At 48.7% G+C, this 561,371-nt stretch overlaps 21 protein-coding genes and 2 long non-coding RNA genes across 45 annotated transcripts in view; 10 read left to right on the top strand and 13 right to left on the bottom strand.

Annotated features, from left to right (window-relative positions):
- Positions 1-93,240: 93,240 nt before the first annotated feature.
- RPS29 (ribosomal protein S29) lies at positions 93,241-93,816 on the bottom strand. Its single transcript, XM_053980442.1, has 3 exons — positions 93,679-93,816; positions 93,440-93,539; positions 93,241-93,360 (listed from the first exon to the last, which is right to left on the bottom strand). Exons 1-3 carry the CDS (start codon positions 93,738-93,740, stop codon positions 93,352-93,354), a joined length of 171 nt encoding a protein of 56 aa, XP_053836417.1. The 5' UTR covers positions 93,741-93,816; the 3' UTR covers positions 93,241-93,351.
- A 3,357-nt stretch (positions 93,817-97,173) lies between these two features.
- Positions 97,174-105,254, top strand: LRR1 (leucine rich repeat protein 1). Of its 3 annotated transcripts, none has more exons than XM_053981120.1 (4): positions 97,174-97,448; positions 97,524-97,622; positions 100,953-101,646; positions 104,373-105,254. In XM_053981120.1, exons 3-4 carry the CDS (start codon positions 101,051-101,053, stop codon positions 104,623-104,625), a joined length of 849 nt encoding a protein of 282 aa, XP_053837095.1. In that variant the 5' UTR covers positions 97,174-97,448; positions 97,524-97,622; positions 100,953-101,050; the 3' UTR covers positions 104,626-105,254. The 3 variants fall into 3 exon arrangements, with proteins under 3 accessions (XP_053837095.1, XP_053837094.1, XP_053837093.1); XM_053981119.1 differs by having other exon boundaries at positions 97,174-97,441; positions 100,919-101,646; XM_053981118.1 differs by having other exon boundaries at positions 97,207-97,448; positions 100,919-101,646.
- A 1,136-nt stretch (positions 105,255-106,390) lies between these two features.
- Positions 106,391-108,245, top strand: MGAT2 (alpha-1,6-mannosyl-glycoprotein 2-beta-N-acetylglucosaminyltransferase). Its single transcript, XM_053981692.1, is given in 2 exon segments — positions 106,391-107,004; positions 107,006-108,245. Coding segments are annotated over 2 exon segments (1,335 nt in total). The 5' UTR covers positions 106,391-106,440; the 3' UTR covers positions 107,777-108,245.
- Positions 108,246-109,359: 1,114 nt separating this feature from the next.
- On the bottom strand, positions 109,360-123,630 carry DNAAF2 (dynein axonemal assembly factor 2). Its single transcript, XM_053981689.1, has 3 exons — positions 121,470-123,630; positions 112,380-112,526; positions 109,360-110,237 (listed from the first exon to the last, which is right to left on the bottom strand). Exons 1-3 carry the CDS (start codon positions 123,579-123,581, stop codon positions 109,749-109,751), a joined length of 2,748 nt encoding a protein of 915 aa, XP_053837664.1. The 5' UTR covers positions 123,582-123,630; the 3' UTR covers positions 109,360-109,748.
- A 1,244-nt stretch (positions 123,631-124,874) lies between these two features.
- POLE2 (DNA polymerase epsilon 2, accessory subunit) lies at positions 124,875-139,990 on the bottom strand. Of its 2 annotated transcripts, none has more exons than XM_053981691.1 (19): positions 139,883-139,990; positions 137,671-137,771; positions 136,717-136,792; positions 135,196-135,273; positions 134,428-134,521; positions 134,009-134,083; positions 133,658-133,741; positions 133,105-133,161; positions 132,676-132,724; positions 131,690-131,762; positions 131,089-131,261; positions 129,444-129,533; positions 129,206-129,260; positions 128,801-128,857; positions 128,626-128,703; positions 128,156-128,264; positions 125,947-126,123; positions 125,783-125,850; positions 124,875-125,037 (listed from the first exon to the last, which is right to left on the bottom strand). In XM_053981691.1, the coding sequence occupies exons 1-19, from the start codon at positions 139,948-139,950 to the stop codon at positions 125,019-125,021; spliced, it is 1,581 nt and encodes a 526-aa protein (XP_053837666.1). In that variant the 5' UTR covers positions 139,951-139,990; the 3' UTR covers positions 124,875-125,018. The 2 variants fall into 2 exon arrangements, with proteins under 2 accessions (XP_053837666.1, XP_053837665.1); XM_053981690.1 differs by having other exon boundaries at positions 128,801-128,860.
- A 3,222-nt stretch (positions 139,991-143,212) lies between these two features.
- Positions 143,213-163,349, top strand: KLHDC1 (kelch domain containing 1). 2 transcript variants are annotated; one of them, XM_053980095.1, is made up of 13 exons: positions 143,213-143,460; positions 146,212-146,282; positions 147,590-147,707; positions 148,288-148,406; positions 149,824-149,902; positions 150,759-150,842; positions 151,664-151,747; positions 156,227-156,285; positions 157,901-158,013; positions 158,422-158,494; positions 161,295-161,379; positions 162,095-162,147; positions 162,478-163,349. In XM_053980095.1, exons 1-13 carry the CDS (start codon positions 143,359-143,361, stop codon positions 162,650-162,652), a joined length of 1,215 nt encoding a protein of 404 aa, XP_053836070.1. In that variant the 5' UTR covers positions 143,213-143,358; the 3' UTR covers positions 162,653-163,349. The 2 variants fall into 2 exon arrangements, with proteins under 2 accessions (XP_053836070.1, XP_053836071.1); XM_053980096.1 differs by lacking the exon at positions 143,213-143,460 and adding an exon at positions 144,129-144,596.
- A 1,838-nt stretch (positions 163,350-165,187) lies between these two features.
- On the top strand, positions 165,188-174,845 carry KLHDC2 (kelch domain containing 2). 3 transcript variants are annotated; one of them, XM_053981377.1, is made up of 14 exons: positions 165,188-165,294; positions 166,686-166,852; positions 167,594-167,673; positions 168,494-168,611; positions 169,597-169,712; positions 170,861-170,942; positions 171,046-171,129; positions 172,028-172,108; positions 172,223-172,281; positions 172,451-172,560; positions 172,992-173,064; positions 173,684-173,771; positions 174,096-174,148; positions 174,583-174,845. In XM_053981377.1, the coding sequence occupies exons 2-14, from the start codon at positions 166,697-166,699 to the stop codon at positions 174,704-174,706; spliced, it is 1,224 nt and encodes a 407-aa protein (XP_053837352.1). In that variant the 5' UTR covers positions 165,188-165,294; positions 166,686-166,696; the 3' UTR covers positions 174,707-174,845. The 3 variants fall into 3 exon arrangements, with proteins under 3 accessions (XP_053837352.1, XP_053837350.1, XP_053837353.1); XM_053981375.1 differs by lacking the exon at positions 165,188-165,294 and adding an exon at positions 165,383-165,491; XM_053981378.1 differs by lacking the exon at positions 165,188-165,294 and adding an exon at positions 165,496-165,578.
- A 932-nt stretch (positions 174,846-175,777) lies between these two features.
- Positions 175,778-194,803, bottom strand: NEMF (nuclear export mediator factor). The gene is made up of 33 exons (XM_053981374.1): positions 194,640-194,803; positions 193,448-193,516; positions 193,034-193,136; positions 191,453-191,578; positions 191,230-191,378; positions 190,178-190,245; positions 189,123-189,209; positions 188,356-188,432; positions 187,859-187,929; positions 187,690-187,765; positions 186,387-186,449; positions 186,131-186,208; positions 185,621-185,829; positions 185,011-185,196; positions 184,648-184,711; positions 184,129-184,217; positions 183,384-183,487; positions 182,988-183,050; positions 182,745-182,857; positions 181,846-181,903; positions 181,456-181,514; positions 180,914-181,034; positions 180,268-180,562; positions 179,746-179,788; positions 179,613-179,662; positions 178,979-179,132; positions 178,611-178,688; positions 178,342-178,536; positions 177,633-177,665; positions 176,900-177,006; positions 176,783-176,826; positions 176,608-176,687; positions 175,778-176,033 (listed from the first exon to the last, which is right to left on the bottom strand). The coding sequence occupies exons 1-33, from the start codon at positions 194,696-194,698 to the stop codon at positions 175,956-175,958; spliced, it is 3,249 nt and encodes a 1,082-aa protein (XP_053837349.1). The 5' UTR covers positions 194,699-194,803; the 3' UTR covers positions 175,778-175,955.
- On the bottom strand, positions 192,661-232,703 carry VCPKMT (valosin containing protein lysine methyltransferase). Of its 3 annotated transcripts, none has more exons than XR_008437708.1 (6): positions 232,130-232,703; positions 231,886-231,996; positions 231,355-231,427; positions 230,305-230,424; positions 228,293-229,257; positions 192,661-192,670 (listed from the first exon to the last, which is right to left on the bottom strand). XR_008437708.1 is itself a non-coding variant. In XM_053981380.1 (6 exons), the coding sequence occupies exons 1-6, from the start codon at positions 232,468-232,470 to the stop codon at positions 228,514-228,516; spliced, it is 765 nt and encodes a 254-aa protein (XP_053837355.1). In that variant the 5' UTR covers positions 232,471-232,700; the 3' UTR covers positions 228,030-228,513. The 3 variants fall into 3 exon arrangements, 2 of the variants coding, with proteins under 2 accessions (XP_053837355.1, XP_053837354.1); XM_053981380.1 differs by lacking the exon at positions 192,661-192,670 and having other exon boundaries at positions 228,030-228,528; positions 229,153-229,257; positions 232,130-232,700; XM_053981379.1 differs by lacking the exon at positions 192,661-192,670 and having other exon boundaries at positions 228,030-229,257.
- ARF6 (ADP ribosylation factor 6) lies at positions 205,790-209,609 on the top strand. The gene has a single exon (XM_053981381.1). It carries the CDS (start codon positions 206,113-206,115, stop codon positions 206,638-206,640), a length of 528 nt encoding a protein of 175 aa, XP_053837356.1. The 5' UTR covers positions 205,790-206,112; the 3' UTR covers positions 206,641-209,609.
- A 1,401-nt stretch (positions 232,704-234,104) lies between the features above and the next one.
- SOS2 (SOS Ras/Rho guanine nucleotide exchange factor 2) lies at positions 234,105-280,459 on the bottom strand. The gene is made up of 23 exons (XM_053979608.1): positions 280,314-280,459; positions 268,091-268,216; positions 265,598-265,729; positions 264,107-264,271; positions 263,199-263,402; positions 261,170-261,313; positions 256,827-256,937; positions 255,688-255,786; positions 251,708-251,835; positions 249,938-250,593; positions 248,944-249,025; positions 247,835-247,957; positions 245,365-245,468; positions 243,859-244,078; positions 241,770-241,889; positions 241,349-241,511; positions 240,778-240,895; positions 240,514-240,686; positions 240,136-240,252; positions 237,818-238,079; positions 237,472-237,513; positions 236,497-236,606; positions 234,105-235,877 (listed from the first exon to the last, which is right to left on the bottom strand). Exons 1-23 carry the CDS (start codon positions 280,398-280,400, stop codon positions 235,368-235,370), a joined length of 3,996 nt encoding a protein of 1,331 aa, XP_053835583.1. The 5' UTR covers positions 280,401-280,459; the 3' UTR covers positions 234,105-235,367.
- A 3,008-nt stretch (positions 280,460-283,467) lies between these two features.
- Positions 283,468-297,020, bottom strand: L2HGDH (L-2-hydroxyglutarate dehydrogenase). 2 transcript variants are annotated; one of them, XR_008437469.1, is made up of 11 exons: positions 296,935-297,020; positions 295,331-295,446; positions 293,626-293,777; positions 291,301-291,432; positions 290,532-290,694; positions 289,964-289,998; positions 288,795-288,962; positions 287,286-287,443; positions 286,242-286,373; positions 285,227-285,486; positions 283,468-284,735 (listed from the first exon to the last, which is right to left on the bottom strand). XR_008437469.1 is itself a non-coding variant. In XM_053979612.1 (10 exons), the coding sequence occupies exons 1-10, from the start codon at positions 297,009-297,011 to the stop codon at positions 285,291-285,293; spliced, it is 1,329 nt and encodes a 442-aa protein (XP_053835587.1). In that variant the 5' UTR covers positions 297,012-297,020; the 3' UTR covers positions 283,468-285,290. The 2 variants fall into 2 exon arrangements, 1 of the variants encoding a protein (XP_053835587.1); XM_053979612.1 differs by having other exon boundaries at positions 283,468-285,486.
- DMAC2L (distal membrane arm assembly component 2 like) lies at positions 296,544-300,104 on the top strand. 4 transcript variants are annotated; one of them, XM_053979619.1, is made up of 5 exons: positions 296,544-296,568; positions 297,313-297,410; positions 298,007-298,215; positions 298,992-299,163; positions 299,567-300,104. In XM_053979619.1, exons 2-5 carry the CDS (start codon positions 297,319-297,321, stop codon positions 299,679-299,681), a joined length of 588 nt encoding a protein of 195 aa, XP_053835594.1. In that variant the 5' UTR covers positions 296,544-296,568; positions 297,313-297,318; the 3' UTR covers positions 299,682-300,104. The 4 variants fall into 4 exon arrangements, with proteins under 4 accessions (XP_053835594.1, XP_053835593.1, XP_053835591.1 ...); XM_053979618.1 differs by lacking the exon at positions 296,544-296,568 and adding an exon at positions 296,801-296,820; XM_053979616.1 differs by lacking the exon at positions 296,544-296,568 and adding an exon at positions 297,044-297,148.
- A 1,036-nt stretch (positions 300,105-301,140) lies between these two features.
- On the bottom strand, positions 301,141-313,072 carry CDKL1 (cyclin dependent kinase like 1). Of its 2 annotated transcripts, none has more exons than XM_053979615.1 (9): positions 312,837-313,072; positions 310,316-310,437; positions 308,398-308,470; positions 306,426-306,516; positions 305,559-305,759; positions 303,992-304,047; positions 303,530-303,586; positions 302,883-303,038; positions 301,141-302,034 (listed from the first exon to the last, which is right to left on the bottom strand). In XM_053979615.1, the coding sequence occupies exons 1-9, from the start codon at positions 313,002-313,004 to the stop codon at positions 301,927-301,929; spliced, it is 1,032 nt and encodes a 343-aa protein (XP_053835590.1). In that variant the 5' UTR covers positions 313,005-313,072; the 3' UTR covers positions 301,141-301,926. The 2 variants fall into 2 exon arrangements, with proteins under 2 accessions (XP_053835590.1, XP_053835589.1); XM_053979614.1 differs by having other exon boundaries at positions 303,965-304,047.
- A 4,127-nt stretch (positions 313,073-317,199) lies between these two features.
- Positions 317,200-376,538, bottom strand: MAP4K5 (mitogen-activated protein kinase kinase kinase kinase 5). Its single transcript, XM_053979620.1, has 33 exons — positions 376,370-376,538; positions 375,990-376,162; positions 356,327-356,384; positions 344,493-344,583; positions 343,282-343,346; positions 342,292-342,347; positions 341,792-341,839; positions 341,667-341,709; positions 340,435-340,507; positions 338,680-338,811; positions 337,277-337,339; positions 336,698-336,779; positions 335,986-336,102; positions 335,756-335,834; positions 335,001-335,059; positions 334,521-334,582; positions 331,113-331,155; positions 330,353-330,563; positions 329,739-329,836; positions 329,603-329,644; positions 328,862-328,946; positions 328,395-328,474; positions 327,055-327,115; positions 326,149-326,151; positions 325,944-326,058; positions 325,753-325,811; positions 324,296-324,399; positions 322,085-322,262; positions 320,823-320,891; positions 320,316-320,408; positions 319,684-319,754; positions 318,918-318,973; positions 317,200-317,502 (listed from the first exon to the last, which is right to left on the bottom strand). Exons 2-33 carry the CDS (start codon positions 376,095-376,097, stop codon positions 317,415-317,417), a joined length of 2,592 nt encoding a protein of 863 aa, XP_053835595.1. The 5' UTR covers positions 376,098-376,162; positions 376,370-376,538; the 3' UTR covers positions 317,200-317,414.
- Positions 376,539-376,696: 158 nt separating this feature from the next.
- Positions 376,697-381,162, top strand: LOC128808468 (uncharacterized). The gene is made up of 3 exons (XR_008437470.1): positions 376,697-377,118; positions 377,382-377,509; positions 379,733-381,162. It is a non-coding gene; the product is annotated as an uncharacterized LOC128808468 (long non-coding RNA).
- A 3,911-nt stretch (positions 381,163-385,073) lies between these two features.
- Positions 385,074-415,395, top strand: ATL1 (atlastin GTPase 1). 2 transcript variants are annotated; one of them, XM_053979610.1, is made up of 14 exons: positions 385,074-385,212; positions 396,810-397,057; positions 397,874-398,008; positions 398,987-399,091; positions 399,299-399,349; positions 400,842-400,898; positions 403,901-403,993; positions 404,933-405,071; positions 406,313-406,440; positions 407,032-407,088; positions 407,716-407,787; positions 409,004-409,435; positions 410,984-410,998; positions 414,661-415,395. In XM_053979610.1, exons 1-14 carry the CDS (start codon positions 385,179-385,181, stop codon positions 414,769-414,771), a joined length of 1,677 nt encoding a protein of 558 aa, XP_053835585.1. In that variant the 5' UTR covers positions 385,074-385,178; the 3' UTR covers positions 414,772-415,395. The 2 variants fall into 2 exon arrangements, with proteins under 2 accessions (XP_053835585.1, XP_053835586.1); XM_053979611.1 differs by lacking the exon at positions 410,984-410,998.
- A 241-nt stretch (positions 415,396-415,636) lies between these two features.
- SAV1 (salvador family WW domain containing protein 1) lies at positions 415,637-431,463 on the bottom strand. The gene is made up of 5 exons (XM_053979613.1): positions 431,162-431,463; positions 429,111-429,557; positions 422,016-422,286; positions 419,904-420,047; positions 415,637-416,798 (listed from the first exon to the last, which is right to left on the bottom strand). The coding sequence occupies exons 1-5, from the start codon at positions 431,253-431,255 to the stop codon at positions 416,597-416,599; spliced, it is 1,158 nt and encodes a 385-aa protein (XP_053835588.1). The 5' UTR covers positions 431,256-431,463; the 3' UTR covers positions 415,637-416,596.
- Positions 431,464-432,820: 1,357 nt separating this feature from the next.
- NIN (ninein) lies at positions 432,821-490,548 on the bottom strand. The gene is made up of 30 exons (XM_053979607.1): positions 490,467-490,548; positions 487,948-488,151; positions 481,470-481,551; positions 474,049-474,212; positions 469,343-469,382; positions 467,886-468,073; positions 466,735-466,881; positions 465,655-465,822; positions 463,871-464,007; positions 462,658-462,798; positions 462,354-462,528; positions 461,390-461,500; positions 460,514-460,603; positions 458,753-458,906; positions 458,301-458,422; positions 457,522-458,048; positions 454,871-456,835; positions 453,567-453,692; positions 452,683-452,752; positions 451,761-451,976; positions 451,334-451,447; positions 450,032-450,154; positions 449,379-449,492; positions 448,252-448,398; positions 447,302-447,469; positions 446,557-446,706; positions 445,935-446,033; positions 443,004-443,174; positions 437,194-437,307; positions 432,821-436,530 (listed from the first exon to the last, which is right to left on the bottom strand). The coding sequence occupies exons 2-30, from the start codon at positions 488,128-488,130 to the stop codon at positions 436,321-436,323; spliced, it is 6,216 nt and encodes a 2,071-aa protein (XP_053835582.1). The 5' UTR covers positions 488,131-488,151; positions 490,467-490,548; the 3' UTR covers positions 432,821-436,320.
- Positions 436,452-444,391, top strand: LOC128808469 (uncharacterized). The gene is made up of 3 exons (XR_008437471.1): positions 436,452-436,589; positions 438,041-438,149; positions 444,150-444,391. It is a non-coding gene; the product is annotated as an uncharacterized LOC128808469 (long non-coding RNA).
- A 9,822-nt stretch (positions 490,549-500,370) lies between the features above and the next one.
- ABHD12B (abhydrolase domain containing 12B) lies at positions 500,371-505,993 on the top strand. Of its 2 annotated transcripts, XM_053980522.1 has the most exons (14): positions 500,371-500,494; positions 502,025-502,186; positions 502,340-502,467; positions 502,873-502,975; positions 503,057-503,176; positions 503,468-503,498; positions 503,656-503,701; positions 503,792-503,921; positions 504,142-504,182; positions 504,411-504,490; positions 504,604-504,686; positions 505,178-505,256; positions 505,385-505,509; positions 505,850-505,993. In XM_053980522.1, exons 1-14 carry the CDS (start codon positions 500,397-500,399, stop codon positions 505,869-505,871), a joined length of 1,248 nt encoding a protein of 415 aa, XP_053836497.1. In that variant the 5' UTR covers positions 500,371-500,396; the 3' UTR covers positions 505,872-505,993. The 2 variants fall into 2 exon arrangements, with proteins under 2 accessions (XP_053836497.1, XP_053836498.1); XM_053980523.1 differs by lacking the exon at positions 502,025-502,186.
- PYGL (glycogen phosphorylase L) lies at positions 505,805-519,586 on the bottom strand. Its single transcript, XM_053980521.1, has 21 exons — positions 519,491-519,586; positions 518,324-518,576; positions 516,741-516,842; positions 515,336-515,414; positions 515,007-515,110; positions 514,311-514,442; positions 513,562-513,673; positions 513,405-513,487; positions 512,320-512,463; positions 512,103-512,195; positions 511,738-511,884; positions 510,994-511,157; positions 510,778-510,892; positions 510,015-510,116; positions 509,788-509,935; positions 509,635-509,693; positions 508,841-508,982; positions 508,499-508,706; positions 508,287-508,421; positions 507,123-507,189; positions 505,805-506,652 (listed from the first exon to the last, which is right to left on the bottom strand). The coding sequence occupies exons 2-21, from the start codon at positions 518,564-518,566 to the stop codon at positions 506,464-506,466; spliced, it is 2,568 nt and encodes an 855-aa protein (XP_053836496.1). The 5' UTR covers positions 518,567-518,576; positions 519,491-519,586; the 3' UTR covers positions 505,805-506,463.
- A 2,018-nt stretch (positions 519,587-521,604) lies between these two features.
- Positions 521,605-561,371, bottom strand: part of TRIM9 (tripartite motif containing 9) — a 62,914-nt gene continuing 23,147 nt past the window's right edge. Inside the window, exons 2-13 of one of the 8 annotated variants that reach the window (XM_053980403.1) lie at positions 551,297-551,392; positions 550,293-550,415; positions 540,855-540,965; positions 539,435-539,588; positions 537,040-537,185; positions 535,641-535,779; positions 531,416-531,604; positions 528,723-528,764; positions 527,658-527,681; positions 526,311-526,614; positions 525,473-525,635; positions 521,605-523,231 (exon numbers count right to left, since the gene is read on the bottom strand). In XM_053980403.1, coding sequence (XP_053836378.1) covers positions 523,169-523,231; positions 525,473-525,635; positions 526,311-526,614; positions 527,658-527,681; positions 528,723-528,764; positions 531,416-531,604; positions 535,641-535,779; positions 537,040-537,185; positions 539,435-539,588; positions 540,855-540,965; positions 550,293-550,415; positions 551,297-551,392 — 1,554 coding nt within the window. In that variant the 3' untranslated portion in view covers positions 521,605-523,168. Of the gene's footprint in view, positions 523,232-525,472; positions 525,636-526,310; positions 526,615-527,657; positions 527,682-528,722; positions 528,765-531,415; positions 531,605-535,640; positions 535,780-537,039; positions 537,198-539,434; positions 539,589-540,854; positions 540,966-550,292; positions 550,416-551,296; positions 551,393-561,371 lie in introns of all 8 variants that reach the window. The other 7 variants (XM_053980405.1, XM_053980402.1, XM_053980406.1 and 4 more) reach the window with 7 other exon arrangements.

A 561,371-nucleotide genomic window follows, 5' to 3' on the forward strand; every position in this document is an offset into this window, starting at 1 on the left:
TTCTTTTCTTTTTTTTCCTTTCTCCTCTGCTCTGCTCACTATTCATAGCCCACTTCTCACCTTCAAAGCACATTAATTCCCCCAATATTCCTCAGATACGATGATTAGTCGGATTTTATGGATTTTATGGATTTTATGGATGACAAAAACGAGGCAGGGAGGTTAAGTGACTTGCCCATGGCCAAGCTCTGTGGATCCATAAAAAAAAAGAGGGAGATGCTTTACATTTATTAATTTTAAGACCCTCTCAGCCCTGCAGAGTTGGACTGGGGGTAATTAAAGTTTTAATTGTGATGTGCAGAGTGAGGAACGCAGGGAGTTCCTTAAAGTCACCATAAAACAGCCCTAAAATGACTTGCTTGGGTTCTACAGGCATGGGAAGAATTCCATATTCCCTCAGTTTGGATCATGGACAGGACCTCAGTCGGGTTTAGATGATCAGGACCAGCCTTGGATCTCGCAGAGGATTTGGGACAGCCCTGCAAGGAGGCAACTCCTGAACTTCTCAAATTCAAAGGAATTGTCCCCAATTTATAATTCAGTTAATTCTCATCATTCAGGGAGTTGTCCTTGGATCATGGACAGGACCTGACTGAGGTTTGGATGCTCAGGACCAGCCCCAGACAGGCTCTCCCAAAGGATTTGGGATAATGAAGGAGACAATTCCTGCACTTCTCAAATTCAGAGGAATGCTCTCCAGCTTTTAATTCTGCTAACTCTGTTAACTTTCACCTTATCATTCAGGAAGTTGTCCTTGGATCATGGATAGGACCTGCCTGGGGTTTGGGGGCTCAGCACCAGCCTTGGACAGGCTCTCCCAGAGGATTTGGGACAGCCCTGCAAGGAGGCAACTCCTGAACTTCTCAGATTCAAAGGAATTGTCCCCAGTTTATAATTCAGTTAATTCTCATCTTATCATTCAGGAAGCTGTCCCTTCCCAAGCTGTATTGAATCCCAGAATCCCAGAATCCCAGAATGAGTTGGGTTGGAAGGACCTCAAAGCCCTCATTCCAACCCCCTGGGCACCTTCCACTCTCCCAGGTGGCTCCAAGCCCCATCCAGCTTGGCCTTACTCTATGAAAAATCAAAATTTCCTGCAAAATCCAGCAAGGGAGAGGGATGTGAGCAGCTCTGCCAAAAAACCCTGAAACTCTTCTTGGCTTCCTAAGAAATAATTTGTGTTTTAACTCCAGGAATTCCCAGAAGGGCAACTGAACACAGATAACGTCTGGAAATCAAACAGATCATGAACTAAAATCAAGTTGGTTTTTATGGCTCATTTTCTCCTCTGCATGAGAAACAACACAGACAAATACTTTGGTCGTTAAAACAACCCATAAACTTCCCAAAGTGTCTCTTGGATCCTTCAGGTCTTTGGGAATTGCCTCAGTGGGGCTGCATGGGGAGCCAGGCAGGAAGCTCAGAGCATTGCAAATGCATCCATGGGGTTTTTGTGGTCTTTTACCTTCCCGGGAAATGAATTTGGGATCATTTTGGAAGTGAGTTCCCCTTGTGAGCCAGGCAACTTTGTTCTCTGCATTTATTCCCAGAGCACCATGTGAACAAAATCCATGGCAACCCTTCATTCCCTGCAGGAAAGGTGAAAAATTCCTGCTAAAAAAATTACTTAGACACCAATCTTTGGCCAGGAAATGCCCAATTAGCAAATTCCTGGAGCCTGGGAACAATATTTTGGGGTTGCTCCTCTTTCTCTCTTGTTCCCTGGACTCTGCTTTGGATCACTGAGGGAAGCAGGACTTTAGGAAAGAGTGAGAATTTTCTTAAGGGATGTGGCTGAACTCCTGCTTGTATTTTATATATTGAAAAGTCAGTTGTATATTGCAAAGTCAGTGTGAAAACAGAAAAAGGGGGACAAAAACACCCCTGGCAAAAATCCTTGCTTGGAAAGGGAGAGTGGGAAGTGGCATTCAGGCAGGAAAAAATAATAGGGAAAGAAAAAAAAATAGGAAGTTTTTTTAGCAAAGCAAGCAGAAATCCTGGGAATAACAGTTCTGGAAAAGCACAGAACCCATCTCACCTCCCCTGGAACCGCCTACAACTTTCCCTGCACAGATAAAACAAAAATACCTGGAAAAACTCAGAGCCTGATGCCATTTTTTTTATTCTAAACCAGGAGCTTGTGGTGCTCTGCCTCTTTTTGAAGGCCAGAAATGAAAATGAAGCCTCATGGACAGAGAATTAGAAGCTCCTTGAACTCAGCCCAGCCTCCTGCAGCTTCCCAGACCTCAGGAGGGATTCTCCAGGAAAATCCTGGCTGGCCACTGGTGCTAAACAAGGATTTCTTTATATTTTAAGTGTTGTGGTGATTTAAACTTCAATCTTGATATAATCTGAAGATAACCCAGGGAAAAGTGAACAATTCCTCAGGGAGGTTGTGGAGGGAAGAAACTTTCACCAGCCTGGGAGATTCAGACAGATCACAGAAAAGTGGTATTTTCCTGCACAGGGAAAAGCCAGACTTTTCTAGTTCAAAGGTTTTTAATATCCACCACCCACCTGATTTCTGCATGCAAACTCTGGGATAAAGGAATTATTCAGGGCCTGACCCTCAGCCTCTGCTCCAATCACCCCAATGTCAGCGCTCGTTTTTATCTGGAGATCGTTAGATCAGGATCCTGCTCCTCACTAATTGTCCCTCCTAATGAACTTCCATGGAATTTAATTTCTTTAATCCCCCTCCCTGATGTGGCTGAGTTGGCCAGTCCTGCTCTCAGCTTTGTGGCTGCGTTTCTTGGAATTCCTGCTCTGCTTGGGCTGCTTCCCTTCGGAAAATCAAAGTTTAATAACGGACAAACGCGCATCCAGCATCGATGGGAATGTTTGGAAGCAGTTTGGAAGGGATAAATGGGAGCAGGACCAGCTTGGAGGAAAGAAGCAAAGCCCTCCTGCCCCACAGCAGAACCTTTCCCCACTCATTCCCACATCCAACCCAACTGTTTTAATTTGCAGTAGATGCAATGATGGCTTTAATTAGCACCGGTGCATTAATTAAGAAGGTTTTTCCATCCACCTGATCATGCTGAGCACCTCCCATGGTGCCTTGACCACCCCAGTGCCCCCTGGACCCCCACACCCCTCATCCCACAAGCACCATTTCCATCCTTGCACAAATCCAGGAATTTGCCGTGTCCAAACACTGGATTTGGGTTTATTCTTCTGGAGGCCATTGGGATCTGCCAGGTTTCTTCTAGAGCACAGGGAGAGCGGGAATCAGTCCCCCTGCCAGAATACACCACTTTCAGAGATTCCATTTCCTGGAGTTTTCAATTCTCCACAGGTTTCCTGTCGAATCATCCCGATTGTTGTGTAGTTTATTAAATATGTCCTGCACAGATGGTCTAATCAGCCCAAGGAAAATGGCCCCATTTGATTTTCAGGAGCAATCCCGGGATATCAGCTCGGTAATCGTGGCATTTTCCACCTCAGCAGCTCCTGGGAATCGTTGGTTAATCACCACTGATGTGGAAAGGATTCCCAAGTGCTGTAGGATCAGCCCAAGCAATCACAGCTCTCCAGAGCTCCAAAGCCAGGATTTGGGGTTGTCCTGGTTTGAGCAGCCAGGTGTCTGCTAAGGAAGGCAGGAGCCTCCCTTGAAATGGAAAATGCAAACCCCCTCCCTCCAAATTGTTATAATTTTTAAATTAAGGGGCTCTCAGCCAAAAATATGGGAATAGGAATAACAGTTCTTTATTAGGGAAGAAAATAAAAATAAAATAAACAATGCAGCAATAAAAAATAAACCAGTGCCAGAGTCAGAGCAGGCCCTGGCAGGCTGTGGGTCAGGCTGGTGGCAGCAGTGCCATTCCATGGGGGCTCAGCCCTCCTGCAGTGCCAGCTGTGCTTCTGCTGGAGCAGGATCCTGGACAAGGCTGGAGTTTTCCTCTGGAGCTCCAGGGCTGCTGGAGATGGGCCTGGGCTCCCTCTGGGAATGCAGTGGGGCAGAAAGCTGCTCCTCTGGGAATGCAGTGGGGCAGAAAGCTGCTCCTCTGGGAATGCAGTGGGCAAAGGCTGCTGTGGTGTCCCAAAGGCTCAGATTGGATCCAGGTAGGAATGCTTGGCTCCTCCCCTGGGCACAGCCTCTCCCCATGGGATGATGGAATTTTCTCAGCCATGCAGGGACACTCAGTGGCCATGAACAGCAGAGATCTCCTGGAGGGAGGATTGGCTGTGGGAGAGACAAAGAAAACTGCCCAGAGAGCAGCAGAGAACTGCCCCAGCTCTGGCAGATGTGACAGAACACGCACCCACATTTCCAGCCTAGGACAGGGATGGGAAATTTGGCCCAGGAGACAGAGCTGGCACCACAATCATCAGCAGGGGCTGCAGAAAAGTGCTCCAAAATCTCCCATCCCAGACTGACCTCGGCTCCTCCTCTGGACCATGGGATGTTGGACAGTGCAGCCAAAATCCTGTCCCATTCCCACTCCACACCTTCCACTCTCCCAGGGTGCTCCAAGCCAGACTTTTCTAGTTCAAAGGTTTTTAATATCCTCCACCCACGTGATTTCTGCATGAACGGGATGAACCCGTTCAGTCTTGAAGCTGGTTCATCCCTCCATATCCAGATGGCCAAACCCGACCACACAAACAAGAGATAATTAAGATAATTATAACTTTGGAGACTTTGCAGGGTCCAGTCCCTGCACAAAACCAAGGGAAGAGTTTCCTGCCTCGGGATGGGGAGTTACACACTGGGAACTGCCAAACCCTGCACTAAATTCCTATAAAATCCCTTTAAATTCTAACTTTGTCACAGCCACCTTGCAAAGCAGGCCCAGCACCCCAAGCACATCAACGTTTCAACAGTGAAGATAAAACTAAACCCTTTAATCTGTTCCTTCCTCTACTCCCTGCTGCCCATCCCACCCCTCCCCAGGCTGGAATTCCACCGGAGCAGTTTTCCGCGGCAGTCTGTCACTTCCTGCTAATCCTCCAGCGCTGAAAATCATTTTAAATCCATCCCTGTCTTTCTGCATTTGCATAACTGTCTGGAAAGAAAACTCTAAAAAGGCAGAGTCTGATTTAGTGTGAATGAACATGTCACAAAACATCGGCGGCTCTGCAGCCCTCGTGTAAATCTTTCATGATTTAAGAGTTGCCAAGTCACCAACACCAGGAGTATCAGAAAGTCCTGGGCTTCACACAAAAGGATTCTCACTCAGGCTTCCCTGCTCAGGAGATAAATTTCCTTGTGAAAGCAAAGATATCTATGCTGAAGTGGTTTTTTGATTTTTTTTTTCCATGACAAAATAAATCTGGGAAAGGTTAAAATCCTCCTGAGAGTTTTGGTGAGAGTAAGGATATTTAAAGCATTTTGCTGCTTGGAGGGGAATTAAGGCTTCAAAAAAATGATCTTATTTTAGTGCATTTAAATATCTTTAAAACGTGTCAAACTCAGACAAATTTAAAATGTGTCAACACTTTTCCTGAGCACCCCTGTGGGGTTCCTGGGATGCTCTAACCCACATGGGCTGCCCAGACGAAGGATGGGGTCAGCACCAGGAGGACGCAGGGTGCCCAGAGAAGCTGTGGAATCCCAATCCCTGAAAGTGTCCAAGGCCAGGTTGGAACACCCTGGGACAGTGGGAAGCGTCTCTGCCCATGGCAGGGGTGGCACTGGATGGGACTTAGGATCCCCTAGGATTTGGTCATTTCCCAGCATCAAGACTACGACAATATTCTGCAGAGGCTGCAGGAATTGTGCATTTATTTTCCAGGAAATCCCTGGTTCTGCCTATGGATTCAAACACTCCCCCCTGCAGCACCACCCTGGTGCCCATTAACTGCCGAAATACTGGCACAGAGCTCCAGAAATAGAGAAAAACTCAACTTTTTGCCTCTAACAGAGACAACTTTGAAGCACCAGGCATCCATCAATGCTGGAAATCAGAAGGGACCATGAGGTGCTCTGAGGTTCTGCTTCACACCACCCCAAAAGCAAATCCACCCCTGATAATTCGTCCTATCTCACTTGAATGTAGGAATTTTAATAAATTTTCATTTCTCTGGCTGCCATTAGAATCCCAGACTGGTTTGGGTTGGAAGAGACCTTAAAGCCCATCTCATTCTATGGGCAGGGACACCTCCCACTATCCCAGGCTGCTCCGAGCCCCATCCAACCTGGCCTTGAGGTTTCCACAGGTTTATGGGAAGAATGAGTTGCAATTTTAGTGTTTGTGTTTCTCCCACAGGTATCCAGGCAGGATTGGGGGAAACCACCAGAAGGTTTCTTTCATCCTGCTCTATTCCAGGCCTGCACTGAGGGGAGTCTTCAAATTCTGCTTTTCCAAGATTTCCTTAAGGAAGCTCCTCCTGGGAGTGATCCAAGCCTGGCTTGGATCAGGAGGATGGCCCACAGCACCTTTGAACTCTCCCAGTCTCCAGGTTTAATCCCTCCCCTGGAAATATCCATGAGTTTGTTTCCTACATGGATGCAGCGAGCTTTAAATATAACCTGCAACACATTTTTTCATGTTTTCAACCTAATAAAGTTTGGGGAAACTCTTCCGAGATTTCCGTTATTAGAAGTTTATTGACTTTCTGCCAGAAGTGACAAGGAAAACACGGAGCGGGGAGGGAGGGGAGCTGCTAAAAATGAAACCCAAAGTGGTTCATCAAAAGGGAGCTGTTGGGTTGTTAGAAATATTTGTGAAGGAGAATCTTCTTGACAGATCCTTCTCCTGCTTCCCAAGAGAACACTGAGGATGGATTGGGCTGTGATTCCATCCACAAGTGACCATTCCTCATGGATAGGGTGCTCCAGGAGATACTCCCAAGGCTGCCAGAGCTCCAGGAGCGTTTGGAAAACGCTCCCAGGGATGCACAGGGCGGGATTGTTGGCGTGTCTGTGCTGGGCCAGGAATTGCACTGGATGATCCTTGGGGGTCCCTTCCCATGCAAATATTCCAAGATTCTCTCTGGTGGTATCTACTCCCTTGAATAAGACATGGACACCCTGACCCTGGAGATTCCTTGTAACTCAATATTCTCCTGGTTTTGGGAAATATTCCCTTCTAAAAGCCAAGAATTCCAGTGCAACAATCCAAGCAAATATTCCAGCACACACGGGCAGGACTGGATTTCCCGGCACATCCCCATCCAGGGCTGCATCCAAGACATTTCCCAGAGCATCCCAGCAAGGGAATAGTGTGTTCACTGCCACCTGAATGTCCTCCTGTCCAGTAAAACTGGTATTTAATAAACTGGGTTCTGCCAGGACCTGGCCAAGCCAGCCCCAGGTTCCACCTCTGTCCTCAGCATCCATGGGTTCTTTTGGGAATGGTCCTGTTGGTGCTGCCTGTGCTCATTCCCATCACACAGATGGATCCTTGGAATTCCAGAAGGGTTTTGGTAGGGAGAGACCTTCAGGATCATCTCAACCCCCCTGCCATGGGCAGGGACACCTTCCACTGTCCCGGGGGGCTCCAAGCCCCAGTGTCCAACCTGGCCTTGGACACTTCCAGGGATGGGATTCCACAACCTCCCAGGACAACCTCTTCCAATGTCTCTCCACTCCCAGAATAAGGAATTTCTAGGCTGAGAATCCAGGCTGATCCCACTCTGGCTGCAGACCAGGAGGTGCCAGAATCCTTCTCCATGGCCAGCTTCTTGGGATAGGTTGGAAAACATTGGGATTTCAGCACTGGGCTCCACAACCCAAACTCCCTCTTCTTTTCCAACGACAAATCACACCCTCACCTCCAATGGAACTCCATAAATAAATAAATAAGGATTTGCTACAAGATTTTAACCCGGAACTTTGATTTTTTTTTTTTTTTTTTTTTTTTTTTTTTTTTTTTTTTTTTTTTTTTTTTCAGAAGCAATAATATTGGGTGGTAGCTCCAAGGCAGCTGAGCATCCCCTGGAGCTGTATCCACAGGAATTTTTCCCTCTCCGACAGGGACCAGCAACAAAGCTGAGCAGCTGTTGGTCCTTCACAGATATTCCCAGCTCTCTTCCATCCAAATTGATCCTCTTCAAGCCCTGTTTGACATCCAGAGCTGTTCCTTCAGCCATTCCCACTTTCTCCACAGGAATGCTTTGTGGTCACCCTCATAACCCTTGACATTCCCAAATTTTCCAAGGACACCACCTGCATTTCCAGCTCAAAACCTGTTCATAATTTAAATTTATCTCTTCTGCCCAAAAATTCTGAAGGAGGCAAAATGGAATTTCCTGATGCCAAGAGGAAACTCTAAAGTGATTTTGAACCTCCTACCTGATCCTATCAGATTCCCAAAAAAAGGATGACTTGGGAAGGGTGTGGAATGGGATGAGCTTTGAGGTCTTTTCCAACCCCAAAGACTTCTCCATTAAAAGTCCTCAGACCTGGGGATTTGGTTTGGCCTCTAAAGGGTTTTTTTTTCTCGTTTTAAAATGCTTGTGGGGTAAAACATTTTGATCAATTATGATGATAATGACACAAGAGTGGAATTAGGAGCATAATTATAATTACCATTTTTATGCCTAGTTAATTAATCATAAAATGCTACATTATAGAATTTTTCTCTTTAATGAAATTCATTATGGAGGCCCCTGCAGCCCTTAATTTTGTATTAAACAAATCAAACCTGGGGCTGGGGCTGTTGGCACAAACGTGGCCTTGGATCAACTGCTAAAACAGAGTTTGATGAGCCATTATCCACAGGGGTGGTGGGAAAAAGCCTTTTCCCACAAAAGATTTCCTCCAGGAGCTGGATTTTGTCTCCTCTGGACTTCACCGGCCATCGAAAGGGCTGAGTTACCCCAAAAAGTTTGGAGGACAATCTGTGCTTGGAGGAGAAAACCCATTTTCCTGAGTTTTTCATACAGAGATTCCCAGAGGGAAACCATCCCACATCTTGCTTTGGATAATTCCTTATCCATGGTCGAGGTATCAGCTCTACCACCAGGATGTAATTTCAAGAGATTTACAGTGTGAGATCATGGTTTTCTGCCTTGCCAAAACCCTTTTACAACTAAATATTGAATTTTATCACCTAAATATTGAATTTTATCCCAAATCAAAGGAGTGTCATGGAGAACATGGAAGGGTGGGAAAGCCAATGCTTGGAGTTGCAGGGTTTTGATGGGAGAAGGGTTAATTTTTAGCACAGATCCCAATAAGCAGCACTGCTATTGCTCCATATTCGCTTGGAAAAGCTGCAGCAAATCCCATGGACACCCTCTGGATTTGTCTCCCCCGAGAATCCCATGGGAGAATTCCTGCAGCATCTTTTTCCCACCTTACTCTGGCTCTGAGACATTAAAGGCTTTGGTTTGGGTTGGTTTTTTTTGGGTTTTTTTCTTTTTTTTCTTTTTTTTTTTCTTTTTGGGTTGGAATGGCAGGGGGTGGAACAAAATAATTTTTTAGGTTCCTTCCAACCCAAACCGCTGTGGGATTCCAGGATTGCACATTCCGAGTCCTTCCTGAGGGAAGCAGCAGGAAGGATTTCATAGAGCCACCCTAAAACCTGAGCACAACCTCCACCCCCACCACCATCCTCCCTGTTGGCCTCAGAAATACCAAACTGGCCCATGGAAGAGCCATGAATAAACCAGAAAGGTGCAAAGATTTTTTTATTGATGGGAGTTTCCAGTCATAAACTCCTCTCGGTTCCTAAAGCTGGAAAGGTGGGAATGTCCAGGCCTATCCTGGCTTTGGCAGGACAGAGCACTCCAGCACATTCCTGAGCTGGGGAGGAAACTCCTCTCTGTTTCTTGGGCTAATTACAGCTCTTGATTAGCCCAGAGGTCTCATGAAAATTTCTCAGGAAATTTGCTTTGTTCCTCCTCACACCTGAGCGTGTTTTCCCCTGCTCGCCCCGGGCCTGCAGGGCGGAGAGGCCAGAGGAGCTGTTTTGGAAGCTGCCTCCTGTGGTTTGTTCTGTAAATTGATACAATTCAATTTACACACTCAGGGCAGCTTTGCAAAGAAAAGGCAGAGGACAATTTTTGGATTAAATCAGGAGGTGTAAAAGATGTCAAACAATGCCAGCCCCAGATTTGCTAAATTGCCTGCACAGTGAGCGCTGTGGGACTCCTGGGCAGGGCCGTGCTGTGGCTTTCAAAACTCTTCCCTCTGCACTTGCTGCTGGATTATTTGGAACAGAAGCCCTCCAAAGTGAGCAGCTTTTGGATTTCATGACTTTCTGAACCATGCAGTGAAGATGTGAGCCAAACTCACCCTTCTGTTTACGTAGAAGATAAGAAAAATTAATCACATATTCTAAAACACTCAGAGGTCCCATCGCTAACTCTTTCAAAATTCCTTCAAAAACCCCCACAGGTTGTCCATGGTCCCCAGCTGGAGAAGGAATTGTTTTGTCTCCCTGCTCTGTGCAGAGAGCTCAGCATCCCCTCGTATGAAGCTCAGAACTACAGACCAAAACAGCACAGAATGTGAAAAATACAAAAAGCCAAAACCTGAGGCATCAGAGCGGGCAGAGGCTCCCGGGCTGAGCAGCAGCATCGTCCCTGCAGACAGCTCAGGTCGAGCCCACGGTGCTCCTTTGGAGAGCTGCTTGAACTTCAGAAAGCTCTGAAAGATTTTGGCAATATCCTTAAGGAGCAGGACATCACCTCTGCTTCCAGTCGCTGTGCGGGAGGGAGAGACCATTAAAGGGGATCTCAACAACTCAAGTGAGTCTCAGCTCCAAATAATTCAATTTCAACTGAGCACCTGATTCTGTGCTTCACAAGAATTCTGCCAAGCTTCACCTTCACCTTTTAACTCTAAACCACCACAAACCTTTCTGTTGTTTTTTGTGATAAAACACAGCCCAGATAACCTCAAACCTCCACTAACATGGAAAAAATTGTCTATTTAAAGTGTATATTTAATTGTGTATTTAAAGTGTAGATTATGGCATCAAAACAAATGGGACAAAAAATATGTATTATATATATTTGATTTCATATTTAATTCTATAAATACAAATTATATATTATACATTATTATATGTGTTATATATTGTTATATTGGTATATTATATAAATATAGATATATATTTAATTTTATGTTTAATTTTTATATAGATTTTTTATATATATATATGTATATTTAACCGAACCCAGTCTCTGATATCCCTCTCTGCATTCCCACTGCCTCCAGGGGGTTTATAAATCCACACTACCTCCATTTTCCCTTTCCATATCCACAAATTCCTGGTCTAAAAAAGTTCTTTAAATCATAACCCTCCAAAGCCAAGGGAATCAGGTCTCTGCCAGTATCCAAAAGCTTCAGGGACATTTCCATGCTTCCTGAGGGATTTGAGAGGCCCAATTTTCATAGGAAGTGCAGTAATCCTGGAGCAAACAGCATAACTTTGGATCCACAAGTAATTTAAGGGAAAAAATGTGGGTTTTTTTAATAGTCTACAAAAGGAAATTCTCTTTTCTAAAGTTTCTTACCTGGAATTTTTCACTTCCAAATGTCTTTAGGAAGAGCTACAAAAGTTATTTGAACACTCCCTGAAATCACAGAAGGGCCCAGCGGGCACCTACTCAAATTAATTGTGCTTCTGCAATATCCTGATTTCTCACCAAGGGAGGAAAAGCACAAACTGCAGGACTCAAAGGGCTGGAAAAAACAACCCCCACAATTTCATTGTCAGCAGGGTTTGGGATGCAAATCCCAGGAAATGCCCTCTGGCCTCCTGAGATCCTTGAAGGAAAAGGGCACCAAAAACAAGATCAGGCTCATCAGGATCTTTCATTTGTCCTGGACTCACAAACTGGTGGGAAAATCCTGTCCCATTTCCTTAAGGATAATTATTAGCAGATTCTTTACACAGATCATGGAATCATGGACTGGTTTGTGTTGGAAGGAACTTAAAATCAACCAGTCCCACGCAGGGACACCGTCCACTGTCCCAGGCTGCTCCAACCTGGCCTTGGACACTTCAGGGATCCAGGGGCAGCCACAGCTTCTCTGGGAATTCCATTCCCACCCTCCCAGCCAGGAATTCCCAATTCCCAATCTCCCATCCATCCCTGCCCTCTGGCAGCGGGAGCCATTCCCTGTGTCCCATCCCTCCATCCCTTGTCCCAATCCCTCTCCACCCTTTTTTCCTTCCTGGTTTCATGGCTTTGCAGGCCCTGATCCCACATGTCCTGGTAAACAGAGGGATTTTTAGCTGTTTTGATCTCTTCCATAAATATTTTTTTCCAGCAAAGAACACAGAAATAAAAGAATCCTTTAAAGAAAACAACTCCCAAATTGGCACCTTCTCTTTCAGCCCTAGACCTCCAAAACAACACAAACGTGACCCCACTCTGCTTTCAAAATGAAGATGGAGAACTTCCCACACTTTCCCTTCTAAGCTCTCCCCTAAATCCCCCAGTTTCTCTCTTTCTCCACCTTCTCAGGTGGCACAGATCAACATTTTTCACAAGAGAAGAGACCTGGTGAGAAGCCAGACCTGTAATTCCTGCCCTCTTTTGTTCTAAATCCGGTGATTTATCCAGGGAGGAGTCTCAGTCCATAACCGTGTCATTGTTTTGTTGCACTCGCTCCTATTTTCCAATTTCAAGCATTTTAACTCTGCCTCACCAAGGATTTGCATTCAGTTTGGGGAAAAGACTTCTCACAGCACTGAATAGCTTCAATTAATCAGATCATAATTTCTCTCTGCTGGCTGCTTCTCCAAAATTAAATTATTGCTCATTTGCTGACTCCAAGTAGGAAAATCATTTCTGGTGAACAGAAAACTTGACAGAAGATGCAGTTGGAAGATCTTAAAGAACTGAGCATGAATTTGCTAAAACACTTCAGTAAAAGTTTCCTCAACACTTTCAGACAAAGGAAATGGGGAAAGGGGGAGGATTTAACTCCTCTCAATGTGACAGAGGTGACAAAAGTCACCCTAAAACCCAGTTTTAGAATTCCAGAGTGGTTTGGTTTGGAAAGGATCAAAGCTCATCCCATTCCACCCTTGCCATGGGCACCTTCCACTATCCCAAGGTTGCCTTGGAAACATCCAGGGACAATTTAGTCCTTAAATTGAATCCTTCAGATCAAGCAAATAAAGATCAATTCCAGCCTATTTGGGGCTATTTTTTCCCCTTTTTTCTCCTGTCCAAGGAATTTTCCTCCTCCTGTGGCTCTCAGGGTGGAGCTGCTGCCACTTCCACTTCACCTGAACATCTTTTCCTGCTCAAACACCATGGGTAAGAATTTGTTCTTTGACCACTTCTAAGTTTTAATATTAAAATTTATTAATCTGCCTAAAACAAAGCCCTGTCTCTGCTGCAGTGAAGGATTATGTGAAATCAATGCCATTTTTTCCGGCTCATTTAAAGAATTTACATTAACTCGGTCCTAAAACTGATCTCAACATATTCCATCTTTTTTTTCACATTAAATTAAAACAGCCAGCTCTGATCCCTGTGCTCACTGAAATGTGTCACAAGGCACTGCTCTTTATCCCAAACTTTTTTTCCAACCTCTTAATTCCACCCCTTCCGTCTTTCCTGATGAATTCTCTACTGGAGGTCCTGATCTGTCAAAGAAACACGTTGAGAGTATTGAAAATATTACTGAAATAACCTTTAAAATCCAGGATTTTCCATTTCTGCTCTGAGCCAAAGCCTAAATCTGGGAAAATCCAGCAAATCCAGAGGGAACAACAGAGCTGAGAAGGTGGAAAATTAGGTGGGAATACCTGGGAAGATGCTCCAGAGAAACTGGAGGAATTTCAGGCAGAAATTTGTGTCCCACTAATTTGACAGGCTGAGACCCTTGGCAAAGCTCTGCCTCAGCATTCCCTCACTCCAAAATGTGTTTATAACCAAATTAATCCATGATTTGGGGGTGGAATTAAATATGGGACAGTCCCACAGATAAACCAGGATGGGGAAATGTGGAGGAACTGATCAAAACCAGCCTCTGATTCCTCCACCTCGGGCTGTTTGTAACCACAGATGGGTTTTTCATGAATATCCCAGGTTTAAGATGTTTTCCTTCGGAATTGTTTTCATTTTGCCGTACATTTGCCAAGCCAGAAGTGATCAAAATGTAAAATTCTAACGAACCATTTAAATCAGTCATTAGTGAAAAACTCAAATACACCCTGTGCTTTTGCCTGGCACATTCCCAAAAAGTTTTCCAGCTGTTTTCTCCTGAAACCCCCAATTCTCATGCTGAATTTTCATAATCACTGGGCCAGACTCTCTCTGTGAAAACTGAAGCTGCACCTTCAAATCCCTGCTGGTTTTTCCTTTGTAACCCAGAATTTCACTCATTCATCAGTTGTAGGATTTTTTTTTCCTACAATTTCAGAGAAAAAAAAAAAAAAAAAAACAACTCAGTGGTTGACCAGAATAAAAATTCCAGCTTATGAAATCCATATACTTATGCCTGGAAGGGTGACAGCAAAAAACCCTTCATGTTTGTGGGGTTTATCCTCAATAACCCCAGTCAAGAGTAAAGAGTGGGACGGAAAATTTAACCCAAGGAATTTTGGGGTCCATTAAGGAAGATAAATTTGGTATCACCACAGCAGATTTTATCACTCCATCCTGCTGGCATGAGCATTAAATGCTCCCAGTCAGGTTTGTGGGCTCAAACCTCTTCAAATTTACTTTTAAAGTTGCCTTTTCAATTATTATTACCATTAATTCTCAGTCTTTATCCAAGCCTGACCTGGAAAAATAAAAATTGTCCCTTGCACTGCAGCATTTAAAACCTTTTCCAGCTGATCCTGGCATTTGATACCCAATTGTTATTTATTATTCCTTTCAAATCTCTTCCAGGAAGAGATAAAATGTCCTCCATCCCATTATCCCAAACGCAGCTCCCTCAATATTAGATCCCATAAATATTTTGGAGCTGGAAGCTCAGCGCTTAAAATGGTGATTCCAGCAGGGATTTGGGGAGCGGCGCTGCTGGATTTGGGTTTTTAGTGCTCGCTTTGGGCTCGGAACGTTTGGCAGGATGGAGGGAAGAGGGAAAGGAAGCTCTGGGGGAAAGAGGGAAAGCTGGAAGTGGTTGGGGAAGGTGGGAGGGTATTTTAGAGGACGCAGTCTCAAGCTGTGCCAAAGGAAGTTCAGGTTGGATGTTAAGGAAAAAGTTTTTTACAGAAAAGGTGATAAAGCTCTGGAATGTTCTGCCCGGGGAGGTGGTGCAGTCACCATCCCTGGGTGTGTTTAACAAAGCCTGGATGTGGCACTGGGTGCCAGGGTTGAGTTGAGCTGTCGGGGCTGGGTTGGACTCGATGATCTCAAAGGTCTCTTCCAACCTGGTCATTCTGTGAATTCTGTGTGATTCTGTGAAATCTTGGGGGATTTGCCGTGGAAAAGCAGCAGGACAATCCCTGAGGTGCCTCTGGAGATCTCCTTCCTCCCTTGGAAGCCACCGCCAACGACACGGGAAAACCTCCGGCCCTCGCGCTTCCTTCTTGGAATGTTTAATCCAAATAAACCATTCCCAGCTCAAACATCATTTCCTCACCCATCAGCTCCATGATTTTGGCAGGCTGGATGTGACAGCTCCTGCTTTAACCCACATTTATTTCAAGAATGGCACAAATTAACACAGCCTGGGAAAAAAAGCCATTTATTTTCCCTCCATTAATCCCAATATTTTCGGATCTGCCTGTCAAATATTTTAAGGATTATTTTCCCCCAGTCAAAAAGCTGCTTGTCCCTGTAAAATAACAGCTGCTCCTTCCAGGAATATTCACATTTTCATGTTGTCTTTACCAGGAAAGCGGGATGAAAGGGCTTGGAGCAACCTGGGATAGAGGAAGATTTCCCTGCCCATGGCAGGGGATGGAATAAAATTATTTTTAAACTCCCTTCCAACCCCCAACCATTTCAGGATTTTAGGAAAACTTGGATTTAGCATTTAAAAAATGGAATTACCCATATGTGAGCAAACAGGATAAAATTAATAAACACATTTCTTACTCGAGTGCTGTTGGGGGACTTTAATTAAAGCACAATTTAAGTTTTACCACACAGCAAAGGCATCTAAACATAAAAGGGAAATTATTCCCGTGCCTGTATTCCCTCATAAAATATATTTATACAAACATTTTCATTTATTCCCTATATATTTCCATATATCCAAGAACTGTGTCCCAAAAAAAAAAAACCCAAAACGGGTTGCTGAGCACCATTTATTCCATGGTTAACTCATTATTAACACTTTTTAAAATTATTTTATCCCTCTGATATTTCCACATCCATAATCCATTTCTTATGGAATCATTAAGGTTGGAAAATAGCTCCAAGATCAAATCCAAGCTTTGCCCACACACCCTTATGGCCATTAACCCATATAGGAAATTCCAAATTTACTCATTTTTGGAGCACTTCCAGGACTGTTTTTCTATTTAAAAAAAAAAAAAAAAAAAAAAAAAAAAAAAAAAAAAAAAAAAAAGAACAGGTCTTTCCAGACAATTGGAATGCTGCATCCATGGAAAATCCATTAAATCTCCAAGCTAGCAGTGGCTGTCACTTCACTTCCACCAGTTTATGGATTTAGGAATATCTTGGAAAATTGCATTTTCCAACCTCACCCAATATTGGTGTCTCTTATGCCATAAAACCCCCGGAGCAGTTCCTGACTCTCCAGATTTGTTGGGATGGGATCATCCTGCGGAGCTTTAGGCTGCGACAACTTCCAAGATTCCCTACGGAGCCCAAAAATTCCTGGGAAATCTGGTTTGAGAATGGAACTCAAATTGTGCCTTCATTTACAGCAGCAGCAGAAGGTGCCCAGGAGGTCAGGGAAAGGCAGGAAAGGGAAAAAATAAAAGGCGAGAAAGGAAAAAAGGTGGGAAAGGAGAAAAAGGCGGGAAATTAAAAAAGCGGGAAAGGAGAAAAAGGCGGGAAGGGAAGGGAGGGGAAAACAGAGGGAAAGGCAGGGAAAATGGAAAAATAGGCAGGGAAAAGAGGGGAAAAGGTGGGGGAAAGGGGAGAAAAGGTGGGAAAAGGGGAAAAAATTTGGGGAAAATGAGGGAAGGGTGGGAAAATGGGAGGAAGAAAAGGGCGGGAAAATGGGAGGAAGAAAAGGGCGGGAAAATGGTGGGGGGAGGAGGCAGGGAAAACTGAAAAAAAACTCAAACCCAAAATTACACTCTCACTATCCCAGGGTGCTCCAAGCCCCAGTGTCCAGCCTGGCCTTGGACACTTCCAGGGATCATGGGGCAGTCCCAACTTCTCTGGGAATTCTATTCCAGGGCCTCACCACCCCCATAGGGAAGAATTTTTTCCTAAAAACCCAAATTAAACTGGGTTTTGGGGAGCCATTGGCCTGCTGAAGGAGGTGAGTGCATTTTTTACCCATCTCCCAGATTTTTGTCTCTTTGGTTTCAAATTACCCCTCTCAAACTTTTAAACATCACCCACATTCCATGGGAACCCTGAAGCGGGATGGAAAAACCTGGGAACATTTTTCCAACCCCCTGCTCAAGTAGAGGAATGCAAAGCAAGTTCCCAAAAGAAAGGCTTGAAATCAATTTTTTTTTTTTTTTCAATTTTTTGGGGTGTTTCTGTGTAATTTACCTCATTTTTCCCCGCTCAGATTTGTCCAGAGTCACACACGGATTCTCACCAAGGGGGATGGAATGGATGAGGAATAAGAGGCATCATCACTCCCAAACAAGGCTATTTACAGCCCAAACAGCAGCTGGGGGCATGAACTCACCAGAAAAGCTGAAATATAGATCTGACTCAGGGCTCGTGGTGTTCCACGGGCAGAGCATTCCATCAAAATCAAAAAACTCGGATTTCACACCGGTTTTCCTGGAGCAGCAAGGAAAAAAATCGCTCTGCTGTCAACCCTCAGGTAGCAAAAAGTTAAAGGGAATGAGCTCCAAAACCTTTCCTGAAACTGAAAATGGAAAATCAGCAAGGGGCTTGCAAGGGAGAAATAAATAAAAATTAAAGAGGTGGATCCAACACAAATCCTCCCCCGGCTCTTCCCAAAGCAATTTTCTGTGGGTGCTGGGGGAATCTCCACTGGCCAGATGTGACACTGTGCTGGTCACACCCTCAGAAATGCCCTTTTCCAGCTGTTCCAGTGGCCACTGGATCATGAGTTATCCCAAGGAGTGTCCCACACCAGGAGCAGGAGCTGAAACCTCAGGAAGGGGAAAGCTTTGGCTGGGAAGAGAAGAATCTTCCCACACCCAGTCCTGGTGGAGCTCTGATTTTATGGATTTTGCCAGTCCTGTGATCCCTGTGCCAGGTGATGTTTGGGATGAACATGACTCGTTCTAGGAGAAGACACACAAACCCTCACTTCCAGCCCTCTGGATCTCAGGGGGGAAATTGCATTTTAAATTAATTAATAAATAAATAAAGTAAGTAATGATCAATCCTTTTCTTATGGGACTACCCTGAAACAAATTTTTCTTTGGACAAACCACGCCTTCCATCCAAGATATCCCAGCAGGGTAAAACACATCAGGATGAAGGTGCTGATGCTTAAATATTCCATGGGATGTGCAGAAACCAGGAATGACCTTCCCTAAAAGCTTTCCCAGCTGGAAGAATGCTCAGGCAGGATGAGCAGGAGCTCGTGGCTGGCTCTGACCACATTGTCCCATCGGGGTTCAGCAGCCCATTTTCCCAGTCTGGAATGGATTTGTTTGGATCCATGGGGCTGTTCCAGGCTGGGGAATGGGCACAGAGGCTGCAGCCGGCACTGAGATTCTCCAAGGAAAAGGAGATCCTGGGCATGGTCAGAGCTTCTGGATGGTTAAAGATCCAGAGATTCCTGTCCTCCCTTCCCACTGGAATAGAAGAGAGCCATTCCAGAGAATTCTATTCGCATGGAATTCCAGACTGGTTTGGGTTGGAAGGGATCTTAAATCCCATCCCATTCCACCCCTGCCATGGGCAGGGATATTTTCCACTATCCCAGGGTGCTCCAAGGCCCATCCAGCCTGGCCTCGGACAATTCCAGGGATGAGGTGTCACTTTTAACATGGAATTCAAAGTTTTCCAGAACTGAACACTTCCTACCCCATCTGGCCAAAGGATGACAAATTCACAGCTTTTCCACTGTTTGTTTTTTTTTTTTTTCCAGGCCAGAAGAAAACCGGTTTGTTTTTACTATCCCATATCTTATTCCCAACTCAAGGAATCCCAAACCACATTTAAGCCCCTGCCCTTCAGTTCAGCCAGGAAAACTCCTCAAAATCCCCTTTTTTATGAACAATGGAACAGCTTTGCTCTCACATCTGTCCTCATTTCACCACCGCACACTCAGGAGCCAAAATCCATCTGCTGTCTGCCGCTCCCACCAGGAATTCCAAGTTCTGGGCTCCATTCCTGCCCACCAGGAATGTTAATCCATCACCAGAACTGGGGCCTTTTGCTCAGAGCTCCCCCAAATCCAGCAGGAAAGCTCTGGGGATCCGCAGGCGGCATTCCTGCTGCTGCATCCACGCCATGCATCATCGGGATGGAATTTGGGAAGGATGCTGATGAATCCCAGGCTTTTTTTTCTCTTCATTATTCCTCATTTTTGTTCTCTGATTAATCTCTCTCAGTGTCTGTGGCAGCAGCCCTGGGCTGTTTTCCTTGGAAACACCAGCACTGGGAAGGAGGAGGGAGCACCATCCCACAGCTTCTCCCACTGGGCTGGCAATGGGAAATGTGGGACAACAGCGGGATCCTGGATGTTAAAACAGATTTTAGGCACTCACATCTAAGGGCAAGCAGCGGGAACATGAATATTCCAGATTTCTGAGCATCCCAAAAATCCCACAACCTTGTGGGGTATCCAATGGGCCCCACTGGAGCAGCAGGAAGAGCCATCCTGAGGAAAAGTCTGGAGCAGGACTGAGGGATTTTTGTCATCACTGTTGTTATTCCACCAGTCCCACCGAATTTCCACGGCCAAGCTGGAAATGTCCTGGCCAAGACCACGATCAGGCAGCACTTCCCAGGAAGCTGATTCCCACAGACTTCCCAGGCCCCAGGAACACCTCGAATCCCAGGATTTGCACAGAAATGGGGCCTGGGAGCCCTCTGAGATCCCAACCCAGCTGATGGGCACAATCAGCCCCAAGTGCCACCAAAACCCAGGGGAAAATCAGGGAAAATGCAAAAATACAGGATGTGCTGTAAATAATTGATGTCAAAAAGTGATTTTAATTAAGGTTTAAAAAGACAGGTATCAAAACTCCACTGCGGAGAACCCAGAGCATCCTCCCAGCCCCAATCCCAAAATCTTTTTCCATCTCTCCCAGCAGCAAAACTGTTGCCATTTCCATCTTCCAGAGGAATCGAGCATTAAAATAAAATAAAATAAAATAAAATAAAATAAAATAAAATAAAATAAAATAAAATAAAATAAAATAAAATAAAATAAAATAAAATAAAATAAAATAAAATAAAATAAAATAAAAATCCCTGACTAAACCTTTGAGGATCAATTCTCTGCTTGGAGCTGCCCACCAGAAATCAAAGGAGCTGCAGAGTTTTTCCTCACTTCCAGTTGGATTCCAGTGTCCCTTCCTGCCTGGGCATGCAACTGGAGCTGTGGAATTCTCCCAGCATTCCAGCTTTACACACAGCACTTCATTTGACTCCTATTGAAGAAAAATTAGAGGAAACAATTAATTTTAAAGACTCAGATTGCTCAAATAATATTTCTGCTTAAGCCCATGCCCAAGCTCAGCCTCGTTAATTACTTCTTTGGTCATTATTATTCGAGCTGCTAATCATAATCACAGATTAATGAGCGTGGATCCCATTGAGAGCCTGCCAAGCCTGAGCCTGGCTTTGGAATTTTGAGCCACCCTTGCACGTGGAGCTGGAGTCAGGTTCAAGTTTTGGTTTTCATGATAGGCTGAGTTTTATTTGCTCGGTGTCTTCACACACAGGGAGAGGAGAGGGAATTCTGCCTGTACCACAAACCAGATTTCCTAATGAATTTCCTCATGAATCCCTCATTGCCACATAGGATCTGCTGGCACTTCCAACCCCAACATCCATGGCTTTGCAATTAATCTCCTTCTCTGATGGAAAAAAAGGAAAATATCCTTTTTTTACGGCTGACTGTGGCAATAATTAGAGCTCATCCCCATAAAAAGGAGGGAGGAATCCTCTCAGATTCCTATGGCACAAAATGGAATGTTCTGCCTCAACTGCAGTGGCTCTGGATGCTTTAGGCATTAAGAATCCGTAAGGAACCAGGGAAAGACAAGGAAGGAAAGGAGGCAGCAGAGCAGCTCTGGAGGGGGAGCCTAAGGAGCCAATTAACTGAGCAGGACAATTTATTCCTCCAGCTCCAGTCGACAGATCCTGATTTTTGTTAATGGGAAGCCCTTGAGCTGGAAATGCAGGATCTCAGCAGTCCTGTTCTCAGAGCAGACCCGAATTAGCAGTTTAATAGTGCACAGCAGGCAGTGGGAGCACAGAGCCACAATTTATTGCCCACTCTGCTTCTCCCACAGCTCAGCCCTGCCTGGCCAGCACCAGCTCAGCCCCGGATCGACAAATCCAAAATTATCAATCAACGCCATCGAGAGACCCACACTTGATTCATTTCCACCACATCAGCTGCCTTTTGTTACCCTTCAAGGCTTGAAACCCAAGTTTTCACAGGATTCCAGGCTGATTTCCACACTAAATCCCATCTCATCCCACAGGCGGGGACTCCTTCCACCATCCCAGGTTGCTCAGAGCTCCATCTAAGCTGGTTACAGAAAAAAATCCCAAATTACCACCTTAAAAATGAGGAATCAGAAGATGGGCCCTTGATTCTTTTGAAGTGACAGATTTCAAACACACGCTCAAGCTACCAGACATGTGACAAATGGATCAGTGACAGGAGACAGAGCATAAATTCAGTATTTTTTCACCGATAAATTGTTGCTCTTCTATTTCTGTCAAGTCTTAGTTTTCCACTTTAATTCCCTATGACAAAGCAGCCAAATTTCAACATTCCCTTCCTCCTCCAAAACCCTGCCCACAAAGCTGAACTTCTGCTGTCTGCACAGCTCCAATAAAAATCAGAAATTATTATTAATCCTCCTGCATAAAACTGATGGAAAACTTTATGACCACAACCAGGCCTTGGTTTGGAATGAAACCCCCACACCAAAGATGGAAAATCCAGATTTTATTTTATTTGGAGTCTTGATGGGTTAAATCGGGATACAAAGGTGACGCAGGGTGAGAAAGCAACACAATTATCCACCTTTAAACCCAAAATCCCAAATTATCCCATCCTCTCCCCAAAACACCCTCAAAGCCACAGTGCTGGGGATGTTTTGCTGAGCCTGAGAGCCCCTCAGCTCATGAAATATTCAATTTACACTGAGGAAACACGGCCTCCATGCAGCAAAGAGCAGCCAGAGCCAGCCCAGAACGCTCTCAAACACATCTCTGCTAAGAGAAAGGATGAGTGCCAGCACTGAAGAGCACTCGTGGAGAGCCTGCTGGGAGCAGAGGAGGATGGCAGGGATAATAGAGCAGCCCTGCTGCTGGGGAGCTGCTCAGTTACCACGGCTTTGATGTGGGAGGAAAACAAAGAAATGGGGGGCGGGGGGAAAGCAAAAAAAAATAAAAAAAAAGGAAAACACTTTGTATCTCTGCTGGACTAGTGAAGCCTTCACCAAGCAAGCAGCGTGTGAGAGGATAAAACACTGGAAGGTTGTGATCATGCGGGAAATAAAGGCTGACACAAAAATCCAGCGTGGAGCGGCAGGAGAGGAGGGGAAGCAGCTCCAGCTGAGCTCCAGAGAGGATTTAGGGAGCTGTGACTCCGGCCAGGAGAGATCTCCTGTTGGAACCCTGGGTGCTGAGAATTTCAGACTTGCTGTGTTCACAGACTCTGACCCCCAAGAGAACACTGAGGCTGTAGAAAAAGCTTCCAAAATTGAATGATAAAACTAAGATTATAGCTGTGTAGTTCGAATAGAAGTGTGTGATATCACGTGGTGCAAAACTTAGAATTTAAAGTTTTAGAATACAGTAGTAGATATAAAGCAAGACAGAAGTTTTAAGGCAGAAGCTGGTCCTTCTTCTTCACCTTCTTCTTCATGGGTTTGGGTGGTTTTGTGTAATTAAGTTTAAAAGTCTACATTACGAGCCACAGGCAGTTAGTTATTAAGTTTAAAATAAAAATAATTTAAGCGTCATCTCTTAGACAGTTTATCCTTAAAAGGCCTTATAGAAAAAGAAAGACAACTCAAATTTTAATTTGTTAAAGTACTGTAGAACTCACAGTTTGTGCAACTGTAATATAGATAAGAACCCAAACAAAAAATACCCTCTGACACCTTTAATCCCAGCCCTAGCAAAAAAAAAAAAAAAAAAAAAAAGGCTCCACCATCTCCAAAACCAAGGGATTTTCTAATCTCACTCTTGGGGACTCAGATCTTCTCCAGCCCAGCAAGGAAGGAAATGGTGAGAGCAGGGATGGCATTTCTGCCTCCAGACTTATCCCACAGGATGGGCTCCAAATCCCACCTCGGGAAAAGCCGCTCCCCCCTTTCCCAGGTGAACCCACCCAGACGGGCACCTGCAGCCAAACTGTGCAGAGCACCCCTGGAAAAGGGTTGGAATTCAGGCAAATCCCTCAGGCTGCACCCAGCCCATCCCCACGCTGCCTTAGGGTGCTGCTGCCCAAGCCCTGCCCCGGCACACGGAAGCTTTGCCAGCTCTTCTCAAAACAAATCCCTTTTCCCTGCAGAAAAACTCGCTTCGTGGAGGTTCCTAGAAATTTTCCTCCACGTCCTCTCATTATCCATGGAATGGTTTGGGATAGAAGGGATAGAAATCCCATCCCATTCCACCCCTGCCATGGGCAGGGACACCTCCCACTGTCCCAGGCTGCTCCAACCTGGCCTTGGACACTTCCAGGGATCCAGGGGCAGCCACAGCTGCTCTGGGAATTCCATCCCAGGGCCTCCCCCAGTGGAAGGTGCCCCTGGAATGGCAGGGAGTGGAATGGGATGGGATTTAAGGGATGGCTCCCCTGGATTTTGGAGCGCTGCTGGGACAGCGAGAGGCTGAAGCGTTTGTATTTTAAGGATTGGGCTGAATTGATGATATCTTAAACTCTTAAGGGCAGATTTTAAACTAAACCAGTGGTCTCAGCTTCCTGCACAGCCAACAGCATGAGAGACACACGAGAAAAGACAATTCCTGATGGAGAATCCCAAAACTATCACTGCAGTTGGCTTGGAATGTGACTGAATTAGCAGAATTTTGTGCTGCTGACTCCTCCGTGCTGCAGCCTCCCTTTGTCTCTCTTCTGCTCCCTTTTAATCAAGGACACAAAGGAAGGGAGATTAAATCAGCCCTTGAATGCTGGGGATGGGAGGCTGGAAACAAACAGGCCCCAAACAATTCCAAACAAAAGGAACCAGGGTCCCCACACAGCAAAGACCCTTCAGAGTGGTCACAGAGACGGGGATGGTGTTGTAGGGTAGAAGCAAAAACCCAATTCAAGGAAAAGCTGAGCAAAGAAAAATAATCCAGGGATTTTGTATTCAACAGGAAGTGCATCACCACCATGGCCTTACCAGGAAGGTGCTGAATCAGATCCTGGGAATTAGAGAATCCCAGAATGGTTTGGGTTGGAAGGGACCTTAAATCCCATCCCATTCCACTCCTCTGTCATGGAACACCTCCCACTGTCCCAGGCTGCTCCAAGTCCCTTGGGCACTGCCAGGGATCCAGGGCCAGCCACAGCTGCTCTGGGAATTCCATCCTAGCCAGGAATTCCTTCTCAATATCCCATCTAAACCTCTCCTCTTTTGGTTTAAAACCATTCTCCTTCTTCTCTCCCTCTCTTACAAACCCCCTTTAAACTCTGAAAGGCCACAAAGAGGGACCTTCCCAGAGCCACTGCCTCTCCAGGCTGATGGGAAAATTCCAACAGGGAAAACGTATTTGGAGAGACTAAAAATCTCCATTAAATTAATTACAGACATCAAAAATCTCCTCTGAGAGCTGCTGCTTTTCCAGACAGTCTGAGGAGGAAAACGGCCAGAAACCATCTCCAGGTGTGCTGAGGATGGTGCTGAGCCAGAGGTGGCTCATCCCGTTTTTCCTGTGTTCTCTTGGGATTCAGAAATTAATCATTGACTGCAGCAGCACCAAATTATCCCTTCTCATGGTGACTGCTCCTGGAAGGTCCCTAAAATCCCACCCAGCTTCCCAGGAAGTCCTGGTGGGGTTTAGCCTTGGAGTCTTGCACGTCCTCGGGAAAAGCGGGCACGGTTTGTTTGTCTCTTTGAATCCCAACCCACCTCGAGACAATCTTTGTATTCAAAGCTTTGCTCCCAGCTGGATTTTTTTTTTTCCCCAATTCTATTATTTGGATCAAGGCAGTCTGTGCTTCTTTAATGTTCCCCCCTCACGCTCGGCTGCTGGCTCCATTAGTTACACCAAGACAAAAATACAACTGCGTGCAGCAGCAGAAATCATTTGATACACTCAAATCCTCGCCCATAAATAAGCTCCCCACACCCAGGTGGGTTTGCTCTGAAGATTTTATCAGGCTCCCTTTGTGGATGTTGGTGAAAGTCAGGAATTGCAGAGCTTGGAGGAGCAAGTTCATTGGTTTTTTTCCAAAAAAAAAAGCCCTGTGTGTATATCTCTGTGGGGGGCTGTGTGAAGCAACAATTTCTTTGGCTGACTAAAATTCCAGTCGGAGTTGACAAAGCTTTGCCTGCTTGTGTGTTTAAACCCACAGCAACCCTGACATTTCATAAGGATTTTGCTCCAGGCATTGGATAATTTCCATTACGATTTAAATATTTAGAGAAATCGAGGCCCCAGAGGTTTCCCTGCTCGGTTACATTGCTCAAAGCACCTCAGAGAAAGTTGATGGGCTGGTACCATCTTTCTTCCTGGGCCAAGCTGGAACTTGATCTAGCTGATAAGAAAAATGGTTTTGGAAATGCAACAGCGTGAAAGGAAAGCTGTGGAAAACCTCCATTGGATAAATTGGGAAGCACAGGGATAAAGGATGAGGAAAAGGCCGAGGTCCTTCTTTGCCTCAGTCTTTAACTGCAAAGCCACTCATTTCCCAGGTAATTGAGCTGGAAAAGAGGGATGGGGAGCAGAAGGGAGCCCCTAATCCAAGGGGCAGTGTTCCCGGAGCTGCTGCAGCACTTGGATACACAGAAATTTATGGGAGTGACGGGATCCCCAAAAGGGGTGAGGGAGCTGCTCACGGAGCCACTCTCCATCATCTTCCTGCTGGGAAGGTCCCAGGTGACTGCAGGATCCCAAATGGGACAAGAAGGGCTGGAAGGAGGATTCAGGCGACTCCAGGCCGGTCAACCTGGGCTCCGTGCCATGGATCAGATCATCCTGGATGCCAGGAAAACCAGGGATCAGTCCCAGCCAGTCTGGGCTGGTCAAAGGCAGGGTCTGCCTGACCATCCTGATCTCCTTCCATGGCAGCAGGACCTGCTCGGTGGATGAGGGAAAAGCTCTGCATGTGACCACCTGGACTTCAAAAAGGATTCCCCACTTGTGGTGGGACTCTTTTTCCCTATAAGACACGAAGGTATGGGGAGATAAAAAAGCTCAAATTGTAGCTATTTCCCCGAGCAGCTGCTATTTGTAGAAAGAGCCATGAAAGAACTGTTTTGTTGTAGAGAAGTTTCCATAAATTAACAAGATGGACTTCTCTCCCTGAGTAAACTGAAGAAAGACTGTTCTAGAGCTGGTGAACTGACTGAAATTTTAGGTTTTATTTCTTTACATTGTCAATAGGAAAGAAAAGGTTGTAGAAGAAGTGTCCTAAAGGTTTTGTTCTGATTCTTATTACTCTTTCCTTTAGTTACTGTTAATAAATTTTTCTTTACACCCTTTTAATGTTTTGAGCCTACTTTGCCTTTCTCCTAATCCTATCTCACAACAGGAAATAAGTAAATACATTCTAGTGTGTGCACCGGTGATAAGCCAACACTAAACCCACCACACTCATTACTACATGAACCAGCAAATCTCAAATTAGCAAACCAAAACCACTACACCACTGTTTCCCACAGAATCCTCCGGGAGAAACTGCCTGCTCCTGCCTTGGATGTGTGGAGAAAATACTGGGAAGTGCTGGGGATGGAGTTAAACCCAGCTTGGTCCCTCCCAAGGCTCAGTCCTGGGGCCAGTCCTGTTTAAGACCGTTACAGATGGTCTGGGCAAGGGGATGGATGCACCCCCAGTTTGATGAACTCCACCTTTAATGTGCCTGGGGAGGAGTTCCCAGCAGCTTTTTTGGGATCCAGAAACTCCTCAAGGCTCAGCTTCCTCCCAGACCTGCCCAGCGCCAGCTGCAAGGAGTTCTTTGTTCCAAGGGGTTTCCCTGGCACAGCCTCATTGCCTGCACCAATAAACAGATCCAAAGGGATTTTTCCATGGAATTCTTTGCCACCGGAGCATCTTCTCCTTCCTGCTGTAAAACCACTGAGCTGCTGACCTGGACACAACACAAATATTGCACTGAAGGGAATAGGACTGGTTTTATATGGATTTACTCCTCATGGGATCAGCCCCTGGATCCCTTCCAGCTCAGGATATCCCATAATTCAGTGTAGAATAAACAGATTTACCTACAAGTTTTTTCCACCCATGATGGGCTGTTCTCTCTCTGGGGTTGTGTCGTTTATTCCCATGGATATGAAGACAATGAAAGATGGAGCAGCAGGATTAAATAAATATTTAGTGAACAACACTGCTTTTGTAAAGGGAAAGAAGAAAAACAGAGCCAGCCCAACCTTCTGGAACACATCAGTTTTATCTGCCGTGATAAGAGCCACAGGAACCTGCTGAGCATTCAGGCTTTTGGTGACTTATTGTGCTCTGAAAGGTCTGGAAATGGCATTAAACCAACCAGCAGAATAAAAACCGCCCTGGAATAATGGATCAAGGAGTTGCTGTGCAGTTTCCTGTTGGAGGAAAGTCAAACGAGCAGTGGGCAGTTCGGGGACACGCCTGGATCTCAAGAACATCCAAAAAAAAAAAAAACAAAGGACGTTTTTCACCTGTCATTGATGAAAAGCAAAGACTGGAACAAAACAAGGCTCTAAATAGAAGCTCCAGATGGATCCTGCCTGACAGCATGGAAGAATTTTTATATTCTACCTCATAAATACCAGAAATTTGGATGTTTTCACTCCGAACACCCTCCTGGGCACTCCTTCTCTCCCAGGTCACCTCCCCAGGACAAGTGGCTCCCAGCCTCATCCAGCCTGGCCTTGGGCACTTCCAGGGATCCAGGCACAGCCACAGCTGCTTTGGGAAAGCTGTTCCAACACCCCACCACCCTCACAGCCAGAAATTCCCTCCCAATATCCCACCTGACCCTGCCCTCCGGCAGTCTGAAGCCATTCCCTGTGTCCTGGCACTCCAGGCTCTTGGAAATAGTTTCTCTCCTTGTTCCTTTCAGCTCCTTCAGCTCCTGGAAGGTCACAATGAGCTCACCCCAAAGCTTCTCTTGAAGGATCCCAATTTTCCCAGCCTTTCCTCACAGCAGAGCTGCTCCAACCCTCGAATCATTGGCTCCCTCTGGAAGAATAAATTCAACAGAAGGAGCATGAAATTGCTCACTGGGAGCCACCCACCCTCTCCTGATCCTAAATCCACGGAGCCGCTCCACGGAATCAGCACAACCCAACCCCAGCTCCTGAGGCAGCATCACCCTCAAAAAACCCCGGGCACAAAGTGGCTGTGAATTCAATTTGAAACTCCTCTGGGGGTTTTGGGATTCTGGAAGTGCTTCCAGAAATACGATCCCAAGCTGGAATGAGGCCCAGATGATTTCTGTGGCAGCCACCTTGGCGTGGGGACTCCTGCCTGCCTGAGCCCGAGCACAGATGAGCAGGAACAAAAAAGGTGGGTGCAAAAATCCTGGAATAGGGTGCTGGGTATCAGCAGGAATTAACACCCAAAAAAAAGGCAATAAAGGTTAAAAATGGGGAGCAGCACAGGAAGGCTGGGACTGTCCACAACATGGGAGAGGCATCTGCAGGATTGAGGCTGCCGGACGTGCCCAGGGCTCTCACACCAATAATCCAATTTCCCCAGCACTGGAAGAGGTTTTTATGGAATTCCGTCATCGCTGATTTCCTGCCAATAGCCCCGAGAGATGATCCAAAGGTTTTGCCAACAAAGTGACTTTGAGCATCCCTTGCAGTCGCAGTTCCTGGGAACGAGCCTGGTGTGGAGGTGACCTGGGCTCGGTGTGACTCTTGGGTGTCCTGGGCAAACACAAACCAGGTTCAGCGAGGCACCAGCACCTCCATCCCGGGAAAATATTTCCTTTCTCTTTTCCCAGGAAAATATTTCTTTTCAGTGCCTTTCTCCTGCCTCTTTTAATGTTGGGAACATCCAAGGGTACAGATCCTAAAAGTGATGCTATTTATGGAATCCTGGAATGGTTTGGGTTGAAGGGACCTCAAAGTCATCCCATTCCAAATCTTCTGCCCAAGGAATTCCTTCCACAGGACCAGGAGATACCTTCCACCACACATGAAAAAGGAAATATCCGTATTCAACAATGAAAAAACAACGGCAAAGACTTCTCCACGGGAAAGATCCCAAAAAAGTGGATGTTTGCTGTTCCCTGGGAAGGATTCCTTGGAGCAGATGGGGATGGTGATGTAGTCACACCATGAAGGGACAACCCCATGGGAATAGACCACACAATGAGAATTCCCACTTTGGTGGGAATGCATTTCCTGCATCCCTCAGCTCCAGTTCCAAATCAGGAGGTCACATCTTCCTCAGTGCTCCCAAAATATTTCCAGCAGAACCAGTTCAGCTCAGCTCCTGGGAAGAGGAGACCAAGGCCACACCACCTGTGCTGCTTTTCCATCAGGATTTTAAATCTGAGGAGCAAAAGTGGGGACATTGTCCTGCTGTCACTGTATCCCATTCCCACAGGCACTCAGTGCTTCCACGCTGGGGTAGCTCTGAGCAGGGCCAGGTGGATTTTTCCTTCTTCCCAGTCCTCAGGCTGTCCCAGAATCCCAGGAATTCTCATTAACCCTCAGTGTTGGAACTATTTGGGTGATAAGACTTCCCCAAACCTTATCAGGAATTTGCACAGCCAAGGTGAGGATGGTGCTGTCTGAGCTCCTGGTGCCTCACCAAGGTGGGGATGAGAAACTCCATCGTTCCCTACAACCTTGGAAAACGACTTTCCTGAAAAATCCAGGAGACTGAGAGGTGGCTAAAGCCAAGCAGCTCACGAGCCTTTGGACAGAAGCTCTGCGTGAGGCACTTGGAGCCCTCCTGGACCTCGGCATCTCCCTGGGAATGGGACATCCCTGGGAGTGGGACAACCTGGGAAAGGGACATCCCTGGGAGTGAGACAACCTGGGAATGGGACATCCCTGGGAGTGGGACAACCTGGGAAAGGGACATCCCTGGGAATAGGACATTCCTGGGAATAGGACATTCCTGGGAGTGAGACAACCTTGGAGTGAGATCCCTGGGAATGGGACATCCCTGGGAGTGGGACAACCTGGGAATGGGACATTCCTGAGAGTGGGATATCCCTGGGAGTGAGATCCCTGGGAGTGGGACATCCCTGGGAATGGGACATCTCTGGAAGTGGGACATCTCTGGGAGTGGGACATCCCTGAGAGTGGGACACCCCTGAGAGTGGGACATCCCCGGGAGTGAGATCCCTGGGAATGGGACATCCCTGGGAGTGGAATATCCCTGAGAGTGGGACACTCCTCAGAATGTGACACCCTTCAGAGCTCACCAACCCACAAATTCGTGATTTGGGAGATTTCAGAGAGCTATGCACAAAAGCTGAGATGGGACCTGGGCTGAAACCTCCAGCTGAGAGATTCAAAAGCTCCCGAGGAGGGAATTTTCACCTTTCCGTGACCTCCTTTGTGTCCGTGTGGGAAATGTTCTCAACACCTTCAGCAAGTGCAGCAGGAGCAGTGCCAGGGCTGCAGCTCAGTCACTGCTGTGCTCACGAAAAGCTTCAGTACAATTTACTACAAGTGTTAAATTACTCGATGATTAAGTGCTGCTAAATCCTTCAGGCATAAAGCCATCGATCAAATCTTAGGCTGAGCTTGGTAAGGAGAAGCTCAGCAGGAGGGTCTCCCTTGCCCTTTGCACTCTTCTCCTTTTGTACCCTCAGTCTCTGTGCAAATCAGATTAAATTGATTTTGATCTGATTTTCCTTTGTATGTTTATGTAGCAAAAGAGTGAACCTTGAAGTTGAGCTTCGTTAAATTTAAATTACATCTGGTTTTGCTGGTGCCTTCGAGGTTTCTTTAAGTGTTAAAGCCACTCCTGAGTGACCCAGCTTCACCACCACAAACGGCACCGCTGCAATTCACACCTGGAAACCTCCACTCGGACAAGGAGGGGGTTGGAGATGAAGATTCCTTGGATAACAGGCTGGGGAGGATGGAGATGGGTCGGTGTGAGGCAGAGCTGGGTGGTGTTTGCAGCTCCAGCCGGGCACATAATGCAGTGGAGTGGCACAACCCACTGGCAGCAGCAGGTAACAGGTGCATCCCTTCCTTATCCATGGGATTTCTCTGGAATGCTGCAAACAGGAGGCTGCAGAGAGCCCCGGGAGAATTTCCCCGGGGAATTCGGGTGCTGCCTGCCAGAGATGCCACAGGCAGCACGGGCTGAGCCAGATCTTGGCTGCAGAAACCCCTTCTGACCTCAGCCCGGGGAACTGGGAATTATGAACAGCGGGGATCTGTTCCCCGGTGCCTGAGCGTGCCAAAATTCCCCCAGGAAACAGCCTGGAGGTTCTAAATAAGTCATCAGTCTTAATTAGCATTGCAGATGAAGCTGGGCAGATCTGGTTTCAGGGAGAGCTGGAGGGGCACGAGGGGCTCCGTGGGAGAAGCTCAACCCTTGGGATGGGATGGGATGGGATGGGATGGGATGGGATGGGATGGGATGGGATGGGATGGGATGAAGGGACTCACCTGAGGGGTACTAGGTGTCTGCTGCTGCTGCAAAAGGATCAGGATCCTCCTCTTGGAACTGAATAAGAATCAAGTTTGAGCCCATAAAATCACCAGGAAGTGTTTGCAGAGGTTTTCTCGCGGTTCTCTCTTTGTGGTGTGTTTTTAAATTAAAGAATTTGGGCTGATTTGGGCAGAAGGGAAGGTGGGATGAGAGCAGGAGGAGCTGCAGCTCTGACCCTGCACAGATCCAACAGCAGAGCACCAAGGCACCTGCCCCAAACCTTAAATTTGACTCAACCCACATCAAATCCAGGGCACCTCATGGGAAGCATCCATGGCAGGGGTGGAATTCCCTAGGGAGGGTGGGTGGCTTCCAGTGAGCAATTTCATGCTCCTTCTGTTGAATTTATTCTTCCAGAGGGAGCCAATGATTCGAGGGTTGGAGCAGCTCTGCTGTGAGGAAAGGCTGGGAAAATTGGGATCCTTCAAGAGAAGCTTTGGGGTGAGCTCACTGTGACCTTCCAGGAGCTGAAGGAGCTGAAAGGAACAAGGAGAGAAACTATTTCCAAGAGCCTGGAGTGCCAGGACACAGGGAATGGTTTCAGACTGCCGGAGAGCAGGGTCAGGTGGGATATTGGGAGGGAATCCCTGGCTGTGAGGGTGGTGGGGTGTTGGAACAGCTTTCCCAGAGCAGCTGTGGCTGTGCCTGGATCCCTGGAGGTGTCCAAGGCCAGGCTGGATGAGGCTGGGAGCCACTTGTCCCGTGGAGGTGACCTGGGAGAGAAGGAGTGCCCAGGAGGGTGTCTGGAGTGAAAACATCCAAATTTCTGGTATTTATGAGGTAGAATATGAAAATCCCTGAGATTCTGCTGGGTTTAAATCTAGGGTGGGAGGCTCCAGGTTTGGGATTCTGTGGAGCAGCTCTGGGTGGTGTCCCCATCCCAGGACATCTGTGAGGGTGTTCCAGCTCTGCCCAGCAGCCCTGGCACAGCCTGCACCAATCCCAGCTTCAGCACAGGGGATGTGGCAGGATCTGCCCTGAGCAGGAAGACAGCAAAGCCCAAAGCTCATTAAAGAAAAGCTTAATTGGCATCATCTGCTTTGCACCGGGCTTTGATGTTTTCCAGGAGCTCAAGGGTGGGATCCCATGGAAAGAGGGAGGGTGCCAGTGAAGGGTGTCTGCTCAACACTGATCCTCTCGCAGCTTCTGACAGCAGATTTTGGGATGGAATAGTTGTGATCCTGTGCCTGGAAAGCAAAAAAAAAAAAAAAAAAAAAAAGGATTGATCCACAGGGTGAGTGTGGAAAATATTTCAAGTGACCTGGGATAGTGGGAGGTGTCCCTGCCCCTGCAGAGGCTGGAACTTGTTGAGCTTTAAAAGGCCCTTCCCACCCAAACCACCCCAGCACCCAGCAGGGTCCCATTCCCAGGCCTTCTTTTACATGAAATTATGGAATCCCAGAATCCCAGAAGGGTTTGGGATGGAAAGAATAATAAATCCCATCCCATTCCAGCCCCTGCTTTGGGCAGGGACACCTCCCGCTGTCCCAGGCTGCTCCAGCCCCAGTGTCCAACCTGGCCTTGGGCACTTCCAGGGATCCAGGGGCAGCCACAGCTGCTCTGGCAATTCCAGCCCAGACAGGAATTCCCAATTCCCAATCTCCCATCCATCCCTGCCCCCTGGCAGTGGGAGCCATTCCCTGGTCCTGTCCCTCCATCCCTTGTCCCCAGTCCCTCTCCAGCTCTCCTGGAGCCCCTCCAGGCCCTGCAAGGGGCTCTGAGGTCACCTCAGAACCTTCTCTTCTCAGGCTGAAGGTGCCTCCACCCCCAGGCTGCAGCTCTGCCAAAGCTTTGTAGGATGTTTGTTCCCTTTCCACACAGTCCAACAAAACATTCCTTAATTCCCCTTTCCAATGCAGATCGAGCAGCTCCCGATTTCCCTGCTCTGATGTGTTAATTTCTAAAAACCACACAAATATCTATTTAATTTCAACTCCAGGCTTGATGGAGAAGTTCTCCAGGAGAACTGAGGAAGGAAGCAGAACATGCCAGGAAGCTTCTGAGGGCCCAAAGGTTGTTTGTTTATCTTTGAACCTCGTGCCAAAATAATAAACCACAATTATCCCCATTTTTCGCATGCAATTTCCAGCCCTGTAAACCCTTTATGTTCGAACACATCAAACTCCTGCTCCCTGCCAATCCCGCCTGTTGCTAAGGAACGAGCAGGCAAAAAAAAAAAAAAAAAAAAAAAAAAACAGAGCTGGGGGGACTTGAAAGTGCTCATTAAAAGGCTTTGTGCATCCCTATCAGGGAAATGCTAATTCGGGAAGGTTGATTGATACCCTCGAGTTATTGAGTTCCAGCCACCAGGAAGCAGCTCTGGCTCACCTTCAGTCGTTGTTGTTAACATCCCCCCCAAAAAATAAAGAAGTTTCTTATTTAAGCAACTGAAACCGTTTCAATCCTAAAAAGCACGGGGATTTTTCATGTTCTGCACACCTCGGTTCTGCCCAGCGCCCACGAGGCTCAGGGAATTATTTAAATATGTTTTAAATTCTCGCAGCCACCCGGGCTGCAGGGCTTTACTTAAATATTTCCAGGCGTGCATTCCTAGGACACCCTTTGGAGCATCCTGCCCAGCTGGTGGGTGCTGAAATCTGCTGATCCCAACAGGAACTTTGTGCCAAGCCCAGGGCTCCCTCCTCCAGGGCTCCCGGTCCCAAAATCTCTATAAAATCAACATCAAAATCCCAGTAAAATCAACGTCAAATCCCTGGAAAATCAACAACAAAATCCCTGGAAAATCAACATCAAAATCCCTGGAAAATCAACATCAAATCCTTGGAAAATCAACATCAAAATCCTGGTAAAATCAACATCACATCCCTGGAAATACAGCATCAAAATCCCTGGAAAATCAGCATCAAATCCTTGGAAAATCAACATCAAAATCCTGGTAAAATCAACGTCACATCCCTGGAAATACAGCATCAAAATCCCAGGAAAACCAACATCAAAATCCCTATAAAATCAACATCAAAAATCCCTGTAAAAGCAACATCAAACCCTGGAAAATCAACATCAAAATCCTTATAAAATTGACATTAAAATCCTTATAAAATCAACATCAAAATTCCTGTAAAATCAACATCAAAATCCCAGTGAAATCAGCATCATTCAGCCAGTATCAATTTTTTATTTCAATGCACATCAGTGTCACATTCCAAGGAATAATATTTTGGCCTCTTTGTTAGCGCTCTTCCTCCTCTGTTTCAAGCCTGGATTGCAGACTGGGATTGCTTTAAATGTAGGGTAAAAATATCCATTAACTGAGGAAAAAATATTTTAAATTAATCACTTTGCACATCAGAGCAGAGAGATGCAGGGTCATGCTCTCCATGCACACGTAAGGAAAAGAGAATTTACCCCAACTCCTCATGTAAAGGACAACTTAATTTAATTTAATTTAATTTCAGTAGCACTCTAAAATGAAGGCGCTACACCAAGTTTCCATGCCCAAATACTCGAGGATTTCTGAGATTTCCTGTCCTTTTCTGCCTCCTTTTGGAACAGGGAGCGACTCTGGCCTTGCCCACTCCCCCCAAAAGTGACAGCAGCAAATCACAGCCAGCCCGAGCCCAATCAGTCATCCCCTCATTAATTAGCAAAGCTAAATTAGGAAGGGAACACTTTGCAGTTTAATCAAAGCTACAACACAGCGATTAATGCGCTGAAAGGTTGGGAAGGGTTGACCCAGATATTAATTCCCAACGGGGCAGGAAGCAAAATTAAACATGGGAGGAGTGGCAGGGCACTTCCCAAAGAGCTCAGGGACATTTTTACACCAATGATGGAAAGGATTTCCCAGCCACGGAGCCAAACATCCCATATTTCACAACCAGGCCCCGACTTTGTCTGCTCTGGGGTTTAAATGAAGCCGTAATTTGACCCAGCTCTCGCTGAAAGTGAAGGATTACAGAGCCATTTATCCAGGTTTTCCCGGGAAGTTCAGTCCATCCAGCAAACCTCAGGCGTCCCTGTGTCCCCTCTGTGGTGGCACAAGCCCTGAACTGTCCCCTAGAGACTGGCACCAGCCACAGCAGCTTTGTCAAGGACATATCGCTGCTTAAGGAGCAGCAAATCAATGACCAATCCACGTTTCTGCCCTTCCAAGAGGAGTCTCCACTCCGGTTTCCATCCTGGCAGCGTTGTCCAAGGTCCTGGCAGCGCTGTCCAAGGTCCTGGCAGCGCTGTCCAAGGACCTGGCAGCGCTGTCCAAGGTCCAAACTAAACTGTCCCAGGAGCCCAGTGTCACCTGCAGCACCTGCGGTTCCTGGATGAGTTTAAAGAGGGGGTTGGTTTCTAATGGGGCTTCCTAACAAGGTTTTCATTTCTGCTTGGGATTTTGGGGAAGGGGAAATGAGTTAGGAAATGTTCATGTTGGAAGCTGTCCCTAGATCAGCCCAGATTGCCTTATCTCAGCCTCTTCCATCATCACAGAATTCCAGAATGGTTTGGAAAGGAATTTAAATCCCATCCCATTCCAGCCTCTGCCATGGCAGGGACACCTCCCACTGTCCCAGGCTGCTCCAGCCCCAGTGTCCAACCTGGCCTTGGGCACTGCCAGGGATCCAGGGGCAGCCACAGCTGCTCTGGCAATTCCAGCCCAGCCAGGAATTCCCAATTCCCAATCTCCCATCCATCCCTGCCCTCTGGCACTGGGAGCCATTCCCTGGGTCCTGTCCCTCCATCCCTTGTCCCCAGTCCCTCTCCAGCTCTCCTGGAGCCCCTCCAGGCCCTGCAAGGGGCTCTGAGCTCTCCCTGGAGCCTTCTCCTCTCCAGGGGAACATTCCCAGCTCTCCCAGCCTGGCTCCATTACTTTGCATCCAGCCAGTGAAGGAAATTCCCAATTCCAACTGGAGCCTGGGAAACCCAACCAGGTGATCCCAAACTGCAGCCAACCCCACCCAAAATCCCGTGGCAGCGCCCAGGGCAGCACCAAGGGGACAGGGAGGAGCCCAGACAGAGCCTGTTTAAACCGCCGAGGTTTATTAATATTCCTGTTTGTCCTGGATTTTTCCATCCGCAGTCCACAGGAAAGGATTAATATTTACCTTGGTGTAAAGCTGTTTATCCAGCTCTTAACGCCCTGCAAGAGCTCGGCTGAGAGCTCTGCTCCGTGCACATCGATCCAGGCTGCTCTCCACGCACCTGGGGACAGCACTTGGAGAGGGACAGCCCAAAAAATGCTCATCAGAAGCAAATGTGAGCATGCCAGTGCCACCGAGCAAATCCCTCGTTAGCAACAAGCACGGAATTTGGGTTTATTGGAGGTAATTAAACACCAGCAGCAGTTGTGCAGCTCAGGGACACAAAATCCAGGTAATTAAAGGGTTTGTGGATAAGGAAAAACCAGGGCAAGCAAATGCAGGCAGAGATTAGAACAATTTCCAGATTCCTTAAGTTTCTCAGTGACCCACTTAGGCACAGCTCAGACTTGGGAATTTCCCAGGATGTTTGGGTGTAGGAAGAGAAAAAGGGAGAACTGGGAAGCTCCATTTGGTGTTTTTCCACCAAAATTTTGGAATCACTCCTTTTGCAACAGAAGAGTTCAAAAATAACAGATTTGGGGAACTTTCTGGGTTCCCAGGACATAGATACAGCAAGAAACCCACCAGAGATCCTGCACACAACAGAAATTGCCCCAGGGGTGGGAATTTCTTCCCTGGGAACTCAAATATTCCCAAATCATTAATGAGCCAGCACACATCCCCTCGTGATTTTAAAGCTCCCTTAAGGATCCATTTACCATTTTCCTTTCTACAGTGATCCCTGTGATTAATCATTCCCACTTTTTAACCACTGCCAGGTTCAATTTATCCAAGCTCAGCTCCCACCTCCTGGAATGTGCCGTGTCCCTCCTGTCTAAATGAAGGAGTGACATCATTAGACACCAGGTGACATTAAAATGCCATCAAGGGAACAACCTCACTGATTAAGCCATTGAGTGCAGCGCATTTCTTCTCCAAACTGGGAAAATTTGTGGTTCAGGCTAAGAAAAATAGAGGGACTCATCCAAATTTCCACGTAAAACATTAATAAAATCACATTTAATAACCAATGGCCATCAAGCAACTGCCTCAGAAATGCTGGAGCCCAGTTAATTGTGAGTCCCTCGATGCATCAGCTTAAAAAAATTCATATAAACATAAAATGGGAGCGTTTTAAGGAGATTAACGTATTTATTAACCACTTTAACTTCCAGAAAATAAATGTCCTGTCCATTCCCTAGATGCAGCGAGCCCGAATCAAATCCAGAGATTAAAACTGGCTCATGCACGGGGTGCCCAATGGAACGAACCCTCCCAAAACTGAGCAAGCTCAGCTCGCATCGTTATCAGGCATTTTTCTCTCTGGTAAATCCAGAGAGAAATCCAGGCCCAAATCTAAATTCCCTTTGCACTTCCCTCCCTCTGTGAGCTCACTGTGAACGCAGGGATTAAAAATCCCGTTTCAGAAAGAAACACAACAACCAAAAAACCAAGGAGTTTCACCAAAAGGAGATGGGAAAGGATTAAATATCCTGACCCTAAACCTTGCCTCATAACTCTGTGGGGCAGAGTGATGGGACTGATCCTTGCTCACCCCAACAACCTCACAAAAATCCTCCCAAATTCCCTATAAACGCAGCTCATGGAGCCTTCCCAGTGTTTTGGGAGCAGCCAGAATTTGCCTGGATTCATGGCACAGGAGAATTCTTTCTCTTGCATGATTGTTTCACTTCAAAACCAAACCCTCTCTAACAGAGCCCATGAAAAAAAAAAATGGAAATGGGGATTGGAAATCCAGCAACTGGAAAAGGATGAGACACGTGGGGATTAAGTTATTTTACAACCCTGGAATAAAAGATGGAGAAGGGGCTCAGCTCTTCCTCAAGCCTCCCTGACACTCTTTGAGGAGCAGAAATTCCAGCAGTGACCGCCAGCAGCTGTCCATGGGGTGTTTTATCCCCAGTTAAATTGTAAATTAATATTTTTCCCCTTTTACAAAAGGGCAGCCTGCCACAGTCAGCCTTGCTCTGACTATAAAGAAGGCTCAGGAATTCATTCTCTCCCAGTCCAATATAAATTTCACTTTGCCTACTTGAATAGTTAAGTCTCTCTATAGTAAAACTCCAGGAATTTATGGTTTATTTTAAAAGGCCGTGGAGGAGAAGGTGAGGATCCAGAGCTTTATTGAGCTGGCTGCAGCTTTATTTCCCAGCTATTAAGGAGTCATTCATTACCCCCTGCATTATTCTAACATATGGATTTTTCACTAACCTGGCTGCAAAGTCACTCTGCTGCCCAAATTTCAAGAGGAATTCAGGAAAAGAATCCTCCTGCAACCATCCCGAGCAAGGCCTCAGGATTGTGGATAAACTTCTCATCCATGGAAATGCCCAAGGCCAGGGTGGACGGGGCTTGGAATAACTTGGAATAGTGGAAGATGTCCCTGCCTGTGGCAGGGAATGGAATGAGAGGATCCCTAAAGTCCCTTCCAACCCAAACCACTCTGTGATTCTCTGATGTTATAACCCTGAAATTCTCCAGAGAATTCCTAAAAACCCATTTCCCAGGGGATGTGGGCACTGGCAGAAGCCGCCCTGGGCTTGCTGGAGAACTGGACGCTCACTGGGCACTCTTATCCTTGGAAAATCCATATAAAATTAAATGTATTCAGGAGGAAATGGTCTCCAGGCTGCATTAGCAGCTTCCCAAAGTTTCCAGCTCCTCCTCGGAGCAGCAGGATCCGCAGAGGACACGCGGAACGGCGGCGGCTGCTCGGCAGTCGCGAGTGGTTTTCATCGCCGGCGCCATTTATCAGTGTCAGCTTCTTCATCCTCCTGGCAGAAAAATTTCCAGTTCATTAATGGGAATCTGACAGAGTGCAGTGGGGAATGTGCTCTGCTTGTAGGAACAGCACCCACCCCCAGCAGCACCAGCTCTCCGGGGAAAACATTCCCTTTGCTCATAAATTTGGGAGTGGACAGAATTCAGAGAGGACCAAAAAAGCAACAGATTTGGAAGGGTGGGAACCACTCTGATTTCTCAGGTTTTCATTTGCAGCATGAATGTTTTTCTCAGTTTTTTTGGGTTAAGTGAAAGTTTTGTCCGCTTTTCATCCCAAATCCTCTCAGGTTTATTTTCAAAGGGATCTGTCAGAAATCCCCCCAGCTCTCACTAAAAGCTTCTCTCCAAAAAGAAAGAGCTTTTTATTCCAAAGCTTTTCTCACCATGTCTCAGCAGCCAGGCCACAAGTGCTGCTCTTAGAGGGGCTCCTATAAATCAAGTTTCCCCATGCCTGGAAGTGTCCAGGGTTGGATGGGGTTTGGAGCACCCTGGGATAGTGGAAGGTGTCCCTGCCCATGGTGTGGGGGTGGAATGGGATGGGATTTAAAGTCCCAACCAACCCAAACCATGCTGGAATTCTGTGATTCTATGAAATCCCAGCCTTTACTAATTCAAAACACTCCCAACCTTTTTTAAACCCTCTCTCAGGAATAAAGGACCACAAAGCCAAAAAAAACATCATTCCAGAGGCCACAGTTCCTGACAGGACACAGAGGGGATGAGCCATGGGACTCCCCACTAACAGCTAAAAATAGAAACCCCAAATCAGAGCCCAGCCATAATTATATAATTAAGGCTATAAAGGGACACTGTGTGGAACCTTAATTACTGCACCATGAGTCAGCCTGGATTTAATCTGAGTTTAAGTGGCTGGAAATTGATAAATCTCATCGTGAACATGCCAGGTGCGTGCCCAACCCTAGGCAGCCCTGAGCTTATGGTTTGGTTCAGCAGGGGGAAAAGAAAGTCAATCATATTTTGTAAGGTGAGTGTTCATCCCATTAAATTTAGTAATAAAGCAAGGACTCAGTAATACTCTCACAGGCTGCTTTCAGGTTGAGCAGTTAATGGATTGTTGGATATTTTTTATGGACAGAGCAGGATCTGCCAGAGCCATCCAAGATGAATGATTAGAGTCAGTTAAACCCCAAAAAACCCTCAGTAAAACCTCAAAACCCACAAGCCTTTAGGTTAATATGCAATCATCATCATAAAAAACATTGTTTCAGCTGAACCACCTGTAAATTCCCAATATTTAAAGGCACCCATCATGTTGGGCAATGATTTTCTCATTTGCACATCTCCACCTTAAACTCCCGTGCTGAGCCCCAAATCCTGCAGACACCAGGAGCAAAACCCTCCCTGCCCAGCTGAACTAATGCATTTGTCTCCTGAAATTCGCCATGGAAATGGAACATTGAAGGAAGAGGGAAAGACAGGAAAATTACAGGTTCCCTATGACACTTCCCACAACAGCTCCCTAATCCACCGTGCCGTCCTTTCAGCCCGAGCGCCGCCGAGTCCATTTAGCCAGGATGGGAGCATTAAATCCTTCATTTTCCAGGGAAGCGGCGATAGCATCGAAATCTGGTGTTTGAACAGAACTTTTAAATTATGTACTTGAACTGCTCGATTTGTTTAATCAAGGTCACTGAGTGCCCAGAACTCCGGGCTGGAGCGTTGACGAGGAGGAATTACCGTCAGCAGTGTCCCAAAGCCAGCAGCTGCAGGAAAGTCACGCTTCTCCAAGAGCCTGAAGTGACACTTTAATTACTTGGGCAAATTTGAGCTGCTCAGAGTGTGTGGCTGGTGCTGCTCCACGAATTTTGGTGCTGCTACTCCACGAATTTTGTCACTACTGCTCCACACAGCACGGCTCATCGGCACTCGGCTCCAGCAGCAGGATTTATCCCACAGCACGGATCCCAGAACCACACAAAGCCACCTTCTCCAGGTCCAGCAGGCTCCAAAGGAAATCTACAACAATTATTATCCCATTTCGACCTGATTTAATCCCGTAATTTCACATCCCGGGTGATCAGAACCACATAGCTCATGCGTGATGCATTTGCACTTTGTTCCCATTGAATCCCAGATATTTGGGGTTGGAAAGGACCTTACAGCTCTCAATCCCAAATCCGTGCTGTGGGCAGGGAGCCCTTCTACTAGACCAGGCTCAGAACTCCAAATTCTCTTCCTAGAAACCCTTTTTGGGCAGAAATCTTTGAAGAATATAGCAGAAAATAATACCAATTTTTAAGAGAGAAAGGAAATGGATTCTCCGGAGCTGAATTCGTCTTTGCTCCCAAGCACCCAGGAAAAGCTTTGTTAAGGAATAAACCATGGAAAGCACTTGTGCCTTTGGCATTTCATCCATCACTCATGGGAGGGCAGGGAATCTTTTCCCTGGAAAACCCAGCCCTGAGCTTCCCTCAGAATGGATAAGGAACATTCCCCTCTTAAAAGGTTTCATCTCCAGGCAGGGGTAACGGGGTGACCACAAGTCACAGGTTCAACACGCTGCTCCTGGGGAAACAGAAATGGATTTTTGGACCATTTGAGACTATTAAAAGCCAAAAATAAGAAGGTTAAATAAGTTTAAAAAGAAAAACAATGTGAATTACCTCAGTGTCTGGTCCTTAACAGAGCTGCTGTCATGGTGTTTATTTGCTTTCACGCTTTTAGGGGAAAATCAGGTAAATTAGAGACATGAAGAGGAGGCGACTGGAGAGGCTGAACAGCAGGAAAATTTCTCCCTATGATCCCAAGTCTGATCCCAAGCATTCCAAAACACAGCCCTTGGGTTCTCCCTTCAGCTGACAGGTGAATCTGAAGGTTTAACAGGCAGTGCTCACTGCACACACAGATTCCAGGACACAGGGCAGATATTCCTTGAAGGACATCTTGAAGGACAAAAATCAGGAGCAAAAATCCAGCCTGGAATTAACAGAGGCCAGTGTGGATGTCAGATGTGGAGACATGGCTCGGTCACCAAGCCAGGTCACCAAATTTAATTGGTGCACCAGAAGATGTGGCCTCGAAGGAATTTAGGGACCAGCAGCTCTTCTGCTCCAGGTCAATGGATCCTCTTCCACAGGGACATCTTCCCTGGAGGCCGCTGCTTCCAGGCCTTTCCAGGTCACCTCTGCTGTGAGAGAGCACCATGGCTGCACACAGAGCTGGAGCTTGAGGGCAACAAGGACCTCCAATTTTGGTGAGGACTCGTGTCCAGAACTTCGGATCAAGGGGCTTTGGGTGCTGGAATTCTGATGGAGGATAATGGTGGAGTCCCACATCTCCCTCACAAAGTCATTGAGGCTGGAAAAGGCTTTTGGGATCATCGAGTCCAAGCTGTGTCCGATCCCCACCTTGTCCCCAGTCCAGAGCTCTGAGTGCCACATCCAGGAATTCCTTGGGCACCTCCAGGGATGGGAACTCTTCACTTCTCTCTGACCTCCCCACACTGATGTGAAGCTTCCCAGTTTTTCCCTCTGTGCCCAAAGCAATACATTTCCAGGGAAAAGGCAGCTGCCGTCCCTTCTGCCAAGTGGAGAAAAATGATCCCATTCCAGCTGCATTAGAGATCAGGACCTCGGAATCATCCTGTAACAGAGGGGCCATTAGCTGAAACAATATAGGTAACAGGGGGTTTATCACATCCCAAACACGGCTCCAAGAGCTCATGAAAGGATTGTAAAGGCAAAATTATTCCATTAATTTAAAACTACGGCTGCCTGACTCTCTCCATAAAGAATCCATGGATCCAGTGCCTGGGGCAAATCAATAATGCTGGGATTTGTCTGCTAACAGAGAAAAAAACTGATATGAAAGTATTAAAATATAAAGATACCCTGGGGGCACTTTCATAGGGGAATTAAGTGCTAAAGACTCTTCCATCCCTGTTTCTGATCTTCTGTCCCTGCCCATCAGCCAGGAGAGGGGTGGAACCATCCCAGAAAACGCCTGGGATCGTTCATGTGGAGCAAGGAATGAGCTCTCAGTCCTGGAAGTGCTCGGACACAGAACATTACCCAAGACTGATGGACAACCATTCCCTGTCCTGAAGGTGTTGATGGCCCCATCTGTCACCTCAGCCTCGTGGACTTCCCTTCTCCGAGCCGACACATCCATAATGGCCCCGTTCCGCTGGAAAAGCCAACCAAGGAATGAGATTTACAGGGATGTTTTCCAGCCGGCAGCACACGGAGCCGCGGCTCAGTCACGGCCAGGGCTGAGGAGCTGCTTCCTCTCCCACCTCCTCTGCCCTGCCCACGCCACCAAAATCCACAAAATCCAAGGGGAATAACGGGAAATGTCTGTGAAATCCCTTTGCGGTCAGCAGGGAATTGTGTAGCCAGGTTTATCCGCTCATTCCCACAGTGCAGTTGGGATTTGGGCATCATTAATGACTTTAATGAGGAATTTGATACATATTTAATTTATTAGAATTTGGAGTCCCGCTGCACTGAGTCATCACTGCAGCAAGCTGCAATTCCCAGCAATTCCTGGAGCGCCTTTGGAAGGAGCAGCAGAGGTTCATGGCTGATCCAAACCAAGAAACCCAAAAAAATTAAAAGTTTTTCCTTAGACATGAGTACCAGTGAGGGACTGCAGGAGAATTGTGGGATCTGTATCATGAAAAATTTTCTGGAAGCAGAACATCAACCAAGACCAATCCATTATTTTTTTCTGGGACAGGAAAATGAGTCAGGAAAGATCTTTTCCTTCTGTGTTTTTTCCCTGTGTTCTGCACCACACTCTGTATTTTATGTCCAACAATTTCATCAATCCAGCTCAGGAGATTCCTTTCTCTAGAATTACAGGAATTTAGCTCCTGTGGCTGGATTTTCCCTCCAAATCCTTGAGTTTAGCTGTTTAAGCCAAGGAGTTGTTTATTACTATTATTATTATTATTATTAAACTGCAAAACTTTGGTTAGTGCAAAGTTGGATAATCCCAAGGGAGAAGATAAATTATTAGAGTTAGTTAAACCCCACAACTCGTAGCTGGAAGGGGCCCAAATCCCACAGGTCCCACCCACCCCAAGGCATGGACAAATTTCCAGGATGTATCCCAGCAAACCCACAAGGAGAAGCCTGAGGGAAAAGCTGAGTCTGAGGGCAAACATCAGGCTCGGAGAGAGGAGGAGATTATTTGATTCATCCCTAAATCCTCTCTCATATCCAGAGAGAAAACACCATCCTGCCAAATTCCAGCAGCTCCCCTGTGCAAAGGGTTTTTCCCACTGGTTTGGGATTGAGCTGTTCATACGTTAAAAATCATCTTTAAATGTAGCACTGGGATCCACTTCCAGGAATATTCCTCAGGAATGAGAGCAGGACCCACAAGCAGCCATTGCAAACACCCAACTTCTGCTTTTCCCTTTTTCCAACCCTGCATCCTCCAGCTGGGACAGAGGAGAGGGCATGAGGATCAGCAATTTGATCCTTGATGTTGTTTTCCTCAGAAGTCTGGGAAATTTTTGTCCAAAAGTTTCCTTAAAAAGCTGTGGAGATTGCCCAGATCAATCTCTCCTGGTGCTGAACCTCGCTGAAACTACCAAGTAACTCCAGAGTTACTCCACCACCCCACAACCAGTTCCACCCTATTTCTTACTCTACCTCTGTGAAAAACAGCAATTAAGACCTGATGGAAATTCCAAATATTCTCACACTTCAGTCTGGATATCACAACCCCATGCCTGACATCTCCAGAATAAGATAAAGAAGGAAAATCTGCCCTGCTGCCCTCCCCAGTCTCATTTTCTTTCAGCATAAATAGGACCTGCTCTCATTTAAAATGGCTTTGGACCTAAAATGTCCATTCTCTCTCCATGTGCCGCAGCCAAAAGCCTCAAACCCACAATTTCCACTCTGATTACATTATCCCCTTTCCTGATTCCCACAGATGGAAAATACCCTGGATTTGCAATTTACCAACTGTCTGCCTGTCTCTGGGAGAAGCCACCAAACCTCCTTGGCAGGGAATGGGGAGGTCACACCTGAGAGCCCTTGAAGCTGAGCCCACAAAAGGAGGAAAACTGCAGAACGGAAGGATTGGACTTGGGAATTCCATCCCTCGAGTGCTGCAGTCCTGTGCAGGTGTCCTGGCTAAGCAGAGCTGAGAAACCAAGGAAGCTCAGATGCTTCTGAAGCTGCAGTGAAGAATTCCTTGTCCTGCTGAGCACAGGGGACACTTCTTTGCTAAAAACGAGGGTGTTGGATGTGCTGTCCCAATCCCAACATTCCTGACCACAGCCAGGAGAGCAGGAAGAAAAGGAAGAGGAGCCCAGGGGAGGTGAGCATTTGTCCTTCCCCCACTTTTCCCTCCACTCTTCCCATGCAGATTTCCCCCTCCTCTCCCTTTTCCCTCTGCCACGGTCCCACAGCACGGAGAACTAATTTAGTGCCACAACAGAAAATGTTATTTATTCATTTCCACTACATCTGTGCTTCTCTTTTATTGAGTTCCTTATTTTTAGTGCTCTCCTGTTTCTCCTCCAGGGCAGGCAGATAATTGTTCTCTATCTCTCTATAATTGCAGCAAATTCTCATTAATCAATACAACACCAGCCAGGAATTTCCTGATGAAATCCTGCTTTAGTTGACACCTGAGCTCCTGAACAACTACAAGACAAACCTAATTATCTCCTTGGCTAAGTGAAACCACACACTTTGGAAATGAAAAGCTCTTTTTCAGCTGAGTCCATTTAAAGGATGGAAACTGGGATGAAAGGCCCAGACAGAGCCCTTTAGACCAGGCTTGATGCCTTTATAGGAGGCAAAGCCTGGCTTAGGAATTTAACATTTTCAAGCTAAAAATTTGCCTGGTTAGGGAGTGTAGGATGAGAAATTTTGTAATTAAGGGTTGTTTGAGCATATTGGCAATTTGCTGGAGTCTTAAATTACTTTCATCCACATGGAAGAGTTGTGTGTGTGAAACTGGAGCTTCTCTGATTCCTTGATCTATTTTGCAGCCCAAAAGCAGAAATTTCCATGTGTGGGAGTTCATGAAAGGAATCTGTAACAATCAGGAACTGTGGTAATCAAGGAATGATTTAAGCTGGAAGGAAAAATCTTCTCGCTCCACCCCGTGGTCAGGCACAACTTCCACTATCCCAGGTTGGTCCAAGCCCATCCAATACGGCCTTGGACACTTCCAGGAATGGAACATCCACAACTTCTCTGGGTATCCTGTTCCAGTGTCCCACCACCCTCCGAGCCAGGAATTCCTTCCCAATATCCCATCTAACCCTGCTCCCTTTCAGTCTGAAGCCATTCCCCCTTTTCCTGCCACTCCATGCTCTGCAAAGCGTGACGGATAAATCCTGGCACAGATTTGAAAGCATCCTCTGTTGCCCTGATTTTTAAAAGTGTTACGTTTTCTTTTATAGTTCTTTTGAAAGTTTTAAAGTTCTCATAAAACTTCTTCAGCCTTCTGATCAGTTTACATATTTCTAATGTTGTTCTCACGCACTGTTCATGTAAACAATGATTGTTTTGCATTCTTCTTTGTGAGAAGAGAGAATTGATGGACTGTTGGTTTGACCAGTGTGGTTGGAGAAGTGGTAATTCCATCCTCCAGTCCACGGTCAGCTCTGGAATTCTATAAATATCAAATGCTTGAATAAAACACTCTCTTTTTTAACCTTTGAACTTACCAAGCGTTTGTGTACTTACTTCGTGTCCAATAGTGACAATCCTCCCTTTTTATTGGAGGACAGGGGCAGATCAATCCCTCTCTGGAGCACAGTTTCCCACAGATTTTTAAGGATTTCAATAAAAATTGTACCGGCACAGTGTAAGGATCCTTCCCATCCACAGGAGAATCCACACCCGCTGCAGGAGCTCTCCAAGGTACCACGGAGGGCTGAGGACAGGAGCTGCCTGAGGGTCCCACATCCTTCTCCGTGCCCTCAGGAAATGACACAGCACCAACTGGGAAAACACTCCCATAGAAATCAGAGCAGGGCCCCCTCCCCACCCCAGAGCTCTCTCGCTCCACTCCATAAAGAGAAAAGTGCAGAACAGATCAGGACAAAGCAGCAGCTGTCAGCTGTTCCCGAGGCACCGCGATGACAAAAACACTGTTTCGTGTTTTGCAGGAGGGTTTTCCACAACAGAGACGCTGGCTCAGAGCTTTAAAACCTCATCGTGTTACAAGAATTTGTGATCCTGATGCACTCCAGGAGACAGAGGAATAAATAAAACTCTCCAGAGCTTTTCCATGTTAAATCTCTCTCGCTCCTCTCTTACACAGCTATGGAACATCAGAGAGGGAGCATCCTCACACACAGAAAAGGAACTGCACGACCCATTCCTGCTCTTCCTCGTTTTGTTGTGCACCAATATCCTGGGTGGGCAAGAGGGAAGCCCTCACCTGTGGGATATGAACAAACAAACCCTGGTCCTGCCAGAGCCAAAAAAATTCCAGGCTCTGGTGCTGGAAAAACAGCCCCAAGGAGGCCGGGTCAGGTTGGGAAGGCAGCTGGAGGACTGAGGTCACAGCAGCTCCCATGCCAACCACAACTCTTCCAGCAGCTTCAGCTGGGGTCCAGAGAAGCCACAATTCCCACCAAACCCACCCCAGAGGGAGAAGATCCCAACTTGGAAGCAAGGGAAGACCCTCAGTTCCCACAAAGCAGGCGAGGCCAGAAGGGGACAGCGATGGCAGAAGAAATGGAGATGCCTAGACAAGGAAACACCTACAAATCGGAGTCCATGAGCAGGTGGGATCCAAAAAAAACCATTCCTGAAGACCAGACCCAGATCATTCCAAAGGGAACTCACAGGGAGGTCGGTTTGGGGTCAGCACCCTAGTTCTCACCACAGAATCCTGGAAGGGTTTGTGTTGAAAGGGACTAAAGTTTGTTTTATTCCACTTCCCTGCTGCATTCTGAGATAAGGCACCATTGCAGCTGCTTCCCAGCCCAGTGTCTGCTCTTCCAAAATCTGATCTTCCACCAGAAACTCTCCAGCAATCACCTGGAATTTGTCTTCTGTGCTCCCCTAATGATTATACTGCAAATCAAGCAGGGATGAAGGAGATGAAAGAGGCCCAAGAAAAAAACAAACAAAAAAACAAAACAAAACAAACAAACAAACAAAAACACCAAAAAAAAAAAAATTCTAGGCTCCAGAAAAAACATCCCGGTCATCACAATTCCCATTTTACCTGGATTTGGATGGGATAAGCTGACCTGAGGTCACCAAGAGCCCAGGTGTGTCCTTTCTTTGTGGTCCTGCAGGGCAAAGGAGCATCCTGGCTGCACCCATGGATGGAGCCCAATTCAGCCTCTTCTCCTCAGCTGCATCCAGGATTATCTGTGGCAAGAGGCAAAACAGCAAAATAAGGAAAGTGACACAATTAAGGCTAATTAGCTGAGTGGGAAATCCCTTCCCAGCCAATTAGTGCTGAGAGGCAAGGCCTGCACAGTAACGAGGCTGTATTTAGCTGTTCTCAGCTCATCCCACTTCCAGAAACAAGAAGGCAGAGATTGTTTTTCTATTAAAAATAATTGGATAACAAGGATTGTACCAGCCATGGGGAGCTGAGAGGGGAATTGGACTCACATTCCTCTGGACAACCCCAAAAATGCTTTTTCCACAGGACAAGGACAGAATAGGATTTTCACCCTCCTGACCTGTCCTGTAAAGCTGGAAAAAGCTGGGCAGCCTGGTGGTAAAACATTCCCATCAATCACATCCCTAAAACCTGTGCAAACTTGTGTTTACGGAAAGATTCCCGAACCACAGACATTCCTTCAGACCTTCTGATGGGAGTTCCATCCAACCTGTGAATTTTTGGGCATCTCATCACCACCAACAGCTCAGTGGGATCATCACTTAAAGCCCAAACTGCTGGCTCAGAATTGCTTGACATTGGTGCCTTCACCACGTTCCTCATCACAGCAGAACGAGCGAGTGCCAGTGTCAAAATATCCGAGTGTCCCGCTGGATAATTCACTCCCAGGGAGAGCTGTGGAATCCATCACAGAAATTACCTCCAAAGGACACTTTCCCCTGAGCAGGGGTGGATAAAGTGGCTGGAAAGAGGGAACAAAGTGTCAGCATCTCACTTGGGGAGGTGAAAGCAGAGCTGACAGCGCTGTGATTTATGGAGAGCGAGGCCTATTTGGGGAGAGAGCTGGAGCTGTGCCAGCAGGGCTGAAATCCTGGGATTCAGCTCTGCTCCTCGGCCAATTGCAATATTTTATAAGTGGAAGAGATAGGCAGTGACCTTCCCCTTCAGAGGCTAAAATTGTTTCTGGGTTGAGGCTTTTAAAAAACAAAAAGGCCGAGATTTGTCCATTTGTTTGGATATAAAGCACCCAAGATCTTATCTCCGGCCTCATAATTCACTGGGAGGAAATTCAGGTGGGAAGATTGAAGAGCACCGAGCTTGCATTCCCAAATACTCACTTCAGAGCCCAGGGTTCACCTTGACCTGGAATATTCACCCAGGATGACGGGAGATTAAACACCAGGCTGCTCCAAACGTGCATCCCCCTTGGATGAGCCTGTTGAATAAAGATATGTTGAATAGTCCCACCTCAGTGATGTATTCCTGAAGATTATTCTTATTATTATCATTATTATTCAGGTTCCAAATTCACTGAGATCTCCTCCAAGCTGTGGCTCTGCCATCAACCTGGAGCTGGTGAGAGCCCAAAAGAGAAATCAGACTTTTCTGGGGTAATCCTGGGGACAAGACTTCCGTGAAGGCATTAAGGTTGTCATTACCTCATGGTTTTGTGCCAACTTATTGTATTAACCAGATTTTTCCTTTGGTTTTTTCCCAGCTGTGGAATAACCTGGAATAAACCAGTCTTGGACGTGGCTGAGGCGAAGCAAAGCACATCAAGCTGTGATTTCGGTCCAATGTGCCCAGGGGAGAACCTCAGGGTGAGGAAGTCACAAATCCCACCCCAGGTTTCTTCCATTCCATTCCATTCCATTCCATTCCATTCCATTCCATTCTTCCAGATGGAATTATACCATGGCTGAGCTGGTTTGGGACACGAGGAATGTCTCAATTCCATGGATTTCACTGGAGGAAACACCTGAGCACCCATGGTTGGGCTCCATCTGCACTGGACTTTGGAAGCTGGAACAAAAACCTGATCCTGGCTGGCTCAAGGACGCTTCCCCGCACGGTTTTCCTGGTAGGAAGGAAGAAAAGGTTTTTTAAGCAGCCTCCTTAGGGGTGGGACTCAAATATCCCATCACTGGATCTTTATGTCTGGCTGCTGTTGGAGAATTCCCAGAATGGATTTTAAATGGATTTAAAAGTGGCTGGGGCAGTGACAGCTTCAGTCCCAACATCCTCCTGTCCTGGGCGAGCTGCCTGTGGAACATCAGGGTGGAAGAGGTGCAGAGCTTGTTCTGGCTCTGCACAGGAAATTCCTCGTGGATCAGGAGCTCTCAGGGTGGAAGGCAGGATATCGGTGCCGGAGGATGTTTTGTGGGGGAGAGAGAGAGGGATTCACATTCCAATCTCAGGAGTAAAGGCAGGGTCAAAACTGGGTTCTGTGGAACCTAAATATCCACAGAAACCAAGGAATCAGCGAATCATGGAATATCCTGGGTGGGAAGGGACTCATCAAGATCATCCAGTCCAACTCTTGACCCAACGTTCCTGGAGCTCTGGCAGCCTCGGGGCCGTGCCCATTCCCTGGGAAGTTGTTCCACTGCCCAGCACCTCCTGGGGGAAGAACTTTCCCTGATATCCAACCAAACCCTCCCCTGGCACAGGATATTCCTGATGAGATGGTGAGGGTGGGGCTCTTCCCTAAATGTGGGATCGAGGAATTTGGGCCATCAGGCAGGAGATGCCTCGAGGCAGATTCCCACGGTGGCCTATCCATGGGGAATTCCTGGGATGCGCTCCAACGTGACAGAGAATCCTCTTAATCCTCTCCACACCCCACCACTCCCCCTTGAGCCCTCGCCCTGGAGGAGGAGGGAAGATCTGTCACCTGAATATTTACAAACCAGGTAGGAAAAAGTATCAGGTTCCGGTCCCTTCATCACTTTGGTGGTGACAAGAGTTAATGGTCCCTGAAGCTTTCCCAGCAAATGTTCCTTGTCGGGCCATTTTCTGCACATCTCCGTGATGGATGGGGAGGAGAAGTCACTTTATGACAAGCCTGCTCAATTATTTAATAAGGCAGATTCTAATAACTTCAGGAAGTCCCCAGGAGAAATGGAAGAATAAATACACTTTTCCTTTCATTCTCTCAAGAGCTGGAGAGGAAAAATGGATTGTGGCCTCTTTGTCTGCCTGTCAGCTTTGTTTTGGGGACTTTGCTGCGGTTTTAACTCCCCAGTTCTGGCTTTAGGGACAGAGAGTGGAAACAGAAAATGAAAATTAGGGATTTTTTTTTTTCTTTCTATTAAAATAGTCAAGAAAAGTTGCTGTTGTAGCCAACAGGAGTAGGCTCAGCAAGTCTGAGGGACTCTTCCTTTCTTTTGGTCTTTCTCTCTTCAAATTATAACTTTTTTGGGGATGATGGTCAGTGCTGAGGGCCTGGGAGTCCCTGAGCACCACAGGACCTGGCAGGCAAAAGCCCTTGTGCTCGTTCCACTATGCAGAACTCCAGAACTGGATTAGGTCTGGAACATTCCAGAGTCTTTTCCCATGAAACCACCAAGTCAAGGGATTTCGGAGGGACCCGGGGGGTTGATTTTGCAGGAGCTGTGCAGCCTTCCACACTGCACCAAAAATTCCTGCTGGTTATGGGAGAAGAAAGGCACCTCTGGGAGTCCCACAGGCCTTTATGCAGCTGCTTAACAGGAGAGCTGTGCATCTGGAATAAAATCCTGGAATGGTTTGGGTTGGAAGGGGCTTAAATCCCATCCCATTCCACCCTTCCAGTGGACACCTTCCACTGTCCCCTTGGACACTTCCAGGGATCCAGGGGCAGCCACAGCTTCTCTGGGAATTCTACTCCAGGACCTCCCCACCGTCACAGGGAAGAATTCCTTCCTGAAATCCCATTTCAACCAAATCTCTGTCACTTTGAAGCCATTCCCCCTTGTCCCGTCACTCCCTGCCCTTGTAAATCCCCCAGGAGTGTGGGTCAGCCTTGGGCCAGGGCAATTACAGCAATCAAAAAATCCCATTTGGCTCCCCTTTTTCCTTCCCTTCCCTTCCCACCCCCTTCCCTCTGGAGCAGCATCCCACTGCCAGCAGCAGCCCCCCCCCAGTTCTGCATTGCAAACACACCCCCAGGAAGTGGAGTGAGATTGATGCTGGGCTCAGTCCAACAGCTCCAGAACATCCCTCTCCATCTCCTGGAGGAAACTTGGCACGCCGGGAGCCGGGACCATAAATCTGAGCAGAACACAAAGTCGCTCGCATTAAGCCAAGGACACCTTCAGCTGCTCCTGCTCCCTGTCCAAGAGCCATTTGCTGCCCAGCCTTCCCCTGCCTGTTCAAAAAAGCAGGAGCTGGGAACGCTAAATGGTTAATCCAGACAGTCTGGGGAAGATCTGTCTCCGCAAATGTTGCACCATCTGCTGCTCTGGGGAAGCTGGAGGAGTGGGTGCTGTATTTTCATAACAATCCGCCCTTCTCCTCTCATTGATTAATAACACAGGGCTGCTTTGTCTTTGTTCTTTTGTGGGTTGTTTTTTTTTTTTTTTTTTTTTTATATTTGTATGAAGGCTTTTCAACGTGAAATCCAGTAATTATCTGAAGAGCTGAGTCAATAGGTTTGTTCAGGCAGAGAAATTACCCATTAAACAGAACAGGGAAAAACCCAATGAAAAAACATCTCTGCACCAGGCCCAAGATGACCAAAACCCTCTTTCTTTTCCCTCTCCAGTCCAATTTTCCCCCACCAGATGCCTTTAAAAGTGAGAAGGATCCCACCACTGAGGAGCTGCTGTGGAAAACAGGCTGAACCATCAGCTCATATCCACCCAAAGTCCTGGAGAGTGGAATTCCACCACCCCAAAGCCTACAGTGAGCACCAAGCCAACAGGAAACACCTTGAGCCTGCTCCAGGAGGGACAGAAGAGGCTTTGCTCCTTCTCACTCCCCCTTTTCCACTCCACAAAATTCCCAGAGCAGCTGGAGGAGCTGCTGCAAAGCCATGGGGTGTGAAGGGAGCTGGGAACCCCAACCTTGGAGCCTTCTCCTGCAGCTGCCTTCCCATGAAAGCGATGTTTGGGAATGCCAGGCACGGAAAAGCTGCAGAGGGAACGAGGCTCAGATCCCAAAGCAGGAGATGTGGGTGCTCCACCTACTTCCAGTAGTGTCCAGACAACAATGGAATGAAAAATCCTGGATTTGCTTAAATACATTAAAAATAGAGGGGAAAAAAATGGTTATTCCTGATATTAATTGAACTGAGAGTGCATCTAAGTAATGTCAACCTGCAGATGCCAACTCCAGCTGCCCTTGAGCTGGCGTGGAATGGTTTGGGCTGGAAAAGAGCTTAAATTTCATCCCCTTCCACTGTCCCAGGCTGCTCCAATCCCATCCAGCCTGGCCTTGGGCACTGCCAGGGATCCAGGGGCAGCCACAGCTGCTCTGGGAATTCCATCCCAGTCTCTCCTCACCCTCCCAGCCAGGAATTCCATCCCAGTCTTTAATCTAGAGCCACCCTCTTTCAGTGCACAGCCATTCCCTCTTGTGCTATTGACAAATGGCTGTGGGAGAGACAGAGATTGACAGAGGGAACCACAGACACGCCAGTGGCAAAGGGTAAATCCAGCTTTAATTACCATCCCAAGGCCCAGCTCAAAGGAGCTTTTTAGTTCCAGAGCATGAACAGCTCATGAAGAGGGGAAAAACAGCAGCTGGAAGATGATTTAAGCAGTGCAGTTTATAGTGGTTACAATTAATAGGCAATTTCTTATAAAAGTTCTCTAGAAAATGTCTTTTTTTTTTTCCCCTTGCAGGCAGCGTTATTTCACCAAACGGTTCCAGTTTCCTGCTGGAAAAGCAGCTGGAAACACTTCCCAACTTTCTCAGCACTTGTAGAAGCTGAATTTCACTGGAAGCAGAGTTTTTTTCCACAGGGAACAAGGGACAGGAAAAGAGGGAACAGTCTCAGGCTGTGCCAGGGGATGCTCAGGTTGGACATGAGCAGGAATTTCCCCATGGAAAGGGTGCTCAGGCCTTGGAAGGGGCTGTCCAGAGAAGTGTCCCCATCCCTGGAAGTGTCCAAGGAATGTGGCACGTGGTGCTCTGGGCTGGGGACAAGGTGGGACTCGCTGCTCCCAAAGGCCTTTTCCAGCCTCGGTGCTCCCATGCTCAGCCCAACCCAAACCAAATTTCCCCCCTTTGGATTCAAAGCAGAGGGAGGAATTCCTGACAGAGCAGCAGATCCAGCAGCAGATTTGATCAATAATTTCATTTCCCATAAAATCCCAGAATCACTGGGCTGGAAGAGACCTTTGAGATCATCGAGTCCAACCCAGCTCCAGCACCTCAACTCAACCCTGGCACCCAGTGCCACATCCAGGCTTTGTTAAACACACCCAGGGATGGTGACTGCACCACCTCCCCGGGCAGAACATTCCAGAGCTTTATCACTCTTTCCGTGAAAACTTTTTCCTTATATCCAACTTAAATTTCTTTTGGCACAGCTTAAGTCCTCTAAAATACCCTCCCACCTTCCCCAACCACTTCCAGCTTTCCCTCTTTCCCCCAGAGCTTCCTTTCCCTCTTCCCTCCATCCTGCCAAACGTTCCGAGCCCAAAGCGAGCACTAAAAACCCAAATCCAGCAGCGCCGCTCCCCAAATCCTTCAAAACCAAACCCAAACCCCGGCAGTTGGTGCCCAAACGCTTCGGTGGCTTTGCCATTTCCCCAGGAGCTGTCACTGGGGTTTAACTTTGCCATCAGGTAATTAAAGCTGGGCTCTGATTAAAGCCCGGCTCCATCCGCGCCGACGGAGACGGATGTTGGATGCAGTTGGAATTTGACAGCCGAGTGGGATGAGCAAGTGCATCAGGGTGCTAACGATGTTACTTTGCAAATGCTGTTTATTTGCTGTCAGCTCCAAAGCAGGCAGTAAATAACACATTAGGGAATAAAAAAAAAAAAACTAGGGAAAAAAGAAAAAAAATTCCAGAAATAACATTATGTTAAAATGGAACCATCAATTATCCCCCCTTTCTTCAGCTTTTTCTCTCTTTCTTTTCCCGTTTTTATTTTATCTTGAAGCATTCACGCAGGGGGGTTTTTTCTTGATTCATTAATTGCCTTTTCTCTGACTCCTCTGTTCTGCCTCAGTGCCCATAAATCAATGTAAAAAAGATAAAATGCTGCTATTATGAAATGAGTGTAAAAAGGTATTGAAATAAATCTCCTTTTGGACACATTTTCTCCCATCTCAGCTGCAAAAACATCTGCTCAAGATGAGATTCAGACCAATTTTTCTATCCCAAAGTGGCCCTGGCCTGTCCCTTGTTCCAAAACCCCCAGAGAGCAGCATCCCATAAATAATTTTCTCCTGGCAGTTTTGAAGGAGCCTGCACCACCCATTTTCTCCAAAATCCCATATTTGATGGATGGTGGTGGCCACAGCTCATGCAGCTGAGCCAGTCCTAAATATTCCCACCAAAAATTTCCTTATTTCAAATCATTTTCCGAGAAAAACGTTTGCTGTTGGAAAGTTTTGTGGGAATTTGGGGGCTTCCACTCAAATTTTCTCTGCCTGAAAAAAGAATTGGTGTTGGACAATGAGCATTTCCACCCAAGTCTGAATGTTTTCCAAACCCCATTTAATATCAGGAATATTTTATTTAGGCAAAAGCTCTTCAATAACTTCGATGTGCCCAATTCTGAAATTATGTGGTTTGTCCTACAATTTTTTAAGAATTAAATGTATTTCCTGAGGGAAAAAAAAAATTGAATTTTATATAAAGTTGTCTGGTCCTCCTAAAGCAAAGGGGTTTTCATGGATTTAGAATTATTAGGCAATGCAGCTTTAATTGCTTTTTATTTGTTTCAGAAAGGAAATGTTCGGAGCAAAACTTCTTGGAATTGAGTTCTCTGTTCACCATCCAAGTGTGAATTAAATTCCAGCTGATCCCATTCCATTAACCCACCTGAGCTCTGTCCTGTGAGGAATTCTCACTCAGGATTCCTCTCCTGGCTGCAGGAGAGGGCAGAGAGGGTCAAATTCCTGCTTTCAGGGCAGAACAAAATCCCAACTTGGATTAAAAGGTTAAAATATTGTTCTCCCTTGCTAAGACCTCCCAGGATTTTCCCTTTTTTTAGCCCTCTGGATGCTGCTGGGATTTGGGGGGATTTTCCCAGCTCTGGCAGCTTCTCCATCCCAGTGTTCCCATCCTGAAGGGAGAGAAAAAAATTGTTTTTAAAAATATTCCTCACTGCAAAGTGTCAGGAGACACCACCATGGTGGGAAAATGCCAGTCCCAGTGGGATTTTCCCTGGAATTGCAGGGCACAGCTCCCCTGTCCTCTTACTGTCGAGGAGAAAAGGTCAAAGATGTGGAATATTCATCCCAAACCAAATTTGTTTGTAGAGAAAACACATCCCAGGATGTTTCCGACATCACCTGGCAGCTTCTCCGGGATAAAATGATCCCGGGGGAATTTCCTTGCTGTTAATAATGGGGGGAAAAAGAGGTCAAAAGGCAAACCCAGCTGCAAATTACACAGGAGACCACAAAATAAACCTTCCTCGAGTCCCTGTTCCTACAAAAACATCATTGCTGGTGATTTTGGGGGAATCCTGGAGGAGTTAAAGTCCAAATCTTTGACCTCGTGGGGTAGGAGATGGGAATAGTTCGGCTGCATCAGAATAAATTCTTCCCTCTCATCTCAAGGGTTTTTTTCCTGCTTTGCTAAGGGTCAGTTCCTATTTTAACTTGGATTTTAATTCCAGAAACAGAACTGAGGGGAGTTATGGGCCGGTTCCCATCCCAAAACTCAGGAGTTCCATGCAACAGGCACAAGGCTCAATCCCAAAAAGTCCAAAATCGTTTTCTTGAACCTCTGTTTTTTTAGGAAAAAAAGCTGTTTCTTGTGGAATTGTCAACTTTCAGGAATACTCCTTACAACAGCCTTTGGAAACCTCATTTTCCTTCATTTTAGCAGCATTTCCAAGTGGAACTGATGGAGGAATTTATTTTGAAATTAATTTTTGATCCGTAAATGTATCTCAAATTAAGACTCTGCAGTCAAACACAGCTGCTCCTAAAATATCCCTGTATGGATTTATAGGATCAGGGAATCTCCTGAGCTGGAAGGGACCCACAGGGAACATCAAATCCAACTCCTGGCCCTACACAGGACATCCCAACCATCCCACCCTGTGCCATTCCCAACAGGAAATATTTCCATACAAAATAAGGAAGATATTCCAGAAGATAAGTGACTGGTGGGAATTCATCACCCCATTTTTGATTTTATTTTTCCTTTTCTTCTTCCTTTTTTTGGGTTTTGGTTTGGGTTTATTTTGGGGGCGGGGGGGGAGGAATGGGGCCTGGGTTTTTAGGTTTTGGGTTTGGGTTTTGTTTGGGTTTTTTGGGGGTTTTTTGGGGTTTTTTTTTGTTATGGTTTAGTTTTTTTGTTGTTGTTGTTCTTTTGGTATTTTTATTGTTGTTGTTGTGGGGTTTTTTTGGTTTTTTGGGGTTTTTTTGTGGGTTTTTTTGTTGTTTTTTTTTTTTTTTGGTGGTTTTTTTGGTTGGTTGGTTGGGATTTTTTGAATCTCTGACAGCCAAACTTTAGGAAAATCTGGAAATCCCCAGCCCAACCCGCCAGGATGGGATCCACCCCATCACCTCTCCATCCTCTTTCTGCCAAGTTGCTGTGACATTCTGCTCATCTTTTCAATGAAATTATGAAAACAGCAATAAAGGCATTGAGGGATCTATTTTTTTTTTTTTTTTTTGCCTTCAGAGCCATTTCACCTCCCTGAATCCTTAACCAAGAGCAATTCCTCATTCATCAAATTCAGCAGGTGATGCAAAATCTCTGACACGGGTATAATTCCTTATTTTCTCTTGGTGAATTATTTAAAAAAAAAAATCTTTGAAGTGTTTGCAGATGCTTTTCTTTTAAATAAGAAAATCCCAACTTTCCTAAGGAAAAATCTCTTTCATGAACTGCTGATCGCTGTGGGCTTTTTATGGACATGTGCTGATAAAAGGGAGATTCACCCATGATAACAGAGAACTCAAAGTCACATCTCACATCCCACCTGTTTGGATTTCACCTCCAAAGAGCCCCCAGCCACCTGGGAATGCTCCTTCCCACAATCCTTTAAAAATCCTGGTGAGAATTCCCCATCCTGGGACAAAAATCGGTGCGAGTTCTGCAAACGCTTTGTGTCCCCTGTAGACCATTAATTTCTGTATTTTTAACTTAAAAAGCATCCCCATCATTTGGAGCTCATTCAGTTCATTAAAATCTCATTTTTCCTTCAAAACTGCCCAAACTTCTCGCAGAGGAGACCTGGATCCTCCTGCCTCCTTCCCATCCCTGAACAGAACTGCAGCAAGGCTGCAAAACCTGATCCTATTCAAGTTGTAAAGCAGTAATTCAGCTTTTTTTTTTTTTTTTTTTTTCCTTGCCTGAGTTGCAGCTAAAAATATGGAAGCAATTGAGAATATTTTCAAATATTCGGAGCAGGGGTTTGAAAACAATATTCATAGATCATCCCTGTGTTCTGCCATGCAGCTCCGTGAGCACTGCCTGGGGAATAGTCCTGATCTATCGGATTTTTGATCAGGAGCTTTTCTGTGTAACAACAGCTGCTTGCATTTATTCATCAAAAGAATCAAAAAAGAGCTGAGGAAGAGTTGATATTTTCTCCCTGGTGACTCTGGACTCCCAAGAACTCCATTGAAATTCCTTTATCTGCGGGCGATAACACCACACATCTTCCACTGCCCCTCTCACCTGCCTGCTCCGGGAGGTGATTAACTCTATGATCACTATAAAAATGTTTTATTTAAGAGATAATTGTAGGCACTGGTATCTCCCATTTCCAAATCTCTTGCTTTATTATCCTTGCTCAAGAAGGTCTTAATATTTAAGTGATTTACTGCTCACTTTGAATGCCAGCCCGGCCATTAGGAGGCACATTTCACCAGGCAATGCCTAATTTTATAGGACATTATTTCTTTATAAACAGAGCCATTACTCTGCAGCATTAATTAAATCTCTTTGCCCATTATGAACTCCATTTGGAAGACAACAACATCACCAACTGCCTGCCCTGATGGATGAGTCTGCAATCCCATTTTTGGCTCCTGCCAAAGCACTTCCCAAGGAGTGGAGCCACCAGGAATGGGGAACATTTGTGCCATGGAGAGCGGTGATTTGTGGGGAGAAAGGAGCTCATGAATAAAACATTTGCACTTCAGCGACCCAGTTTAGCTAAACTGTTTTGCATCAATAACCCGGTCCTAAAAGGCTCTGTTTATTACTGCCAGCCTCCGAGGCTTTGGGAAATGGAATTACATCAGCCCCATTTATAACATTTAATGTTGGGAGCAGACCGCAGCTGTTACATCACTGGAGAGGGGCCTCGCCCACAAACTTCTCCTAGACAGCTGAAATCTGGGGGGTTTTCATGTTTCCACCATAAAGGACATTCAAAAAAAAAAAAAAAAACAGAATATTCCAGCCACCATCCCTGAATTCCTTCCAGAAGCCTTCAGGGCCCAGCACTCACAATTGAGGCAGATGAGCCCAAAATGCCCTCAGGAAGCAGAGTTTGTGCTCTCCTCAGGATTTCTACACAAGAGACAGAGGGGCCTTGCCCACAAACTTCTCCCGAAGAGAAGTGGCAGCAGAGATTTGGGGTTTTTTTCCATGTTTCCACCATAAAGGACATTCAGAACAAACAGAGCCCAAAATGCCCTCAGGAAGCAGATTTCTACACAAGACAGAGAGGCCTTGCCCACAAACTTCTCCTGGACACAAGCATGCAGAGATCTGGGGGATTTTCATGTTTCCACCATAAAGGACATTCAGAAAAAACCCAGAATATTCCAGCCACCATCCCTGAATTCCTTCCAGAAGCCCTCAGGGCACAGCACTCAAAATTCAGGCAGATGAGCCCAAAATGCCCTCAGGAAGCAGAGTTTGTGCTCTCCTCAGGATTTCTACACGATAAAGATCCATTCAGCCTTCCCAGCTCCACCATCACAGAATCCCACAGTGGTTTGGGTTGGGAAACACCTTCAAGCCAATCCCATTCCACCCTTGCCATGGCCAGGGATAATTTTTAATTTTCCCCTATCCCCTGTTGCTCCAAGCCCCGTTCAGCCTGGCCTTGGACATTTCCAGGGATCCAGGAGCAGCCACAGCTCCTCTGGGCCTTTGGCACAACCAACCTGTCAAAAGCTGCTTCTTTCTTGCAGTGTGGGAACCCATCCCACAATTTCTGCGCAAGGATCCACCAGTTTCACCCCCAGAACCCAACATCTACAGACTCCCAAGGCTGGAGGAAATCCCAGTCCCTGTCCCAAGCAGTGGAGCTCTGGAGCATCACTCCCTCTTCTGATTTTCACCCCAGGAGAGTCAGGCTTACAAGACCACCTGCAAAGGGATCAACCCCCAGTTCCCATAACTGATTTTTCTGATTATTTTACTATTTCCATATCTTTTTCCTTAGGTGTGCACAGCCTAATGTCTGATGATGTCTCAGCTCCTCCCTGTATTGCTCCAGAGGCCACGGCAGCAATTCCACAATTTCAGCATTTAGGACATCATGATCTGATGTATCTTAACCTCCCCATTAAAAAGTTTATGAGGTAAATACTGGTAGATATTTACCAGCAGATGTACCCAGCGATATTCCCTGTATTTAGGGTAGGAAATAACCCTGTTTTCTCAGGTACCAATGTATGGATCTGACTGGAAAATGATTTAATGGTGCCCATTCCAAATGGAAAAGCCAAAAAGCTGCTGAAGGAGAAAAGGCTGTCCCAGCTGGAGAACTGTCCTGGGTTGGAAATAGGTGTGTGTTCTGTCCCCATCAGTCAGAGCTGGGGCAGTTCTCTGCTGCTCTCTGGGCAGTTTTCTTTGTCTCTCCCACAGCCAATCCTCCCTCCAGGAGATCTCTGCTGTTCATGGCCACTGAGTGTCCCTGCATGGCTGAGAAAATTCCATCATCCCATGGGGAGAGGCTGTGCCCAGGGGAGGAGCCAAGCATTCCTACCTGGATCCAATCTGAGCCTTTGGGACACCACAGCAGCCTTTGCCCACTGCATTCCCAGAGGAGCAGCTTTCTGCCCCACTGCATTCCCAGAGGAGCAGCTTTCTGCCCCACTGCATTCCCAGAGGAGCAGCTTTCTGCCCCACTGCATTCCCAGAGGAGCAGCTTTCTGCCCCACTGCATTCCCAGAGGAGCAGCTTTCTGCCCCACTGCATTCCCAGAGGAGCAGCTTTCTGCCCCACTGCATTCCCAGAGGGAGCCCAGGCCCATCTCCAGCAGCCCTGGAGCTCCAGAGGAAAACTCCAGCCTTGTCCAGGATCCTGCTCCAGCAGAAGCACAGCTGGCACTGCAGGAGGGCTGAGCCCCCATGGAATGGCACTGCTGCCACCACCCTGACCCACAGCGTGCCAGGGCCTGCTCTGACTCTGGCAGTTTTGTTTTTTATTGCTGCATTGTTTATTTTATTTTTATTTTCTTCCCTAATAAAGAACTGTTATTCCTGCTCCCATATCTTTGTCTGAGAGCCCCTTAATTTCAAAATTATAATAATTCAGAGGGAGGGGGTTTGCATTTTCCATTTCAGGGGAGGCTCCTGCTTTCCTCAGCAGACACCTGGCTTTTCAAACCAAGACAAGAGCTCTTGGCTGAGCTGCACCAGGGGACTCATCTTGGGGGTTGGATTTATGGAGCACAAACCACGCCAGGAACAGCAGCACGTGTGCCAGACTGGATTTCCATTCGTTGGGAATCCCACAGGCACACAGGGCACCCTCATCCCATGTTCCCAGTTATCCAAGCTGTGCCACACCTCAGTGACACCCTGAGCTCCACAGAGCCCTGGAATAAACACAAAATGGATTAAAACACAAAGGAAGGAGGGCTGGGAGCTGATGTGGCTTCCCAGCTCCCTGCAGGCACCAGGAGAAAGGAGCTGCTGCAGGAAGATGTGCTGGATGCAGAATTTAAAGGAGGAAGCTGAACTTTTCCCTCACTCAGACACAGAAGAGCCACCCCAGCAGCTTCCTCTCCATCCTGATCTCCTCAGCTCCAGGTGCAGGATCCTGGCTGAAGGGGATCCATGCCCAAACCCTCTGAGCACTGCGATGTCCCCAGCCCCAGCGGAGCTCATTTGGATTCAGCAGGAGAGCTCCTAGAGCACTGCAGGAAGGGAGAGCTCAGGAGGGAGGTGGAAGCTCAGAATAGACATAATTCCATGGGGACATCCATCTTCTGGAGAAGAGAGCAGAGCCAGGCTGCTGCAGAGGCAGGTGGAGCTGCTCCACTGCTCCCTGAGCCTCCCACTCTCCCAACAACTGTTCAGACCCACACCAACCACTCCAAATCCCACCAGCATCCCAAATCCCCCTGCAACCCCCTTAGACATAAAAAATACCCCATCGAAACAGCCAGGGCCAGCTTGGATGGGGCTTGGAGCACCTGGGATGATGGGAGGTGTCCCTGTCCATGGCAGGGGGTGGGATGAGATTGGCTTTAAGGTCTCTTCCAGCCCAAACCAGTCTGAGATTCCATTAACTTAAGTGGAATTAAACAACACTCCCCATTGGGTTGTGGTTTTTTTGAGCTCCCTGCTTACGATGCAAAAAAGCCTTCAAACCCAAAATTGCAGTCCTGTTTCATCAGTTACATAATTACTCTGCTAGCACTAATTAGCAGCTGACTGTAAATATAACTTTTATCCCAGAAGACATTCCCTGTTCGGAGCACGGCTGAAAATGCAAGTCAGGCCCCGCTCCGGTGCTCCTTCCAATGTGCTTAATAATCCTCAGCACTCGTCTCCCCGTGTTCAGGAGGATTTATAGTGGTAAGGCAAGAGAAAAGCCGAGCAATGTTCCATTGGAAATTAGGAGGAAAAGCAAATGCTGAGGGAAAATATGCTCGGATGGGCAAAAAAAAAAGCGTACCTGGGCCAAAGAGTGACAAATTGCTCCTTTTTAGGAGACCTTTTTAGCAGAGGGAGGCACTGAAGAAATGCCATGTTCTACTCAGCAGAAAAACCAGAGATGGATGCAATTAAATCCCTGAAGGTCTGAGGGAAATGCAGCTGGGAATGGGAGCAAAGACAGGGATCTGCCTGCAGATAATTAAATGTTCATTTTGGTGCCAGCAGGATCGGAGGCCAGACCTTGAAAAGTGGCAGCTGGTGGGAATGAAGCGAGGTGGGGATGGGGACAGCCTTCCCTAAAAAAAAACAACTCACTCCCAAAAGTCCCTTTCCCTCATTTTCCACGAGGTCCTACATGGAACACAGGATGGGGCAGGAACCTGCAGGAATCTCCCACCACGGACAAGTGAGGTGGGAACGGCACTGCCAGAGATCCCACAAAAACCCTGTGGCTTCCCATCTCCAGCCAACACCCCAAGAAGGGCTGAATTCCCAGGAATCACTGTGGATGCGAGGGATAACGTGGAGGAGTCATTTCATCCTGGGAAAAATGTTCCAGGGACTTCATGAAGTCTCAGCAGTGACCAGGCTCGGGGTAATTCCTGCAAACTAAAAAAAGGTGCATCCTTCTAATCAACCATTTCAATCCCAGGTGCACGACCCCAAAATTCCCTGCTGGAATATTCCCTGCCGAGCTCAACATCACTGCAAAGGGTTGATATCATTTGCTACACCAAAAAAAAAAAAAAAAAGGCAATAATCCCTTATCTTAGCACCACCCTCCAGGGAAAAAGGACCCAGAGTGCTGGGAGCTGGGTGATGGCATTGCCTGAAGATCCTGAATTAACCATTCCCAGAGGTCAAATTGAGCAAATTACTTCAGAATCCTTGAAAAAATATGAAGTTAAACCTGCCCACAAACCTTCTGACTCCAAAGCACAGAAAACAATGTTCAACTTCACCCAAAACTGAGAGGTTTCTTCCTCGTGCAAAATAAAAAGTTTAGGAATAGATCAAATAGCATTGATTTAAGGAAAGAACAATTTAATCAAATTCTGCTGGATTCAGCACAAATTTCCAGGAGAGGCTCCCCAGCCCCTCCCAAGGCACATCTCGGTCCCCTGGATAACAACTCCAGAAGTCAAGCAGTTTTTAAGAACTGCAGTAACTTCCCAGCTTCTCCCAGAGAATCCTTGTCCTGGATTTCACCTCCAAAGTTCATTTCTAGACTGAATTTCATGGGGGTTTAAACTAATGCCAGTAGAAATTAAGATATTAATGAGAGAGGATTGCCACTGCCAAAGGGGCATTTTCACTGGATTCAGGAAAGCCAGAGGGAAAATCCTTCCTCTACCTGAGTCCAACTTTTGATCCAAAGTGGACTGGAAGGAAATTCCCTGAGGATTAGTCATTAAAAATCACTTTTCTCCCAAAAATGGAGTGCTGGGCACATGGGACCTCCATCCTGCCCTGCTGGAAAGATGAGGTCAAGGAGCTGAACGTGCTGGGACTTTGGATGGGGAGTTCTGAAACCCCAGAAATTCCCAGGGATCCTCACCAGTCTGCTCTGCGGGGAGCTGCGAACGTGGATTTGCAATTTATCCCAGAAATTCCACCCAAAACACCTTCCCACAGCGCTGGGCACGGGGAGCGGATCCTGCACCGGGATTTTCCGTTCCCTGAGCTCCAAGGACAGCGGGAGATGCTTTGAATATCAAAGGGGGTTGGGAGAGGCTGGGATGCTCCAGCCGGAGCACCGGGCTGTTCTCACCCAAACGACGCTGCCGGTGATTAATGAACCAACTCAGCCTCCTCTCCAAGGTACGTGACCACAAGGCAGAGGTCACAAATGAAACATCCTGAAATCCCGGGAAAAAGCGGATTTCTTTCCCCCTCAATGATTCAAGATGTAATATTCTGCCCGGCAAAGGCGAGCCCGGAGCCAGGTTCTGCTTGGACTAATTATTTGCATCTTCCCCGCTTTGCAAGCCTACAGAGAGAAGCCAGCTCGCCATTTCTCCATCCCGGGGTTTATTTTATTAATGAAAGCACCAGCAGAAGAATGACAAGTCGATTTTAATGATCCCATGCCCTTAATTTCTGCGGTGCACCGCGGATCCGCGGAGCAGCAAACGAACCTTGTGTGTGTGCAGCTTGTACCTACAGGCAGGAGCACTAACGAGCTTGATTTGCTGATCTGCAGATTTGGGAGTTATTTAAATTACTCCACAGCTCTAATTTGTTTCAAGAAAAAAATAAAAACTTAAGGATTTTCCCACCGGTGTTTTTAGCCGGCCCCTCACTCCCCTACAGAAGCAACGGGAGAGGGAATTTAGGAGCAGAAAACGCTGCCAGCAGGGAGCTGGGGGATGAAGATTTCAAATTTCAGGGAAGAATTAATCCCTGGAGCACCTGCACCCAGTCAAAAGCTGGAAAACACAGACCCAGCTGAGCTTCACCATCTGCCAAGGAGAATGCAGCTCCTCCTTCCAAAGCTGCCTCTCCCAGCTCATCCACAGCTTCATATTCCCAATTCCTCGCTCAGACCTCTTCCCAATCTTGTTCTCCTCCATCAAATCTCTAAATTTGGATATTTGGAGTGGGCAGCTCCTTCAAACACACAACTTGAGGTGGAAATCTCAACTTTTTCCCCTCATTATGTATTTATCCTTTCCATTGTGTGGGGGATGTGGGGGGACCCAGAGCCCTGCAGAGCTCTGACAGAATCACAGGAAAAGAAAAATAGGATAAAAAGGATAAAAAGTTCCAGTTTCCCAAACAGGCAGATTCTGTGAGGAGAAAAGTGGTGCCACTTGCAGAAGGAAAACAAAAAAAAAAAAAACAAAAAAAAAAACAAACAAAACAAAACAAAAAAAAATTAAAATGCCGACACTGAAGAGAATGCTAACAAATGGGAAGATATTTCCCTTAAACTCTGGTTATATTTTTCTTCTGCTGTGTTTTGTGTTACTCCTTCCTCCAGATTTATTCCCTCCCTCCAAAAAAAGGCCAGAAGTTTTTTATCAAGCAGATGTTTCTCACATCCAAAGCTTTCCTTGGAAAACTTTGCTTTTCAGCCAATGTGAACTAAAAACAGCCAAGGGAGCTCATTTCCCAAGACAACTTCATGTGCTCAGCATGAAGGTCCCAGAGCTCCTCCGTCAGAGTTCTCCTTGGAAAATTCAGTGTTCCAGGCCAAACAGAGGCTGCTCCACCCATCCCAGAACCACGATCCCACCAAGAGCTCTCCAGGCTGCTGGAGACCCCACAGGATCCAGCATCTTCCACCTTCTCCACCTCCATCCCAACGCTTCTCCCTCCAGCTGAGCCCCACAATTTCCCCCTCATCCTCCTCCTTCTCCTCCTGCTGCCGGGTGATCTCCCCAGGGAAGGACAAATCCCTGCCTCAGTCCAGGTGTGGGAACGCAGGACATCCCTCTGGCTGCCCTGGCTGTCTGAGACCCTGGCAGGGGCTCAGAGACCTTGGCACCAAGTCAAAACCACCTGTGGCTTTGATTTTAGCCTGTGGGAAAAGCTGCCAACTCTGTGTGAGGAATTACAAACCACGAGGGTTAGAGCAGTGTGGTAGTTGAATTAACACAGGGTGGAAAAGTGGAATTTTGGGGTTTTTAGAATGGGGTTCAGGGGTACAAGATGGAGGGATTTGGGCGTGTCCTGACCTTCTTCTCCTTCTCCTTGCCCTCCATGTCTCGCTGTGCTGGTGACACTTTTCTGTTGGTTTCAGGCACAGACACACTGTCCAACATCAATGGAGATATTGGCACGTTATTGTAACCACGGCACACGGAGTTTTGGGTATAAAATGTGAACACTGCCCTGAGGGCAGACAGAATGCCATGGCCGAGCTGCTGGGCAGAGCTCAGCAGGGCAGAGAGAGAATGTTCTAGAGAAGGGAAAATAAACACCCTTGAGAAGCCGACCCTGCGCATTCAGACTCCTTCTCTGGCTGCACAGGCTGGGGAACGAGGACTTTTACACTCTCGGGGTCATCCCGACACCCAGACCCCAAGATTCAGGCAGGAATTGCAGTGCCTGGTCTGTACCCCCCAGGGGCTGTCACCTCCAAACCATCATTCCCAGCCAGCTCCCACCCAGGGACCCCTGTCCCTTCTTCCTCAGCCTCCTCCTGCCTTCAGCCTTGCTCTGAATTCCAGGATCTGTTTCTTTTTCCCAAACATCTCCTGCTGTTTTTTTCCAGAATCATTGCAGAAGAAGCTGCACCTGCTGCAGAGCCAAGGTTACATTCACACACCAAGAAAAAGTTGCATTTTGGGCATTCCCAGAAATACCAACCCTGATCCGTGGTCACCAGGGAGGGAAGAAGGGCAGGGATGAGCCTGACCAACACTGAGGGTTTTGGGAAGTGCCTCACGGGAGATGCTGCAGGGCCAAGGTTTGATTCCCAATTCCTTCATTTGGCTGAAATCCAGACAAACCAGAGGGATAAATCCCACTAAAATGCACTTGAACTGGTCTTTGCCCCAGGGGCTACACCCAAAAACAGACCGTGGGTCACGGGTTTTCACACTTTTATAAGTTTGGTCTATTTGCATTTTGGGGGTTAATCTTCCAATTACAGCTTCAGGTAATGAAGTTACCCCAGGTTTGCTGCCTCCAACTCACTTTTGTTCACATCTCTGGGGGCCTGAGGCAGTGAGGTGTCCTTGACTGCCAGGCCTGGAGAGGAATTGTGCCTGCCCCAAAATGGGGAAGCAGCAGCTCACACTGCGTGTGGAGTTTGGAGTTACACACTAAAGAACTGCAGGATCACAAATGTATGAAAAATATAAAAGCCAAACTCCTAAGGCATCACAGGGAACGGGGTGGAGCTGTGCCAGGGGAGGGTTAGGCTGGATTTTAGGAGCAGGTTCCCCTGGGAAAAGGATCACCACACGCAGAGCACCCGCAGGCTTTAGGCCTGGCCCAAACCACCAGCACATCCTTTGCTCCCGTTTTAAGCCAAGCTCAGCGCTGTCGCCGCTGGGGAAAGGCGAGAAGGCATTTGATTAAATAAATGATGCAATTCCAATTATCCACATTAAACATGACTGCCCTGTGCAGGGAGCAGCAGCAGCGTGTTCCAGGGGAGCTGCTCTGTCAGGCTGGCTGAGCGAGCCAGGCACTGCCAGCATTCCCACGGGGAATGGCAGATGGAGAGAGCTGGAGTGTCCGTCCCCATTAATCCAGCCTGGGCTTTGATCCCCACCTTGCTGCCAGCAACTGGGAGCCCTGTGAGAGGAGGCACGGAGCAGATTGTGTGAGCCTCACACGAGGAATGGCACTGGGACACGGATGGCGAGCGTGGAAAAGCTCCTGGCAGCGCTTCCCTCGCTGCTCCGGAGCTGTGACACGCCAGAGGTGGCACTTGGGCAGGGAGGAATGAAAGGGAGAGCAGCCGCAGACACGCTGGCTGTGCTTTGCCCCAAGCAGCAGCTCAGGTGTGAGCAAGAGAAGGTTTTCAGGTGCGTTCAGCTTTGCAGGGAGGCGTGAAATGGACACAGAGCACAAAGTGCTGTGAATTAATGCCCCAGCGTCCTGCAGGGTGAGAAGGGATGGGGAAAAGCTTTCACTGTTCCTTTATGTCATTCTTTTGTTAGGTTTGTGCTGTTGGGGAGGGAGCCCCAGAGTGGGTTGGGTTGGAAGGGACCTTAAAGCTCATCCAGTGCCACCCCTGCCACGGCAGGGACACCTCCCACTGTCCCAGGCTGCTCCAAACGCATCCAGCCTGGCCTTGGACACTGCCAGGGATCCAGGGGCAGCCACAGCTGCTCTGGCAATTCCAGCCCAGCCAGGAATTCCCAATTCCCAATCTCCCATCCATCCCTGCCCTCTGGCACTGGGAGCCATTCCCTGGGTCCTGTCCCTCCATCCCTTGTCCAAAATCCCTCTCCAGCTCCTCTGCTTGCCCAGCAGTCAAACTGGGTTAAATCTCTGACAAAATGTTGGGCTGCTGCTCTCAGCCCCAGATCAGCCTTTCCCCTGACAGAGCTGCCCCACACTCTGCAGAGGAGTGCTCCAGGGTCAGCTGCCAGCTGCACACTCAGAGCATTCCCATTCCTCCTCAGGAGAAAAGCAGCTGCAAAGATCCTCCTAAATTTGCTTTGAGAAGCATTTGTCAGGTTCCACATTCAGCCAAATCGATGAATCAGATTCCAGCAGAGAAACAGAGTGATGAAGGCAGGCTGATCCTGGCATTTTCCTCCTCGGTGCTCCTTGAGGAGAAGGATTTTTCTTCACAATTTTGTTTGCTTCATCTTCTTCCTCCATGAGGTGGTGACAGCCCCAGCCAGGGGTGACCCAGGACTTGGGGCCATGAAGATTCTTCGAAATCTCCCTTGAACATAAAAATACCTTTCCCAAATAGCACAACTGTGTCCAAAATGACCCCAACATCAGTCAGGGACTGCAGTGAGAGAAGGAAAACACCATCAGGAGTTTCCTGGAGTCAGTGGAGAAGGCTCAGAGGCCCGAATGGACTCGCTCAGCTTTTGCTGCTTTAATGATTTCCTCGTTCTTTTCTTCTACTGGTGATTTCTTCTTCCAGTGGGATTGTTCCTCTTCCTCGATCCAGTAATGCCAATATTCCTGAGACTGAGGTCTAATAAATAAGGAAATCCCAGAGTTTGCATCCTACAGTGTGGGATACCCATAGTGCAGCCCGGAACTGCCCAAGGCCAAGCTGGATGGGGCTTGGAGCTACCAGGGGCTGTGGAAGGTCTTCAAGGTTCCTTCCAACCCAAACCATTCCATGATTCCCCAACCCTGTGAGTGACCAGCAGCCTCCAGTGGCTCATTTCTTAGCAATGAATAGCAATAAAATGCCAGCAGCTTCCATTGTCCTGTTTGTTCAGGGCTTTGAGCTCCATCTGCGTCACCGACTGCGGGGTCAGCACGTTGTGTTTGGGGGAAGGGAAATGAGCAGCCTGTCTGGAATTCTTCCCTTTGTCACTTCAGTCTCATCGAGGGCACCTCCTTGCAGATGGAAACGCAGACTGGCAGGAACTGCGAGCTGCCACCGCTACCTTCTGTTCCCTCCCGCTTTGCCAGGACGGATTCCGTCCCCAGACAGGCTGGAATTCATGCCAGTGGCAGACAGTCCCATTGGATTAGGCCTCCCCAGGTTCATTCCAGCAATTTGCAGGAAGATTTGCAGTTTGTTTCCCCGGTGCTCTGGGTCTGTCAGATCCATATAAACCAGCTGGCAGCAGCATGCTGGATTGTTATTTATGTTTTTAATGGGGATATGGGATATTAAGGCTCAGTTTAAACAAGTGCTTTGACAAAAAGATCATCACATTTTCTGCAGGAGATTCCATGGCCCAAATGAGGGGCAGGGAATGAGAACACTCTGCAAAGAAAAGTTTCGTTGAACTCGACTCATCCCAATTTCAGCCCGGAATTCCAAATCCCAGTAATTACCGCTGCCTATTTCCCCATCCTCCAGCACACTGTACAAATGGAAGAATAAATTTCCATCTCCCAGCTCCAAGTGTCCTCACTAATGGCCAAGAAGGAAAATAATGATCACGGCAAGGCAGCAAAACCAAAATTTGGGCAGCGCTTCAACGTCGAGGGCAAACAAGGGGAGAATCCAAAACGAGTGGAGAACCCAACTCCATCTTCCAGCCACTGGGCTGAGGGACTCAAGCCCAAAAAAAAAAAGGGGAAAGTAGACAGGGAAGTGTAGCTGGTTGCCATGGAGACAGCAAGATATGAAAGCAGGAGCTGATGGAACCTTTACAGTTATTTAAATGCTTGTTATAACATTATGCAAAAGAGCAGAGGAAAGACAGCGGCGGAGTTAACGTGCTGGGAAGGAAAACAAGAGTTGTTGTGGGATGAGCACGGTAACAATTTAGGAGTCAGAAATAAGGTTTGGTTAAATGGAGCCATTTGGAATAATGAGGTAATTGTGCCCTCGCAAATTAATGGGGAAATTCGTTATGAGGAGCAGAGGAAGGAGGGAGCGGTCACTGAGCCGCAGGGTTGGGGTGAAATCATTTCTTACCAAGAGTCCTCCTCCAGCACCTCATCTTCATCCCCTCAGCCCCAGCTGTCCTCAGGATCCAGGGAAATGGCTCAGGGATGAGACCTGGTCCATCCCAGGGTCTCACCGTGCTCCTTTGGCTTTGCATCATTTCACCATTTCCATCTCCGCTTTTCCTTCCTGCAGCAGCTCTGCTTGGGATGACTTGGGATGAACTGGGTCATACAGAAAGGCCAGGCAGGGATTTGGGGCCTCTGAAACTCAAATTTGGTGCAGGAACTGGAGATTATCTCCCTTGGACAAAAAGGAAACCAGGAGAGCAAGTTCAGCACCCACAGCCCCGCCACGTCACCCTGTGCCAAAATGCCCTCAACAAGTGCTCGGCTCCCACCTCTTCTGTAGGGCCTGAAGGATTTGTTATCCTTCTTCCTGTGAGGTAAAAAATGAAAAAGAAAAAGAGAGAGCCTCTTCTTACCCTGCAATTCCCCCAGTCCTGGGGCAGGGCTGCCTGCTCCAGCCAGACCAACGGGAGTCAAGTGGAGTAAATCCCATTCCAGCCACACTCAGGCTTTTGGGCTCAGCTCCTTCCTGGAGCCGTTTGTCAAGTGCTTTTCATCTGAAACATGACTCGGGGATTCAATTACTTTATAAAGTCAATATTTTAGGTCACAGCTTATGCATCAACAAAGACATCTCATGGGATTAGAGCTGAGCGTGGTGGAGCTCTAAGTAATGTTGCCTGTGCTGCTCCAGCTGGAAAAGTCGATAAGATCAGTTTGTTTCCCCCACATTTCACTCTCAGAGGCTGCAAAAATGATTGTTCACTTCTGTAAATTTAAACCAGTGAGAAGGAGAAAATGTTTCTGGCTTCATTATTTCCAGAGAGGTAAAACGGGATTGCTCCAGCAGCTCCTCTCCGTGCGCTTGGCAAAGGCAGCCAAGAGGGGGATGAAAAACAACTCTTTATGCTCAAAAACAATGTTAGCAAGAGACAAATATCAGGATAAGCTGGCCCCAAACACAGCCAGGCTGGAAGATGAGGAAAAAGTCCAGAGGAGCTTTGAAAAGAAGAATAGGAGAGACAGAGGTGTCTGCTGGGTTTTTTGGAATAGCAGAGAGCTGGAGCTTCCCAGCCTCTGCTCCAGTATTCCTCTAAACAGGGCAAATCTAATTATTCAGGGTTTTAATTAAAAGCTTCAGGAGAAAAACAAACGGTTCCTCTCTCATTTGAGAAGAGGGTTCCTCCTTTCTTATGATGAAGCTTAGCTCAATGCTAAATTAAATATTTCAAACTCTATTTTTCCTCCTGAAATCATCCAAACATTAAATTTAGAGTCTTTCTTTAAAAGGGTATCTATTGATCTTTGCCAAGGCCACAGCACTTCCTAAATCTCTGCTGAAGTCAGAAAAGCATCAAGGGAAAAAAAAAAAAAAAGGATTAAAAGTTTATACAACTAAGATCTCTTTTCCAGAAAAATTTCCAAGGCCAGAAGTGTTTTCAGCAAAGAGCCCCTGCAGAAGCTTCCTGGCCCTGCTGGGGCACAGCAGAGCCCCCAGGGATCTCGAGGTGGTCCAGGAGCAAATTCCTTGGTGGAAATCCAGGGATGGATTGCCAGGATCCAACAGCAGGACTCACCCATGGCTGTGCAGCAACATTAAAAGAGCTGCAAAACATTTGAAACTAAGTCAGAGGCTCAAACCTCTTCCAAAACCCCCAGGAAGGAGCTCCACGAGCAAACCGAGCCCCAGGAGCTGCTTCCACCCCACAGGAACCAGACCCGATCCCACAGGACTGAGCCCAGGCAGCTGCTTCATCCCAGCAAAGGGAAGCGGAGTCCGTGAGGTTGGAAAAACCCTCCAGGACTGAGTCCAACCGTTCCCCAAGGTCACCCCTGCCCTATGTCCCCAAGGGCCACCTCCACACAGAGTTCAAATCCCTGCAGGGATGGGGACTCTGATGCCTTGTGCAGGCTGCCCTGGAGCAGGGGCTGGATGGAGTCACAGAATAAAGCAGGGATTTATTCAAAGGATCTCCTCCATGGATCCCCCTTGGGCAGCACCAGAGCCCAGCCAGGGCTGCAGCCAAGAGGAACCAAAATGGTCCCAAAATGCACGAGCGCTCCCGGGGGCTCTCACTGGGATCAGCTCTGCTCCATTTGCACCTTGCAGTTCATTGTCCCATTCCAGCTTTAGCCCAGGCACTCCCATCCTGCTTGTTTTTCTCTCTCCAGCCCACGCTGTTTGTGCTCCTGGGCCTGAGCTTTGGATCATTTGTCCTTGGTGCCCAGCTGGAGCAGGAATTGTTTTGTCTCCCTGCTCTGTGCAGAGAGCTCAACATCCCATAATATGGAGCCCAGAACTGCACACCAAAGCAGCACAGAATGTGAAAAATAGGCAAGCCAAAACCTGAGGCATCAACTCCACCACTGCCCTGGGCAACTTTTCCATTAAGAAATGTTCCCAATATCCAATCCAAACCTCCCCTGGCCCAGCCTGAGGCCGTTCCCTCTCCTCCTGTCCCTGTTCCCTGGGAGCAGAGCCCGACCCCCCCGGCTGTCCCCTCCTGTCAGGAGCTGTGCAGAGCCACAAGGGCCCCCCTGAGCCTCCTTTGCTCCAGGCTCAGCCCCATCCCAGTCTCCCTGTCTCTAGCTGTGCCAAGGGAAATTCAGGTTGGATATCAGGATAAAGTTTTTTTACAGAAAGAGTGATAAAGTTCTGGAATGTTCTGCCCGGGGAGGTGGTGCAGTCACCATCCCTGGGTGTGTTTAACAAAGCCTGGATGTGGCACTGGGTGCCAGGGTTCAGTTGAGCTGTTGGGGCTGGGTTGGACTCCATGATCTTGAAGGTCTCTTCCAACCCTGTGATTCTGTGATTCTGGGAATTTCTGCCCCTTCCCAAACCTTACCAATCCAGCTTTTCTGGATTTTGGCTACCAACCGCCCCTCCTGTCCTGCCTTGGACGTCAGTGAGGAAGAAGAAGAGCGATGAAGGCGCCCTTCAACAAGAACCCACGGAGCGTGATTAATTTGGGCTCATTAGGAAGGGAAAGCGAGCCCGGCCATTTAGCAGCGCATCAGGATAAGGCACCGCGGGCATTTAATGGGATTTATTGGGATTATAGCAGCTGCGGGAAGGGCTAAACCCCACCCTGGAGCTGGGAATTGCTGTGCAAATCCACAGCACTCACCCAAAACTGCCCCAAACAGCCCAAAATCAGCCCCCGCAAGAAGAGCTGAAAACCCTGAGCCCCTGCAGGGAGGGTTTGGGGCGATTTTAGCAGCTCGTTATCACCAAACGCTCAGGGAAGGCTGCTCAATTAGCAGAAGTTGGGAAAATTGGGATTTCCCACCCCCGCCCCCGCTCTGACACTCTTTACCCATTGATAAGGAGTGATAAAGCTGCGAGAGCTTCCCAGGCATCTTCTGGCAAATGAGCCATAAAATAGGATAGTTTCAGGATTATCCTGAAACGGGAGAAACCTTCCAATTATGCCCGAAGAAAAATTAGTATATCCTAATGCTAATTACAGCATCCGTGGCTTGGATTTGTTTGATGAGGAGCTCGCTCGAGTAAAATAAATACCGGCTTTGAAGAGACGAAAAAAGTGGGAAAAAAGAAGGAAAATGAGAAATGGAAGATGTGGAGTGACCGAAAATCCAGGTGTGAGCACACAGCTGCATCCACCCATCCCACACTTCCAGCTGGGATCAACTGATGCCTTGGGAAGGCTGCCCTGGAGCAGAGGCTGGATGGAGTCACAGAATAAAGCAGGGATTTATTCAAAGGATCTCCTCCATGGATCCACCTTGGGCAGCACCAGAGCCCAGCCAGGGCTGCACCCAAGAGGAACCAAAATGGTCCCAAAATGCACGAGCGCTTTTCTATTTTTCACATTCTGTGCTGCTTTAGTGTGCGGGTCTGGGCTCCATACTATGGGATGTTGAGCTCTCTGCACAGAGCAGGGAGACAAAACAATTCCTGCTCCGGCTGGGCACCAAGGACAAATGATCCAAAGCTCAGCCCCAGGAGCACAAACAGCGTGGGCTGGAGAGAGAAAAACAAGCAGGATGGGAGTGCCTGGGCTAAAGCTGGAATGGGACAATGAACTGCAAGGTGCAAATGGAGCAGAGCTGATCCCAGTGAGAGCCCCCGGGAGCGCTCGTGCATTTTGGGACCATTTTGGTTCCTCTTGGCTGCAGCCCTGGCTGGGCTCTGGTGCTGCCCAAGGTGGATCCATGGAGGAGATCCTTTGAATAAATCCCTGCTTTGTTCTGTGACTCCATCCAGGGCACCCTTCTCAAGGCATCATCAGGATTTAATAGCAGCTTTAATTCTCATTAAACAAAGGAAATATGTAATAATTCAACTGGTTTTTATAAAATGCCCAGTTCTGGTTTTAGTAACTGTTCAGGAGGAAACCCTGCAGCACATCCCAGACCCAGAACAGAGCCAGGCTTGGAATACCTGCATGAACACAGATTAATTAATCATTAATTCATCCCAGAATGTATTCCTGAGACCATTTCCTCCCAGAAAAATCAGGTACAGATTTGGGAGCCACTCCTGCAATATTTACAGGAATTAACCTCAGGCCCTGAAGGGATCTCTGTGTCCAATAATGAAGCAAAATAAATCCCACACCAATGGTTTGGGTTGGAAGAGACCTTAAAACCCATCTCATTCCAATGGGCAGGGACACCTTCCATTATCCCAGGTGCCCAGGCACGAGGCAATTATCCCAAAACCACATTTGGGATATGGGAACAACCTTCAGGCAGCATCTGGATTAAGAAAACAAAAGGCTCAGCCCCAGAGCCGCAGTAAAAAAACCCTTTATTCCTCCAAGAACATTTCCATCCATGCCCATTTCCAGGAGAACATCCCATCCCCATCTCCAGTGGTGCCTCTTGGAGCAAATTCCATTAACATTTTTTGCCTCCTGGCTGTCAGAACAACTCCCCACCACCACCAAAAAAAGATAAAATAAAAAAATCCCCTTCTGCCAAAGGTTCTGTTTCGCCTGACAGCCCTGCCCACAATCGGAGCTGTCCAAACCCAGAAGTGCAAATGGAACCAGCAAGGAACGGTTCCAAAACGGGAAAGGATGAATATTCATTGGAATATTTTGGTTGCATCCCATCTATCTTTGTAACAGACATTTTGCTCCAGCTCTGGCTGGGGCTCTGACGAGTGACAGCAAGAAGAAGCTTAATTAGCATAAAGGGTAATAATTAAGGATGCAAATGCAGTAGATGTCACTCAGTAATTTAACCAGGAGTGGGCAAAGCACCACCAGATCCCTGGCTCAAGGAAAACAACCCCAGGACAAGGATTTGAGGAGGAAAAAAGCAGGGAATGAATGGAGTTTTTTAAACAAGAGGAAAAAAAAACCCAATCCTAGAATTCAAGGAGGTTCAGGACATTGTAAAAACAGGGAATGGGCTGGAATTTATGGGATCTTGCAGCAAAAGAGAGGAAAGAGGGAAAGCAGGAGGAAATAATTTATTAGGAAGGTGTTTTGTGCCATAAAAAAAGGGACATCCACAGTACATCCATAGGTAAATCCATAGGTAAATCCACAGGGGTAGCCACAAATCCCACACCAGCCTCAAACACTGCCGACATCCCTGAGCTCACTGGGATTGTTCAAATGGGCAGAACAAGGAGCTCAATTCTGCTAAAAAGGGCTCTGAGTTTTCCAGAATATTGGAATGGAAAAATAGTTTGGGTTGGGGGGGACTTTAAAAGGGTTTATTCCAACCCTACAGCCAGGGATAGGGACAACTCCCACCGGGATGAGGGCATTTTCCATCTCTCCTGTTCATCATTGATATGGGGACAAACTTGACCTGTAAAAACCTCTTAAAATATTAATGACATTGAATTAGGATCACAGGAAACCAGGCTGGAGCTTGATCCCAAGGATCAGTGACCATCCCCAGATTATTTGCTGAAGAAAAAATTCCAAGCCTAAAATAAATGAACAGGTGCAGCATCTGCCAAACCTGGGGAACCACTTTGAAAATCAACCAAAACATTCCAGTTTCTCTTAAACACCTGCAAAGCCTGGAACTAAAGAGCAGCACCTTTTAAATCCACCCAGCCCTGAAGCCTTGTCCTATAAAAGCGCTTCCCACACCATAAAAGGGCTCCTGTAGGATTTTTGGAAGCCTTTTTCACCCTATTTATCACACCAAAAGTGGCTTTTTGAGAGCACAGATCACTGATTTTGAATGTGGATTGGATTTTATGGCTCAGCTCCCAGGTTAGCACTCAGTGGTGAGCGTTGCAGTGGGACTCCTAAGCACCATTAATTCAGGAGTTCATCATAATCCCATAATATGGAATTAGCAGCACCCAGCTTTTATCCAAGGGCTGCTAAAATATGGATCAGGCAAAGATCTGTGCCTGTGCCCCAGAGCAAAACCCCAAACAGCTTCAGTGGGGTGACCTTGTTTGGGAGTGAGCTGAGAAAGAGGAAGAAAAGTTGGTGGAACAGAGGTGGGAAACGGATTTTTGGTGTTTTCCAGAATTGCCTCCGCGGAGTAAAAAATCAGCTTGGAAAATCATGGGAAATCATGGAATTCCAGACTGGGTTGGAAGGGACCTTAAAGCTCAGCCAGTTCCACCTTCCACTTCCCAGGCTGCTCCAAGCCCTGTCCAGCCTGGCCTGGGACATTTCCAGGGATCCAGGGGCAGCCACAGCTGCTCTGGGAATTCTATTCCAGGGTCTCCCCACCCTCACAGGGAGGAATTTTTCCCAATATCCCATCTAAACCTGCTCTCTGTCAGTTTGAATCCATTCCTCCTTGTCCTGTCCCTCCATCCCTATAAATCCTCTCTCTCCATCTTTCCTGGAGCTCCTTCAGGCCATTCCAAAGCTTCACTCCAGGTGAACATTCCCAGCTTTTCCAGCCTTTCCTCCCAGCAGAGCTGCTCCATCCCTCAGATCCTGCTGCTCCAGCAGCTCCACATCCTCCCTGTGCTGGAAGCAGGAAAAGCCAAGGAAAAACCTGGATTCTCCACAGGAAACCTTTCCATGGGAAGCTCCAGCCCCTCACTCATCCCTGGGAAATGCAGGTGCAGCTCCAAACCACACGGATCCAGCAGCAGGGAGGGCTCAGCATCTCCCGGAAAAGTTTGTTCAACTCGGAGAAATCCTCTGCAGCCTTTCCTGGGATCCGTTCTGGAACTTTATCCAGCTGGGAGAAAACCCCCTCCAGTCCAGGTTATTCCCTCAATGCCATTCCAAGAGGGAATCCTCCGGGAATGAAACACTGGCAGGACACGGGATCTTCCCAAAGGCGGGGAATCGCATCCCGCGGCGCTGGGAAGCGTTAACAAACAGCTCCATCTGCTGATTCCTGCCCCCCAAATCCCAACCGCGGCACCCAGAGCGGGTCAGCGTCCCCAGGTGCCGAACCCAGCCGGGGTTTCATCCCTCACAATCCCACGGGATGGGGGAGAACATCGGGAGGGGGAAAAGTGGGAGGTGAAGGCACTTTAATAGGGAAAGGAAAAGCCAAACAATGTTGGAGCTCTGGGTGCTGAGAATTTCAGACTTTCTGTGCTGACAGAGTCTGACCCCCAAGAGAACTCTGCATTGACCTGAGGCCGTGGAGAAGCTTCCAAAACTGAATGGCAGAACTGGGATTGTGGGGGTGGAGTTTGGATAGAAGTGTGTGATGTCACAGGGTGGAAACTCAGAGTTTAAGGGTTTAGAATGCAGGAATAGATATAAAGCAAGATGGAGGTTTTAGGGTGGAGGCTGCTCCTTCTTCTTCTCCTTCTCCATGGGTTTGGGTGGTTTTGTGTAATTGGATAAAAAAGTTCCCATTGTGGGTACAGGTGGTTGGTGATTGGGTTAAAAGTGAAAATAATTGAGGTGTCATTTCTTAATTGGGCAGTTTATCCTTAAAAGGCCTTGTAGAGAGAGAGATGGGGCTCCATTTTTAGTTTGTTGGAGTGAAGTGCTGCAGAACTCAGGGTTTGTGAGACTGTGACAGAGATGAGAACCAACAAACATCTAAGTCCAAACAAGAAATATCGTCTCACACATTTAATCCCGACCCTGGCAAACAGAAGATAAAAAACTCAACACAGTGCTGCCCACGTGTGAGGACATCTGTCACCCCCCTGTCATTCCCCCTTTCCCACAAACCAAAATCCCCACACCAGCTTTGGGGAGAAAAGTGACTTTATCCCAGCCCAAGCCACATTTTCTCCACCCTTCACTCCACATTATTTATGCCAAGCCCTATCCAAGACATCCTGATTTATTCCCACCACCCTTCCCATCCTCGGCTGTAGCATCCCCTCACTCTGTGGATCATCCCAATAAAATGTTTTAAATTCTGGGAACAGAACAAGCATTTCATGAGTAAATTCACATCCGGGGGAGAAGGGGCATTTAAATATTGGATTTTAAAAGAGAGAAATAAAGGAAGAAACTCTTTTTCTGCTGTGGTGGGTGAATTAAATCCCTCCAAACGCTGCCAAAGCATCAAAACCAGCCCTGAACAATCCCAACAATTCCCCACCTGTCTGCTGAGCTGGAACTTTTCAGGGCAGAGCTATTTCCCAGCAAATTGTTGGATATTCCTGCTCCAGCAGCAGCAAGAGGGAGTTTGGATGAAATGGCTGCAATCCAAGGAAACGCTGAAATACGGAGAGAAAAGCAGCTGGTCCTACAAGAAGGGAAATCAGGATTTAAACCCTTCCCGTGGCAGAACTGTGGGCTGGGTTCATCCAGATGTTCCTGCTGTTCTCTGGAGCAGCTGGAGAGGGATGGATAAACCTCACAGGCAGGAAAAGCTGGGATTTTACACACAGGAGAGCAGGAACTGGGGCTTGGAGCCACCTGGGACAGTGGGAGGTGACCCTGTCCAGGTGGGATTTAAGGTCCCTTCCAAGCCAAACCATTCCATGGTTTTGAGGGAATGAAGCATCCCAGGCTCTGTGGAGAGCACAACCTGCAGCGATGCAAAATCTCTGAGTGGGATTTGATCCTGGCCATTTATCCCCAAAAATTCCTGAGGACAAGGAATCCCCCAGTGCTGAGGTGGGAGAGCACCAGGTCCCTGCTGGAGGTGTCCATTCCCAAAGGGTGGGAATCAGAAAAACAGAAACTTCCACAAACACTGAAGGGTTTGATCTGTAGCCTTGGAAGAACCTTGGATTGATGTAAAAATACAATACACAAACATTAAGCAGAAAAATCATAAAATTATGATAGAGTTTCTGTAGTTATAAGTAAGAATATGCTTTAAATAAATGAGAAACTAAATAAAGATAGTGAAGGGTTCATGATGTAGGGGTGTGGTTGTTATAGAGCAGCTGAGTTTAGAAATTATAACAAAAGCAAATGTGTGCAAGGGAGACAAAAACCATTGGGAAAAAAATATCCACAGTACAGCAGAAGTAAATAAAAGTGATAAGTTAGAAAAAGAAAATAAAGTCTGTAACATCTGTTAGTTTAGAAAGTTACATATTACCTTGTAACTACTCTTAAACTATAACCAAATACTCCTCTAAAATCTCATGACCTCTGAGAATAATGTTTATCTAAGTAATAAATTGTTCTTAACTTTAAAATAATCCCATCCCTTCATTACTAACAAGGCCAGTAGCACCAAGGAATCCTTGGGAAGGAGCATTCCCCATTTCCTGCTGCCATTTCCATGGCTGAGCTCAGCTTGGAGCTGCAAAACCTTTAAAAATCTGGGATTTTCCCCTTTCCTGGCGGCCTTTGCAGTTCTGGGAAGTTTTCCTGCCGGAGAAGGGCTTTGCTCACCTGTTGGAATTTGAACTGTAGGGAATTCTGAGAACTCTGGGGTTGTAAGCTTAAGCTTAGAATTAAACACAAGATTTAATTTCAGACTTTAGGAAAGGCTCCTAAACTGAGGCGTTAGAAGCTAGAATGTGGATTTAAAGTAGAGACACGTTAAATTTAGAGTTTAAGACATAGAAAAAAATAAAAGTAGTTATAAAGGTAAATAAGAAGTTTGTTAGTTTAGTACTTTAGGTTTGTGTGTCATAACATGATTAGTTAAGAAAACTTACACTGTAGCATGAGTCTATAAGACAAAATACTTAAAGATTGAGTTAAAAATATAAATATTTTTGTTAGTAGTGTTTCATTAATTAATAAATGTTTAAAAGGCCTTGTAACTAGAAATCTTGTGACTTTTTAAAGGATGCTGTGAAGATGTGGGCTGAATTCCCTTTTTTTGTTTACGTAAATATAAGAAAAATAAACTGTATTATGAAAACCAATTTAGAAGTTTTGCCTTCGAAATTCCTCACAGTCGCCCTTCACCCTTGGCTGCACAGGAATGTCCTTTAAAGGTCTCTGTCCCCTGCTCAGCCAGCTGTCCCCTCCTGTGCAGAGCCACAAGGTCCCCCCCGAGCCTCCTTTCCTCCAGGCTGAGCCCCTTTCCCAGCTCCCTCAGCCTCTCCCCACGTTTTCCATATGGAAAATATGGATTCCATAAGGAAAGAAGTGGAGATTTGTATAAAAACCTCCTGGAATTCTGGCACCGTGCCGAGTGCAGGCCATGGGAGGTGGGTTTGGCCTCGCTGCTCCCAGGGACACCCAGAGATGTCCTGACAACCCAGCTGGGGCTCCACTCACAGCTTGGACTCGATGATCCTGGAGTCTTTTCCACCAAAAACTGTTCTGTGACCTCACCCAGGTGGGTTATTCCTGCTCCCTGCTCGGCCTTTGTGGGGAGTTCTCCCTCAGAACGACAATTCCTGCAGGAATGAGGAATGAGGTGAGGCAGCACAGCTCAGTCCAGGCTGAAAAGCCAGACTTGTGCCCCAACCCATCATTTTTTCATGTTTTTTTACAGAAAGGGTGATAAAGTTCTGGAATGTTCTGCCCGGGGAGGTGGTGCAGTCACCATCCCTGGGTGTGTGTAACAAAGCCTGGATGTGGCACTGGCTGCCAGGGTTCAGTTGAGGGGCTGGGGCTGGGTTGGACTCGATGATCTCGAAGGTCTCTTCCAGCCCAGTGATCCTGTGAATTCTGTGAATTTTCCAGAGCTGCAGTTCCCAATCCAAGCCCAGCTGACCTTTGGCAGGGCAGGATTGCATCTGCAGCTCCAGAAATGTCACTGCTGCTCCTCACGCCGTGTTCCCATCCATTGTAAACGCAGGCGAACCCGGTGGGAAGAAATGCTGATGTCTGCCTCCAGCTCAGGAGGCTGAATGATTTCTTTATTATAACTATGCTATAACACATTAATATACTATTTAAAGGAGATACTAAAACTACAAACCTGCTTTTTTTACTTACTATATTTAACTCACTCACAACTTGAGATATTCTCTTCAGAGTGCAGCCACAGGTGGGCTGGATTGGCCACCAGCCCCAAACAATCCTCACCAGAACCCAACCAAGCAATCACCCCAGGTAAACAATTCTCCAAACACATTCCACATGGGAAAAACAAGGAGCAGGAATAGAAATTGTTTTCTCTTTCTTCTCTCTGTGCTCCTCTATGAAAAATCATGAGAGAGAGAGAGAGAGAGAGAGAGAGAAATGTGCTGCCACACCCATCCATCACTCCCACAGATCCTGGGGACCACGGGAGCACAGCCCCTCCAAGTGATCCCAGTTACTCCTCATTATTCCCCTTGTTCTGCTTCCCCACCCAGCCCCTCACTCCATGCCGTCCTTTCCCTGTCCCTGCTTTAGGCCTGGAATTAATTAGGCAGGACCCAGCCCAGTGGCTCGGAGAGCGGCTTAGAGCAGCTTTAATTTTGATTAATATCTCCTCCCGCCTTTAAAACCATCTAGGCACGACTCCCTGCCCAGCCAGGCTTGTTAAAATCATAAATCAATCCATTCCCCTCCCTCCAGACGCTCCAAGACCTTTCCAGTTGCAGCCATCCAGCTCCTGCTGCCACGGACTTTTATTTACTGGGTTTGCTCTGCCTCTGCAGAAAGGAAAATCCACTCATCAAAGCCCAGAAAAAAAACTGGAATTTGTATTTATTTTAAAGGAATTCAAGTTACCTGGTGAGGGCAGGACACTTTGGACAGCTCTATCCAGGCTGGGAGCAAAAAAAGTCACCCCAGGATTCGTTTCCTGAGATTTAGCCCATCCTTGGAATGTGCCTGGGAGGAAAAACACACACCTGGACATGTGCTCACCTATTTATCTGATAAAAGTTCCTTCAGCTTTAATCACCAGCCAGTTCAAGTCCTCAAAATCCCATTTCAGAGCCCCAAACCAGCCCCTTTTATCCCTTCCAGATGCTCAGAGCCCTTCCCATCCCAACCCCAGCCCATCCACTCAGCCCTGGGGGAGAAAAACCCCCAGGAAATTACGGTTCTTTTGATATTTTTGGTCTTTTATTCCCTTTTCTGGCACTCAAGGAACAGATCTGGGGTTTGGACCTCACAGTAGAAGCCAGGCTGGGGTTTGGGGAAAGGGGGAATCCCAGTCTGGCCACACTGCAGGAGCTCTGTGGGGCTTTGGGACCTGCAGTGCCCCCAAAAGGAGAGGGGGACACCCTTTTAGGGCAGAAATCCCCACGTGGGAGAGTCCCACCATCTCTCTGAAGTCTGTTTGGAAAGCTGGCACTGGCAGGGATGAGCTAAACCCGCTGCTCTGTAATCAGAGATTCAAGGGCTGGTTGTCAGTTCTTCACTCCTCACCCCAAAACCTGAGTTTCCAGCCAAACTTTGATCAGTTCTCAGACAGAAAATGGAATTTTTTTGTGTGTTTTGTGTGGATATTCACACTCTGAGCAGGCCCTTAGGGAAGGGAGGCATCACTCCATCCTTTTCACCACCCTTCCCACTATTTTTGTCCCAGTATTTTTGGGACAACCCATCTGCAAACAAAACTGATCCCTTAAAACGCTTTTCCCCCTCAGCTGCAAAGAGGTAAATTGGAAATTTATAAATGTTCAATTTCAAAGGCACACCAGGGCTGGCGTGGGGACAGCAGGGAGTGTGGCCAAGCTCTGGGACAGAATGGAATCAGGGAATTCCAGGCTGGCTGGGGCTGGAAGGGATTTTAAATCCCTTTAAATCCCATTTCACCCCGGCCCTGCCATGGCAGGGACACTTCCCCTGCCCCAAGCTGGCCTTGGACACTTTTGGGGATGAGGAACAGCAGTGCCAACCCCTCCCCATTCCAACCACTCAAATCCAACCCAAACAACCCCAAAAATCCAGAAATCTCCCACACCCACCCCAAATCCACCACGAGCTCTGTGAGTGATGCACAGCCAGCCCTGATAAGATTTCCCTGAGAACACCCAGACTTGTGGGCCCCACTTGATCCCACAAATCTTTTTGAGCCCAAATTCCAGCAGGGGAGAACGGAGCTGGGCGTGGGTTTTGTGCCAAGCCCGGGAATCACAGCAGTTTTTCAGCTCCTGGGAGCACTCTGGTGCTCCAGACACGGAGCCATAAACTCGGGACAGAATTCCAGAGAATTTCTTTTCTGGGGTTTGGATGGTGTTTACCAGCCCCAAAGCTGTGATGAATGGTGCCTGCACACACTCTCTAAAATATTCTCTGTGTTCTCAGAGCTCAAAATAAAAAAAAAAAAAAAAAAAAACAGTTAAACCAAATAAAAAAAAAAAAAAAACCTTTCCCCTCACCAAAAAAAAAAAAAAAAAAAAAAAAAAAAAAAAAAACCCACATACACATTAAAAAAAAAAAAAAAAAAAAAAAAAAAAGACAAAAGAAGAAAAAAATAAAAGAAAAAAAGTAGTCCCGAGCAAAGCTAAGCCCCAGGCAGGGCTGGCTCTGGGGTTTTGCCTGCTTTTCCCATTTTTTCATGCGAGTGAAGGAGAAGCAAAATGCAATTAAGCCATCAGAGGGCTCTGCAGGCGTGGGAGGATGCCAGGTGCTTGGTTAGGGAGGGATTTCTGCAGCACAGGTGAGATCCCAGCTGAAATCCTCCCGTTTTCCAATGAAATCCCAGCTCTGCAGAGCCACCAGAGGAGGAGGATGGAGAGGAGCAAGGAGATGGTGCTGGATAAGCAAAACCCCCTCTGCAAAGCAGGAAGCTTTAAGCAGAGGCAGGATTCCAGCTTTTATGGGATGAAATCCAAGAAATCCCAGGTTTTGGCATGGATTTCTCCTCACAGAGCTCACCTACAAACCCCTCGTGCTGAGGGAAGCATCCCACCAGTGGGTCTGGAGCTGGGTTGATTCACCAGCACAAGCAGGAGCTGCCAGGAGAACAAAAAGGGCCCTCATTCCCAGAATTTTTAATTTTAAGAGGCTGAGAAGCCTCTTCCAATCTCATGCCAGAAGAAAATGACACATATCCCAAATTCCGACTTTATAATTCGATTTATTCCTTTAGCACAGTCCTTTGCTAAACTTTCCCCATCCCAGTGCTGGAAAAATCCAGAGGGAGCAGCTCAGCAGGGCTGTGGGATGAAGCTGGAGCTGCTCCGAGGGAGAGGAGGGGCAGCTTCGGCCTCTCCAGAGATGCCAGATCCCAACAGGAGGGGACAGCCGGGAGAATTCGGGCTCTGCTCCCAGGGAACAGGGACAGGAGCAGAGGGAACTGTGGCAACACATTCTTCTCTCTCTCAGGGGTTTTTCATAGAGGAGCACAGAGGGAAGAAAGAGAAAACAATTTCTATTTCTGCTCCTTGTTTTCCCCATGTGGAATGTGCTTGGAGAATTGTTTACCTGGGGTGATTGCTGGGTTGGATTCTGGTGAGGATTGTTTGAGCTGATGGCCAATCCAATCCAATCCAATCCAATCCAATCCAATCCAATCCAATCCAACCCACCTGTGGCTGCACTCTCAGAGAGGGTCACAAGTTGGGAGTGAGTTAGAGATGGGAGTTAGAAAAGCAGGTTTGTAGTTTTAGTATCTCCTTTAAATAGGAAATTAATGTATTATAGTGATTTATTAAAGAAATATGGATATTGATCTAGTACTGATGTCCAGCTGTGACAGACAAAAACTCTCTTAACAGTTTAAAGTTAGAAATGTATGTTCATTGCGGCGCCGGGCAGCGTGCGGGACAGCTCCCAAATGCACACTGCGCCTTTCCAATGATTACAGAGTCCTTTTATCCACACCAGAATTGAATACCCAAAATACAAATACATATTCATCATTTTGGTCCATCCCATTCCTCACTTCCTATGCTAATCATTCCAAAAGCCATTAAGCATGCAGAGTTTGTTCCTTGAAATGGGCCGGTGGTCCCTTCCATGGGGAGGGGTCCCAAAATGAGGAAGTAAATGAAGTCTTCCTCATTCTGACCTTTCTGCCTTTTCAATGCAAATATGACAAATGAACCTTGGTAGAACTCCCATTCCTTGTCTTCAATTGGTTTCAGAACAGAGGAGGCCCACAACTGTCTCATGTTCCTAAAAGCTGTTTGTCAGTTTCTATATTCCTTGTTATAAACCCAGCTAATTAAACATTGTGTTGACAAGCAATCAATTATTAACTACTAACTCTTAACTTCATCAAGGCCTACTTATTTACTTTAATTAACTCTAGTAAGGCTTATCTCTAACTAAAATCTTAGCTCCTCTAAAATCTCTAAATCTCTTAAAATTTATGTTTCAATGGCATAGTTATAATAAAGAAATCATTCAGCCTTCTGAACTGGAGTCAGCATTTCTTCCCACCAAGTTCTCCTGCATTTACAATAGGGAACAGCCTCAGGCTGGCCCAGGGGAGGCTCAGGGTGGATTTTGGGAACATTTATCCCTGGAAAGGTTTGTCCAGCCCTGGCACAGCTGCCCAGGGCAGGGGGGAGTCCCCAGCTGAGGCAGAGTCCAACCATGCCCAGCAGTGCCAAGGCCATCCCTGCTCCGTGTCCCCAAGTGCCACATCCACAGGGACTTAAATCCCTCCAGGAATGGGGACTCCAGCACTGCCTGGTCATCCCAGAATGGGTTGGGTTGGAAGGGATCCTAAATCCCACCCCATTCCACCCCTGCCATGGCAGGGACGCCTCCCACTGCCCCAGGCTGCTCCAGCCTGGCCTTGGGCACTGCCAGGGATCCAGGGGCAGCCAGAGCTGCTCTGGCAATTCCAGCCCAACTCCTCTCCACCCTCCCAGCCAGGAATTCCTTCCCAGTATCTCACTTAAACCAACTCTCTCTGAGATTTAAGGTATAAATACACAGAGGCTCAAGCTGGAATGATAATTCCACCATTATCCATTGCTGATGCCTGGAAAATCACGGAAATCCTGCGAAAGGGGGAGACACCAGTTTGATTTTTAAGTTTGTTTAAAGCAGTTTCACCACTAAACAAGTAAACATTTATAACTGAATAAATACTTTTTCACTTTAGTCAAGGAGCATTCACTGGCTGTTGGCATAAATATTCAGTTATGGAAATGATTGGATGGAAATAGATTTTTCCATGCCATAAATAAACATTGTCTGCAAGGAACACACTCCCAACAAGAGGCGTGAATTAGAGCCACTGGTGCCTCATGCCAGCCCTTGGGAATGTTTTATTTAGAAGCACTTCAGCTCACCACACAGCCTGATCCCATCTGCCTGGATTTTCCTGGGTGTTTATCCCACCAGATTGTTAAAAACTTGCAGCAGAATCATGGAACCATTGATTTGGACAAAATCTTTGGGATCATCCAGTCCCAGCTGTGCCTGATCCCCACCTTGTCCCCAGCTCAGAGCTCTGAGTGCCACCTCCAGGAATTCCTGGGACACCTCCAGGGATGGGCACTCCAAACCTCCCTGGGCAGTTCCAAGGTATGAGCGCCCTTTCCATGGGGAAATTTTTCCTGGAAAATTCTCCTGCTCAGCAGATGCCACACCCTGTGCCTGGGGGCTCACCCAGCGCTGGCATGGGGAAAGTTTAGCAGAGGACAGGAAAATCCAATTAAAAAGTGGGAATTGGGGATAATGTGAGCATCACTGCAGTTCCAGAGAGGTGCTGGGAATTAGCAGGGAGAAATCCATGGGATTTCCCCAAATCCACGGCAGTTGCCCAAGTCTCTGGTGCTGGATGCAGGAGCAACACTTCCCTCGAGCTCAGCACAGCTTTTGGCCCCACAAAGTGACGCCCAAATGTCCCCAAGTGAGTTTGACTCTCCTAAAATGAATTTATGGATAAAAGCCCTCAGGTCAGGAATATTTGTGGTCCCAGCGAGGATGAGGAGAGCTCAGCAGGGGCTGGTGAAGAAGCAGGAGAAAATCGGGGATAAGGTGAGCAGGGATAAAGAGTACCTGTCTGGTTTGGGTGGGATTTTAAACTTTTTGCCCAAAATGACAGCATGTGCAGAAAGGAAAGGAAAAAGGGGAAAGGAAAAGGGGAAAGGAAAAGGGGAAAGGAAAAGGGGAAAGGAAAAGGGGAAAGGAAAAGGGGAAAGGAAAAGGGGAAAGGAAAAGGGGAAAGGAAAAGGGGAAAGGAAAAGGGGAAAGGAAAAGGGGAAAGGAAAAGGGGAAAGGAAAAGGAGAAAGGAAAAGGAGAAAGGAAAAGGAGAAAGGAAAAGGAGAAAGGAAAAGGAGAAAGGAAAAGGAGAAAGGAAAAGGAGAAAGGAAAAGGAGAAGGGAAAAGGAGAAAGGAAAAGGAGAAGGGAAAAGGAGAAAGGAAAAGGAGAAGGGAAAAGGAGAAAGGAAAAGGAGAAGGGAAAAGGAGAAAGGAAAAGGAGAAGGGAAAAGGAGAAAGGAAAAGGAGAAGGGAAAAGGAGAAAGGAAAAGGAGAAGGGAAAAGGAGAAAGGAAAAGGAGAAAGGAAAAGGAGAAAGGAAAAGGAGAAGGGAAAAGGAGAAGGGAAAAGGAGAAAGGAAAAGGAGAAAGGAAAAGGAGAAAGGAAAAAGAAAAGGAAAAAGAAAAGGAAAGGAAGCAACTGGAATTTTGCTTCCAGTGTTACACAGACTCAAGAGGGAGCGAGGAGAGCTCGGCTCTGCCCCAGTCCTGCTGTCCAGGAGCAAGGATACAAAATACTGGGATTTTTCAGACGAAAGCAAGGACAGGGAATCCACAGGACAAATTCCTGCACGCCCCAGCTGCTGGAGGGAGGCTGGGACTCACGGACACAGCACGGAGAAGGAATCGCAGGCTGACGGTGCCATCTAGCTGCTGCTCCTGGAGCGGGAATGCTGCGCTGGCCCGGCACTGGGAGCCATTCCCTGGGTCCTGTCCCTCCATCCCTTGTCCCCAGTCCCCGTCCAGCTCTCCTGGAGCCCCTTCAGGCCCTGCAAGGGGGCTCTGAGCTCTCCCTGGAACATTCCCAGCTCTCACAGCCTGGCTCCAGCCCTCGCTCTCCCGTTTCCTTCAGGACAGGACTCATGGTGAGAGCACACCTCGAGTGCTGTGCCCAGCTCTGGCCCCTCACTTTGGGACAGACCTTGGGACGCTCGAGCACATCCAGAGGGGGCTTTGGGAACACAAACCCGAGGCTGGAGAGGGGCTGGGAACACAAACCCGAGGCTGGGAACACAAACCCGAGGCTGGAGAGGGGCTGGGAACACAAACCCTGCGAGGAATGGCTGAGGGAGCTGGGGGTGCTCAGCCTGGAGAAAAGGAGGCTCAGGGGTGAGCTCAGCACTCTGCACAGCTCCTGAAAGGTGCCTGTGCTCAGCTGGGGCTGGGCTCTTTCTCCAGGAACTGACAGAACCAGAGCACACAGCCTCGAGCTGCACCAAGGGAAATTCAGGTTGGATATCAGGATAAAGTTTTTTTACAGAAAGAGTGCTAAAGCTCTGGAATGTTCTGCCCGGGGAGGTGGTGCAGTCCCCATCCCTGGGTGTGTTTAACAAAGCCTGGATGTGGCACTGGCTGCCAGGGTTGAGTTGAGGTGTCAGGGAACGGGTTGGACTCAATGATCTTCAAAATCTCTTCCAACCTTGTGATTCTGTGAGTTTTCCCTGCTGTTCCTTTATCACCGAGGTACTTTAGAAGCATTTTTGTCACCTGTGATGGCCCTGGCCACATTTAATTCCCTCAGCGCTTTATCCTTCCCAATTCCTGCGTGCTTGGATAAATTCCCTGTATCCTCTCAGGCTGCCTGGCCCCGCTCCCACCCTTTGGAGGTTTCCTTCCTTTCCATGGTTGGGTTTGTCCCTTTCCCCCAGAGTGGCTCTGGAATGCTGGACAGCCCTAAAATCAGCATCACCCCAAGCATCACCTGCAGCCTCCAAACCACCCCAGGTGGAGCTGGATCCCTGCAGGAATTGGGGAATGTCACACTGGGAGGATCAGTCTCACAGCTGGGGAAGGGAATTCCTGATCCAGGAGATCGGGATCCACCTGGGAGAAGGAGAAGAGCCCCAAGATCACCCCCAGGCTGGTCCCATAAACCCAGGAGGATCCCCAGCAGGGATGGGACTGCTTTCCTACAGAGCACTCCCAGCTTTTCCAGCCTCGGGATGAGCTCAGAAGCCAAAGTTTTCCCCAAAACGTCTGAAATTCCTCCCAGAGCCTGTGACAAGCACGGATTTTATCTGGTGCATAATCCAATGCAATTTAGTGGGGTTTCAGCACTGCAAATCCCCTAAAAACGCAGTTCCAGCAGTTGGAAGCTCCTCTCTCCCAAAGCATCACTATCTTTTCCTTGGCTCCGAGCAGGACATTTTATTTCCCCTACAGGAAACCATTTATTAGTTGTTTATTATTAATGCAGAGTCCTTGAAGTGGATTTTGATGTCACCTGTTCTTCAGGGGAATCAGCAGCTCTTTATAAATCACTTTGCATCCAAGTTAAGTTCCAGCTTCACATCCATGAACCTCCAGAGAGTGGAGCCACCAGAAACAAAATGCAATTTCCACACTGAGCTCAGGAAATTCAAGGTTTTGGCACCTCATCTCCGTTGTATATTGGGCAATAAATACCCGGCTGAGGCAGCAATGAGGTAAAAGGGAATCACAGCTTGTCCTACACCACTTTCTCCCCAGGCTTAAAAGATGGGAGCAACAAAACAAGGAAAAGGCACTTTTGTAATTTTACAAAATTAGGTGCCAACAGAGGTATTTGAATGTTTGCAAGGTAATTTAAACAACGTATTTTAGCTTTGGTTTCAATAGGGATTTGCATTGCAATTACCATCCCCAACTACTTTTTAAATTTTTGTTTTCCATGAGGAAAAAAAAATGTTCTGGCAGAGATTTGGGGCACAGATCCTCAGGGCAGCAGAGGGAAAATTATCCCAAATCCCTTTTGCCATCAGGAAGGAGCTTTGCTCAGGAAAAAAGGGACAAATAGCCACAACTCCTGGCTTGAACAGCTCTTAGAATCCAAAACATCCCAATCCTGCTGCCATTTCCAAGGCTCTCAGTGGTACCCGGCATGGGAGCATCCTCCTGTGTCCAACGTGTTGGGAAAAACATGGATTTCCCATTGGGAAATTTCCCATTTCCCACTGGGAAGTGCCTCAAGCACCTCTGAGGGACAGCAGGGGGAAGGTGGACACAGCAGTGGGAGCTGCACAGACCCTCCCAGCACCTTGTGCATCCTCACTGATCTTGTGTTTCACACAGCAGTTAAAACCCCCCCTAGAAATTCAGTATTTTGGTTCAAAAGGCAGTGAGGGTTTTCAGAACCACACTGAAGCCAAACAAACACATCCCACAGGATTCCCCTCCCTGTGTACATCAAAAAAACTGGGGGGGGGGAAGCCCAAAATCACCACCAGAGCAACTGAAATTTTAAATTTTTTAGCGTAGAAACTTCACACTGAGGAGTTTTCTGTAAGAACCAGGATTTAACCATTTCTGACTCAAAATGAGAGGCCCAACCTCCTGGTGAGGAAAGCCAACCCCTCCCCAGGGCTCCCTGATGATGCCAAATCCTCATCCCTGTGCCACACAGGGAAGGAGCTGTCCCTGACCATCCAGTGCCCCGTGTCCCTGCCCAGGCCAGGGGACTGGAATGGGCTGGGCCTCACGGGCCCTTCCAGCCCAAACCACTCCAAATCCTGTGACATTCCCACAGCCCTTCAGCTTTGGCCATGGGCACGCCTGGGTTTGCTCCCATTCCCTCCTCACCACCTCATCTCATTGATATCACAGCCAGAGGGACGTAACAAAGGCTCCTGGGCATTCCCAAAGGATCTGCAGAGCACTCAGCTGGGAGGGAGCAGCATTTGGGACCCCAGGTGTGAGCAGAGCATTTACCTGTGGCCAGTCCCCTCACAGCAGTGGCACTGAAGAGCAGAAGAGCATCCACCAGACACTTGGATTGCCCTTTAAAGGAAACCTAATTCCAGACCTCTGGCACACTTAAGTGTCTTTAACTGACTCGCTTCAGAGCAGCTCTGGCTGCCCCTGGCCAGGCTGGCCAGGGCTTGGAGCAGCACGAGGTATTGGAAGTTTGGGAAGCCGAGCACAGCAGGGCAGCCCCCACACTCCGGGCGCAGCCCCGCACAGAGGAGACCCCCCAGAGCCGCTAAAACCTGCACAGAAGGGAAACACGCACGGATCAGCTGGGTTAGGAGACCATTTATTAGGTAAGGCTGAGCCGAGACGCTGCGGATGTGTCAGGGAGGCTCTGGGACGCCCCGGGAGCTCCTGGCTGTCGCCTCATCCTCCCGGCGCTCAGTCCAGCTGCAAGAGAGCGAGAGACACGAGGGGAGTCAGCGGGAACCGGCACCCCCGAGCCCCCTCCCGCAGCCGCGGGGCTCACCTTGATGAAGCCGATGTCCTTGGCGTACTGGCGGAAGCACTGCCGGCACATGTTGAGCCCGTACTTGCGGATGAGGCCGTGGCGGTTGGAGCACACGCGGCTGTGAGGGGAACAGAGAGAGGCGCGTGAGGGCGGGGAATGGCGCCGGGGAGGAGGTGTCTGAATGTGAGGGGAAGGGGAGCGAGGCAGGGCGGTGAGACGGCAGCCACGACCCGGGGAGAGCAAGGGGCAGCACTGACCAAGAGCGGGAGCCCTGCCCGAACTTCCTGGGGTGGCTCCAGTAGAGCTGCTGGTGGCCCATGGCTGCGCGGTGCCGAGAGAAAGATGGCGGCGGCCGCCTGCCCTTATACCCCCTCACGGCGCCTCCCGGCGTGCGCCGCGCGACGCGCCCGTGACGTCACCACCGCGGGGTGGGGGGCGTCCCCGCTTTCCTCCCCACCTCTCTCTCCGTGACGTCACGCGGCGGGGCGGGGCCGCTGCGCCCGCCCCCGTGACGTCAGCGCTGCAGTAGCTCGTAGCGCCGGCGGAGCGGGCTGCGAGCGCCGGGCGCGGTGGCGCGCGCCTGTAGTCCCAGCTGCCGGGGAGGCTGAGCCCGACGGATCGCTTGAGCCCAGGAGTTCTGGGCTGCCGTGCGCTGTGCCGAGCGGGCGTCCAAGCTAAGGCCGCCATCAATATGGTGACCCGCGGGGAGCCGCGGGACACCAGGTTGACTAAGGAGGGGTGAACCGGCCCAGGTCGGAGACGGAGCAGGTCAAAGCTCCCGTGGCGGTCAGTAGCGGGATCGCGCCTGTGAATAGCCACGCCAGCGTAGCCTGGGCAATACAGAGACACGCGGGCTCCCCTTTTGCCACCGACACCCACCCCCGAACCCCAAACGCTTCCTTTTCACCCCAAAATACACACGCAAACACCGCCTCCTACTGGCGCTCCTCGCAAACAACCCCGCAACGCTCCATTACAACACTCCCTCACACAACCAAATCTCAAACGCTAATCGCGCCCTTAATTAATCCAAATGCACCAACACTCAGCAAACCTCCCCGAGTTTGGGTTTTTTTTTCCTCCCAATGCCGCTTCATGTGCTCAAAGCCGCCTCACGGCGCCGACACCAAGCCTGACCTAAGCCTTCCTGTCTCTTACCGAGCATCAGCTGCTGCTGTCGCACCCACCTGCCCTCGGCTCCTCTGTGTCCCCTCACCTCCCGTGTCCCCTCACCTCCTCTGTGTCCCCTCACCTCCTCTGTGTCCCCTCACACGCCACCATCCCTTCACCTCCTCCATGTCCCCTCCCTCACACCCTGCTGTCCCCTCCATGTCCTTACACAGAATTCTCGGGCCTTTCCTCTGCTCCCTCTTGCTCCTCCTCGCACCATTCTCCCCTCTAACCCCTCTTTTCAACGCCAACATGTCACCATGTCTCTTGTGCTTTACTTGATGTTTGTGAAAAACGCCAATCACCTGGTTTTTAAAGTTTTTAAAGTTTAATAATAATAAAATGGTTCTAAAAATAGTAATACAATTAGAGGAATAAAAACTTAGAGTTAGGACAATTACAAGACAATAAAAAGCAAAGAGTTACGGACGTCCGGATGCTCTCGGGCACTTAAGCCACGACAAGCATGCCTTGTGAACAAAGGAATAACCCTTAATAGCAATAGCCTGTTACATATACAAAACACTTCATGATTATGCATATATTTTATTTAAAACAAGAAATTCGTCTGGTACTTCTCAAAAAGTTTCTGTTAATTCCCAGGCGCCTTTGAGTCTCAGACAGGCTTGAAGAAGTTCCTTTCTGTTGATAAGGAAAGCCATAAATTCCTCTCCTCTGGAAAATTTAGGGGTTTCTGTAATTGTTATCTTTGTGCGAAGAATTCCTTGATTGTCTCATCTCTTTCTTGAGCTAGTTAAAAAGTATCTTACATAGTATAGTTTCTATTTTAACAATGTGTTAAAACCTAAAAATACATTCAACAAACTACTTGAGAGCATTAATACAGCATAACTTTCCAACATTACACATATAATATTCATTGTAACTATTGCAAAAAGCCAATCATAAAATATGCATTTTTCACAATGTTCATGGAAAACTTTATATTTTATGTCGTGCTTGGACGTGACTGTGTATTAGCTAGGCCGGAACTGGGGATTAGATGGGCGGATTTATGTAAACTTCAGTGTACAAATAATTTTCCTTTTTATTCCCTGGTGTGCTTGATTTGTGGACAATTTCCACCTTGCACCCTGCACAGAATAAACAATGTCTCCTTTCTAAACCTGTTGGTGTTTAGAGCCCCTAAGATTCAGCAACACCCTCAGCTCCTGTGTCCTCTCCCAACTCCCCGTGTCCCATCACCCCCCGTGTCCTCTCACACTCCATATCCCTTCACAACTCGTGTCCCCTCACGCCCCGTGTCCCCTCACATCCCCATGTCCCCTCACACTCCGTGTCCCCTCACGCCCCGTCTCTCCCCTCACACTCCATGTCCCCTCACGCCCCGTGTCCCCTCACGCCCTATGTCCCATCACACTCCATGTCCCCTCACGCCCCGTGTCTCCCCTCACACTCCGTGTCCCCTCACATCCATGTCCCCTCACACTCCGTGTCCCCTCACATCCATGTCCCCTCACACTCCGTGTCCCCTCACGCCCTGTGTCCCCTCACGCCCCGTGTCCCCTCACGCCCTATGTCCCATCACACTCCATGTCCCCTCACGCCCCGTGTCTCCCCTCACACTCCGTGTCCCCTCACATCCATGTCCCCTCACACTCCGTGTCCCCTCACACTCCATGTCCCCTCACGCCCCGTGTCCCCTCACGCCCCGTGTCCCCTCACACTCCATTTCCCCTCACACTCCGTGTCCCCTCACGCCCCGTGTCCTCTCACACCCCGTGTCCTCTCACGCCCCGTGTCCTCTCACGCCCCGTGTCCTCTCACGCTCCATGTCCCCTCACACTCCGTGTCCCCTCACATCCCCATGTCCCCTCACACTCCATGTCCCCTCACACTCCATTTCCCCTCACACTCCGTGTCCCCTCACGCCCCGTGTCCCCTCACGCCCCGTGTCCCCTCACGCCCTATGTCCCCTCACACTCCATGTCCCCTCACGCCCCGTGTCCCCTCACGCCCTATGTCCCCTCACACTCCATGTCCCCTCACGCCCCGTATCCCCTCACGCCCCGTGTCCCCTCACACTCCGTGTCCCCTCACACTCTGTGTCCCCTCACGCCCCGTGTCCCCTCACACTCCATTTCCCCTCACACTCCATTTCCCCTCACGCCCCGTGTCCCCTCACACTCCGTGTCCCCTCACACTCTGTGTCCCCTCACGCCCCGTGTCCCCTCACACTCCATTTCCCCTCACACTCCATGTCCCCTCACGCCCCGTGTCCCCTCACGCCCCGTGTCCCCTCACGCCCCGTATCCCCTCACGCCCCGCCGCTGCCGCCGCCTCTCTCTCCCTCTCCCCCGGGCTGTCCCAGCCGCCTCCAGCAGGAGGTGCCCGCTGCCCGCCCCGCGCGGCCGGCGCTGCGCGGAGGGCCCGCGCTCGGGCTGTCCGTGCTGCCGGTGCGGCCGCTGCCGCCGGTACCACCGGAGCCGCCGCCCTCCCTTCCCGCCCCGCGATCCCGCTCTCCGGGCGGCCCCACGCCCTTCAGCGGGCGGCGGGCGGGACGGAGCAGCGCGGCGGGCTGGCCCCGCGGCGGGCAGGCAGCACGGCGGGCGCCTGTGCGCGCACAGCGCGGGAGGCCCCCGGCGGCGCCGCCCGCCGTGCGCGGGCCGGGGCCGGTGCCGGGACCGGGATCGGGATCAGGACCGGGACCGGGACCGGGATGCGGCTGCAGTGCGAGGTGGAGGTGCTCAGCCGGCTCCTGCCCACCTGCGGGCTGCGGGGCCGCGGCCGCGCGGCGCGGGCGCTGCTGTCGCTCGGGCGCCCTCCCGGCGCTGCCGGTGCCGGGATTTACCTCATGGTGTGCACGGCGCGGGACCGCGGCGGGGCTCGGTACAAGGTGGGGACGGCGGCGGGGGCCGGGACGCGGCGGGGGTGTGCCCCGGGGCCGCCGCTGAGCCCGCTGTGCCCGCAGGTGCAGCAGAACGTGGAGCGGCTCTTCACGCGCTTCGTGGAGGAGGGCAAGGCCACGGTGCGGCTGCGGGAGCCCGCGGTGGATCTGTGCCTCAGCAAGGTGGGACCGGCACCGGGAACAGCGGCACAGCCGCGGCAAGGCGGGAAGGGACCTTAAATCCCACGGCATCCCACCCCTGCCGTGGCCGGGACACCTTCCACCGTGCCAGGCTGCTCCAGCCCCAGTGTCCATCTCGGCCTTGGGCACTGCCAGGGATCCAGGGGCAGCCGCAGCTGCTCTGGGAATTCTATTCCAGGGCCTCCCCACCCTCCCAGCCAGGAATTCCTTCCCAGTATCCCATCTCTCCCGGCCCTCTGGCAGTGGGAAGCCATTCCCTCTTTTCTGGGCTGTGTTCTAACTCTTCTGCTTCAGAAGTCCATTTTCATGCTTTGCTTCACAGCTTCTTTAGAAAAAAACCTTTTTCAGCTCTCTGATGCAGTGTTGGTCTTTGGCCTTATACTCCATGAAATTATTGTTCCTTACATTTTTTTCCATGGAAAAGAAATTGAGAACCCTCTTGTTTTCATGGACAAAACCATCACTGTGCTCACCGTGGCTTTCAAAGCACACGCAGAGCAGGGCACGGGCACCATCCCACCTTGTTTCAAATACCTCTGTATTTATTCACAGTTCCCAGAGGATTTGTAAAGTGTTTTTAACGGCGTTAAACTTACCAGAAGAATCACGTATTATCACTGAATTCTCGTGTCCTTTTCTTCTTTGCCTGTTACAGGAATCTTTTGTAGATCCATAGGAGAGAAAAAATGGGACAGGTTTTCTAAAACCTCAGAGTTCTTACCTAAAACTTTATAGTCAGGCTGTGTAAATAAAAGCAAATAATGGTGATTGCTGGTTTAGAAAATCCTTTTTCCTTTTTGTTACCTGAACCTGAGGAAAGCAGACTTAATTTTATGAACCTGTTAAAGGGTTAAATAGGAAGGGAGGACATCAAACCCAGGTTTTTTTTCTTGTTAGAAGCCAATGTGCTCTGTATTTTGCAAAAAATAAGGCTTTTGTATTAGATTCAGAATAACTTCTGCTCCCTTTACTCTGAATTTTTCTGCTGAAGAGTGAGAAACCAAAAAGTTTATCTCAAAATATTACAGGTTCCTCTTAAGTTCTCCAACTCCTGAACCCAAATTTATGATGTTTCGTCCCTTTTGCCTAGTTCTCTGCCAGATTTTTATGATTTCATCACAGAAAAGCTCCTTAACTCTCAAAGATGAGCAAAAACTTTGTGGAAAAGAGATTTCCAAACACTGGAGATGGGAATATTGGCTATGTGAAATCCCCCTGCTTGTGCTGTGCTGGATTTGCTGCACTCAGCCAGCTCAGGAGTGGAGCTGGGAAACCTCAGCAGAACTGGAGCAGAAATAACAAATCCTGGCTGTTCTCTGGGGCTTTATTTCCCTTCAGCAGGTCCGAGCCTGCTTCCCTGGATCCACCTCAGCTCCGATTTCCTCGGAGCTCTGACACTTGGGAGGCATCAACACAATTTAAATTCCTCTCCCAACATTGTCCTTGTGGCTGAGACTTCAGGCTTGGGGCAGGAAATTTCATCCTGAGCTCTTCCAAGGAATTATTTGCTTGCTTTTTTTTTTTTTTTTTTTTTTTTTTTTTTTTTTTTTTTTTTTTTTTTCTCCCAGGGTTTCTCAACAAGAGGTTTGGAGATCTTACATGGCCCTTAGGGAGGTCTGGTGGAGGGAATTGTGCTTTGTGAGCAAAGAAATCTTGCCTGTCACATCATTCTGGTGTGCAGTATTGATTTCACTTGGTCCTTACAGACCTGGAGCACTTTTTGGACTTAATTCCCATTTGAGTTATCTTGGAAATGCCACAAATCTGCCTGGAATGAGGGGAAATTCTGTAGCTAAATGTGTGTGTTAGACTGGCTGAGATAATGAGGGTTGGTGGTCTTAGAATCCCGGGCTGGTTTGGGATAGAAGGGACCTTAAATCCCATCCCATCCACCCCTTGCACTGTCCCAGGCTGCTCCAAGCCCCATCCAGCCTGGCCTGGGACATTTCCAGGGATCTGGGGGCAGCCCCAGCTGCTCTGGATAACCTTGGATACGAAGGTGTTTGTTGTGCATCTTCCCCACCTCTGGAAGGTGTCACAGCAGGACTTGTGCTTGGAATGCTTAAGGAAAATGATCATTTTAGTTTACAGATGCAGTCAATTAAGTTTGACCTTTAATGTCTTTATTTCTCCCACATTTCCATCCAGGATTATCTCCAGTATCTTTGTTTTCTTGTGCTGGGTGCTTAAAGCACATTGTGTGCTCTAGCTCTGAACCCTCTCATATTTGGTCTAAACAAACACATTTAGGAGCAAAATGTGTCCCTGGGCTTGGGCAGGTGACAGCTGGGAACACAAGGACAACCTCTGGGCTCTCAGAACTCCAAGTTAATTATTTTCTTTTCCTTCTATGGTTGCAATGTGGTTTTCATTTTAGAATTCACTTTTTTAGCTCAGTGCCTGTCAGCTGCACATCAGCTCGTGCAGAGACTTGCTGGAAAATCTAGAAGATACATACTTGGTCACAAATGTTCACAGAAGTGAATCAAGTCGGTGCAACAGATGCATCAGAGCTTTCTGGGTCTTTATTTAAAATACAGATCACTTGATACTCTGATATTGAGAGTCAGTGGGAGCCTTCAGTGGCTTCCCACTGCCAGAGGGCAGGGATGGATGGGAGATTGGGAATTGGGAATTCCTGGCAGCTGTGGCTGCCCCTGGATCCCTGGCAGTGCCCAAGGCCAGGCTGGACACTGGGGCTTGGAGCAGCCTGGGACAGTGGGAGGTGTCCCTGCCTTGGGCAGGGAGTTGACGAGGATGGGATTTAGGATCCCTTCCAACCCAAACTGTCCTGGGATTCTACTGGCAAAATATTGTATCCCAACTGAAGCATTAATTGGTCTTTGCAAAGAATTTGCCTCTTGTCTGCTGCTGGCACAGCCAGAACTGCGTGTGGTCACTTCACCGTCCTCGAAGCTTCACCTTCCTTTTGCTGAATTCAACCCCAGCTTCCATCCTTTTCTTTCCTAGAAACTTCCAGGAATTATTGCCTCAGAGCTCTGATTTCCCCATGTGTGTTTGTAACAGTCCTTTATCCTGGTGGATTTTAGGGAGCTCCCAGTGCATCAGGGCTTTTTCCTGTACTTCATTTCCAGCTGTGGATTCGGTGCTTTGTTCCTTCCCTGGGTGCTGCAGCACAGTTTGACCGGGATTGTTCGTAACAGAGCTGTTCCCCCTCCCATCGCACTGCCCTGCTGAGTGGCACACACAAAACAGCTCAGAGAGTGTTAGTAACCAGGATAATGAACTTTTAACTCCAGCCTTGTGTTCCCCTGCAGGCAAATGTGATCAATTTAAAGACTTTCCTTTCAGCCGTGAGACTGGCTCACCAAGGCAACGACACCGGAGTCCTCCCTCTCTCACCTCTGGTCCCAGCAAAGAACTCCGACGTGGAGAAACCCAAAACCAAAATGATCATCACTTCCAGGAGGGATTATCCCCTCACCAAGAGCTTCCCTTTCTCCCTGGAGCACCTGCAGACCTCGTACTGCAAGCTGGCCAGGATCGACAGCAGGGTGCTGTGCCTGAAGAAGCTGCGCAAGCTGGACCTGAGCCACAACCACATCAAGCAGCTGCCGGCCACGCTGGGGGACCTGGTGTGCCTGCAGGAGCTCGACCTGCACGACAACCACCTGGAGGCCTTCAGCGGGGCCCTGTGCAGCTCCGGCCTGCAGAAATCCCTGCAGCTGCTGGACCTGAGCCAGAACCAGATCCAGGCGCTGCCCATCGAGTTCTGCCAGCTGCGGGGCCTGGTGCAGCTGCGGCTGGACGACAACGCCCTGCTGCGCCTGCCCTGCCGCATCGGGCAGCTGAGCCGCCTGCGCTTCCTGTCGGCCGCGCGCAACAAGCTGCCCTTCCTGCCCTGCGACTTCAGGAAACTCTCCCTGGAGAACCTGGATCTCTTCGGGAATCCTTTTGAGCAGCCCAACCCGCTGGTTCCCAACATCCAGCTGAAGATCCCCTTGACTCTGCTGGAGTGCGCTGCCAGGGCCACCGTCAATCACAGGTAAGGGCGGTGAGGGCACACCTGGCACTGCTCCTTCACACCTGCCCTCCCTCCCCTGGTCCCTTCCTTTCCCCTCAGTGCCTGCTTTCTCACCTATTAACTTCATAAGATTAAAATTCTTTTGAATTCTCCTTGTCAAGTCATCAGGATAAGGCAGGGAATTGGTGCCTTTGGAAGCATTTAAGGAAAGGCAGAGATTGAAGTGTTTTCATCCACCAAAGCGGGATGAACAGAATATTTTTGGCCAACTTTGGGAAAGGAGAATCAATTCTACAACCCTGAGGCACTTCTTCTGCAGGCTTTCCCCTGCCATAGGTTTTCCTTAAGCTCCTCATATCCCTTGGTGGTGGAGTGAGGGTGTTCTGACTTATTCAGAGAAGCCCAGCTCTGAGGTAATTTAAAAAATATGATTTCACCAAGTAAACACCACCTTCCCAGGCCGCTGTTTGTTATCAGCTCCCTCCTCTTCCCCCACACCACTTCCACCCCTGATCCTTCAGAAGCCTCCAGGTAGCAGCAGCTGCTGCTCCCACCCTGCTCTGGGTGGGAAGGGAGCACAAAGACAGAAATTTGGCACAGAAAGGGAGGAGAGAGAGGCTGGAAGTGTCCCTAATCTTCATCCTGTGCCCGTTCCTGCCTTGAGGGTGGGCAGTGCCCCATGAACCCGGGGTAATTGTGCAGAAGTTTGCACCAAAGGCATCCACGGGCACACCCTGAAGGGAGCTGAGCCACCACATGTTCTGGGCCAAATCACCTGCTGCTGACCTCGCTGATTTTATAATTAAACCCCACGTGTCTCCTTTCCCAACTTTATATAAATTGCAGTGGGTTTGATGTAAATATTAAGGCTTCTTTCTACCTCTAAAAACCCCTCAGCACTGGTCAGGTTTCAGTTACTGTAAAAACCTTGAGAAAGGGATGAAACAGAGGGAGAAGGTGCAAAAATAATGTTTGGAAACCTGTCTTCATTCTGGGAAAGTACCAGAGTTCTTGATTATGCTTTTCCCAGAAAAAAAGAGTGTTCTGAAATTAAGGTGGTGAAAAAAAACCCCAGAAGACTCTTAGCTGTGTGAGTGATGGTGTGTGGAAAGACTTGGGAATGTGTAGGTGGAGGCAGGATGTGAGTCAGTGGGATCTGTGCTGAGTTTGGAGTGCCAGCTGGGCACTGCTGAGACCCACACTTCAGCCACCTGACAGAATTCCTCTGGGGAATTATTTCTTTTGTACCCCAAGCTCGACACTGCTCCGCTGTAAGTTCCAAAAGGAGCAATTCCCCTTCCCAACTCTGGATGTCATTGCTGACACGGTGGATGGAGAGAGCTGTGGAGCAGGAGAACTTTTCATTTTGTGCCTGCAGGGCAGTGCTGCTGCAAAAGGCTCGGTTTATCTCCTGCTTTCTCCGAGTTGTTTTTTAACACTGCTGCTCCTCGGTGTAAGAGGGAGGAGTAAATCGTGGGTGCTGTGTCAGGCCAGAGTGAGACACAGAATGTGAGGGAAGAACAGAACATGCTCAGTTGTCTCATTATTCTTAATCTTCTTTTAATTCTCTAATTCTCATTACTCTTAATCTTTCTAATTCCCTAACTGGCTGTGGCCCAGGCTGCCAGGATTGCTGTGAGCTCCCTGTTGGAGTGTCTCCCAGAGTTCATGTCCTTAGGGACTGCCTTGGGAAGTGGCATTTCATTCCTAAAAATCTCAGGAATTGGCATTTCAGTCCTAAAATGGGAAATTTCATTCCTAACATCTCAGGAAGTGGCATCTCAGTCCCAAATCTCTGGTTTTCCCTGTCTGTGTGATGCCTGGAGAGGCTCCCTGGAGCAGAGGCTGGACAGAGTTAAAGAATAAAGCAGGGATTTATTAAAAGCCCTCCCAGGACACACCTTGGGCAGTGCAGAAGCCCGGCCATGGATCAAGATGGACTCAGAGTCACAAGTTTCCACACTTTTATAAGCTTTGGTCCCTTTCCACCCTGGGGTTCAGTGCCCAATCCCAGCTCCAAGTGCTGCAGTCCCACCCTGCCAGGCTGCTCTCCTCCATTCCCTGCTGGTTGCACTTTTGGGGCTGGAGCTGCAGCGCTGTCCTTGGTTCTGGGCTGGAGAAGGATTGCTGTGTGTGCCTGGGCTGTGAGGAGAGCTGCTGGCCCCGTGTGTGCAGTTCAGAGTCACACACCAGAGCAGTGCAGAGCCTGGCAAACATGAGAGCTCAAACTGAAGGCATCATGTGCCCGGGAATGGCTGGTGCCTGTGTCCTGTCCCTGCCTTTGAGTGATGTGACATTGACATTCTCTGGACAGAGAGACACAATTCTGTCTCTCACGAGAAGCACAGAGAGAAGAGAAAACAATCTTTATCTCTGCCCCTTTGTTTTCCCCGTGTGGAATGTGGTGTGGAGATTGTTCACCTGCAGTGATTGCTGGGTTGGATCCTGGTGAAGGTTGTTTGGGGTCAGTGCCCAGTGGGATCCATCTGTGTTGGACTCTCAGCAGAGTCACGAGTTTGTAGTTAGTTAGACGGGTAAGTAAGAATTGAGTATGTAGAACAGGATGGTGTGTCTTTAAATAGTATATTAATGTACTATAGTATAGTTTAATAAAGCTATCCTTCAGCCTTCTGACCTGGAGCCAGACATCAGCATTTCTTCCCTGAGCCGGGGTTCGCCGCACCTTTTCTACAGAGTGACGCAGAGAACCCTGTGCTGAACTCACCCTCTCTCCTCTCGTCCCACAGAATCCCTTACGGCTGCCACCTCCTCCCTTCCCACCTCTGTAAGGACCTGGAAGTGGCCAAAACGTGCCGCTGTGGGAGCGCCTGCCTGAGCAGCTTCATCCAGATCACGGTGACCATGAACCTGCACCACGTGGCCCACACCGTGGTGCTCGTGGACAACATGGGGGGCACGGAGGCTCCTGTCCTCTGCTACTTCTGCTCCCTGCACTGCTACTCCCAGTTCCTGGACAGGCACCTCCAGAGCAACGGGTGACACGGGCCAAGCCCTGCCTCACCCTCACGGGGTGTGTGGGGATGGAGGAGCCTGCAGGCGCCCGCCGCTCGTCACCCGCCGTGTCACCTGCGGAGACAAATCCCTCTGGGAGTGAGGGGACACGGCCTGGCCTGGCTCTTCTCCCCCTCTGGAATCTCCTCTGGTTGGAACACGAAGCAATGTTGAGCTGGAGAGAACCTTCCTTAGGACGTGTTTCCCTTCTCCTGTGACCGGGGCGTGCTCGGGGCTTTCTGTGCTTTGCGGGGTGAGCGGGGTTCCCAAATTCCAAGGGAATTTATCCCAGACTTACCCGGGTGAGCTCCGGGCTCCGCCAGGGCCAGGACTGCACTCCACTCTTCCCAGGGGAGGAGAAACCACATCCAGACCGGTTATGCAATCCCAGGTGCTTCTTTTTTTAAAGGTTCTGTTACAACATTCCCCCTCGGAGCAGGGACCAGCATTGCTGGGTTTTTACCAGAGCAAACGTTTGGTTTTGGGGTTTCTCTCTTTGTGATACCAGAAATGTCTTTTTTCTAAATACGTGCCTCAAACTTTGTTTCTTAATCCTCCTGTTTTAACGATTCTTGAATTTGTTTCACTGTGTTGACTTATTAAATTTTGAAACCTTCTGTGGACGCGTGCACTGTGTTTTGTCTGAGGGGTTTTCCATCCAGTGTATTCCAGGAATTAACTGCTGGTATTTTTCTGGGGAAGACACCAAAATGTTGAGCGTATCCACAAATTCTTTTATTTCCTGTCTTGTCAGCTGCTCCCTGACTGGGAGATGGGAACAGCAGGGAACAAATACTTGAGATTCTAGAATTCATTAATCTGATTTTTTTAAAATTCTTACCATTCAAGAAGGGGTTCATAATCCTAATCTTTCAAATCTAGAATTCTTTTATTTTGAGAGGTTTATAGGGATCCCATTCCCTGGAACTTGTGATGGCTTGGAGCACACAGAAGTGGCACTGAGTGCCAGCTGGGGGAGGTTTAGTTTGGATTTTGGGAAAATTTCTTCATGGAAAGGGGGGCTTGGCACAGGGCACTGATGGAGTCCCCATCCCTGCAGCGATCTAGGACGGTTTTATTATCTTGTTCTTGCGATTCTGGAATTATTTTACTCTTACATTAATGTTGAAAACTTTGGAGTCATTTTATACTTGCGATTAATTAATCTGAATTTTTTAATTCTTACCATTCAAGAAGGGGTTCATAATCGTAATCTTTCAACTCTAGAATTATTTTATTTTATTCTGTCAATCTTAGAATTTTTTTCTTTCCACCTTAGAATGATTTTATTTTCCAATCCTACAATAATTTTACCTTATTCCTGCATTTCTAGAATGATTTCTCACCTTATTCGTGTCATTGCAGAATGCTTTTTAACGTGCTGTTTTTCAAACCTAGTATTCACTTATTTTTTATGTTACTCCCGCGGATCCCGGCTGCTTTCCGTGTGTTTTCCTTGCATTCCCAGAGTTATTTTCCCTTTTTTTTTTCCCCAGTCCCGAAGGACTTCGCGGATTTCCCGCCCTCCCCCCTCACGCCTTGGCCCCGCCCCCTCTCGGCACCGCCCAATCAGAGCGCGGTGCGGCGGCGGCGGCTGCGCGGCCCCCCGGCGCGGCGGAAGCGCCGCGGAGTTGATTGACGGCTCCCCCGACCAATGGCGGCGCCGCGGCTGCCGCAGCGGCGGCCAATGGGGAGCGGCGACGTGTGCGCGCGGGGCGGCGGCGGCGCGGGCGCGCTGGCAGCGGGAGCGGCGGCGGCGGCGGCGGCGGGAGCGGCGGAGCGGGGCCGCCGCCGCCGGGGACGATGCGGCTGCGCGTCTACAAGCGCAAGGTGCTGCTGCTGGCGCTGGCGCTGGCGCTCTGCGCCCTGGCGCTCTGGGGCACCGGCGGCGGCGGGCGGCGGCGGCAGCAGCAGCTGCAGCAGCAGCAGCAGCAGCGGGGCGGTCCCGGTAGCACCGGGGAGCCGCCGCGGGTCAGCGAGCCCCCGCCGCCGGTAGCGCGCCGCCCCTCCGCCAACGCGTCGGCCGCCGTGGCGGCGGAGGTGCTGTCCGAGAACGCGACGCTGAGTTACCGCTCGCTCGTGTACCGCCTGAACTTCGACCAGCCGGTGCGGAACGCCGGGCGCTTCCCGGCGCGGCCCGACGTGGTGCTCGTGGTGCAGGTGCACGACCGCGCCGAGCACCTGCGGCTGCTGCTCGAGTCGCTGCGGCGGGCGGCGGGCGTGGAGAACGTGCTGCTGGTGCTGAGCCACGACCTGTGGGCCGAGGAGCTGAACCGGCTGGCGGCCCGCGTGGACTTCTGCCCGGTGCTGCAGGTGTTCTTCCCGTTCAGCATCCAGCTGTACCCGCGCGAGTTCCCGGGCCACGACCCCCCGCGACTGCCCCCGCGACGTGGGCAAGGCGGCGGCGCTGCGGCTGGGCTGCATCAACGCCGAGTTCCCCGACTCGTTCGGGCACTACCGCGAGGCGCGCTTCGCGCAGACCAAGCACCACTGGTGGTGGAAGCTGCACTTCGTGTGGGAGCGCGTGCGGGCGCTGCGGGAGCACGCGGGGCCCGTGCTCTTCCTGGAGGAGGATCACTACCTGGCGCCCGACTTCTACCACGTCCTCAAGCAGCTCTGGGCGCTGCGCCAGCGCGAGTGCCCCGAGTGCCAGCTCGTGTCGCTGGGCACCTACAGCCCCGTGCGGGGCGGCTTCGCCGGGCGCGCCGACAAGGTGGAGATGAAGACGTGGAAGTCCACGGAGCACAACATGGGCATGGCCTTCGGCAGAGACACCTACCAGAAGCTCATCGAGTGCACGGACGCCTTCTGCACCTACGATGACTACAACTGGGACTGGACTCTGCAGCACTTGACTGTCTCTTGTCTTCCAAAGTTCTGGAAAGTGCTGGTTCCCGAAATCCCCAGGATTTTTCACACGGGGGACTGTGGCATGCACCACAAGAAATCCTGCAGACCGTCCACCCAGAGTGCCAAAATCGATTCTCTCTTGAACAGCAACCAACAGTACCTGTTTCCCGAGGCGATGAGTGTCAGTAAAAGGTACTCCATGGCTCCCCTGTCCCCTCACGTCAAGAACGGAGGGTGGGGAGACATCAGGGACCACGAACTCTGTAAGAGCTACCGCAGACTCCAGTGAGGATCCTCCTCGCAGCGCCTTTTCTCCTTGAGTTGTTCCATTGTGTCTTTTCCAGGCACACACGTGTATAAACAGCATTTATGAGTTGGTTTCTGCTTTAATATGAATAAACATTCTTGTTAAAGGTGTCCCAAAATAGTAATCTCTCATGTTTGGCAACCACGTTTTGGAAACGGGTGACGCGCTGCAGCCCCTACGCAAAAAGTGACCTGCTGCTGTGTTTGCTGGGAGGAGGAGGAGGAGGAGGAGAACACTTTTAAGTGCATCTTTTTTGGTGCTTCAAAGCTCTGGTGGTGCCTGGGGTCCCACCCGGGGTCATTTCACGCCCGATCCCCGAGTCCCGGTTCGGTTGCGCTGTGTCGATGAATATATGAAGGAAAAAAAAATAAATTTCATTGTTTTTACTACGATGTAGATAAATATATGATTTTTTTAGTTCTGCCAAAATAAAAATTCCATTGTTTTGTAAGCCTAGAGAAGTTCTTGATTGTCAGCAAAAAGATGATGTCACCTTGTGTTCCTAAAAAGTCAGGAGGGGGAGGAGGGGGGAGTTCCTCTTTAATCCCAAGGGCTGGACACGTGCCATCACTCCTTCTAGCAGTGTGCATTTAACTTCATTAAGTTTTTAATGATACTTATTAATTGAGGCAGAAAAGAGTAGCAAATTGGTGGCACAACACCTCTTTTGTTTGGAATTTTTTTTTAAAAAGTTGTTTCAAGTTAGCTGTGTGAAAACTGCTGCCGTGTGGTGGGAAGGGGCTGAGCTGGGGCCACGGAGCCACCTGTGAATGCTCCAGCAGCTTTAGTGCCACTCCTGTGTGAGCTCAGCTGTGGCAGAAGCACCTCAGCAGCTTTTGTAGAACACAGAAGTATGTCCGAGAAAGAAAACGCTGCTTTTTCTTTTCCCAGGGGTTATTTAAGCACAATTTTGCAAGGTAATTGCTCCGTGTTCTGTTCCACTGGGTCGGGGCTGGTGCTGGAGCTGTGCTGGTGCCTCACCCTCAGAGGCCTCTCCCAAAAAAGCTGACGGGGTTAAGCTGAGCCCAGCAAAGCTCCGGCAGGATGTGCCACCAGGCAGGGTAGGGCAGGTGTTTTGGGCAGCTGTGGCTCCTGCTGAACTCTGAAACCACACACCCAGACTGGTGTTTCACAGAGAAATGTGACAGCAGTGCCAGAGCAGCCCTGAAAAGAGGCAAAATTAACTCTCCTCTAAAACACCTCTCAAACAAAAGCAAGTTGGTTCAGCAGCAGTGAGAAAGGGGAACAGGAAGTTTATTATTAGATGTGTTCTCTTGGTTATTCTGCTTTAGGGAGGTGAGAAACGCTGAAACTCGAGGGAAACTGAGAAAAATAAATAATCTGGATAAAGAGAATCCATTTCACCAATTGTAAATACTTCAGAGCAGACATGCACCCAGAGGATGTTCTTGTGCAATGGGGGATAGCTGGGTGCTGCAGATCTGAAGCACAGCACTAGGATGGAATACAGGGTATAAATGTTGATTATTTCTAGGAGACTAATTAGAACTTCTCCGGGTAATTAGAAATTTCATTTGATTGCTAAGAATCACTGTTAGTCTAATCCTGCAGTTATCACAAAATGAAAGGTTTGGAAAATGATGACTACTGCTCAATTCCCGAGGGAGCCATTAGACTAAGGATATATACAAATAATCCCTGAAACGTGGGAAGAGAATAAAAAATTTATGTAAACAATAAGATACATTTTTTTTCTGGGAGCTCAGAGACACCTCCAACTGCAACTTTTCTTGTAAGTCAAATTATTGCCATAGATGTGATTAGAAAATAGTTAAGCTGTTAAAAACAGAAAGTTTTGGTGTTGCACCAGTTTTAGTGGGAACCCATGGCCTCCATGTCATCCACCAGCACACGGAGCTGCATCAAACAACAGAAGGAAATCCTAAAACAGAGCAAGCATCAAACAAGAGAAGGAAATCCTAAAACAATGCAACTAATCCAGCTCGTAGAGCAGGGAGCTGTGGAACACCACGGGGCAGCGCGTTCGGTGGTCGCGGAGGATCCGCACGCTGCCGTCCTCGGGGTTCACCTCCCGCAGGACTGGGGAGCCTGCCCTGCTGCCCAGCCCTGGGGCTGCCTCCTCCTCATCCCCACCCCCCTGGAGTTTTCCTGGTTTTCCAGAGCCTGGGGCCGGGGCTGTGTCTCCTGCTGCAGCAGCACTTTCTAAATCGGGCTCCGTTCTCCCAGATCCGCCAGGAATCGCTGAACTGGTGGCAGGAGGTTCGTGCTGCAAACAATGGTGTGAAGCACAGCCTGCTTTTCCTATTGTTCCAGCTGTGGGAGCTGGGCTGGATCCTGCAGCACCTCCCTCAGCTGCAGGACACTTTGTTTCTGCCTTTGTTTCGGGGTAGTTGCTGTCGGTCTTTCCAGCGAGGGTTCCCCCTGAGCTGCCGAGTGTTCCTTGTCCATCATGTTCCTGTGGCTGTCAAGGAAATAAATGAATTATTTTATAGCTGGAACAAACTGTGCACACAAAGACAGGAGGGATTTGTTCTCCAACAGCTCAGCTCCACTGGGATAGTGGAAAGTGTCCCTGCCTGTGGCAGGGGGTTGGAAGCAGATGATCCTTAAGGTTCCAGATCAGGTTGTAATTCCATGATTCTCCTTCTAGAAGCCAAGTGAGCGGGTGCTGAGGTTTTCCTGCTCTTCTCTGGTGTGTGGGAATGAGGGGCAGGGAGGTCCTGCTGCTTCCCCAGGGTTTCCTGCTTTCCTTTCCAGCAGCGGCCACTTTCCTTCCACACCCAGCCTGATTCCCAAATCCCCAAATCCCAGCGGCCACAGAATCAGCCAGGGGATCTCAACTCTTGTTGCACGGTTGGAACCTTGCAATTAGGGAAATTCCTGGCCTGTGGGGCTAATCTGAGAGTTGCAGTTTGCCTCAGGAGAGGAGGAATTTGGAGAGGTGCTGTCCAAACAGCAGTTCCCCCCCTTTCACCATTACTGGGAGTTTTGGCAAAAACCAGCTGGTAATTCATAGGTGCCTGTCAGTGGAGAGTCAGGATCAGGTAGAATCCATCCAAGAGCAGCTGGATTCATGGATTCAGAGACAAGAGTCTCTCTCACACCCCCAAACCACAGGAAACTGGGGAAACACCAGTCACTCCTTTCCAAACTGGCCAATTCTCCCACATGAACACGATCGTGGAATGCCCTGAGTTGGAAGGGACCCTCAAGAACCATCAGCTCAGAGTTGGAGGTTTGTATAAATGGGATGGGACTGCTGGGATATGTTTTTTGACTTTTATTGTGGTATTAGTCTTATTACATGGTTGAGATAACTGAAAGACGGTAATAGTTTATATCTTGTTAGTAGTAAAGACTTTTCTGTTACAGAGCATTCTGAAAACTTTCTAGCCAATAGCATACTAAACATATTTTTCTACAATATTAAAATTTATCTTAGCCAAATCTAAAACTCAAACTATTATTTCATATCCTTACTTACTATACTGTTATAACTTTTCTACTTTCAAACTTTAAAACTACAACTAACTCTAAATTCTCTACTCTTTCTGTTTTAAAAACCTACTTTCACAACTTTCTAAAAACCTTCTTACCTTTCCTATATTTCCCACAAACTCCAACTCCTGGCCCCACACAGGAGCAGGAATGGGATGATTTAAGGTATCTCAGTTGCTCTAAGATCCCAAAAGGGACTCATCTGCTCTCCAACATTTAGAATTTCATTTTTTTGTGTCCAGCCCACAGCAGCTGTGAGAGTTAAGCTGGATCCACTATCTTTGGGAAACTCCTCGGGCCTCCAGCCCAGTTCCAGAGGTCATGTGCTTCCTCTGAACTTGCCTTCCAACAAACCAGCTACACATTAACCCCAGCTGCAGCCCCCGGTCCGTGGCCACAGCAGGGACCTGCTTCTTCCTGCTTTTTATATTCCCTTTAAGAAAAGTTTCATCTGAAGTTTGGATGCAGTGCCTACCCAGAAATCCCAGTGAACGTGGGGGCTTTACCTCACATTTTCCTCCTTACAAAATGAACATTTTGATTTCTTCATCTGTCCATTTATTTTGCCAAGGGAGGACAGTTTAATCCCGTGGCAGATCCCAGAAACAGCCTGGCTTGTTCTACACAGAGGAAGGAGAGCCTGAATGAGGCCTCAAACTACAAGGATTGAATTTGAGACCAGTGTTTAAGATTAATAGCCTCATGTTTAATTATCTACACAACAGGAACCCACCAAGTATTCCAATACATGGATTGAATAAAGATGAGGCAGGATTCTTCCCAGACAAAACCCTCTAGGATTTCTCTACCTGTACAAGGCTGAGTGGGTGAGCTATTCCTGCAAGGAAAAAGCACTTTTTTAAATGACTGGATCACAGTTCTGCACCTTCCAAATTAAATAGAGGAGGTTTCAATCCTCTGGTCACATGAAATGGCACAAACACAAGTTTTACTCCTGAAAACTGACATTTACACTTGCAAATAACCCCAGTCCTGGGTTCTCCCTGCTTCCTCAGGACAAAACAGGAACAAAGCTGTTTCAGTGGGAGTTGATAGGATCTTGCTGAAGAACATAAATCAGCCTGTGCTGCTCCTGGATCCTTACCTCCACCCTGATTTGAATTCTGTCCTCAGTAACATCCAGCACTTCAATTAATGGCTGGCTTTCCAGTGCTGATTGGGAGCAAGGGGAAGGGCAGAAAGCAGTGCCTAGAAATCCATCAACGTTCTCCTCACTGACAAACAATCTTTCCTAAAGAAAAAGAGAGAAAACAGCAGGTTATGTTCTTTTTGTGCTACACTTCAGGGCTACTGGGGCTAAGAACTCACTGCAAAGAAAGCCAGGACAGCAATTCCCAAGTTTCACAGCACACTCAAGTCTTGACAGAGAAATTCTAAGCCAGACATTCAAAAAATGAGGTGAAATGAATTAAAACCAGTGCTCAGCTAATTTTGCTTGAAAGTACAAATCTTCATCGTATCAAATATAAAGGAAATATTTTTTCTCTCTTTGGATGGCTGGCTAATTCATTGATGTAGATTCTCTCTGAAAAATTATTTGTACCAACCTTGTTCCACCATCCTCACCTGTCTTAGCACCAGGAAGGTGTTAGACTGTTGTGGGTTTGTCTCCTGGCTGTCTGTAGGAAACACAAACACCTCCTTGGAGAGGCACTGCAGGATCTTCACTCCAAGATCAGATCTGGAACACTCAGGGCTGGATCCATTTCACACCCAGCCACTGAGGCTGCTCTGATCTCCAAGCAGACAAGCCAGTTGGAAAAAAAAAAAACAACCAAAAAAAAAAAAAAAAAAAAAAAAAAAAAGGAGAGATATCCACAGGCAGAGACACAGCCTGGGGTGTGTTTCCTGGCTGCTCATAAACAGCCTGAAACGTGTTGCTATGGGTTTAGAGATTTAAATCAGTTACAGGTAATTAAAGGTCCTAAAATATATCCTGGAGGGGCTGTTTCACAGGAACTGCAGAGCTTTCCCTGTCCTTGTGTTATTCACACATCATCTGTGTAGGCTGAGGGGAAGGACAGACAAAATAAAAATGGTCTGACCTGAAGGAGTAGTTTAGGTTCTGGGAATTACCTTCCTTATTTAATTGGAAATAACAGGGACAAGTTGCAAACCTTCCACATTAAGTCACGCTTTTAAATTTCTCGGTCCAGTTCAACCTTCCTGTCAATCCAATGAAAGTTAAATTCAATTATCACTGACATCTTGCAGACCAAGAAGCAAAAAGGCAATTCTGCACATTTTTGGCCCCCTGTGGATGGAGCCTTATGCACAGCCAGATGTCACATTGTGTCTGAGTTACAAAATTTAACTGTCATCTTGAAAAAAAAAACAAAACAAACCAGGATTGGAAAAATAAGCCAGAGTCCTATTTTTTCCACTAGTTAAATTAGAAATCACAATATGGAAAGTCATAACATACATACTGTTGGTTTTCCAAGGCAGAGGATTGGATTCATTTTCTATCCAGCAAGATTACAATCCAGGCAAAGAGCCAGCACTGGATGCTGGGATGGTTTGGGGAGAGATTAAAGTGCAGCAGAGCTGCCCTGACTGAAAACCCTCTCAGAACATCCCTTCTTCTTGCATTTCTGCATGCAAAGCCTAAAATTCTTATTCCCTCGTGCTGCATCCTCTCCTGCCTGCCAGAGAGGGATCTGCCAGAGCTTTAGGCTGTGGAAATACTCTGCAGAGTTCAGGAGAAGGTGTCAGAGTACAGAACAAGGCAGGGGCTGCAGACACAAAACCTGTGCAGCACCCAAACTCCCACAAGCTCCCGAACTCGATCCATGGGCAGCTCAGAGAGGAATTCCCAGCTCTGCCTTGCTTGGCCCACAGAGCACAGAGAGTTCAGTCTCCCCCACAGGGGATTTGGGATTTTGGTGCCCTGCCTGTACTCCCAAGGAGAGCAAAGCACAACCCTCCTCACCCAGCTGAAAAATCAAAGTCAGGGAATCACGGCATGGTTTGGTTGGAGGGGACCTTGCAGCTCATCTCATTCCAACCTCCTCCCTGGATATATTTCAGGACCTTTAATTACCTTCCACTAGACCAGGTTGCACCAAGTCCCATCCTACTTTTCCTCTATAAAATGAGGAAAATAATCTCTTTTCCCTCTGAATCTGCCTCTGGCACCCGTGGCTGTGTGAGGGACAGCCTCTCCTCCTCAGCGCCATCAGGACTTTGCAATTTGGCAACAAATGCCCTGAATCTTTCTGGAGAATTTCTTCCTGATTAAAAGCAAAAGAATTTGTTTTCTTCACAGAAAATACAGTTAAAAAAAATAAAAACTGAATGGGAGGTCTGTTATCAGGGAAAGGTTCTTCCCCAGAGGGTGCTGGCACTGCCCAGGCTCCCCAGGGAATGGATGGTGACATTCCTGAGGCTGCCAGAGCTCCAGGAGCTGCCGGGGATGCCCAGGGTGGAATTGCTGGGGGGTTTGGGCAGGGCCTGGAGCTGGATCCCATGATCCCTGTGGATCCCTTCCAGCTCAGAATATTCCATAATTCTCTGATTAATCAGTGCTTTAAATGAGGATGAAAAGTAACCGCTTGTGCTGTTGCTCCCTTAATTCTGACTCGCTGCCCAAACCAATTTTACCAAGTTTCATCCCAGCCCAACACTGAATTCCCAGAAGAATTTACCATTTTATCCCATCCCTACCCCGTGGCCTGCCATAAATCATGGACCTGGGGTGTGTTTGTTGTCAATAAGGTGATTATCATTACCCTATTCCACCAGGCACTGTAACTCAGACTTTGCATTCACAGGGAGCACACACCGAGGCATTTATATTACTGCAGATGTTATCAGAGCACAGACCTTGGAAAAAAAATGATTCAGGAATTTATTCTAAAGCCTGGTCTGCCTTCCAAGCCAGAGCAAACAGAGGACAACCATCTGCAGCTGATTTCAATGACCCTGTAAAATAATTCTTCAATTTATGCTGTTTATTTTCTGGTATTTATGATGCTCTCTTAGCAACTTTGAATTTAATTTGTTTTTCCCTGCACACACTGTCATCTGCTGTTTGGTACACATTCATTTTTCCCCGTGACTAAACTGAGACCAAATTAACATAAATGTTAGCAGGGATGACTTTGGTTTCTGGAACACTTCATCATTCAAACCTGTCCTTGTGTCTCACGGCACCGAGAGCGCAGAGCCGCTCCCCTCACGGCTGCCCTCAGCACTCAAATGGGTTTATTCTGCTTTAATTTATCCAAATTGAAGACAGTTTCCATCCAGAGTTACCTCCCACGCAGCCTGCAAGTTTGAAAAGCAGGACAGATTTCAGGCTTAAATTATTTTGGTGGCTCCTGTAACGAGAGGATCAGGGAATCTCAGAATGGTTTGGGTTGGGAGGGGATTTAAATCCCATCCAGTTCCATCCACTATCCCAGGCTGCTCCCAACCCCATCCAAACTGGCCTTGGACAATTCCAGGGATGGGGCAGCCACAACCTCTCTCGTCCAAACCCAGCAACTGATGCCAACATGGAAAAGCATTCCTGGATTTCCTGACCTCTGCCTTTGTGGGATCCCAGTGCAAACCAGCTCTGAGAGCTGAGAATTTGAAGCTCAAAGTTTCGGTACCTGTAGTGAAATGAAAACTTTTCCAAGATGCTCATGACTGCAAAGATGAAACAGCTCCAAAGCAGCTTTGATGAGCTGCATCAGTAGGTTAATAATGTTCCTGACATAACTGTTTTGTGTATCACGGTATTCCCAAAATGCAGCTACCAATTAAAGACTATTCAGAAATTAGTTTGTTTTATAGCAGAAGCAAACTAATTATGGTCCTTAATGTAGCTTGGGAAAGGGATTACTTTGAAAAATGTGAAATAATAAGTTTGTTGTGTTCTCCTTCTTTGTCCTTCTCTGACCTCCCAAAAAACTTGCCAAGAGTCTTGAAATGCTGAGCACAGAATTAACTGAACCAAAAATAAACTGCTGGAGGATTACATTCAACAGCTCCAGTTTCCAGCAGCATCTTCTTAGAAGTAACCCCTGACTATTACAATAAGTCTTTATAGCAGCTTGGAAATTGAAAATTTTAAGTCCAAATAGTTCAGAAATGAGAGCAAAACAGCTCTCCAGGATGGATTTCTCCATGAAAGGCAGCAAAGGTTTAAAACATCCATGTCTGACACGTCCCAACATGGCTCTCAAGGGTTCATGCTCGGCTGACTCACCAACCAAGGAAAACTTTTATCCACAAGAGCCCTAATTCTGAGCACAGCGAGGACAACGACAGCCCAGCATGGCCCACGGGGGCACTTCCAGCCCTTGGGGGCACTTCCAGCCCTTGGCCTTCTCCACATGGTCCCAGTGCCAGGAGCAACAGAACTCTGCCACCTCCAGCTGCACACAAGTGATGTAGGAAAATGCAGATGGGATATTGGGACTTGGGAATTCTTGGCTGGGAGGGAGGTGAGGCCCTGGCACAGGGTGCCCAGAGAAGCTGTGGCTGCCCCTGGATCCCTGGGAGTGTCCAAGGGCAGGCTGGATCAGCCCAGATCCCCTTACCAGGTCCCAGCCTCTTCTAGGGGGCACCTAATCATCCCAGAATCCCAGAATGGTTTGGATTGGAAGGGACCTTAAATCCCATCCAGTGCCACCCCAGGGACACCTCCCCCTGTTCCAGGCTGCTCCAAGCCCCAGTGTCCAACCTGGCACTGGGCACTGCCAGGGATCCAGGGGCAGCCACTGCAAATCTGGGAATTCCAGCCCAGCCAGGAATTCCCAATTCCCAACCTCCCATCCATCCCTGCCCTCTGGCACTAGGAGCCATTCCCTGGCTCCTGTCCCTCCATCCCTTGTCCCCAGTCCCTCTCCAGCTCTCCTGGAGCCCCTTCAGGCCCTGCAAGGGGCTCTGAGCTCTCCCTGGAGCCTTCTCCTCTCCAGGTGAACATTCCCAGCTCTCCCAGCCTGGCTCCAGCCCTTGAAGCAGCTTCATGGCCTCTCTGGACTTGCTCCAACAGCTCCACATTTTTTTTTACCAGCTGCTTTCTGAAGGAAAAAGCACCAGGAGCTTCCAAAGGGTCTCCTTCACAAGGCACCGGTGGCTGTGCCAAGCAGAAAAATCACACCCATGTAGAACATCCTGCATGGAGGCCTCAACACTCCCAGAAAAGTTAAACAAAACTTCCCTATCTCTGAGCAATTCCCATTTGGATCCCTCACACACAGTGTAACTCAGACCCAGCTCCAACCATGAACTCCTCAGGAATGTTCAATATAATCTTTTTCAGCCTGTAAATGTGGGGGAAAAAAAAAAAAAAACAAAGCAATGCATAGGAAAGCAGAGGAAATACTTCCTCTGTTTTCCTCTGCTCCCTGCTGTTCTCTGGAGCCCCGTGGGGGTTTACGTGAGTTAAATCCCAATATTCTCCAGAAGATCTGACGGGGTCTTTTAGGAAAGGGATGGGCTGGCTGCAATTCCCTGCCCAGCGAGGGGTACCCAGGGGGAACTGACCAGAGGAATGAGCACACATCCTCTGAACAAACCACTGCAGGCCTCTGAGAAGGGCAGGAAGGGTGTGGATCAGCCTAGAAGGTAATTCCTGCATGAACCAGTCTTTTTCTAATCCCATGAAAATGAGCAGACACGACCCCAAAACTGCAGAATTAATTCCCTGCCAAATGTGTTTCACATGCTCCAAGAACTGAGCCCCCAAGTCTCAGCAGCTCAATACACCCCCAGAAAACTGCTTCTTATTTCTGTTAGGAATCGAGCATTTAACCCCAGGAGGCCAAACATTCCAAGACATTCCAAGTGCTTTCCAAAGGCATAATTTCCATAATTGCCCAGCCCCAGCACTACCATAAACCAGGACACACTGGGACATGTTCTCAGAAACCCTGCCTGGCAGGCTTACAAATTGTATTAATGGTTATTTAACTCCCAACCGTTCTTCCTTCATCATTTACTCCCCAGGCTGTGTTGTCTGGAAATGAAGGGGAACTCTCTGATGCAGGAGTTTCCCAGGCCTGAATTCCCAGGATTTAAGCAAAAGATGTAGAAGGTTACAGAGGGTGAACTGCAATGAAGAGTAATGGGGAGAGCACAGCCCATGGCTGGTATTTCGAGGCAAAGAGCAGAGATTTTGGCAGTGGGGAAATCAGGCAGCTTCCTCAGGTCATGAGATTATTCCCTGGAAAAACAGGGCCTGGAGCAGGCCCTGCAGAAGGATCAGCACTGTGGTCTCTGGTGCAGTGACTGAGCACCAGAGCAGTGACAAAAGGTGGCTTTTAAACCCCTGAAATATGTGACCCTAAACCCACAACATTCGAAGTTATGGAATCTTTATTTTTATAGGATTTCTGGTCACCATAACAAGTCACAGAATCAAGAGGATGGAAAAGACCTCCAAGATCATCATGTCCAACAGCAGTGTGGACATTCTGGTTTGGCCAAGGAGTGAAACTCCTCACAGTTCAAGTCCAGGGAGGAGCAGGACACTGTAAAGATTTCCTGAAAAGAGGCACTTGCTGCAGTGGGAATTCCAACTGCTCGGCATCTATGGAAACTGAGCTCTAAATCTTCCAGCTCAGGGATTCAGCCACTGCTGACTACAAAAGGAGAAGCAGCTCTTGAAGTTCTGTTTCAAGCATGGCATTCTAAGGATGAGCCCAACTCATTCTTCTACCAGCATGTGGATCAGAGCAGCTTCCAAGAAGGAATTGGCACTTAATGGGAATGATTTGGGCAGGCAGCCTCAGAGGGCACTGAACAGCCACCGTGGCATGGGGCACCGAGGAGGGACAGACTCTGGACTAAGCCAGGGAGGAATCTGCTCCATGGAACTCCACAGCAACCCTCGGCCTCCAGCAGCAATCAACTTCCCAGAATGGAGCAGAGCAGGAATTCCATAGCTGTTAAAAACATTGGACAGGGCTTGGAGCAGCCTGGGATAGGGAAAGGTGTCCCTGACCGTGGAACTGGTTGAGCTTTAAGATCTCTCCCAACACAAACCATTCCATGATTCACTTTTGCCAGGCACCATCCTCTGGCAACGCTGCTGTGCGAGAGGAGATGACCAACAAGCAGATTGGGAGGTGCAGGATAAAATTCCTGCTCCAGGATAAAATTCCTGCTCACCTCAGCCCCAAAAGCTCCCTTTAGGCATTGACGCTGCTCTGCACTCTGCAGTGACTGATGTGATTCATTACAGGTCTCAGTGCAAGAACCACAGCTCTGATTTCTAGAATGAGACTCAAGGCAGAAAAACCCCCAAGGTGGCATCAGACAAATTGAAGGAATCAACATAAGAAGAAGAAAAGCGACCAGGAACAAATGGTTAATGGCCAGAAGGCAGCAAGTAATAGTGGCTCTAATTAAATATTCACTTTTCTCCCTTCAATCTGAGTGAGTGCAGCTCTCAGGCACTTTGGGGAAATAGCACAGATTAAAAAAAGAAAGCAAACAGGACAAATTACTTCAGTTTATTTCTCCTGCTTCAATTTGCAGACCCAGTGTCCGAAAGGACTGGAGGCCAGGAGAATCTCTTGGAGTCTGCTGTGAATGAATGGCCAGGAAGCTGATGACTAATGCCCAATCTCTTTCTCCTACTCCACCCAAAACATTTTGCAATATATAATAAAATCAGCTCATTCAAGGGGTTTTTGTAACTCACAAAGCCAAAAATCTCATTACTGGGTGGCCTTTTAAAACCCTTCAATCACAAAATGTTCCTCCAATTGCCATAACAAATCCATATACCAAACTTCCAACCATTAGTGCAGCCACCACCACGTTCACCACTAAACCATGTTCTCAAGTGCCACATCCACAGGTTTTTCTGAGCATTCCCAGGGATGGGGGCACCACCAGTGCCCTGGGCAGCCTCAGTACCTGCACAGAAAACAGGCAGGAGTTTACACAGTGGCTTTTTTGACGTGGCAGCAGCAGGCAGTGCCAGATCACAGCAGTGAACAGCAGCACTGAGTGTTCTGTGGCCCCACTTGCACAGACTTGCAGGCTCCTGCCCCGGTAAAAGCAAAGGAAATGCTCTGCAAACAGCTCGGCGTGGGTGGTTCCCCATAAATTCATCATCTTTGATACTTCCCCGAAATGATCAGCTCCTCCTTCACAGGAATTGCTGCTGTAAAAGGTGTGCGGCCGCTAAATGGGAAATTCAACGTGGTTTCAGCTGCACAAACACTAATTGGATAAATATCTTTCAAAATCATGCACAAGTCATTTCCAGTTGTAGGGATGGAGCAATTAAGCTGCTCCAAGCCAAGTCTATCCCAGTGGATATGCTTGAAGCCTGCCAGCTTCCTGGACTTGCAATCCCACTGCACGTGATCCAAACTGCAGAGGATTTTATTGCTCTCAACTCCAGCCAAACTCCAAATCCCATGGCTAGAAGGTTGCACAAGAACTGTGCAGCTTTAATCCCTGCTCATGAGAAACTGTCTGCAAGTCTGAGCTCACAGAGGAACGTGGTTCTCCACAAAACTTGTGTGAGTGCTTCTGGACAAAGAGTGTCACAAGGTGGCATCCCTTTGGGGACACTGGATGCAGCCACCCCACTTTCTCCCACCCCAGGAGCATCACTGCCCAAAAACCCATAAATTTAGAAAATACTAAATTAGAATCATATTCAGACAGAGCAGGTGAGGCTTTACCCCAGCAAACTGGGAGAGCTCAATGCTGCTGCTTGCTGTTCTGCTCTGGTTGAACTAATGGGGGTTACTGTGGCTGTAAATGGGAATTCTGTCCCAAAACAGAGACAGGGACACTCCCTCTACACTTCACGAGGGTGTATGCACACGTGTGTAAAAGCCTGGTGTATCATAAAGAGCTTTCTTTGTGTGAACGGGCTGCACTCTATAGGGCTTTAAAAGTGAACACGAAGGACATAGAGGGCATAGGCACTGCTTTCATTCATCACCAGAATTTCCCTTAGAAAAAAAATTGTATGGGAGGCAGAAGTCATTCCAATTCCAAGGATGAAGGCGGCAGCTCCACGGTGTGACCTTGGCGCTGCTCGTACAAGACTCGCACAAATCAGGTCACGGCACTGACATCCGGGAGCAGCTCTCCGAGGAAGCAGCAACTTCAAACTCCCCCTCACACCTCCCTGAGCCACCACTCAGCAAACAGCAGCCACACCCAGCAGCGGCACCTCGGGCAGGTGACACCCCAACCGTGCCACCGTTACCTGCAGAGCGGAGGGGTGGAGGCCGAAGCTGAACTTGTCCCAGAGCCCGGTGCTGCCGGGGGCCTTGGCGAGCCCCACCGCGGCGTTGTGGGCAGAGACGCTGACGCTGCTCTCGGGGGACAGCAGCGCGGCTGGGAAGCGCAGGAACAGGGCGAAGGCAGCGGTGTCGGTGCAGAAGCGGAGGCTGTAGTGGTGCGTGCCCACATCCCCGCGGAGGCTCTGGGGCCGGATGCCGGGAACGAGCAGGAGCAGCGTGAGGGACGCCTCGTCCTGCCGGGCACGGAAGGGAGGGCACGTGGCCATCTCGCTGGGGTGGCCCTCGGAGGCCTGCGGAGGGGTATCCCCGGTGGGCATGGCTGGCTCGGGGCTGGCGATGGGGGAAGCGGCACCGGAGCAGGGCAGTGCCGGGTCCGGGGGCTCGCTGGGTGGTTCTGCGGGTGGATCAGCGGCGGGTTCGGTGAAGGGTTCAGAGCGGGGGTCCGTGGTTGGACCAGCGGGGCGTTCAGAGCTTGGATCAGTGGCCGGTTCAGCGGGGGGTTCAGAGCTTGGATCAGTGGCCGGTTCAGCGAGGGGTTCAGAGCTTGGATCAGTGGCCGGTTCAGCGGGGGGCTCAGGAGGGGAGTCAGCAAAGGGTTCAGAGGTTGGATCAACGTGGGGTTCACCCGAGGGGTCAGTGAGGGGATCAGCGGGTGGATCACAGAGTGGTTCTACGGGGGGTTCAGCGAGGGGCTCAGCAGGCGGACCAGCGGGAGGATCACAAAGTGGGTCAGCCGGGGGTTCGGCGAGTGGATCACCGGGCTCCCCGCCGCCGCACGTGCTCCGGGCCGCGCCGCCAGGCCCGAGTTCCGGGGGAGGAGCCGCTCCGCCGCCCGCCTCTGCCGGCCCTGCCTCTGCCGGCCCCTCGGCAGCGGGCTCGGCCCCCTCCAGCCGCTCCCCCGCCGGCGGTTCCCGCGGGCCGGGCGGCAGCACCACGGGCAGCGTGACCTGCAGCTGCCGCTGGGCCCGGTTGAAAGCGGCCCGCCCGCCGCTCTCGTCCACGTCGTAGGGGAGGCGGAGGCGCAGGCGGTAGGCGGGACACTGCGAGTCCAGCCGCAGCTCCCGCCCGCGGATCTCCAGCTCCGCCTGCTCGGCAGAGCGCAGCAGCGGCAGCTCCACCGTCACCACCAGCTCCCGCGGCACCGGGCTGGGCGCCGAGTCGCGGCAGTGCCGGTAGTCCTGCAGGTCCACGTAGGAGCGGTGGCGGATGCTCCAGCGCGGTGTGGTGGGGCCGGAGGGCGGCGGGGCCGCGGCGGGCGAGGAGCCCCCGGCGGCGGGCGGCGGGGCAGCGGCGGGCGGGAAGGGGAAGGGCGGCAGCGGGGACTCGCCGTCGTCGGGCGGCTTCGGGGCGCCGCCGGGCAGCGGGGAGCGGATGACGGGCGCCTGCGGGACGCCCTTGTAGGAGACTCCTCGCAGGACGGCGGCGTTGTTGCGGTCCAGCCGCACCCCGCAGTGGCTCTCCACGGCCTCCAGCGCCGTGTCGCGGAGCAGGCGGCGGAAGCGGGCGCTGCGGGCGGCCAGGCGCAGCGCGGCGGGGTGGAACACCACGTCGTACAGGAGGCGGCGGCGGCCGGCGGGGCGCAGCTCCTCGCGGCCCGGGGCCACGCTGTAGGGCAGCTCCCAGCGCTGCCCGCCGCGCTCGGCGCGGGCCCGCGGCTCCCCCATCAGCGCGTTGCTGCAGACATTGATGTAGCAGCGGCGGGAGCCGTCCTGGCTGGTCCGCAGCACGAAGCCCGGCGTCGGGTGCACGAAGCGCACCTCCACGCCGCGCTCCCGCTCCAGCGCCGCCACCTCCTCCTCGTACAGCCGGCGCTGCTCGGGGTCGGTGAGCTCGGCCGCGTACTCCGCGAACAGCGCGCGGAACCGCTCGTCGCGGAAGGCGCGCTGGAGCCGCTCCGCCTCCTCGGCGCTGAGGTCCAGGTCGTGCAGCCGCCCCGCGCCCGCCATGGCCCCGGCACGGCCCGGCCCGGAGCGCTGCTGTGGGCACGTCGAGCAAGATGGCGGCTGTTGCTGTGGGGACGGTAAACAAGATGGCGGCGCTGGCGCGGCTGTTGCTATGGAGACGGCAAACAGCATGGCGGGCTGCCCCTCAGGGCCGAGGCCTCTCCGTGCCGGCCTCGCCTTTCCCCTCCCCTCAGCGGCTTCCAGCCAGCACGCCTGGCATCCGCAGGGCTGGTTTTCCACCGTCATCTCTTTATCTTTCAGCAAAGTGTATGTTCCCTCCCCGTGCCACAGCTCCGAGCTCCACTGCCATCCCCTCACAGGGCACTTTTAAATCCGCAGCAGACCCAGCTTCCCTCCCAGCCCTGCTGTCCCCTCAGAGCCCGTATCCCACTGTCCCTCCTCGTTCCTGCTGTGGAAAACGAGGTTCACTTTCCTGATAAAAATTAAGTAAAGGACAGTAGGACACAAAAATAAAGCAAAGGTAACAGCTGGGTGCTTGGCATTCAGCCAAGAGCACACCTATTTCGGAGACATCCTTTCTATAGCTTTTCTATTGCATCAGCCTACTGCATATTCAGAAACAATTATGCATATTTAAACTTTCCCCCGAACTAGTTTACATGTTCTACGAACTGTTTAGCATTGGGTGCACCTTTTTAGAGCTGTGGTTTCTCATGATCACCTCAGTCTGTACTTTTTGCAGACATAGGTGTTGACAGTAGTAGGGGTTTTCATCACAAGTTCACTGGGTGCTATCCCAACTAAGTGGGCAGTTTAATTATCACAAACATAACTATATCAGCTATCTCACTACTCTAAGTTTAGTTAATAGCAGAAATAAAAACCGTGGAGCAAAGTTACTTGAACTTTATACATACAGAATCCAATTCTCTTAGTATTTGTGAAAAGCCAGTATTACAAAATGTATTTATACCAGTGCCAGCAGAGCAGCTCCTGTCCCCTCTGTGGCACACCTGGTGTGGCACTTTGGGGTACCCTGCTCTGCCCTCCATGCCCACAAACACCTGGAGCAGGTTTTGGTTCACTTTCACACTTTTCCCACTTCCCTCCATCTGGATTTCCTCTTCCCAGCCTTCTCCAGAAGTTTCTAAAGGATCATGTCCTTGCTTTTACCTCTCCTTGTCCTGTCTGCATAGCACCACCTTCAAATAGCTGCTGCCATTATAAAACACCTCACAGATCTTCCCTGGGTGTTTCCAAGACAAATTAAAATCCTACCCCCATTTCCAGGCTCCTTTGCAGATAACCAGCTATCCAAGTTCTCCTTATCTTTAATTCTTTTTTTTTTTTTTAAAGATGCTCCTTTCCTGTTTGATACAGCTGGTTCCTCCACTTAACCTTTTTTTTATGCTTTGCCAATTATTTTTCACTCTGATATACAATTTATCTAAACTGACACCAGTGTCTTTTCCTGTGAAAGTTTATTTGTGTACAAAACAAATCAGTTTTGGAAAAGTCCATAATAAATCACAAAACTTAGGCATGTAAAAAAAAAAAATACAGTTGGCTTCCCATGGGTTCACTGCCTTTTTTCAGTGCCACAGAAATTCAGAGTCCTTGAAGCTTGCTGAAAATACCAAAGAAAAACAGTATTTAAGAGGTATATTTTAAAAATAGTTCATAATGCTCTTTTCTATTTTTTTTATCTAGGAAAGACTTGATAATGTTTTCAACTGTTTAAAGACCTAAAGTATATCATGGTGTGAGACTTTTTATATTCAAGAAGAAGTTAAATAGGCTGACCCATTATTAATTCCCTGAGAAGGTTTCTCCAACAAAAAGAGGATAATTTTTTGCATTTCTTAATGGGTTATATCATCATTATTTTAAACAGGTAAATTTTCATCCATTTTAAGCCCTTTGATATGTTTTAATACTTTTTTGGTGTTGCAACTGGCTTTTTTCCAGTCAGTGGAATGAAAAAGTTCAGATTTAAAAATATATGAAATCAAAGCCTGAAAGTGGCTTCTGGGCTTGATGATTATCATAAAATGAAGCACAAATTGTTCCTAAATGTAATTAATTTATGTAACAACCATCATCCCCAGAAACAAATCTGCTCTTTTAAGTCTCTATCATTGAAAATCAGGCAGTGCAGTCATCTCCTTTTACTTTTGGACTGTGCTTCCCATCACTGATACTTGGAATTTCTAAATTTATTGCTTTAGTTCTGGGCATTTGGATTTGTTACACTGCCTAAGTATGAAGTGTAAGTTAAGCTGCTGGATCATTCAAATATTAGACATTTTCTACGCTTTTTATCTTATTTTTATGATAATCAGGAACTCAGCACATAAGAAAAACCTATTTACCTGTCTTCAACTGTCTTGTTGGAGGGGTAAAACACCTTGAAGGAAAACCCACTCCTGGGAAACGAACCCTGTGAAGGAAAAGGGGGGGAAATCCCCATTTGTGTGAGGCAAATCCCAGTGCAGGGAGTGAGGAAGGTGGGGCTGGAGTGCTGGGGGGCTCTTACAGGGTTGATGCAGAGGCAGTCGCTGCTGGTGACAGTGAAGGGGTCGTGTTTGTCAGCGGTGACCAGCAGGTCTGGCAGGGGATAAACCCTCAGGGAATAATCGTAGGCCCAGAACACGGGGCTGACGTACAGCGGCAGCGGGCTCAGGTGCCCCTGGGATAAAATGGTCTTCACAAACTGCAACAACAACAAAAAAAAAAAAACACCACATACACTTGGTTTGAAGCATTTAACCCCTGGGATAAAATGGTCTTCAGAAACTGCAACAACAACAACAAAAAAAAAAACACATACACTTGGTTTGAAGCATTTAACCCCTGGGATAAAATAGTCTTCAGAAACTGCAAAAAAAAAAACCCCACTGATGTCCTGAGAAGGCTGCCCTGGAGCAGAGGCTGGATGGAGTCACAGAATAAAGCAGGGATTTATTCCAAGGATCTCCTCCATGGATCCACCTTGGGCAGCACCAGAGCCCAGCCAGGGCTGCAGCCAAGAGGAACCAAAATGGTCCCAAAATGCACGAGCGCTCCCGGGGGCTCTCACTGGGATCAGCTCTGCTCCATTTGCACCTTGCACTTCATTGTCCCATTCCAGCTTTAGCCCAGGCACTCCCATCCTGCTTGTTTTTCTCTCTCCAGCCCACGCTGTTTGTGCTCCTGGGCCTGAGCTTTGGATCATTTGTCCTTGGTGCCCAGCTGGAGCAGGAATTGTTTTGTCTCCCTGCTTTGTGCAGAGAGCTCAGCATCCCATAATACGGAGCCCAGACCCGCACACTAAAGCAGCACAGAATGTGAAAATATAAAAGCTAAACCTGAGGCATCACCATAAACACTGGTTTTAACCATTTGAAGCATTTATCCCCTAGGATAAAATGGTCTTTAAAACTGCAAAAAATCCCCCACAAATACTTGGTTTGAAACGTTTGCTCCAAGCTCAGTTCATCCCTGCACGTCTCAGTGTGTTTTAATAAAGCTTTTTGAACCTGGAAATGTTTGGGGTTTTTTTCTATCTCATTCCTTCTGATTATTAATGATTTCTAGAGTAAACAGTGACTCCCCTCCAGCACTGAGCTGCTCTTTCCTTTCTTCACTTGTGGGGGTTTAATACAGAAAGGCTTTTTTAAAGCACATCAGCCAGGATTTGAAGATGTCACAATTATTTCATCAATCAGACTCTCCAGGAGAATCTACTTACCTGCTCTTCCAGCCCAGAAAGTGCCAACACTGCCACAACTCCCATTTTTTGGTTTTTATTTTCCTTATTGCTTTCCAGTTAGACTCACACTTCAAAAGTCTTCCCTGAACTGAAGAAATAATTTGATTCCCAGGTGATTTTCCTTTCTCTGTGACAAAATTTCCCTCTCTCTCATTTTTTTACTCTGATGGCTGAATTAAAATAGGCAAAAAAGGCTGAGGAAAAGTGGAGTATGCAAAAAACAACCTGCAGAAAGTGCTGCAATTCTACATTTCCTTCCTGGAGAGCCCTGGATGAGGACAGGGAAGTGTCAGGAATGCAAATGTGCCCACAAAACCAAGGTACCTTGGTGTCCACGGGGTGTTCACAGAGACTCTGAGCTAAAACAACTTTCTGAGGCACACAAACACAAAAACTCCTGTAAAATAAATAAAACCAGACTCCATCCATCACTGCAATGAGCCAGGACTACCTGGATTGTTCTCATCCAATTATTTCAGTAAATCCCATCAGCTCCTGCTGTGGAGTCAATAAGTGGAACCACAACCCAGAGCACACTGCTGATGTGTGAGAAGCAGAATTTCAATTTCAAGTGAGGAGACAAAGCAAGCAGATGAATTTTGGAGGAAGTGACCTGCTGCTTTACTGCAAATGGCACTGGGTAACCAATCAAATCCTTAAAAAATGGTAATTTGCATTAAAATTTGCCTCTGTGAATCAGTGTTTCTTGGCAGGACATTGATGGTTGCTTGCTGCTCTGAAGTTCTGTGTTCAAGGGCAGCTCCAGTGTGACAGAATGACTCAATCCCACCTTAAAGTATCATGGTTTGAGTTGTTTTGCTGTCAAAACGTAAAGAAAAATAAAAATACTAAATGTCTAAATCCTTCTTACAACCCCTCTGGGTTACTCATGCAATGTGGCACGAGCATGAGGATCAGAGCCCCCAAAATCCAGCCCTGCTGATCAATAAAAGCAAAAACTCTTGGCAAAAAGTGCTGAACTCCACTCACTCACATGGTTGGGAATGTCCATGGTGCTGTTTGGGAAACGGACACAGTTCCTGCACATTTTGTTGACCAAATCTTCCCGAAAAATAATGATTTCTTGGGTGCAGTATTGAACCCTGAGTGGGAAACAGCAGTGAAAGTAATTAAGGTTAACCTAAAAATGAGGAAGATGCATTAGGAAGTTGATCTCCCTCTAATACAGACAATTGAATGAAAATAATGCTTTCCCTTATGATGCTTTTGAGCAGGATTTTTATAATCAATATCAGATTTTTTAGCACTACTTCCTTTCTTCACTGATTTTTTTATGTCTTACTGTATTTAAAACTAGTTACATTTCATGCAAGTGAAGAATTCTATTAATTTGAAAAATTTAAGGCAAATTTTCCCCAAAATCTGTAGGCTTCGAAAATGGTATTTGCACATAATTTAGCTTTTAAAAAAAATTTTTTTTTAAATTAGCAGTTACATGGTTACCTGCAGGGATTTGTGGTGAAAACTGAAAATGGCACCAGCTGTCTGAATTCCTGAGTGATAGTTTCAGCCAAGGGGGGTCTAAAATAAATAGCAGAGGTATCAACAAAGACTCTTACCATCTTTAACTCAAATTTCACTCAAAATTCCAAGACTTGAGGAAATGAAGCAAACTGACCTTGGTAAAATAGAACCAGGCCCAGGATCTTCAGGACCAGGGACAAACACAAATCGACTACTGCAAATAAAAAAAAATAAAAAAAAAAAAAAAAGAAGTTTAATAAATCTCTTTTGTATAAACTGATCCTAAAAACTGGGTCTGATGTTCTGAATTCAGAGAGCAGGAGCCAGGAAAGTATCCCAGGGAGAGACCTTGGCTCCCTCATTAGCAGTTTCCATGCCCGAGCCATTTTAGATAAAATCAAACTTACCCTGCTCCCAAACAAACCTGCAGGCCTGTTACAAAACCAGCTTTTTATCTGATCACAGCTGGCTCACAGGACAGAGAAAACAGGGTAACTCTCAGCTTCTTCAAGTAATTAAAGGCTTCACAAAATAAACAGATTTCCCCCTTGCTCTGTACCTTTTATGGATGCTGGGATATTCACATATAATATCTGCCAGAGCCTTCAAAGAACCTGGAGTCAGGGAAAAGCAGGACACAACCCCTGGTTAGAAATAAACACACCTTGGGTGAATCCCCCCTCTGCTGCAGTGCACTTAAAAAAAAAAAAAATGTTTATTTTCTGCTGTCTTCATCTGTTTGCCATCATTATTTTAATTCAGTGCACATGTCTGGCTGTTTACAAAGCCCTCCCTACCTTTCAGGGACTGGATTTGATTTTTGCCATATGGTGCAGATGAAAAATTTCCACAGAAGAAAAAGCAGGTGGGAGGTGCAGAGGAATAACCTGGGGAAAGAGAGGATCTGTGAGTGTTTCCATTGACTGCAGCACCTTCCAGCACTCAGCCCATTCCAGGAAAAGCAGGAACTGAAACAGCACTTCAAGCTCTGCTGCTATTAATACACCTGACTGATTTTCTTTATCCAGGCTGTTTTTAGCTCAAAAAGGTGATGGCAATGTACAAATGTCCCTTTGAGGGAGCCCTCTGGCATTGACAGGCTGAGTTCCAGCAGTGTTTGTGTGCATCCAACTCCTGACCCAGTCACAGAATTATACCAAGTGCAATTATAATAAATAATGCCATTTAAAAATGTATTATTGCCTTCAAGAGGAAAACAGCAAGCAGGCAGCACTGGATTGCTATTAACCTCCCTGATCATTCCAATTTAAGGGCTCTCCCAGCATCCAATTCCCCCTTTGGCATTATAAAGCAACAGTAACTGGAATTGCCTGAGCAGTTTGAGGATCTGATGAGTGCTCACAACCTCACCCATTAACTGCTTCAAAGCAAAGGGGGGAAAAAAGAAACCTGATTCCCATCCCTGAAATAAAAATAGAAACAGCTACTCAGGCATTCATCTCACATCCCAGTTACTCTCCATTTTCCTGACACACAGAATCACACTTGGATTTACTTCACTGGTTTTCAAAGGGGCTGGTAAACAGAACAGGATTGCTTATCCCAGAGAAATGGCTCATCAGTATTTTTCCTTGCTCTCCCCCACAGCTGCTCATTTAGTTTATAATTAAGAAGGTTATCACTCGCCTGTTAAAGTCTCAAAATAGCAAATGCAAGGTCTGCATCTCTGCCAGGTGAGTTCAGCACACAAACCTCACTGACCAAAGTCCCTTTCTGCCCTCAGCACCTGCAAGCCTGGGTCAAGCCCAGCTTGCCCACAGGATTTGCCAGCTCTGATCCAGACACTGAACTGGTTTTGTAACTTCTGCACGACTCTGCTCATTTGTGTCCAGTTCCCTTTTGGTGAGGAGCAGTTTCCCACCCTGAATTCTGGGTGTTTTTAGACCAGTCACTCTCTCACACTTCCATTCTGCCCGAGGCAGGAGGGACAAGCTGTTCCCAAACTGCTGCAATGCAAAGGAGCAATTCATAAATGCTTGTTTTCCCCAGTGCTGCCCACATTGCTGATCCCAGAATCCTGGAATGAGCTGGGCTAAAAGGGACCTTAAAGCTCATCCCATTCCACCCCCTGCCATGGCAGGGACACCTCCCACTGTCCCAGGCTGCTCCAAACCCATCCAGCCTGGCCTTGGGCACTTCAGGGATGCAGGAGCAGCCACAGCTTCTCTGGGAATTCCATCCCAGCCCCTGCCCACCCTCCCAGCCAGGAATTCCTTCCCAATATCCCATCTGGCAGTGGGTTCATCTCCCTGAACTAAGGAATTAGTCTTTAAGCTAAGCCCAGGAAGAACTTTCAGGAGCCAGGGAAACATTCTTATCACAGCCCAGAAAATGGCTACTGGTCCAAACACTACTTGTACTAAGAATTTATGGAAAGAAATCATGCAAACAAGCTTTAGAGTGAAAGGAATTCTCACCTACCCGAAAACATCATGTGAAGCTTTTCCAGCACTTCTGCTTGGTCCAGCCACACATCAGACACAAACACAAACATGGCATCTTCATTCTCTTCCTCCAGCTGCTTCAGCTTTGCAGAAGCCTTTACTGATGATGAGGAAGGCCCTCCAAAGAAGTTTATATTCCCATAGAAGGCTCTGCATCATTCAAATGCTCCAGTTAGGATCCCAGAATGGTTTGGGTTCACAGGGACTTTAAAGCTCATCCTATTCCAGCCCCTGCCAAGGGCAGGGACACCTTCCACTGTCCCAGGGATGCATTCTCTCAACAACAAGGAATTTATTATTCCCATGGAACAGTTACCTGGCTTTGCATTTGAGAAGGGTTTACATCCCAATTTCCATTAGTATGCAGAACCCTAAGGCCTTTGGAAAGGTTTTTCTGCCAACACTACAGTGCCTGTAAGTCCCAGAATTGCTTGCTTAAAATGGTATTTATTTTAAAGCATTTGGGGAGGAGGAAGAATAACATACTTGAATGTCAGAGAAATTACAAAACAACAATGATCTTACTTAGAAACCCATAGGAAAACATGGAGTGAGGCTGCCAAAAGTCACTTTTGTACCTCGTGGTAGCAGAAGGCTCAGTGGGCGGAAATCCAAAAGCGTTCACATGAAAAACTTCATCTTCATACCAACCTAGGAGGTTTTGGAAGAGCAAAATAACCCTTCAGTTTTTCTAACAGCATCATGTCCCAGACATTAGTCAGAGAGTTGGCAGCCGTGCTGCACTGCCAGCCCCAGCCTCCATCAATCCCTCTCTTGTGGCAGCTCCACAGAACCAGAGCATGCGACGGTCTGGGTGGGAAAAGGGCTGAGCAAGAAATCAACTTTTTTTAAACCCCAGCCACTTCTGTGAATGGATTTGCTGCACAGCCACATGAACAACGCCCTCAAGCCACTGAGGGGGAATGCAGGGGAACAGGAATGATTTTGCTGGCCCTGTCCTGGAAGGGTCCCCATCCAAGTGCTCCTTGTCTCAAATCCCACTGTTGAGAACAGAAGGAACAGGGTGATATTTATTTATCCCCACTCTCATTTCTGCTCCCAACTTGTTCTTACAAGCATAAAACACACCAGAAAACAGACTGAGACCATGGATCTTGCACAGAGGAACATTCCACATACAGAAATAGCCCTTTTTTTTTTTTTTTTTTTGCTAAAGCAAAGCTCCAAAACTGCAAGCTCTTACATCATCCTAATGAGAAGCCTCATTAAAAAGCTTTGCCAGCACAGAGCAGCATGTTCAGATCATTAAATCATTCCTTTGGTTATTCCAGGCTGTCTTCCTAATCCAGTCATAACTTCTCCAAGCATGCTGGGGCCAATCCTCAAAGCTGCTCCAGACCCTCACATGCCCCAACACCCCCAAATTCCTCCTCTCTGCCTCCAGAGTCCACGAGGTCCCAGCAAAAGCTGAAGGCCAAAAACCTCAGTCCCAGACTCACTGATGGTCACCAAAATGAGATTTCTCTGCTCAGCCACATCTGGCAGCCACAGCTTGAACAGAATAATTTATTACAAGCCAAAAAATAAACCCAGTCTGCTTTACCTTCTGCCAGCACAAAGGAGGACTCAGTGTACAACCCGCTGTGGAACTGGTGCAGGAAGGTTAAGGAATGCATTTTTCTCAGATTCAAAGTAGGTTTTTGAACCAAAATTTGCTTTCCAGCTGGTGTAATAGATTTGGACAGCACTGAAAGTTCACAGGCTGCCTGAAGAGCCTGGAAATTCCCTGGTACCTGAGCAGGTAAGTCCAGAGAGAGCCCAGGAACGGGAACAGGCTCTGCTTCCATGGGGAGGGAAAGTGACCATGTCTGAGGGAAAGGCAGGAGCCAAGGAATTGCAAACAAAGGAGGAAGACAGAGCTGCAGCTCTCAATATGTAATTTTTAATGGTCAGCATTGATTTACTGTTCAATTTAAAATCTTGCAGCTCTACAGGAAATTCCTCCAGCTCTTCCATCACAGCAAAAGGATATTGCTTTACTAAGGTCTAGCTGCACCACTCCTGTGGGATCTTCTAGGAAAAATTTCCCCTACAAAACAGGATTCATTAATAAAGCAAAATATACCAAACACACAAGTGCTTCAATCAAAAGCATCTATCAGTCAGCATTTAGAAATAATTTGGCTGGGTTTAATGTTTTAAGCTGGCAAGAACTGAAAATAATGTCATTTATAGTAAATGTATCTCAGCAGCTTCCCTGGGAGCTGCTGCAGTTGGGATTGCTGGTGCTCCCCTCCCTAAAATCACAATCCAGGGTAATGGCAAGTCCAAACTCAGCCACTGGAAGCTCCAGCCTCTCAAGAAGGGACATGCCAAAAAATCCTAACTGCTTCTGGTTGCTGACATAAAAATTTTATAGTGGGAAGACAAAGAAAGACATTTTCCACACACATTGGCATTGAATGCTTGTGGAAAAGTCTCTTAGAACGGGTCAGGTGTGAGATATTTAAGTTTGCTCATTTTTTCAATGTATTATAGCACTGAATGAGCAGTGATCAGAGACTCCACAACAAAAAGGAACTCACCTCCTTGAGCTGAGTGATCATCCCAAGCACAATCACTTCTCCCACTTTAGCTGGATTGCCCAAGAGAGTTTCTACTGTCCTTAGCTGGGATCAAAGGCAAAGAATCCCATCAGAATCAAATCAAACTCTCCAAACTCAAACTCTCTTGCTTGCATTTTCCCAAGCAAGACAAAGCCCCACACAGGCCATGGCTGTACATGAACACACAGATGAGCCAGAGGATACAGGCTCATTACCAAAATCAGAGCCTTATTTCTGAATGTGGCTTAGGAGATTCCCAAGAGTGGCTGCTAACTTAAAGAACTGCTGTGATTATTTGGATTAAAACTGGAAAGAACTCCATTTTTTTACCTGGAATTTGCTCTTGCCATCATCAGGATGAGCATCAACTGGTGAAGGAGTGAACAGCTCATGTCTGTGAGTCCTCTGCACAAACCAAAATTGAAGGGATTTAGTTTAAAAATAAACGAGCACTGCCAAAAAGCCAGTTTGCTAAAAGCACTATGCAAAACACTTCAGAAAGTTCTTACTCTACTTCATCCAGTAACTTTTAATAATTCAGTCCTTTTGACAAGAATTTACTTCCAAGAAACAGATGATCAGTAACACCGGAAAATAAAACTAAGCCTAAAAAAACGTGTCATGAAAGCATCTGTAGGGCTGCTAAAAGGAGTTATTTGTGACAAGCTGGAAGGCAGAGAGTTCATGAGGCAGAGAGCACGATGTATTTTTGGAAGGAGAAGTGGGATCCATCCCTGTGGACTCCTGACCTGCTGGAGGATGGAGTAGCGCTCCCGGAACAGCTCTGCCTTGTCCCTGGCAGTCCCAAATAAACTCGGCCTAGGCAGGTCAGTCATGGACAGGCTGCAAGGAATCAACACAGTCACCATTTAGAAAAGGGATACTCCCCACATAAAAATGATTTCTTGACCTAAAAGCTCTGGGAGGCTGCAAAAGCTGCACCATGATTTCGGTAATTCCTGCTCAGGATCCTGTGTTTCTGCCATTTCTGCATCCATTTCATTCCCCTCTAACTCACAGGCCTTGAGATTTATCCTTCCACCCAAAGAGATCTCTGCAGAAATCCATTTTAAAAAAAGCAGTTATGCCTTTAAGCAGTTGTGAACAAAAGCATTATTCCTCCAGTTTCTCACCAGCTGCTCCTAATTTTTCTTTTTTACCATTTGAAGCTCTCCTTAGAAACCCCCCAGGGCTTCAGGGAGCTGCAAGATACAGACTAAGAAATAAATACAGGCAACAGACAGATCAAATTTATTAAAAAAAATAAATTTAAACAGCCCAATGTGAGAAAAAAAATAACCCCAAACCACCTTTAGTGATGTATGTCCTTAGCCTTACTGTCTTTTTTATTCATTAGGTGGCATAAACTTGGTTTATGGTCTTAAACATTTATTACTTTTCTCACTCAGGCTTCAGCTGAACAGACCCAAGAGGGAAAGATTAAAACCAGACTTATCTTACAGAGGCTTTGTTCTTAAAACAGGAAGTGCCTGAAACTTAAAATATGGGGGACTTACGGCAGGAACTTCTTTCTTTCTGAATTATAAATGTAACGTGGAATGTCAAAGGCTCCAATAATGTTGAAAACGTTTTCTCTGAAATAAGAACAGTTACAGCATTAACTGAATGTCACCTTCCAACCAAAACCATTCTGTGGTTCCATGAAGTGCATGAAACGAACTAACAAATATGCTGGCTAAAATGACATTTGTTTTGTTCACTATCATCACCACTTCTCTTTCTGTCTTCTAGTCTATTTTCTCCTGCATCTTTTAGTTAAATAATTAAAAAGACTTGTCCCTCTGATCTGTAGAGCTTTTCCCTTCAGGACTCAGCACTGAGAATCTGTACATATGGAATTTCTCTTCACTTCTGGAGCAAAAAACCCCCTTACATTAAGTATAAAAAAGCACCACAAAGAAAAATCACACTCAAACCATCTGCATCATAAAGATTCCTAGGCAAGGAGCAAAGTTAAACCCAAATTTTCTCCATCCTGAGAGGCTGTGGGATGACAGGATCTAATTGACATGCCCAGCAAACCATCTCTTTTCATGCTCTGCATCACGATGGGAACACGAAAAGAAACACATCCATCAGGATCACAAAGGTCTCAGAAACTCCAGTAATTGCTCCACACTTTGCTATCACAGAAGGGAAATCAATCAGGGCTTCAAAAAACTAAACAGAAAAGCAGGAGCAAGCACCCCTGAGGAAAACTTTTCCAAAGTGCTTTCAGAAAAGAAAGGAACAAAAGGAACTTGAGATAACTTTCATGTAGAGCAAAGCAAATAAAGCATGGCCAGAAGTGTTGGTTAATATTCCACCTGCAGCACACCCAACACACAACCCCAGCAGCTGAACTCCAGAATTCCAGATTCTATTCAGGGCCCCCTGGAGGCCCAGCCATGAGAACAAACGCTCAAAGGAGCAACCTGGTGATGCCTTGGGAAGGCTGCCCTGGAGCACAGGCTGGATGGAGTCACAGAATAAAGCAGGGATTTATTAAAGGATCTCCTCCATGGATCCACCTTGGGCAGCACCAGAGCCCAGCCAGGGCTGCAGCCAAGAGGAACCAAAATGGTCCCAAAATGCACGAGCGCTCCCGGGGGCTCTCACTGGGATCAGCTCTGCTCCATTTGCACCTTGCAGTTCATTGTCCCATTCCAGCTTTAGCCCAGGCACTCCCATCCTGCTTGTTTTTCTCTCTCCAGCCCACGCTGTTTGTGCTCCTGGGCCTGAGCTTTGGATCATTTGTCCTTGGTGCCCAGCTGGAGCAGGAATTGTTTTGTCTCCCTGCTCTGTGCAGAGAGCTCACCATCCCATAATATGGAGCTCAGAACTGCACACTAAAGCAGCACAGAACGTGAAAAATAGAAAAGCTAAACCTGAGGCATCACTGGAGCAAAGGCAGCAGCAGGAAGGCAAAAGCACAGAGCAATGACTGCAGACAATGCCTGGCACTCATTTCCCCAGGAGGAAGAAGGAAATGACAGCAGCTCCCAGAAGTTCCCATGAAATTCATAATGTCACCCTACATGGCCTCATCCGGGGCCCGGCTGCATTCCTGGACTGCTGCTTCCACCAAGGGCTGCTCAATCATGTTGGATGACACTGGAAAGAAAAATCCCAAGGATTAAACCTGCAGCAAGGAAGGAAGTGGGTGTCCAATATTTCACATTAAATGGCTGAGTCTCCTCGCTGGAATAAACACAAACAATTCATGTTTTCTGTAATGACACACAGATGGATCACTTAATATTGCCACCAAAAAGACACGTTCCTAGGGAAAAAATACCCTGTGCCCACCCTGAATTCCCCAGACATGGAGAACAAGACAATTATAGTTTATGCAGAGCTGCCAAATATATCACAAATGTGTTAAGAGCTGAGCTTTAACATTCTGGAGGTTAATTTGGTTCCAGAACATTATCACAAGGATTGCTGCCTTAAGTATTCCAACACAGTTCTGGAGATGGGCACATTGTTGTTTTCATGGATTTAAACTGATAATTGAAATGTGAAGGCCTCCCCATGCTAACATGTAAGACTTCCTTCAAAATATTCCATCAAAATATTCCTTCAAAATATTCCTTCAGAACATTCCATCCATCCCTGCCCTCTGGCAGTGGGAAGCCATTCCCTGTGTCCTGTCCCTCCATGTGTAAATAGTCTGTCTCCACTTTTTATATTTAAAATTACAGTTTCAGGTACAAAGATATCCAGACAAACTCTTAGTAACTGTCACTGAAAAATGCTACCACTCTTGGAAAACTCAGGATATTCTGCACTGCCAGCTCTTTAAATGGCACAAATGTCCTCTGCTGACATTGCAAATCTCAGTGTTTAACCAAAATAAAAGGCTAAAAAATACATTTATCTCAATCAACACTTTACACTACAATGACACCTCAGTGGCTCTGCTGTCTTTGTCTTGATGACATCAGAAATGCCAGGAAAACTGGCTCAAGAAAAATAAATTGTTCACTTACAAGGCTGTTTTTCAACTGCATCGATGACATTTTCAATTATATCGTCAAGTTCTCCCTCACTGGTGGACTGGAAAGCTTCAGTGAGATACTTCAGGGCATCCCTAATCCCAGAGGAGAAAGCACAAAAAGCAATTAATATTCAATAGTTGACACAAACTGTGCTGATTTTGGCAGGTGTGCACATCATCACCACGTGGCTTGTGGTTAAAAAGCAGAAATAATTAGTTCTGCATAATAGCACGTGGGTTTAAGTCAAAGAAAAAAAAAAAATCATTGGGATTGAAAATATCAGGGAAAAGATGTGGAGAACCTCAGCTTCAAATAAAAAGTTCCATGTTGGAAGGGAATTCTGAAGAGCCTGTGGTCCAACCTTCTCCTGAAAGCAGGGCTTGGGTTATGCTGTCCAGGGCCCCGTGGAGCCAAGCCTTGAGAACTTCCAGTGAGGGAGATTCCAGCACTTCTCTACTCCATCAACTTCAAAGTTTAATTACTATTACACTGAAGATTTAAATGTCTCTTGCCCTGTCACTGTGCATCCTTGACAACACTTCTCACTTTTAGGAAGACTGGGATTAGCTCCTCATGAACCTTCCCTTCTTGAGGCTAAATAAACCCAAATCCTTCACATCCTCTCCATGCCACGTCCTCTGACCCTCTAATCACAGAATCCCAGAATGATTTGGCTTGGAAGAGACCTTAAATCCCATCCCATTCCAACTCCCTGCCATGGGCAGGGACACCTCCCACTGTCCCAGGCTGCTCCCAGCCCCAGTGTCCAACCTGGCCTTGGGCACTGCCAGGGATCCAGGGGCAGCCACTGCAAATCTGGGAATTCCATCCCAGTATCTGGGAATTCTCTGGGAATTCCCAGTTCCCAGTCTCCCATCCATCCCTGCCCTCTGGCACTGGGAGCCATTCCCTGTGTCCTGTCCCTCCATCCCTTGTCCCCAGTCCCTCTCCAGCTCTCCTGGAGCCCCTCCAGGCCCTGCAAGGGGCTCTGAGCTCTCCCTGGATTCTTCTCCTCTCCAGGTGAACATTCCCAGCTCTCCCAGCCTGGATCCAGAGCAGAGGGGCTCCAGCCCTGGGAGCAGTGGCCTCTCTGGACTCGCTCCAGCAGCTCCACATCTCTCATTTTGGACTCCAAATCCAGGTGCAGCCCTGAAGCTGGGATGCCACCAGAGCAGAGCTTCCAGCTCTTCCTGCTTCCCCCACGGCCTCCAGCCCAGGGCCACCCCAACAGCTCCCACAGGACCTGCTCCAGTTTACCAAGATATTTGAAATAGAAGTTATTTTCATTCTCAATAACACAAGATTTAGAAATCCGGTTTTCCCCTCAACCTTAGACGAGAGTCTCGCATTAAAGATAACAATTTTCTTATTCATGTCATCTGTTGGCCAACCAAACTGGCATTTTGGTGATCAGCCTGCCCTTCAAAATGTCTCAGCTCATGGAACTGTGGCGTCAGGAGTTCTGGACTTGTGCTCCTCTCTAATGAAAGTATCAGGGCACTGTCCAAAAGAATCACATCCCAACCACGATAGAAAGAGAATTTAATTGATATTAACACAAACGAGAAAGGGAAAGTAAGAGCGATGGGAGACCCAGTCTCTTATAAATCATGACACCTTCCACTGCAAGCAGGAATCCCTTTTCATTGACCTTGGCATCTCTAAATAACACAACCCATTATATTTGGAAATACACCATTCCTGTCTTTGGAAATGCCATCCCTTCCTCTAGCAAAGAATGCTGAGCACAAGACTGGCAAGTGGAACTCAGATCCCAGAGTTGTCAGGGTCAGAGGCAGACAAAAAAAAACTCAACCAAACAGCCGGCACCAGCGTCAGGGAGGGCTCCAAGGGGAGACCATGGGCAGTTTTTGGTGGCACCCAGGGTCATGAGAGGGATGGATGGACGGACAGAAGGATGGAAGGAAGGGGCCAACAGCAGCAGGACAGGCGAAAGATGGCTCTGGAGGAGCCTCCAGAGGCCTCGATGCGGGGGAAGGAGGAAGAGGTGGGAAAGGCAGCCCCACATCCCGAGGAGGCGCCGCGGGGGATGCGGAGCGGCCCCGGCCCCATCCCGCACCGGCGCTCCCCGGGCCCGAGGCCCGCCCGGGGCCGATCCCCGCGGGCAGAGCGGGACCGGAGCAGGGTCCGGGATCGGAGCAGGGTCCGGGACCGGAGCAGGGTCGGGCCCGGCGCTACTCACGGGCGCAGGACGAGCCCCCGCAGGCGGAACGCGGAGCTGAGGCGGCGCCGCAGCCGCTCCGGCTCCATGGCGGCGATGGCGCCAAACGCGCCCGGGCCGCCCCCTCAGGCCGGGCCGGCCCCGCCGCGGGAGGAGCCCGGCACGGCCCCGCTCGGGACAGCGCCGGGGCGAGACCCGGCTTGGGGCAGCGAGTGTCCCCTGAGCTGGCTCTGCTGGGCTCCGCCAGGCCTGAGGGCAGCTCCGGGCCCCTCCTGACAGGAGACATGGAGGGGCTGGAGCGTGTCCAGGGAAGGGAACGGAGCTGGGAAGGGGCTGGGGAGCTCCTGAGGGAGCTGGGAAGGGGCTGAGCCTGGAGCAAAGGAGGCTCAGGGGGGACCTTGTGGCTCTGCACAGCTCCTGCCAGGAGGGGACAGCCGGGGGGGTCGGGCTCTGCTCCAGGGAACAGGGACAGGAGGAGAGGGAACGGCCTCAGGCTGGGCCAGGGCAGGCTCAGGGTGGGCAGCAGCAGGAATTTCCCCATGGAAAGCGTTGTCCAGCCCTGGCACAGGCTCCCAGAGCAGTCCCCATCCTTGGAAAGATTTAAACACCGTGTGGATGTGGCATATGGGGACATAGGGCAGTGGTGGCCTTGGCAGACTCCACCTTCACAGAGGGCTTTTCCTACCTAAACAATTCCCTGATTCCATAAAACACTTGCTGTGACTGACACAAGTTACCCAGTACAATTAACCACGGTATCACTTTGTTCCTCTGCAGGCATTGTAGCTCACAATATTTCTCCCTCCCCTTTCCCTGTCGGCCCAGCACAGTTTCCTCTGCATCTCCCATACTCCAGAGTCTCTCTCACTTCAGATTTTCTTGCCACAAAACATCCATCAAATACATCTGACCGTGAATTGGTCCTGTGAGCACAGGACACTCTCCAGGGCTCTTTTTACATAATCACAGCATCCCAGAATGGTTTGGATGGGAAGAGACCTTAAAAACTCATCTCATCCCACCCCCTGCCACCACGGCAGGGACACTTTCCACTATCCCAGGCTGCTCCAAGCCTCATCCAACCTGGCCTTGGACACTTCCAGGAATCCAGGGACAGCCACAGTTCCAGGATTGTGGAGTAGCTGCCTTCTCTCCAGATGGAAAACACCTGACATTTCATTCAAACACTCATCCCCATCTCTCAACAGTACAGCTTGATTCCACAGAAGGCTCACAAAGCAACTCTTGAAAGAGTTTGATCTAAAGACTGCAGGGATTTAAAGACAGACAGAAAATGTCAGCTATTTTCTATAGCCCATTCTCAACTGCGTAATTTATAATTGCTCCTCGTCGGGGAGTGAGCTCATGGGTGAAGCTGCTGCTACTCTCTTCAGACAAAGAGCTGCCATCTGACAGGTCTCAGCTATTTTGGCAGGAAATATGATTCATTTTTTGTCACAGGCATGCAGCTAGGTACAAATTATAAGCCAAATTCTTATATAAGTACCTTCATTTGCTCAAATTACTGCTTATTCTCCTTCTAAGAAAACCTGATCCTGCCATTCAGCTCCTGTCTCACCACATGAAGGAAGGTGCACCTTGGAGAAGGGATGTGTCCCTTGTCCAAAAATAGTTTTTTCTAAAGCTATGACCAACCAGGGAATGTAAAGCAAACTCCTACAGCATCCTGCTGGATTTGGGGGCTCTCTTAGCTTGCCTGGAGCCTCCCACCAGAGATATAAAAGTATTCCAGCGTGAGTTGCAGCCTTGTGTTTCACTGAGCCATCTGCAGCTCTGCAAGCCATGCCCAGATCTTTGTCTCTGTCACCTCGTGTGGCTTTGCTGGACATCTCAGCAGCTGGAGAGCGACTGGAGAGAGCCCAGTGCTCCAGGATGAGCCAGCATTGATCCATGGAATTGTTTTGTTACGCTGACAAACAGCTCATTTCCAGGTCTGCCACTGCTCCACTGGCAAAATCCCATCTCCTGAGACAGCACATTGCAGCTCTACCTGACCTCGAGATCTATAGATAGAGTTTGTCTGCTTCCCATGGCTTTTTTTACCTCTTCCAAATGCTGACTCCTGCATTTTAACCACCACCCCAATGCACCATCAGTACCTTGCCTCATTTTGAGTTCAGGACAGGTGCTGATCTCTGTGTCACCACTGAGAGAATACCTGGAGCTGTGCCAGGGGAGGTTTGGGTTGGATCTCAGGGAAAGGTTCTTCCCCCAGAGGGTGCTGGCACTGCCCAGGCTCCCCAGGGAATGGATGGTGACATTCCCGAGGCTGCCAGAGCTCCAGGAGCTGCCAGGGATGCCCAGGGTAGGATTGTTGGGGGGTCTGGGCAGAGACAGGAGCTGGACTGGATGATCCCTGTGGGTCTCTTCTAATTCAGGAGAACCTGTGCTTAACATTACCAGTTTATCAATGTGAATAATTAACATCTTCCCTCCTAGATCCACCAGAGGAAGTGTATGTCCTACTGTCACAAGAAAATCTTGACAATTACTTTGTGGTGCCCTTTTATAAGATGCTAAAGTGCACATTTCTCCCAAGTTCTACTCTGCTATTTCTGAAGAGCTGTACCTGTTTTATTTTGAATTCCATTAATTCCAGCCGGACACACAGTTCAGCTGGAACTGACTCAGCTGTTGATAAAACAGAGTAAGAACTGGAACTGTCCAACTGTTTAATTAATATCTGCTACTATTTCACAGCTGCTGCTTCTGGCAGGAGCGTGGCTTGTCTCACCTTCAGAGAGACAGGGAGTTCTGCCGTGCTGTCACAGAATCCACAGGATCATGGAATGGTTTGGGCTGGGAGGGACATTAAAGCCCATCCCATTCCACTCCTGCCATGGCAGGGACATCTCCCACTGTCCCAGGCTGCTTCAATCCCTGTCCAGCCTGGCCTTGGGCACTGCCAGGGATCCAGGGGCAGCCACAGCTGCTCTGGGAATTCCATTCCAGGGCTTCCCCACCCTCACAGGGAGGAATTCCTTCCCAATCTCCCATCCATCCCTGCCCTCCGGCAGTTTGAAGCCATTCCCCCTTGTCCATCACTCCATGCCCTTGCCCGGAGCCTTAAACCCCGTCCCGCTTTAGGACCCGGCTCCTCCTTCCCTTCTTGCCCTGTGGTTTGCGTTTAGCTCTCCTATTCCCGGCGCTCCTTTCCTCCTCTCGCGCCCATTATTCACATCCTCCCGCATTATTCACATCCTCCCGCACGGTTTATTCCGCCTCACGCCTCAGCCCGGCACTGCTGCCCGGCACCGGGGGCAGCGCGCTGCTCCCCGTCCGCTCCCACCCCGACGCGCGCCGGGTGCCGCCCCACACTTTGGACCCTCCTCGCTTCCCGTCCGCCCCAGGGGAGCGACCGGCGGCGGAGCCGCAGCTTCACCCGGAGGAGGCGGTGGCGGGACGCGAGCCCTGAGGCGGCCGAGCCGCTTCCTCCTCCTCCCTCTCCTCCTCCTCCTCCTCTTCCTCCCCCCAAGATGGCGGCGGACCCCGCGGATCAGTTCTGCGTGGCCGAGGAGCGCAGCGGCCACTGCGCCGTGGTGGACGGCAACTTTCTCTACGTGTGGGGAGGATACGTGGTAAGGCGGGCGGGGGAGCCGGGAAGGAGCGGCGGGAGCGGGCTCGGGGAGCGGGGAGCGGGGCAGGGGGGGTCCCCCCGCCGCGGCCCTCAGCCCTCGGCGGGCGCCCGGGGCTGTGGCGCGGGCGCTGATTGGCTGCGGCGGCCGCGCGCCGTTCGAATGGCGGCGGGAGGCGCTGAGGGGACAGGACTGAGGGGACGGCGCTGAAGGGACAGGACTGAGGGGACAGGACTGAAGGGACGGCGCTGAAGGGGACAGGACTGAGGGGACAGGACTGAGGGGACGGCGCTGAGGGGACAGGACTGAGGAGGGGACGGCGCTGAAAGGGACAGGACTGAGGGGACAGGACTGAAGGGACGGCGCTGAAGGGGACAGGACTGAGGGGACGGCGCTGAAAGGGCGGCAGTTGAGGGGACAGCACTGAGGGGACGGCGCTGAGGGGACGGCGCTGAGGGGACGGCGCTGAGGGGACAGGACTGAGGGGATGGCGCTGAAGGGGACAGGACTGAGGGGACGGCGCTGAAAGGGCGGCGCTGAGGGGACGGCGCTGAAGGGACAGCACTGAGGGGACGGCGCTGAGGGGACGGCGCTGAAAGGGACGGCACTGAGGGGACGGCGCTGAAGGGACGGCGCTGAGGGGACGGCGCTGAAAGGGACAGCGCTGAGGGGACGGCGCTGAGGGGACGGCGCTGAGGGGACGGCGCTGAGGGGACGGCGGGGCCGCTCCGATCGCCTTGTCCCGCCAGCCTTTCCCTGCGCTATCAGCGCCCTCCCCCCGCCCCGCTCGCAGCCGCCTCCCTCACGGAGCTCGTGTGGGGAAGGGCCGGTGGAGCCGGTTCGCTCCCGGCCCCTTCCAACGCGCCCTTCCTTCGCTCCCCAGCGCGCAGAGCGCGTCTCCCTTCAAGCCTCGGCTCTGTCATTTGTGGCTCAGTTTTTCCAGGGTGTAATTCATGTTCTCGCTGCTGAGTCCCCGTGGTTTTTATTTATTAGTACTTGCGTGGTGCTTACAGCGCGTTTTCCTCCCGTAGAAAGCACTGCTGTCGCCTCAAAAACAAGCTGGTGGCAGGCTGAAACCCACCCACAATTTTTAATTTTTTTTTTTTTTTCATAAAAAACCGCTTCTGGTTCTGTCATAAGTAAGTCCTTGTGTCTTTTAACTCTTATGAATACAACCCAAAAGGGAGCTAAGAATGATATTACATTAAATACATCCATTTAGTATTACCTGTTATTTTTCTGTTTATATTTATCTGTTTATCTTGTCTGTCTCTGCACATTGGCCATAAAATTGAAAATACCTGTGCTTGGTGTAATTCCTGGTCTTGATCAGGTGGAAACTGTTATTTCTATAAAAATATTTCATATTCTATATATATTTTTCATGGTCTAAGGTAACTTTAAAGTGTTCAAAGCTTGTCCTCAAGCAAAGAACTCTAGTGGGAAACTCCTGGATTTAAACTCCATAATACTCTGTACAATTAAATATCCCCTAAATCACTGGTAATCTTTAGTAATTTTTATGTTCTGGCCTTTAAAACTGAGGTTGAACTAATGAGCACAATATTTTCAAAGGTTTTCTAATAAAAAATTCTGGGTTCGTGGCACTTTCAAGACCACATATATGGAGTTTAGCAGATAAACTTTGCAAGTGTTCTTAGTAGTTTTACGTATTTATCTGTTGAAAATATTATTAAAACTGTTGCTCTATAAGCAGCCCTTTACACAGATGAATCATTTTTCACGTGTTGCCTCTTGGCTCCTGCCCAGCAAACTTTATTTTTGGCATCAGTGTGTTTGCTCAGAGCTGGTTCTGGAGCAGGTGCTCGACCTCTGACATCTCCAGATGAAATGGAGATGAAACTTGTGCTCCTGGCAGAAGCTGCCAGGAGTGTCTAACAGCAGAGCAGAGGTTAAATAAATCTACAGGTTAAATAAATCTAAATGTGGCAGAATAAATCTACCAAAAACAAGATGTACCTGCCTGCTTGGCACCTTTCACGGTGAGAAATTCATAGTGAAACATCATGTGAAGGCAAGTCATCAATATCAGTCACTGAATTGTCACTAATTAAATTTCAGTTTTGTGTTTAACTTCTTCACATTCGTTTAATTTTGAGCCAGATTTTATTTGTTTACTGACTCTGGCTGCTTACTCACTGCCAGACTTTAATTCTTTCTAGTGCCAGGGTAGTAATTAATGCTGTAGTTGTTACTCACCATGAGTACTGCATTTTTTTGGGCTTCCTCTCCTGTTGTTTTTCCTCATCATTATTTCCCAAATTATCTTTCTTAATGACCTCTATTCAGGAATCTTCATAAATATTTTTTCCCACAGAAGAATTAATTTTCTCCTTCATATGTGACCCCTTGGTCTTTCAAGTTACTGCTGCAAGTAACTTCTTGTGTTTTCAGTCCACTTTTTATATTCTATTTATTTTTCCACTATGCCAATGGAAACAGCTCCTGGTAAAAAGGATCTAAATAAGTTTTAATTCAAGTCTGGTTGATGTTGTTACACATCTTTACTTGGTAAAATGTGAAGTTGGTCCATCTGTGCCTTTATTGAGTGGCCCTGAGGAGGAATGAGTTGTTTGTTTTTAAAATAAATTCATTTTCTGGTCAGAGCAGTAACACTGGGGTGTGACTTCTGATTTCCTTGAGATCATTCGGTGCTGCTGAGTGACATGGCTTGGCACTGTGTGCAAACACAAAAAGCAGAACTGATGGAGCATTTTAATGTTCCCCTTTCAGTCCATTGAAGAAAATGAAGTTTACCTGCCCAGCGATGAGCTCTGGATCTATGACATGGACAGTGGGCTGTGGTGAGTGGCACCATTTCTATTAAATTATTACCTGAAGCTGCTTTTTGTCTCTGATCTGCAGGGAAAAGCCTTCAGGGACGTTGGTCCTGTTAAACAGCAGGTGTTTAATGTCAACACTGAAGGACAGACCTGTGCTGGCAAATTAACTCCAGGAAACACAATCCCTGCTGAAGTCTAATTATTGTGGGCAAGGGAAAGGTGGAAATGGTTGGCTCCAGGCTCTGTTAACACAGCTGCATTTACTTGGCAGTTTATTTTGGCTTAGTTCTTTAACTTTTATGTTAGAGCAGTTAAACCCTGGCTACTTGGGCTCTTGATCTAGTTACAGTTATGGATTTATTATTTTTGCATATTAATTCCATGTACATTGCAACTCAAAAATAACTCAGAACTTCCCCTTTTTCTCTTTCCTTCCACTTTCTTTTTTCCTCCCAAAAATAACTCAGAACTTCCCCTTTTTCTCTTTCCTTCCACTTTCTTTTTTCCAGCCAAAAAATAACTTGAAACTTGCCCTTTTTCCTTCCACTTTGTTTTTTCCTGCCTTTTTTCTCTTTCCCTCCACTTTCTTTTTTCCTCCCCTTTTTGTTTCCTTATCTTCTTCATCTCCTCTTATTTTCTTCTCCTCCTCTTCTCCTCCTCTTCTTCCCCCTTTCCTCCTCTGCCCTTTCTTCCCTTTCCCCCCATTCTCTTGCCCCTTTTCCCCCCATTTCTGTCCCCCTACAGACCATGATTTGCTGTCCCTTCCCTGTGGGACAGGGCTGCCCAAAGCCCCTTCACATTCCCTTTTTTCCCTGCTGTCCCAGTCCAGCAGTTTGTGGTGCCAGGGATCAGGAAAGTGATCTGGGTTAAAGAGAGTTTTCCCGGGTTATATTTCAGCAGGATCTGCTCCTGGCCTGCCTGAGCTCTCAGCACAGTCCCACACGTGGAGCTGAGTGCAGGGCACAGCAGAGCCCCAGTGTTCCATTTCTGACATCCCAGCAATGCCAGATTCTCATTTCAGCAGTTCCTGGAGTTAATAATATTTCCAGATTTCGAGTAATTAATGTGTCAGCTCTACTAAAGCTCTCCTAATGTGAATTTCACCTCCAGAAGAATCAAGATACTTTATTAACACACAATATCCACCTGGAAGTTCTTTTCCACCACAGGAGCCCAACTTCACCTACAGCTCCAAATCCTAGTTATGGCCCAGACTGTATTTTTACCTTTTAAATCTGAAAATTCTGAATAAATCTGTTTGGGATTGTTACATTTTGGCAGATTGGAAGGAGCTTCATGTTTGGTTTTTTTTTTTTTTTTAATTGCAGGACAATGCACCTGATGGAAGGGGAGTTACCCACCTCCATGTCAGGCAGCTGTGGGGCCAGCATCAATGGGAAGCTGTACATTTTTGGGGGATTTGATGATAAAGGATACAGCAATCGGGTATTGTAGTCTTTTTTCTCCCCATAATATTGTATTTTCATAAGTACTAATACTAACCTTGTTGTTTATCTGGTATATTTGTATTTGAACTAAAGAGAAATTTGAGAAAAAGCTTTATTTTTTTAAACCTTCTTTATTTATACCAGTGCTTTCCCAATTGGTTTTTTAAAATATTCTGACAACCTTAATTGAGACTAATCTCTGAATATCAATTTTCTTTCTGCTCTTTGATAGCAATTCACTGCTTTAAATAATCAGGTCATAATTAAGGTTAAAATAGAGCTACCAGCTTTCCTTATAACTGAAAACTGAATTAACAAAATAGATGAAATCTGTTGTTTTATCATTTAATATAAATAAAGTCAGAGTTGACTCCTGACTAGCAAAAGAGTGAATTGGAGCCTTTGGTGGAACTTTGTGCCAGTTCTCCCACTTTAACTTTGTTTTTGTGGTGTATTTGCCATTGTTCACTGCCAGTTCCTCTTTTACTTCCAGGCTTCTGGGGGTGGTGGGTTGTTTTTTTCTGGTGGTGATTTGTGCTTTATACTGAAAACATTGTCATTTTTTCTTTCCTTTCAAGCTGTATTACGTCAATTTGAGAACAAAAACCGGAACCTACAGGTGGAAAAAAATCACAAATTTTAAAGGTCAACCTCCCACACCTCGTGATAAACTTTCTTGCTGGGTGTACAAAAACAGGTAACACATTGAAAAGATTTAATTTGTGTTAATTGCAGAGAGAAACTGTTAAAAAGTGAAGAGAAGTCAAATTGGGATGGAGGAATGTCTTGATTTTTAGCTTGACTTGCTGGGGGATTTTGTAACAACTTTGTACCACAGTTTCCTCACATGCGAGCTGAACTACTGGTAAATAAAATCCCACTTTAGGAGAGGGCTGGGATATTTATGGCAAGTTTGTGGAATGTTTTACACTTTAGAAAGCTGTCATGCATCTATTATATGATTTTAACACATTAAAAAGCTGTATAAAATTACTTTCTCTGCAATATTCATTATTTGAAGCATTACATTTACCTGCAATAAATCCATTTAGTGTTTTCCCAAGGATTTTAACAGCTGGCAGTTGCAAAGGCATTTCAGTGATTATCTTTATCTTGCAAGGACTGAGTCAGCCTGGACATTTGTGTTGGAAAAGTGACTAAGTGTGTTTAGAAAACAGACTTGGCTAAACAGAAATACTCCAGATTTTGTGTTTATTATGGAAAATGTCTGGATAATGAGGCAGAAGTGATCACAAACCGGTGCCCTGTCAATGATTTATTATTAAATGTGTTACAAACAAGTCAGAATGTGATTTATAGTGCACATTATCAGATGGAAATGATTTATCTCTGCCTGGACTCCACATCTAAAGAGGTTTTGCATAAGCTGTGCAATGCCCCTGGGTGCCAGATCTTGGTTTTGTAATTCTAATGTAACTGCAAGAGATAGGAAAATACAGATATTTGAACAACTCCCTGGCTGTTAACACAAGATTATTCAAAACTAATTGCATTTATTCAAAGTATTGTGTCATCTGCATGCTGAGAAAATCACCTATTGTGGGTGATAGAAAGGAACCTTTTGATGTAAAAAAAGATTCTTTGTGAATGGCCCCTTCCTGGGTGGAATATTGGGCTGGGAGATGTGTGAGGATCCTTCAGTAGTGCTTGGCTGAAAAATTTTCTTCTAATCCAAAAAGGGGCTTTTTGTGTCCTGTGGGACAAACTTTGGGAACATTTCTTGCCTAAAATTGGACACAGAACAAAGAAATGCAGCAGGAATTGCACTAGGGAAAGGCAGAGAAGGAGGCATTTCACTGTCCTGGGTGTTATTTCCCTTTTTTGCCTGAAAACAACACTGGAAATAAACTTTTAGGGAGAGGAACAAAGACTTTGAGGTGTCTTGAATAATTTCCTTGCGTGGATTTCAGTCAGGTTTGCTGAGGGTGTGGCTGTGACCTTCGCCTTGTTTGGGTTTGCATCACCAGGTGCAACACAAAATATTCTCAGTGTTTATATTACTGCTAGTGCAGCAGTAACCCAAAATATTCATTATTACAGCTTATTCATTTTATTCTTACCTACAGAAGAATGAACTGGTTTTGTTGTTTCAGGCTAATTTATTTTGGAGGTTATGGCTGCAGGAAGCACAATGAGCTCAGTGATTGTTTCGATGTCCACGATGCATTTTGGGTAAGAGATTTGTCCCCATTCCCACTGATTTGTGCTTTCTGATTGGGGAAAGAAAGATCCTTTTTATCATCCTTGATAAGCATGAAAATCTGATTTTTCTTTTATTTATAGCAGCAGCAGAAATGCAAATTTGGAATCTTTTTAAGGTTTGAAATTCCAGAGTGGTGGTTGTTCCACATATTCCAAGTTCCAGTGCTGGGCTTGGAGTGCAGTGAATTAAATGCTGTCACAGAAGGAAAAAGGCAGGATTTTAATCTGAAGGCATATTTTAAAGCTAAAAATCCCAGGGAAAAAAATATTTTTAATAATATAATTTAATAATTTTTATAATTTATTTCTTTGAAATAACATTAGAGAATTCAGAGCTTCCCAAGTCTAAGTGACAAATACTCTGAGTTAATTTATTGAATTTATTTTCCAGAAGGATGCCTGGATAATCAACTTTCCTACAGTAATTTCTTGTAATTAATACAAAGATGACTGAGCAGAGTACTGACAGGAGGCTCCTGACCTCAAATGTTAAAGATGGACACACAAGCATTGTTTTTTTACAATCTCTTAATTTCTCAGTGTATTACAACAAAATTTAGAAGGTGAAATTTGCTGCAGTGTCTGATGTTGGGGCCCAAAACCAATTTTCAGGTGTCACCAGCCTGAACATCCCTGGGTGCTGCTGACCTTCAAGTGAATCTAAGCTGCTGCAGCATTCTTAAAAATATCACCACATCTTTTCATGAAATTGCCTGTTTTAGTGTATTTTCTGTTTGGACAGATCCCTTCCAGGTTTGTATCCTTCACTAAGCAGAAAGAATTTAAAATAAAAAATATTTTTTTTTTAATTTCTTCTTTTTTTTAGGAAGGACAGATATTCTGGGGATGGCACAATGATGTTCATGTTTTTGATACAACCACACAGACTTGGTCTCAACCAACAATTCGAGTGAGTGGTTTTTAGTCTCACATCTTGACACACTTGGGATTTTGCTGACTTTTGAAGAATTCTTGTGCTCTAGAAACTGGGGAAAACTTCCACTATCCCAGGCTGCTCCAGTCCCTGTCCAGCCTGGCCTTGGGGACTTCCAGGGATCCAGGGGCAGCCACAGCTGCTCTGGCAATTCCAGCCCAGCCAGGAATTCCCAATTCCCAATCTCCCATCCATCCCTGCCCTCTGGCACTGGGAGCCATTCCCTGGCTCCTGTCCCTCCATCCCTTGTCCCCAGTCCCTCTCCAGCTCTCCTGGAGCCCCTTCAGGCCCTGCAAGGGGCTCTGAGCTCTCCCTGGAGCCTTCTCCAGGTGAACATTCCCAGTTTTCCCAGCAGAGGAGCTCCAGCCCTTTGGAAATCTGTACCCATCTATAATTACCATGGATAACCTCTCACAGATAACAGGAGAGCTCTGCCTTATTGAGATGAAAATATTCTCTAAAGTTCACAAAATCCAGGTGAGTTTGTGTAAGAACTCAGCAGAAGTTGTATATTTTAAAGAGTGTCTGGCAGCAGTTTATGATCTTTACAAGATGTTCTAAAATCCCTATAAAACCAAATGCAAAATGTAAAATTACCATTGCAAAGTAAAAGCCAGTTTTGCCACCTTCAGTTCTGATTTACACAGGGAGGACTTTTTAGCACGGGGCTATAACATCAGATTTTAAGATGTGATTTCCAGGGGTTTCAGCAGCAGTTCCTGATGATTTGTAGGTCAGAAAATAAAACTGTCCAGGAGATTTGCTGGTGTTCTAAAGGATTATTTTGGTTCTTTCAGGGTGGAGATCCACCTCAGCCTCGAGCAGCTCACACATGTGCTGTGCTGGGAAATAAAGGGTACATCTTTGGAGGACGAGTGCTGGTAATTCAATATTTTCTTAGCAGTCATATTATTCTCCTGGCCTTTTTTTTTTCTTTTTTTCTTTTTTTCTTTTTTTTTTTTTTTTTTGGTCATTTTGTAGTAGGAAAAAAAAAATCCCAAATGTCTTTGGCCTAACCTGGATGTTCAGGGCTCTGAATCCAGGATGCTGATTGTCATCACCCTCTACAAAAAGAAGAATATTTCTGTCTGTCTGTAATATTAATGATTGTCCCAAAAAAGGTAAAACACAGATGACTGTGTGGTAAATAACAGATTTGAGTTGGCTTTATAATTGAATTTTGCCACTTTTTGCACATAAGTGACTGAAATACAGATGTCTGGAAGAGGTAATAGACAAAAGGATGCAATCTGTGCATAAGTGATTTAGGGTTGTGGCTGTGTAATTTTTACTCTTCCTGACTCTTTTTAACTTAAAAAAGCCATAGGCACCACCCCCCTGATTACAGCAGGGAGATACTCAAACCTCTCGGCAGCACTTGGAATTTCTCCAGTGCTAATTAAAGGAGATTTTCTACTCAGCTCCTCTCTGCTGAAGCACTGATGTAAGAAACAGATCCTGTAAGGCAAGTTAAAAACCCTCCCAATTTCAGTGACTGTGCACTCTTGTGTTTTATTTTAATTGAAGTTTTTAGCTCTTTTCACTACAGCTGATTTAGAACCTTTAATCCTACTCAGCTAGAGGATGAGCCTGGATGTTTTCTATCTCCAAAATTGACAGTGAAGAAGCTTCTGAGAGCCCCCAGTGCTGTGTTCCTGTAGTTCTGGTCTAAAAAAGAGAAGGAATTAGTTTGGGAATGAACATATTCCAGCTCCACCTTGGAAAGCTGCCACAGCCTCAGCCCTGTATTCCCAAATCCTGGCAAACAAAGCAGTGTAAAACTGCACTTTGTTCCCCATTCCCTGATTTTCCTGATGGCTAATCTGCACTCCTTCCACTCCTGTTGCTCAGAGTGACCACACCATGTCCAGCCATTTCCCACTCTCAATTGCCTCCCACACCTGCAGGAAGTTTTTTATTTAAGTGCCTTTCCAGAGCAAACAGAAAAGAAAAGAATTAAAATGGATCCTGTTTGTTCCTGCCATTATGTGACCTTTGATTCAGGATCTCTGGAATTGTTCCTCAAGCCTGAGAGAGCTGCACTCAGCACCTCCCAGAGCTGTAGGATTGGACAAGCTGGGTTTGCAGATAACTGAAGGAAATAAAGAGATTTGAGGAGAGTGAAAAATCAGGATTATCCATGCCCTGAGTGAGCCCTGTGCCCCTGTCCTGTGTGCTCACAACTGAACCCTTGCTGACCACAGCCAAGTCCTGCTCCTCCCTCAGCGAGCTGAGAGGGGAAAAACCCCAAATGTGGGCATGGAAAGGTCCCTTGGATGATTTGGTCCTGCCCTGCCAGTTCCTCCTGAGCACCTCCAAAGCCTCCTTCCCCCAGGGCTCTGTGCTCACCCCGGGGGCTGCTGCACTCTTGAACTGCTCTGTAACTCCAGCTGGGGTTCCATGCAGCCCCTGCCAGTGAAATCCTGATTTAGCTGGAGCTCACCTGTCACTCCTCCACTGCCCTCACAGGATTTGCCCTCAGGCTTCTGTTTAACTCTGTTTGACTACAGCATTCCGATCTCAAAAGGTTTTTCTCTTCAGCTTCCTTAAAAGCTTGCTAAATTTCAGTGAAACCACTCGAGAGCCCATGTCAGAGAAGAGTGAAATTGTGGAAAGCTGTGTTTAATTCTGTAGGAGAGCAGCAAGTGTAATTTTCACCTTGGTGATTATTATTGATCCATTTTCTGTCCTAGAAATAAATGGAAGGAAACATAAAAAGGTGAGGGAACATTCAATGGGGCATGAGGAATTAATGTAAGTCATGAAAAGAAAAAGCTAAAGACAGCAGAAAACCACTAAATTTCCTGACACCAGGAATAATTCCTCCCCAAAGGATGAAGTTTTGCTTTTCTCCAGAAATTACGGAGCAAACACGGGGTTGCTCTGCTCCTCCTTCTCCTTCTAGTTCACCATAATACAAATCTTCCCAGGGAAAAGGCTCTGCAAGGAACCAGAAAGGGCCAGGAAGTGTCATGAGGCTTCTCCTATTCATCTTTCTGGGAGGAAAGGGCACCTTTTTCCAAACTTGGAGCTAGAACTGGTAAAAGAAGATGATGATGATGATGATGATGAGAATCAGTTGTACCAGGAATCATTTGAAAACAGGCTCAGAAGTGTTATGTGGACTCAGTTCCTTCAGGTAAGCCCCTGGAAAAACAGAAATGGGAGAAAGTGGGAAGGAAGGAGAGTTAGTCCAGAAGTTGATGCGAGTCTTGTGTTTGATTTAAGTGGAAAAATTTCATGTTGAGAATGAAGTAAATAAACCAAAGTCTTTGCAGCAGCAGCTCTTCACACATCTGGTGCCTTAATGTAAGCATGTTTATATTTCCTGTCAGCAAAGCTCAGAAGATCCGTGGAGCTGCAGTCCTTCTCTTGGCAAAGCTCGGAGCTGGAATAGCTTTTGATTGTAAATCCAGGAGGGAGAGCTGCAGAATTCCCTGTCCCAGCAGGGAGCTGGGAATAATGTCACCCTTAAAGCCTTTCATGGTGCTAATCCTGAGACCAGGCAGCTCCTGCTTAACTTGCACTGGGCTGCCAAGAAATCAACTTGCCAGAGATAAGCAGAGTGTCTCAGGAGCCCTTGGAGCTCCAAGGGAAATTCCAACCCTCTTCGGAGGCTTGGTGCTCTTAAGCCAATTAAAAATCACTTTAGGATTGGCAGCAGAATGATGAAATAGAGGAGGAAAGAGAAATCCATGAGAGACTGCAGGAGAGCTGTGTGGCAAGTGATGATCCTGTAAACCTGTGTGGTTCCAGCTTCCCAAAGAAGGGTTGGGTAGAAAGGTGCTTTTATTTGTTAAAGGCCTCAGTCTTGGACAGTTGGTGGTGTTTTGAATTCAGAATGAGGTTGCTGTAATTCTGCATCTGCCCAGCTGTTGAGCCATGAGAATGCAAAGATGATAACACATTGATTTCCCAGGGAGCAGGAAAGAGAATTTCTCCATCTTCTGCCTAATGCCCAGGAAAGGAAAGTCAGCGAGGAGGTCTTGAACAGGATCCTCTTGAAACCTTAATTTTCACCATAACAGCAACTTTCTTTGATAGATCTCCTTTATATCAAATTGTATTACTCCAACATGATTGAATATTTCAGTTGTAGAGGCCAGGATGTTGGGTTTGCCCCAAGTGTACAGAAGATGCCAACCGCATTTTGCTTTCTGCTTGGATGATTTGATCCCCTCGTGCCCTTCAGAGGCACCAGAAGGAGCAGGAACCTGGGTAGGGGTGTCATGGAAGACAGATGTGTTCCCCTGGCTGTCAGCTGGACCACACTTGGTTGTTTTAGTCACCCTCTTCAGGGATAAAATGGCTCAGGCAATGCCCCAAACCCTCACAATCTTGTTTTTATCCTGTTGCCCTCCCTCCCCAAAATGCTGCTTCCCATTCCCTTCCCAGCCCAGCAGGGCAGCAGTGCTTGGCAGAGGAGGTTGTAGCATTCCTGAAAGCCTTGCTGTTCCCTGAAATCCCTGAGAGACTTCCCAGAGCTCTGCTGGGCAGCTCTGGAGGTCCCTCAGCCTCACTCCTAGGCTACAAGCACTCCTGTCAGCCTAGTTCTGCCTCAGAGGATCTGCAAGCTGGAGAAAGGCTTTTTCTAATAGAGCTATGGACTGCCCAGGGAGAAAAGGAGTTGGAAGGTAAGGCAAGAAACATTTCCCTACTTCCCAGATGGTTTTTGTAGTTCCCAGGGGAATCCCAGCTCCCAGGCAGGCAAAGAAATCCTTTTGTCACCACCCCAAGGCAGTCAGAGACTTCCTCCATCTCCAACCCCAGGCAGATAAGCAAGAGGAAAGATTTCCCATTTTATTTTATGGCAAATGCTACAGGGTCCTAAAACCTTGCTGGTGGTCACTTTGTGAAAGGAAAAGAGGGAAAAGCAAAAATGATGGACATTTCTGGGGATATCCAGAATACAGCACTACCAGGATACTCCAAGGAGTAGTGACCAGACAGGAGGATACAAACTTCTGATCACAATGTCAAGGAAAATAACACCAGGCAACAATAGGAGAGTAAAACACCTTCTGCATTGCCCTGCCAGGAGTTCTGTGGATGGAAATTAAAAACATTTGCAGGAACTGGATAAATCCCACAAAGTTCTTCACTTTTAGAAGCTAAAATTGGCCCCATAGTTGCATGACTGGAAATATTTCTCCAGGCACTTTCCTGAGAGTTGCATGGTTTTTATAAGGAGAAAAGCTTTTCATCTGCCACATAATTCAGATTTATATTAAGGCAAGTGGGTAAAAATTTCTTCAAACTCTTGGTACTTGGAATATTCTGTCCCAGGAAGGCCTCACTGAAATATTTTGTTTATTGTTTGCTTAAAATAACCCGAGTGGGATTTTATTTCTTTGTTTTAGCAAACCAGAATGAATGATTTGCACTGCCTGAATTTAGACACTTGGACTTGGTCTGGAAGGTAGGTTTGCTTTTGTAACACTTAAAACTGAATATAGAAGATGGAAACATATTGTTAAATAGTTCCAGAGCTATTCCTGCAGCTTTTCCAAGAGGAGAATGAGGGTTTGGGGACTTCTAACAGCTGCTGGATTGTGATTTTAATGGAATTGGATTTGATAGTGGTTGCTGAGCTTTTCCTGCTCTGCACCAGAGCACTGATGGTGCTGTTTAAAGCACAGCATGGAGTGATTTAACACCCTCATTTTCAGCCTGGCTACATTTATCCAGATGGAATTCCAGGTTTTAGGGCTTTTTGAATGCTGGCTTTACTGTCTATAGTTACAGCATAAATTGGGAAAAGGTCTCTTCTATAAAAGGCCATGAAATCCTTAAAAAATGAAGATTTTTCCAAAATTCAAGTTATTTCTATATTGTGATCCAAGAAAAGCTCATAAGATTTAGCCATGATTCAGTATAGTGTGTATATATAAATATTGATATATTTATATATTGGTTCGCTATAAATATAGGAATCTTCTGTTCAGCTGTTGCAGCACCTCTGCAGAGTCTTTGAGAGACTGAAAAAAGAGATTTAAGACAAAAAATATATATATATATTGGGGAAAAAAAAGAGTTTTCACAGGAGATAACGTGTTTGTATTTATTCACTATTATTTATTCCTCTTATCACAAAGGGAGCTAATATATATTATTAGTAAATAATGATTTTATTTACTAACCAGTCAGGTTTTTTTTTCTTACTCAACTCTACCCAGCTTTCTTAAGGAATTGCATGATATGAACCTGCTAACCCAGGATTAGCATCCAGCAGGAGATTGCAAAATTCATTTCAGCTGCCACTGCCCAGGAGCTGCTTTCCCTGCCTTGAGCTCTACTAAACTGTCATTCAGAATTTGGTTATTTCTGGTACTGGGATCATTTCTTGTGCATGAAAATTGAAATTTTATCAATTATCAGTATCTGTTTGATACTTTTTTTAAACCATCAAAGCCCAGGTTGGCCAATTTTAGTACTTGGCCTCTTTTCTTCACTTGGATTCAAGCAATTATTGCAACTTGGCCTTGACTTGAGTTCCAAATTTAGCAGGGCACTTCTGCAGTCCCTGTTTAATTATCTCTGCTAAATTGTTTTTTGGGATATCAAGATCTTTACTGTTCACGTTCTCAAGCAAACCCAACTAAAATAAAATCAATTCCAATACAGCTCAGCTGAAATGGATTTCAAATGAGATTTTATCAATAGTAAACCTCCATCTGTTTTGTACTTAGGAAAGCCCCTCTTTACTAATAATTACATTTCAAAGTCTGGGTGAGCAGCAGCTTGAAGAGGCTTTTGGATGAGAGGTAAAGCCACAATCCTTGTGTCATTTAAAATCATTTTCCTTGGAGTGGAGAGCCTGTAGCCCCTCAGGATTCATCAATTTGATCTCAATTAACTGTTTCCCTACATGTACACGGAATTTATTTGGGTATTTAATCTCTTTTTTCACTGAGAAAACACCCAGGTGGTTCTAGAACAAACTGAAATTTTCTGCCAAATTAATTTAAGTGAAAGAATTAAACAGTTTCAGCATTGTTTGAACATTTGGGGGTTTTGTTTCTTTGTTTCCCCAGGATTAATATCAGTGGAGAGAAGCCCAGAGATCGCTCCTGGCACACGCTGACCCCCATAGGGGATGACAGACTTTTCCTTTTTGGTGGACTAAGCTCTGATAATGTTCCTCTGAGTAAGTAATTCAGAGTAACAGAAATAATTCTAATTCTATTGTGCTTTTCAGATCACACAAAACAGGGTGTGGGATAGCTGATAGGAGTTGCTTTTGTAGAAAAGGCATCTTGTTTCTATGAAAAAAAATGAAATTGGCAAAAATAATTTTAAGAGAAATAGTAATTTCACAGATAAATGCACAGGGAGGAGATGATTTTCTAAATTTACCCAGAAGAAAGGGATTGGGTGTGTTTTAATTCCAGATTTCAATGCAGGGAGGGTTCTGGGGGAACATTAAATCACAAAGAATGAAGAGATGCAGCTTCATGCAGCTTTACTGCTACCTAAATAAACAGAGCTGCCTGTGTGAATAAAAAGCTACTTTTTTGTCCCAAAAAGCCCATTAATGAGTGTTCTCACATTGCAGGTGATGGTTGGATCCACAGCATTGCAACAAATGGATGGAAGCAGCTCACCCATCTGCCCAAGAGCAGGCCCAGGTACAGAAACAGAAATCATGTGTGCTGAAACTGAATCCTTTTGCAAAATGAACCCATTTTTAAATTCTTGAACCGTATTTTTAAAGAATATTTTAGAATATTAGTGCAGTGTAGCTTTTTTTTCCTTCATACCTCATTTTTAATTAGTGTATTTGATGCTTATTTGCATGAAAAGATGTTTTTTTTCTCGTGAAGGATCTGGGTGTTCAAGGGACCAGCCAAATTATTGTTCTGCAAACAAACCATAAAAATTGGAGGAATAAATAACCAAGGAGAAAAACAAAAGCTCATTAAAATTTATACATGGTTAGAAACAGGGGAGGAGAGAACCATGAAAAAGTTGATTCCTCTTTCAGGGTTCAAAAGCAAAATTGAGTAACCCAGTGTTTGAAGCATTATCTGTGTTTCTGAGTTAAAAATTATTGAACTGGTTTGCTGTAGATAGTAAATATTCAGATTTTCATTGACTTAGTTCCCTGCATTCACCCAGGAGCTCCCAGCACAATTTATAATACATATCACAGTATGTTTATTTATTATTTTATTTAATTTTTATTATTTTATTATTACAATATTTATATCCTATGACAACTTTTTATCATTTTTTCTGATACAAAAATGTCCAGTTCTTCTCTGCTCCCTGCCTTGTTACTGAAATATCTTCACCTTAATTAATTTTCTTCCTGTTTTATCCTATTCTGGGCTGTCTTTTAAACACAACAGCCACTGCTAAACCAACTTTTCTGCCTTCTTACCTTTCAAATTCTTTCAAACCCAAATAAACTCAGACCTCAGCCTCACCAAATACTTTCAATTTATGATCAGTGATGTTTTTTATGATATTTCAGGACTGAGGAGTCTTTAAACACAGCACAGCAGGAGCAGCCAGGGCTCTGGGCTCAGTTCTTGAGTCTCCTGAACCTTCCCTGTGCTGTGACTTTTCCTGGGATGTGCTGGGGAGCAGCAGCTCAGCTGGAATAACTCTGTGCCTGGGAGGATCAGGGATCCCTGAGCCCCCCAGGTGCTTCCCAGAGGTTTTTGGGATTTGGGTTGTAGGGCTGAGGAGCTTTCCTGGACCTAAATCTTTCTAGAACTAAAGGACCTCCCCTCCTTCCAGCAAAGCCCAAAACCTGATGGATTTTTTCAGGAAGTCACAGAATGTTAGGGTTGGAAGGGACCTCTGGAGATCCTCCAGTCCCACCCCCTGCCAAGGCAGGGCCACCTGGAGCAGGTGACACTGGGATGTGTCCCAGGGGGTTTGGGGTGGATAAAAGGAACCACACCAAAAGCCTGTCCATACACTGAACTGCTTAAGTGTCAAGTATTTGTACCATAATTTTATTTTCTGCAGGATCTCTGCAGCTGGAAAAGCTTTAAATCAGTTCAGTTGCTCTTAAAGTGCAGAGCAGTAATACATCTATGTGTACTTCTTTTATATATTTCTCTTACTCTGTAATGACATTTATTAGAGTCTTTTCCTGATGCTTCTGCAACTCTGATTCCCTCCCTAAATTCTGTAGAGAATAATTTCCTTCAACCTCCAATTTTAAGAATTTCTAAAATATTGCCTTCTCAGGTGATCCTGGATTGGTAGAAAATACTGTTCCTCTCTCTAGCCATCAATTTTAGTTTTGCATGCTGGGTTGAAATAAAGAACAGATTTTAACTCCTGGATTCCCAATGTTTTCACTCCCACAACTGGTAGAAAATACTGTTCCTCTCTCTGTCCATCAGTTTTATTCAGGCAATAAGTAGAGAAGAAACTGTTTAACCCCTGGATTCCCAATGTTCTCATTGCCAGGTAATGCTGTTGCTGTGGCTGGAAGAGCCCTGTGTGATTCAATAACGTGCTTTGTTAGAATGTTTAGGTGATAAGTTAGAGCAGCCCATGGGAGGACAGGAGCTCTCAGGCAGTAGGAAAAGCCTCAGGTTGCGAGCTAGGATGTCAGCAGAGCCCAGGCAGGAAAGGCTTCCCCGTGTTCTCCGTGACCAAGCCCAGAGTTTCCCTAATGCAGAGCAGGCAGAGACAGATCTGTGCACAGGTATGAGGAAGGGAAAAGGTGAGGTACCTAAGGACTGGTGTGAAGGGAGACAGAAAGTGGGGAAAGTTGATTTTTGCATGAAACTTCAGTGGTGTGTTTGATTTTGGTTCAGCGGCTCTTAAGTCCATCAGCAGTGGTGACAGAGCAGAAAAATCTAATCATGAAAAATAAATCCCCACCAGGGGTGGCTGCTGAAGGGGCAGGATCTTTCCCAAAGATTATAAAGTCAGGCTTTGATTTTGTGGGGTCTTTATGACAAAACTTCCTTGGTGTGATGGAAGTTACTGACTCACAGCCAGTGATCCCAGGAATCTCTGGGGAAGGGTAAGACTGGAACAGGAGAACTGGAGCTCCAAGTGCTCAGGGATCTGTGTCAGCACTGAGAACCACCCCAGGCTGAAAGCCACAAGAAAATTGTACTTCTGAACCAAAGAAAGTGGAAAATTGCAACAGGAAAAGCTTGGCAAAAGCTTGGTTTGTAGAGTTGCCAAAAAATTTTCCACTGTGGTGATAAATAAGACAAAGTTTATATGCCCAGAATACAGAAAAGTCAAATAATAACAAAATATATCGGTCTGTATGAAAATAACTCTCATGAGCTGAGGAGTCACATTGCTCTCTTATTTTATATTATTAAACAAACAAGTAATAAATTTGAAGGTGTTATTTTTTACCTCTGAAATAATGGCTTTGTCTTGCTGCTAACACACACGTCCTTGTTCCTTGGGCACTCATGGTGTTTGTGGTTTGATTTGCAGGTTGTGGCACACAGCCTGCCTTGGGCAGGAGGGAGAAGTGATGGTGTTTGGGGGCAGCAAAGATGATTTGCTTTTTATGGACACGGTCAGTAAACTGAACAATAAATCCCATCACTGGGATGATTACAATTAATATCTAATTGTGGAATGGTTTCAGTTGGGAGGGACCTTAAAGTCCATTGAATCCACCCCTGCCTGGGCAGGAACACCTCCCACTATCCCAGGTTGCTCCAGGCATCATCCAGCCTGGCCATGGACACTTCCACAGATGGGGAGTGCAAAACCTCTGAGCAAATAAATAAATAAAATTATTCTATATTAATAAATATATTAATTGAAGAAAATTAATTGAACTTGGAAGAAATAGCTGCAACATCACCTGGTCTATGTAGGAAAACTTCAGTATATAAATATATTAATTGATTGATTTTAATTTTTCAATTAAAATTCCATTTTTAAAAAAACAGAACTAGATTGAGTTTGACTCAATTTGCTCAGATTGGTAACTGAAACCATTACAAATTACACATCACTGAGGAAATTATTACAATTTACAAACCACAGATTATAATTTAATTATAATTTACACACCACTGATTCCACTGAGGAATCCCCACCTGAGGCTTTCTTGACTGAGAGAATAAAAAGGAATTTGTAATTCAGGTTCCTTATAAATAGTTGGTCAAGGAGAATATTTCTAAGTCATGCACGTGGTAATAAATGTGGCATTATTGTAGAGGATTGCTGAGGTAGAGAGAAGTTGTTTGCCATTCTAATGGTTCTTTTCTTCTCCTGCTCAGGGTCACTGCAGTGACTTGCTGATATTTCAGACTCAGCCTTACTCCCTGCTCAGGTGAGTTGGTTACAGAATCCCAGAATGGTTTAGGCTGGGAGAGGCCTTAAATCCCATCATGTTCCCTGGGCAGGGTCACCTCCCACCACCCCACGTGGTGTTTTAGCCACTGCTCCTGCAGAAATGGGGTGAAATACCCAATTTCCTCCTCAGGAAATACCCAAACCCTTCCGTGTGTGATGCTGCACAGCAATTTAATCACTGCTGCTGTGTAATTCCCTGCACCTGTAATTAAAGCACATCACCAGCTTTTACTAGGTGTCATCTGTTAGAATAGAAACCATTTACTTCAATTTTTTTTCTTTTTTTTTTTGTATTTCCCTTCCTCAGGCTGTGTCTTGACTGCATTGGGAAGAACGCAGCTCTCTTGGAGAAGCAAATTCCCTGCTTGCCATCCAAACTTCTGCAGGAAGTGCTGAAAAAAATCACTTTTTGGGCTGCCATGACCCACAGGCAGGAGAGGAAAGCTGAGACTGAGAGACAAAGCCAGCTGCACTCCACATGAGGCAGGGCAGGGAGCTGCTGGGACACCTCAGAGGGGTTTGTCCATGAGCTCTGTGCTGTTCCCCTGCAGCTCTGTGTTCAGCTGGGTTTCTGAGGGAAGTTTGACAACAAATCCTTTTCATGGGAATCTCGTTTCCTGCGTTACGGAAAACTGATACAACTTCATTTCTAGATAATTGTTCACCTTTGCTCTCATGGTTTTGACCACACAGCCCTCACAACCTTTTGTTCTTTTGGAAGGGGATGTTGATCCATTTCAGCTGGGTAAAACATGGTTTAAGTCTAAAAATCCTCCTTGGCCTTACACCCATCAGCCTTCCCAAAAAGATAAATTCACCTCGGTGTCTTGGGGACATTCACACTTTGTCAGTTTTAACAAATTTACCACCACCAAATGTTGGTTTCACCAGGCTCTGACCAAAATCCGACCCTGGAGCCCCACACCTCACACTCCAAGTAGGAAAATCCAGCAGGGAATTGTGGAACTTGGAAGAAAAAGCTGCAACATCACCTGGTCTCTGTAGGAAAACTTCAGTTCATCACCTGGTTTTACTGTTTCTGCCATCAGGAAGTCCTTTTGGAAATAAGTTGTATATTGTATTTTGGATGTGCAAAGTTTATATTTCATTCTTGTTAAAAAAACAACAACAACAACAACAAAGTTGCTTATTTATTGTTTTAAAAAAAGAGCAAATGTAGTACTGGTTATTTTTCTGTTTCAAATATTTACTTAACGGGAGCACAGTCATTAAAATTTTATAGAGAGTTGAAGCAAGAAGCACTTGGACACATTTTTGATGGTTTTAAAGTCTGTAAAAATTAATTATTTGGGGAAAAGAGGTTTGGGGGGAGCAAATTTGGTTCAAAAAGGAAGTTTAGTGACTGGTTATTTTAACAGCCTAATTTTTATGTGCTGAACTCCCTCCCCTCCCTTTTTGGGAGGGGGAGTTCAGATGCCCCCTGAACCCCAGGGTTTGATTTTGGGGGGCTCAGGTGCCCCCCAAGGTCTGATTTTGGGCGTTTGGGATTGACCTGGTGGATTCAGATGCCTCCAAGGTTAATTTGCAGGGGCTCAGTGTTCATTTTGTTGGCTTCAAGTGCCCCCAAGGTTAATTTTGGGAGGGCTGAGGTGCCCCCCATAGTTAATTTGGGGGTTTCAGATCCCCCCAGTGGGAATTTTATTGGGTTCAGGTGCCCCCATTGTGAATTTACAAGGTTCAAGTGCCCCTGAGGTTTATTTTGGGGTGGTTCTGATGCCCCCAGGTAAATTTGTCTGGTTGTTTAGGTGCCCTCATGGTTAATTTGGGGTAGTTCAGGAGCCCCCTGTGTAAATTTGGGTTGGTTCGGGTGCTGTGATGTTAATTTTGGGGTTATTCAGGTGCCCCCAGTGTTAATTTGGGGTAGTTCAGGAGCCCCCAGGCTTAATCTTTGGTTGTTCAGGTGCCCTCAGGGTGATTTTTGGGGTGTTTCAGGTGCCACCAGGGTGAATTTAGGGCGGCCCGGGTGCCCCAGTGTTAATTTTGAAGTCGTCCAGGTGCCCCCAAGGTGATTTTTGGGGTGCCTGGGTGCCCCAGTGTTAATTTTGGGGTGCCCGGGTGCCCCCAGGGTGAGTTCTGGTGTTGTCCAGATGCTCCCAGTGTTAATTTTGGGGCAGTTCGGGTGCCCTCAGGGTGATTTTGGAGGTGAATTTCGGCCTTCCCGGGTGCTCCAGTGTTAATTTTGGGGCGGTTCAGAAGCTCCAAGGGTTCATTCTGGGGTGCCCGGGTACCCCGGCGGTGAATTCTGGAGCAGTTCAGACGCTCCCAGTGTTAATTTTGGGGTGCCCGGGTGCCCTCGGGGTGAATTCCGGAGCAGTTCAGACGCTCCCAGTGTTAATTTTGGGGTGCCTGGGTGCCCTCGGGGTGAACTCGGGGGTGCCGGTGCCCTCAGAATGAATTCTGGGGCAGTTCAGACTCTCCCAGTGTTAATTCTGGGACAGTTCAGACGCTCCCAGCGTTAACTTTGGGGTGCCCGGGTGCCCTGGGGTGAATTTTGGTGCGGTTCAGACGCTCCCAGCGTTAACTCTGGGGTGCCCGGGTGCCCTCGGGGTGGATTTTGGGGCAGTTCGGACGCTCCCCGCGTTAACTCCGGAGTAGCCCCGGCCTGATTCGGCGGTGCCGGTGCCCTCGGGGTGAATTTTGGGGCAGTTCGGACGCTCCCCGCGTTAACTCCGGGGTGCCCCCGGGCTGATTTCGGCGGTGCCGGTGCCCTCGGGGTGAATTTTGGGGCAGTTCGGACGCTCCCCGTGTTCATTCTGGGGCAGTTCGGACGCTCCCGCGTTAACTCCGGGGTGCCCCCGGGCTGGTTCGGCGGTGCCGGTGCCCTCGGGGTGAATTTTGGGGCAGTTCGGACGCTCCCGCGTTAACTCCGCGGTGCCCCCGGGCTGATTTCGGCGGTGCCGGTGCCCTCGGGGTGAATTTTGGGGCAGTTCGGACGCTCCCCGCGTTAACTCCGCGGCGCCCCCGGGCTGGTTCGGCGGTGCCGGGGCCCGGAGCCTGCGCGCTGCCGCCGGAAGGTGCCGCCCGCCCGGCGGATGTTGCGGCGCGGCCGCGGCTGAGGGAAGGAGGGAGGGAGGGACGGCGGAGCGGCAGCGCCGGGGCCGCGGTAGGAGCGGGACGGGGCCCGGGGGGCTCCGGGGGCTCGGAGGGACGCGGGGCGGGCTCGGGCTCGGGCCGGTAACGGCGGCGGGCAGCGCTCGGGCGGCCGCGATGTCGCGACAGTTGAGCGTGTCGTGAGGGGCCCGCCCTGCGCTCGGGCATGTCGCGACAGGAGGGAGGTGTCGTGAGGAGCCCCCGGCTGCGGTGTGTGAGGGCGGTGGGCAGAGCCGCAGGGCTGCGGGGAGCTGAGGGGGAAATGGCTGAAGGGACACGGCCCAGCGTCTCTGAGGGGTAAAATGAATAATAGAACGCTGTACATATCTATTATGGATAAAAATTATATCGGTGTCATTTCTCCGAGGCGGTGAAGACACCGCTAGCTCGAAGCAGCAGGTTTCACGGGGCTGTGGGCAAGGCTTGCTAATCTAAATTAGGAATCGTAATTAAAGCTCACAGATAACCCCCTGAAGGTGGTGCAGCGTCTCCGTGGCGGGAGTGATTAAAATTAAACAGCAAAAACCCCTCAGGAGCGGTGTATGGGAATAGCAGAATATCCAGCCCTGGAGTGCAGGGTGTGATTGTCCCACTGAGGTCCTTTCCCCTGGCTTTGGGTGCACAAATTTGGGCTTTTTTGGCTTCCCCGAGCTTTGGATCTGTGCTTTCCCAGCACAGGCTGGGGTTTGGCGTTCTGCATGGGTTTGGAGCAGGGACATTGGTTCTGTGGGATTTTTTGTGGGATGGGTGACATTGTCCTGCACTGAGCTGCTGTGGAAGGTTTGGGTGGGGGACACTGAAAAGCTCCAGGATTTGCCGCCGTTGTTGTCAAAGCTGTCAAATTTATTCCCCCTTGGATTGTTTTGGGTTTTTTTTTGACATTGTAGAATGGTGTGGGTTGGAAGGGACCATCTTATCCATGGGCAGGAACACCTTCCACTATCCCAGGCTGCTCCATCCTGGCCTTGGATACTTCCAGGGATCCAGGGGCAGCCACAGCTTGTCTGGGCAAATCAAGCAAAGTATTTACAGATAAGATTTTAAATATTTTTAAGAACGGACACTTTGAGTCACATTGGCAACTGTAACCATTACAAACCGTGCACCACTGAGGAGTTCCCACCTGGAGTGGTTTTTACTCCAGCCGTGTGTGGTTTATCCTGGATTTTCCAAGCCCCACACTGTGTCAGGGGAGGGTCGGGATCTCAGGGAAAGGTTCCACTATTCCAGAGGGTGCTGAGCACTGCCCAGGCTCCCCAGGGAATGGATGGTGACATCCCCGAGGCTGCCAGAGCTCCAGGAGCGTTTGGACAGCGCTGCCAGCGATGCCCGGGGTGGGATGGCAGGGCCAGGAGCTGCCCTGGCTGATCCAGCTGAGGGAATTCCGTGCCGCTGTGCCCGCAGCACGTCCCGAGATGGCCGATGAGAACGAGGAGCTGCCGGCCGACGAGGAGCTGCCGGCGCCGGCCGAGGAGGGCTTTGAGCAGCTGGAGAACGACAGCCCCGCGGAGCGCAGCGGGCACGTGGCCGTCACCGACGGGCGCTGCATGTACGTCTGGGGAGGATACAAGGTACAGCTCCCCTGCACCAGCCTGGGAATTGTGTCCCGTCCACCCGGGCGTGACTCTGGGGAATTATTCCTCCCCCGGAACGCGGCAGCTCCGGCGAGCAATTTGTAACGGGGTGTTTTGCAACGCTGGGATAAATCACGGGTGTCAAAGCTTGGCAGGTAACACGGATTTTCGGGGTGTCGTTCGCCTTTGGCACGAGGTGAAGGGAGTATTGTCTGATTGGAATTGTGCACCCTGGGAGTGGCGATTTTATTTGCACAACTGTGGTTTTGGACGGTAATTTGTAATTCGTGATTACATTTTGTAATTGTAATTTTGGGTGGCAGTAATTTTCGGGGTGGTAAGGATCCCAAGTTTGCTGTTGACACACGGAGGGGTGCGTGTGCTGCAGCACCACAAAACTGGTGAATTGTCAGTGAACTCAGTAATGGGGGAATGAAAAAGGAGCTTTTGGCTCATTTCTGCTCCCAGGCTCAGGCTATAAAACAGAGATTTAACTTCCATTTGCCCCTGTCTGGCTCTGCTGGGAGCTGATTGTTCCCAGCAGGTGCTAAACTAGGCTGATTGCTGCTCCCCATGCAGGTGGGAGGCACAGGAGTGTGGGAAGTACAGGCACTGCTCCTGCTTTGATCTGTGCTGCGATTAGGTCCCAGAGGGGGTGCAGACATTCCCAGGAGTCTGTAACTCCACGTGTCAAACGTCCTTCTAACCCTGCTTTTCCTTCTCTGGCCTGTCCTGCAGAACGCCCAGGTGCGGGGGTTTTATGACTTCTACCTGCCTAGGGACGAAATATGGATCTACAACATGGAAACTGGAAGATGGTACAGTAAACCATTAATCTGGGGAGAAAATCTGATAAATCCTTGAACTGGTGTGGAAAGGGACTGAGCACTGAGAGAATTCTCTGATCTCTTTGTTCCCACCTATCAAACTGTTGCAAAAGTGTGTCAAATATTTCAGGTTTGGTGGGTTTTTTTTCTGTGAAAGCATCCAGTATGTTTTTCCAGGATGAAGTAGGAGACGCAGCTGGGACAGGCAGCCTGGATAGGGGCGTGTGACCACCAGTGTGAGGTGTTTTGGGATTCCTGGGATAGGATAGAGCAGCTGGAAATTGTGTTTGTACCACTTTTGATGCCAGTGGTGGTCAGGGAATCCCTGTTGGGTTCTTGACCTTTTCAGGAGCTGTTCTTAAAGGTTGATGCAACCAAAGAAGCTGCTCAGTGCTTTGCAGGAAGTGGGATTTCAGTCATGCTCCCAGCCCTCCCTGGGGTCAGGGACAGCCTGGGGCACGGGCTGGAATTTCCTCTTTGTGGTTATGATGTTTACAAACAGGAAAAATCCAGGAGCAAAGTGGAAACCTGCAGTTTACACAGGTGAATCCTCTTTGCCTGAGGATTCTGAGCATTCCAAACTCCTGAGCTGGGCAGATGGGATTCCTACCCCCCAAAAACCCATGTATTAACCAAATTACCTTTTCCCCGCCCCTCCATCATAACAGAGTCGTTTTGTGAATTGTTACATCTGAAAAGGTGGGAAGAACAGACTTGAATGTCCACAGTGAACTGTGGCAATCAAATCCCTCCGAGTAAACCCCTCCCTGTTCACTGGGAGCAGGTGAAATATCCCACCCTGGTTTTGCAGGAAGAAGAGCAAGACTGAGGGAGATGTTCCCCCCTCCATGTCTGGCAGCTGTGCCGTGTGTGTGGACAGAGTGGTTTATCTCTTCGGGGGGCACCACGCCCAGGGCAACACCAACAAGGTCAGGAATTCCCTTCTCCCACCCTTTCCCATGGGGGTTGTGCCCTGGGAGCTTCACAGCACTGCAGGAACACCCCGAGCTGGCATCGGTTCTGTCCTTGTGCAATTCCCCTCAGCAGCTGGATTGTGTCCCTGCCTCTGAGTTTGCTGATTTTAAAAGATGGGAGTTGCCAGAGTTGCCTGGATAATATCAGGAGCTGATCTGCAACTGGTCTGGGGTGGCTTGAAGTGTTTCTGTTCCCTGGAGTCTGTGGCAATCCCAGAATCCCAAAATCATTTAGGTTGGAAAAGTCCTCCGAGATGACTGATCACCACCCCTTCAGCTAGAATTAATTAATGATATTTTCTGATAGTCTGGCAATGTGGTTTAAATTAAATCGTTTTTGTCTATAGAAATATGTAGTTTATATATTTAAATATGAGATCATTTATTTATTATGTAAATGTAAACGAGAAGGAGTTGGAAGGCATTTTTGCAGACAGTTTGAAACAAACCTCATTTGTAAGGTGTGATTTCTTCCCTTCCTGCTGTGGCATTCTTACATTTCAGTTCTTGTAAGTGTAGCAGCTGGTTCTCTTCCTGTACAATTATATAAATGCACAGAAGGTGTAATACTGTAAAAAATGTCACTTGCTAAACTTTTGAACCATTTTTTAGTTTTTAAGACAATTGTGCTCTGTACACACCTTCATTGTATCCCACAACAGCTTTTGGATGTTGAAACTCAGTGTTAGCATGAGTTTCATAACCCTGTTGGTGGTGTAAAAGGTGTTTGAGTCTGCAAAAAGGTCACAAAAAGGTTTTGATTTGTGATTCCATCTTTTGTTGCAAATGCTTTCAGTGCTCTACTTTTCAGCTAGGAAAAGAACTTTTCATTTATTACTGTTTCTATACCAACACATGTTCATTTAAAGTCACTATTTTAACAGCAGACTTAAGCTTGAAGCTGATGATGTGAGTTTAAAAAATCTCTTTATTTTCCCAGTTCTACATGTTGAATGCCAGATCCACGGACAAAGTGCTGCAGTGGGTGAGAGTGGAGTGCCAGGGGGTGCCCCCCTCGTCCAAGGACAAGCTGGGGGTGTGGGTGCACAAGAACAGGTGAGGCCCCAGCGAGGGCTCTGCTCTCTCTTGGCTTCTCCCTCCTCCTCCTTCTCCTCCTGCTCCTCCCTGCAGTCACTGTGAGGCTGGCTGGGAATGTTCCCCTGGGGAGGAGAAGCTCCAGGGAGAGCTCAGAGACCCTTGCAGGGCCTGGAGGGGCTCCAGGAGAGCTGGAGAGGGACTGGGGACAAGGCATGGAGGGACAGGAGCCAGGGAATGGCTCCCAGTGCCAGAGGGCAGGGATGGATGGGAGATTGGGAATTGGGAATTCCTGGCTGGGCTGGAATTGCCAGAGCAGCTGTGGCTGCCCCTGGATCCCTGGCAGTGCCCAAGGCCAGGCTGGACAGAGCTTGGAGCAGCCTGGGAGAGTGGAAGTGTCCCTGCCATGGCAGGGGTGGCACTGGATGGGATTTAATGTCCCTTCCCACCCAAACCATTCTGGGATTTTGGAGTTTAACTCTTGTGCTGCCTTGGCCACTCCATGGGGAGAGCTCCCAGTTAGGAGATGTGCTGTGGGGTTTGCTGCAGAGACTCAGGAAAGGTGGGGAAACCCTTGTGTGTCCCTTCCAGCTGGGGATGCTCCGTGGTCCTGTGGAATTGCCCACAGTGCTGCTTTTTCAGCTCCTTGATGTGGGGAGTGAGCTCCTCATTAGCACAGCTGATAGGATCAGGTTAGATGTGAATCTGTGCAGGGCTGCAGTTGTGGGTGGTTAATTAGGTGCTGCAGGTTGTTTTCTGTCACTCCAGAATCCTGTAGGAATTTCTGGCAAAGCCATGCCAGTTCCTAACACAGGCTAAACCCCAGAGGTAAAACTGGGAGGTAATTCCCATTTAAACTCCAGGAAAACAACATGGCAAAGGCCAAAGTGCAGTGACCAGGCTGCACACCCTGACAGCTCCAGAGATCTGGAAGTGGAGCAAAGCTTGGGAGCCTGAGGCTGGGAACAGCTCCAGAGGGATTCAGTGTGGGTGGGAGGGTCAGTGAGGCAACAAACAGAGCCCTCACCTGGAAAACCAAAGGAGCTTCCCTGGTTTTCTGAGCACAGACTATATATTTATATATTTATATGTATATAATTATGTATTTATATTTATAATAACAGATGTGACAGAATTTCTCACAGCTCTTGCTCCATATTTCCCTCCAGGCTGATATTTTTTGGAGGCTATGGCTATTTTCCTGAAGGGAAACAACGTGGAACATTTGAATTTGATGAAACTTCTTTTTGGGTAAGTAACCCTGCAAGCCATTTCTGTTTCAACTTTTAATATTTAATCAGTGCTTGTTAAAACTTGTTACTTCTTTATGTTTTTTTTTTGTTTGTTTTTTAAGAATTCAGGTCTTCCTAGAGGGTGGAACGACCACGTGCACATTCTGGACCTTGAAACTTTCACTTGGAGCCAGCCCATAACTACGGTAATGAATGGTTTGCTGTCAGTTAATTAAGTCACAGCTCAGTAATGTTATTTAGGAGTGCTCTTGGAGCCATTTCCACTGAATTTAAACCATTCATTTAGACAGATCCACTCTGCAGAAAGAGGAAATTTGCCTTTTCTTTTGATCTGTCTCCGTCCATTTTTCCCTGTCGCTTGCTTGGTTGATGCTGCAGCTGCGTTGTGCTCAGGGCAGGGGAATGTGGGGTTTGCTGTCACCCTCAGTGCCAGGGGATGGTTGGTTCCTGTCTCTGGGGGGCTGAATTGTGGTCAGGAGACAATTAAACACTGCTAACTGCAAATAAACACATTGGGAGTGTTCTGGAACAGGGAAATGGGCTGGTGTTGCCACAGGGTTGGAGGAAGTGAAATACGAGACAAGGAGCTCCAGATTGCCAAAGAATTGCTCTGATTACTTCATACGGGTCTCAAGTGGTTCAGAAACTCAAGAAAAATGGTGTTTAATGGAATCCCACAATGGTTTGGGTAGGAAGGGACCTTAAAACTCATCCAGTTCCACCCCTGCCATGGGCAGGGACACCTTCCACTATCCCAGGCTGCTCCAAACTGTCCAGCCTAGCCTTGGACACTTCCATGATTTATGAATTTAAGGATTTATTATGTCACTGTCTCATTTACAGTCTGTCTTCTGTGGCTGAACCCTGTGCTAAAAGCAAAATTTATACACTTCAAGAGGGAAAAATAAAGCCCATGTTTAATGAGTTCTCTGATCTTCCATCCATCAGAAAACCAAGCCTGCACACAGGATGATTTACTGGCTGCATTTTTTCACTCTGATCCTTGCTGGCCTTAAATCTGAGTTGAGCTGAGCCTCTCTTGTCCTCTGGTGACTGATCTGTGCTGTCCCTGTCCCTTCCCAGGGGAAGACCCCGTCCCCTCGAGCCGCTCACGCCTGTGCCACGGTTGGGAACAGGGGCTACGTGTTTGGAGGCAGATACAGGGTGAGCCCAGCCCCGCTTCCCCTGTGCTTATGGGATGGAATTCCATCCCAGGGCCTCCCCACCCTCCCAGCCAGACCTCAGCAGGAGATTTGAACACGCTCTGCTCTCTTGTAGGAGTCCAGAATGAACGACTTCTACTACCTGAACCTGGACACCTGGGAGTGGAACGAAATGTGGGTGCTCAGGCTCGATCCACTTGAAATTCTTTGTGTCTAAAGAAATTAAAATTGTCCTTAAGTCACTGCAGTATCCTGCAGATAGCTGAAAAACAATCAGGGCAGGAAAGGGAGAGGGATTTTGCTGTCCCTGATGGTGATTTGGGGTGTTTTTATTGCAATCCAGACTCACCCAAGGCATCTGCCCCGTCGGCCGATCGTGGCATTCCTTAACGCCGATTTCCTCGGATCACCTCTTCCTCTTTGGAGGCTTCACCACGGACAAGCAGCCCCTGAGTAAGTCATTCCAAAGGGATTTGGTGGTGGCTTTGTGCTCTGGAACAGCTGTGCACAGGAGCTGGAATGATTGCCTTGAATTCCTTCTAAATTCCTCTTGTGTGCTCCAACTCCTCCTTCCACAGAGCAGGAGTTGCTGAGGGTGTGGAGACACAAGAACTTCCAGCAATTGATCTGCTCTAAAAATGTGTCTAAAAGTGCAAATTGAAATTGGTGACAGCTTTACAATTCTCCACCTTCACCCCCATAAATCTCTGTTACATTAAACACCTGTTGTCAAACAGGAGCCAGTGTTTTATAAGGTTTTTCCTAAAATATTTGATTTATTTAAGAACAGAAATGGGATGTGCTACACCAGAGTATTTGCATATTGCAACAACTTACAGAACTGACAGAATCCTGTTTTTATCTGGGATTTTGCTTGTTTTCAGGTGATGCCTGGATTTATTGTATCAGCAAGAACGAGTGGGTACAGTTTGAGCATAACTACTCTGAAAAACCAAGGTATGGCAGACAATTCCCTGGAAATTTGGTACGGAAGGGGTGTGGAAGCACCTGGTGGTGGCTGTCAGAGAGAGGACCCTGGTTCCTCCTCACAGCTCTCCTTTTCCACGAGCTGCAGGTTGTTGTGTGCTCCCAGAGTTCCAGGGCAGGCAGCCTGTGAAACAGCAGGAAGCACTGGATTTAGGGTTTGATCTCGGGATTTAGGGTTTGATCTCAGGATTTAGGGTTTGATCTGACTGCAGAGGGCTCTGAGCTGCACGTGCCAGCAGCAGAGCTAAGTGGAACCAGTGTCCTTGCTGTGCCACCACCCAGGCACGGGTTGCTGTCACCAAGGTCCTGCCAGAGGCTCGTCCTGTGCACACCCAGGGCTGGTCTTGGCTTCCTGCTGAGGAAGTAGGAGTTGGTGACCTGCAAATTAAAGCCCCACAACCTCTGTGATGCACGAGTGCGGCATGGAAAACACGAGACTTCCTCCCTCTGGTTGGGGAAGTGACCTGAGCCAGGTTAAGGAGTTAAAGCACTGATGCTTCCTGGTTTTCTCCCTTTGGCCTGGCTGGGATGGAGGGATCTTCCCGGAGCTGGGGTTTTGTGTTAATGCAGTGCTGCTCTCTGTTCCCAGGCTGTGGCACACGGCCTGTGCCAGCGAGGAGGGCGAGGTGATCATCTTTGGGGGCTGTGCCAACAACCTTCTGGCCCATTCCAAAGCTGTGAGTTGGTTTTGAGCTTCCCCTTCCCATGGGATCTGCAGTGCTGGACTGATCTCGTGGGGATCACAAAGGACAAAGCCTGAGGGGGAAATGCTTTGCTCCTGTCCAAAGTCCCCCAGTGCAGATGCCTCAAGGCTTGGAAACCTGAAGGCTTCTCCTTCCCCTGCCCAGGGCAGGTTGGAACAGGATAAGCTTTAAGCTCCTTCCAACCCAAGCCATTCTGGGATTCCCTGCTTCCATGGTTGTGTGAGCCTGGGCTGCTCTGGCTCCTGCTGAGAGCCCACAGAACCAATTCTCCCTCTCTGTCTCTCTGCCACCCTCCAGGCTCACAGTAATGAAATCCTGGTGTTCTCCCTCCAGCCGAGATCTCTCGTAAGGTAAGAGAGCAAGACTTCAGCATGGAACTGTCGTGTCCCAGCTTAGCTGGCAGGAGGAAATTTCAGGGAGGGTGGGGAGGCCCCTGCATGGCTGTGGCTGCCCCTGGATCCCTGGAAGTGTCCAAGGCCAGGTTGGACAGGCCTTGGAGCACTCTGGGATGGTGGAAGGTGTCCCTGCCCATAGGAAAAGTGTGGAATGGGATGGGATTTAAGATCCTTCCAACCCAAACCATTCTGGGATTCTAAGACAAGTGGGGCAGAGTTACCATTAGACCTGTTCATGTTCCTGAAATACTGGAAAACATTTCTGCCTCTACCAAACGCTGCCAGAGCAGCAGCCAGGGCTGAGGCTGGAGGACTCCCCTCACTCAGCACCTTGGGCACAAGCTCCCAGCGCAGCCTCCTCCGTGCTGACAGCAGCCCTGTGTTCCCAGGCTGTGCCTCGAGGCCGTGATTTGCTTCAAGGAGATGTTGGCCAGCTCGTGGCACTGCCTGCCCAAGCACCTGCTGCACAGCGTGAACCAGCGCTTCGGCAGCAACAACACCTCGGGCTCCTGAGCCCGGCCCCCGCGCCCTTCAGGTGTGTGCTGAACCCTCTGTGTGTAGGTAGTTGCTTCTCGCCCTCCCGTGCATGTGAATGGCCTAGAGAGAACCTATTTTTGTGTGAGATGTTCCAATAAATGTATTTAATGCCAGAGGAGACGAGCCTGAGCTTAAGCTGTAACCAGGTGTTGGGTTGTGCACCCCAAGGGGGTGAGGCCGACCCCAGAGCAGGGGGGGGATGTCCATGGGGACAGGAGCTGGGAATGCTGAGCACACCACGGCTCTGGAGCGTTGCTTTAGTGGTGTTTAGTCCACAGCTTCATGTTTTGCCACAGATGCTTAAGGTCAGAGAAGCAGGATCTGGAAGTTAGGAGCAGGATCTGGAAGTTGTCCCATTGTTGGTTGATAAACTGTCGTAAACCTTGAGATGTTAAAGCACCACTAATTTCTGCTTGGCTGTAGTTCGGGTTTTTTGGTTTTTTTTTTTAATTTTTATGTTGTGGAACTTCAATTGTGAACCTTAGGTAGCAGATATTCTGCCCTGCGAGTGTAACTGAGAGTGTTTGTGCCTCTTCCCGGCCCTGTGGAGCTCCCCTGCCCCTGGAGCAGCCCCAGGGATGTCCCCTGGCTGCAGGGACATGGAGAGGGGCAGCCCTGTCTCTGTGGGGACACAGGGGACAGGGCCAGGCCATGCTGCTGTGGGGAACGGGGTGTGGGGGGGAATCATGTTTTAAGCTGTCTTCAAAAACTAATTAAAAACATTGACTTGTAGAACAACTCCTGTGCTGTAATTCCTGAGAGATCCCAGGGGTTCATCCTGACTCCCAGCCCTGCTCTTCCTCCTCTCCACAGGGTTCTTTACAGCTGGGCTGGGGGCATCTGGGCCTGCACCTTCCCCCTCTCCACAGCCAGGGAATGCTTGGGGGGAAACACGATTCCACCTTCCCAGAGGAAGTGTTCTCCACTGGAACTGCCCTCCTGGAGGCTCTGGAACTGAACACCCCGGAGTTTTCCTGCCCCAGATTCCAGAGCCTTTGCCCAGCAGTGGGGAATGAGCGCTCAAAGAGAGAAGCAGCAGCAGGGGAGGACATTCCTGACCAAATGCCAGCAATTTAATTCCACATTTATCTGCAATTTGTAGCAGAGTCCAGCTAAACCACCAGGAATGCAGGTCCTGGGTGCTGGAATTCAGTCCTGGTCGTGGGTCTGTGTCCATCTGTCCCAGCCCCAGGTCCGGTTTGGGGCCAGAGCCCCCAGCACGGAATCACTTCCTCTTCATGTTCTGGAGGTGAGGTGCTGACACTTTCACCTTCCCAGGAATATTTCTTGACAAATCTGTGTCCTAGGGAACATGGAAGAGGAGAAAGTGACCACAGCAGGAAAGCCTTTCTGGAGCACTGGGATGATCCTTTCCTTGGCCCTGGTGAGCCCCTGGCAGGGAGGGAGGGGCACCAGGACATCTCCAACCTCAGCTCCCAGTGCAAGCTCCTGCCCCTGCTCCAGGAATTCCCACTCCCAAACCCAGAGGGTTTCTTGGGAGCTGCTGCTTTTCTCAAACAGTGACACAATGCAGAAGCAGAAGGCCCAGTGCTCCCACTGAGGCTCAGTTTCTCATGGTCCTTCCCAGGCTGGGCAGCAGAGCTTTCCCAGAGGAGCTGGGGAGTGTCCAAGGCCAGGCTGGATGGGGCTTGGAGCAGCCTGGGATAGTGGGAAGTGTCCCTGCCCATGGCTTTTTAAGATCCTTTCCACCCCAAACCATTGCAGGACTCTCTGACCTTCCCCAGGAGTACAGACAAACTCCACTGCTAAAAAAACCCAAGAGCACACTCAGTTTTGGCAGCATTTCCTCCCAAACTGGCACTTGGGGACGTTTGGCTGCTGCTGCTTTGCAGAGGAGACGCTGCAGCCAGCCTCACCTTCACGCTGCGGAACAGGTCCTTCTCTCGTGCACTGGCTTCTTTGGACTGCATGAAATTGTGCAAGGCAATCTTGGCAGCTGGAAAAACACAGGGAAGAGTGAAACAGCCTGGAAAACCACACTGCCTGCAGCAGGCAGAGCACAGGAAAGGACTCAGGGCTCTCACACCATACCTTTGCCCTTCTTCTGGGTGCCCGGAGTGAGTTTGACTTTATACCTGCCCGAAGGAAAGGTTTCAGTCAATAAAACAAACTGACCACGTGCCCTCCCAGGGAGGTGCTGCCACTCACTTGTAGTTGGTCATGGCTGTGTAGGGAGCACAGATGGGGACAGCAAAGAGCAGGATGTCCTCGGGGTGGGGCTGCCCAGTCAGGGAGTCCAGCAGGGCCTCGCTCTCCTGGGAGACAAAGAGCTCCACTGGGACCAGGCCCTGTGCTCAGCCCTCCCTGGGGTCACGGGGCAGGAGGTGGAAGAGCAGCCTTGAAGGGCCCTTCCAAGCCAAACCATTCCGTGGTTCCATGAGCATGGATCTGGCATGGAATTCCCAAGCCAGGATTTGTGACTGATCCTGTTTCATCACTAAAATCACATCCTTGGCTGGATCTCGGTTTTGGACCAAGAGTTACCCAAAGCTCCCTCACCATTATCCTTATCCATGAGGAATTTAAAGGAATTCACTTATTCCCAGCCCTGGGCAACACCCACAGCCTGTAATTACACAAAAGTAATTACAGAAAATTTGAAACTATTTTATATGTAAACAAACTTCTGAACTAAAGAACCTGCACTGCTCATTGTGTCATCATCCAGCCCAGAGGCACCAAGGCAAAATCCAAGGGCAAACACCCTTGGAGCCAGCTCTGGGTTTATGGGGGGTGTGGAGATGAGCAGGGCAGGCAGAAAAGGAGGTTAATTTTTAAAATACAGTTAAAGTGGGTTCAAACAGTCCTGGAGGGCTCCCCCATGTCCCAGTCCCAGCAGGAACACAGCCCCACCTCAGCCCTTACAGAACTGAGCATTTACCTCCAGTCCTGGCTGCTCCTGGTCCTGCTCCTCCTGCACACACAAAGAGAGGACACATCAGGCCTGCAGGAACCACAGAGCAGCTTTGCCTCCCGTTCCCCAAGAAATTCTTTAGCCAGCAGGCCCCAGAAAGCCCCATTCTCCCTGCAAAGAGAACTGAACTCGTTTCACAACCAAGGTGAGAGCAGCACTTTGCCGTGGGTGGGAGGGTGGAGTGTTTCTTTCCAACCTCTAATTTGCCTGGCACACTCCGAGCTGGGAGGAGGAGATGGGGCTCAGAGAGAGCAAATGCCACCAGCAGGGCTGGGAGCTCGGTTACACCTGGCTCAGGGGGAGCTGTTGGATGAACGGGAGCCTCGGGACTGCTCCGAGCCCGTTCTGGCTGTGCTGGGAACAGGATGAGCACAGGGACTGCTGCAGGGCCTTGGGCTGCTCTGGGAATCCAGTGGAATCCCTGAACCCTGGCAGCAGCCACAGAGCTCTCCACAGTGCCCAAAATCCAAATCCGAGGAGAGGAGAGCAGAGGGGAGGGGAGGGGAGGGGAGGGGAGGGGAGGGGAGGGGAGGGGAGGGGAGGGGAGGGGAGGGGAGGGGAGGGGAGGGGAGGGGAGGGGAGGGGAGGGGAGGGGAGGGGAGGGGAGGAGCTCACCTTCTCCTCCTGCTGGCTCACCTTCTCACCCTGTTCCTCACCTTCCCATCCCACTCCTCACCTTGTCCTCCTGCAGCTCATCCAGGCCTGGGTCCTGTGCCTCGTGCAGCACAATTCCTGCTGGGAGGGTCTCCTTGCCCCCTCCTGCTGCACGGCGCTGGGGTTTGGTTTTCTGCTGTTGCTTCTTTGCTGCCTCTTCTTTTGTCTTCCCCTTCTTCCCTTTTTTCCCTTTGTCCTCCCTGTTGGATCCTGCAGACTGTGGTGACACAGGTGGTCAGGGCTGGTGACCAGAGCCACCACACCCCGGGGAAGGCTCAACTCCCCCCTCACCCCCAGCAGCTTCATGATGAGCTCCCGGTCCTCCTCGTCCTGGTCCCTGTACTTCTCCTTCATCTTCTTCATTTTACTCTGCAGGAGGAAGCACCAACAGCTTCAGAAATGACAACTTTTAGCAGAGTGCTGCAAGCACAGATGCTGAGCCCAGTGCTCTTTCCTTCCCGGTTTCCCAAACTCTTTCAGAGCAGTTCACCAGTAGGCAAGGGACTGGTTCCAGTGAGCCCCGTGCTAACCCCCAGCACCATCACCTGAGACCACTCAAAGCACCACCAAAGCAGCCACGGGAGGCTGGGAAATGTGGGATTGCTGTCCACGTTTCCATGCCAGCAGCTCAGCCCAGGGTCCCCCTGGTCCCTGCCCACCTTCTGGCCCCGCTTGATGGGCTGAGGGGCTGGAGCTGCCTTGTGGCAGTTGGGAGCAGCCAGAGGCTGGGTCTCTGTCTCTGTCTCCTTCTGCTTCTCTTCAGACAGCTCCGAGTTCTCAGAGTTGTTCTGCTGCTTCTTTTTCTTCATTTCTCTAAGGAGAACAATCACAACATCCTCATTTGTGGTGATGAGAGAAGCTGCTGCTCTCCTGACAGCATTCCCACCCTGCTTCCCTGTCACAGGGATCCAGAGGAACACTGGAAGCAGCCCCTCCTCAGAAAAACCTCTCCAGCCCACAAGTAAAACTGTTCCCAGCCAGCATTCCCAAAGGACAGGAGCAGCACCTGACCCTGGAAATGCAGGATGGACAATGGGCATGGATTGGGGTGGGTACAGATGTGCCCAGGACGTGGGGAGGGAATGGGGAAGAAGCATTTGCCCAGAGCAGCTGTGGCTGCCCCTGGATCCCTGGCAGTGTCCAAGGCCAGGTTGGACAGGGCTTGGAGCACTCTGGGATGGTGGAAGGTGTCCCTGCCATGGCAGGGGGTGGACTGGGATGGGATTTAAGGTCCCTTCCAATCCAAACCATCCTGGGGTTCTGGGATTCCCTGGAACACCCACTGGCTCTCACCTCCTCTCCTTGGCAGAGAGATGCCTCCGGCCCTGGGCCCTGCTGTCACTCTGAGGAGGGAAAGGCAGTTTAGGGCAGATCCTGCCCAGCAGCTCCCAGGGCTCTGGGCCACCCACTGGAGCTGGGACCTTACCAAGTTGGGCTCTTCCTCTTTGGGGATGATTTTCTGCAGGGATCTGTGGGGAGATGGAGAAAGAGCTCATCAGCAGATGTAGGGCAGCTCACCATGGACACACCAACCACAGCCCAGACATCAGCAGCTTGGTTCTAACTTTCAGCTTTCCAGAGCTTGGCAATCCCAGCTTTGGAGACTGGAAAAGGCAGGAACACTGGGATTCACTTTAGAAAACAATCTTAGCTCTCTGCCAGCTCCTCTCACACACACACAAGTGACAAACACAGCCCAAGGGAGCCCCAGTGTGCAGCTTCCCGTGAGCACCCACCCAATCCCTGCTCCCTGCACCCTCTAAGGAGTCCCAGGGACAACAGGGAGCTGAGCTCATCCCACAGCCTCAGCAGAGCAGAGGCTGCTCAGGGCTCAGTTTCTCAGCATTCCCATTGCTGAGCATGGAAGGAAGGGATGGCAATGCATCCCAGCCTTGTCCTGCCAGTGTTTTAGGAGACCCTCAGGTGCCCCAGCTGCTGCTTCTCTCACCTCTGGGGCTGAAGGTGTGACAGGTCAATTGTGGTGTCTGGATAATTCACCTCTTCCTCCTTCACTTCCCTCTTGGGCTCTGGATGTTCCTCCTCAGAGTCTCCATCGTCCTCCTCGGATTCAGCCTCTGGAGCAGGAGTGTTCCCTCCTCCCTGCTCAGCAATGCCCTCCTCACGGGTGCTCTCAGCTGTGGCTTCCTCATCCTCTGGAGCTTCCTCAGCCTCTGGAGCTCCCTCAGCCTCTGGAGCTCCCTCAGCCTCTGCTTTTTCCTCCTCACTGCTGCTGTCTCCTCCATCTGGGGCATCCAGGGCAGGAAAACACAGGAATACCAAACTGATCCATCATCCCAGGATGGTTTGTGTTGGAAGGGACATTAAATCCCATCCAGTTCCACCCCCTTTCCATGGGCAGGGGCACCTTCCACTATCCCAGGCTGCTCCAAGCCCTGTCCAGCCTGGCCTTGGACATTTCCAGAGATCCAGGGATCACAGCTGCTCTGGGAATCTGTGTCAGGGCCTCCCCACCCTCCCAGCCAGGAATTCCATCCCAATATCCCATCCATCCCTGCCCTGTGTCAGTGTGAAACCATTTCCCTTTGTCCTATCACTGATCCAAACTCTGAGATCACCCAGTCCCCCCTCTGTACCTAAAAGCTCCACCTCCTCAGCCACCAGCTCACTGGCACTGCTGGAAACCGTGTCCAGATCCTCATCCTGGACTTTGACCTTCCTCTCCTCCCGGTGCCTCCAGACACAGCTCTCATCCACCTAAAAACGAGGAGCCTCTGGGTCAGGCCTGGTGATGCTCACACAACACCTCACTCAGCTTCTTCTTCCCTTTCTAACACTTTCTGCCATCAAAAGGCAAAAAAATTAAACCAGACCCAAGTGTGCCAACCTCATAAGTCAGGGTGACACAGAGAAATGTTCAGATTCCAAACAGAGCTGGGATAACAACCCTGGCAGAGGCAGGAAGGTCCAGAGTCTGTTTGGAATGCAGACAGTGCACACTGGGCTGAGATGGAAATGAAAGCAGAGTCATTATCAGCAAGAAGCTTTTTATGGGATTTTTCCCAGTGGGAAAAGAAGTAATTGGGAATACACTGATAAGCAAGATGTGGAAAATAAGCCTCCTGCAGCTCAAAGCAAATTACAAAAGCCAGCAGGAGCTGCATGGGAATAGCTGTACCTTAAACAAGAAGCTGAAGCCCATCATCAGATAGGAAGGTGGAAGGAAATTCTTTTTCCCTGAAAAACAAAGGGAGAGTCTCATGAGGAGGTTTAGCAGCCATGCTGCAGGATGTACTTCCAAAATTCATTTTTATTAGAGGCTTTAGGCTACCAAAAAATTACACTGGGGCTTATTTTATCTCTGGGATGAGAAAAGGAGAACTCAAAAGCAGCTGAGTTAATGAACTTCTGCCCAGGGCTCAGCTCAAACTGCTGCTGCAGCTGCCTGATACTCAGACTAAGTCATTCCCAACAGATTTCTGGGAGAAGAGTGGGATCTGCTGCCACTGCAGGACAGCCCAGCACCTTTGGGAAAACATCCCATTCCCTCTGTTCCCTCGTGCCTCACCTCGGATCATGAAGCTGCCAGTAGTGAGATATTCTCCCGTGGGGGCAGTTTTAGAAACCTAAAAGAAAACCACGATAAACTGCAAAAAACCTCTGTGACAGAAGACCAACATCAGGTGACAACAGCACCAAGAGAAACACTGGCTCAAGAGGAGCTGAACTGGGAACAGTTCTGCAGGACTCCATATCCAAGGGGCTCTTCCTCTCCTTTGCAGGGAATTTTCCTAAGGGATGTTTCAATCCAGTCCCACCCTACCAGCACTGTGTTTTAGGAGTCCTGGGTGAGTAACTCAGGAAATAAACCCAGGACAGACTCAGGAGCATTCAGGGAATAATGATGCCTTGAGAAGGCTGCCCTGGAGCAGAGGCTGGATGGAGTCACAGAATAAAGCAGGGATTTATTCAAAGGATCTCCTCCATGGATCCACCTTGGGCAGCACCAGAGCCCAGCCAGGGCTGCAGCCAAGAGGAACCAAAATGGTCCCAAAATGCACGAGCGCTCCCGGGGGCTCTCACTGGGATCAGCTCTGCTCCATTTGCACCTTGCAGTTCATTGTCCCATTCCAGCTTTAGCCCAGGCACTCCCATCCTGCTTGTTTTTCTCTCTCCAGCCCACGCTGTTTGTGCTCCTGGGCCTGAGCTTTGGATCATTTGTCTCCCTGCTCTGTGCAGAGAGCTCACCATCCCCTGATATGAAGCTCAGACCCACACACTAAAGCAGCACAGAATGTGAAAAATACAAAAGCCAAACCCTGAGGCATCAACAAAACCAGCACGCCTCTGGTGTGACCTCCCCACCCTCACACAGAAGTTTGATCCACACCCATGGGCCCCTGTCTGGGGTCACATCCCAGTTCCCAGGGGAGCTGTGGCTGCAGAGCTCCAGGCTGATGTGCTCACCTGGCTGTGGGACACCCACCAGGCGCTGGTGACCACGCGGGCGTCCCAGGCAGCGCTGTAGCACAGGGCCATGGTCCCCGCCTCCGTCAGCGTCCGCGGCGGGATGGGCTCACCTGGGAACACCCAGCACACCAGGAGCCATCAAATCCTGCCCCAACCCAGCCTGGGAGCTTCCCAGGAAGGACTGACTCCCATCCCAAGGGAAGGCAATGCCAGCTCCTGCCCCCAGGGCCCCACAGGTACCTGAGGGGTTCTTGATCACGCAGCTGGTGGCTCCGTGCAGATCCGCGTGCACGTAGATGTCCCCTGGGAAAAGAGGAGACTTCCCTCAGATCCACACATCCCTGGAGCCAGGGAAGCCTCTCATGTTAGATGGAAATGCCTGGTCTGGCTGCAAGGGGCAGGGTGGGGACACAGAAGCCTTTCAGTCCATCCTTGTCCCAGGGAGAATCAGCTCCTCTGCTCCTGAGGGGAGCCCATCCAAGCTGCTCTCACCCCGTGGCACCAGAGGGATTCTCATCACCAAAATTCCCTTTGATCCAAGGCCCACAAAGCAGAGAGACCTTCCCATGTCACTCCTGGACACGCAGAGAAGTGGGAAAGAGGAGGAAACTCCCCCCATGCCCTCCATGGGCTCACCTGGTCTGAGGTAGCGCTTCACGATCAGCTCGTTCTGCTGCTGATCCCTGCCAGCAATCACCAGGTAATTCTCAGAGCTGATGAACCACAGGAACTTCTCAAACCTGCCAAATGCCAGCAAATCCTCAGTGTGAGTAACACCTGGAACTAACAGAACATTGCACAGGTGGTTTTTGATACCAAACTCAAAATATCCATCTCAGCACCTACGACTGATGAGACTGAAAATATTTTTACTTCCATCCACTTCCATCTACAGGCCTGGGACATAAAAAGAAGGCATGGGGCAACTACAGCATCACTGGCAGTGAGATCTGGAGATGGAACAAGCAGCACAGTCCTCCTATTTATCTTTATTTTAATAATTCAGTCATTAGGTGATTAAAAGCCTTGAGGTTTTGTTTCACTTGTTTGTTGTTTTTTAAAGCACAGAAGCCCAGAATGGTTTGGGTTGGAAGGAACCTTAAAGAACATCCAGTCCCACTGGACCACACCTTCCACTGTCCCAGGCTGCTCCAAGCCATGTCCAGCCTGGCCTTGGACACTTCCAGGGACGTGGCAGCCACGGCTGCTCTGGGCTGCTGTCCCTGGGAACCATTCTGGGATCCTCTGGCTTTGAGAAGAACCTTTAGGGAGACTCCATCCAAAGTGCAGTGCTGAGAAATCCTAAAGAGCTCCACTCCTGAGCCAGGGAAGATCCATCCTGACACAGGACATGAGAGAAGGATGATGGAGCTGTACTTGCCAATAGACCTTTCTGGCCTTCTGGATGGTGGTGACAGTCTGAACTTCCCTCAGGGTTTGCTTTGTCTTCTTCTCAGCTGATTTAAAAGCCTGTTTGGACAGAAAGCACCATCACCATCCAGCAGGAATCACAGAATTCCCCACTGAACACTGGGAAAGTTGGTAGGAAATGGCTCTGGACTTGATCACAGTGCAGCCCTGCTCTTAAAACTCCACCCTGCAGAGCTGCCCCCTGAAATGATCAGCTCTTGGATTCCCACTGATTTTCCACTCTAAGTCCTGGTCTGTCAGTAGCTCCACCTGCTCTGAGTATTCCCAATGCTACTGGTGGAAAAGGAGGATCCATCAGGGATCTGCAATCCTCCACTGAGCTCCAAATGTCAAGAATAAAACAACCCTGGGTGATTGTTTTTCCTTTCATGTTTTGTTAGGGCTGCTCAGATCAGGTCAGGATTTCCCACTGAGGAGTGGGAGGGATTTTCCATTTAAATATCTTCTAAAAGCCAAGGGAAAAAAATACCTTTTCTGCAGCTTCCACTGTCTTCTGAGTTTTCTTAGCTGCATGTCTTTTGTGATCATAGTACCTGTGAAACACAAGTGTTTGTCCTGAAATCCCAGCAGAGCCACTCCTTTGCCCTTATCCCACTCATCCCAGGCCTCTGCCTTCTGTTCCATGGGCAGAACTGGAAAATTCAATCAGAGTGAGCCACAGAGCAGCTGCTCTGCACCAGGGCAATTCCCATCCCAGAGCTCAGGGCAAGCTGCTATTTCAATTTTTAACAAGACATCCCAAAACCCTTCCTCCTGCAATATTATCACCAACAATTGCACACCCAGAGAATTTTTTTTCCTACAAAAACACATATTTACTGAAAAATCTTACTTTTTGGCATTGGCATAGGCAGACAAATTGAGATCAACATCAACCAATGAGGGTTTGTTTTTCTGAGGTTTCTTCAACTGTTTGGTTTTATTCTTTTTCTTTTTTCCCTTTGGTTCTTCTGTTTCTTCCTTCTCTACGTCAGCATCGTCATCCTCCTCCTCCTCTTCAGATAACACATAGGGGTTCCTAAAAACACACAACATCAGATGATTAAGATAAGAGAACTGGTTAATTTTTAATCCTTGGTGCAATGTGCTCTTAATTTACTTCTCTCAGAACTTTAGGAATGGCCCAAGGAGCCTCTAAACCCTTCACACTGTGCAGACACAGGAAGCTTTTTGTGCCAACACTTTTCTGTCTTGGAGTTGCCCATATTTGGGGGGAAGAAAGAAAACAAAAGCAGAAGATAAAGAGCCCAATTTTTCCAATCCAAGGAACTGACTGAAAACAAGTTTATTCTATAAAGTGCCATTTCTGAAAGCGAGGTAACTAAAAATTCACAGGTTAACTTTGCCACGTGCCAGCTTTTATACCAAGACTTCTGGGTACAAAAAAAAAAGCTATTTTGGGGTATTTTTAACTCTCTAAGCTCCTGATGCAGTGCACTCACCTCAGCAGCATGGTGATGTGGTTTGTCTGCAGCTTTAACTCTTTGATTGCCGTGGCCACGGGGTCCCCCTGGGCCTGGGCCTCCTTGACGATGGCCCCGATCTCGGTCCAGTCGATCTGGTTGGCCAAGGCGCTGCGCACCACCTGGATGGCCCTGTCCACCACCTCCAGGTTCATCTCTATCAGCTCTCCCTTCAGCTTATCAGCTTCCTTAGGGAAAGGAGGAGCTTGGAGCCATTGCAGACAAACACCTGCTCAGCAGCAGTTTTGATAAAAATGGAAGCAGTGGTGAAGAAATCCAAGGATGGATTGAAGTGGTTGGCACAGGAGAAGATCCAACTCCAGTGCTGGCAATCCCTGGAAATGTTCCAGGCCAGGCTGGAGCTACCTGGGATAGTGGAAGGTGTCCCTGTCCCTGGAGCTGGATGGGATTGAAGTTCCCTCCCAACCAAACCATCCCATGGTGGTGTGATTATGCATTTTTTTAATTAAAACCCAAAATCTGTCTTACCTGAGCCTGCTGGAGAGCTTCCAGTCTGTGCTCATGGTCCCTACGGACATTTTCAAGTTTCTTCAAGGCTTGTTTTTCCTTTTAAATACAAGATGGCAAAAAAAAATATTTTATATAAAAACATATTTATATATAATCTTGCAGTGATTACCTGATGCCATTACCAAATGGCATCAGGTGATCACTGCAAGGAGCAAGAGAAGCTTCTGGAAATGTGGGAGGCATCCCAGCTGCCCAGGCCAGGATCAGGACACACCTGCTGCAAGGCCTTCAGATCAATCTTCTGCCCCTCCAGCTTGGAGTAGAACTCGTCTGTTGCCTGCAGGAGAGATCGGGTTGGAGAATCCCCAGGCTGGCCTGGCTCAGAGCAGGCACAGGAGGGTCCCTGCAAAGGGCTGCAAAGCACTAAGAGAGCTGACAGAGGCTGAGACAACCTCCAGGAGCTTTCTCCATTCCCCTTCCCATGGGATGAGTCCAGCAGCACACTCAGGGCTGAGTCTCACTGCACACACAGAAGGAAAACAGTGGCCAAGCAATGGCTCATCTTTTTGCCAAGAAATGATGGAAAAGCTGCTTTGGTTCAGATTAAATGGTTGCAAAGCCAGATCTGTCTGCCCTGAATCCCTGCTGCTTCACTGGCTCACTGAAAAAAGCACAAAGACCCAGAGTGCCTAAGAACTGCTCCTGGTGCTCCAGCTGTGCTCCAAGCAAAGATGAGGAAGGTCTGGGGCTGTTTAGATCCTCAGAGGGACTGGGGACAAGGGACAAGCTACAAAACAGGGAATGGCTCCCACTGCCAGAGGGCAGGGCTGGATGGGAGATTGGGAATTGGGAATTCCTGGCTGGGAGGGTGGGGAGAGGTTGGGATGGAATTCCCAGAGCAGCTGTGGCTGCCCCTGGATCCCTGGCAGTGCCCAAGGCCAGGCTGGATGGGGCCTGGAGCAGCCTGGGAGAGTGGAAGTGTCCCTGCCATGGCAGGGGTGGCACTGGATGGGTTTTGAGTCCCTTCCAGGCCAAACCATTCAGGGGTTCTGTGATCAGTGAAGGAGATGACAGAAATTCAGGCAGGAAGCAGGGCAGGAGCGTGGAGTGGGAATTCTGGAGATCAAGGTCAAGAACAAGAGGCAATTAATTAGTCCAGATGTTAATGAGTCAAGGACCAGAAAGGACAGTGCCCACGGAAACACCAAATAAGAGGCCTGAGGCTTTCAGGGCAGGAACAGAAGAAGTGTAAATGTGATGTCTGCCACAACTGTTAACTCCAGAGACAACTCAGATTCCAGCTCTCAGGACAAAACATTTGGGACTCTTTCTGGAAGCTTCCACCTCCCTCACAGGTTCCACACTCCAGGATCTGAGCTCAGGAGCCAGCACTGCCCAGCTGCAGCCCAAAGGCCCTGCTGGGGGTGGCTTTTTCTCATCAAACATTTATCCATAAAATGATTCATCCCTTCCAAGGTCTCTGCTTTCATTAACAACCCCTGCAGTATGTTTTAATTACTCTTTTTAGCAGCAGTCAATTCAAGCATTTAAGTACAGCATCAGCAAAAGCACTGTACCTTATTGAATGAGTCAAATTCCAAGTAGGGACATTTTGAATGTTGAGAAAACAAGAAAGGATGAAATTCCTCATATCTGTAAAATACACATTTGATATTATCACCTAAAAACTAATTTCTGTTATGCAGACTAGTAGAAAGAAAGGGAAGAAATACTTCAAATATTTACGTGTAGATATCTTCTGCTGGTTTATCTGGTTCCAGACTTGGCTTTTTCTCCCTTTTCTGGATAACATAACCCTGAAAGAAGACAAAAATATCATTTGTCTGTGGAAAGGTTTAGGTATTATCAATCAGTAATTCCAGCAGGGAACCTTGTGCCTGACCCCACTGGAATTGTCTTGACTCCAATTTCTTCTGGAAAAAGAAGTGAACTTCTTCCAGCCCTCAGGACTATCCCATAAATGCAGAGTTTCTGTGCAGGATTTATTACAGAACATATTAAAACCCAAGTGCAAATCTCCCAGGATTTATACAATCTGCCTGTGCATTATTTAATTGCTGCCCAGTCCGTGGAAAGAAGCAATTTTCATTCCACATCAGCACCTGATACCCAGGAATAAAATCCACAGCTGGGAACAGCAGGAATTGGGATTTCCTGAGCAATTCCTGCTTGCCAGCTCAACTCTGCAATTCCAAATCACTGACAGCCCACCCCAGACCCACCTTTCCACTGAAGTTGTCAGTGAGGGCCATGTATTCTTCTGCTTTCTCTAGAGCTGAAAGAACCTTTTCAAGGTTTTCTGAAGGGAAAACAGCAGAAATGTTTCATCCCTGCAATTATTGCTCATTTTCAACAGGAGTCTGGGTTTACATCTGGGAAATTTTTAATATAAAAATTTATCTAGATGCTTTTAGCACATAATTATTCAAGTTTCAGGAGGAAAAAAAGACCCCACAAATCCCAGCTCTTTATAAAATTAAAGCTGCAGGGGCAAAGCATAAAGCAGAAGCTGTGAGAAGTTATTTATTTACTGCACCATAATGCAGTAGGAAAAAATCCTCTGGATTTATGGCAAATATAAAATACACGAGGAAAATAAGACTGCAGGAAAATATTTCCTGATTTTATTACCCAAATCTTTAATTTCCCAATAAATGTAAAGCTGCTACTTTACCAAATCCCCAATGTTTGCTACAAATAAAGACTTGGATGTTAATTCTTCTTGTCAAACAACCAGAACTCACCTCATGGGTGAGGTGGTGTCTCACTATAAAACCATTTAGACTACAAGAACAATCTGATATTTTATCTCCAATTTATGCACAAATCAAGAGTTTTGATGTAAACAAGGCTGGTCCCCAAGCTAAAAACATTAAAAACCAAAACCATATGGTCAGAACCATAGGTTTACTCATCTCTTTAGGAAAAAAAAACACTACACAGACATAAAAATCCCCATATTTGTGGCCCAGCCTTTAAAATATTACACCTTTATTTTCCAGATGTTGATCTATTTTGACAGCTCCAGAAAATCCAGCTTCTATAAGGCAGTGCTCAATGAGAGTGGACCCATAAGCTGTTAAAAAAAGAAACAGTGAAGGATCATCTGTAGAAATATTCACAATTTGCATTAAAAAAAAAAAAAAAAAAACACAAACCAAAACTGGACACAAGAGTGTGAGAAGAGTGAGAAGTCCCAAAAATCAGGGAAGGGGCAGGAGGGATGGGTGGGTAAGGAGGAGGGGATGAGAAACAGCCAAAATTCCCACAAAGGGGAAAAATGGTGGGGATTTTAGAGTGGAGCAGCTGTGCCTGGTAACTGGATCAGTAACACCACGTGAGGCCAAGGCTTCCCACATGACAGGATCAGAATCACCAAATTCCAGCATGGATACAGCACAACTGGGATCAGTGGGGGACACTAATCAGCAATTATTATTATTATTATTATTATTATTATTATTATTATTATTATTATTATTATTATTATTTAGCAATTATTTAAGAGTAGAGCAGAGTAGAGAGAAAAGGGTGGTGAAAAAGAGAATCAAGAGATGGGGAAAGTCATGCTCAGGTGTGATTTGAGCTGCTCAGGAAATTCTCTGCTTGAGCAGCATTGGCAGGTCAGGAGGAAAACCAGTTTTGTTCTGATGACCTCAAACGTGACAAATGTGCTTCTGTGCTCAGGAAAAGCTGACTTTACACTTACAGCTCCTGTCTGGTACCAGGATGGTGCAAAATGCCCCAAGGCAGAGCTCCAGCAGAGCCACTGCCAGGTGCCATCACTGCTGCACCGCGGGCAGGCCCAGCTCTGCGCAGATGCCTTGGAATCAATAAATCAATCCCTGTTTCCCAAGGCAGCCTGGCAGGGTGGGAGGTGTCCCTGCCCAAGGCTGGGGGTGGGATAAGATGGGCTTTAAGGTTCCAATCCCCAATCCAAACCACTCCAGGACTCTGTGAGAAGTTATTCAAGTTTTCCAGCATGACACAGCACACGCAAATGAGTGACCTCATTTCACCTCCTAACAAAGCCCAATCACTTACGAAGGAGGGGGTTAAGAACCCTCTTCAGCTGCTCCCCTTTGGGTGCATTTGATATGATTTCAGTTAACCTGCAGGAGAAAATGGCAAGTTGCAATTCCAAAGAATAATCTGTTTTAAAACAACATTGCATCGCTTAGAAGCTACAAAACATTTCCAGCCTTAAAAAATGAAACTGAAAATGGCCTGTAATAAACTACCCAAAGATTTTCACAGCTCTGGCAAATTTGGGTTTATCCCAATAAATACACCATTTATGAGCTCTGGAATTTATGGGGATTTCTGAAGGAGTTTGAAATGAGTTAGAGACGGGACCTCTGAGTTTTTTAGATGATGTGGTTTATTTTCTTATCTTCTACATAAACAGGAAGGGTGAGTTGGGCTCACATCTTCACTGCACAGTTCAGAAGGTCACAAGACCCCCAGTTACAAAACCTTTTAAGGATTTATTGACCAATAAAACACTGCCAACAAGGATATTTATGCTTTTAACCCAATCCTTAAATATTTCATCTTATGGAGCCATGCTACAGTGTGAGCTTTCTTAGCCAATCCTGTTATGGCACACAAACCCACAGTGCTGCATTCTAAACTCCTTGTTTACCTCTGGAACTGCTTTTATTTCTATATCTTAAACTCTAAAACTTTCTTCTTCTTAATGTACTCTGCTTTAGATTACAAATCCACATTCTCACTTCTAGCACCTCAGTTTGGAAGCCTTTTCCAAGGTCTCAGATTGAACCCCGTATTAAATTCTAAACTTTGGCTTACAGGCCCAAAGCTCTGAGAATTCCTTGCATTTCCAATTCCAACAGAAATTGAGATTACCTCTCTAAGGTGGGCAGAGGCACAGCAGCTTTTGCACTGGCCACAAAACGTGAGCTGTGGAAGTGGGATTACCTCTCTAAAGTGGGCAGAGGCACAGCAGCTTTTGCACTGGCCACAACAAACACACCAAATGTGAGCTGTGGAAGTGGGATTACCTGTCCAAGGTGGGCAGAGGCACAGCAGCTTTTGCACTGGCCACAAAACGTGAGCTGTGGAACTGGGATTACCTGTCCAAGGTGGGCAGAGGCACAGCAGCTTTTGCACTCTCCACCGGGTACCGCTCCCGCACCGCGAACCTGACGTCGTCGGCCTCGTCCGTGCGGAACCTCAGGATGTTCAGGATCAGGTACTCGTGGTCGGTGAGGACAACGTTGCCCTGCGAGCACAGGGACCCTCAGCGAGGCCAGGCTGGTGTCCCTGCCCCGGGGGACGCTGGCAGCCCTGCCTCACCCTGTCATAGAGCTCCAGGATCAGGTGGTAGGCGGCCTGCTCGCTGCCGAACTGCAGGTCCACGATGCGGTCCATGCCCAGCTGCCTCACGCTCACCAACCGCCGCGTCCTCAAATGCTTCCGGCACTGCGGGGGAGGCCTGAAGTTTGAGCTTTTATGGTTTTCAAACCGGCGCTGCTTCAGTGGGTAACTCTACAACTCAGCTGCTGGTCTCTCCCCTTTTACCAAGACAAAACAATTCCTCTCTAGGCCTGAAACTCAAGGGCACTTCACTGGTTCAAGCCCCAAAAAATGTAAACAATGGTGAATTAATTGGGGGGGGGGGGGTTATTGTTTAATGTTGTTCAATTTTTTTTTTCTTTTGTGCCTGTGAAATAAACAGTTTTTTCCACTTTTCTCAGAGGAAGTATTTTCCCTGAAGTGGCTGGGGGAGGGGCCGATTCAATCTGCTGTCTAGAGAAACCCCTCTGGGGGTTCTCTCCCAGATTTGCCCTAAACCAGGACAGGGGGCAAACCTGGAGTAATAATTGACTTCATTACCTGAAGTTGTAATTGGACAATTAACCTCTGATATGCAAACGGACCAAATTTTTATCTGTCTGAAAAATTTGTGATTGTTGTCCCACCTGGCTGTGCAAGACTCCTGCACTGCCCAAGGCGTGCCCTTTGAAGGCCTTTCAATAAATACCCACCTTGACCCTTTAACTCTGTCTAGCCTCTGTTCTAGGCAGCCTCTCCAGGCATCAGAGGGGTGGGAAAAATGTCTGGGAAACACCTGAAAACACCTGGGAATGGCTTGGCTACAGAGCCCTCCTGTGGCACCAACCACTTCCTATTCAACTCAAATATCACAAGAGTAAAAATGTTGGTGCTCACCAAAGGAACACCTTCATTTTTATAATTATAAATATAATTGAGCCCAAATCTTAACAATTAGACTTTTTTTTTCTACGTTGTTTGTTTAGCTCAAGGGAGCAGCTGGTTCAAATGCCAAGAGTTTATTTTTTAAAGAGAACTGGGATTATCCCTGCCCCCATCTCTGCCGTGGAAAGCCACCCTGGAGAATCTCTGCTGAGGGACTTCTGGCTGCACCCAGAGGATAAACAGATCCATGGGAGTCATCCCAGGCTGTATCCCCATGGATCTACCCGTGGATGCACCTGCAGGAGCCCAGCCTAAGAGCCTGGAGCAAGGCCTGAGCCCCCAGAGCTCAGCAGACTCAACAGAGGACTCTGGAGCACAGGGTGTGCATCCAGCAACTAAAAATTCACACAGCCCAACTGGAATGACAAGGGTTTTACTGGAGCAACGTTCCAGAAGGAATTTATAAATGAGGTTTATAAAAACTATAAATACAGTTAATAAAAAGTTTTTACAAATTTAAGTATTCACTCTTTCAGGCACTGAACATCGGCGGTGTGACCCCAAGCCCACGTTTGCTCTTCCCTTGTCCTCAGCCACCTGCAGGATCGGGATCCACTGGGATAATCCTCCCCTATTTTCCTGCCCCCAAGGACAGAAGGCGACCACTCCTTCCTGATCTGCAGCCACCCCACAAGTCACACACCCTGCTGAGTTTACCTTCATGGCGAAGCTGGATGGCATCACGTTCTTTGGCCACTCGAACTCCGTCAGGTGGATGCGGATCCCGGATTCCAGCAGCAGCGTGGCCTTGCACTCCGGCCTGAGGGCAAAACACAGGAGCTGCACCCCAAAATCCCCAGCACCCCTCCCAAATGAGGACCTTCTGGGACCCCACGTGGCACAGGAGCAGCCACCCCACCACCCACCCCTTGGCAGAGGGTTTTCTGCAGCGTTTCCCTCTCCATATCCTATTTCCTAAGGATTTTTTTGGGTAAAAATGACTGCATTTTACCAAAAACCAGCAGAATCTCACTGGAAACAAGTCAGGAATTACTGCAGACAATTTAAAAATTCGAATTTTCACACAGCACTTGTAAAGAATTTGTAAATAAAGATGTTTAAAGCTCTTACTTTTGCAGGCGAATGAGATAGGTCTTGTTATCCACATCATAAACGTTGTTCACTCTCATTCCCAACAAGCTGCCAAAAACAAGGAATGCTCTGGAGAATCCAAAACACAACTGGCTGGAAAAATCCCAGTGGCAATTAAAGTACACAGAAGGGCAAGTAATGATAAATTACCAAGTTATATAAATCACCAAGCTATGATAAATCACCAAGGAGTAACCAAAAGGGCAGCAAAGGAAGATTAATGGAAGGAGCTGGAAGCAACAACCATGGAGAGATGGAGAAACTGCTCTTAAGACACAGCAGTTCAGAGAGGGAGGAAATTAGGTGGAGAAATTTATATTAATGAACAAAATGGAGAAAGCTGCCAGTTCCTGCCCGTGCTCCTCTTTGTGGCAGGGATGTAAAATGAACTGGTGATACTGGGGCTCCTTGGCCAGCACAGGGCACCAGTAATCCCAGTATGGGCTCTGAACTGGCCTGGGGGTGTCAGTCACTCCCTTCAGAGTGGGGCTGGACACCAGGAATGTGCCAGAGCTCCACAGGGATGTGAGGAGTTTCCCAGCTGGGAAACTGGGAATGTTCCCCTGGAGAGGAGAAGGATCCAGGGAGAGCTCAGAGCCCCTTGCAGGGCCTGGAGGGGCTCCAGGAGAGCTGGAGAGGGACTGGGGACAAGGGATGGAGGGACAGGACACAGGGAATGGCTCCCAGTGCCAGAGGGCAGGGATGGATGGGAGATTGGGAATTGGGAATTCCTGGCTGGGCTGGAATTGCCAGATTTGCAGTGGCTGCCCCTGGATCCCTGGCAGTGCCCAAGGCCAGGCTGGACACTGGGGCTGGAGCAGCCTGGGACAGTGGGAGGTGTCCCTGCCATGGCATGGCATGGCATGGCATGGCATGGCATGGCATGGCATGGCATGGCATGGCATGGCATGGCATGGGATGGGATGGCAGCGGGGCTCAGGGGGTTCTGCAGAGCCCGGGCAGGGCAGTGCTCAGGGCAGAGCTGTGACAGCGGGACGCCACGGAGGAGCAGAGCCCCCACAGCCCGGAGACTTCGGCGGGGCGCCAGGACCCCGGGCCACAAGGAGGAGCGGGGACAGAAGCAGAGCCAGGGCCAGGAGCAGCGGCAGGACCAGGTCCCACCGGGCCGGGCCACGCTCCCCGGGGCCGCACGGGCGGGGAGTGCCGGTACCTCTGCCGCAGCTCGGCGAGCACCGCGCGGATGTCGACGGTGCTGAAGCGGGACTTCATGGCGCCGGCGGCGGCCGCCGAGGCCCGCGGGGATCCCGGCCCGCGGCCCCGCCGTGCTCCCGGCTCCCGGCCCCTCACGGATCCCGGCGCTCCGCGGCCGCCCCGCGCCTGCGCCCACGGGCGCTACGGGTCGCGCCCGGTGCCAATCCCCGGCGCTCCGCGGCCGCGCACGGGCCGAGGCGGGCGGGGCGGTGCCGCGCGCGGCCGGCAGGAGGCGCTGTGGGCGCGGGGGCGCTGAGGGGGCGGGCGGCGAGCGGGGCCCGGCGGTGACAGAAAAGGGTCCGGGAGTGACAGAAAAGACTCCGAGAGTGACAAAAAAACGGCCCGGCGGTGACAAAAACCGCCTATGACCAAGGGGCCCCGGGAGAGGGCGGCGAAAGGGGGACAAAACGGGGCGCGAGAGGGTCCCGTGTGTGGCAAGGGGATCCCGCGGGACCCCTTTCATGAGGGTTTGCCCACATGTGTTATTTCAGGGCTGGTTTGGCTTGAAAATTTGGTTGTGTGAGGGAGTGTTGTAATGGAGCGTTGCGGGGTTGTTTGCGAGGAGTGCCAGTAGGAGGCGGTGTTTGCGTGTGTGTTTCGGGGTGAAAAGGAAGCGTTTGGGGTTCGGGGGTGGGTGTCGGTGGCAAAAGGGGAGCCCGCGTGTCTCTGTATTGCCCAGGCTACGCTGGCGTGGCTATTCACAGGCGCGATCCCGCTACTGACCGCCACGGGAGCTTTGACCTGCTCCGTCTCCGACCTGGGCCGGTTCACCCCTCCTTAGTCAACCTGGTGTCCCGCGGCTCCCCGCGGGTCACCATATTGATGGCGGCCTTAGCTTGGACGCCCGCTCGGCACAGCGCACGGCAGCCCAGAACTCCTGGGCTCAAGCGATCCGTCGGGCTCAGCCTCCCCGGCAGCTGGGACTACAGGCGCGCGCCACCGCGCCCGGCGCTCGCAGCCCGCTCCGCCGCCGGCGCGGCTTGTGCGGAGCCGCCCCGGGCCCGCCTCCTCCGCGTTCCGCCGCTGCTCCCGCCCCGCCCCACGATCCTCCTTGCTGCTCCTGCTCCTCCTCCCTCCTGTTTATACTGCTCCTCCTCCTCCTCCTCCGCCTTCTTCTCCGCCTTCTCGTCCTCCTCTTTCTCCTTCTCCTCCTTCTCTTCGTCCTCCTCCTCCTTCTTCTCCTTCCCTCCCTTTATCCTTTTCCCCCTTCTCGTCCCTTCCCTATTCCCCTTTTCTTTCCCCCCTTCCCATTCCGCCTTCCCCTCTCCCCCTCTTCCTTTCTCCTTTCCCCTTCCTCTTTCCCTCCTTGTCTTTCCCCATTTCCCTTCCCATTCCTCTTCTTCCCCCTTCTCCTTTTCCTTGTCCCTTCCATTCACCTTCCTCTCCTTCCTCCTTTCCCTTTTCCCTTCGGCACTTTCAGCTTCTTCCCCATCTTCCCTTACCCCTTCCCCTTCTTCCCATCCATCCATTCTCTTTCCCTTTTCCCTTCTCCTTCCCCGTTCCCTTTCCCCTTCTCCTTTCCCTTCTCCCTCCCTTCCTGTTTCCCCTTTCCCTCCATCCCTGTCTCACCCCCAGCACACACTTCAGTTTCCCCTGCTGAGGAAGCAGCCAGGCCAAGGACAGAGCTCCCCCTCCCCATCCTTAGCACAAACCCAAATTCTTCACTTCACACACAAATTTGGGCGTTGTTACCGGAGATTCGCAGTGGGATTTAGGATCAGGGGCTCCCTCAGGAGCACCATATCCACACTGAACTTCCACCAGCACGACAACTGCAGCCCAAAATCCCAACCTCAGCCTTCCCAGCTCTCGGATCCCACCCACAGACCACCAGATCCATCCGTTTTGCAGATTCCCTGCCACCCGTCCTGTGCGAGCTCTGCCTGGCCACACAGTGGCAGTGGGGAACCGAGGGAATGCCCTTGAGCTCCCTCTGGTTTACGTTCCAAACCGCCTGGGTAGACGGGAACGGTTTTTGAGGAGGTTTCGGCTGCTGAGGGAGCCCAAACATTCGGAGCCAGAGCAGGCACACCCTGATGCTGTTTTCATTCCGAGCCGAGCGAGGCACAGCCTGGAGCTCTGTCCCCGGGACAGCTCCGGACAGAGCAGACCGGGGATGTCCTGCTTTGAAAAACTGCTCGCAGAGCAAAGCTTCCCGAACTGCCGGCGTTTTCCTGAGAGGGTAGAGCTCGGAGCCGAGGACACCAATGGGCTGTGACAGTGAATACCGGCCGGAGCAGAATAATGAGAGGCTCCTGGGAGCTTCCCCAGCCTTTGAGGGAGGGGTGGGACTGACTCGCAGCCAAAAACACCAGGGGAAATCCTGCTGGCCGGCACAGGAACACGGCATCTCCCAGTTTAACAGCCACATCTGCTGGGATCCCAACACGTCCCACCAAAACCTGAGCACCCCTGGGTGGGCGAGGCTGGCGCGGCATCCTCAGGAGGAGCATCCCTGGGAGTGCTTTTGCCTTTCCCCGCTGCTGCGGCTGCTGCGCGGCACGGAGAGCTGACAAAGGGGGCTGGGTCCGAGGGGAGAAGATGCCGAAAGATGCCGGGGCCAGGGGACGAAGACGCCAAAAGAGGCTGGGTCCCGTCCTGTCACCCGGGCTGCGCTGCAGGGTCTGTTCGCAGGCGCGATCCCGCTACTGACCGCCACGGGAGCTTTGACCTGCTCCGTCTCCGACCTGGGCCGGTTCACCCCTCCTTAGGCGACCTGGTGGCCCCCGGCTCCCCCAGGGCCACCATATCGATGCCGGCCTTAGCTTGGACGCCCGCTCGGCACAGCGCCCTGCAGCCCAGAACCCCCGGGCTCAGCGATCCGCCAGCCTCAGCCTCCCCGGAGCTTGGATTACAGGCACAAGCCACCGTGCCCGGCTGCTCCCGCGGCTGCCTCCGCTCCCCATCAGCCCGGGAGCGCCGGTGGGAGGAGCAGCAGGCACAGGGAGCAAAATGTAGCTCTTCAAGCGAGCATCCAGCATAATACTTTGGTTTTAGACAGGCCAGGTTGTGCTGTTGTAGGCTGAAAATTTAAGTTCGTGGTCCTGCTCTGGGATGTGCCCAGAGAGAGCTCAGAAGGATTTGTGGAATGGCTGAGAGGCAGCCTGCTCCTTGCAGGTGTAATGAGCTGAATGATTCTCAGCAAAGGATAGAAAAATAAGAAAAACCTCAGGCAAGGAATAAAATTCAGGAGCTCCCTGCTTTTATTCATTCCCTGCCATAACAGGCAGCTGCCTAGGAACTCATTCACTGCGGGTTTTTCATCTTAACTCTCTGTTTTGCCTCTGTCAAAGTGTCCTGCCCCAGGTATCCCATGGGAATAACTGGCTGCTCCCTCTCCTCCTTGGATGGCTCGTGGAATTGTGTTTCTCCAGCGCAGAGGTCGAGGCAAGGGTGTCCTGCCCAAGCGGGGCCACACCTCCTGCCCTGGCAGACCCACTCCGAGGTGTCTGAGCACTTCCCCCAGCCCGCCCCGAGCTACTGGAGCAAAGTCCAGGGCTAAAGTCCACAGGGCAATCCCATCTCTGAGAAGGAAAATGAGATTTTCCCCAGTGCTGCACAAGCCTGAAGCATTAAGGGTGTCTGTCAGGGCTACATGGGAGAGATCCCAGACCTTGTTCTGGGCTCTTTTTATCTCCTTAAGGAAGAGCTGTTGGTGACAGCTGGAGTTTTGGCTAAAGGCATTAGGATAATGATTTAGGGGTCAAGGCATGAGGAGAGGGGGGCCTGGCATCCACAAACAGGGGAGAAAGGCAAACCATCCCCATGGAAATAACACTGAACACATCCAGGCACCCCCCTCCTCCTGCCACTGACACGGGGATTCTTCCTGCCACAAACACAGACATTTTTCCTCACGTGAAAAAAACCATAGCAGGAGGGATTTGAGAGAGCAGGGGCATGGAACTACGGGATTTCCCCAGAGAAAATCTGATAGGAACGGGCTTGGCAGCCTGAGGAGGTCCCAGGCACAGCGAGGATGCAGACAGAGCTGGGCAGCACCAAACAACAGCTGAGATGGCAAATGAGCCCGCTTGGGGCTGGAGACAGCTCCGGAGCTCATCCCGGGGCCCTGGGGGTGCCCTGCCCTCCGGAGCCCATCCCGGAGCCCTGGGGGTGCCCTGCCCTCCGGAGCTCATCCCGGGGCCCTGGGGGGTGCCCTGCCCTCCGGAGCTCATCCCGGGGCCCTGGGGGGTGCCCTGCCCTCCGGAGCTCATCCCGGGGCCCTGGGGGTGCCCTGCCCTCCGGAGCTCATCCCGGGGCCCTGGGGGGTGCCCTGCCCTCCGGAGCTCATCCCGGGGCCCTGGGGGTGCCCTGCCCTCCGGAGCTCAGGGGGTGCCCTGCCCTCCGGAGCTCATCCCGGGGCCCTGGGGGTGCCCTGCCCTCCGGAGCTCATCCCGGGGCCCTGGGGGTGCCCTGCCCTCCGGAGTTCATCCCGGGGCCCTGGGGGTGCCCTGCCCTCCGGAGCTCATCCCGGGGCCCTGGGGGTGCCCTGCCCTCCGGAGCTCATCCCGGGGCCCTGGGGGTGCCCTGCCCTCCGGAGTTCATCCCGGAGCCCTGGGGGTGCCCTGCCCTCCGGAGCTCATCCCGGAGCCGCTGGACCCCGCCCAGCCCAGTGGGAGCAGCTGCTCCCGGATCCCGCTGAGCGCCCCGCGGCAGCTTTGTGCACGGAGTTAGGGCTAAGCCAGGCTCCAGCCCCACAAATAACCGGCCTGGGGATCCCACGGAGCTCCAAAACTCCTCCTTCCAAGGGCCAGGCAACAACAGAGTCACGGACTAGAACCACACAATCCCCTGGGCTGAAGGCATCCAGAAGGATCATGGAGTCCAGCTCCTGGCCCTGCACAGGACACCCCAAAATCCCACCATGGGCCTCGAATTATTTTTCTTGTTAAGGCTTCAGGATTTTTCAGGCTGGTGTTGCCATGGTGGTGATCCAGGACGATGGCATGTGAAGGTTTGGTCAGGCAGTGTCCGCCCCTCTCTTCATTTCCTCTCTCTGCCCCTGAGAACACCCTGGGAAAGGAGGAGCCAGCTTTGCCAATAGCACCTGTAAAGACATTTGGATGTACTTAAGATCTATTACAAAACTCTAAATATTCTGGAATCATAGAATCCCTGAATGCTTTGTGTGGGAAGGGAGCTTAAATCCCATTCCATTCTACCCCCTTTCCATGGGCAGGGACACCTCCCACTGTCCCAAGCTGCTCCAAGCCCCAATGTCCAACCTGGCCTTGGGCACTGCCAGGGATCCAGGGGCAGCCACAAAGGTGCATCCAAAGGCATCCAAATACCTCACCACCCTCTGAACAAAGAATCCCCAATTCCCAATCTCCCACCCATCCCTGCCCTCTGGCAGTGGGAGCCATTCCCTGGGTCCTGTCCCTCCATCCCTTGTCCCCTGTCCCTCTCCTGGAGCCTCTTCAGGCCCTGGAAGGAGCTCTGAGCTCTCCCTGGAGCTTTCCCTTCTCCAGGGTGTCAGACTGGTTTTCCTCCTTGGGAGGCCACTTTGGAGGATCTCTTCCTCACTTCCACAGGGGGCTGGAGACCAGGACAGGGCTTTTTTTCCTGATGATACCTGGGGGATTTTATTGATTCTTCAGGATCCTCAAGGCATCAGTTCAGCACACTGGGGCTCACAGAGACCTGCTGCAGTCAGGATATTCCCCAACAGCCCTTCCCACCTCCACTCCTCCATTTCCTTCACGGGATGGGAAGATCCAGGGATGTCTCTGATGCCACTGCCTGTAGCACACACAACTTCGGAGGTTTCAGGTTCAGCTTCCTGCCAATCCCAGCTGCTGCTGCATCCCAAATCACAGGAAACAGGGCTGAGACATCCATGGGAACCATCCCCACCCCTCCCTGCCCACGGGGAGGCACGACCAGGGCCAAGTGCTCTGGGAAAGGCCTCTCTCCCTGAGTCACCCCAGCACAGGACACTTGGCCCATTGTGTCAGATATCTCCATGACAAATCTACCTCTGGAATGCCATTGTTGTGTGGAGGATGTAATTTGTTTTCACAACAGGAGAATTTATCTAACGCAGATACTAAAGCCAGAGTAATTATATTCCTTTTTCCTTCCTTGGAAAGCCACAAAGGTCTTTGAAGATCAGTGAACAAAGGCTTTTCCCATCTCTGTCAAGAGGGAAGCAAGGAAAGATGGGCTGCACCCCATCAAAACAGGTTTGGCCTGATGGTCCACAGTGATTGGAATTTGATTTATATTCAAAGAGATAAAAAATCCTCTGATTGATGAGCATCAACTTCCTCAAGGTTTTGTTAATTCGGCGTTTCAAGGTTTGTTAATTTGCTGTGACAGCACCTGGACCTCTGGTGGAGGGCAGAACATGGAACCACAGCCATGCAAACCCACGGAAAGCAATAAATGCAAACCTTGGTACCTGCAATGCCCACAGGCTCCTTTTGGATAAGGAAAGATAAGGGAAGATAGTGAAAGATAAGGAGCAGCCAGGCCCAGCTGAGCTACCACACGGTCCCACAGGTTATTTGCTGCCCTTCTCCCCAGGCTGTAAGCCCTAATCACTTTATAACCATAATTGCTTCTTACTCTCTGGGCTGTAAATCCCCAGCAGGTGCACAGGACACGCCATCCACTGACACAGCATCAGCCAGTGCTCGCTTTTAAAACACTCACCTCACTTCTAAAACATTCACCTCATTCTTAAAACATTCAACTCACTTTTGAAACATTTAACTCACTTTTAAAACATTCAACTTACTTTTAAAACATTCGCCTCACTTTTAAAACGTTCAACTTACTTTTAAAACATTTATCTCACTTTTAAAATATTTAACTCACTTTTAAAATATTTAACTCCTGCAGGCTACCCAGTAACTCACTGGGGGTTGCCAAGGACCTGAGAAGGGTTTTAATTCTCAAGCAGGTGTGTGAAACTGAACCCATCCTAAGAGCTCACGTTTTTCAGGTAATTTAGAATATATTTGGGTATTCTGAGTGCCTTTTTTGGGGGTATTTTACCTTGAAAATGAGTCAGCAGTGAAAGGCTGAGCTATATGGAGTAGACAGTGGCCAGAGGTGCATTCCTTTCCCTGAGGGTGGTTACAGGGAGGAGATTTATCTCCATCCTGAGGTGAAGAACCTGCTTTGCTCAGACCATCACATTTCATCTGTGGTGACAAATTCCCACCCCACAGCAGCTTAAGTCGCTCACTCAAAAATGAGGGCCTGTCTTTCCAACCAAATTCCCATTTTAAAGGCTGTGCTCTCCCAGTGGCTCTGCAGGGACACAGCAGTGGGATCCCTCCGACAGCAAAGCCTTTTTTTTTTTTTTGCTTTACTGAAGTTATTTCCATTTGCTTCCTGTTTACCCTTCTTCCTGTGCACTTACGGAAACCAACAGGACTCTCCACTAAAATGTTCCAAAAGTAGGTGGTGCTCTCTCTCCAGCTTCTCCCCCATTCCCCGCGGGACTGGGAAACGTGAGCTGCCAGGATTGACGTGCACTGAGTTCATTAGTGACTAATTAGAGATCTTAACTACCCGAAGTGCTGAGTGCTCAAATGTCTCCTTGCTATCTATCCTCCTAAAGAGCAGGAATACTCCCTTTAAAAGCACAGCCAGGCCAAGGCAAAACTTCCCCTGGTGCACAGACTGTGAGGTTGGGAAGTTTTCCTGGAGGGCAGGGGGGATCCTTGGGAATAAATCCCAGCACAGGTGGAAAAGCAATTGCCTGAGTGAATCCCATTTCTCTTCTGAGGAAGAACGTGTTACTGTGCAGTGACCAGGCACTGGAACAGATTGCCCAGAGAGGAGTCTCCAATCCTGGAGACATTCCAGAACCAGCTGGACACAGTCCTGTGCCCTGTGCTGGCCCTGCTGGAGCAGGGAGGTGGCACCAGGTGACCCCACTGTGGTCCCTTCCATCCCGAGCTGCTCAGGGCACGTAACCACATCCCCCCATCAGTTTGGGATTTCTGTGGGAAGATGTGCAGCTCATCACTCCCCTCGGGCAGGTTTTGAGCCGTGGATGATCATGGGAAGATCAGTTTTGGGTGCTCTCAGTGTCATACAGAGGCAGAAACCACAGCCCAGAGCAGCTCAACTCAGCCACGGGCCCTGCCAGGGATCTGGGGAAAGGAGAGATGCCTTGTGCAGGCTGCCCTGGAGCAGAGGCTGGATGGAGTCACAGAATAAAGCAGGGATTCATTCCAAGGATCTCCTGCATGGATCCACCTTGGGCAGCACCAGAGCCCAGCCAGGGCTGCAGCCAAGAGGAACCAAAATGGTCCCAAAATGCACGAGCGCTCCCGGGGGCTCTCACTGGGATCAGCTCTGCTCCATTTGCACCTTGCAGTTCATTGTCCCATTCCAGCTTTAGCCCAGGCACTCCCATCCTGCTTGTTTTTCTCTCTCCAGCCCACGCTGTTTGTGCTCCTGGGCCTGAGATTTGGATCATTTGTCCTTGGTGCCCAGCTGGAGCAGGAATTGTTTTGTCTCCCTGCTCTGTGCAGAGAGCTCAGCATCCCATAATATGGAGCCCAGACCCGCACACTAAAGCAGCACAGAATGGGAAAATATAAAAGCTCAAACCTGAGGCATCCTTAGCAGGCAGAGGGATAACAGGGATTGGAGCAGGGGCACTGGGAGGGCCCGATCTCCACGGGGCTCCAGTGCAGGAGCAGCTCGGAGAAACCCTGGCAGGTGTTGCACAGGTCCCATCACTTTTCCAGCAGGGAAAGGAAGAGTTCAGAAAAGCTGTTTGCCAGGTGAAATGGGCAAAGCCAAAGCAGGCCAAGCCCTATTTGCACCCAATCCCCAGAGATGATGGACAGTGCAGTCTCCAACAAGCCAAGATTCAAGAGGAGAGACCCGAGGAACAGCGTGGCAGGGTGCAAAAAGGGGAGCAGATGATGGAAAGGGCACTTCCCCACGCTGCAGTTGCTCATTCCATGGGGTTTCATGGTACCCAGAGGGGGGTGACACAGCCCGAGCATCCCGTGTTCCACCACCTGTGCTTTATTTTCACCTAAACCTTGAGATCCACGCTCCTCACCTGGTGGGTCCTGGGACAAAGCCCCAAAGGAGCCTCTCAGCTCTTACAAAGGAAAGCAGAACAACCTCAGCACCCTCCCCTCAACGCTTTGCACTGTCAGAACAAAAGCACCAAAAGCCATTTCCTGACAGCACAAAAAGCTGCTCTGAGGCAAGGGAAGAACAACAGATTCCAGCTCATAGGCAAAGGAAGGACCTTAAAGCTCCTGACATCACCTTTCTCTACTGTTTTGAACCCTTGTGGTCTCGTGCTGCCTGATTGAATGAACTCAGCAGCACGGAAATGGTCACACTGAGCAGAGCCAAGTGAAAACCCACCAATATCCACAGCCTGATGTTAATTTTAGCCCTGCAAATATTTAGCTCTCTGTTTAGATAAATATCCCATGCTAGCGAGAGCAGAGACTCAACCAGCTGCATCCAGCAGGATCAGGGCTTGCTGGAAATCCCAATCCAGTATGATAATTAGCAGCATTATCTGCTGGTTTAATCAGCAGAGCGTGAACTCTGGCAGTGCCCGGCCAGGCAGGGACACTCCTGAGCCCTGGGGTCAGCAGGCCGTGCCCTGGCACAGCCTCTCACCAGGAGAGGCCGTGGATGCCGTGTTTGCCTTGGCATCCTCCCTCTTGGCTCGCTGCAGGAAAGAGCAAAGCCTTCCTCGAAATCTCCTCTTGACATCACAGAACCCCGGAAAATCCTGAGCTGGAAGGGACCCCCAGGGACCGTGGATCCAACCCCTGGCCCAGCCTGATCTCCAGGCTAAACCTCCCAGCACAGCTCCAGCCGTTCCTGTCCCTGCTCACCAGAGGGAAGAGCTTGAGCCCTTTAATAATTCTGCAGTCCAGGAAACCTCCCGTTCTCCCAAAAAAACACCCAAGCATTCCCCCTGGCAGCTCCAAGAGGGATTGTTTGCCATGTGCCAGGACATCAGCCATAGAAATCAACTCACAATTTGGTGGTTTTGAAGGGAATGGGAAGACACAATCCTACACAGTCTCAAGGGAATGCAGACTGTGCTCTCCAGCAGGACACCCCAAAGTGACCAAGAGCATCCCAGTGGGATGCCAGTGTCCCTGCCCACGGCAGGGCTGCAAGGAGATGGGGCTGTAAGGTCCCTCCCAACCCACACCAGTCTGTGATTCCATCATTCCGTGGGATTTGTGTTCCAGGTGCCGCTTCCCCCATTCACTCCACGAGCTCAGGAGCAGCCACCACCACAGGCTGGCTCTCACGGGACCTGGGTGGGCGCGCCCGGCCCGGAGGAGCAGCCTGGCAGTGCCGCCGCGTCCCTGGCACCGTTCCTGTGTGCCGGTCCCCCGGCAGGGCCCCGGGGCGCGGGGCGGGGACACGGCCACGGCGTGCGTGTGCAGGAGCCGCCGTGCTCGGCGCTGGGCGTGCCGGGGCACCGCTCCGGGCACGGGGCAGGGACGTGCCCCGAGCGCCGACCCGCGGAGTTTCACCCGCCGGGATCGCAGGGAGTGAGCCAGGGCAAGGCGGAGGCACAAAGCCGATGATGCAGCACTGAATCACCGCGCGGCTGCGGCTGCGAGGGACCTGCAGCCCGGCCCGGCCCGGCCCACGGCAGGGACACTCCCCCTGTCCCGGGCTGCTCCCGGCCCGGTGCCCAGCCTGCCCTCGCGCACTGCCAGGGCTCCAGGGGCGGCCGCAGCCTCTCGGGGCACCGTGCCGGGGGTTGCTGCCCCCGCCTCACGCACCGCCCGTGCCGGTGCCGGCTCCGGGGCTCGGTGCCCCCCCCCCGGCTCCTGCCCCTTTAAGACGCGCCCCGGGCCCCGCGCGCGCCCCGCGCTGACGCGCGATCGCGTGGCGCCTCTCCCCACCGCGGCCCCGCCCCCTCCGCGCGCCGCCCCGCCTCGCCCAATCAGCGGCGAGGCCACGCCCCCCTCGCGGAACCCGGCCCCCCCCCTCCCGAGGGTGGCGGCGCAGGCGCGCGGGGCGGGCGGGAAGGCGCGGGCGGAAGGGGGGGCGTGGCCGCGGCGGGGCGTGGCGGGGCCCGCGCGGGCGCATGCGCGGGGCGGCGGCGGGGCGGAAGCGGGCGCGGGCGCGCGCGGCCCCTTTCCGGCGGCGCGGGCGGAGGGAGCGGCGCGCGGGGCCCTCAGGTACGGCCGGGACGCTCCCGGGCCATCGCGGCCTCTCCCGGCGCTCCCCGGCGCTCCCCGGCCCTCGCGATCCTCCCGCCGCCGCCGCGCCGGCACCCATGAGCTGAGGCGCCGCGGCGGGAGCCGAGGCAGGAGCGGGCGGAGCCGCCGCCGCGGGCCCGGCGGAGCAGCGGAGCCGCCTCCCCGCCGCCCCATGCGCGGCCCGCGCTGAGCCCCGCCCGCCCTTCCCCGCCGGGCCGGCGCTCGCCCTCTCGCCCTCCCTTGGATGCCGCCGAGATGGGCAAGGTGCTGTCCAAGATCTTCGGGAACAAGGAGATGCGGATCCTGATGCTGGGGCTGGACGCGGCCGGCAAGACCACGATCCTGTACAAGCTGAAGCTGGGCCAGTCGGTGACCACGATCCCCACCGTGGGCTTCAACGTGGAGACCGTCACCTACAAGAACGTCAAGTTCAACGTGTGGGACGTGGGCGGCCAGGACAAGATCCGGCCCCTGTGGCGGCACTACTACACGGGCACGCAGGGGCTCATCTTCGTGGTGGACTGCGCCGACCGCGACCGCATCGACGAGGCGCGGCAGGAGCTGCACCGCATCATCAACGACCGGGAGATGCGGGACGCCATCATCCTCATCTTCGCCAACAAGCAGGACCTGCCCGACGCCATGAAACCCCACGAGATCCAGGAGAAACTGGGCCTGACCCGGATCAGGGATAGGAATTGGTATGTGCAGCCCTCCTGTGCCACGACGGGGGATGGACTCTACGAAGGGCTGACGTGGTTAACGTCCAATTATAAATCCTAATGGGAGAGGAACTATTTAGTCTACAAAGAATTAAAGAAACAAAACAAAACAAAAAAAAATTAAACAAACAGAAATAAAAAAAAGAAACAAAAAAAAAATTAAATAACCCACGTGGCTTTCCAGAAGAATGATTCTCTACTGAAAAGTGAAAACAAAACCGCATCCATAGGATTATGATCACCTTTCTCCAGTTGCCACCCTTTCCTCCTGCACCCTTGGCTGGATTCCTGTTCTAACTCCTCCTGCTTGGCGTTAGGATGCTCTAACCTCCGAATGTGACACGAACACAGGCACTAGATGCTATGGCAGACTTCCAGCAAACAGGGGAAGGACACATTATAGACTTGCTAAGTAACTTTTTTTTTTGTTTTTTTTTGGTTTTTTTTTCCTCTCGTTAGCCCTTTGCTGGTTTGATTATTTTGGGGGATGTTGGGGGAGGGTTCCATTTTCAGTGTATGCTTTCTGGGTCTACTTTTTTGATTATATATATATTTTTTTTTCTCTCTCTTCTCTCACTTTGCTGTAGATTGCTACTTTTTTGCATTCTTGCAGGATATGTTGCTAGGTCGACTTCATCTAGTAAACTGAAAATTGTTGCTTAAAATCAAACTGCAGTCTGTCTTTTTATATTAAGGACTTTTTTTTTTTTTAAAAAAAAAAAAAAAAAAAAGTTCTGTTAATCTGTAACTAAACAGTGACTCAGTCTGGCTCCACGGCTCAGGCTAACGAGGGGAATTCTTGCCTGCAGTGGCAGAGAGTGGGAATTCCACTGTAACGTGTTCAAAGTGCGTGTCGGGCGCTGGGAAATGTAAGAACTTCAGCTGGGAAGTTCTGACCCATACATCATGCATGAGGAGGGATGCAAAACCAGCTCCCCACACCACATAGCAAACGAGGCATGAGCGATGCTGTAGTTCCAGGGTAGGCACTGGGCAGGTTTTTTGTCTTAAATGAGGTTTAGTTGCAGTTTTTTTACTCCTTGGTGTCAGTCCTCGGGCCGAGGCTCTTTCCAGCAGATGCAGCAATAAAATGTTGCAATGAGTTTGAGTTTAAATCAGATGTTTTGGCAAAAGTCCAGCTCTGACTTGCCTCTCGCTTCCATCTCAAGGCAGCTGGAGACACCTAAACCCTGAAAGGATTCCAGTTTCTTTCCAACAGACAGAAGGAAATGGTTGTTATTGTTATTATTATTGTTCTTTTTCCATGCTGGAGCCTTGCGAAGGGGCGAGTTCCGAGCCGAGCTCTGCTCGAGCCCGGGGCTTCTGACATCAGGAATGGCCATTTTGAGGAAATCACTGCTTGCTTTGGTTTTCCAAGCCTGGCCTGAGCTCCTGCGAGTGGCTGGAGCCTCCTCCCTGTGTCCCGGGGGCTGCTGGAGTCCTGTAGGAAAGGGAACTGTGTTGGATGGCTGAGGCCCATTGAGGAACTGCTAGTGAGAGCGGGGAGGGGAGAGAGAGAGAATCGACGCTGAATGTAAACTTCCATAATTAGTTCTTAAAGGGCAAAGCAGCTCGTTAGCCATGTCACAGCCTGTAGCTGGGACTGGCCAATCAAAAACCCCACCCAGAGCGAGTATTTGCATAAAAACTCAATCAAGTATTAATTAACGCTGGGTGCACAAACTGTTAAAGCAGCTGGTTCTTATTCAGCCTTAAGGATTAACTTCAGATTTCCTCACGGAGTTAAAACTCCCTTGGGGAATTCTAGGAATGTATGCTACAAAACCAGAAGAAAATGGCTTTTATTTTCCTTTTTTTTTCCTTAATTGTTTTCTCTTTTCAAGAATATAAGTTTTACGTGGAACTGGGGGCATTACACTACATTGCTGCAGTGGTGACTCTGCATGCTGAGTACCTTGTACATGGAGCTCTTACCAAAGATGTATGGGAAGATAAAAATCCTCAATTCGCTTCTGAAATCCAATGCTTTGGAGCACTTCAAAGTCCTTTTAGAGTATGGTTCCAAAAAAAAGACTTTTCTGGATGTGGGTTGCAAATGGGACTGGATGGGTTCTTGGTGCTAGAAGATAGAGCATTGATGGACTTTGTGAATTAGAGAGAGTCTGCAGAAGCTTAATGTAGAAATAACTCTTCCATCTCAGCCCTAAAGAAGAGGAAGTGAGATTAGTTTCTTTTAATCCCAGGCTTTTTGCCATTGGAATATCATTGCTCTATTTTCTAGCTTTTATTTTTCTTTTCCTGTTGCTGTAACTTAATGAACAGTGTGGTGGTATAAAACCTTAAAATTACAACAATATGGTTACTGTTTTCTTCTGGAGCATCAATAAAATAGCCAAGCACAAAGTAAATGCCTAAACTGGAAAACTTGAAGCTCTATTAATGGTTCTTGAACTTTCTTAAACCTATTCTCAGTCAACATGAAAACTTCAATACCTTCATTTTTTGTCTGAGTTGGTTTCCTGTGTTTCCAAGCGCTGGGGCAGCCTTTGCATTAAGTTGACTTTCCAATTTTGTATGCCCTTAGAAGTAACTTTGTAATTCTGTTTTGTAGGTGAAAGGAACTTGCTTTTGCTTCTGGATTTTTAAAATTTATTTTGGGGGGGTGGGGGAAGTGGGGAGGAAGAGATGGGGGAGAAGAAGTTACTGGAAGGTGTGGCAGAGCCGTCAGAAATAAACGGCTGTGGCCACCGAACAAAACCCCACAGGTTTCACTTCCAACACGTCCTTTCTAGGCTGTAGCTGGACCTCAGCACGAGGGAGTGGCTGTCAGTAGGATAAAGTGGGAATTCTGTACCAAACAAACCAGTCTGGAATTCCAAGTGCATCGATTTGTGTTCGTGTGAATTTATGGAGTAAGTTTTGAATGGCGTTCAATCGTGTCCGACCAAGTGACTGAGTTTGTGGCCTGTGATCTCCCGGACTGAAGTACCCAGGAATTTTGTGTTCTCAATATGGCTGTAGTGTTGGTAAAGAACTAATAAGCAGAAAATAAAGCAATTATACAGCGGAGCTCTCCTGGTATGTTACTTGTATTGAATTATGAGAGAAGCAGAAAGGGGCAGTCTGGTGCCGGAGTCGGGCGTTGTGCTGGCATAAAGAGGGCTCTGTTCTGGATCTCCCAGAATGGAAGCCTGGCTGTAATTCCTTTGAGAATTAGATGAGAGACTATAAGTGGAAAAGGAGGATGCTGCTTTAATATTCCCACTTGAGCAAACTTTATTGTCAGGGTTCCCCAGCCTCGGTGCCAGCCCCACGTAACTTGGGAAGGTGAGGGCACGGAGGGACTGTCACTGCCGTGTTCCAGGGAGGAAATTCCCTGGAAAGGGCAGCCACGAGGCCGGTGTGGAACACGCAGGGATGGACAAAGGGGCTGATGAGTGACTAGGGGTGCTTGTGGAGTGACAGATGTGACATTGGGACTCGGTGGTGCCTGAGTAGGACACCAGTGAGCTGATAAAAGGACTTGGGCAGGTGCTGGGGCTGCGGGGGGGCTGGGGAGCAGCGGGATATGGATCCTGTGACAGCTGCCATCCCCTGGGACAGGCAGCGGGGTCACAGCTCTGCTCTGCTGGCAGAGGGCACGGCCGGGGCTCCGCTCCGAGGCTGCTCCCACAGCTGCAGGTGCCAGGCCGGGTGTCAGCCCTGGAACGGCCTCCTTGCTGCAAAGCTTTGGGAATGCTCAGGAGCACCATTACCTGCTCTAGTGAGCAGCATCCCTGCCTATGGAACGAGCTGAGCTTTGGGGTCCCTTCCCACCCAAACCATTCCGCGATTCCATGAATATCCAGCCAGGTGGGTGCAGGAGCCTTCCCCTTCTAGGGTGTTCAGGCTCTGCCTGGCTGTCAGTCCAGGGTGTGGCTGTGTAAATGAACTTACTCTGACTTAATTAAACTGCTCGGAGCTGGGAGACAAGCAGGGGAACCGGTGTCTCTCTGGCTGTAGCAGTGAGTCACATTTCAAAATGCCGGCGCTTATCGCGTCCCATCGGAGCGCGGTGAGCCCGGAGCGCGCCGTGACTCAGCCCCCAGCAGGGCTCTGCCCCCAGTCACAGGGCCCTGTCCTCATGGACAGGCCTTGGAAAAACTGTGCCCACCATTCCTCATTGGAAATTATCCCTGTTAATGCGAGTCCTCCCAAGGGAATGCGTCTCGCTTTGAAAACGTTGTCAGAACAGCTGGTGCAAGGGCTGTGAGAGCCTGGGGAGCTGAGGTGACCTCCCTTCTCACTGGGGTTTGGGAATGGGACAAAAGGGACTGCCAGGAGCAGAGAACTTGCTGTGGATGTGGAAGCAGCCTCAGTGTGAGCTCTGTGACTCAGACTTCCCTCTAAGACACGGCTGTGCTTTTATCTTGGATTTGCTTCTAATATCTGTCCAACCTGACAGCCCAGTGCGGGCAATCTGAAATCCCCTCAGCTTTGGTGCTTTCTGGAAGTTAAAAAAACCCAAAACTTTCCCCTCATCTCGTGGGGAAGCATCACCTCCCAGGGGCTGTTGGTGAGTGAGTGTCACCCCTGCTGACTGACTCAGTTCCTCTTCTGAGGTCCTGCTCGTGTTTCAGAATTATTTCTGAGCAAAGGCTCTCGGGGCTTCAGGCCGAGGTGGAGCCCCACAATCCATCTCCCTTTGAAAAGTGGGAGCACCCCAAGGGCAGAAGGGTGTCGTTTTCACCCTGTGTCAGCTCTGGAAGGTGCAGAGGTGAGTCAGAGCCCCAGCAGCTCTGTGGAGGGTGGTTTGTACAGGCGGGAAATGGGGTGTGCGAGGGGTTGTCCAGGAAGTGGCTCTGCTCTTGCTTAAGAACAGGTATCTCTGGCCTCCTTAAGAAAGGAGGGGGAAAAAAGTCAAGATGTGAGTCACTGCTGAGTCTCACAGTGGTTTAACAGGCTCTGGCCCCTGCTTTGCCTCAAGTTTTCCCTTCCAGAGGCTGCCCTTCACTCCTCTGTTCCTGGTTTTCTTAGTTGCATCTTCCAAGACAGCTTTAGTTAGGAAAAATGCTTCGGCAGGGTTTAATGGGTGCCCTGTGAGATGGAAATTGGTGATGCTTGGGAATTGTTTTTATTAGAGGTTTTCAGGTGAGAGGAACCCCCCAGGGGTGCCACCAACAGCTCCTGGATCTGTACAGGATCCCAGAGCTCCAGCTCCAGCTCCGGTGAAAACTCAGGTTAAACAGAAGAGGAGGGAGCCAAGGTGTAGAAAAGAGCCTGAATTCCTGGCTGGGAGGGTGGGCAGGCCCTGGCACAGGTGCCCAGAGCAGCTGTGGCTGCCCCTGGATCCCTGGCAGTGCCCAAGGCCAGGCTGGACACAGGCTTGGAGCAGCCTGGGACAGTGGAAGGTGTCCCTGCCATGGCAGGGGTGGCACTGGATGGGCTTTAAGGTCCCTGCTGGAACCATTCTGGGATTTTATGAAGCTGTGAACTCCTAAAATTATCCACATGCTTGTGCCTAGAATGGATTCCTTGTTTGATTTTCCACTGCATGGACCAGGCAGTGGCTTCATCTGAAGTTTCTGATGGAGCAGGAAGGGAGGTTTTCTCTCTCATCATTGCAAGGCATGAAAACTAAGAAAACTCCTAACTGTGGAAAGCTGCAGAAACGCTGCATTGCATCCAATGATTGTTCTGCTGTTTTATGAGAATGCACTTTTATTTCACATTTTGGGGGGAAAAGGGGAAAACCTCAAGCAGCCTCTGTAGTTACAGGAAAGTAGGACACGGGGTGGGCTGACTGGGAGACCTCAGAAGCAAAGGAAGCAATTCCCCAGGATTGTCCTGGATTTTTGAGAAGACCACGTTGATTTTTTTGTGGCTCAGCTCCAGCAGTACTCATCCCATGAAGGTCCATCAGAGGAAGGCACCTGCCTGGATCATCACTGCAGGGGACAGAGAGAGGAGCAGAGGGAAGCATCCAGTGCCAATCCAGCCCCAAAATACCTCTGCCATTCCTGCAAAGCTGCTACTGGGGAAGGAACTCATTCCATGAAGGCTGGGAGTTCCAGGGTCTGCCGTGCCTGGTGCTGACAGCTCCTGACTGGGCAGCCCCGCTGGCTCCGTGTGCTTGCTCCAAGGGAGACTTTGCACTTTGGGAGTGGAACGTGGGATTGCAAAGTCCCTGTGCTGCTGATATTTGTTATTTTTGCTCTGAGGAGCGTTGTACATTTTCCCCTAGGAAGGACGGGGCTCCTGTGGAGCATTACGACCCCGTGGCTGGGGAGTTCCCACCACCACGCACCGTTGGAGCGGGATGTGTCCACAGTGATCCCATTAGTCCAACAGCTGCCAGGATGCCTTTCCCCACAGGGGCTGGATTAGGCTGGAACTGACCCAGCTCTCCAGGAAGCTTTTCCTATCATGTTTTTGTGGCTTTCAGGCTGCTGCCCTGGCTGTAACCAACCCCAGCACCCACCTCACACTGCCGAGAGGGAGCTTTGGCAGGCCAGCAGGGCTTTACCTTTGTCTCCAAAGAATGTCTATTAAATGTTCAAATTCCATTCCTGTATATTCTGGAGCTACTCATATTTTCAATATAACGAGTTTTTCGGGCTGTGATGACTCAGAACGAACTGGGTTTCACATCAGCACTGAAAATAGAAGCATTTGGGTAGGGAGGTGAGGGCCAGCAGCAGGACAGACACTGCTGGTGTGCTTAGTGGCTCCTTGCTGCCTGACACAAAGGTTTGGGATGATCTTCCCTGGCATCTGCTGGCTGGAAGAAGCACCAAGCTCAGCAAGGGCCGCTGTGGAAGGCGCTGGCCCCCGGCGCTGCGTTGTGGAAGGAGCTCAATGGCTGCCAACGAGCTGTCCCTGGATCTCTGGCTCATCTTACAGCCTTGGACCCATTCATGAATCCAAAGTCCTCCAGCCCTTGCCTCCAAACATTCTGAGCGTGTGGCATTTGAGAGCCAGGGTCACCATCCAGGCTGGGCTCTGCTGATGCTCCTGGGCTGCTCCTGCTGCTCTCCTGCAGCTCTGCTTTGGATCTGCTCCTGGCCACGCTGCCTGCAGCCTCTTTAGGGAGGGCTGGGAATGTTGCAGGGAATAGGGCAGAGGTGTGTTCTCCTTTAAGGGACACTGCCTTCAATCTCAGGATCTGCTCCTGCCCTGCCTGTTTGGCTGCCTCACAGAGAAATCCTGCTCTGCATTTTCCCCTGGATGTGAGCTTACACTTTTAACCACAGCACCAAAACTTCCCAGCTTTTCATTTCATCATGGCCATTATGATGATTTTTGGCAGGGGATGCATCTCCCCACCAGGATGAGCTGCAGCTTTTCCACCTTGTTTGGAGTGACCTGTGGGTTTCCCTGACCCAAGGCCTCCAGGTCAAAGCCTGGAACCTCCTACTCTAATGCCACACTCACTTTTTTACCCCTCACAATTCCAGTGTCCCCCCCAGCCCCGCTCTGCCGTGGGAGAGAAGGGGCTCCACAACTCCTCCTTGCCTTCTCCAGGCTCTCCAGCTCCCGGAAACGCTCCCAGTAGTGAAACTGGTTAATCACGTTGTCACTGGAGGAGTGCTGGCATCTGAGAGGGATCTGTGGATTAACTGGTTCGGTGTTTGCCAATTTCTCGGCAGCCCGATGCATTATTCAGCAGCCGGGCTGCTTTCGGGCCTTCGGAAAATCTGGAGCTTCCCAACACTTGAGGGTTTATGAATTGACGTTTCTCCTTGCAGCTTCCTCCTCCCTTGGATTGCCAATTAACCGCGGGCAATTAAACACCAGACCCGGAGTGTTTTGCCGCCGGTTCCGCAGTCTGCAGAGGAGGCTCGGGGCACCCGCAGCTTCCTCCCGGGCTCTATCCCACCTCCCAGCATCCGCCTGGGGAAACCAGGTGCTATTTAAGGCATGGGATCTGCGGACTCGTTTAACATCTGCCAACTCCCCGGCATTCCCAGGTTGCCAAAACTGCGCGCCGCGGCAGCGGGGAAGGCTCCGGGACAGCCGCAGCTGCGTGGCTCCGGAGCAGCCCGTTCCCAAACCTGCAGTTCAGGCCGGAGCACTTGCAGATGGCAGATAGGGAGGGAGAGGTGACTCACGGAGATTAAATATCCTGCTGCGCCCGCGATGGCTCAACACACCAACGGCACTCACAGCCGGCTCCATCATTCCTGCTTTTCTTTTGCCTCCAGGTAGAGGAGAAAACTGGGAAAGGCAGAAGCTGTGGTAGCTGGGATGGCCCTGGGGGAGGCAGGGGGTGGAGGATGAAGGGACAAGAGGACAGAGAGGCAGAGCAGTGCCGGGGAGAGGCTCATTCGTCCTCAAACACATTTATATCCATTGGTTTCGATGGCAAAACCCAGACTGCCGCATCCTTTCCCACGCCGCAATCCCGCCGCTGACTCGGTGCCGGCGGAAGGCGCTTGCGGGACCATCGGGTCCGAGACGACGCTTTTCCATCTTCTCTGATTGTTCGAGGCACTGCAGAGTTGTTGTCAGAGCCCGTTCCCCGTTTTGGAAACATAATTGGAATTATGCAAATTCCGGTGCGGCACCGGTGAGTGACTGACGCGCTCCTCGCCCGCAGTTGGGCTGTTGGAGCAGGGAAGGCCCGGCCCGTTCCATGCAGGGGGAACCGGGGGCTCAGCCCCGCTCCTGCTGCAGCTCCCGAGCATCCCAGCCTGCTCAGCCCCACAGCTCCCGAGCATCCCAGCCTGCTCAGCTCTGCTCCTGCCACAGCTCCTGAGCATCCCAGCCTGCTCAGCTCTGCTCCTGCCACAGCTCCTGAGCATCCCAGCCTGCTCAGCCCCACTCCTGCCACAGCTCCCAAGCATCCCAGCCTGCTCAGCCCCACTCCTGCCACAGCTCCCAAGCATCCCAGCCTGCTCAGCTCTGCTCCTGCCACAGCTCCTGAGCATCCCAGCCTGCTCAGCCCCACAGCTCCTGAGCATCCCAGCCTGCTCAGCTCTGCTCCTGCCACAGCTCCCGAGCATCCCAGCCTGCTCAGCTCCGCTCCTGCCACAGCTCCCGAGCATCCCAGCCCGCTCCGGGGATGCTCGGAAAAGCCCAGAGCTCGTTCCTGCCTGAACACCCCGTGCTTGGAGCTGTGACACCATCGCTCGGCCATGCTGGTGTTGCCAAAATTCCTGATGGTCGGGGGCTGGAGCTGTTTTGAGGTTCCTGAGCTTCCCAATGGCAGCTCGGGGGCTGTCTGGTAGGAGCAGAGTGGGATCTGGAACACAAGGCTTAGGGGACTGGAGCAAGACTCCTTGTGAGGGTTGGGACTCTGCTGCCCTCCAGACACGTGGTAGGAGCGTGGGGGTGGCGCCTGGATCCAGCTGCGGTTCCCACCTGGAATGTGCTTTGGGCATTGCCCCGCTGGCCTGGGAGCGAGCTCGGCGCGGGGAGCTGCTCCCGGGCACTCTGACCCGGCCGTGCCGGTGGGAGCGGCCCCTGACCCCGGCTGGGCTCCTGGGAGCGGGATCCTGGGAGGGGCTCAGACTCACGGACAGGGCTCGTGCTGCACAAAGTCCTCCCGCAGGGAGATTTGCGTGAGGAAAGAGGGATTTTGCCAAAATAACAGCACTTCCCCCCCCACACCCATCTCAGCCTTTCCATCCGCCCGTCCCGCAGCGGTTCCTCTTTTAGCACCACGTCTCCTAAAAAAAAAAAAAAAGTGTTGACTGCAGCTTTTCTGGAGGCTGCAGCGCTCCCGCCCCGGTGACTGCACAGCTCTTCCCAGCCTCCTTCCCGCTGCGGTTCCCGGGCTGAAGGCAATCTTTTCCGGTCTGATCGCATGGCCAAGGAATGTACGTGCACATACAGCATGTCTGGAGTCAGTTAAGTGCCAGCAGCCAGATTTTGGGAGCAGCATGGAGGAAAAACGATGCCTAAGTTGCTGCTTCCCGAGGTCCCTTTGGGTTTGGGATGTCGATCCGGCTGCCCCGTCCCCGACCTCGGTGTCTCTGCCTGCGTCGTGGGTGTGTGGCAGCGATTTCTGCCTCTCCACGGTCTATAAAGTCTTGGCCAAGTGGAACAAAAATATTCAATCCTGTTAGTTTGGAAGGTAATTCCAGTTAATAAATAAACAGGGTTAGGAGAAAACCCTGGTGATCCGGCATGGCCAACGAGCGCATCATCAGCACTCCCCCAGAGACGCTGGGGAGGGGGATGAGGGTAATTAACAAAGCAATTAATGCAAGATATGAAGCTGCTTCCCAAATACACAAGGAAATCCAGACTCCAGCTGTGCTGGCATTGCTTGTGCTGGCAAAGGCCTTGTCTGGGCTGGAAGGGGGATGCACGTGGCGTGTTGGTTTGCAGGATCCATTACCCAGGAGAAGCAGCAGGTTGGGGATCTGGCACCCTCCAGCAGGTCCCAAACCTCTCCATGAGCTTTGGTGGGATCTGTGCTGCTCCCTCAAAATAAAGCTGGAAAAGGCCAACTAGAGCAGGAGGACCAGCAGCTCTTCCCAGCTGCCAGGGCTGGGTGATCCAGGGCTGGAGCTCCCTGAGCATCTTTCCAGGCCAGCTGCTTTGTCAGCTTGGAGCTCTTGGAAAGAAGAATGGGATGATGTTTCTGCAGCAGAGCCAACATCCAACACGCTCAGCTTGGCTGCAGTCCATGCGTGGGGCCGTGCTCAGGCCTGGAGCTGGATGGAAATGCCTTTAAATGTGGATCTAAATTGGATCTAAATCTATTCCTGTGCTGGGGGTGAGCTCAGAGAAAGGAGGAAAAACCCCAAAGGCTGTTACTGGCTCCAATTGCAAAGATTAATATATATTTATATATATGAATATATATATATATATATTGAAATGTTTATCTCTTTTTGTGTTGAAGGAATCCCAGATTTTACAGATCAGATAAACCTGATGACACCACACATTACAGAATCTCAGAATGGTTTGGTTTTGAAGGAACTTTAAAGCTCATCAGTTCCAACTCCCTGCCTTGGGCAGGGACACCTTCCACTATCCCAGGTTGCTCCAAGCCCTGTCCAAAGTGGTCTTGGACCCTTCCAAGGATCCAGGGGCAGCCACAGCTGCTCTGGGCTGCTGGGGGCTCATGGCAAGGAAAAGAAGCTCTGATGTGGCTCCAAGTGCTGCCATGTGATTTTTTTTGGGCAGACACATCATCCTCTCTTGGTTTGTGGGAGACTCGGGAACTGGATCTGGGCATTTCTGCCCTTTCTTTACACGAGTGTGAACCCTTGGGAGCACCTCCCCATCTCCCAGCCGTGTCTTCCCGGCACCAACTCCCCTCTTCCCAAAATATCCCCTCCACAAAGCTCTCACAGCTCAGGCTGCCCCAGCAGCGCTCTCAGGGCGTTGCCTGCGGGCCTTCCCACTGAATTATATATAACACTTGGGTTTGGGGTGGGATTTTTGGGAAGGAAATCTGTTGCCAAGCAATGGAGCTGTGGCCTGGCTCTCTCCTCCCAAACTGAGACTTAGAAGTGTGTGTAAAATATCTGAGACATCTCAAGTGGGGTTGCAGGAGGCTGGATCATGGGAATGTGGTGGAAAAGCTGCTGCTGGGGCTGGGAGGTTTTCCTTTCATTTTCCAGAGCCAAAACTGGAAGTGGAGAGTTGTTTGATCCCAGAGGCAACAAGAGATATGGGGGGATCATGAGAAATCCCCCAGGGGTCCTGTGGGGAGCTCTCCCCATGGATTTACACCCAGGACATGTCCTGGACAGCATGTATAAAAAACATTGGGTTTTCTTCCCAAAAGGAAAGTGGGATCAGCCCCAGCACGGAGATGTTGGGGGGGTCAATCTCAGCACCACAAACTGGAGCACGAACTTCGGCACCAACTCGTCAATCCACGGCACCCACAGTGGGTGTGGATGAATCAGAGGGTCAATATTGACCCACATCCCACAGCTGGGGGGCTGGCAGTGCCTGTTGGCCTCCCTGGGAAAGCTCCAGTGGGAATGGCAGTGCCAGTGCAGGGAATGACTTCATCCCAATGCCCTCGAGCATCGCCCACGCCGCAGCCCCGCCTGGGAGCCCCTGGTTTGCTCCAGGCCCAGAGCAGCCCCACTGGAGGGTTTCAGCTGACAGCAGTCCAGAGGGATACAAAGTTTTCCTGATGTTTTCCCCAGCTGTTCAGCTTGGGAGGGAAATCCCACCGGCGTGCTTTCCTCATTAACCGCTGTCACATTTTCCAGGCAGAGCCTCGGTGTGCCAGGCGCTGATTTGCATCACCAGATCACAAGGATGTGACCTAATTAAATTTCAGCTCTTTTCAATATGATTTTCATACTCACACAGGGCTTTCTTTTGGACCTGTGGAACCAGCTGTCTCAGCAGGGATGTTTCAGGCTTGGAATGGAAGTGGAGAAAACATTTAATTTCCCACTGGGAGCGGCTGTGGAGGCGAGCTCTGGGGTCTCTCCAAATTCCTTCTCTGCTCCCAAAGTTTGATTCACAAGAGTGAATGGTGTTATTTTTTTAGGGCAGATTTTTAAATTATTATTTATGCAGAGGGGAACATGTTAGTCCCACCCCTCTTCATCCATACAGATGGATTTAGGTCACGCTGGGAAGAGGGGTGGGAGAACCTGGAGTGAACCACATCCCTCCTGGAACAAACAACCTTCCCATGGCTCAGCGCTGGATCTTACAAGATGCCTCCAGTCAAGACAGGTCCCATCAAACCCCACCAAGGCCCCTCAGCACAAGGCAAATCCAACCATTCCGTGCACCCAGACATCCCCAGGAGTCTTTTAATCCCAAAAAAATATTATTTGGAGTCTTAATTTTCCCTGGGAAGGGCCCGTTCACCACTGAGGGTGACACAGGAGGGTATCCCAGCTGCTTTTTTGGCTGAATGAGCAGAATCCCCTGCATTTTCCTTGTTGCTATGGCAAGGGGGAGAGCTGGGATTTTTGTGCATGGGTTGGTAAATCTGGCCCGTTCTGCACGGCTGATTTACCCTCCAATTAATTAAGGGCATTCTTCACTTCCCCTCGCAATTAACATAAAGAAAACCCAATTAACTCCTGCACGGTGGACGCTGAGCACCGCCTTGGGCAGTGTGAAACCTCCCTGCTCTCCTGCAGGAAAAAGCCAAGGATTGTCAGGCTGACCACAGACCTCACACCAGAGCCCAGAGCCTGTCGTGTTGCCATCCCACCCCTATGGAATCACCTGGTTTTTCCTGAGCGAAATCACATTCCTGGCTTTGCCAGACCTGTTGACATTGGTTGAGAGCTGGGAATTGGGGTGGAAAAGGAGATTTGGGCGGAAAAGGAGATTTTTGGCCATCCTCAGGCAGGCTGCTGCCTCTTCCCACAGCTCCTGGGCTGTGATGGCACAAAGAACACTTCTCCTGATCCCTTGGTCACTCATCCTCCTTTTTTTATGGCTAAAGCCACGAGTCTGGGAGCAGAGTCTGGGAGCAGAGTCTCTCTGGAATCCACGCTCCACTGGCCACGCCCGTAATCCCTGCCATGAGGTGCAGCAGGTATTTCCTGTTCCCAGACTGCTCCAACTTGCCCTGCACGGCTCCGGCTGCCCCGAGCAGCTCCCGGCTCTCCCAGGTGGATTTGGGTCCTGCAGAGCAGTGTGGCTGCAAGGACGGGCCGGGCTCTCTCCAGTCTCCCAAAATAAATATGGGAGGAGGGAGGGGATGGCAGTGCCCTGCCAAGATAGAGCTCAGACACGGTCAGAGCTGGCTCCTGCTGCCTCACCAAGTCCTCGGATTTGCCCCCAGGATTTGCCTCTGGAATTCCCACACTGCCACAACATGAATTGCCCTGGTCTCTGAGTAGGGAGGTGACTTGGTGACTTCCAGCTACTGTCCTATGTTGCTTTCTCACCTCCACTGGCTTCTGAATTTTGGTTTGGTTGGATAAACCATGATCTGTCTGGTTTATCAGCTCCCAGATGATCTGGAGCAGATCCAGTGTCCTCCTCAAGCTGGGAATTGCCAAAAATCCCAAGTGCAGGCAGCACCAAGCTTTTTTTTTTTTTTTCTAGTTTAACACTTCTTAGGTGTTTGTGTCCAGTGCATTGGGCAAACCCTGGGTTTGGATGAGGACAAAGCAGCCTCCTTCCCACAAAGGCACCTGGAGCATCCTTCATTTCCAGCACCGAGCCCTGAGCCTGAGGAGAGCTGGATGTTTGTCCATGGAAGGGTCAATCCCATGTCCCCCACGCCCTCCAAGGGGCCACCCATGGTGCTGTGACAAAGCGACCACACCAATCACGATTACACCAACTGCAATTCCTGGACATCCAACCCTGTCCTCAGCCCCTGCCAGTAATCCTCGGGGACAAAAGACCCCGAGGGCAGCTCCCACCCCCGCCTGTAATTCCTCCCCTTCACCCTAATCCCCGGCCCTTCTGTCGCGGCGGCCAAATCCAATTAACCGCGCAAGGATCGCGCTCCACCGGCGCTCAAACGAAGCCGCGGGGTGGGTGAGCGGGGTGGCAACGCTGGGGCTGGATGGAGGAGCCATCCCTGCCTTGAGTGGAGTTTATTCCCAAAAAAAAAAAAAAGACCTGAGAGCAGGGAGCTGTGTCTGGCCAAGGAGTGAGGGAGGGGAGGTGGTGTGGGACTCGTGGCCATCGCTCTGCTGGGGGTGACTCTTTTTTCCCAGTTTCCCAGTTGGCTTGGTTGTGGTACCAGCTTCCAAGGCCTCACTCCAAACACCCCCTTGGTCCCACTTAGCCTCCAAGACTTAATTTCCACTTGCTCAGGGCTTGCCATGAGCCTGTGAGCTCTGTTTCATGTCTGGTTGCAGAAGAAGATGCTCTGGTCCACCTCAAACCCAGCAAGGAGGATGGCTGGGGATTGGAAGGATGTTCTCCAACCTGGCCACACTTCCAAGGGTCCAAGTTTTTTTCCCATGATCTTGTTTGCCAAGAAGAAAAAAAAGACAGCATGGAGGTAGCACAAACTCAGGATGGTCTCAGTGAACCCCCAACCAGAACCAGAGTGAAGAAAAAGAAAAACCAAAGAAAAACCCAACAGTTTGGATTGGCAGCTTTTGCCAGGCTGAACTCAAGCTGCAGTTGGGATGTGAAATCAGATAATTTTGGGATGGTGAACTCCTGGGATAGAAAGGAGGAGGGGGGCAAGGGGAACTGGAGGGTGCACAGGCAGCAGAACAATGGGGAAGGGCTCTGGTGGGGGCACAGAGGATGTGCCAGGGAGATGCTGCTTTTCCAGGCACAGATTGGGTAGAAGGTGAATAAAGGATGGTTGGCCCCAGAAGCTGCAGAAGGACCAGGCCGTGCCTTAAATGAGATGAAGAAACACGTGGAAACAGAGGCTGAGTCACAGGGGACGAGGTCCAAGGGGCCAGGGGACGGCTGCGGGCGGCACACTGACCACTGGCAGCTGCTCCCAGACCTGAGCTAATGTTTAGCTTTGGACTTTGCCAAGTTGTCCAAGGGGCAAAGGAGGAGGAGGATGACCCGAGGGGGGCTGAGGGTGGCTGCAAGCTGGGCCAGTGCCCAGGGCTGTGACTCCTGCACGAGCTCTGGCTCAGAGGGAGCCACTTCTGGGTGTAGTTTCTGCTGGTTTGGTCCCGGTTCAGCAGGACATTCCCTGACAAGGCCTCGCTGAGCTCCTCTATTTAGCTCAGCTCTTCCTGATGTATTTTATTCCCAACACATCGGGCTCCAGACAGCATTTGCAAGGGCTGCACTGAGGGGACACTGTTGTGGACAGGGTGAGGAGCCTGGTGGCACCGCTGACAAGGCTGCAAACGTGTCCCCAGCACTGAGCATGTCCCATTGGCCTGGATAACCCACCCTGGCAGGTGCCTCATCTCTATTTAAACCCCCTCTCCTGGGATGTAATTAAGGACGTGTCTATTAATTGCTGTGTCACATCAGCACGGATTGTCCCTGTCACCAGCGGTGCTCCCTGGGCAGCTCCCACTGGACCACTGCCATGTGCCTCCTGTCCATCCCCATCACCTCAACCCTGCAGCATCCCAAACCTTCACATTTTGAGTTCTACCTTCCAGGCAATTTTGCACAGCAACATTCTCCAATCCCAGATTATTCTAATGACACCGTGGAAGAGCTAAAAATAGCAGAAAGGCATTTTCTGCCTCTCCCCAGCAGCCGCTGTCGGGAGCGTGGGGACGGCACAGGCAGTGGGAGCCTCTGAGGTGTTTGCAGGGAGCGTTTGGAGAGTATCACACCTCCCCTTTCCCCTGCCAGCCCTGGATCTTTAAATATCTGGCCCAAATCCACACAAGCCTGTAGCTGCTTAACTCTTTCCCTGCACTCAAATCCAAAGGAAATTGGGCACCTGGATGAGATGGAGGACATGGGGTGGTGGGTGTAAAACACTCCTGAGTGTGCCAAGCCTGTAGGAGTGACTCAGCCATGGTGTGGGTGGTGGGATCCTCTCAGCATCTCTGGGGACCTCCTGGCTCCAGTGGGAGCTTTCCAGCTCTTGTGGGATTCACAGAGCCCACCTGTCCCATCCCACTTCACTTCCTCTCCTGCCAGGGCTCTTGGATGTCTCAGGGTCTTGCATGTGCCAGAAAATGCTGTGGGAAGCAACATCCAAATCCATGCTGCTCTCCCTAAAATGAGCATCCCAAAATTGGAAACAGGCACACCAAAATTGTACTCACCCAAAAATGGTGCACTCCCCAAAAAAGTGATGCCCTGCCCCAAAACCAGCCATGCTGGATTTAGCACCTGAACACGCTTGGCAGGGTGAAGCAGCAGCCTGTGGGCAGCTCTTTAAGGTTATTTCTGTTTTTTTTTTTTTTTTTTTTTTTTTAATTTAAGGCATCCTATGGGATCCTGCACTCAGCAAGGGTGGCTGGAGCTTGGGAATCCACAGGGAAGTGTGGACAGCATTCCTCCACACAGCCCTGCCCCCTGCCAGGCCTCAGAGCCCACCAGGCATCAGCTGGGCTGGGCAGGGGGAGCAAAACCCACAGAAACTGTCACCAACTTCATCCACAGCTTCAGAGCAGATTCCCAGAGCCTGCACTGGGAATGGCTCAGTGCACCACTCTGGGCATGGCAAGTGGTGCTGGCATGAGGGCACGGGTGTGTATGGAGAGGCAAGGAACAGCCAGAGGGACATCCAGCCCCGGCACGGGCACAGCGGCGCTGTTTGCCCTCTAGGGATGCAGAGAGCCAAACCCCGGGGTTTGGATGCAGGGATCCAAAGCAGGGGAGAGCCCTGCCCCGAGGGTGTCAGGCCAGGATTGCGCCGATGCGGAGCTGGAGGCGGGATGGGCAGAGCCGGGAGGAGAAGCCGATCGCTGCCCCACAGGGGGACAGAATCGCCGTGAGCCGGCGGCTGCCACGCGCCAGGGATTGCACTGGAGCGGAGCAGAGACGGATGAGTCAGAGGATTCGGGCTCAATGGGAAGCGCGGGCTCAGCAGGGCCGGGGACACGCAGGGACAGGGACATGCCGGGATGGGGACGTGCCGGGATGGGCCTCAAGGCTGCCAGAGCTGAATCACCCGAGCAAACCCTCCTCCAGAAGGAAAAACGTGGCTTTTTCCGCTTGCTCGCGGGGACAGGAAGGAAACGGGTGAACTCATGGCAGCGTGCACAGAGGGCTCTGCCACGCGTCCTCCCCGTCCTGCTGGCAGCTGGACACGGGGCTGTCCTGCACTTCCACAGGCGCTGGCAGGGGACCAGGGACCACATCCCAGCCTGGCTGCTTCCCCAAGGCACCCCCACTTCCCTCCTGCCCTCTGCTGCCTTCTCACTTCCAGAGTCTTTCCTGTTTTATAGATTTCCTTATTTTATAAACCCAAAAAAGCAAACCCAGGAGCACAAGAGGATTAAGAAACAGGCACACAAAGCAGGAGCCTTGTTTTACCTCCTGATCCGAGTCACCCCAGGAATGTGGGCTGCTCCCACATTCCTCAGGGGAGCTGGTGAGGGCAGGAATAACTGGCACAGGATAATTACAGGACTGAAGATGGAGGTGCTGCCTGGGCATCAGGTCCCAAAGCTCTCAGGGATGGGAGAAACCTCCCACGGCAAACCTGGGCTGGACCCAGACAACCATCCCACAGGGGAATTTGGGAAACATCCTCCAAAAATGTTTCCACAGGCCAAAATAGTTTGACAGAATTTCAGCCACTGCTTTCTCTGCTCCTTGTCATCTTTCTTCCACTTCACACGGGGTGGTGGCTGGGAGAAGCTGATCCTCAGAAGAAGACACTGAAATTGGACACAAATGTGGACCACCATCACCCTGGAGGTCCTGGTCACTCCCTGGGGCTTGGGCTCAGGGCTGGAAGGCACAGCTCTGGCTGTCCCCGGAGCTCCAGGGCCTCTGTGCTGCACAAACCCCATGGTTTGCACGGCCTCAGAAAAGACACTTTCTTTTTTTTGTTTCAGGATGTGAAAGGAGACCACAAGATCACGATCCCACAGCTTCCCCACCCCAGGATGACAGGGCACTGCACCAGCAGCAAGCAGATCCAAGTGACACCACTTCAGGAGGGGAAGGCTGGGATCCCTCTCCCAGCGTCCCACATGCCCTACAGGCACTCGTGGGACAGTGCTGGGAACACGTGCTGGGCCAAGGAGCCACATCCACACCACCACTGTCACCAAGGAATGTCCCCATCCCCCAGGTCAGGCTGCCAAAACACCTGGGGTTTGAAATCATCAAATTCCTGAATGGTTTAGGGTGGAAGGAACCTCAAAGCTCATCTTGTTCCACTCCCTGCCACGAGCAGGGACACCTTCCACTGTCCCAGGTTGCTCCAAGCCCTGCCCAACCTGGCCTTGGACACTTCCAGGGATCCAGGGGCAGCCACAGCTTCTCTGGGCACCCTGTGCCAGGGCCTCTCCACCTTCACAGCCAAAAATTCCTTCCAAATACCCATTCTAACCCTTGCCTCCGTCAGTGGGAAGCCATTCCCCCTGGTCCAGGCCCTCCATGCACTGCCCACCTCCCAGGGCCCCAGGAGGTGCGGGGCAGGTGCAGCAGGGATGGAAGAGCCCCCAGATGTGACCTCCTGTCACTGAGCTCACAGGGTGAGTGACTGTCACCCTGCTGTTGTCATTGTGCTGTTTGCTCCTTGGCTGGGGCTCAGGAAGTGGCACAACAGCAGCAGCAGCCACACAATCAACCCAAGGCACCGTTTAACGGAGCTGTTTGCCCACGGGCCGGGAGCCCACTGCAGCTGGGAGGAGCAGGAGCAGATCCACAGGAATAAAAGCCCTTTTCCTTAATGCTGCAGGCAAGAAGTGTCATTTTCTAAGAGGAGAATCCATTTGTCCAGGACTACATGCCACAGAAACTGATTACACAGCTGGGGAGAACACTTTCCCAAGCAAAGCCACCAGCCCTGTGGGATGTGTGGGAGCAGGTCCTGGCCTCACACAGTCCCAGGGGCTCTGCAGGAATCACTCATGGATGGCCAGATCTGGACACCAGCACTCCTCCTGGCAGCTACCCTGCTTGTCCTAGAAAAGGGAAAAATACCCCTGGATCATCATGGCTCCTGCAGTTTGTGGCTGATACCATGACAAGAAGCTGTCAGTGACTGATGTGGCTGGTGCTGAGCTGGCATCAGACGCTGTGCTCCCTCCTGGACTGCGCGCCCTCGATCCAAGTGGAGCTGGAACAGCTCCACTGGCTGCCCCAGCCAGGAGTGAGCAGCCCAGATGCACCACGGGATGGTGGCACTGCCACTGCTGTCACCAGAGGGACAGGGCAGGGCAGAGCACCCTGCAGTGCTGCAGGCTGAGCCAGCACAGGAGCACCGTGGCTCTCCCAGGAAAATCACACGTGACCTCCGCACCACAGCCCACACAGTTTCCCATGGCTTGGGCTGGTGTTGAAACCATGCCAGAAAATTATCCACAGTTTAAGCATGACTTTAGGCAAACGCCTCAAACTCCCAGATGTCTCTGCCTGTGATACTAAACCAGCTCCCACAGCAGCAGCACAGGGAGGTTTCCTGCTCTCTCTTGTGAGGACGCAACCAAATCACAGCAAGGTGAGGCACGGGGGGGTACCCAGCTGGGATGAGGTAGATTTGGTGCTGCTGGTTCCCACCACAGCCAGCCTGGAGGCAGAGCCCAGGGTGAGCTCTCTTACATGGAGAGCTGGCACAGATTTGGGCTGGCATGGCAGGAGGGACTGCCAGGGACAGGAGTTCTGCTGTGCCCCGGAGGCCAGGCAGAGCCTGACTCTGTCACAGCCAGACTTCTCCAAAGAGCCTTTGGAGTGTTTAATGGAAGTGGAACCACAACACTCCCTCTCCAAGGAATCAGGACAAGTCCAACTGGGACAAACAGGACAGGTGAGAGAACAGAGAGGTTGGCAAGAGGCAGGATCACCACCTCCCTCGCATCCCGTTTTCCATGAGGGCTCCACACCCTCTCCTAGTTCAGAGCAGGCAGCCTCTCCACACACGGTGGAGCTGAGCCCCAGTAGGATCTCATCCCCTTTCCCAAAGCCCTTTTTTCTCCCCAAAAAGCAGCTGTTTCACGTGGTGGCTCTGGGGACTGGGGCCCCTGCCCGGCTGCCCTGGTTAGGGACGGTTTCCTCTCGCAGCAGCTGGGTTTTACATCCCCCTCGCCGGGTGCAGCCGGTGACAGGAGGTGACGCAGGGGGTGACACAACCCAGCCCCCTCCCACGAGGTCCCTGTCACTCAGGGACAGTCACAACCTGAGTGACACAGGCCCAAAGCTGAGGGCACAGCAGAGCAGCAGCCAGCAGGGAGGAAAAAGCACAACTTCTTCCCTTTTTCTTCTGAAGAAGAGATCCGAGCCCTGTGCAAAAGGAAGTGCTGATACCACACGTCCTGTAGATAAACCACAGTTAATTCCATCAGCTCCAAACCCTTGGGAAAGGCTGCTCCCCTCTGCATCACCCCCACCACCAAGCAAGGTGCCAGAATGTCCCAGTGTGACACCATCCCTTTGTGCTTTGGGACATCATCCCCATCACTGCTGGGATTTGGGGATCTTTTCCTCATTTTTCTGGAATAAGAGCTTCCCACTTGGGAAGCCATGTTGGTGTAAATATTCCAGTAAATCCCTTCCTGCAGGCCACTGGGTAATTAAGGAGCTCTTTTCATAACAAGGTAACAAATAACACGTGTGGTTTGACAAATTAGGTTCTCGCGTTCGCTAATCATCGGCGCCGAGCTCGGCAAGCCAGGACAGTGTTTCAGGATGTGGGAAGTTTGTAAGGAATTCTCTTACTGGAGATAAAGGGAGCCTGAACTCAGGGCAAGTGCAGAAAACTCCTGAGAGCCTGCAAACAAAGCTCTTCCCAATCCACCAGCTTCTTAGAGAAAACTCAGCCACAGTAACTCGTGCCTCTGTCACAGACCCAACTTCCACAGCTGCTTCCACCACAGAAAAGTGAGAATTCCTGCAAAATTCCTCCTCCAAGCCACCACTGAGCTCCAAGAGGCAGAAACACCGACAGCCGCTCACCAGAATAACCTGAAGGTGTCAAACTTGAACCCTGAGGATCTTTGCACCGGAAAAGCAGAGGTGAAAACAGAAGGCAGAACAATTTTGCACAGGCATGTTTTATCTGTGCAGGAGCCGCCACCACGACAGCCCCAGCTCCTGGAATGAGCCTCCCAGGTGCTCTGGGAACGACACAGGAAGCACAGGATGAACGAACAACCCACCATCTGAAACCCATCTCCCGTGCCAAAGTTTTATTGACGGGCCGGTCGAGCCGCTCCCAGAGTTTTCCCCTCTCGGCGGTTTCAGCGCGGTGCCCTCGGACGAGCGCTCGGCAGCGCCGCTCAGCAGAGGCAGCAGCACACGCCCCGCGCTGCTCGGGGCCGCTCCGGCTCCATTCCCCGCCTCCCCGGGCCGCAGACACGGCCAGCCCACAGCTGTCCTGCCGGAAGGGCTGTCAGACACCTCGGCTGCCCAGTTCGGTGCAGATGAGTCACAACCACACCGCAGACTGTCCCTCTGTGGTGTTATCCCATCCCCGCTTCTCCAGAGCTCTGCCAGGGGACAGATCCTGTGCTCAAAGATCTCACGATGGGAAATTCTGTCAAGAGATTTTCACAAAGATGACAGATTTTTAAGTGGCCTGGTTTTAAGAGCTGAGCCTGCACCTTGTGTCAGTACAATATGCAAAATATTTTCTTTCACGCTTCATCAATTAACCCCAAAATGATCAAAGCAATCCTGGCAGCTGCCGAGTATCACATCTAGGGCCTGGTTTTGGGGAGAGGGTGGCACAGCAGAGCCCACGGTGCCAAAATCAGCACCAGGCATTTTATTTTTATTACTTTGGTGCCTCTAAACTCCGGTTTGGAGATCCCACCCCACCAGTGCATGGAAGCAGGAGAAGTGTGAAGCTCAGAGGCAGTGCTGAAGAGGAAGGCTGGAACCTGGAGCACCAGGTTTGGGAACAAAGCAGCTCCTTTGTACAGCAGGGCTGTGGTTCCACAGGGTCCCAAATTTCACAGTCAGTCTGGAGCTCCACCTCTGGAGTCGTCCCGCTGTGCCAAGGAAACAGCAGCTCTGGGAATTCCTGGCAGCAGTTGCTGAGCTGGTGCCATGAACCATTCCAGTGGAAGGTGTCCCTGCCCGTGGCAGGGGTGGAATGAGAGGAGCTTTAAGGTCCCTTCCCAACAACCCAAAGCATCCTGGGATTCTGTGGACCTACCGCCCGCTTCCTGTGGATGCTCACGATGTGGATGTCCTCGCTCCGGTACTCCTCGTCGTGCCTATCCAGGGGAATTTTTTCCAGCTCGAAGTCCCTCTGAAGCAGCTGTTCCACAAAGAACAGTTCCACAACCAGCCCAGGCATTCCCCCCATGCAGCACTTCACCCTCATTTAAACTGAGTGTGGTGGGTTCAGTGCTGGCCTATCAGCAGTGCACTCACGAGGACCCTGGACCCTAGGAACCAGAACACTGCTCCAGCACTAACTAAAAGCTGCAGACTCCAGAAAATACTCCAGAATGCCCCAGAAAAAAAACTATTTAAGCTTGTGGTAAAACACTCCTGGAGGGATTTAAAAGCTGTGTGGATGTGGCACTTGGGGACATGGCTTAGTGGTGGCCTTGGCAGTGCTTGGGGATGGTTGAACTTGATGATCTCTGAGGACTTTTCCAACCTAAATGATTCTGTGAATCCATGGTTTTGTTTCAATCCCTAAAATGTTAAGCCAAACCACAGCACCTGCCTGTCTGCCAACCCTCTCAACTGAAAGGAAGAGGAGAGAAAAAGCCAGTCTAAAATCCCCCAGCATCAGCTCTGGGCCGTGCTCAGATTGCCTGGGCTGAACCCGGCAAGGAAGGAAATAAATCACAAAAAACCACAGAAATCAGCCAGAAACACCAACCCCTGCTGAGTTTATTGTGGGAGCAGCACCTCAGCAGAGCTGAGCACAGCCCTCCTCACTGCCAGGGCCCCACAGGAGTGTGAGGCACTAATTATCAAACAGGTGCTTTGATTAATACCTACCAATCCCCTGGAATTCTCACCCTTTCCCTTTGTTTGCAATATTACAGTTATTATATATAATCCTGCACAAGAGCTGCTGCTCAGCAGTCACCACAGGTGCAGAGTTAAATCTGCACTGACCATCGTCCCCCCACAGGTGTTCCCTGTGTTGCTTTTCCTCACCTGCACACAAGACACAGCTGGAACATTCAATTAAGACACTTATTAATGAGCTCTCATTAGAGAGGAGTTTTTTCAGAAGCACCTCTATCACTCAGGAGAGAGTTTTGAGTTCCAGAGCAAAACTTTGTATTTTCCCTCTGCTTTCAATGGAACAGCCTAAAAGAAAATATACTTAAAACCCACTTACTTCAAAGTATTTTCTCTCAATTTCAGGGTTTTTCCCCATAGTCCTCTGTTCGTAGCAGCACAGGACACAAGTGTCAGGGCCTGTCAGGTCCTTCAGGGTCTTCAGCAACGGCTCCAAGGACTGCCCAAAAAAGGTTAAACATTTCCCACGTGGATTTCAAGTTCATTTCACTCTAGCTAAAGTCTTCACCCAAGAGAGAACCTCCCAGTTTTGCCTTCCAGGGAGTTATTTTTAGTGCTTTAACTGGGACAAGAAGAACATGGGGAAAAAGCTGGGAAGCAGAGGAGAAAAGGGGACTCGCAGGAGAAGAATCTCCCAGACTGACCAAGAAAACTGAACTGGAATCCAAGCCAGAAACATCCCACACTGCTGAGTGGGCACTTCCTTGAGGCACACAACAATGAATATTCCCTCAGTGTGCTTCAAAAGTGAGAGTTTTCTCAGTTATTCCTGAATGGCTCAGATCCAGTCCACAATGGAGGGAAATGGGACCAACAGGCAGGGACTCAATGCCAGGGGCTGGTAAAGCCATTGGAAGGGCACTGGGACGTGGGGTTTGCCAGGTTATTTCCCTTTTCCTGCAGCTTCCCTCAGCTCTCTGTGCACATCCTACAGAGCTCCAGCTGAGGACAGGAGGCAGACTACAACAACCACTCAGCTGTGGCAGGATTTCTCCTCTTGCCTTCTAAAGGAACACGTGAGGAGAACCCAAACTGCCAATACAGCACTCTTAAATGTAATTTACCAATGATTTCAACAGTTCACATTTTGCTTCGCCATTCCCAATGTTAAAAAAAAGAAGGGTGGGCGGGGGGAGGCACAAACATTCGATTTGGGATTTTTAACATAAAAGTAGAGTCTGGTTCTGTGTCAAATGGCCTTACATCTATTAAAAATGCCTTTTCCAGTTTTGTTCTACATATTCCTATAAACCACATGGACGATGACATGAGCACAATATTTATCTGAACACTTCTCATACTAAATACCCTGATCCCACCCCCTTCCCAAGAAACTTTTCTGTAGGGGTTTAGCAAAGTCCTCATTTACCTCCTCATAGTAAATACAATCAGCCATGAGTATATAATCAGGGGGAGGCTGAAATTCTGTTACATCTTCACCCCTAAAAAGAACAAACAAGAAAAAAACCAACAAAAAGTGAAAACAAGTTTTATTAATAACATATACTAAAGGACTGAGCATAAAGTTAACTACTGTGTTCTCATATTAAGTTTCACTCTCACAGCGGTGTTTTGAAGTTATTTAGCAATTTAAGAAGCCTGTGCAGAATCACAGAATCCCAGAATGGTTTGGGTGGGAAGGGAACTTAAATTCCATCCCATTCCATCCCTGCCATGGGCAGGGACACCTTCCACTATCCCAGGCTGCTCCAAGCCCTGTCCAAACTGGCCTTGGGCACTTCCAAGGGCAGCCACAGCTTCTGTGGGCACCCTGTGCCAGGGCCTTCCCAGCCAGGAATTCCCAATTCCCAACATCCCATCTACACCGACTCTTTTTCAATCTGAACCCAGAATCCCCGTTAAAGCCGAACAAAGACATTAAGTAAAGGCTCATACAAACCATTTCAGTACCTTGGCTCGGACGGACCCTGTGACCAGGTGCTTGTTATTCTCAATATTAACCATCATCAGCTCCTGCAGCTCCTCCAGGTCCGTCACCGTCACGTTCGCCCTGTAACACACACACGTGGTGAGGGAGCAACGCGATGGCAGGGGACACTCCGCACAGCCTAGCAAAAAACAGGCTTTAAAGGAATCGAAAGGGTCTGAGGGAGAAGACAGCGCCGGGCAGGGAATCCGCTCACCCCAGCGTGGCTGCCATGATGCCGACAGCGCCGGTGCCCGCGCCCAGCTCCAGGACGTGGCGGCGGGCGAGGGGGCAGGCGCCGGTCTCCAGGAACTTGGCGAGCACCAGCGCGGCGTCCCACACCACGCAGCCCACGCCGCCGGCCGCCCGCTGCTCCAGCCGCAGCGCCGGCCCGGCGCGCCGCTCCAGCTCCCTCACGAAACCCGCCATGGCCGCGGCTCTGAGGCGGCGCGGCCCCGCCTCGCCCTCACCCCGCCCCGGCAGGAAATGGCGGGCGGGCCGTGAGGGGACGGGCGGGAAAGGCTGCGATCCGTGGGCATGGAGGCTTCTCCATGGCATGGTTTGGGGATTTCGGCAGCTCTGTCCAAGCGGAATGATTCCAGGGTTCCGGCAGCTCTGTCCAAGCGGAATGATTCCAGGGTTCCGGCAGCCCTGAGGGAGCGCGGAGCCCTCAGGAACTCCCCGCTCCCTCCTGACCCGCTCCGGCCCGAGCCCTCCTGAAGGTTTTGTTACAAACCGCCCTCACACAACTTACAAAAGGTCTTAACAAACCTACAAGAAAGGTCTTAATAAACTTATAAAAAAGTTTTGGTAATCCTACAGAAGTTTTAGTAAGTCTACAAAAAAGGTCCTAATAAACGTACAAAAAGGCTTTAATAAACTTAAAAAAGGTCTTAGTAAATGTACGAAAAGGTCCTAATTAACCTATGAAAAAGGTTAATAAATCTATGATAAAGGTTTTAATAAACCTACAGAAAAGGACTTAGCCTACAAAAAGGTCTTAACAAACCTACAAAAAGGTTTTAATAAATTCACAAAAAAGGTTATTTATTTTCAAGCAACTGAATATGAGTTGATTCTGCACTGACATCTTGAAATGCAAAGGTTTTAGATTTTTTCCCCTGCCTTGGATATTGTGGAAGAAAGTTTTCTTATTACTTTATTTCATTTCTTTTAGAGCAATGGGAGGCCTCTTGGTGGTCGGCAGATTCCCCCTGGGAAGAAGTTTTCTGAGGGAATTGCCTTTTCCCACAAAAGCCAACTTCCAACCCAAACTTCACATTTTCCCCCTCCAGCAGATTTTTTGTTGTTCTTTCTACCTCCCCCTCTAATTATGAAGTAACTGAAATGTTATTTATTGCTCTCTTGAACCATGCTGGTGGGAATCCTTCTGCCTTTGACCACTTTCCATGGTCATATTATGATATATTTTACTGTGAAATATTCCAAATGGTTCTGGCATAAGCACTTGTACAGGAAGGCATAAAGCTGACATCTATATATTCTAAAATGTGGCAGAGAATTTTTTCCTCTTCAACAACACACGAAAATCTGAAACAATATTATTCCTTGTTTAGCAACAGCTGCTTGTGGGGACTTCAAAAGAGTTAATGCAAAGAATCTAAGAAAGAATTCCACTTTTCCAAGTCATCCTCCATTTAATATCCACATTCCCAGTCCGTGCATCTCAAATTTGCGACTTCTTGAACCTTTTTTTAGCAAAATGAAGCAGCTCTCCTATAAAAAGTTCTGCCCCTTGCATGAATGGATTCCAACCCTCTCTTCTTCCTCACGGAAGGAGCACGGAGGGAGCAGGCAGTAAAAAAAGACTGTTCAAGAGACAGATGGAAAAATACATCTTCCCAGGAGAAAATTGGGGGGATCTTGGTTATGATCCTGCACAGGGCCAGGACTGGGGCTCCTGATGGATCCCTTCCAACTCAGGGGATTTCTAATTAACACCCCTCTTCGGTCATATCTCCTTTCCAAAAAGGAGAATTTTCCAAATGGAATGCCCAAGACAATGGGAGCACCTTAGGCAGACTGATGAGAAGCTGGAGTGTGATTTGGAAGCCTGGGATGGGCCCAACTCCAGGCAGAAGGAAAGCCAAAGTGAGACCAGCAGCATGGAAAATTGTCAAAAATGCAATTCCCAACCTTGTCCTTGCAAGGAACACGCACTGCTCAAGCTCTTAAAAATTAAGACTGGGGTGATTTATTAATCTTGTTAAGAACTCTGATACAAAGCACAGTAAAAGGCCACGAACCAGTAAATAAAATGTGGCTTGTGAAGGCCACTTTATAAATGCTGCTACAGAACTACCAGTAAAACAGACTCACTCTCACACCAGTTCAAACACGGGCGTTCGACTGGCAAAGAAAAGTTCCATTCACTTATCAGTTTAAAAAGTTTAATAAAGCTTTAAGTGTTTGCTGGTTTAAATGCTACCAATTTCCAAAGTGGATTCACGAGTTAAGTGTAGATCTAAAGGAAGTTATTAGGTCTGGAAGGCAGGACTGTTCCCAAGCCAGAGGAAACGCTGCTGGCCGGATCCAATCCCAGGAGTAGCGGACTGTGTTACAGGCCTCGAAGTCAACTTCAATTTACACATGTCATTAGCATATCTGTAAATATACAATATAAACAATTGTACAGGCGCATAGCTTTGTTCTCCACAACAGCAGACAAACTCTTTAGCTTAAGACACCTTTGCCCATGAAAACAAAAAAGGCACATCTGAACAGGATGCACGTGAAGTACTCGGGATCCTCCCCGATATCCGAGACGGGTGCTCCTCCTTCATCCTTTCTCCAAGGAACCAAGACCAAACTAATATTTTGGTATTTAGATTTCAACCTATTTTTTTTTCTTTGTCTTCAGCAGCAAATCAATGGCAATTAAGACATGGCATGAGAGTATTCCAGAACAGGAGCTGAGGAACCTCAAGGCAAGTGGTCAGAGGTTTCTAACCTGTGACGCTCTGTATCCTCGTGTTGTTTGATCATCCCATTGCTGGGATTCCTTAATTAAAAAAAAAGGCCACTAGTGCTCAAATTTGAAAAAAATTCCACAGACGCACCTTTTTTTTTTTGGCTCAGTGCAATTAAATGATGTCAGTTTAAATTCACTTAGTGTAGTTTACAGTGCAAAAGGTCTATTTTGTGTCCTGGCAGAACGGTCGGCACTGAGGATGTGAACCAAGGCAATGCTGCTGCTCACCTGAGGGTAATGCTGTCCAACCACACAGGCTGGAATGTGTGTAGTCTGAATTTTTTCCAATTTAAACCTTTTTTTTGATCAGCAGCACTTTAAGAGCATAATTTGTGAAAATACTAAAATACACTGCCTTTTTTTTTTTTTGAATAAATTAAAAAAAAAAAAAAAAAAAAAAAAAAAAAAAAAAAGAGGAACTTTACAAACAGTATTCCAGTGTCAATGACTACTATGGCTAAGGTCATTGAGGAGTTTCTGCATTTTCTAGCAAAGACAGTCTGTGCAAAGGAGGGTGGGAGAGCTCCCTTTTGTAAGTCTTTGGTGGCAGTTTTGGCAGCTGGGGGCTGGAGTTGTGCCGGGGCGGCACGGGGGGCACGGGCGGCTGCGCCAGGTTGTTGTGGCTGGCGCTGAGGACGCAGCAGCGGCGCAGCACCCGGGGAGAGGGGGTGCTGGGAGGGGTGCCCGGAGAGCTGGGGCCGGAGCCGGCCTCCCGCAGCCGCTCGGGATCCCGGGGGAAGCGTCCCAGCGGCGGCGGCTGCAGGCTCAGCGGGCAGTTGATGAAGTGCTCGGGCGGCCGCAGCGGCACCGGGGGCGGGGTGTCGGGGACGGGGTCCCGGGGGGGCGGAGGAGGAGGGCTGTGCAGGGGCTGCTCCAGGGCGGCGGTGTAAGCAGGAACGCGAGGTTGGATCTTTGGAGGCGGCGGCTGCCGAGGGGGGATTGCTGGAGGATCGTCGTCCGACTTGGAATTTCCCTGCGGTGTCGTGGAGAAAAAAAAAAAGAGGTATAAGGAATGGAGAGCATGGAAATCCCAGAATGGTTTGGGTTGGAAGGGAACTTAAATCCCATCCCATTCCTCCCCTTGCCGTGGGCAGGGACACCTTCCGCTATCCACCCTGTCCAAACTGGCCTTAGACACTTCCAGGGGGAGCCACGGCTTCTCCAGGCACACTGTGCCAAGGCCTCCCCACTTTCCCAGCCAGGAATTCCCAATTCCCAGCATCCCATCTAAACCTACTCTCCTTCAGTTTAAAGCCATTTCCCTTGTCCAGATGTTTGGATAAAGAGCAATCTTCATTCAGATGAGGAATTCTCCTGACCTCTGCTAGTGGTGCTGTCAGAAGCAAGGCAGCTGTAGCCTTGATGGGAACGTGAACACTATGTTCCTGAAATTCCTAGCAGAGTGTGGCCAATACAAATCCAAAACTTAAAAACAGGAAACTGGAGCTCTGCATCTCCAAGTCTTTGAGACTGAAAGAGCCCTGTGTGAATGAATGGTTGAACTTGACAATCTTCAAGGTCTTTTCCAAGAGAAATGATTCTAGATACTCCCCGATTTATCACCAAAGTTATTCAATCCAGGACAGCAATACCTTAGCATTGGAAGCATCCTGATCCATCTTTTTTCGTGGAGGAAGTGGAGGAGGGTTCTGAGGCTCATCACTCAGTTTAGGGAAGCTCCCCCAGGAGCTGAAGAAAGTCTCTGGAGAGGGAAAAGCAGATCCTTTACTCCTTGTGCAATATCGGAGGAACATATTCTGGAATATCAGAGCCAAACTCAAAGCAACTCAAGTAAGATCTTTGTGCTTCACAGTAACATGAACCAGTAACCTCAGCAGCATGAAATCCTTTAATTCACTGCTTTGATCAGATCTAGGCCTCACAAAGTGTTCTCCTATGTCCAGTACCAAAAAAAGGCATCAGCAGTCAGCAGGCAATGCTGAGGGACCGGAAAATAAATCCAGGGAACTCCAAGTGAGTTCTTACAGAGGGAGAAAAAAAATCCTCAGATTAAGAAACAACACAACCCCTGACTTGTATTGGTGTTTTCCGTCACACCTTTGCTTTTCTCTCAGAAGTGCACTGAGCTCTGTCTCTAAATCAGGCCTGTGCTCTCCAGCTGGAAATTAAATTAATCATATTTTAAAAAATGTGTGTGGAATAAATAAAAAGAACAGCTGAAAACACAGGTGAATGCAGGATATCCCTCACAGGTGTGGTACAAAATGTGTCTCTTCCTTCCCAGCAACAGAGCAGTTATTTTCACTATGTGGAATTAGGAAATTATCAAGTTGCTTTATTTGTAGCTTTAGTCAAACAAAACAATTATCAAGGACATTCAAAATACAAAGAAAATCATGTGAGAGCCTGGAGATAAAAACCCAACCCAAACAAAGCCAGCAGTTTAAGTTTTAGGCTTTACATTCTTTACTGGAAATCTGATCTAAAAGGAGCCCTTCTGAATGCAGCCCACATTCTCATCCCAGATTTCAGATTTTAAACCCCACTGAGCTCTCCTGAACCCAGGGAAGGCAGAGTTAAATATTTAACAGAGTTCCAACACTCACTCGACTGAGGCAAGTTCACAGGAGCGAAGATGCTGTTGTTACCTGGGAAATAAAAAAAATCCATTAAACCATTTCCAGACAGAACCACTGCACTGCAGCACATAACAAAATGCTTGAATAACCTCAGAGATGAGAAAACCCCCAAGTTTATCTACTGCAAACATGAATGAGAATTTCTTGTGCAAAACACTCCTGAACTGGAGAATTTAACTCACGCTGGGAATTAATTTAATTACTTCAAATTTTGCAATTTATTCTTTTAAACCCTGGCACACACCCCCAGCACATTTGGGAAGCCCGAGGGACAGCACCAACGACTATTAAACCATACTGAGTTCTTATTTACCATAAGAACTGTTGAGATCAATGTCCAAGAAGACGCTGAACTCCGAGGACGCCGACACCGGCGGCGTTGACGGGGTGTTGGGCGAGGTTGGTGCCGACGCCGTGGTTTCCTGCTCGGCCTCGGTGATCCTGCTGAAGCTGATCTTGCTGGGCTCCTTTTCCAGGGGCAGGGGGTGGCTCCTCAGCGTGCCCGAGGTGGAGCCGTGCCTGCCCGTGTTGGGCCTTATCCCGGGGGATTTCAGGGGATACGTTGTTTTCCTGGGCTGGAGACAGGGGAGCTGTTAGCGCTGCAACGCTCCACACTGCAACGTTCCACACTGCAATGTTCCCAACACTGCAACGTTCCCAACACTGCAACATTCCCAACACTGCAACATTCCCAACACTGCAACGTTCCCAACTCTGCAACATTCCCAACACTGCAACGTTCCCAACAATGCAACATTCCCAACACTGCAACATTCCCAACTCTACAACGTTCCAAACACTGCAATGTTCCCAACTCTACAACGTTCCAAACACTGCAACGTTCCCAACACTGCAATGTTCCAAACACTGCAACATTCCCAACACTGCAACATTCCCAACTCTGCACTGTTCCAAACACTGCAATGTTCCCAATACTGCAACATTCCATACTGCAACATTCCCAACACTGCTGCCATTCCCCACTGCAGCATTCCCAACACTGCAACATTCCACACTGCAGCATTCCCAAACACTGCTGCCATTCCCTAGTGCAGAAATCCCAAGAACTCCTGCCATTCCCTACTGCAGCATTCCCAACACTGCTGCCATTCCCCAGTGCAGAAATCCCAAGAACTCCTGCCATTCCCCACTGCAGCATTCCCAACACTGCTGCCATTCCCCAGTGCAGCATTCCCAAGGCTCTGTGAGGTATTTTTGGAAGTATTTCTCAAAGAGCAGCAGAGGTGTACAAATGATGGGAGGTGCAGCGTTATTTACACAGCAGGAGTTTGCTGGGAAGCTGTGGATGCAGCTGAAGAAATCTTCTTTTTCCCCACAAGTATGAGGAATGAAGAGTCCAGGTTCTGCTGCCAACCAGGACAAAACACTGGGAAAATCAGCCTTGGGAAATAGAAATTTGCTTCAAGTGCCCCTCAGAGCTGCAGCAGAGCCCCAGAGCAACACCACAGAAACAGCAAAACCACAGAGGGCCCCTGCACACATCCAGGATTAAGGACACACTTGGAAACACGTTGTCCCTGTCCTCCAGTTTATCCAGGACTAAATTCCTGCACCCAGGTCACTGTGTGGACAAACCCAGCCTGGTTAGGCTTGGGTGTAATCCAGCACAGATCAAAGCTGAGCCTTGCAAAAAAAAAGTGAATTACGTCCCCATCTTTCAGTGGTGTCCAGCACCTGACAGCACCCACAACTGGATTTTCCTGAAATTCCAGTAAGATTCTCTCTTTGGAAATCATGAGCTGTAAAGAATTCCTGCCCAGCTGAGAGGACTCCTATTTTTAGAGAAGATTTTAATAAAATTACTGTAAGAAGCACTTTTGCAACAGCAATTTCTGGTGTTTTCTTGCCACATTTGTAACATCATCTTACTCATTCCTCTAACAAGAAATGGCAAAAATGATTTATAGCTCTTCCAAAAAATTAGACATGGCTCCAGTTCCTCAGGCAATTACAACATATAAAAAACAAGTGCTCCAAATTGTGATGTTCCTGCTTAAAAAAGAACTCTGAGCTCCAGGAGCCGGGTTTTTTAAACCCAAAATTGCTACTCCTTTAACTGGAACTGTATTTTCTTCATCTGGTAAAGTCTGCAGTTTTTGCAATAATATCAAATATTTAGACAAAACAAAAATAGAAATTATTTTAAAGAAAATTGAACATATTATGTATAAAAGTAATATCTTAATTAGTCTTAATATAAGACTTCTTGGTATTGTGAAATGAAAAATATTACTCAATATTATCATATGACTATATGGTAAGAAATACAAACATAACAGCAATATTTCAGGTTTTTGGGGAAAAATGTGAGTTTTAAAATCAGACAAAGGTAATATATTTTAGTAGTGACAAACATCAGGAGTAGAAGTATTTTTAAATCAAGTTTAGTTGGAAAATCAGCTCAGGATAAGAAATTCTGAAGAAAATATATCTTATTTTATATAGCTTTATAGCTTATTGAGGTAACCGTATATTATTTTCATTGTGGTCAGTGAATTTTAGCAATTTAATTTTAGTTAAATAATGCAGGAATTGGACCTGATGATCCCTGTGGTTCCCTTCCAATTCAGGGTATTCTCTGATCCCATGAAATTTCAGGAAAAAACTCACAAATCGAGGTGGCTGCTTGCAGTTCCGAGGTTCAATCTCCAAGGACTTGTTGAACAGATAATCTGTAAACTCTTTTTCTGGTATCTTCCCCATGGGATTGAGATTTTCAAAGAATTTCTGAATGAAACAAGTAGCAAGAATATTTAAAAAATAAGCACAGAGAGAAAATTTTAATGAAATACTCGTAATTCAGTGATTCAAAATGACATTTTCCACCACTTGTGGCTGCTCATTTGTGTGGTTCTTTGTTGTCTACCACCCACTGCTCCCCCCTCTTTTGATAATCACTATTCATGCAAAATTAGGTCCAGTGTTAGAAGATTATTTGGCATTTTCCCCCCTCTTCAATCCCCAGAGAGATATTTCTTGGCTGCTTACCCGGATTTCAGGCTCAACACGTAAGCAGTAGGGCTGGTTTTGATACTGCTGAATTTCTCCTGTAATTTCAGCCACTTTTCTCCTCTTACTGAAGTTAATTAATTCTTTCCCTTGTCTTTTAAGGAAGTCAGGATTCCCTTCTTCTGTCTTCAAGATATTTGTTAGGTATATTCCTGATTTAAAAAAAAAAGCAGTTTTTAACCATACATCTGCAGCAAACTCAGCTTCAGAGTGACACCACACAAAAAACTGGATGTCACTTACCAAAAAAAGGCACACAGGGAGGGTTGATTGACTTGAGCTTAGCTAAATACTTCTTAAAATGATCTTGGCTTAATTCTACTGCTTCATCCAAAACTCTCTTTTTCCTTTCCTGGAGTGCCTGAATTGTCAAAATAAAAAAAAAAAAAAAATAGGGATGGAAATGTTCTTAACAGCATGGTAAGCAAACACAAGGCAATTCCCTGGTTCTCTGAGCCAAATTTGGGAATTGAAATGAAGGTTTCAAAGAACCTCTTGTGGCAATAGTTTGCTCTGGATTATAGCCCCCAACAATTCAGTCATGTGGATCCTGAAATTCCTGAAAACAGATTGTTATTTTAACTTTAAAGTTATAAAATTTGGTCTTTAATAAAAATTAAACATTTGATTTTAACTTCAAGGCCTTGTGCTGCTTTTCAGAGCCATACAAAACTCAAACCATTTTATTCACATTCTTCTTTTTTCTGTTTTGCCCCAGGGAGGCTTTGCTGCCAGCAATGGATTTCACTCCAGAACCATGTGGGATCCAGGTCTGGATCCTGATTTAATTTCTTTTTCCATGCCCTAAACTCACCTCAAATGTGTGGTCCAGCCTGTACACTGAGACAGAGTTCACAGCACTGACAATCTCCAGAACACCATTGAAATTATTGAGGTCTTGGAAAACCTGCAGGATTTCGATGATCCTGCTCAGCACAGCCACTCGCTCCTCAAAGTTCTCCGTTTCCACGATGCACCTGATCAAAAGATGGGATTTGAGAAACACTGAGAGATAAAACCTGACACTTTCTGAGTTATTAGATCAAAATTTCCCATGAAAACCCATCCAGCATGCAGATTTTGGCTCTCTCTCCAGAATCTCAAGTATGAATTGATGTAATCACATCTTACATATGTTCGAGTTGGAAAGTCAAGGGAGGATTTGGCAGAAATAAAGCAGCAAACCCCAAGAATATCCAGGGTAAAAGTGGTTAATGCCACTGCACTGCACTCACTTTTCAAACCACAGAGTGAGATTTGTAGTGTGACGAATCATTTTCAAGAGATTTGGGGAGTTGATTTCCTTATCTTCCTTTGTCCACACACTGCCAACGAGTTCAGAAGGCTGCACAGCCCTGGCAATGAGAAAACAGGAGGCAAAATGCTCAGTACCAATAACAACTCTAATTTCTGTCTTTGCATTAAAATATTATTTCTCCCCTCAATCACGACCTGATATTTCACAAATCCAATGCCACCTAATCTACGACAAAACACAACTTTTTGGTGAGTGCTTGAATGCAGAAGGAAATACATTTTTATCTTAACTGAAATTGGGTAATTTTGAAGAAGCATTTTCAGATAAGGAAATTACAAAGGAATGAGCTTAATTTTCTGAAAGGGCAAGAAAACAACTTCAGAAGAGTTAAAAATTGAAAACAAGAAGATGAAGCACTTGCAGCAACCAGCTGGTTTCAAAACCTGTCACTGAAGTGGGAACAGGATTTTATAATTTGAATTTTGTAAGAGTCCTGAATTATCCCCCCTGCATTTCTGTTATCACAAGTCTGATATAGAGATAAAACCTCTTTTTTCCACTTCTTTGCATATTTTAACATAGAGCACATAGCAAAGAAACCTCTTCCTGTAAACTCTGGAAGTCACAGGTATTTTTGATCGATGGTGTGAATGAGGAGCTTTTTCTTTGTGAAATAATGTCAGAAAAGGGTGTGAAGAGTGTTGGAACCCTGGATGCTGAGAATTTTAGACTTTCTGTGTTGAAAGACACTGACCCTCAAACAAACACTGCATTTAACCTGAAGCTGTAGAGAAAGCTTCCAAAACTATACAACAGCACTAAGATTATGAGTGTATACTTTAAATAAAAGTGTGTAATATCACAGAGTGGAAAACTCAAGAGTTTAAAGATTTAAAAGATAATAATATATATGAAACAAGATAGAGGTTTTAAAGCAGTAGCTAATTCTTCTCCTTCACCTTCTTCTTCATGAGTTTAAGCAATAGTATATAATTAGATAGAAAAATCCACATTGCAAAACACAAATAATTAGTTATAAGTTAAAAGTAAAAAAAATTTAAGTGTAATTTTAAATTAACAGTTTACCCTTAAAAAACCTTGCAGAAAGAGCTAAACCAAGCCATTTTGTAAATTCTTAGTGAAGTATTATAAAACTCAGGACTTATTACACTACAATATAAATAAAAAATAAAAAACATTTAAATCCAAACACAAAAATACCATCTCAAGCACTTTTAATCCCAACCCTAACATACACAAAAAAAAAAAGAAAACGTGTCTTAGGTTGGAAATGGGGGTGTGTATTCTATTCCTGTCTGATAGGGCAGTTCTCTGCTGCTCTCTGGGCAGTTTTCTTTGTCTCTCCCACAGCCAATCCTCCCTCCAGGAGATCTCTGCTGTCCATGGCCACTGAGTGTCCCTGCATGGCTGAGAAAATTCCATCATCCCATGGGGAGAGGCTGTGCCCAGGGGAGGAGCCAAGCATTCCTACCTGGATCCAATCTGAGCCTTTGGGACACCACAGCAGCCTTTGCCCACTGCATTCCCAGAGGAGCAGCTTTCTGCCCCACTGCATTCCCAGAGGAGCAGCTTTCTGCCCCACTGCATTCCCAGAGGAGCAGCTTTCTGCCCCACTGCATTCCCAGAGGAAGCCCAGGCCCATCTCCAGCAGCCCTGGAGCTCCAGAGGAAAACTCCAGCCTTGTCCAGGATCCTGCTCCAGCAGAAGCACAGCTGGCACTGCAGGAGGGCTGAGCCCCCATGGAATGGCACTGCTGCCACCAGCCTGACCCACAGCCTGCCAGGGCCTGCTCTGACTCTGGCAGTGGTGTTTTGTATTGCTGCATTGTTTGTTTATTAATTTTTTAAAAAATTTCTTCCCTAGTAAAGAACTGTTATTCCTACTCCCATATCTTTGCCTGAGAGCCCCTTAATTTCAAAATGCTAACAATTCGGAGGGAGGGGGTTTGCATTTTCCATTTCAGGGGAGGCTCCTGCCTTCCTCAGCAGACACCTGGCTGTTCAAACCCAGGCAGAAGAGAAGCAGAGTGGGAGAGCTGAGCGTGCCTGTACAGGTCGGACTCGAGCAGGGTGAGCTGCCGGGCGATCTCGATGGGGTGCAGGGTCATCAGCTCCAGGGCCTCGCTGTGCCCCACGCGCCACAGGTGCCACTCCAGCGGCGGCGGGGGGCTCTCGAAGGTGATGTTGTGGCTGACCCCATCTGCCTGGGCTTTCTTCCTCTTGATGATTTTAGCAATGGACTCCACCCACTTCTTCATGGATTTTCCTGTAGAAGAGAAATCATTAAAAAAAAAAAAAAAACCCATACATGAGTTTTTTAATGCTGTTGTAAGTTTGCTTTTATAATAATAGAGGTGAGGGTTAAACTACAAGTCCACAATACCTGTTGGTTATTAATAAATTAATTTTCTTTCATAAATGTCAATGTCATAGAGCAATCTCTGGGGAGGGAATATTGTAAATAAATGTATTTGGGAACTGGAGCTCAGGCTGGAGGGACTTTGGACAAAGGATGGAGGGACAGGACAGGGGGAAATGGATTCAAACTGTCAGAGGGCAGGGTTAGATGGGATAACGGGAACTGGGAATTCCTGGCCGGGAGAGTGGGGAGGCCAAGAGAAGCTGTGGATCCCTGGAAGTGCCCAAGGCCAGGCTGGACAGGACTTGGAGCAGCCTGGGATAGTGGAAGGTGTCCCTGCCATGGCAGGGGTGGGACTGGATGGGCTTTAAGCTCCCTTCAACCCAAACCATTCTGGGAAGTTCTGATTTTAAAGGACTTTTGATAATTTAGTGAAACCAACTCCCCCCAAAAATTGAATGTACACTCAGAATTCTGCATTTCTGCACGTAAATTAATCAGCTTTGTATTTCTCTATTTTTTCCTTATGGGTTTTCACACCTGTACCAGCTGACAAATAAGCACATGTGAAACCAGTTCTATTTAACCACATCCTCTGACAGTTTTGGTGTGGAAAAAAGTGACCCTGTGTCCAAGGTCTTTTAATTGTCTTGGAATTATGTTGCCCAATGTAAGGCTTGGCACTCTGAAAATGAAAACCTGGAATTACCAGGATAAGGATTAAAAATGCCAACACTGCTGCCCTCCACAGAGGCTGCCAAAAAAATCTAATTCATAAAGAAGAGATACCAAATGGGCCCAATATCCTCTTCTAAAAGGATAATGATTTTCAGTTGGAACTTTCTATAAATGGGAAAAATCAGGATGGAAAAAACACAGCAAAAGGGAAGGAATTCTCTATGGAGAAGGGGAAGGTGACAGCCTGAATTACAGAGTCAGGCAAGGATGACCATACTGTCCAGAAGGAAATATATTTAAAGTATTATTATCCTAATGCTTGAAATCATTTTTAGGAGCTGTTTAGGCTCCAGGCCAAAGCTTCCTCATGTAAAGAGGAGCCTCATAAACAGCTCAATTAAAGGCATTAAAATTACTCATGTGTGTAAATGTATTCTCAGGCCTAAAATCCATCAGAATCAGACTGGCAAGTTGTGCCAAAATGTGGGAAGGGAACAGGACCCCCCTTACTGCACCTCTGACACTGGAAATGAAGGTCTCCAGCCTCTCCAGCAGCTCCAGATCCCTCTCAAAATCATAAAAATGGTGCTCGACCCAGTGCCGGAAAACATTCAATATTCTGAGGAAAGAGGAAAAAATATTGAGTTTCTTTTAAAGGACTTCCATGGCTTATCCCATATAAATGAACCACAATCCTACAAAACTCAAGTTACAGATTCATGTGGTTGGTGACTCTCAAAGTACACACGGACAAAGGAGCAGAGCAAAGACTGAGCTTGGCAGGGGTTTAAAACCTGATTAATAGGTTTTAAAGAATCGTTTTAGCATAAATATAGCTTGGTGCTATTTTAAAATCTAATGTAAAAAATGCCAGTGTTGAGATAGTTTCAGAAGAGGAAGAGACGTAGCAAAATCAGATAAAAATGGTATTTCTAATTTTCCTTGTAATTTCCTTTTTTTCTTGGTGTTTTTTTTTTAATTAAAAAGCTAATTAGGATCTCCCACTTGTTAAGAAGCAAATTTGTAATTCTTTTTTTCCTACACACAAATTTCAGCTTCTAAGTTGTTGTTACTGCCCTGCTTATACAATTTTTCATGACCCAAAAGGCCTGATTAGATCCAGTACATCCTTTAAGGATAACACTAAACTTCCTCTTGATTTTTCTCTACTCTTTCTTACACAAATCACTAATAAATCAGTCTCCAAAACTGAACTCCAGCTGCTTTTCAGCCTTCTGCACTCAGGATAAATCAGAATAAAAAACTGGTTTGTCTCTTCTGCAGGTAAACAAGCTGAGCTCACACCTTCAACACTTTGATTTATCCAGGTGCAATTTATCACCTGAGCAAAAATCAGCCCTACATTGAGGACAAATGAAGGACACATGGAAAATTCCTTAACTCTCCTCTTTCCAGTGCAAGGTAAAAAATAGGGTTTATCCCATAAAAGAATTGCTGCCCAAACAGATCATTCAGGCTGGAAAACAATGACACATTCCAAGAGGCAAAGTTTTGATCCAAGTTTCATGTAACAGGATCTTATCTAATCCATCTCTGCCCTTGAGATCCCATGGTGAAAACTCTGGGAAAGCCAGAGATTCTTGGATCTGCTGAGTGCACTTCCAGCTGAGCACCTCCTCCTTCCCATCACCTCACATGCACTTTTTTGTGTCCAAGCCCTTTCCATGCCTGGCCACTGCATTTTCTACAAGATGGAGAGTGCAGGGAAGCAGGGAAGGAAGGGATGAACACCTTCAATTCTCCACCTTCTTCCCAAACTGCAGTCTCTGAAGCAGAGGTCAATGCTTTTAACAACGCTGGAATGCACAAAGTGCTGAGTTTATCCACCAACAGCTCAAACTCACTCATTTGCAGCTGTAAGGCAGCTTCAAGCTACTGGAAATTCACACTATGGATCAGAAGCAGCTCCCAGAAAACAGCAAAACCAGGGAAAGCACGAGCTGAGAGGCAGCTCTCCCAGGAACTGATAACTGTGGAGACTTCTGGTGCTGCTGAACCCACAGGAGCTGATAAAGTGGGAACACCAAGGGCCTGATAAGCTGCCCAAGGCCAGCAGCACACAGGAGGATCAAGGTTACACTGAGGTTGTGTGACTTGGATCACACTCAAGAAGGTGGTGGCAGCTCTGTGTCGAGGAAAACTACAGGGTTACCACAGATGTAGCTTTTTTTAATCTTTTATATGCACATGGGTGTCTGATAAAAATGGGACCCCGAGTGACTTTCTGAACACCTTGGAGGTACTGGCATGTCAGGGTGACCCTTTGAGTCAACTGCTGTTGCTCCAACAGGAATGTGTGGTAGCAGGTAACTGAGGGTTCTCTGTGTGTGTAATTAATTGCCTTAATTACTATTAGTAGAATTAATATTGATAGTAATATTAATGTGCAATTAATAGGAACATCTTGATGTTACTCATCAGTGTAATGATTGAAAGTTGCTCAAGCAAACACTGGTTGTGATCTGTGTCTCCTCCTGTCTCAATCCCTAATCAGGGCAACAATTACTCTCATTCATGCTAGAAATGCTTAATTGTTCCCCAAATTAGCTTGGTCAGCAAGACCTTGAAGATTCCCTGCAGCCCACTGCAGAGTGCAGCACAGACAAGAGTCTCCCTGTCTGTGAGCAAACACATCCACGGGGCTGGGAAAGGGAGTGAAACACCAGCAGGGCTGGAAAACTGGGAACAGAGGAATTATCTTCCCGGGGCCTGGGAACAAGGAATGCTTTGAGAGCGTGGCCAGCCCTGCTCTGAGCTCCACATCCCTCACCCACAGGCGCCGTGGGTGGGGATCCCAGCTGGGCCAGCTCCAGCAGTCGCTGGGACTAATCAGGACACGATTTGGGATATTATGCTGCTGGCAGACATGGCTAAAGTCTCCAGCAGAGATTAGAGTCTGCAGGAGCTCTGGCCATCAGGCAGGCCAGGCTGGCAGTGCCAGGGCAGGGCTGGGGGCACACACACCTGAGCTGCACGGGCTGCACGTATTCCTTGCGGAAGCGCTTCAGGTCGGCGCTGATGGGCTGCTCCCCCTTCTCCACGGCCAGCCTGTCTGCCTCCGTGGGCTCAGGCTCAGGGATCTCAAACCTGGGGGAAAACACCACACAGTGATGGCAACCCAGACAAAGCACAACCCTCTGTGCACAAGCTGCACTTTATAGAAATGTTATTTATATAAATTCAGTGTGGGGAGAAGCAGGTGCTTCTCTGCCATCCGGTTTGCCTGGAATTCCCTCCTCCCCAGCTCCACACCCTGCTAATTCACTGCTTCTCTGCTCATCACACCATGTCTAGACTGGGATAGAAGGTTTTTAAGGATCTGCTGGCTTGATTAAGGGAAGATTAGATGAGAGCTTAAGAGCAGCTTTACCACACTGCATTAAAATGCTGTTTACCTTAATTCTGTGCCTTCAAACGAACTGCCTGGAACGTTTCTGTCCTGATTTCCATTGTGCACTCAACCCTCTCATGAGCCAAGTCAGCAGTTCACAACATCACCACCCACAGCCCAGACACACCAGGTGCTTCAGCTCATACCTCATTCAGGTATCTCATTTAAACTGGGAAAAGGAAGCTTGCACTGAAAACCTGGATCATGGCTTTCAAGTTACTGGTTTATAAACTTCACTAGAACACTGAAACTTGACACTGGGATCCTGAGCAGGAAAGGAGCACTTGGAATCTCTGATTTTTGTGGGTCCCTTCCAACTCGGGATTTTATATAATTCCAAATATACAAAACTCATCAGGAACTGGAGTGACAGGACAAGGGGAAAAGCTTCAAACTGACAGAGAGGAGACTTAGATGGGATTTGAGGAAGAAATTCCTGGCTGGGAGGGTGGGGAGGGCCCTGGAATAGAATTCCTGGAGAAACTGTGACTGCTCCAACCCTGGAAGCATCCAAGGTCAGGCTGGACAGGGCTTGGAGCAGTCTGGGATAGTGGAAGTGTCCCTGCCCATGGCAGGGGGTGGCACTGGATGGGTTTTAAGGTCCTTTCTCAAACCATTCTGGGATTTTATTCTACGATTCCAAACCTCTTCCATGCCTTCAGAAAGGAGGATCACTGCTCACCTTTCTATCAGCAAACTCAGCAGCTCCTGGGGCTTGCAAAAGGAGCGGTAGGTGGTCAGGAAAGTCCGAACGAAGTTAGGGTCTGTAAGGATTGAATAAGAAAATTACAGCAGTAGGTTTTTATCCAGTTGCAAAAGATCAGAAATAAAATACAAAGAAAAAGTTTAATCTGCAGAAAAGACACTGAGGTTGTAAGGCAAGCACTGTATTTGAAAAAGACCAAAAATGACAGGGCTTGGGAAATTTTCACTCAGCTCTTTGGTGCATTTCCCTGAAAAATACTGAACTGCACATCCAATGTTCTCTTAAAAACTCTGTCTCAGCCTCCCCTGAGGAATGACTCTCCCTGTATTGGGGAAGTTTAACAAAAATTGCACGTCAGTCCCAACAGCACCCGCTTCCCTTGCACCCCAAAACTGAGATCCAACATTTTCCTCAGCATCAGCACTTCATGGAACTCCTTCAAGCTTTCACTTCTGTGCCCTTCAGACAGGGAAAGGCTGAAAAATGCTGATGGTGATTTGCATCCACTTCAACCCAAACACTTCACAGAGTGGCAGGCTGAATGTAATAAATATGAAAAATACAGTAAATATAATAAATATAACCTTCAACCCAGATACTTCACAGCGTGGCAGGCTGAATGTAATACATATAAAAAATACAGCTAAATAAAAAATAAAATGAAAATAAAAAATAAAATAAATAAAATAAATACAACCTTCAACTCTTTTCTTCCTTCTCAGAGCCTCAGCCTGTAACAGCTCCATTGCTTTGGCCATGATGAAACATGGAAACATATTTTTGTGTTTTTTAGGGGATGAAAGGTTTGCATACTCAGAATTTTCTTACAGCTTTGCCTGCAAAGCCAGGTGATTTAATAACATATTTTACTCCCTGCAGATGTTGTTTTACATTTCATTACAAGCAGAAAAAAGCTAAAGATAGAAGGATTAACTTCCTCACCCACGTAAGAACAACAAGCTCAGGATACCTGCATACATATGGTAGGTCAGCCTCTCGATGAGCTTCACCACCGTGCCCCCTTTGATGATGGGAATACCATTCCTGCTCTGCAAGTTGTCCTCAAAAACAATGTTCTCCTCGGAGTCCTCCACCACGAAACGATAAACGCTGGGGCTGGGCAGCCTCAGGGGCTGCTCGTTCTCCTCCTGCAGCAGCACCGAGTCCAGCATCCTGTCCAGGGTGCTGCGGTACTGCAGCGAGATCAGCGCCGCCATCCACGTGCTCTTCTCCTCGGCCGACCTGGCGGCGAACAGGACGCTGCTGTCGTCCTTGGACACCAGCTCGAAGGCGTGCTTGTACTCTGCCGTGTCCTCCTTGTCCACCACCTGCATCTTCCTCATGACAATCTTCTCCTTGAGCCTGTACTCGGCGCTGCTGTAGCCGGGCAGCCGCGACTGCCCGTGGTTGGTTTTGCAGCTGATCAGCAAACCGTCGAAGAGGAAGATGTGGCGCTCGTGCTTGGCCCCGATTTTCGTCAGCCCTCCTTCCATGATGAACTCGTTGCAGCACTGGCCGATGTCTTTGCCTTCCCAGCCGTCGATGTTTTTCTGGATTTCGTTCATTTTCTTGATGGCCAAGTGTTTGCTTCTGATCTGCCGGTGATAGAAGCGACAGACCGGCTCCCTTGAGGGAAGAACAGAAAAAATCACAACGGGCACGCTCCAGATTTGCCATCCCAAAAGACTGAAATCATCAATGGAATTAACTGCTTAAATCGTGATTTTTTTGCCCTCAAAATGTCCTCATCAAGTTCCAAATAAGCCACATGCGCTGCTTTAGTTGGCGGGGAAGGAGTAGAATATTGTCCTGGCTTGTAAGATGTGGTTTAGGGGTGTGTGTTCTATTTCCCATCTGCCAGAGCTGGGGCAGTTCTCTGCTGCTCTCTGGGCAGTTTTCTTTGTCTCTCCCACAGCCAATCCTCCCTCCAGGAGATCTCTGCTGTTCATGGCCACTGAGTGTCCCTGCATGGCTGAGAAAATTCCATCATCCCATGGGGAGAGGCTGTGCCCAGGGGAGGAGCCAAGCATTCCTACCTGGATCCAATCTGAGCCTTTGGGACACCACAGCAGCCTTTGCCCACTGCATTCCCACAGGAGCAGCTTTCTGCCCCACTGCATTCCCAGAGGAGCAGCTTTCTGCCCCACTGCATTCCCAGAGGAGCAGCCTTTGCCCACTGCATTCCCAGAGGGAGCCCAGGCCCATCTCCAGCAGCCCTGGAGCTCCAGAGGAAAACTCCAGCCTTGTCCAGGATCCTGCTCCAGCAGAAGCACAGCTGGCACTGCAGGAGGGCTGAGCCCCCATGGAATGGCACTGCTGCCACCAGCCTGACCCACAGGCTGCCAGGGCAGGCTCTGACTCTGGCAGGGTTTGTTTTTTGTTTTTTTTGTACTATTGCATTTCTATTTTTAATTTTCCTAGGAAAGAACTGTTATTTCTACTCCCACATCTTTACCTGAAAACTCCTTAATTTCAAAATTATTATAATTCATAGAGAAGGAGTTCACATTTTCCATTTCAGGACAGACCCCCACCTTCCCTAACAGACACCTGTCTTTTCAAACCAAGACAAATATTCACATTATTTTTACTAGTGGGTAAGGTTTTGGGCTGCTGCTCCATCTACAAAGAAACCTGGCAAGCACACATGCCTTGAAAAGGAAACACAGAGATTTTCTAGCAGGAAAAGGTGATTTATCTCCCTCCCTGCCAGCTGTGGGGAGGCTCTGGGGGTGCTTACCCAGGCCGGCGCCGCGGGGAGTGCTTGCTGTAAATGCGCTCCATGCTGCACTGCAGGTTCAGCAGGGCAGTGATGGCCTGCTTCAGGCACTCCCTGTCCTCTTCATCCTCACTGCATTCCTGCAATTGCTGGGACACAACAAACATTGATTTTTCTTTCAGATTTGCCTCATTTCTAGCAGGGTAAAAAGACTGGAAGACCTTCTCACGTGGTGTTATGAGCAGCACTCAGTGAAATTTTGGTGATTTCAAGTCAGTGACTTTTCACAGAGCTCCACTCAAAAGTAGTGTGCATGAAATGAAAAATATTTGTCAGAGGTTCAGGAAAAATCACTGGATATTCATCAAGTTTAGAAACCTCTACCCTTTAATTTACCCTCCCTTTCCCCTTTAATGCTAACTGTCAGGTGTTATTTTGCCTGTTATCTCATCAACAACATCCTGTATCAAACTGGTTTGATTCAAGAGTTTCAAGGGTTGAAATAGCTAAGGATTCAGAGCTGGTTTATGGAAGTCTGTCTGTCTTCCTTCCATGAGTCCGTCTCAACAATCCAAATTTAAGACAGGAGCAAGACCCTCTTTGCTTATCGTCCTGAGTTGTGCCACCTTCAGCAAACTCAAGAAGAAACATCAATTTTGCACAGAGCAAACAGTGAAAGAAAGTCTGAAATTCAAGATTTGCTACTACAGAAAAATGTAAAGGCAGTGACAAAAAATGTATTGCCTTTGTATAAAGACTAAATCCATCTCCACCACTCCGCAGAAACTTCCTGAATTAGGAAATTCCACAGATTTTCATATAATCTCCATCCACTCGGTAGGAACACGCTTTGAGCCAAACCTTAAAGTTCCTCTTTTTTGTTAAGGTGGTACCTAAAAGACTACTGAAAAAATAAGAGAGACTTTTCTTTTTAACCCTTTTCACCTCCAAGATCTCCTGAACTTCCCATAGCAGGGGCTGGAATGAGATGGGTTTTGAGGTCCCTTCCAACACAAACCAGTCGGGGATTCTGTGATTTTTTTAAAAGAAAAATTGAAGCTAATAAACTGGTGGGCAAAATTATGACAACTTGCTGTGCAGTTTGGGATAAACTCTTTTTTACCTCCAGACTTGAAGAGAAATCTTACACTCACTGGCACAGCAGAATCTTTCTTTTCCTTTCCCCACTACACTCCCTCAGCAAAGATCCCTCAGCTTCTTCTAAAAGTAATTGAGAGAAAAGGATTTGACACACTGGTCCACTCCCATGTTGTTTAAATGACTCAATTTTTAGTTTTCCATGCCCAAAGAACCTCCATATTCAAAAAAGGAAGAGTTTTGTGGCTCAAAATTTCTCAGAAGCTGAGGAACAGTACAGGAAAGGGAAAAAATCAGATGTCTACCTCTGGAAATTCTACTTTTCCTTGCTGCCAGCTATGGAAATGCAAAGAACATGGAAATGGTGTGAAATGCAGAATCCTAAAGGTGGGAGAAGCAATTGAGGGAAAATTTCAGATGTTGCTGGATGAGTCAGGAGCAGCAATCAGGGATAATCCTGTGCCAGGGAGAAGGAAGGATTCCATCCAGGACCTTGATCCCTGTGCTCAGGCAAAGAGGAGGCTCTGATGCAGATCCTGAAGGTTTTTCCACCAAGGAGGAAAAGTTCTACAGCTTGAAAGAATTTTCAGGCTTTTCACACTTTAATTTTATTTTAGTTTAGCTGTTTTGCAAAAAAAGCAAATATTGAGGCCTGTGTTTGTGTAAATCATTATTTTGTTCACCTGCCAATTCAGAAGGGGTTTTTGGTAACTTCCTCAAGGAATAAAAGTCTCAATCTGAGCTTCTCTCCCTACTGAAACTGTGAAAATATGAGTGTTTTGTTGCTTTTCTGCTTTCATTTTGGTCTTCTTCGACCATAATTCCTAGAGGCAAATGCAATGGCAACAGAGAAGCAGTACCACCAGTTTTTAATGTTATATATTGTATTAAGGTAACATATAATGTTATATTGTAATTAATAATATTGCAACCATTTATTATATTAATTACATATATTAATATGTAGTTAATATAACATATAATACAACAATATATTAGAATTGTGGAATAAATACTCTTTTTATCCCCAAAAACCACTCTGCTTTCTAAAAATCCCTGCTGTAAATTCAGGATTTTTTCAAAGTACAACATAAAATGCAAATTTGAAACCTGTAACTAATGGGAACACAACAAAATACTCTGGATTGAATATTTCTCCATGGTGATATTTCAGATTTCTGTTCTGTGATCACAAGGTTGTGAGACAGCCAAGTGTCAGATTCAACTCAGAAATCTCATACACTGTGCATAAAGGTCAAATTTAAATGATTTCACTGCTAAAATGCTCATCTTTCATGCTGTGTGATCATTTAAAATGAATAAAAAAACGACAAAATTATTTTGCCAGGCTTTATATATCAAAAATAGGAGAAAATCTCTGCTCTCTAGGGCACCCGTGGTAATTTTTCCCTAAAAAGGAGAAAAACACAACATATTTTACACTTGTAAAACCAGCTCCAAGTTCAGAGCTGTGGCAGCACGTGATTTCATCCTTAAATTTCATCCTGATGCACTTTCCCAGCTCTACGACACAATGGGGCATTAAAAGCCTGACCTTCAGCATCAGGCAGGTCCCTGGCCCAATTCTGGCTTTTCAACCTGGAAGATTTGCAGAATTTTCAGAGAATTATCCCATGCAGGTGATGATCATGGAAAAGGAAGTTCCATTATTTTGAAAGAGTCTCTTCTGATAAAGAAATTTTCCCTGATATCCAATTTAAACCTCCCCTGGCAGAGCTTGACCCTCCTGTCCCCCACTCTCCTGTCAAGAAGTTGTAGAAAATTAAGATTGTTTGGGTTTTTTAAAAAGTTTTTCTGAACTGTTTTTTAAACTGATTATCACTAGAAATGCTTCATAGCTGAAAATTTACTGAAATCACACAGATTTAGGTGTATTGGAAGCTGTGCCTGCCCATGGCAGGGGTTGGAACCAGATGATTTTTAAGGACCCTTCCAACCCAAACCATTCTGAGATTTCAACTTTTCTGCAAAATATTGGCAATTCATTCATTTGGGATAGGTCAAAATAAATCATCCCTTGTTTTTACTTATTTAAATCAGGATATGCAAAAAATCACAGCAGACATGAGGAAAACAAGAGTGAAATTAAGTAGAAAAAAAAAAAAAAAGCTTGTGCTAAATATTAATTACAGATCTGGTATTAACACAACTCCTAGAAATATTTAGGTTGGATTATAGATAAATTCTATTTTCTTCCTTCATACAAGTAAATCCTTTAAAACACAAAGGAAATCCCTATAACTCACCTGTACAGCATCAGATTTTACACTGAGAACCTCAAAGAATCATTTCTGGTGCTATTTCCAAATGTCAGCTATAGCCACAGGGTGTTTTACCCATTTAATTGAAGTTCATCCCTGTTAGTTAATAATTCATTTACCCTTTAAAGCATTACAAACTTTCCCCACACAATGGGGCAAACAGAACCTTTTTTACATTATCCTCAGCTAATTCCAGTTAGAACTCAGGACAAATGGTTGAATATTAAGAATGGATTTTTCTGAAATAATAAACTGAGCTGCAGCTGGAGTGTGACCTGAGAATTCTGACTGAATCCTGCTTAGCTTTTTCTGAATGGAGAAAAAATTCACAACTCATAGAAAGAAGAAATTAGATTTGTGTATTCAATTTTTACCTATATTAGAACTCAAGTTCAATAAATATTTGTTTAATAAAATGTAGTTCAAATGTTCATATGAGAGCAACAGATGTTTTTTAAGATTTTTTAAAATACGCTTTTACTTTTCAGAAATGAAGTAACCAGTGTCAAATAATTTTAATTTTCAGAGGGAATAAATAAAATGTAACCAGCTATTTAAAAGCTCAGATTTTCTATGTTAATAATTATTTTCAGTCAGAAATGAGAGTGTAGCTCCATTTACCTGCAGCAACTCAAAGTAGTGCAAGCAGTGATAGACTGGGATCAGCATGAGGCGAGGCAGGACGTACTGGACAGCCTCCTTAAATCCTTCAGCTGTGGACTGAAAAGGAAAAAAAACCAGGATTATTTACACTGAAATACTCAGAATATTCACTGTGCTCCCATTATGTCCAATATCCCACAGAAATATGGAGGCCTCACTGGGTACTGAAGAAATCAGTATCACTCTCAGAAACTGAGAATCACAGGTTTATCACTTAAAAAATGAGAAATATTTTCCATTCCCAGTAGCTGACTAAGGCAGTAATTCAGGGTGTAAGATGAGGAGATTTTTCCAAACAGTGGTGAAATTCTTGCCATCTTCCATCTGAGGAGAAACTGAATTACCTCAGGGACAGAAAGGAGGCCAGATTCACCACCTGACTTAAATATCAATTTAATCTGGAATAAAAGAATTCAATTCCAGCTTTGAGCTTTAAATTTAGGAGGGCAGGAGGCAAAGAGCCTTCCTTGCTCACTCCCCAAGGAATATTTCAGAGGGATCTGATCCTGCAGAGATGTCCCAGGACCACTAAACTGGTCTTAACTGGGAGCACCAGTGACCATCACTTGCTCAGCAGCTTCTCTAAGGGTATTTCTGAACACCAAGCCAGCCTGAGCAGCATTTTTAATTAATAAATCTGCTACACAGGCAGAAGGAAGCAATAAACCAACAAAAGAATTACAGATTATCCTGCTGGCCAGCAATGGCTAAGAAATTACTGAAGAATTTCTAGAAAAAGCAGCAGTCACAGGCTCAGGGCTGCAGGAGGCCTTGGATATGCACAGGAGAAAATGAAAATATGGTGTTTGTGTGCCTGTGGTTGGCTTTAAAAGGCAAAATAAAAGTGGCAGTGTGAGAATTCACCCTCTGTTCTCCTACAGGATGTGAGGAGAAAAAAAACCTGCAAAAACACTCATGGAGGGGTCAGAGCTGTGCCCTGTTTGTACAGCAAAAAGCAAAGTCAAAATATCTCACACTGATGGAAGGGAAGGACCTTGAGGATTTCTTCCTTAGTTGGAAGCAAAGAATTACTGACAGAATTCCAACCTTTGAAATATGAGAATTAAAGCCATTCAGTATTTCTCATTTGCACTCACCTGGAAGTGGAGAGCCACAGCAGGTTTGGCCATTAAGTTGTTAAAATGCTCATGAAATTGTGGAGAAAGAATATCCTGGGACAAGGTTTCATATGGATCAAAGGCTTGCTCCTAAATCAAAACAGAATTACACACAGAAGTGAAGGATCCAAGCTATTTCTGTCCCAGCTGCTACAATAATTCCTTTTAATAAGCTGATGGAACTTTTCAAGAAAATATTGATTTTACAAAATAAATATTGAGTAAACCACAATCTTATTTCACTTCTAGCTTTTAAATGTCCATAATTTTCTTGGAATTCCTCAACCTCCCCATCTTTATGGCCAACACAAAGTTTGTTGTACTGCAGCAGTGGGAACCAAGAGAAGTTTTTACTTTTCACCCCATTTCACATGGAATGGCAATTTTACCCCTCTGTCCATAAAAATGGACAATGTGGAAACTTGGAACACTTTTCCAGGGATAATATCTCATTTGGGACAGAACAACCAGGCTCAGGGGAAAGTCTTCAAGTGCCATCAAGGGTTTAGATGCAAAAATGGTTCTGTTTGGAGTATGCAGCTGTGATTCCACAGGATCAGCTGCAGCAGGATGGGATGGAAACCTGGAGGTGCAGGGATCCCACAGGAATAATTCCTGGCTGCAGGAATCCCACAGGAATCATTTCTGGCTGTACAGGAATCCCACAGGAATCATTTCTGGCTGTACAGGAAAAAATTCTGTCTGCAGTAATCCCACAGGAATAATTTCTGGTTGCAGGAATAATTTCTAGTTGCAGGAATAATTTCTGGCTGTACAGGAATAATTTCTGACTGTGCAGGAATAATTTCTGACTGTGCAGGAATCATCTCTGGCTGTACAGGAATCCCTGCAGGAACCATTTCTGGTTGCAGGGATCATTTCTGGCTCCCAGCTGGGCTGTGCCAGGGCCTGTCAGGCTGATCCCAGTCCCTGCAGGGACTGATTCACTCCTGAGTCACTGCTGGCATCAGCACATCCCTCTTTTCACCCCAGTGATTGCCAGGCTGCTGGATTTGGGAATGCCAACCCCACAAAAGGCTTGTTTGAACATTGGTGAAGTCTCAAGTCACAGTGGAATCCACAGTGCAAATCCACTGCAGGAGTCAGGCCAGCATTTCCTGACTCTGTGCTGTCTTCTGGAATTATTTTATATTTTTACTGCATTTAAAAGTGGTTTTAGTTTCTATCACTTAGACTTCAATCAGTATTTTTATGTTTTGGGCTTGTTTTATGAACATGAGATTAAAATGAACTGCATTAGGGATCTTCCTCAGGAGATTAATTATTTAGAAAGGGTTTTATGCTGACAGTGCTGCAGAAGTGACTGAAACATGGAATTCTGGAAGATTGAAATTGATGGCTTTTGGGTGAAGGAGGGCAGGGTTAGATGGGATATTGGGAATTCTTCCCTGGGAGGGTGGGGAGGGGCTGGGCTGGAATTCCCAGAGCAGCTGTGGCTGCCCCTGGATCCCTGGCAGTGCCCAAGGCCAGGTTGGACACTTGGAGCACCTGGGACAGTGGGAGGTGTCCCTGCCATGGCAGGGGTGGGATGGGATGGGATGGGATGGGATGGGATGGGATGGGATGAGATGGGATGGGATTTAAGGTCTCTTCCAACCCAATCCATTCTGGGATTCTATGGAAGCAGCACCCTGATGTCCCTATAAACGATCTCAGTGCAGGATATGGCCCTGGATTGGTGTTTGCCCATTTCACCCCCTTGCTGTGTGCACTGCTCTCCACCTTTATTCCTTTGTGGATACTTAAATCTCCTCTTATGGAAACACAAACACCAGAAAACAAATTTACAATCTACTGACAATCCCCTTGTTGTATCAGCTGCCTTGTGAAGATCCCTTCAGAAACCCTCTGCCCTGTTCTCAACCACCCATCTCCCACTTTTGGGTGTCAGTTTCTGAATTTCCTCCACACCAGCAAAAAATATTTTATTTTCCCCAAACACAAAATCAATGTTTTATTTACCCCACACTTCCTTATCTCAAAACCACGACAATATTTATGTTTTTAAACCTTCCAGGGAGCTGATGAAGACAAAACAGACAAAGCAGGAAGTTTCCAGCTTGCAAGGGTTGTTTGGTTTTAATTATCCTTCCCAAGAAGTTGAAGGACCTTTTTAATGGAAACACTAAATGAACAACGCTGGCAGTGAGATAAGCAGAGCAAATAAACACTTCACTTTCGTATCTCTCTGTAATGATTCCTTTTGCAAACACTGACAGAAAGATGATCTCACCCTGTGAGGAGATCCCATCAACAGCTCACTTATTAAGCACGTCTTGCCCCATATTAACTGAATTCATAAATTCAAATATATTACCTTCATAAAAAGCTTGGAAAAATAATCTGGACTTAATTTCCTCTTCAAGTTTCTCAGTGAATGAAAAATCAGATGAGATTTTCACTCATTGAAAAGGATTTGTTTCCACTAAAGCACTGGATGACTCAGAGCAACTTTTACAATAAAATCAGATTTTTTTTTCCAGGATAATGCTACACTATTTCAAATTTAAGGGTTTTTTATAGTTTTAATATCATAACTACTTTAATCCATTGATCAAACACTTCTCCTTATCATTATAAAGCAATTATGCTTCAACAACTGCTAAGACTTGGTCAACTGGACTTTCCTACATGAGTGGTTTATTGAAGCAATGCCAAGAAAACTTTATCTTTATGGTCTATTCCTAAATGAGTGGCACCTGTGCCCAAAAATCACTATTTTTTACAGCCACAAAAATGTAATAATTCTTCAGGTGGTGCTGGGGTGTTAGTGCAATTCTCAGATCTTAAAAATGGAAATTATATATAAAAGTAAGATTTAAAGTTAATATAATAAAATTTTTAATTAATATAAAGATATTATAATATATTAAAAGTATATATAAATAAAAAGTTTAATTTAAAAAATAAACATCATAATTTGAAGATAAAACAAAAAATTTGCCATTCACCACGTGGTTCAGCTGAAACATTCTCTGTCACCTCAGAACAGTTTTTTTCCTAATAGTGGTTTACATGATTGCTCTCACGTTTTAGGGCCAAAAATTTAGATTAATACACATCTCAAAGAAAAGCAGATTCCATTTAAGCCATGTCCAATGGCAGCAAAACTTCCATCCCTACCCTGGTCATCCTCTCCAAGAGTTTTCTTCCCAGACAATTAAAACTGTGTGGTTAATTCTAAGCTGAATTGTCCTCTTGCATCTCAGATTCTGCTTTTTCCCTGTGCACCTCCCTGCTGAATGCCAGAGTCATTTTGCACCTATTTTCAGGAATTCTGACTCAACTGAGCTCTAGCCCTATTCAGCTTTGTGACTCCCTTCTGTATTACTGAATAGAAATATTTAAGAATAATATTAATATTACAATACTATTAAGTAAAATATATTAAAATATATCAAACATCTTTATGAGAATATACATTAATTAATAATTAATATTATTAATATGAATAAATAATATTAATATATTCTGTATGAAATAATTTATTTTAATATATTAAAATAGATTAAAGTATAATAATATTTAAGAATATTTAATAGAATAATTTTAATATGGAGTATTTAAGAATTTTTAAAAAAATTCCTTCCAGTATTTCAGTGCCCATTCAAAACAAACTGAGAAAATAATTAATAATCTTCCAGTAGGAGGCACACCCAATGCCAGGGCAGTGTTTTTCCTTATTGCTGCTCTTTAATACCCACTTTAGAGCTCAGTGGGTATCACCAGCACTTCTGTACAGCCACAAAGTGCTGCTCTGGTACTTCACTCCTTCCTGGAGTCCCTGAAGAGATTTCCCATTCCAGATGTCAAACAATGCACCTGAATGAAAACCCTGGTCATGGTTTTGCACGGGAGACATTCAGGGAAGTGATGCAAAGTTCCCTAAGAGAACTGAACAAAAGACTGTTCTAGAGGTGGTAAACTGACTGAAATTTTAGGTTTTGTTTCTTTACGTTGTCAGTGGGGGAGAAAAGGTTGTGGGGGCAGAAGTGTTCTGGAAGTTTTGTTCTGATTCTTATGACTCTTTCTTTTAGTTAGTGGTAATAGGTGTTTTCTTCACACCCTTTTAAGGCTTTGAGCCTGCTCTGCCTTTCTGCTAATCCCACCTGGCAGCAGGGAGTGAGTGCACTGGGGATTGGCCAGCACTGAACCCTCCACACTCCTTGGGGCATTGGCCAGGAAATCTCAACACTGGCGACATCTCAAACTGGCAAACCAAAACCACTACACCCTGTTTGGAGTGATTTAATAAAAACAAACCTAAACCCCCCCTAAACCAACCAAACTGAACACCAAACCTCTGCCAGGTCCTCAAAGCAGCTGCCAGCCAGAGGGTGAGGGCTGCTTTCATCTGTCATTTCCACAGTGTCCTCAATCAATCCCAAAAGCTTCACTGTCAGCTCGTGGATGTCTGAAATGTTGCTGAATATCACATCAATGTCCTGCAAACACAAAACATGCCTGAGTCCTGGCTGGGATAATTTATTTGGAGGATGTAAATATTGGAGTGGGTTTTGTCTGAACCAGGAGGTCAATGGAGAGCTGTTGAGTCTTAACTTCTTTTTGCCAGGGTCGGCATTAAATGCTCAGGATGGTATTTCTTGTTGGGACTCAGATGTTTGTTAGTTCTTATCTCTGTCACAGTCTCACAAACCCTGAGTTCTGCAGCACTTCAACAAACTAAAAATGGAGCCCCATCTCTCTCTCTGCAAGGCCTTTTAAGAATAAACTGCCCAATTCAGAAATGACACCTCAATTATTTTCACTTTTAACCCAATCACCAACCACCCGTGCCCGCAATGGGGACTTTTTTATCCAATTACACAAAACCACCCAAACCCATGGAGAAGGAGGAGAAGAAGGAGCAGCCTCCACCCTAAAACCTCCATCTTGCTTTATATCTATTCCTGTATTCTAAACCCTTAAACTCTGAGTTTTCCACCCTGTGACATCACACACTTCTATTCAAACTCCACCCCCACAATCCCAGTTCTGCCATTCCATTTTGGAAGCTTCTCCATGGCCTCAGGTCAATGCAGTGTTCTCCTGGGGGTCAGACTCTGTCAGCACAGAAAGTCTAAAATTCTCAGTAACCAGATTTCCAACAGAGAGGAGCCACAAAAAGCAAGGAGAAGTTAAATTCTGTCCTCCAGGCTTCCCTGAGCACATCCAGCCTTGCCCTATTTTCAGAGCATCCTTCCCTGGAGCTGCTGTGCTGCCAGGACAGGCTGGGGTCTGGACAGGCACTCCTGGCCTTTCCTGCTCTCACTGCTCCCTCTGCTCCTTCTTGTCCCACAGAACACAGCAGGAAGGAGGTGATTTACAGGAGGAATTTACAGCAGCTCCAAGCTCAGATCCTCTAAACCACAGGTGCAGCTAAAGCAGCTCCTGGGAATGCAGCAGGAATTGGCAGCTTCCTTCCCAAATTCTAAGTGTAGATTTTCAATTCCTCACACTCACTGAGGGAGCCCCTTCTCCAGTTCAGTGTCCTGGATTCCTCCTCTGACCCCTCTGAATTCCCTGCTCAGAAGTTTCTCTGCCCCATCCTCCCACTGACCTCCTGCCAGTGCCCAGAGCATGGCAACCCTCTTGTGGGAACATGAAATCCTGAAATTTCCCATACCCATTCCCAAAAGAATATTCCTCAGCTCCCAAACATGGCCCCCTTCTCCTCCCATCATCTTCACTGGAATTGTACCCCCACACCTGCACAATTCCATCGGCTCCTAAGGACTCCCACACCCAGCTGGGATGGGAATGGCTCCTGCTGCCTCTTTTTAGCCTGCTGGTATCACCTAAAAATCCCAGTTCAGGTTCTGCTGGCCTGTCCCCTCCTCCCTGTCCCACAGGAAGGATCCACCTATCCTTCCTTATCCCTCCTGAGAACAGAATTTCACAGAGACGATTTTAATCAAATATTTCAATCATTCCTCAAGCAGAGGTTCCCTTCACAGTTAGAGAATCCACAGCCAAGGGCTGTTTTAATTGGAATTTCTACAGATAAGGAGTAGCCTGTAAATGCCAGTTCAAGCATTCACTGCACATGCAGGTAGATGACTTAATTTTTGTCTTAAGCAAAAGTGAAACTATCACCTAAATGACCAAAATAATGCAGCTACTGCTGGCATCTGACAGGGAATTGTGTCCATTAAGCTGCACTGCCATTAATGGCAATTCCCCCATTGGATTTCACACACAGACAACACTCATTATTCACTGACAGACAATAAATCAAACTGGATTTCACCTCCAACACAGTTAATGCAAAATGGGTAAGTTCTGGCTGCTAATGGAGCAATTAGCATTGCTGATCAATAAAGGACTCACATGAGGTGTGAAGAGTCTCCTGTTGGACAGAAAAGCTTCCCGAAATACTTTGATGATCAGGTTCAGCTCCCTCAGGTATTGCCTTTCTTCTGCAATCTCATTTCTCACCAGGTCGTAGTAGTTGAGCTCCCCAGAAGAAGAGGGCTCATCCTCACACAGGGAAACCAACCCAATCTCATCCTGATCAAACATATCCATCAAAACCTGCCAAAGAAATCCAGAGAATTACACCCAGCCAGAGCTTCACACGTGGCTCCAGCTCAGCTATTTCAATGTGTTCAGAGAAATCCTTGGAGTTTTTAATACAATCCTTGCTGTGTTCACTTTCACAAGGGAGTAATATTTCAACTTTGGCAGCAGGAGGCTGCAGCAGTTGCCAAAGCCATTTTCCCCCTTGGAAGTGAGCACGACCTAGAAAACAAGTTACAATTCATGCAGAATCAACTTGGAAAACAAGGAATCTTGCATAAGTCTTGGACAAAACCTCCTGCTGAAGATAAAACCGAACAAAAATGTTTCTCATTTTAATGGGCATGAAAACTAAAGGTCTTTTCTGTGTTAGGAAGGAGAGCTGCCACGACAAAGTGACATCAGGAGGGTGTGACAGCAGAGAAATAAAGGACAGCATCATTTTTCTGGCCTTACACTGCTTGCAAAGGCTCCTGATCTTCCAAAATTTATGCAGGCTCAGCTTAAATTTCTGCTGTGACAGGTCTGGCATGAACAAGGAGAGAAGCTTTGCCTCTGACTTAAATTTCTGCTGTGACAGGTCTGGCATGAACAAGGAGAGAAGCTCTGCCTTTGAGTAAAACCAGGCTCTCCCTCTGATCCTCCTTTGAACACGCCTTCCAGATCAAACAAAATTGAACAAATCACCTCTAAATACTGTTTGAATCCCAAGCCCTTACCTTATCAGCACACATTGATACTTTAATGTCCTGCTGGGAGATCTCAAAGTGTCGGATATTGAAAACATAATTTCCAGCCAGCTTTAAAATGTCAGCTGAGATGTATTCCAAGACAGCCACAATATAGAGAGAGACATGGTAATCCACCTTGTAGCCCAGGACCTCCTGCACAGTGAAAACAAGAGAAAACAAATGATATTTATTCCAGAAATTCATCTAGAACGTCAATAAGCACATTGAATTTTCTGAAATGGATTTTGTCTGTGGTGATAATTTACAGTAAAGGAACACCCAGGGCTGAGGACATCAACTGGAAATTGGAACAGCTGCCTGGAAGGAGATGCTTGTAAATACTTGTGTTATTTTTCAGTATTTTAAGAGAGGAAAATTGACAGAACTTGAAATAATCCCTCCTCTAAAAATGACAGTCCTAAAAATAGAATTCATTTAAGGAAGGGACTTCAGTGGAATTACTCCTGTACTTAAATTTCCATCTCTGTCTGCTTATTGCAGGACTCTGACCCTAATGTGGACTCTTGAGGACAAAGTAGGTTTTGCTTTCAAGGAATCATGGAATGGTTTGGGTGGGAAGGGACCTTAAAGATCATCTCTTCCACCCCTGCCACACCAACTGAGCACTCTGCACTCCATAAAATAATGGAACTTTACTAATGGAAGTCTGAAGAGACAAAAAACCAGGATGAATGCAGCACATTATCTTTGGGAACATGCTCCATGTCCTGCACAGCTTGCACCACGCAGCTTTTCACCTGCCAATAAATGCAGGTGACTCTGTGCATTTGAATAAGGCAGGCTTGTTCTCATTATGTGTTTGTGCATCCTCTAAAAATCAGATTCTGGGCATGTTTTCACCAGATTTCACCAAAGAACACCAGTGGTGTTTAGGAAGATCATATTTAATGTTGTTTCCTCTCTTGATATCACTACCCCTCTCATTAACCTTCAGGAATTGAGATGTGTGAACACAGCAAGGAAACCTGGAAAAGTGCTTTAATTTCTGCTTATGCTCCAATAAAGTTTTCTCAACAGCTGGAAGCACCTCTGCAGATCTCTTGATTTTTAAACCCAAGGCAGCAGTGACATTCAGCAGTGACTGAAAGGACACTGACACATCTTGGTTGACAGTACACAAGGAACAGGATCTGCTTGTTCCCTCTTCTTCTGTTTTGGCTTCTGCAGCATTTTGAAACAAATAAAGGCATCAAAGCAGTGCTGCTGAAGTAGGGAAGGTATTTCAGTTTTGTTTATGTTAAAAACTAACTAATCCTATTTCAAAGTAGAGTAATGGATTAACACAGTGATGTCTTGAATGGGATGAATTTAAGGATTTGCTTTTATTACACGCTACAATAAATTCAGCTTTATGGCGATTCTTTACCCCCTCTGCCAAGAAAAGAAACTTTTTCATTTCATACAAATTAAAGAAATATATTAAAGGTCATGCTGAGGGGCAGGAAAGGTGAGAGGTACCTTCAGTAAGGGATGGATTTTGTCCACAGGGAGCAGGAGGGGGTTCCTTCTTTTCCGTTTCTCGATGGCCGACTGAGCATCAGCGATGGCCCACTTGTCTATGGGGTGGGGAAACGTCTTCTGAACCCGCTCCTGCCCAACACAGACAGCACTGAGACCAACCACAGCCACCAGAGAGGTTTAAATAAAACAGCACAGCAAATTACTTCCCCTCCAGGACAGGCAATTATCCTCCTCCACAGTGTTTGCAACACGTTTTCCTAATTGCTCTCTCCTTACTCAGCTCAGCTTCTCTCTTTTCAGCAATCCTGAACAAGCTCCCTTCCCTGAGCCCCAAGAACTCCTTCACATCTCCTAAAATCTATGATCTTTTCAAGAGCAGCAAGGAGGTTTCAGTCTCCACTTGCTCCTGCCATGATAGGGAGTTGGATATGGATGGTCTTTAAGATCCCTTCCAACCCAGACTATTCTGTGAGACCAGGATCCCAAAATATAAACACCATCAGGAAATACTGAACAGTTTACAGCCTACAAAAAAAAAACCCACAAGTTGATATTGCTCCTATTTGAGAAGGGTGTAACTTGCCCTACATCAGATCAAGCTTATGGCAGGAATGAAAAGCTGAAGGATGAGATGGAAAAAAAAAAAAAGATGAAATATTTGTGTCCCTCTGATTAAAAGAATTTTGCACATATTCCAAGACCTAGCAGGAGGACCTAACAGAGAAGCAGATTTTCTCAGAGGCAGCTTTTAAAGCTTTGCAGGTGGCCATTTAATGCCCAGCTTTCTGATCAGCTCCCAGGCTAATACAGGGTGACATTCCCACCTGGAAAGCAGCCCTCAAATGACCCTTCCTTGGGATCCTACCAGGAGATCCTCCCAAAAATGGGGCTAAGGTGGCATTCAGCCATCCTTCAGCTTAGAATCATGGAGTTCCAGACTGGTTTGGGTTGGAAGGGACTTCAATCCCATCCAGTTCCATGGCAGGGACACCTCCCACTGTCCCAAGCTCTGGGAATTCCATCCCAGCCAGGAATTCCTTCCCAACATCCAACCTAACACAAGCCCCCTGTGCTCCAACACTGCTTCCCACTGTTGCCTTTAGGAACAATTTGAAGGGCTGCTTCTATTTAGAAAACATTTTTAATTTGAGATTTTTAGACCTTAATCCTGAAAATACTTACGGACAACATCTTGGACAAACAGTTCCATTAGCTCCAGGCTGTTATGTAAATATGATAAAATTCAGAGATCACAGCTCTCCTGTTTTCCCTTTACAGCTCAAAACAGCTGAGGAGCACATCCAATCCCAAGAGCTATCAAGGAACTATTAAATTTTGCTTTTAATTTAGTGATGTAATAAACTTTATGCATCAGATTAAAAAAAACACCATAAATTAATAATTAATGTTGAATAAAGGGCATATAATAAAAATCTAAAACCCTTTGGGCAATTATTGTGCCAATACATACATACATACATACATATATATGCTTATTTACTTATTTATATAAAATTATTTATATATATCTATAAAATATATAATCAACATAAATATATACACATAATACATATATATGATATTAAAATATATAAATATATACATTTACCTATATATAAAATTTTCTTTCATTTCCATGACACACATATATAATTTATATTAATACAGACATACACATATAATTTATATGCTTTATATATATATATATGTATGTAATTCTTTTAATTTCCACAGCAGGCATAGAGAAGTAATCCCATACAAAGTTAGCATTTTGGATGAGGCTGAAAATCCTGGACCTACAGACTGATGTAAAATTAATGCTCTACAAGGCTCTATTGGGGCACAGCCACATGGAAGCATTTTCTCCCTCCAGACTCCATCAAACCCTCATTTTGGAATGATGACACAAAAGCTGACAGCTGCAATAATACAAGAGCCTCAGTGAGTTCAATACAGTCCCAGGAACATCCAACTCGATTCCCTCAGCTGCACAATCCAGGCCTGACAACAGTAACCTTTCACTGAAATATTTAAATTTTTTTTCTTGCATATAGATGTGAAAAAAAGCAGGGAAAAAGTCTTAAATCCATTATAAAGTCAACAGCAAAAATCCTACAAATTTTGCATTTATAAAAATATTGCTGAAAGGAAAAATTGCCACAATTTCTGTCCTGAAGCACTGGGTAAGAAAATGAGTTTTCAGTTAAATTTGCTTTTAAAATCTAAATAAAGTCAGAGATTCCCAGAATAGTTTGGGTTGGAAGGGATGTTAAGGATCATCCCTTCCCCTGCCACGGGACACCTTCCCCTATCCCAGTTTGCTGCTCCAAACCCCATCCAACCTGGCCTTGGGCACTTCCAGGGATCCAGGGACACCCACAAAGTCGTGTTAGGAAGCTCTGGGCTTCCCACCTGCATTGCCCAAAAACATCCCAAATAATTTCAGCAATTCCAGAGGCAGAGCCTTGTTTCTGCAGCCTCCATTCCTACCTCCACATCCTGCACAGTGCGTGGCTGGGCGATGCACAGTTTGTTCAGCAGCTGCAGGATCAGCTCCTCTATGTAGTACAGGGAATCCTCCTTTGCTGACAGGTTGGGGTGAACCTGCTGCTGCACCTGGCCAAAGGAATGCAAAGAATTAGGATTTTTTTTTCATGGAAGGCTGGGCCTAAAAACGAACCCCAGCAAAAGCAGGATAACTCTGGGTTGCAGTGCTGCAAATTGACACACTTTTCATATTTCTCACAAGTTTTCCTCTGGAGTTAAGGTGGTAATTCCTATTCCTGCCAAGTTGGCACCTCTGTGGAATTCCAAACTCTGTGTTTTGCCATTATGGTGGGAAGGAGTGTCAAGCTGAGGCAGATTTCTGCCAGCACTGGAGTGAAACCATCCCTGTGGGTATCTGAGAGTTACTCATGCCCTGAATGAGTAACTGCACTGACGTTACGACCCTGACCAATCAAAAATTAAGTTGTTTAATTAAGAAGTGATACTTAGATTATTTTTTTTAACTTAATAACTGATTCTTAAAGACTTGTAATGTGGATTTTTTTACTTAATTACAAGATATTACTTAAACTCATGAAGAAGAAGCAAGAAGAAGGAACCTGAGACAATACTTTATACTTTCTATTTTGTCTTCATTTATAACATATTAAAAATCTTAAATTTCTCACTTAAGTGACACACTAGACTACTTTCTATAATTCATTTTACACTTTTGTGGTCTTTAGTTTATTTTGAGGCTTTGGAGGCCTTCTCCATGATTGAGGGTGCTTCCCTGGGAGTCAGAACCCCTCAGGGCAGACAGAAATATTCCCCTTGCCCTGGGTTTCCACAGTGCCCATACAGAAAGGGCTGCAGTTAACTCATCCTGGGGCAGCAGGGCTCTTTTTCTACTAAAAATCTCCCCAAACCACCCCACCTTAAAAAGAAAAAAAAAAAAAAAAAAGCACTCAGGGGTTGGTCTCCATACTCAGTTTTCCCTGGCAGCCTCTCAATCAGGAAAGTGCTCACTGGATCTCAAACTATAGCCAAAAGATTTGTAAGGAAGACAATCCAGGGAAATTCCCTCCTCTCCCCATACAAATTCCATGTAAATCACCTCCAAAAAAGTCATGTGACACACTCACATTGGTATTCACGGGACAAATGGGGTGGCAGCTCCTTGGGACAAGACAGAAACATCTTTGGGCTGAATTCTGATGCTCTGAAATAAAGGCACAGCCCCTTCCAAAGCCCGGGGAGCAGTTCCCAAAACTGGGGGGCTCTGAGGGCTTCCTCCAAATTAAGGAGAATCCCAGATTGGTCTGGGTTTGAAAGGACCTTCAAGATCATCCTGTTCCCCTCCTGCCATGGCAGGGACACCTTCCACTGTCCCAGGTGCTCCAAGCCCTGTCCAGCCTGGCCTTGGGCACTTCCAGGGATCCAGGGGCAGCCACAGCTGCTCTGGGAATTCTATTCCAGGGCTTCCCACCCTCCCAGCCAAGAATTCCCAATTTCCCATCTAACCCTGCCCTATGTGAGCTTGAATCCAGCTGCCCAGTCTTGTTAAAAACTTATTTTATAGCCCTGTACATGTAATTTTGCCTTCTGTGCCTCAAACATGAATCTCTGCTTTACACAACTGATTCCCAGCTGACACGGACACAAAATCCTGGAAGAAAGAAAGAAAATCCTCAAGAAAACCAAACCCACTCCTTGAAAACTCCTCCTTAAGACAGCAGGTTTTCAACAATAGCCAGGGCATTTTGTGTTCTTCCTGAACATGAGAGTTTAATTCACAAAACAATGGCAAACCAGGAAGCGCTGGGTTAAGGTCCTGCCACGTGTCTCAGAGAGCAGCACTACAGCAAGAGCAGGACCCAGCAAGGAAATCAAACGAAATTCTGTGTCCCTGCAGTGAACCCTCAGTGATGCTGCAGAGAACTGACAAGAACAGGAGCAGTCACAAGAGGAGGAGGATCAGGAGAGGATGGGAACTCCCATTCCCTGGTCAGACCTCAGCCATTCTCCTCCCTCCAGGCACTTCTTTCAGACTTCACTGCACAAAAAATGATTTGATTTGTACCTGACTTCAGTTCCCAGGTCTCAACAGCTCATGCCACACTCCCCAAAACTTTCTTGGGAGCACGTGGATGTCCAGCAAGACTGAGGAGCAGCAGAGGAACACAGAGCCCTCCTTAAACACTGACAGGGAATCTCAGCTTCACTTTAGGAACACAAATCATGGAATCCTGGAATGGCCTGGATTAGAAGGGACCTTAAACACCATCCTGTTCCACCCCTGCCATGGCAGGGACACCTCCCACTGTCCCAGGCTGCTCCAGCCCCAGTGTCCAGCCTGGCCTTGGGCACTTCCAGGGATCCAGGGGCAGCCACAGCTGCTCTGGCAATTCCAGCCCAGCCAGGAATTCCCAATTCCCAATCTCCCACCCATCCCTGCCCTCTGGCACTGGGAGCCATTCCCTGGCTCCTGTCCCTCCATCCCTTGTCCCCAGTCCCTCTCCAGCTCTCCTGGAGCCCCTCCAAGGGGCTCTGAGCTCTGCCTGGATCCTTCTCCTGCAGGATGAGCACTCCCAACACTCCCAGCCTTCCCTCATTACTGTTCCATCCCCCAAATCACCTCTGTGGCCCTCTCTAAGTCCTGGAGCCAATTTTCCTTCAAAAGGAGCAAAACCAACAACAAAGCCCAGCATCTCCTGGTTGAGACATCTCTCCCCAGAGGATTTAGAAGCTCAGCTGCCACTTGAAATGAGTCTGCAGCATCCTGAAAGGTCCCAGAGGTGCTTCTGCACTCCCTGGCTTTCAGAGAAGTCATTTTGACATAAATGCTGAGAAGAAAATCCAATTTCATTTCAAGACGGTATTTTTCAGAGCAAAACAAAAATACTGTAATAAAAGCTGTGCACCAGCTGGTCCAACTAGATGTCACTGGGTCAAGGAGAGAACACTTTTTCTTTACAGAACTCCCCAAATCCTGACTGAGAGGACTGGAAAAGCAAGGAGAGACTGACAAAGCACTCAATGTATGGAAAAAAGCAGGAGGAATTACTGGGGATGTTACTGACACAAGGGACATTCACTGATCTCTGCTTCAGACTGGAATATCTGAGCACAGTTATATAAACTGGCATAAAATAAACACACCAGAGTTACACAGGCTGAATTTTGTCTGGTAATTGTTTCTTTTAAGAGTCAAAATATCCTTTAAAACCCACAAGGTGTTGCACTGACCAGTCAGAGCTCTGCTGCAAGAAGCTGAGCAGAAGGGAACACAGAAAAGAGATTTTTTTACTATTTTATCTATGAAACAGCAGAGTGTCTGGAGCCATTAAAGAGAGATTAGAATTAGCAGAACTAATTTTTACAGTGTCATTTACACAGGTTTAGTCCAAGTTATTCCAATGAAATAAATGAAATAACAGGTGCAAGGGTGGCATTTAAACTTGGCCTTAAGGCCTTTCTGGGGGACATAATTTCATTTTACATTGAAATTCCTAAACTGCTCCTTCTCTTGCTCTTCAACTTTTCCCTATTCTTCCACCCTTGCAATGGGCATTTGATGAAAATCCTCAAAAGCTTCTCCCCAAAATTCCTTCTCACTGAGCTATTATTAATCTCCAGAGCAAGGAGTCTGTTCAGAAAAGATGAGGATGAAAACTTCTCATGCAGATAAATGGTATTAAAACTAAAAACAAACTGATTTTTTTTTTAACCAATATAATGGCAGGGCTAATTTTGAATTCAGGATTGAATTCAGGATTTGAATTTAGGATTTTGAATTCACAGGAATTCTGGGACTCAGACTTGAGGAAATCCAGAGTAGAAAAGAAATTATCAAAGGGTTCCATCTGAAATGACAAAAAACTGAGGGGAAAAAATAGAGAAAAATAGAGACCTGCAAGGAACTTCTTTTTAGCCTTTTCTGAGACAAACCAACAGCTTGGCTACAACACCTAAATATATTTTTACTTAATAGATTATTTTGATAGTGAAAACACATCCAGAAAGCTCCAGCTGTTCCACAGTGAGCACATGAGCAAAACAAGAGATTTTTCATTTAAAAAGCCCCCAAGAACAGAAAATTCCCAAATCCATGATGTGCACATTGAGTCTGCAGGCAGCACATTCCATCACAAAAACATGGATTCATATTCCTGAAATATTTGGTAAAAATATCCCAGTTTTCTACTCATATTCAAAACTGCATTTTCAAAAAAAGGAATTCCAGTATTACCTGAGATTTCAGAACAGGAAGTTTCTAGTTTAAAATTTTTAATTTTTTTTTTTTAAATCAGTGTTTGAATTCCTTCTTATCTTTTCTCTCCTAAAGATAACCCTGACCATGAGAAACACAAAACATCAGCTCCAAAGGGATTTTTAATCCCTCATCTGGATGATGCTCCAGAGGAAGAAGGGAACCAAATGGAGCAACTTAAAGGCTCCATTATTCACTGAAAGGGGACAGCACTGATATTCCCAATTTTCAAGCATTATTCTTTAGAAAGAACCACAAAGATTTAAATACTTGAAGAGAAATCCCCAATAAAAATGCACTGTCAACTTTTTTAAAATAACCACACTGATTTCTTATTTTATTTTCAGTACAGCAATTTTCAGACTAAAACATGCTGAGAGAGGAACAGCATGGAGCAGTCTCTTAAGTAAAAGAGAATTTTTATCTACATACAGCATTTGGCTTTTTTTACTGCAAAAAATTCGAAGCATGGTTAGCAAAATAAAATCATCCCTCAACTGACTGTACAGGGGTATTAAAAAATCATCTTACTCCAGCACTTTGGTGTAAATGTGATTTTTTTTTCCCATCTTTAGCTATTTAAATAATCTTCTCCTACAGTATATTCTAGTTGAGGGGAGGGTGAATTAAAGCAGGAATGATGGGTGGTACAGACAGGATCTGACTCTGAAACAGCATCAGAGACTGTCCTAAAATCTCCTGGAAAGGCTGCTTGGTGCCTACAGAAAAAAACATTCATAATGACACAAATACACACAAATTCTTCTTTCTCCAATTAATTGTTGTTTTCTTTTATACAGAGACAAGGAGAAGCTAAAATGTGGGTTTGTTTACATAAACTATATATGTACATTTTAATCTTCAAACCTGACAGAAAATGAAGTGTTAGCATTTGATCCATCCACATAAAACGCTTTGTTTAAATCGAGATAAAACCTGCGGGAGCCCAGCACAGCCTCTGCCCTGTGACAGGGGAGGGAAACACCACGGAGGTGGCTGTGCCCTCATCTGAATTAACACTGGTGGGATTTCTGAAGGAGTTTGGAATGAGTTAGAGATGGGACCTCTGAGTTTTTTAGATGATGTGATTTATTTTCTTATCTTCTACACAGGCAGGAAGGGTGAGTTGGGCTCACATCTTCACTGCATGGTTCAGAAGGTCACAAGACCCCCAGTTACAAGACTTTTTAAGGATTTATTGACCAATAAAACAATGCCAACAAGGATATTTATGATTTTAACCCAAACATCTTTTTTTGGACCCATGCTACAGTGTGAGCTTTCTTAGCCAATCATGCTATGGCACACAAACCCACAGTGCTGCATTCTAAACTCCTTGGTTATCTCTGGAACTATTTTTATTTCTGTATCTTGAAGTCTAAAACTTGAAACTCTCTTCCACTTAACATGTCTCTGCTTTAAACTACAAATCCACATTCTCCCTTCCAGCACCTCAGTTTGGGAGCTTTTTCCAGGTCTCAGATCAAATCCTGGGTTTAATTCTAAACTTTGCCTCACAGGCCCGAAGCTCTGAGAGTTCCCTGCATTTCAGATTCCAGCAAACGCTGCCAGCTCCAGCTCTCCCAGAACTCCTCCACACGGAGCTGAGAGCTGCTCTGGGCTCTGAATTCAGCACTCAGGGGCTCCCTCTTCCCACTTTTTACATCCCACCCTTCCCAAGGAGCACGGTTCAGTGAGGCAGATTGAATTATTCCAACCTGCAATTTGAATCCCAGGATGGTTTGGGTTGGAAGGGAGCTCAAATCCCATCTCCTTCCAGCCCTGCCATGGCAGGGACACCTTCCACTGTCCCAGGTGGCTCCAAGCCCTGTCCAGCCTGACCCTGGACACTTCAGGGATCCAGGGGCAGCCACAGCTGCTCTGGGCACCCTGTGCCAGGGCCTCACACCCTCCCAGGGAAGAATTCCTATAATCTGGAGAGTGAAGGCCCTCAGAATAATTTCTCCATGAAGCAGCTGGTCATTGAGATGACATTAAAAGTCAGGAGAGCAGAGGCCATGGATCCAGGAAAGGCAGGTTTTCCACATGAGTAACCCTCCGGAAGCACTGATGGGAAAGGCTGGCACACAGGGAATCAGTGAGGTAATTAGAAAAGCAAATCCCAGACTCCACAGCTCCTCTGGAACTGATTAGATAAGGGCTGCACTGTGCAAAGACAGAGGTGAAAACCCAGGGAGAGCAGGAGGAGGTGGACAGGAGACACTGCAGGAGGTGAGGTGGGATGAGAAGATGGGAAAAGCACACACCACTGGGATTGGGACTGGAGCCCAGCCCTGAGGGGGAAAAGGCACCACAATGAGGTGAATCACAGCAGCCAAGGCCTCTGGTGGTTTTTCATTCCTGTGGCCATTCCCCAAGCCAAGGCAAACACTAATTCCCATTTCCACTTGAACAACACAGGTAGGAAATGTTCCTTCTGCTGGAGCTGCCAAATGAAATCCCAGCGTTCCTATTAAACACCTGGGATCTAAAATCCACCTTCATCTCACAACTCTCCTGTTACTGTTTGCCAACCACAGATTCCTGTGTCAGGAACTTTGTAAAAATGAAAAAAAGCATGAAAATAATAAGTTTTAATAAAAGGACCACCCCTTTCAGTTCCAGGCTGATGCATCCATAGAATCCCAGACTGGTTTGAGCTGGAAGGGATCTTTAAACCCATCACATTCCAAATCCCTTCCACTAGCCCAGGTCACACAAATTCATGTTTAGAACAATTGCAAGTCTGCAAAGGCCCAGGCTTCTGAGCTTAAATAAATGTATTTATGAGAACCTAAATGACTTGAGAGATTTCAAACCTAAATGTAACTATTATTCTAAAATTTCTTAACAAGCAACTTTTCTGTTAGAATGATAATGCATTAAATAATAATGGATGCTAATGAAATTAGAACACTTTAAATAATAATCCATTATAATGAGGCTAAAATACATTAAATAATTCTAACCCAAGGGGAGTCTGATCCTGCCATGGAAAACATGCATGGAATAAAGCTGGACCCCTGCACCTCCTGACCTTAACCCCAACCTCACACATCACAACAGAGCAACTCCCATGTGTTTAAAAATACAGAAGCACTGAACTAATGTAAACTCAAAAAAAGTCCTCAAAATGGTCTTTTATATCAGTCTATGCAACATTGCTAAGAATAAACCCTTTAGTCATGCTCTAGAAATCTCATGAGTGCTCCAGAGCAATGGTGGAATTGTTTTAGGAAATGCAAATAGTGCCCAGAGCCAGGATTATCCCAACATGTGGTGCCTGCAGAGCTGTGGGGTTTAACTGCGTGTGGATCACAGAGAAAACCCAAAACGAGAATCCCTGGGAGATGATCCTGAACTTAGTTTAGAAAAGTCAAAGAGTAAAGCAACTGAACACACAGCTCTGGTTTGCAGAAACACTTTTTGAATCTGCCAGTGGACACAAATCCTAATTCTGGAATCCTGGAATGGTTTGGGTTGGATTTAAACCCATCCAGTGCCACCCCTGCCATGGCAGGGACACCTCCCACTGTCCCAGGCTGCTCCAAGCCCTGTCCAGCCTGGCCTTGGGCACTGCCAGGGATCCAGGGGCAGCCCCAGCAAATCTGGGAATTCCATCCCAAGGCCTCCCCACCCTCCCAGCCAGGAATTCCCAATTCCCAACATCCCATCCATCCCTGCCCTCTGGCAGTGGAAGCCATTCCCTGGGTCCTGTCACTCCAGGCGCCTGTAAAATGTAAGCTCAGGATACACAAGAGTATTTTAAGGTGAATAAATCCATATCTATAAATTCCCCACAATCCTCACTATTTTCAAAACTACACTCTAATTCTATGGGGTCACCTAGGGGTTTATTTTAAAAATCTGTTCCAAGGGAATATTTCTGCAGCTGTAGCTCACGTTTGGGCAGATGCTGGTTGGTGTTAAGGGGCTGCTTCAGGTCAGATTCCAGAGAAATCAGAAAAAGAGAATAATGGGAATAGAAATTTATTCCAGGTACCAATGGAAGGTATTTGATACAAATGAATTTTTCAACTACAATTCCTAAAACATCCAGGATATTAAAACTGGGACCTGCAGTGGGCTGGAGGGAGTGACACACTCAGATGCTGCCTCTGAAATTCCCACAGGACTGGAATCCCATTCAGTAATTCCTACAGGATTGGAATCCCAGTATCAACTGCAAAGTAACTCACACAGGACTGGAATCCCAGTATAAACCTCCAAAATAATTCACACAGCACTGGGATCCCATTCAATAATTCCTACAGGATTGGAATCCCAGTATCAACTGCAAAGTAACTCACACAGGACTGGAATCCCAGTATAAACTTCCAAAATAATTCCCAGAGGACTGGAATCCCATTCAACAATTCATACAGGACTGGAATCCCAGTATCAACCTGCAAATAATTCACCTCTGGGAAGTTCCATCTGGAATTCAGCAAGAACAAGCTGTGGCACTGGATCTGTGCTAGGAAAGGTGGTCCCAAACCCAAAATGCAGCTTTAGAAAAGGGTTTCACCATTTGATATCTCCCCCAACAAAGGCCAAACAAAGCAAAACCAAACTAAACACCAAAAAAAACCAACCAAAAAACCAAAACCAGAACAAAACAAAACAAAACAAAAAAACCCCAAAACCAAAAACCAAAACCAGTTCCCAGGTTAAAAGCCTTTATTAGGATCTGTTTGAGGTGATTTTCCTGCTCCAAACAGCAGCTCAAGTCACTAAACCTCAGTGATCATATCAAAATAATGTTTTCTTCTGATTCATTTACTTTGAAAGGATTTTATATCAAATTACCCTCACTCCCTGCTTACATTTCCAGCACAGCAGCAGAAGAAAATAAAGAAATCAAGTGTTTTAGAGCAAGGATGTGCTTGTCCATCTCCCAGCTGGAACAGAGGCAAATACATGAAACTGCTTCTAATTTTCCAACCTACAAGATTCCCAGGTGCCAGTGCTAAGGAATGTGGGCATATAAATATATAAAATCTGGTTTAAAGATGTTTTACCATTTAGCTTTGGGGTTTTCCCAAAAAAATTCCCACTCTAAGGTAAAATTTGGCGCTCTCTCCTCATCTTAAAGAATAAAAATGCATATAAAATATTGTTCAAAAGACAATCATCTTTTTTTTCATGTACTGAAGTAAGAACTGATGTGCTTTACCATTTTTAACTGTTCACTGCATAGAATTAAAGTAAAGCAAGAGTTTAAAAGTGTTTTAATAAAAAGAAGTTACCTTAAACTTGCTGAGTGCATAATAAAGAGACTGGAGCTCTTCAAAGCACGTTCTGGACTTAAAAGCCAAACAAATAATAAATATTTTTTATTGTTAGTGAACTGCATGGGCTCCTTATCCAGCTCCACATCTTTGTGCATTTTAGAATGAAATCTTTTTCACACTTTAACATGCACCAAGAGAACCAAAATCTTGCTTCTTTTTCTGCTTCTGCTTTCTGTTTCTCTTCTTCAAGAAGTGCTAATTTAAAGGAAAAGCTTTCAGGAATGGGAATTAATGCCCAGGATATTAAAAACCGCTTAAGAGTTAAAAAAACCTCTATTCCAAGTGTTTAACTAAAAAAAACCCTAAACTTTCTTTGAAGTTTTCATTACAAAGCAACCTGCTTGGAAAAATCACATCTCGGCTGGCCAACAAGTGGATTTTTAACTATCTGCAAACAGCTGTGATGATGTTTAATGAATTGGGAAATTAACAGAAAATGTGAGGTTTTCACACTCTGGATTCAGTGCCACTGCTCTTCAGCTCCCCTGGAAATAATGGAACAGTTATTTTGGATAATCTCCTGCTCATTTTAAGGTCTCCAGTGCTTGTTTTTATTAAAGAGTATCTTTTAGATGTGTTAACACAGAGAGTGCTTCCCCAGCAGCCTGACAATGATGGAGTTTTGGGTTGACTCACTGATACTGTGTGTTCACACCAGAAATGCACATTACAGCCAGATTGCTTCATGCTCCAGGGTGGGTCCTGCACACAAGGAACTTTCCCAGGGAGAAAAAACCTGGCTATAAGCAAATACACATTTTTACAGGGACTCACTGGCATCACAACCCCATTTCCTCTGCTTTAGAAAGCTGAAATCGCTGCTTTTTCCACCAAAACCAAATGCACTAACTGAAAGAATTGGTAAAGCAGCATGAACCCAACAACTTTTGCAGTATTTATATTTTAGGATGATGAAAGCACCTCGGAATTATAAGGGAATCTTTTTGCAGCTGTAGCTCACATTTGGGTAGATGTTGGTTGGTGTTAAGGGGCTGCTTCAGGTCAGATTCCAGAGAAATCAGGAAAAGAGCAGCCTGGCATTCTCTAAGAAATTGGAAAGCAGCTTCTATGAGGAGAAGATTTTAGGGTAAAGAGCAGAAAATCCAGGATTCTTCAGACAGGCAATTAGTGGTTTCTATGCCAGCCACAAGACTACTTAGACTGGCACCCAAAACAAATGCAAGTCTTTTATTCTATTAAAAAAATAACGGAGAATCATTATCCAACAGCATCACTACATCTATTCTTGGGGGAAAAAAAAGAGAAAAAGCACTCATCATTGCTTAAAGCACCTAAAGTACATTTGGGCAGATGCTGGTTGGTGTTAAGGGGCTGCTTTAGGTCAGACTCCAGAGAAATCAGAAAAAAGAAAATAAAAGGAATAGACATTTATTCCAGGTACCAATGGAAGGTGTTTGATACAAATGAATTTCTCAGCTACAATTCCCAAAAACCTTTCATGCAACTCACATCCAGGATATTAAAACTGGGACTCGTGTGGCAGTCCTGCCCAGCAGCAGAGATGCAGACCAGCAGATAACGATGGGCACAATTATGGAATAACCCTCAACTTTTGCAAATGACACACAGCAGGGCACTGCTCCCTCCAGCCTCAATTTATCACTTTTTTACACTACCGGGGGTGTCCTGTGGGAGAGGGGATGGGCTGGAGCTTCCCTGCTGTGTAAACACATCCTAAAAACACGGATTCACATCCTAAAAACACGGATTCACATCCTAAAAACATGGATTCACGTCCTAAAAGCACGGATTCACCCCCTGCGTGGTTTCCCGCACAGTTTCTCTCGGCTGTGCAGTGGCAGATGTGTCACAGGGTGGCTTTTCCCTGCACCACAGGTGGCTGCTCTCACAGGTGTCACCTGAGTGTCAGGAACAGCGCGGTGAAGGAATCCGGCTCGGGAAAGAGCCTGGAAAAGCTGTCAGGAGAAACGCTGTGGGGAGGGGGTGAAGGAAAGGGTGAAGGAAGGGGTGAAGGAAGGGGTGAAGGAAGGGGTGAAGGAAGGGGCGAAGGAAGGGATGAAGGAAGGGATGAAGGAAAGGGTGAAGGAAAGGGTGAAGGAAAGGGTGAAGGAAGGGATGAATGAAGGGATGAAGGAAGGGATGAAGGAAGGGATGAAGGAAAGGGTGAAGGAAAGGGTGAAGGAAAGGGTGAAGGAAGGGGTGAAGGAAGGGGTGAAGGAAGGGATGAAGGATGCCATTCCCCTGCACACCAGCAACGTTATCAGGGTGCCCAGAGAAGCTGTGGCTGCCCCTGGATCCCTGGAAGTGCCCAAGGCCAGGCTGGACGGGGCTTGGACCAGCCTGGGACAGTGGAAGGGGACCCTGCCCATGGCAGGGAGCTGGAACGAGATGGGATTTAAGATCCTCTCCAAGCCCCTGGAAGCCGGAGCCGCAGTTAAAGCGGAGAGCGAAGTTCAGCGAGCGCAGGTGCCGGAGCAGCAGCGCCCGCCCGGTCCCGCATCGCCCGCAGCATCCCCGCCCGCAGCAGCCCCGTTCGGCCCTGAGGGAGCCGCGGGGGGCTCGGGGCCCTCCGGGCGCTGCCTGAGGGCAGGGCGGGGGCCGGGGCTCCACCTGCCCGCAGCGCCGGGACGCGGGGGCAGGCTCCGAGCAGGTGCCGCCGCTCGGCGCCGGGACTGACCTTGCGCAGGGCGGGCACGAAGAGGCCGCGCCATTTCGGGCCGTTCTCCTCGCCCAGGAACTCGTAGGGCTGCGGCGGCGGCTGCATGGCGGCCGCTCCGCATCGGGGCCGGCCGGGCCGCCGCGGCGTCGCTGCTCACCCGCCCGGCCGGGCCGCCATGGCTCGGCGGGGCCGCTCGGGGCTCGGCGGGGCCGCTCGGGGCGCGGGGAGGCGCCGGGCGGGGGTCGGGACGGGCCGGGCCGGGCCCCGCTCGCTGCGGCCCCGCTGCCGCCGCCGCCCGCGGCCGCCGCCCTGCGCGCCTGCGCCGCCCGCCCCGCGCGCCCCCTGCGGGCCGCGCCCGGAACTGCGGGCACCGAGCGGGGACGGAGCTGCGGGAGCGGAGACGGCCCGGCCCGGGGAGAGCTCCGAACGCAGGGCAGAGCTCCGAAACTAGGGGAGATTTCCTTACCCAGGGGAGAGCTCCGAACGCAGGGCAGAGCTCCGAACGCAGGGGAGATTTCCTTACCCAGGGGAGAGCTCCGAAACTAGGGGAGATTTCCTTACCCAGGGGAGAGCTCCGAACGCAGGGCAGAGCTCCGAAACTCGGGGAGATTTCCTTACCCAGGGGAGAGCTCCGAACGCAGGGGAGAGCTCCGAACGCAGGGGAGAGCTCCGAAACTAGGGGAGATTTCCTTAACTCGGGGAGATTTCCTTACCTAGGGGAGAGTTCCAAAACTCGGGGAGAGGTCCGAAACTCGGGGAGAGCTCCGAACGCAGGGGAGATTTCCTTACCTCGGGGAGATTTCCTTACCTAGGGGAGAGTTCCAAAACTCGGGGAGAGGTCCTAAACTAGGGGAGATTTCTTAAACTAGGGGAGAGCTCCGAAAGCAGGGGAGGTTTCCTTACCTAGGGGAGAGCTCCGAAACTAGGGGAGATTCACTTAACTAGGGGAGGTTTCCTTACCTAGGGCAGAGTTCCGAAACTCAGGGAGATTTCCTTAACTCGGGGAGAGGTCCTAAACTAGGGGAGATTTCTTAAACTAGGGGAGAGTTCCTTAACTAGGGGAGAGTTCCGAAACCAGGGGAGGTTTCCTTACCTAGGGGAGATTTCCTTAACTCAGGGAGATTTCCTTACCTAGGGGAGAGTTCCTTACCTAGGGGAGAGTTCCAAAACTAGGGGAGATTTCTTAAACTAGGGGAGAGTTCCTTAACTAGGGGAGATTTCCTTAACTCGGGGAGAGCTCCGAAAGCAGGGGAGGTTTTCTTACCTAGGGGAGATTTCCTTAACTCAGGGAGATTTCCTTACCTAGGGGAGATTTCCTTACCTAGGGGAGATTTCCTAAACCAGGGGAGATTTCCTTACCGAGGGGATGTTTCCCTGCCTGGGGGACATTTCCTTACCGAGGGGATAGTTCTTTACCTAGGGGATGTTTCCTTACCGAGGGGATAATTCCTTTCCAAGGGGAGATTTCCCTAACTAGGGGATGTTTCCTTACTGATGGGATTGTTCCCTGCAAGGAGGATGTTTCCCTGTCTGGAGGGCATTTACCTACCTAGAGGATATTTCCCTGTCTAGGGAATATTTCCTTGCCTAGAGGAGATTTCCCCACCTGGAGGATATTTCCCTGCCCAAATTCTATTTCCCCACCTGGAGGATATTTCCCTGCCCAAATTCTATTTCCCTCCCAGATGATATTTCCCTGCCTGGAAGCAGTTTTTCTGAAGGTTCTTTCCCTCCCTTCCTGGAGGCAGTTTCTCTCCCTGCCTAGGGGCTGTTCCTCTCCCTCCCTGGATGCTGTTTCCCTACCTGCAGGCTGTGTTTTACCCTGCCTGGATGATTTTCCTCCCCACCTGGAGGATGTGACTCTCCTTACCTGGAGGCCTGTGCCTCTTCCTCCTGTTCCCATCCTTATCTGAATTTATTTCTGCTCCCTATTTGGAGGCATCTCCCTCCCTGTTTTCTTACCTGGAAGGAATTTCTCTCCCTGCTTAGAGGCTTTTCCTTCTCCCTGCCTCGAGGCAAATTTTCTCACAGCCTGGAGCCTGTTTTCCTCCCCAGCTGGGGGATGTTCCCATCCCAACCTCGAGGCAGTTTTCCTCCCTCTTTGGAGGATGTTTTCCTACCTGCCAGCAGTTTCTCTCCATACCTGGAAGGAGTTTCTCTCCCTTTCTGGAGGCAGTTTCCCTCCCTGCTCCAGAGAACACCATTTCCCTTCACCCACTGATCACCCAAATCCAGATAAATTTTCCCTCATTTCCCTCCCGACAGCATAATATTCAAATCTCACACTTTATATCCCCTCCACTCCCCATTTTTAAGACTTGTCCACAGAGGGAATGGATAAATTAAACCAAAGGGGGAAAAATGTGCCTTCCTGCCAGTAAAATGGTGATCCTTCTTGGTAACAGATTTCCTGGAGGAGCCTGATGCTTCCAGAGGCAGAAACTGCTCCGTGGCTCAACCCTCCTGCCCCACCAGAGCAGCCTGGGAGGTTCCCAACAAAATAGTTATTTCTGTATTTATATCTATTCTATCTATATGTCTAAAGTATCTATTTATGTATTTCTGTTATTTCTATTTAATTCTATTTCTATTTTACATTTGCTCCTCAAACCCAAACTGTGAGCAAAAAGGAAAAGTAATAATGGTGGCACAACCCACAGAGCCACAGTTCCTCCTTCCAGAGTTCAGGATTGACCTTGCTGGGCACTGTTTGGATGGGATATTGGGAAGAAATTCCCTGTGAGTGTCCAAGGCCAGGCTGGACAGAGCTTGGAGCACCCTGGCATAGTGGAAGGGGTGGAATGGGATGGGATTTAAGGTCCTTTCCAACCCAAACCACTCCGGGGTTCTATGATTCTGTAACACTTCTGGGGAACAATCCAAATATTTACTCAGAGTTTCAGGAATTCTCATCCCACCTGTCACAACAGGCCCAGATCAGCCTTAGGAGCAGTCCTGTCGAGTGAGGAAAAGCTGTGAGGTGTGAGAAGCACAGATAAGATAATTTAAGAAGACAAGTTTGGTCATGTGTCCCCCTCCTGCAGTGATTCCTGTTACACAGAGTGATATCCTGCCTAATTCAGCTGAGAATGAACAAATCCCAGTGAAACTTTTCTCTGAGGCAGGAGAAATACACAGACTTTGCAGCATTTAAAAAAAACCCACCACACTATTTTAATCATAAAAAGCACATTTATGAAATCATCAAAGTGAGGCTCATTTGGAAAATAAATTAATACATTTTCCCACTTTGTCAGCAACAAGATTGATGCCTGAAACCCTGACATCATAATCTCTGAACTTATTTTTATAACAAAAGTGTAAAACTTCTATCTCTGAAAAGACCTCTTTTCACAGAGTGCTACATCAAGGTTCATAATTTAAGTTTCAAATAAAAACCCAAACAAATTTTTACCCCCAAACAATCATCACCTGAGAGGAAAAAGCAGTGCACAGGGAAATGCTGACTCAGGACTCCCCCTGGTCTCTGTCTGCTTGGCATTTTAATGTTCTTTATTCTGTTAATACATGTCAGGGCCACACCCCATGTGGGAGGAAGTGGCTTTTGCAATCCTTTTGTAGGATTTACTGTTGATAGGCAACACTTCTGGCAGGGAGGGAAGACAGGATTGTTCCACTGTGGGAAGTTTTACACAGCCCTGTGGCACTGGAAGACTTGGAACAGCTGAATCTCTGCCTAAAGTGACCAAAACTTTGCTCTGAAAGGGTTGGTATTTGAATTTCCAGCAGTCAATAAAGTAGATGTTATCAGGGGGAAAAAAAAGGAATAATAATAATAATAGTATTTTTTAAAAGGCAGATTAAGCCATTTTCCCCCTCAAAAAAGTGTCTCCAATCTGTACAGCCTCACAGCTGCCCTCCTGTGCTGACCCACTCCCATTAGAGGAGCTCAGAACAGAACTTTTTAAGGAAAAATTAATGTCCAATTTTCTGGTACAAACTCCCCACAATTATCTGTGTTACCCAGCAGCTGCTGTAAAATCCTCAATACTTTGTCCCTGAGGCCACAAAATTCTGCTTTACAGCAATTCTGCAGGAGACTCCCAGAGCCTCAGCTCAGCACTGAGTTTACTTCACCTCTCCCTGCACACAGACTCCTCCAGGTGTATTAAAAAAAAATAACTGGGTATCAGTGGAGTTCAGAGGGGTCACCAGCACTGTCTGAGCTCCCCTTGTGCTCTGGGGAAATGGGAAAACCTTCCTGACTCATCCCTGCTCAGCCTCCAAGGGAAGCAACATCAAACATGACTCAAGGCAGGTTTCTGGAGCTTCCCTCCCTTCACATTTCCTGTTCCAAAGACCATTTTCCCTGGATTGCTCAACTGGCTGGACAAAGATCAGCTCCTTTTGCATCATCAGCATTCAAAGGAAGAAACCCAAACCCACTGATGAAGTTTCTGATCAGCGCCGATTTCCCAGCTGTAAATGAAATGAGAAGTGATTGTTTATATCCATGTTTTGATTTCTGCTCCACAAAAAGCACAGACAGTGATCAGACAGAGTATCTGAACTGCAGATCTAAATTGACTTGGGTTTGGTAAACCTCTTTAAGCTTATTTTTCTGTGAAATACTCTACATTCGCGTCGAAGGCTCTGAACATTGTTCTCAGTCTCTGCTAAAGCCTTTAATTCCACATCAGCAGGGCTTATCCTTGTATTCCATTACTTCCGTGGCATCCAGAGGGCTGCAGGCTCCAGTTCCAATGGAACCAGAGCACACACAGAGCCACCCCACGCCCGTGGCTTTTCAGACCCCTCTGAGGAGGCAACGCAGTGAGCACAGGCCTGGCAAATCCATGGATAATCCCACACAGAGGGAGGGATCCCTCCCTCCTCTGCCCGTGCTGCTCCTGCCCAGCTGGCCAGCAGGCTGTGGGCACAGAGCATTGCCAAGGCTGCTTGGGCACTACCTCCGTGTCCTTCAGGAGGAGTCCCGGGTGGCAGAGGGGCAGCAGGCAGGATTCCCGCCGGGATTCAGAGCTGGAAGCGCCGCCGGGCCTCGTCGGCGATGGCGGCGGCGATGGCCAGGGAGGAGGTGGCGGCGGGGGACGGCGCGTTCCTGACGTGCAGGATCCTGCTCCCCACGGCCCCCGAGCCCCCGTCGAACACAAAGTCATCCACCAGATTGCCCTCACTGTCCAGGGCCTGGGCTCTCACACCAGAGGGACCCCTGCAAGAGCAAGGAGCAGCAGAAGGAAAACGTTGTCCCGAGTCAGGAAATGAATTCCCGCGAGGAGGTGTCCAGGGAGCCAGTGAGGAGGGCAGAGGGTGGAGACAAAGCAGTTTTTTGGGGAGTTTTAACACTCAGGAGGCAGAGTGGGGGCACCTGACAGTCATGGGATCATTGAGGTGGCCAAGCTGTGAGCTTAAAGCCCACCCAGTGCCACCCTGCCATGGCAGGGACACCTCCCACTGTCCCAGCTGCTCCAAGCCCCAGTGTCCAACCTGGCCTTGGGCACTGCCAGGGATCCAGGGGCAGCCACAGCTGCTCTGGGCACCCTGTGCCAGGGCCTGCCCACCCTCACAGCCAGGAATTCCCCCTGAGGAATCTGCCCTCTGTCAGTTTGAGGCCATTCCCCCTCATCCTGCCACTCCAAGGCCCTGTAAATAATCCTTCTCCATCTTTCTGCAGGTTCTCCTCAAGTACTGCAAGGCCACAGTGAGGTCACCCCAAAGCTTCTCTTCTCCAGGCTGAACAATCCCAAAATTCTCAGCCTTTGCTCCCACAGAGCTGCTCCATGCCCCTGATCATCCTGGTGCCTCCTCTGGACTGAGGAGCTCCAGGTCCTTCCTGTGCTGGGACCTCCAGGCTGGAGGCAGCTCCAAACTTCTGCATCATATTTTGGTGGAGGAAGGGACCAACCCCCTGCCAAGTTTTCTGCTGTTCAAATACGAGATTTCCCGAAGAGAAGAAACTTCTTTTACCTGAGAACATCATTGGTGGTGACCTCGGGGATGAACTTCTGCAGCTGCCTCACCTGGGCACTGAGGGAAAAGGCTCTGTACAGCTCCCCCAGGCCGTAGGACACGTTCCTCAGCACCAGCTTCCACAGCCCACTGCAAGGGGAGAAACACCTGCACTGAGGGAAAACCTGCCTCAAAATGCACCAGGTGCAGCTGCTGGAGAAGGCAGCAAATGCAACTCAAGTTCCCATCCCCAAAATCAGGAATCACATCGTGCTTTATATTTGAGAAAGACAAGTTTGTCCTTCTCTGCTTCAACAAACCTTGCTCACAGAGCTGTGGCGTTGAATTAATTCTGAATTCCAGTCTTGGAAGTGTTCCAGGACCTGATGGAGCTTGGATGGGGCTTGGAGCAACCTGGGCAGGGACATCCAAGGTGCTCCAAGCCCTGTCCAGCCTGGCCTTGGACATTCCAGGGATCCAGGGGCAGCCACAGCTGCTCTGGGCACCCTGTGCCAGGGCCTGCCCACCCTCCCAGCCAGGAATTCCCAATTCCCAATCTCCCATCCATCCCTGCCCTCTGGCACTGGGAGCCATTCCCTGGCTCCTGTCCCTCCATCCCTTGTCCCCAGTCCCTCTCCAGCTCTCCTGGAGCCCCTCCAGGCCCTGCAAGGGGCTCTGAGCTCTCCCTGGAGCCTTCTCCTCTCCAGGTGAACATTCCCAACTCTCTCTCCCAGCCTTCCTCTGCTCCCAGCACCCTCTGCAGGTATTTCATGATGCTGTCTGAGTTGATTAAGTTATCACAGTGCAAACCAACCCTGGAACAGCTCCACCAGCACCTTCCAGTGAGCAGCCACATTCCCAGACTGGCTGGGACATGTCCTGGTAGAAAATTCAAATGTGAGACCACACAAAGTCAAATGCCTTGGGGAAGTCAACCCTTGTCAGCACAAGTGTCTTTAAACACACCAAAAACGTGGGAAAAGCAGGATTTGGGGCAGGAAGTGGCTTCCATGGCTCACATTTCAGCAAGAGCAGGCAGCAGACACAAACATGAGGCATTACCTGTAGGTCACAGCATCTAAGAAGTCTCCAGGGCTGAAGTCCAAGAGTTTGTAGCCCTCTCTCTTAAAGGCCAGCACTGCATTAGGGCCAAGCCAAACACTGCCATCCATCCTGGGAGTGAAATGGAATCCCAGGAATGGGAAACGAGGGTTGGGAACCTGCAATGGGACACAGGAGTGAGCACAGCTCTTACAAACAGCAAATTTGCCATTTCACTTCCCACCACAGCAACAAAACTCTGAGTCACAGAACCTCAGAATTGGCTCTGAGCTGGTTTTGCTGCTTGTTAATTGTGCAGTTGTGGCATGTCATTAATTAAAACACTGGAGAACAGAGCAGGGCCAGATAAAACTCAATTTTAGGGAAAAGGAAAACAAATTACAGGGGAAAAAAAAAAGTCCACATGATTTCTTAGGATATAAGCCAATGACACCCTGATTTTATTCACCAGCAGCAATTATACTGCAATAAAACAGAACACAAAATATTAGGAAACCCTTACTGTGTGTACAACCTGAACTTAGCAGGCCTGGTTAATGCTAATAATAATGCTAATAATGCTAATGTTAATAATGCTAATAATATTAATAATAATAAATCTGCACATCCCAAGACAGGATCCTGAATCATTCCCAGGTGAGATCAGACAAATAGCAATGCCCAGCATTCCAATTTTCCCAAAGATCCAGTGTTTACCATGTAAAGCCAATCTCATATTCAGAAAAATCAGTGTTTAAATGGATAGAATTAGCTAAAATGCTGCCCTAGGAATTCTCTCCACTTGCTCTGTAACTCCATTTTCTGTCTGGGATTGCTGCTCCTCATCCCATTATTTGTCTTTATTAAGTGGTAGAAAGGTTGTTCCCCTTTCTCCCACATCTATTTTTAATGACAAAATCAGCTAATTCAAAAATAAGCTTGAGAGGAAAATACCTAAATCTGAGTGTTGGGTATTAGGACAAAAGCTGAAACCCTTCATCAATCATTCATCACAGAATCCCAGAATCACTGAGGTTGGAAAAGACCTCCAGTGTCATCTGTGAATTTCCTGAGGGTACAGGCAACCCCTTTGTCCAGATTATCAATAAAGAGTTTAAACAGGACTGTTATAATTATTTAAATAATAAATAATAATTTACTGTCATCTCTCCCTGACTTCTGAATCCTGCCTACAGATTTATTTTAGGACATACAGAAATAATTTAGAGTTTTCTGGATATGTGACAATGCGTGGCAATTCCATCTTTTCTCTATTAAGTTAAAAAAAAAAAAACCCAAAACTAAAACCATAAAAAAAAACCAACTGGCAATAACTTCCTACATGGCAATTCCATGTTTTCCTCAATTAATTAAAAAAAAAAAATTAACAAAATCCAAGCTGTCCTGTCCCAAACCCACTGAATCTCCATCCACGTGTGTGCATCGCTGCCTGACAGAAACAACCAGGGAATTTTTTCCTTTTTCTGCATTTTTAGCAGCTCTGTGACAGACAAACCAGGGGGTACATACTGGATAAATATTTCCTTTCACCAAGTAAGACTTTTCTGGTTTTAGCACCAAGTAATCCCCCCGGAATGGGACAATCCTGGGCTCGGGGCTGCAGCCGCTGATCTCGGACAGGCGGTCGGAGTGAAGCCCTGCACAGGTCAAAATGTGCCCACAGGAGATCTCCTCACCCTGTGGGAAACAAAAAAAACCACATTACAATTCTATTTATCTGCTTAAAAAAAAAACACCCAGAAAAAAAAACCCACAGGTATTTATTTAAATAAATAAAGTTTATTTAACTTATTTTAAAAAAAATAACTTCTTTAATAAGTTAAATAAGGATGTTCACTGATTTGACCCCACAGGGTGGGAGCAGCTACACAAATTGACAGCACACAGGTATGGAGAACTACTAAATATTAAACACTTTTACCATCTAAATAAATTAATAAATAAAAATTAAAAACTATTATCTATTTATTTAGCTCACAGTATCTGCTTTTAAATACAATTTTTTTTCTCCAACTGAAAAATATTTGCATGAAAAAAATACCAGTATTTGGTGGAAAAAATCTTAACAGATTTTAGAAGCTACCTTTTAATGAAAGAGCAAAAAAAATAGGAGAAAAAAAGCAGCAGAACTAAATTTAAAATGACCAGAGGGGTTGTGAAGTTGTTTTTGTTCCAGATATTCCTCCTGAAGGTGAACCACAGCTCCTGACTTGCAGGAACAGCAGCTGCCATGCACCTGTTTCACTGAAGCAGTTTTGGTGATAAAATGATAATAAAATGATGCTAAAAGCCTCCTTATCATTTTATGGATGTCAGAGCCCAAAAGTAAACATGAAAATTGGTGTTTGTCACCAAATGAACAAGTCATAAAGGAGTTCTTGGGAGCACAAGCATCAGATTGTGCAAACAAAGCAGATAAGGGATGTTAAATGTTAGGCAGCAGAAAGCTGTAGTTTAATATTTTACATAATCATTATTATTATTAAATAATTTGAACATGCTCATTGTTGAGAACTGATTGCAGTTGTTTTATCAAACTGGTCATGTTGCTGAACAGCAGATTTTTAACCTTTTTTTTTTTCTTTGAAATTATTAATTCACAAGAAAAAAAAAAAAAAACCTGAAGAAAAGGAGAAGCAGCTTCCTGGAAGGAATGAAAACTTCTTTTTCACCCTTACCTTTTTGTTCCTAACAATGACTGGGTATTTCAGCCCTGAAATGGAATTAGACAAGAGAAGGAATTACTAGAACAAGTAACAGAGAACTGACAGAACAAGCAGCTTGTCACCAGGAAGGAATGTTCCTCTGGAATATTTTCTAAGCTATGGAAGAACTACTGTTGTCATAATTAATGTTGTTGGACATGACTGTATTTATTAATTAATAGGGTTTTTATTCTTCCCTCTGTGTGCCAGCACAGATCCAACCTGCCTTCAGGATAAGGAAAATCACTATCACAAGAATAAACATGCAAGATTCAGATAAATCTGATTTTAAGAGGAGAGAACAACTTTATTTCTCCATTTTACTCTCATTTTCTTCCATCATTTTAAATGTTTCAGCTGAAGGGTGACCTGCCTGCAAAAAAAACCCAAGTGAGTTTGTTGAATACTCTCACTAAGATAATTTTGCCTTTTTTCTCATCTCTAGGAGACAGAAAAATTCTAGGAGACATTTCAGTTAAAACAATTGTGTTTTGAACAAAATCTTTGTAGTAAATGGAGGGCAAAAAAATTCCAGCCTTACCATCTTCACTTTCTGCAGAACTTTCTTTGGCCATCTCCATGCTTGTGACTTCAAAATCAGTCAAGATTGTCCCACCTGCCTCCTGGAAGTCTCTGGCATAGGACTGGGCCACTTGTTTGTAATCCACAATGCCAGTGTAGGGAGAATCAAGGGCCATCAGTCCCTGGAGGGGTTTTAGAGACACAGAGGAAGAGGGAAGGTTGGAGTGTTTCACCTGGAATATCTGCACTGCCATGAGAAGGGAGTGCTGCTCTCTCCCCATGTGCTCAGCTGGATCTGGAACACTCAAAGGGGGTTTCAGGGAGCAGATCCAAAACGTTTACAGGGAAAATAAAAAGATTGAAAAAGATTATTTTCTAGAAAATTTCTGTCTGTACCTACAACTGTCACTCCTAAGTGACACAGCTACAGCAGAGCAAGCTGCCAGATGAAACAGCACAGGGAATTCACATCCAGCTTTTCCTTTCAAACAAAGACAGACTAATCAATAACAAATCTGTGTTCCACAAACCCCACACATTCCTCCTGCTGTGAAAACAAACTGGCTGAGAAGTGCTACCTAACAACCACACCAACTGCACTGAAATGGGCTTGATCCAAATCCACTTCTATGGTTGGGAAGGAATTTTCAGGCTCTTCTGAACTTGAACCTCAAGGCCAGAAAAGTATCTGTGCTAAATTAAAAGATGTTTTCACCTGAGAAACAGCTCTTACAATTAGAATTAGAAGCTCTTACAATTAGCTAATTGGAAGTATGGCAACCCCTTACCCTGCAGAAGGGCTCCTTCTCCTGGATTTCCTTGGCTCCAATGAGTTTCAGCCCTGGGACGTTGTTCTGCAGCCCCCTCTCATACAGAGCCTTGAGCCTTGGAATTTCATCCTGTTCCACGGCCACAATCAGCTTTGGGGAAGGAAAAAAAGCACAGCAGTGAGCAAAACAGAGCCAGGGCAGGTTTGGCATCAAGCACAAGCAGTAGTGAACGACTGAACAATAAATCCAGGGGGTGAAGAATGGTTGGTGCCATTAATTGCACAGAATTCTATTGCTGAAGAAGCACTAATATATCACAGAGAATGAAAAAAATAAATGCTAAACTGTAGCTTGGGTTACTATAAATTGACAATATTTGCCAGAAGCAGCCTGAGACTACAAGTCTGCATGTGAGAGAAGAGAATTTGAATTTAAAGAACCACTGGGATGCTTTCAGAAGTAAAACTGAACTCAACCCAAGATGCACAAACCTGCAAGAGCCTCAATAAGAGAGTGAGGACATGTTCTGACATGGTCTGAGTGGAATTGTACCAGCTTCATTTAACCTAGGAGTCTGTTCACAGCTATCACAGGAGATAAATCCAGGCTGTGAATTACCTGTGCCAGGTTTGCATGGACCATGATCCTTCCAGGCCAGCTCAGCTCTGGCACCTCACAGGAGCAAAGCTCTCCAAGCCTGGGGCTGCTTTAGGGAAAGCTGGTGAAGTTTCACATTATCTTCCCTGGAGTGAACTCTGCCAGGGGAGTGTCATGGGATCATGGAATTGTTGAGGCTGGAAAAGCTCTCTGAGAGTCCAATTGATCCCTCAGCACTGCCAAGGCCACCACTGCTCCATGTCCCCAAGTGCTGTACCCACAGAGATTTTAAATCCCTCCAGGGATGGGGACTCCAGCACTGCCCTGAGCAGCTGTGCCAGGGCTGGGGAACCCTTTCCAGGAAGGAATTTCCCCAATAGCAAACCTAAAGCTTCATGGTGCAACTTGAGGCCATTCCCTCTCCTCCTGTCCCTGTTCCCTGGAGCAGAGCCCGACCCCCCCGGCTGTCCCCTCCTGGCAGGAGCTGTGCAGAGCCACAAGGTCCCCCCTGAGCCTCCTTTGCTCCAGGCTCAGCCCCTTCCCAGCTCCCTCAGGAATTCTCCAGCCCCTTCCCAGCTCCATTCCCTTCCCTGGACACGCTCCAGCCCCTGCTGTGGCTTTGCTGTGAGGAGCCCAGAGCTGCCCCCAGCGCTGGAGGTGGCCCAGCAGTGCCAGCACAGGGGACAGGCACTGCCCTGCTCCAGCTGCCACCCTGCCGTTGGTACAAAATCCACAAATTCAGCTCAGCCAGGCTCCAGCTGATCCCTTCAGGACAGCAGCTTTGAGCAGGCTGTCCCCTCAGGTGTGCTGCTGCACAGATCCACAGTGCCACCCTGTGCCCAGCGTGGCAGCAGAGCAGGGACCAGACACAGCTCCGAGAAAAACCATGGAATTTAAGTTTATCCCTCTTAACCTTGGGGTCAAGATAGAGAGTCCTGTGGAAACAGCAGCTCAATGTCCAGCGAGAGCTGGAAAACCTGAATGGAGCTGGGAAATGGGATACAGAACTGGGAAATGGGATACAGAACTGGGAAATGGGATACAGAACTGGGAAATGGATAGAGAACTGGGAAATGGGATACAGAACTGGGAAATGGGATACAGAACTGGGAAATGGATACAGAACTGGGAAATGGATACAGAACTGGGAAATGGGATACAGAACTGGGAAATGGGATACAGAACTGGGAAATGGATACAGAACTGGGAAATGGATACAGAACTGGGAAATGGGATACAGAACTGGGAAATGGATACAGAACTGGGAAATGGATACAGAACTGGGAAATGGGATACAGAACTGGGAAATGGATACAGAACTGGGAAATGGGATACAGAACTGGGAAATGGATACAGAACTGGGAAATGGGATACAGAACTGGGAAATGGATACAGAACTGGGAAATGGATACAGAACTCTGTTTCACTGAGCCTGAGCACACCTGGAATGTTCTGCCCAGTCCTGGTTCTCACCAAAGACACACTGAATTAGAAATGGCTCTGAGCCTGAAGATAGGGTGGGGAGAGTCATGAAAAGCCTTCTCTCAAACTGAGACTCCTCAGCAGGAAGGGATGATTTGGGGGCAGGAGGGGATTTATGCACATTATATACATTTATGTATAAAATGATGTGCAACGTGGAGAGCGTGGAGAAAACCCAGGACCAGGCCTGTGCCTGTGCTGTACCACCCGTCACACAGCTTCAGTTTCCAAGGGTAAAGCAGGGAATCACAGGAATTCCTGTACCTTCCCACACTGTTTGTAGGGAATCCCCTTCTGGTCACAGTACTTGTAGCACAGGGCTGCCCCCTGCACGCAGAGCTTGGCCTTCAGGGAGCCAGGGGTGTAGTAAATCCCACTGTGGATCACACCACTGTTGTGTCCACTCTGGTGATGGGCTAAAGAGACAGAAAAGCACATTGTTAGAGCTCATTTGTTCCCACTTAAATCACTTCTGCTGTCAGAAAAACAAGTTAATTGAGGTCCTGCCTTAAATCAGCATTATAAGAGATGATCAAGTGAGAGAACTGCACAATTAATTCTTCCCCTGGCCTCAAAAGGTGAGAGAAACACTGACACAGCCAGCCCTGGTTAATGATAATCCATCACAGCCTGCATTGTGTTGGACCAAAAAACCCTAAAACCACATTTTTTTTCCTTCAAGAACAAACCAATCAATCAAAATGTTTTACAGGCTAAAATTAATTTGAAAAAAATGCAATTTTTACAATGAAATGCATCCCTTAAGGCCTCATCTAACATAGTATCTGTGTAATCCAAAATTCCTTTGGACATGCTAGCAGGCCTGGGAAGATTTTTGAGTATTTGTCAACTGGATTAGGTTGCTATTTCCTCTTTGCAAAGTGAAAAAATAGAGCTGAAAAATACCACAGACATTTTTACTGAAGTACTTTGGTCAGGCTTAAGGTATGGATGCCCAAAGGTCATTCCTGCTTGGCACTCACACAGCTGTTAAGGACTTGGTGTGTGTCTTGGGGATAAAAAGTCATTTTGTATCATTCATGGAACATCTCAAGAGTAATTTATAGCCAGGCTGATGGAGCTGTTTAAGACAAGATTTTGAGCTCACAGGTCCTGTTTGGAGTTAATCACTGATGTCCATCCCTTGGGACCCTGCCAGCTCCAAGCAGGACCTGCCTGTGCCCTCCCACAAGCTGCACTATTCCTTATCCTGGTTATTCACCCTCCTTGTCCTCTCTCCTGACATTCCCGAGCTGCTGCAGCCCCAGCAGCCACACTGCAGCTTGCACACAGTGCAGCAGCAACACTCAGGATTTCTGAACTTCAGATTCCCAACCTGCAGTCCCAGCAGCAAAGCACAGACCGATGACAACTCTGCTGAAGGACACATCCTTGGGAGAAGGGTGGGAGAAATCCCCTGTTAGGGGAGAGTCTTGGCACTTGCAGTCTCGAGCTGCATCAAGGGAAATTCAGGTTGGATATCAGGAAAAAGTTTTTACAGAAAGAGTGATAAAGCTCTGGAATGTTCTGCCCGGGGAGGTGGTGCAGTCACCATCCCTGGGTGTGTTTAACAAAGCCTGGATGTGGCACTGGCTGCCAGGGTTGAGTTGAGCTGTTGGGGCTGGGTTGGACTCGATGATCTCGAAGGTCTCTTCCAACCTGGTCATTCTGTGAATTCTGTGGATTCTGTGAGAATCATCACAGAATTCCAGGGTGGTTTGGGATGGAAGGAACTTTTAGAGATCACCTCATCCACCCCCCTGCCATGGGCAGGGACACCTTCCACTATCCCAGGCTGCTCCAAGCCGTGTCCAACCTGGCCTGGGACACTTCCAGGATGGGAAATCCATCAGTCACCCACTTCAACAACGAGGGCAGCTGCTCCCTCCACGCAGCCACCCGTGGGACGCCGCGGCTCTGGCAGCGGGCGCAGCCTCCCGCGGCTCCCTGTCCCTGCCCCGCTCCGTACCCGGCTCCTGCTCCTTCTCCAGCACGGCGAAGGCCAGCGAGGGATGGCGCTGGATGAGCTCCCGCGCCGCCGCCAGCCCCACGATCCCCGCGCCCACCACGGCCACGTCGAACGAGCTGCAGGGACACGGCCACGGCCATCAGCACGGCCCGGGGTGGGGACAGGGACAGGGACAGGGGGAAAAGGGCAGGGAGAGGGGAAGGGGATGTCAGGAATAGAGGGGAGAGGGGACAGGATAGGGAGGGGAAGGAGATACAAGGAATTAAGGGGATATAGGGGAGAGGAAAATGGGATAGAGGGAAGGGGATAGGGGTGATTAATAATGTAAAGGGGAAAAGGATAGGGATGGCAGAGAGAGGATACAGGGTGTGAAAAACGCCAGTCACTGGTTTTTAGAACTTTTAAAAGTTTAATAATAATAAAACGGTTATAAAAATAGTAATACAATTAGAGTAATAAAAATTTAGGGTTAGGACAGTTACAAGACAATAAAGAGCAAAGAATTACGGACGTCCAGATGTTTTTGGGCACTGAGCTGCCAAAAAGATGCCTTGGGAACAAAGGAATAACCCTTAAAAGCAACAGCCTGTTGTATATTCATATATCTCATACATGATGCATAGATTCCTTGAAAATTAAAATTTTTTCTGGTTTTTGTCAACTGCTTCCCCTTAATCTTGGTGGTTCCATGGAAGAATGTTTGTCTTTTCTGATAAGGAGGCCGTAACTCTTTATGTGTCCTTTCACTGTTACCTCTGTGCGAGGAATTTCTTGATTGTCTCATCTCTTTCTTGAGCTAGTTAAAAAGTATCTTACGTAGCATAGTTTCTATTTTAACATTGGGTTATAACCTACAAATACATTTAACACACTACTTAAGAGAATTAATACAGCATAACTTCCTAACATTACACATATAACATTCACCGTAATATTTGCAAAAAGCCAATCACAAAATACGCATTTTTCACATAGGGGAAGTGGCTACAGAGAATACAGGGGATACAGGAGGGAGGAAAAGGGGATAGGGAAAGGTGATAGAGCAAACATAGAGGATACAGGAGAGAGGGACAGGGGAAGGGGGAAGGGACAGGGGAAGTGGATGAGCAGAGGTAAGAAGAGAGGGGAAGGGGAGAGGGGAGAGGGGAAAGCACAGGGGACAGGGATGAGGTTAAGGTGGCTAGGCCAGGGGAAGAGATGGGGTAGGAGGAAGGGACAGGGGAAGTGGATGAGCAGAGGTAAGAAGAGAGGGGAAGGGGTGAGGGTAAAGGACAGGCGAAAGGGATGAGGTTAAGGTGGCTAGGCCAGGGAAAGAGATAGGGTTAGGGGAAGGGGGAAAGGATAGGGGAAGTGGATGAGCAGAGGTAAGAAGAGAGGGGAAGGGGAGAGGGGAAAGCACAGGGGGCAGGGATGAGGTTAAGGTGGCTAGGCCAGGGAAAGAGATAGGGTTAGGGGAAGGGGGAAAGGATAGGGGAAGTGGATGAGCAGAGGTAAGAAGAGAGGGGAAGGGGAGAGGGGAAAGCACAGGGGACAGAGATGAGGTTAAGGTGGCCAGGCCAGGGGAAGAGATGGGGTTAGGGGAAGGTGCAGCTGTGCGGCCTCACCTGCGCCGCCGGCTCTGCAGCCGCCACAGCGCCGCGGCCCCGCCCGGGCGCGCGCGGCCCCTCAGCGCCGCCGCCATCTTGGGGGCGGAGGGAGCGCCGGGGCCGCGACCGCGCGTCCTTCTCTCCTCTCCTCCTCCTCCTCTTCTCCTCCTCCTGCTGCTGCTGCCCCTGCTCCTCCTCCTCCTGCCCCTCCTGCTCCGCTCGGCCGGGCAAGGTTCGGCCGCTCGGCGCCGGGGGCAGCCCGGGGGCGGTGACGGCCCCCCCTGCAGCCGTGGGCCCCGCCGGGCTCACAGCCGCGGTCAGGCCTTGACAGCGGCACGGCCTCCCCGTGCTGCTGCTGCAAATAACATCTCCCTTTTCCCCTCTCCCGTCTGCAAGAAGGTGATGATGGCTTTGGGGACGCTCTTGAGGAAGCCGCCGCTGCCGCCGGGCAGTTGTAGAGCCTTCTGGGGATGGCTGAATGCCGTGTTCAACAAGTAAGAGTGAGTCGCTGGTTAATAATTAACTTTCAGATCCTTCAAATTCTCTGCGCGTTTTGTGAAGCGGAACAATCAAGTCCCTACGCTGCAGAAAACGTTATCTGTCATTAATGCTCCTCTTTCTCCCCAGATTGCATGTTGGTTGTTGGCCAGGGGTCAGTCCGTATCTGCTTCCCCTTCCAAAGCCGTGACCTTCCAGAGGAAGGTGTGGGCTCTGCCCCTTCCCTGGAAGGGCCAAGACAAGCTGGCCACATGGATCCCATCCCTAAATCCTGGTCTTCATTGACCCCAAAACTCACCTTAACCAGTAGCACAGTTTTCTTCCCTTCCAGAGGTGGAAGGAAACAGAGTTAAGTCCAGTTATATTTGTGTTCTTTTTTTTTTTACTAAAAAGCACCTGCCACTTAAGTTAAAAAAAACCCTCACGCCAGACTGAGCACCGCACAACCCAAAACCCACATTTCTAGTAAATCACATCCTCGCCTCTCTGACCGTGCACACAAGCAGATAACTTGCCGTGGAGCACTTTGACTATGCATGGAGGAATTGTGCCGCGCTGCAGCCAGGCTGTGGGTGCTCTCTGTGTCCCGCAGGGTGGACCACGAGCGCATCCGAGCCGTGGGCCCCGACCGGGCGGCCTCGGAGTGGCTGCTGCGCTGCGGGGCCCTGGTCAGGTACCAGGGCTCGCCCAAGTGGCAGCAGGACTACAATGGGCTCCCCACGGGGCCCCTGGGCAAGTACAAGATCGAAGCCATCGACGCCACCGACTCCTGCATCATGTACAGAGGATTTGACTATCTGGGTAAGGTACACACGCTGATTGTTCTTAATGGGTGTCGTTTTAATTGCATCAAAGTGGTGTCGTTTTCTCCTTCCTTAGCAAGATACTGATAAATCGTTTGTGGGGTTTTTTTTCCCTCCTTTACAAATATTTATCAGTCGCCAAGGTTTTGCTGGAGGTGTGGTATGAAGTGGAAAGACATTGAGAACTTCAGCTTTTACCCGAAGTGGCCGTAGCACTAAGGAAGTGCCACAAATTTTGATGAGTTTGTAGCAAAAAGCACTATAAATATTATTTTTCTTCTGCACCAAGGGATGATTTTGATGTCTCTGAAGTTGTAATTCTGCTCGTTCTCCAGGCATTTGTGATGTCTTCAAAGACCAAAAGCAGGCTCTCTTAAATCTCTTAAAAATAAGATGTTAAACAAGTTTCAGGTGGCCTTTAAATAACAGAAAACAAAATGGGAATAGGCTGTTTTATTTTTTCATAGCAAGGGACCCTGAATTTCTGGCATTAGCACTTTCTCATGTCAGAGTCATTGTTTATTACCTAAAATTGTGTAGGTTTTTTTTTTACTTGTCCATTCCAAAGCTCTTGAAGTCTTAGTGAAATGGCTCAAACCCTGAGATTTTTCTAAATCTGAAGGACTAAAAAGGGACTTTGGAGATTCATTGTGTGTTACAGCTGCACTGGATAAAGGAATGCATTGCTGGGTGGTTTTATTAAATGGAGAACTTAACCACCAGCACAGGCTGGGCCTGGAATTCTGGAGCAAATCCTCACTTGTGCCTTTGCAGATGGCCTGGAGCACGTTACGGACATCAAGCTGGAGAAGTGCATGTACATCCAGGACGAGTGTCTGCAGAGGCTCAGCGAGACCAACAACCTCCAGAAGAGCCTGCAGCAGCTGAAGATCATTTCCTGCGGGAATGTCACAGACAAAGGCGTCCTTGCACTCCACAAGCTGACGTACGTGAGCCACCGAGCGCTTCCACAGCTCCCTGCTCCGGGCTCTGTGGGGTGGCTGGGGTAGCTCGAGGGTAATGAATGATGAGCTTGGCTTCTGTTCCTCACCCCTCTCCTGCAGCAGCTCTGCAGGGCAGGCTTGGACTGTGTCCTGTAGCTTTTAGTGCTTCTCCACCTCACAGCTTAATGTCATTCCTCTTGTGCCTCAGGGTCTAGGACAGACCAGGGTGCTCGGGAATGGGGTGCAGTTGGATACTGCAGCTAAAAACCCCAAGCACCCACTTCAGAAACAAACTGCCAGTAGAACCATTTAAAATACTCAAAACAACTGCAGTAGAATAATTTCTCCAGTTTCTCTGTCAGCAATTCAATAGTAGTTGCCCCTTTTCTTTTTGAATATTTACAGGAACCTGGAATATTTGTATTTGAGTGACCTTCCTGGGATCAGAGAGAAAGAAACGACCTTCCGTGTCCTTCAGCAGGCGCTGCCCAACCTGGAGCTGGAGCTGGATTTGGAATAAACACAGCAGCACGTAACTGAGATGTATGTGATTTCCTAGGATTTATCTTACGTTGCATAAATGAAGTTGTAGACACCACTGTATTTCCAGTAAGCCCAGCTCTCCCAGTCCAGCCTCAAAAGGTGTATGTGACCTTTTAAGAAATCATGCAATTAATTTTTATTAAGCTTAAACTCAGTGGTGGATCAACAACAGACAGGGCAGGCCTCTGCACACAGGCATCTGTTTCCTGTTTTTCTAGGAAGCTCTGAACTCCTCAGTTAGAAGTTTTTGGTATTTTATTGCACAGAAGCAAAGTGCAGAGTGGCAGTGGGGGGAATGTCGGGGTGTGTGGTGTTGGTGCTGTTCCCTCTGGGAGAATCACGCCCAGTGGGTGGGTGCTGATTTAATAAAAGAGGTTCTGGGTCTTTTTTGTGTTCTTCACACTTGGAGTTTTGTCTGGTTCAACGATCTGCAGGCAGGCAGGGTCACCCCCTCGGGAGCACTGAGCTGCTGAAGGGATCATGGCTCTTTGTGCAGGAGCAGCAGCTCCTGGGCACAGCCTTGAGCACGTTTTTGCTGTGTGCTGATGGACTACTGCAGTTCTGTGCAGCTCTGGAGTTGCATCCTCATCCCTCCTGATAAATAAAAGTCATTGAGAATTGCTGAGGATGGAAAAGTCCTCTGAGATCATGGGAGTCCAAGTGTTCCCCCAGCACTGCCAAGGCCACCACTGCTCCGTGTCCCCAAGTGCCACATTCACACGGCTTTTAAATCCCTCCAGGAATGGTGAGTCCAGCACTGTCCTGGGCAGCTGTGCCAGGGCTGGACAATTCTTTCCATAAAGAAATTTTCCTTAATATCCAATCTAAACCTCCCCTGGCCCAGCCTGAGGCCGTTCCCTCTCCTCCTGTCCCTGTTCCTGGAGCAGAGCCCGACCCCCCCGGCTGTCCCCTCCTGTCAGGAGCTGTGCAGAGCCACAGGGTCCCCCCTGAGCCTCCTTTGCTCCAGGCTCAGCCCCTTCCCAGCTCCCTCAGCCTCTCCTGGAGCTCCAGGCCCTTCCCAGCTCCATTCCCTTCCCTGGACAAGCTCCAGCCCCTCAATGCCCTTCTTGTGAGAGACTCAAAAGTGCCTTTTGAGTGAGGCAGGGCCTCACTGGTGCCAGCACAGTGGGAATGGCTCATCCTCAGGGAGAGCACAGCATTTTCACTCAAATCCCTGGGTTTGGGCAAGGGAAGGGCAGAAGGCAGCGACTCCAAGCAGTCAGATGCACAGTGCTGTCTCAGAGCTGGTTCTCCACGTGTGAGGAAACAGAAGGCCAACAGGCACACACAGGACATGGCATCTGTCCCACTGAAAGGGCTTTTACTGCTGTGGAACACAAAATGTACTGGCAAAACTCTTTTGCTCTAAGTGTCAGTAAAAAGAGGATGTTCTTGCCCAGTAGTAAAGTTTTATATAGCAAAATACCTCCAGTAAATTGGAAAAAGCTACATTTCTTTTATTTAAAATCATCACAATATTATATTCTGAGATTCCACAAACCCCAGTCGTTCTAATACAAACACTTAGGTAGAATTCCTGCCTGTGTCTGGCCATTGTTATAAATTACATTCATTATTAGTTTTGATAAAATCACTTTTGTAACTACAAGCAAGTGCCCTCACTCTTGTCAGCAGCAGAATTCAAGGATAAAACTCTCAGGAGAAGCTCTGGAAAGACTAAAGACAGGGCAGGGATGTTGTTGCTCTGTTCTCCTGGTGTCTGGAGCCTGTGAATTGCCCAGCAGCACTCTGAGGCCTTTGAGCTCTGTAAGGGCAGGAGTGAGCCCGTGTGGAGCTGGGACCGCCCTGGAGCAGCCAGGCAGCCCCTCCCAGCCTGGGCTGCCCCAGCACATCTTCAGCCCTTGAGCAGCACAGGCACAGCTCCTCACAGAGCAGGGACTCGTGTATTTGGCAAGGTGGAGTTCTCCTGCCAAGTCTGAAATGCAGGAGACAGAGCTTTAAATTTCATCCTGTAAGCACTGGGTGGGGTAATCCTGAACCAGGAGGCAATCAGGAATTAAAGCAGAATGCATTTGCCTTTGTACACAGAGCACTAAGATGAGCTTGGAGTTCTTTCTGCATCACTTCCTCTCCATCAGTGACCCAGAGTACAGATCACTCTGTACATGCCATAACTTTTAGTAATTTAGGTTTCCACTGTGTATCCTCCATTTATAAATCCTGGATGACTTTGAACAACTGAGTTTTGATGTGCCACCTGGTCAGATGTTTGGGAAGTGGTACTTTGATTTCCTTGTCTTGCAGCAGTTCTTCTTGCTGTCCAAAGCTGGGAGAACTTTGCTGCAGGTCAGCTGAGGCAGGTGCTGTAACTAAAGGCAAGGTTACACCATGTGCATTTGTTTAGAATGGGAATAAAGCACACATGGAATCAATTTTCACATGGAATATGAGCAATAAAACTATCCCTACTGTAATCCTGTACTTTCCAAACTAAGATTCTGAGGTTTTATGACTCGACTGCAACAAGAACAACTCATTAAAGAATTCCATTAGGCAAGAAAAATATCCCAGGTCACAGAAATGGAAGAGGCCAATCAGTGTGACCCAGAATTGACACTCTGTAGCAGTTCTCCATCCCTCACCTCCAACTTCCCTGTCTGTCCCAGCTCAGCTTTAGAGCTGCCATGGGGAATGTGGCTCAGAGGAATAAAGAACTGTGGAATGAGCTGCATTGTGAGGCTGGATTTGGGGACTTGGGATGGAGTCTGGAAAAGCCAGAGCAGCAGGGAGACATTTGCTTGGCAGCTCCAGCTGCAGAAACACGCAGTGCGTGGGGTAACGTGTGGAACTGCTACAAACAGAAGTTGTGTTTATTCCATCTACATAATTCAGGATTAAAAAGCACCTGAGTGCTCAAAATTAAACCAGCCACCTGAGTGTGCCAGTCTGTCCAGCCCTCCTGCTGCTCTTTGTCAGGAATGCACATTCCTGCATGAACCTTACTGTGACAGGGCTGTGCTGTTTATCCCCAGTGCCCCATGGAGCCGCAGTGCAAAATCCAGTTTGTACGGAGTTACTCTTTAGCCAGGGGTTGTTTCCTCCTCAGGATAAAAGCAAGAGCAGCCCAACACCCTCACCTGCCAGCACAGCCCACCCTGCGAGCCAGCAAAAGAACAGCCCCTCCTGACTGGAATATTCAACAGTATGGAAAGCTTACCCCTGGCATGTGCTTCCGAGGCAGCCTGGCTGCTTTCCGAGAGCCCTTCTCGTGTTCTTTGCCCAGCTCTGCTGCTGCCCTGAAGCTGTCAAAGTAGGGGTGCTGCAGCAGCTGCTCACAGCTCTGCCTCTCCGCAGGGTCCATCCGAAGGCAGCCCTCACAAAAGATGGAGGAAAACACTCCTTACACAGCCCTGCACAATTCCAGCTGCTCCCCACAGCCCAAGAGTATTCCCACAGGTACACGTGTTAATAATTTTTTAATGGATTCTAAGAGTGGCTTTTCAGAGTCAGCACGAAGCTTGAGGAGCAGCTAATTATCCAACAATTACAAAAATTAATCATGGAATGGTTTGGGTTGGAAGGCACCTTACAGATCATCTTGTTCCAACCCCCTGCCCTGGGCAGGGACACCTTCCACTATCCCAGGCTGCTCTGAGCCCTGTCCAGCCTGGCCTTGGACACTTGCAGGGGTGGGGAGTCCACAACTGTAGTAGGAATTGTGGCTCAAGGAAGAGGTGCAATCACATGGGGCAGCAAACCAGGTCTGTTTTTCAGTGAATCTCTGGTATGTCAGTCCCAGACTCTCACACCAGATCATTTGTTTATCCCAGCACAGGGCTCCTCCACAAGCTGGAGCTTCCTTACCTTCATGAGAGCCAGTGCAGAGTATGAAATATTGGGGAATTTCACTTCCAATGGCTCCTGCAGGGAAAAAAAAAAAGTGAATGGACTCATATTAGCAAACTTTTCATCCATCAGGGTACCAAGACCCAGCTTTCCATAGGAACATGACCTGTTCCTCACAAAATGCCTCCATCACTCCTTATGTGCCCAGAGGCCTGGCAGCTCTGAGGATGTGCCACCAGAAATGGGGAAAGCAGCAGAGATCAAACATTTTTTGACTGCTTTTACACAGGCTGTAAGTTAAAATGTCATGAGAGGTTCAGCCACCTCCAAATATTCTGGTGCACACTGGCAAAGTAGAGGACAAAGCTTTTGGATAGGGAAAAAATGCTGCACAGCAAAGGGCTGGGCAAAGGGTGGGGAAGGGAGGGAAGTGCAGCTGGAGGCAGCTCTTACCATGCTCTCTGGGTCTGGAATTCTTACCCCACTGAAGAACTGGTTGGTGCTGAACACTTGCTGGTGCCTGGGAATGAGATCCCCTTTGACCGAGAATTTTAAAAAGAAAAAAAAAAAAGGAGTAATTTGCTTAATTTCACAGTGCCTGCATTGAACATGGTTGTATCCTCTAACAAGGCTGATGCCACCCTAGACAGCATCTGAGTATCACCAAGTGAGCCAAGGCAATGTTCTTTTGTGACAATTAATGTCCATTTGGGCCATCAGTGATCCCACACCGTGTGACTGCTGAAGGAAAGGCTGGAACAAGAGTTCCAGCTTCAGGAGAATTTAACTCCTTTTGGGTGAAATTCTCTTTGGACACTCCTGAGGGTGCTGTACAGGGCAGAGCTGGAACACAGCCCCACCTGAACCTGCTGTAGCTTTTCCCTGAGGCCACATTTTTGAAGCTTAGAGCAAGGAAAATGTTAAAATCAAATCCATAGCAAAGGAGCCAGTACAATGCCAATCCCATAATGGCACAGCTTCAATCAAGGAGCTTTGCTCTGTGAACACTGCCTCACTCCAGCACCTGGATCCAACAATCAGTGGGAATCTCCTCAGGCTGAAACCCTGTCATTAAAAATCAATTATAACTGCCTAACACTGGCATTAATGAATTCTGGAGGATGAAGCAGTCAGTGATGAACTATTTTTCTAGCTAAGGAGCTTATCTGTTTAAAGCCATTAGTCACCTTTGTAGTTTTATAAACTGTTCAGTTAAAATTACAACTCTCTGTTCATTCCAACAAATACCAGTGAAAAGTGGGGGGTTGTTCGTTGTCACCCAAGAAATCTGATGTTCCACACCAAAACTGAAAAGAATCAATGGGACTGGATTAGTTTAAGTGTTATGGGGGATAATGGCTCTTTTATTTAACAAATAAATATGGAGTGGCTCCTAAATTCATTGATGAACAACAAGAAACACGTGGAACAGACAAGCTGTGATGTTCACACTCCCCTTCCCAGGCACACAGCCATCAACAGGCACTGACAACACTTCTGAGACCTCCAAAGCTGGGATGAATTGAATCCAGCTGTTCACTGACCACTTTGTTTGGTACCAATCCCTGAAAAACACCTGGATCTTTTAAACCTTTGTGCAAAACATTCCTGGTCCTTTCTGATACAGGCACCTCATGTTTTTGTCTATGTGGACACAGCTGAAGTTGCTGGCTCCCCCACCCCAGCAGGGACCAGGAGGGGCATCCAGTGGTCACCAAACACATCCAAGATCTTTCCTAATCTGCCCTGCACCAGACCTAGCTTCCAGGAGGGTAAGGAGACTGGAGGGATGGTTCCAGGCAGTCTGCAGGCAACGATCCTGATTCTCAGCCTGGACCACTGCGAGCCTTGTTAGCCCGTGTACACAATGCCAGGAAAAGCCAGCTCCTTCTTAAGGACAGGAACCCCTCAAATAAACCAGCACCTTCTAAAGGGAGACATCTGCTGGGTAAATTCCCCCCTGGCTACTCCCCGTTCCCACCACAGAGGGCATCCCTCCTGGGCAAGCTCCGGTGCTGCCAGGGCTGTGGGTGCCGGGGACACTCACCCAGGGTTCTGCGGATGAGGTACAGCTGGTCCACGTCCGACTTGCCCGGCCACAGCGGCAGCCCCGAGAGCAGCTCGGCGAAGACGCAGCCGATGGCCCACACGTCCACGGGGGGGCCGTACTGGGTGTCCCCCACCAGCAGCTCCGGGGAGCGGTACCACCTGGTGGCCACGTAGTCGGTGTAGTAGTCACTGGGACCAGCTGGCTCGGGGTCAGGGGAGAGAGACACCAACACAGGAACGCGGGATCAGAGCGATGCAGAGGAGCCATCGTCACTTGTTACATTTTGGGGCAGGCCAGAGCTGCAGGAGCACGGTGAGTCACTGGCCACCAGCAGAACCCAACTCTGGAAAACTCAGGATCTGGTAAAAATCAAGACCGTGTTTTCCTCCAAATGTGCAGAGCTCCACAGCAGGGCCCTGCAGCAGCCAGTGGGCAGTTCTCAGAACCCATGTGATTTGTCTGAAGAGCAGCTAAAAAAAGCCAGATTAGGGGGTTTATTTACAACGGAAAATGTGAAGCCATTGTTTGCAGAGGCAGCCAGAGGGGCTTTTCCTGCCAGGGAGCTCCAGCTGTGGCTCCAGCCCTGCACAAACAACTGGGCAGCTCCGAGACGCCCAAGGCCGGCTTCCATCTCCCAGTGCCAGCACCCCCAGCGGCTCAGCAGGGAGCTCAGTTTGTTTACAGATGTCACCGCCGTGTCTGGGCTCCCTCCCTGTAAGGTTCAGGAATCTCTACCCAGCCTTCAGCAGAGCTTCCCTGGGAAAACACACTCATGCAGGAGGATTTGCAGTGCCCCAGACACAGGTAAGTGAGGGTTGGAGTGGCTCAGCCCACACTCCCAGTACATGAAGAGTCAGCACTCACTCAGTATCCGAGCAAATCCAAAGTCACAGAGTTTGATGACCGAGTGCTTTGTTATCAGGATGTTCTCTGGCTTTACATCCCGGTGGATGCACTGGAAGAAGAAGAAAAAAGCAAGGTTACAAGTATTTAACCTGGCCCTCAGATAAATTCAGCCACAGTCCCTTGCTCTCTGTGCCAGGCAGTTACTCCTGCTGAAAGGGAAGCTGGAAGGATTTCTGAGCAGCAGGACAATGACCTGTCCATAGCCCACCTTCGGGGAAATCACTGTGCAGGCCCCCAGCTTCAGCTGCCAGCTCTGTATCCCCTGGACAACACGGAGGCAGCTCCCTGAACCCTGGGAAGCTCCTGCTGAATGAATTTGCTGACAAAGCTCAGCAAGAGCTCTGCTCAGCACAGGTTGGACACATCCAGAGCTGTGTCCAGCTTGGGACCCTCCAGAGAGGGAAGATGTGACTCCAGTGAAGGGCCACTGAAACTGACAGGACTGCAGTGTCTGACATCCAAGGAGAGGATGAGGGAGCTGGGGCCATCAAGAAAAGGCTCCCAGTGAAACTCTTCAATGTGCATTAAATACCTGACGGAAAGCAGTAAAAGAGACTGAGCCAGGCTGTTCTTGGTGGTGCACTGAAAGGACACAGACCATTTAAACCTAACCAATTTATTTTATCTTTTCTACTGAGGACATGGCCAGACACCCAAACAGATTGTCCAGAGAGTCTGTGGAGCCTCCAGCCTTGGAGATACTGAAATCCTGACTGGAAAAGTTTCTGAACAGCCTGTTCTAGCTGAGCCAGACTGACTAGAAGGCTTGGGTGAGGAGATCTCCAGAGCCCCCTTCCAACATCAGCAATTCTGTGATTCTTTGGAGGTGACCTTGTCCTTCACAACAACCAAATTTGGGCTTGGCAAAGAATTTCTGCTGATCAAACTAAAAAGGACTTTATTTCTTTTGTTCTACTCAACTCACTGGGGTCTCACTCACATTGTCCCTCTTCCATCACCACTTCAGAGCAAACCCCTTGGACTTTCCTTGCCAAGCTGGTGGTAAATTATTGTGCCTCCTCCTGAGGACTGAAATGCTGCTTATGAAGCCACTGTCATGGAGCTCCAAAAAGGGCAGCTGCATAAAACCTCATTACCTGTGATCTACAGCAGGTCAGGCTGCAGCATCTCATTGTTCCCTCTGCTCTCAAACTCCATTCAATCTTCCAGACTGAGCAGGGGAACAGAAAAAAGACGCAAACCAACAAATCTTGGAAGCAGGAGAGACCTGTGGCCAAGTTCCTGTGGCTCAGCTGGACGTAATTCTCTCAGCAAAGACAGAACACCCATTCCAGGGCCATCTCCTGCCCCACTCTTAAATCTCAAATGTTGGCAGATGAACAAAAACAAAGACAAATAGAGCTAAGTTTGCCTAAAGAGCTTCTCCAAAAGGCTCCTTTTCCTTCCCCGCTTCTTAAAATGCTCCCCCTGAAGTATCTGACACACACACAACTCGTGTCTCCCTCCAGAGAGCAGAGGAAGGAGTAAAAACTGTGTCTAAGTTTTGAAATCTGTTCACTGGTGCCACGATTCAACCCCATGCCAAGTCAAGTGAAGGACTTTCTGTGAAATCAGCAGCAGTTTGCACAGGTCCCAGCTGATGAGCTGGTAAGGCAAGTTCCTGAAGGTCAGCAGTAGTCCAGGGCCCCTGGAATCACACAAGGATCATTCCCATTTCTCCTAGAAGCTTGTCTAAGGTCATTGGAGCAAATAATTTCCCGACAGCCAAGCCAAGGGGCCTGTGGTGTGGCAGTGAAGGCAGCTGGTGTGGGTATACACCAATATTTCAGATGTGTTTCCTGTTCAAAACAGGAGATTCCACCTGACTCCATCCCGTGAAAGCTCTGGAATCAGGAAAATGCCAACAGAACCCCCCTCTCTCCTCCAAGGCCATGTTCCAGCAATCATTAGTGCAGGTCAGGGGACTCACATTGTGTTTATGGCAGAAGTTCACAGCCTGCAGGGTCTGCCAGGTTATGCTCTTCACCAGGTACTCTGGCACCCTGTTGGAAAAAAACACAGTTTTATTTTAGCCATTAATAATAAATTCACTATTTCAGGGAAAATGAGTGCTGGCATTGTACAGGGATCTCTGAGCAAAACCATCAGGGAAGTCAGGAAACACTTCCAGAGCCAGTCAGTGCAACAAGGATTTATTTGCCCCTGTGACCACACAGCCAAGTGTGGGAGTCCATATCAGACCCTGTCCTACAATTCCTGGCAGTCCTGAAATGCCAGCAGGAATTTCTGCCTCCACAGCTCTCAGGGCTGGAACTGCTGGAGTATCCATGGTGTAGATACATGGCATGCTGCCATGGCACTGATTGTCCAGAGTGGAGAGGTGAAAAATGGGCCAGGGAAGGGTGCTCAGACAAAAGTATAAAGCTCTGCTTTGGTTTGGATCCCCCTCCTTCCCTCTCACAGCCAGCAAACACTTCCCAGCCCCCTCTCCTTTCTTTCAGTTACTGGGCAACAGTTCTTGAACTTCCTTGGCTGTCTATAATGATCTTCAACAACCCCAGGAAAGGCAGAAGTGACAATCTTGGCATTTTCCAACTTAAACACAATTTTATTTCACATGTTTAATGCTGAAAAACTTCTGATTCATAATAAAGAAAAAAAAACTATCCAAAAATAAACCAAAACAATGCAAGCCTGAGTTTTTCTTTCAAGCTTGGCTTTCACTTTGTGCTGTCAGCGGGTCAGTGACACACTGCTGACACTGTGAGTAGAGATTCCTTCCAGAAACATCCCAGAATGATGGGAGTGCTGCTGTGACAGCTTGAAAAGGGGATGGAGTTGGTCAAATGAGCTGGAATCAACACGTGCCCACCCATCTTAAGACCACAAAAGACTTGACCATCTGCCCTAGCAAAGCTGAAAAGCAAAGCATGCAGCCAGCTGTCACATGTTCCTTCACGCTGGAGCTGTTCTGATGACCAGTCAGCAAACGGGAAGCATTTCCTTCAGGAGAGTTATCCATCCCCTCTTCAGATTCCAGGTGAACAGGTTCAAGGTGGGGTGGCAGCTCACAAAGCTGTCAGCTTTGTCACATGCTATCAGCATGTTCCATTCTCCTGGTGCTCCTCACCCGGGAGAAAGGGAGTAAATAACAAGCTCTTGTTTACTCAACCCCCCCATGAGCCTCCTGCAGGCAAATTCACAGCCCCAGGCCTGTGAAATGATTTATGGACTTGTGCTTGGCATTTCCACAGCACCAAGGCACCTGGATAATTAGGGACAGTGGGAGTGCTGTTTACAGGGTGTGGACAGAACAAACCCTGTGTGCAGCTCACGCTTGGTGCAAGCACCTGTTTGAAGAGGAGTTTTTGCAGACAGGCGCAGGCACAGCTCCTGGGAACTCTTGCTCACTCTGGAGGGCTGGAAGTGTTCAAAAGCACAGATGTGGCACTTGGGGACAACAGTTTAGTGGTGAGCACGGCAGTGCTGCATAAACAGCTGGACTCGATGGTCTCAGAAGGCTTTTCCAACCTAAAATGATTCTGCAAGTCCCCGATTCTGTATCTGGGTGCCCAGTGCCCACAGTGATGGGAGCAGTGGGAGGAGCAGGACACAAGCTGCTCCCAAGCCCCGGGTTCGCTGCTCCCCCGGCAGCCAGAGCCCTCCCGAATGCTCGGCTCGGCGCTCCCGTCTCCGTGGTGAGCGGGGCTGGGCAGGAACGCGGCTCCCACGCCGTTCTTGTGCCAAACCGCAGTAACGCAGACAGTCCCGGGCACCGGGCTGAGAAACCTCTCGTGTCATTAATGGAATTCCTCTGGAAAGCCACAGGGCAGGAGCACGGACACCCCGCCCCTGTGCTCGGAGCTCCCGGGAGAGGGGCCACTCACCCGCGGGGGTGCTTGTCCAGCTCCTGCAGCACGGTGTGCTCGCAGTACTCGAACACCAGGTGCAGCCGCCGCTTCCTCCTGAACACCTCCAGCAGGTTCACCAGGTTGGGGTGTTTGAGTTGCTGCAACACACAGGGGGTGGGCTGGTCAGGAACTGCACAGGGTGAAGGTGGTGGGCACAGGGTTGTCCTTCAGGGTCACAATTCCTTAAGCTGAACCCTTTCTACAAGCACAGCTCAGCTGCAGCTCAGCCTCTGTGTACTTATTTTGGGAGCTGACCTAAATGGGTGGGCAGCAAGCTCTTCCCAGTGCTCCATCTAGCCCTGCCCTCTGGCAGAGGGAAGCCCCAATATCCCCCTTGTCCTTGGATATTGGGAAGGAATTCCTGGCTGGGAGGGTGGGCAGGCCCTGGCACAGGGTGCCCAGAGCAGCTGTGGCTGCCCCTGGATCCCTGGCAGTGCCCAAGGCCAGCTTGGACAGGGCTTGGAGCCACCTGGGACAGTGGAAGGTGTCCCTGCCATGGCAGGGGGTGGAATGGGATGATCTTTGGAATCCCTTCCAACCCAAACCATTCTGGGATTCTATGGTTTCAAGAGTCTGCAAATTCCCACTCCACGTCCCTTGGCTCCTGGCCACAAAAATCCCTTGGTCTGCAAGGTGTTTACTGGGCAGAAAAATGATTTATCAAGGCCCATCATTTTCTACTGCTGAAACACAATCTCACTCCAACTCTGACAAACAGGAGTTGCCTAAGCCAGGAAGTGCCTCAACAAACAAACAAACAAACAAGCAAACAAAGTTTCTATTTGCAGAGAAAAAGCTGAAAAGAGTCAAGCAGGTCTGTACTTGTTAAAGTAAACAGTGTCCCAACACAGATCCTGCTGTTCCTGGCTGTGGAACTTTGGATCCTTAAGGATGATGCAGTTCCCAGCTGCTTTACAAGGGACTTCTGCCATGATTATTTTCCTGTTCAGATGTTTAATATCACTTAAATCTTAATGTAAATCTAGCATTACTCACTGAAATAATATAGCTACATGTCCTGTGTTTACCAAGGATAGGAGAAAAACTTTGTCTGCTTCTTCCAAGATGTAACTGAAAAATAATTATGCTTTTTCATAGATGATTGCTTTCCTAGGATAGCAGGTGTACAAATCATGAGCACCCCGGAAAAAGTGCAAAGGGGACACTTCCAATTTCTTGGAACACAAAGCTGAGGGTACAGTGTGCCATCCATCACCCAGCAGCAAGTTTGTAACAAACAAAAACAAATATTTTTTTTTTTCACACAACACATTCCTAAAGCCTCAGGAAACTATGGAGACCAAATGAACACACGAGTTCCAAAGAGATGGGACAGAGTCCCAAAAGTCTGCAGATGCATGAAGCGACAGGCACAGCCTTTGCTGCAGAATCCTTGCCCAGAAGTTGGGAATGTGAAAGGAAACCTTACCTGATCGTCTCCCCCTTCTCCCAGGTCTCTCCTTATTTCTGCATGCTGGATAGACCTGGGGTGTGACTCACTGCAGATGCTCCCTGCTTTTATTTCGTGGGGGAAATAAAGCCAGAGGCTGAAGGAGTAACCCATTTCTGTGTGAGGATGAGCTCTCACAGAGAGGTCAGGAAAGGATCAGCAGAGACAAGGCTCACTGGTGCCGGTTCTGCTGTGGCTTCCATGTGGAACACCCGACCCCGCACAGCCCCTGGCATTCAATCCACAGCTGGATCCTGCACAGCCAGGGGCTCAGAAAGGGCGTTTGAAGGAGGAGCTGGGGCAGATTTATCAGCTGCGGAGCAGGAAGAGCTGTGTCCCCTGGCTGTCCCCCTCCTCACGCTGTCCAGCCTCACTTTTTGCCCATGTGTTTTATATTGGCTCCAACTGTTCTGGGCAATCTCCTGGACGCAGAGGGGTCTGTGACACACACCAAGGGCAGAGCTGTGCCCACACCGGCCAGGGCATCGCTGGCTCCGTGGGGGACAGAGCCCGGGTCAATCCCTCTGTGCAGGGCACACCGTGACTGCGCTGATGCTCCTCCTGAAGAAATCCGCCGGCACCTGGCGGCTGCTCATGGCCGCGTCTCAGCTCCCACCTGCTCCTGCCTGCGCTGGGCAGGATCACCCGGCATCGCCAGCCCCGGACAAGCGGGCCGGACATTCCCTGGCACCGGCTTTCTCCCAGAGGAACTGACTGACCTGGGCACTTCATGGTGGCTCCTTCACGCCCGTCTCTGCTTCCCCCCTCACGACACCCCATCCCCTCACAGGTGCCCTCATGCCCCGTCTCTTCATGGCTGCCCTCACACCCCGTCCCCTCACGACGCCCCGTCCCCTCAAGACTCTCTGTCTCCGCCTGTCCTCACACCTTGCAGCCACACGATGTCCCTTCACGGATGTCCTCACACCCTGACCCCTCACGACCGTCCCCGGCAGCTCCCTCAGGGCTCGCCGCTCCCCGCCGGGGCTGCCCATGGCGGGCACAGCCCGTGCCGGCAGCAGGGTCCATCCCGCCCCGCCCGCGCACCTTGAGCATGCGGATCTCCCTCAGGGCGATCTTCCGGATCACCGGGTCCTCCTCGGACTCCAGGAACTTCTTGATGGCCACAATCTGCCCCGTGTCTTTGTTGCGGCACTTAAAGACGACGCCGTAGGAGCCCTCCCCGACCTTGCCCAGCTTCTCGTAGCGCTCCATGGCCGGGCGGCCCCGCCGCGCTCCGCCGCCGCCTCAGCCGGAGCCGGGGCCGGGGCGGGCCCCGGGCGGGGGAGTCTCCCCGGCGGGCACGGCCCCAGGAACCGCCCCGGGGACACCGCCACGGCCGGGGCGGTCCCGGGGGGAAAGGAGGGAGAGTAGGGCATCGCCATGGCCGCTGCCGGGGCCACTCGCTGACTCCGCGCCTCACGATCCCCCCGGGCTTCACGGCCCGCAGCGCCGTGTTCATGGAGTCACAGAACCACTCATGGACTGGGTCGGAAAGGACCTTAACGACCACCCAGCTCCAACCACCCTGCTATGATCATGTTGTCTTTGCCCCTCTCTGCCTTTCCACAGGATCGCTAGGTTTGACTCCGTTTTCCTGCAGGGTTGGAAAAGGGAACAACCTTCCACAGGGTCTGCACTCCCCTCTGGCACCTGGAGGTTTCCCTGGAACATCTTCCCACTGCACGGTTCCAGAATCTCGGCTCTCTGTCACTGAATGGGCTCCTGTCAGCAGCCAGACCCTTCCTTTGGTCGAGCTTTTCCATCCCTGACCATCCTTTTATCTTTCCTGCTGCAACCGTCTGGGTCCCTGGATCCTCATCCCTCTCCTCATCCCCTGGCCTTTTGTGGTGGTAATTGCTTTCAATATTAGATCTGAGTATGACTGTGGGCACCCCACTCCATTTCATGCCTCCTCCCTCCCCAATCCTTTCCTGAGGTGCTTCCCAACTCAGAACAAAGATCCACTAATTATTTTTCTTCCCAAGCCAGGTTCATCAGGGATGTGCAGTCCTCATATTCAAGATTGACGCCTAGAGGTAACAATCTCCTGCAGAGGAGGAATATTGCTGTATATTTATTTATAGATATAACTACCAGTAATTGGCAGTTGTGTTGTCCAAAGTCACACTCATTATATCATTTTTTCAGCCTCCTTTTCCCTCTACCTCAGCAGATCCCTGAAGATCTGGGACACAGCTACAACACCTGAAGCACCTGCAGCAAACAAAGTGTGAGGACAATGTGTAAACTGCTCTAGATCCTGATGAGGCTGAGCTGTGTGTTTTCCTACTCTGAGCAGCCCTTTGAAGCCCACTCTTCCCAGGTTCAAGGCAGCCAGTCTCTGCTTTTCCAGCCAAACAACTCCTGAGTGGTTCCTCCGTGCTCCCAGGTGACTGGGCCGGGAATAATTTGTCCCTGCTCCTGTGATTTCTCCCTCCTGTGCAGTCCCCGGGAGCTGCTGCTGGCTCCCTGCAGTCTGCAGGACAGAGAGCAGCGGCGCCAGGCCCTTCCCACAGCAGCCACAAAACCTGGAGCTTGGCTGGATTCTCCCCAGATCCCTCTGACGAGGCATTGTTCCCAGCGAGTCACCACGGCACGGATCAAATAAAGCAGTTTATTTGGCATAGACTGAACTGCAACAGAAATTCCCGTGGAACAAAGCCTGGTTACACAAACTGAACGAGTGCAGTTATGAGTCTCAGTTACACCTAACGACTAAACAAGGTAAAAAAAAAAAGCACATTTCAGAGTCTCCCAGTCTTGTCCTTTCCATCCAGAGACACCGTGGCTCCCCTGATGCGTTGTACCTTTCTTCTTTAAAGAGATGTCAGCACAATTCCAGCTGTATTTTTCACTTGCAAGGAATTTGGTTCGGAAATCCAAAGAGATTAATCCACAGACTGCTCTTCCCATGCTGTTTGTACTTCCAAGAGCTCTGGGACCCTCTTTTAAGGCTTTCAAGTCAGGTACGTGACCTCGTGCATCCAGTAATTAAAATTTTGATAAATGTTGAGCGAGGAAAGAGGGGCTGAGCAAGCTTTTGCTTCATCACCCCCGAGCTCCCCCTGTTAGGCTTTCTCAAGCCTGGTTTAAATTCCACAAAAACAAAGGTACAGACAATACCAGACTAAATGAAACAGTTAAACACAAATTATACTGATCAGAGTCACCGAGGCTGGCTGGAACACACAAATCTGCTCTGTGGTACGGAACAAAGTGAGGTTTTACACTAGGAAACAGCATCTTGCAGATCATGCCAAAAAATGCCACTGTCCATGAAACCAGCACTAAGCATTTCACAACATGCCATTAGAAATGCTTCAACAGCTAAAAAAGGTTTGATTAAACGAGGACTTTCCTAAGTTTATTCTTTAGGATCCAGCAAAACATCAGCAATTCGTGTCAAAGAAAAATACTTTCAGCTCGTTATTTCTGCATGACAGTGTCAAGAGTTATTTACTCCAGTTATTCCCCATAAATATTCAGATTTTATTTACAGGTTTCTCTAGTCTTTTAGAGATCTCCTTTAAGTGTTTTCAAAGATGAAGCTGAAATTACCTTCTGTAGTGAATGAGGTAAATTAAGAAGTGTTTGCTCTACAATATCTACACCTGGTGCTTCACTTCACCTTAATTTTTGTTTTAAAGACCAGGAGAGGCACCATTTGAGGTTAATCACCAGTCACTGTTACCTGTGGAGAAGTAATTTCAATACTAGAGAACTCTTTTAGAAGACAAAAAACACTCGTCCTGCTTTTAATACTGCAGATGCAATTCCAGCTGACCGCCCCTAAAGCACATTTTTCATGCTCTGTGGAGTGATTTATAAATTTCATCTCTACACTTACTACTTATTAAGCTTTGACACAGTGTCAGAACTGAAAAGCTTGACTTGATTTGGATGTCAAGTCAGCAAGAATTAGTTTTAATGACAGTGGCTGAAATGCTAAATGTGTGCAGGGCTGTTTTCCCCTCTGGACCTTCCCAACTTGCAGCTGTCCTGAGCAAGGAGACGTCCCTGAGCCATCACGTGGGCCCAGACAATTCCCTCCCTGTTAAATTATGGATCACGGAGCCCGATGCCAACACAGCACCAAACCACTCCCAGCTCTCACACACCTTTCCTGCTCTGCCCAAATGACCTGGGAATTCCAGCCTCTCCTTCCTAGGCAGCAGATCTCAGAGCTGAACAGGCATTTAATGAAAAAAACCCTTCCATTCCAATGTTTCTGAGCTGCTGCTGCACCTGCCCGAGGAGCGTTCACATCAAAGCCAGCAGGGTAATGTGAGGTAGTAAAACCAGATGCTCTCCTGGAGTCAGTCTATATTTAATGGTACCTCAAGAATTTTAATTAATGAGGAAGACAAAAGGAACCGATGCGACTCTTCAATGGAGAAAAGAGAAAGGAGAAAAAAAAAATGCAGGTGACCAAAAAGTGATCAAAGCTTGGCTACAGAATACTGGTTCTTATCATGTTTATTTATACTCACAGCTGGGGCAGCAGCCATTCCCAAAGCACAGCAGCTGGAATGCTGCTCAGGCTCAGCTGTGGCTCCAGGCTCCCCTCTGGAACAGCATAAATAAACCACACGTCGTGGGCAGTTGGATACATGATACTTTCATTCATTAAGGATGATGACCTGCTACAATTTCCACTTCATGTCACAAGGCTTATCCCTAATTTATGAAAATAAAGCATATATGTTTTGTACATTTTTATATATATATGTATAAATATATATATAAAAAATACACACTGCCAGGCAACTTCACACACATGCACACGCACACACACATGGATATTGTACACAGCCACCCAGGAGCAACAAGTCTGATATCAATATTTTACTTTGTGTACACACACCCTACGTCTAGGAAGTAAGAAAATCCCTTTTATGGCAATTCTGCAGGCAGAAAAATCAGTACAAAATACTTTGTTGTACAAAACTGCATTTTTTTTTTTTACATGATCACCCAACACGGTAACACACCCCTCAGTAATGCACTACACCCCTACGAGGAAAAAGAATAATCAAATCTTTATACAATTGTAAAAAAAAAAAAAAAAAAAGTAAGCTGCTCTGCAACCTTCCTTTGCTAAAAGTTAGACATTACCCCATCCTAGCAGCAGATTAATAAATAAGGATTAAATAGTCTATTATACAAAGCCATACCCAATGGCAGATTTAAAACCAAAAAGCTTTGCAGATACTTCCACTTCCTACACAAATCTTTGTTTTATTAAGAATAAGACTCAGTATAAAACAGGGCAACAGCCAGCACTAGATCTGTATCTACAGAATAAAAGGAAAACCCAAGGGAAGGGGAAATATTTAACAGTTTATGGCACCTTTACTGCAGAACACGTTTCAAGGCTCTGTTTCCCTAGAACTAACGAGTAAAGGGCTCTTTATCTCAGCTTTTATTAAGCAAACTCGACATAACCAACCACACAGTGGCAAGAGACAGAACCAGCTGTTCCCAGCTGCAAAAATGGATTGATTCCCACCCTAAAAACCAGCACAACTCGGGTGTCAGACAAGAAGCAGCAAGTCCCGGTTTCCCGGCGCTCCTGGGTCCCAGCGTGGCCAATTCCCTCTGCTCTCTGGGGGCGAGTGCTGCTCAGTAACTGTTCTCATGTCCAGCCAGGATGTAGAGGTTGCTGTGAGCTGTGGGGTTTTCTGTGGGCCTGCTCTCCAGCACAACCACTCTGCAACCGAACACAAACGGGATCCACAGTTAGGGGCAAAGAACAGCTCTTGGTGTAACTCCTGAGGAGGAAACTCAGGGGTTTCTACAGCTTGGAGACAGAGGTTCACCCAAATCTCTTGGGTGTTTCATTCTTTAACCAGTTCCCTCATTTTCCAGCATCACTGATAAAAACACTCAAGGACAAGATACAGTGGAAGTGTTGGAACTGGATGATTTTTAAGGTCCCTTCCAACCCAATTCATTCTGTAATTCCATGATCCCATCATCTGCAGCCCAAATGTTTATCCCTCCTACATCTTCTGACAGGCAACCTCAACAATTCTCCTCCCTCCTAAATATTGATCACCTCATGGGTTCAACAGGGATCACTCAACCCCAGCTCTGCCTTTGTCCTGCTGGATCACGTTCCTGTGGGCCACTCTGGAAAATGATTCTCTCCTTGTCTTGGCACACTGACCACTGCTGGACCTTGACCATCAGCTGGTGTGGCTGGGCCTTTGACCTCCCTTCTCCCTCCCAAATGCTGAGCATTTCTCTGCACCAGTTCCTGTTGTTTTTAGGATTAAACTTGTCTCTGCTTTTTGTTTTCCTCAAAGAGTTTCCAACGAAGTCTCTGAACAGCCTCTGTCCCTGATCCTCACCTCTGCACCTGAGCAGTTCCAGAGTGATCCAAGGTAAAAAGGTGACTCCACATCTCACTGGAATGGCAGGAAAACTCCTGCTCCATTTGTACAGAGATGAAAATACAAACCAAAGGGTTTGGCAGTTCCAAGGCCAGATGAGGGAGCAGAGGATCAGGGATTTGAGAGCAGGAGGTGTTCAAGGCTCTGAGCCACCTGCTCTAGTGGAAGGTGGCCCTGTCCAGGTGTGGAACAAGGTGAGCTTTAGGGTCCCTTCCAACCAAACCAGTCTGGATTCTGGGGCTGAAGTGACTGCTGGACTCATCCCTGTCTGCTCCTACATTATCCTCTGGCTGGCTGAGAATCCACAAGTGAATGTGTCCAACCTGGAGCCTGGGGCAGCTCCTGCTCAGGCTGCAAACCTGGGGACAGCTGCACCTCTTCCCACCTGTGCAGCTGGAAGGGATCAGCTGGATCTTATGGAAAATGTGTGGATTTGGATCACTGTGACTTAAAACCTGAGTTCTGGTTTGCTATTTCCAGAGCAGCCAAAGTTGCTTTTAACTGACTGCTGCCAAGGGAATTCCCAGCTCACCAGGACAATCCAAAACCAGGAGCAGGCTTTTCCAGAAGTGCACTGGGCACCCTGCAAGCCCAGAGCATCTCTCCTCTCTCTCCCTGACACTTGGTGCCCACAGACAGAGCTGGGCTGGGCTGGAAGCCAGGCCCAGCTGGGAACTAGAAAAGCTGGTTTAAATAAAACAAAAGGTTTCTGTTTCTGCAGGGGGATTACCTGTCTGAGCCCAGCAGGCGGAAAACCCTGGTTTCATCAGATATCTCCTGGGTCACCTGCAGAAAAATGCAAATATTCACATCCATTTCAGCAGCACAAGGAAATGTATTGGTCTGAGTTGGAAGTAAAGAAACATTAAAATGCAATTTAATGCAAAGTACAGGACTGAAATGGATAAATTGATATTAAGCATTGTGGAATGTGAGCATTCTCACTTGGGAAGCAGAGATGATGCCTCAGGTTTTACATTTAATATTTTTCACATTCTGTGCTGCTTTAGTGTCTGGGTCTGGGCTTCATATTATGGGATGGTGAGCTCTCTGCACAGAGCAGGGAGACAAAACAATTCCTGCTCCAGCTGGGCACCAAGGACAAATGATCCAAAGCTCAGGCCCAGGAGCACAAACAGTGTGGGCTGGAGAGAGAAAAACAAGCAGGATGGGAGTGCCTGGGCTAAAGCTGGAATGGGACAATGAACTGCAAGGTGCAAATGGAGCAGAGCTGATCCCAGTGAGAGCCCCCGGGAGCGCTCGTGCATTTTGGGACCATTTTGGTTCCTCTTGGCTGCAGCCCTGGCTGGGCTCTGGTGCTGCCCAAGGTGGATCCATGGAGGAGATCCTTTGAATAAATCCCTGCTTTATTCTGTGACTCCATCCAGCCTCTGCTCCAGGGCAGCCTGCTTAGGGCATCAGAGAGAGAAGCCAAAGGATCCAGTGGTAAATAAGGAACAGGAGGAATTAAACTGGAGAGGTTGGAGATCACTTACTTCATCTGACTTGAAGCTCTTGCCCTGCATGCCATGTTTCCAGAAGGCCAGCACGCTGTCCTGAAGGCACACTGCAAAGGAGGGACACATCACACCCCATTCCCTGCATCCTGCTTTTCCCAAAGCCTCTGGAGAAGCCCTCAGGAAGTGTAAAAACAAACACGGCCAAGCAAAGCACCACGGGCTGCTGGAAATGACACATCACCTGAATTATTACATTTACTTCAAAACAGATGAATGATGGAAAATAGGAGTTTTCCATTCAGGGACAGAGAAAGCACAGAGCTGCCAGCTCTGAGTGATTTAATTCTGTGATTTGAGAGTTTATTACAGCAGAAATTCTTGTTTGACAGCTACAATTCAAGTTTTTAAAAAACTCCTGTCCTAGTCTAAAGACAGCAGGTTGAGAATTAGATTCAAATATTATTACCCTGATTATTGAAAAATGGATGTGCTATTACTTGAAACAAAATCTTAACTTTTAGAAGGCTAACACAGATCTATGTATTACTAAACCACATTTTCCTGCCCAAATTTTGTTCTCATTGCTATGGAAATGACCAGAAACAAGTCAGGCTTTCAAGAGTGAGTTCTTAAACCCCTGAGAGACACCAGAGCAGCAAATCACTCACCCACTGACTCGATGCAGAAATCAAAGCTCAGCTCAGAAGCCAACTTCTTGCTTGACTTCAATTTCCCTTGTAAATTCACTATTTTCACAAATTCTCAAGAGAAAGAGAAAAATCAGCATTAAAACCCACAGCTGAAAAGGATTTAAGTGTAAAATACAGATTTCATCTTTCAGGCACAAAGAAATACCCAAATTTAACATCTAGAGCATTTGCCTAAAATGAACCCAAGAGCATCTTTGTCTCAAAACAAATACAGGAAACTTTGTACCACTTGGGGTGGTTTTACACTGACAGAGTGATGCACACATGAAGAGGGAAAGTGGAATTACAAAAGCCAGAATGAAATCCCACTTTTCCAAACTATCTTTTTGGAAATATTACAACACAAATTAATAATGTAGGGAGGAAAAAAAAATAACTCATGGTGAAGTTCAAATCAACAACTGTGGCAACCCAAGTTTTGCACGAGGTGTGGTGAGTTATCCAAGAGATTTTTGTGTTACTCACTGTCCAGGCAGACCAGGACAGTGTCTCTCTCCAGCTGTGTCACGTGAATGGCATCCAACTGCTGATTGCCTGGGGAAAAAACCAGATTATTTTATATTTTATATCACATCAAGAGACTCTGCCCCCCCTCCTCAAGGTCTTTTCACTCTGCTCTTGTTAGTCTGATTTTTTTTTTTTTTTTGTTACTCCAATTTTTAAAGGCTGTAAGATCCCAGAATGTTCTGGGAGAAGCACAAAGCTCCCTGTTCAAAGCAGGTATTTAATAGGAAAACACAATTTTTACTGGATATAACACATTTTATGCTATGGTTCAGCACAGCTTCCTCCATAGAGGGGCACCACAATAAACAAAAGGGCTTTTAATTCCTAAAAACCCACTATTTTCCTATAAATCCACATCTCGAAAGATTATTGTGATGAAAATAAACTAGTTTAAGAGATTTATTTTTCTAGTTTTTACTAATGAAGTTGTTCCTACAGCTGCTAAAAAACAATATTTAAAGGTAAAAATGTACATCCAACAAAGGCAAAGGAGAAAAGCAGCTGCAAAACATCAATCAAGTCTTAAAAATAACCCGAATTTTTGCTTTTTAAGAGGCAGCCGAAGATAAGAACCCTCCCCCAAGGGCTGGAAGAGGGACAAGAATTCGTTTCTGGGAGTTTTTATGCAGGAAAGGAGGGGAAAGAGCAGGATCCCAGGAAAGAGCCTTGAACCACAAAGGAGAACCCAACCAGCAGGGTCTGACTGATGTTTAAGGGAATTTAGAAAATAAAAGTTTTTTTTGTAAGGACAGTTTGTACTGATGTGGGGCAGGTCAGCACAACAGAGAATCAGGGAATCACAGAATAGCTGGGATTGGAAATTACCTTAAATCCCATCCCATCCCACCCCTGCCATGGCAGGGACACCTCCCCCTGTCCCAGGCTGCTCCAGCCCCAGTGTCCAACCTGGCCTTGGGCACTGCCAGGGATCCAGGGCCAGCCACAGCTGCTCTGGCAATTCCAGCCCAGCCAGGAATTCCCAATTCCCAATCTCCCATCCATCCCTGCCCTCTGGCACTGGGAGCCATTCCCTGTGTCCCGTCCCTCCATGCCTTGTCCCCAGTCCCTCTCCATCTTTTCCAGGTTCTGACAATCTGGGATCAGCTTCCATCTGCTTCAGGCAGAGGAGCTGCCAATCCTAAAGGCTTTTCCAACCACACCAAGGAAGGAATTTCCAACACTCCCAGGCACCAAAGCAGCGGGAAGAGGCATCACCTCACCTGCCCCGATCTCAGTGAACCAGGAGGAGGCAGAGTTGAGGTTGATTGTCTCGAAGTGCACCACCTGGTTTGGCTCGGTGCCCTGGGAGATGGCCACGCACACCATGGGGTACTCCTGCTCCGGGATCACCAGCAGCTCGAACACGTGCAGGGGGCTGGGCAGGGGGAAGTCAAAGTGCTGCCAAAAGAAAAGAGCAGCAGCCTCCGTCAGCCGGCCTGACCGTGCGCTGCCTGCAGCGACAGGCACAGGGCAGAAATACACTGGGCATGATTCTGTTAATGTGATTGCATTAAAACTAATCATATCAATAGATTATATATCATATATAAGCATATAATTATAGAATATAGTAATATAATATATTAATATAATATAATATAATATTAATTATATTATATCATATTATATCATATTATATCATATCATATTATATTATATTATATTATATTATATTATATTATATTATATTATATTATATTATATTATATTATATTATATTATATTATATTATATTATATTATATATTATAGCACATATGAATTATATTATGTATTATATATAATCACATCATATGATTATATTAATATAATTATATTATATTAATTATATTTATATCAATAATTTATTTATAACTCAATATTATATAAATATAGAATATAGAATAGAATTATGTAATATAATATATATTTATATGAATATATTATATTATATATAATATATAATTATATAAATAGAATTTATATTTATTATATATAATTATATTATATATATAATTATATAAATGGAATTATATATATTATATATAATTATATAATATATATAATTATATAAATAGAATTTATTATATATATAATATATAAAAATAAATTTAGTTATATATCAATAAAAGAATTATATTAATCAGTTATATCAATAAATTATTATATAATCATATAACCATTATATAAGGATTATATAATAATTACATAAATAAATTAGATTTATAGCAATAAAAATTATTATATTTAAATCAATAAAGTGCATAATAAATCTATTTAATTAAAAATATGTAATATATTAATAATATATTATATATAATACTTATATATTTATAGAAATAACATATAATATGTAAAATAGATTTATTTATAAATTTATTTCTATTGAATAAAATGGATTAAAATTATTATATTTATATTAAATATACTTATATTAAAATATATTAAAATATGAGTAATATATCTAATAATTTAATTATATAGTGTATATATAACAGATATTATACATTATATATATTATATGTTAATATATTAAATATTTATTTATAAATACATTTATTTATATTTAATAAAATATATAAGAGTAAATGTATTTACATGAATATTATATTATATATTTAAATATACAGAGTATATTTATAAATATACAAAGCATACAGAGTACATGCTGTATATTTATACATATTTATCAATATTTATATTTATAAATATTATTGTATATGACTGTATTACTGCATATTACTGTACATTTATAAATGGTATATTTCTACTCTGCATACAGAGCATAAATTTTGCATATATTGTGTATTGTACATTACTGTATTATTGTGTATTACTGGACATTTATAAATGGTATATTTATACTCTGTATACAAAGTATAAATTTTGTATATATATATATAGTGTATTGTACATTACTGTATTATTGTGTATTACAATAATGCACAATATTATTGTGTATATTTAGAAATGTATATTTATAAATGTATATTTATAAATGGTATATTTCTACTCTGTATACAGAGCATAAATTTTGTATATATTTTGTATACATATAGTGTATTGTACATTACTGTATTATTGTGTATTACTGTATATTTATAAATGGTGTATTTCTACTCTGTATACAGAGTATAAATTGTATATTTCTACTGTGCATCCTCTGTACACAGAGCAGAAATACACTGAATTTTCACTGCTTTGAAGCTGGGCAGAGGTGGATTGTGCTCTGTTATTGCCACTGCTGGGCTTGACCCAGCACTTAAATGACTTTTAGATTACTTAAATGACTTCAGTCACAAGATTTGCTGATTCAAAATGTGTCCAGCCAGATTTTCAAGTGCTCACAAGCCACAGATGGCACCAGACCGGGGTGTCCTTTCCACCCCAAACTCTGGAAAGGTTATTTCAGCAACTGCAGAATTATTCACCTCAACTAAAGTAAATGCTTACCTTTATTAACATGAATTTCTGCATTGGCTCATACCACTGGAGCAGGACAATTCCTGACTGCAATGCACCACACAGGTACTTGTGGCCTGTGTATGGATTTCGTACTACAGAAAATAAAAAAAAACCCCAGAAAACAGTAATTTTAAAGCCCTGCAAGTTCAATTCATACTTGAAAAAAAACCCCCAAAACACAACCCTACAGCTATTTTTACAAATGAGTTAAGAAATAGCATTATAAAATCGTATCATGGCATGATTAGGCTTGGAAAGGACCTTAAAGCCCATCTTGTCCCATCAATTTTTCCACTTGTTGCCTTCTGGCTTCCCATTCCCACATGCACAGTGATCAACACTGTGCCACATTCCAGAGAAATTCAATTTCAGCTTTAATTAACAACCAGTTGCATTCCTGAGTCCCAGTTCAGAGGCTGAGCGGGCAGAAAAGCTGCAGTGCCTCTCCCTGGGGCTGTGGGGTCAGGCTGGGATTGGAATAAATTCCCAGGCAGGGAAGGTGGGAAACTCCTGGGGAGCTCTGAGAGCTCATGGAACACATGAGACAGGGGTTGGGGCTGGTTTTTTAAGCTCAGCTGGACACAGGAGCTGCCTGATTTCAGGAATTATCTGTAAATGTGGCTGTTGTGGGCACTTCAGATGAGCTGAACAGGATCTCCAAGCATGCAGCTTTATATTGATATCTATATTTATAATATTTATATTTTTAATATATTAAAACATATGTTTAATATTCATGTTTAATATTTATATTTAAACAGTTATATTTATATTTTAGGGGTGCAAAGGTACAATCTGCAGATGTGGCACTTGGGGGTGTGGGTTAGTGCTGGGCTGGGGGAATGGATGGATGATCTCAGAGGGCTTTTCCAGCTTTGATAATTCCAAGATTCTGATTTCACACAGCACCAGGGAAAGGAAAGGACAAATCCACAACTTCCCAAGCTTTAACTCTTTCTGTGCCCTTCAAACTGCACTTATAGCTCTGCCCTCCCCAGGCTGCCAGAATTTTTATTCCTACTGATCCTTTCCTGGTGGAAAATATTCAAGTTTTCCTCACTCCAAGTCGGACCTGGGTGACACCTTGAGCCAAGGTGACAAAGCAGAAAGGCTGTTTGTGGATGTGCCAGGGGTCTGGGAAGGATTTCATCCCAATATCCCACCTCTCCCTGCCCTCTGGCAGTGGGAAGCCATTCCCCCTTGGCCTGGCACTCCATCCCTTGTCAACAGCTCCTCTCCATCTTTCTGCAGCTCCTTCAGGCACTGAAATGCCCCAATTAGGTCACTCTGGAACATCTCCAGGCTGAACCACCCCAATTCCCTCAGCCTTTTTTTTTCTGAACAAAGAACTCTTTAAGTTCATTAAAAAGAAATTATTTCAGACATGCCACGTCCAGGGACAAAGGGCAGAGAAATAAATGGCAAAGCTGGATTTGTCTGCTCACCTATACAGCATTTGTGGCATCCTTTTGTGTCAGGGATCTTGGTTGTTAAGGCAAATTTCCTGGAATAATAATCACCAAAAAATGCATCAATAACAGATGTCAGGGCCCTTCACACACCAACTCAACAGCACCAACACAATTTATGGCTATTTTCACCTATTCATAATTGTCTGTAAGTGAAAGGTTTGTACCTGGGTAATATTTTGTCAGGAAATCTGTGGGTCTGAATATGAGCAGCTAATCCTGTTTTTTTGGCTTGTTCAAACAAAGCTATTAAATTATGGGAGTACAGCTGGAATGTTTTCCCTGTAAGAGAGAAAAGCACAGATGACATCTCAGCCACTCCTCCAGCACAGAACTGCAACGTTCAGGAAAATGCAAGTATGGAAAAATTACCTTCTACAAACAGGTGTCAGGTAGGTCAAGTCCAGATATGAAGAAAAACAAACCAAGATAAAAATAATAATGAATATAGAGAAGATCAGAGCTCATTTCATTACAGTTAGTTTTATGCAAACATTTTTAAAGGCTGTAATTACAAAACAACAATAAATTATAATAAATAAATAATATATCATGTATAGTATATAATATATAATAATATAGCAAATATATTTATATTATAAATTATATTTTTAAATATTTAAAATATTTTCTTATCCACAAACCAAGACAAGTGTTATATAAATCCTGCATGTTTAAAAGCACAGCCCCACCATGAGCCTCCATGGCCCAGTGCCTCATTCCTGTCTGGAATGTTCTATTCCAGGACAACTGATTGCCCAGGAATCAGGAAAACTGCTGGACCAGCAGTGCTTGAAAGTCTCCTTGTTCTCCTTCAAAGGGACACAGGTTTTGCTTTAGAACCACGGAATCCCAGAGTGGTCTGGGTTGGAAGGGACCTGAAATCCCACCCAGTGGGATTGGCCATGGCAGGGACACCTCCCACTGTCCCAGGCTGCTCCAGCCCCAGTGTCCAGCCTGGCCTTGGGCACTGCCAGGGATCCAGGGGCAGCCACAGCTGCTCTGGCAATTCCAGCCCAGCCAGGAATTCCCAATTCCCAATCTCCCATCCATCCCTGCCCTCTGGCACTGGGAGCCATTCCCTGGCTCCTGTCCCTTCATCCCTTGTCCCCAGTCCCTCTCCAGCTCTCCTGGAGCCCCTCCAGGCCCTGCAAGGGGCTCTGAGCTCTCCCTGGAGCTTCTCCTCTCCAGACTGACCACATACATTGCATTCAACCATGACTTTAAATGTTCCTGATTATTTCTAGCTGCAATCATTTCCCCTGTATGGACACTCACCTGACAGGGACATTAAGGTGTTGTTGATAACGTACAGCCAGGTGCACTTTCGAGGAAATAACTGGGGGAAAAAAAAGAAAATAATTCCATTAATAGAAACCTACAGGAATTTTTAGCTGGAATTTTCTGTGTCTGTTCCATCTCCACCACCATTCCTGCAGGGATCCACACTGGAGAAAATCCCATCTTCCTGTTTATTCCCTGTTTTGGATCCTTCCTTAGCCCTGCACAGACAGACTATGGAATATTGGAATAAGTGTCCAAAGCCAGGCTTGGAGCAGCCTGGGACAGTGGAAGGTGTCCCTGCCCATGGCAGGGGTGGAACTGGATGGGATTTAAGTCCCCTTCCATCCCAAACCATTCCATGATTCCAGAACACTTTGTCCCATGTGCCACTCCCATGTGCAAAGTAAGAAAATAGGTGTAGGAGAAAGTGTGGAAAGAAAAGATCCAACTGGTTGGACACAAACCCTCAGTATCTCCCAGCAATTTTTTGTTTACTAGAATAGCTTTGGGTTTATTCAGTGTTTCCACTGAAAAACTACAAATGGAATAAAAAAGATCCTCCTGGAACTGGGAGATATCAACCTTGGACAGACAGGAAGCACTCTGGAAGATGCAACCAGAATTAAAAGTTGGAGAAACAGTTCAGAATGTGCATTTGGAGGGGAGAAACCAGCAAATGGATAAAAGGAAATGTGGGAACAAGTGGTGTGGCAGAAGCCTGTGAGGTTTCAGGTGGTCACACCTGACCTCTGCCAGCTGGGAATGCTCTCATGGAAAAGGAAACTTTGTTTGAAGTGCACTGAATGTTCTCCCTTCCCACCACTGGCACAGCCAACCTTTCACTGGGACATAAAAAAGCACGTGGAAAAGCCCAGAGAAGACTGTCAGATGAAATCATTTAGGAAAACACACAAGGAATGAGATTCCAAGAACACCCTGACTCTGAAACAGCAGATTTAAGACCATGGCTGCATGAAATGGCTTTGGAAAGGGTTAGAAAGCCCAGGAAAAGCTTCTTGAGGATTAGAAGAGCAGCTGAATTAAATGATTGAGGGCTCTGCATCCAAGGAGCTGCAATGTGCCATCTAGTGGGGATGGAATGGAGGGAGAAGGGGCAGGGAATTGCTCTCCAAGGAGATGGAAGATTTGACAAGCAGCAACTAAAACATACAGGTAGCTCAGGGAACAAATAAATTTCAGGTTTTCCTTATTGGCTTTGATGGGAATCATTTAAGCCCCAGAGCCTGGTATCCACCTTCTCCCTCCAGGGCCAAACTTCATTGCTCCAAAATATCCCCAAATCTGTTCTGTGTGTTCAGCCCTCCAGAACTCACCTGCTCCATGGTTGCTTCGTGAAGTTCATTCAAATTCAGAGTGTAGATCCCTTCTTCTGTGCCAAAGATGATGTACTGATCTGAAAAATCAATATAATTGATTTATTATATTGATTTATATAATATAAATTATGTATATACAACATTAATAATATATAATATATAATATATAATATATAATATATAATATATAATATATAACAATATTATATAGAGTAATATGATATATGATATATGATATATGATATATGATATATAAGAGATAATAGATAATATAATATAATATAATATAATATAATATAATATAATATAATATAATATAATATAATATAATATAATATAATATAATATAATATAATCCCCTATTTATTCTCTTCCCACTTTGGGAAGTTTCAAATGCAAACCTAAAATAACTTAACAAATTGTTTTCTTTCCCAAGCCCATCACCAAGCCTAACATAACTCTACCTTTAGTATCTGGATGTATCCATGAAGTTGCACAATTAATCTTCAAAGGACAACCATCAAAGACTTTGGAAAAACAGGCTCCCATCTGAAAGACACCAAAACTGAAACCTGAAACAAATTCAGAGTGTGAAAGTTGATTTCCTGGCCACTCACACACACTGAACACACACACTGCCTTTCACACCTTTTAATTTGAATTAATGGACATTCAAAAATGCAAAGAGGGCTCAAAATGGCATCAAGAACTTTAGGTACCTACTGGGTAAGTAGGTAAAACCCTGGAGGGATTTAAAATCCGTGTGGATGTGGCACTTGGGGACATGGCTCAGTGGTGGCCTTGGCAGTGCTGGGGGAATGGCTGGACTCAGTGATCTTAGAGGGCTTTTCCAATCTGAATTATTCTGTATTATCTGAAAATTGACTATTATCTACTGAATATAAAGCATATGAATGCTGAGTGCTTATAAAATGACAAGAAGGGAGAACAGGCAAAACCCTGTCATCACTACAACCTTTTGCCATTTCTCTGCCTAAGCAGGGGCTGCCACTGGAGATCACAACTCAGGGAGCCAGGGGAGCCTCCAACCCTTCACATCCTGAATGAACAGCGACAGGAAGGTTTTAAGAAGTGGAAACAAATCTTGTGGATTCAGCACTGGAAAAGGAACTGGCTGTGAGCTGGTGCCCTGTTCCACACCAGAGAGAGGTTTCCATCATTCCCAGTGCACGTGGATTTCTTACCAGCACCTTCGGAGTCGGAGGCAAACCATTGATTGCTGGTTTCTGTGGGAAGAAAGAAAGATCATAAAACCCCTCCTGTGCACTGCTCAGCTCCAGGACATGACAGTGACATCAGCCCCAGAGTGCCAATACCTACAGGGAAATCTCTCTTCTCCTTTTTCCGTGGCAGCTGAGGGATTTGTCCAGGTCCTTCTGCGTTCTCCTCGATGTGTTTCAGCATCCCATTCCCATTGCCTGAAAAGGAGCCCAGACATGGTTTGCAGCTTATGTGACACCGTGAAATAGAAAATCTCTTCTCCTCTGTGCTGAGCTGGAGTGGAGGAGTGAGCTCTGACATTGCATAGCCACATCTCAGGGAGCTGAACCCTTCCCAGCACAGTGTCCACGCTGAGTTGCACACTTCCCATTATCCAAAGAGTCCCTGGGACAAATCCCGCTGAGAATAAAGCTGTGGCGAGGTCCTCCCCACACAATCACAGTTTTTTTCCTGTGGCAAGGTCCTCCCCACACAATCACAGTTTTTAATCCTGTTCCTGCAGGCAACACACTGACTGGCTGAGTGTCCTTGTTTTGGGAAGAACATTCCCAAATTAGGGCCACCATGGCCCTAGTAAGAACCACACATGGAAAAAGGAAAACTTCACCTCATGACCAGCTTGTTTGAAGCTGTTATCTACTGGGAACAGCTGGCTCTGGAAGCAATTCCTTTGCCAAGGTGCCAGGCAGCTTTAGGGCAGGTGAGGCACTCACCCAGGTCGCTGTATCTGGCTGTGAGCAGTCCAGGGCTGCTGATGCTGCTGGTCATCCCCACGGGGCAGGAATCAGCCTGGGGCCCACAGACTGGGATGCTCTGTCTCCTGTGGGCTGCTGGGGCTCTGCTCTGGGACTCTGGGAAGTGTTTTATGGTCTGGCATCTGTTGTCATCAGGGAGGTTCTCCTCAGGGTAATTGTTCATCCTCGGCTGCAAGGAACCAAAGAGGGGAAATGTGAGGAACTGGGAATGGCACCTGGGAAGAACAAACCTCAGACAAGCTGAATTTCAGTCAGACTGCTGCTACAGAAAAATGTACCAGCCTTTGAAATGTGTGTGTGATTTTGGGCACCACAATATAAGAAAGATAATAAAAAGCTCCCTGGTGAGCAGGGACAGGACCTGAGGGAAGGGCTGGAGCTGTGTCAAGTTGGATTTCAGGAAATTTTCTTCCCCCAGAGGGTGCTGGCACTGCCCAGGCTCCCCAGGGAATGGGCACGGCCCCGAGGCTGCCAGAGCTCCAGGAGCTGCCAGGGATACCCAGGGTGGGATTGTTGGGGGGTCTGGGCAGGGCCTTGAGCTGCACTGGCTGATCCCTGTGGGTCCCTCCCAGCTCAGGAGATCTGTGGTTCTATGAAAATAAAACATCTGAGAGCAGAATCATTTCAGAGCTTCCTCTCTGATGGAGTATCACAGGCAGAATGTAGAACAAGAGGCCATCCCAGTCTGGCTGAATCCCTTAAATCCCACATTTCTCACCTTGGGAGGCAGTGGGGGTGGCCCAGCTCGCTTTAGTGTCGATCTGCAATGAGAAGGGCAGCAGTTGTGTGAGTTAAACCAAACCCAGAGCTCCTTGAGGACTGAACCAGAGGCACAGGAAAGGCAGAGCAGAGCTTTGCACACACAGGGTTAAACTAGAAATGCAAGAGCAGGGGAGAGGCTCATTAATCTCGTTAGAAGTGTTGGTTTTTAATAAACTCCTGTTCTTTCATAGATACCAGTGTTACAGAGCAATCTGCAGGGAAGGATATTTAAAGTTTGTAAATCAATTCAGGGACTGGATCTCGGGCTGGAGGGACTTTAGACAAAGGCCTGGAGTGACAGGACAAGGGGGAATGATTTTAAGCTGGAAAAGGGTACATTTAGGTGAGATATTAGGAAGAAAATCTTCCCTGTGGGGGTGGGCAGGCCCTGGCACAGGGTGCCCAGAGGAGCTGTGGCTGCCCCTGGATCCCTGGAAGTGTCCAAGGCCAGGCTGGACAGGGCTTGGAGCACCCTGGGATAATGGAAGGGATGGAACAAGATGATTTTTGATGTCCCTTCCAACCAAACCACTCTGGGATTCTGGGATTCCAGTTTGCAGCCTTGCTTTGGGATCACACAAACATTGGGACACTCGAGCTGTGCAGGGTCATCCTGTCACAGCCAGGCCTTGCTCATGATGGGTTCATCTCCATAAAATCTGCTTTTATGTGTCAGGCACTTCCACAGGGACTAAGATAACTCGGGAAGGAGAGCAGGGGAGAAAGCAGAGCTTTGGGATTTCTCCTGAGGATCAGGGAAGGAGCCAAGAGAGCAGCCAGCCCTCAGTGGGTGAGTGGCAAAGCCTCCTGCAGCATTTTGAGGGAAGAGGTTTTGGAGCAGAGCAAGTGTACAGGAAGGAGATCCACTCACTCTTCAACATCTTCACTCCCATCTCCAAATTTTGTGAGCAGTCCCCTAAGGCAGAATGTTTATAAAATTAAGAGCTCAGCTCTGAGGTCAACACGTGCAACTCAACCCATCCCTGATGTCACTGAGTTTCACAACAAACATCTCCCAGCCCTTTCCAAAACAAATAATTCTCTGCACTAAGTTCCACTCTCTAAGGTCCTTTCCTTCTCCTTATCCCCTAAAAATCACTGGATCTGTCTTCCACACCATCAGTTTTAACTTCCCTACCTGGAATTCCAAATATTGTTGAAATGTCTAACGACAGTACAATATAAAAAGAGAAAAAAAGAACAGAGGAAGTTACTGGGAGACAAATGAAGAAAAGCCTTTAAAGGGAAGTTTCCTTATTTATACATATGCACAAAAGACCCAGATTGTTTCCCACTACAGTGAGAATTTTTGTTTCAAAGCTACTCCAGGGACAACAAAAAAAAAAAAAAAAAAAAAAAGAAATTGTGACTAGAGGATCAAAGCAGCACTGAAAAATAACCTTTAAGAAAAAAAAAAAAAAAAGCCCTGATAAAATTTTGCAAAATGGCAATTTTCAAGCTGTGTTTTTAAAGGGCAATGACCAGGAAAACCCAGCCAAATTTGGATTAATGTGAAATATCCCTGCAAGTCACTTCTGAGGGAAAGCAGCAGACAGTTGCCAACAGGAATTACAAAAAAATTTAAAGGAGAAAAACTCTTTCTTTTTGAAAGGTTCTTGTTGCCCAGAGCAGCTGTGGCTGCCCCTGGATCCCTGGAAGTGCCCACGGCCAGGGTGGACAGAGCTTGGAGCAATCTGGGATGGTGGAAGGTGTGGAAGGGGGTGGAACTGGATGGGTTTTAAGGTCCCTTCCAACCCAAACCTTTCTGTGCTTCCATGAAAACATCAATAAAAACCACCTCCATAATGCAGGACATTTTTACAATAAAATGGAAGGAACCAGTTCAGCCACCAGGCACATTCTGCTATTCCCCTTTCCAGTCAAACAACTCCTCAGTCAAAGATATCCCTCAGCATCCACTCTGAAAAAAGCCAAAGGGCATGAAAAGCAAGGACCCCCCAGCACACATCCTCTCTGCACATCCCAGGGATTACTCACAACTGCTGGGACAGAGGAGTTATGCATTTCCTGTTTATCTTTCCAACTGGAAGTGGTTTCCAAGTGAGCAGCACAGATCCAGCATCCAGGACTGCTCTCCCTGCCCTCCTTGTCAATGAATCTGTACCTATTCATTGATTTACAGCCCTGGGAATGTTTGCTGCAGCTTTAGCACAGCCTGCTGCAGACAAAGCCACAGAACAGGATCAAATCCCTGAGCCCCTGTGCCAGGAGGAGCTTCCCTCCCTCCCTGCCTGCTCCTGGAGCCCAGAGATTGCAGCTGTCTGCAGAAAATCCAGCACTCCCAGCAAGGTTCAATGCACAGCTCAGCAGGGTCATACAAACAAACCCAGGGCACAGGGAGGGGAGGGAAACAGGGCAGGAAAGAGCCAGAGCCCCCCAAAGTTCAGTCCCAGAGCCCCCAAACTCCTGCTCCAATGAGACTGGGAGCAGGAAAACCAGGATGCTTCAAAAGGCTCAAATCCTGGCAATCTCCCCCAGCTTTCCAGGGGCTGTAATGTCAGCTGACAGCTTATGCAAGACTTTCATCTGCAGGAAAAAAAGCCAGAGAAATTCACTGTCTGCTGCTGAGCTCCAAATAAAGATGGGAAACAGGCTCTTTGAGCTGAGCAATGATTTGAGCCCAGATATCATCTTTGCCTACATCTGAACCTCCACACTCCTGACTGCAAATCCTTTAAAGGCAGAATCCACTTTTTAGCAGCAAAAGGAAGATACACCTCTAAAAAAAAATGAGTCCTAACTTGGAGGGAGTTGTGCTCCTGTACTTCAGGCCTGCTTTTTCCCAAGGAAACCAACTACAAACACGTATTTCCCTAAAACATTTCACCCCAAAACACTCCATGGCTGGGTTATAAATTACCCCACAGCAGGAGGAGTGGTGCAGTGTTACTGAGCTTGGTGAAACTCAACATTCAGAACTGGTTTCTCCTTCCCTTTCTCGAGTTCAGGGCTGTGCTCAGGCCTTGTCACAGGATGTCACAACCACAGCCACGGCTCAGAAGAGAAGTGTGAGGCCAGAGCAGGATCCTGAACTCAGCTCTGCTGCAGGAAATTCACTGTGGCTGTGTTATGTCACTGTCCTGGCCGTGCATTTGCACTTCACTTCCCACCTACAAACTTAAAACAAGCTACTGGTGGTGGTTAAAAGAGATTAAAAGTCACTCTGCAAGAGAATTGACCAAGCACCTGCAGAAGGAGGGCTGAACACTGAATAACATCTCCTTAATTTATCAATATTCAAGTGGATCAGGGCTTTTATGGTTTGATTTTTTTAACATATCTCATTTTTCTTTCAGTTTCATAATAAGTCACAGAAATAAAAGCTGGTTTTATCTGTACTTACTTGTTGTTTCCATCAACAAAAGGATTCCAATGTGAAGCAAAGTCACTGCCAGCTGCCACAACCTGAAGATGCAGAAATTGTCATTTTATTTCCCCTCTGTCAAACTAAAGTATCTTAAATTACCTTATCCACCACACACAAAGAGGCCAGAGGGATCCCCCAGCCCCAGGACAATCCACAAGCAGTAAAATCAAATTCCAAAGAGAAATATCATCTTACAATCTATAAAGAAATTATTGATAACCTATTTTCTTCTTCTTAGAGTTAAAAGCAGCACCTGGAAATGGTGTAATGTCCAGATCAAGCAGCAATAAGTAACAGGAAAACAAGAATTGATGGTGAAAAATCCAGTAAAGGGTCATTTAGGGAACTTTAAAAACGTTTTTCCAGCAAGCTGCTAAAGGTTGAACCACAAAATATTAAAGATACTGTGATTTTAATAAATAAAACTTATTTTATTTATACCAAACCTGTTCTTACCATTTCATCCCGAGCTTCTGTTTCTTTCCGTAGAGGGGGCTCAAACTGCAGCTTATCAACTACAACATAGAATAATTTCATAATTAACACACACACTCTTGCCCTGGGATCCTTTCAGTGCTCACTACAGTGAAATGCAGGTAGGAACAGATGTAAATATTGTGTACAGAACTCTGAATTTGCCTCTCAAATGAGCAGCACTTCGCTGTCAGCCTCATTGTCTGAGTGCTTGAATTCGCAAATATGAAACCCACAAGAAAGGCCAAAAGCAAATCCTGAGTCACAGAAATGTAACTATTTAACCACTTGTCACTTTGAAATGCATGTGAAAGAGGAGAAAAAGGCTCTCCAAGAGCAAATTTCCCAGAGTGTGATGCCAGTATTGCTGCTACCAAAGGCATTTATCAAACCTGCAGATAAAACCATTTCTACCCTCAGCATTTCAGCCTACATCCATCAAATAAACTAAATGGTAAAAGTAAATAAATTAAGTAACTAAGTAAATAAACTCCTATCAGAGTAGTTTATTAATATTAATGTTAATTTTAGTTTTGAATAATTATTGTTGAAGATTCACCTGCTGCTTCTCCAGGGTTTGCTTCCCAAATGGAAAGAGATTTTTGGGAAACGACACCAGAGTCAAATCACCCCCCAAAAAAGGGGAAGCAAATCCTGAAGAAGCAGCATTCTTCAACAATAATTATTCAAAATTATTATAGAGCTAAAAGCACATTTATGTACATCAAGGCACTCACAGTTGATCTCTGATGCTGTTCTCTCTGCCCGGATGTTCCTGTTGGTGGAGCGGATGGTGTGGCGGATCACGGAGTGAGGCTGCAGGGATGGCAGGGACAGGTGAGGGAAAAACCAGCAAGAACAGGAGCAGCTCCTGTTTGAGCTTCAGTTTTAGATTCCCAAAGCAAAGCAGGGCCATTGAAAGTGCCACTTTTAACAGAAAGCAGAGAATAAAAAAAGATGTTTTCACCTCAAAATCGTCGTCGTCGACTTCCCCGTAGTGGGTGTGGTTCTCGGGGTTGTTGACTTTGTCCAACAGCTCAACTGCTAAAGACCTGGAGAGACCAGGCTGCCCTACAAAGCTGTGCTGTAACCACAGGAAAGAACACAGAAAAAGAAGTTTTAATATGCAATTAATAGATAACTTTCAGCAATAAACATTCAGTAGAGTTACTGAGGGTTTTTTTTTTGTGTGCTTTCTGGAGGTTTGCTGTTATTTTAGTGACTCCTTACTGCTGGATTTTCTGAGAACATCAACATGGAAACAGCACGTTCTGGGCCACTTGCAAATTAAACTTGAGTCAAACAAATAATTACACTTGAACTTCATTTTTTACATCAGTAGTTCAGAACTTGGGAAAGCACAGATACACCAAGAGCTGCTGAAAATTTTGGGAGTCAGGAAAGTCCAACTTCTACTCAGCTCCAAGACCGAGGCAGAAGGCCAAGGCTGAGAACATGAAGCCAATTCTGTAATTGGCCAAAAATTGTATAAAACTGTGTAAAAATACTGAACAAAATCCACTTGCTAAGAGCTGATCTACGTGTTTTCCCTTCAGATTTCACCACCTGAGTTGTAAGATTAAATAAAATTGGTTTCCCTTTGGTTTCCTACTGATCTGATCCTCATTTTGAAGCAAAAGATCCCTTCCTGAGGTCACCAAAGGTCCCAAATCACTTACAGTGAGAAGTCTGTCTGCTGTCGGTCTCTTCTTTGGGTTTTTTGTAAGTGCTATTTTGACAAAATTATGGAATGTTGCTGACCTTGAAGAAAAAGAGGTTTTATGTTGAATTTTTCAAGGTATTACTGATTTTAAGACAGTTGCTAAGCAGATTACAAGTAGATAAAGTAGAATATTGTGCAGGCATCTCACATCAGGTTTGAATAATTACATTTCCAAGTTAACAAAATAAGGAAAAAACCCATTTGATTCATGAAACTTGCATGGAAAACATTTTGGTACAGACAACAAACCAAGAAAGGCACCAGGAATTTCTCACAGGGTAAAGAAACCAGGAAAGGATTAAACCATTACCTGTCCCAACAAGAGGGGCAAGTGCCCCATGACAGGAATTAAAGGGAAAGGATAAAGATTTGCCTTCTAGAACATAAAAAGAGCACCAAAGAAGGGTCTCTTCTTCAATAAAAACTAATATTTTTTCCCTTTATCTATAAAATCTTAGAATGGTTTAGTTGGAAGGGATCTTAAGGATCCTGTAATTCCAATAAAATATGGAACAAAGAAAGGAGCTCCACCTACCATTTTGCTTTTTCCTTGAGCTTTGGTGGTTGAAAATTACTTTTTGACATTAAAAACAGAGCCCTAAAGGGAAAGAAAGAATAATGATATAATGTGATAAAACCCATAATTAATTTCATACTAAAATCTAAATAGTTTAACACTTTATGGTGAGAATAAGATTGGTGCAACTGAATTGGAGTTTGCACAGGGTTAAAGGAGAGATACAGGAAATCTGTTGATTTTATCTTTAAATATTTTTAGTGCCCTAATTCTGTTAAATATTAGGGTATGGCTTCTCAAGTGGTTTCCTATCAGCAGTAAATCTGTCCCTGTTCTTCATCAGATTCTTGATTCTGGAATCTCAGAATGGTTTGGGTTGGAAGGGACCTTAAATCCCACCTGCTTCCAGCCCCCTGCCATGGAAAGGAACACTTCCACTAGGCCAGGTGCCAGCAAAAATGTAACAACTTCAACATTTTGTTTTAATTTCCATTCTGTCTTAGGCTGGAAATGTGGGTGTGTGTTCTGTCACATCTGCCAGAGCTGGGGCAGTTCTCTGCTGCTCTCTGGGCAGTTTTCTTTGTCTCCCCCACAGCAAATCCTCCCTCCAGGAGATCTCTGCTGTTCATGGCCACTGAGTGTCCCTGCATGGCTGAGAAAATTCCATCATCCCATGGGGAGAGGCTGTGCCCAGGGGAGGAGCCAAGCATTCCTACCTGGATCCAATCTGAGCCTTTGGGACACCACAGCAGCCTTTGCCCACTGCATTCCCAGAGGAGCAGCTTTCTGCCCCACTGCATTCCCAGAGGAGCAGCTTTCTGCCCCACTGCATTCCCAGAGGAGCAGCTTTCTGCCCCACTGCATTCCCAGAGGGAGCCCAGGCCCATCTCCAGCAGCCCTGGAGCTCCAGAGGAAAAAACTCCAGCCTTGTCCAGGATCCTGCTCCAGCAGAAGCACAGCTGGCACTGCAGGAGGGCTGAGCCCCCATGGAATGGCACTGCTGCCACCAGCCTGACCCACAGCCTGCCAGGGCCTGCTCTGACTCTGGCAGGGCTTGTTTTCTGTTTTTTACTATTGCATTTGTATTTTTAATTTTCCTAATAAAGAACTGTTATTCCTATTCCCATATCTTTGCCTGAGAGCCCCTTAATTTCAAAATTACAATAATTCAGAAGGAGGGGGGTTTGCATTTTCCATTTCAGGGAAGGTTCCTGCCTTCCTCAGCAGACACCTGGCTGTTCAAACCACATTCCAAATGCAAGATTGATGCCTTAAAGACAGACATGAAAACAGACACTGAGTGAAGGCATCTCCGTGTGGATTTCTCCTCCTGCGCTCCAGCGAAGCTTCAGCTGAATCCTGACAATTCCTGCTGGGATTCAGGAGGGTGCTGGAGGCAGAGGAGCCCCAGGAGCACAAACCTCATGGGGTGCAGGTCGAACATGGGTGGCTGCAGCTCTGCCAGCTCGATGGCAGTGATGCCCACGGCCCAGATGTCGCACAGCTGGTTGTACCCCCCGTTCTTCTCCACCGCCGCCACCTCGGGGGCCATCCTGCAAAGCCAACACTTCCTTCAGTGTCTGCCCCCAAGCAGAATTACACAACTGTGCACGTGCATAAAAAACAGAATGAAATTAAATTCACAGAATTCACAGAATGACCAGGTTGGAAGAGACCTTCAAGGTCATCGAGTCCAACCCAGCCCCAGCCCCTCAACTGAACCCTGGCACCCAGTGCCACGTCCAGGCTTTGTTAAACACACCCAGGGATGGTGACTGCACCACCTCCCCGGGCAGAACATTCCAGAACTTCATCACTCTTCCTGTAAAAAACTTTTTCCTGATATCCAACCTATATTTCCACATATATACATGTAAATAAAAGAAAAAATAAAATAAGTAAAATATTACACATTTTTTTATGTGTAATTACTGGATGTCTGTGACAATGATTTATAATTGAAAATATCTCATATTCCCCCCTAAGAAAGAAAGAAGGGGAGTGGAGGGGAATGAACAGGAGGAATACAAATATTTTTATGTCTAATGGAGTAAGTTAAGGATTTTATGTTCAGATTGGGTTTTGATCATTACAGAAATACTTTAAAAGTTTTTATTAACACTTTAATAAAAATTTATTTATAAAACTTAAATTTAAAATTTAAAAATTTAAAATTTAAATGCTTTTTAAAACTATAACTTTATTAATACTTTAATTAATATTTTAAACATTTTTATTAACGTATACATAAAACATTACACACTAATTTAAGCTATACACTTACACATTTTTGTGTCTAATGGAGTAAGTTAAGGATTTTATGTTCAGATTGGGTTTTGATCATTACAGAAATACTTTTAAGGTTTTTATTAACATATACATAAAACATTACACACTAATTTAAGCTATACACTTAATCAATGATGATTCAATTTGTTTCCATATTATTTAAGTATGTATTTCATGGGTTTGGGTTTGGTTTGTTTTTTTTTTTTCCTAAAGCTCTGGAAATATCTTGGATCTAAGGATCTAAGGGCAATTAAGGTATGTTTTCCACAATGGGCATAATATTTTGAAACATCTGAGCACAAACTAAGGGACACAAAATAAATGTGCTGAATACAACATCATAAAAACAAACAAGAAATTCAGCAAAAACCATCACATTAAAGAGCAAGGTAGGGACACAAAGCACTCAAAAGCTCCTTTAAATAAATAATTTAAATTTAAATAAACATCTTAGGAGGGGGATGCAATTGGATCATCTCTGGACACAGAGGTGATTATTTGCATATCAAATGCTGCCTCGTGCAGACATTAATCAGTAGGGATGATTAAAAGATAGTCTGAAAATCTGGTTTCCTTTATGCACAGAAATCAGAAAGACACTGTTTTAGTCACTAAAAATGTAAGGCTGAGAAACTAAATAACCATTGGTATCCCCCAAAAAGGGAAAATAATCTGCAAAAATAAATTTGGGAATAAACCCTGCCTCAAATATCAAGTAGCTTTTGTTACAGCAACAGATCAGTGCTTCCCAGATTTTCACCCTTTGGGCATTTTACTTGGAAGAAAGGGAATTTATGCAATTTCTATAGACATGTGTGTGTGTTTGAGGATTTTTGGCATAAATACAGGCTCAGCTTTGCAGCACAGCAATCAAAGTGGTTTCTTACCAGTAAGGGGTGCCAATAAAGGATTTCCTCTTTGCAATAGTGGCTGTTATTTTTGCTGCTACCCCAAAGTCAGCTGGAAAATAAAATCGAACCATCAGATTTCAACAAATCACAGTTGAAGACCCCAACCTTCCTGTGTTATGAAAGAATAATCACATGTTTCATGCAAATTAAAATTTCATTAAGGGAAAGAGCTGAAGATTAATAATAGGATCATTAACATCTTCACTGACACGACTTCAAATCAAAGAGTTTTCTCTCTACACACAGTTCCCTCTCTTACTTAGATCATTTTTTCCATCTCACAATACATCAACCAGAATTTTTGGATATTCAATTTAAGAGGAAAAATAGCATCATGCCTTGGAAAAGGCACCTTTTGTGTGTTATTTGTGGAGGAGCTGTGATGGGGCATCTGTTCTCCACCCTGGAGACTCAATCTAGGGGCCAATCATCCCTTGCCCTCAGAACTTTCAAACATCAGTTGGTCTTGCAGAGCCAAAAATCATTTAAATCCATTTTAATTTCATTGATTGGTGGCATGAAAGCTGGAGGATAACTTGGGAGAATCCAAGCAGGCAAAAAGCAGGTACCACTGTATATGCCAAGTTGAATGCAGGGACTGGAATCTCCTCTCAGTGTCGAGGTTTTAATCCTATTTTTTCCTTCTTTAAAAAGCTCTCCTTTCCCAACACAGCATTCCTGCTTCCCCACAGGGCTCTGGAGGCACAGCTGCCCTGATTCCAGTGGGATGGTGACATCCCATGGCAGCTTTTCCCTGCAGACCTGGGAGTTTTCCTCTCCTCCACCTTTGTGGAATTGCCCAACACCACACACAGAGCCAGGATCAGATCCCACTTTGTTTTTCCCCAAACAGGGCATCCTCAAAGACTCTGAGGACAAAAACTGACATCCAGGTAATGCCAGCCTGGCAAATTCCAAGAAAATCTGGGAGATTTAAAGGCTCGGTGGTTGAATAATGAAATTATAGATAATTTCTTGATAGAATACAAAACTCATCTCCTACACGGCCCAGCCATGGATACACACTTTGTCATCACTTTCTATCATCATCTATTGCCCCAAATAATCATGGAATCATTTAGGTTGGAAAAAACCTTTAAATTATGGAGTCCAGCCATTCCCCAGCACTGCCCCATGTCCCCAAGTGCCACATCCACAGGGCTCCATAAATGAAATTAAATCCATATTACAGAACTCAGGCAACTCACCCAATTTAACATCTCCGTGGTCTGTGAGGAGAATGTTTGCACCCTAAAACAAAATGAATTCAAAATTTTTATCAGGAATGTTTTTCCTGGAACTGTAAGATAAATTTCTCAAGGTTCCAAGTTACCTTTATATCTCTGTGCATTTTGCCCTTCATGTGTAAATAAGCAAGACCCTGGAAATAAAAGACACCATGAATTATTCTGCTATTTTTAACATCCTACAAAGCCAATTCTATTTAATAAATTTAATTTTCTCAATATATTTGATTTGGAAATGGAGACATTTGAGATTTGCAGATAAGGGATGCTTCATCTTTTATTTTTTTGCCATCAGCAGTCACAAAATGAAAGAGAATTTTATTTATCTGGTTGCAGTATTTTACCCCCACACATAATTAAATTTACCACCACAGGGCAGACAGGCAGTTCAATATTTTAGCAAATATTTGCACTATATCACATTAGAATTTCTTGGTTATTTTTATTTACAGTATGGAAAAGAACAGGTTACCCTGGTTAATTGGTGTCTGCTTGATTCCCAATAGAAATGTTGGATTTGAACCTATTTTCTATATCTATTTACATGGAATAAACACTTTATTGTGCACCTGCAGAAGTACAGTACCTGTAGAGTTTCTCTGCACACATAAGCAATTTGCAACTCTGACAGAGGTCCTGTTACTGGAAATAAAGATTCAAAAATTAAGTTTACAACACAGAGCACATAAATAACACTGTGAAGCAGCCAAAAAGTGGTTTGTCCATGCCAAAGTTAAAGGCTGGTTTTACATGATGGGTATTGTACACTGAGCTGAAAAGAGGGGTTTGTTTGCTTGTTTTACAGAAAGGCTTTCTGTAAAAAAAAAAAAAAAAAACCAAACAGCACCATCCCAGAGGACAATACCCACAGTGAGAAGAAAACTGGTTTTCACAGCATCTAATTATTATTTTACGGGTGATTTTGTAGTACTCTGTTAGTGTCAGGAAACTGAAAGTGACTTCTGCTAATATTTTAATATTAGAAATGGGAATGTTTCATATCAGGGACTATCTAAGGGGCTTGGAATTGTTTTCAAGGATTTGTTCTAAGTAGTTGAAAAATAAAGCAGAAAGAGCTCAGGCATCCAAAACCTCAGTGTTATCATTTAAAGGCACAGCAAGTCCCCAACTGTTTTTCCAACAACTCCAATAAATTATTCTACAGCATCAACAACTGCAGATAAAACTTCAGGAAGGAAAATAATACAAGAGTGAGATGGTATTTCACAGGGGCAGGAATAAGAGTCATTTTTCCCCTTTAAAGATCAAATGTTGAGATTTCCCAATGAAAACTGCTTCCTCACCCCATATCCAACTGTTCTGTCATAAAATGTCAAATATAAATGTCAAATATTATGTCAAATATTAAAATGTCAATATTACAAATATTAAAAATGCTGGTCACCATATCTGGAAAGTGCTCTCAAAATCTATTGACTGTAGCTAAAAACCACTGTTTATGCCCCCCAGAAACCCCCAGATCCAATACCAACCGTTCCCTGCAGGTTTATTATTTATTTTTCTTTCTGCAGAAAGCTACCCAAAGTAAAAAATGTGGAAATAATTGCCCAAGTACCATGGTAAATGTCCTGGAGGGATCCCCCACCACAGTATTCCATGCATATCCACAGCTTCTCACGGCTACCAAAACAAAATTAAAACACAGGCATCAGAAGGTGATTAATCTGGATGAAGAACAGAGTTAATCATCATAATTTAAATTATTTTCTAGTACTCTTGATCAATCTCTGTTAAAAATACACATTCTGATACATGACCAGCAGTTACACTGTTATTAATACAAATTTTCGTGTTATTAATATAAATTCTCATGTTATCAATATAAAAATATTAATCTAAAATATAAAAATATAATTTTCACCAATCAAAATGAAAGTTTTATGCCAAAGTCCCTGAGAAATATTTAAACATCATTAAACATAAAAGGTGGTGTTTTAACTCTACAATAAAACACCTGAGGTTTATCTGCTATCAGCAAAATTTAGTGTGATTAAATATCGCACTAAACTCAGTGTTTCAATCTTAAATTGAAATTACCTCATTATATCTAAAAAACTCTTCATGCCCCCCAAAATGTGGAATTATAGATTTGGCCATTTAGTCCCACTTGAGTCCATTTGGGCTGCAGGGATTATTTAAATGCAGCCCTCCAAGAAAAAGATGAAGTCTCCTTGAAAAAAGACCAAGCAGGCAAAGTGCAGACTGATATTCCCACAGAGCCAGCTGATAAATGGCAGAGCTGCACAGAAATGCAGAATATTCCCTGATTTCCTGTATAATATGTAATGGAAGGTGCAGGGAGCTGACAGCACCTTGGTTCTGCCTCTGTTACAGCAGAACTGTGAAAAATGTTATGACCAGCAGCTCAAGTTTTTAACTCCCTAGCCATGCTTTCATAGCCCAGACAACTATAATTAAATAAAATATCCAAAGGCAATTCTGCTCGAGAGAAATAATGAGCTGCTTTTATATTAGAACTGATAAATGTGTGAGTAGGACTGGATATGGTGCAAGAGTCTCCAAGGGAAAAGTTTCTTTCTGTTCCGAGTGATAAAAATATTCCAGCCTTTTGGCCAGCAGAGAAAACAAAATATTAGTCACTTTTGATTTTTAAAGCCAATTGGGTTAAAAAAAAAAGAAAGAAAGAAAAACCAAGGGCAATTCAAGCTCTGGAAGACGATTTAATGAGGATACAAGGACGAAACCAGACTGGGATTGTTTCAGGAGAGAACCAGCAGGAATGTTGATATAAAAAGTGGGATTTACCTGAGATAACTCCCAAAATAGGCGACTATGTTGCAGTGTTTGCATTCTTTAACCATATATATCTCTTGCTGGATCAGTGAGAAGTCGTCTCCTGAAAAACAGGAAGCAGCCAGGGTTACATCATGAACGTTCAGAGAGCTCTGGAGGGATGCACAGAATTTGGGAAAACATTCCAAGGGTCTGGATCCCAGCCAAACCCTTGAGCAGGCCAGCCCATCACCCCAGCTGGATTCCTTGTGCTGTGCTTGGTGAAGTGCTGGACTTTGGCTTCTTTTTGCCACCTCTGTGGAGGTTGGGATTGCAGGCACTCGAGATGATGGTTCACGTTCAGGCTCAGATGTTGATTAGTTCTTATCTCTGTCACAGTCTCACAAACCCTGAGTTCTGCAGCACTTCACTCCAACAAACTAAAAATGGAGCCCCATCTCTCTCTCTACAAGGCCTTTTAAGGATAAACTGTCCAATTAAGAAATGACACCTCAATTATTTTCACTTTTAACCCAATCACCAACCACCCGTGCCCGCAATGGGGACTTTTTTATCCAATTACACAAAACCACCCAAACCCATGGAGAAGGAGGAGAAGAAGGAGCAGCCTCCACCCTAAAACCTCCATCTTGCTTTATATCTATTCCTGCATTCTAAACCCTTAAACTCTGAGTTTCCCACCCTGTGACATCACACACTTCTATCCAAACTCCACCCCCACAATCCCAGTTCTGCCATTCCATTTTGGAAGCTTCTCCATGGCCTCAGGTCAATGCAGAGTTCTCTTGGGGGTCAGACTCTGTCAGCACAGAAAGTCTGAAATTCTGAGCATCCAGAGCTCCAACAGAGAGGCACAAATAGTTTTTGAAGACCAAGAGAGCAGGGCTTGAACAATTATTTCTTGAAGACCACCAGAGCTGGTGGCCTGAGAGTGACCACGAGTTCAGAGGGCTCCAGGAAAGCAGCGCAGGGATCCAGGGAGGGATGGGAGTAAATTCAAAATTGACTTTTCCAGCTTTGTTTCCATCCAGCTGCTCGCAGCACAAGGCTCCCAACAGTGAGGATTGCTGAATTCCAGAGCCTGGAAAGAGCGGAGCCCACGTTCCACAGGCTGGTTATGAGGAATATTTCATTCCCAAGGGACCTGGATGGAGCATATGAGCCTGCACGCCCACTCAGCTGACTCAGAGCTCAGGAGAGGGGGTTGGGTGATTGTGCACATTGGCACATCCTAAATATCTTTTTTTTTTTTTTTTTTGTGAAAAAAAAAGGATCTACTGAAATATTCATTACGAGCAGGGCATGTTTCTGCCACCTTAACATAAAAGGGTACTTTTTTATAAATTAAAAAAGCAATCATTTCACAGATGTAATTTATGTTTGTATTTACACAGGTAATAAATCCCCTTGAGAGAATTTCCAAGCAGAGGATGTTCTCCCCAGAATCCTGAACTCAAACTCTGCAGCTCTGCTTTCATTATTTTATATATTATTAACTTTTTTCATTCTTTGGCATGGAAGGACAAGGGGAAATGGCTTTAAGCTGAAGAAAGGGACATTTAGATGGGATTTTGGGAAGGAATTCCTGGCTGGGAGGGAGGGCAGGCCCTGGCACAGGGTGCCCAGAGCAGCTGTGGCTGCCCCTGGATCCCTGGCAGTGCCCAAGGCCAGGCTGGACAGGGCTTGGAGCAGCCTGGGATAGTGGAAGGTGTCCCTGCCATGGCAAGGCTGGAATGGGATGAGCTTTAATGTCCCTTGCAACCCAAATTATTCTGGGATGTTTACTTTTGTTTCAAGTTTGCCCAGTAAAATTCCCTCCTATATTAAAGTCAGGGACGTCCAACCCAGAAAACTGAAGAGCTTTATCCTGCTCCCTTTAATTTAGAGGATTTTGACAAGTCCAAGAGGACTCAAGCACTGGTGTAAATTGAATTCTTCATGTGTTTATTTAAGCAGCAGCACAGCTAATATTTTTTAATAACCTCTTTTAAAACAGATGTTTATATTTGCTGAGCTTTGAAGCAGCTTCCCTGAGAACAATGTTGTCGGCAAAAGAAGTAGCAGTGTGTTATAAAAGAAATTATCACAACCCTTCTGTCTCAGTGACTGCCAGGATTTTATTTAAGAAAATAACTACAACATACAAAGGTAAAAGGGAACCCACTCACAGGAATCCAGCCCTGACTGATTTAAGTAAACCCTCCAGGGCTTCTTGATTTTGAATTATATGAAGAAACACTTCACTGGGGCAGGAAAACAGTAGTAGAGAAGTTTCAAATGTCAAGAGGCTTTTTATAAACATCAGTGGTATTTTTTTAACCAATGAAAAAGAGAAAAGGAAACACAACTTCCATAAAATTAGCACAGATTTCACACTGGGCTTGGTATAGGGGTTCCTTGCAGCTACATCTTTGCTTGGATTCACACATCCTGCTTTGAAATTATCGCTGTGAGTGAAGGATTCCTGAATATAGAGAATCATGGAATGGATTGGGTTGGAAGGGAACTTAAATCCCATCCCATCCCACCCCTGCCATGGCAGGGACACCTTCCACTATCCCAGGCTGCTCCAAGCCCTGTCCAAACTGGCCTTGGGCACTGCCAGGGATCCAGGGGCAGCCACAGCTGCTCTGGGCACCCTGTGCCAGGGCCTGCCCACCCTCCCAGCCAGGAATTCCTTCCCAATATCCAGCTAAAATCCACCCTCTCCCAGTTTAAAGCCATTCACCCTCGTCCTGTCCCTCCAGGCCCTTGTTTTAAGTCCCCCTCGTTCATTTTTATAAGATTCTTTAATTCAAGCTTAAATCTCATGGGTTCATTCCTCCCATTTCTCCAACAAACTTTCTGAAGGAAATTGTTGAATTCTCACAGACGACAACTGGAGCATTTTCAAACTACTCAAGCATTTTCAAGAAAGTCAAATCTAAACAAGGTTGAAAGCAAAATCCTCCCAGCCCACACTGAAAAAATTCCCTCTTTCTCCACTACCCCCTGTCCCTGAGCTCAGAGGATCCAATGCCAAATCCAAGTGGCCTCTTCAAATCAAAGAATCCTTGAAATGCCAGCTGCAGCCCTTCAGCACAGCTGAATCTTGACCTGTTGGAACCCTGAGAATTGCTGAGAATTTCAAACTTTCTGTACTGACAGACTCTGACCCCCACGAGATCTCTGCATTTGACCTAAGGCCATGGAGAAGCTTCCAAAATTGAATTATAAAACTGGAATTATGGGTGTGGAGTTTGAATAGAAGTGTGTAATATCACAGGGTGGAAAACTTAAGAGTTTAAGGGTTTAGAATATAGTAATAGATATAAAGCAAGATGGAGGTTTTAGGGTGGAGGCTGCTCCTTCTTCTTCTCCTCCTTCTCCATGGGTTTGGGTGGTTTTGTGTCATTGGATAAAAAAGTCCCCATTGCAGGCATGGGTGGTTGGTGGTTGGTTATTTTCACAAAAGTGAAAATAATTGAGGTGTCATTTCTGAATTGGACAGTTTATCCTTAAAAGGCCTTGTAGAGAGAGAGATGGGGCTCCATTTTTAGTTTATTGGAGTGAAGTGCTGCAGAACTCAGGGTTTGTGAGACTGTAACATTGTCCCTGGTTGTAAGGTAAGTAAGTGTGTGTTCTGTCACATCTGCCAGAGCTGGGGCAGTTCTCTGCTGCTCTCTGGGCAGTTTTCTTTGTCTCTCCCACAGCCAATCCTCCCTCCAGGAGATCTCTGCTGTTCATGACCACTGAGTGTCCCTGCATGGCTGAGAAAATTCCATCATCCCATGGGGAGAGGCTGTGCCCAGGGGAGGAGCCAAGCATTCCTACCTGGATCCAATCTGAGCCTTTGGGACACCACAGCAGCCTTTGCCCACTGCATTCCCAGAGGAGCAGCTCTCTGCCCCACTGCATTCCCAGAGGAGCAGCTTTCTGCCCCACTGCATTCCCAGAGGAGCAGCTTTCTGCCCCACTGCATTCCCAGAGGAGCAGCTTTCTGCCCCACTGCATTCCCAGAGGAGCAGCTTTCTGCCCCACTGCATTCCCAGAGGGAGCCCAGGCCCATCTCCAGCAGCCCTGGAGCTCCAGAGGAAAACTCCAGCCTTGTCCAGGATCCTGCTCCAGCAGAAGCACAGCTGGCACTGCAGGAGGGCTGAGCCCCCATGGAATGGCACTGCTGCCACCAGCCTGACCCACAGGCTGCCAGGGCCTGCTCTGACTCTGGCAGGGTTTGTTTTCTTTTTTGTACCATTGCATTTGTATTTTTAATTTCCCTGGTAAAGAACTGTTATTCCTATTCTCATATCTTTGCCTGAGAGCCCCTTAATTTCAAAATTATAATAATTTGGAAGGAGGGGGGTTTGCATTTTCCATTTCAAGGGAGGCTCCTGCCTTCCTCAGCAGACACCTGGCTTTTCAAACCAAGACAAACATACGTAAGATCTAACAAACATCTGAATCCTGACAAGAAATACCATCTCACCATTTAGTCCCAACCCTGGTAAAAAAGAAGCAAAGACTCCACACTGCCCCATGTGAAAATCATGGTTGAGAAGCTTCCCCAAAAGAGCAAAACCTCGCAGGCAGCAGCTGGAGCTGCGTGTGGATCGCGCTTCCGAGTGCCAAGGCAGTTCTAGGAACCGTGACTAATGGGGGAAAATTGAAGGGAATGCAGATTTTTGGGCTAGAAAAGGACTGACAGGGCAAAGATAACAACCTTCATGCACATAAAGGACAGCAGGGAAGTGGGGAGAACAGATAATCTGTCTCCAGTTTTATAACAGGACAATTAGCAATGGGCTTAAATAGCCTTAAGCTACATTTCCTGGACATATGAAAAGGTTTTTTCCTAACTGGAGTAATATCAGGGATGGGATTCTGGGATGTTTACTTTTCTTTAAAATTTCCAACAATTTTTGTGTTGAAATTTCCAACAAATGAAAAAAAAAAAAAAAAAAAAAGAAGAAAACACTCAACAAAACCCACCAGGAATGACTTGGAATGATGCTGCTTGTAGTAAAGGGAGCCAGCAAATATGATCTTGTGATTTGCTATTTATAAATGAAGAATTCATGCAAAAAATGGAGGTTACTTACAAAGAAAGGGGGTGGGGGGGAAAGGATTTGGAAGAGAAAGAAGAAAGAAGACAGGGAGCTGATAGAGAAGTAGCAAACAGATGGAAAGAAGAGAAGTTATCCATGAGAAAAGTTTGGCTAAAATATGGAGGAAATTATTCTTAAAGATGAGACAGAGAGATAGGAGAGAAGATGTATAGTTGCTCAAAGATGACAAGAATGAATACAAAACAAAAGAATTCAGAGTTTCCAGGCAGCTGGAGTATTAATCTTGGCAAGAGACACTGGAATAGGGCAAAAATTAAATATCCTTGGATAGCAGAAAAAAAACAGACAGAATTTGTAGAAAATACTTCACTGAAAGGGAAACAACAAGATAAAAAGAATTAGACCAAAGGTGACAAAATATCCATACAAAAAAAATCTGGTTTAGCAGTCAGGGATTTGATGGGGAATAACAGGGAATAGGGAAAACTGGGTTTTGCCTGTTCCTGTGTTGGCAGTTTTGGGATGTGTGGCACACCAGTGGGAACATCCATCAGGGGAATGCTGCAAAGTCTGAGACTGAGCAGGCACTGAGTCACTGCAGCCTCCTCTGCTGTGGCGTTTTACCTCTGCAGAGAGGGACACGGCCCCACAGTGGGATATTCTCCTTGGACAGCACAGGAGGCTGCTTGTCCCCAGCTGCCAGGGAGGGGACTGCAGGAACCCCCCCCTGTGGTGGGGGTGGGATCTGAGCCCATCCCAGAAGCAGAGCAAGGTATGGGCTGGTAAATTCATGAAAAATCCGAATTTAAATGGGAGATCATGGAGGAAACTGGTGGCACATCAACAGCTGTGAATTATTCTACTTGCAGAGGTCACCTGTGTGAGTGGCTGGGAGAGCTGGGAATGTTCACCTGGAGAGGAGAAGGCTCCAGGGAAAGCTCAGAGCCCCTTGCAGGGCCTGGAGGGGCTCCAGGAGAGCTGGAGAGGGACTGGGGATAAGGCATGGAGGGACAGGACACAGGGAATGGCTTCCACTGACAAAGGGCAGGGATGGATGGGAGATTGGGAATTGGGAATTCCTGGCTGGGCTGGAATTGCCAGAGCAGCTGTGGCTGCCCCTGGATCCCTGGCAGTGCCCAAGGCCAGGCTGGACATTGGGGCTTGCAACCTCCTGGGACAGTGGAAGGTGTCCCTGCCATGGCTGGGGTGGCACTGGATGATCTTTAGGTCCCTTCCAACCCAAACCATTCCATGATTCTGTGATTCTATGCAGAGCTGGAATGTAGACAGATCCTGCCAAGTTTTCCTGGATGGAGAGCAGCTGTACCCTGGACCCTGCAGCACGGGAAGGCTCTGCTGGCACTGCTGGGTCTTTGGGCATCCCTGATCCTGATGGTTTTTAGTCAAGTTTATTCCTGCACATATTTTCACGTGCTCCACTGCTTTGAGTGGTCCCATCCTGCAAGAAGACCCCAGGTCACTTGTCACAACAACCCCTGGGAAGAGCTGTGAATCCTTTTGCTGTCCAAAATGTGACTTCTTGGGGGAGAAATTCCTGGGTTTTGTTTTCAATTGGTTTATTCTGCATCACTTCTGAGCTGCACCACGGGGCTGGTGCTGTGTGGGAGCTGGAGCAGAGGGAGGAGAGAAGTGGTGGCACTCAGAGACATCCCAGGGTCACCAGAGGGTGGGACAGAGGCACATTTGAAGAGATCAGCCCTTCCAGGTGCAGCACTCCTGTCCAATCCCTCACAGTCCCCACCACGCTGATGGACATGGAGATGTGATTCCCAAACCTCTCCAGGCAGCTTGACCTGGGATTTTTAATACTGTAACAAAGATGTGGGATTTTTAATACTATAATTCGCATTAGCAATTTAAAAATTAGATGACATTTAACAACAGGATTGGAGGGACACTTGTTAGGGGCACTGAAGGACGAAGAGCAGGGTCACACCATTGCAGCCTTTGCTGGGACCATTCCTCAAACATTTCTTATTTCAACAACCTGACTTCCCAAACAAGGAGAGGAATCCCTATGGGAATGACACCTATCTGCCCCAGTCCAAAACTCCACAGCAAGGCAACATCCACAGCTCCTCTCCAGCTCTCCTGGAGCCCCTTTAGTCTTTTCAAGGGGCTCTGAGCTCTCCCTGGAGCCTTCTCCTCTCCAGGTGAACATTCCCAGCTCTCCCAGCCTCTCACAGAGGTGAGGTCTGTGCTGACTTCCCAACATCCCTGTGCTCCAACAGGTCCCAGTCACTCACTCCAAACCACTCTCCTGAACCTCAGGAAGGTTCAGGCTGTGCTGATGAAAGGGATGGCTTTCCTACAATGCAGGATCTTTCATCCTGTTTTATCCATATCTTCTATAGAAATTTTTTATGTGCTGTTTTATCCAGACTGCTTTTCACAGGACTCATGGAAACCTGCAGTCCAACAGAAAGAATTTCAATTCCCCAAACTTGAAACTTAAGAAACTTGATTCCAAGCAGGGAACAGCTATTTGGAAACAGTGATGTTTCCACCAGCAAATTTTCCTGCTGGGCATGGAGCTGCCAACTGCTAACCACTGATGGTCCTCATTATCTCTCTGCTGATACAAAATATTTCTGGTGGTGATGTGCTGCCACGAGCTCCACAGCAAGGAGCACACCAGAGTTTGGAGTGAGTGGTCCAACACCAGAACACTTTCCCTGTGGATTTTCTCTTCTGCCCTGCCTGAGTCCTTTTAATGAGCAGCATATCAACATATAATTGGTAATTAAACATATATAATTGGTATTGCCCAGAGAAGCTGTGGCTGTCCCAACCCTGGAGTGTCCAAGGCCAGGTTGGACAGGGCTTGGAGCAGCCTGGGACAGTGGAGGGTGTCCCTGCCCAGGGCAGGGGTGCATTGGATGGATGATCCTTAAGGTCCCTTCCAACCCCAACCATTCAGGGATTCTGGGATTCCTCTCTCTTAGCAGTTTCTTTTCCTCTCTCCTTGCCTTAACTACCCACTGTTGTACAGCTCAGCCTTTGATCTTCACTCTCCCTTTTCACTGTTGCTATTTTTCTTGATGTATTTTGCCAAATGATGTGTTCTCCTAATTCATCCCAAGTGTCACACTCTGCATTACTTTCCAACTCAAATGTGGGACTTTGCAGCTTCTTCCCTACTTGTAACACTTCCTTCCCCCACTCCAATCCCTTCTGTCGACTTTCCCCATCCCAAAAATTCTGTTTTAAGTGAAAACTTGCACTACCTGGGTCCTGCTCTGGACCCACACATTTCTTAAGAAACACAGTGGATTATAAATTCTTTATAATTTATACAAAGTAAAATCTGACCCCATTTCAACAAGGTGAATATAAGTAAAATTCTGGGCACTCTGGATTCCAAGTCCACGCTGCCTCTGCTTTGCTCTGTGTGGGGCTGAGCAGCTTTGAGGCTGTGACACCACATGGGACATGGAAGGGCACACAAGGCCGTGTCCAGCCTTTAATGGCTCTGGAACTCCTGGAACCTCAGGAATTCAGCCCCAGACACGATCCCAAACCCAACCAGGCTGCACAGCACGAGGCATGGAAGGTGTGGGTGGTAATGAGAAGTTATTTTCATATTTCTTCAACCCCAGGTGCTGCCAACAATGGTTTAAGCCCAGCAGGCTTAGTTTAAATCAGCTTCAGGCTTAGTTTAAATCAGCCTCAGGCTGGTTCTTCTCCATAGCTCATGTCACCTTTGGGGAATTCATTGTAGGGGAAATGAGGCTGCCTTGCCTCAGTCCCCAAAGGCCCTGGGCTGTCAGGGCAGCTCTGCTGTGCTGCTCTCATGGTCCAGAGGGGCCAGACCCCCTTGTGACCCTGACTCAGCCCCGTGGCCCTGCTCCTGTGTGGAAAATCTCTTTCCTGAGCTGGCTGAACCATGGGACTCCACACACACCTCATGAAGCAGACCTGGCTCGGAATGCACAGAGCACAACAGCTCACACCTCTGCATGACTCTGCCTCCTACTGCTCCCTGTCCAGTTTCACATCCAACTTGAAATAGGCAACTGACTATTTCTGGGATCTCAAATGGAAAATGCAATCATTGGATCAGAAAAACCCCCAAAACCCAGCAGTGAGATTCTTCTGTAACCTTGCAGAAGGTTCTGAACACGACAGAGGGCATTTATCATGACAGCAGTATTTAAAACAGACATTAGCATATTTAAAAATACTTTTTATGATATTCTCCCAGGGAGAAAGTTCCGTGGCTGAAAACTCCACTGGCAAATAGCTCCCTCTTTGTATTGAGTCCCCTCTAGATTCATCTGCTAAACCCATAGAAGGAAGAGGCTTTAGTGTTTCAGACAGTTTTGGCTGCTGTGCTGCTGAGTACAGTTGGATTAGTTTCTGAAATAGAATTGGCTCCCAAATTATTTGAAGCATTTGTACTCAGGGAATGCTGGGAAATGTCATTAGCGTGCCATAATACTTTTGCCTAATGCTCTCCAAAGTCTATGCCAAAAAAAAAAAAGTGAAAAACACTATTTTGACTCCCAAGTGACTGTGGGAGCAGACCTAGAGAACTGCCCCAAATTCAAATAAATTACTGACAGCAACCTTCAAAGCTGAGTTTGTTTTCTTTGTCTGGAGAAGAGACAAAGGTAAGAGCTGATGAAATAAAATACAGATCCATGCTGGGATCTGTTTCCAGCTCTTTTTGGGTACTCACTCACTACCTGCAGGAGATGAGGAAGGAACAGGAACAAACCAGGACTCACCCCTGCCATGCCAACAGCATCCTGAATCTCCTCAAATCCTGCCATTTTTCTGAGTGCAGTTCCTTCAGCTTTTATTCAACACATTCCTCACCTCCTCTGGAGTACTCTCTGCTTCAGAGTCTTTTGCTCCCAATTCCCCTGTCTATGGATTAATCAAGTGTTGAGTTTGGAGCTCTTATTTTTCCATCAGCTAATTAACTGCCATCGATGAGCCTCCTCCTCCTCCTCCTCTCCAGAAGATGCTGTATATAACTCCCAAGCCTATTTGTCCACTCTCTAATTCAGGGAATTTATTATTAATTTTATTCCAGCTGTGCCCTACTGAGTGAAAGGAACTTGTGCTGGTGTTTGGAGGGGCTGCCCTTCCCAGGAAACCACCACAGGGAATTCCAACAGTTCCTGACCTAAACTGCAGTGCCCTGCAATTTACAGTCTTCAAAAACTACTCAAAACCCCAAAAATTAGTCAGAAAATTGAAGTGTGTAGCAGCCAATTAATAATTTCTTTAAAAATCGTAGTATTTCAAACATGAGAACTGAAAAAGGAGTAAGTAAGTAAATAAATGCTGTGAATCCTCCTTAAAAACCAAGCACCCAACAAGATCCCTGCCAGGAGGCTGTGGGTGGACATGAGATGGATGGAGATCAGGTTGGCAATGTTTAAAAGAAGATGGATTAAAAAACCAAACCAAAACAAACCAGAAAAAAAATCCTTCCCTGTGGTGATCAGACCAATACAATTAAACACAAGACATGGTCATCGGTGCTAATTAAAACTGGGGCCAGAGTCTTGCATTTATCACTGCAGGGCTTGAGCAGCACCAAGGAAAGGCAGAACCCTGCTCCTCCCTCAGTTCTATCAACAGAGGATTCGGCCCCTCTTCACTTCAGCTTCCAAAACAGTTCTTCAAATTCAGAATAAAACCAGCTACCCTTCATTTGGATTAGCTGCAGTGACACAGTGCTGGAGGAAGCTTCTCACCAAGGTAGCACTGGGTTATTACTGTCCCTTTTCTGTCACTAAAGTGTCACTCTGCCTCACCACAGCCCTGCTGCGGAGAGTGGTTTGCTCTCCACAGCCCCACTGCCCCAAACTCTGGCCACAGCAGCTCACACAGGCTTTGAGGGATTCTCCTGTGTCCCCACTGCCTAATTAACCTCATCACTGCAGCCCACCTAATAAACCCAGGCCTGCTCTGCCAAGGGGGCTGAGCAGTCACAGTCACCCAAAGGCAGGGGTTTTCCCTTCTCCCCTGAGTCTCCTCATGCTTTTTCTACCTTCAGCCTTCAAACTCATTTCTTTTTCTGCACAAAACCAATCAGAAATAAAAATTAACCCTCCCCTCAGTCCTTCAGCCCCTGATGTTCTTTAAGTTCTCTTCCAATTCAAATCATTCTGGGATTTTGTGACCCTTCCAGCATAAGCCATTCTAGGATTCTATGATTTCCACTCAGAACACAATTTGATATTTCAACTCTCTGTGCAGGACTCAGATTAAACTCCAGCTCAGGAAATCTCCTGGGCCACAAGGAAGATCCCCTGGGTCTCCTGCTTTTAGGAGTGGCAGAAACTCTGTGGGGAAGTGACATTAGGAGCCATCCCCCTCCCTCAGCACAGCTGAAAGAAAAGATGACAAATTCAAACACAGGGCTCTGGTTTTCCCAGTGCACCTTTGGTGGGAGTTGGGATCACTGCCTGATCCCTTCCCCCTTTCAACTCCCACAGCCCACCAGCTCCTCAGCGGCTCAGAGCTCACAATTTACCATCTGTCCCTAATCTCCTCTTTGTACTAATAACAAGTTGTAATTGCAACATCTCTTCAGGCAGCAATTGATCAGGCAGATAAGAACAAACAAAGAAATAGTGAGCATGACACAGCCAAGAGCAGTGGTACATCCTGCAGGGCTTCCTGTCATCTAAGCACTGAAACTACAAAAAAAACCCCAACCCCAAACACTTCTTTTGTCTAGAGCTTCACAGTGGGTGAAAATAAACACATGGAAAAAATGAAAATGTGATTCAAAAATACAGGAAAGAATGTAAAACTTACCAGGCTCTAACTTGATTATTTTTACAGCAGCCAGTTCTCCTGTATGAAGATTTCTAGCCTGAAACAAGAGAGTTAAGATATATTTAGATATAGTTAAGATAGATATTTAGATATATCTAAGATATATTTAATCATAATTCAAAGGCACCTCCGGATTGTGCAAAAATATGATGTTGTCTGATACAAATACAATGCAAAGCTGAGACCAACGTGGGTGAGGATAATTTGGGTTTGGAATTAGCACAGCACCAGCCTGGCTGGAATTCTGACAGTTCTTTTCCAGACTTTAAAACATCAACCAGCAAATCACAGAATCACTGAGGCTGGAAAAGCCCTCCAAGGTCATCCCACCTGTGACTGTCACCCAGAACACAGAGAGCCACATCCAGTTATTCCCTGGACACCTCCAGGGATGGAGACTCCAAACCTCCCTGGGCAGCCCCTTCCAACCCCTGACCACCCCTCTGAGGAAGAAATTCCTTCTCATGTCCAACCTGAACCAGGAAATGAGAGTTCAGACCTCTCAAACACCATTTTTAAGGGAAGTTTCTGGCACTCAAGGATGCACCAGGGGCTCACCCATCTCATGGTGCCAAACCTCAGTGTGGCCCAGAAGTGGAACTGAGAGGGGCAGGAGAGGCACTGCAGAGGCACCAGGGATGAATCACAGCTCCCTGCAACAACTTCACTCTGCAAACTCCTTCCTTGGTGCCGCAATCCTCCCCCTCAGAAGAAGAAGCAGCTCCAATTAAGCTTTTACAGAACTGTCCTTTCTGGATATGTTCCAAATTTCAACTGAGAATTCAGTGCTGGAAGAAGTTACAGGAACCTCAGATACAGGAAGTTTTAAGAGGGGATTTCATGAACACTTTCTAGTAACTAAATCACTCAGGCACCATCACCAGAGCTGAACTATTACTCAGGACACACAACCTGATTGAATTAGGCTGAGCACCCAAGAGTTACAGGAGTTTAATCCCAATTGTTTCATTCTTACCCTAACAAATATGCAGAGTCTTCTGAACAGCTGGAATCTGGTGAAGAGGTGGATTACAGAAAATGGAGGGAAAACTGGCTTCAAGTTAAATCAATGTGGACTTAAGATGAGGATGTAAAGGAAATTTGACTCTGTGAAGGGAGTCATTACAGAACACTCTTCTCCTGGGCATGGACAAGAAGTCTTAAAAACAGGAAAATCAACAACCTGAAGGATTAACCCCTCAGTTTTATCAATACTTAGTCAAGCTTCAAAATAGGGAAAGGCTTTCCAGCCAGGAAAAAAACCCAACCAAACCAAACTAAACCAAACCAACCCAATGATTGGCCTTTCAAAGTCCTGCAGTGCTGGGACATGAGATGGGTTTCAAAATGCAGCCCAAGGACACAAATATGACTCAACTGATCTCAAAGAGAACCTGAACAACTCTACAAGGGACCCAAACATCTGCAGACCAAATCACTCAGAGTCATCTGCAAACCACAAAGGAAACATTCACCACTTCTGAAAGCACCTCCCCACCGAGGTGTTTTTTCAGACCACAGCAAAATCTTTGGTGTCCTTCAAAATCCAGAAGGAGCAGGTGGATCCCAGCGGGATTAGGATAAAGGATAAAGGATTAGGACTGCTCTGGTCCTGTTAGACCAGTGTGAAACAGGGATGTTCCCAGCAGGGACACACACTCTGCTCAGTGAAGGCAGGGATGCTCCACTATCCACACTTTTATCCAGGAGCAGCTCAGCTGTTCAGATGAAGTCACCTGCACCATTTCCAGAGTATCAGCTTCACTGCTGGAGTACCAAAAGGATCGTATTCCTCATAAATATTCCTTTTCCACACAAGCAGTAACTGCCACTGTCACGCTGAAGCCTGAAGGAATGGATGGAGTCTGCCAAAGGTCTGCTTGGCTGGGATCTGAGGGCTGAGGCAGGGGAACACTGCAGTTCCTGGCTCCCAGCTCTCGCACACGACGCAATTCCACTCAATCGTGTCCTGCTGCTCTCCAATATCACCACTGAGCTCATATATAATCTATAGCTTGGACATGGACTATTTTGGGTTTCAACCATCAAACTTTGCCTGCTGGAACATGAAAGTCCCCACTGGGTTGATATTTATGACCTAAACCTATCAAGTTGTCTGTGTTTTCTGGTCCCACAGCTTTCCTCTTCCACCAGACACATTCTTGAGTTGATGACACCAAGACCACACGTGATCCTTAACTCCTGTCGTGCCAGAACCAAAGGCAAAATCCCAAGTATTCTCTGATCCTCAAAATCCTTGTGTGGATGCTCCCAGACAAGGAATGGTTGTAGATCTCCAGTTTAGACACTGGCAATGTGAGCACACAGCAAATCACCCAAAATGCTTCCCAAGGGACGTCACCCAAATGTCACCAGAGGCTTTTGTTCCCTGCTCTTGGCATGCAGCAGCTTTGCACAGGGACACACAGCTCCACCTTCCCTCTGCCACCTGTCAGCTGAACACTCCATCAATAATGAATTACTGCCCTCATTAAAAATGCAACAAGGCGAGGGCTAAAAACTGGTTCTCCATGTACACACCTAGATATGAAAAGTGTCGGATCAGGATTCCTCAGATCACTTTGGGATGTGTTAGTTAAATAAATCCTCATTTCCCACGAGTCACTGCAGTTTGCATCATTCTCTTTTTTTTTTTTTTAAAGAACTGTGCAGTTACCAAGGACGTCACAGACACGAAGGCACCACACCAACATCACTGGCTTTGTGAATCAAACCTGAAATTTGACTAGAAATAATATTTGACAAAAATGTAAGTCCCTAATGAAAAAAAAATTAATGATCTATCAGTCTGTTGTATTGATATAATTCTGCACTGCAGAGGGGGAATTACAGACTAAGAAATAACAGTTCTTCGACTCATGTTATTTACATTTCCTGAGCCCAACAGCAAAATAATCTGCCTCCTCCTCATCCCTTGAAATTTCCTCTGTATTTCAAGTCTCAATTTAAAATCAGCTGAAACCAGCCAGAGGCTAGGGAAGCTGTTACTCCATGCCAAGCAATCCAGACCTATTCAATATCTCATGAGCTATTATTGACAAAGAAAATAATCATTCACATGCATTCATCCCATAAAGATGACGTATATATAATGAACCTCGATGATATCTTTTGAATTCTACTATTTCATTTTTAAGGAAGATAAAACTTGTTAGATGTCTTATTGTCTTTAATTCTTCTGGCCTTGATCCCTTCAATATATAAGAAAGTCTCCTAAGAATTCATTTGACACTAAAGGCTGAAAGACTCAGTGTTGGTGTCCACATCTCCATCAGCAACGTGGTCCAGTTCCACAGGACAGAAGTAGATCCCAAATTCCCAAGACATTTGCTGTAAGACTATCTCCAAAAGGAAGACAGAGCTTATTAGTATTGATCCTAATTTTATTTCAAACATGAAGATCACGTTCCCTGTAGAATGAAAACTAAAACTACAAGATTTTGGCAGGACTGCAAAGCTCCAACAGGAGCCACACAAGAATGGGATCGGAACAAGAATGTATTTGAATGAGGTGAACCACAGCCAAATTTTAATTTGCTCAACGTCATTTACAGAGTTTATTTACTGAGAAAGAAGAGTTTGGCAGCAGCCTTTTGGTCACCTCTTCAGCTGTTCCCACATCCTGACAGAGGATGAGTGACAGCATCCCACTGAGCACAGCTCTTCCAGAATATTTTAGCAGCTGAATACCAACACTGCAGAGCATCACGTGGAATTTGTGTTCAAAACAAAACACAAAGTACAAACACAAGTACTCTTTTTTTTTAAATTTTTTTTGATATCCCATTGCATTGCTGTAATGACTGAGCACATCCCACCCCAGCAACATGACAGCACTGTTAGTAGGACTATTTTGGGGAGAGTTTTGTAGTATTACACACAAAAAATCATTGGGTTTTCCCACTGAGATTTGACTTTCCTCCCAAACAGCTGCTGTGGGACAATGGAACCCGAGGTGAGGCCCATGGCAATCCCTGTGTGCGACGCTTCCCACCGCACACCCAAACACCACACCTGAGAAAACACTCTGGGGAGGACATTTTCTGTAGCCAACGACCAGAAATAACACAGAGAACTGGTTTCAGAACCTGTTATGCACTCTGCACTTGTGTTCTGTTTGTTGTCAACAGTGCAAACCAAACAGTTCCAGCCCAGGGGGTCCAGAGTGCTGAGCCACGTGAGATGGGCAAAAATGGGGGAATCTTGGACATTTGAATCTGTGCTCAGTGGCCTCTTCCTAACCACAGAGGAAGAGAAAGGGAAGATTCATGCAGCAACACTCCTCTGCCAGGCTCCAAATTAGTATTTTCAATTTCCATGGTGAAATCCTCTCCTCTCCCCATGGTCACTGTCTCATCTCCAGCCTTGGATCAACAGCCCCATTCAGAGAGGAGCTGTTTGTCGGAGCGTGTCTTCGTTTAATTGAATCATGACTGCAGCTCCTGTGGCAGCCCTCCCATCCCTCCCCAGCTTATTCAGCCCTTGCCAAGCTTCACTCACCACTGACCACGAGGTCCTGCTGCCTCAAGTGCTGCCAGCTTGTCCCCAGTCACTGAATATCCCTTCCAAAGGTACCTGACCTCCTGCCCTGGGAGAGAAACACAAGCTGCTCTGCTTTCCAGTTCCTGACCTCTTACACTTTGTAATTCCTAACCTGCTCTGTGTGGTTTGGATACTCCCATTATGCTGTGTTTTCCTTTCCACATCTCACAGCATCATCAAACAGAGCCTTGAATTCACCTTCCTGCATCTCTGAATTCACATCTACCACTGTCAAGAGCTCTCACCCAGCAGAAATGACCCAAAGAAATGTCTCTCATTTTAGGGGATGCCCTAAAACCATGAAAACAGGGAATTCTTGGTGGATGGTGATCTGCTGGACTCCAATAGAATTTCAATTATGTCCTAATGCAGAAGGTTAAATAAATGTACCTAGTGTTTATTACAATTAATTATACAATTCTGCTTACACTTGTGATTTACATAAATCTGACAGATTTTAAAAATGCTTCATAATCTAGAGCTGGAAAAAAAAAAAACCAAATATCAGCAACATACTCTTAATGACTGGAAAGGAAGTGTCTGCTCTTCTCAAACACAATCTCTTCACCAGGTCAGTTTAACACCTCAAGTGTAGAGTTGAAGATTCTTAAAATGTCAGCTGAAGCCAAAAGAACTTCAGAAAGCCCAAATTAACATCAACAAGAGTTAATCTGCACCGTGTGAGCTTAAAGTTGCCTTCCTTCACTGAGGACACTGCAGTTTTCTGCAGTGCTGTACATTCAAAAAGTACTTTTGTAAAGGAAACCAAACACTCTGAAAGCTCTAAAAAACAAAACAAAAAAACCAACCTTGACAATCTGCAGGTTAACCCAGGCAGAGAGGCCAGAGCCAAGCCAGGTCTGCTCAGAGCAGATCCAAACCTTGGTGTCAGGGGGAAGAATCACCTGCCCTGGCTCCAGCCCAAAACAGCAGCTCCCACGACTGTTTCCCAGTTTTGGAGTGAGTAGAGTGTGTTGGTTCCTCTCCTGAGAGCAGCACACCCCAAAGCACCCTCAGAAAATTCCCAGGAATGGGTTCAACCCAGGGATTCTACCCCCTAGATGGTGCCTGTACCCAACCCATACAGCTGCAGTTCTTGGCTTGGGGGTTTAACCCCTCTTTTATATAAGACAAAAATAAGTAAAATCAAGCCAAAATTCCCCACAGCCCCATGCCAAAAAAAACCTAAAGAGAGTGTGAGAGTGGCTAAGTCCCTCCTGCTTGTGCTGACAGTGTTTCTGTAACAGGTACTGAACATATTCTTTCATCTCTGAAGGTCTGTGCATGGATTAAAAATGTAAAAGAAACAAAGGAGGAAAGCTTTAAAGACACCAAAAATTGGACAACTCTGGTAAATGTTAATGCCAATCTTACTGGACAGGCTGATTTGTGCCAGACAGAAACAACTGTCACAGAATCACAAAATCCCAGAATGGTTTGAGTTGGAAGGGACCCTAAAGATTGTTCAGTTCCAGCCCCTGGCACGGCAGGGACACCTTCCACCATCCAAGGTTCCTCCAAGCCCATCCAACCTGGCCTTGGACACTTCCAGGGATCCAGGGCAGCCTCAGCTGCTCTGGGAGAACTGTTCCAGAGCCTCACAGGCAAAAATTCCTTCCCAATCTCCCATCCATCCCTGCCCTCTGGCAGTGGGAAGCCATTCCCTGGGTCCTGTCACTCCAGACCCTCACTCAAAGTCTCTCCATCCTTTTTGTTGGCTCCTTCAGGCCCTGTAAGGCCACAATTAAGTCACCCCAAAGCTTCTCTTCTCGAGGCTGAAGAACCCCAAATCTCTGAGTCCTTCCTCACAGAGTGGAGCTGTCCCTCCCCATGGGGACTCTCCCTGCAGGTGTGCTCACACCTGTGCCACATGTCTGGAAAAACACACCTAATTCCTAATTTTCAGGGCTCTTTGTCTTTTAGGAAGCAGAAAGATCCAGAGGCAATTGTTCCCCCTGAAATCTTCCAGCTGGATTTTTGGAGAGCAGTACCAGACTCCTTTATAGCAGAAAGCACAGAGGTTTTCAGAAACTATTTCCCAAACAGAGACTTCACAGTTTTAAGACAACTGAAAGAGAATGGTCTCTTACAACCAGCAGTCACTGCTTTTTGGGATAAACCCAAAATTAAGATTTCCATGCTAACTTTACTAGTTTATTCTGTAGTTGCAACAGAGCCATCACTTTGGATCTCTGAGCTGAATATTGTACGAGGACAAATATTGATTTTGTGGGTGCTCTCCAGATGGATACTGCCAGTCCTCATCCCTCAGAACAAGCAGCAGCACGAGGCTGGATGAAAAATTCCCAGCTGTCACTCCCTATTTCCACATTTAAGCTTCCCCTGTTGAAAGGACAGAACCCAGAACATGCAGAAGTCCCAGGATTTCAATAAATTCCACATTAAAACCTGAATCCCAGATCTGCCACTGGCACTCCTGACCACAGCTGTAATGCAAATAAGGCTTAAATGTATTTACTTTTGCTGGCAATTGGTGAAATGGAGATAGTTTACCTCTGGCAGGGAAAATTGGGAGGAGGAGAACCTACCTTTCACTCAGAGACTTCTGACACTTTCTTACTCAAGGCCAATTAAGTCAAGCAATAAGGGATTAACAGCTCATTAAAGATGTGAGGCCAACTCCCTTTATTCTCCACAAAACCAGACTGAGCATCTGTATAAGCAGAGGGGTTTTGCAGGTCTCAGCGGCCACTAAAAACATTTAATTCTCATCCCTGCTAATAATTACTGAAGGACAAAGACCTGGGGCAATAAAGATAACAATAACAGAGCAAAGATCAATGCACAACTTGACATTTATTTAGAGGGGAAAAAATAACAAAAGAAGTCAGCTCTGTGCTTCCAAGCAGAGGTTGGTTATTCTCCTCTGAAATTTTCTTGGCAGATCCTCCTTTGCAAAATATTTGGCATCATCCTTCTAAAACTGAAAAGCTAAAGCTAGAAACAGACCCTGACCACAAAAGTATTATTTAGCAACTAATGCAGCACAAAAGATACAAACAAATACCACATGAGGGAAAAAAAAAAAAAATTTAAAAGGCCCCAATTTTAACTCAGCTGGAGAAAAAAACAAACCAGAAAAGCAGCTTTTCAAGTTACAACTGTGTGCATTACAGTGGTTTGAAAAGCTACTAGAAATAACTCAACTTTCCTGGGGAATAATAAACATTTTTGAACATAAGATCATGAAAATCAAAGAATGCCCATGGAGCTGCTGATATATTCAAAAATGAACAGATGCCCAACAGCTTTACAGGCCAGGGTATAAAATAGGGAAAAGAAAAGAGGGAAAAAAAGAAAAATATACCTTCAAATACATTAAACTACAAACCAAGATGGATTTTAAAAGGATTTATTCACCAGAAGACAGGGAGAATAAATGTGAAACAATTTTATTGTATTACTATGTTGAATGCCTAGACCATGACAGCAAAAAAAAAAAAAAACAAAAACCTCACAGTATTATGGAGTACAAACCCAAGTAGCATTAAAAGATTTCATCAGCTGCAGGGGAATTTATTTATTCCTTAGAGATGAAAGAGCTAAGAGATGTGATAACCAAAATATTTGAAAGAAAATACCTATGTGTCTTCTTTTACTGACAAAAAAACCTAAAAAAAAAAAAAAATCCCAAAAAACCCAAAACCAACCAACCAAAAAGAACCTAAAAAGAAAAAAATCTGCCTTTCCAGGCAGGGAGAAAACAAATTTCTGAAGGAAAAGATGGGTTGTTTTTTTATAATTAAAAATTAAGGAATTTAAGACCATCATTTACTTCTTTACCAAAAAAAAAAGGTATTTTTACTGCTTTGCTAATATGAGCTAACACACAGTGAGATGTGTCTCATCAGAAAGGCAAAACTGAGGAGCCTCTACTGGCATTTTGAAGGGAAAAAAAAATGGAATTTTGAGATTGCAAGTGTTATATCAAGCCCTCCAAACCAAAGGTAAAAATCCATATCAACTCCTTTTCCTTATCATAATTTATCTGATAGAATCTAGAGAGATTCAGGTGGGAAATGTAGATTTAAATAGAAAAGTCTACCTCCACCAAAGCTGTTCAGTAATCACCTCCTTAAAATTTCAGTTCCTCAGAGATGAGCTCACAATTACAAAATGCAAAATTAAAATTCAATTAATTAATTTAATTAATTAAAAATTAAAACAAACAAGCCATACATTTGCCTTGATGAAGAAAACAGGTCAGTGTTTTGCTCTTTATTGTTAAATAAACCAGTGACCAGAACAGAATTAATAAAGAAGTTGTGTAATTGAAGAAGTTAAAGGAAAATTAGCTAAAAATAGGAGTTGGAAGATTCTTTTTCTGTTCTACAATTAAGCTTTGGTTTGCATCTGGACTGTATCAATTGTCACCTTCTTGGGCTGGGAGATGGGTAAGATTTGATATTTTTTTCTGATACTGGGACAGCTGCTCCTACTAAAATAAACCCCAGCATTTATTTACAGTCTTCATTTTATCGTGATGAAAGAGTGATCAGCAATATTTCTAATTCAGGAGAAAACTCCAAATCAGAACCTGGAATTCTGTTGGAATAAACAGAAATGACATTTCAGTAGGTTTTTTAGTGAGGAAAAATGGAAGTTCTAAATGTGCTGGTACATGAGAAAGGTTACAGATAAAAAATATGTTTTGCACTTGTGCTGATGAAGCAGAGAGGAAATATGCTGCCATTTCATTAGAGATGATAACTGAAAATTGTGCAAGTTATCTCATCCTCTCACCCTTTATTTTTAGCCAGAGCAGAGGAAAAAAAACTGCTCTGATTTTTTTTTTTATTATTATTGTTTTCTTAATTTGAACCAATTAACTCATGTAAATGATGTCACCTGGAAACAAGACTCTTTCAAGAATATTTTATTAGAATATTTTTCTACAATTTCATCTACAGTTATCAAGCACCAGTTTCACTTCAGTCACCTGATTTCAAGCACTTGGCCAGAGACTTCCTCACTTTACTTTGAAAGATGAACTAAAACCGTGCTGCTCAAGTAATATGTGTTATTAAATAATTAGAATATTCTGGTAAATTGGGCCTGATGATTTAAGTGGCATTTTAAAAGAATTTTTAAAAATTTTAAATTTTAACACAACATTTTCCATCTTACCTTATTTCTCTTGTCTACATAGATTTTATTTTCTTTACTGTGTTTCTATAGGGCTTTAAATTCATATTTGCTGCATCCCTGGGTATGGGGAATTTTGAAGAGTTTTGAAGGAGTTAAGAGATGGGATTTCTGAGTTGGTTTTGATGATGTGGTTTATTTTCTTATTTTCTACATAAGTAGGAAGCATGAGTTTGGTTTACATCTTCATAGAAGGTTATAAAATTCCTAGTTATAAGATTTTTAAGGATGTATTGATTAAAAAGGTTATAAGATTTCTAGTTATAAGATTTTTTTAAGGATGTATTGATTAATAAAACACTGTTAATAAGGATATTTACATTTTTTATTTAATCTTTAAATTATTTCACTTTATGGATTTATGTTACAGTGTAAGTTTTTTTAGTTAATCATGTTATGACACACAAACTTATAGTACTGTATTCTAAACTCCTTTGTAGCTACTTTTATTTTTTTTTTGTATCTTAAACTGTAAAACTTTAAACTTTACTTAATTTAACATGTAAACTATAAATCTATAGTCTTGCTTTAAGTACTTAAGTTCGGAAGTTTGTTCTAAGGTCAAAACTTGTGTTTAATTCGAAGTTTTGGTCTGTAAACCAACCCAAAGTTCTGAGAATTCCAACTGCTTAATGAGAATTTTAGATTTTCTGTGCTGACAGGCACTGACCCCCAAGAGAACACTGCATTTGACCTGAGGCTGTAGAAAAATCTTCCAAAACTGAGTGACAGATTATGGGTGTGTAGTTTGAATAAGATGGCATTAATAATAAAATAAATATCACATAAATAACATAAATAAAAATAAAATACATAAATGAATAAAAAATAATATTAAAATGAATTTTAAAAATCACACAGTAAAAAACTCAAGAGTTTAAGGTTTTAGAATATAGTAATACATATAAAACAAGATAAAATTTTATCTCTCCCTGCAGCAGCTGTGTGCATTTTCCATGGGCCAGCCTTCCCCAGGCAGACACCACGAAGGAATGTGCTGGAGAGAGCCAGAGGAAATGGTGGTAGAGGCTCTGCACAGCCTGGCTGCTTCCCTGCTCCCAAAATTCTGCCTCAGCTCCACAAAGCTCACGGGGAAAGTTATTCAAAAAGCCATGGAAAGGTTTGGGTTGGAACACCAACCTCGTGCTGGGAGCAGGGACACTTCCACTCCAAGGTTGCTCCAAGCTCTGTCCAGCCTGGCCTTGAATAGTTCCAGGGATGGGGAATTTCCCAGAAAGCTTTCATGGAGCAAAGCCACAGCCTGTCCTCCTCCTCCATCCCTCCTGGAGCTGCCTGCAGCCAGCTCAGTCAATCTGTACTCAAGACATCCCACTGCAGGATTTACACAAACCTCAACACCCACGGAACAAGAAAAAGGAAAAATCCATGTTCATGTGCCCTGGACAGGCTTGATGGATCATGAAACCAAAAATCGAGATCTCCTTATCCATCCTCAGAAATCCCTCTGTCCTGTTTGATACTGTGAGCCAAATTTAAAAACAAGACTCTCACGACAGGAACTGTTTGGCAAAGTTTAGAAGGCTCTGTGTTAATCCAGAAGTTATTCCTGCCTCTTCATAATTAACCAAGAAGCAGAGGATCAGAGCTCAACCAGTGCTTTAAACTTCATCACACACATGCCTGAGAAAACAAAATGGTTTTATCAGAAACTGCTCATCCTGGGGACTGTCTGGGCTCTGGGCTGTGAATATTTACAAGGAACACATCAAATACTCTCCCCCTTTACTCACTGCAGACCAAATGCTTCAACATTTCAGTTTCCCAGCCCCTCATAATTAAAACACAAATACCTGACACTGTTCCATCACTGAGAGCCATGAGCACCTCTCAGGCACTGCTTCCTGTCAAATTTTAATTATTTTTGTTTTATCAAGAGAAAACACATCCATAAAAGATGGTACTGCCCCATCTTTATTCTTTTTACCTACCATGTTTACATCTCTGTGCCTGTACAAGAGACTTTAGCACTTATCTTCCCTTGAGATTAATGACTAAATGCCCCAAACATTTTTTGGGAGCCTGGTGTTTATAATTCCACTCTGATCTTGCGTGTCTGTACGTTAAACAGCAAGTTAAGGCAAAAAGAACTCAATTATTTATTGCTTCAACAGCAATGATCAGCAAAGAATCACACACATACAGCTGAGACCAGGATAAAAATACAGCTTTTTGGGGTGGACCATCCCCTCAAATGTAAGAAGTTATGCCTTTAATGATGCACAAGACAAAGCTATTTAAAAAAAAGAAAAAAAACCAAAACCTTAAGAGTGATTCCTTATCAATAAGACAAGAGAGTCCCCCTTCAATCAGGAGAAAACCAGCACTTGCCTTTCTGGAACGTCTCAAAATTCACATTTCAAACACACTACAAATCCAGCTTTTTCCCACTGAGCTGAAAATATGGTTCATTCAGCTTTCCTTTTTCGAACTTTCTTTCTCCAGCCAAATCTTCCTCATCTCTATGAAAACATGAACCTCCTAGACATGATATTCATGCAGAAGACACAAAAATACACTTGGGGCAGGAGTAATTCCAACGTGCCAAGATATTGAATCTGGCATTAAAGATGCCATTTTGAAGGATCAGTAAATGCAGCAGTTTTGGACACCAGGACTGTGTGCTCTGAGGGTCCCCATGATTATATTTGTATAATCTTTTTACTATCTTTAGGAGAACAGAAGTCAGTGGAAACACACAGAGCAACACACAGGAGAAGGGATTAGGGAAAAGTACTGGGAGAGGACAATCCTGGAAGCAATTCTGTTGCTCACCCTCCCATGTGCTCTTCCACTCAAGAGCTTCAAAGACATGGTCAAGCTGCAGCTTCTCCACACATAGTTTTCCATCCATCATGGAAAAAGGTAAGCTTTGGCTGAGGAGGATCTTGCAGACACTATCCACTGTGCTGGATGAAATTAATCACTCCAGCACTTGGGTGAAAGAATTTAGAAAGCTGAAGAGCAGAACAGAAACCTCTCTGTGCCAAACTCACAAATTTTTGTCCATCTAGGAAAAAAAGAGTTTATCCAGACTCCATATGTGATTTTTCATTGGAAATCCAGAATGGATAAGGGACCAGCATATCTCCCCAAATCAAAGGTGGCTGTGTCCACCAAACCTTGCTGAACATTTTACTGCCAGAATTCCTTCAGAAACTGGGAAAGAACTCTTCTGGCTTCTTTGGAAAATTTAAAATTTGAAAACTTAAATCAAATGGCAAAATGTGAGAAAGTCACAGAATCCCAGTATGGTTTGGGAGGGAATTTAACAATCAACTCATTCCACCCCTGCCATGGCAGGGACACCTTCCACTGTCCCAGGCTGCTCCAAGCCCCATCCAGCCTGGCCTTGGGCACTGCCAGGGATCCAGGGGCAGCCACAGCTGCTCTGGGCACCCTGTGCCAGGGCCTCCCCACCCTCCCAGCCAGGAATTTAATCCTAATATCCCATCTAAGCCTGCCCTTTGTCAGTGTGAAGCCATTCCCTTTCATCTTATCACTCCATGTCCTTGTGAAAAGCCTCGGCAATCTCACCCACCAGGCATCGAGATTGCCTTGAGCTGAAGAACAACTTCATGAATATGGAGATGTCCCTCTGAACTGGAATCACCTTGGGCTGATGCTGCCTCTCCCCTTCACTCCCAGCTGCAAGCAAGCAGCAGGTGCCAAACACAGCTAAAGGTAGCAGGGAAGGTTGTTTTTCCAGCTGGAATGAGCACGGACAGTTGCTGGTGTCAGCAGAATGCGCTGCCAAACTCCGTCACGGCCTTGCTGACAGGAAGAGCTGCTCCCTCTGACAGGGATGATCTGTGAGCTTCTACCACGCAGCTCTCTGACAGAACTGGGGCTCAGCCACTCATCCCAGAAATCCTGGATGCTTTCCAGGTTACCCAAACGTTGGCGATGAAAATGACCGCTGCATCTTGTGGAGACAGTGAGGAAGGAAGGAGATCCTGGCAGGCAGATGTTCTCATCTTTGACCTGCTCTTCCCTCTCAGGTCTCTGCTGTTGGGGGTGAGTGGTGTGTGACCTGCACTGTTTGCTTCCTCCTAATGGGTACCTCACATTGAGAAGAAATTAGACTTTATTCACAGAATTCACAGAATCACTGGGCTGGAAAAGACCTTCAAGATCATCAAGTCCAACCCAGCCCCAACACCTCAACTAAACCCTAGCACCCAGGCTTTTTTTTTTTTTTTTAAAAACACATCCAGGCTTTTTTAAAACACATTCAGGGATGGTGACTCCACCACCTCCTCTATTTTTTAGATTTTGGACAGTGCGTGGCTCCTCAAAGTAAAAGACAGGGCGAAATAACCATAGGGGAAACACTACTCCCACCATGTAACTTCCCATTAACAGAAAACACCAAGAATTCCAGACTGGTTTGGGTTGGAAATGACATTAAAAATCATCCAGTTTCATCCCTGCCATGGGCAGGGACAACTTCCACTGTCCCAGGGTGCTCCAAACCCATCCAGCCTGGCCTTGGACACTTCCAGGGATCCAGAGGCAGCCACAGCTTCTCTGGACACCCTGTGCCAGGGCCTCCCCACCCTCCCAGCCAGGAATTCCTTCCTAATATCCAACCTTGATTTCCCTTCTTTCACTTTGAACCCATTACTCCTTGTCCTGTCACTACAGTTCCTGAGAAACAGAAACATGAGTGACAGGATATAATATTTAAAACCAAACAGCTTGGAACATCCCACATCAAAGACCAAATCCTTAATAAGAAAAACTATTACAAACATTTCAAATGGAAACCCAGAGGTTTCACCTTCCACTGCTGAATATACTCACAGAGGGTGTCAACAAGCCACAAGAGCACCTTAGTTCTCAAAACAGAAATCCTACTGACTGCATCCTAAAAGAAAAGCATGCCATTCCCCAGAAGAGGAACTCCACAGCAGTAAGAAAAAACTCAAGAGCATTGGTTTGATGTCATTCCAAACACCATTCCCATGGAAAAAAAAGAGCACACGGAGTTCAGGCATGGCTACAGCCAACACTGCTGACCAGAGGGCTTTGATCTGCAGAGGAGGAGTGGAATCCCCCATATGACAGATGTTTTATGGTCATTTATATGTGGAAGCAATGTATATTCACCAGGGACCGAAGTGCTGAGTCAGGGATGGCCAAACCCAATTGGTCTGCAGCTGCCAAAACATGTTTGTATGAAGTTGGGACTATGTGATTAAAAGCTGTCACAGCCATAACTGTTCTCTGGTATCAAAAAAAAAAAAGCTTTAATACTCTGTTCTTAACCTGTTGACTTAAGCAGCAAAACGGTGATAAAAAACTGATAAATTTTCATTATCTGAGAGATTAGAATGACATTGAGAATTATTTTCTAAACATCAAATCCAGGTTCTCAACAGCCTTTGGCTGCACCAGGAATTAGAATCCAGAGCTCTGAGAACAAGGCAGTGACCACACAAGCAGGGCTGAACTCTGATTCAAACTGGACAGAGTCACACTTTTACGGCAACCTTTAAAAAAAGAAAACACAAAGAAAGTAAAACAAATATTTTTGTTGTTTGTTTTAAATTGAATTTGAGCAAAAAGTCTTTGTGTGCCACAATCCAATTTCACTGCTCACTATTTTCCAGCAGCAATCGCTGGCAAAACACTGCAGGTTTCTTCTAAGTTGGTGCCTTTAATTGGTGCAGGAGATTAAAAAATAATGACAATAATCTCAAGAGAAGAGAGACTGAGCGGGTGACTCCAGAAGGAATGAAATTTTCATGATAGTCAATAAAAACGCGCCCCTTGTTTACAGGCAGTTTCTGCCACAAATTTGCTGCGTTCCTTGTCCCTTGTGCTTACTTTTCAAGAAAGCCACTGTGGCACTGCTCACAATCCTGCTTGGAAAAGCCCAAACAAGCCAGCTTTAGAATTGCTGCACAAGGTCATGTTTGATCATCGGGGAGCACAGACATCCCGCTATTCATCCCGCGCCCGCGGCCGGCCGAGGCTGCCGGGCCCGGCACATCCATGGGCTCCCAGCTCAGCTGCCAAACAACAGCCTTCAACAAGGATGAATTTACATCCAGCTACATCAACCACCCTTTTGTTCCCCTCTGCAGAAGCAAGGAGCAGTTGAAACTCTTGTTTGGAGTGAAAAACACAAAAAAGCTGAGCCCTGGGAAGGGTTTGGGGTGGGAGGGATCTTAAAGCTCATCCCATCCCATCCCTGCCACAGCAGGGACACCTTCCTCTGTCCCAGGCTGCTCCAAGCCTCGTCCAACCTGGCCAGGAACACTTGAATATTTCCCCTAAATCTCTCCACCAAACCTCTTCAGAGCCATTAATAAACCCTCCAATAAAAAATCCATACAGGAAAAGGATGAACAGCAGCAAATTATCCCCTGAATTCAAGTCCTGTTTTCCAAAGCCCTTTGAGGACACCAAGATCCACAATTGCACACAAGCAAATGACTGGATGTTCTGATGCAACCAAATTCCACAAGTTAAGCAAAACAGGCCAGTCTTCTGCTATTCCAAGTACTTCCAGAAAATACCATGGACTGCAGGAACTCGATGATACAGCTGATGGTGTGACCTTGTTATCAACCCAGCCTTAAACAAATTAGGACTACAAAGCCCTACTGAAAAGCTGCAGGTTCACTCATGGGTCATGCTGGTGTGAAAACCCATCCTGGGAAACATCTAACCACACGGGGAATTTACCTGGGATGGGATCTGACCAGCCACTTCCCAGTGCTGGAGGTTAAATTCCATTTACAGTCTCCAGCAGCTTTTTAAAATTCCCTGCTCCAAGATCCCAGTCAAATGTGCGCTTCTTCATCAACCACACACACACACAACATCTATTTCAGCATGAAACTGATGCATTTCATAACTTCTGGATGCAAATAGAACAAGTTTATGTCATGTTTAAATGCTGCCTTGAGATTTTAATTTTTATGACCGGTGGGAAGACCTTTCCAGGAAAGCCAGATTAGAGAGACACTGGGGACATAAAAACACTATTTTTTAAACAGCATATTATTAAGTTCCAGTTCTCATCTTTGCTATTACAACCTCTTCCACGAGTCAGTAATTCAAGATATCTTGGTGCAATGCTGTAAGGGATAAATTATTGCAATGGATCAGAACTGGTTTAATATGAATATCCTCTATTAAAAATAAAAAAAAAGCTTTCCCACCACAGATGAGACAACTAACAAGTCAGGATTGTAATGGAAATTACTTCCAAGACTGCTAGACACAAACTTGGATCTATTTACACAGGCTGTGAATAGACAAGAGTTTATTTACAGATGGTTTCTCCCCAGCCCTGAAATGCATTTTGGGGAAAAAAGATATTAAAACAACATCAACAATCCAGCACTAAGGAGCAACCCTACAATCAGCCATTGTGTGCCATGTGACAGACAAGAGAAATAAACCCCACAAACACTAAGAAAACACATCTCTGTTTAAAGCTTTCATGGTAGTCATGCAAAGCAAAGTGGGCAGGAGAATTTTGCAAAAGCCTTTAAATATTCTTCTGTAACCTAATCGTGAAGATAAATATTTGCTTAACCTCCACCTTCACCATCCAAAAAAGAGCCAATTACTCTAAAAGCTACCAAATGCCCCAAGAAGAATTTAAAGCATTAACCACAACCACCAAAAAGCATCTGAGGAAGAGGCAGATGTCCCACAATCAGAGAGGCTGCCTGGCTTAGACATCCCAAAAACAACTGTGCTGGAGACGCTGGTGACTCATTATTAGTGAAGGAGCAGAGAAACCACTTGAAGAGGTGAGGGGAAAGTTCCATTTTAATTTAAGAGCCCTCTCTAGCAAACCTTTCCCGAGCTCTGCAACATAAAAACACTCAGATATTCACTAATAAATGCATTTTATAAACACTTCCGACAGCCCTCAGCAAGCACAAGATGTGCCATCTGCACTGAGACTTACCAGGGGCTAAGAAAAATAAAAGTACAATGTTTATACGTTAAGCCCTTTCAAGAAAAAAAAAAAAGGTTTACCTTACTTTTAAAATTATCCTAACATCAATGACTTTAAAAAATAAGTTTGCTGTGCATATTTGTCATAAGAGGCAGTGCCATCTGATTCAGTATTCCCTTGATACAGTTCCTGTTGCAGGCCTTTACAGAAACAAAGAGCAAACCGATGACCTAGAAACAAATGCAGCCTCTCAAACTACTTTAAACTCATTAACTTTATACTTGCTTCGGACTCATAACAGCGCCCGAAACTCCGGCCAAAAACTTTGATTGAAATTTGCCAGGCTGCACGAGGAGAAAGTTTGGGTTTACTCCTTATCTGAAACCGTTTCAGGAGTAGAAGGAGCATTTTTTCAGAAGCCAAAGAGTGGAGGAGGGGGGCAGAGGGCTGTGGTTTTTTTTTGTTTAAAGGGGATGGATGTGTTTACATGGCACGGAGCAGAGCCATGCATCCAGCCCAGCTCCGGAACCGGAAGCTGGATGACATGTCAGCACAGCTCTCCACTAATTACCAGGATAATGAGAAGCAGAATTATTTCTTTTTCCACAAAGGGATGACACAAAAACACTTCCCTGCAACGCAACTAGTTATTTCTTGTCGTGCTGCCTGGTTATTTCTTGTCATGCTGCCCTGCACTGGGCAGGCACACACAAACAAAGCAGCTCAAGGTAGGCAGAGCTCCAGATTTATGACAGATGAAATGTTCTTTTAAAGGATTTAGTGCTAGGATCCCTAGGAAAGGAGTTGACTGATCTGTGCACAGCACTGTAGGATTAAAAAAATTAAAAGAGGAAGGTAAAGATGCACCATGAAAACTTTTAAAAATAACTCCCTGAGGTCATAAGTAACCATTTCAAAGGGGTGGTGGGAACAGGATCCATCCATAAAACTTCAATTTGAACATTAGCAAAGAGCCCTCCCCCAGCAGGAGCAATTACTGCTGCCTTTCATGTGGCACAGTAACGCACCTTCCCTTGCACGCTTGGCTGTGTCAGGTCTATTTTAAACACACACAACAGCACTACAAAGGAAAACATCCCACAGCCTCCCTCCCCGTGCAGCTGAACACGCACACTGCCAGGCACAGGTTGAAAACTTTGAGGCTTTCTTTATAATTCACCCAGCCCTAAAAGCTGCTGAGCATCCCTGAGGTGTGAGGAACACCCCTGAGGGATGAGGACAGGGCTCATATGAGAACAACACACCGCTGGCCTGCACCTCCCGTCCCCCACGCCTCTGGTTCTGCTGATGTGAGCACCAGCATGGAATTACAGAATCCCAGAATGGTTTGGCTTGGAAAGGACCTAAAAGATCACCCAGTTCCAGCTCCCTGCATGGACAGGGTCACTTTTTGTATGCACCATTCCAAGAGCATCTACTTGATGTGCTGCACTAACTCTACCTCGTGCTGCAGCTCCGTTCCAGCTTCTGAAGAGCTTTAATCTGCTTCTGCCTTTCACGGGCTATTATTAACCTCGGGGATAAAGTGGCACCCTTTTAATCAGGTGCTTTAACTGGATGCGTTCTGCAAACAGGTACAGCCAAGAGATATCCTCTACCTCCTAGGGCAGTAACGTGGCAAGAACTGCCTGCGATGTTCACCGATCAAACCTCCAAGAAGGGCAGCGGTAGCAGAGAACCTTCTCTGGTGCTGCCAGCACAGAATCCCAGAATGGTTTGGGATGGAAGGAACCTTAAAGACCTCATTCAGCCAAACCCCTTGTCATGGGCAGGGACACCTTTCACAATCCCAGGGTGCTCCAAGCCCCGTGCAACCCGGCCTTGGACACTTCCAGGGATGGCCACAGCCTCTCTGGGCACCCTGTGCCAGGGTCTCACTCCCTCACAGGCAATCCTTTACTACAAAAGCGGGAATTTGCCTGAGCGGCCCCCCCCTCCGCCGCTCACCTTGTACACGTCGCCGTAGGTGCCGCTCCCCACCCGCTGGATCAGCTCGTAGTCCTGCTGCGGGTTCCGCCTCAGGATATCCCCGCTGGCCCGCGCCGCCGGCTCCATGTCCAGTGCCGCGTCCCCGCCGGCCCCGGGATGCTCCTACCGCGGCGGCCCCCGGCCCATGGCTCCTGCGGCGGCAACGGCGGCTCAGGGGGGCTCCGGGCGGCCCAGACAAAGGCGGGCGGGCGGCCGCGCCCTCCGCGGCTCCCGGGGCTCCTCGGGACAACCAGGAAGAGCCGCGGCGGGCGGGGAGCGAGGCAGGGCGGGGAGGGAGCTCCGGTGCCGCCGGCGCTGCGGCCCGTCCGCCGGGGCGGCCAGGCCGGGCCGGCTCCTACCTGCGCGCCGCAGCCCTTTGTCCCGCCGGGCAGGGAGGGAGGGAGGGGGAAGCACCGCCACCGCCGCCGCCTCCTCCTCCTTTTCCTCCTCCTCCTCCTTCTCCTCCTCCTTCTCGTTCTCCTTCCGCGGCCGAGCCGGGCCGGGTTCGCTCGGCTCGGGACGGGACGGGCCGGCAGCGCCTCCGCGCCGCCGCAGCGCCCCGGCGCGGCCAACGCGGGCCCCGCTCCCGGCCCGGCCCCGCTCCGAGCCCGGCCCCGCTCCGAGCCCGGCCCAGCCCCGCTTCAGGCTCGGCCCCGCTCCGCTCCTGCCCGGCCCCGCTCCGGGAACCGCCGCCGCGGGGCTGTTACAGGGCGCTGCCCGCCCCGCGGCCGGCGGCTGCCGCGGCCGGGGCTTATGGGATCCCAGAGTGGTTTTGGTTCGAAGGGAGTTTAAATTCCGTCCCATTCCATCCCCTGCCACTGCAGGCACACCTTCCACTATCCCAGGGTGCTCCAAGCCCCGTCCAGCCTGGCCTGGGACACTGCCAGGGATCCAGGGGCAGACACAGCTGCCCCGTGACAGGGCCTCACCCTCACTCCCACAGCCAAGAATTTCTTCCTAATATCCAACTAAAATTTTCCCTTTCCCAGTTTAAAGCCATTCCCTGTGTCCTGTCCCTCCATCCCTTGTCCTCAGTCCCTCTCCAGCTCTCCTGGAGCCCCTTCAGGCCCTGCAAGGGGCTCTGAGCTCTCCCTGGAGCCTTCTCCAGGTGAGCACCCCCAGCTCTCCCAGCCTGGAGCAGAGGGGTTCCAGCCCTTGGAGCATCTTTGTGCCTCTTCTGACCCTGTTCCAACAGGTCTTTGTTGTGGAGGGAGAAGTGCGGGTACGGGCAGGGCTTTCAGCCTGTGCCCCTTGGTTTGAGGCAGGAAGAAAGCCCCCAGTTTGGCTACACCACCTATATTTTATATATCTCTCTATCCATATATATCCTTATACCAAACACCCGGCTGAGCTTTCCATCTTTCACACCAGAGGCTGGGATACTTCCCGAGGGACTCGAGAGGAGAAGGAAAAGGAGGAGGAAGACGGGGAGGATGTAGGACTGATCTGGATTGCAGCCTTGCAGCCACATCGTGTAATCCTTCTCATGGGCTAATCAGGTACCGTGGCATTTAGCTTTGTGGGTAACCAGTGCAATGAAAGCAACACCAGAATTACCTCAGACTTGTTGGGACTTATCTCCCTGGGCTCCTTAAATAAAAAAATAAAAAAATAAAAAAAGCTTCCATGAGCTGCAAAGTGGAAAGCATTTATAGCTGCTTTTCCCAATTATTTTCAGCGAAGCAGCTGAAATTCTGGGCAAAGCTCACCCATGGTCTCTGAAATTAATGCTGAACCATTTAAGAAGCCCAAAGGTGGGGATAGGGAGTAGAGGAATGCTGGAATTTGCAGTAGCACTCGCTGCAAGGAGAATCATTAGAGCCTGAAAGGAGGTGTGATTTTCTAGGCGTAAAAACTACCACATACTCAGAGCAGGAAATATGTCTGCAGAAGTTAGGTAGAAAAAAATCAAATGGATGCCAGATGTAGGAGTCTGTGGTGTCCAGGATTGGTTATTTCAGAACAGATTCTGCTTCTTTGGCAGGCACACAGCCCAGGCAGGCCCAATATAGTCTAATGACAATGTAGCCAGGCACTGATCCTGGGTTTAAACTGGAGCCTGGGCTTTGAACTTGGTCTTACATTTAGAAATCCCACATGTAGTACCTGACAGAGTGGTGTGGATTGCATAAGATTTTCCTTCAAACCACAGGCTCCATAGCAGACTTCATTAGGATCTGTGGTTCTTTAGGTTAAACTCAAAGGCATCGTGTGCAGACTCCTGGGAATTGCACAGTGGCCTTTGGGTTTATTGGGATTTATTTATGGATTCGTTTGGGCTGCAAAATGTAACTTGCCCCACCTCCCAGAAACAGGAGAGCTCAGGGCTGCTCACTTAAAGAGATTCCCATTTAATTTCCCCTTGTACTCTCCAAGCCTTCTGCATCCTGTACATCCTTTCCAACATAAATACCTAAGTTTTCCTGAACCCCCAACAAATAAGAAACTATTTACCCTTTAGAGAGCTGTATTTCCTCAAGTGATTTTTAACAAAGCAATTACCTTTCCCCTCATAAATCAGCTTCCTGTGCTCCCGATAGGGAGCTGTTTGTGTCCTTTTTCTTTCCCCTTCCTCAGCTGATGCTTTTCACTCTGCTGACTTGCTGCTCCTGACAAGCACTGCAAAAAGGACATTTCATTTTCCAGTGGCAGATGGTGCATTAAGACTTGGCCTCCTAGAACATCTCTCAGATCTGCAATTCACTGCAAAAGCTGCTGTAGTTAGTCCTTGCTGGGTTAAGTTTCACTTCCCACCTGGAGGTGCAGTTTCTCATCCCATCTTGCCAGTGGTGGAGAGTGAGTTCTCAGAGCCCATCTCGTGTTCTGAGCTTTAATCCACCTTTCCCAGCTGTGTGTCAGTGCTGGAAGCACATCTGGGAGGTGTCCATAGACAAAAAGCAGCACTGGGACAGGATTATTGTTACCATTTCATGATTAGGAAAATGGAGGAAAATGAGGAAACTGCCTAAAATTGTGCCAGGAGAGGTTGAGGTTGGATATTATGGAAAATTTCCTCAGGGGAAAGGTGGGCAGGCATTGTTTGCCCAGAGCAGTGGTGGAGACCATCCCTGGAGGGTGACAAGAGCAGTGTGAAGGTGGCACTTGGGGACATGAGTCAGTGATGACCACGGCAGTGCTGGGTTTCAATGGTCTTAGAGGGCTTTTCCAACCTTAACGATTTAATTAATGATTCTAATGAGTTTTGCAGAGCTTCCAGTGCAAGACACGGACCCTGTGCCCTGCCAGGCCCATACTCCTGAGCACACACTGCCTTTTCCACCCCAGACCACGCTGCTTTTCTGGTCAAGCGTGTTCAGGAATGTGCTTTTATGCAGCATCTTCCATCTGAACAGGTCGCAGCCTTAAAAGGAATGTTAAGTGCTTTTACATAAGGCATTACGTGGGTTTGGAGAATGTGATCTGTTTGTGCTGTAGTCTGAGCAGGAAGAACAGCCACGGTTATTTTAACGAGACACTGAGGAGCACCAGGTAACGGTGGCTGCAGAGCTGTAGAAATTTCTAACTGAACAAGATAATAAAGGTGGTTTTAAAAGCAGTGAAAATACTTCCACCCAGGTGGGTTTTTTTGACTACTAAAATACCTTTAATTTTACACAGTCTAACAAACTCACACGGAAGGCATTCATAACTGCTGCAGCACCTTCCCTATGATTTGAAATTTATTTTTATTTTTTTTTAAGTTTGTGGTTTGTGTTTTTCAGGCTGGTTTTCCTCCCCAGTGGAACACACACTTGCTTCACCCACGGTCACAGGTGAAGGGCCTGCAGTGGAGCCCTTCACTTCCCATGGGCAGTTTTCCACCCCTGAGTCCAGTTCAGGGTGCTGAACCTCCTAAAGCTTCTTGGCATCCCTTTGGCAGCTTTCAGTGCTGTTCATGCTGCTTCACCTGCTCTGCTATCAGAATCCAGAATAAGGAGGATTTTGTGAGATCCTGAATGGCTTCTTGCTGCTGGAATTGCCCTTTGGGGGATAATTGGGATGGCAGCAGATGTGGGCACGTGATGACATGTACAAAGAATGCCTGGAAAAAAATAAAGAGCAGAAAGAGAGAGAAGTCCTGGCAAGATGGATGGAGAGAACACAGCCAAGGGCAAGAGAAGGAGGAGACATCCAGGCCTGTTGGATGTTTGTTATGTCCAGCTTGGGAATTCACTTGCTCAAGGAAGCATCAGCCTGCCATAGACTGAGGATCTCTCCAGGGGTTGTGCTGAGATGCTGTGAGAAGAGAGAAAAGACACTAAAGGGAAAGAAAAGCCTTTTGTCCCTTGCAGGAGCAGGAGAATTGAACAAGACACAGCTGAGCCCTGTGTGCAAGGATTTGTTTTTCACGGAAGGAAGAGGGGCACTGTGGCTATACATTATATTTGTGTCACCCCGTTTACGTAGATGCATCTCAGGAGACTTTGCAGCTGATTGTGCTCTTTGCATTCAAAGGAAGGAAACCAGCTGGATGCCCTTCCCTCCCACGAGCACACACAGAAGGGCAGAGGTGAGACCAGACAGCAACTGCTCAGCACAAGGATGCAGGAAAATGTGGCCATTTCCATGAAAAACAGCATTAAAAAGGGAAATTCAGAGCACTGCCTGGAAACCTGGCTGCTTCCCATTTCCAGGTGCACCAACCTGGCTGGAACATTTTGCAAGTATCCTGCTGAATCATCCAGGCAGGTGGATTTGGTTGGTTCTGCCAAGAGGAGCTGGAAGCCTTTTTCTGGCTGAGGTGTATCTTCAGGGGGAAATCCTAGAAACAAACTTGGCACGCACGGATTTTGGCTTGGGCTCACTAAAGCCACGTTGCAAACAAAAAAGGAGGCTGGTGAGGAAGGATGTTTTCAATAGTGCCCATCTGCCTGTCAGTGCAGGAGAGAGGGGACAAATGAAAAACAGGATCGGAAATAGATGGGAAGTTTGGCTTAGGAGAGATCCTCTGCCTTGCTGACCTTTAAATTGTGGAATCATGGAATTACCCTGAGGATCATCAACTTCTGGCCCTGCACAGACACCCCAAAAATCCCACCCTGTACCTGAGAGTTCTCCTGGAGCTCTGGCAGCCTTGGGAACATGACCATTCCCTGGGGAGCCCCACCACATTCTGGGGAAAAAACCTTTTCCTAATAAAGAGAAATAAAAGGATCACAGTCAGATGATCCACATCCACTGAGGTAAAACCAGGCCTGGGCTGATGATTCTTTATCTCCACGTTTATTTTATTCTTAAGTAGCTCCTTTAGTTTATGGAGCATCTTCCAGAAGGAAGAACCTCCACACTGATTGATGAAACAAGTAATTTAATTAACTGCTGGAATTGTGTCACCTCCACAGTGAAATACCTCTGTGCAGCCCTAGTGTGCAGTCGTGTTTACAGAAGGAGCAAAGATAATTCCTTTGGCTGCAAAGCCCATGTAAATGTAGGCGGTCACAGCACAATTTGGGGTGAGAAATGGGAGCTGCAGGAATAGCAGGATTTCCTAAGCAACAAAGATCTGCTTTACTTAAAATATTTCAGGATGGAAAAAAATAAAAAAAAAAACCAAACCAAACAACAGAAAGATGTTAGGAAGGTTTTAGCTTCAGGACTGAGGAAAAAGCTGATTCCGTTTTATCCCTTTTTGGTATTTCCAAGGAATTGAGGCCTCCTAACCCTAGAATAAGGGTTCAGAAATGAAACCAGTGATGAGAAATCTCTGCCAGGCAGACACATCCCCCTGAAATGCTCTTCAGACACATTTGACATCTAGATCCCTTTGACTTTCCCACGCAAATCAGCAGAAGCAGTGAAAGAGCAAAGCGCGAGAAGGCAGAAGTGATAATGAAAACTAAACAGTCACATCCCAGACCCTCGGATAACCACTGCAAGAACAGATCTGTCACCCAGGGGCTCAGGCAGCGCCTTGTCCAAGGAAAACTCGTGTGGATGGCAGCATTTTCCTCAGCAGCAAGTCCCAGCGAGTCCGTGGTGGCACCTGAGCAAGAGCAGAGCCTTGGCAGCGTCCCTTTGGCACCTCTTACATAAGTGTTGCACAACGCGCCCGGGTTCTGTTTGCAAAGGGCTGGGGATATGAAAAGCAACTGGAAATGCTGCCTGGGTAAGTGGGACATCGAATCAAGGTAAATTATGAAACGGCTCCTGCCAGCGGAATGCAGCATGGATTTAAATCCAGGTTTTCTCCCAATTCTGGGGCCTTTTCTGCGCTGGGTCTCGCGGTGTTGAATACCAGCTGTGCTCTCCCGCTGTGGGGTATTTTCTCTTTTTGCCTTTCCTCCATTTAGCATCATTTTTACTCAAGAATTCTTCCAGTCCGTGACCATTCAGCACATCTGCTGTAAAATCAGCTCTTTGTGATCTGGCAACCTGGGCAGCAAGAATGTAAAGATGCTTCCCAGGAAGGGCTGTTTGCAACTGGGAAAATAAAGGAAAGATGAATCGGTGGAGAGAAGGGATGGATGAAAATGAACAAATGTTGAGTCATTCTCTGGAAAAAAAGATCACCCCCCCTGACTTGGGATCATAGGAAATAATGCAGGAAAAGGCCTTGGGAGTTCATGTACAGAATCCCCACAGCACAGCACAGGATCGAACCTCTCTGCTTCTCTTTGACTGGGATGCCACGTGCCATAATGGCAAGAGAAAAGGAGAAAATGCCAGTAAATGGGGCAGTACAAGCTTGACCTTAGCAGCAATTCTCAAAGGGAATGAGGAAAACAGGACCTGAGCCCATCTCAGTTTAATTAGACTTTCAAATTAACACATTTCCTTTTCCATCCTCTATTTTTTTTCCCTCCCCTGTCCATTTCCCAGCTGCTTCTCTTTTAATCTCCTCTTTCAATCTATCTGAGCACCTCTGACAGTGTCCAGTGTAAGAAACCCCTCCTCACAACACCTGTCTCCTCTCTGCTGCATTGAAGCAGCAACAGGCACGTGCAATCTCAGGGATTATTTATAAAAACCCTAATGCAGCCTCTGCACAGCCGAGTGAGCTCCTCGTGGTCGCAGTGCCCGGCAGGGGTGGGCAGGATTCAGCTGTCTGCCACGTGAGAGAGCCAAAATTACATGTTTCCTTCTGATGCTGTAAACACAGGGAAGAGGCCAAGGGAGGCAGTCACAGAGTGTTGGAGGAGGCACTCGGGAATGAAGTATCAGCATATCAATGGGAACACAACAGCACATGGCTTTGGTACACATCAGACGCCTGGAATTGAAATTTGGTTCGTTTTTGACTGTTCTTCCCGCTGTCAGGAGTGAAGAGTAGATCTTGCTGGCTCCTGTGACTCCAACAAAGCTGGATGGCCACTGGCTTTCCCAGACTGCTGTGGGCCAGAGTGCAGAAATGATCAGCACTTGCCCAAAATTTCCTCTTGCAGATACAATCTGGGGCTCAGTTCCCTTCCCATCCAGATTTTTTACCCTCTGGTGATTTTTGTCCCTGCCAGATTTTGTCCCTCTGGTGACTACCCCATTTCCACAGTTTCATCAGCTGATCTTTGAGTGCTGTCCCACATGTCTTCCAAAGAGCACTGGGCTGTGGCTCCAGAGTCAGGCTGATTCCAGCAGCTTGTTGGCATCACAGGTGTGGGCAAACAGTAGCTGAGGTCAAGTATGTGCACTCCCATGCTGGTCCACATGGAGTGGGTGGGAGTGGGCAAGAGGGAGCCCAGAAAGCCAAACACAGCATGGGCTGCATGCCCAGCAGGGTGGGCAGGAGGTTGAGGGAGGGGATTACTCCCCTCTACTCTGCTTTTGTGACAGACCCCACCTGCAGTGCTGCCTCCAGCTCTGGGAACATGAGAAGGATGTGGAGCTGCTGGAGCAAGTCCAGAGGAGGCCACGGAAATGCTCTGAGGGCTGGAGCCCCTCTGCTCTGGAGCCAGGCTGGGAGAGCTGGGGGTGCTCACCTGGAGAGGAGAAGGCTCCAGGGAGAGCTCAGAGCCCCTTGCAGGGCCTGAAGGGGCTCCAGGAGAGCTGGAGAGGGACTGGGGACAAGGGATGGAGGGACAGGACACAGGGAATGGCTTCATCTGGGTTAGATGGGATATTGGGAAGGAATTCCTGGCTGTGAGAATGGGGAGGCCCTGGCCCAGGGTGCCCAGAGAAGCTGTGGCTGCCCCTGGATCCCTGGAAGTGTCCAAGGCCAGGTTGGGCAGGGCTTGGAGCACCCTGGGATAGGAAAAAGGAAAGGAAAAGGACCCCCGCCCATGACAGAGGGTGAAATGAAGTGAGCTTCAGGGCCCCTTCCAACCCAGACCATTCTGGGATTCCACATTATCAACTGTGCTGCACTTAAATCCTCCCCAGAGGTGTCCAAGTGCGGCCCTTGCGCTGCGTCCTTTGTGCCACATCTGCATGTGCACAGTGAGTGTCTCCTGCTGCCTGCAGGTGCTGCCTGCGCAGGCGGAACTGGGGCAGCAGGGCCCGGCTGACCCCAGCCCAGGGCAGGATCCCTGCGGTGATTTTGCAGCCCAAGCGTTCCCGTGCCCTCACCACACGTCCTGGTTGTGCCGGGTCCCCCCCCCCAGCCGTGGCCCCTTGTGGGTGGGTGCCCACAGGGGTGCTCAGTGCCCCAGAGGAGCCAGGTGCCCTGCCCTGGGGTGGATGTCTCCAGCGTGTAGGTGCCTCCAAGTGTATCCAGTGCCCCCAGGTTTGGATACTCCATCTGTGGGTGCCCCAACGATCCCACTGCTCTGGCAGGAATAACCTGGATGTTGGAGCAGCCTGTCTGCTGAGCCCCCCCCATCCATACCCCGCTGGATGGCCGCCGCTGGTGGTGCCCCCCAGTTTGGATGCCCCCCACGATCCCAGTGCCCTGGCAGGGCTAACCTGGGTGTCGGATCCTCCCGTCCGTGCTGAGCCGCCCGGCAATAGCCCCGCGGGTGGGTGTTCAGCACCCACGGGGGTGCCGCTCGCCCCGCCCGCGGGGCCCCCCCGGCTGCGCGCACCCCGAGCAGCGGTGCCGGGGCCGGCCCCGCGGGTGCCGTGGGCGGGTGCCCCGGCGGGCCGGGCCGTGCCGGGCCGTGCCGCGGTGCCGCGCCGAGCGGCGGGCGGGGATGCTGCTGCCGCTGCCGGCTCCCCCGCCCGCCCCGCGCCGCCGCCGCAGCCCCGCCAGACGCAGCGCGGCTCGGAGCGCGCACGGAGCCTCCCGCAGCCGCCGCCATGGCCCGGAACCGCCGGGACAGGAGCAGCTGGGGTAGGGAGGCGGCGGCAGAACAGGGGGGGAGCGGGGGGAGCGCGGACAATGCCGGGCCTGAGGCGGCCGCGGGCCGCGCCGGGGCGGGGCTGCGGCGGGAGGACGCGGGCGGGGGGCTCGGCTGGCCCGGGCGGGGCGGGGGGCTGCCCGGTGCCGAGGGGACACACGGCTGTGTCTGGGACACCCCCGCGCTATCCCTGAGGGCCCTGGGGTCCGCCCGTCCCGCCCCGCCAGCGTGAGGGGGACCGGGGGTGCGGGATGGAGCGCCCCTCGTTCCGGGGCCTCCTGAGGCGAGGTGTCCCCGGCTTGGGCTGGTCACCGCCCTCGGCTTGGCTGCAGCGGGACCCCCTGACACACCTGGGGCCACACAGCCCCGGCAGCTCCCTGGGGAGCCTTTGGGCTGCCGCGGCTCTCCTCCGGCTTGCCCTGACACCCCTTACCCCGGCCCTACTGTCCCCTCAGCCCCTCATGGCGGGGATGCCACCTCAGCCACCACCCCACCTCATCCGGGAGCAGGGATCCCGCTCAACCCCCCCTTCCTCAGGCAGAATCACAAGGCCACCCTGTTGTCACTCCTCCAGAGGGTTTCCCCCGTTTCTGGAAGCTGTAGGATTTAGTTGTCGAGTCACCCTCCAGACAGGGCCCATTTTAAACCCATCCCCTCAGAGCCCCCCTGATCCCGGGGGAGCCGGGGCAGCAGTGCCAGGCAGCGGAGCGGGGGGACGGGAGGAGGAAGTTCTGTGGTGTCTTCCTGCAAAGCTTCGGTTCCCTCCGGAGGCGCCTGGATCCTCCAGCAGCTGCTGCTTCCCCCTGGAGCCCAGGCTGGTCCCACAGGTGGGCTGCACCCAGCGAGGGGGCTCCTCCACCTTCAGCCTGCCTGTGATGTATCGCTTCACCCACTCCCACTGACACGCTGTTCCGTAGGAAATCAGATTTTATCCAGCCAGTTCCCGTTATTCGAGGAGAGTAATTTGCCATTTCCTCCGGAGTCGTAATTCCATGTGAGCTCACTCACGGGTGCCGGCGGTATCCCGGCTCCTCAGGCAGAGCGGGTGAGCTGAGCTGTGATGTTTAGATACACAAATTACATTCTAATTTGTGTAGATGAGCGTAGGATTTCCCATGGCAATGATTAACAGGTCGGAGGCATGCTGGAGGAAGTATTGGGATAACGGAGTGGCTGAGCCGGCGATGGGCTTTTTGGGATAGAAGGGGGGGGACAAAATGGGCAAAGCTCATTTGATCGGTGCCTTGTTTAGCTGTGACTTCATGAAGGTCCTCAGATCCTTGGGTAAACCGGAGGGAAAACTTGCCAGGGAATGTGGTGCCATTCTCAGCTTTGTCTCGCGGAGCGTGTGACAGACGTGGCAGCCCTGACTCCGTGCGTGCTGGGAATGGCACACGCGTCCACACGCTGGTGCCTTCCCTGCACATCCTGAGAGCAGGAGGAGGGAATGCAAATGATGCCGGATGGAAGTGGAGAAAGCATCATCCTGGGAAGTACAGCCTGAACCCTGCAAGGGATTTAGGCACATTTCTCAGCCTGTGCTGCTGGGCCCTGCTCCTGGGAAATGTGATGTGTCACTGATGGGATGAACTCTACCTGAGCTTCTCTGCGAGAATCTGGAAGCGTCCATGGATCCAAGTGGATCTCTGTGGGATGAGCTGCCTACTGCTGCCACCCATCCACAGCTCAAAATCATTCCCTGTATCCCATAGACGTTCACCTATTCCTAGAGGATTTCCTGGCTTTATGCCAGGCTGGTTAACATTGTGAGTCAGAAATTAAGAGAGTGAAATGCTTCAATTTTTTTACTAGGAAAGAAAAAGAAAAAGCTGCCTTTTTATAAATTTATTTATTCTATTTATACAACAAAACCTCATTGCCTTGAAAGCTGTGTTTACATCCAGTGACTGCAGCATTGTGTGGTGACATCAGTCCATGGGGTGACTATGCCACTGCTACATTTTTCAGCTGGCAAAGGAGAAGGCTTGGGCTTTTCCTGAAACTAAGGCAGAAGGGAGAAAGTCCTTGCTTTGTTCTAAAAATGGGCTTATGGGTCATTAAAAATATTAACGCTATTTTGAAACGGATCAAACTTTGCCCTAGTTACTCAGGCCTGGAAAGAGGCAGCTGCTTAGTGTAACCCTCTTTTGTTTCATAAAAATCATTTGCTTTTTTAAAGCTCACAGAGCAAATTAGGATGAGTGTGTGGGATTGCCCCTGGTCATAGCTGGGTTGCTGTCACATCCCCCGGAGCTCTCTAGGGGTGTGTGATGCATCCAAAGTAGGATTTAGCCTTGGGCTAAAGGTCAGCATCAGGTTATGCCTCATTTAAGGCTCTCCCTGAACGTGCCAAGCTGTGCATAGACCTCACAACTGCTGCCAGTTGAATGGTTGAGGCAGCTCCAGATGAAAAAAAAAATCCTAAATAATTTCTTGCTGTGAGTAGTGGATCCTGCTTTGCCCAAAATAAGGATTGTTAGTCCAAGTTCTGCTTGGCACGGTGAAGTCCAGCCAGCTCATGGAGGTTTGTAATAGATTACACTGATTTTTGTCTGAAATTCTTTGTGCTTGGCAGTTGCAGATGTTCAGCAGCCTGGTCCCTCTGATCCAGTGAGATCCCTGCTCCCAGTCACTCCTTTAAACAGCACAGACTGGAACAAATCGTGTGAAATCTCATGTTTCCCATCATGGCCAATTTTGTGTTGAAATTGGAATGGTCCATCTATCAAGAATTCAGTTTTAAAACCATAAAAGGGATTACAGAGGTTATAGATACTTCTTGGTGAGGGTTTTTAAGCTGGATAGGGGATTTAGGAGAGCTCCTAAAGGGAGCCAGGAAAAGCCAAGGAATTGTTTTGAGGGGAAGGGACTCCTCTCCAGCACAAGCCAGGGATCATCACTACCACATCTTAGACTGCACACAATGGGTTAAACTGAGAAGAAAACTAGGATATTGGTAGGTTGTTTTTCATTTTAACCACATTAACATCCTTTGTGTTTGTTGTTTGATTTCTGCCCTTTTATGATGGATTTTCAGTTTCCACTTCCTGGCATTTCTTTGTGACTCTGAATGCTGGGAACCTGACAAGTGAAAGCTGAGATGTTTCAGAGAGAGGGGCCTTGACACAAAAAGCCAGAAATATTCACAACCAAATGACTGGCTTGTGAAAGAGAAAAGAAAATGAAGTGCTGGGACTTGAAAGAAGAGACAAGTCAACATTTCAAGCTGAATGTGATTATGGAATCGTGGAATGGGCAGGGACACTTTCCAGTAGATCAGGTTGCTCCAAGTCCCATCCAACCTGGCCTGGAACACTTCCAGCTTCTCTGGGCAACCTGTGCCAGGGCCTATCCACCCTCACAGGGAAGAATTTTTTCCTAATATCTCATCTAACCCTGCCCTTTGGCAGTGGGAAGCCATTCCCTGTGTCCTGTCCCTCCAGGTCCTCATCCAAAGTCGTCCTCCCCTGGTTGTTGTGCAGGCAGCAGCATTGTACAGGGAATTGGAATAGCTGGGACCCAGCAGATGAGCAGGAGCAAGAGCAGCCTGACTTGCTCTTTTTGGGGGAAAACCAGGATGGCCTGAGCTTGCCTGGGAGTGGTGACACGGTGCCCTTGTCCTGCCTCATGTCATGTCCATGCCATGAGTGGCTCTGGCCTTGGCTGCCTCCCTGATTCATGGAAGTGGGAAGCAGCATGTGGCGTTGGCTGTGTCTTGCTGCACTTTCCCTGCTAAGCCCATGGGTGACAAACAGCACGCTAAAATGTTGTTTAGGGCCTGGGTGATGTTCAGAGGCAGCAGGCTTTGTATCAGCTCCCCTGGATTGCTGACTGGAACCTTCTCCAGCGGGGGAAGGAGGCTGGGGCAGGTATTGTCATGCTCTGTGAGGCACAAAGTGTCCCATGGATCACTCTGCTCCTGCCAGAACACTCCCATTTGCCATCAGTTCAGGAAAAGTGAAGTGTTACAGCAGGAAAATAACTGAACACAGATCTCCCAAATGGGGTGGAGGCTCTGGAGAAGGGGCTGAGTTCTGCCAAGCCCATAAAGCACATTTAAAGCACTTTATATACTCTATAAAATGCATAAGCATTTTATGCAGAGTTGTAATTACCTTTCATGTTCTATCCTAAGATTTCAAGGCATGTTTACCAAACTTTTCAGGCAATTTTAGCAACAAAAGGGTAAAAATAATATCAGAAAAAACGAAATCCAGTACTGGTGGTGGAGATGAAGGGAGGCTGTTGTTGACAAATAGAGCAGATGAAGGACCATGCAGAAAATGTGTGCTGGGAGGGAAGAGGGAGTTCTGGAGATGTATCCCTGGAAGTGTCCAAGGCCAGGCTGGGTGGGGCTTGGAGCAACCTGGGACAGTGAAAGTGTCCCTGCCCTTGACAGGGTGTGGAATGAGATGTTCTTTAGGTTCCCTTCCAACCAAACCATTCTGGGATTCTGTGTTACCCTGGAGAATGTGGGCTTAAATGTGGGAAATATTTATGGGAAATATGGGAATAGGCTTAAATGTGGGAAAGGGAGCAGGCCCAGGGTTTGCACGTGACAAACAGATAATGGTTTTTTGCTGGTGCTGTTCCAACAGTATTTTGCCTGTGGGAGGTGTCCACCTTGCCTTTGACTCAGCCATTCCTGCTACCTGAGCTGTCATGGGCACAGCCACATAACTGTCTAACCTGACCTCAAACTTCCTGAAAAAATTCTACAAAAAACCTCTGATCTGTTTCGTTCCCCAGGTAGTTGCCTGCCTGTGTCTCCAAAGCTCAGCCTGGGAATTTGACAGGAGTAGGAGCTGCTCTTGCTTCAGAGCCAGCTAAGCACTGGAGCTTCACGTAGTAGGTGTTGTAATTAAAAATTTCACATTGTACTTTGGCATTTGAGATGTTGTAACAGGCAGGTTTGGGGGCCAGTTATCATCCAGCCTCTTGCTCTTGTCAGCAGTGGTTCACGTGGGAAGGCCCCAAACCACTCCTGCTATCAGCAGAATCATTCATCCCCTTGTTCCCTCTGCCAAAGGGAGAAGGGGCTGAGCTGGCCACGCGGAGCTGACGCTGTGCTGCTGCCAGCTGGGTGACTCAGGGCTGGCAGGAGGAAGGTGCACTCCACATCTCCACTGCTCCAAAAAAAGCAGAGGGTGAGGATGAAGCCTGGCAGCAGCAGCCACCCTGCTCAGCTCCCTGCTCCAACCATCCCAGGCTGCAGAGCAGGGCTCCTGCCAGGAGAACGTGGGAGTGCAGATTGCATTGGCAGAGGTGTTAACACAGCTGTGCAGCTCAGCTGTAGGAATTTGCCCTGACTTTGGAGAGGCCAGCTTGGGATCCCAATGTCATTTAGGTTGCAAAAGACCTCTGAGATCATCAAGTCCCAAATACCACCTCGTTAACCAGACCGTGGCACTGAGTGCCACATCCAGTCTTCCCTTAAGCACCTCCAGAGTGGTGACTCCACCACGTCCCTGAACAGTCCATTGCTATTTCTCTGCCATTCTTGATTGCTGAATGACAGGGCTCCTTTCTCCACAAGAGTTTTCTTCACCCGTTTCTGACGCCCTGCAGCTCCAGGGATTGTCATTGATCCATCATTTCCACAGATTCATGGCAGCTGTGATTACATCCAGTCAGAGGAGGTGCAGATGATTTCCTAGTTGGGCACTATAAATTCTGGCTCTGCCTTCCCCTTTCTTGCTGCATTTCCCAGATCAGCAGCCCTGGGTAGAAGGGGATAGCATAGCAAGAGAGCCTGGTAGAGGTACAGGTAGCATTTACCAGGTCCCAGTGGTTCTGGTTAGTGCATGGGCAGCATTTGGTGTTTCCCCTGCTTGGATCTGGGGTCCTCTGGTTCTGTGCACATGTCAAAAATCCCAGCAGAGGTGTGAGCAGAGTTAGAGGGAAGGTTGTGTGTCTGTGAGATCAGCTGTGCCTCGGGTACAGGAGATGCATGGAGAGAGACTTATTTACAAACCACATAGTACCAGGATAAGGGGACTGGCTTCCCACTGCCAGAGGGCAGGGTTAGATGGGATATTTAGAAAAAGTTCTTCCCTGTGAGGGAGGAGAGGCCCTGGCACAGAGTGCCCAGAGAAGCTGTGGCTGCCCCTGGATCCCTGAAAGTGCCCAAGGCCAGGTTGGATGGGGCTTGGAGCAATCTGGGATAGTGGAAGGTGTTATTTGTGTAAGTGTTGAAACTGGCTGGGCATTAAGATCCCCTCCAACTCAAACCATTTTGGGATTCTGTGACACAGCGAGGTGGTGAATGTGTGTGTGTGTGTGGCTAAACCCAGCTTGGGAGGATTGCTGGCCAGGAACCTTTGGTGGGTGCGGTGCAGGCAGGACTGCCGAGCAGGGGTGGCTGGAAGACAGGGCTTTGCCCAGCCAGGTTCCCTGCTCCACCCTCTGCAAGGCCCTGTCTCCCAGGAGCACCTCTGTCTAGACACCTTCTGGCAGCCCACGCTGAATTTAGCAGCTCTCAGTGGCCAGGCTCAGCTCTTTGGGTGCATCCTTTGTGCAGAACCAGCGCGGGTTATTGCTGGGCACCACCCTGCTCTGACTCTCCAGTGCACACGCATTGCTTCCACCCTTTATTCCCCATTTTTCCCTGGTTGGCTGGATCAGGTGCCGAGCTCTGCGCCAGCCTGTCGTGGAGGGGAGGAGAGGATTCCTGGTGCATGCTCGGAGCTCCCCGCCCCTCCCAGCCTCCTCAGAGCCCCGCTGATCATCGCTGCTTGCCCTGTGGCACAGGGAGTTCAGCACAGCCACAGAGAGCAGAGCTCGTGTGCCAGCAGCAGCCAGGCTGAACGTGCCCAGTGCAGGGGAGATGCTCGGGGAGGGGTGGCTGTGTTCCCCAGAGCTGTTGTGGAGGGCAGATAAGCTGCCTGCAAACTGCAGCTCTCTGGAGAGCATCCAGAGGGATGGAGGCTGACTGCAGGCTCTGTTCAGGGCTTGGCTCGCCGTGCTGTTGGTGGCAGTGTGATAGTCTGGGATGGAAACTCCAGAAAGGACCCACACAGATATCACTGCTGGTCAAACTGATCCCCTGAGAGCTGCTGATAAGCAGCCTGACAGGGTGGATACAGGATACTCTGTTCAAAGGAACAAGCAAGTTCAAGCTTCCCATCAAACCTCAATTTTCTCTCCTTGGTATTTGTTTTCCATGCAGTAACTTGGTTTGAATGCCCTCAGAATGGTAGCACTGCCTGACATTGGTGTTTTTTGTGTGTGTGACATCTGAGCTGGGGTTGTTTTGCCTAGAGAAGAGAAAGCTCCAGGGAGACCTCACCGTGGCCTTCCAGTACTTGGAGGTGGCTTATAAAAAAGGAGTGTGACTTTGTACATGGGCAGATAGTGATAGGACAAGGGGAAATTGATTTAAACTAAAAAAGGAGAGTTGAGATGAAATTAGATCTGAGGAAAAAACTCTTCCCTGGGAGGGTGGTGAGGCCCTGGCACAGGGTGCCCAGAGAAGCTGTGGCTGCCCCTGGATCCCTGGAAGTGTCCCAGGCCAGGCTGGACAGGGCTTGGAGCCACCTGGGATAGTGGAAGCTGTCCCTGCCCATGGCAGGGGGTGGAACAAGATGATTTTTAAGGTCCCTTCTAACACAAACTGTTCTGGGATTGTGATTTCAGTGGGAGAATTGGAGCCCAGGCTGCAGCCCCTGCTTTCCACAGGATAGCTGAGAATCCTGGGATCCAGGAGAGCCTGAGAGCAGGGCTGGCAAACTGGCTTCCTCAGGCTCTGGTCAGGCAGTGTTTGCACAGATGATGGGACGTGGCTGTGTTTCATTCTCTGGAATGAAATGTATTTATTGTGCAGGCTCACATGAGGGCAAGGCTGATTCCTTTGTGGCATTCTGGGAAGCAGTCAGCATTTCTGTGACCTGTTCTTCCATGGCTAAGGGAGAACAGGCTTCAGCAAGCACTCACCAAACATTGCATAGTTAGTGGCATGTAATTAACTCCTAGAGAAGAATAAATTAAGTAAATTACATTAGACGTGTCTGTCAGTCTACACACAGGCACAATGTGAAATATGCTGTTTCAGTTTAATTAATTTAGTCCAAAGCAAGTCTTAGACCAGTTAAAGAATTCTTTGCTTTTTTTATGCTGTCTGACAGCCCAGCAAGTACAAAGGCAAATCCTGCTCTCCTTCCCCTTCCCACTTGCAGTGGCCATATGGAACAGAGACGTGGCTTCCACCCCGCTCCAGAGCCATGGGAATGAGCTGTTATGAAATGGGGAAAAGGGGCCGGGTCCTGTGAATTTCTGAATGAGCAGCTGGAGGATTGACGCAATTGCAGAGCTGAGAGAAAGGAGGAGTCAGCTCAGAAAAGGAGTGAAAACAAGAGTGTGTTTAGGAAAGCTGAGCTCTCCTTCCTTTCCTTTTTGGCTGGATGAGTTTTTGCCACTGCCAGGTACAGCTTCCTTCAAGGCAAATAACTCATTTATGGCCAGGAAGACCAGTTAAAATCATTGACTTCCAGGAGTCTGCAGCCATTTTATAAAATAATCCCTGGCTCTGCAGTGGGGCAGATAATCTAATAAACAGAACCTGGGAGTTTCATCACATGGAAATATGAATATAAATATGAAAAAGATAGTTTTCTCTGCAGATGGCCTATGTAAAAGAAGCAGAGATAGGGATGAAATTAGTTCAGAGACCTGCTTAATATAATCTCTCCTGTTGTCTCCAAGGAACTGGGGAATCAATATATCCTGCTCATAATGCTTTGTGTTGTGCAAACAGCCTGGTTTTCCTGGTGTTCAGGTGATGGAAACAAGGATGTCCCCTAGGAGACCATGGCCACTTCTGTGTCTGGAGACATTCTCCCAAAATCTGTTCATGTCTGCTTAAAAAAATTACTGTCCTTCACATTATAATGATTTGAAGGGACAAAACAATCCCTTCTTCTCTGCATTGGTTGTTGGCTCAGCTGCTGGAAAGAGCAGAGAGAGAAGAAGGTGTGGAAGATCCCATCCAGGCACCAGGAGAGGGGATCTGGCACCAAGTGTCCCTGTGGCAGGGGATGGCAGGGGACTCTCCTCAGCCCCCTGCCCTGGTGCTTGGATCCTTGCCCAGGACTGGGAGGTCCATTCAGTTCTCTGGGCCAGGGGCATCCAAGGATTTGTGCCCATCTTGGTACCCACTGCTAGTGCAGCATGAGTAAACACATAAATCATGGAATCCCAGGATGGTTTGGGTTGGAAGGGCCCTCAGAGTTCATCCACTGCCACCCTTGCCATGGGCAGGGACAGCTTCCACTGTCCCAGGCTGCTCCAAGCCCTGTCCAGCCTGGCCTTGGGCACTGCCAGGGATCCAGGGGCAGCCACAGCTGCTCTGGGCACCCTGTGCCAGGGCCTGCCCACCCTCCCAGGGAGCAATCCCTTCCTAAAATCTAATTAAATCTCTCCTCTTTTAGTTTGAAGCCATTCCCTGTGCCCTGTCCCTCCATCCCTTGCCCCCAGTCCCTGTCCAGCTCTCCTGGAGCCCCTTTAGGCCCTGCAAGGGGCTCTGAGCTCTCCCTGGATGCTTTTTTTACTCCAGGTGAATGCCCCCAGCTCTCCCAGCCTGGCTCCAGAGCAGAGGGGCTCCAGCCAAAGTGCTGGTCCCATTTCCCTCTGTCTCTGTGCCTGAGCTGGGATTTGTCTGGTCTGGGAAGGTGGCACAGCTGTTGCACCCTGATGGCTGAGTTAGAGTCAGAAATATTTAAGTTTAATTTGATTTACAAATCTTTTCCTGCCCCCACCATGAGTCACATCCTATCCAAGGATCTCTCTACTGTCCTTTCTGTGCAGCTGGAAGAAGAAAATAAAAATAGGACTTGGCTTAGTTGAGCAGGGCTTTGGGAAACACCACAAGAGAGGAGGCATTTCCTATCCTTCATATGGCCCTTGCAGCTTGGCAGTGCTTAAATAGAGCACAGGAGCCTGTGGCCCTTTGGCACCTGGCTGTCCTTACCTGCTGGGAATGCCTCAGTGCTGGAGAAGGTGTTTGGTGTGTGCCTGGATCCTGACTCCATGGATTTGAAATTAGAAGGATTTTTTTTTTTCCTGGAGGCCCCTGTGCAGTGACACAGTGCTCAGAGGAATTCTAGTGCTGCAGTCTGGTGGAGAATCTGCTTTTCACACCATTTGGGACTTTTGTTTAGTTTAAAAACCTCCAAGCAATGGAAAGAAAAGATCTTTGTCTTTCAGCTGTGAGCAAAGAAAGCTCATAGTATATGTCCAAGAGCCACCAGAAATCCCCTGGCAACCAGGCCTAATGATCCTGGTACTTCCTTGCAGGATCTTAGGAAATCACAAAAGTGCTGCTGTTATTTAAAATATGGAGTTACTGCTGGAGGCTTCTTTATAGAGAGGCCCAGAATGGGCAAATCCTATTCCTCTTGATATTTAAAACTTCTCTTTTAGTGTGTGCACACACAGTCCTTGTGCTTTGAAACAGCTCAAAACTGGGTCCCCAAGGTCAGGGCCTGAAACAGAGACTGGGGAGGTTTAACTTGAGGCAGAACTTGGGAAAGTTACAGCCCGAGCCAGCAAACTGGGAAGTTTTTGTTGGAATGTGGGGGGAACTTTCCATCTCACGCTCCTTGGCCTGCTGGCAGGGAGGTTTCACGTGGCTGTAGGTGAGCTGACTGGCACATTAATCACCTTCAGCATCTCTTCCCTGCGCTGGAAAGTTTGGAAAGACCAGCAAAGGAAAATTACTGGAGCCAGCCTGCTCTTTGCAAATCCCAGGGCTGCAGGTCTTAAAATGCATCTGGCTCCTGTGAGACCCTCCTGTGTGATCCCTCCACAGCCCAGGCAGCAGCTCCACAGGGATCTTTGCCATTTCCAAGTGGGAAAGTGGGCAGTGCTTGTGCTTTGTGTGTGCTTCCCACTTGGGAGCAGCGAAGTGGCTTTTATCAGGATGGGCTTGTGTCTGCATGGCCTGATTCCTGCTGGGAGTGTCCTGAGGGGATGCTGATGGCAGGAACAGCAGATTGCACTTGGAGCATCAGCTCAGGCTGCAGATGGAGCAGGAATGTGTTGCTACAGGAGCAGCAGTGGCACGGGATACACAAAGGCAGCATCCTTTGATAGAGCTGTGAGACCCTTGGACACCTCAGCTGGAGAGCTGCTTCTGGTTTTGAGTCAGCATTCAGGAAGGACCTGGTGGGGAGTGTCCAGAGGAGAGCAGATCCCTAGATAATGAGGTAGAAGGGATGATGAGAAGGCTTGGACTTCCCTTTTCCAGCTGGGAAAGGGCCAAGGGAGGTGTTATGGCAGGCACTGTTTATGTAGGAAGTTGCAGGGATGTGTTTTCCATGCAGGATAAAACCTAACGGATGTGTTTTGCCAAGGAAGATTCCAGCAGGGAACGCTCTGCCTGTGTGGAGCATGAGGTCAGATGACCCCAAAGAAGCATGGAGTCTCCACTGGGATGTCTGAGGCCAGGTGCAGCAGATCTGCTCTGGATGATGCTGTTTTGGGATGGATATTTGAGTTTTTGGATCTCTCAGCACCCTGTCCAGCCCCGCTGTCGCTGACTCCTCGCTGTGCAGAGGAAGGCACCAAATCCCTCTCCATTTCCCTGTTCTCACAGGTAGTTTTGCAGACAAGACTTACGAGTGGAGCTCCGAGGAGGAGGAATCAGTGAGGAAGGCAGGGCCAGTGCAGGTCCTCATTGTCAAAGATGACCACTCCTTCGAGCTGGACGAAGCCGCCCTGAACCGCATCCTCCTCTCCGAGGCTGTCAGAGATAAGGAGGTGGTGGCTGTGTCCGTGGCTGGAGCTTTTAGGAAAGGAAAATCATTCCTGATGGACTTCATGCTGCGGTACATGTACAACAAGGTAAGGCTGCAGCTCAGGGGGCCCTTCCCAGGGCTGCTGTTCCTCGTTGCTCCCATGTGCTGCTCAGGGATGAGCTGGGCAGGATTTGGTGCTTTAGGAATGCTCAAGGCTCTCATGAGTGTGGGCTTCACAAAATAAAGCAGAGCAGATCCTTCCCCAGGCAGAGGTTTCTTGTAGACTCTTGGCTTTGGAGCTGGAATGTTCACATCTGCTGTCCTGAATCACAGAATCATTTAGGCTGGAAAATCCCTGTAAGATCATTGAATCCAGCTGCTAACCCAGCATCACCTTATTCACTACTGAACCATATCCTCAGGTGTTTTATCTGTGTCTTTTGAACACTTCCATGGATGGGGATTCCACCACTACCCAGGGCAGCCTGTTCCCATGTGTGACCAACCTTCAAGTGAAAAAAATTTTCCTAATATCCAACCCAAACCTTCCCTGGTGTAACTTCAGATTGTTTCCTCTTTTCCTGCTGCTTTTTCCCTGAGAGCAGAGCCCGATTCTCACCTGGCGGTCCCCTCCTGGCAGGAGTTGTGCAGAGCCAGAAGGTCCCCCCTGAGCCTCCTTTTCTCCAGGCTGAGCCCCTTTCCAGCTCCCTCAGCCTCTCCTGGTGCTCCAGACCCTCCCCAGCTCCACTCCCTTCCCTGGACACGCTCCAGCCCCTCCATGTCTTTGTTGTGAGGAGCCCAAAACTGACCCCAGGATTTGAGGTGCCTTGACAGTAAAAGGAAGGAAAATCCTCCCTTATGGGGTTCTTAACCTCTTACCCTTTTTGACACCTCCAGCAACTCCTTCTGTTCCTCTCTGCAGGAGGCAGTGGACTGGGTTGGGGATTACAACGAGCCCCTGACCGGTTTCTCCTGGAGGGGCGGCTCCGAGCGGGAGACCACCGGGATTCAGATATGGAGCGAGGTGTTCCTGGTGGACAAGCCTGATGGCACCAAGGTGTGTGTGTGTCTCTGCTGCTGCCAGCTCATTTTCCTCGTTTTCCAGCTTTTGAGACTCTCCTGCCTTGTCTTAGGTGGTTGTGCAAGTTTAGGGGAGGTTTTCAATTCCATGTCTTTATTTTAGTAAGTGAAGGAAGTGATGCAAAAATATTTTTTTAAAGAATGTAATTTTGATAATAATTTTTGACGTGTGTATTTCACAGAGATGAGGGGTGGAATGTACTGGTTTTGCATGGGAGGCATTTATGGAAATGATGTGGAATTGACAGTCTGTAGAAGACTGTCACAGACTACTGGGAAGTTGTACACACCTCTGTGAAAAACACATGTTGAAGACAGGTTTAACAAAGTGAGGTGATGTGATGTCCAAGTGTCCCTGATACAGTTCTCTAAGTGTCCCTCAATTCTGGGCATCCCAGAGTTTATCTCTGTACTATTCCCAGAAATCTTGAATCTCATGTCCTTGCAAACTCCTTCTCTTTCCTAGAGCAGGAGTTCTAAAGTGGAGTTTCTTCATTCAGAGTTGTCTCAGTGGATTTGGAGCATCCTGCAAATTCAGCTGATAGCCAAGAATATTTGTATTTATCTGCACTTCAACACAGAGCATGGCACCCAAGTGACACTGAGGCATTCAGGGTGTGATTCCTAACGCTGACTGAGTGTGTTTGGGTTCAGAAGGTGCAATTTGTGTTTGGTTTCTGGTGCAGACTCAGGCACAGCCTCCTCTGCACTGACAGCAGGTGTCTGAGGAGCAGAGCAGTTCCCTCACTGCCTTGCAGAGCGTTCATTTTGCTGCCTGCTGGAGTCACCCTGCTGTCAGGAGTGGCTGGGGATGAGCTTTTCCTTTGTCCCCCACCAGTGCAGAGGCTGAGGCAGAAGCAGTGAGACTCCAGCACAGTGAGCCAGCTGCCATTGCCCCCGTGGCACGTGAGGGTGCTGCTGCTGGGGGTGCTGACAGGAGCTTTGTGCCCCGCAGGTCGCCGTGCTGCTGATGGACACGCAGGGCACCTTTGACAGCCAGTCCACCCTCAGGGACTCGGCCACCGTGTTTGCCCTCAGCACCATGATCAGCTCCATCCAGGTAAGAAACCTCTGGGCTGGAGGAGTTCAGCCCCAGGAGCTACAGAGCCTGTCAGGCCTTCCCTTCCTACCACTTGTGCCAGCACCACCTGGGACCTTGCCCGTGTCCCCATGGGGATGTCGTGGGCTTTAGCCACACCAACCACGTGTTAGCTCCAAGGACAGGCTGTTCTGAGTGATCTGAAATTGTTTTTTTATTTAAATGCAGGTTTATAACTTGTCCCAGAATGTGCAGGAGGATGATCTGCAGCACTTGCAGGTAAGAGAAGCTTTGGGGTAACCTAATTGTGGCTATTTAAAAGGGACTGAAGTGACAGGACCACAAGGAATGGCTCCCACTCCTGGAGGGCAGGGTTAGATGGAATGTTGGGAAGGAATGTCTGCCTGTGAGGCCCTGGCACAGGTTTCCCAGAGGAGCTGTGACTGCCTCATCCCTGGAAGTGTCCAAGGCCAGCTTGGACGAGGGTTGAAGCAACCTTGGGTAGTGGAAGGTGTCCCTGCCCATGGCAGGGGTTGGGAACTGCGTGGGATTTCAGCTCCCTCCCAACCCAAACCATCCTGGGATTTTGTTCTGTGATTGTGAATTATCAGCCTGGATGTTGCCATCTGGTGTTGGCTCAGTACAGGTGACCCTCTAAGGGTGATTCCAGCCCTGACTGTTGGAGGCAAGCAGCTAATGGGATTTTTGTGACACAGCTGTCCTGCCTATTTCCTGGAATTACCTCCTGCTTTCTCTTCTGTTCAGTTGATTGATTGATTGATTAATTAGGTAGTTTTTTCCAGGAGCTTAAGGAAAGGAAAGAAAAGCAAAAGTCCAGCTGAAAAAATCAGCATTTGAATACTTCTGAATTATCTCAGTCCATAAATATTATTAACAATAACACTTCTTTAACACTGAATCTATTCAGTGTAGCTCTGATCTTTCAGTTTGGATTTTAAGCCATGACTGTTTAACAAGTTGACCCATTTTTAGGCATCTGTGAAACACATTATTGTGCCTTCAGTTAGAAATTAGAGTGCAGAGAGACTGGAGAGTCTTCAAATCTTGCTGCTAGGCTGATTTTGGAGTCTTTGCACAGCAGGGGTTTGCAGGGAAAGTACTTATTTCTGACTTCATTTCCGTTCCTTTCTGGAGTGTTTAGAGGGAGCAGGGCTCCAGCAGCCCCCTGAAGCACGAGAAGTTTGTGGTTGGTTTGAAACCAGCAGCAAGCAGCTGATCTGAGCCATTTTCCACAGATTTGGCATCCAAAAGCTCCAGGCTGGGATCTCTCACATGAGAGCTCAGCAGGATGATGGTTCCACAACAGCTCCCTGTGCCTCTGGGATGTGAGCTGGGAGCCCAGAGCCACTTTGTGTCCAGCTCTGCACGTGGTGCTGGTAGTCCCCACTCATAAATATCCCTTACTGCTCCAGAGGATCAGAGGATTCCCTCCAGGGACCCACAGGGATCATTGATCCAGCTCCTGGCTCTGCACAGACCCCCCAACAATCCCACCCTGGGCATCCCTGGCAGTGCTGTCCAAAGGCTCCTGGAGCTCTGGCAGCCTCAGGGCTGTGCCCATTCCCTGGGCAGCCTGGGCAGTGCCAGCAGCCTCTGGGAGAAGAGCATTTCCTGAAATTCCTGGCTCAGCTCCAGCCTTTCCCTGGGTCCTGTCCCTGTCCCAGGGAGCAGAGCTCAGTGCTGGTGGCCCTGAGTCCCACAGTGCCTGCAGTGACAAACTCACTGCCCTGTCCTTTGCTTCTCCTTCCAGCTTTTCACCGAGTACGGCCGGCTGGCCATGGAAGAGACATTCCAGAAGCCTTTCCAGGTGAGTGCGAGGATCCTGGCCGGCTCGCTTGTCCCGGAGCCCGCCGGCTTCACCACGAGGTGTCACTGCAGTTTGCAGCGTGAGAGGAGATGGGCGTGCCTGGGGATCGGCTCAGCTGCTCCAGGGAAGGGCTTTGTGCTTCCTTGCTTCCAAGTACATCCAACATCCCTCTCTCTTTCCTCTCTCAACCCTTGCCTTCCCAAGAGCTCTGCCCTGTCCTGCCAGGCTTGGAAAGCAGCTGGTTTTGCAGCAGGTTTGTCACTCTGTAGTCAGGAACTCTGCCCAGCCTTTGTTCTGAGAGGTTTGAACTCACCTGCCCTGGGAATCCCTGCTCCTGGCAGAATGAAAGGATAAGGATTAGCAGAACCGTGGGAAAACTTGGTGTAAGTGGGGTTTTAACTTCAAATTAGGGACATCTGTTCATCCTTCTGCTCCCCAGCCTGTGAAAAGCTGGTGTTAAAAAAAAAAGGGAGACATTGGGCACTCACAGTAGGTGAGGTTGATTCCTGTTTTTAAAGACACAGGAGTGTTCTGACTAGGTTGGGTGAGGGTTTGTGAACTTCCTAAAGCAAAAACCAGCAGAGAACAAAGCATGCTGTAAAACTCCAAAGAGTAATTGGGAATGAGTTACAGCTATTTTACATTTGCTTTCCCACATCAGAAGAGAATTGTTGTCCTGGAAGGACTAAGGGATTTATAAGGTGCCTGTGGTCAGGAAGTGGAAATAAAATTAAAAGGTTAAAAATTAAAACAAATGGACAAATTGAGATTTTTAAGGTGTATTGGATTCTGCTGTGGGCTGGTGACTGATAAATGGTAAAACTAAAAATATATATAGTAAAAATATATGACAGGCAAGAGCTTGAAGAACGTTGTAACACGGTACAGCAAAAAGCCAGACATTAAATAAATATTCCTGCTCCTTATTTAAAGACTGTGGGGATAATGTAGCCAAGTATTCCAGTGAAACTGAGATACTTCCTACTCCATCTGTGAAAAGGAGGCTGTGAGGGGAGACTTAAACATGCTTAAATCATTAGGGCTGGATAATAGGCTCTGATTTTCCCAAACACTGTAATTGCTGTCAAGTCACAGTTTGTGGATGGTGAGTCTTGTCAAACAATCCCATTATCAGTTTTTGAAAGACCACGAGCTGGGTTGATAAAGGTAACTCTCACCATGATCCATTGCCTTGTGTCAGCCTTATCTCTCCAGGATGCTGATTGAAAGCAAATGAAGTCAGCATTGTGTGGTTTAATCCATAGTTAATGGATTAAAAACTCATTAACTGATAGATGCCAGAGCACGCTGAACTAATTGTAACTAATTGTAGGGAATCATCATCCCTCAGAAGTGTTTCCTTGGGATCCCCCCAGGCTCTCCCTGATTCAATGTCATCTTCATTCATGATCAGGGGGAAATTATCAAACGATGCTGGGAACCTTTGTGGGTGTGACAAATGTGGCAGAGGGGTCAGTGGTGCTGTGGCCAGGTGAGAAGTGATCTCCTGTCTGCATCCAGCGTGGGCTGCTTCCTGCAGAACATGTTTTAAATGTGAGAGTGTTGATCAGAAAGCAGGAAAAGTGAGGCTGGGGAGGCCCTGGCAGAGTTTTCCCACAGAAGCTGCAGCTACCCCTGGATCCCTGGGAGTGTCCAGGGCCAGGTTGGACAGGGTTAGGAGCACCCTGGGATGGTGGAAATGTCCCTGCCCATGGCAGGGCTGGCACTGGATGGGATTTGAGGTCCCTTCCAGCCCAAACCATCCTGGGATCCTGGGATTCTCCAGGTGTGATGGTGAATAAACTGCAGTGCCATTGATCCTGCTGGAAGGGAAGTGAGACTTGGCAGTGGAAAATTCACATTTCCCTTTGTCTCCTTCCTCTCCTTGCAGTGAGGAGCCCCTGCCAGAGGCTGGCCCTGAACGTGGGGCCTTCACAAAGGCAGTGGTAAACACTGTCTGGAATAATTTTACTTCAGAAAAAAAAAGAATAATTCCCAATTCAAGGCGTGCATAATGTGTTTGTGGAAAAGTCCTAAACATGGGCATGTCTCTTAAGCATCTCATGGTGGTTGAGAACAGCATGTCCTGAACCAGCTCACTGGGTGCAGTCACTGTGGCTTCTCCTGCAATTCAAAAAGGACAACTCACTGTTCTCTCCTTTTTTTAAACTTTTTTTCTGATGTTTTATGGAAGAGAAATAGCAGGAATATTTCCCCTTCCTCCATTAGATTTTTTTTCTAAACACAGATAAATTTTAGGGAAATTCCAATGAAATGGGTTCCACTTGCTGACCTGCTTATCCGTGTTCCTGAGAGGAACCCTGGCACCTCTGCCAGGCCCTCCTGGGCTTTGGCATTCAGGACTTCCCCCTCCAAACCCTTTATTTCCAACATGGGATGTTGTACAGATGAGGCAGTGGAGACATGATTTTTTTTCTGAAAACCTTTTTTTTTTTTTTTTTTTAAAGATTCAAAGTTGACCGTTCTGGTATTTATTTATTTATTGCCCAGGAACTTTGAATGCCTCAATAAAGATTACAAAAGCCAATGATTTCTTATTCACCCTCATCCCTCTGCATCTGTTTCTCATTAAAAGTCTGTCTGGAAGGCTGCCCAGTGAAAAAGGCTGAAAAAATGAGCCTGTAGAATTCCCATAGGGTGGAACTAAATGTGGCTGGAATTAGGGAGCTTGCTGCCTTTTGTCCTGGTTAGCAACAATCCCTTTTCTTGGGCAGTTTAGATGATTGATGTTGTTCTCCCAGCCAGGGACTCAAACTGGTGCAGCAGTCTGGGGGGTGGGACACTGGAGTGATCTCAGTCCCTGCACACTGGGACCTCTTTTTTTCCACCAGGAAAGGTGGGAGATGCTGCTGGAGCTGGGAAAAGACTCAGGGCCAGGTTTTGGTGTGGTGTGAAGTGAGGGTGAGGGTGCAGAGGGTGCTCAGCCCCTGCTGTGGGCTCTGAGCAGCAGGTCCCTGACCCCACTGTTGTGTGTTTTGCAGTCCCTTATTTTCCTTGTCCGTGACTGGAGCTTCCCTTATGAATTCTCCTATGGATCTGATGGTGGTGCAAGATTTTTGGAGAAGAGGCTGAAGGTATGTTTTGCAAACTCTTGGTTCTGGATAGTGGAAGTGTCCCTGCCCATGGCAGGGATTATCTTTAAGGTCCTTTCCACCCCAGTCCACTCTGTGATTCCATGATTTTCCTGTCCATCTGGGTGGCCTCATCACTGGAGGTCAGGTGTGAGCTTATGGTCACACTCAGTGCTTTAAAATCACAGAGGAGGCATTTGGGGAGGGTGAATTTCCTTGCCATGTTCAGGCTTCTGCCCAAGCCCAGCTCCCTGGGACTCTCTGGGAGAGTCAAAAGCAATGGGAGTCAGCAGATTCCCAAGAGACTGGGAATGGTGCTTTAGTAATGAGGGAGTTGTACAATAAAAATGATGGGCAAGGGCTGCTTGGGATCAGTCAGGAAATGTGAGACAAGCAAGGCCCTAGTGGGAAATCCCAAATGTTTTTGTATTCCAGTCATCCATGGACATGTGCATTTTCCAAATGATAATAACATGGTCCAGAGCATGTGGTCAGAGATACTCCAGTTCCTTCTCTTTGTCCTCATGCCTATGGAATCTTCTCCTTTCCCCCACTGTAAGCACCCACAGTGTGCAGTATCCTGTTCTCCTGCCAGCTTTATCCCAGTATTCCTATCAGAAGGAAACTCCCTGACCCCAAACTATGGGCAGCACAGAGCTCTTCTCTCTGGTGGCCACTGGCGGAACCTGAGGGAAGGGCTGGGGCTGTGCCAGGGGAGGTTTGGGTTGGATCTCAGGGAAAGGTTCTTCCCCCAGAGGGTGCTGGCACAGCCCAGCTCCCCAGGGAATGGATGGTGACATTCCTGAGGCTGCCAGAGCTCCAGGAGCTGCCAGGGATGCCCAGGGTGGGATTGTTGGGGGGTCTGGGCAGGGCCAGGAGCTGGACTCTGATCCTTGTGGGCACTTGCAGCTCGGGATATTCTGTGCTTCATTGTCTCCACAGGTGTCAGGCAATCAGCACGAGGAGCTGCAGAATGTCAGGAAGCACATCCATTCCTGCTTCACCAAAATCTCCTGCTTCCTCTTACCTCACCCCGGCCTCAAAGTCGCCACCAACCCCAACTTTGATGGAAAGCTGAAAGGTACAAAGGCAAAGCTCTGGTTTCTACCCCGATTCCTTAGAAGCCCTGGCAGGCTGTCCTGCTTGTTCCTGAAACCCCCATAAGTATTTTCCATGAAAAAACATGGAAGAGCAGTTGGATCCTCCTCCCTGTGCTGTTCACACCCCCATCTGCTTCTTCCCAGTGCAGCAGACAAATGTGGAGGGAGAAAAGGGGACAAGGCCTGAGAGCCACTGGCAATATCCAGTGACAGGAAAACTGGGGAGGGCAGGGATGAGACTGGATGTTTATGGATGTGGTGTTAAACCTCCATAAATTCCTGTGCCTCACCTGCACAGGCAGAGCCTGGTTGTTGCAAGGCTGGTGCTTGTGGTGGGTGGAAGGCTGGTTCCACAAGCTCTCAGAACGTTATTTCCCTTTGAAAAGCTTTCCAGGGATTATTTAATCTGCCTGACTTTATCTGATCAGTGGTTTCCCTACAGGGCAGGCTTGGTTCAGCAGGTTAAAAGAAGGGAGAAGGAGAAAAGAGCTGTGGTGAGATTCTCCACCCCAAAAGGAGCCATGTGCAGGGGATATTTTTAGGTGTTTGTTGTGAACTCCTCACCAGCGTGGCTGGTTCCAGGCTGCTGCAATCTTAGTAATCAAGTGGACCATTAGGTACTTAAAATAAATTAGCAGGCAAAGATGTGAGTTTTCCCCTGGTTTTGTCTGGCTCAGACTTGCTCTCCTGGCAAACTGTGCAAAGCAGGAGGGACAGCGAGGCAGCAGGAGGGAGATGTGCTGCTGGAAACTGAGCTGGTCCCTGGAGCTCCCCCTTAATCTCTGGTGCTGAGGAGTATGGAACAAGTGCTGTGTGCAGACAGGAGCTGTCAGCAGCTTCTTGAGACAATTTTCACAAATTTCTTGTTGCCTCAGAGCTGTACTCAGCTTTTTGTGCTCTGATGGAAGAAATGTGGGGGATCTTCCCTGCTTTCCATACCTTCCAAATTCCTGGCTGTTGCACTGGATTTTTCTGCCTTCAGTCCTATACAGTTGAATTTAATGGAAGCACCAGAAATCCCACCCTGTGCATCCCTGAGAGCTTTGTCCAAATCCTCCTGGAGCTCTGGGCAGCCTTGGGGTTGTGACCATTCACTGTGGAGGCTGTTCCTTCCACCCTCTGGGGGAAGAATCTTCCATGGAACATGGTGGTCTTTAATGTCCCTTCCAACCCAAACTATTCTGGGACTCTGTGATGCCTCTTTTTTCTTCTTTTTTTCCAGAAATAGACGATGAGTTCATCAAGAACTTGAAGATTTTGATTCCTTGGCTTCTTAGTCCTGAGAACCTGGACGTTAAGGAGATCAATGGAAACCATATCACCTGTCGTGGCCTTGTGGAGTATTTTAAGGTATTTATTTAAGAGAAAGTGGATTTATTCCTCTGTGGAATTTTGCTGTAGCTGAAGGGGAAAGCAGCAGCAGGCAGGGCAGCACTGACAGTCCTGACTCACTGAGCAGAGGGCAAACACCTCATGGTCATGTATTTGACCACACAGTGAGCCCAGAAAGTGGGAGGAGCTGTTTTCCTTTCCTGGAGAATTGAGGGCTAGAGGGGGATAAGCTGAGGGCTGTATTCCAGTTGCCTTTGGAAAAAGCTTATTTTTGTTGTCATGGCTACTGGGACATTTCCATGCGAGACATTGGTGAGTAATTCTCACCACCTACTCTCCAGGGCTACCTTGGCTCCTTCTCCTCCAGGAAAAGGACAGAGGTAGGTGCAGATCCTTTGGGAGGGATACTGGGAGTGAGTGGAGGAGGGAGAGCCTCCAGTGACTGACCCAGGCCACCCAGGGAGTGGCATTTTCTGACCAAAGCCATCTTGTGCTGGAACATTCTCCTCTTCCCTGCTTTTAAATCCTGTCTGGAGCTGGGTGGGGGTGGTTGGTGTTGCTCCTGTGTGCTGCATTCCACATGATTCCCTTTTCCCTGCTCTTTTCCAGGCCTACATAAAGATCTACCAAGGGGAGGAGCTGCCACACCCCAAGTCCATGCTGCAGGTATGCGTGAGTGGGAGCTGTGGGAATTCCTACACTGGAATTGCCATTAATGCCCAGGAATTGGCAGAGGTGTCCAGCACAGTGGGACTGCTGGGACTTGATTCCAAATGCCTCAGTGTAACCCCCCAAGGAACAGCACTTTGGGAAGAGTTTGGCATCACGAGCCTGACATGGCTGAGGAATCACACCTGGGATGGACTGTGGGGAATTGCTGGCTGCACACAGCACCAGCCAGCTCAGCTGGAATGATTCCCTGCAGGTGAATGACATCCTTGAGGCCACACAGGGAGGTGACACATGGGAAGTGGCTGCCAGAGCCAGCCGGGGGTTGCAGCTGGAGCTGTTTACTTGTGGCTGAGCCTTTTATCTCGTCCCTTGCTGGTTCCCACAGCTGAAGCTAAAGTTTTCATAGCTCTGGCTTGGAGGGAAGGAATCCTCTCTTCATGCAGGCTTTTGGATGTGTAAATATGGGATGAGCTTATCTGGGATCAGGTTGGAGGCTGGGAGGGCCCTTTGGCTGATTCTGGGTGCCACACACATGTCCTGGCTGTGTCCATGTGTGGCCCTGCACTTGCACAGCTTAACCCTGTCCTGCACCTACATTTTGTGCCTCTTTTGCCCTTACAGGCCACAGCAGAAGCCAACAATTTAGCAGCAGTTGCCACTGCCAAGGACACCTACAGCAAAAGGATGGAAGAGGTGGGTGGTGCTGAGTGTGTCCCTTCCTGTCCCTTCTTGTCTCCTGGCTCTCCTGTCATGGATTCACGGAATCCCAGAAGGGTTTGGGTTGGAAAGGATCTTAAAGCCCATCCAGTCCCACCCCCTGCCATGGCAGGGACATCTTCCACCATCCCAGGTGGCTCCAAGCCCCAGAGACCAACCTGGCCTTGGATATTTCCATGGATCCAGGGGCAGCCACAGCTGCTCTGGGCACCCTGTGCCAGGGCCTGTCCACCCTCAGAGCCAGGAATTCCTTCCCAACCCCTGACCCCTAATCCCTAACCCTGATTTCAGATTTCCCTCTGTTAGGAGTGACATTTCAGGGATGATTTCACTGTTTCAGGAGTGACATTTCAGAGGTGATTTCAGGAGTGGTTTGACCATGTCAGGAGTGATGTTTCAGGAGTGGCATTTCAGGAGTGATTGCCCTGTGTAAGGAGTGATTTCACTGTGTCAGGAGTGATTTCCATGTGTCAGCAGTTCCATTCCAGGGGTGATTTCCCTATGTCAGGAGTGACGTTTCAGAAGTGATTTCCCTGTTTCAGGAGTGATGTTTTAGGAGTGATTTCCCTGTGTCAGGAGTGACATTTCAGGAGTGATTTCTCTGTGTCAGCAGTGGTCTCAGGAATGATTTCCCTTTGCCAACAGTGATCTCAGGGATGATTTCCCCATGTCAGGAGTGATTTCTCTGTGTCAGGAGTGACATTTCAGGAGTGATTTCCCTGTGCCAGCAGTGCCATCTCAGGGATGATTTCCCTGTATCAGCAGTGCCATCTCAGGGATGATTTCCCAGTGCCAGCAGTGATTTCCCTGTATCAGCAGTGCCATCTCAGGGATGATTTCCCCCTGTATCAGCAGTGCCATCTCAGGGATGATTTCCCCGTATCAGCAGTGATATCTCAGGGATGATTTCCCCGTGCCAGCAGTGATTTCTCTGTATCAGCAGTGCCATCTCAGGGATGATTTCCCCGTGCCAGCAGTGATATCTCAGGGATAATTTCCCCGTGCCAGCAGTGATTTCTCTGTATCAGCAGTGATATCTCAGGGATGATTTCCCCGTATCAGCAGTGATATCTCAGGGATGATTTCCCAGTGCCAGCAGTGATTTCCCTGTGCCAGCAGTGCCATCTCAGGGATGATCTCCCCGTGCCAGCAGAGCCACCCCAGCAGTGCTGTGCCCGTGTTCCCCACGCAGGTGTGCGGAGGGGACAAGCCCTTCCTGGCTCCCAGCGACCTGCAGACCAAGCACGCGGAGCTGAAGGAGGAGGCGGTGCGGCTTTTCCGGGGCGTGAAGAAGATGGGAGGGGAGGAGTTCAGCCGGCGCTACCTGCAGCAGCTGGAGGCCGAGATCGACGAGCTCTACATCCAGTACATCAAGCACAACGACAGCAAGAACATCTTCCACGCCGCCCGCACCCCGGCCACGCTCTTCGTCGTCATCTTCATCACCTACGTCCTGGCCGGCGTCACCGGCTTCATTGGCTTGGACATCATAGCCAGCCTGTGCAACATGATTCTGGGCTTGACACTTATCACACTCTGTACCTGGGCTTATATCAGATACTCTGGGGAGTACAGAGAACTGGGAGCTGTAATAGACCAAGTGGCTGCAGCCTTGTGGGACCAGGTAGGATAAAGAGCTTTTGATTTCACACTAGCACACAAAAAGTATCCTCCCTGCACCCCAATGCTTTTTTTAAGCATTGAGTTTTCTGGGGATCTTCCTCCCCCTTTGAGATGGTTTTGGTTTTTAGGGTTGTTAGATCCAGCTGCTTGTGCTGTGATCAGTGCAGGGACACCTTTGCAGTTTTAATTTAAATTTTCATCCGTTCCTTAGACCTTGCAGATGGGGAGAGGAGGGGCAGAGGAATTGTTGCAGATCAGTTTGTGGAGTTTGTTGTAAGGGGGAGGTCAGGGGGCTGCCCTGTGGCTGCAGCACAGGTAGGATGAGCAAGGCTGGGGCTGTGTCCCTGAGCCTCCAGTTCCTGTCCAGTGTGGAAAACAAGCTGTGCAGATCTGAGAAAACTCCCAGCAAGCTCTTCTGTTCTGCCTTTTTCTTTCCTCCTTGTCTCACCCGTCACCAGAGGTGATTTTGTGGAGCCTTGTGGGGATGGGCAGCTCTGAGGGATCCCTGGGAGGATCCTGGTGTGTGTGCTTGGTGTGTGCATGGCTGTGGCTGTTAAAGAGGAGCAGCCAGGGCCCTCCCCTGGTTCAGGGCAGGGATTTGGGCTCTCCCAGCTCTGCCAGATCTTGGCTCTGCCTGTTTTGGCACCTGATTTCCCATTGCAGCCCTTCCCTGTTCCCACTGCAGAAAAGGGAAAGCCCAGCCCACACAGACTCCCCCTGAGCCCTGCACCCCATCCAGGGGAGCAGTCCATGTGTCCAGGGAGCCAAAAGGCTGCAGTGCCCTCCTGCTCTTCCCACAGCAGAGCTGGAGGAGCTCATCCCTCAGGAGCCATCCCAGCTCTGATTTCTGGCAGGAAGGGCCCTTCTCCTTCCCTGCTTTTCCTCCACCAGAGAGCTTTTCATGGAGAGCAAGCACATTCCCTCCTTCCCTGCTGCAGTTGGCCATGCAGCTTTGGGGGAAATAAAGGCAGCATTTACTGATATTCCTTCATTCCAGAGCAGGGCAGTGGTGCTGCTCAGCAGAGAAGTGTCCCAGGTGGATTCATCCTGGCTGCCCTGTCCCCAGCACCTGAGCACTCCCAGCAAAGCCCCTGCAGTGTCCCTTTGCCCAGGGACGCTTCCCAGGAGCCTTTGGGATGTGCTGGAGTATTTAATCCCATGCCAGTGCAGGAAGCAGTGGGAGTTCAGCAAGAGCAGGACACAGGCAGCAGGAAGCCAGAGGTGCTGCCCCACTTGCAACGTGTCCAGCTGGGGGAAAATAAAGAGGGTAAAGTGCTTGGAGCTGTTCCTGGCTTCCACAGGCCCCTGTGCCTTTCCAAGCAGAGGGAAAGTTCTCCCAGGAAGGATTTGTGGCAGAGGGCAGCTGCTGCCTTGGGTGACTGTGCCCACCACGAGCCAGCAGCTCTGTCCCATGGGAGTGGGACCAGGTGCAGGAGGGACGGATGGAGCAGGGAGGGGTGACCAGTTTGGGATGAGCCCCCCTGGACACTGAGATCCACAGAGCTGTTTCTTTCTCTTTCTGTCTCCCCTTTGGCAATGCCTCTCCCAGGGAAGCACCAATGAGGTAAGTGGCTCTTGTTCTCCGCATGCTGCCGTGCCCTGGGCTCCTGGGAAAAACATCCTGGCCCCAAAAGCACCTTTGGGCTGCTGGAGGATGGGAGTCACGAGGGCTCTGGGCAGCAGCTGCTGGCCTGGCTGGCTCTGGCTGTTCTCTGGGATCCAGATGCCTGGGCAAGGGTGTGGATGAGGGCACTGTGCTGCAGGAGCCAAGTGGGAGAGAGATTTGGGTGGGGAGTGACAGAACACGATGGGGATTTTCATCTTTCTCCCATCAGCTGTGTTTGAGGATTTTCCTGTTGTGCCAGGAGGTCAAACCCAAACCCCAGATTGTTTGGAGCACCAGCTGTGCAGGGACAGCTGGGGAGCCCCACGCCTGGCCAGGCCTCTCTGTGCTGCTGGAACTGCTGTGGGTGTTGTTTTTTGGGAAAAACCACCCCATACTGGATTGAGCTGAGTGCAGAGCCCAGAGGACACAGTTCATCCATCCCCCAGCACCTCCCTGGGCAGCACAGGGAATGCAATCCTGCTCTCCCAGCATGGCAGGGCAGCTGCTCTGAGGGGAAATGGTCCCTGTTCAGACCTTCCAGGAACAGGAAAACCTGGATGAGAGAGGGAGGTTCTGCCCCACTCAGGTGAGACCCCACCTGCAGAGCTGCCCCCAGCCCTGGGCTCCAACATCAGAAGGACCTGGAGCTGCTGGAACAACCCAGAGGAGCCACGGAGCTGCTCCAAGGGCTGGAGCTCCTCTGCTCTGGAGCCAGGCTGGGAGAGCTGGGAATGTTCCCCTGGAGAGGAGAAGCTCCAGGGAGAGCTCAGAGCCCCTTGCAGGGCCTGGAGGGGCTCCAGGAGAGCTGGAGAGGGACTGGGGACAAGGGATGGAGGGACAGGACATAGGGAATGGCTCCCACTGCCAGAGGGCAGGGATGGATGGGAGATTGGGAATTGGGAATTCCTGGCTGGGCTGGAATTGCCAGAGCAGCTGTGGCTGGCCCTGGATCCCTGGAAGTGTCCCAGGTCAGGTTGGATTGGGCTTGGAGCAACCTGGGTTAGCAAAAAATTTAGTTCCAGGGAAATTGGAACTAAATGGTTTTTAGGGATCCCTTCCATCCCAATCCATTCTGGGATTCTGGTCTGTCACAGCCACAGCAGCTCTGTGTGTGCCCAGCTCCCTGTGCTCCTCCTGCCCAGCACTGCAGGATCCCAGCGTGAGCTCCTGGAATGTCCCAGGGCAAAGCCTCACCAGGATCTGATTAAACAAAAAAAGACAAATTTCCTGCACATGGGCATTATTTATTGCAGCTCTGGATCCAAGGGCCTCCCCAGCCTGGCCCTTTTCATGTTTTCCTGTGTCACCAAAGCCTGCCAGCTCCAGCTGGCAGTGCCACCTCCTGAGCCACTGAGTTCTGGGGGGACTTTCTTTAGAAGAAATTCAAGCTGTTAAAAACCATCCCATCCCTCATCCCTCCCAGCAGCCAGGGTGGTCCTTTGGTACCTCAGGGGTACCAAGAGGCAGAACACAGGATTTGCTGTGGATGAGGTGTTGAACAACCCCTGTCATGTAGAAATGAGCACTGTGGAACTGGTTTGGCATCACAGAACCCTCTGAAATAGCACAAAATGCTGCAGGGTTGCCTAGATGGGGCTTGGAGGTGAACTCTCAAGAAAGACAAGCACAGAAGCTGTGTGAAGTCTCTTCTGCCTGTCCACTGTGTTCCCAAACAATCCCAAAGCACCACTTCTGTTCCCAAAAACCTGTTTAGGATGGGATCAGCATCCTCTTGGTCACCTCTAGAGGCACCTCATCCTCCTCCTCACTGCCCCTTCAGCCTCAGGTGCCTCTCCCCACCCCTTCCAGAGCTACTCCTGCCTTGCCAGCAGTCCCCAGCAGGAACTGATGGGATTTGGGTTGGTTTTTTCCTCACCCGAGGACAATGAAATTTCATTTCATTGAGGACATTTCATTTGAAATGGCGAGGTCAGAGTTGTGACAGTCGGTCACACCGAGTCCTCTGCAGCCAGAGCCGTGTCCTGGCACGTCCTGTGCCGTTTGCTCTGGGATGAAGGTGGGGAAGGGGCAGGGAGGGACACGAGGGGTGTCACTCACCGGGTCAGAGCCCGGCCCGGCCCTGTGCGTGCTGTGCTGTCGGTTCCATGTGGGAAGTGCAGCCCCGCAGCCGCTCCCGCCTGTTCTGAGCCTGGCCTGGCTCCAGGACAAACGGAAAACGGTAAAATCAGAAGGAAAAAATCCACATCATCTGCAGGAAAATGATGGGGACAAGGACCCGTCCCAGCCCTCGGGCTGGGGCAGTTACGGAGCTGCCTGGGGTGGGGTGGGGGGGTTAAAGCAAACGCTGAGGCTGCAGGAACCAAAACTGTGTGTGAAACACGCAGGGAAAAACAACCCCAAACACCTCACTCATGGTCCAAATGAATGATTTATACAGCTCAGGGGGGATGAGGTGCTTGGAAAATTGGAATTGTAGAGTCACAGAATTCCCTGAGCTGGAAGGGACCCACAGGGATCATTGATCCAGCTCCTGTCACTGCCCAGACCCCCCAGCAATTCCACCCCGGGCATCCCTGGCAGCTCCTGGAGCTCTGGCAGCCTCGGGAATGTCACCATCCATTCCCTGGGGAGCCTGGGCAGTGCCAGCACCTCTGGGGGAAGAACCTTTCCCTGATTTCCACCCAAACCTCCCCTGGCACAGCCCCAGCCCTTCCCTCTGGTCCTAAGCCCGTGAGCTGGAGCCCTTTTTGTGTTGGACGCTTGAGCAACCGCGCTGTGCACAGAGCACGCAGAGGGCTGGGATGGAGCGGGAGTCCCTGGGATCAAAATTCCCAGGCTTTGGGTTTCTCTGGGTTTGGGATTCCCTGGGATCAGAATTCCCTGGGTTTGGGATTCTCTGGGTTTGGGATTCCCCGGGATCAGGATTCCCCGGGTTTGTGATTCCCTGAGATCAGAATTCCCTGGGTTTGGGATTCTCCAGGTTTGTGATTCCCTGGGACCAGGATTCCCTGGGATCAGAATTCCCTGGGTTTGGGATTCTCTGGGATCGGGATTCCCCAGGTTTGGGATTCTCCAGGTTTGTGATTCCCTGAGATCAGGATTCCCTGGGATCAGGATTCCCCGGGTTTGGGATTCCCTGGGATCAGAATTCCCTGGGATCAGAATTCCCTGGGTTTGGGATTCTCCAGGTTTGGGATTCCCTGGGATCAGGATTCCCTGGGATCAGAATTCCCTGGGTTTGGGATTCTCCAGGTTTGGGATTCCCCAGGTTTGGGATTCTCCAGGTTTGTGATTCCCTGGGATCGAGATTCCCTGGGATCAGAATTCCCTCGGTTTAGGATTCTCCAGGTTTGGGATTCCCTGGGATCAGAATTCCCTGGGTTTGGGATTCTCCAGGTTTGGGATTCCCTGGGTTTGTGATTCCCTGGGTTTGGGAGTCCCTGGGATTGGGATTCCCTGGGATTGGAATTCCCTGGGTTTGGGATTCTCCAGGTTTGGGATTCCCCAGATTTGGGATTCCCTGGGTTTGGGAGTCCCTGGGATCGGGATTCCCCGGGTTTGGGATTCCCTGGGTTTGGGGTTCTCCAGGTCGGTGATTCCCCGGGATGGGGGCTCCCCGCTTTGGGAAGGGGCTGCCCAGCGCCTGTCTCTCTCCGCAGGCCCTGTACAAGCTGTACAGCGCGGCCGCCACGCACAGACACCTGTACCAGCACGCCTTCCCCGCGCCGCGCTCCGAGCCCGCCCAGGGCCCGGCCAGGAAGGAGGAGTAGCGGCAGCGCCCGCTCCCGCCGCAGCCCCGGCGCGCCCCAGCCCTGCCCGGCCGCGGCACGGCCGGCTCCGCTCGGACCGCCGCCCCCAGCCCGCCGGGGCAGGGCCGGCACGGATGCGTCCTGTCCCCGTGTACATAGGGCACCGCCGCAGCCCGGAGCTTCGGTTTGTCATAGCCAGCGACTCCCAGCTCATTTATGAAGCCTTATCTCCCCCTTCTTAATTAGCCACCACCGAGAAAACGATAATTTACGTGATACCGCAACTAAAATGGCCGAAGCTTATCCAAAAGCCAATTTATTTCAGGTACTTGAAGAAGTTGTAACATGTAACCACGGTTTTTTTTTTTTTTTTTTCCTTCGTTTAACTGTTTAATTACATGAACATAATTAAAGTGTATTAACTTGCTTTATCAGACACTGTAAGGGCACTTCTGCTACGGTCTGTTACCGGTGCTGTGAGGAACCGTTTCTGTTTGTCTGCACAAAGTGTCACTTTGTAGCTGTGCTGGAGGAAGTTTCTCTGTATTTCTGTACATATTTATCCATGTTAGTGCATAGGACGTGTGGTACAGTTCTATTCTTTTATTGTCAGGACTATTAAAGTTTGCTTTTGGTTCCTAAGAAGTTGGTTCTACAGGGAAAAGTTATTTATTATCTAGGCAAAAGCTTCTCCCCTGGGTTTTTTTACATGTTTGGTTTGATTTGGGATTTCAGAGTTGGTGTTTTGAGGGTCATTTATCCACTGACAGACCCAGAGCCTGGTGCCACCAAGAGCTTTGATCATCTCAAGCCCATGGGGCTTTTACTGCTGGTAGGAATGGTTTATTTGATGTTCTAAAAGGCCACAAATCAGTCACACAGACCCTTTGTTCATCGAACAAAATGATTTTTATTGAGTTCATGGGATTTACAAGAAATGTACTTTTTTGTCTGCAGTGTTTATTGCACTGAAAAGAACCCATAAATAACGTATCAGGACAATTAATGAACCAAATGAAATTACTGGAGAGGGTAACTGGACAATTAAAGATTTTCCCCAAGTGAGGAGCTTTAAGACAAAAGCTCATTAAAAAAAAAAACAAACAAAAAACAAACAGTAATTGCTGTTACATCCCTGATTTTCCCCCTGGGGTGGCACAGTGGGTCAGACAATGCTGCTGCCTTTCCACTGGAGCGGGTCAGGTTTTGGGAAATGCAGGATCAAAACCACTCTGCTTAGAGATCTTGGTCTTTAGGAAGGTACAAGTGTTCCCCCTCTGAGTAATCTGTGTGAAAATGAGGAGTAAATCCGGAGTACTAATGAGCTAAAGTAAAAAATAAGGCAACTCAGGCTTCACCTCCGCGAAGCGCTCGGATCCGAAGGGTGAAATCAGCTCCTGGTGTGACTGAACAGGCCCGGGGCTGGTTCTGTACATTAAAGCTGTAAACAAAGAGCAGAGCTCTCTCAGGAGAGGGATCCCAAATCCCCAGGGAAACACCCTGAACGAGGCATCTGGATTTGGACAACGTTTGGAAGCCAGGACGTGACAGTTGCATCTATTGCCCTTAAGAAATACACAGCCAGCTTTAAACACTGCAGCCGACCGTAGGAAAGAGATCCAAGGCTCAGGGGACCGATGGAACCGCTGGTTTCTCAGGATAACAAACTACTCCCGGCACGGCAAAAAAAAAAAAGGATTAACAAACCATTTCCACTTTTTATAAACAACACATAATACATGTAGAAAAATATTCAAGAGGATAATAACAAAGGTGCAACGTCAACAAAAATAAGCTGCCTTTTCACCGAAAGCACTTCTCCTGTCAGTCTGTGTGCGGGCGGGGCTCAGTAGCTGGCGCCGTGCTGCTGCGCGTACCACTGCTGCCGCTGCTGCCGCTGCTCCAGCTCCGACAGCAGCGCCTGCCTGTAGGCCTCGTAGAGCTTCACGATGCGCTCCAGCTCCTTCATGAACAGCAGCTTCAGCATGCCCTGGTACGTGTCCAGGTCGGCCAGCTGGAACAGCTCCCACTTCAGGATGTGGTCGTACCTACGGGGGGGGTGGAGGATCAGACAGCAGCTCCAGGAGGGTCTGAGTGAGCTCCTTTTAGGGAAAGACCCCAAAAGGTGGGAGTTGGGTTTGGGAATGGGCTGGAGAAACATCACAGTCCCTCCCAAGAGAACTCCAGGAATGCAGGAGATGCCCTTAAGGGACCAGAATAAACCAGCACAGGCAAACAGCTGGGAGAGCTGGGGGTGCTCACCTGGAGAGGAGAAGCTCCAGGGAGAGCTCAGAGCCCCTTGCAGGGCCTGGAGGGGCTCCAGGAGAGCTGGAGAGGGGCTGGGGATAAGGGATGGAGGGACAGGACCCAGGGAATGGCTCCCAGTGCCAGAGGGATGTTGGGAAGGAATTGTGCCCTGTGAGGGTTGAAGGCTGCCCAGAGCAGCTGTGGCTGCCCCTGGATCCCTGGCAGTGTCCCAGGCCAGGCTGGACAGGGTTTGGAGCAGCCTGGGACAGTGGGAGGTGTCCCTGCCATGGCAGGGCTGGGATGGGATGCTTCTAAAGTCCCTTCCACACCAAACCACTCTGGGATTCTATGGAAATGCATTTTGGAAGCACTGAACAGCAACTGCATTCACAACGCACCTGGAATATTTACTGTAAAACAACTTAAATCAGTAAAACATGTTCAAATCAGAGTAACACAGAAAAATGGATTATTTCAGCAGCTCAGGTCCCTCCCAAAGATGGGACACTGCTGGCCTTCCCTCCCCATCAGCTGTTCCCAATCCAGCTGTAACAAGAGCATTCCTGGCTGCTTAACCTCTCCAATTAACCCCTCCTGGTTAATTAGCAGCAATAATCTACAATAGATATTTAAATGCAAACCCTGATGTGCTTCCACCCTCACTGCCCTACCCTCCTTTCCTGCTTTTTCCTCACACAACCCACCCAAAATCTGCTTTCCTTAGCTTGGAAATGGGGAGCTGACTGCTCTGACTATTCCAGAACAGGAGAAACTCGTGGAATAACAGAGTTTGTGCTGAGGCACAGGAGGAGATGGATTCACCTGAGTGGAGGCTGAGGCTGAAATATCAGTGGGTTTATGGAAATAAACTGCATTCCCCACTGAAAGTCACATTCCAGAGGCATCACAGAAGCACCAGGACTTGCAGGTGACTTCCAAAGATGCTCTGAGGAATTTTAAGGATTTCATTAAAACTCATCACAGCTTCTGTATTAAAGTTATCCCTGATTCTGACAGGGCTGCACTGCTAAAATGATTTTTTCCCCCCAAGAAAAGAGAAATAACACATTTCAGATGTTTGGAGTTTGAGCTCTGTATTGACAAAGAGGGTTGAAGGTTTCCAGGCACCTCTGGACTGTTGGACAACACCATTCCCTCCTTCTCCCTTCCCACTCATCAGGAGCCTCCCCGCCCTCACAGGAAGGAATTTTTTTCCTATAAACAAAGATTATTTTGGTTAACACCTCCTGGACTCTCTATCAGGCTTTTTCTAACCCTAATTCTTATCCTCTAGAGGAATTTGTTAAAACAAAATCTAATATTCTTATTTTTTCCATAATTATCTACTCCTCTGAACAAAAACAACTGGGCTTTACAGCTAAATCGATTTACAGAGCCAGGGGTAAGTAACAAATCCTGACAGAATAAAACCAATTATTTCAGAGCAGAACTGTGCTTACAGTTAAAAATTCAAAAGTTTGTCTCAGCCTACTTGCTATAAAGAAATCCCTGATTGTTTCATTTTTCTTATGTTTGTTTCTCAAGTTTCAAGAAAATACCCAAAATAATCCACACAACACAGGCTGAAATATTTAAATTTACATTGTCTGGATGTGCCAAAGACCTAAATAAAGGAATGGATCTGCAGCCAAAACCTGGAAGTATTTCTAGGAAACAAATCCTACAGGCTACAGGAACTGAGTGTGGAGCCTCAGTGTACTGGGGGATTTTAGGGCAATTTAAATCTTTCTGGGCTGCTGGCAAACCCAGCAGTCACAAGAAGTAATAAAACTCATTCAAATTGTAGTTAGTAGGAGCAGGTAATAAAAAAAGAGAATTTTTTTAGTGGAAGTCACTGAACACCACAGCTTGAATTTGCAGTTACAGGCTGACCTCGCTGCTGTAAGACTGAATTTCTCCATATTCTCCTTATGAATAGCACATGATTTAGTAATTATTACACCACATTGGGGATTTTTATTGCTTTCTATCCAGTTACTGTTCTGCAGAGTTGCACCCATTAGAAAATCTCATTTCTTTATGCTGACTCAAACCTTTTTCGGGAGGAGACTCCCTGTTCCTGCAGCAGTTTTGGGTTTTTTTTTCTTTTTCCCACAAAATGACTTTTTATTACCCTTTAGTTTTTAATTCAGTTTTTTGAACAGAAATATATAAATAGAACTATAGATGTCAGCCAGCATTTGGCCTAAAGGGGCTCCAAAGGAGCTGGAAAGGGACTTTGGACAAGGGATGGAGGGAAGGACAAGGGGAATGGCTTCAAGCTGGAAAAAGGCATTATTTAGTTGGATATTAGGAAGAAATGGTTCTCTGTGAGGGTGGGCAGCCCTGGCACAGGGTGCCCAGAGCAGCTGTGGCTGCCCCTGGATCCCTGGCAGTGCCCAAGGCCAGGCTGGAGGAGGCTTGGAGCAAACTGGGATGGTGGAAGGTGTCCCTGCCCATGGAGGGGGGTGGAACTGGATGATTTTTAAGTTCCTTCCAACCCAAACAATTTTATGATTCTATGATTAAAAACTCTTAAAGGTGAAGGAAAAGCTGTGCTGTTTAAAAAGAAATAAAAGAGACATGAGGAAGTTCCACCCTAAAAATGTTTCACATATTTTCTGAGCATGTGGTACCGCTCATGTAAACACTCTGAAAGGAAAACACATCCTTCACTCTCTGACAGCTTTCTGCCAGTTGTGGGAGCTGCACAAAGTGATCACTTCAAGAAATGCCTGAAAGAGAACAAATTAATGTGATAAACATTTGGTACAACTCCCTCATGCTGCCAACCTCAGCCCTAAAAACCAAGTACAGCACAAGCTCTGCTGTCAGTCGCAGAAACTCAATTTTTGTTTTTTTCATTTCCCGAGTGAAAAGCAGAAAAAGAAAAGGCAGAATCTCACTTGACAGGAGCCCTGGCATAGACCTGCAGCCAGTCGGGGATCTCAGCACTGTGGTAGGGGTTGGCAGGGACCAGCAGGGGTTGGCTCCTCTCCGGGGGCTGCGGCTGGTAGGACACGGGGGGCGGCTGATCGTAACGGGGAACGCTGCAAGGGACAGGGACAGCGACAGCGTCACCTCCGAGCACACTGCACACACTGCAGACACTGCAGACACTGCACACAGTGCACTCACTGCACTCACTGCACACACTGCACTTTGCACACACTGCACACACTGCAGACACTGCAGACACTGCACACAGTGCACTCACTGCACTCACTGCAGACACTGCAGACACTGCACACACTGAGCACACTGCACTCACTGCAGACACTGCACACGCTGCATCACTGCAATACTGCACACACTGCAGACACTGCACTCACTGCACACAGTGCACACACCGCACACACTGAGCACACTGCACTCACTGCAGACACTGCACACGCTGCATCACTGCAATAACTGCACACACTGCAGACACTGCACTCACTGCACACACCGCACACACTGAGCACACTGCACTCACTGAGCACACTGCACTCACTGCACACACTGAGCACACTGCACTCACTGAGCACACTGCACACACTGCACTCACTGCACACACTGCACACACTGCACTCACGGCACTCACTGCACTCACTGCACACACTGTACACACTGCACACACTGTACACACTGCACTCACTGCACTCCCTGCACACACTGTAGACACGGCACTCACTGCACAGACTGCACTCACTGTGCACACTGCACTCCCTGCACTCACTGCACACACTGTACACACAATGCACACACTGCACTCACTGCACTCCCTGCACACACTGCACACACTGTACACACAATGCACTCACTGCACAGACTGCACTCACTGCACACACTGAGCACACTGCACAGACTGCACTCACTGCACACACTGAGCACACTGCACAGACTGCACTCACTGCACTCCCTGCACTCACTGCACACATGGCACACACTGCACTCACTGCACTCATTCACTTCTGAGCATCACACACACACCCAGCACTGCACAGGCTGCTGCTCTTCGGGTGAAATTCACCTCAGCCCCACTCACCACAGCAAAACAATGCACTGGAGCTGTTTTTAAAACATTTTAAAAGTATTGGTTCATGCAATCCACCATTTAACATGCCACAACAGAGGTATTCAGGCAGCAGCTGATCAGAATTACTCCATTTAAAGACAGCCCCATATATTTATCTTTTGTGCCACAAGTTGAAGAACTTCCTCGGTATCAGCAGAAATGAACCATCTGGATTAACAATTTAACAATTAACAGTTGGATTTGGTGTGTATTAACAATGAGCTGTTAATTCGGTCCATATTAACAATTAACATTGGATTTGGTGTATATTGACAATTAACTGTTAATTTGGTGTATATTAACAATTGGATTTGGTGTGTATTGACAATTAAATGTTAATTTGGTGTATATTAACAACTAACATTGGATTTGGTGTATATTAACAATTAACAGTTGGATTTGGTGTATATTAACAATTAACAGTTGGATTTGGTGTGTATTAACAATTAACAGTTGGATTTGGTGTATATTAAGAATTAACAGCTGGATTTGGTGTATATTAACAATTTACAGTTGGATTTGGTGTATATTAAGAATTAACAGCTGGATTTGGTGTGCATTAACAATTAGCACTGGATTTGGTGTGCATTAGTTTTATTTTACTTTGAAATTACGAGTGCCTGAAATACCCATTTCCATTCCAGACAAGACTCAATTCACGTTTCAGATGTCCAGAGCACATCACACCGAGTTTCCTTTCAGTGTACAGCTCAATTCTCTTCTCAGCAACTTTGCTGTTTTACTGACAGCTGCAGAGCTGCTTTATTTCACTTAGGGGCAATACCCTGCTTCTAAACTTCAGAACCACGAGACAAAACCCAAACTTCTCCTAAAAGCCTTACTGAGAACCGGCAAAGCCGAAAACAAGATTTTTTTTTTTTTTTTTTCCCCTGTTGTATTTGATACAAACCCTAGCTGGACTAAGACAACCCCAGGGAGGCAGGGAAGGAGGGAGGCTCACCTGGGAGCACAGGGGTGTTTGTACTGAGCCCTTTTGTTGATGTGATCCACGTAGTAAACCCCGAACTCGGCGGACTCCACGCGCTCCCAGCCCGGCGGGAGCCCCTCGCGCTCCAGGGGGTGGCTCCAGTGGGTGGTGTTGGTGTTGTGATCGATGTAGTATTTCCTTCCTCTGATGGTCCAGTCCACTGACCAGCCAGGAGGAAGAGGTAAATCTTCAGAACTATGATTTGTTAAGTTTCCTAAAGATGTAGCAGCAACTCTCCCGATGCCTAAAACAAAGGGAGATCGGGGTTTAGGGGAAGATTTACAGGAATTATGATTTCTGTTATTAAAGTTTCATGGCTGCTTAATTTATATATAAAAAAAAATTAAAAAACCCCAAAAAACAACCAAACAGAAAAAAATTAAAGTTCATTTATCAACAACCACAAAAAAAAAAAAAAACACCCCAAAAAGTTAAAGTCAGCAATTAAAACTATCCAGAAAAATCACTGAGTCCTATCAAAGCTTTTTAGGTGAACCAGTCAAGACCAGCAAGAGGATGAGGTAGAACAAGAGAGGAGGGACAAGCAGGGTCGGGCTCCAGGAGCTGCCAGGAATCAGCAGCTGATTAATTCCCACCTTTTCCCTGGAAACAGAGCACATGTGGGATTTATGCATCACTAGATTGAAGAGACTGCTCCCCAGCTCTTTGAAGTGTGTGATTTGTTGTAACACACAGAGAGTTTTTACAGACTAGCAGCTGGATGCTGAGAGATGCCTACAGAAACAGCTCCTTCCCATCCCTCCCCAGGGATACTTGGGAAGAAAGAAAAGCCAGATGAGCAAGTACAGAAAACTCATTAAAAAACACCCAACCACAGACACCCAGTCACATAATCAAGAATTTTGCAGGTTTCTTTGCATCCCTGGGAATTTGCTACCTCCTGGATGCGCTGGGCTCAATTCAACTCTCTTTTAAAATTCATTTTAAGGAGTTCCCTCCAGTCCCTCACAGTCCCACAGCTCAACACTATCTAGTTTTAATGAACATTCCAATTATCTTTTCATCCCATAGCCAAAAGCATCTATTCAATCCCATTATCCCTAGAGTTTGTGTGTTACTATTTCCCACAGCCAGCAAAGGGGTTTGGGAGCCACTTTTCCCACTTTTTTACAAGTCAGAAATCACCTCCCCACACACATTTACTGACAGGAATACACCCCCCCTCCTCCTTTTTTTCAGGAATAACATTTTTGTGTGATTATTTTCTGAGAGAAGGGACAGGCAGAGTCTCTCTCATCTAAAATGACAGCCTAAAACCTGGGTGAGCTATATCCTAAGAGATTATAATATTTGAAAATAAAGTTACAGGAAGGCTCCAAAACTGGAGAAATAAAAAATAAATTAAAACCTCCCTCACAAACTTTAAAACTTTGTGCTCATCCATAAATCTTTTTCCAGCCCTGTCATGTTCTGAACTGCTTGGCCTTAAAGGATTTCCTCTTGTGTCAGTACTTACCTGTTTGTCAGCATTATAAAGGGAAGCTGATGGCTGTGTCCATCTTTACTTGGGACTGAACAACCTAGACCTTAATTCCAGAGAAAAGAAACATCTGGAGCTTCCTGACCTTTGGAAGGGCTGGGGCAGGGAAGCTGGCTCAGCCCCTCATGCCACTGACGAAATAGGAACATTTCAGCTTCTTGAAAATGCTTGGGTTAAACAAATCCAGGATTGTCCCCCATCAGCTGAACCTCTGGGATGTGATTTCATGGATGTGGAAATAGTGACTGTTAAATCATCACTGCCAGGAGAGCTGAACACACAAACTTCACTAGGGGGGGAAAAAATCCCTATTTTTCTGTTTACTGTTAAAACCTGCACATCCCTGTACTTTTCTTACAGTTCCTCCTCCTTAAACTCTGGCCTCAAATCCATAGATAATTATTTTTACTAAAGGTACAGGTTAATGCTTCCCAACATTTGGAAGAGGTGCCATCCTCTGCACTAAAGTTCTCCACACATGGATTCTCCCAATGCCAGCTTATTTTTAATCTCCAAGATGCAAAGAACAAAAATAACATCAGATCACAAATATTTTATCCATTCCTTTTGCCATTTTCATTTCATATATGAAGAAGCAGAGCCAAACCATTAAAATAAACTTGTGCAGATGTAGAAATTGCCAGTTTTGAACAATATTCCATGGACATGAAATCAAAGGCCAGACTTACAAACTGATGGTTGTAGCTATCATTTTTTTCCCTATATCACAGATTATACTGGAATATTCTCTGTGCTGGAAGTTTTAAGATGTTGATATTCATAGGGCCTTAAAGCCATCAACCACCGTGGCATGAAAATCAACAATTAGTACAATTTAGACTTTTTTTCCTATAAAATTATTTTTTAGAGATCAAAAGAAATTGTCTGTTGGTGTTCCTGATAAACCTCAGATGCTCCTTTGTGGGAGGATGGATACACACATAAGAGAAAAACTGCTCCTATAGTTTTGAACAGTAAGAAAAGAGGAAAATTAACTTTTATATATATATACACATACCTGTAATTTCAACTACACAACACTTGGAAGAGTAAATTCCTATGTGATCTTTTCCAAAGTATAACCCAAAGAAGAAAATTCCAAGACAGCCTAAATCCATGGACTGCCTTTTCCATGGCAAATTTCCAGGAATGACATTTTCTGCATTTAAATTCCAGGTGAAGTCTGAGCCCCAAAACTCCACACAGGATTTTCCAGCAAGCACCAGGGATATTCCCTGGATTGGGGGCTGGCACCAGATTTATGTATCCCAAATAGAAAAGCTGAACAGTTTTTACACAAACATTTGGTGTGAAACGTGGGATTTTCCTGGGATGGAGGATGTGATCCCTGGCACAAGATAAACTGAGCATGTTCACTGTAACTCTCAGGGTTTTCTTGCTCACACACACTTTTAGCTGTAACAAGACAAAAATTCTCATTCTTCCTGCTTTCCCAAGAAAGAGTTGTTTAAAATATCCCCTTTTTCCAAATGTCTCCTTTCCCCTACTGAGGGATGAGCACTCTCTGGAGGAACACTATCAAATCTCAAGGATGGTCAACAATTAATTTAAATTTATGCATTTGTAAAACCTTTTCAAAAGGTCTCTTTCAAGCTTGTCAAGCCTCATCTGGTAATTCTGTTTATATTGTTATATTATAACATAATACATTAGATAACAGGGTGTTTTTTGGTTCAGCTGCTGCTTTTAAGGAATATCAACACTGAAATTGAGGCTTTAATTTTCCTTCCATTTCTAAAATCCAGTATCTTCAATTTAAGGTCTTGAATTACCAATTTTAACTTTGAGCAGCACAGTCCAGTGCACTTTATCAATGCAAAAAGTTCCTTCTCTTACAAATCTTAATAAAGTCACAAGTGTGAACAATCTGTAGTGTGCTCTTCACTCAGGGAAGTTGTGTTTAGGAAGGAACAAAAGAACTGGAAATGATGTCAGTGCTTTCCCAGTGAAAGGTTTTTTTCTGAGGGAACTCTTCCTGGAAAGAAGTCCAAGCCCACTGGAGCAAAGATTTCCAGGCAGGTAGGAAAAGCAGCAGAGAAATCCCATCACCAGCAAAAAGGGCAAAGAGCAAAACCAGAGGAGAAAGTTCCACTTGGGTAGAAAATGCAGAGAAATTTCAGAGCCCACGAGTGACATCACCCAAATTTCCAAAGTGTTGAAGAACAAATCTTACAAAACAGTGTTTGTCTTTAATTAGCCCAATTGTCCTGTGAGCCTTTTTTCAGGATGCCAAAATCCTCTCCCTTCCCCTCATCAGAGCAGGGTGAAGAGCAGGAAGAGAAGATGAACAAACTGTTTAATTTTAAAAGAGTAAGTAATAATAAAGTAACAAAAAGTTCCAATAACTCTCCTGTTTAGCCAACTCTGCAGGTCCCAGGCCTTCCTAACCCACTCCAAAGCATCTGAAGGAACTTCCTGAGCACAAGCACCTCTTTTGTTGCAGGGAATGGGGTGTTCCAAGCAAGCACAAATTCACAAATAGGAAATGACAGGAAGAACTCTGAAAGCATCAAGAATTATGCTGCAAAATTCCTGCAAAATCAGCACAAGAGAAGAAAAAGGCAGGAACTGCCATCTGTTTAAAAATGAGAGAAAAATAAAAATATGGCTATTTCGGCTCTAAATGGGCTTCATGTCATAATTTGTATTTATTTTGCTCTTACATTAAACAAGTTTGCAGATTTTCAGGGGTACAACTTAACAGATGAACCAAAAGCACACTGGATTCTCTGTTAAAATTGTTTTTTCTCCTGTGACATCCCAGTGAACTCATCACAATCCACCACCAGCAAGTGCCTTTACAGGGTTGATTTCAAGCTCAGCAATTTTGATAGACACAGAAGAATGGTTCAGCTTACCGCTCACACAGGTACAAATAACTCTGAGGTCTTGGTTACAAGTTAGTTCCAATCTACACTGTAGGTATAACTTCAACCACAGACCTCCCCAAAACTTTAACCTAGAAGAGAGGAAAGAGATGGCGAGGAAAGACAGGTAAAGTCTCTTAGAATTAAAAGTTTGAAAAGGACACTCATAATAATAATAATAATAATAATAATAAAAAAAAAAAGAAATTAAAAATTTAAGAAATGCCACAGAGGTAGCTAAACGTACAAAATTAGGAGGTATCTCAACAGAAAGTACTGGTCAGGAAAATCAGCAGCACTGAATTGGTAATTAGAAACAAACTGAATGAAAATATGGAAAGGAGGAGATGGTAGAAGTGAATCACAGTGAGAGAGAAAACGTGACTTGAAGGAGAAATGCCCATGGAAGGACACTAAAACAATGCTGAAACACCAACTGCTGCAAAACCACAGCACTGCCCTGAAGACTTGGCTGAACACTCTGAACTCTTGATAAGAACGTGTTTGCAACTTCTCTCCAAATCACAAAGAGGAGAATCTCTGTTTTGAATGAAAGCTGAAATTCACAGGCACCTCTTCACTTCCAGACTGCTCCCAAAAAGCATCTCAGTGTGACCACCACGGAATATCAGCAAAGCAGGAACACCTCGTGTTCACCAGGCAACATTTCCTTGGGAATCCACCCAGAACACACCAGAACTGACCAAGGGCACCTTTGGAGGGAGGGTGGGAGAGGAGGGAAAGGGGAGAAGGCAGCATTTACAAACTCCAGCTAAAAACCAGACTTTTCAATTGGAACTGCAGGCATCGGGCAATTCTGGCATCTCAGTGAAGAGAAACAACAATGAAGACGAGTAAAGAAAAGTAATTTAGACAAAGACAGTGAAAGCAACAGGCTCTGGAAATGCAAGAAAAATAAACAAGGAATTACAGAGACATTTGAGTAACTCAAGGAAAACACTGAAGGTGTGAAAGCAATGGATGGTTCAAATAAAAAGAAGCTTAATGGTGAGATGAAGGAAGTAACAAAACCTAAAATTTTCTTATTTTGGGCCACATAATTCTTTAAGAAAAAGGAAAAGAGGACTTCAGGAGGTCATATGGAGATGAAAAAAAATGGAGGAAAGGGAAAACACTGGCAATTGAAAGGCTCACCTTTGTCTCTCCCTACGAGTGCGTGAGATTAAATACTCACCCACCACAAAACCTGTGCAGAATTTGTTCAAAATATGAAATGTTAAAGTATGAGAGTGAATGACCAAACCAAGCAAATAGGAGCAGCTCCTTTATGATTTCCAGGGCCAAGGTCAACAAACAGCAGGGAAAAAAAATCTATTTAGGAAGAAGATGTTGCTACAATTGAGCAAAATATGGAGCTCCTTTAAAAAATTTGATATATGAATCTCCACTTCCAAGCTAGAGCTCCATTTCTGGGAATCTCCTCAGCAGACACAGCTACTGTTTAATTCTGAAGGTTAAAGTGGTTTGTGAAATCCTCCCTAAAATGTCCCAGCACACACTTCCAGTGCTTGTTACCTGGACCAGGTAAATGTTTAATGACTGCTGGATGTGCAACAACTGGCAGAGACGCAGGGTTTGCACACAGAATCCAGGTAGATCAGATATATTCACATTTAGAAAAATAAAGGATTCAAGCAGCAGGCCTTAAACCCCAGCATTTCAGAATTTCCTGGCTGGCATTTCCATTTTTCATGGAAGTTGTTTCTGTGATGAAGAAGACACAAGGCACTGACAGGTTCTAATCCCACACACGAGGTCAGCAGCATTAAAAGCTGATGTTCTTCCTGGCAGATTTCTTTTTCTAGACTGGAGATTTATTTTATTAGACACTAATTACTACTTTGTTTACAGATTACAAGTGACAACGTATTTCATATTGAAGGTTTGAAATGTTTGTTTCAAACTCCTCCTTGGGCATAGTTTTTGTAATATCAAATACAGTCAAATATTTCAGAGAAGTAGTATTTAATTATTTAGTATTTATTTTTCTTTCTTATGCTGTTTTGGTTTAGGAAACAAAGGCAAGTTCCAGTGAAAGTAAGGGGGGGAACAGGCATATTTACAAACAATTTTAAAAGCTAAAAGAAAGGAATCAAGGATTAAGAAGTTAATTTCAACACTAATTAGATGCCAATTTGCTAATTACACAAAAACAGTCATTCCTCCCTATGACTATTTATAAGGAATTATTTTAATTACTGAGGTCAAATTCAAACAATGAAATTAAGTAATAAGATGATACTTAAAATTTAATGATAATAACAATAATAACAATAATAATAATGCTGCAATATTGTAATTTAGAGCTGTTGGTTATTGTCTACATCATGAAAATAGGAGATGTCCCCCAATGAATAAAATTCCCTGCTAGCCAGCAAGTGATGTGTAGAGATGTACATATGCTTGGCATTAAAAACCCCAAAACTTGCTTGGCCTTACTCCATTTATTTAAGAAAATAATCCTGGTTTAAGTCTATTTTTCCTTTCTGGATATGTGTGAACAAACCCTCAATTCCAATTACCCAAATCCCAGAAATGCCATGAAAAAGCAGCTCTGTCCTACACACCTCCAACACAATCCTGATCATCCAAACACATCTCTGCACCCAAACTCTCACCAAAACCGGATTTTCAACAAAAGCAACAACGAATCCTTACCTGAAGTGTGCCTCCCGTGATTCTGGGACATCCTCTGGAAAAGATCACTGTTGTGTTCATAATACCTGTAGTCCTCGTGCAGGCGCTCGCTCAGCTGACGTCTCCTCTGGGCATCGTAGAAATGATCGTAGTAATAGCCCCGGGCTGCGGCGTCGCCGTTCTCCAGCCCGGGAGCGGCTTCCGCCAGGAAGGACTGCGAGGAGGAGCCGTATTCCCTGGGCACCTCCGCCAAACTCCTGGCCAGGTAGGAAGGTGCGGACAGTCTGTTGCTTTCTCGCCTCATTATCTCGTGAGGCGGCCTCTGCACCGGAGTTCGGAGGAAGCTCTGGTTCCTGGAAAGGATCCCATCGCCGCCGGGGGCGTAGGCAGAGGATGCGGAGTCGGGAGGGCAGATATCCGTTCGTCTTGGAATGGTCGGACCGTGGCGGATAAAGGAAGGCATCAGATCTGCCAGAGAGCACGGAGGAGAAGTGAGAACTCTGCCGGTGCAGTATGGGACCAGCCACGGCGATTTACACTGAGGAGATTCAGTGCAGAAGCCACTAACACCTGTGCGAATGTGGTGGTAACGCTGCAGTGTCCTGCAGCAGAAACCAGCACACCCCACACCAGGAACCCACTGAGCAAAACTGCAGCTGCAATAAACAAACCAACCCCAAACCCATCAAAAAAAAACCACACACACAAAAAAAAAAAACAAAAAAAAACAAAACAAAAAAAAAAAACCAAACCACCCACACTGTGCTGTGGCTACATCAGTCAGGGTTCGTATCTCTCTGTGAGAAGGGTCAAGAAAATCCACCTATCTTGGCTACTGCTTCTTTGGGAATGTTGTCCTTACAAACTGGGAATGATAAGACGTTAATGCCCACAGGAATCCCAGATAGAAAGAGAAATTCACACTGCCCCCACTAATCCCAAAGTCACAAAGTTCAGCCAGAAAAACGATGTCATTCCATACACATTAAATCGTCAAATTATCAGGGAGATATTTCACTTTCTCCTTTAGAATTTCACTGCCTCCTTTAGAATTTCACTGCCTCCATCCAGTATGTGAAACATTCCTCCTCTCCCTACTTTTACTTTCAACATGATATAAATAAGTAGCTTCCCTCCAGGTAAATCAAGACAGATGATAACTTTCATTTAGAATGAGGTTATTCCTATTATCTTTTATTAATAAACTTACAGCTTACGGTTAAAATCTGGCGCACCCCAGAAGGTGCCAGCAGTCAATTTATTCAGCACACAAACCCATTACAGTGTCGGGTTGTCTTCAAAGACCAACAAAACCGAACCTAAGCCCACTTGGAGTGCGTATTTGCGGTGTCGTGTCCAGCCCTAGGAGCGCAGGGCTGCGGCAGTCAGAGCCACGGGAAAGATCCGCGCAGCCCAGGTGACCTCAACCAGCTTGAGGACCTGGAGCATTTGTTTCCGCAGGGATTTTATGCAACTGCCAGGCGGGACAGTTCTCCCGTTCCGCGGTGCCCAGGCCGGGCAGACGAGCACGCCGCTCTGGAAAAGAGCGGGCTCGCGGATTCGCGGAAGCCGCAGAACGCTTCGGGCTGGAAGGCGCCCCGAAACTCCCGCCCGCGCCCCAGGGACACCTTCCCCATCCCAGGCTGCTCCAGGCCCCGTCACACCTCACCTTGAGAGCTCGTCGCCTCATTTAAAAAAACCGTCTGCGCACTGCCTGAACCGCGGCCTGCTGAAACTGAGAAAACCATAAAACCCACAAAAACCCACCAAGTCCGGGCACGCCGAGCACCCGGCGGAACAAGGCGTGCAGGGCTCCCTTTGAAACTCGGGCTTCCTTTCAGTTTTAACTTCCCTCCGTCATCTCCCAGGGCTCGTAACAGCATTGAACACGCATTTTCAGGGAGAAATAACCCTTACAGACACGCGCAGGGATAACTGCCCCTCACACCCCTCACCCCGCCAAGGCCGCGCAGCTTCAGGGCCCGCCGGACCCGCACTGGCCGCACACAAAGGCCTCGGGATCGGCCCCCCGGAGCCCCGCGCCGGCGTCCCCCGCTCCCCCTGACACTCACTCCGCAGCAGCGGGCTCGTCTCCTTCTTCACGTACTTCCCCTGCACCTCGCCCGGCTTGGAGAGCTCCGTCCGCGTTTTCTTCCGCGACAGCATCCCACCTCCCGGCCCGCTGCCACCGCCCGCATGCCCGGCGCCGCTCCCCGCTCCGCAGGGCGGAAGGGGGGGGGGGGGGGGTCCGGCCGCCCCCGGGGGCCGAGCCGGGACCAGGAGCGGGGTTGGGATCGGGATCGGGATCGGGATCGGGCCGGGGGTCGCTGAGGGGACGCGGCGGGCGCGCGGGGCGTTGTGGGAAGGCGGCGGCCGCCGCCCTCCGGGACGGCCGCGGGGCAGAGCAGGGGAGGGGGCGCGGCTACAGCGCCCCCGCGCGGCGGGGAGGGCGCGGCCCCTCACGGAGCGGCGGGAGCCCGCCAGAACAGAAAGCCCGGGATAACAGAAAGCCGGGATAACAGAAAGCCGGGATAACAGAAACCCCGGGATAACAGAAAGCCCGGGATAACAGAAAGCCCGGGATAACCGAAACCCACAGGGACAGAATCACTGAATCGTTGAGGTTGGAAAAGACCTCCGAGACCAGCGAGTCCAAGCTGTGCCCGATGCCCCCAGCCCACAGTGCCACATCCAGGCCTTCCTTGGGCGCCTCCAGGGATGGGCACTCCCCGGGCAGCCCCTTCCGCTACCTGACAACTCTTTCTGTGGAGAAATTTTCTCTGATATCCCATTTAAAGCTCCCCTAGCACAGCTTGAGGCCGTTCCTTCTTGTCCTGTTCCCTGGAGCAGAGCCCGACCCCCCCGGCTGTCCCCTCCTGTCAGGAGCTGTGCAGAGCCACAAGGTCCCCCCTGAGCCTCCTTTGCTCCAGGCTCAGCCCCTTCCCAGCTCCCTCAGCCTCTCCTGGAGCTCCAGACCCATTTCCAGCTCCGTTCCCTTCCCTGGACAAGCTCCAACCCCTCAGTTTCTTGTCATGAGAACTGGACACAGCCAAGAACAGCCAAGGTATGTTCACTACCTGTCAGTTTTTTACACTTCAATTTCATACTTTTGTAATGCAAGAAACTACTTTTTCAGAGCTGTCAAACTGTGGATATTCTCAGCTCAGTCAGAGAGAAAGAGAAAGGTTTTCTAACCAGGCAAGAGCCTGGGAAACAGTTGGGAAAGAATGTAAATAATTCTCTAATCTATCTTGTTGTTCACATTGTTTATAGATATGTCCTGCTGCTGTGCGTCATTCACTGCACACCAATGGTGTGGGATGTTTTCACTCTAAGACCAATGAAATTCGTCTGCACGATGTTCTCTACATATAGAGCGGTGCATTTGAAATAAATCAGAGCTCATTTTCTTTGCCTTCTGATCTGGAGTTCTCTGTTCCCGTCCTGCTCAACAGCGTCATCAAACCATCCTTTTTATTATTGTGTATGCCTTTGATAAACTTGCAGATAGTACTTGAAGTGTTTACAACATCCATGGGAAGAGAGGTGGTGGCTGCCCCTGGATCCCTGGAAATGTCCAAGGCCAGCTTGGACAGGGCTTGGAACAACCTGGGATGGTGGAAGGTGTCCCTGCCATGGCAGGAATGGGAATGGATGGGCTTTAGATCCCTCCCAACCCAAATTATTCTATTATTTTCATGTTGGATAGAAAACGAAAAGACACAAGTATGCATCGTACATTAATGTATTTTTTTATGCTCATTATAAATAATGTGTCAGTTGCTTCCTCTCTCAGCTTTACATGATGTTCTAAGGACAATATATTACACCAGAACAAAACAAACTCAATAGAAAAAAAATATATATACATTTGTTTTCCTTTATACAGAAGTTGTTTGTCATGAAACGACACCGAACAGGAGATTGGACAGGTAAATGATGGAAAACCTGAGTGACAGGGATGGCATTTGCTGGAAGTAAACAAAAGGATTTTACTCTTGATCAATCCAGACTGTTCCCCCCTGCTGTACCTAACACATAACCTGGCTAAAAATCAAATATGTTAAAATCCTGTTCCTTTCCCCAACCAGAATTCAAACAACTCAATTTTTTCCTTGTATATAAAGTACTACTTGGAGCATGTGCCACAATGTAGACTTTTAAATCATTCTAAATTGACAAGCAGCACTTCAACTGCGTGAATTTTGTACACCTCTGTTTAACCTGGGGGTCTGTCCCCTTCCAAAACCCCCGACCTGAAATGTCTATGTGCCTTTATTTTCACAGTGATTCATGAAGTAAGAGCTGAAAACATTTAAAACACCTTCTGGTGATGAAGTAGTTCATATCTGACGTGGCAGGACCTGTTGTAGGAACAAGGCCAAAAAGTTCAGTGATTTTTGACTGCAAAAGTAACATTAAATACTTTGGTTTTTCTGCCTATTCTGCATAGGAGACACATTCATGCACAAAACACCCCTAATGCTTAATAAATTATGTGTTTCTTATGCTTATTTTCAGTAGCCTGGACTTTGTAAAACAGCTGCTTCTCTTTCTGAGCTGACACAATTCAGGAGCAACGTGCCACCCGTTTGGAAGCAGCGCTGCCTTTCTCTGATCCCTCCTTTTGGGAAGGGAATTGTCCTGAATTGTCCTGTGGCAACCGAGCCAGTCCAGCACAGGGAGGCAAAAGGCACTTCTGAGAATGAATCCACACAAATCTTCCAGTGAAATTGGAGTTTTGCCTCAAAAGTATTTACCAACAGGACGTTTTCCTCCTCCTCCTCTCTCTTCTTTTTGAAGTTTAGTGAAAGAGAAGTACAGCAAGGTAGGATAAAGGGAAAAGCCAAAAGTCCCTTTTCCCTATTTCTGCTCCTCCCTTTTTACTGCTGTGCTCTAGCAATGTCTGTGTTTGGTTTATGAAAGCCTGTTAACTACCAGGAGATTAAAAGAATTAGTTAAGTAGTCCAGCCTTTAAATTGAGCAACATGAAAGTAACTGCACAATAATTTAAGTGAAATATTCATTCCTTCCTTTTAGATTTCGGTCACAGACACAAATAAATCAAGGTCAAGGTATGAAATAGTCTTAAAATGTACTAGATAATATTTTTTTTCCAAATACAGTTCTGAACCTCATTTCTTTTGTTTCCTGGAAATATTTTGGAACTTTGCTAATTTCCAGAGCATGGGTTTAGGGTGTGCTCAGTTCCCACTTTGCCAACACACAGCCCTGGTACCCACACAGAGATTTATTATCATGTAACTCAGACCACTTGGTGATAAAAGTACCAAGAAATCACCACTTCAGCTTTTTAAACCCTCAGATTTCTATCAATATAAGACATTTCCAGTTTGTGAAAATATTTTTGCAGCCTCTGCAAAAAAATCTGTAAATCCTTGAATTTGGGATGACTTGGAGAAATCTCCACTCTATGCATTTAGAAGAGCACAGCAGTGAAATAATTTATCAAGACTCCAACATGATGTTCTTCCATGATTCTATTTCCATTTCCACTTTGTGGTCTGCACAAAGCAATAGAGGAGGAAAAGGAGGAGGAAAAAGTCACTTCCTGTGCCTAGCTCAGTCCACAAACCCTCCCAAAATTGGTAAGTACCCCCAGAGACACAGGGAACATCCTCTCAGCACACAGTAGAACATTTTCCAGAGGCTCCTCCACAGCTTGCAGGCAGTGTTAGCCCAGTTTCTGGAGGACTTTTGGCTCCTGACAGAATGATCAGCTTGCCAGGGGTCTCTGAGACAAAACACCTCTTCCTCCCCCTCCCAATCACCTGCATTTTAAGAGGTCCAGTTTCAAGTATTCCAGAGTGGCCCCAGTTTGACTTAGAGCGTTTAATTTGGGCCTGCCTGCTCTGGGGGAGGCAGGGCAGGTTAACACACACACCCTTGAGCAGGCAGGCTCTTACCCAGCTGCTTCCCTCTGTCCTGAAGGTGTTCCCAAAAATCTGCATTTCTCCCCTGATCCAAAAGGAGGTACCAGCCTCATCCCAAACCTTGATGCCCCTCTGCAACTTGGAGCACCAAGGAAATACTCACCCAAATCCAGTTTGGTTTATCCTGCTTTCCCTAAGGTGTGTTTATCTCCCTCTGCTGACTTTAATACCCACATTTATAGCTGAAGGAAGCTGATTTAGGCTGTTACTCCCTGAGTTCTTCATAATGACACTGAATGTGTTTCTTCACAACTAATGACAGGCTTAGGTTCTGCACTAGGATTAACACAAAAGACTTTTCCAAATGATTCCTCAGGTCAGAACAAGTACTGCATTCCTGGCAAAGCTCCATGTCCATGAGGGTTCCAACACCAGGATCTCACTGACAAAATCATCCAAGTGCCCCCTCTTCATTCTTCTGCCAGCTGTTTAATAACTGCACTGCTTTACTGAATTTACAAATCACATAAACAAAACTCCCATCTTGGCTTCTGCTGAGTGACTCTTCCTTGGTTTAACTTATTTCCATATGCAAAACCAGTAGGACCTCTACAATTCAGAGTTGTCTGGCAGCACAGCTTAAAAAAAAAAAGGAAATAATAGTCTTTATTTGCTAGTTGGGAAATGTCTTCAGATGAAATACTGTCACACTTAGTTGGAGGCAGTAGTCTAGTTCTATATTTTAAATAAACCTCTTTTTTTCTGAGCTCTGCAGAGAAACAGCCATGAAGAACAACCCAGAAGCCTAATGAATAGTTGCTTTAGAGAAACCAGAATCAGTTTACAGGACACAGCCCACAACCAGCAAAGTCTTGCCTTCAATAACATTTTTGCTGACAGTGTTGAAGACTGACCCATCAGCATTTCTAGGTTTGGAGCATGAAGTATTTTAGAAAGCTGAAAACATTGTTAAGTTTTCAGTTCAACAATCTGAGTTTACTCTAGGCCCTTGCTTCAATCTAGATGATCCATTACAGGAAACTCAGAATTTGGATTTTAAATGAAAGCCAAACCTAGTTAACCTAGAAAAATGTAAGTTTGGTTTTGGTTTTTTTTTTTACATAGTGATGATTATTTTTAGGCAAAACTTAGCAGAAACCCAGTTTAGGAACCAACAAAACTCTCCTTTGGTAGTGTCCATTTTGGGAATCAGCTCTGTGCTCTCTGGGGAGGCATTTGTAACTAAAACTCATTCAGTAAGAAAAGGCAACGCAGTGAGAAGCTGAAATATTCCCATTTCAGTAAAGTGCACGGGGCTGTGACACACAACAGCTTTGCTATGACCTGATCTCTGCTGCTGGGCTGAAGGAGGGGGAGGCCAAGTTCTTCACTATTCTGTTGAGGTTGGCAATTTTCTCTTCCAGTAAATAATTTTTCCTCTCTGCAGTTTTCTGCCTCTGCTCCGTCACCTCCAGCGCCTTCAGCAGCTGCGCGTTCTCCACGTAGAGATCCTTGACCATGGCATCTGCCTTGGTGTTCTTGGAAAGCTGCGTTGGGAATGGGACACAGGCACTCAGCAAATGGCAAATAAAAACGCCAAAGGAAGGTGAGAGTGTTAATTATAGCTCAAATATCAAAGTAAAACCCCACTCCCCTCATTAAAAACCCAGGGTCTTTAGAGATGCTGTGAAAGTTTTAAGACTGGAAAGGTTTTTTTTAAGGAGACGGGGTAGATAACAGAGGGTTTCAAATATATTTTTCCAGGTGAATTCTCCTTTACAGCATTTATCCTCTAAGGATAAATTTGGTGCACGAGAGAAACCACAAGCCCAGTGATCCCACAGAGAGACTTCCAAAAACCCCAAAACTACATCAAACACAGGATGAATTTGGGGCAGGAGGCCTCAAAAGAATCAATATTTTCTCCTCAGGAAATTGTTTTTTTCCTCCTTTTCTAAGCATCCTTTTCCAGTTAGCATCCTCAGCTGAAATTTGATTTTTGTTTCTTGATTTAGGAAATCAATGAGTAGTGGATTCAGTCCCCAGTTTGGAGTTTTATGAAGTTTTGGGCAACTATGCTGTAGCTGAGCTCTGAAGCATTAAATAAAACCACTTTTAACTTTATTCTGAACAACAGCTTGGCAGCTTTTGCCCACTTAGGGGTTTACAGGAGGAATGGGGAAGGTTTGAGGAAGTCCAAGAACACTTACTTGTTCTTTCAGCTGATTTACTTTATCTTGGAGAAGCCTCTTCACAAGCCTTAATTTCTGCTCCACATCCATCATCCGCTCTTCCATCATTTTTAGAAGCTGCTCATGACCCCCCTGGAAAGCAACATTTATGTGAAAAAATCACTTAAAAATCAGTTCCCCATTCACCAGTCGATTTTGTTTTTCCAGTTTATGCTCCAGAAAACTGGTGGCCCTCCACACTTCAGTCTGGGTTAGAGACAACTAAATTAATAAACCCTTCATAGAAGCAAAATATTATGGCAGCACTTAAAGGACACTTTCAGCATTGCACTGGTTTTCCAAGCAAGTTACACTTGAAATTTTCAAATCAAGGAAGAATTACATAAAAATTCTATGTTCTGTATTGTCTGGAAGTCAGAGCTGGATAATTTCCTTTTCTTGTTCTTTGGTGCTGCCTAATTTCTGATGAATGTGGGAAACAAAAGGCCAATTTAATGGTTTTAGAATAAAAACAAGGTGAAGTCACAAGGTCATGTTTGAAAATGTAACTCTCCCATGCCAGAGACCCCTTGAAATGGAGTAATATCCAAAAAAAGTAGGATTACAAACTTCATTTTTTACATCTTTTTAGATTAGTTTTCATAACCCTAAACTGGTTTTTCTTCTTTTTCTTCAGCAAGGTGACAGTGTAACTAAAAGCATCATAATTCTGTGTCATGAGACCTTTACACCAACACCTGAGGGAAATTTTCCCCAAATAAATAAGAAACATCAGGAATTACAAAAGAACTCATTTAGATTTTAAACACTGACTGCAGGAAAATGGAGACTTTCTTTTAATGCTGGTTTGTTACTCAAATTCCAGGCAGCCATTTGAGGAGATAAACTTTGAGAAAGCACCAACCCAAAATAAAACACCTTCAAACCCAAACCCATCCCACCTGTGGAGGAGGATAAATGAAAATCTGCTTCAGGTAGGGAGTTCCTCACTTAAAACCCTACAAAAATTATTCCCCTGGGGGGCTGATTTAAGCTCACTCAACATTTTATTTGCTGTAGCATCAGAAATTAAAATCTGTGTATGAAGTTATGTGATAATTCATTTCAATTAAAAAGCTTACATTAGAGTCACATAGAAAACAGTTTTACAGCATGGATGGAGTGGATATTTTTCTGAATTAATGGAATTTCATTGGAATTCAAAACCCTGGAATTCACCATTCCACTTCCCATTGGTTGTAGGAGCCCTGAGTGAGTAATTATGTGGAAAAGAAGAATTAAGAGAGGTCTCAATACCTGTGATCCCTGGGGTTTTTTTTGCCTTAAATATTCTCACTTCACATTCTTTCATGTTAAATGAGAGAAGTCAGCTCAGGCAGCAGCTTTAAGGCCATTAAAAATAGAAGAAAAAAGATCTTTACAAGCAAACAGCTGAAATGGTTCATAGCTCCAGCTAGAAAAATCATAGACCTTAAAAGAGGTGTTTTGCTGAACTATTAAAGTATTAAAATCCTAATTTAACTAAATTAGGATTAATTAAATAAATCCTAATAAATTAATGCAATTTTATTAAAATCCTAGTTTGAGACAAAATAAAAACTCCAGAGTTTTCCCCAATAATTTTCCCTTTTTATTTTATGGCCACAGCAGTAGAAGATCCCTCATTTTCCTAAATTTTCAGGTACATCTGCTGAAGAAAAGCTGAGTTTCTGTACTCCAGTACATCCCCACCACAAATATTTCCCAGAAGTCCTGATTTAACAATGTTCATTATCAAAGATAAATATTTAGTCTAAAACTTGTTCATTCCTGAAGTGGAAATTATTGATTTCTATGAAGACAAGAGACATTATGCTTAAAAAAAGATTTTATTTTTCATTTACATCCAAAAAAAAGTCATCTTTCCCTGTTAAAAAGTTTATACATCTTATACAAAAAATGCAGTATAAATACCCCAGGTTTTCTTCAAATCTCATATAAAATTAGTACCATTTGAGAAAAATAGGCTCTTTCCCATACTGAACAACTGCACATTTTAAATAACATAAATTAAACCCGTTTGTAACAAATTTTAAAAAAAGCTTCTGGAAGCTTCTGAGCTTTCACAAAATAGCTTCTAGACAAATAAATAAGAAAGTAACACTGCGGAGACTTTTTTTTTTTTGCTGGTTTTTTTTTTTTTTTGGAACAAAAAAAGGAAAATAAAAGGGAAAAAAAAAAAAAAAGAATTTGATCCTCAAAAGTTTCTCAGCTTATGCCAGTTCTGTGTTTTAGTGTGTTTATCATGGGAAAGGAATGGGATCAAAAGCAGCCAGAGGTGTCAGAGGTGCCCGATCCTCCGGTAGGAATCTGCATGCACTGCTCGCTGCTCCGGTAGCAAAGCCTAGAGAAAGAAGGCAAGTGGCAATACTTCACCCTGATATCCAGGTGGTTCTTCAAAACATGAACACTTCAAGCAAAAAAAAATAAAAAATCACCAATACAAGCAAAGCAAGCAACACAGGACAAAAAAAAAACCACACACACACACAGAGAAAAAACGTGCAGAGTATCTTCTATTTTATAGCTGTAAATATTCATGTTAGCACTACACAGCTGGGAGATTGAGGGGTATTTTCTACATCTAAGGACTCTCATCCATGGTTTTTAGAAGATCAGTGGAAGTGATCAAGTTAGCAAAGTTTTTTTAGAGGAAATCCTCCTCTCTCTCTCTCTAAAAGTCTCATTTATAGCATGAAAATCTCATATAGTATATATAAAACCTCACAGATTGCCAAGCATTTGGGAAAAAAAATATATATAAATATAATATATATCTTTAAAAATATCTATATAGAACCTCACAGATTGCCAAGCATTTGGAAACAATGTATCCAAATGTTATATATAAATATATGATATATATATATATATATATATATAATCTCATAGATTGCCAAGCATTTGGGAAAAATGTAGCCAAACACTATATATAAATATAATACCTATCTTTAAAAATATCTATATAGAATCTCACAGATTGCCAAGGATTTGGGAAAAATTTATCCAAATGTTATATATAAATATATATTTAAAAAATATATATATAAAATCTCATAGATTGACAAGCATTTGGAAAAAATGTAGCCAAACACTATATATAAATATAATATATATCTTTAAAAATATCTATATAAAATCTCACAGATTGACAAGCATTTGGGAAAAATGTATCCAAACATTATATATAAATATATATTTAATATATATATATAAAAATAAAATCTCACAGATTGCCAAGCATTTGGGAAAAATTTATCCAAATGTTATATATAAATATATATTTAATATATATATATATATAAAATCTCAGATTGACAAGCATTTGGGGAAAATGTAGCCAAACTGGCCCTCCTTTGAAAATTTTGCATTTCTATCTCAAGCCTTGTTGTTTTTTCCTCAGAGTAAACAAGCAGCTGGTCAGAGGTGATATGAAATTTGAAATAAAGAGCTGTACAAAGGGGGAACTGAGCAACTCAAATATTAATCAATGCTAGGCAAACTTTAGGGAATATTGGGTAATTAACAGGCTCCCAAAATTAGTAATTGGGAAAGGGATATGAGGTGATCACAGCACTGGACACAGCAGAAACAGTCACTGGAAATTCAGGAGAGTCCAGACAGGTTAACACAGTACAAACAGCTCAGGAGTTATAATTTAATTTAATTTAGTGAAATTTAAACATGTAACAGCAGCCTTTGGGTGAAAATAACTGAGGACTGACTGTAAAATGAATGAAAAAACCACAGACAACCAGGATCAAAAAGCAATGAGAACTGCAAAGCAGGATAAACACAAAATAATTCCATTAAGAGAAAAAAAAAAAAAAAAAAACACGAGGATAACTTTGGATGCCTCGTTACACAGGATCTAAGAAAGCTGCAAAAAGCAAAGCAGCAGCAGAACTAAATGATTCATTTTACACAGAAAGCATGGAGATAACCTGACCTTGTACTCACTGGTGAAAGGATGATGGAGAGGGATTAGGATGGAAGCTTTCAGGGTGCTGAAGGGGACATTAAAAGGGACATGAGCTCAACTAAATGTTAAACCCTAAAAATCAGGATGGCAAAGAAAAATCAACAGAGACTCAAGCAGGAGGTGCTTACAAAGTGGAGACAAACAAATCTGGCTTTGTTTGTAACTGCAGGTTTTTAATCATGATTTAGAAAGTTATGCAGCAAAAAAAGGGTGTTATAAAACCAGAATATCCACTCATTTTAAGGAAAAATGGAAGAAAATCAAAAGGATTAAGTGCATTAGTGCATTGACAGCAAATATTAGCACAGCTTCTCTAAGTATTTTTAAAGTCACAAAGCTTTTCCAGGAAATGCAGGAGCAATTCATCTCTAGAACTGCAAGTTCCAGGATGTGACTCGTTTGCAGATTGTTCCAAAATCTAAATTACCAGCTCATCACTCCTAATGCAATCCCAGCACATTCCTTTTGCCACTGCTGCAATATGGCTTTGATTGATTTTTAAATTAAACTGCACATTTTGCTCCCCATGGTACAGGACCAAGTGCATCAGCCTGTGATGATGCACTTCTGAAAAGGAACCTTACAATCAATTTTTTTTCTACTTAACCTGAAATTATTTGCTTTTATTTTTTAAGGAAACATTTTCATTTTATGCCTTTCTTTAAAAAAAATTAACTCCAAGTTTTGGATACTTTAAAAACTGGTTACTGCCTACACTCTCTCCATAATACCTTTTTTTCTGGAATACCTATTACCACATTCAGACATTTTTGAGCTTAAAATAATAAGACCAAGACTTTGAAGGTATAATTTTAAAGTATAATTGCAATCTACATTTAAAATATAAGAGGAGTGTTTTTTTTCCTGCTACCAGATGAATAAATAGCTAATAGTATTTTATTTAATTTATTCATCTAATCTAAGTAGAAATCTAAATAAATATCTAATCTAAAACAGATAAAATACTAAATATACATTTAGGTTACTTAGAGTTTTATCTTTTCTCATAAGGTAGAACTGTAATATTATTTTAAGACCTTATTTGGCCTGAGTCAAAGCTTTAGAGATTTAGAGATCCAATTACTTTTTGAAGAAAAGGATCATTTGGCCATTTTTATATGGCAGATGCAAACCTTTCTGTTGCCTATAGTTCAGTTTTAAAAGGTAAAAAAATCAACACTAAAAGTGACTCTGCCCAATGTGGGCAGTGGATGAATTAATCTTCCTTGGAATTGGTTTTCCCTCAGAAATGCCAGTGTTGAAGTTTCTGTACAACAGTAACAGTGTCTTGTCTCATGGCCAAATCAGGGAGAAAAAGGATTAGGAAAAAACTTAGAAAAAAGGATTAATTTGTGTTCTGCTCTGCTACAACTGACACAACTCCATGTGACAGCAACAGCCCAAATTAGGATTTTATGTGATGGATGCCTGTGCAATATCTGGTGTGGTGTATTTTAAAAATAATAGTTCCAGACACGGTCAGGAGATTTTAAAAAAAAAAAAGCCTCTAAAAACACTCACTGCACATGGAGCAGAAGGAGAAAAGCCAGTTAAATGTGGATGGGAGTGGTTTGCTCTCAAAAAAATTCAGAGGACTTCAGAACAAAGCTCTGGCTCAGGCTAACCATACTAAACAGCATTTTTTGCACATATCCTTGCTGCCATGGAATTTAATTTTTGAACTGGCATAAACAGAGAATGGATCTCACCAGAATTAAAAAAAAAACAAAAAAAACCCAAAAAACCTCAAGACAACTAAAACCAAATACTTTAAAAATCTTCACTTCCAAGGTGGGGGGCACCTTACCTGCTGCATGTTTGTCCCCGAGGGTCTGCTCTCGAGCTCTTCCTGGAGGTGCTGACTCCTCCTCTCTGCCTGGAGCAGCTGCTGCTGGAGCTGCAGGAATTGTTCCCTGGGCACCGTGGCACAGCCTTGCTGCTGGGAGCTCTGGCTACGCATCCCCCCGGACTGGAGCAGCTGGAAAACCCAAAATATCCCAACCATCAGCACCTGCTCCCTCTGCCAGGGGCTGCTCCAGGAGCAGCTTGCTCTCAGATTTTTCGTGTGCAAGAGAAAGGAGCCTGGACTCGGCGACAGGCAAAAAGATGGAATTTCACACAAAGGAAGCTGGGCTTTGATTCATCATTTCAGGCCTGAGTTATAAAAGTCACTGAGTTTTTGATGAATTCCTATCAAAGTTTAGTTGGTGAGCTTTAAGTAGCAATAATTTCCCATTTCAAGGGGAAGGCTGAAGTTGTGCTGATTATCAGTTGTGCTGGTTATTTCTAGTCTTTAGGATGGAAAAGGAACAGTTATTTCTGATATTATGTTCAGAATTCAGTGTATAACACCCTATAGATATTTCCTAATGTTCACTCCTAACTGTGGAGATATTAAGAGCTAAGAGAGTCATGTGAAATAATTTAGACTTTTTCCAGACTAAAGCAAAACCCAGGTAAGTAACCCACAGTTGGAAGAGTTAATTATACTAAAAAGGACCAGAGCTGGACAGTAAAAACCCTTAAGGTTCAGACAAATTCATTTGCAGTTTGTGTAGCATTAATAATTTCTTTCCATAAAGGTCCTGTTGCCTTAAAACCATTACTCTGTTCCCTTAGGAAAAGGTGTATAAGATTATCTTGGTGATTTTCATTTTCCTTTCACAACTGATTTTAATTCCCTTTCACAACTGGCAAAATTATCAATTTGGATAATATTTCAGTTACTGACTTCATCTCTAACTGTAAATATTTTTCACACTCTTCTGGCCCTGTTACCATCCCTATCTCTGCTGGTCCAGGCAAACAGAAAACAGATTTATAAATATTTCAAAATAAAACTATTTGTACTTTTTAAAGTTATTTAGGGGTTCTCTTTGTCTGTAAAGGAGCTGTTCTTTTCCTGACAATATAAACAATGAAAATAATAAACTTTTGGTGGAATTTCTTTAAGGGTTCCTGTCAAGTTGTAAAGCACATGAGTAACTAATGAGGAAACAGACAATTAGTGTTAACAGCATCTTAAAAATAATTACTAATGAAAGAACAATGAAAACAATATAGCCCTGCTGTATTCATCTGTGGAAGAAAATGGAACAACCATGAGCTTGCTAAACTATGAGGATGATGCCAAGTGGGATCAGAAATTAATTAATTTAAGGAAACATTGGGCAGTCTGGTGGAAAAGCATGCAAGCACCAGAGGTAAATATGCAAACACCTTCAAGCCTCACAGGCAATGGGGTAGCAGGAAGCCACTTTTCATTCTCCCACTTCCAATTTTAATTCTTTTGGATGCAATGGGATGACTTGTGTCCTTTTTCATGGCAACCCCTTAGGAACACGCAGCTCCTCGGGGTACAGAGCCACACTGCACAACACATTAACCACAAAGAACCTGCTGCAGCTGTCCAGAATTGACATTGAAATGAATAGTGGCTTCTTTACTTAAGAGATGCATGGAATAAAAAGAAAAGAAATCCATTAAAAAAAAAAAAAAAAAAAAGGAGTGTTTTCTCCATGCTATGGGCGTAGATGAAAAATGATTGCTCTACCTTCGCACACTATTTCAGAGAGAGAACTGCCCCCTTCTCTGCTAGTTCCAACCACTGAGTTCTAGCCAGGTTAGCCATGGACAAAAGGAGAACAGGCACAAAAGAGAGAGTTAGAAGTCACAAATCACTGAGTGGATGTTGTACACACCTGCTGGGAAAAGGTTTCCAGGAGGAACAAAATCCTGCACGTTCGAAATACACATTTCGGGAGAAAAGGCAATCCCAGGCTGGATGTTTATGGGTTTAAGTGTTTGGCATTTTCCCAAAGCTTAATTAAGACTATATAAATAAATTCACAGGGAATAGAAACAGTCTTTTCATTAACTTGTCCAAATCTCATCTTTTCTAATTAGGTTTTTACAGTTTTATTACTAATTACATAGGATTTTCAGCCTAATGGCTCCCATTTGATGAAAAACATGAAGCCATTTATAAAGTGTTATAGAAGCCTCATCTAAAATATGCTCTGACTTATGGAACAAGTCAAAATTGTAGGATTTTTTAAATTATTGTTATGTTTTCAACTCAAATCCAGGACATCAAATTTAGGCAAGACTACTGAGAGAGAGTTTGGAGGTCTGGGCAGACCTTATGGGACACACTAAACACAATTCAGTTGCCCATTCCTATAACCAAGGACTCCTAAATTTTGATATCCAGCATGATCCATCTCCAGCAGAACTTCTACAGCAGCTTTTGGAAGAATCTCCACTAAAGTTTTCACTTGGGCCTTTAAATTAACAGTAAGCTGTGTAAATTGATTTTTTTTTTCATGATTTGGATAATACTAAGCTCAAATTCAGCAAATTATTCACAGAGGAAATAAGAACAGGTTTCTACATTAAGAGCAGCATCACACAAACATTAGATAGGAAATTTGAGGTGACATGTTTTAGGAAGGAAGAGGGAAGTGTCAGCCTTGCCTCAAGTACAGAAACAAATTTCTTTGCTATTTGATTTTCATCTGAAGCCATATGTGAATTATGACTAAGCAAAATGTGCTTCAGAGAGCAGATGTTTGTCACACAACTTGCTCATGAAAGATGAGGTTAAACATCAGAAGAGGTTAATTCTTCTAGTTTCAATTAGTTTTCTCTGTTGCTACACATCCATAAGTTGTTTAAAATAAAATAAATTCAATGAAATAGTGATAAAGGCCCACAGTCAACACTGATTGAAAAGTACCTCCATTAACTGATCATCCAGCTTGACTTGCTTTTTTCTCAGCCCTTCGTTTTCTGAGCTGGTTTCCAGTTCACGTTCAAGAGAATTCATCTGACTGATCTATGAGAGACAAAAAGTTTCTTTAGAAAAGCAGCAATTTCTCATTTCACTTGTTTTTCCCCTTCACGAACCACTGAATACCAAGACAACTCAAGTCTAAAAACCAGGAGTATTTGGAAAAGTGCTTTGCTACAAGAGCTGTCTCACAGCAGAAGCACAGAGCCCTGTCAGCTCCTCCAGACACAGATCTGTGAGAGGCAAAGAGCACAAAATTCAGAGCAGAAGAAGAAAGTTATCTTAGCTGAGAGGCTGGTGTAATTCTGTACCTTTCAAACCCAAGTTGCATTGAAAATTAGCTCAATGACTGGTTTAATTTTTACAGCTGATAGGTGTAAATTAATGCACTGTCCACAGATTTGGGAGTTTTATCGGCGAAAGATTTCTTTTAGGGAAGAACGGAGACTCAAGGCAGGGACTGATCATTGCCTGTCCATGTTCAACACTTGAAACACAGCTTATCCCTTGAGCTTCTGAGAGATGGGAACTACTGCACTGATTTGTGTGTTTACCACCCAAAACTCACCTTCCTGTTTGCAGATGACAACTCCTTCTGAAGCTGTTCACACTCTCTCTTCAAGCTCAGCTTCTCCTGCTCTATGGCTTTGACAATCCCTGCCTGGCTTTGGTGCTTTTGGTGCTTTAGGGAAAGGATTGTGGATTCCAGCTGTCGGACCTGAGGAGATCAGAGATGAACAAATGGGAAAAGCTGTTCCAGATAGTTCCACTTCATCTAAAAGACCAGTTGATTTTGGAATCACAGAATCCCAGGATGGTTTAGGTTGGAAAGGACCTTAAATCCCAACCCATCCCACCCCTGCCACGGGCAGGAACACCTCCCACTATCCCATGCTGCTCCAAGTCCTGTCCAAGCTGGCCTTGGACATTTCCAGGAATCAAAGGGCAGCCACAGCTTCTCTGGGTAACTCTGGGGTATTTTGGACATATTTGCTTTGATATCTTGGCCTTCTTTCCCTTTGTCCTCCCCATAATCCACTTATACTGCAAGCCAAGAAATTGAGCTTGCAGTTCTCCCAAGAACGTCAGGAATATTACCAATCTTTTTGTTAAATTGAAGTTGGCCTGAAATCTTGGACAAGGACTACCAGGACTGTATTTTAAAGAAAAGAAATATCCTGAGAGTGTTGTGGAGTCTCATTCTCTGGAAATATTCAAAACCTGCTTGGATTGTGATCTATGCATTGTGGTCTGAGTGTCCTGCAGAGCTCCCAACCCAGCCCTCCTGTGATCTGCCAGCTTGCCCAGCTTACCTTTTCCCTGGAGTGAGCCAGGTCTGTTTTAGTGCTCTGCACTTCCCTCTGCAGCCTCTCGTTCTCCTGCCTGAGCAGCCTCTGCTCCTGCTCCAGCTCATCCCAGTGGATCGGCCCCCGCTGGTCCTGCAGCCCTGAGGGAGGCACAGCCACTTCCAGAACCCGGTTCTTAAGACAGACAGAATTGCAGGGTTAGGCCTTCAACAAAGAAGCAGACATTTGCTCTGTTCAGGTGGGTTTTAGGTGGATTTTCAGTAAGTGCAGGCTCCAAAGTTGCAGCATTCCCATCTCCCTCCCAGCCCACTCACTGTTTCCCCTTAAGAAATCAAATGTGCAAATCCCAAGTGCTTCCCTCTACTAAAATCATGGATAATAGCTGTGTGCACAAGGAGTGCACAGAGTTCAGCAACACAAAAAAAAACCAATTCATGCTCTCTTTGGAGCCAAACAGAACTCAGTATTATATATTATGCACTAATAGCTGTAATTTAGCTCCTGTTGTACAATTCTGAAACAGCCTCTTTTCCACGTGGACATTAAATATTCCTTAATTACATGGCAAACAAGCCAAATTAGTAACTGAATTCATAACAGCAATCCCAAGACTGCTGTCTACAACCTCCTTCAGTTACAAATCCTCATTAGCTGAGAGGTTGGTATAATTCTGTACCTTTCAAACCCAAGCTGCACTGAAAATTAGATCCTCTACCAATGACTGGTTTAATTTTTATAGTTGATAGGTGTAAATTAATGCATTGTCCACAGATTTGGGGGTTTTATTGGTAAAAGGTTTCTTTGAGGGAAGAATGGAGACTCAGGAGAGGGACCGATCATTGCCTGTCCACGTTCAACACTTAAAATACAGCTTTTAAAAATCAGCTTAAAACCTGCACATTATATCCAGTATACAATAATTACAGCTGCCTCCTGGGATGCCTGAAGCCCTCTACCTTTTCACTGGTGCTCTGCAGCTGTTTGTGCAATGCCATCACTTCTTGTTTCAGACTTTCCTTCTCCTGCTGTGTCACCTGCAGGTCGGATTTCAGCCTGGACATTTGGAGGTTGGTGCTCTGCAGAGTTTCATTGAGGCTCTGAACCTGGAAGGAACAGGAGCACAGCTTGGCTTTTGCTGGATCAAGGTTCCCTGTGTGGATCAGGTATCCCAGGTATTTAGGATCTCTGATGGAAGGAGTGAGGTTAAAACGTTGATTTCCTCCTTTGAAAATGTTAAATTGAGTTTATTGCTATCCACAAGTCCCTGACAGGAAGGTGGAGCTGAAGGGGGTCAGGCTCTGCTCCTGGGGAGCAAGGGACAGGATGAGGAAACAGCCTCAAGGTGTGTCAGAGGAGGTTGAGATTGGATATTAGGGAAAATTTCCTCATGGAAAGGGTTTTTGAGCATTGGCACAGCTGCCCTGGGCACTGGTGCAGTCCCCATCCCTGAAGGGATTTAAAAGCTGGGTGGATGTGGCACTTGGGGACATGGGGCAGAGGTGGCCTGGGCAGCACTGGGGGAATGGTTGGACCCAATCTTAAAGGGATTTTCTATCCTTAAAACTATAATTCCAAAGATTTTCCAACTTTCTGTTCCAAACTCGCAGCCACCCACTTTGAATAGAGCCACAATGCTGCATTCACCAGAAAGATCTTCCAGCCCTGAGCATTTACTGTGATAATCCTGGAAAGAAGCTTTCCCTTGAATTGTTTATTCTTCCTGGCAGGAATTCTTCCTACTCCAGGAATGCTCAGCCAAGCAGGGAACCACTTGATCCCATCCCTGCCTGGGGAAGGATGAGCCTGCACCAGGACAGAGGAGCCACAGCAGAGTCTCTGCAGCATTTTAGGAATCACCAGGCAGAGGGAATTGGCAAAAATTCTAACTTGGCTGTAGAGAGAAAAACCCCTCATTGTGTGTTACAAGTTTCCTTTTGTCCTTTAAGAACCTCCCTTTGAAAGCCCCTCAGGCAGCCATTCTCAGCTGCATGGCATCAGGAGGGGGCTTTCATGACAAAAAGCACTACAGGAGATGATCAAAATGCTTTTATCCAGGGTTAGAGCATAAATCAGTGTTTCATACCTTGTCCTGGGAGAGGCTGAGCTGTGCTTTCAGTGCCTGACTCTGCTGCTCCCAGGATTTCTGCTCCTGCTTCAAGCTGCCCATTGCACTCTCCAGGCAGCTGACTTGAGCTACCTGCAATGAGATTACATCAGGAATCCTCACTCAGGAATTTGGTTTTGACTCAGTTTGACTTCACGGGTTACCCTAGAGGGAGTTAAAGCTAAGAAAGGAAGGAAGGAAAATGCAGGAAAGCAAAAAGCCCCTCAGTTCCCTAAATTTCCACACAATGGGATTATTATTTACAGTGTGCAGACTGCTCTGCTCCAGTTCAGAGTTACAGTAGGTTAGAGATGCAATAAAAGTCCAAGAACACTGTCTTCCTTGTTCTGCTGCAGTATTTATATCCAGGCCTCTCTTCCTTGCAATGTTTGGAATTTTCTACATAATCAAATTACAGTAAAGCTGTGCTCCAGAATTTAAGCTTTCCTCTCTAAGACCAGCTAGGGGAAAAAAAAAAAAAAAATCCAAGCAGTGGCAATTAAGCCTTTATTTGGCTTGAGGGTGAGGGAAAAAACATCCAGAGAAGTTTTACAGGTTGTGGTGATACAGATACAGGAATTTTAACAGCTCTTTACAGCACATAGTGATGTGGATTTGCAGTCCTTTCTTACCTTATCAATGCATCTCTTCAGTTCCTCACTCAGGGCTTCTTTCTCTTCCTGCAGCTTTTCATTTTTAGTGATTAAACTTGAAACTTCATTTTGAAGGTCAGCGAGGTCAGGACATCTGGGCAGCTGTGGGAAAAAAAAACCCTCACAGTTGCATTTTTATGCTGTCACAGAATTTGGCATGAAAATCAGGGGTTTGGGTTGGAAGGTCATCAAATTCCAGTCCCTCTGGAATAAGCAGGGACACCTTCCACTATCCCAGGTTGCTCCAAGGTGTCCTTGGACACTTCCAGGGATCCAGGAGCCTGTGCCAGGGCCTCCCCACCCTCACAGGGAAGGATTTTTCCATAATATCCCATAGAAATCACCGTGTGTTAAAACACACCAAGGGAAAACCACTGCACTGCTGACTTCCAATCCTTTTCCCAACTGCCCCAGTGCTTTATCACTGCCTTTCCTCATTCCATCTCCTGTAATTACACTCCAGCCACAATCCACTCCTTTCTGAATAGGCCTCAGCTGCTTTTGCTTTTTAACACCATTATCTACCCTGAGCACTGGGTGCCTCAACTGAGTGTTTTACACTGTGCAGAAAATGACTTTATGGAGCCCTAATCAGGGAACTGACTCATTTGAAGCCTTCCTTATCTGTTTTTATTAGCATATATTTACAGCCAATTGAACTGTGCTTGTACAGGAGATAACTGAGCTCTCCAGGAAATTATCCTCAGACGTTGTGAGACTCCCATATCTCCAGATGGGTTTAGCAACAGGAATTCTCCCTGACAGGACATGCTGGAAGAGCTCATTCCTTAAATGGAGCTAAAGTGGGTTATCTGCAGTTAAACAGGGAAGTGTTCTCCTGTGGATCCCATTTGCCCTGTCTATTCCTTGATTAGAGCTTTAAATCTTAATCTTGACCAGAGCTTCTCTTTGTAGATCCACTACTCCCAAAAATCTTTTGGCAAAGTCTAAGTGAACCCAACCTTATTTGAAGAATTGTGTGTTGCACCTGGAAACTGTTTGAAGAAGAGATACATTCCCTTACTTTTATGACCTTTCTTTAAAGAAATCAATTATTTCCACCTCTTAATTTTCATCCATTAAGAGATAGTGAAAAAATATTATACTCTAATAGAATCCCAGAAGGGTTTGGGTTGGAAGGGACCTTTAAAGGTCATCAAGTTCCAATCTCTCTGGAATAAGCAGGGACACCTTCCACTCTCCCAGGTTGCCCCAAACCCTGTCCAACCTGCCCTTGGACACTTCCAGGGATCCAGGGATAGCCACAATAGGATGCCATACCTGTTTTGTCTTCTCCAGCTCCTGCTTGAGGATGTGGTTCTCCTGCTCCAGTAGATGAGCTTGAACCTTCATTTTTGACAAATCCATCTCCAAGGACGACACCATATTTGATGACTGCAAAAAATAAAAGGCTCAGATTTCAATTTAGGAGAGTCACAGAGCAAAGTTTAAGCAGAGGATGCTGCAGCCCCTGGATCGAGCTGAGATGACACTGGATGAACAACAGCCATGCTGGAAAGTGCAGGGAAATATTTGGCATCACAAAGCTGTGTTTTCAAGACAAACCTGCACATTTTTCCCTCCTGGCTTTTGGCTGCTGCTGTGTTTAAGCCAGCACTTAGCAAAGCTCAGCTTTGAAATCCCATCACAGGACAGGGATGCCAATTCCAAAGCCCCTGAAGTCCAAATGTCCTACCAAACCCTGTACCTCGATTTTGGAGTTTTCCAGTTCCTCTTTCAGCAGCAGCCTCTCCTTTTCCCATTCTTCCAGGGTACACTTCCCCTCTTCCCTCTCCTTTTGCTTGAGCACCCTTGCCAGCTGTTGATTGAGATCCTGCACATCTGCTTGGTTTTTGGAGTTCCTCTGGCTGAGTTCTGTATTTTCGGAGTCCAGCTGTTGGTTCCTGGTCTTCAGATCAGCCACCTGAGTGGGGACAGCAGTGATTTTACACCAGGAAGGAGATTTTGGATATTTCCTTTCTATTAAGGTCTGACAAGTCTCACTCTGACAAGTGACTCCAAACAAATAATTTGTCATAATTGGCCTTAATTAGAGACCAGTCATATCAGTCACCCAACACAGCACACTTTGCCATGCTGGTGAGGATTTTGAGGGTTATCCTAACAGATTATTCTGAGCAAGTATTTTCCTAAGTAATACCAAGATGGCATGGATGTAAAAGGTAATTAATCCCTTTATTTCACCCATTATAATAAGCCACCCCTAAAATAAAAGTAGCAGCCACATGGATACAACTGGCAGAATTCCTAGACCAAGCCAGCTGGGAAATAAGTAGAGGTTGAATCACTGTCTCTATTTCCCATGGGCTACTGCAGAGAATTGCAGAAAAACTACAAAACAAAAGGTTTAAACTTTGTATTTCTACAAAATAAACTTTCCAAGTTGACTGTGGAAAGTGCTCTCAAGCCTGTAAGGTGGACAATTACAGCTTTTGTCTTATGAGCAGGTCAAGCAAGCCTCAAATCAATCCCAAAGAGGCAATTAAGCAGTCATCAAAACATTTAAATTTATAAAATGCTCGTTTGCTGCTGTCTTTGTGACTATCCAAGGAACAGCTTTGATGCAGGGATGGTTTCTACAGAGAAGGTTCTGGGCTCAGGCCACACACCTGCTTTTTCAGGTTGTCCACCATCTTCTGCACAGCCACCTTCTCCTTTCTCACAGCCTCTATCTTCTGCCTATGGAAAAATGAAGGCTCATTAGCACTAAAATCAATTATCAATATACACAACTGCAAGATTGCACAGGAGGACATCACCTCAAGTTGTGCCAGGGGAGGTTTAGATTGGGTATTAGGAAATGTTTCTTCACTGCCCAGGGTAGTGGTGGAGGGGTTTAAAATCCATGTGGATGTGGCATTTGGGGACACAGGTCAGTGGTGGCCTTGGCAGTGCTGGGGGAACGGTTGGACTTGATCTTGGAGGTCTTTTCCATCCTTAATGATTCCAAAAATGAGCTTTTTTTTTTTTTTTAAACACCACCAGAAATGGTAATTGTGGATATTTTTAAATTTATTGCTTAGCATCCCTGTTCTGCATCAACTTGGCAAGTGCTCAGCCTCTCAAGGTGCCCCAAGTGGGTCTTTCCTAGAGGGGAAGAATAATCCCAGGATCATGGGTGGTTCTGCACTTGCCAAAGACCCAGCCACTGGAATAATCTGTCAGATGAGCCTCTCCCTGCCTTTGCTGAAGCACAAATAATTGCATCAGGTCAGCTCCCAAGTGTGTGTGTGTGTTACTGGGTCACCTCAATGCCTACAGCTAAACCCATGCCTGGCTCTGGGGATGGGCAGGACAAGCTGGGGCAGGGGAAAGGATGAGGAATAACCTGTCAACCTGCTGGATTTCCAAGAGCACCATGAAACAACCCCATTTTGGATCTGTACGGCACCTGACGCACAAAGGAGCTTGGAGAGGAGGGATGAACCCATTGTGGCTGAGCCACACAACAGCCTGAAGGCATCACAGGGTGCATTCCCCATGGAATTCTCACCTCATTTCTTCCCTGGATCCATTCAGCTCCCTGAGTTTCAGGCTGGAAGCACTCCCTTCCTCATTTAATAAAGTCACTTCGTTTTTCAGGACGGCGTTTTCCTCGCGGAGCTTCTCGGCCTCACACCTGCAGCAGAGACAGGAGACAAGTGAGAACAGTTCCTGTAGGACACCTGGAGAGGGAAAAGTCCCGCAAGTCAGAGCTACCTGTAATGCTTCAAAAACAAAGCTACAATTGCCTTGTTTTATGTACAAATGGTGTATTTATATTTCACGTGAATTCAGCAGGAGCGCTCCCCAGTTCGTTCAAAAAAACCCAAAATTTTACAACAAACTTTCAAAAAAACCAGGGCTTTTGAGGCATGTTTTTGAGCAGCTCAAGTGAATTAAAACCTAAAGTGTCACACTAATATTCTACATACTTTTCAGTTCTTAAGCTACAAATAACAACTGAACACCACAATATGCAGGTTGCCAGGAGAGTGAGCTGTTTCTCCAACTGGAATTCAGAATTCTGGGAACAGCACGGTTGGAAAGTGCCTTTTCTGTCCTCAGGAGACTGCACAGAAATAACTTAGTCATGGTGGGACACCTCAAAGAACAATTTCCTGCAGGAAACTGGTGCTGAACAATAATTGAACCACTTGTAGCCACTTTATCCATATAAAAAAAAGCAATCCTTGCTGGAATACAGCAGTTAAAAAAAGTAGGTAAAACCTGTGATGAGTATAATATAATGAATATATGTTTTATAACTATATTTACCATACCCCACTCCTGAGGCATTCCTAAGTGGGAAAAAAAGTCCCTATAATTCTCCAATATTAACTTAAACACTAAGAAAAATAGAAGCACTTTTAGCATTTCAAATCACCATAATTCTACAGCATTCACCGAAATACTGAGGAAAAACAGGAGCAATTTTAGCCTTGTGAGCAACATTCAGCTCTAGAAGGGAACCAACCGAGTGAAGTGAATATTAGTAAAAGCTACAAAGCACTCTGGAAGTGTTACCATGGATTTTGGACATGGAAATACAATGGGTTTGTGCTGGAGGACGAGCTACACACGGTGACGGTGACATCCACAGACAGGACAGCTGGCAGGTGCTCCTGCTTAGGTGGCGGGCACAGAGAGGAGTAAGTCACACACAGTTACTTATTCCAGTGGTCTTTATCCACGATTAGAGGAGTTAGGAGTCCAGGGCACTGTTTGCTACTCAGAGTTAAATCAGAGTTAAAGTAGGGTGGTTAAAGGAGCAGCCAAGGCAGCGCTGGGTTAGTGGCTAACGTCGCGTTACGTTACCTCAGCAGGTCAACCTTCTGCTGCAGCTCAGTGCACGTGCTCTGCAAGCCCTGGGTCACTGCCTTCCTCTCCTCTGGGTCACCCAGAGCTTCCTCCTTCACCTGAGGCTTGGGCTCCCTCATTCCTGCTTTTCCCACTTGTGTCGCGGCGCTGTCGCTTTGGGGATTCTTGTCCTGCTGGCCCGTGAATGCCGTGGGATGTTCTTCCAGCTTCCCACCTCTCGTGTCACTGAGCACATCTGCATTTCCTTGAGCATCTTGTTCTTGGACATCTTCCAATTCTTTAACTTGCACAAGGAATTTGGTGTTTTCATCTTCAAACTTTACCCTTTTCACCTCGCTTTCTTCTTGTTCACAACAAAGCCCTCTCAGCCTACGCAGGTTGTCCTCCAGCACTCTATTTTTTTCAATTAACTGCATCACTTCAGCTTTCAGATCCTCATTTTCTATCTGAATTTCTTCTTGCAGTGACAGAAGTTCAGCCTGTGCCATGGATCTGTCTTCCAGCTCTTCCATCCTTTTCCAAAGTTGAGCTATTACGCTCTTCAGGTCACCGTTTGCTGCCCCAGGAGTGTGATCCAGCATGAGAGAGTCTTCACTCAGTTCTTCAGCCCTCTCCAGCTCCACCTGCATCTTCAAAGCATCAGAAACAAACCCTTTATTTCTGGGAGCTATTCTGTGATTTAGCAGATGAACCTTCTGCTGTTTGACATCATTGTATAGCGCTTTTGGTCTGGGAACTTTCTCCAGATCTCTCTTTTTTGGCAGCAGAGGCACCCAAGGAAGGTTCTTGTCACAATCCTGGTTGCCATCAGCATCCAGAGCTGCTTGACTTCCCTGGATCCAACACCCCTGTGCCTCAGGGTGGCCACCAGCTCTGGCTTTCACACATCCCTCCTCCAAATCCCAATCTGTCTCTGACATTTCTTCCAGGTCTGTAGTATCAGCCTCCAGAGGTGGAAGGACACTGAAATCTGCTCCCACGGCTACATCTTGACAATCACTGGGATCTATTTCCTCTGGTTCTGAGCCAGACTGGGAGCAGCTGGGACTGGGAGGTTGCAGCTCCTGCTCTGCTGCTTCCAGCCGGTGCTGCAGCCTCAGGATCTGGGCAGCCATCCTGACATTCTCCTTCACTGCCTGCTCGTGCACCTTCTGCAGGCTTTGGAGAACATCCCCATCATCTCCCAGAGGAGCAGCACCAGGAAAAGCAGCGATTTGGCTCTTGGCTTTTGCATACTCACTCTCCAGGACCCTGTAATGGCTCTGCAGGGCAGAAAAACTCCGTGTTTCCCACTGCAATTTCTGTATTTTCCCTCGGAGGTCTGAGACTTCCAAACCCATCTCAGCCTTTTCTGTCTCTGCTCTTTCACAAATGTCTCTGTTTAAACTCTCCAAAGCAAGAAGTTTGGAATTGAGCTCTTCTTTCTCTCGCTTATACTCACTGTCCAGTCTCTCCAGCTTTTCCCTAACCAGTTTCCCATTTTGCTCCACTGTGGATATATGTTCATCTTTGTCCTTTAGCTCTTTTTCATGGTCATTTTGGAGTTGGCTTATTTTCTCCTTCATCTTTTCCTCTTGCTCCTGGGCAGCATTCCTCAGCTCTCGCAGCTCCTTCTCCAGCTGCTCCCTCTCACACACCAGCTTGTTCACTTCTTCCTTGAAATTCTTCTCCAGGAGATCCTTCTCCTGGCTCAGGGCAGAACAAACAGCCTTCTCACTTGCCAGGCTTTCCTTCAGCTGCTCGTGGGCTTCAGCGACCTCCTGAGCAATTTCATCCCTTTCAAACTCCCACTGGGATTTCTCCTCTCTTCGCTGCTCAGCAAGTTCCTGCAGCTCTCGCTGGTAACGTCCTTCCAGACTCTGGAGGGTTTCTTCATATTTATTCACAAGTGTTTGTGTGTCCACAGAAAACTGAGTTTGTGCATGAGATGCTCTTCTGTTATAGTCACTTGCCATTTTTTTCCTAGACATGGTTAACATAAGATATTACTAAACTACCTCAGAGATTAAAGTGGCTTTTTAGGCTGAATATAACAGGTTGGAAATTTACTTTTTTTTTTTTTTCCACACCCACTATTGGATGGGTGTTTCTGGGAGCTGTAAGTTAAATTCGAGGCAATTTAGTGAAACCTCAAAAAGAAAAACTGCCTTGGAAAAGCGCAACAACTCATGAAATGTAGTCAGAAAAGGTTTAGTGTGCAATACGTGCCCTTCAGTTCCTGTGCTCAGATTTTGGGGGGGGCAGATGCTCTCACCCCCATCACCCCAGGGTGGCTTCAGTTTCTTTTGACACTCCACGCTGGCTAAAAGCACTTCCCTGCCACACCCCTTTCCTCCTTCAGCAAAGAACTCTGAAAACCCACGAGTTTTAAAGGGATTTGTGGAGCACAGGGATCCCGAACAGAGCTCGAGTCAATCACTCCTGGTTATGCTTTAACCCTGTTGCTGCCTCTGGGCGAGCTAAAAACGAATCTAAATCTGCTTGAGAAAGGTCAGAAGAGAAGAAAGCCTGGAGAGCAGCCCAGTGCTGTGGAACAGAGCAGGAACAGCACTGGACAGTCAGGACACTTGGAATTCCCCACCAGGGAAGTGTTTCTGCGCTAGGTTCACCCTGCTCAGCACACTGTCCCCAGCAGGGGTGACACTCACCTTTCCTCCTCCAGCTCCTGCTCGTGCTTCCTCAGCAGCTCTTCCCGGAGCTCCTCCTTCTCCAGGGCGTGCACCTCTGCCAGCCTCTTCAGCTGCTCCTGGAAGCCACGTTCCAGCTCCCCCTTCTCCTCCTGCAGACCCTGCACCAGAACTCGCATCTTTTCTTCCACCCAGACACTGTTTTGGATCAGCTCCTCCCGTTCTTGCCTGAACTTCTCATTCACCTGCTCCAGTCTGGCCCTGACATCATCTTCATGCTCCTGCCTCAACAGTTCCTGCAGATTGGCTTTCTCCTCATCGAAATGCATCTGTAATTTGTTTTTCTCCTCGTTGTATTTACAGTCGAGCTTCTCCTGCTGCTCCCTGAACGCTGCTGCCTCTCCCTGCAGCTCAGCTATTTGATTTTTAAGGCCAGTGATCTGCTTTTCCATGACATTCATCTCCTCAGCATACTTCTGCCTCATATCCTCTTGCTCCTTTTCCCAGCAGGCTTTTGTCTCATCCAGCTGCTTTTCATAATGGCTCACCTGCAGAAGGGAAAATGGGATGGATTTGTTCATTTTCCACAGGATATTCTACAGGGATGTTTTCCTCAATGTTTCCATCCAGTTTTGTATATTCATTCTACTGAATATTTTGATTTACACTTCAGTAGCTTATATTTATTTCCCTGCAAAGAATGCATAAGTGCTCAGCTTTATTTCTTACTGGGATCATAGAATCCCAAGTTGGTTTGGGTGGGAAGGGGACCTTAAAGACCATCTCATTGCAGCACTTACTGTGTCTTCAAGCTCCTGTTTGAGGTGATGCAGATCCCTGTGGTGTTGCTCCTTCATCTGCTCAATGGCCATTTCTGCCTCTATGCTCATATTTAATGGGTTGCAGTCTTCTGAACCGAGTCCTTTAGAAATAGCAATCAAGTAATAATTTATATAACTATAAAAACATTAATTATACAATACATAAATAGATAATAGTTCTCAAAAGAATTATTTCATCAGTTCAAATTTGTTGAGCAGCTCTCAAACTCCCATCACAAATACCACCAAGTAACTGCAAACTTCCATTTCAGCTTTAAATTTGGTTCAGCAGTCATAGTCCAAATTAACATGAAACACCAAATTAGAGGTGGTGACCAAGACTCACTGGGAAGGTTTTCATGGAACGACCTCTAAGATGTTATAAACACCTGCAGCCCAGATCTCAGCCCTACAGGAGGGATTGTTTTTACCTTGGTCAGGCTCAATCCCGCTGTTGCCGTGACTCTTCATGTCAATGTCCAACTCCTCTGACAAGGAATTTTTCAGGGCAGGCCTGAGCACTCTGCCTTGGGCACGGTACTCCTGCAGCTCCGAGTGCAGCTCATCAATCTGGTCCTGCAGCTCCTGACAGGGAGGGCAACAAAAAATGCTGAGTGAAAAGGAGCCAAGGCTGCTGAGCATCGACCCAGTCCCAGCACAGGACATTTAGGTGGGAATTACAGCACAGAAAGACTTGTCAATAACCCAGAGTGCCACAGTCTAACAAGGGGGAATGGCTTCCCACTGCCAGAGGGCAGGGCTGGATGGGATATTGGGAAGGAATTCCTGGCTCTGAGGGTGGGAAGGCCCTGGAATAGAATTCCCAGAGAAGCTGTGGCTGCCCCTGGATGTCCAAGGCCAGGTTGGACATTGGGGCTTGGAGCACCCTGGAATGGTGGAAGTTGTCCCTGCCCATGGCAAGAGGTGGGACAAGATGGTTTTTAAGGTCCCTTCCAATCCAAACCATTCTGGGAGATTCTCTGATAATTCTACCATACCAAACTCTCAAAGGTGAAGGTTTAACAGGAGCTCCAGGGAGCTTTCCCTTTATTCTTTCTTCCTGTGACCTTTTATTAAAAACCAGCTTTAGTAACATTTCCAAGCAGTTGGGAAATGCCTCCTCAAACACCATCTACTTGAAAAATCAAATCATAAGCAAAAGATCAAATTAGGAAAGAGATCCCCTCATTACTGTATTTACCATCTGGTCCTTCCTCCTGCCTGCCAGAGGAACATCCTGAGGGTTTGTGCCAAGAGCTGTGCACTCCACTCCAGGAACAGCAGTTACTGAGGAAAACAACTCCCTGAATGTGCAAACACAGAATCCTGCAGGTCTGAAAGGCCCGGGGAGTGAAACCTTGAGTACTGATTTATATCTGCCATCCTCAAAAGGAGTAAAATCAGCTGCATTTCGAGAAGTATCAGTTCAACTCCTATTTCTAGACAATTTTTGCTTTTAAACTGCAGCTTCCTAAGAGAGCTGCTGTGCTGTTTCCAATCCAACATCAAAGGCAGCCCTTTATTGAATAGAAATGATCCTGCAGAACAGATCACATAATTACAAAATGGTTTGGGTTGGAAGGGATTCCCAAGATCATCCCATTCCACCTCCTGCCATGGCAGGGACACCTTCCACTATCCCAGGGTGCTCCAAGCCCCAACCAACCCAGCCTTGGACACTTCCAGGGATCCAGGGGCAGCCACAGCTTCTCTGGGCAACAGATGAGCTGGTACCTCTGCAGATATCAGCAAGTAGATGTGTAAATAGGAAACCTGCAGGCTCACCCTAAAGTCTTTTAAGTAACACAAGATGGAAGAGAAAGCAAACTTTTTATTCTCAGGTTTATTTAAAAAAATATATTTGTGGTCTGAAAACCAGCAAAATGTGGGTGTATCTTATTTCTCCTCTAAGTTCCTGCAACTCTGAATTCACAGGGCTCCATGGACCCTCTCCCAGCCCACCCTGGGGGCACTTCACCCTCTTAGCTCAGCCAGTTGGTTCTGTGGGAAGAGCTTTGCAGCCTGCCTTGTGCTGCCACTGGCAGTGAGGATGTGGCACTTGGGGACATGCTTAGTGCAGGGCTTGGCAGTGCTGGGGGAATGGTTGGACTCAAGCTGAGAGGGATTTTCCAGCCTAAATGGTTCTGTGATGTTCCTGGTGGACACATGAGCCAGGTCTCAGCTCCACTTACCCTGCACTGCTGCTCGTACTCGCTCCTCATCTGGGCCAGCCTCTCCTCCTGCAGGAAAAACTCTGCACTGGTGGGATCCAGGTCACCAAACTGGAACACAGGAATGGAATAGCCAGTTATCCACCCACCCTGCAGCCCTGCTCAGGACAGCATGGATGCCATTCCAAGCAGTCCTGCAGCCTGCACTCCCTCTCTCTCCACTCTGGATTTTTATTTTAAACAAAGAAAGTCTGCTTTCCTCCTAGAAGGGAATGAGTAGCTTCCCCAAAAAACCTGTCTGCCATCTAGCACACCTCTCAGGCTCATTCTGATTCCAGATCACAGCTTCCTACCTTAGCATATGCACGTCTCAGGGTGGTAAATAATCCCAAGCTTTAAAGAAGGCTGGAAATCCCAATATTTGAACCTTAGGCTATGGCTGCACAAACTTAAACATCTTTGGAGAAGCTGATATTCTGAAAGTTTAATGTAATACAGCCAAGCACAGCTGTTCACCTCGATTTTCACCTAATTCCAGCAGTGATGCCATGTAAAACCTCACTCCTCCTGCATCATCTTCCCTGGCAAGGACCTGCAAGTTGGGCCCATCCAAAACTCTGTGCTGAGAGGGGAAAAAAAAAAAAAATCCCTGCTGATCTGCAGGATGATTGCTTCATTCTAAGGCTCCCTGCTTTAATTAGAATAAAATGACAGCTAAGGTGGAATATCTGTATTTTCCTTAGCTGGAAGGCAGTCCATGTTGCCAAGGCAGGCTGTGCCTGGATAATGTGGATAGAGACCCCAGGAGCCTCTGGCTATGAGTTAAACTGGCAGCTAGAATGTAGCAACTTAGAAGTGATTTAATTCTGAAGCCCCACTGGGAAAAGGAGGATTTACCTTCTCAGCCAGGACATTTTCCAGGTTCCTCTGCAGTTTGCTTGCCAGACTTTCACACTCGGCCAGTTTTTCTCCCGTTTCCAAGAGCTCGTTTTCCAGGCGGCTGTTTTCCTGGACCAAACAGAAAAAAAAACAAAAAAAACCACAACAGATCACCCCTTGGAGAAGGAAAAATCAGCAGGTGTTAACTCATCAAAATAAGGGCAACTCCCAATCAAGCCAGAGCACGACACCATTCCAAGCTTCAGGTGATGACAGGAATTATGAATCCATTCACACACAACCCACTCCTGCCACGGCAAGTGTGAACACTGGATTTTGATAAATTATCAAAAGGCTTAAGAGCAAGTTTGCTTTGGATGGTTGGTTTGTTTTTAAAAGAGGATTTTAAACCCGATCAAGATGTTTTATGAGCTCGACAGCTCATCTGAGAGCTGTGCACACACACACACTCTGCACGTGATGGCAGCAGAGATCTGAACTGGAGGTTAGGAATCCATGAACAACCCACCGAGGTGCCCCAAACACCAATTCTCATGGAATCTGAGGTGAGTACTTCTCAATGTAACAACACAGTAAGAAAAGGTCAGGGCAGTTTCAGGTTCACCTTTTCTCCAGGATAGTTTTGTTGCTTTGATTGGCTTGTCACAGGTCTCCATAAAGTGGATAATAAATCTTCTGGACCTTGAGATCTCTGAAGTTGTTTTGGGTTTTGCTGAATTGTCTCTCTGGTTACTGTTGGACATTCATACACTAGTACAGTCCTCATCTATGACTGTGTTGGTAAAAGAATGATTAAGGCTAGACAGGGCCTCTATCTTGCTGCTTCAATGACTTTTGGCTAAGTCATAGCTAAACATAGCCCAGAACTCATCCTTTCAACACGGACTGCAGGAGTCACTCCCCCTGCCAGAGCATTCCTGTTTTTTGGGGGGAAATCCTGGCTATGTTTAGTCCCTGTTACCTTCAGGGCCAGGGCCAGGCGGTCCCGGATGTAGTTCTCATCCATTTTCAGCTTTTCAATCTCCTGCTCCAGCTCCAGCCTCTGTTTGTTGGCCTGCTGCAGGATCTGCTCCCGCTCTCTGCGGAGCTCGTTCTTCAGAGCGGCGATTCGCTCCTTGTACTCCTCATCCAGCTTCCTGCCAGGGGTGGGGACAGGAGCTCGTTAGAGCAAGAGGGTGACAAATACTGCTGGGGGTGAAGCTGGGTGGCCACCGAGTCCCTGCAGTGCTGCCCAGGAGGAGGGATGGGTGATCCAGATGCCCTACCTGAGGTTGTACTCGTTGCGGCGCTCGATGGCGGCGTGGTGATCGTCCACTTCCGAGGCCATCAGGGATTTCAGCTTCTCTGCCTTTTCCAGGTCCGACCGCAGCTTCTCCTTCTCCCTGGCCACCTGGTCAAACCTCTCCCTGGGCAGAGCAGGGCAGAGCCTGGATTAGGTCAGCCCTCACTGCTCCCCCAAAAAGGGGATTTGAAACATCAGAGAAGAAGCTTGGAAAGGTCTCATCAACTGGATTTAGTCACTGGATTTGAACCTGTACCCAAACAGCTCTGGACATGTCTTGGTGTCCCCACAGATCCTGAGACCTCAACACGTGAGACCCTCAGCTGTGGTCCAGCCCCCCAGTTCAAATCCTGAAATGGTTTGGGTTGGAAGGGACCTTCAAGACCCTCTTATTCCATCCTCTGCCATGGGCAGGGACACCTTCCACTGTCCCAGGTGACTCCAAGCTCTGTCCAAGCTGGCCTTGGACACTTCCAGGATCCAGGGGCAGCCACAGATGCTCAGAACACCCTGTGCCAGGGCTTCCCCACCCTCCCAGCCAGGAACTCCTTCCCAGTCTCCCATCCATCCCTGCCCTCTGGCACTGGGAGCCATTCCCTGTGTCCTGTCCCTCCATCCCTTGTCCCCAGTCCCTCTCCAGCTCTCCTGGAGCCCCTTCAAGCCCTGCAAGGGGCTCTGAGCTCTCCCTGGAGAGAGCCTTCTTCTTCAATAGAGAAACCTGCACAGGGAGTCCAGCACAAAGTCAAACTGTGATGACTTTCAAAGGAAAACCAGGGGGATTTTACGGTGGGTTTGTACCTCACCTCCACATCTTCCACATGGCAAATCTTCTGCAATGCCCCAGATCAGTTTGGACTAAAGGTTCTGAAGCTCCACCAGCCTCTGCCCTGAGCTGTGCATTCCTTGGCCATCAATGGCCACTGTGGACAGCAGTGACCACTCCCAGACTGGGAACAGCCAACTGCTTCCATTTTTTATTTTTCAGCTACATTTTTCTGCAATCCTTGGAGGTTTGCGTGTTTTTCCCAGGCAAAACAAGACAGCTGGAAAGTTTCTGAGCACTCCAACAGAGAACTGAGCCTTCCAGTGCCACCCCAGTGCCCCTGGGGAGCACCACCACCCCTCAGCTGCTCCCTCAGCTCCTGCTTGGCCAAGCAAAGCAGGAAGCAGCACATCCAGGCATCCCTGTGACTCACATCAAGTGCCTGATCTCTGTTTTGAAGCTGGCCAGGGCTGCCTGGTGGACCCCATTCTTGGTGATGAGGAGCTCGTTCTCCAGCGCCAGCGTCAGCTCCGTCAGGTTCACCTTCCCATCCAAGCTGAAGTCCAGAGCCTGTGGAAACAACGAGTCCTTTGAGCAGGGTGAGCTTCCTGCAGGAGCCTGGAGACATTTGTGCAGGGAGTGACAGGATAGAAGGAGCAGGCTCAGAAGAGATCTTTGCTGGCTAATTCATCTGTCACAAACGCCCCGAGGGCAATAAACCAGACACCTCTGCCACCTCCCTACAACAGAGCTGCTCTGGAGATGGGAAGTGTCCTGGCTGTGCTGCAAGACCAACAGGAAATTAAGGCCAGGACTGATGAATTGCACTAATTCCCTGCAGGATCTAACGAGGCCGGACTTCGCACGGATCAGCGCCTGCGAGGAGGTGGCTGGGGATGTTCGTGTCAAACAAAACCAGCTCTTGCAACAGAGGCAACACAGAAGCAGCCCTGCAGGAAGGGTTTGATGGTGAGGATCCCTCACCTCTCATTAAGCAAGTTATCATCAGCAGCTGCTTGGAATTTTGTAAAATCCCAGAATGGTTTGGGTTGGAAGGGACATTAAAGGTCATCCAGTGCCACCCCCTGCCATGGGCAGGGACACCTTCCACTATCCCAGGCTGCTCCAAGCCCAGGTGACTCCAAGCATTGAAGAAAGGCTTTTTCTTTCCCTGGAAGTGTTCAAAACCCATGTGGATGTGGCACTTGGGGATGGGGTTTAGTGGTGAACAAGGGCTAAGTTGGCAGCTGGACTTTTCCAACCTAACCCTGCAGAAGCACAAAGCAAAGCACTTGTGGTGGGGCTGAAACACTGCAGACACTGGAGAAACCACCCCAGTGACACCAGTACAAAGCAATTTTCCAGTGGAAAGCAATAAAGCGAAGGTGGACACACAAATCTGGTGAAGGTGGTCCCACCTTCTCAACCAGTGTGAGGTGATGGGTGGGTTTTAAATCCTGAGCCATGGCAGAGGTTATTCCAGCCTAGCTGTTCTCTACCCACATGGATATTTAAAAGCCAGGAGAATCACACTCCTCATCGCTGGGAATCCAGTGATGGTCACATGAAATTATCTTCTCCCACCTACAGCTTCTAATGAGATGGACAGAGATGGATCTATTCAGGTACTTGATTTCATCCCCATCACCCTTTTACTCTGTCTAATGGAACACTGAGGACTGGGCAGGGTTTCAAGTGCTGTCCTCCACCTCAGCAAAAGCAATAATTCAGGTCACCCCAGGGCTGAGAGGTTTGCAGGTGCAGCTATTCAGAGAGGAAAAGGAATTAAATTGCTTCCTAACAAATTTAGGTGACCTCTTCAAGCTGTGCTGGAAATCAGAGTGTATTTTTATCATTAGCTGCTTGTTCTCTGGGATGCACCATAAAGGAAATGACTGGAAATTTCCCAGAACTCTTGCCACTAGCACTGGGATGTTTTATAGAATTATAGAATGGTTTGGGTTGGAACAGATCTTAATGATGGTCCAGTTCCACTCCCTGCCATGGGCAGGAACACCTTCCACTAGTCCAGGTTGCTCCAAGCTCTGTCCAACTTGGCCTTGAACACTTCCAGGGATGGAACAGCCACAGCTTCTCTGTGGGAAGCTTTAAAAGGGGAGAAACCGGGGACTTTGGAAAGGACAAAAATAACTCAGCGTCCAACACAGGGAGAAAAAAAACACACATAACTGAGGGGGAGATGGAGCTGGGGGTTACCTTCAGGATCTCCTGGCTGTTCTCTATGCCCTCCTGGTGCCAGCAGTCCAGGACTCCCTCCACGCAGCCGTAGCCCATGCCATCATCCAGGCTGGAGAAGAGGGAGAAGCCGATGGTGCTGGGCATGGCCGAGGGCGTGGTCGTGCGTCTGCCGCTCTCGTCGAAGGACTGCGAGAGAGGATGAGGATGTGACAGGGCAAAGGCAGTGCCCACAGGGCTTTATCGACACAATTGCCCTAGCACTGCTCCAGAGATTAAGGATTAAGCTCTGTTTTTCCTCTCTGCCAAGCAAAACCCGGCGGGAGCGTCGCTGCTGACCTCACGGCACAAGCAGGCACTCGGGATTTAAAATAAATCCCAGGAGGAGCAATTTTTCAGAGCTGGCCTCAATGCTCCAGAAGGGTTTTCCACTGTTCATTTTTGGTTTGGAATGTCACTTTCCTTAAAACAGCTGCAGGGAGCACTTGTAAAGTGGTTTGGGTAGAGCCCTCAGCTTCCAGGCAAAGCCAGGGAGCAGATTTCAAACTCTCTCTCAGGAAAAAAAAGCAAAAGTTGGAGTAGAGATGTGGGACCTGCATGTCCCCAGCCTATCCCAGGCAGTGCATCCCTCTGCACCCAGTTTATACTGGGTGCCCCATCCTGGAAGTGTTCCAGGCCAGGCTGGATGGAGCTTGGAGCACCCTGGGATAGTGGAAGGTGCTCCTGCCCATGGCAGGGTGTTGGAACAAGCTTTAAGGTCCCATTTAACACCAACCACCCTGGAATTCTACAAGGCTCTACCATTTACACACTGCACTCCACAGATTGCCAGAGCCCTCTCCAAGCCCCAAAACTTTGAAGGGAGCCACGTCCCCTTTCCCATGAGGGTGTTCTCTGTTTTATCTCCTCCAAAAGAGCTTTTTCTGAGCAAGAATTTGAAATTTTGGAGCAGGGTATGCAGCAGCTCACTGCCACCACCTCCTGCCTCAAGCTGCCCCTGCAGGGACGAACACTGAGGAAGAGGAGGAGGCAGGCTGGGTGGGAATTGTTCAGGGATTCTCCTGCTCCTTTTGCCCCAGGATTCACCTCTCACTTTCTCACCTGCATGGAGAGGTGTCGTTTCAGCTGCCGGTACGGAGTAGATGCTGAAGGTGTGAGAGATTTCCCATTTCTAAACAGGCCATAAAAGAAGTCCTCTATGCTCATGGTCCCATCTTGCTCCAGGTTATGGAGCACCTCTTCAAGCACCTGCAAGGAGACAGAAATCATGTAAAAGGCCAAAAAAATCTGGCACAGAGCAAACGTCCTATTCCCAAGGCTCCAAAAAGAGCAAAGCAAGAGCTACCTGCTACATCAGCCTAACACATTTCCATAATCCTGGAAAACTGCAGGCACAATACACCGTGAAAAAAAAGCACCTGGTCATCTTGGAGCTGCTGTTTAATGAAGCAGCAGGAAAAAAAAAAACCACCTCATTTCATTCTGCTCCTGAGACAGTGTGACCTCAGGAATTCAGCCCGAGCTACTGAGACAGATGCCAAACCCTGAGCAACCTGAAGTGACCAGGCAAAAAATAAAACCCCTAAGACACTGCAAGGTTATCATAAATCTGTTTGATGCTTCAGGGCATGCTGCTTTCTCAAAAGTAGGACTGGAGATGTGCAGATTAGTCCCTCACTATTTCTTTGTCTGCAGTTTATCTTTTCCATTTTCTGCCTTAATACCCTGAAAACATTTCATTTTCAAGGAATACCTGCTCAGGAACTTGTTTTGTGGAGGAAATTAATACAAGCCATGTTATCTTAAGATGCAAAAAATCTGACTTTTTTAATAAAACTAAATCCTAAGTTGACAAGAGCCTTTTTTTGTTGTTAAAGATTTCATTTTCTCGTGGGCTCTTGCTGCAGGACAGAAACACCCACAGGCCTTCACAAAGTCAAAAGCAACCACCTGGGAATATTTTACCTATATTTGCTGTCTAGCTAGAAAATTCCTAGGATTAAGGAGACATGCTTGGAATCCAAGCCATGCTTTTCCATTCCAGATCCCTCCGTGACTGCGTGAGGAGCCACGCACGCCACGGCTCAGGCTGGCAGCTGCCTTCTCCTAGGGCAGCCTGATGGTTTGGGACCAAAAAACTCCTTTCCAAGTAGCCACCTGTGCTTGTGGTGAATGCCAGGAGGGATTTTGGGGGCTCACACTAAAGGCCAGGCAGGGGCAGTGGTGGGACGGGTCCCTGCGTGGTCGCTCACCTCCCCAGCCGCCGCGTGCAGCCCGTACTGCTCGCAGATGGAAACCAGCTTCTTCCTGTTCAGGTGGCCATCCCTGGTGATGCCCAGGTGCTCACAGACCTCCTGAAGCTTCTCCTCGATCCAGTCTGGGCTCGGTGAGGCACCAGGGGAGGCGTTCAGGTCGTCCGGGTTCCAGAAGCGCAGCTGTCCTGGAATGGGGGAGATTGCTCCGGTGTCTGGAGTGAGGACCAGAACATCTGGGGGTTCTGCACCCCTGCTGCAGTGGGCAGAGCTCCTTCCTGGCTCTGCAGATCCCAGTGGATCATTTGTCTGGGTTTATCCCACTCAGAGCCCACTTTGGATTTCAGGATGTGCACACTGGTCCCAGCAGTATCAGACTCTGGCAGAAGGTTCTGCTCAGCATTTCACTCACTTGTGCCACCAGGGGAAGGAGCCTTGTGTCCACAGAACCATGGAATTGCTGAGGTTGGAAAAAAGCCTCTAAGGCCACTGAGTCCACCTGTTCCCTGGCCAGCTGGAACAGTTAGACTCAATGGTCTTAGAGGCCAAGGCCACCACTGCCCCATGTCCCCAAGTGCCACATCCACACAGCTTTTCATCCCTCCAGGGATGGGGACTCCCAGTGCCTGACCCCTGTGCAGACCGACCAGCAGCTGGGACTGTGGCCAGGAGGATCTTTGGGAATGTGGATGAATCTGATGGCAAACATGGGCTGGTGGCCAGAGAAGAGCAGCAGAGCTTCCTCAGCTGCTGGCATAGATGGGAAAGGGACCCCCCCCCCCTCCCCTGGGCTGTTATGGGATGAAGGGAGCTGCAAGGTCACCTCCTGGGGCTGGAAAAGCAGCTCCAGGAGAAAAAAGTTGGCCTCTTTGGATGGGGAGGGGTTAGAGAGCAGCTGAAATATGGAAGAGTAAAGAGCTGATGTAATTAAAAGGAAGATTTTGATGATGAAGATGGTAAAACACTGGCACAGGTTGCCCAGAGAAATTTCTCATCCCTGGAAGTGTTCAAGGCCAGGTTGGACAGGACTTGGAGCACTTGGGATAGTGGAAGGTGTCCCTGCCCATGGCAGGGCGTGAAACTGCTTTAAGGTCCCTTCCAAACCATTCCAGGATTTTATAATTCTATGACAATTAGGGAACATTTAATGACTGGTCCCTGCTGACATCTAGTGCCCACCAGGCTCCACTACAGCCAGAGCCCCCCGGGGCAGGAGTGGGGACCAGGACAGAGGTCAGGGAGACCAGGAACACCCACAGCAGGATGAGGAGGGCAGAGGGGTACGGCACAAAATATGCCCTGCCTTAGTTTTCGTCCCCAGCTGCAGCTTCCTGAGCTCTGCACCAGCCAGGCTGGGATGCTCCACACACCCAGAGCCCCTCTCCAAGTGCTCCTCTGATCCCTCTTCAAAGCTGCAATGAGAACAAGCACACCCAGGTGCTGCTCTCTGCTCTTACCCTCAGCCTCGTACTCCTCGCTGCCTCGCGTCTTCCAGTGCTGGGGAGAAAACAAAAAGTTCCTGAGTTATTTTATTTGCAGGACATCCCCTGAACGAAAGAGACTCTGGGATCAGCATCCAAGGAAGCTGCAGGGCTCCAGCAATGCTGCCAGGCTTTCATCTCCCTGCAGGCTGGGCTGGGAATGCAGGGCTCTTTGATCCTGCCTTGTTCTGGCACGTGCGGCTCTCCGGTGGGGAGATGCCCCCAAGTGCCACCAATGACCCAGCAGAGGGGACAGATCAGAGCCTGGCAGGGTGCTGGGGAGCGAGGGAGAGGTTTGCCCTCTGAGCAAACCGTGCTGCTTTTCTTTGAGGGATTGGTGGTTGAGGGGATGGGGCTGCAGGGACGATCATAGAGCTGGGTTATCCTTTTCTTCCAGCACTTCATTTTCCCCTATTTTTCCCCACACTCAGCCAAACCAAATTCAAACCTCCTGCACTAAGTGCAGGTCTGTATCAGGAGAGAGCTATGCTGTCAACAAGCCTTTCACTGAGCTTAACAGAGGGAAAAAACCCCACTCTCTGGTGGTCTTAAACCATCCTGCTCCCTCTGGCATCATCCCATCAGCTCAGGCAGTACCAGGAGCAGAAGTACAGCATTTAAGGTGATTTCCTCATGTACTACACGTTGTCTCATCCCTGCCACCCTTGTAGCAGCCCAGGGTATTTACTCCCACGTGATGCTCCACAAGGTTAACTTCTGGTTTAGCAGTGGCAGATGTTGCTCCTGCAGTGGTACAAGTGGATACTTCTGCCTGCACGTGACTGATGGATTTGGAGTCAAAGTCACCCAGGACATAAAGGGGCTCTAAATCATCACAGAAAAGTTCAATGCGTCTCATTCAGATTACAGCTAAAAGCCATTAATCTACAACGTTACCATGGAAACTGAATTAAGTCACTGGACTTTTTTTAGCTCTGCTGCTGTTCCCGTTTCAGCTGCAGGACCAGGCAAGGGCCCTTCGCTGCCTCAGCATCCCAATGTCCCACGAGGGACAAAAAGCAGGAGCTGAGGCAACAGGTGCCATTATATCATTAAATCCCATCCCTGGAAGTTCCTGACAAAGAGAATGGCAGAGCCCTGGCACAGGGTGCCCAGAGCAGCTGTGGCTGCCCCTGGATCCCTGGAAGTGCCCAAGGCCAGGCTGGATGGGGCTTGGAGCAGCTTGGGATGGTGGAAGGTGTCCCTGCCGTGGCAGGGGTGGCACTGGATGGGCTTTAAGTTCCCTCCCAACCCAAACCATTCTGGGATTCTATGAGATTGCCATCTGAAAATGCAGAAAACTTTGCACAGAGAGAGGGTTGGCTTGGGTGCCAGAGCTGTCACCCTGCAGCCACCCATCCTCATCCTTGGGGCAGCTGGGACACCGAGGGGAGCCTGGCAGCGATGCTCAGCAGGCAGATCCTCTGTGTCCAAGTCTCTCTGCATAAGCAACATGCACACTTTTATACAGAATCAGATTAATCGAGCACCAGACCCCTCCCTGTTCAAGCACTTTCAGCAAAACTACACCAGCTGCTGCTCTCCCACCCCTGCAAGTGTTCAAAGCCAGGTTGGACAGGGCTTGGAGCACCCTGGGATGCTGGAAGGTGTCCCTGCCATGGGATGGGATGAGCTTTAAGCTCCCCTTCCAACTCAAACCGCTCTGGGATTCTACGAAACCACAATAACTCCATCAACACCAACAACCCAAAGAGGCTGAACAAAGCCAGGGGGTTTTGGGCTGGCACCCCCTGAAGCGACCCCGGGGCGCTCGTGTGACCTCCCCTCCCTCCAGGGTCCCTTTGTGTGCCGGGGGCTCGGGGGTCGGCCACCACCGCCAGGGGACAAAGAGGGCCGGGGGCGGGCGGGACATCCCGACGTCAGGCACTCATTGTCCCCTAGCCCCGGCAGGGCTACAGCTGGCCACGGGTCAGAGGCACGGGCTGCCAGGAATGCGTTATCCCGGCGAGGCGCGTGCGGGGAGCAGATGGCTCTGAATGCTGCCGAGCATCTGCAGCCTGTGCCGTGGGCTCGGCCCCGAATCAGGCAGCAGCCACCTCTCTCTCCCCCCCCTGCCATCTGCTCCAGCCAGACAGACCTTTGTTCTCCCCTGGAATATATTGCTAATTAAAATGATGATCAGCAGCGCATGCCGCGAGGTGAGCCCTCGCCCCGGTGCTGATGGATTTTGGTCTTCCCAGATCCACACGGCAGCTCCCTGGGCTGAGCAGCCCGAGCAGAGACCCCCCCAAAAAAAGCTGTTAAATCCCTACACCTCGCTTTGCCAGGTGCCTTCAGCTCCAAAGCACCAGTCACACCAGCAAGGTGCTTTTTCCTGGGAACAGGCACTATCCTGAGCTGTTAATCACAAATCCTGGCTTTCCAGGACAGCCCCAAAAGCAGGAGTTTCAACCCGAGCCTCCCAGAATGTTTTGCTTCAATGCCAGGACATGCTGGAAGCAATTCAGAAACACACAGAGCATGGGAGCAAGTGGCACTGAAGGGACACAAGTGGGATATGCCAGCAGATTCTAAAACCTCAAAGCCAGGGCTTGGAGCAACCTGGACTAGTGGAAACTGTCCCTGCCCATGGTAGAAGGCTGGAATGAGATGGGCTTTAGGGTCCTTTCCAACCCAAACCATTCTGGGATTCCATGAGCCTGCAAGTAGGAGCGACCTCTCCCAGAGCAGAGCCGGCAGCTGGGGAAGGGGAGGTGGTGGATGCTCAGTGAGGTCTGGAAGTCAGCACAGCCAGCATCCACAGGGACAAGCTCCTGCAGGTCAGAGGGACCCCCAGGATGCCACCAGCACCCCCCTACTCACAGCAGGGTTAATGCCAAATCCAGACCCAGCTGCTCATTACCTGCAAACCCCTGGGGATGGAGGTCAGGGAGCCTCCCTGGGCAGCCGGTCCCAGAGAAGCCTTCCAGCCTTTTCCCCCTCGTGTTTACCAGGGGAGGGAAGGAAACCTCTCAGACACAGCCTGAGCCCTTTTAATTGGCACTGCTTGGGAGCAAGCAGCAATTAAGGCATCCTGCCCCAGTTCTCAGGCCAGGGACAGCCCGGGCCGGGGGCAGGCTTGCGGAACGCCGGCGTTGTGTTTGTACACACAACGGCAGAGAACGGGGCAAAGGCTGCTCCCCGGGCCAAATCCCAAGGAATCAGCACATCAGGAGCCTCCAACACCCCCCTGGGACCCCTCAACACCTTCCATCGAGTCATTTCCATGCATACCAAGAGGATCTGCTTTGGAGAGAGCAGTGCTGATAAAGGAGGGATTTCACAAGTTCAAGCCCGTTTTTTTTTTTTTTTTTTGCTCCACTTGCAAAGGAATTAACCACCCCACCAGCCCAAAAGGTGCAACAAGCATTCCCAGCAGGAGAGTGATCCAGCCCCCACGGCACAGCGTGGTTACACACAGCTGGGTTAATTAACTGACCTTGTTAATGGACTACCCTTTTACACCTCGGTGACAGCTAAAACCAAGGGGTAAGATTAGAGCAGCCTCTTCCACCAAGGACATCGCTTCCCTGGGGAGTGTGGGAGGATTAACATCGATTCCAAGGTCAGGGCAGCCCATGTGGCCAACACCAGGAGATGGATGAGCATCCCTGTGGTGGTGAGCAGAGGTCACCAGGAGCAGGGAAAAGCAGCTGGGAGTGGTGGAAAAGCTTTGCTTTGAGGTGTTGGTTTGGGGTTTTGTTATCATTCTTAAGCTCAGCTGCATAGGAATAACACTGAAACCACGGGAATTGGAAACTCCTTCCTTGCTTTCTCACACAGGGTTGGGTGTCCCCCTACAACAGCAGCTGCAGAGGCTCCCAACTCCAAGTGAAGCCACGAGACAGAGGAGGGAGAAAGCAGCAGTGCTTCTCCTTCCCAGTGGAAAAACTCCCACCACATGCTCCTGAATCAACAATACTTGGCACAGCAGGGCAGGCTGGAAGCAGCCCAGCTCCAGGGAAATGCTGTTGTGGCTGTGCTCTAACACACAGCACCAATTCCAACCACTCGGCTCCTTTGGCTTTCCTGTCTGGGGAAGCAAGAGGAGATTCTGGGAATGAAAGCACTGGCACAAAGAGAGCCACAAATCTGGAGCACAAAACCAGGAATGGGGAATTTTTTTTGGAGCAATTAGATGCCACTGTCCCAAAGCAGCTGCTGGCTATGGGGCTCTGCTGCCCACCACCTCTTTTCCCCATCCCTTCTGCTGGAGCCACGGCCGGATTTTGGCAGCTGCACTAATGGATGTGGACGTGCTCCTTCTGCTCCCAGCCCACACCTCGTTAGCCACGGAGGCAGCAGCTCAGCCCTTGCTTAATTGCTGGCCCACACTCCAGCCAGGAGCCAGCGGCGCCAGGAGCACGTCACCCCCGGCTCCTTCCCCGCTTCCCACGGCACACGGAGCAAGGGAGCCACGCCTGGCATGGCTGATCCCTAGGGACAGGCAAGGAGGATGGCCAGTAAAGGCACTGGGACATCCCAACCCCCTTTGGATGTGGGCAGCAGCCACGTCCAGAGGTGACAAGGCCACCCCAACACCCATCCTAGGGACAGGCAAGGAGAGCGGCCCATGCCTTTACTGGGAAGGCTCCAAGCACATCCCAACCCCCTCTGGATGTGAGGAGCAGCGATGCCCAGAGGTGACAAGGCCACCCCAACACCCATCCCTCCCTGCTGACCTCCTGGCTGGCAGCAATGTGTGCAGGATGTGCCTCCTCGCTCAGCGGCTCGATGACCGTCACCTCGGCAAAGTCCTCCACCGACTCCTGGAACTCCGGCAGGGAACGGCGCCCGTAGCGTTTGCCACCTTTGATGTACTTGGGCTGTGCTTCTGGGGAGGAATCTGGGGAATCCAAGCACAAAACACATCAGGAAAGTGATTTCTGAGCCCACTCGGGGCCGGTTTCTTCGTTCAGCAGAATTTTGAGCACCCAGTTGCCGCCACCATTCCCGGTGGGCAAATGCCAATGGCAGCTCCATCACTGCCCTCACCCTGGTGTTGGGTCTGATGGTTAGAATTGATGCTGCTCCCTGCCAACAAAAGCTGTCACAAAGTTGAATCTTCCTCTTCCTCACCCTTCCCCAATTCCCAGATCAAGTTAACAGGATTGGGGTGGGGGGGGGGAAACCCCTCAACCTTGCCAGGAGCTTTGGATGGAAAGTCCATTAAGGCCTCTCCTCCTTGCACTCATCTCCATTAGCAGCACCAGGCAGGTTTAACCAGGGACAGAGCTGCACTGAGGCAGCTCAGGTCTCCAGATCCCGCAGACACCTGGGCGGCCGCCGCTGCTTTCCGTGGGGTTTGAATTTCAGCTCCATTAAAAACGCCCCAACAAGCGGAAAAAAAATGGGGCAAGTTTGGAGCCTCTCGGGGGCCGACAGGAGCAGCTGATCCGGGCGACGGTGGGGCAGGTCCCAGCCTGTGCTGAGCAGCCAAAGCCAACTGCAAGATCTAAATAACCCCTTGGAGTCGTCATCTAATTACAGGGGCTCCACATTCCCCGGCTCCAGCTTCCCCCAGCAAGCTGCTGCCTTTGGGGACTGAATTATCCGGGAGCACTCGCAGGCGAGGATCAAAACAAAAAAAATAAATAAGCGCGTTTTGGGCTGTTCTCAGTGAGAATCCTCCGACGTCTGGAGCAGGGGGCAAATTAAACGAAGGACCAAATTAACCAGGGATTCAATTAGGGGAAGGCTCGGTGCCACGCTTTGTTTCAGTGTTTGCTAACCTGACTGCCGAAACCCCCCCAGGACTCTATCATCTTTTATTTTCCGCCACTCGCAGTGGCGAGAGCAGCAGCTTTTGAAAATTTTATTTGCAGAGGGCTCTGATATAAAAGAAATGCAAGAGTGCAATACTAATAAGGCACAGGGAAGCTGTTCCACCACTGACAAAGGATACACAGAAAGCAGCGGGTCTCCAAACCCCCTCACCCAAATGCCTCCTCGGATAATATTCCTTTAGATATGGAAGAACAGGCTTCAAGCTTGTTAGAGGGGAAAAAGAAAAAAAAAAAAATTCCACAACTTAGCTATGCAATGAATTATAAAATACACAGGCTGAGGAGTGCTTTGATTCCTGCAGCCCCGCGCTCCATCCAGCCTCGGCGCAGCTCTAGGGAACCAACCCGGCGCCCGTGTTTGAACAAGGCCATTTTAACAAGATTTGCTGCAGCTGGGACTCAGCACATGAAAGTTGGGCGATGGAGTGCACCGATAGAAAAATCAGGAGGAGACAGGCTGATTAAGGAAGAGCCCCAGAACAAAAGCAAACCTTATCACTCCTATTAAAGCCCGCCCGGTGGTGAACAATCTCCATCCAGCAGCTCTCTCTGAAATGCTAATATTTGTGGCTACTCATTCACCCAGTTATTTTCTCCCTCCCACACAAGAGAGGGCTGGGGGGCTTTGTTTTTCTTCAGAAATCATTTTTATTATTCCTGAGACAGAGCCGTACCTCCATCTGTCTTTGGAGAGGTGGAGGAGGGGGAAGAAGCTGGAATTTATCAATAGTGAAGCTACAGCTGAATTTCCTTCTGGATTTCCCAAAGAATCCTGTCTCCATCCCCGCCACGCTGACTGTGTTACCCACTGCTGCAGCTGGAAATTCAGTGCTCTAGTGGAAGGTGTTCCTGCTCTTGGCAGGGGGCTGGGATGAGATGGTTTTCAAAGTCCCTTCCAACCCAAACTGCTCTGTGGCTCTCTGAAACACAAGTGCCATCACAAGTGCCCCCTGCAAGCACAGCAAAGGGAACAACAGGAGCATCTCCCCACTTTTGTGCTTTAAGCACTTGCAGGCTGGCAGCTGATTTCTCTCTCCTCTGTGCTCTGAGCACCACGGGTGAGCTTGTTTGCCTTTTGTAATTAAAAAACTGTGAAGCTCAAGAATGTCCCCGGGAGGGAAAGGTGACCCTCCACAGCTTGAGGAGAACAAGGTTTGCTGCAACTTCCAAACCAGCTGTGCTTGCACCCTGAAATCCCATTTCCAGAGCCAGGGTGCTTTTGTTAGCACTGGGTTCCAGCTCTTCCCTTATCACATCCTGCAGCCCCATCCCTGGAAGCACAAATCCCTCTCCTTTTCCAGCACCATCACCTCTCAACCAGGTGGACACAGGCACCCCCCACACCTGCAGCATCCTCTAAGCCTCTCCATCTCCTGCTTTCCCAACCCAACCCCCCAGCAGAGCAGCTGGTGCCCTTGATGTTCCCACCATTCCCAATATTTAGGGAATGCTGGGCACACACAGAAGTAAAAAGCAGCCATCCCTGCTTCCTGAATGCAGGGAATTCACTGGTGAGCTGAACAGCTTCTCATTCCCAGCCAGAGCTGAGGAGGAAGGGTTAGAGAATCATTAAGGTTGGAAAGGACCTCCGAGGTGATCAAGCCCAACCTTAGAGCTGCTCAAGCCCCAGGTGCTTTCAGAGGCACAGGAGAGCACCAAGGAGGGGTCAAAATCAAGCCTGTCACTGAAGCAGATGCCCATGAGACAGCCCTGTGTGCTATTTACCCCCAAAAATGCCAAATTTCCCCCTGAACAGAGCAGAGGATGCTCTGCTACCCACTCCTCCCCCCAAGAGCAGGGTGAGATGCTGCTGCTCAGACCCTCACTATTGTGTGGCTGACAAATCACCAGGAAAGGGGGGGGAAAGAGAAAAATAAGATAGGTTGAGCCCTCCCTGCTCCCTACAGCCCTTGGCAAAGCGTGGGCTCAGTAAAACCCACTCCAGAGCTGGTGCCTGATGAGACACTGGGGTCTGATCTGCCCCCAGGCTGGGGGCAAGAGGAGGAGGCTGAGAGAAGAAGCCTCTCACCCTCCTGCCCACTGCCCAGAGGGTTTGTGGCCCTCCAAGTGCCCCCTGAAATGAAACAACCCCCCCCAGGTCTGCATTTCACGAGACCTCCCTGATTTAAGCACCGTGGACAGGAGCCATCAATTCCCTCTCTCTCACTCCCCCCATCCATCCCGGCAGTGAAACCTCTCCATGCCTGGAGATTTACACTTGATTTTCTGCCTTTCTGCACCAGATAAGTCATTTCAAAATCCTGCTCTGCCCTCAGATGGGGAGGAAGGGGGGGCTCCCCTTCCCTGGGCCCGGCATCAAAGCCCTGCAGTGCAGACAAAAGGGGGTTTAGAGCAGGAGCACACTCATCCCACAAGCCCAGCCTTTAGAGGTGAAATTAATTTCTCTGCTGCTTAAGATCTGGAAGGGAGGGATGCCCCAACTGCTGGGCAAAGCACAAGGCAGCCAGGATCTGCTAAATCCTAATCCCCTGAGGCACCAGGTATGTCTGAACTCCTCCAAGTCCTGTTTCATAATTCAGGCTCAGCCGTGGAGGAAGAGAGGAGTCGTGGCAGGGTCACCACGAGCCAAAACCAACGGGTTTTGACCCAAAACCACTCTGTGGCATCAGCCACCCCTGTCTGGGCTGTGACACTGGTTTTATCCCAGTGTTGCAGCCACCTGAACAACCTTCCCCCCACGGATGAGGCCCTTCCCAAGGGCATCATCCCCTCCAGCCCCTCCTTTTAGAGGGCACTTCTGTTGTCTCCAGAAGGAGAAGGGAAAAAATGGGGAAGGAAAAACCCCAAAACCCTCGTGACTGCGGGGACGATGGCGTCAAACTGCTCTTTAATTTCTCCTGGGTGTTCCTGTAATCCTGCACTCCACCCCATAATCCCTCCCTAGCCCAGCTTCCACTCACTTTTTATTTGCTATAATGGGGAGGGAAAAAAAGCCTCTTTTTTTTCTTCCCTAATCACCTACACAACTGGGTTTTTTTTCATTTCCTTTCCTTTTCCCACCCTTAAATCTATTTTATTGTTTCTTTGTTTGTTTTTTTTTTTTTCCTTTTGCCCACCCTTAAATCTATTTTATTGTTTTTTGTTTTTTGTTTTTTTTTCCTTTTGCCCACCCTTAAATCTATTTCATTGTCCCCTCACTGCTGCAGTGCCCTGTGCACAAAGAGCAGCGGTGGCAGCAGCACCCAGCCCGGTCCCACGGGTCTCAAGAGCTAAACTTGTGATTATTTTAAACCACATTCAAGCTTTTTTTTCTGCTTTTCCTGGAATCTCCCCAGCCCTCTTCCCAGCAGAGCTGGGCTTTGCCCAGCCAGCTGATGCTCTGGTTCACAGCTGGCTCTGTGTCCCCACAGTGACACCCTGGAGGGGACAGAGCTGATCCCAGCAGCTCTGCAACTCTGCCTGCCTCAGTTTCCAGGGCTGCTTCCCAGGCAAGGCGCCTGCAGCACCATCCTCCCTGCCTGTCTTGCCTTTGCAAAGGGAATTCAGCCTCTTTGCCAAGACAAAACAATAATATATAAATATATCAGCTGCTCTCTGCAAGCCCCAGTGCTTCTCCCACCTGCCACTTCCTCCCGAAATGGGGAAACCCCAGGGGCTGCTTCTGCAGGAACTGCAGCACTTTTGGTTCCTTGTCCCCAGCCCTGTCACAGAATCAGTTTGGGTGCAAGGGGTCTTGAAAACCACCCCCTGCCATGGCAGGGACACCTTCCACCATCCCAGGCTGCTCCAAGCCCTGTCCAACCTGGCCTTGGGCACTGCCAGGGATCCAGGGGCAGCCACAGCTGCTCTGGGCACCCTGTGCCAGGGCCTGCCCACCTTCCCAGCCAGGAATTCCTTCCCAATTCCTTCCCAATATCCCATCCATCCCTGCCCTCTGGCAGTTCAAATCCTGTCACCCCAAGCCCTTGTGGATAATCCCTTTCCCTGTTTCTTTTGGGCTCCCTTCAGGTCCTGGAAAGGGCTGTAAGGTGTCCCCAAAGCTTCTCCAGCCCTGAAGAACCCCAAATCTCTGAGCTTTTCCTCACAGCAGAGGGGCTGCATCCCTCTGTGCCCCCATGTCCTTCCTGTCACCCTCCTTGTGCCCAATCCTCCTGCCTGAGCTGACAGCATCCCTGGGGACAAGGGCGTGCCATCCCCTTGGCCGTGTCACACCGACTGTCTGGGGCTGCACAAAGCTCCCCACTGACCCTCCCACCACCCAAATCCCTGGAGAAAACCATCCCAGCCACTTCCTTCCACAGCAAGCTTCCCAGATGCTGCAAACAGCTTTAAAATCTCTGCTTCTCCCCCCCTCCTCCAATCCCCCCCAAATTAAATTTTCATTTAAATGATACGATTTAGAGCTCTTAACTCAATTTTTCCCTAGCCTAGGGCAGGCTGGAACACCAGCATTTCCACAGTCCCTGACAGTTTGACACCAACAGCACAAAGCAGCTTGTTCTCCAAATCTCCAGTTTGATCTAAATTAAAAGAAGCAAAGACTTTGGCGTTAACCAACCTGTCAAAATGCATTAAAAATAAAATGCCTCCCAGGCCTGCCTGGCTCTGGCTCCCTACCTGTACCCCACACCCTTTGATTTCCTGCCATTCCAACCCCTCTCTGACAAGAGTGTCCCCAAGGAGAAGCTCTCCAGCTTCACTTGTAATTTCCCCTGTGATAAACCCCAAATTTAGCTGTTTCTGGAAGATTTATTTACATTTCAATCAAGCTGGAGCTTCTCAGCCATATGATACCCCAATAAATGCAGAATGCTGGATTAGTTCTGGCTCACTGGGGCTGATTCCTGCTCTGTGCCAGCTCCTTCCCAAGGGGCTGGAAGGGATGCTCCCCCCCTGAGCACCCACTGACCTGCACTTGCAAAATTCCATTAAGGAATGCTGGCTACAGGAGCTGCCATCACCCCTCTCGAGGCATTAAAGAGCTTTGGAAATGAGAGGTGGAAAATAAAAACAATCCATCAATCACACCTCTCCAACCCTGTGGCTTTTGCAGCCTATTGAAAGGGGAAAGTTGCCATTGTGCTGGCAAGGCTGCTCTCTGCAGAGTGGGATGCTCCAGCTGAGAGTGATGCTCCAGGAGAGGAAACCTGGAAAATTCTCTCTTCTCCTTTTGCTAAGCTCTTTTCTCCTTGGGGGATTTGGCTCCCCTGCTGCTCCAAAGACAGGATTAGGGATTTACATACAGGTGTGGCACCAGCTGGAGCTGCAGGGGCTCAGCCCTCAGCACGGCCCCACAGCTCCGGTGCAGGGGGGAAAACATTGAAGCTGAAACCAAAATTCCTGCCAAGGAAAGCCTAAAAAAATGCCCCATTTTCAAGGCACACTGCAACAAAGCAAGGAAAACACTGAGGATTCACAGCAGAGCCCCTGAAGTGTCCCAGGCCAGGCTGGATGGGACCTGGAGCAGCCTGGGACAGTGGAAGGTGTCCTTGGCCATGGCAGGGGGTGGAACTCCCTCTTCCCACTCAAACCATCCTGGAATTCTCTGACCAGCCCCAGCCTGGCTTCTCAGGGGCTTCACTTGGTCAGCAACACCTCTGGAGCAGCCTGAGTGTTTCCTGGGAGAAACCCAGAGGAGCTTCCTACACCCCACCTCATCTCAGACACAAGGAAACAGAATGGACTCAAAAAAAAAAAACATTAAACCACACCAGGAAATCAGCATTTTTCTGCCTGGCCACAACTCCCTGCTCCTAAAGCATCCCTGGCCAGCAGGAGGGTGTGGGAGGGAGAGAGCAGAGCCCTGTGCCAGCCATGAGCCATCCTGAGCACCTGGAGGGTGCTGCAGCTGCCTGCTCCCAGCCACCCTGGGCCTCCAGATCATGGGAGTGGGCTAGAAATACCCAGGGGCTCTGAAAACACCTTTGTACAATGCTCCACAACAAAGCTGAGCTCTCTTTTTGTGAAGAATCCGTTCCTCACCCTTCATCAACACTAATAAGAAAAGAACTTCTTAAAAATCAAATAAAAATAATTATTAAAAAAAATTAAATAAAATATATTTTCTTTTTATAAATAACAATAAAACATAAATAACAAATAAATTAAAATATAAATAAACATTAATATAAATAATAATACATTATTTTTAATAAATTTTATATTTAAACCTCTCAATTATGCCATCCCTATAAAAACTAAAAAAAAAAACCCAACACCTTTTCTCCCAAGATCAGCCTTTTCCACTTGGATGGCAGCACCTAAAAAGCACCTTCTCTCCCAAGTTCTTCTGTGAGAGCCACCCAGAGCTGCTTTGCCCATGAAAATGTACTATTTTAGCTAATTTCAGTATTTACCTGGTTCTTGGAAGTGCTCTTCATTTGACAGGGTTCTGGATAAGATGAGGATAAGTGCTTCTTTAAACTGATCAAAGTGGACCTGTGTGGGAAAAAAAAAAAAAATAAAAAAAAAAAAAGGAAGGGAAGAGGCAATCAGGTGGTGCAGGGAGTTAAATCTGGGGCCAAAATCCAGCAGGAAGTGGGAATCACTCAGATCACCACAGGCAAGGAGCCCTGGGGAAGTGACAGCAGGGACAGGCAGGCACAGCCAGCGCCCCTGGGAACAATCCCTGCTCCCACAGGAGGGGCCAAAGGCCCAGGTTCCAGGCACTGGCTGGGTTTTTGGGTTTTTCCATCGAGCAGGAAGCCACAAGAACCTGTCCAAAGGAGCAGGGAGCATCCCCAGCCCCCGAGCTGACCTGGCCAAGGGTCGGGGGCTTCTCCAACGAGACCATCCCTGATCAGGGATGAACACCCCCTCGTGGAAATGCTCCACTGCCCTAATTCAGCTTCCAAAACCCCTTCCCAGTGTGGGTGGCAGAAAAATCCCTCCCTTTCCAGGGCAGCTCCTGTAGTGCTGGGAGGGCTCAACTAGGAATACCAAGCCTGGAGTGAAGCTGGGAAAAAAAAAAAAAATGAGATGATCCTTCCACTGAGGGTTTGTTCTTTTTTTTTTTTTTTTTTTTTTTTTTTCCATCTGTGCCTTCCTGGAAAGCCTCCTGCCTCCCAGCCACGAGGAGGCTGCAGCATCCTCCCCAGCCTGCTGGGGAATTTCAGCAATTCCAGCCTGGGGGACACAGAGCCAGGGACAGCTGGAGAAGCTATTTGACATGGGTCAGTGGCCAGGCAGAGCTGGCTCCTACCATTTCTCTTGGCTAAATAAATCTAGGGAGAATTTTTAGCATGGAGCAAACAGATTTTGTATTTAAAAAAAAAAAACCCAGCAAGGCTGCTCTGGCTGGCAGAGCTGCAGTCAGAGGGATTTTCATGCTGCTGGGGGAGGCACAAGCAGCAAAGTTCAGGTCTGAAGTTCTCCAGCCTGTTTTTGGGGGTCAGGCAAGCTCAGAAAAATAGCAGCAAGCTCCCTGGTAGGGAGGGGACACAGGTGAGCCTGTGAGGTGAGCTCAGGTGGTGCCAATCACCCCTGAGGGTTTAAACACTTTTAAACGTGTTTTTTAAACACAATTTAAAAATATGTTCAGCACAGAAGCTCATCAGGAATTGCTTCATCTGAATACTAATTGCTGCCATCCATTTCCAGACACTGGTGTACTTCAAAAAAGGCCAGTTTACAGAGATAGGAGAATTTCCCCGATTAAAAAAAGGGAAAAAAAAAAAAAAAAAACAAAAAAACCTTGACATTTAGACTAAATGAGGATGAATAAAAGATGAGGGTGTTCAAATTACAGGTTCCCTCCCCATGGGATGCTCTCAGGAATCAATGGACAGAGCCAATCCCTTGGATGGGTGCTGGGGCTGGCACCTCAGAAGAAAACAAGATCCCCTTTGCATCCCTCAGGCAATCACATGGAATTCAATAAAGTCAAACCACCTGGGCAGGTGTGCAGCACCACTGACATCACCTGCTCTGCATAATGAGCCCCATAACTCCTGCCTGCACTGATGAGGAGGAGGAAGGAGGAGGAGCTGAGCCCTTGTTCAGCAGCACAAGGACAGAAGCAGCCATCCCTGCTTCCTGAATGTAGGGAATTCACTGGTGAGCTGAACAGCTTCTCATTCCCAGCCAGAGCTGAGGAGGAAGGGTTAGAGAATCATTAAGGTTGGAAAAGACCTCCGAGGTGATCAAGCCCAACCTTAGAGCTGCTCAAGCCCCAGGTGCTTTCAGAGGCACAGGAGGAGCACCAAGGAGGGGTCAAAATCAAGCCTGTCACTGAAGCAGATGCCCATGAGACAGCCCTGTGTGCTATTTACCCCCAAAAATGCCAAATTTCCCCCTGAACAGAGCAGAGGATGCTCTGCTACCCACTCCTCCCCCCAAGAGCAGGGTGAGATGCTGCTGCTCAGACCCCCACTATTGTGTGGCTGACAAATCACCAGGAAAGGGGGGGAAAAGAGAAAAATAAAAGAGGTTGAGCCCTCCCTGCTCCCTACAGCCCTTGGCAAAGCGTGGGCTCAGTAAAATCCACTCCAGAGCTGGTGCCTAATGAGACACTGGGGTCTGATAAAATCACAATGTGATCACTGGCCCCATGGTCACATTCTGATTTTACCATGACCACCAAGATCTTCCACAGCCTGTGGAAGGTCAGGCTGTGGAGCAGGATGTGGCCATCCTCCCGTGCTGCACAGCAGGATTTCAAATGCAAATCAGCAGCACAGGGACAGCCACAGGGGCTTCCCCAGTGCCCTCCTCACTCTGGAGGTGGAGTCCCAGCTGGCCAAGGGGGCAGATTTGTTCTCAAGATGGGCCAGGGGTTTTCCTAACACCAGCTAACCAGCAAAACCAGTCTGTGGTGCACCTCTGACCTTGGATGTGGCGTGGCTGCAGGCAGAGAGTGCTTGGAGAGTTAGAGAAACAGCACAGATAAAATTAGAGCTGGGCTGGAGCACAAGCCAGGCGAGGCAGCCACGGGACAGCAAAGCCACAAACGCTGCAGAAATCCTCCTGCAAAGGGTGGGGAGCCCTGGCACAGGTTCCCCATCCCTGGAGGTGCCCAAGGCCAGGCTGGGGTAGTGGAAGGTGTCCCTGCCCAGGGCAGGGGTAGAACAAGATGGGCTTTAAGGTCCCTTCCAACCCAAAGCACTCTGAGTCTACGATTCTGGTTTGGTGTTGCTCATTTTTGCGTCTGCTCACGGGGGTCTCTCAGCAATTTGGGGCTGATCCCAAGCAGCCAGAAGGAAATGGGGGTTGGGAAGGTGATGCACAATGTGCTGTCATGCCCACCCAGGATCAGGGACAGCACACACATTCCTGCCTGGGAGGATGGAGAGGCCTTGGCACAGCTGTGGCTGCCCCTGGATCCCTGGCAGTGCCCAAGGCCAGGCTGGCTGGAGCTTGGAGCAACCTGCAAACCCCACAGCCAGAGCAGCACTGCACAGCCAGCTCAGCACCCCAGCCAGGAGAATTTTCTCACAACGAGTCAACCAAACAAGACAAACGCAGCACCAGAGAGGCACGGCCAGCCCAGCCCAGCCTCCCCAGGCCACCAGGGACCGACCAAAGCCGTGCTGCTGAGCAACCCCAGCTCCTCTGAGAAATCCCAGCGCCCCTTCCCAGCCAGCTCCCTGTGCAGCCGTGAGTGAGGAGCACTAGACAGAGCTGTGAGCCTTGTGCCAAGGTACCTGCTGCTCCTGCTGCGTCCCTGCCACGCAAAGCGCTCGGCACGGCCGGGACCGGCGGCAGTGGCAGCTCCTGCCAGCTCCCTGCCCTTGATCTCCAGCACAAACCCCATCCCCAAAGCTCTGTCCCTGTCTGCAAGCTCCTTCCAGCCAGAAAATGTCTGCTGGGGGAGAGGGAGGCTCATGGAATATCCTGATCCACAGGGATGAGCCAGTCCAGCTCCTGGCCCAGCAATCCCACCCTGGGCATCCCTGGCAGCTCCTGGAGCTCTGGCAGCCTCGGGAATGTCACCATCCATTCCCTGGGGAGCCTGGGCAGTGCCAGCACCTCTGGGGGAAGAACCTTTCCCTGATTTCCACCCAAACCTCCCCTGGCACAGCTCCAGCCCTTCCCTCAGGCCCTAACAGGGCAATGCTGCAGCCCTGCCCCAAGCCTCCACCCCCAGCGCAGCACGGGGAGCAGCGTCACTGCGGGCACAGGGGGAGGAAATTTTGCAAGAGGTCACAGCCGTGGCATTGAAGGGAGCTGGGAGTGAAACCCCAGCCAGGGTGTCCTTGCTGCAGGCTGTGAATGCAGTGGTGCAGGTGAAACCCGAGCTCCCCATCCCTGCCCAAGGACAGCTCCAAGGACAGGCCCTGCACAGGGCCCGGAGGTGCCCAACTTCACAGAACGCCAGGAGGATTTGGGTTGGAAAGGACCTTAAAGCTCATCTCATCCCACTCCCTGCCATGGGCAGGGACACCTTCCACTATCCCAGGGTGCTCCAAGCCCTGTCCAACCTGGCCTTGGGCACTTCCAGGGACAGGGACTGACTTCCAGGGCTCATCCCCATCCCTGCACATCACCCGGGCCCACGAGCACTGTCCTCAAGGCACCTCTGGTTTGCTGCTAATTAAAGGGCACAGAGAGGGCAGACAGACGGGCACAGCCACACCCATCCCCTCACTCCTGCCCATCAAGGGTGAGGGCAAAGAGCCTTCCTGAGGAATCCCAGGAACTGCTGCGAGCGTCACCTCTGCGCACAATGTGCGAGGAAAACCCTTCCACAGGGGTCTGGCTCTGCCACGAGTCAGGGCAGGATTTGCACCCCACACCAGACCCCATTAATCCCCAAACCATCACAGGGGAGGCAGCACCTCCAGCCCCTCCTGGATGCCAGCTCAGCTCCCAGGGAAGGGGGCTGCAACGAGGTGATCTTTAAGGTCCCCCCTCCAACCCAAACCATCCCACAATTTTATGATCCCAGAGCATCCATTCAGCCCTGGAGCAGAGCCCCCGGCACAAAGACAAGCACGTGGCCCCAGCGAGTTGCCCCTGAGCAGACAAAACCTTCCCCCCACTGCCCCCCCTCCCCGGTGCCCTCCCATAAATCCCAGCCCCTGGAAGTGCAGGCAGACAAAGGCTGGGACCATCTGCAGCAGGAGGGGCAGCTGCAACAAGTCCGTGCTCGGGGAGCTCCGTGCCTGCTGCTATTCTCCCCGTGAGATCCTAGGAAACCCCAAGGATCCGAGGGCCATTCAATTTAAATCTGCCTCCTGCTTCGACGTGGGCCATTGCTGCTGCTAAGGGGCAGGGAGCAGAGGCAGGAGACAGAGATTGTCCTGAGGCTCTGTGGCGGGTTGGAAGGGAGAACCATCCCCAGAGACAAAGGGGGAACGAAATAAAATGGGATGCCTCACGCCCTGCAGGGATGGAGCTCGGGGTTGGGATGGGGTGAGTGTGGCCTGGCAACTCAGGATGCCTTCACAGGGGGTTTTGGTGCCCTGACCAGCTGTGACAGCCACACCTGCCCTTCCTCTCTATGCCACCATCCCACAAGTGGCAAAGCCAAGTGATAGCACAAGGGGAAATGGCTCTAAGCTGAAGGAAAATAGATTTAAATTCAATATTGGGAAGGTGGTGAGGCCCTGGCACAGGGTGCCCAGAGAAGCTGTGGCTGCCCCTGGATCCCTGGAAGTGTCCAAAGGCAGGCTGGATGGGCTTGGAGCAACCTGGGATGTGGAAGGTGTCCCTGGCCATGGCAGGGGGTTGGAACAAGATAATCTTCAAAGTCTTCCCAACCCAAACCATTCTGGGATTCTTTGATAGCAGCATCCAAGTGCCAGGTGCTCAAGACAACAGAGCAGCACAGAAAGTCTCTGGTGCTCCAGAAAATGCCACGCTGCAACTCTAAAGGTCAACAACCTCCACCTGGATCCATCCCAGCTCCTGCTCCACTCACTGTCAGCAGAGGAGCTACGGCCCCAGGGCAGGTGAGGAAGAGGAGGAAAAAGGAAAAATTCCTTAGATCGCTAAAGGAATTATTTTGTTTGTGAAAACTGCAGCTTGACTGGAAATTGGAGTTGGGATGGCTGCCTGTCTGTTGAAAGCCCTGGCTGCCCTGTTCCACATTTTTCTGATTTTAATGAGCAGTGATGGGATTTCAGGGTGATTTCCAGGGAAGGATCTAACGCGCTCTGAGCACGGCGTGCCGGGAAAGCGTAACGCAGAACACAAGGACACCCAGCTGAACGTGGAGATCCCCTCAAGGGCAAGCAGCTTCTGCTCAGTGCCCGGGATTTAACCCCATAAAGGTAAAACCACAACTGAAAAATGGCTTTGGGAAGCCACCAGCACCAGGTAATGTGGACAGAGGTGGCTCAGACAGTGTGGGACAATATTCCCTACCTTAGAGAAACACTGCACATGGCCCTGCCAGTCTAACTACAGCTTAAGCCAACGTAAATCACAGGCTCAAGCCCTGGATTTAGGTCTTTGTCCCATCCCAAGTGGCTCAGAGTTTGTCTAAGCAGCTGGTGAGCTGGTCTGGGGAGGTGACCCAGGCCAGCAGCAGCAGGAACCAGTGCTGGGGGCACGGGCACAGCGTGAGCCAAACGCCAGCACAAGGACAGCCAGGACCTGGCACTTGCTCTGGCCTTGGACACCGGGCAAGCACAGCAGTGCACAAGGCTCAGCCTAAAGTGCTGGTCGCTGAGTTTCAGCCCACCTCAGTCAGGGCAGGCAGAGCAGTTCCCTCCCCTGTTACCACCAATCCTGCTCCTGGAAGTTGCCCTGTGCCCACCCCGCTGAACAGCCCAGACCCCACGAGTCCTGCGGCACCAGAGCCCCAGGAATGTCGGATATACACAAATTACAGACATCAGCCTCTTCCCAAGACCGTTCCATGCATCCCCCTCCATCTCCCCAGCTCCTTACCCTGCCTAGGAGGTTTCCTTGGAGGAGGGTCTGCTGCAGTGCCGGGGCCACCTCCTCCAGGTGCAGCATGTGGCAGAGGTCAGTGAGCTCCTCCTGCCCCAGGGACCCCGTGCCTGTGCTGTCAAAGCTGTCAAAGAGCTCCTTGAGGCGAGCTTCATACTGGTCCTGCTCAGCTTCATCCATCCCATAGCCTGCCACGCTCACCTGCGGGAAGAGACGGGCTGGGTCACCATCGGCAAAAAACCCCAAGGGCTGCCACGGCAGCTGCCCACGAGGCTGTCTGGGGCTGTGTTTGGTGGCATGAATGCTCCACCACCGCTCCAGCCTCTCCCATCCCACTGGGGGAAGAAGTCACAGAGCAGAAAGACCCAGGGGAAAAAAGCCTGCAGAGCCAAGCCCTCGGGAGGGGACAGCCCAGGTGGCTGGGCCAGTGTGGCACGTCCCTGTCCCCGTGTGTCACCTCACGCTGACTCCTGTCAGCTCCTTTGGCTCAGCTGCAGCAGCTGAGGTGCTGCAGGGGAAAATTGCTCCCTTGAGCTCCAGTGATCCCCAGGTGTTGCAGGTGAGGCTTTGGTGAGAAGACAAACAACCCAACAAGAGCTCAGCAGCTGCAGGGAGCGAAGCGTGGGGCTCTGCCTGAGGAGGGGAGGGCAGGAGACCCCAGCCCAAACCTTCCAGGGCAGCCACCCCCTCCACGAGCACAACACACCCCCACCCTGCAACACAGCTGGGATCATGGAATGCTTTAGACTGGGGAAAAAAACCTCCAAGACCAAGCCCAGCTGCCAAGAGCTCCCTGTGCTGCTCTCCCTCAGGTGTTTCAGGTCAAACCCTGGCTGAAGGCAGAGAAGGGTTTGACAGGCAGCAAACCCAGAGCAGCGTGGGGACGGCCAAAATATACCTGTGGGGATGGCCAAAATATACCTGGTGTCCTGCACCAGGCACACAATTTGCCTCAAGTCAAGTTTTCACCCCCCTCATCCATTGCTAACAGAGGATCACAGCCCCAGGAGCTGTTCTGGCAGTGGGGGGGAAGAGGGGAATTTCCTGTCTGAAATGAAGGATTTGGCTGGAGCTGTTTGCTCAGCCTGGCCCAGGGCTCCTGGCTGGCTTTGGGTGGCAGCAGTGTCACCCAGTGCCACCACACAGCCTGGGTGTGGCTGTGCCACTACCCTGGGGGCAAAACAGGCGCTGTCACCGTGCTTGGGTGACAATGGGCACTGCAGGGACCCGGTGTCCCCAAGGACCCAACTGAGCATCCCAGGATGCTTGGCCAGCCATGGGAATTCTGGTTTTGTGACTGCTGAAGGTTGAGTCAGCCACATCTGCCAAAACAGGGGGTCCTGCCCCAACCAGCCCTGCCCCCTCTGCTCCTCAGGGTTCTTGTGGCTCCCTGTGCCACCAGCAGCACCCCTGGACATCCCAGAGCTGCTCCAACTGCAGCCCAACTCCACGCCCCTGCCCAGCCCAGGCAGGAAATCTCCAGGGCAGGCACTGCAGCAGCCGTGTCCTTGATTTCCCTGGCTGCAGGAGCAGATGCCAGGGCAGAGCATCCTCGGGATCCCACATCTGCTGAGGGACACGGGGCTGGTGGCAGGCAGCACGCAGAGCCCAGGGGACAGGGACAGCCCAGCCAGGCTGTCCTTCCTCCTGCACTGCCACGGGCAGGGATGGCTGTGGACACTCCAGGGATGGACACAGCCCCTCCACCTGAGCCTCACACCCTCCCTGTCCTATTTTTTCCCCCCCACAAATCCCTCTTGAGCTGATTTCTCACGGCACCCAAGAGCTGGGGGGAGGAGGGAGGCACAGACACATTCCACCTGGGGCACAGAGGAGGAGGCAGCACCCAAAAACTCAGGTGCCTGCGAGCAGGAGGAAGGCAACAAACTTGTTTCCATCCCCACAGCAGCAACCCCATTTCCCACCTGCACCCACAGGACTTCTCAGTGGCTGGATCCTGGTGTCAGGGAGCCCTGCCTGCACAGTCCAGCGGCCCCAAAACTCACAGCCAAGCCTCCAGCAAGGATGACTCCAACCCAGAGAGCTTCCCAAGCATTTCTGAACCTCTTATCTTCAGGGTCAGCCACCTCCTGCCCCCCCCAGAGATGTCTCCAGCACCTGACCCTACTGCTACACTGCCAGAACCAGTTCCCCCAGTTGGTGCAGAGAGCTAAATGCCACCTCCCAGTATATCCCCGAGCATCCCTGCTGCTGGAGCACTGGGATCACCCCTCTCCATGCCACAGCAGCACAGAGCCCAAAAACTCACCCTGGGCAAGTCCAGCACTGGGGACCCCACAAAACCAGCAAGAAAACCCCAACCCCTAAAGGAAGGGAGCATCAGGTGCATGGGCCACACCTGCCCTACAGCCCAGGTGAGTTTTTGGCCAGGGCAGCCTCACACATCCCCACGGCCAGAGCTCAGAGGGACACAACCACCCCTGCACAGCCTGGGGAAGGGATTTCCCGTTCCCCAGCACCAGGAAGGAGCAGGGAGGCCAGGGCTGGGTGCCTACCTGCAGTCAGACAGCCCAGGGAGCTGCCGGCAGCCCGGCGATCCCGCAATCCTGCACAACCTCCATCTTAGGCAGGCGGCTCCGGCACGCAGCAGCCGGCTGCGCAAGGTGACCCAAGATGCCTCCTCCTGCCTGAATTATTCAGCAGCGCTTCCACAGCAAGGGGAGGAAAAAAAAAAAAAAAAAACCAAACCACCCAAGCCTCCTACCTGAGGAGCCTGGCACCGGCCAGCAGTCAAAATAATGAGGTCAGCAGCATCGGAGCGCCGGCGTGCGCAGCCACCTCGGGGAAGGGGGGACCCACCGGAGGCACACAAAGCCCGAATTAAAGGGCAGCCTTTCATCCCTGCTCCAGATGGGCCAGCAGCTGAGATGCAGGAGGGCGGCCGGGATAATAGGGGCAGGCGGGCAGCAGCTGAGCGGGGGCTCCCCGGGTCCCCCCGCGAGGAGGAGAGGGGACGGTCCCTGCACAGGGCATCACTTTGTTCAGATTTATTGCTGTGTTGTTTCAAGCCCCCCAGAATGACCAGCTCGAGCAGACAGCGCTGAAAAGTGCAGGTTTTCCTTACATTATTCCTTAATTCTGTTCTCCTTATTACCAGCCCGGGGAAGCAAAGCGCTCCGGGATGATGAGAAGAGGAAGTTTTCAGCGGCATTTCTTTCCTGCTTTTAAATCCACCCCCTCCCGAGAGCCAGATAACCTTCACGGCACACAATGTAGGAGCCTGATAGGACTAAATTCTCAGCTAAATTTAACTCAAACAATATAGGCTTAAACAGTGATTACTGCTTCGCATATTTAAGTGCCTGGGAATCGATATCAACTTTAGCCTGGAGCCAATGAAGGCACAGATTGGTCAATCAATGGCATCAGCAAGGAAAACCACCATAATTAGCACAATTACTTTTTTTTTTTTGGGGGGGGGGGTGGTGTTTGTAAACAATATGAATTACAGAATCCCAGAATTGCTGGAGTTGGAAGGGACCTTAAAGGCCACTTCATGCCAACCCCCAGCCACGGGCAGGGACACCTTCCACTAGGACAATTAAAAAATCACATTTGCTGCTGCACAAGAGGGGCATTTTGGGGATGCTCTGCCCAAATTCCCCCATGGGCTGCATCACTAACCAGAGCTATGGGTACCTTGCCCTTATCACAACCTGCCCTCCACTGAAGTCATCACCTCCAAGGGACAGCGAGGAAAACGTCGTTTTTGCTTCTCCTCTTGATTGCCTCGACTCAAATGAGGGCCTGGTAATTAGCAGTAATTACCCAGCAGGGCAGCATGCTGTGGCCACCTCCAAAACACAAGCACCTACTCCATGGGATGTCACTGCTCCGAGTGTCCCCCCTGTGCTGGGGAGCACGGCCACACTTGGGCACTTTAAAGCAACTTTAAAGCAACTTTCCCTTCCCACTGCACCTGTGACAAGCGGGGTGATGTGAACACAGCTGGCAAAACCCACCAGGACCCCGGGTTTTAATGCTGGGGGTTGTATGAGATGCCCAGCAACCACCAAAACCAGACTTTGCTGGGAAAGCCCGAGCTGAGGTTGTCTCACACTCATTATCTCCTTCCCTAATGAACCATCTCGTCCATCACAGCAGCTCTGCTGAATCACAGAATTCCCTGAGCTGGAAGGGACCCACAGGGATCATCCAGAGCTCCTGGTCCTGCACAGACACCCCAACAATCCCACTCTGGGCATCCCCAGGAGTGGTGTCCAAAGGCTCCTGGAGCTCTGGCAGCCTCGGGAATGTCACCATTCCTTCCCTGAGGAGCCTGGGCAGTGCCAGCACCCTCTGGGGGGAAAGAAACCTTTCCTGAAATCCAACCTAAACCTGACACAGCTCCAGACATTCCCTGCGTCCTGTCACTGGTCACCAGAGAGAAGAGCTCCGTGCCCTGTCCCTGTGTCCACCCCAAAATCCGTGTCAGGGCAATTTCCAGCTCAGCCCACGCTGCAACACCCCATCCCCTCTTGGAGCAGCGGCCCCACAAAGGGTCACACAGAGAAACCAAAGGGAAAGGGAAAAAAAAAAACCCAAAAGGACAATGAAGCACCTTAATGTCAGTAAATCACTCGACAGCACGCCCAGCTCTCCAAGGGTCACCACCAGAGTCAGCCTTACAGCTGCCAGTTCCTCCTCCCCATTGACCACGCTCATAATTTTCCCTTTGCACCTCAATGCCACCTCTCCCCGTGCACCCCAAAAACACCCCCAGACCCTCCGAAGTTGGCAGAGAGCAGCGATTCTGCTAGCCAAGCTCCACTCCAGATTAGCAAAGCAGCGATGGCGTATGAAAGCACTATAAATTTATGTAAAGAGCTTCAAAAGCAGCGCAGCGGTTTGAATATTCACGCCAGCCCGGTATTTGCATTGTAATAGGGCTTTTCACTCCCAGCCTTCCCCTCCGTAAGGAAAAACAAAGCGCCCATCTGGTTTGATTTTGCAAATCGGGCTGGAGTCGCTCCGCAGTAAGTCGGGGAGCCCCGGGTGCGATAAAGCCCAAGGTGGAGGCACAAAGCTGATTATTTCAGAAGTAAACAAAGCGAGCCGGTCATTGATCCAGCGACGCCTCGCGCGCCGGGAGATGAGGGATTCGGTAATTCCCGCGGAGCCCGGAGCTGCGCCGGCCCCGATAAAGCCGGGCTCTGCTGAATCACGGCGATAACGCGCCCAGAGCCTGCCCTCGGCTCCGTTTTGGGGAGCACGCGAGGAAGAGGAGCTGGATGCACCCAAACTGTCACCCACCCACCCAGTAAAATCCCAGCACTGGATGCTCCTGGGCTGCGGATTTTGGCTTTCCTCCGCTCCATCCCTGCAGGGATGCTCCAAGGGAGACGGGCCCACGGTTGGTGACCAGACAGCAGATGCTGTCTGCCACCCTGGTGACAACGAGAGCTTCGCCGATGACAAAACAACTGCTGTTATTAATTCCTCCAGCCACAGCCGGCTGCTCCCAGGGCTCAGCCCGGCGAGAGCGGTCCAGAACCCGCTCCCAGCGCTCGGAGCATCCCTCCGGGAGCAGGGACGCACACCGGGATGGGGGGCCCTTGGCAGGAGGGCGAGTGGCACCCAGCGGGACCACTGCCACCAGCGCCGAGGGGACCTTGGGGGCTTTGGGGTGGCACCCACTCACAGACACCCCCGAAATCACCACCGCGCCCTGTGGCCACGAGCCCCTATCCCCATCACCCCCTTCCTCCAGCATCCCATCCCTCCAGCATTCCCCGTTTCCCTCCAGCACCTCCCCACCCTCCGGACCCCCTCCTTCCCCAGGCACCCACCTCGCCGCTGCGCCCCTTCCCCGCCGGCCCGTCCCGGCGCCCCGCACACGCGGCCGGCCCCGCCGGGAAGGGACGGGAAGGGGCGGGCTGGGCCCCGGCACCGCCCGCGGAGGAGGGACCGGGGCGGACGGCGCTCCCCCCGCACCCCGGGGCTCGGTGATGCCCCTTCCCCTTCCTCTCCCCCTTCCCCGCGGCCGCCCCCGCGCCCGTCCCGGCCTCACCGGCTGCCGGTGCCCGCGGGCGCGGCGGGGCTGGCGGAGCGCTCGGAGCGTTGCGGGGCCGGGGGAGGCGCCGCGTTCAAATGCGGCCGCGTTTATTGGGCCGAGGCTCGGGGGCGGCCCCGGGGCGGGGGGACCGGCGGCCTTTGTGCGGCACCGCCCGGGAACGCCCCCCGGCGCAGGGGGCGGCTGCGGGGGTCTGCTGGGGTGTCCCGCACCGCTGGGGCAACGACGTGTCCCCGCTGTTCTGCACCCCGACTCGCCGCTGTCGTGTCCCCCAGGGTGGCATCACCTCAACTTCCCGTTGTCCTGCACCTCAGGGTAGTATAACCCTCGGTCCCCGATGGCCTGATCCCCCGGGTGGCATCACCTCGGTTCCCATCATCCTGCACCCCAGGGGACATCATCCCATCTCCCTGCTGCTCTGCACCCCCGGGTGGCATCAGCCCAGCTCTCCACTGTCCTGGCCCCTAGGGTGGCACTACCATGGTCCCCAGTGTCCCACACCCCAGAGTGGCTCTTCAATGTCCCATCCCCCCAAACGGCATCATCACAGTTCCTGTCATTGCACTCCCCAAGGTGGCATCACCCCAGCTCCCAGCTGTCCCATCCCCCAGGGTGACATCACCTGAGTTCCCATCATTCTGCACCCCACGGGGACATCACCCTGGCTTCCCACCATCCTGTCCCCCAGATGGCATCACCCCAGCTCCCCAGCGTCCTGTCCCCCACGGTGACATCACCCTGGTTCTCATCCTCCCACAAGCCAAGTGGACACCACTGAGTCCTTGCTGTCCTGTCCCCCAAGGTGGCATCACCCTGGCTCCACACTGTCCTGCACCCCAGGGGACACACGGCCCTGCAGCTCCTCATTGTCCCAAAAAAACAATGGCACATCACCTGGGCTGTCCCACACCTGAAGGTCACAGCAACACATCGCTGTCCCCCACCCTGGGGACATGACACCCCGGCTCTCTGCCATCCCTGGGCCTGGGGGACAACATCCCGACTCTCTGCGTGTCACCGTGACACAGGACGGCTGCTGCGCTGTGGCATCCACCCCTTCCACCGCCCCAGCACCGGTGGTGGCTCTGCACTGTCCCACCCGAGCCCCTCACTCGATTTTGGGGGGGGAATCACAAAACCAAGGACCCCCTTTTGCCGCAGGAGCCACCCTTCAGGGCAGCCCTGGGGCGGTGACACACAAGCCACAGGCACCAGCAGGACTCCAGCCCCCATTTAAAGCTCGGCAGTCCCGGCTGGAAGCCGGAGCCGCCGCCCGCCCACGCTCCTGCTCAGCGCCAGCCGCAGGAAGCCGGCGGTCCCCAAGGCTTGTGGATTCTCTGATGGCTAATAAGGGGTTCCACCCACGCTGCAATCCGCTCTCGAGCAATTGCATGAGATTATTTTGCTGGGTTTTTTTTTGGTGAAAATGCCAGGGGCGACATGACTTCTTAGCCTTCTTCCCTTTTTTTTTTTTTTTTTTAAGGCGGCTCTGGTCTGCGGGTTCAAGAAATTTCGTGGGGAGGAGCGAGGGGAACACAAAAGCCTCACACAGGGGGGTTGGATAAACCTCGCTCAGATCATAAACCAGGCTTAAAACCCCGCAGCAGAGCCACGGGTGGGTTTGCCACCACACAAGGACATTTGGGACGTGTGAGGTGACAGAGGAGAGAGCTCCAAAAGTATTGTAATAAAATATTGTAATAAAATATTGTAATAAAATATTTAGGGGTAGCTCTGCTGCACGTCGCCTGGCGCGTCACTGCCACCTGCCCCGGGGACAGCGCTGTGGCTGTGGGACATGGCACAGTGTCCCCAGCACAGCCCCGCCAGGGATGTGGCCGTGTCCCTGCGGTGACAGCAGCAAGGCAAGGTGACTCCAAAGGGAAGGGGCCTTTGGCGAGAGGCTTTGCCAGACAGATGTCAGCAGCCGCGGCTTTGTGCCGGCCGAGGGCTTTTTGTCTGGGTTTTTAACATTTGCCATTTTTCTCCGCCGCTTTCTTCTGCTCTGACACTTGCCGAGGGTTTTTCTTTCTTTCCTTTCTCCCTCTCTTTCCACATTTGCTTTTCCATCCCCGGTTCAAACACTTTTTCTCCGCGTATTATGCTGAAGTTGGAACCATCTGGTGCTTTGTTTTGTTGCGAACCCGGCGAGTGCCGGGACCTTTATCCCCCTCACCCTCCTCCTCCTCCTCCTCCTCCTCGCCGGTGCCTCGCTAATCCAAGCGACAGCCCCGAAAAATCCCCCCTGTCCCCCAACAAAGCCACGGGCCACACGCGTGCACGGGCGGGCGATGGGGACAGGCAGCACGCTCGGTGTCCCCGTGTCCCCATCCCACAGGGATGTGCAGCCCCCGCCTCAGGAGCGCTGCTAATCATCCCACTGCAAATTCCTGACTCTTTTTTGGGACCAGCTGTTAGCAGCGGCATCCTGATTTTATTTTTCCCATAGGAGAAAAACGTGTTTCCAGGGAGCCGCGGAGCCGTGCCAGACACGGGACCCTCCAGCCTATTTTTGGAGCCCCCTTCCCAGCGAGCAGCTGCGCTCCGGGATGGCATTTGCAGCGAGCTCGGAGGAAGGAAACCTCGGCTCAACCAACCCACGGCGTCACAAAAACCGGGACACGTGGGAAACACCGGGATTGCAGGAATCGATGGATCCGCGTTTGGCACGGAGCCACCCAAAATCAGGGGCAGCGGCTGCGCAGGCGGTGGGTGACCCCTGTGCGAGGCCGTGGGTGCCCGGCTCCTGCAGAAACACCCTCCCGGCTTGGCTCTGGCTGCTCCGTCACGCTTTCCTTCCCATTTTCCCTGAACAATGGGGTGCTTTGTTCTAGGGCGAGGAAAAGTCCGGCTGCCGCGCGGGGAGCTGGGGGGGGGGGAGCTGGGAGCTGCTCCTTCATTCCTGGGGTCTTTCCAGCTGTGCCCCTGCTGGGCACAGGAACCCCTCAGCCCGGCCAGGACAGGGGGAAGAGGGTCATCAAATAGCCAAAGAATTCAGGGAAAAAAAAAAAAAGACAAAACAAAACAAAACCAAACCAAAAAAAAAACCACCAAAAAACATGAAACCATCAGCAAAACGTAAAGGGGAAAAGGAAAAGAGGCTGTAGGAAAAAAAAAAAACAAAACCAAACAGCTGGAGGGAACCTCCCCATCTCCCAGCTGGTGCCGGGAGAAGTTTGGAATGACATAAGCCCGAAGTTTGCTATTTTTTGCACAAAACAAAGGCGAGCCCTGCTAAGCCGCGGTGGTACCGCCGCTCCTCGGCCGCGGCTCGCTGCTGCCATCCCACGTCCGGCTCCCAGCGCACAATCGCCTTCCCAGCACCGCCCCTGGCGCCTGATCCTGCCTGATTCCACCCGAGGATTTTCCCTTCAGCCCCGGAAAGCCTCGTGTTTGCCGCGTTTGCTGGGCTGGCTCCTTGTGGCAAGAAATATTTGGGTGGTTGCTCCATCCTGGTGAGCGCTCTGAGCTTCCCGAGCTCCGTGCCAGCCCCTTCCAGCCCTCAGGAGCTCCAGACCCCTCTGGCACTTTGCCCGTCCCTGTGGGCATCACTGGAGTTGTTGGGGATCACCTCTCCCGTGGGAAAAGTTCTGGCTTGTGAAACCAGCTAGGAATGAGGAGAAACTGGGGGTGAGAGGAAAAGTTCTGGCTTGTGAAACCAGCTGGGAGTGGGGAAAAATTGGGGGTGGAAGGAAAAGCTCTGGCTTGTGAAACCAGCTGGGAATGGGGAAAATTGGAGGTGGAAGGAAAAGTTCTGGCCTGTGAAACCAGCTGGGAGTGGGGAAAAAGGGGGGTGGAAGGAAAAACTCCGGCTTGTGAAACCAGCTGGGAATGGGAAAAAATGGGGGTGGAAGGAAAAGCTCTGGCTTGTGAAACCAACTGGGAATGGGGAAAATTGGGGGTGAGAGGAAAAGCTCTGGCTTGTGAAACCAGCTGGGAATGGGGGAAAATTGGAGATGAAAGGAAAAGTTCTGGCTTGTGAAACCAGCTGGGAATGAGGAGAAATTGGGGGTGAGAGGAAAAGCTCTGGCTTGTGAAACCAGCTGGGAGTGGGGAAAATTTGGGGGTGGAAGGAAAAGCTCTGGCTTGTGAAACCAGCTGGGAATGGGGAAAATTGGGGGTGGAAGGAAAAGTTCTGGCCTGTGAAACCAGCTGGGAGTGGGGAAAAAGGGGGGTGGAAGGAAAAACTCTGGCTTGTGAAACCAGCTGGGAATGGGAAAAAATGGGGGTGGAAGGAAAAGCTCTGGCTTGTGAAACCAACTGGGAATGGGGAAAATTGGGGGTGAGAGGAAAAGCTCTGGCTTGTGAAACCAGCTGGGAATGGGGGAAAATTGGAGATGAAAGGAAAAGTTCTGGCTTGTGAAACCAGCTGGGAATGAGGAGAAATTGGGGGTGAGAGGAAAAGCTCTGGCTTGTGAAATCAGCTGGGAATGAGGAGAAATTGGGGGTGGAAGGAAAAGCTCTGGCTTGTGAAATCAGCTGGGAATGGGGAAAATTGGGGGTGGAAGGAAAAGTTCTGGCTTGTGAAATCAGCTGGGAATGGGGAAAAATTGGAGATGGAAGGAAAAGCTCTGGCTTGTGAAACCAGCTGGGAATGGGGAAAAATTGGGGGTGAGAGGAAAAGTTCTGGCTTGTGAAACCAACTGGGAATGGGGAAAAAATGGGGGTGGAAGGAAAAGCTCTGGCTTGTGAAACCAACTGGGAATGGGGAAAAAATGGGGGTGGAAGGAAAAACTCTGGCTTGTGAAACCAGCTGGGAATGAGGAAAATTTGGGGGTGGCAGGAAAAGTTCTTGCTCATGAAACCAGCTGGGTCTGTTGGCCATTTCCCCCCTTCTCCTGCCCCTGGGGCACGGGAAGAGCAGCTCGGGGCTGCCCTGTGCCACCTGATTGCAGCAGCTGCTGCCGGGGAACGCGCAGCCGCCTGCCCACAGCCCCGGTTTGACTGGACCTGTTTGTCTTTTTGGATTTGCATTTTGCTGCTGAGGTAGGGTTAGATTAGATATTGGGAAAGAATTGTTCCCTGTGAGGGTGGGGAGGCCCTGGCACAGGGTGCCCTGGGTCCCTGGAAGCGTCCCTGGCCATGCTGGACAGGCCTTGGAGCAAGCTGGGATAGTGGAAGGTGTCTCTGCACATGGCAGGGGGTGGAATGGGATGGGCTTCAAGGCCCCTTTAACCCAAACCATTCTGGGATTCCACGATTCCAATGCAGGAAAAGCAGCACAGGTCTTACTTTGGAGGGCAGATGAATAAAAGCAGCTTCAAATGCCAGCCTGGGTGGCTGCTCCTCTGGGAAAAGGTTCATCCCCAGCCCTCCCACAGTTGATTTATGGGGTCCCTGCTGTGGGCCCCACTGACAGGTGAGGTGATGAAGGGCTGGCCCAGCTGTGGCTGCCTTCCAGCAGCTCATCCTCCTGCACCTGGCTGGCTTTCACAGGGAATTCTGCTGAAGCAGGGATATTTCTCTCCCGGTGGGAAGTTTTGTCCTGAAAAGGCCCAGCTGACTCACCCTCAGAGAGCTGCAGGTGGGAGGCTCAGCAGCAGCAGGTTTCCACCCTTCCTGCTGAATCCGAGGGACACCAGCTTTGGTGTTAAACCATTTTTAAAATAGTTTTTACTTTTTAACCTGGAAGCTTTCCCTCTGTGCTCCTTGCCTGTGGAAAGGCTGTTTTCCCTGGTGTGGCTCCTTACTGCTGCCCCCATGGCCTCTTTTGGGGGACAGAGGACTGCACATTTTCCAGGGTCCCCTCTAAACCCACCCAGCCCTGGGTCACAGGGGGCTGCAGATTTTCTGGGGTCCCCCTTAAACCTGCCTGTCCCGGGGGGACAGAGAGCTACAGATCTCCTGGGGTCCCTGGGGGACAGGGCACTGCCACCCCGATGGCGTCCCTCTAGACGCGGCCAGCCCTGGGGGACAAGGGGATGCCACCCTGGGACCCCGCCAGCCCTGGGGGACAAGGGGATGCCACCCTGGCAGAGACCCCTGGGACCCAGCCGGCCCTGGGGGACAAGGGGATGCCACCCTGGCAGAGACCCCTGGGACCCAGCCGGCCCTGGGGGACAAGGGGATGCCACCCTGGCAGAGACCCCTGGGACCCAGCCGGCCCTGGGGGACAAGGGGATGCCACCCTGGCAGAGACCCCTGGGACCCAGCCGGCCCTGGGGGACAAGGGGATGCCACCCTGCCAGAGACCCCTGGGACCCAGCCAGCCCTGGGGGACAGGGCTGCAGCCCGGCCGGGTCCCTCCAGTCCCCTGGCGCGGGCGGTGACACCGCGAGTGGCCCTGTCCCCGTCCCCGAGGCGCGGATGGGCGTGACAGATGGGCGTGGCCTGGTGACAGGGACGTGTCCCCGTGACGTGGGCGTGTCCCCCGTCATGGGCGTGGCCTGTCGGCGCTGTCGTGCGCGCAGCGATGCGGCGGCGCGGCGGGGACGGCGACAGCGGCGACAGCGGCGGCAGCGGCGACATTGGCCGGGCGGAGGGCAGGCTCGGCGTGGCCCGGCACGGGCGGTGAGTACCCGCCGCCGTGGGGACACCGCCGTGCTCCCTGTCCCCTGTCGCGTCTCACGAGCGTCCCCCGTGCTGTGGCTCCGTCCCCGTCCCGCGGCCGTGCTGCCCTGCTGGGGCTGTCACCTCGTGTCACCTGTGTCCCCACGCCGTGGCCTGGTCGCCCTGCCGGGCCGTGACCCCGTGTCCGTCCCCGCTGCCGTGGCCGTGTCACCCTGTCACTGGCGCGGGCCCATCCCGTGGCCGTGTCCCCGGCTCAGCTTGCCATAACTGACTCCACACTGTCCCCATGTCACCCTGCCAGCACCGTGACCCCGTGCAGTGGCCGTGTGGCTTTGTCACCCTGCCGTGGCCACGATCCTGTCCTGTGGCCGTGTCCCGATGCCGTGCCGTGGCTTGTCACCCTGCCGTCCCATTTGGCCGCCGTGCCAGCTGCGGGTGGCCCCAGGTGGGGCTGTCCCCGCGGTCCCCGTGCCGGTGCTCACCTGCAGCAGGCGTTGTGCAAGGGCCACCGGACAATTCCCTGCCAGCCTCTGCTGGGCATTCCCGGCTGTTCCATCGCTGCCCGTGTGCCCAGCCCCATGTCCTGGGGGATAACTGGGATTTGAGGAGCTGCCCGTGCCTCCAGCACAGCTCCTGCCATCCTACACCGCCCTGGGACTGTCCCCGTTCCCTGGGGAGCGGTGCCATCGTGCCCTGGCACCCCTTGGGCAGTCCTTCCCGAGGGTCCTGCAGCATTCCCAGGGCAGGGAATGGACCGGCTGCTTCCTGGTCTGGCAGGGACCGAGCTGTGCCTGGCTCCCATCACAAACCTCTGCCCTAAATCCCCCATGCCCAGACTGATTTTCCCCACCACCATCAACCCAGAGGGAAAGCTGCAGCTGGGGCTGGTTATGGGGTCACTTATGGGGTTTTAGGGTCGCTAATGGTGTCCTGGGGTCACTTGTGGGGTCACTTAGAGGTTTTGGTGTTCTGGGATCACTTGTGGGGCAGCGAGGGCTGGTTTGGGTCCTCTTATTGGTCCTTATGGGTCCTCTTATGGGTCCTTACGACCTCCTTATGGGTCACTTGTGGGTCACTTATGGGGTTTGGGGGGCACTTGTGGGTCACTGATGGGGTTTTGGGGTCACTTGTGGGGCAGTGAGGGCTGGTTTGGAGCCCCTTATGGGTCACTTGTGGGTCACTTACGGGGTTTTAGGAGCACTTATGAGTCACCTACCTGTTGCTAATGGGGCCGGGGGTCACCTGTGGGTCTGGGGTCACTTGTGGGTCACTGATGGGGTTTTGGGGTCACTTGTGGGGCAGCGAGGGCTGGTGTGAGCAGAGCCATGGGGCAGCCCTGGAATGACAGGGCACTGCTGGAGCACTGGTGGCGCTGGGGGACATCACCCCCAGGCTCCTTTCCCTCCTTCCTCCTTGTCCCTGGAGTACTGCAGAAGCTCCTAGTGCCCGGCTTGGGGCACATCCGTGGCTGTGCCGTGCCAGCCGGGGCTGGGAGAGTTGTCACAGAGTATCGGTTGCTCCTTATTGCAGGTGTGACTCGCAGCGCCCAGCCCTGGCACGTTCCCTGCCCTTCCTGCCTCCCGGCGCCCCGTGCGAGGGCGTGGGGACCACATCAGAGCCTGTGTCACCCTTTGTCACGGTGGGGCTGCTCAGACGCCTCGGCTCCGTCCCCAAGAGTGGCACAACACCGATGCGGGCATCCACTTCCCACTCCCAGAGGGGTTGGGATCACTAAAAAGCTGCGTCCGACCCTCATGGCTGGGATTGGGAATGGGGAGCCTGCTGTGCTGCACCCCAAATCCCTTGGGATGGGAGGGGGGGTGCTGACTGGTGCCTCCCTCGCAGGCCCCGGCGCTCGTGGCTGCCATGGCTGAGCACCCTCCTGCTGGCCCCGCTCCTCTCCTGCGCCGCCGTGCCCTTCCTCATCCGCCTCTTCCCCAGCCTGCTCACCAAATTCGTCTACCTGAACTTCCGTGAGTATCCCGGGGCTGTCCCAGCCAGGAGAACCCCCACAGGCATTCAGGTGGCTGCTGCTGCAGACCCCCCAAAACATGGGTGGCACCAGGACAGCGTTTATCCCACTCCTGCTGTGCCCTGGGCTTGCAGAGGAGGCACCGAGGGATCTTTCCCCGTGTTTTGCAAGCTCGAAGAAGGTGGTGCTGCCGACCCTGTTTACAGCCTGCAGCCACAACACGCCCAGGCACGCTCAGCATCAGCGGGGCTGGAAATTCGGGTGGGAGGAGATGGCAGAGGGCTCAGCTCCTCTGCCTCAGCGTGGCCCTTGATAATTTAAAACAAATAGCACGCTGATTTAGAAAGAATTGTGTAAAAGCACCTGGGTAGGAGGACTGTGGTGATGGCTGTGATTTCTCCATCAGTGGCCTTCCCTTTCTTCGTGGACTTTCGGCGGCCGGAGCTGCTGGTGAGCAACACCATCAACCTGTACCTCACCACCGAGCCGGGCGTCACAGTTGGCATCTGGTGAGCGGGATGGCCCCAGCACCCCACGGGGGACAGCAGTGTCCTGGTGGAGCCCCCGGGGTAACCCTGCTGTCCCCCCAGGCACACGGTGCCAAGCAGCAAAGGGGCCGAGGCGCAGGGCAAGGACCAGCACTGGTACGAGGAGGCTCTTGCTGATGCTCACCCCGTGATCATCTACCTGCACGGCAATGGGGGCACCAGGTGAGTTCCTGAGCTGCTGCTGCAGGGCCAGGAGCAGGGCAGGAGGGCTGCTCCGAGGTGAGAAGCAGCAAACTCGAAGCAGCCCTGCTGTGGGGTTGCTGCGGAGGTCTCTGACCCCAGCAGTCAAGGAGAATCCCTGTAAAATAAAGGGGAAAGTCAAAATCCACCCAGCCCACAGCATCCAGCTCTCCCCTCCTGGGATGAGGTCACCCTGGTTCCTCACCTGCGCTGGTGCTGGAGGGGAGGGTCCCTTGGGGTCTCCCCAAGCTCTAACCCCATTTTCCCCATCAGGGCTGCGAGTCACCGCATCCAGTTCTTGAAGGTAAGTGGTGGCCTGTGGGGACACTGGGACCTGCTGGGAGTGAGGCTCCTGCTGGCCCTGGGGACCCCACAGAGACCCTGTGCAGAGCGAACGGGCCATGCCCAGGGGTCCTGGGGTGCATCCCCTGCCAGGACATAACTCAGTGCTGCTCTGACAGACGATGGGGGCTGCTGACTTCCACATCCTGGCTCTCGACTACAGAGGTGAAGTTGTCCCCCTGCCTCTTGCTGGGTGATGCCCCTCTTGGGGCCTGTCCCCACCAGGGTCGTGACAGCGAGCTGTGTCCCCCACAGGCTATGGGGACTCCACTGGACGCCCCTCAGAGAGTGGCTTCACCACAGATGTCCTGGCACTCTACGACTGGGTGAAAGCGCGGAGTGGCAACAGCAGCATCCTCTTCTGGGGACATTCCCTGGGGACAGGGTAGGTGCAGGGGGCGGGATGGGGGCACAGCAGAGCCCACCCTGTGCCCTGTGATGCTGCTGCCAGACTGGTGCCACTTGGGCATGGACCAAGGGCTGGGAGCAGCTCCTTGGTGGAGGCCCCTGCAAAGCCAAACGCGGCCAACAAGGGGAACCTGAGGGAGCTGAGCATCCCCCCCACCCGGTGCTGCTCCCCCTCACTGTCACCTCTCCTGTCACAGGATTGCCACCAACGCAGCGAGGAAACTGCAGGAGGAGCGAGGTAAGGGCCAGCATGGCTGGGTTGTCCCCACACAGTGTCACCCTGAGGCTCTGCACTGCCCTGGCCTGATTTTGGGGCCGCAGAGGAGATGAGGAGCCCTCCCTATCCTCCCTCCTGGGATGGGCACATCTTGGCCCCACTGCTGCCTGGGAGGGGAGTGTGGCAGCAGCCTGGCAGGGGGGACAGCCCCTCAAAGCCATGCCCACTCCCACCTCGCTCTGCCCTCAGGGGTCCAGGTTGATGCTGTTGTCCTGGAGTCTCCCTACACCAACATCCGAGACGCGGCCGCCAACATCCCCATCACCAAGGTGAGCTCTGCCTCTGGGGTCCCCCAGCAGTGTCAGCCCCAGCTTCCTGGGCGTCCCCCCTCACAGCTGAGTCCAAGCCATGGTTTAGCACCCCCAAACTCTCTCCCTGCCAGATCTACCGGCAGCTCCCGGGTTTTGAGTACCTCATCCTGGACTCCATGGCTCGGGCAGGAATGTTCTTCCGCAGTGATGAGAAGTGAGTTCCTGGTGGGAAGGGGCACAGCAGACCCCAGGGGCTGTGGGAATGATGCCAGGACCACCTGGCTGAGGAGAGGTGTCAATCACCCCATTGAAATTCCTGCCCTCCTGTGTTTACCCAGCTTACTCATCCTTCAAAAGTGACTTTTTATTTGCATAATGTCAGGTACCAGTTTGATTACTGAGCAAAGTCCACAAGCCACCATCCTTTTTTTTGGCACTCCTCTTCCTTGTAGCACACAGAGCCTGCCCAAAATCCGTTTGATTTATGGGTGCTTTTGAAACCTGGTGACCCTATAATTGGGGCTTAAGGTGATTAGGGTGCTTGGTGCTGCCATGCCAGGGCAGGCATCACCCAGGTGGGCATGAGGATGGCTCTGAGGGGTGGTGCTGGGCGGGGGTCAGGGTGCTGTGGGAATTTTCACAGGGACTGGGGAGGCTCCTGTTGGCTCTGGGGAGCGTCCTCAGGGCCGTGCTTGCTGCCTGCAGCGTGAAGGTGCTGGACTGCCCCCTCCTCATCCTGCACGCAGAAGATGATGGAGTCCTGCCTCCAAAGCTGGGACACAAGGTGGGCACCTGCCACGGGCTTTGAGCCTGGCTTGGGAGGCTGAAGTGGCCAGAGAGGGGATGGCCATGGACCAGGAGGGGTTTGGGGTCCCCTGCTCGTGCAGTAACTGCGCTCCTGCCCCGTGGCAGCTCTACGAGACAGCACTCGAAGCCTACAAGGACAAATCCAAGGTGAAGTTCATTACCTTTCCCCCAGAGCTGGGCTTGGGCCACGACTACATCTCCTTCAACCCGGAGCTGCCTGCCCTGGTGAAGTAAGTGCTGCTCCACAGAAATGGTGGGGGGCACAGGATGAGCCTTGGCCTCGCCTTCCGCTGGTGCCTCCTCTCCTGCTGCCTGCCCCCTGCTCCTTCCCCTCCCCACGGTGTTTGCTGGCATCACTTTGCAAACTTCAGTCACTCCCCACTGCCCTGAGCCTGTCCTCAGCCTGGGTGGCTCGGGGAGGTGGCTCTGGGGACACCAGCTCCTCTTTGCCCTGGGTGCAGAGATGCTCCAAGCCCAGCTCAGCCCCACATGCAGGGATCACAAATCAGGCTCTGACACAGCACGGGAGGGTCAGTGACACAGTGTAAGATTTATTACATCTTGTTGCAGAGACTTCTTAAACATGAAATGATGCCAATTGCTGCCTGCACTGATCCCATGCTCCCTCAAATCCACTCCAGGACCTCCCCCCCGCCCCGTGGCACTGACCTTACTGCTGTAAGTAATAAAAACTACAGAGAAACTTTTAAGTCACCCTCTGCCTCCAGGATGCTGCAGGTTACTCGAGGGATGGAGATGCTGATGTGGTCTGGGCCACCAGAGCCACGACTGGGAGCATCCCACGGGACACTGGTGGGGGTACATGGGCCTGGCACCCCCCTATCCTGCTTCAGCAGCGCCTCTGAGGGCCCAGACAGCTGCGTCCAGCTGCATCCAGCTGTGCTGCCCAGCCCACCCCTTGGCCAGCCCCTTTCCTGCATCAAGCATTGCTGGAAGCAAGCCCAACCCTCCAGCAAACAGCCCCCTCCGGACTCCGGTGGCACTTTTTTTTTTTTTTATTTTTATCACCTAATGCAAGCAACAGGGCGACGTGGTTTCGCTTTCCACACGACAGTTGCGTTATAAAAACCCCTCCCCTCCTGCCCACCCCTAGGGAAAGCCAGCAGCAGCAGCACAGAGACTCAGAGAGCAGAGAATTTTACAGCGCCCGCGTCCCCCGGCCCCTACGCCGCGGTGCCGTTGGGGGTCTTGTCCTGCCCCGCGTCCCGGGGCTCGTTGGGCGGGGGGATCTTCAGGTCCGAGGGCTCCACGTGCCAGATGTCCCGGGCGTACTCCTTGATGGTGCGGTCGCTGGAGAACTTGCCGGCCGCCGCGATGTTCCTGATCACCATCTTGGTCCAGGCCTTGGAGTTCTGCAAGGAGTTCACAAGAGTCACCGGGCTGGAAGAGACCTTCGAGATCATCGAGTCCAAGCTCAACTCAACCCTGGCACCCAGTGCCACGTCCAGGCTTTGTTAAACACACCCAGGGATGGTGACTGCACCACCTCCCCAGGCAGAACATTCCAGAGCTTTATCACTCTTTCCATGAAAAACTTTTTTCCGCATATCCAACTTATATTTCCCTTGGAGCAGCTCGAGGCTGTGTGCTCTGCTTCTGTCAGTTCCTGGAGAAAGAGCCCAGCCCCAGCTGAGCACAGGGTCACCCCCGAGCCTCCTTTTCTCCAGGCTAAAGGAGAGGGGTGGGGTTGGTCCCAAGGTTGGTTCTCAGCCAGGGATGCCCTGGGATGAGAACCAGCCTGGTCTCTGAGCACGCCCCTTCTCCAGGATGGGATGCTGTGTCCCAGCACAGCTCCCTGCCCTGTCCCTGGGCTGGCACTCACCAGGTACAGCTCGCTGACCTTCTCCTGGCACTTGACGTAAGCCTCGTAGTCTGCAAAGACTTTAAACCTGTAGCAGTGAAGAAAGGAGGGGTCAAGAGCAGGAGAAATAGAAATGCAGGGTGCCTGATCCAAGGCATTATTTTAAGGGTCCCCTGTTCCCTTAAATCCAGGGGTTAAACCTAAAATTCCTTTACTCCGTTTTTGATCCAAAGGAGAAATCCCCACCAGATACTCTCAAGAGGTAAAAAAATCACACAAAAGTTTAGTTGCAAAAACAGCAAATTAAGGAAACTTTGGCAAAAAATACAACACTGAATTCAATGTAAAACCACTTATCTTAGCATTACTTAGCATTAATTTAGTATTAAGCATTTACTTAGAATTTATTTAGCATTTGCTTAGCCTATTTAACTGGGAAACTTTTAAAACCTTAAGATGTTCTGTTACCCATAAAGCTCCGTGAAAGGATTAAGAGAAGGAGAAAGAGAGAGAGAGAAAGATGGAAAAGGTCCAGAAAAAACACACAGAGCACGGGTGAGGTAAAAACTCCAAGGGAGACGTCAGGGCAAGATCGGCATAAAGCCCTCAGCCCCTTTTATACCCGTAGCCCTCCATGGGCCCGCCCCTAGGGCGGGACTTATGGTCACTCGACCAATCAGAGGCTGATTATTGATGCCCTGGTGTGATTGATTGGCAGATCGACCAATCAGAGGCTTGGTTAGCACAGCCCGCCCCACCAAGCTGCCATGATTGACAGCTCTGTCAGGCTGAGGGGCAGAGACCTGGGCGCTGCCTCAGCAGAGAGCCAGGCCGGACCCCAGCCCCAAACACACAAAGGTGTCCCAAGAACCCCAAAAACGGCTCGAGACATCCTCCAACACAAAGCCTCTGGCCAAATTACCTCTCCCCAAGCCTTGTTGGTAAAGAGCCCTGGATGCCCCGGGAGGGAAATGCAGGGAAAGCATTTCTCCAACCCCAATGGCCATGGCTGACCAGTGCTCTGGCCAGGAAAGCCCTTGAGATGCCTCAAATCATCTGCAAGGGCTGTGCACCCAAAGGCATTAATGTGACAATGGCCATCCATGGAGAGTCCATGCCTGAGGAGTATCATCCGTGTGCAACGTGGTCCCAGCCCAGGGGATGGACGGTAGCCCAGGACCTCACCTGTCGTGGTGGAAGAGCATGTTGACCACGTCGTTGAAGAGGTTGGGGTCTTTTGGGGAGAAGAAGCCACTTTTAATCTGGTCGACAGCCTGTTTCAGCTCGGGGAGCCGGTCGTAGTAGAGCTGGGCGTTGTACCTGGAGGGAAGGAGGCCATAAAATGGTGCTGCCCCAGGTACCTGAGGTGGCAGCCCTGTGGCATCCCCAGCCCTCACCCTTTCCTGTCCAGCTCTGTGACGTCCTCCACCCTCATGCCAAAGATGAACAGGTTTTCCTCTCCAGCCTCCTCGGCCATCTCCACGTTGGCTCCATCCATGGTGCCGATGGTCAGAGCCCCGTTCAGCATGAACTTCATGTTGCCCGTCCCCGAGGCCTCGGTGCCCGCTGTGGAGATCTGCTCCGACAGGTCGGTCGCAGGGATCACTGCCAACAAAACACACGGACACGAGGGGCTCGTGGTGACCAGCTTTGGGTTTGTTTCCTGCTGAAGGACCATGGTGGGAGAGACACGAGATGGAGGGACACCCCCTCCCCACAGCGTGTCCCACCCAGGGTACCTTTCTCTGCCAGGGACACCCTGTAGTTCTCCAGGAAGATGACCTTCAGCTTGCTGCCCACCATGGGGTCGTTGTTCACCACCTGAGCCACGGCGTTAATGAGCTTGATGATCATTTTAGCCATGTGGTATCCTGGGGCAGCCTGGGAGAAAAGGCACAGGTGAGCCAGGAGGGCTGGAGCCAGGGGCAGGTGAGGCACACCCTGCTCCCGGTGTCCAGGGAACAACCTGTTCATCCCTGTTCCCATTACCTAATCCAACCTGTGTTACACCACAACATTTCTGGGGGCTTCCACGAGCACAGACAGCAGATGGTTGTCCAAACCCCACCCAAACTCGCTTGAGTTGAAGCATCAGTGCTACTCCAGTGTTTCTTGGACAACTTCGTGGACTTAGCACCATGGAATCATGGAATTGTTTAAGTCGGAAAAGCCCTCGAATCCAACCATTCCCCTGCACCCCATCACCACTGGCCCATGTCCCCAAGTTCCACATCCACACATCTTTTAAGTTCCTCCAGGGATGAGGACTCCAGCAGTGCCCTGGGCAGCTGTTCCAATGCCTGACCACCCTTTTGATGATGAAATTTTTCTTAATATCCCATCTAAACCTCCCTTGGCGCCATTTCCTCTGTCCTGTCCGTCGTTCCCTGAGAGAAGAGCCCGACCCCTTCCAGCTGCACCCTCCTGTCAGGGAGCTGCAGAGACGTGGCCCCATGAGACATCTGCCCACACATCCCCCAGGACACTTCCAAGGACTTTCTCCAAGATCTCTGAAACTCCTGACCCAACTTACCTTGCCTCCAATGATCACTGTCCTGGGCACAAAGAGCTTTGCAGGATCCCTCCTGATTCCTGGAGAAAGCAGCAGTGTTACAGTGGGACCCGGGGCACAGGGATGCTGCTGCAGCCCTGGGGCACCCTGTCCCCTCGGGGCGTGGTGGCTTACGGTTGTACATGGTGATGATGTGCAGGCAGTTCATCAGCTGCCGCTTGTACTCGTGGATCCTCTTCACGTGCACGTCGAACATGGAGGAAGGGTTGATCTTCACCTTGTACTCCTTCTCCAGGTACAGCGCGAACTTCACCTTGTTCTCCTGGGCCAGGGCAGGGACCACGTCAGCCCTCAGGCCACACCAGCCCCTGCTCTCTGCTCCCCCTGCCCACGCCCCTCACCTGCTTCACTTTGGCCACCTCCCGGATGAAGAGGTCGTCGTCCACAAACCTGTGCAGCTTGGTCAGCTGGCTCAGGTCCCGCACGTAGTCCTCCCCGATTTTCTGCAACAGGAGCAAGGGCACATGCTCACGGCGGGATAGTTCAGGTTGGAAGAGATCTTGAGCATCATGCAGTTCCAGCCCTTGCCATGGGCAGGAAAGCCTTCCACTGTCCCAGGTTGTTCCAAGCCCTGTCCAACCTGGCCTTGCGCACTTCCAGGGATCCAGGGGCAGCCACGGCTGCTCTGGGCACCCTGTGCCAGGGCCTCAGCACCCTCACAGGGAAGAATTTCTTTCCAATATCCCATCGAACCCTATCCTCTGTCAGTTTACATCCATTCCTCCTTCTCCTGTCACTCCATCCCTCTTCCCAAGTTCCTCTCCACCTCTCCTGGAGTCCCTCTAGACACTTGAAGGGGCTCTAAGGTCTCCCTGAAGCCTTCTCCAGGCTGAATACTCCCAGCTAGGCAGAGTCAGGAGCATCTCCATGGCCTCCTTCAGACTTGCTCCAGCAGCTCCACATCCTTCTGCTGTTGGAGACCCCAGGGCTGAAGGCAGCTCTGCAGGTGAGGTCTCACCCGAGCGGAGCAGAGGGGCAGAATCCCCTCCCTTGACGCTCAACTCCTCGACCATCCAGAGGATGTGAATGGCTGAGGTTCTCAGGGCACCCTGGGCTCAGCAGGGAAGGGTCAGCGGCCGCAGCGCGCTCCCCCCGTGCCGGTACCTCCGCGATGATGTCCGCCAGCCCTGGGTTGCAGAGCAGGAGCCAGCGCCGCGGGGTGATCCCGTTGGTCTTGTTCTGGAACTTCTCCGGCTCTAGCGCCGCAAAGTCCTCGAATCTGCGAGGGCGAGGATGGCACAGCTCCAGCCTCGCCCACCTGGCACCACCACCCCTTCCCAGGCGAGGGTGACCCATCAGCACCTCCCTCTCCTCACTCACACTTGAGTCTTGACGATCTCGGAGTGGATCTTGGCCACGCCGTTGACGGCGTGGGAGCCCACGATGCAGAGATGGGCCATGTTGATCCTCTTGGTGTCCCCCTCCTCGATCAGGGACATCCTCCGGAGCCGGTCCACGTCGTTAGGGAACAGAGACGCGATGTGCTGCCGGTGGAGCCAGCGAGGTGGTGAGAAGTGGTGGCGCTGAGGGATGTCCCACCTCATGGCTTTCAAGGAGGGGCATGTCCCCAGTGCATTTGACACCAGCCAGAGCGGTGGCTTTTACTCTGTTGTGGTGGTGCAAACTCCCTCCAAAGGGTGCCCTTTCTCAGCACGGATGTCTCCGGATAGAAGGATCCCCCCCCAGCTGCCACACAGAGGGGTTTGGGGACACACACTTGGCCAGTGAGGCCATTTTGGCAAAAGCCTTGTGCTGCCAGACCAGGAGGTCAAACCACCATCTCCTCTGCACTCCCAACATCATCTTTCCCAGGATGAATTTAGCACTTAGGAAGTAAAGAAATGCCAGCTCTCAAGTCCCTGAAGTGATGGGTGAAGCCTCTCAACAGTCACTAACTGCAGGATGGCAATGTGCTGGTGGGAAAGGGTTCTCCTGCACATCAGCTTCCCAAAACAGCAGCTGGAATCCCCCAGCCACACACCCAACATCATCAGTTTCTGCAAGCCCCTCATGCTGACAGTACATCCCCATCTCCCTCTCCGGAGCAGGATCCCAGGCACTCACATCCAGGTGTCTCTGGTTGATCTCGTAGATGATCTGCAGGTGCCTGGGGAGCAGCTTCTCCACCAGGTCCACGGGCCAGCGCTCCAGGGCCTCGGGAAGCACTGTGTGGTTGGTGTAGGCGAAGGTCCTTTTGGTGATGTCCCAGGCCTGGCAGAGAAGAGCCAGTGCTCAGTCACGCCTCAAGTGCCAGAACCCACCCTTGGTCCTCCCACCACGCCCAGCAGCACAGCCCAGCCAGCTCCTCCCAGTCCACACCAGTTAAACCCAGCCTGACTGCTCCACATCATTCCCAGCAGCCACAAAACTGGCTCCTCCACCACGGGCAGGTGGGTGCAAGTGCAGGAGACCAGGTGGGGTGTCCCTACCTTATCCCACGGCAGCTTCTCGATGTCCACGAAAATCCTCATCAGCTCAGGGATGGCCATGGCAGGGTGTGTGTCATTCAGCTGGATGGCAACCTGGGAGAGCAGGGTGGCATGTGGGGACACTGGGAACGCCACGGAGGTCCCACAAACATCTTCATCCTCTGGGAGGTGGTGAAACGAGCTCCAAGGCAGAGCTGAGAGCAGCCCTGGCTCGTACCTGGTCCGGGAAGGAATCAAACACGGTCCGGACGCTGTCCGTGCTCCCGAATTTGGACGCTTTGAAGCGGCGGATGATGTCCTGGAGGGTGGCAGCCACCACAAAGTACTCCTGCTTCAGCCTCAGCTCCTTTCCTTCAAAAAACTGTGGGCAGAGGAGCAGGGAACTGCAGGATTCCCACAGGATTCACTGCACTTCCCAGGGGAAGGTTTTCCCAGGGTGTGACCCCTCTGTGCTTCCCCCAGCATCAATTGTAACCCCAAGCTCTTCTTGCTTCCCAGATGCCAGCACGAGAGTTTGGGATGTGCTGGCACAAACAGGTTAAATCCCATCTGAGCATTGTCAAAACCTGTTCTCCGTGGTTTGAACTTTTTTGGCTGCAAGGAAAAGTGCCAGGACCAGGAAGGGAAGCTGTAGGAGCCATTTCCAAGACAAGGATTTAACCACCATTCATGCAGCAAACAACATCAACCTGCTGGTCTGCAAAGGAAAAGCTGCAGGAGACAACCTCACCACTGGAGCTGCAGTGCCCCCAGCTCTCCTCACCAGCAGGGAAGGCTGGAGGAGGATTAAGTGGGAAAAACACCATCAGGACCTGCCTCAAATAGGATGCAGAGCAAGAAGAGCTTTCTTTTTTTTTTTTTTTTTCCCTGCTCCATAGCTTGGTTTGTGGCTAGGGAAGGGTTGTGTGTCCCACCACACCAGCTTGGCAAGAACTCCCAGAGCAAGAGGGCTGGGGTGCAAACAGCAATTTGAGGCATAATCTCTGGTGCCAGGGTTGCAAAGGCCCACCAGGGTAACACCAGCAGCGTTCAGCAGTTTGCTTTCATGTTACATTCTGGAACATTCTCAAGGAACGTTTCTGCAGCAGGGCCTGCTCATCCCCACTCACTCCAGGCAAAGCTCGGGGGAAACACACTCATCCTGGTGAGAGGCAGCAACCCTCATCCAAGCACTGCAGGCAGCTTGAAACACAACTAAGAACATCTCTGCAGCATCCTGGAGTGAGGGGCTGCTCCCTTTCCCCCTCCACCTGGACACTCTTTACCCATCCCTAAAACACGCCCTAAAACACCACCACTCACGTTGTCGTTGGGGTAGAGCACCCGGGAGATGTTCTCCGCCAGGTTCCTGTCCAGCACGGCCTGGATGTAGTCCCCGACGTTGACTGGGGAGGAGCAGAGGGGTGAGGTGGGCGTGGGACCCCCTCAGCTCTCCCCACCCCGCCCAGCTCCCACTCACAGTCGCGCAGGTTGAAGTCGTTGGGCGCGCGGGCCGACCACAGGCGCATGGTGTTGACGGTGTTGTTCATGTACCCGGGCACGGGCGTGTCGTAGGGCAGCGCCAGCACCACCTGTGACATCCCCAGGGCAGCTGGAATCGGGCTGGGATCCCCCCGTGCTCCCCCCCGGAGCCCTCCCATCCCACAGAGCCTCCTGCTCAGGGCTGAGCTCAGGGTGGTGTCCCTGCACGGGTGGGGATGTCCTCGGTACCCCTGCATGGGGACACCCCTCTGGCTCTGCCTGCTGGCTGGTGTCTGCCAGAAGCGCTCAGGGGATGGAGAGGGGCTTGTCAAGGTCAGGGGCAGCTCAATTTAGGTTTAGTTTGTTCCTGCTGGAGCTGCTTTTGGTATTTTGTAGAATCCCAGAATGGTTTGGGTTGGAAGGGACCTTAAAGTCCATCTTGTTCCAGCCCCCTGCCATGGGCAGGGACGCTTCCAACTAGACCAGATTCCTCCAAGCTCCATCCAGCCTGGCCTTGGACACTTCCAGGGATGGAGAGCTCAGCTGCAGATGTGGAGCAGCCAAATCTGTCCTCATCCCCGTGCCCATCCCCTCCCTAGTTTGCCCCACCACCGCCTTTTCCATCCCAGCCCAACCTTCCCGGCAGAGATTCTGCAGGACTCATCCCTGGGGTGCAGCCAGCCAGGGGAAGCCACCCCAAATGACAGGACAAGCCATGCAAGGGACACTCCTGTCCCCAACCCTTACCTGGGTGTCGATCCACTTGGCACCAGCGGCAGAGTGCTCCACCCGGCCGTAGAAGTGCACGGGCAGCATGTACTCGGGACGGGCCTTCTCCCAGGGATTGCCGTGCCGGAGCCAGTCATCGGCTTCTTCCACCTGCCAGAGGGAGCCAGAGCAGTGACAGGGTCACCCAGCCCTGGGGACCTCCCCACCTGCAGCGTGCCTGGGCCAGGATGGCTGGGAAAGGCTCTGCTCATGGCAAAGGGGAGGATGCTCTGAGTGTGTCCGCCCTAAACCTGGATTTTGGCAATGCAGGGTCAGCCTGGAGGCACCACCCCGGACTCTGGGGTGTCTGTGCCTTCCATGGGGATGGGGACAAACCCAAGGTGCACTGCTAATGTTGCATTTCCAAACCAGCCTCTGCCACAAGAGGAACACAACTGTTCCATCCTCACCCGCTCCAGGCAGCCATGGAGCAGCTCTTGGGGTGGCCCTGAGCAAGGCCACCCTTGGCCTTGGGACAAGGGATGGAGCTGTGAGCTTGCACTGGTTGAAGAAGTTAAATTTGCTCACAAAAATATCACTTCAATTTCAAATATCACAGCAGCAGCCTCCGAGCTGAGGGGAAGTGTCTGTACCCCCCAGCCTAAGGGGGAGGAGGTGAACGTGGGGTTCCAGCTGTGCCAGAGGACAGTGAGGAGCACACATCTCCATCCATACCTGCCACCCATCCCGGATCTTCTGGTTGAAGATGCCGTACTCGTAGCGGATGCCGTAGCCGTAGGCTGCCAGCCCCAGCGTGGCCATGGAGTCCAGGAAGCAGGCTGCCCAGGAGAGAGGAGAGCACTGAGCTGGGCTCTCCTTGGAGCCCTGGGAGATGGATCCTTCTCCCTGGGACAGCCCCAAGGGACAGGAGCTGAGGCCAGCAGCCACCCAGCACCTTGCTCTGTGCTGGAAAGTCTGGAGCAGTCACCCCCCAGGATTAGGAACTTCCCATAGTGGATGTAAAGCCCTCGGGGATGTGCCCACCACCTGGGGGGGTCACTCACCTGCCAGCCTGCCCAGGCCCCCGTTGCCCAGCCCAGCATCCTCCTCGATTTCCTCCAGCTCTTCCATGTCCAGCCCGAGCTACAGATGAGAAGGAGAAGGGGCTGGAGACTGTCAGGGTGCCCAGCCCCACAGAGGGGAGGCATTGTTGGCACACAGTCCCTTGCAGGTGGGCTCCAGGAGGGCTGGAAAGGCACCCAATTCCACAAGACCCATCTCTGCAGGTGGGACACTGTGATTTGAACCCAAAGCAGCTGCCCTCCCCCTCAGCTGTGCCTCTGTGCCATGGCAGGGGCCATCTCCCATGTTTAAAGTCTCTCTACCAGGCTTTACAAAGACCACTCACACTCTTGACCTCGCCATGGGCAAGATGTGGGGATGGGGGGCACCAAACTATAACCAGGGTGCTGCCCTTGGGGCTCCAGACACTTCCAAGGCCTCTGAGAGCTCATTCCCAGCCTGCTCCCTCTCTCCATGGCTGCAGTCCTGCAGGGGCAGGCACCAGGTTCCTGTTCCCTACCTGTTCCAGAACCCCCTACCCCTTGAGGCAGGCACCCAGGTGGAATATTCCTGCACCCCTAGCACTATTCCCTGGGGGAAGGCACCTGGGTGCCTTCCTGCTCCCCCAGCACCCCAATCCCTTGGGGACAGGATCCAAGTGCTGTGTTCCTCCTCCCTCAGCACCTCCATCCTCTGGAACAAGCACCCAGGTGCCCTTCCTCCCAACTGCAGGCATCATCACCCTTTAGGGTGAGAAACATCTACACACCTTTTCCATGGAAATTTAAATTTTCCAGCTGAGGATGCTGTAGGAGGAAGTGGTTTTGCCTATGCAAAACTCCTTGGGAAGCTCAAGGAATGGAGTGGAGACCTTTGGTTCACTGCCCTGCCCTGATGTCCCCTGGTTGCAGCAAGTGGGGATAAAAAATTTACACCTCCCTAAAAATAGTTCCTCTCCTTTGTAGTGTTTGCACAAAAGCTGTTCCTGCTCTTGTGCAACCACCCTGGCCACATCTGATGACGTTGAACACAAGAGGTGACAGGGTGAGGACAAAAGGAGCCACCCAAACCCCTTTGATAACCCCAGTGCCACCTGGTGCCAGCACCCAGCTGGGCTTAATCCAAGGTTTTATTCCTCCCTGCCACTGATCATGGACATGAACAGCCTCATCCACAGAACCACCAGTGTCCTTCCAGGATCCTGCTGCATTCCCCAGAACACAGCAGCCAGACTGGGCAGCTCCTGGCCTTTCAAGGACAGGCTCTGGAGCAGCCTTTATTCCCTAAGCCATCCCTTGTGGCTCAGGGAGCAGTCTGCAGCCAGTGTGGCAAAATACTGACATTCCCAGGAGCTGGAAGACATGGATCCCTCCCAGTGCAGGTCCTCACCCCTCGGGGGATGCTCACCTGGTAGACGGCCTCGTCACAGGCGTTCTGCAGCCCCAGGTTAATCATCGTGTTCTGCAGCGTCCGCCCCATGTAGAATTCCAGGGAGAGGTAATAAATCCTCTAGAAGAGAAAAGCACCCCGTGGTCACCCTTCCCAGGGCTGGAGGAGGCTCCCCTGGAGCTATTGTGTGATACCTCAAAAACAAACAGGGAAAAAACCCAGCTTCAACAGAGCAGGGTGGTTCGCACCAGGAATTTCAGGCTTGTGGCTCTTGGGTGGCCCTGCAGCCCCTGCCCTGCTCTCCTGCTCTTTCCCAAACCGGGAAGAGGCTGTTTCCTTTGGAGAAGCCCCGTTGCCCTGTCCCAGGGCGGGGACAGCTCCAGGCTGGTCAGCGGTGGCAGCACGAAGTTAAACTTTTAAAGAGGAGCCGTTTCCTAATGTCACTCCGGGCTGCAAAGCCACCGGAAAACCGAGCGAGCTGCCGGGGCCCGGCGGTGGCCGTGGGGACACGGGGCTTTCTCTGCTGTCCCCTGGCAGCAGGGGACACAGGGGACACTGCCGCTGACACCGCGGGCGCAGGATGCGGCAGCTCCGGCCTTGTGTAAGCCGAGCCCCGGCGTCAGCACCGGCAGGTTTTAAGGAAGGATTTAGGCTGGGGGAAGTCGCTGACTCGACAGGTTTCCCCAGGACCTGCGCGGGGTCGGGCCGGGAATGGAGGTGGGATAGAATCCTGGAGTCCTAAAATAGTTTGGGTTGGGCTGGGAGGGACGACAAAGATCGCCTCGCTCCAACGCTCCTGACACGGGCAGGATGTGCTGGGCAGGATCCACTGGGATTTACGGGTTTGACTCCGGCAGAACTGGGAGCAGCGACTCCAGGCAGGCAGCACCCGGCTCGCCTCGGCTGCACGGGACAGTCCCAACCCCAAACCCTGCAAGAGGCTCCTTTTTCTCACCCCTACACAACAACACGGGGGAGCGCTGAGCCATCGCGGCTGGCACGGTCCCAGCGAGGTGTTGGCAGGGAGGAAATTGATGCCGACAGGGACATCCAGGTGTCAGGAGGGGGATTAGGGCTTAATCCTCCCGCGGCAGAGCCCGGAGCAAGCCAGCGGGACGAGCAGCAGCACAGCAGCTCCTGCACAAACCGGATCTCTCACGCTTGGCATCACTTGTGTTAAAACAAGACCTGTTTGTGGCTGGCTTCGGGTGCCTTTAAGCCTTTCCAATAATTCCCCCGGGAAGGCTTTGGAGTTGGTTTTGGTAGACGGCACCCACGCCGGCGCCGCGGGACAACAAACGGCGTTCCCATGCCCTGCACCCCGCTGCCGGCCAAGCCGGGCTCTGTTTGTTTTGCAGAGCAAAGGACAGTGGCCTCGCTTGGTAAAGTCCAGTCCCTCCTCTCGGAAAAGTTACCGGAACAGCCCTAAATCCACGAAAAACCGAGCCTCGCCAATCCCTCTATTCCAGCGCGGAGGGAGGGCTCACATCCACGGGGTTCCCATGGCTCCCACTCCAGCCACAACCCAGGACCCACCGTGGGGTGCTCCCAGCACCCCGCCCTGCACGGAGGGGCTCCCCCCCATATCCCACCGCTCCCACCTTGGGATCCTTCTCGTAGTAGTACTGCTGCGTGCGGATCCAGCGCCCCACCAGGTGGTCCCGCACGGTGTGGGCCAGGGCGAAGTAGTAATCGCGTGGGGTGGCCACATTGCGGTCCTTGACCAGGGTGAAGTGCAGGTGCCGGTTGAAGCCCCGCTTCAGCTCCGCCACGTTCTCCGCGCCCACGATCCCGCGGATGCTGATCTGCTTCCGCCGCTCCTGGTCCGACAGCGGCCGCGACATCGCGGCGGGGCTGCGGGGACACGGGGAGGGGGGGACACGGACACACGGGCTGGCCTCCGGCGCCGCGTTCCGCCTCCGCCCCGCGCTGGCACCGCCCCGGGAGGGGACGGGATGGGGACGGGGATGGGGACGGGCCCCGCAAAGGGCCGCCCACGCGTGGGGCGGGAGCGGCGGCCGCCACCGGGGGGGGCAAAGGGAGGACCACGAGGGGATGGACAGAGCGGGGTGCAAAGCGGGGAATCCCGGGGATGGACGGAGGGAAGTGCAAAGGGAGGACTCCAGGAACGTGGCCGGGGGGTGTCCCGGGGACCGCCCCTTGGCTGGGTCTCAGAGGGGTGTGCAAAGAGGGGACCCCGAGGGTGACAGAGGGGGTGCCAAGGGAGGGGGACCCCGGGTATGGACAGAGGGGTGTGCAAAAGACAGGAATAACTCGCAGGGGCACAGAGGGGTCTGCAAAGGGGGGGATGCTGGGGGTCTTAGAGGGATGCGCAAATGGGGGACCGTGGGGGGATGTGCAAAGGGGGTGCCCCGGGCAGGTGCAGAGGAGGGGGCGCGGGGCCGGGGCAGAGCCGGAGCCCCCCGGGCTCACCCGCAGCGGGCGGGGCGGTCCGGGCGCTTCCCCACGGAGCGACCGCCCCTCGCAGGGACCGCCCCACGCGTGGCCCCGCCCGCGGGGCTGCCTCCCTTGGAGCACGTACGAGGAAGGTGCTTCCCGCCGGGCCCGGAGGGAAGACCCGGAAAGGGTCGTGATGTGTCCCCCCCGTGTCACGGTCCATCCTCGTGGCACGGCTTCCCCCGCGCGTCACGGCCCCAGCGCTGTGTTACGGTCCTCTCCCCGTGTCACGGCCCCTTCCTGCCCCGACTGTCCCCCGCCCTCCCTCGCAGCGTTTCCCGGTCCCCTCCCTTTCCCCCCTGTCTCCTCACTGTTCTCTGCCTGCCCGCAGTCCCTCTGGAAATGGCGTGGGGTCGCTTTCCCCCGGCTCCGGGCTCTTCCCAGCTGCCTCCCGCACCGTGGCTGCCCGCAGGACCCTGCCCTGCCTCCGGTTCCTCCCAAGGGTAAAAATATCCGATATGAGCTTCCAACGCAACACTTTCTCCTCCTCCTCCTCCCCCTTCTCCTCCAGCCATGGCCTCGCAGGCTTTCCAGGCTGTTTTCCCTGTCCTGGCCTCATCCCCAGCAGGGTGGGCAGCAAGGCAAAGAAATGGGATTGTGCTGCTCTGCCCTGCTCAGGTGAGACCCCACCTGCAGTGCTGCATCGAGCCCTGGAGTCCAACATCAGAAGGATGTGGAGCTGCTGGAGTGAGTCCATAGGAGGCCACGGAGATGCTCTGAGGGCTGGAGCCCCTTTGCTCTGAAGCCCAGGCTGGGAGTGTTCACCCGGCAGAGAGAAAGCCCCAGGGAGAGCTCAGAGCCCCTTCCAGGGTGTAAAGGGGCTCCAGAGCTGGAGAGGGACTTTGGATGAAGATCTGGAGTGACAAGATGGGGAAATGGCTTCACAGTGCCAGAGGGCAGGATTAGATTAGATTAGATTAGATTAGATCCCTGCACTGGCTTCTACCCAGAGAGTAACAGAATCACAGAATCATGGAATGGTTTGGGTTGGAAAGGAGCTTAAAGATCATCCAGTTTCACCCCCTGCCAGGGGCAGGGACAACTTCCACTAGTCCAGGCTGCTCCAAGCCCTGTCTAGCCTGGCACTGGACACTTCCAGGAATGGGGCAATCTGTGCCAAGGCCTCACCACCCTCACAAGGAAGAATTTCTTCCCAATACCTCATCTAAATCTCTCCTCTATCAGGATAAAACCATTCCCCCTTGTCCCACTGCCACAGATGCTCTGGCCCTGGGCTGTTCCCTGTGCTGTACATGACTTACAGGCTGGTTTTACATGCTGCAGGGAAGATGCAGTTTCCTGTATCTCCGGTGTTCTGGGCACATTCCCACTCTGGAAGGAACAAGCATCCTTCTGAGATGCACTTCATCCATTAGCATTTTCTTCTTTAGCCCTGGACTCGAGCCCGTGATGAGCTCAGAGGCTGCACATTGAAAACCTCTCCTGAGTCACTCTGGGAAAACAGAGCAGGCACTGATATCCCAGCAGTGAGTTCTTCTCACGGCCCTGGGAGAGCTGTCCCTGCTGTTCCCTTGGAAATGGCTCCCCCTCCACTGACCTGCTATAGATACATATTATAATACTGGCTTTTCGCAAACACTAAAATGGATTTTATATGTGTGGTGTTAAAGTAACTTTGTTATATAGTTTTATTTCTGTTGTTAATTAGGCTTAGTGAAATAGCTGATATCAGTGTGCTTGTGTTAAAATGCCTGCTTGGAGGGGATAACATCCAATGAACACGGGATGAGGACACCTGCACAGATCTGCCAACCATCAGCACTCACCCTCTGAAGGCAGTGTGGACCAAGGCCCAAACTAGAAATGATAAAGAGGAGCCAAACCCCAGCCAAGAAACACGCATGCTCTAAAAAGGCAGACCCAAGGAGGGGTAATGTACCATAGTTCCTGGAATATGTAAACTAGTTTTTGGATATGCATAAGGGTCTATGAATATGCAACAGGCTAATGTAAGGGAAAAGGCATTTAAGGGGTGTCCCCGAAGGTGAAGGTGTGCTCTTGGCTAAGTGCCACGATGCACCCAGCTGTGATAACCTTTGCTCTGTGGTCCTTGTCTCCTGTTGTCCTTTATGACACTTTTTACATTTTCACAGGAGAGTGAACGTGTTTTTCACAGATCCCTTAGAATTTTGCCACTATTTCATCTCCCTGGGGAGATGGTGCTCTGTACCCAGCCTTGGTCATTCCTCCCTCCTTCCAGGGATGGGGCAGCCACAGCTTCTCTGGGCAACCAGTGCCAGGGCCTCCCCACCCTCACAGCCAAGAATTCCTTCTTCCAGCGGCTCCCATGGCCCCCTCCCTCCCGTTGGCCGAGTTGTGTCCGTTCTCCACTGCTGTCAGCAGCAGAGGGATGTGCCCCAGGGGGGACGAGATGGGAAGCGAAGCGCACAGATGCTCTGGAAGCTCTGCCCTTCTCTGGTAAAAGTCCTTTATTAGAACGGCAAACATGACACTTCTCGTCAGTACAGCGGCTGTGTGCAGCTACCATCGCGCAACGGGGGGGACGACGTCTTACAATCACTGGGACTCTAAGAAGCACCATGAACACCCTAAAGAACGGGGGATGACGGCTGAGAGAGGAGCCCCGGGTGAGCCGGCCACGGGGGCTCCTCAGGAATCCACCAAGGAGCTGCCCGGCGTTGTCCCGCAACACGGCTCTCCGGCAGCTGGGGGGAACTCCTCGGCGGGAGTCAACGAGATAGCACCCATCCAATAAATTAGGAAAACTTAATGCCAGAGCAACAAGGGAATGAACGGGACTGTCCTAGAGGAGGGCACGCTGGGAGGGAATGGGCTATTTACACTTGTCTTTCTGCTGGGCCGGCGCTCCCGTCGCATCCCGGGCGGAGCTGCGGCGCTCCGGCCGGGCTGGGAACGATCCCGCCGCCCGTCCTGGCTCCGCGGGGACCGCAAAGCGAAGCGAGGGGACACGCGCATGCAGGCTCGGCGACGGGGCCGGCACCGTTCCTCTCCTGCCTCTGGATTACCAGAAAGTCAAGCAGGGGATGGCGGCCGACGGGAACTGCTGCCGGCAGCAGGCGCGTGTTCCTGAGTGCGTGGCAGGGCTGTGGCCAGCTCTCCTTCCTCCCCATCCCATCCCCACCCCTGGGCTCTCTGTCAGACCCTCACTGCAGAATGAATTCTCCGGTGATTGGAAGGACACTATCAGTTGAATTTAAGGCTAGGCTTCATATGGCAACTATAAAAAAATAAACACTAATCTCCAAAGAGCCGGGCGAGGGCTCTCCGGTCTATGGCTGTGGCACACGTGCTGGCACCGAGGTGTGGGGGTCCCCTGGAGAGCCCCCCATGGGCATTCAGCACCCGACCAAGGGCCTGCCAGCACCCGAAGCACCTGGGGACAGGATGGCCACACCCTGCCCCACAGAGGTGCCCCAGGGGGACACAGGACAGAGTGGGGTGTTTTGGTAAGGACATGGAGACTGACTGGTAATCCAGGACCCACCTCTACACATGACCGAGGGTGCTCTGCAAGAAAGGCCACAGGGGAAAGAAATAATCCTGCAAAGTAACCAGGCTGGCGTGGGCGGAAGCGTTCCCGTGGTGGGGTCCCTCGGGCTGGCCCCACGGGAGGGGAAAGTGAGACGGAACTGCCCCCCCGCCCCCCAAAACCCCAACTCAAATCAGGAAAACCAAACCTAAAAGCGGACGCAGGAGAACAGCTCAGGCTACCTAGGTACTTCATCAGCCAAGGAGAGCTAAAGAGCGAAGCGCACACACACAGGACAGCGCGGAGGCCGGGGAGCGGAGGCGGCCGAAAGCCAGGATCTTCCTTCCTGATTTGCTTCCCCATCTCCGGCCAGAGGCCGAGCAGGGACCCGGCAGCTGGGCAGGGACCTGGCAGCTGGGCAGGGACCCAGCAGCTGGGCAGGCCGGCCTTGTCCTGCAGGGGGGAACGGGCTGGCTCCTCTCATCCCGAGAAGAGGCAGCCGGCTCCGGGAGCATCCTCAGGGCATGGCCGAGCGCGAAGCGTAGAACTCGGGCACGGGCAGCCCGGTGTGCAGCGTCACCTGCAAGGAGAGACACGGGTCTCAGCTGCGTCCCAGTGTGCCTGCTGGGACAGCTCGTGGCATGGCAGCTGGCACACTGTCCCCAGAGAGGGCAGGAGCAGCCCTGGGGACAGGCAGGATGTGACCGGAGAGGTACGTGTCCCCAGAAGTGTGGCAGTGGCTCCATCTGGCTTGTTCCTCACTTTTCTGTGCTGCTGGAGTGAGCTGGGACTGCTGGTACCAAGCCCCAAATATTCCCAGCCGGCTGTGTACAAATCCCACAGCTGGCTGCCAGAGAGGTGGGACATGGCAGGAGCTGGGTCTTTGTGCAGGTGAGATGGACAAGAGGGGATGGGGGGACCTGAAGGACAGTGAAGACATTAGAGGAGATCTTGGAGAAGCCCCTGAGCTGAGTGGGGATGGAGACAGAGAGGGGACAGGGACAGTGGAGGGGATGTGGCTGATCGCTGGTGGGAGGAAGGAGCTTTGTGGTGGGGAAGCTGAGCAGCATCAGGATGTTGGGGCAGGGCCATGCTCACACAGGCACTGGTGAAATTCAGTTCCCTCCACAAATGCTTTCATCTGGGAGGAAAGCACAATTCCTCCTTTTATTGCAGCAGCACCATTTCCCCCTTCAAATACAGATTTGAAGAAAACTGTCTAAAATACAGTGATTTCCCTCCTAATTAGAGTTGTTTTCAATTAGGCATATACCTCTAAAGAAGCATAATAAATGGCTTGGCTTAATTAGCAGCCTTTTATCAGCATCCCACGGGATTTCTGTGTTGTCAGGGGATTTAGGCTCTGCCTTGCCCAGGGAGCTCACAAAGCCAAGGGGCTCCAGAGATGCCCTTGTCCCTTATGGCTGTGTAGAGGACTGAGGTAGGAGTTAAACCCAGCACACAGCAGGACGTTTTTACCACACCAAATTAATACAGCCCCTCTAAACCCAGCATAGACAACATGGGCATCGTTAGTGTTTTCCAATTAAACATTTCCCAGCCCTTCTCCAAGCCAGACAGACTCTCCTGCCAGTGAGACCCCTGGGATGGGAAAATTAGGCAAGGATGCTCCCAAAATTTGGGCTGGTCCCAACACACCTTTGTCCCAGTGCTGTTAGAAAATTGTCACTGCCTTGGTGACAATGCAGCAAGCCCTGGATCCTGACGGACACAGCACAGCATGTCCTAATCCATGCATTCCTAATTTACAGAGGCCACTTGGTGCCTCTGCCCTTGCACAGAGGTGATCATAAAATCCTAAAACGGTTTGGGTTGGAAGTGACCTCAAAGCCCATCTCATTTCACCCTCCTCCATGGGCAGGGACACCTCCCACTATCCCAGGCTGCTCCAAGCCCTGTCCAACCTGGCCTTGGACATTCCAGGGATCCAGGGGCAGCCACAGCTGCTCTGGACACCCTGTGCCAGCCCCTCCCCACCCTCACAGCCAAGAATTCCTTCCCAATATCCCATCTCTTCCTGCCCTCTGGCAGTGGGAAGCCATTCCCTGTGTCCTGTCACTCCAGGCTCTGTCCCAAGTCCCTCTCCAGGTTTGACACCCACTGAAGACGACCCTGCCAAAATGCTCGACACCCTGGGATGATCCATCACATGCAACGTGTCCTTGGGTGTGCCTGGGCACTCGTGCAGGGTTGGAGGTGCAGGCAGTGGCAGGGGGGATGTGCCAAAGCCAGGGTGTGGAGCATTCCCTGGGACAGAGGATAGCAGGGATGTGGTCAGTGAGAAGAGAAATGAAAGATGGAAATACCGGATTGGTGTCACCGCTTGGGGATGCTCAGGAGAGCTGAGAGCTTGGGAGAGAGGGAGAGAAGAGGGGTTTGAAATGTCCCAGAGGAAAACAGGCTTTGAAAGGTGCCCTTCTCCCTGGTGATGCTCCCATCCAGGACCTGGGAGAGCTGTAGGAGCTGGTGAGGCTCTTGGGAGGGAGCATCACAAATGCAGTTATCAAACCGCATCCCAAGGAGGGCTGGAGAACCCTGGTGCTTCAGCAGCCCTGAGGGAGGAACCTGGAGCAGGGAGCAAGGCTACAGGGCGGCCTGTCCTGATTCTGGAGACTCACAGGTGGTTTAGGGTGCAAGTTTAGCTCCTTCCAAGCCACCCTTGCTGCACAAGAACCCTCCTGCTCCTGAGCAGCAACTACTGCAGTGACAGCAGCATGAGGGGGACTGTGACAGCAAGGTCACCCCTTCCCACTGCTGGCAATGTCACACCCTGCTCCAGAGAGCCCGACCAAGCCCGTACCTGCACGTTCCTGTTGAGGCTGACGGCGGGGAAGAAGAGGCCCTCCAGGTTCTCAAAGGCCACAGGCCCTTGCTGGTCCTCGTTGATGGAGAACGTCAGAGTCCTCCTGGTCAAATCCAGCAGCACTCCCACCGTGGCGCCTTTCGTGATCCCGCCCTCGGTTCTGTGGGAGGAGAAGGCTCAATGGCCCCTGTGCTCCTGGCTCAGGCCATGGAGCTCAAGGACTGATGATGGTGAACACCACAGCTCACCCAGGAGCCAGGCCATGACCTGCTCCCATCCCAGCCATGCTCATCATTCCCTGGGATCTTCCTCCTCTACCCTCCCATGGAGCTGCTCTCCTCCTGCCATGATGTCCCCAAGGGAAAAGCCACCCTGAGAGCAGCTACAGCCACAAAACCATGGGGGAAAGCACGAGGAACTGTGGAGCAAAGCCACCCTAAAACCTGCTGATCCATCAGGACTGCAGGAAGGTGACCCCAGGCTCTCCCCAAGCAAAGTCCCCAGTCCCATGTGGGACACGAGCAGTGCCTGTGGCACAGGGATCAAGGCAAATGTTGCTGCAGGAGTTGCAAGGATTTGGCTGTTACTGGGAAGGGGATGCCAACAGGAAGAGTCAGCGTGGAAAAAGTGGTGGCAAGCAGGGAAGGAATACTGGAACAAGGCAGCACCAAGCAGGCAGGGCCTGATCCCCACTCGGGGAAGGGCACATCCTCCAACAGAGACGACCAGGACTGATGTCACCCTTCCCCATGGACACTTGTAGGTGCCACTGCCAAAGCCACAGGCTCTTCGGGCTGTGGTGTCCGGGGGGAAGCCCCTGTCCCTGCCCACCTACCTGTTGGTGTGGGAGTTGTTGTGCATGAACCAGCTGCGGTTGTTGTCCACGTACATGGCCCAGGCCTTGTCGTCCTTGCCCAGCATGGCATCCTTGAGGACGTCGATGCGAGCCACGCCGAAGGCCGGGTCGGGGTGGTTGTCGTAGCGATCGATCGACAGCTCCCAGTAGTGGAGCCCTTTGGAAAAGCCCGTTTTCCCCAGCACCACCCTGTCATCGTAGCTGTTGCAGGTGACAGTCAGGTTGTCGTTGGAAAAGATGATGTCAGCGTGGGCAGAGGAGGGGTCGAAAGAAAACCAAGCAACTGGAACACACAAACAACACGGGGTTAGCGCGGTGGGGACGCGCCGGGGCCGCGTGGAGCGACACGGACGGGGCATGCTGCATGCACGACACGGAGCTTCCACCACGGAGGGACAACTTCCACCACGGAGGGACAACTTCCACCACAGAAGGACAACTTCCACCACGGAAGGACAACTTCCACCACGGAGGGATGCTCTGAGCTCCCGTGGCTGCAGCTGCCAGTGTGCCTGAGGTTTTATGGCCAGGACTCGGAGGAGTTTCGCTCTTGCTGCTCCACGGCTCCCAATGTCTCAGCTCGTGAGCCTGTAGGATCCTCAAAATTTGGCCCTTGCAGGAGACGTGATGCTCACCAGGTCTCCAGGCTCTAACAGAATTATGGAATAATGGAGTGGTTTGGGTTGGAAGGGATCTTAAAGCCCATCTCGTTCCAACCCCTGCCATGGCAGGGACACCTTCCACTATGCCAGGTTACTCCAAGCCCTGTCCAGCCTGGCCTGGAATGTAATTTACTCTCAGGACAAGTGTTACTTAGTTTGGAGAGTCAGGTGAGTGTGGGAAGGGGACTGAGGATCAGCAGATAAACTCTGTGTGTGTATTTAAGGGCTGTTTTTGGGAACCAAAAGCACACACAAAGGTCTTCATTTACTGAGTCACACAAAGAAACCTCCCTGCCAAGCAACGAGCCACACCTAAGACGAGAACTCATGGGAAGGCTGGAAAATGCCCCAAAACCTCCAGGATTCCGTAGGGCTGCTGGTTTAAATACACAGGACTTGGTTACTGAAAATCTGACAGACACAGTGTCACATCCTCGACAAGACAGAGGGACAGGGAGTCATTCACAAGCCACCAGCCCGGTTCCCCAGGTGGTTTCCTCCAGCTGAAAATGTGAACTGACACATCCACAAAACACTCTGGCGGCTTGAAAAATAAAAACACTCGGGTGAGACTGATTCATTGGTTTATTGGAACGTTTCACAGGACAGCTCCCATGCACGCGGCCGCCCCGCGCTCCCCGCGCTGCACACGGGGGTGCCGTACCTGCCACCATTTTTTTAATGTCAACTGTGGTCATTCCCAGGGAACGGCATGCGGGAGAGAAAACAGCACGTCAGCTTGGGTAGGGAAGAGAAGGAGAAACCACTCCTGCTTGTCTGTGACTCCAGCCAGAGCACGGATCTGTCGGCATTTTGGATCAAGGTGGGGCAAGAGGCGCGAAGATGGGCTGGGGCTGTGAGAGGGTGCAGGGTGAGGAGGGAATCCCACAGGGCTGCAGGCTCCTTCTCCCAGGGGAATGAGCAGGACTGGCCCTGCAGATAGTCTGAAGAGGACAGGCAAGCAGCAGCCACCTTGCTTTAATTAGCTGCAGAGGGGCTAATTGCATCCACGGCATTTGGCCCACGTTCAAGTGCCTTAATGAGCAGGGATATGTACTGAGAATCATGGAATGGTTTGGGTTGGAAGAGACCTTAAAGATCATCCTGTTCCACCCACTGCCGTGGGCAGGGACACCTTCTACTATCCCAGATTGCTCCAACCTGGCCTTGCACACTGCCAGGGATCCAGGGGCAGCCACAGCTTCTCTGGGCAATCTGTGCCAGGAGCTCACCACCCACACAGCCAGAATTTCTTCCCAATATCCAACCTAACTCTGCCCTCTTTCAGTTTAGAAGAGGAGGAGAGCAGAAGGATCAGTTCTCAGTTACAGGGCCACTTCCAGAGCACTGACCTCAGGCTTCTCTTTAGAGCCATACAGGGAAAAACCAAAATGCCTTTACATCATCCAGCAATCATAACTTCTCCAAATTTGCCTCCTGCCTGGGGCACTGATGGAGTTCCCATTCTTGGAGGGATTTAAAAGCCTTGTGGATGTGGCACTTGGGGACATGGGTCAGTGGTGGCCTTGGCAGTGCTGGGGAATAGTTGGACTCGATCTTAGAGGGCTTTTCCATCCTCAACAATTCCATGATTCTGTCACATCCGGGAGTGCTCTGCAAGCAGGGTGCAAGCAAGAAACGCTGCTCAGTCGCTAGAGAAAAGATAAAAAAGCAACAAGAATGAAGCAACACGCAGTAGGTGCCTGTTAATTGTAATTAAGATACTTGCCTAATTGGGAGTAAGGCGATCCTTGTGTGTCAAAATTGCATCCTATAAAGAGATACTACATTTCACACATCACAGCTAAGGAACAACAACCTCCCGGCAAACACTTGTGAGCATTTCATTGTTAATTAAGCATCCAGCAGCCACGGGAGGCCTGATTCATTAAAAGCCAGAGGACACGGAGAGGGGCGGCAAACAGCCTGGGAGTTTGAGTGTGGACTGTACAAAGTCTGACTGCTCAGGACCCCGAATTATTCTGCTTTTCTCCAGAAAAGAGGCAGGAAATTTTAGCCTTGGTGGAGTATCTTGGCTACTTGGTAAAGATTCTTTAAACTGACTGAAAAAACACTCCTTGAAGGACAGGGATTGAGGAAAAGGCAGCTCCTGATGGGTCTGGGTGGGAGTGGAACTGGAAAGGGGATCCCTGGGGGCTGACACCTGCCTCAGAGCCCAAAGGGCTGTAACTTCATCAGCTGCAAGGGCAGGATGTGTCAGGGTGCCATTCATGCTCCTGTGCCTGACTGCTGGCTGCAAGCACCTCATGGGAGCCAGGGACTGACCCAGGAGCTTGTCCTGACCTAGGGGCTTGTCCTCATCTAGGAGCTTGTTCTGATCCAGGAGATTGTCCTCACCTAGGGACTTGCCCTGATCCAGAAGCTTGTTCTGACCTAGGGGCTTGTCCTGATCCAGTTTTTTCTCACCTAGAAGCTTGAGCTGATCCAGGAGCTTGCCCTGATCCAGAAGCTTGTTCTGACCTAGGGGCTTGTCTTGGTCCAGGAGCTTGCCCTGATCCAGGAGCTTGTTGTGACCTAGGGGATTGTCTTGATCCAGGAGCTTGTTGTGACCTAGGGGCTTGTCTTGGTCCAGGAGCTTGCCCTGATCCAAGAGCTTGCCCTGGTCCAGGAGCTAGTCCTCACCAGGAGGAGACACCAACACAAGGCCTGTGTTGGCACTGCGTGGGACAGCTCTCATGAAGAGCTCTGGATTTTAGGGCCACCCCTGTCCAGCTCTGTGCCTGGCTTCCCCCTCCTGCCCTGGGTGTTGGTGGGAAAGCACCTGGCTGTGGTTGTGCTCCGTGCTGTGCCAAGAGGCTCCTCCTGAGGCTGCTTTAATGAATCCTGCCCCGTGTCCCGACTCCAACACCGCTTCTCCAGGTCTCCGCGCATCGCTGTGCTCCAAGCTCTCGTGAGGGACACACAGACCCCGTTTTGGCGTTCAGGACCCCGTTTTTCCCTGTCTCCCCCACCCCAGAGTGGGGCTGCAGAAGGTCCATGGTGCACACACGGGTATCGCTCACGGGCAGCACGGAAGGGTCCCGGAACACCGGACACAACGGAAGGAACATCCGTAACAAAACAGCGTTGGAAGCCATCAGCTCACAGCAGCACGATGAGAAATCAAACATAAAAAGCACAAAGAAAAGAAAGTTTGCAGGGTCCCCCCACCCCGGTTATTCTGGCAAGGGTCATGCTGCAGCATTCCTCATTCCGTGTTATGGCATGGAAGTCAAACAATCGGGGGCCCCCATTCTTCCAGGGCTTACACCGCAGAAAGCCGGGAATTAACACCTTTGGAGTGGTGTAAATCCAGAGTGGTGGAAGAATCAGGGCCCAGGATCTTTAGCAACAGAAGATGTGCAAAGACTGGTTAGAAAACAGCTCTGAGAGAACCCTGTGCCTGTGGCTCCTTGCTGGCTGCCCCAGTCCATCCCTCGCTCTGCCTGACCTGCCTCCATCCCAGCACAGCCCACGATTCCGGGCGCACGGATCCGAACCGAGCGCTCGTGTGGGGCTGCCAGGCCGGCGAGGCATCACAGGGGCAGTGTCCTCTGCTCTGCCGGAAACAAGGCTTTGGGATGATCACATCTGGGTTTGGAAAAGCTGAGCCCAGTGCTCAAAGCTGAGTGGAAGAGAGCCCACGTCTCCAGGCCCTGAGTCGGGCTGCGAGCTGGAATCACAGAATCCCAAACTGGTTTGGGTTGGAGGGGATACAAATCACCTTATTCCACAAATCACCTTCCACTATCCCAGGCTGCTCCAACCTGGCCTGGGACAGACACTTCCAGGGATGGGGACTCCTCAGTCTCCCTGAGCAACAAGCCAGAGCTTGCATCCAGACTTGCTTCTTTCTTAAGAGGGGTCTAGATAAATCTAGATTAAAATCAACCAAACTAATTTCACAGACCAAATCTCCCAGCAGAGGCTGCATTTCCTGGTTGTATTAGGAAAGGAAAGCATGGGGATATTCCCACAGGTTTCACCCAGGGAACGTCTTTTCTGATTAACCCTTGATACAAGCTCAACACAAACCAGAAATGAGGAATCTTCTAGAGGAAAGCGTCCCTGCCCATACCAGGAGGTTGGAAGTGGATGAGCTTTAAGGTCCCTTCTAACCCAAACCATTCAGGGATTTATGATCACCAAAGGGTTCAGCCTTGCCAAGAGCAGCACCCAGGTAAGGAATTACTGCGCTGCTCCACCAGCCCACACCTCAAACTGGCCCAACTGCAACGCCCCAGGAGAACCACGCCACTGACCCCCCTCGGCGGCAGGAGCAGGCCACTGACAAACAGAAAGAATTCCCGCTGCCATCCGCATGTCATGGGAAAAACAAACACAACGGAACAGAACAAACAGAAAGTTTGGAGATGCCCAGAAGCACAGACCAAGAGGCAACGCCAGAGGTGCTCAGCTCACCGGCTGAATTCAGGGACTGTAAGGAAGAATGCAAGCTCAGCTGGTGGGCCGAAGATCTTAGCTCAAAGTAGGATCTCCCCGAGAAGCTGGGTTGCAGGTTAAGGGTGGAGGAGAAAGGACTCATTCTACGAAGCTGCGATCTTTCCAAAGGCACTGGAAAAGGGAGGGTCTGTTCTTCTGACTGCGTGTCTAAACGTAAGATCAAGGCAAACTACAGATCAGAAATGGGGTCTCTGCTGGGCGGCCTCGCTCCCCGGCCCGAGCTCGGAGCGGAGCACGGACCCTGCTCCGGTGGCAGGGCAGGAATGGCTGGTGCTGGGCAGCCCAGAGAGACCCTTCAGGGCAGTCTGACAGCGAGGAAAACGCGTTCATCTTCCAAAGTGTCCCCGTGTCAGCGTGACAAATTCCATTGTTTTCTGTAAAGGGGGGGGTCCTGCACCTCTTCACAGTAAGGCACCTACAAAAAGTCACAGGTTACCATGCACACGTCCCATCGTGCTTGAACACATCCCAAACCTTTTTGTGCACGATAATCAGGGGTGGAAAACCCAGCTGGTGACATTTTGCAGGGCTGTGCTAAGCTCTATCACCCTATGAACCACCAAGCACCCACCTTACTCAAGGGCTGTTCGGGAGGTTGTGTTCTTGGTATCCCTTTGTACCTGTCAAAACACATCTGAGCCTTACAGCAAGAATTTAACTCGTGGGATTCACAGCAAAAATATCAGAGCAGAGGGAACCTCTTGGGTCATCGGTTCCTGTTCCCTGCTACCACAGTCACCTCCCACAGTTTCTTCCCTAACCTTTTCCAGGATTATGTTAACATGAAAATGTAGAATCCACCATCCACACACTCACACTGTATCCCCCAGCCTTCCCAGCTCTGCTGTGAGTATGGATTGAGCTGGGAATTGTGTTAGAACAGATAAAAAGGGAACATTTCTTTGCGTGGTGGGTTGTAACTTCTGCAACTCGCTGCCGTGGCCGAGGCTGTGGAAGCAAAGGGTGTCAGTGGGGTCACAGGAGATAAATTATTGCACAACAGCCAATAAACAGAGCTCAAAATTTATTTATTAGTTTAGCTTCTAACCCTTCCAAGAGTGAGAGGAACTACTACCACGAGTAGCTGTGCTCATGGCTCTCCCTACTTAGCCCCTCACATCCCTCTAGCTCCTTGCAGGCTGATGCCCCTGGGGTTGTTCACCCTTTCCAAAAGCTGCTGGTTAAAAAGCTCTGGTTGGTGCTCAGGGTCACTGCATGGATGGTCAGGAATTTAAAGCTGGGCTCCAGATGAGGAACTGGGCTTGAAAGAAAAAGTTCTGGTGCTTGGCTTGGCTGGGGAAGGGAGGTGGAAGCTCTGTGCCTGGAGAGAAGCCTGGGAGGCACCGCTGAGCTCCATCTCCACCTGGGGTGACTTGGTCCTTCATCCTGACATCCAGAACATGGGAAGTGGTCAGCAGGAGTCTGGCCAGAGGCTGGGAAATGAGGGAAAACCAGGAGAGCAGGGGCTGCCCAGCTCAGGGAGGAGGAGGAGGAGGCTGGGAGAGACCCCAAGGCAGCCAAGCAGGGCTGCCACCAGCCAAGCTTTGGGACATGTCTGTGCCCTGGGTCACCTTGGAAACTTTCTTCCAGACTCACTTCCCAGCCCACAGCTGAGCTTCACTCAGGAGCTGGAGAAACAGAGGTTAAGGCAGAGCCTTGGACTAAGATGTGACAGAGCAAGAGACACTCCCAGGGATCGTGTGGAACAGCCCCAAATCAGCTCAGGAGGGGACACGGTTCAAAGCAAGGATGTCACCTTCAAGCCTTGCTGCCCCTTGGCTGTGCTGGTGACAGGGATCTTCATCCCTGGGAAGCCCCAGCACAGGGGAAGGGCTCTGGAGCACAGACCTTCTCCCAGCCAGGAACCACCTTGTCCTGCTGGTGGTACCAAGAAGCAGCTTTGAAGAGTGACCTGCAAGAATTCCCTTTGGGATGAGCAGAAGGTGCCTCTCACATGGGTTGGGAAGATGTTCCTGCTGCAGACTCCTGCCTGTGCTGCCTTCCCACGGGGTTTTGGCTGTTTGGCTGGGCAGGACCACAGAGGCACCACCTGCAGAGCCCCAGACACGTCCCCTTCTTCTCATCAGCTGCTGAGGCCCTGCAAGACCCTTTGCTCCCCACTACCCTCTGCTCACAGAAAGCAGAAGAAAGGCTTCAACTCCCTTCCACAGGCTGCAGATGAAGATCTCATGGGCCAGAGCTACAAACCAGCTCTGGAATACCAGAATTCCTCACAACCACTTACAGCAGGACAGCCACGTTCGGAGAGATGCTCTCTTCACATCGAGCCTGTCCCTTCTTTTGTCCTCTCTTCCCACACAACCACTTTGCAGGAAGCTGCAGAGCTTGGCTGAAGGGAAAAGCTAAGCCTACTTCAGACAAAATAGCTCTTAAGAAGGCCTGATGCTGCTGTAAAAGCCAGGAATAAAAGCCTAAGCAAGGGCTGTGATGTGCTCCATTCACCAAGGCACTGGGATATCCGGAAGCTGCACACACAGATGTGATTTATTTCTCTTTGAATCCAAAAGAGCTCAGGCGGCCTCTAAGAGCACAAAATGCTCCAGGCCCGTTTGACTTTTTCTCCCTGTTTCTTTTGTGCTGGAATAGCAAATGCAAGAGCTCATTCAAGTGAAAAGGCTGAATGAATGCAGCCAAGGAGAGTGGAACTTCTCCTTGGTGGCACAGCCCTGCTGGGACCACAAGCAGCTATTTTCTCCCAGATTCCTTTGTATTTTGGAGCTAGGCTCAAGGTGAGAACACCTCTGAGAGGAAATCAAAGCTGGGAAGATCATAGTGGGGACCCTGCAAACTCCTGGCTGGGACAACCTAAAGCCCAACTGGTTTTGATGAGGAAACTGTGTCTCAAATGTGTCGTGTGAGGCACAAAAGAGATGAGAAGTCAAAGCTCTGCTGTCTCCTGCTCAGGCTGGAGTGGGAGCTGTTGACCTTCAGGCTTTGGGAGCAATCCTGGCCAACCTGGCATGGGGCTGGATGCAGCTTGTCCCATCCCTGCATCTCCAGAGGAACTTCTGCAGCTTCTTTGCTGCTGGTGCTCAGTTTGCAAACAGGCACTGAGGTGTCTCTGACAGATGTGCCAAGGCCTCTGTGCTGTGCTGTGACCTCCCTGCCTCTCCTGTGAGAAGTTTGTCACAGTTTTGCTGTCTGCTCTAGCTCTGAATGAATCCCATTCCTCGCTGACCTGCCCTTTCCAAACGGGAATGGTGATCTGCAGGCAGCGAGAGAAACTAGCTTTGTTTCTCTAAGAGAAACAAGCTTGCTCTGCTTTTGTCTTCTATTTCTTCAGCAAAAATCCCATTTTCCTCCTTGCTCAAAGCCCCCAGGGCTGCTCTGTGGCAGGAAAGCTCTCCCCTTCCTTCCACCCCACCAGCAGCCCCACGAGCTGTGTGTGTTCCCTTCTGACCCCAGCTGCCAGCCAGCTGGATGCTGCTGTGAAAAAACCCTCACACAGCTTGGAAAAGAGAGATTTTTTTTTTGTCTGGGAGCAAGGAAAAGGGATTCCAGCAAGCGTGGAAAGCTCCCAAAGAAGGGATTTGTGCCTGGCTGTGGGGCAGCAGACGTGCTGGTGGGGGCTGATCCCTTCCTCCACAGCTGCAGCTCCCCACTCCCAGCTCAGAGCCAGCCTTGCCACTCTCCACCTGCACGTCAGGAATAAACCAATTTCCCGCAATGGATTAAGTGCCTGGTGTGACAAATGTACTTAAAGCCAGGCAGGGAGATCCCCCTGCAGCCTGCAAGGGAGTCTTTTAATATTCTGAGTGGGCATGGGGGCGAGGCAGACGATGCCTCGGGGCTCCTGTGCATCCCTGGCTCTGGAAGGACATCCCCACTGCTCCACAGCCCCTCTGCTCCCTGCCAGGCCTGCATCCTGTGCTTGTGGCACTGCTCAGTCCAGCAGAGCCCTCAGGAGCAGCGCTGGCAGCGTTTTGCTTTTTTAAACGGGCCCAGCAGAAACTCCTGAGCTTCCCTCTCGTGTCGCATCACCCCAAAATTTAAACACCTCCCCGAAAGAACATCCTCTGCACAGGAGAAGGGGGAGAGGGAAATTCTGGCTCTGTTGGAGGCTCCTGACACAGCTCTCCCCCTCAGGGCAGTGCTGCTGCTGCTGGTGCTCGGGGCGGGCCGGGCTGCCCTGCGCCGTGTCCGAGCCGCTGCCGGGCCTTACCCTCGGAAGTCTGGAGCACCAGGGTCTTGCTGTAGGGGCTGACTCCTGACTTGTTGAAGGCCTTGACCCGGGCACTGTAGGTGCTGTTGAAGTGCAGCCCATCCACCGTGCACATGGTCTCCTTGCCCACGTACACCTCCTGCAAGGCAACGCCTCCCGTCAGTGCCGGCGCTGGAGAACGGCCCCAGCGTGCCCTGATCCCACCCTGCCCCAATCCCACCCTGCCCTGATCCCCGCGGGGCTGGGGAGGGCTCAGGCTGAGCAGAATGGGCTTTGCTCCTTGGGCTGCAGCACCAGCAGCAGATGAGGGTGGTTCTGCCCCTCTGCTCTGCTGGGATCCCACCTGGAGCTCTGCCCCCAGCTCCGGGGTCCAACATCAGGAGGATGTGGAGCTGCTGGAGAGAGTCCAGAGGAGCTGCTCCAAGGGCTGGAGCCCCCCTGGAACCAGGCTGGGAGAGCTGGGGGTGCTCACCTGGAGAGGAGAAGCTCCAGGGAGAGCTCAGAGCCCCTTGCAGGGCCTGAAGGGGCTCCAGGAAGGCTGGAGAGGGACTGGGGACAAGGGATGGAGGGACAGGACACAGGGAATGGCTTCCCACTGCCAGAGGGCAGGGATGGATGGGAGATTGGTCAGGAATTTTATCAGCAGCAAGCACTGACCTTGTTCTCCCCACACCCAGCCTCCTGCCCCCTTCTCTCCAGGTCCCACCCATGTCACCTCTCCTTTGCCTCAACTCTGAGCTCACTGTGGATAAATTCAGATAAATTCACATCCACTGTGCCTTCTCTCAGTGGATGTGAACATGCCAGGATAATTATTGGCGTGTTGGATCAGAGAAAAATCATATTTTAATTGTGTAATTACAGCAATTTCAAAGCCCTCAGGCCTTAAACACCTCTGCTTGCTGGCAGCTGGCAAACCATGAGGCTTTCATGGCAATTAGCATACCTTGCATGAAATATTCAGCAACCTAAAAATATGGACCTTCATGGAAGGGTTTGGGTTGGAAGGGACCCCAAAGATCATCTTCAACCCCCTGCCGTGGGCAGGGACACTTTCCACCATCCCAGGCTGCTCCAAGCCCTGTCCAACCTGGCCTTGGACATTTCCAGGGATCCAGGGCCAGCCACAGCTCCTCTGGGTAACAAGAGCTTCAAACCTGTTGAGTTTCCAAGCCAACTTGGCCTCTGGAAAGGCATTTGTACCCCTTTAAATCATCCTGTACCACAAAACCCCTCAGCTCGTCTGCACCATCTGCTTCCCTGGGCAACCCAGCAGGGAAGAGGGGACTTGCAAAAATAATAAAAAAAAAAAAAAGAGGACAAATCCTGTGGCCACCTGATGGCAGGGAATAACTGGAGGCAGAACATCCCCTCCCACTCACTGGCTCCAAGCACCTACCCTGAACTGGCCACCGTTGCCATCGTCCAGCTCCAGGATGTATCCTTCCACCTGCACCGTGGACAGAGGGGGCTGCTTCCAGGACAGGGTGGCACTGTTGTTGTGGGTGCAGCACTCCTCCAGCTGCAGGATGGGCGGGGCCGGCACTGGGGAGGAGACTAATCACCAATTAGCACAATTAGTGCGACCCTGCGGGATGCAGGGTGCAGTTACTGCCTCGGTGGGAAGGCAGCTCCAGGGGTAGGGGAGGAAGCAGAAAGGATTTGTTCTCCCACCAAGCTCCACCAAATCCCTCCCCCCACCACCAGCCTGGTGAAGGTTTTCTGCTTTATTCCCATTTTCTAATTAATTTTGGAGAATTATGGCAGCACAATGTGCCTGTCTTGAGCTGCCTGGACCTTTCATGCAGCCAGTCCCAAACCTGGGACAATTCTCCCACAGGTTCTGCAGAACTCTGGGTCTGGACTTATCTAAAGCCCTGCTTTCTCCCTTCAATAAATTCACTGCAACAAAACTGGGGGGCTGAGCCCCCTTTGGCTCCCATCAGCTGCACAGGGCACAGAAAGGACTGCCAGGGTTTTTTTTTTTTTTTGCTGTGTTTGGGCATCTCCACATGTCCCACAGCCCACTGCTGCTCTGAAAAGCACGGGAAGAGTGACAGGGAGATGTGCCCTGACACATCTCTCAACAGAGCTGCTCGTCCACCATCCTCATCCTCACTGCCCAAAGGGCCAAGAGCCAGTGGAGCAGACATGGAGGAGCCATGGATGCCTGGGGAAAAGCTGGACTTGCCCAGCATTCACCCTCTGTGACTCCTCCACCTCCTGGGCTGGATCCTCCAGGCTGGCAGTGGGAGTGGGATGCTCTTTTTTTGAGGCCTCAGGTGTTGCCCTCCCTCCTCTGGTGCTGTGACACAGATTTGGGATCCAAACCCAACCTTCTGCAAGTCTGCAAAACCAACAACTGATTTCCACAGCCAGGGCGAGCTGGGAGGAGGAGGAGGGATTTGATAAGAGGAGGGTGGGCGGCTGAACCAGCAGCAGATTTGTTCTTATTAATTAAAAATAACCCTCTGGGCTAAATTGCAGGAAGGGAGGGCAGGAACACAGGAACCTGAAACAGCAATCCAGCCTCCCCTGGGTTTGCTATCCAAAAATATTCCTGACATTTCAGATTAACAGCCTGGCTAAGGAAGCACCATCAGCTGAGGATGCTCCTTGTGGGACAGAGAAGAGTGTGGCCAGCATCCTTGCTGCCCCTGGTCACTGAGACACCCTGGTGTGTGCAGACAGCTCCTGGGCCAGGAATTCCAGCTGTGATGGGGATGAAGAGCAGTGCCAGACCTGCAGCTGGTGGCTCTTCCTTGAGCACTTCTCATGGGCTGCAGCAGCCCTCGGTGGGACAGGAACAGGAGCACAGAGGGAATGGGGAACAGCGGGGAAATGAAAGCCAAAATGATGATCTAAACCAACAGGGAGGTGAGGAGAGGGAGGGCAGAGCCCAGGCTGGGTGACCTGGCTCTGTTTGGAGGGACATCTGCTCTGTGACAGATGCTGCTCAGCACTGGACGAGCACGGGGATGTGAGGAGAGGTTTTGGAAAAGCCTTGTGCTGCTCTCGAAAGAGAGGTTCCAACCTGCAGAGCACTTTTCAATGCACTAATAACTTTGTCAGAGCACTTTTTAATGCACTAATAACTTTTTAATTCAGTAGGAGTGCTTTTCCAGGCAAAGCCAAACTCCTGGCACCGTGCTCTGGCACACAGATGCCCAGAGATGTAAAACCCACAGGAATGGGCATAAGTCTGGGTCTGGGGTGCCCAGTCTTGCTGGGAGGTTGCTGGATTAGGCCCTTTTCTGACCCACAGCAACTGAGAGGCGTTTTAAAACTTTTATTCCATTTTCAGTCTCATGTGAAGGGTGAGACAATACAGATGTTATAACTCATGCCATCTCAGAAGCCAGCTATTTCCTAATTACAATGCACTGTAAGTGTTTCTTGGCCTATCATGCTTTAAAGTAAATACTTTAAAGCCAATCATCTAAAATTGCCCCTTGTGGGTCCTACTACAATCTATCTTTCATAGTTCTGATTCTCCCAAAGTATTTAGTTTTATTTGCAAAGCCATCCTTTGAAACTTGCTTTTAGTTCTGTTTTTCTCTTAATGACATTTGTCTTATTCTATACCATTTCTAAGCCAGCATTTCTTACCTCAAAGTTTCCATACAGGTGCACACTATGCCAGCCTTCTGTTAAGCCTTGAGAATTCTCTACAAATTCATCTCTCCCAGGAGGTGAGAAACTCTCCTTTTCTGCCCTTTCCCTGGGATGAGCTGCCCGTCAGCTCCCAGCAGGAGCGGAGCAGAGCTTTGGGAAGGCACTGGAAAGATCCTTACCTTTCATCTGCACGAAGTCCAGCTGGTGGATGGACTGCAGCAGAGGGGCGTTGTCGAGGTTCAGGTCGAAGTCCGTGGTCATGCGGGGGGTGAGCGTCCCCTTCCCCCACTGATCCTCGGTCAGGTGCACCCTCCTGATGAGAGCATCTGAGATCTGCAGGGCAGGAGCAGCCTCAGCTGCCTGGGATGTGCCCCGTGCCTTGTCCCCACCCTCTGCCTCCCAAGGCTGGGATGTCACACGTGGTTTCCAGCATCGCTCTTCCCTGCAGGCAGGGCTGGAGGAGGGAACCCTGGGGTGCTGGGTGCTGTTTAATGGCAGGGTTTAGTGCCAAAGTGTTGGAAAACCCCAGCTTTACAGAGATGGGGCAACTGAGAGGTGTTTTACAAGATTTTACTCCGTTACCAGTCTCGTTGAAGGGTGAGACGTAAAAGATGTAAAACTCAAGGCCATTCCATCAGAGCCCAACCTATTACCTTACAAATGTTTTCCAGCCTATGAGCTTTTGCCACACAATGCTGCTAACACTTCTAACACCAATCGCCTATTATTTTACCCCACGTGATCTTGCTACAATGCATCTTTCACAGTTCTAATTCTCTAAAATATCTGGTCTTTCTGCAAGGCCGTAGTTTGAAACTTGTTTCTAGTTCAGTCTCTCTCTCAACCATGTCACCTCTGTTCCATGGCCTTCCTAAGGCAGCACACCTTATCTCAGAGTTTGCATACACATGTACAGGGCTGTGTGAGCTTTCAGTCAGGTTTTGAGAATCCTTTACAAATCCCTTCCTCACACCAAAGGGAGCCCAGGAATGCCTGGTGGGATGCAGCTCCCAAGGGCTGTCTGTTGGTGCCTCAGTGGAGAGCCACAGGCCTCCAGAATGGGTAATAATTAGCACTGACTCCATGATTGCAGAAGGCTGATCAATTGCTTTATTATATCATCCTATACTATATTATTCTATACTTACTAAGAAACTCAGTAACCCCTACAGCAAGCCCGATACAGCTTTGACCTAATTGGTCAATCCATCCAAACAACATCCGGTGTCCAATTAAGAAATCACCCTTTGGCAAACAAATCTCCACGACACATTCCACGTGTGCACAACAGCAGGTGCAAGTGGAGATAAGAATTGTTTCTCATTCTTTCCTCTGATCTGCTCACAGCCCTCCCTGGGAAAATGCCTGGGAAAGTCTGTGCCTGCTCTCTGTGCCAGAGAGCTGCTGCCACACGGGGTGATCCCTGCTCCAGAGATGCACCATCCACTCCCTGCTGCAACCCTCTCCTCCAGAAACGTCCCTGTCCTGACGCTGCTCCTGCCCTGCTGTGAACATGGAGGTGACCAGAGGCAGATCCTTGATTTTATGGGGCCATCCCCGCTGGAGCAGCCCCAGCTGTGCTGCATTCCCCACACCGACCTGCAGGAAGCCGCTGGGGTCGTTCTCCTTGATGACCTCCAGGCAATATTCCATCAGCCCCGTGGTCTGGCGCAGCTTCACCGTGCAGTGCGAGATCTGGTCCCGCACCACCTGCAGGGGACAAGGACAGCAGGGTCACAGCAGAGGCAGGACTGGCCAGGACTCACACACTGAGCTCCAGATCTTTCAGAACCAGGGGAACAACAACGTAGAAACCCAGAAAGTTTTTAAGGTCCCTTCCAACCCAAACCAATCTTGTTCCACCCCTTGCCATGGGCAGGGACACCTTGCACCATCCCAGGTTGCTCCAAGCCCCATCCAACTTGTCCTTGGACACTTCCAGGGATGAGGAGTCCACAACCTGTTCTAACAAGCTTTGTTCAGCCCAAAATCATTAACACACATAGTTATTCAAAGCAGGAGGGCAGCTCCATGCCCTGCCTTTAATTAAGCCAGCTTCCAAATGGCAGCTTGTGAGCTCCATGCAAAGCAAATGCCAACTTCCCTGGATCCACAGCTGCCCTATCCACCCCTGGCATGCAGGAGGCAGCTTATGGGGCTGGCTCTGGGGCAGCTGCACTCAAGAGGATGAGGAGTGACCCTGGCAGCTGCTCTTTGCAAGAGGAATGAACACACCACCTCCCCCAGCCCCATCCCTGGGGATCTGCTTGAGATGCTCAAAAGCTGCAAGGACCAGAATTCCCTCGGGAGGGAAGCTCCAGGGAGAGGAGATAAATAAATAAATCCAAGCTCTGCCTGGGGCTGCCCAGGCTCCACATTAAGGCACCTCTTGCACTCACAGCTCCTTCCCCAAGGGATCACATTCCAGTATCCCAGCACAGGAGTGTGGTTTGCTGGTGCCTGAGGGCTCTGCTGACCTTCCCTGAAGCACAGCAAGGAGGAGAGTTCAGGCTGGATGCCACAAGGATTTATTTGAAAGCTGGCTGCTCCTTCACACTGAACCCTGCAGGTCCAGGATTTCACTGAGACAAGCAGCTCAGGAAGAGAGATTTTATTCTCGGACAAATGTGCTCAAGCACTCGTGGAAGATTTTTTATTTTCTACTCCTGGAAGAGCTTTAAAAAACTGTGTGCAGTTCTCCACTGGCACTGACCAAAGCTGTGCAGCTCCGTGGAGTGTTACAGCGAGGATGAGCTGTGAGGATGAGCTTGGCAGCTGCAGCCAGATGGGAAAAGCTGCAATAAACAGGGATGAACAATCCTGGGAGCTCAGTGCCTGCTGCTCCAGGGGCTCAGCAGGGCTGGGGAAAGGAGGCACAGTGAAGGAACCTGGGCTTCCAGGGGGGGTGACTCCTGCAGGGCAATCAGTGCCATCACGTGTTGGTTAATTAAAATTTAATCACCTCTACTTAATCTACTGCACAGGAAGAAAAGAATCACCAGCCTTGCAGCTTAGAAGCACAGATTCCTTCAGGTTGGAAAAGCCCTCTAGGACCACCCAGGCCAACTGTTCCCCCAGCACTGCCAAAGCCACCACTGAGCTGTTGGAACCCTGGGTGCTGAGAATTTCAGACTTTCTGTGCTGACAGGCTCTGGCCCCCAAGAGAACTCCGCATTGACCTGAGATTGTAGAAAAAGCTTCCAAAATTAAACGAGAGAACTGAGATTATGGGTGTGTAGTTTGAATAGAAGTGTGTAGTATCACAGAGTAAAAAAACTTAGAGCTTGAAGTTTTAAAATGTAGTAATAAATATATATATATATATATATAAAAGATAGAAGTTTTAAAGCAGAAGCTAATTCTTCTTCTTCACCACCTTCTTTATAAGTTTAGGTGATATTGTGTAATTGGAGAAAAAAGTCCATGTTGTGGGACACGAGTAGTTAGTTATTAAGTTAAAAGTAAAAATAATTTAAGTATAATTGCTTAAATAAACAGTTTATCCTTAAAAGGCCTTGTAGGGAGAGAGAGAGATATGACTGCATTTTTAATTTGTTAAAGTACTGTAGAACTCACAGTTTGTGAGACTGTAACATAGGTAAGATCTAATAAACATCTGAGTCCAAACAAGAAATACCATCTCACACTTTTAATCCCAAACTTAACAAAAAAGAATAAAAAAGAAGAGAAGAGAAGAGAAGAGAAAGAGAAGAGAAGAGAAGAGAAGAGAAGAGAAGAGAAGAGAAGAGAAGAGAAGAGAAGAGAAGAGAAGAGAAGAGAAGAGAAGAGAAGAGAAGAGAAGAGAAGAGAAGAGAAAAGAAAGAAGGAAGGAAGGAAGGAAGGAAGGAAGGAAGGAAGGAAGGAAGGAAGGAAGGAAGGAAGGAAGGAAGGAAGGAAGGAAGGAAGGAAGGAAGGAAGGAAGGAAGGAAGGAAGGAAGGAAGGAAGGAAGGAAGGAAGGAAGGAAGGAAGGAAGGAAGGAAGGAAGGAAGGAAGGAAGGAAGGAAGGAAGGAAGAAAAAGAAAGAAAGAAAGAAAGAAAGAAAGAAAGAAAGAAAGAAAGAAAGAAAGAAAGAAAGAAAGAAAGAAAGAAAGAAAGAAAGAAAGAAAGAAAGAAAGAAAGAAAGAAAGAAAGAAAGAAAGAAAGAAAGAAAGAAAGAAAGAAAGAAAGAAAGAAAGAAAGAAAGAAAGAAAGAAAGAAAGAAAGAAAGAAAGAAAGAAAGAAAGAAAGAAAGAAAGAAAGAAAGAAAGAAAGAAAGAAAGAAAGAAAGAAAGAAAGAAAGAAAGGAAGGAAGGAAGGAAGGAAGGAAGAAAGAAAAATCCACACTGACCCCTGTTCCCAAGTCCACACAGATTTTAAATCCCTCCAGGCATGGAGACTCCTGAGCAGCTGTGCCAGGGCTGGACACCCCTTTCCATGCAGAAATTTTCCCTAATATCCAATCCAAACCTTCCCCTGGTGCATCTTGAGGCTGTTCCCTGGGAGATTCGGGACAACATCCCTGCTTGTGTGAAATGCCATTCAACGCTCTGCAGAGCAGCCCCAGATTTTTAGGGAGCAGCCAGTGCATCCCGTGTGCAGGGTGGACAAGGCAGCAGAGGGAGCTCCCATATTGCTCCTCTGGCCCAGGACACTGTCCAGAGGCTTGTGGAGATGCTGGATGGCTCTGAGATGGAGCTGGACCTGCACATGCTGCTTGTGGCCTCAAACACTGCTGTTGTTGGAGTGGGGAGTTCATTAATTCCAGTTTCTAACACCTGAGTGCATTGGAACAGCTCTGCTGGGCTGAATCACAGAATTCCAGCATGGTTTGGGATGGAAGGGATCTTTAAAAGCCATTCAGTGCCACCCTCTATGGCAGGGACACTTCCACTGTCCCAGGCTGCTCCAAGCCCTGTCCAGCCTGGCCTTGGACACTCCAGGGATCCAGGGGCAGCCACAGCTGCTCTGGCAATTCCAGTCCAGTCAGGAATTCCCAGTTCCCAATCTCCCATCCATCCCTGCCCTCTGGCACTGGGAGCCATTCCCTGGCTCCTGTCCCTCCATCCCTTGTCCCCAGTGCCTCTCCAGCTCTCCTGGAGCCCCTCCAGGCCCTGCAAGGATAAAGCAGAGCTTTAACAGCTGGTCCTGGAGATCCCACTCCTACACTGACCTTCCTGAAAGAGGGCAAGCCCCTGGATTTCCTTTCTCAGTCCATCCAGGAGGTGCAGAGCAGCTTTTTGGCTTTGTGTGACCCCTCCTGCTCAGAGAGAGGGCTCAGGACTTGTCTGCTCCTGCAAGGGCTTTTTGCCTGTGTGGATTTTGGGTCTCCCAGCTGCACCCCATGAGATAAAACCAATCTGTGGGGTGCAAGCCTGCTGTCAGAGCTCATCCTGGCTGTACCAACCAAGGCAGAGGCAGGTTGTGCATTCCCTGCCTGCTGGGAAGGGGATCCCACGTGGAATGCCTGGAAAAGCCACGCCGACCCCTCCGTGGGGGAATGCACGTGCCACTGGGAAGGCAGCAAAGATGGGATTGCTAAAACAATCTTCTTATCTTCTTTGCAGCTTTAATCTCTGTCTGCTTTGCCCAGGATAATGAATTTGTGAACCTCTCCCTGCTGGAGCTGATGCTTTCCGAGGATTTCCAGCAGAATTGCCATCTGCTGCCTCCAGCCAGGAAACAGCATTTGCTGGGTGAAGACATAATAAAAGCTTTTTTCTTTTTCTATTAAGGTGGTCAAAGACTAGAAAAAAAGAGGCTCCAGCAGTAGAGACACTCCAAACTCCCAGGGCAGCCTTTTTTCAAGTGAATCCAAAGCTGCAGCTCTGTCCCAGCCCTTCTCTAGCTCTGATCCTCTCAGGGATCCAGAATCATCCATCTGGAGAGCCAGGGCATAAAACAGCATTTTAATTTCACCATCCCTACAGCACAAAAGCCAACAGTAGAGATCCACGTTGCCTTCACCAGCACCAAGCTGCTTTTAAGGTAAAAAAAAAAAAAAAAAAAAAAAAAAAAAGGATGTTTGGTGGGATCTCCTGGGGCTTCGTGGCTTTAAAGGAGAAATGGGATGCACACAGGGCAGAAAGATTCCATCAGTCACTTTGATCAGTAAAATTAAAGGTCTTAAAAATAAGTCATATACACCTCTCATACATTTGAAGGCCTGCTCTAAACCCAGTGGGGTCAGTAAAGCCAAAATATTTTCCATGTGGCCTTAAGCCACTTGAATCCTGTGATTCTTAAGCCACAGAATCCTGGGATTCTCCTCGTGCCTGAGGGATTTCTACTCCCTGTCACCCCAGAAATGCAGAGTTTGCTGATGGAGAGAGCTGGAAGGGAAATCTGGGAGTTCCTCAAGCCTTGGACTCGTGCAGGAGCCTGTGCTGGGCTGAGGGGCAGCCTTGGGAGGCCAAGGAAGGACTCGCTCCAGATTCCCAGGAAAACCTGGCACACCCACATGGGTTTTGAACACATCCAGGATGGTGATCCCACTGCTGGCCTGGACAACCCTTTCCATGAAGAATTTTTCCTTCATATCCAATCTAAATCTCTCCTGAAGCAACTTGAGGCTGTTTCCCTTTGGCTGCTAGCTCAGAGAAGAGACTGACCCCAGCCTGGCTCTTCATGGCTCAGATTTTGAGGGGATTTGGGAAGCTCCACACATTTTATTTGTGGTCATTTTTTACCAAATACCATTTCCCCCCCCCTTTAAATGCTAAATAAGGCAACAGCCAGAACCTGGCTGCTAATTCCAGCCTACAAAAAGGGGTTTTTGTGCACTCACAGCAGTTCACCACGACCTTAAAATAGGACAGTTCTTTCAAGAGCTTTTCTTCCCTGAGATGACATTAACTATAATTTACATTTTAATTTTAATACAGCTCCTAGAAGGCAATAACATCTCCACTCAGCTCTGCTTAAGTGTCCTCCTCCTTTTTTTAGTGCTTGGGTGGATAACAGATTTCAAGGCACTCAACGTTCCCAGTGCCTGGGATGAGTCCTGCTGGGAATGTCACATGGAGGACACGGATGGAATGTCACATGGAACATCACCCTCCTCACCCTGGGTCACCTGCAGGGCCGTGGGGATGGAAGGTGGTGCCCTGTGCTTCACCACGGAGCTGCACACCCAGATGGAAAAATCCCAGATGGAAAAATCCCCAGGACAGACCCCGGCAAAGGCTTTGAGTGTGCAGAATGCCACAGCCAGAGCTTTTCCCAGGGGGGTGTCTCCACGGTGACAATCCTGACTGAAGCCCTGAAGAAGGAGCAGCATTTCACCTCTGGAGAGCCAGTGCCACGGACAGAAAGCCTTGGGGAGCGTTTTCTGTCATCTGCTCTCCTGGGAAACGTGGCAAATGCTGTCTGCCTGAACAGCAGCCTGGAGAAATCACAGCCAGAAGGCTGGAAAAAGACTGGAATGCTCCACAGTGCTGCTGAGAGCTTCAGGAGGTGCACCCAGAGCTCAGCCTGTGCATGTGGTGGGCTGAGGAGAGATTTCTTCCTGGGAAAAAGCTCCAGGGAAGCCTCTGTGTGCCCTGCACAAACCTGCCCGTGCTGCTGGAGGACATCACCCCTCGGGAGAGACCCCAGCACTCCTCTGGAAGCCAGCACCAGCAATGGGAAGGACACACAAGGAGATGTGTCCTGCAGGAGGAGCTGCCCTGGCCCCAGTGCTCCTCCAGATGTTGGTTTTTAGAGCCCAGGTTCTCAAGTCTTGAATCTGGCCATGGTGGGAGGCTGCAGAAGGGCAGGGAGATGTCCCTCCCAAGCTGGTGTCCTCACAAGCCTCTCCCTGCTCTGCAGGAATTAGTGCTGGCCCAGAGTCAGGCCTGGATGTGTGCCTGCCTCCGTGGAATGCGTGTCAGGACAAAGCAGGGCAGTCCCAAAGCCAAAGCCAGCCCAAATCCAGGCGCCAGCCACGCGGGGATGGGAACTGGGGCTGGGAACTTGGGCCGTGTCCTGAGAGGTGCCTGTGGCCCTGTGCCAGGGGCTGGCTCTGTCCCCCTGTGCCTCTCCTCCTCCCTCCATCCCACGGTGCCAGCATGGCCAAAATCCCACTGGGCAGGAGCAGCAGCCCATGGAGAGTCCAGGACAGGAGCCAGGACACTGCGGCTCCGTGCTGGCTGCTGGAGCCACCAGCTGGGGCCTGAAAGGGCTCCCTGGCACTGCCAAGGTCACTCATGTCCAAGGGTGAGATGCTCCAGGACGGGGCAGTGACAAGTGGACACACAGGACGGGCCTCCTGTGGGAAAGGGTGAAGTTCCCAGCACGGGTTGGTGGCCAAAAGTGTTCTGTGCTGATGTGAGCACCCCTGGCAGTGTCCCAGGCCAGGCTGGACAGGGCTGGGAGCAGCCTGGGACAGTGGGAGGTGTCCCTGCCATGCCAGGGGTGGCACTGGGTGGGATTTTAGGTCCCTTCCAACCCAAACCATTCCATGATTCTGATTCTAACTGGATGAGGCTCAGGTGCCACCCCTGCCAGGGCACCACAGAGCCCTTCCTGCCCTTCCCACAGCACCTGGAGCTGCAGGAGCTTCAGGGAGGGAGGCTCCAGGGCTGATTTAAGAGTCCAGTCACAAACCCAGGGCTGTTTCTTCTCCTAAGGACCAGGCCTGGCCGACGACAAAGCCCAGCTGATAACGAGGGTGGATGGGGGTGGGATGGAGGCCATAGGACAGAGCAAGCAGGGGGATGCAGATCCATGGACAGGAAAGGACAGAACAAGCAGTGGGATGCAGATCCATGGACAGAACAAGCAGGGGGATGAAGATCCATGGACAGAACAAGCAGTGGGATGCAGATCCATGGACAGAACAAGCAGGGGGATGAAGATCCATGGACAGAACAAACAGGGGGATGCAGATTCATGGACAGGAACAAGCAGGGGGATGCAGATTCATGGACAGAACAAGCAGGGGGATGCAGATTCATGGATGGGACAGGACAGAACAAGCAGTGGATGCAGATCCATGACAGGAACAAGCAGTGGGATGCAGATCCATGGACAGAACAAGCAGTGGGATGCAGATCCATGGACAGAACAAGCAGTGGGATGCAGATCCATGGACAGGAACAAGCAGTGGGATGCAGATCCATGGACAGAACAAGCAGTGGGATGCAGATCCATGGACAGGAACAAGCAGTGGATGCAGATCCATGGACAGAACAAGCAGTGGGATGCAGATCCATGGACAGGAAAGGACAGGACAAGCAGTGGGATGCAGATCCATGGACAGAACAAGCAGGGGGATGAAGATCCATGGACAGAACAAACAGGGGGATGCAGATTCATGGACAGGAACAAGCAGGGGGATGCAGATTCATGGACAGAACAAGCAGGGGGATGCAGATTCATGGATGGGACAGGACAGAACAAGCAGTGGATGCAGATCCATGACAGGAACAAGCAGTGGGATGCAGATCCATGGACAGAACAAGCAGTGGGATGCAGATCCATGGACAGAACAAGCAGTGGGATGCAGATCCATGGACAGAACAAGCAGTGGGATGCAGATCCATGGACAGGAACAAGCAGTGGGATGCAGATCCATGGACAGAACAAGCAGTGGGATGCAGATCCATGGACAGGAACAAGCAGTGGATGCAGATCCATGGACAGAACAAGCAGTGGGATGCAGATCCATGGACAGGAAAGGACAGGACAAGCAGTGGGATGCAGATCCATGGACAGAACAAGCAGTGAGATGCAGATCCATGGATGGGACAGAACAAGCAGGGGAATGCAGATTCATGGTCAGAACAAGCAGTGGGATGCAGATCCATGGACAGAACAAGCAGGGGGATGCAGATCCATGGACAGAACAAGCAGGGGGATGCAGATCCATGGACAGAACGAGCAGGGGGATGCAGATCCATGGACAGAACAAGCAGGGGGATGCAGATCCATGGACAGAACAAGCAGTGGGATGCAGATCCATGGACAGAACGAGCAGGGGGATGCAGATCCATGGACAGAACGAGCAGGGGGATGCAGATCCACTCCTCCAGCCAAAGGCCTCTGAGGGTTGTGCTGAGCAGGGAAATTGCTTTGTGCTGCCCAGCTTTGTGAGAGTTTAATTAACCATGCCCTGAAGGGGATGAGGGAAAGGGAGCCCACCAGGCACTGGGGGTCCCCTCTGTGCTGAGGCTGTTTGGGGTTGTGCTTTGTTGCTGCAATGAGCACTGATGGTGGCTTTGTCCCACAAAGCTGCCATTGTCCCTCTCCCCGTGGAAATGCCCTTGTGCTGCCCATGGTCTGCATGCAGAGAGGCCTGGTGGCCTTCACCCTTGTTTTAGGCAGGTCCAGGAATCCCTCTGGCAGCCTCCTGGGTGGCCCAAAGCAAAGTCAAGAGACACAGAAGGCAGAACATTGGAATGACCACGGGAAAGAGACCCTGGAATCCTAAATGTGGGTGTGACATCCCTCAGCTGGACTCCATCACTGGTGGCCAGGGTGCAAGCCCCGTGTCCAACAATTCTGGGCATGGCTGCACCTGTTCCACTGCTCCCAGCTGACACCTGGTCCTTTGCTTCCCTTCTCAGCCCCACATCAGCTGGAAAGACATGGTGTGGTGACAGTGGGAATGACACCAACCAGGAGCTCCCACTGAGCTGCACCTCTGCTCCCCAACGCCACCAATCTCAGTGCCACCACCACCCCGAGGCCAGGAAAGCAGAGAAATCAGAGCCAATCCTGCTCCTGGTGACAACTCATCACACCAAGTGGCTCAGGACTTCAGCAGAAGTTACAAGCACTCAGCATCCTGGCAGGATCATTCCAGAAGCTTGGGAGCAACGTGTGACACGAACAAAGTGATTTTCCAGGCTGTACACGTGGTTCTGCTGACCCAAGGACTAGAAATGAACCCAACAACTCAGTGGGGACCAGCTGGAGGAAGCAGGGCTCTGTCAGGGACATGCTGCGAGCGGGCCGGGCGTCTGCAGCAAGACGGAATTCACGTGGAAAAGGAGGGACCTCCCCAAAAAACAGCATCCCAGTCCTCATCCCCACCCAGTGCCAGCCCTGCAGGGAGCTCTCTGACCAGCCAGGCTCACCTTCAGCTTGTGCTCATGCTCCTTGTTGACCCGGGACAGCAGCTGGGCTTTCCTTCTGTTGAGGGCGTCGATGAGGGCGTCACACTGGGCCACCAGGCAGGCCTCGAACTCCACGCTGTTCTCCTGCAGGGCACACAGGGAGTCACAGCCCAGGGAACATCCCCAGCCCAGCTGGAAAACTGGATTTCCCTTTTTAATGGTGCCACAGGGGTCATTTTTTGCCCGTGCAGCTGCATCATTGCCACCCACGGATCCACAGCATCGGATGTGGGATCCGTACGGCCTTGGAGCGTGGAAAATGTGGTGGTGGGGATGCCTTGAGAAGGCTGCCCTGGAGCAGAGGCTGGATGGAGCTAAAGAATAAAACAGGGATTTATTAAAGGATCTCCTCCATGGATCCACCTTGGGCAGCACCAGAGCCCAGCCAGGGCTGCAGCCAAGAGGAACCAAAATGGTCCCAAAATGCACGAGCGCTCCCGGGGGCTCTCACTGGGATCAGCTCTGCTCCATTTGCACCTTGCAGTTCATTGTCCCATTCCAGCTTTAGCCCAGGCACTCCCATCCTGCTTGTTTTTCCCTCTCCAGCCCACGCTGTTTGTGCTCCTGGGCCTGAGCTTTGGATCATTTGTCCTTGGTGCCCAGCTGGAGCAGGAATTGTTTTGTCTCCCTGCTCTGTGCAGAGAGCTCACCATCCCATAATATGGAGCCCAGACCCAGACACTAAAGCAGCACAGAATGTGAAAAATAGAAAAGCCAAAACCTGAGGCATCAGTGGCAGGTGAGGAACAGGTTTGGATCCACCCATGGCAGAGATGGGAAGGGCTCAGGACTCTGCTGTTCCCTCCACCACACCAGGAGCAGCAGATTTGGGGAAGGTTCAGGGGGGCAATATGGAAAGCAAGGTTCCTTTGGGAGGGCACCCACCCAAGCAAGCTTGGGAAGAGGGATAGGGGATGGCTCATCCTGGTGGGAAGGGGCAGTTTCTCAGCCTGGAGACTCAGTACCTGGATTTGCTGCACCATGTTGCGGAGCTGGACCAGGAATTCCTTTGCCTCCTTGGCTCTGTCTGACAATCCATTCAGGGCCTGGGAGAGCTGGCTCTGCAGGGGAAGCAAAGAGCAAGGTCATTTCCATGTCCAGGACTCATCCATCCCCCAGCACAAATACAATTGACTCCACAGAGGTCCCTCTCAAGCACTCCAAGTAACGGAACTAACAGGCAGAAACAGAGCTGGTAACAATCAGGAAAATCCATGGAAACAAGGGAAAAACAAAAGCAACATGGACAACTTCAGTTATCTGCACAGACCTCGCTCTGCTAACAGGCAAGCTGTGGAAATGTGGGCAGATTCTCCCAGCACACCCAGATCAGAGCTCTTGCAATGCAGCTGATGGACAAGGCACCCACAAGATGTAAGAGATGAAGATGAAGATTTCCTTTGATCTGACATGGGCCCATCTAATGGTTTCCAGCAAAGAGACAGGATTGTGTGGGATTTGGGCTGGGGATGGGCTGCAGCTTCCCACCAAGGTGTGCCTGAGTGCAAGGAGGGGGAAAAGGAGGGTTAACCCATCATACCCTGGCTTTGGGAAGCAGATATTCAGTGTCCACCTCCTCCACAGGCTTCCCTGGGTGATCAGGGACGAGCCACATCCACCCTGGCTCTCACAGTGAGCCATTTGCTCCCTCCCCTGGATCTGTGCCCTCCAGGGAATCACCAAAAATTCTGTAGGGTCTGACCCAGGTCAGGCCACCCGAGTCAGACTGAAAATCACCCAAAGCCTCCTGACAGTGAAGGGGAAATGGATTGATAGAAAATTCTTAAAGCTTGACAGAAAGTTTATATGGCGTGTATCTGTATGTAAACTTTGAGATAAGAAATGTTGACTTAGAAATGCTGTGGAATAGGATAGAGATTGTTGAGAGAGAAATGGGGCTAGAAACAAGTTTTAAAGGATGGCTTTGCTGAAAAAGACTAGACACTTTGGAGAAATAGAATTAAAATAAAGATGTATTGTAGTAAGACTCATGAGGGGTAATTTTAGATTATTGGCATTAAGGCATTTGCAGCATGGTGTGGCAAAGGCTGATAGGCCAAGAAAGGCTTATAGTGCATTGTAATTAGGAAATAGTTGTCTTTTGATTGTGATGGTGTGAATTAGAACATCTGTATTGTCTCACCCTTCACATGAGACTGAAAACGGAATAAAAGTTTTAAAATGCCTCTTGGTTGCCCCATTTCTAAGTCAGAAAAAACCATAATCCAAGAGAAGGTAAAGGTCTTCCTGCAAAATACTGAGTGCTCCTTCTCCCTTTGGAGTGGGAACACTCCCACAGCCCTGAGCAGCAGAATTTTGTAATAACAATCATTATGTTCATCAAATGCTTTTTCTTTTTCATTTTTATGGCTCTTTCTGAACACTCACTCAGGAATCTTCCCACTCTCCCCCTTCTGCCATCGCAGCAGTGTGTGGATTATCTCAAGAGCTGGCCAAATCACCCTCAGCTATTTTTCCTCTGGGAGAGATTTTGCCTCTTCTCTGGGCTGCAAATTGGCTGCAAATACCCCGTGGGTTTTGGGGGGTGATCTTGCTTTGAGGCAGACACACAAAGGTGCTGGGAAGGTGGCTGACGTGCCCAAATCTCCAAAAATCTACTGTGGCCATCCTTCCAGGGATCAGGATGTGGGCACTGGGCTGGCAGCCCTTCCCAGAGGTGCTGTGCCCCCCTGGATGCCAGTGTGGGAGATGGGAGAGGGGAGAAGGGCTCTGCTCTTTCTGGGCTGAAATCAAGAGTAAAACCCAGCACTGCCACCGAGGAGAGCCCTGGCAACCCTTTAATGGCCCAGGAAATAATGGCCCAGAAAATGACCTCGCTGCTGCTTCCCCGGGAGGCTTTAATCTCACCCGAGTGCTTCCTGCATTTCCTTTGTCATTTATCCTTAGGATGTGGAGCTAATCAGGGAATGCATCTCTAATAAAAATGGGATTGCTAAATCAGCTCAGCAGATCCCCCCCATCCCTCCTCCCTCCCCCAGGCAAGGTCAGAGCCCTGCAGGGACAACCCAGCCCTGCCTCTTCCCAAGCCTCCATCACCTTGCTCAGCCCTCCTGGATCTAGGCAGATGCCCCAAGCCCAGCAAGGTGTTTTGCTGAGAGCTGTGCTGCTGCAGGGCCCAGGTCCCTGGTAACACAGGCAATTAATGGAAAAAATCAGCAGGGGTTGGTTGTGTTTACAAGCTCCTCATTAAAATTGCAGCATGTTGTTGTGTTTTTTTTTTTTTTCCCTTTAAAGTCTTTAAAAGCCTTTTTTTTTTTTTTTTTTTTCCCATTAACATGAATTTCATGAAGGGTATCTTTAGATCAACATAATTCTTTGAGGCTTTCCTGATGGGAAAGCTTTTTAAAAGTGGGCTTAAAATTTAATAAGAGCTCTGTGGTGCCTGCGCTTGTTGTCCATGGAGGTTCCTTCACCCCAGGCACCCCCAGACTTGCAGCAGAACAGCTCCCCTGGTGCAGCAAGCTTGCAGCCCCCACAAAAAGATGTTCCATCAGCTCAGAGCATCCCTGCCTGTGGGCTCACTGCACCCCCTTCTCAGCTCAGCCCTCCCCTCTGCTCCAGATATTCTTTCTGCCTCCAGTGCAAGTGAGGGAAGAGCATTATCTCATCTGGAAAACGTAATTTTTCCCAGAGTTTTAAGGCCAGTTCTTACATATGGGGGGGCACAGGAGCTCCGAGGTTTAGCATTTCACCAGCAGGAGCATCATTCCCACCTCCAGATGGGTTCTCCCTCAGGAAGCCATTCCCCCTTGTCCTGTCACTTCATCCCTTGTGCAAGGTCCCTCTCCTGCTCTCCTGGAGCCCCTTTAGGCACTGGAGTCCTCCACGGGAGCTGTGAATATCCTGGAATGCTGCGCTTGGCATCTCCACGTGGCAACAAAATCGTTGTGGCTTTTTTTGGGGTCGGGAACCCCGCTCTGGGGACACCATCCATGGGATCACCCAGTGGGCCTGGCAGCTCCCATGTGCTGGAGAGGAGCTGAGCCCAACCCCCCCAAGCAGCACAGGCAGGGAAATTAATGAGTGTGAAATGAAGAGAAATCACATTTACGGTGCCTTAAAAGCAAGGGGATTTATTCTTTGTGGGAAGCTGCCCTCTTTTCTCAACGCTCCCAGTCCAAGGCAGTAAGAAGAGACCTCTGTGGTTCACATTAGCATTAATGGGAGCTAAGCATTTCAATCTCTCTGTCCCCAGAGCACTCAGGAGAGAATCTGTCCTCTCTTTGTGCTCACTAACAGCTCCATAACCCTCCTCCTTCCCAGGCACGGCTGACAAAGGGATTTCTGTCACTCTCTGACTCTCCCTTGTCCCAGCCCAGCGATGAGAGCAGCCGCTGCAGAAGGCTCAGGAGAGCTGAGCAGGCTCCAAGAAACAGAGAAAAGCATAATTTTAACTCTGCACCGTCAGAATTGCTCTGGTTTTTCCCTCCTGTACAAGCCAGCTGCCAGGGATGGAGCTCAGGCACGCTGGCTGTGAGTGAGGAGGGAGCTGGGCTGGTTGTTTCTGTGCTGGAGGGCTGTGACAGCTCCACCTGGACAAGCCTCAATTCACTGCTGGTGGACACCAGCAGGGGTGAGGAGCTTGGTCCCATTTCAAACCCAGCTTGTTTGCAGGCTCTGGCACCAGGCAGGATCATAAAAACACAGAATTGTTGAAGTTGGAAAAGCCCTCTGAGATCATGGAGTCCAACAGCACTGCCAAGGCCACCACTGCCCCGTGTCCCCAAGTGCCACATCCACCCGGCTTTTAAATCCCTCCAGGGATGGGAACTCCACCACTGCCCTGGGAAGCTTTTTCCAATGCCTAACTACCCTTTCCATGAAGAAATTTTCTCAAATATCCAACCTGAACCTGCCCTGGAGCAACCTGAGATGGTTTCCCCTTGTCCTGTCCCTGTTCCCTGGAGCAGAGCCCGACCCCCCCGGCTGTCCCCTCCTGTCAGGAGCTGTGCAGAGCCACAAGGTCCCCCCTGAGCCTCCTTTGCTCCAGGCTCAGCCCCTTCCCAGCTCCCTCAGCCTCTCCTGGAGCTCCAGACCCATTTCCAGCTCCATTCCCTTCCCTGGACACGCTCCAGCCCCTCGGTGTCCTTTCCATGAGGGGCCCAGAGCTGTCCCCAGGGCTGGAGGTGCCAGTGCCAGCACAGGGGACAGTCACTGTCCTGCTCCTGTGGCCACACCATGCCTGGTACAAGCCAGGTGCCTTTGGCCTCTTTGCCCACCTGGGCACACGTTCAGCTGCTGGCATCAGCACCAAACTCAGCAAAACTCACCCCAAAAGAGCTCTTGGCATCACCCCAAGAGCCCAGTACCTGCTCTGACACCCCAACCAGCCCCTGCCTCTTCCCTCCTTCCAGCCAAGTCACCTCCCAGCCAGTTCTTCCACGGGAGCATCCCCATGGAAGTACAAGAGGAGAGGGGCACCATGGCAGGGCACGAGCTGCTCCCAGCTCTCCTGCTCCTGCCCTCCAAAGGATGAGGAGCTGTCACAGAAGCTGGAGCTGAACCCTGTGAGTCCTTTAATTAAAGCACAGGACTTGCAGCCTTTGAATCTTGAGGCCAGCCCTCGGTACGTGATGGCTGCCTAATTTAAATGGGATGTTTAATTAAAACTCGCACTCAGCCAGGAAGTTGATGAAGCTAAACTGCTGCTAATTGGCTTTTGGCTCCAGGGCCTGACTTCTGGATTCAAGGCTGCCTCTGGAAAGAAACCAGGAGCTGCAGCCTGGGCTGAACCTGCTCCCTGGACACTGCCAGGGATCCAGGGGCAGCCACAGCTGCTCTGGGAATTCCCAGTTCCCAATCTCCCATCCATCCCTGCCCTTTGGCAGTGGGAGCCCTTCCCTGGGTCCTGTCCCTCCATCCCTTGTCCCCTGTCCCTCTCCAGCTCAAGGCCAGGCTGGATGGGGCTTGCAGCAACCTGGACTAGGTGGAAGTGGGATGGATGGAGTGGGATGGTCCTGAAGATCCCTTCCAACCCAAACCATTCCTTGCTTCTGTGATCTCAGCTGCAGATATCTGTGACTGAGCCAAAGCAGGTGACAGGAGCAGGCCAGGGCTCTGAATTATCCCTCTGCCAAAGCTCCACCACTCTGCTGCTGAGATTTGACACGGCTCCAGCTCGGGCTTCCCTGGTTTTCCAAAAGAAGATGTGATCCCAGCCTGCCAGAAAGCTGCAAATCAAGCAACAAATCAAGGAAGAGCCCACACTTGTCATGAGAAGGACACACAGAGACAGAGGCAGGCTTGTGAGCACAGCTCCTGGGTGCCAACAAGGAGAAAAAGGAATTTTTAGGAATGGATCCCACTCCCCTGCTGCATTCAACAGGGGCTTTGGTTCTCCTCCTTCACTGCAGCTACCCCAGGGAATCTGGGGTGTGCAGGAGGAAGATGAAATGTAAATCCTCAGGGGGAACAGGCCCTGGGAGAGCAGCTCTGTGAGGGAGCTGCCCCTTGAGACTTGAGGGGCCAGACAGTGCCATGTCCTGGATCCTGCAGGGACCTGGCCTTGGGCACTTCCAGGGATCCAGGGGCAACCACAGCTGCTCTGGGAATTCTATCCCAGGGCCTTCCCACCCTCCCAGCCAGGAATTCCCAGTTCCCAGTCTCCCATCCATCCCTGCCCTCTGGCACTGGGAGCCATTCCCTGTGTCCTGTCCCTCCATGCCTTGTCCCCAGCCCCTCTGCAGCTCAAGGCCAGGTTGGATGGGACATCCATCGGGGCTGGATGCTCCTGCTGTCCCTGCCACAGCCTAGAGAGCAGCTGGGATGTGCAGAGATGATCCTGCACACCACCTGCACCTCTGGGGCAGGCATCTGCACAGGGATTACCCCGGGGGCAGCATCATTGCCACTGGGATTCATCCCGGGGGCGTGGAACACGCAGAGGGGTCCCTGCACCTCTGGAAAAGGAAGGGATGCCTCTACAGCCACCCCTGCTAATCCTGCAACTGCTGGGTCCTCCTGGAAAAGAAGATGCAGCCCTTGCAGCCCTCTCCTTTCCATCCCCTGTCCCTGTGCAGGAACCAACTCCCATTCCCAAAGCTGGCACGGGGAAATCCTGCTCCAGAAGGGACTGGGGACCAGGACAGGATGGAGGCAGTGGGGAGTTCAGCTGGGAATAAACCTCCTACCCCTCTGCCAGGCAGGGCTGGGGGGAGGTGTGGGGATTTTGGAAGGACTTTTGAATGAGTTAGAGATGGGATCTCTGAGGGTTTTTTTAGATGATGTGATTTATTTTTCTTAGTTTTTATATAGGTAGGAAGAGTGAGTTTGGTTCACATCTTTACAGTATGGTTCAGAAGGTTACAAGACCCCACAAGACTCACAAGATTTTTTAAGGATTTATTGACCAATAAAGCACTGTTCATAAAGATATTTATGTTTTTTTAGCTAATCTTTAAATATTTTGTCTTATGGAGCCATGCTACAGTGTGAGCTTTCTTAGCCAATCATGTTATGCCAAACCCACAGTGCTGCATTCTAAACTCCTTGTTTATTTTTGTAACTACTTTTTTTTTTTTTCTGTATCTTAAACTCTAAACTTTCTTCCACTTGATGTGGAGGAAATTTAAATTATAAACCCACATTCTCCCTTCTAACACCTCAGTTTGGGAGCCTTTTCCAAGGTCTCAAATTAAATCTTCTGTTTAACTCTAAACTTCGACTTACAACCCCAAAATCCTGAGAGTCCCCTACACTTCAAATTCCAACAGGGAGGCCGTGCAGTGGGCTTTTGTGGGAAATGGATTTGTAAAATCTGTGACAGGGCTTGCCCCATGCCAGATCCCAAACCCAAAGTGCTGCCTGCCAGCTGCCAGGATTTTCTTGCAGTCGCTTATTTGATAGTGTGGATGACACAACAGCAAAGAGCAGAAACCACAAATCCCTTTTGTTTGGAGTTTGGAGGCTTCAGCAGCTCAGCCCTCTGCCCTTCCACACGTGGCTAAATCCGTGTCCATTTCTGGGCCCAAGCCCTCCCCAGTGTCTGTGGGGTTTTTTGCTTCCTTAGTGCTGGAATCTGAAATGCAGGGAACTCTCAGAGCTTTGGGCCTGTGAGGCAAAGCTTAGAATTAAACCCAGGATTTGATCTGGGATCTGGAAAAGGCTCCCAAACTGAGGTGCTGGAAGTGAGAATGTGGATTTGTAGTTTAAAGCAGAGACATGTTAAATTAAGAAGAAGAAGAAAGTTTAGAGTTTTAAATAGAATAGTTTTAAATAGAAACTTTATAACTTTAGAAAGTTCAGAGTTTAAGATAAAGAAATAAAAGTAGTTCCAGAGATAACCAAGGAGTTTAGAATGCAGCACTGTGGGTTTGTGTGCCATAGCATGATTGGCTAAGAAAGCTCACACTGTAGCATGGCTCCATAAGATGAAATATTTAAGGATTGGGTTAAAAGCATAAATATCCTTGCTGGCAGTGTTTTATTGGTCAATAATTCCTTAAAAGGGGTCTTGTGACCTTCTGAACCATGCAGTGAAGATGTGAGCCCAACTCACCCTTCCTGCCTGTGTAGAAGAAAAAATAAATTGTAAAAATTCATTAAAAATGAATCGAATTCTTTCCAAAATTCCTCACAGCTTAGGGTGCCCTGAAGTCCCTGTGGGGTGGTGCTGGCAGTGGCCAGGCAGAGCTGAAGCCCCAGCCCTGTGAGCTGTCCCTGGGGTGCACAGATGGCCCTGGCCTGGCTTTGGCCAGGCAGACCCAGCAGCCCTGTGTTCCCTCGGCAGGCAGAACTGATTCAAGAGCTCCAGCCTGGGAATAAAACAAGGAGAGATGCTTGTGGGAACACAGGACACCCCTCTGGCTGCCTCCAGACCCTGGCAGGGGCTCACAGACCTTGGCACAAAGTCAAAAACACCTGTGGCTTTGATTTTAGCCTGTGGAAAAAAACTGCCAACTTTGTGTGAGGAATTACAAACCACGAGGGTTTGAGTAGTGTGGTAGGTGAATTAACACAGGGTGGAAAAGTAGAATTTTGGGGTTTTTAGGATGGGGTTCAGGGGTACAAGATGGAGGGATTTGGGCCTGTCCTGACCTCCTTCTCCTTCTCCTTGCCCTCCATGTCTCGCTGTGCTGGTGACACTTTTCTGTTGGTTTCAGGCACAGACACACTGTCCAACATCAATGACAGACATTGGCACGTTATTGTAACCATGGCACACGGAGTTTTTGGTATAAAATGTGAACACTGCCCTGAGGGCAGACAGAATGCCATGGCCGAGCTGCTGGGCAGAGCTCAGCAGGGCAGAGAGAGAATGTTCTAGAGAAGGGAAAATGAACAACCTTGAGAAGCTGATCCTGCACATTCAGACTCCTTCTTTGGCTGGGAAACGAGGACTTTTACACTCTTGGGGTCATCCCAACACCCAGCAGGACCCCCAGAGATGCTTTTCAAGCATGACCTTACTAAAACCCTTCCACTGGCTCCCACGTGGGATCCCCTGGCCCTGGGTGCTCTGCCTGCTCCCAGGCCGTGCTGCATTTAGTGTTTTATTCAGCCTGGGGACAGTGACAATCCTGCAGCAGTGGCAATGTCTGTCACCCATCTGTACTTGCCTAGGCCCAGCTGGCTGCCCAGAGCCCCTCACCCTACACCCTGAGCAGCCCCCAGCTTTGGGGGGGGGTCATCCCTGAAAGGAGATTTTTTTAATGCTTTAAAAATTATTTGGACGCCAAGCGCTGCACTGGGATCTCCTGGAAGCAGGAGATTTAGGGTAAAAACCAACAATTCTTCTCTTGGCATGGATTCTGAGGCACATAATAGTTATGTCAGAGCTGTGAAAGAACAAGTCTGGGCTGCAGATCTCCTGCTAGGAGCCATGTGGATGAGGGCCTGGCTGGGATGCTGCAGAGTGTTCTGCTCCTGCTGTGAATCCTTGTGCTCACTTGAACCTGCCATTCCCTGGCTCCCAGGCCAGCTGCTGCCCTGCAGCCTGCAGTGCTTCCTCAGCAGGATTTGGGAGAAGCCTGGATGAGCAGAACCCCTAAATTCCGGCATCCCTGCTCTTTGATCTGATCCCATTTCTTTGAGGGGCAAACCAGGCGTGCAGAACTTGCCCAGCAGAAGCCACAAACCCACGTGGCCTGAGAGATAACAGCCTTCCAAAACCCGTGGGGACACCAGATGGAGTTACCAGGTTCCATCAGAGCTGCAGTGACCTTCCACAACTCAGTGGCACCAACCTTGGTTTAGCTCATCCCCCTGCAAAAGGGCTGCTCTGGGAGGATTTGTGGATTCCTTGATGAATCCTAGGATCATTAAAAGGCTGGAAGAAACCTCCAAGATGATCAAGTCCAACCTTCCAGGTTGGCTGAAGCTGAGCAAGGCCGGTTTTGCCCTCAGGGACACTCGGTGTGGGTCACTCCTGTGACTTTCTTGGCTGTCCCTGGTATTTGGACTGAACAAATAGCAGAGTTATGGGATGTCCTGGGCTGCTCCTGACTGTGAGGATGTATTCGAGATTCTCTGTCCTTGCTTTGATACAGGATCCACTCTTTGATTTTTGGGGAGAAGAAATGCAAGCACCTCGTAACAGCCCTTTGATTTTGTCCAATTAATTTCTGGTTTGCTTCATTAATGATCAATAGAAAATGATCTTAGCTTTCCCCTGCCAGCACCTGACACAGGTCCCTTTGAAAGCACAGTCAGAACTGCAGGAGCTGTTGCAGGGATGCTGAGAAAAAACCCAGCCAGGAGCTGCTGCTCCCTCACAGGCACAGGGAGGGGCAAACGAGGTAAGGACAGAAAGTAAAAACTCCAAACATCCACTTGTGGAGTGAGCTGGTGATGAGGTTCACTCCCCATGTTTTAGGTTGTGTCCCTGAGAGGAGCAGCTGCAGCCCTGCACAGACATCAGGGTGGAGAATCAGCACAAGAGAACTCCAAATCCACGGTGAGTCTGGATTTTTTGGGGAGCTGAGCCCTGGCAAGAAGATCCCCAAGTTTGCTGAGGGCTGGTCCTTGTGTCCTGGGAACCTGCAGGGACCAGGCCTGGGACACTGCCAGGGATCCAGGGGC

Source organism: Vidua macroura, chromosome 6, assembly GCF_024509145.1.
Source record: "Vidua macroura isolate BioBank_ID:100142 chromosome 6, ASM2450914v1, whole genome shotgun sequence".
NCBI lineage: Eukaryota > Metazoa > Chordata > Aves > Passeriformes > Viduidae > Vidua > Vidua macroura.

Bases quoted from the DNA above. Each gene is read 5' to 3' on its own strand.
- RPS29 (XM_053980442.1), bottom strand. From the start codon at position 93,740: ATGGGCCACCAGCAGCTCTACTGGAGCCACCCCAGGAAGTTCGGGCAG. The intron at 93,540-93,678 runs GTCAGTGCTGCC...TTCCCCTCACAG, and splicing joins GGGCAGGGCTCCCGCTCTTG to CCGCGTGTGCTCCAACCGCC.
- LRR1 (XM_053981118.1), top strand. From the start codon at position 97,272: ATGCGGCTGCAGTGCGAGGTGGAGGTGCTCAGCCGGCTCCTGCCCACC. The intron at 97,623-100,918 runs GTGGGACCGGCA...GTTCCCCTGCAG, and splicing joins TGGATCTGTGCCTCAGCAAG to GCAAATGTGATCAATTTAAA. The intron at 101,647-104,372 runs GTAAGGGCGGTG...CTCGTCCCACAG, and splicing joins AGGGCCACCGTCAATCACAG to AATCCCTTACGGCTGCCACC.
- DNAAF2 (XM_053981689.1), bottom strand. From the start codon at position 123,581: ATGCTGTTTGCCGTCTCCATAGCAACAGCCGCGCCAGCGCCGCCATCT. The intron at 112,527-121,469 runs GTAACGGTGGCA...CTTTTTCTTTAG, and splicing joins TCCACCCCTCCGCTCTGCAG to GAAAGATTGTTTGTCAGTGA. The intron at 110,238-112,379 runs GTAAGGATCCAG...TTTCCTTGACAG, and splicing joins GAATTCAAATCAGGGTGGAG to CCACAGGAACATGATGGACA.
- POLE2 (XM_053981690.1), bottom strand. From the start codon at position 139,950: ATGGAGCCGGAGCGGCTGCGGCGCCGCCTCAGCTCCGCGTTCCGCCTG. The intron at 131,763-132,675 runs GTAAAGCAGACT...AAAACCTCCTAG, and splicing joins CTCCTTTGTGCTGGCAGAAG to GTTGGTATGAAGATGAAGTT. The intron at 129,261-129,443 runs GTAGGGAGGGCT...CCCTGACTCCAG, and splicing joins TCAAATCCAGTCCCTGAAAG to GTTCTTTGAAGGCTCTGGCA.
- KLHDC1 (XM_053980095.1), top strand. From the start codon at position 143,359: ATGGCGGCGGACCCCGCGGATCAGTTCTGCGTGGCCGAGGAGCGCAGC. The intron at 148,407-149,823 runs GTAACACATTGA...TTGTTGTTTCAG, and splicing joins TGCTGGGTGTACAAAAACAG to GCTAATTTATTTTGGAGGTT. The intron at 151,748-156,226 runs GTAATTCAATAT...TCTTTGTTTTAG, and splicing joins TCTTTGGAGGACGAGTGCTG to CAAACCAGAATGAATGATTT.
- KLHDC2 (XM_053981377.1), top strand. From the start codon at position 166,697: ATGGCCGATGAGAACGAGGAGCTGCCGGCCGACGAGGAGCTGCCGGCG. The intron at 166,853-167,593 runs GTACAGCTCCCC...CCTGTCCTGCAG, and splicing joins ACGTCTGGGGAGGATACAAG to AACGCCCAGGTGCGGGGGTT. The intron at 172,282-172,450 runs GTGGGTGCTCAG...ATTGCAATCCAG, and splicing joins ACCTGGGAGTGGAACGAAAT to ACTCACCCAAGGCATCTGCC.
- NEMF (XM_053981374.1), bottom strand. From the start codon at position 194,698: ATGAAGTCCCGCTTCAGCACCGTCGACATCCGCGCGGTGCTCGCCGAG. The intron at 189,210-190,177 runs GTAAGTGATTGG...TTTTTTTAACAG, and splicing joins GGTTCTTAACCCCCTCCTTC to CTTATGGGTCCACTCTCATT. The intron at 179,663-179,745 runs GTAAGGTCCCAG...TTCCCTCCTCAG, and splicing joins AAGAGGAAGAGCCCAACTTG to AGTGACAGCAGGGCCCAGGG.
- ARF6 (XM_053981381.1), top strand. From the start codon at position 206,113: ATGGGCAAGGTGCTGTCCAAGATCTTCGGGAACAAGGAGATGCGGATC.
- VCPKMT (XM_053981379.1), bottom strand. From the start codon at position 232,470: ATGCCATGGAGAAGCCTCCATGCCCACGGATCGCAGCCTTTCCCGCCC. The intron at 230,425-231,354 runs GTAAATGAGGAC...TTTTTTGGGCAG, and splicing joins ATTGTATTTACTATGAGGAG to TCCTTGGAGCCGTTGCTGAA. The intron at 229,258-230,304 runs GTAAGTGGGTTT...TTTGTGGAACAG, and splicing joins TTGAGAGAAAATACTTTGAA to CTGCTTCAGAGGGACTTCGA.
- SOS2 (XM_053979608.1), bottom strand. From the start codon at position 280,400: ATGCAGCCGCCGCCGCAGCCCTACGAGTTCCTGGGCGAGGAGAACGGC. The intron at 264,272-265,597 runs GTACCTCTCACC...TTCACTGTGCAG, and splicing joins AAATCCATCCCTTACTGAAG to GAGGTCCTGGGCTACAAGGT. The intron at 256,938-261,169 runs GTTTGGTGTTCA...GTTTTGATTTAG, and splicing joins GCTTTGAGGACCTGGCAGAG to GAGCAAGCCTTTGATCCATA.
- L2HGDH (XM_053979612.1), bottom strand. From the start codon at position 297,011: ATGGCGGCGGCGCTGAGGGGCCGCGCGCGCCCGGGCGGGGCCGCGGCG. The intron at 290,695-291,300 runs GTAAGGGGTTGC...AAACCCCTCCAG, and splicing joins AGAAGGAGCCCTTCTGCAGG to GGACTGATGGCCCTTGATTC. The intron at 289,999-290,531 runs GTAAGGCTGGAA...ATTCCATTTCAG, and splicing joins TTCTGCAGAAAGTGAAGATG to GGCTGAAATACCCAGTCATT.
- DMAC2L (XM_053979619.1), top strand. From the start codon at position 297,319: ATGATGGCTTTGGGGACGCTCTTGAGGAAGCCGCCGCTGCCGCCGGGC. The intron at 297,411-298,006 runs GTAAGAGTGAGT...TGTGTCCCGCAG, and splicing joins CTGAATGCCGTGTTCAACAA to GGTGGACCACGAGCGCATCC. The intron at 298,216-298,991 runs GTAAGGTACACA...GTGCCTTTGCAG, and splicing joins CAGAGGATTTGACTATCTGG to ATGGCCTGGAGCACGTTACG.
- CDKL1 (XM_053979614.1), bottom strand. From the start codon at position 313,004: ATGGAGCGCTACGAGAAGCTGGGCAAGGTCGGGGAGGGCTCCTACGGC. The intron at 306,517-308,397 runs GTGAGTCCCCTG...TTCTTCTTCCAG, and splicing joins ACTTCTGCCATAAACACAAT to TGCATCCACCGGGATGTAAA. The intron at 302,035-302,882 runs GTAAGCTTTCCA...CCTTGCCTTTAG, and splicing joins CTCGGAAGCACATGCCAGGG to TTACAGCACCTGCCTCAGCT.
- MAP4K5 (XM_053979620.1), bottom strand. From the start codon at position 376,097: ATGGAGCCGGCGGCGCGGGCCAGCGGGGATATCCTGAGGCGGAACCCG. The intron at 324,400-325,752 runs GTGAGCAGACAA...TATTTTCTGTAG, and splicing joins ATGCCACAAATGCTGTATAG to TACGAAATCCATACACAGGC. The intron at 320,409-320,822 runs GTGAGTAACACA...CTTTCTCTTGAG, and splicing joins TGTCCTGGTCTGCCTGGACA to AATTTGTGAAAATAGTGAAT.
- ATL1 (XM_053979610.1), top strand. From the start codon at position 385,179: ATGGCCCGGAACCGCCGGGACAGGAGCAGCTGGG. The intron at 398,009-398,986 runs GTGTGTGTGTGT...TGTGCCCCGCAG, and splicing joins ACAAGCCTGATGGCACCAAG to GTCGCCGTGCTGCTGATGGA. The intron at 399,092-399,298 runs GTAAGAAACCTC...ATTTAAATGCAG, and splicing joins CCATGATCAGCTCCATCCAG to GTTTATAACTTGTCCCAGAA.
- SAV1 (XM_053979613.1), bottom strand. From the start codon at position 431,255: ATGCTGTCGCGGAAGAAAACGCGGACGGAGCTCTCCAAGCCGGGCGAG. The intron at 429,558-431,161 runs GTGAGTGTCAGG...GCTCTCTGGCAG, and splicing joins GACGAGCCCGCTGCTGCGGA to ATCTGATGCCTTCCTTTATC. The intron at 422,287-429,110 runs GTAAGGATTCGT...CCTTTGTTTTAG, and splicing joins TCACGGGAGGCACACTTCAG to GCATCGGGAGAGTTGCTGCT.
- NIN (XM_053979607.1), bottom strand. From the start codon at position 488,130: ATGGATGAAGCTGAGCAGGACCAGTATGAAGCTCGCCTCAAGGAGCTC. The intron at 474,213-481,469 runs GTAAATACTGAA...TGGATTCCCCAG, and splicing joins AGAGCACTTCCAAGAACCAG to ATTCCTCCCCAGAAGCACAG. The intron at 443,175-445,934 runs GTACTTTTCAAT...TGGGTTTTCCAG, and splicing joins TGGATGATCAGTTAATGGAG to CTGCTCCAGTCCGGGGGGAT.
- ABHD12B (XM_053980522.1), top strand. From the start codon at position 500,397: ATGCGGCGGCGCGGCGGGGACGGCGACAGCGGCGACAGCGGCGGCAGC. The intron at 500,495-502,024 runs GTGAGTACCCGC...TCCTTATTGCAG, and splicing joins GGCGTGGCCCGGCACGGGCG to GTGTGACTCGCAGCGCCCAG. The intron at 503,177-503,467 runs GTGAGTTCCTGA...TTTCCCCATCAG, and splicing joins CACGGCAATGGGGGCACCAG to GGCTGCGAGTCACCGCATCC.
- PYGL (XM_053980521.1), bottom strand. From the start codon at position 518,566: ATGTCGCGGCCGCTGTCGGACCAGGAGCGGCGGAAGCAGATCAGCATC. The intron at 512,196-512,319 runs GTACGAGCCAGG...CTGCTCTCCCAG, and splicing joins TTGATTCCTTCCCGGACCAG to GTTGCCATCCAGCTGAATGA. The intron at 509,694-509,787 runs GTAAGCCACCAC...TGCTTTCTCCAG, and splicing joins CATCATCACCATGTACAACC to GAATCAGGAGGGATCCTGCA.